This window comes from Toxoplasma gondii, chromosome Ib (assembly GCF_000006565.2).
Source record: "Toxoplasma gondii ME49 chromosome Ib, whole genome shotgun sequence".
In the NCBI taxonomy this organism is placed as follows: Eukaryota; Apicomplexa; class Conoidasida; order Eucoccidiorida; family Sarcocystidae; genus Toxoplasma; species Toxoplasma gondii.
This window is the reverse complement of record NC_031468.1, coordinates 574,148-1,006,473: the sequence shown is the minus strand read 5'-3', so window position 1 is coordinate 1,006,473 and position 432,326 is coordinate 574,148. Positions and strand designations below refer to the sequence as shown.

Below are 432,326 nucleotides of genomic sequence, written 5' to 3'. Positions count from 1 at the left end.
TTGTCTCGGCTGAATGAAATATATAAAGCACGTAAACCCACGACGCACTGGCCTGCGGGCCTCTCGATAGAACATGAGTTTTTCAAAGAAGGTCCAGATTGTCCCATTTCTTATCCACCACTGCTGCAGCCTTCTCAGTGCAGCCTATCCTATTAGATATACTTCTCGATTTGCGTACTGTCTAAAACCTCTGTGAAGTGTCTGCTTCACTCACAAATTTTACCCAAAAATGCCGCGATTCTTTGCCTAGGCACACAAGACCGAACTGCACTTTTTAATGCGCGAGGAAGATGCATTGCGTATCTGCTCTCTCGAGGAGCGGATCAGTATGCTCGAAATGTCGAAGGCGACACAGCCTTGACCTCCGCCATCAAGCGACATGATTACGACCAGGTCCGCATTCTGAAAACCTTTGTCTCTCAACATTCTTTTGAGTGAAAACTGACGAGTTCAAAGGGACCTCCCTGGCCCCCTGATGCATTCACATGGACTGTGTTGTGCGAATTGTTGGACGGGAAAACAACAAAGTTTTCACAGCGATTCGCACGCCGATTGCACTACGTAGATTACGAAAGAAATCGGAAATCCCTCCTTAGCTAAGCTGCTGTCAAGCACAGCCGGCACGCAGCGTGTGGTAGTAACGAACCTGATCCCCTGTAACACTCAGGCTTCTGCAAGAGGCGGCCTCTGTCTGGGTTGCACAGGGCTCGCCGGATTAGTTTGAGAGCATTGGACTTTTGAGTTCTACATTGTGGCGCGTCGAAAAGGAAAAACCGTCTGTTGCCTTCACTTGTGCCAGAGGGCTTTACCCAAAACAGACACTGCAAGTAGTCCTCGAATAAAATGTCGGCTCTCATTCCTCGAAAGGCAGGTGCTGCCTCTCGTCTACGTCATTCAGATGGCCCAGGGAGGGGACCATCGGTCCTCTTCTGCCGGTACATGGCTGTATCACGGACATAGTTCTGCGCTACAAAGCACGGATGTGCACACTACAGAGCTGGTTTACGTGGAGGCAATTGTGTTATTCCTTATTTTCCTTCTTCCGAACTGTTCATAGGCAGTCGACTTCCTTCAGTTCGGCATGGACCCCGGTGCGACAAATGCTGCGGGGGACTCTGCCGTTCTTGTGGCATGTCAACAACCCGAGTCTTTTGACCAGGAGCCTTTTTGGGACGAGTTTTTCGGCCATTACTGTGCCTCAAGACCCCAGGAGATACCATCGCTTCTCAACAAGCCGAATTCCACAGGTGAAACCTGTTTGCATGCTGCAGCTGCAGGACAACGCGCGAGTCTCGTACGAAACTTGCTGTTCTGGGGCGCGGCTCTCACTGCCCGCAACAGCCGCGACGAACTGCCAGTGATCCAGAGTGACTGGATTCAGGATCTGGAAGCCAATCCTTTGCTAGCCACGGAGGAGGGCCACCGAGGCAAGTGAGGCACTGCGTCACCAGGCAGATAACCAGATCATCTTGTGTTTAGGTAGGCGTCGATACGAGTGTGTGTGTGTGTTGGTAGAGAGAGAGACTTGCTGCACATGCGCGTGCGCGCATGCATTCATTTCATTCAGTATGGGTGTGCGAGTGTGCACGACGCATCATGCATTTTATTTAGTTGTGTGGGCGCCAACAGATATCGAGAAATCGCAAGAGAAGGCGACACGGAGATAGGGACAGAAACAGAGATCAGGAGCTAGAAGCGCAGGTAGATCGGCGCAGCTGCAGATCCTACACATGCTGAGGAAGAGTCTGTGAAACGATGTCGTTTATCATCGCTCACATGTCTCTTTTCGACATTTCCACGTTACACACGCACGGGTTCGACCCAGCAGAGAGAAACCCCCCACTTATGCACGTTTTGGGACGCGAAACCCGGGCAAGCGTCGGGTTCTATTTCTCTTGTAATCGTGACTGTGAACTCGGGTCTTCATGACATATTGTTATTGTGTACAAAATTCCACCTTCTCGAGCCGCTTGCGGTTGTTACACAGATGCTGCCAGTGAACGAAGTGAAAAGCCGCTGTCTCACAATGGCGACATCATCGAGATCGTGGGCGGCCCTCCAACGCGAGAAGCTACTTCTCAAGGAGTTCAAGGAAACATCTCCCGAAAAAACAGTCACAGGAGCGAAACAGAACGCGTCGACGGGGCAGAGACCCAACGGAGACAAGCTACAAAACAACAAGAAGAAACAACACACCCTGATGTGATTTGTGCCGAAGGGCGTGACCAGGCGAGTGATTCGCAGGCCGCTGCAGGTACCCACAGCTCTCGAACTGCACAAAATGGAGAAATGCATGCGAACTATCTCCCCTCTACAGAAACTGAAAACTCTGTAGATCCGTTTCCGGATAACCACGGAGAACACAGATCTTCGGAAAACCAGCAGACGCCACCCGACACTGATAAGCCCTCCGCCCGAACAGCCTCGGAGTCTCTCTCCGGCACCGGGACGAGGGAGCGTGAGACAAATGGAAGAGACGAAGACAGTGCCCTTCCTTCAGGCCAATGCGGGTACAAAGGAGTAAGTCTTAACTCTGGCAGTCCTTCCCAGAGAGGCAACGAGGACAAAAACAGACTCACCGGAGCCGGAGCCGCGCATGCCTCCGACGCTTCGTCACCTCTTGACGACGCATATGCTGAACTTGAATCGTTCCGAGTGAGTGTAGGGAGGGAGCAGCTTCTCGTCTGTCACGAATACGACAGAAGAACACGAATGGCATTGCTGCTTCAGCTCTGGTGTCAGTAAGGTCGGAACGAGGAAGTTGCTTGCCACTGATCTGTGTTGCGGAGGCCAGCAGACTATCTCGCGGGGTGCGAGATTCTGCTTTTCTCGCTCGCCCTCCGTGTTTTCCACAGAGCGCAAGGTGTGTCTGGCGTGTGGGTTTCTGCTGCAGCCTAGCACGGGGAACCACAGAGAATCAGCTGAACAGCCAGGGGCGGACTTGGTGGCCCTTGATGTCGAGGCACTGGACAATGAGTACGAGCAAATGTCCATCGAAGCTGAAGTTTTGCGAGACGAATTGAAGCGAGTGAAGGAGGAAAACGCTCGAGTGGAGAAGAAGCTGGCAATGAAATTCTCGACGACCGGAGACTTCCCGGTGTATAGAGCGCAGACTGGCGACCCACGGTTGACAACGCAACAGTACTTCGCTATGCTCCGAACCCTGGAAGCTACAAAGGAAGAAAAAGAACGGATATCGGCGTTGACGGAAGAAAAAATGCAACAAGAAAACCAGAAGCTGGCAACACACCAGGAGAAGGTCGAAGAGTGCAGAACTGCATTCAGGTAGTCGCTCCAGTGAAGTAGGGACATGTGTAAAGTTGTGTCCAGTGGTTTTTGTATTGCGATTAATTTATTCAAAACGCCTTGGACAAGATCAAGCTACCAAGGAAAGGCAGCACATTCCTTTTTCTAAAACCTAAACCGCTAGGCAGGGATAGTCGTCAATGTCCGTGCCTTACGGCTTTCTGCAAACTGCGAGTAGTCGCCTCCGTGCAACCATGTCGTGAAAGCTGTTTACATGGTAGCAACTGCTCTTGAAAAAGGATGCATCATTCGCTGGGCTACCGACCCACCAACACGTAAATCTGTGACACATTCATTGTGTACAACAGTCGCACACGTTTTCAACATTAAAAAAAGAAAAAGTCAACACCGCTATGTGCATCCTCCATTGGTATTGTTGAGGTCAATAAAACTTGTGTTATCTGCCACGGTGTGTGACACTTTCGACCCAACAGAGATTTTCTCCGTAAGGTCGCGAAGAATTCCCAGATGGCACGGAGCGGGAAGCCGATTCCGGAGTCGATTCTCGGACAACTGATGCAGCTGGAAGAAGAAAAGACTAGGGCGCTACAGGAGGCGAGGTCTGCAAGTACGAAATTGAAACATCAGTTAGATGTGCTTCACCAGATGGTTTCAGAAAATGACATGCAGGAGCAGTTCCATGTCATGGACTTTGAACAACTAAAAATTGAAAATCAAGCTCTCAACGAGAAGATTGTCGAGCGGAATGAGGAAATAAAGAAACTCCGATCCATAATCATGTCGGCTGTCCAGGTACGTAACACATTTCAGCCGCGTACGTTTTTCGGGACACCACCGATACACTGAGTGGACGCTCCCGCAGCAGCCTAGGGCTTGTCAACTTCCTAGTCTCTGCGTGGACTGTCCGTGACGCCTAAAAGACCAGCTTCAGCCTGTCAAACTGATATCGCTCTGGGTAACTAAGAATACCGCGACAGATGCCGACAATGTATGCACCCACGTTCGCCAATTTTTCGTTCTTAAGGGCATCAAAATTCCCGTATCTTCCATTTTTGTGAGCATCGTTGGAAGCTACGAGCCCTGAGCCGTGTACATGGCAGAGCTTCTTCAGCTGATAGTCCACGAACTCACCTTTACAATGTAAGCAGCCTCTCGTTGAAATCTGTCAACGATACAGTCGATGTTCATTAGCAACATGCCATTTCTGGTAAATCACCAACCCCTTTTGCTGCCCTTAGGGAGCTTGTTCTATATGACAAGTGCCTGTTTCCGAAGGAGTTTTTGAGAAGCTATAGAGGACCCGTTTCTATGCCAGTCTGGAAACGTCAGTTTTAAATCACGAAGATATTGGTGATGCGTACCAGGGGCTCAAACATGACACGTGTGCTTGAATTGTTACCGATGACCTCCATAAGGGAACTACAGATTATCCAAATTCATCGCGTTGCGTGATCCTCATTGTTCGAATCTTGAGCAGTTCATCACTCACTGGAGGGAAAAGATTCACTTCTTGGGTCACGAGAACGCACGATTGACTGAGGAGCTCGCGCATCTGGACGCGGAATTGGCGAATCAGCGACATCTTATCACGAAATCGAAGCGCGAGCGAGATGAATACCGTACAGAGAATAGCAAGTTACGCCAGCAAACAGACATCATCAATTCTGATATCCTGACGCTCGACTGGGAAAACAGACAACAACGGCAACAAGAACTGAAGCTTGAGGTAGTTAATCACTCATCTTCGCCACTTCGCTTCGTTCCTAAATATGACAGCACCTGCGTACTTATACACTTTTTGTGGAGCTTAGTGCCTCACTCCATCCTGGCTCATAGCACATAAGATAAAGTAGCGATGTCTTTTGAAGGAAACATAGTGCAAAGCTTCTCGTACAGTGGTTTTGTAATGCGCCCACGAGGATGACCATATGCTCTTTAGAGATGCAGCCATAAAACAGGTGTCGCGTCTGCCCAATGGTACTTCCCTGATTACGACAAACGTCAAGAAATCACCGGTGCTGTGGTGCGCTGTTCCGTTGTCAGCTGGAGAGACTGCAGGCAAGGCACGCATACCTGACCTCGCTGAAAACCTCTGGGTCCACGCAGCCAGCAAAAGCAAAATGAAAGACGGTCGCGACCACTGTTCCTGGACACTTGCTATTTGTAGCCTACATGAATGAGCGGCGCTTGAGGCAACTGTTATGTCTAGCTTCTGCTAACGAAACATCCGTTTCCATGCAGCAAAATTCTTCGCTTTCCAAAGACTCCTCATCGCGTTCCGCAATGCGGGAGAGAGGACTCCTTCCGTTCGCGCTAACTGGCTAAGATACGATTTCTCCCTACCGTGTTCGCAAGACACTCTGTTACAGTCTAACGCAGAAACGGGAGCAGAACGCAACTACCTTTTACTACAGGTGCTGAACTACGCCGTTTCGCTAACAAAAGTCAGTTCTACTCTCGGAAAGCAGATACGTGCGAATGAGTGTAGCCATCTGCTTGGCTCCATCCACGTCAATCCACAGGTGGCATTTGGGCTGCACGCACGCGTGCTAGGAATTCTTCGCCGGCATTTTTTCGCTCCATAAACCACTCCCTCCCAAGGGCGTATGCGATGTTGAACACTGAGTCGACATCCAATGGGTACAACACGTATGATGCGCGAGAAAACACGTACTTAGCAGCCGAACCACGGTGCCACATAGAATATGCCAGACTATTACTTTAGGTCATGAAACCGCCCTACGGAAAGATTACATTCACGAGGCGACTGAAAACAAACTTTAACCATAGGCGACCACGTGAGCGCGGCGCCAAAACCACGCGCCGAGGCGCGATGGCTTTCCTTCAAGACTTAACGAGTAAATCTTTTCTCTCTCTAATGCTTTTCCTCCTCTGCCTGCTGACCGACTCAAACACAGTTTCTGTTACCAAACCTAGGGATTCTCGCTACATACAGATCACCGACACTCCGACGATACGGGAGAGGCTCGTTCTGGGAACGGGCTGACACCGGACACAGTTTTTGCGTGACTCCAGATACAAGGACGCGACATCGCGTGACTCTTTGCGGCATGCAACGACGCTTCCCATGTGGTGCCGCCCCAGGTCCGTCGTCCTCCAGTATCATCGAATTCCTTGGAGTTTTTGGGCAACTCGGCGCTCGATAAAACACCACAAACTGCTTAGAAGCACTTGCGGTGGACGATGCTCGGGCCAGACTCGTCGTACTCCTCCTTGGTGATCCACATCTGCTGGAAGGTGGAGAGAGAGGACAGAATGGACCCTCCGATCCAGACGGAGTACTTACGCTCAGGAGGAGCAACGACCTTGATCTTCATGGTGGAAGGAGCCAAGGAGGTAAGTTCCTTGGTCAGCCTCTCGCCAATGCCCTCGTACATAGTGGTACCTCCAGAAAGGACGACGTTGCCGTACAGATCCTTACGGATATCCACGTCGCACTTCATAATCGAGTCGAAGGTGGTGCGGTGGACACCTGCAGCTTCCTTGCCCAAGAAGGAGGGCTGGAAGAGGGCCTCCGGGCAGCGGAATCGCTCGTTGCCAACGGTGATGATGTTGCCATCGGGCAATTCATAGGACTTCTCGATGTCGCTAGAGTCCTCAGCCGCCTGAAAATTGAGAGGGAACGAAAGTCACACACACAAATCTATGAGGAACAGACCAGCTCGCGGGATGCGCACGTAACAGCTCCACACCGCCGCTCTCTACACACCAAACAGCAGTGCTTGACAAAAGATTCCATGACCACAGGAGATGTCCTACTGCAAAACACTTTGATTTGCCACTATCCAATGGAAAAAATTTGTACACACATTTCCAATGATCTAGCTGAGGCGGGACACCGCCGTACCACGGCGGCTGCGGCATGGGCACGGTACGCGATGCGCTTGGGTTTCGATATGCATTTAAAAAGAACAAAAGTCGCCGCCAACATCGTCGCGACATTGTGACAGGAAAAAGTTGGCTAGTTAGTGCCCATCCCGGAACGAAAAATGCTATTTTCAGTCAGCGACCAACTAGCGCAAGCGTCAGCTCCCGACCTTCATTTCCTCGTCGAAGTCGAGGGCGATGTAGCAAAGCTTCTCCTTGATGTCGCGCACGATTTCCTTCTCGGCGGAGGTGGTGAAGCCGTATCCTCTCTCGTGGAGAATCTTCATCATGTACTCGGTAAGGTCGCGTCCAGCAAGATCCAAACGCATGATGGCGTGAGGCAGGGCGTACCCCTCGTAGATGGGCACAGTGTGAGAGACGCCATCACCACTGTCGAGCACAATACCGGTGGTACGACCGGAGGAGTACAGAGAAAGAACGGCCTGGATAGCGACATACATGGCAGGGACGTTAAAGGTTTCGAACATAATCTGGGTCATTCTCTCACGGTTCGCCTTGGGGTTGAGTGGGGCTTCCGTGAGCAGCACAGGGTGCTCCTCAGGCGCCACACGCAGTTCGTTGTAGAAGGTGTGATGCCAGATTTTCTCCATGTCGTCCCAGTTGGTGACGATACCGTGCTCAATAGGGTATTTCAGAGTCAAAATACCTCTCTTGCTTTGGGCTTCGTCACCGACGTAGCAGTCCTTCTCCTCCATTCCGACCATGATACCCGGGTTCTTGGGCTTTCCGACGATAGACGGGAAGACGGCACGTGGCGCATCATCGCCGGCCACGCCAGCCTTCACGTTTCCGGACCCGTTGTCCACCACCAAGGCTTGCACTTCTTCATCCGCCATCTTACCTATGAAAAAGTGGAAATTATTCGAAAGGAAAACAAAAAGCGTGAAAAAGAAAAATGCTGCACAGTCAGGTGTGTTTCCGGGACGCGCACAAAAAGCAGAGAGAGAAGAAGTTACGCTCGCGCAACCAGAGAGAACAAAGCAACCACAACGAGCCGCGCGGCGAAACCGCAGCGCCGTTCCCAGTTCCCACCCCAGAGAGGATTCCGACACAGGCGGCGGGTGCAATCCACCGCTCGCACGCGACCGCAAGCAGGAAACCAAGCGCTCTGCTGTCCACGCCCTTTAATATAGCCATCCCAAGCCTGTGTGTCACCCTCTCCTCATCTATCCCGCCGGCAATCCCAGCAATCCACTGCCCCTCGACAAACACGGCTGCGTGCGGTGCGGCGCCGGCGCGACAGCTTGCGAAGATCCGCGTTCAAATACAGTGCGACCCACTCCTCTCGCCCCGCCGTTCCCTGCCTCTGCATCCCGTTTTTTCCATGACAAAAAGCCGCCCCAGAAAGCGCCGCCTTTCCGAAGCACACAACCTCAAAAACCCGGCGCCACTCCGACACAAAACCTGCGTGCAGCCAACGATCGGCGCACGCCAGCCAACAACAGCTGTCTGGCATTATCAACGATACAGCCAAGGAGCGAGAGGCCGTCTTCCTCTCGGCCCGATAGGTCCAGCCGTGTGTGTTGTGCGGCTGTTTGTGTTTCACAAAGATATGTTCCGTTTTTTAACCACACCTCAGTTCGATTGCTTATGGCACCAAGAACTTTCAAAGTCTTGCTTAAGAAGGCGAAGCACAGCGAGTCTTCATGCCACGGGGAGAATGATGTGTATGCGAGGTCGAACACCTGCCCGTCGTTGGCGCCACTCAGGCAAAAACTGGCAGTAGAGAGCAGGGTATTGGATGGCAAAACCAGTTTTAGCAGAGCTGATGACGTAGGGTGATCCCATGCAATTGCACTCTGTGAAGTCAGCCGACAGTCGCTGGATCGTTGGCGGAACGTGGACACCGATGCGGCCGCGCAGTGCACATTCTTATCGTTCACGAACTGCAGAAACGCAGCGCAGGTAGAGGTGCTCGAAATTTGCCAGATTTCCTCGAAAGCTTTCACTATCTTGGGGAAACCAGATTGCCCGGATGTGGCAGCCTGGGAAGGAAGTATTCCGTCGACCACGTAGCGGCCCCGCCCTTTGCTGCCTCCGTTGCGGTAAATTCTCAGAAGAAATATACTGATCGTCACCTCGAGGGCAATGTGGGAGCGACAATGCACATTAAGCGGGATGCGAAGTATACAAGAGTAAAAGCTTTATATCAGAACGCCAGTGGCCTGTCGTGCGTGCGAGGAGATGGTTTTTCCGTTCAAAGATGAGCTTTAGGCAGCACCCTCACGGCTTCTCTTTCCCTTTCACAACTATTTAAGTATGGACGAGGCATTGTATTGCCGATTCGTAGGTACCATTTTTTCGTGTTTTGTCAGTTGCTTTTGATCCCGCTTCCAGGCCGCATGCTGCAGTACAACAATGATGCCTCAGCCAGGGTCTTTCGCACACACGGATAGTCCTCGACTTCTTCACCGCATTCTGATTATCCAGAGCGGACGACTGTGTTGGCGTTCCCTTCGATGGAAGGCGTCTCTGGTTTCTCCGCCGACTGGAAACAGCATTTGAGAAGGTTCATCATTGTAGTGATCCTTTTTTCTTCAGGGCCGTCTTGTGCCGGTAGCGAAATCACTCAGCCATTCACACATCAGAAACGGCACGGGACAGTCCAACCAGCACTGCAGTGAGGAATGAAAAAAAGGTAGGTGACTTCACGGCTGTAAATACCCTGATATATGGTTACTGCACGCACAGCTGCTCATACGGCTGGACACGGCAATCTGAATCCTACGCCTCTAGACATGACTGTAATGAAAGATCCTTAATGACACAGGATGTTGAAATCGCCATGGAACAGTTGCCACAGGCCTGAGCCGATCAACTGTCAGCGTCACGGAAAAATTCGAGCACAACTGCTGCTTCACGCGGCAGACTACGTGTCCCTCAGTAACTAGTCTGGAGGATCGCGAAGGTCTCGAAGTTCCATGAAAGAGAATGTTCGACATTCCATTTCTGGTATGATTTCACTGTCTATGCTTTAGCTACTGGCCTATGAGAGTGTATACAGCGGCGGTTCAGAAAATAACACTCCCACCAAGAGTCACCTTTTCCCTTTGGCTGAGCGGGTGTGACGGCCGTTGAGAAGAATATTTCGTGTCCTACCTTACGTACACAATACCTTTCTTTCTGATGTTCTACTTCTGTGCATCTCATTTTTCTTACGCCTCCCATGAACGCAGCGTGTTGTGGGATGTGTGACGCCGCTTATGATGAAGACTGCCTCGGAGCATCCTCGAAGGAAAGCATTACTGCAAGTTGATAACTCGTACAGAGTATAGTGAACGGAAGTGTACACCTTGCTCAAACTACTGCGATGTTTTATTTCACGTGGATTGTCAAATCCAACGTGCCGGTATCGCTCAGTGGGCGGCGAGACAGCCCCTGACGTGATAACCGCCTTTTAGATGCGAAAAAACCTGCTTTCCGGTTGATGCCAGTGCGTAGATTTTCTTCGAAAGAAAGCCATAGCTGAAACGGTAGAAGTTGACTTCGTAGTGATATTAGTGACAAAAATTCGGCTCTCGACTGGTTTGCAGTTGTTGCGTTATCATACGCCGGGTAGGCACTGAAAATACTACTGATATGAGCTAGTATAACTGTTTCTTACCATGAAATTCAGCTTAAGCCATGTATCGGAGTTCTTTCTGGAGTTTTCCTACGGCTGCGGAATTGTCGCTATACTCTTATGAAGCCGCTTCTTGAGGAATGCGATGTGCCGTCTGCAATCCCCCCGCACTGCAGTGGACCCCGTGCGTTTCCCCCCTTACGACATCCTAGAACGGTGGCGGAACACTTTTCTTTTCAGCTCCGGACTTCCAAAGCGTTTTTATTTGGGGAACTCACTAAGGATTTATTAGGGGGCGTTTGTCCTCATCAGAGGCAAGCAAGTCGAGGAACTGCGACACAAAATCAGCGGTGCTTCAGCACAGCTATACGCATTCGCAGTCTTGGCTAGTGCGGTTTTGTCCCTTCCGTAAAGAAACGGTCCGATTGCAGTTTCTTTATCGAAACCCACGCAAATAATGAATCCATGGAAGGGACGCAACCAACTTGTTATTGTACCGTGCTTCGAGGAGGCATCGGCCTCTTGCGGCAGTATAGCACAGAGAAAGCCATGACGGCAGGTAGGGAGCAGCTCCTGCACACGGAAGATGCCGCTGATCGGGTTCTTCACCCCACTAGTGACAGCCTGTTAACTCTACAACTTGTATTAACCAAGGGAACCACTACTTTTAGGCAAGCGTACATTTTGGGGGTAAGATTGACCCTCTTACGGGTTCCACATACCATTTTTACTTCCAGCTGTCACTGCATATCGCATTACCACAGCTACATATGCCGGATTAGGCTACTAGAAGTCCGGTATCTTTGCCCGACAGCGAAAAGTTGCGTACAGTTGAAGCAGTTGCTCAAGACAATCGACAGACGGCGGAATTTCGCGAAACCCCACGTAAATGACCGCCTTAGAGGAAATCCCCAAGCATGTTCACTTCTCGGTCCACAGTGCAAACTAAGCGCCGCGCTTTGATTTTAAACGAGAGTGCTGTCGGGAGTGCCCTTCTTCAACAGACACACGATGGGAGCAACAGAAACCGCGAACGAAGCACATCTTTCGCGGCGACATTCCTGCATCTAGGCAAGCTGTTAATGAGACAAAACAACGTTGAATCTCAAACTCTGCACCGCCTTCTCCCAGTTGATCTTCTCGTCTGTACTCACCTTTTTCTCGCCGCTTCTCCGTCTCCTTTTCCTGCACACCTGCTCTGCTGGTCTGTTCACCATTAACTTTTGACACCCCCAACTCGCCATCCGGGGCTTTCTTTACCTCCATGTTGACCTTCTGAATTTTCTCATGATTCTCCCACTTCCTTTTCGGTAGAGGAGCAAGCACAGCGAAACCAGCATGGCAAGAAGCCTCGGGATCCGTCTCGGCAGCTGCTCAACAACCATAAACTTCCCTTGCCTTCTCAAAACGCGCCACTAGCATGTTTGTCACTTCCGGCCTTCTGTCCCGCGCTTTCTCTTCCCTTCTGTGCTACAAGAAGAATGCCGTGAGTTGTGGTCTTTGCTGCCCGAGGGAGGGTTGCTTTTCTCTGTTCTTCGCGATCCGTACCCCCCAGTGTAGCTCTTGTTTCCCTCTCTTGGTAGACAACTGCAGGCCTTTATTTGAGGTCTCGGTTTCAAGCGTCTTTTCCTCTCATTCGGTGTTTCGTGGAAGAATAACGCCCTTGTTTACCGACGTCTGTAAGAGTATCTGGAAGAAAACATACTCCTTTATTCCGTTCTGGGGGGTCGGTGACGATATCCCTTTTTCCCGTTCGTATCGGTTCATCCCTTTTTCAAAGGAAAACCGAGATTTCTTCCCCCGCTCTCGCTTTCTCCACTTCCAATCCTGAAAGAGTGGTGAACTCTCTTGGTAGCCGCGGTAAAGCCGGCAGATTGGCAGGCACCATGTTGAAGACAGCAGAGATTGCGTGGCAGCCGCGGGTTTCTCCCCTTCGGTCGCACGCATCTTTTAACTCCGTTTCGGCCGCCTCTCGATCGCAAGCCTCCTTGCCGAGACAACTGACAATGGGATCGACAGGCCGTGGCAGCACGCGATCTCTGCGGTTTCTCTCTGTCTCGCTTTGTAAACAAGCTTCCCCTTTCTGCCTGTCAGAGCTAGCAGTCGGAGCTCCTTTCTTGACGGCCGCTCCAACCCACAGAGAGGCGCCTCTCGACATAACTCAGCGGAGCCTCTCTCGCCTTTCGCGAGGCACTGCTGAAGGAAGAAGGCGAGGGTGTGTCGGGGCTCGTTTCCCTCAGACAACACCCGGCGAGAGTTCAGCTGAAACTTCTCCACCGTTGCTTCGCGGGACGTTCCCCAGTCTCGAGGAACCGCGGGGAATCTCCTCCAGACGACTTCTGTGTGGCCGCCTTCCGTCACGCCCATCTCCGGCCTCTGCGTCGGTCTCTGACGAAGGCGGGAGGTCAGCGCGCTTCCAACGCGGAGACAGCCGGCTCTTCGGAGCGTTCAAGGCGCCAGTGTCTCCTGGCGTCTCTCGAGGCAAAGGACCCAACTCGTCTTGCTTCGTCGTGCTGGACAGCGGCGCGAGCTGGGTCAGAGGGAGTGACGTTTTTACAGGGCCTCTCGGGTCTACTCGAAGCAAACACTTTGCTCGGTCTTCCTCAAAAACGAATCCGCTCGCGCTCTCGACACCGAGGAAAGAGCGAAGCGAGAAGACCAGCCCAAAACGTGAGCAGGCGGGCCGCGAGAAACGGCCCGGCCTCTTCGACGAACTCCTGTCCACTTTCGAGAGCTTCCGTTCTCGAGAAACACAAAAAATGAATTCCTCCGCTTCTGTACTCGGCGTCCAAAGCATACATACAAGAAGCGACGCCAACGCTGTCCTCTCCAGGTTCCAAGCAGCCATTCAACCTGGTAAGAAAGGACCCGGTTGGGAGCGAAAGGGGGGGAAACTAGCCGTCTGCTTGGTTCTGGTGGACGACACCTTGGTCGACTTTTTCCCTTGGAAACGTAATGTGTCTTAGTGCTGTGCGTTTCCGGCATGACTCATGAAACTGCCACGATACAAGGCTTTCTATCGGTGGAAACTGCAGGTTTCTCCAACTCAATACATCACCGAGAACCACCGCCCCGATATCCGGTTGGCCGCTCATCGTCTGTCTTTCTGAGCACGACGCACATGTCCATTCATTCACCCATTTGTGTAGTGTTTGCACTCATGAATTCGTGGTCCTTCCTCACGCCCAGTGTCTGTGCTGCAGCCAGTCTGTTTATGTGCCAGTGTGTCTACATGTAGATACTCACATGTATCTCTTTGCTTACCTGTCGTCTCATTCTGTACGCGCCGGTGCCTTCGGCGCCATCCACGTCTAGACAGGCAGTGCTCCGCGTCTCCTTCGTGGAGACGACTGAGACTGGAACCCCAGTTCCTTTACAGGAACTTAAGTGCCTCTGGCATGTCTGCTCTCGTTTCTTTCTGCTTCCTAAAAGACTGCGCTGCCCTTCTTGGATCTGAGCTACCATAACATCTTTCTTGATAACGCGACGACCCGCGCAAATCTCTTTCTGCATGCGCCTGCGTACATCTGGACAGGAGGGTGGGACACGGGGATCCCCTTGGTCCCGTTTCTCCTCCTGGCGCCACTCGCCTCGTTGCTCGTCTACGCGTTTCTCTGGAAGAGTCTCTGGCGACCTCTGAAGAGAGAAGAAGAGCGCACTGGGCGTCTTGCCCTCACCCGAGGGGAAGACGGGAAGAAGGCCCTCCATTCCCCGTCTCCAAAGCCATTTTCTTTGAGTCTCGTCCCTGTAAGGAGAATCGGCAAACACACAGAGAAGCCAGCACCGAATTGAAGCCTCCGGCCCACCGTTCAGAGCGAGGAAGCGGGGATTCGCAGCGCCACTCAAAGTCGTCAAGACGAGAAGCTCACTGGGGAGCAAGGGAGATATCCGGGCATGAGAGAGAAGTTCACTCTGCTCAAGACCTCCACGAAACGAGGGTGTACACGATTCGTCATCTTAAATGCGCTCTGCTAACAAACTAGACCTTGGATGCTTCTTCCTACATTCAAACGGTTCTGCCCACCATGCAGGTGTAGAGACGTAGATGGCCAGGCATGACAGAAGCTACATCCCCACTGAAAGACAGAAAATAGTTGTTTGGGTGTTTCGTTCGTGACAAGTCTTTTTTCATGTCTTCTCGCTTCTACAGCAGGGACAAGTATACGGAGTCTCCGTTTTTTCTTTTTTTGTGTCAGCTGTACGCTTCGGATCTGCTGTCGCACTTGGGGCCGTTCCTGGCGAAGCACGTCGAGAGCCGCGGAGTTTGCAAGAGAGCGTTGAGCGAACTACAAGACCCGCTTCTGGCTCGTGAAGCGAAAGGCTCCGCTCTTGCAGGTGAGCGAGAAGCGAAGGATCGAGACAACCTCGCGAGTCTCTGTTTCCCTTTCTGGGCGTTTTTGCCTCTGAGTCCAGTGCTGTTTTGGTGTCCTGCCTCGTTCTTCCATCCTGGCGAGGGCACAGTCCCTTGCCTTGTCTCTGCAAACGGCCGTTGGCGACCAGCAAGAACTCTTTCTTCTGACGTGGCTCCTCAGTTCTCTCAGAGAACACCATGAGAAACGAGACCTGCACACACACCAGAGCAGTCTTCACTCTGTCTCAGGCGAGTTTCTTGTCCGATCTGCCTCTCAGCACTTCAAACGATGCTTCAGTATCCCTCGATTGCGAGGCACCTCTGCTCGACGAAAATCGGTTCTCGTTTCTCTTCTCCCTCTTCCTGCCCTCCCGCCAGTCCTCATTCGCCCCCAGGGGAGACAGACGACGAGACAGAAGGGCACCGAGGGAAGAAGACACAGGACACAGGAACCGAGTTGAAGCAACAAAGAGACAAGACACCTCTGGAAATCGTTCTGTCGGTTTTCGTGGGCGAAAATCTACCGGAGGGCATCGTCAAACAGTCGACGGAGTGGCTCCTGGAACTAAGCTGTCTCTGTACCATTCTGCGTCACACGCCTCCAGAGGTGCGTTCCGTTTCTTCTGTCTCTTCCGCTTCTCGATAAAAGAGACTTAGAGACTATTTAATTCCGTGCGGATGCGCCCAAGGGCCAACGCGCCAAGCATGCAAACTTTTACACCTTCAGGATGCGTTTTTGTCTCTACCGCGTCGGCCGAAACAGACGTTCGACTCCCTTTCTGCGTGTAATTCTGTCCTCTAGTTTCCTTTCCTTGTCCTCTCTCGCGGTGTGCGTCGAGTTGGAGGAAACTCTCTCTTCGTCCAGAGCCACCAGCTTTTCCGCCTCTTCTTTGGCAGCTCCAGAGTGCCCGTTTCCCCATCCTCTACTGGTGTCTCCTTCAGGACAGAGAAGTCCCGTACGACCTTCTCCTTCGCCTCGTGAATGCAAATGCATCTCTGTGGGCTCATGAACCGAGTTTCGAGGAGCTGCGTGGGCGAATTCTTCTCAAGCTTCTGGAAGTGAGAAAGAAAAAAGCGAGCAAGATATCCACCTCCTGCATGCGCGCCGACTCGCACGCACCCGAAGCAGTACATGGGAGACGCTCTACCCCCTATTTTTTGCGATACCTTTCCAGCTAAACACAGCTTTTTTTCTTTGTTAAAAACAATCCTCTTCTCGCGTTTTGACGCAGGCAACGATTTGTGATGGGCACTCGGGGATCCATGGGGGTTGAAGAAGCCTGCAGAAGATCGAGAAGAAGACAGAAATGGGACAAGACGAGACACCTGTAAAGGGAAGAGACTTTGTGTATGACGCAAAGGCGACCTGCCCGTCTCAGCATGTGCTTCCTTCACGCCCACCTCTCAGTCGCCTCTCCTCTGGAACCGTGGTTGCTGTGCCGAACTCTTCTTTCTCTCCATGGCGATCTGACTTTTTTTTGTCGCTCGAGAGAACGAATTGCACATGAAGAGCTTCTGTCTGCGAGACCTGGTCACGCGTGTGTCCGTCGGAACGATTCAGTGGACTGTCTACAGAGATTGCTTGAAGGTTTCTGCCTTTTTGTGGCTCTCCACTTCTTCAGAATACATCCAACGCTTTGACTGTGTACGACCGAGAAGCGCCACAGCTGCAAGCTCGGTCAGTCGAGAGCGACAGCGGCCACCAAACAGAGAAGGACGAACTGTCAGTTCCGGAGAAAGTGCTTTCTTCCGACCACGGTTCTTCAGCAGACTTGGCTGAACGGGCCTCAGCGAAGAACGAATCGTCGCCAGAGCATGCATCGAGCTCGTCTGCTCCGTCAGATGCATCTGACGTGGAGACTCAGGAAGAGAAAAAGGGTACTCAAGACACCCCCCGCCTCGTCCTGGACTTGCTTCTCCATCCCGGCCCCTACACCACGCCTGACTCCATTTTTCTTCAGCTCTGGGTGAGCTGAGGCCACTGCAGCAGTCTCGCCTCTTGGGGGTGGGGGTTCTCGAGGCTCGCGTCTCGTATCTTCGTGTCTCGTCTTAGCTCAACCACCCGCGTTGATGAATACGGGGAAGATTCGCGATACCTCTGCAACACAGCAACAAGTCGCGTACAGATGGAGCGAGATAGCGAGACCAGACGTCAACGCGCGTCACTCGCCTCTGGAAAGGGCGTTTCAAACGTGTACCATCTCGCCGTCCCCCGCGTGATTTTGGGTCCGCAGGAAGTCCCGCTTGCAAACCTGAGAAGGTCATACTGCGGGAGGTTTTTCACACCTGTTATCCGCCTTCTTGCTCCTCTGCTTTGTCTCTTGATCAGCCTGTAGGCCAGCGAATTCGAGCGGGCGAGCCTGAGCATGCACTGCGCAGAGCTGTGAAGCTCCTCCGCTCCTTTGTCGAGGCTCGCGACGAGGCGAGAATTTCGGAGCGCCACGCTTCCGATGAATTGAGGGAGAACAGCGTCTCGTTGTCTTCTTCAGCGTCGTCTTTCTGGAGCAAACTGAGAGGGAGAGAATCCAGGAAGCAGGCTGGAGAGAAGGACGCTTCAGGCGACTACGGCGCCCAAGATGTTTCCCCGCTTTCAGCTGCTCTTCTTCTCTGCGACACTTCGTTGCCATCTCCTCGTCGCTCTCCTCCCTGGCGCATGAAACTTCTCCTGAGAGAACTGGAAACTGACCTCTTGTGCGTCCTTTCCGTTGTGTTTCTGGGCGTCTTCAGCCGCAAAAGCGGCGGCGAAAGCCTCTTTGGCGAGGTTGGGAAGGTGAGGAAAAAAGATAAGGAAAGGCGAAGCATCCGGAGGCGAAAGGGTGCTGCTGGGAGGCGAATGAGGCCGTTAAAACTCCGGTGAAGTGGAAACAAAGAACTCAGGGGAGAAGGAAAACGCTGGTGTGTAAGGATGTGAAGCCCTAGCGGCTTCAAGCTTTTTTTCGACACCTTCTGGTGAGCAACTCCGAGACGGAGGCCTGGGCGGAACATCAGTGAATTTCTATGTCTCAGTTTGTTTTCTTCAGCTCGCGGGAAGGTGGTAGACTGTATGTGGCGTGGTACGCGCTGCTGTGCTCTGTTTTTGCACTTTCTGCGTCTTTCTCTCATCCAGATTGCCCTCACCGGCATTAGAGCACTTCGAGGTCTTGCGATACTCGAGGCGGCCTACCATCTGGAAACGAACTTCATCCACTCTCCAGCGTACTATGAAGCAACCGATTCCGATATGGTACGCCGCAACGTGCTCGTCTTCACAAACATATATACATTGAGTGCTGAGGATCGATTCCTGTTTGCCTCTGCAGGCACACATCCATGCAGGTACACCTAAACACAAACCATACACAAATTTATGTACTCTACGCCTATAAATATTTATACGTATATATATTTATATACATATTTATATACGTAGGTTTCTACACGGAGTCCAACTTAGGTCAGGCGCTGTAATTGGACGGGTGTTGTCTTTCTAGAGTGGATTCTTCTGCGTATCTATTTGGTGGCACGGTGTGCTGCGTTCTTTTTTACCTCCTTCCATTCGTTTCTTCTTTGAGTCACAGAACGACCTCATCCTTGCTGAGTCTCTTCTGCTGTCTCCACTCTCGTTTCGCTTTCGAAAGGTGCGTTCCTTGTTCCGGCTCGTTTTTCTGTTGCGTGTCTTCTTATTTATGCCTGGTTTCGTTTTTTTGCCGCCGGCAGATAAAGCAGAGCCTTGGCTTGGTGACATTTAACGGGCTTCTTGCAGCAGCGGTCTTCCGCACGCATAAATATGGTAAGCTTTGATAGTGTTTGGAGAGACATTCTAAAAACGACGCGAAACTCATGATTTGTTGAAAACTGTACCAGCATGTCTGCGTTTGCGTTCTTCGGTGGAAAGATTACGGACACAAAAGCAACTTGGTGCCTTTCTTGTAAAAATTGAACGAAGTTCTTGCGAGAAGGGAAGCGAGTTTCAAAGAAGGGAGAACTGCGCGCCCGTGGAAAATGTGCCTCCGAAAATTGTATTGTGTGTAAAAACTGCGATCCCCCTGGCTGTATGCTGTGGTACCCTTGTTCTAGAACCATGAAAAGTATTGTTTCCTGTGCGTGCTTGCAAAAACACCAAATTAAGTTGCCCATATGCGTTTGCGTAAAAATTAGGTAGGAATGGGGTGCGTGGCGGGAGGCACATGCGGGTGTCTGTGGAGATTGATGCCATTTCCTGCCGTGCAGCTCTCCTGCCCTTCTTCCTTCTGCGAATTCGCGACATGTTCGCAATGGATTTCCGGATCTGACGACGCAGATCCGCAGAAATCTCTTCATGCTCGACCGGGGGTCAAAACGGAACTCCACCACTCTGATTGGAGAATGTGTCTCGTCTTCTCTGGGATGAACGGACGCAGAGAAGGTCGCGCGAGAGTTTGTGAAGAAACGCATCGAGGCAAATCTGGGACACGAGGAATCCTGAGGTTGTGGCAGTGCCACAAACGCCCCAAGCAAATGTGCATGCAGAGGGATACGAGGAAAAAGTACGCAGGGGTACAGAGAGTGGACACAGAATAGGAGGCGAGACATCAGGCTCGCAAGTAGCTGCTGAAACTGTACGAACGCCTTCTACGTCTGTAACTGAAGTCTACACATTTCCTGGGAGGGGTTCTTTTTCTACTTCGAAGTTTTCTTTTGCTATCGCTTTACTTTTCCAGCCTCTTGGTTTTCTGTTCTGGGCGCTTTGCGTGGAACCAGTAACAACCCCGGGCCTGTGCCCCCACCTCTCTTGTTCTCTGCCTCCCCTGTGTCAGTTTCTGCCTCTCTGATTCATGAAAACAAAGAGCTCACCTCTGCCGGGCTGCCTTCCTCCTGCAGTTCTCGGTGAAGGGTCCGTGCGCAAGGTCTAAAAGACGCGCCGAGCCGAAAAGTCTCGTTTTTCTCAACAAGCAGTTCTCCATTGGATGTTTGCACGAAAAATCGGCGAAGCGAGTAGCCAAAAACCTCTGAGGGCCGTCTGCCTACAAAACAGCTTCCGCCGTCACTGGCTCCTACAGATCCCTTCTACTAACTCGTGTGAGCTATAGAGATTCGCTTCAATGAATTGGTGTCTGTTGCACATACTTGCACAATCTTGAGCGGTAGGTGGGGAGCAAACCCTCTCCCCGCGTTCTTAATCCAGCTGCTCGATTCTGCTCGAAACGAAGTGCCGGACATCGACACCGCAGTACGCAGAGAGCCACTCATACACATACACATGTACATATATATATATATATATATATATATACATACATATATATACATGCATATATATTCATGTACATTGATTTGTATGCGCACAGAAACATTTTCGTATCGAACCCTGCCTACAGTCAGACGTCTAGAAGAGTGTGAGAGGCGCCTGCGTAAGCTTCGAGCAAGGCGAAGTGTGAGGGAGGCAACCAGCGGCTTTCGGGCATTTTCTAAGCGTGCCTGAGTGAGAAACAGCGAGGGGTCCCGGAACGGTTCCCGGTCTGTCTACAGATTTTTTGCGTTCTGAAAGTCTCCGACTCTCATCAATGTGACGGCTGTTCTACCTGAGCTCTCGAGTACGAGAAGGGCGTGAAACGGCAAACTGAGAAGAGGAGCCGGAGGTCCCCTGCCGTGTCTCGCCTTGTTCCCCTTGATTCTCGACTCAGTGAAGACACAAATAAGGCAAACCGCTCTTATGCTATGAGACATGAAATCTCCTGTCTGCATTCTTCGAGAAACCGGGAACCTAGACACCTGATTTGTTGAGCGGAAAGGTGACGACGCGTCTAAATAAAATGACTGCAGTTAGCTGCCAATACCCAGCAGCCGCAAGTCTCTGACATCAATGTCGCCACACTGCAGCGCCTGTGCCACCCGTCTGAGCGCTTCCTTAACCGTCACTACTTCACGTTCACACTTGTTCTCCTTTTGGGCTCCACCGGCGCTGTCTCCTTCAGAACTCACGTTGTCCCTTGGGCCGTCGGCGAGCACTGTAGCCATCTGGGAAGCCAGAAGGAAATCTTGCTCGACGAATGTTTGCTCGCGGAGCTGCGCCTTCAAACGACTTTCGACGACCTTGTCGACCTTGTCAGGACTGGAGGGGAACTGCTGAGCGACGGAGGCCCGCAAGATCTGTCTCTCTGTCTCCATTTCGGTTGGCGTGATGTCGGACAGCTTCAAGAACCGTGGGCGGGTTGCCACGGCCTGCATGGCGAGAAGCTTGGCAAGGATCTCGAGTCTTCGGCCTGTGTCGGGACCTGGTTCCTCCCGACCGGCTGGCGAGCTGTCTCCGAGGTCTCCCTTCTCCCTCCACTCCAGAACGACTGTGGCCGCCGCGCGCCCCACACCTTCGGCGACTTGCCCGTGTACGTACCACCCCACAGCCTGGTGAACGGAGGCAGGCGAGGGAGAGAGGGGAAGTGAAACATGTTCAATGCTGGAAATCTGGAGTTTCTCTCCAAACTGCTGAGACAGCAAAGCCATCATGTCGCCCAGAGTGCTCGACCCGCCGGCCTCGCTCTCGCCTCCGGGCGGAGGTACCGCAGGAATAGATCTTCTCGTCTCTGGTTGGAACAAGCCGTCGAGGCCTGCCTCTCGGAACTCCTGCGGATCCACCAGAGACGCCTGCGCGGCTTCGATCAAGGCTGCACGCGAGATACGCTCCCCCTGCTCGCTCGACAGGGCCTCGCCTGTCTCCTGTCTCCTTGCCTCTTCGGCGGCCTGCACCGCCGCAGTGGCGGCGGCTCGGGCAAGGGCAACAAAGCGCGCGTTCTTCGCGACGAAGTCTGTCTCCGAGTTCAGTTCGAGGAGACAGACCGTCTTCCCTCCTCCGCTGTTGGACGCCTGTCCCTCCGTCTCTCCAGAGGCCGCGCCTGACTGCCGAGCCGCCGGGAGACACACAGCCGCGATCACGCCCTCAGCTGCCACCCGGTCGGCTCTCCTGGAGGCACGAGCAATGCCTCGCTTTCGGAGATTCACCGCTGCTTCTTCTAGATCCTGAAGACAACCAGACACAAACGAGGGGAAACACGCGAAAGGAAACTCCTAATCGCTCTCGTGTGAATCAAAAAACTCCCTTTCTGTGCAAATACACACTTGCCCACCCACCTGCGCACACATATACTTACATGCATACATCCGTACATACCCACAGGCACACACAACATATGTATACATATATACATATATATATATATATATAAATGTATACATTATTTGGGCGCCCTGATATGGACAAGACATGCGTTTCATATGAATAGATTTCCGGAAGACACATATCAACTTTTTATGTGGGAATGTGGACGACGCGGTGTGTGGACCTAAGTGTCGCTTGGGATGTCTAACAAGAGTGAGCTGGAAAAAATGTTTCCCTCACCATATTGGATTCTTCGAGAGCTTTGCGGCACTCTCCAATGCTGACCCCGCCGGTACGCGCTCGCAGTTTTTTGACGAGAGCGAGAATGTCGCCTTCCTTCGCTTTGGGCTCCTCGCTTCTCGTCGAGCTCTCTGCGACCCTCGAGGCCGCCGCTGCATGCGCAAATCCTCTGAAGCAAGTGAAGCCCGCAGCGGGGGCCAGCGAGGGAGACCGGGAAGAAGAGAGAGAAGTAGAATAAGATGGAGAGACATGCTCACGAGGAGGGTGAGAACGGAGAAAACAAGAAGAAAGGACTCCCAGTCGATGTGTAGGTTGCAGGACAGACCGGGTCATGCCCGCGAGGGAGGAGCAGCTCCACCGAGCCATTTGGTGAGAGTGGAAAGAGAGAAACAAGCGAAAATAGGAGGAGGCTTTCGAGACATGCCAGGAAACGCCACGCGTGCGGCTGCGCTGGGTCTTTGAGACCAGAGAGTGTCCAGCTGAAAAGGAGGACGGCCGAGGGGAACGAGGAGACTTCAGTGTGCTTCAGACCAAGAGTTCATTTCCCACGGCTCAATACACTTGCCTTGCTCAAGAATGACCTTGAAAAATCAGGGACAAAACACAGGCGTCGTCGAACGGAGAACGCCGCGAATCCGACGGTCAGGAAAGGTGGACCTAAGACTGAGGGTGGAAACCGAAGTTCGAGCTGGTCTACTGAGGAGAATCAGAGGAAAAATTCGCGAGTTGCACGATTACAAGTGACGGGGGAGGGGGGGGGGGGGAAGTGGAGACGAAAGAAAACGAAGTGACAGCCGAGAAACAATTCGCCTCGAAGAGACACATGCAAGTGTGTGTGCCGTCAGAGAAAAGTCACCGCGCAGAGAAAAGGTTCCCTTCTCTCAATCTCTGGGTAGACGAGGCGAGGAGAGACATCAGGATCGGGATCGACTCCATGGAAAAGTGTGAGGAGAAGAACGATATTCTTTTTTTCGTGAAGATATCGGCCCTTCTTTTTAGGAAAAGCAAGCGAGAGATGCATACGCGATAGATGTACTTGGCTCAGGCGCCGGGGGGTTCTCGTTCGCGAATGATGTAGCATTAGCTTTTGTGTTAGGCAAACATTTGGGCTGAAAGGACGAAAAACAAACAGGTCTGGTGGCGCCATTGCCTTGCATATACAAGAAAGGGAACAAATGCAACACCCTGAAGGAAAGTGAGCTCCGCTGAAAGACGCCAGAGAACATGGGGCCTACAGGAAGACAAACGAATATGTTTTGCCCGTCTGATTCCATCGTTGTTCTCTCCCTTCCGTATTCACAATCCATTCCTCTCTCCATCCTCCTGTCTCTTTACTCTCCCTGCATCTCTGTGCTTCGTTCTCTGTCGCTTTGCAGTCGCTGTTCTAGCCTTCTGCCTCGGTACCATCTGCGTCTCTCTCGACCTCCGTCCGTCTTTGTGTTTCCGTGCGCTACTCTTTGACTGCTCGGGAGTTGAGATCTTTTTACAGATCTTGACGGTCTTTTTTTCCAGAATGAAAGTGGATTGTCCTCTCACTCATTTCCCCCACCAGACCAGTGCAGATTTTTCCGAGTTTGCCGAACCTCCACAGGTGAGTCCTCACCCTGATTACCTCTGCTAAAGTAGTGCAAGGAGTTCAACTGGCTGTGTCTCTACAACGTCGTCTACTTCCGCCTTTGAGTAGACACGAGCGGTGTGTTTCAATTTACATGCACTTTTTCTGTCGGGGGCTCGACTCTTCCTTTGGTCTCGGATGGGGAGAGAATGAGAAAAGGAGAAAGGCAACCGAGACAACAGATGCACAGTAGCAGTCACATGAGAGACGCGAAGAACGCAGCTTCTTCTCTCCTCGCCACAGAAAACAAAATACCATCCAGAAAAGGTTTGAAAACACAAAGTAAAGAGAGAAGATACATATTCTAAAGCTGAGACATCACACGAAGTGAGAGCGTGCGTGTCTCACTGTTATCCCCGGCCATGGTTGGAGACTAAAAGGATGCAGCGGGAATAGAAGCAACTGAGAGAACTCCCTTGTCTTTTTTCAGCACTGTCTCCCCCAGGGTTCTCGCCGTCACCACTGCTGGAGTGCTGTTACCATTTTGATGTTTTTTCTTGACCTCACTGAGCCTCTCCCATGTTCTAAGGAGACGTTCTGTGTTCCATGACATCTCTTGATACAGAGAGCACACAAGTTATTTCTTGATTTTCGCATCAGACACCTCTGCCTTGGCGGGGAACTGAATGACAGACGCTCGTCTTTCCCCCTTTTCCCTTGTAGCTCAACTAGCACGGCATACCACAGTCTCTACCTGCGGGCAGCGTTGCGGCGTCGCGTTTTTTCTCAGAACGGCAGGATGAAATGCTGCAACACCGTTTGCAATAACTCTCGTGTTGTCACTTCGCTTGAACAAGGCTTTAAGAAGCTTTTGAGCACAGTGACACGCCAAGTTGAACATCTTCGACGGTGTCAACTACGGAGACATACATGAGGAACGACATAGCACTCTCAGGAGGCTTGCCTTTCCGTAGTGGATGCTGTAACGTATTTCTGTCCTTTCTCCGTGTATTTTCGGTTTTCATGACCAGAAGCAAAGCCAACATCCAACGCGTCATGTGTTACTCTTCTCCAGGTTCGTCCTCGCCGAAACAAGGTTTCCTCGTTTCGGTTCCAGGATGAGAAGAGGGCACGCCGCCCCACTCTCTTGAATTCGAGCGGAAAGAGAAATATATACGCATTCACTACTAATAGGCGCCTTTTTAGAGGCCTTCTGTGACTCCTGTGCATCGCGAAGGCGATATGCGCGATGTGCACAAGCGCTGTTGTGGTTTGCAGGAAGATACATATTTCTTCGGCACTTTATGGATCACTAACCGCAGATGTTCCTCGTTTAAGTCTGAGTGAAAATTTTCCTCCTAAACATCTCGTGATTCAGGGCACTTTCTGTATACTACTGCACTGTCGCTATTCCATGAACGGCTCTTCCGGTCCGCCTTGCTGCGAGTCGTGCAGCCCGTGTAGAAACTAAGGGAGATATTTAACCGACAAATATAAACACTTATAGCCACGTCCAACACATTGTAAACCCGTTGGCATTTGAAGGAGGCTATGGCTTTCTTCAGTTGCCAAAGGAGGTTCGTGCATGTGCAGGTTTCCCTCTCTGGAGAGCTGGCTGCTGGCGCTATATATACAGATCTGCCTTTCCCAGTAGACCCGTAGTAAGTGACCTGTCCCTCTAAGCTCTTGTCACCCTCACGGTGGAATTCGATTTTCTTAAAAGGAGAAATAGACGCGACTAGAAAAAGGAGTCTCGTTTTTTCTAGGAAGCGTACTGCTCCACTTCTTGCTTCAGTTTTTCCCCCCTGCCAAGACCGCCTGGGGCTGCCCCAGCCTCCCCGCGCACTGTCTTCCTCTCGTGTCTTACACGCTCTTCGTCCGCGTTCGCGGTGTTTCCAACTCAAGCGTTTGCGCTTCTTCTGCGAAAACGTTTGAGATCCCGAACTTGTGGAAGGAGTTTCAGCGACGAACATTTCAACTGGCGCCTCGCGATTCTATGGCGACCGACTCTCTGCGGTTGCATCCATTCTCCGTGTCTCTTCATCGCTTGCTAGCAGCCAAGTCAAGGCGAGACTTTCGTTTCACTTTCCCGTGTTCCGAGGAAGCTGGAAGGGAGAAAGCCTGTCCTCACGGTCTCCGTCATCAAAGGCTTCCACGCTGGCGGCATTTCCCGCGTCGTCTTTGTTAAAAACCACAGACAACCAAAACGCGTGACCCCTCAAGCCTAAACGCTAAACGTCCAGCTGGAGAGAGCAATTCGCGCCGCGCGCTGGGAAAAAAGGGCTTCGAAAGAAGGCGGTTGAAGCGCGCGAAAAGGAACTTCCGGAAGTTCTTGTGTAGGCGTCTGGCTTTTCTTCTTGATTCCAGCAAAAAACGCGAGCTTTCTACGTAAAAAGAGCTAGTCTGAATCCGCTGCCTTTTTCTGTTCCTCTTCGCAAAGGGAAGAGAGTCGGGTGGCGCGCGCGCTTTGTCTGGACGGTTCGCGTGCGACAAAAATCCAAGCTGATCGTTGGATGCCCGCGTTTCTCTCAAGCTGGTTGCGGAGAGGGAAAAAAAGGGATGGAGCATGAGTCGCCAAGCCTCAAAAAAGAAGGGTTTCTCGTTCTTTCGCTTCGATTTTCTCCCGCTTCTGACACCCGTGTTCGCTTGTTCCGCGTGGCTGCCTGGCGGGTCTGTCCGCGGCCGCCGAGACTCGTAGAGGTTTTTCTTTTTTTTGCCAAACTTTTTCCCCGTTGATGCTCTGTCTTGTCACTCATCGAGTGCTTCCTAACGGACTCAAGCAGCTCACCTACCTCCCTCTGCCCCAGTCCTTCGCGACAAGCTGACTGGGTTCTCTCCCAGGAAGTCGGCGTTACTTCCCCTCTGTATCGAGACCCGACGCACCGTAAGCGATTGCTGCTCTTCTAGCGCGCCTCTTCTGCGAACTTTTTCAATTTGTTCTGCTTCGTTTCGCCGGCTGTCTGCCTTGGGTTCAGGGTTTTCTGTCAAATCCGTTTTTTCTGTTCTGGACGCATCGCCACAACTTCCCAATTCCGTCCTTCCGGATGAACTCACTCAACATCCGCTCCTGCGTGATTTGTGTTCTCGGCAACCTCGGCGGCTTCCCACAGCGGCTTGTGTGCCTTCCCAGGCAGTCAGAAATGCGTTTACTCCGCTCTTGTCTCCTCGTCAACATGCCAAAGTAGCGTTCTCTCCAGAGCTTCCCACTTGGGGCAGGCTTTGCTACAGCCCGAGTTGTGCGTTCGCCAGTGCTTCTTGTCCGTTACGATTTTTTGCCCCTTTGCAGGAGGCGAAGGATTCCTGGCATCTGTCTTAACAAACCGGGACTCGCGATTGTCTCCCCTCGGCGCACCTGTGCCTGATCTTGTCAACCTCATTGACTTTTGTCGTGGTCTCTCCTTCCCGCAGTTTTGCTGAACTCAACTTCTGTGAACTTCTCAAGGGAACCTCTTCATCATGAGGCCTCGACTCCCGTCTTCCTCGCCTTTCTCTGCTTCGTCCTCTCTCTCTCATTCATCCCCTCTCTCACCTTCTTCTCTGCGCTCTCCTTCTTCCCCTCTCTCTCCTTCTTCTCCAGTCTCTCCTTCGTCTCCTCCTGTCTCTGCACCTTCGTGTACGTCTTCGGACTCGCGCGCTCCACCTGTTGACTTTCAAGATCCACTTCACGCAAATGTCATATTCCCACCTGACGTTTCGAAGACTTCTCCAAACTCCAAGCTTCCTTCTCTGTCATCGTGCCAGTCTCCGCCGACCGCCACCCTTGATATGGCTCCTTCTGACTCATACGAAGCTGCAGGTCCCGCCACTGGGTGGCCTTCTAGGCCGTTTCTCCCAGCTCTTCAGTCCGCCCTTGCTGACTCCGACGAAGCTGTGTCTTCGGAGAGACAGTGGCGCTCTGTCGCCTCTCCTTCCGGAATCTCTCGCCCCCACCTGGACCTCCTGCCTGCCTCAGATAGGTTATCGGTCCCCGATGCCGGCGCGAGCCCGCTGGTCTCGTTGGGTCTCTGTGGAGCGAGTCCGAACTCGCAGTCTGTCTCCTGTCGCCCACACCGATTTGGCGAAGACGAGGTGGGTTTGCCGGAATCGGAGGCGAAAGGCGACTCCTCATGGGAGGGACATGCCCCAGATTCTCCCAGGAACTGTCTGTCTTTCGCAGCCGCGGAGGCCGCCATTGCGGCTGGAGAAGCCTTCACGCCCTACACAGTCTTGGGGCGCGTGCGTCTTCTTTCATCGTCTCTGGACGAGCGAACGGAGTTTCTCCTTCTTCAAGGCGTTTCGCGAATTCTCCGAACTTTCACAACTGCTCGGGAAGAACTGGCAGCACGCGAAGACAGGAGAAGACGGCGCACAGTTACCAGAAGAAGGGCAAGGAGCCCGAGAGACGCGCGCCAACTTGAAGAAGTTCGAGGCGGAGGCTGTCGAGCAACGAACATTCGCGGGTCTTCTGCATGCGCTTTGCAGATGCGATGTCTCTCTCAAGTTTCGGATGCATCTCCGTTCCAGATTCAAGGGGACTCGGCGTCTCGAACTCCCGTGGCAGATGCCGTGAGTGCAGTTCAGCTCCCTGAAGAGGTACGAAAGATGCGAAGGGTGGGGCCTAGTCTCTACTCTCAGCTTCGGATTCGACACGTACTGCCTAATGCGTCGCCGAGACTCATGCCGTCTCCGTTCGTTTTTCTGGATGCCAATCTCACGTTCATGCTCACGCGCCTCCTGTCTGCGGTCTGTCGGGCGTCTTGCAAACGTATCTCCTTCTCTTTTCCTTCTCTCGCGCCTCGAGACCTCCTGTTTCTCCTCAACGGACGCGGCGGACATCGGGGCGGCGGCCGTGGGTATGGGCGCCGCGCCGGGGTCTCTGCAGCTGGAGACAGGAGCGAACACAATAGCAAGTGGGAAGGGGGCGAACTCGCGCGAGGAAGAGACTCGCACCACTCGAGTTTTTATCTGGATGCAGAAGAAGAGGGATTCAGTTTCTCTGGAGACCCATCTCTCATTCTTCCTGGTCTCCATTTCGCAGAGAGGCCGTCAACAGGCCTCCACCGGCGGCTCCTCAGCCTCCACGTCGCCTCCGGGGGCCTCTCGGCCCCCAGCAGCGGGTCTGTGGATGACAGAGAGAGGGACCAAAGGACCTTCCCTGTTCCCTCAGTGGTCGATGTCTCTGTCCTCCTGCAACCCGCTCTAGCTGTTGCTGGGCCTTTCAGCGTCGCGCCATTCAGGAGAAGAACAAGCGCGGCTTCGCCGTCGCGACGCCGAGGCAGGAAGAACGAGGACACAGACTGCTTCCTTGACCTGCTGGAAGATATCGACGCCATGGCTGCACCACTGGGCCGGGGCACTCCAGGGCGACTCAGCGGCAAATCGCGGGAGTTGTCTGGACAAGAGGCGAGGCAGAAGAGCAAACGCAGGAGAAGCTCCTCGCGACGATACGGGGAAGAGGCGGACGAAGACTCGGGAGACGAAGAGGACGAGGACGACGACGTCTTCCGTCTCGAAACAGACGACGGCAGGATGGTTCTCCCGAGACAACTCTACCCCCTGTGTGCTTTCCTCTCCGTCTGTCTCCGAGAGGCTGCTGGCCTCAAACGCGACGCTCGGGACGCTGTCCACGAAGCGAGTCGCCTTGGGGGCCAGTGGCCCCGTGCGAGCCCCACAGCCGCTGGACTCACAAATCAGAGACCGTCGCCAAGTGGATCTCAAGGCGGTCGCCACGCGAACTCCGGATCTCTGCGGGGTCGTCGAACGGTCGGGGGCGAGGAGGCTGAAACTTCCATGCTGGGAGGGGAAGACGAGCGCGACGGGTCTCTTCGTCTCTCGAGGTTCGGCGGAGAAGATGAAGGGACAGCCTGGGGCTTCAGAGATGGTGGAAGAGGCAACACCTTCGTTTCTCTCCCGCCGCCCGAGTACCCCAGGTGCTGGGCTGGCGGAATTCGAGGGGACGTCGACGACAAGCTCTTCACAGCCGGATGCTTCAGTGGTGTCTCTGAATGGGCTCAAGCTGGCGCCGGTGCGGAATCTCTTTCCGTAGCGGGGACAGGCCCCGCGGGGTCACCGGGATGCACCCTTTTAGAGACTGTTGAGGCCAGACTTCTTTACCCCCTTGTGGGTCTCCTTACTGAATCACTCCTCGAGGGCGTTTCCCCCAGCGAAAACGATCTTGGCTTCCGGCGAGTCCCCTTTAGAGGTGAGACAGTTGAGTTGCTTGACGCAGATCTGCGAATACTCGGACGCATGAGGCGCAGTTAATTCTCTTCGGAGCCATACTGATCTGAAAAAACGCCGTCTTTCTTCGTTTCTGCTGCCCTGCTCTCTGAGGTTGTTTGCTCGCTTTTTTCGACACATGCATCTCTGCACAGTGCATAAATTGTAGGCACCTAACTCTCGGCAGTACACCCCGACGCTCTTCGGCGTCCACATGCGTTGAAGTAGGTTTTTCCGTAGCCTGCACGATTGCGTGCGTGTATAGTGAGCTGCTTGGGAGTTTGATGATGAGCCGGTGATTTTTGCGGCTTCACAGCGGATAGCGTTTTCTGTACTTCGCGCGTTGCCCTAAGTGTCTTTGGGGTCGAAAACGCCTGCGGCATTTGCTCGCTTGCTCTGTCTTCAGATGCTTTATTTTCCGAAGCAAGTCCGGGACCCTCGCCCAGGCACGGAGACCTTACCGGGTGGGCTTCGCCCTCGGGGTTGCCGACTTTCTCTGCTCTGTCTCTGACGGCCTCGAACGCGTTTCGGTGCGGGTCCCCCGGCCACTCCCAAGGCTATGTTCAAGGGTACCTTTCAGGCCTGGGGCTTCAGGAGGCCTCCCACGGCTCTCTGGGGCTCACCTTCAGGCGCGCGCTGGAGTCACCTCACGCCGTAGCGCTCGAGGCTCTTGCACGGTACGTGGACGCTGTGCGTCACACCCTGGCAGGCTCGCGGCCTTCGTTTTTCTCTCCCTCTGCCGATGCGAGAGGGCATTTCCGATGCGGAGGTCTGGAGCCGAGACGCGAGGGCGCAGAAGCCCCCTCGGGAAGGCGAGAGTCGCTCTGCGCTTCTCCGTCCCGCCACAACGAAGATGCCGGTCGCGGCTTCCACTCGCCATTTGTATCGGAAAGAAGATTCAGCGCTTCTCCCTGCTTGCCTTCGTACGATACGAACCTGTCTCTTGCTGTTGGAGGCGCAGGTGAGACGACTCGAGGAAGCACTGCGAGCCTTTTGTTCGCCGTGGTCAGACGCCTTTTTGTGTCCAGAATTCAGTCTTGTTTCCTGGCAACTCAACACGAGGCTGGAGGCAGACTTGCGCCGGATTTTCTGCAGAACCAGGGGCCTTCAGAGCAAGGGAGCGCGCGGCCGCTGTTTGCACCGTTCCCCCGCGCTCGGAGACTCGGGGGGAGGCCCGACGTTTCACTGGCTTCGTCCCTTCACGAGGAGACGAGGAGAGCCCTGAGCGAGGACGAGGAGGTTGGCGTCTTAGCACGGTGTCTCGATGCTCTGCTCCTTCTCTCGCTTCACGGCTCATCTGTCGTTTCGCTCCTGGACTTTGTCAAGTTTCTGCAGCAGCTCCTCGCCGCCGTTGACCGGGCCGAAGCCGAGCTGGCCGCCTTGACAGCGAACACGATGAGGGCCGCGAGTCCGGGGGACGGCAAAACCGCGGAAATCACCACCGCTGGGGGGCACAGGGTGGAGAAGTCTAGAACGGCGGGAGCAGGACGAGGGAAACACAGCGACATCGATTCCTGCTGTTCGCCGGTGTCTGTCCGTGCGTCTACCGGGAAAGGCGAACCCGGAGCATCTGCTCAGAGACGCACCTCCTTGCCTTTCTCGACGGTGATGACCCAGCAGGGAGAACGTGAGTCAGAGGGACGGAACGAGACACACAAGAGAGAAGAGGACCCTTCGTCTCCTGTTCAGAAAAGTGACTGCTCCCATATGGGGCGCCGCGACTCAGGATCGATAAATTTGTCTGATTTGCCTGTTTCCGAAAAGCCCCAAAGCGGGTGTTTTGGCGTCGATGCGCCATCACAGCCTTATCCTGAACCCGTGGATCGCACCTCTGCTTGCTTTCTTCCCCAATCTGCGAATGTTTCGCGGCCTCCTCTTCCCTCTGCTTCCCTGTCTGCGTCGCATGTATCTTCCCAATCTCGCCGAGCTTCACTCACTGGCCAGCATGCGGCTTTCTGGGCGTCGAATGACAGCCTGCCAGCCGCCCGCGGTCCGCTCCTCGGAGAGTGTGTTTTGCCTCCCTCGCCGTATCCTTCGCTTCAACTTCTTGAGCTTCTGGCGCTTCAGTTCCCCCTCACGTTCTCAGATTTTCCCAGCTCGTCGGGAGGCGCTTCTTTCCATGAAGGCGGTGCCGAGAAGGAAGAAGGACGAGAGGAGGCGGGCAAACTCACCGGTTCTTCAGAGGCTCCGGCGTTTCCGTCTCGCACCCTTCTTCTCTCTTCGCCGATCCCCGCCTTCGGGGCCTACTGCTTCCAGCTCATTCTCGAACTGCACGAAAGTCTGCAGTGGGGCTTCTCGGTGCCTTCGCCGAGCAACCGGAGACCTGAAGAACACTCGTTCGTAGGCTCGCCTCTTCATGGCGACTGTGGGCCGCTCGTCACGCCAGGAGGAAGTCTGTACTACGGCTCCGCCGAGGACTTCGACGGACCTCGCGGCGGGGGACTCACGGGCCGCAGCCAGCCCCGTCGTCTCGGAACTGGATGCAGCGACCTTTCTTGCTGTATGGAGATCATTTACGGGAACGAAAGAAGATTGCGACTGAGTCAGAGAACCGCGAACGAGGGCGGAGACAGAACCGGGTTGGGGGGCGTGGACGAGGGCGACGTCCACCTCCGCTTGGAGCTGAACAATGACGCTCTCGTCGTCTGGGTTCAGCAGGAAGAAGAAACAGATGGTGGAGAACAGAGGGGGGTCTTCGGCGCTAATGCGAGGAACAAATGCACGGCGGTGCAGCCTGGCGACTCCGCAGACTCTCTTCTAACCAGCGACAGCGGGTCGCCTCTGTATCCAGGTCGCGGCGCAGCGTTCAGTTCGCGGGAGGCCTCCGACTCGGACGCGGACCTCGTGGAAAAGACCCAAGAAAGGGGGAAGAAATCAGTCCGAGCCGCACTCTTCGACATTCGCGGCATCCACTCCATCGTTCTAGACATTCTCGTCGACCACACAGGAGAAGGCGAAGAACAGGGCATCGCGCAGGACTGGCTGCTTCCCGACCCTGGCGTCTGCGACTCTGGTCGACTCGAGAGAGCGGCGAGAAAGAGGAACGGTACTGAGAAGGACACCTTGGGACTGCCCAGGAAAGAACGCATGCGAGAGGCAGGGCAAGAAAAGGCAGGACTGCGATCGAGGCGACGGAGACATGGCCATCGAACATCCAGTCAGGACGGAGGAGCGGCGATGTTTGGACCTCAGCGTTCCCAGTTTTCTCTGTTTGGGGGCGAGACGGAGAAGAGCAAGTGCACAGCGTCGAAGAGAAAAGACAGACACCACATTGTCGTCTTTGCCAACGGCCAGAAGCTGTGTTCCGTCCCGCTACCGGGCCCCTCTGTTCTCTTGTCCTCGACGTTGTCGGTGAACCCCGCAAACGAGGTGTTGGTCCGCGCGGAGACCACGCCGCGAGCGTCGCTCCGCGTAACCTCACAGCCATCGTGGTCTCTCGGCTTCATTGAAGAGCTACGCCGGAGGCGTCTCCTCTGCGGGGAGCCAGCGGCGGCAGCAGAAGAGTCCGGCGAAGGCCCCGACGCTGTCGACGGGTGGAGCGCGAACGGGTGGAGTCCGCAAGGTGAGAGACTGGCGAGGCGCGCCGCGAGATTCGGAGGCGCGGCTTTCGACGAGGGGGCGGTAATGGGAGAGGAGGTGGAGGCCTTCGCAGAAGACGACGACTCGTCCACTGCCTCTTTCTCCTCGGGAGACGACGAGGGAGAAAATGAGGTCGTGGGAGAGTGCTCTAGGTTCCCCTCCTGGGAGAGAGCCGGCAGTCAGGGGAACGACGAGAAAGCCAGACCAGCGGAGACAAGTAGACTCAGAGACGGGTTCTTCGACCCAGAGACTCTCACATGGACTTCGCCTGCACAGGCCGCCACGTCGTCCGACTGTCGAGGCTCCAAAGGTGCTGGGCTGTCTCCGACGTTCCAGCCGTTGCTCGGCGGCAAAGTGAAGAAGGCGGGACTCTTCAGTCTCGAGGATCTGCTTCAGCGTTGCGTCTTTTGTCTACACAACCTCGTTTTGCGAACGAGACCACCGACAGGTGTCTCCGAGGCGAGGCTGGAGGCATGGGCCACGGCCAGTGAGGACGAGACAGCAGGGGATACGCGGGGTGTCGGCGCGACTGGTGCAGACAGAGAGACAAGCCCCGGAGTCGTTGGCTACGCTTTTGGTATTCTCTCTGCTCCGGGAAAGGCTGCTGTCTTGTTTGAGAGTTTTCTCAGTTCCCTCGACTTGCAGTGTCTGGCCTTGAAGAGGGCAAGAGCCGAGGCTGTCAGGGCCGCGCTTCACGAAGAAGAGTCTGCGCATGCATCCGGACTGTTTCCAGAGCCTCAAGCCTGTGGAGAGGAGGAAGCAGGGAACCCTCATCATGGTCAGCGTCAAGAGGGAGAATCAGAAAAAGCGAGCGCTTTCAGTGCGGCTTCTTCTCCTTCTCACCGTTCCTCTGGTGCTTCAACGAATCTCTCCCCCGCCATCGCTTCCCCCTCATTCTGGTCGGTCTCAAACTCTGGCGCCTCTTCTTCCCTCCAGGCTTCAGCTCCTAGGTGTTCCCCCTCTTCCTCGTCCGCCTCTTCTGTGCCCGCGCCAGCTAGCGAGGTCGACGCTTCCCTGGCTTCGTCGATGCTTTCCGTTTCCGGCTTGCGACTCCTTCCCGTGAACGAAGAGCCCGCGAGACTCGAGAGAGAGATTGCCCGACCGGATGGCGTGACAGGGAAGGCCGGAACTGGCGCTTCGGAACTGCCTTTGCTGTCTCCCTGCAGTGGCCAGAGACACGTCCTCCTTCGGTCGAAGTGGAGAACTCGAGCCGAAGTCTGTTGCTCCTTGTTAGGTTCGTTCCGCGCCTTTCTGGAGGACTCGCATGTCGTTGCTGAACTTCGGCATCAGCTGATCCGACAGCCTCAGACACTCGACCGATTGAGTGGTCTCTTCTTCGACTGCCTCCTTTTCCTGCTCGAGCACGATGCCCCTCCGCCTGTCGTGTCTTGTTCGGCTCGCCGTTGGCCTGCAGATCCGAGGGACAAGCGTTCTGAAGTTTCCTCGCAGGGCGACAGAAGCCTTCCACAGGGTTCTGGGGCTTCTCCCTCCACACTTGCGGCTGTCACTGGCAATAACGGCTCCGAGATCCACACATCTTTCTCGGCGTCTCCAACTTCTTCCCCGCTGCATCTCTCCGGAAATCCTGCCTTGCCGTCTGCACACGAGCCGCTCCGGTTCAGCCTCGCTGGAGGCTCTGCATGTTCGTCGCCTGTTTCCCGCACTCACCGTCAAGATTTTGCGCCTGCCACTCCCACGGCGGTGGGGCCGGCGTCTTCGGACGCGTTTCCGGCCTGGATTCGACGAAGCAGTCAAGGATCTGTCACTTCCCTCTCTTCTTCGCAGGGCACTGTGGATGTTTGCTCTTCTAGGAGCGCCCGCCTCGTTGCGGAGGCGCCCGCGGGACCTTCCGCTCTCTGCGGTCCTCGCTGCTGCGCTGTCTGCTTCTGTCTCGGTGCTCAGGAGGAGATGGACGCCGAGGGGGCGGTCTGGCTTCTCCACCGCGCCGCTCTGAAGCTGTTCTCGTCTATCCAGGCGCCGCTGCTCACCACGCTTCTCTGGAGAGTTCTGCCGGAGAAAATCCAGAGTTTCTTGAAGCTTCTGGCGTCCAACATGCGCCCCTTCGAGGACGCTCTGGTCCGTCAGGCGCTGAGTGTCCTCGACGCCGCGGGAGGCTGCGAGGTGATCGTCCACCGTCTTTTGCGCGAGGTTCAGGCTGACCAAGACGGGAGAAAGGAAGAACCTCAAACGTTGTGCGTGAAGCCTACGGGCAAAAAGCCGCGACGCAGCCCTGCAAGCTTGAGAAGAGACGCGCCCTTCTGCCCCTTCACCCCTCCCAGTCGTTCCTGCAGTCCCACACATCGAAGCGACGCCACGCATTTCGCCTCTGCGAGCGCACACCTTGTGCATGGAGGCAGAGAGAGCTTTCCGGAAAGCTTCGTGAAGGGCAACTGCCTGCCGAGAGCCTGGGAGGGTTTCTCATCGACTTCTGGCCTGAGTGCTGAAGCGGCCTCTCTCCGCTCGAACTGGAGCGGGCAGGCTCTCCCCCCTGAGAGTGACCTTTGCTTTTCTTGGCCGCTTCGCCGCGTGCATCTGTCTCGTTCGATGCAGGCGTCCGCCACTTCGGGTCACTTCCGGAAACGCCAGAGACGCGACAGTCTCTTCCCACACCTGCGCAGCTCCCTGCGGTCGGCGTCGTACCAAGACACAGCGGCCGCGCGGATCGACGCTCTGCGCTTTTCGCTGTCCTGTCTCGAAAACAGTGGATTCTGGCCGTTCTTCCGGTCTCTGATGTCCCAGACTGAGCGCCAGATCGAGGATGCCCTGCGCCTCCCGTCTCTCTCGCGCGTCTCGGCCGCTGGCTCTGGGGCGAGGTCCGCAGGGAGGAGCGCAAATCTCCCGACGCCGAGGAGGCTGCCAAGCGACCGCGTCCCTCCGAGCGTCGCGAAAGCTCGTTCTCCCTTCTACAGCGTGACTTACCCCCAGGATGCTTCCGCAGAGTTCTTCGCGTACACTGCCTTTGCGACGAACTCGACAGCCTGTCCTGAATGGTCCTCTCGCTTTGTCCTCTGTCCCCACCTCTTGAGCAGCCCCAGCTGCGGCGTCGCGATAAGCGCGGCGACGGCAGCCTCCAGGGGAGACAAATCTGCATGCCCTGGTCTTTTTCCGTTCTCGCGCTCCGCCGCTTCTCCTCTCGCCGCGCTCTGCGGGACGGCTTTCTACTACCGTCTCCAGCTGTTGCATCGCTGCCTCTTCGACTCGGTCGCCTCGCGCGCCGGGCCAAAATCGGTGTTCTGGAGCCCACCTGTTGACTCTGCGCTCTTCACAAGCCGATGTGCCTCCTCCTCTGCGTCCCGGTGGGCTCTACGGAACGACCGAGAATGCGGGACTCCAGCCCAGAGGCAAGAAGACTGCAGAGACGCCGCATGCTCCACGCCGGGTCTTGCAGGCGAAGTCGCGGGGTTATTAGCTCGACATGCGGCTCAAAAGTGGATCAAGCAACTCCTCATCTACCTAGCGATGCCCGACACATTGCTGCCTCACCGTCATTTGGGTCACCCCTACGACCCCGGCTTCTTCTCCCAGGACGCTTCCTACACAGGGCAAGGTCCGCCTCTCGGCCCAGGGGAACAGCATACACCCTCGAAGCGACTGCCGACAGGTCTTGGAGACAGAGCGGGGTATCCCGGCGCGGACGACTCCGGAAAACTCTTGGACTCTTCCGCGCCTCGCCGACCCCCGCCCATGTCCCCTGCGTGGCTGTCGGGGCGCCTGAGACACGGAAGCTGGTCGGAAGAGGATCACCATCTGCAGAGACTCGAAGATGTTTGCAGCTGCTTGGAGGAATTGCTGCGGCGTCTTCTCGCCTCAGGGCAGAGTGTATTGGCGGCGATGATGCAAGCCATCGTTCTCTCTGACGGCCTAGGGAGATTCGTTCCTATCAACGGCTCGGGCATTCGAGAGAGCGCGAGAACAGGAAGGAGCCGCGAGATCATGCCACTCAGACGGGCTGATCAGGTGAGGGAGTCAAACGGGCCTCCTGGAGACCCACACAGGGACAACCAGGAAGTCGACCGAAGCGTCGCGAAAGGGAGAGAGGAGCGTGAACTCGAGCACGACGAGGCCAATCCTAGGACATCTGAGGATCATCGGGTTGCAGCTGGGCTGACGGACGGCCGACAGCCGACAGGATACCCAAGTGACAGTCAGACGATTTCAGACGCCCCGAAAAAAGTTCGAAGGAACGCTCTTTTGGAGCCCATTGAGTTCAGTGCCGGCGTGCTGACCCCCGTTGAAGTTCCGATGCGCGAAACAGAGTTCGGACCTGCTTCCGCGGGATTGCCGCCTCCGTTTCTCCACGGCTGTGCGTTCCTCAAGACGGCAGTGCTTCGAGTCCTCACTCAGTTCGCGTCTTTGCTTTCGAGTTTTGATGGATCTGAGAAGGGTGGAGACGGCGCAGATGCGGGGGACAACATCGCCACAGACGACATCTTCAAGAACCTGACTCCTGGACGCAAGGACGGGGCCGCGGGTGCGACTGAGAAGAATTCCATGGTCGTGCTCGCCCTCGTGCAAATGACGCTGCGTCTCTGGCCGCTGATCCTGCGACTGGCGCTTCGCGCTCTCTTGCTTCTTCGCCAGATGAGCTCCTGCGCGTCCGAGGGCGGAGACGAAGGCCGGGACTGCGCAGAGACCGAAGACCCGCATGGCTTGCTGCATCCGCTTCTCCGGGATGCATGTCCGGAGAAGAAGCTACATCCCATCGTGGAAGTCTGTCTGGGGTTCGTGGCGGTTGCGAGTGACATCCTCGTGGCGCTCGGTTCGATTCCCTCGGCCCTCGCCACCTTCGAAACGCTCGCAGGACAGAGCCGATCTCCGTTCCCCGCATCGCCCGCGGCGAGCTCTCCGGGAGCAGACTCCGCGTTTCTTGGGTCGCCTTCTTCCCGCGCGGGCCTCTCCTCGCCTCTTGTGTCGCCGAGCGGCGCCAAGAACTCGCTAGCTGGCTCCAGAGACAAATATGCTGAAGCCTACTTGGAGATGACGGCCTCGGCAGCGGGCCTGCCACCCCTGCTTCTGACAGGCGCGACCTACCGCGTCGCTCCCCCAGGCCACGGCTTCCAGGCCGTTGAGGGAGCCCTGAGGGGAACCGTTTTGATGGTTCTCGAGTGCAGTGCCAAGACCTGCGGCTCGCTTCGGACAAACCACTTCAGCCTGCCTCGGGCCGTTCAGGAGTTCCTCTCCGCGACACAGCCGTTGAAGCCAGTTGGGGAGGATGAGGCCGTGACCAAGAGGACGCGACAAGCGGAGAACGACCGCCTCGCGGCGCCGGCTCTGCTGGAAAGAAAAGCGAGAGAGAGAGGCTCAGACACGAGGGAACCAGACGCGGCCTTCAGAAGGGGTCGAGATGGAGATGTGGAGGATTGGAGCGACGGCCGGGACCGGCATTCACGGAGAGAAAGAGAGACAGACACACCTTCTCTGGCCTCGGGGTCCGTTTCTCCTGACGAGAACAGACGAGAATTGTGCGACAACGAGGCAGTTGCCGGCCTAAGGCCCTTTGCGGCGGTGGGGCCCCTCCCAGGATCGTCGCCGCCTCGGGCAGGGGGACTTGAGTCTTCGGCTTTTGCGGATCGTCATCAGGCAACGTCCACATTTTCAGGAAGCTCTTCCTCTTTCCGACCGCCTTCGCCGCACCCCTTCGCGCCGCCGCCCGCGGGGACCTCGCCATCCCCCGTTCTTTTGGGCCTTTTCAAGGGCGAGCCAGACATTGTCGCAGCCTTCGGACCGAGTCTGCGAGCTTTCCATCCGTCCTTGGCGTCTGTTCAGCACAGCATTGCTGCCGCTCTTCTCCACTTGCTGGGTTATCGTGGAGATCCACGGACCTCCCAGGGTGACCTTAGTTCAAGCTCGCAGTGCAGTGGATCCGCTGTGGCCAGAGAGGAGACAGAGACAGAAGGAAGACCTTCAAAAGGAAGGCGCGGTGAGAAAGAAGACAACGGGAGTCCTGACTCAGGAAGCGAGGGAGGAAAGAGAAACCCGGCAACGTCTTCCACACTCGTTCATCGAGGAGGACGCGAGAAGCCCACCAGTGTCTCTGCACTTGACGTTCGCCATGCGTCTTATCGGGAAAAAGAACAGGAAGAAACGCTGAGGATTCTCCAAATCGTCGCCTCGGAGTCGCGCAAAGCTGCCGTCCAGCTGCTGGAACGCTGGCAACGCCGGAAGGCCCAGCGAACGGCGGCAACTCCACCCATGAACGAGGATACGTGGGCCAAGGGACCTGCTGGGGGCGAAGAGGCTGGGCGGCCCGGGGCGGGAGAAGAACTCTGGCGAACCCCTGCCACAGGGGCGTTAAGTCTGACCTCGCCGGCGAGCCCGGGGGCTGAGCAGGGAAGAGAGCGCGAAAGCGTACATGCGTTCCCGGAGTCGGAGGAGACGCTCCGCGCCAAGGAGCGCCGCCAGATACGTTTGAGGTGCGAGTGGATTCTCCAGGTTTGTCCCTCGGGCCTGTTGGCCCCGCCGGGCGGATCGCTTTACGCGATGTCCCCGGTACGCCTTTGTCGAGGCGGGTGGACAGAGAGCACGGTGTCGACGCATGCGGGGTGTAGAGGGAGTTTGATTTCCGGTCTTTTGGAGGACGAAGCAGCTTTCGTTGCACCCTACTCGGCAGCTTCGGCTCTCCCGACAGTGACGCGCTTCCCTCCTCGCCACCAGACGCGGTCTCTCTCGTGCGTCGACTCCGTCTCCACGGGTCCCCTGTACCGCATGGTGGTCGGGCCGGACGGCCACAGCACTGTCATGGCAGTGAGTGCCGAGCTGTCCGGAGCAGCAGGGGCGACGATGGTGGATGCATCGTCTTCCGGTGGAGCCGCAGCAGACGACTGTCTCCTTTTTCCAGATGCCTCTCCGTTGCCTGGCGGTCTCCATGACGATCTCCATCTTTCCCGGCACCAAGGAAGCAGCTTCGCGTCGGGAAGTCTGAGTCTGTCATCATCCCCTTCTGGTCCGCTTTTCCCGGCCCAATCTTTGTCGAGACATGCCTGCCTGACACACGCGCCGCTTGAACACTTGCGGGGGCTCTTCACCCACCAGCGGTCGATGCCGGGGCTGCTGTCTGTGCCGACTCGAGGGGCAAGTGTATCGTCGCGCCCGTTCGGCTCCACGTACGGCTCCACCAGCTTCGGGCCCCTAGCCTCGATCGTCGGGGGCGGCGGCATCCGACCCGGCAGCTTCAGTAGGTTGACGAGCGCCGAGAGCGCGCTGAGACAATCTGTGACTCCGAATCTCGAAGTATTGAGGCGACTGATGAGCAGTCGGACTCTCGCAGCGATCGACCGCCGTTCGTCCTTCTCGTGGGGTGAACGGGGCCCTGGTGGGAGACTCTTGCCTGCGCGACTTTTCACTCAAGCAGGCACCGACACGACCGAAGGGACGGCAAGCGACGGCTTCCGGCTCCTGTCCAATGGCACCACTGCGCTCGACTTTTTTGGCAGCCAGCCGACAACGCCCAGTTCGCCTCGGTTCTACAGCATTCCTCCACACATGCACGCAACCAATTTCTGCTACGGCCCTCGGAAAAGCAGCGGAGAAGGCGGCCTGGGGTTCTTGGGCTCGCCCTTCGGGCCCCACCAGTTCGCTCCCGGCTCGAGTGGCCTTCGGATGGCAGCGTCTTCCTCCTTTTCTCTCGGCACCGACGGAGCAGGGCGAGAAGACGGATTTCGTCTGAGACGGCGCGCCGCAAGTGACGCGATGTCCGAATCCTTGAGACACTTCGTCAGAAGAAATGGAGGGGCCGCCCCGGGCGGCGACCGCGGTGAAGAAGAAAGGAGGAACAGCGCGGGAGAGATACCCCGCGAGGGCGTGTCTCCCCAACTGCGAGACGCCGACCTGAGCTCTACAGGAGGGAAGACGAGCGCTTCACCGCAGGACAAGAGCGACTCGCTTCTCGACAAATGGCCTGTTTGCTTCCGCCCGGTGTCGCGTCCCTTCCCTCCCTACACATTCCCCGGGTCGCACGCGCCGTTCCACCTGCCTTCTCCGTCTCTCTCCCCACCGTGTGTCTCGCACCTGTCGCCGGTGGCCCTCAAGGAGGAGGAGCAAGAGAAGGAGGAGGCCCTTGCCGCGTTCCTCGGCTTCCTCATTGACGGCCCAGACGTCTTCGTGGCGGAGCGCGTCTTGCGAATCGAGCAACTCTCGTCTCTCTGCCGCTACGTGATGGTGAGGAGTCTGAAGGCTCTGCTTCTCGCCGGCATCTGCGGCAACGTCCCGAACATTCGAAGCCGTGTCGCCGCAGGGCTGTCTCGCTCGTCGGGCCGAAAAGCCAAAAGGATGAACGCAGTCGAGGGCCCCATTCGCCAGTCCGTCATTCCCCGAGAGACCCCGTTCTCGACTGGTGGAGTCGAATTTGGAGCTGAAGCTCAGAGGGCCAGGGACACCTTGGGAGTCGCAGACCGAGCCCGAGTGGAGGAAGTGGCAATGCTGGGGTGCGAGTTCGAAGGGGATGAAGGGAAAGAGACAAGCGCCAGGAGAACTCCTGTAGGCTCGGCCTCGGTTTCTCTTGGAGAAGAAACGCTCATCAGCCGCACAGCAGGGCGACTGGGAGATCGCCAGAGCGGCGGTGCCTCGTTCTCTCTCTCTGACGAGGACGCGGCCACCCGGAAGGTGTACCCGGTCCTGCCTCGCGAAAGCGGAACCGAAAACCGTGGCGCAGGTAGCGAGACGCTGTGTCCCAGGACGAGGGAATGCGCTCCACATTTAACTTCTCCTGTCTCTTTCTCCTCCGTCGCCCAGTTCCATCCTGCGTTCCCTCTCCCCCTCCGCAATCGACGCTCGACGCGCTGGCCGCTGCTCCTCGACCTCCTAGTTCCCGTGGCATCAAGGAGCACTTCGGAACGCCAGACGCCGGCGACTGCTCCCAGTGGACCCGCTGTCCGATATGCAGGGTGGATGCTCTTGAAGCTTCTCCACCGAGTCAGTTGCACGCTGTTGGCGACCGATCCTGCGGCGCGGGCGACTGGCGCGAGGTCCTTGAGCCTCCTGGAGGTGGACGGGGCTGAGGGCGCTCAGAACGAGGGACCGTGTGCGTCGCCTAGCGAGCGCGGGAGGCCGAGAGCCGGCGACGGTTGCCCCCACGACGTAGCCCCGAAGAGCGCGGGACCAACTGCGGCGACAGTCACTATCACAGCTGACAAAAAAGGGCGTTGCTTCTGGAAGGTTCAGCCGCTGGCGGAGGCCCTGGGCGCGTCCCTCGCCGACGTCATCAAAATCGTCGCCGACTGGCACATGCTTCACACACCGCCTCTGCTGGCGAATCTCGTCGCGCCCCGCCTGCCGGGGGTGTTTGTATGTCAGCCTTCCGACACTCTCTGGCTCGACTCGTGTCTGCGGCTGCTGACTCTGCACATCTGTCTGAGGACTCCCCCGATGGACTCGAGCGCCTACGTGGTCCCGTTCTTGCGCCACTTGCTTTGTCTGGCTTATCCGCCTCTTCTGCGTCGCCGCCGCGGCCATGCCCATTCCGCTCCCTCCGCCTCGCGAGCAGGAGACACCCCGAAAAGAAGGAGACCGGAGAGACTCCGAGACAGCGAGAGCGACTCAGGCTTGACAGAGTGGCGCAGAAGGCAAGCTGGAGAGACAGCGAGTCCGGAAGACACATGCACATCGGGAAGCACGGAAAACAGATTTGGAGTTGCAGCAACCGCGGCCGCGCATCTGAGGCCACGGGCTCCAGTCCCCTTGTCACTCGCGGTGACTGGGGTGCTCGTTCACTGGACGTCAGCACTCGTCCGCCAGCAAAGGATCTCCCATGCAGCGGCAACGCTCAAGAGAGAAGGCTTCCACCTCCACAGGAAGCAAAGTGTCAGAGGCGGCCACACCCTTTCTGTGTTTGTGCAACGGAGAAGGTCCGCCCCATCGTTCACGCTGCCTGTGCTCGACCTGCGAACCGTGAAGCGGCTCGTTCACACACCAGACAGCTGCAACGTTTCACTCTCTTCTCTTACCGTCACCACTTCTCCGGAGGTGTGTCTCTCATCGCTTTTCGCGTCGGAAGAGGGGGGGGCGGCGGACGGCTTCAAGCCCGGGCAGGAAACAGTCCAGGTCTCCAGACAGCTCGGCCAGTCTCAAGAAGGCGCCGGCCTTTGGCTCCTCTCAGGACGCCCAGCTAGCGAGCCCGACGGATTGGAAGAAGCCATCAGCGACGTGCAGCTCGTGGTTGAACACGAGGAGGGTGCCGCAGCGAAGGATTCCGCAGTCCTGTGTCTGGCGCCCGCGAAGAACGACAAGATGCCATCTGCGCACTGTCCGCTCTCACGCATTTCCAAGTCGCTGTCATCAGAGCTTCTGAGAAGTCAAGGCTTCACACCAGAGATGGGGTTTCAAGTTGCTCCTGGACTCGTTTGCCGTGTGTGGGTTCTCCGTGGGCCGTTCGTGTACCACGCTCCGCCTTCCCTGTTTCTGTCTCCGTTTTCAAAGAGTCAGGAGACAGGCGCCGCATCGACCCGAACGGCCGGAGGGTCTCCCCTTCTATCTCCTCAGTTGTCCTTTTCCCAAGGCAGCGCATTAGAGTCTGGACAGTGCAGGAATCTTCTCGCGCTTCTCCACACTGGGAAGCCTGATCTCGCCGAGGACCGCGATTCGAAGAACAGCAGGCGAGTTGCGCTCTCCGGCGGGGGCGAGGTGCCTACCGGAGACCTGCCGCGCTCTCCCTTGGCTGCTGTGGAGAACCGGAGATCCGTTGGGCTACAAGGGTCCGGAAATCTCCTGAGGCAGAGGGAGGAGACAGACGAAGCGAAAGAGGACAGTCGAAGAAGCAGTCTGTTTGGCGGCCGATGCAGCTGCAGCAGCAGCGACCACGGCGCTGGACGTTCAGATTCTTCGGATCTTTTTGTTCCGCGGACTTCGTCAGACCTCCTCGCTTCTCAAGGAGACAACAGCGCGGAAGATGAAGACACGATTCCCCTCGGCCTCACTGCGGCGCCTGTCTCATCCGTGAAGCTGTGCCGGAGATCCGGAGGGGAGGCGAAGAGACGCACCGAAGCGGAGCATCCGAAGAAACTGGTGGAGTCTAGAAGAAAGAAGCCCTGCTGCTCAGCTATGCGAGAGTACCGCGGTGCAGCGGAGCTTCTCCAGCGGCGCGGCTGGGAGCTGTTCAAGTCTGCAGTTTGGGCGCTTCTCAGTGGACTGGGGACAGTTGCGAATGAGGGAGAGGAAGAGCCTCTCGAAGAAATCTGGGAGAACCTCCATCCCTGCCGAGACCAGGAGCGACGTCTCGGACAGCTCGAGAAGCGCGGAGTCCCAGTGTGGGGTGCACCTCATCTGGGAGATCGAGGGGCTTCAAAAGCGAAAGAAGTACCTCTGGAAGTGATGCTGTCCGACGCTGACACTCGGGCTGCACAGCATCGACGTCTAGACGAAGGTCTCCTCTCTTCTTCAGATCTGGCGACTCCCTTCCCAGGCGCGCGAGGACATCCTTTCTTCACAGACGCAGCAGAAGTTTGCTCGCGCCCCACGGGAAGGGGGGGCGAGAAAGTTCTTTCGAAGCGTGAGCAGGGGCAGCGCCAGCAGCGCCTGCTCGCCGCCGAGGCTCTGAAGATGATGGTGGCGGCCATGTTGCGCTTGACGGCGACGCTGGAGAGAGGCAAGCAGCTGCGCGAAGAAGCCGCAAGGAAATTGCATGCGACTAAGACGGCCTCTGCCGCACTCTGTTTCCTCCAGCGCCAGCAGGTTCATTTCCATCTGGGCTTCTCGCTCACCTCGGGCCGCCGTCCTTCTTCTCCTGGAAGCAGCCGCCTGTCCAGTTGGAGTCCTTCGCGAGGCATGACCACCGCCTCGTCCTTTGGCGCCTTCCCTGCCGCTAACATGGTTGCTGGCCGTCCCCAGGCGCTGGTGCATGCGCTGAGAGACCGGGGCGAAGCCCTTCCGAGGGGACTGTCTCCGATACGCTCCCACAGCGCCTGCGTCGTTGACTCAGCGCCTCCCGCCCGCCTCTCGAGCGTTTCGCGGGTGTCGCCCCCTCGCGAAGGGCGGTCCTTGAGTGGCTGTCTCTTAGAGGCGAGTGAGGAGGTCTCGCCTGAGCACCTTCCTGGGCTTCGCCGACCTCGAGAAGAGAGGAGAGAGAGGCAGGCGCGCAGAGGCACAGACTTCCGGGACGAGGAGCCGACAACGGGCGGGGACGAGGACAGCTCTTATGCCCGTGTCCTCGCGGCGAAGATCGCCCTGGCCCTCGAAGAAGCTGAAACAGCCGCACGAGAAGCCGACCTTGCCGCTTCGCGTGCTCGGGCGGAGGAAAAGGAGGTGGATGCTGCGGAATCCTTCCTAGAACAGATGCTCGACCTGCTTCTGGCATGCGCCCAGGAGGCTCCAGCAGCCGCTGTCCTCACGGTGGGGGTCTTGACCTCCCTTCAAGAGCCTCTCCTGGCGAAGCTCGAGCCTCTTTTGCAGCGAGATAAGGTCCGATCGACGCTGTACCGCCTCCTTGTTGTGTGCGTCCGGGCCGTCCCCCCCCACGCCTCCGTGGTCTGCGGCGCGGAAGACGTTGGGGGTTGGCCGCGCGCGCCGCTGCCACCGGTCTCTCCGTCGCCTCTCGAGTCGCACGTCGGTGAAGAACACAGACACAAAAAAGAGACAGAGACCGCCCACTCTACCGCGGCTTGTGATCCGGCAGAGAGCAGCGAACAAAGCGAGCGACAAAAGCGAGGACTCAGCGGTACGGAAGACAGCGCCAGCAAAGTCGGAAGACAGGAGGCGACAGACTGCACAGCAGCAGAAGGGAAGGGGGGTCGACAGGCTCTCGAAAATAAGCCCCTCTCGCGATGGCTGCCGGCTCTCCAGCCTCTCCATCCGGCGGGAGTGTCGGCGAGCTGCGGCGCCCTTGTTGTTTTGGAAAGCCCCGCGGAAGAAGACGAGTCTGAAAAGACATCCGTCCGAGGGTCAGACACTTACCTGCAGCCATCCGTGTTTTTCGCACACTCGGCCGTTCCCACATCGTCTTCAGCCGTCATCACCCAAGAACTGCCAAGCGAAAATTCGTCTCGGTCTCTCCTTCCCGCGGTTCCGACCAGCGATTCGTCTTCCCCGGGACATGGCGAGTCGTCGCATTCTGCCGGCGAATCGGTCTCGACTCATCCCCCTCCACAAGCTTCAGAGACCCAGACATCTTCACAAGAACCAGCAGAGCTCTCTGAAGCGGACCCGCTTTCGCCCGCCCTGTCCTCTTCCTCTGCAGAGAGCGCCGCTGCTCGCGGCGCCTTCTCACTGTCTCCAGAGGGTGTCTCCACGGAGACACTTAGCGCCACAGGCGCGGGTGACGCCCCCAGCGACCGGGGACAGAGAGAAGGCCTCGAGGGCGCGTGTGGAGGAGGCTCTGGAAGCGAGAGGGTGGACGAAGGCAGAGGGGGAGCTGATGTTGGACTCAACCCCGTTGTGGAGCCTTTCCCTCCTCGAGCTGACCCGCTGTTGTTGCTTCTTCGAGACCCGCCCCGGCCTTCCAACCACCCAGGGACCCCTCTGGCAGGCGCAGGGACTGGCGGGGCCTCAGGCCCTTCTGTTTCTCCTGGCTTCGCCTCCGTCCCACTTCTTGCGAGTTCCAGTGCGAGTCTTCCGCAAAACCCCGAGCTGTCGGCGTCCCCGAACCAGCTTGAGGGCTCCGTTCCTAGTCCGTCTCAGCGTCTCCAATTCCGGAGAGGGGGCCTCGGCAGCGATGGCTGGGACGGTTCTTTCGACGCTTCGTCTACGCCGTTTCTCCGCGCTCAACCGGTTCCGACGGCCATGCCGATGCCGGCGCTCTCTGGACCCGCTTCGCGACCGCCTGTCTCTTCGCTGCCAGCGGCGATGTCTCTTCCACGAGGCCCCGCACCTCCTTCCGGAAGCTCCAGGGACTCGGCCTTGCCTCCAATCGGACCTGCACCTGTCCAGATCGTCAGCCCCCCTCTTACCCCTGCCTTGCCGCTCGCAGGACCCGTCAGTGGACTCGCGACGCTCCCGGCGCCACTGCATCCGCAGCCCTCAGGACTCGCGCAGGCTTCGGGCTCGTTGTCGCCGGCTTCCGCGTTCGACGGCCTCCCCCAGTCTGAGATTTTTGTCTGTTCCCGAACAGGGCCGGAATTCGAGGCAGAGGTGATCGAGGGTCGCACCCTCCACGTGCTGCGGGCCAGAGAGCTCGGCGGCGTCGTTCTCTGCCGGGCACCTTTGACCTTCCCGGCGCTCCAGGTGGACGATGACGACAGCACACCGCCCGACGTCTTAAACTTCCGAGTCCTCACTTCTGGCAGGTTCGGCGTCACCGTTGCTCCGGCCGACTGCGTCTTGTCTAACGCGCAAGAAGTATTTGAAAGGAACGATGTGGTTGGCTTCAGGACCGAGAGATGTCCGCCGTACGCGCACAACGTCTTCGCGACGCACGTACCTTACCAGGAAGGCGACTACCTCTCGGTCAAGTTCAACGTCGACCTGCAGCCGAATGGGCAGCGGTGTCTCCACACTGAGCTGCATGTCTCTGGTGAGAGCATTGGGTCTGTTCTTGAGGTCTTCTTCGATCTCGAGAGCCAGGCGGAACAACACCGCCGCATGAACCTCGTTTTCGTGCTCCAGGACCCAATGACCATCGTTTACGAGGGCCCGCCCTTCACTCTCGACTTCGTCGACCCCACTGCTGGCTTCGCCGCGGTAGGCACGGCCTTGCCGTCCCTACCTGCGGGGCCAGGGACTGGCGGGGGTGCGGGCTCAACTGGGGCGGATGCGGCGGCGCCTGGAGCAGGACCCGACGAAGAAGAGGTGGATGAAGAGCCGGGAATGAAGGAGTGGAGGTGCCATGGGAAGCCACTCTTCATGGATTCGCTCAGACTCTACCAGGCGATTCTCCTATCAGAGAGCGATGTGATGCGACGCCTCCGAGGTGAAGTCCTCGCTACGTTCCTCGACTCCTTCAGCGCTGCCACTCGTGCAGTGGAGACCCTGCAGAACGCGTTGGAAGCGGAGAGAAAGAGTCTCCGCAAATCCGCTGCTGGGCGTTTGCGGACCCGCCGAGGAGGCTTCCAAGACGCTTCGACCGTCAGCCCGGTTCTCGTACCGCAGATGCGGAAGGGGACGGACGACGAGGTGGACACGGACACAGGCGCGGAACCTCGCCGGAGAGACTGGGCCTGTCGCCCAGAAGAGACAATGGCCGAGCGTTTGGCTATGCCTCCTCCAGGGCGCCCGCTTCAAGAGGGCGACCAGGAAGACCACGGCTTTTCGATGACTGGCGAACTCCTTTCCTTCCGCCACATTGCTGCGGACTTGGGCCTAGCTGGGGCGAGGGACCCCAATCTCCAGCCCTCGACCTCGCGCGTACGGGCCACGAGCGGCTCGAGGACTCAGGGCGGCAGTGTGCCGCCTCTGGTTTCCGACTTTGGGCCTTCCTTCACGCCTCCAGATACAGTTTCGCGACTGAGGCGGTTTTCGACATGCTCGGCGCTCTCAATAGGGCGAGGAAACGTCGGTTGCCCTGCCTTCCCCGCGTCACTCGACACCCGAGACGCTGGCTCAGTAGATACGTCGTTGCCGCCTGAAGCTGTCGCAGACTGCTGCAGTGCCCTCTCAGCGTTGGCCGTTCTCGGCTGCGCTGTGGAGGAGACAGATCAAGGCGACCTTGCGGCCCTTCTCGTGGAGTATGCAGAGGACGCCGACTCAGCTGGCGGGGTGAGCCGTGCTGGACAAACTGCTCCTTCCAGGTCTGGCCGAAACGGCGAGGGCGGACAGAAACGCGACAGCAAACTGTCTCCGGCTGCGGAGAAGAGACAGAGGGAAGCGTGGCTGCCTTGGCTTGTGGGGCTCTCGAGCCTCCGAAGCGCTGTGGTGTTTGGTCTTCGTCCCTCGGAGTGTCTCCTCTTGCTGGCGCAGCTCGTTGCGCTGCTCCGCGCTGCGCCTATCGAGGCTGCGCTCCGGGAGCTCGCGCTTAACGGACAGCTGACGGCGCGATCGAGAGAGGAGCACACTGCTCTTTCTTTGACCTTGGCCCTAGGCAGCAAAGCTGTCCTCGTCGGGTGTCTCCTCGTCCGGGCGCTCCTCGCCATGTTTCCTGGTGGACAGCGCCTTGGAATTGGCCACAGCCAACTGCAGGAGTTGATTCAGAGCAGAGATAACTTTGGCTTGATGGGGAGGTGGAGCAAAGAAGCCGACGGGCTCCTCACGAGCCTGCAGAGTTTGGAGGAGGTCTTCGAGGGGCTGCTCGACGTCGTCGAGCACTTCTGTCTGGTCTCCTCAGGCCTGTACTCCCCCGTGCTGGAGCGTCCAACTGAAGGCGAGGTCGTGGCGCTCATGCGAAGCAGCCGAAGGTCGGAGGGACAGGCGTCATGGGGTGAGCGAGAGAGCGTAAAGAGCCGCCCAGAGGGATGCGAGAGAGAGCCGTTCACTTCTTCCTCGGGTCCGCTCTTCCCTCTCTCTCCGCTTTCTTCGTTCCTCTCTACTTCGTCAGGGTTCGCGGAATTCTTCGCAGGGAACTCTCACTTCTTCTCCTTATCGTCCGAGGACCTTGCAAGTTCCTCTAGCGCCGATCTCTGTGTGCCGTCACCCACGGCTCTTCCCTCGCTGGGAGGCCCCACACCGTCTCCTTGTCTACCAATCTCCGCGGAGACAGACGGAGGCAGTGGCCCGCTGCACCAACTTCGTGCTGCGCCCGAGGCGGCCGCCGCGGCACCAGCCGAGGCGGGCGCTGCCGCACCCAAGTTGCTCCGTCTTGGAGAGATTGCGAAACTCGCGGGCGTCCCTGAGGAAGTCCTTCGCATGGACAGCCTCGGGAGCCCGATGACGATTGCCCAACCTGTCATCGCAATCGAGGAAGTCTCCGTTGTCTGGCGGTGGCTCTTCCGCGTGAACGAGGCATGGCACACGTTGGCGGAGAGCGCCCTTGAAGTCGAAAAGCGAGGAGAGGAAGCCGAAGAGAGGCGCAGCCGGCACAGACACGATCAGGTCGCTCTGGGAGAGGGCGACTCGAAACCACAGTCCCCGGAGACAACCAAAATCAACGGAGGACAGGCAAACAAGTCCTCTCCCAGGTTGGTGGAAGGGTTCCCGCGGGCCGAGGGCGCTTCACCGTGGACCGATAAAGCTGACGTGAAGAAGACACTGCACAGAGACAGCGAACGTTCAAGGACGGAGACGACGCTCCCGGTTTCAGATAGAGAATCTGCAGTCTCACGGCGACGGAGAAAGACGCCAAAGGAACTGCTCGCTTCTTCATCCCCGTTCCCTGCAAATCCGCTTTTTTTCCTCATGCCTGAGCAGCAGGAAGGTCAAATGTTCACGGAGGAGGCCCCTGACGTGCGAGTCTTCAATTTGGAGGGGTCCGCGCCGTTTTGGTCTCGGCGCACAGCAGCCCGTCTCGACGAGTCTCCGGCGCGGTGGGCCATTCGCAAAGACTTTCTATATCTCCTCTGCAGCTTGGCCGGCTTCCTTCCGGACCTGATGAGCAACCGGCTTCTGCGAGGCATCAAACCCCGCGCCGACGCGACTCAAGTGCCGTCCTACTGTCCCCGAACTGTGGACGACGTGGGGACTGCTGCGGCGCTTCCCGAGGCTCTGAACGTCCTTCGTCTCTTCCGCATCTGCATCTACTTCCTCTCTCGCGAGAAAGAGGACAACGCGCCCGACTACTGGCACAAGTACCGCTACCAGTTGAACGTTCCGCAGGCGTCAGAGACAAAGGCGCCGAAACAGAAGGCACTGTTCAAGGAGATCGATGAATACAGCGTGTTGGCTGACCCTCTCTTTGGCTGGCAGCGAGTCTTCTACCGGGCGATCTCCTCCTGGAAGGACCGACGCGCCGTCTTGCGACTCCACCGGCTCCTGCAGACCGAGCAGCTCTTCCACCTCATCGGATCAGTTGGCCAGGTTCTGGGAAACAAAGGAAGAACAAAGAAGTCGCCCAAGTACTGCGCGTTGGCTCCTTCGGTCTTCGTTGCCCACTGGTTGCTCGACACCTTTGTCCGCCACCCCCTCTGCCCGGGGCCTCTGCGAAGGGCCCTCGTGTCTCCTTTGGCGTGGAGCGGGCTCTTCGCTCTCCTTTGCAACGGGTCCAGTCTGCCTATGAAGCTCGGCCTGGATGCAGCGCGTCTGACCTTCTGGATGGTCGCGCGACACACGGGGAAAGACGGGGATCTTCTGCTCGCAGGCGAGGGAAGAAACGACAGCAGGCGCTGGGCGACAAAGAACGAAGGCCGGCGCTCGGAAAGGAAGCTGGACGATGTAAGGCGAGAGTCTCCGAGGTGCAAAATCGACCGGCCAGGAAGGGGAATTCTTTGTGAATGGAATCAAGAGGCAGAAATGGACGTCGACTGGGAGATAGAGCGGCGATTTCTCGACGAAACCCACCGCCCCCCGCGAAGAGGCGCGCGACACAGCAAAGGACGACGCCCGTGGAACTGGGAGGAAGTCGCTTATCGTCAACGGCTGCTCCAGGAGCTCCTTCAGCGATACCAAGATTGTCTGACGTACTGTGGGGCGTCTCTTGTCGAATACCTAGAGAAGCCGAACAGCTGGAAGGCCGCGAGTGTGGACTGCTTCACCGGCTCCGACATGGGGCGTCAGCATGTGCGCTATCGAACGAACGCGGGGTTCCTGTCCCACTACTTAGCTTGCGCATGCGTGGTGATACGCGGGGTCTCTACACTCGGTGCGAATCTCTCCTGGCTGCCGCTGAGACACGCAGGCCCTTTCATCGACCTCGTGGACTACTTAGCCGTCAGCAAGCGAGTAGCCGCGGCCGCCTGCTTGCCGACCCAAGGGGCCCTGGAAGGCCGGGACGCCATAAGCAGGTCCGATGGTGTGGAGCATGACGCAGGATCCCAGTGCATCAGAGTGGAAGACGATGTGGATTTCGAAAAGCGAGAAGAACGAGAAGAGAGTGTGAAGGAAGAGGAGAAAATGACGCCATCCGGAGAAGACGAAGGGCAGGGTACAAGGACAGGCGGAGGGCTGCTGCAGGTGGAGACTTGCAGGCGGAGAGAAGAAGCGGATGACCATGCGGGGGCTAGACACTCGGCTGAAGAAGTTGACAGGGAGTCAAGCTGGTCGAACGCCGACGCAGACAAGACCCAGGACTCCCGAAGGGAACGCCAGAAAGGAAGAAATATCGATGTCTCCATCTTCCCAGGATCTGTATTGCAAACCACTGAGCCTCTACCTCAAGCCTGTGCACTGCGCGAACACATTCTCGTCCTCCCTGGTGTGGGGCGAATAGCGGGAGCTCGCAGGACCACGCTCGCTCTGTCAATGGAGGTGGAGGAAGATGAAAGCGATCCATGCAGCGAGAGGGAGTGCGACGACTCCGAGGTCGTCTCTCGACCTCGTCGCGCCGCTGGCATGGCATCTGTGGCGTGGGATGAAGACCTCTTCCCCGAGGCGTCGCGCCCCCGGAAGACACCGAAGCTCCTTGTGGCAGCTGACCCCCTTTTCCGTTACCTAATAGCGGAACTGGAAGCAGGAGAAGGATCTCGCTCTTCGGTCTCTGCCCCTTTCAGACGGGTCTGGGACTTCACTGTGGGCAGCGACCTGACGGGCGACAAAGCAAGCTCCGATCATGTTAGGAGTGGCGCCTCTGTCGGGCCGGACGTGGCAGAGACAGGGTCGCGGCTCCAGGATTTGAGCGAGGCCCAGCAGGGCGGAAAAGAGTTGTTGGAAGCGGCCTGCAAGACAGACATCGGAAGCGGCAGGTCACTCAGGGACAGGGAGCCGGAAAGGAGAGGGACGGAGACTGCTTTTAGCTTCTCGTTCCTGCCTTTGCACTCTCGCTCGACATCGAGATCTGGAACCCTTGGGTCCGCACGGTCCCAGTTGGTTCTTCGAAATCTCCACGCACCTGCGCCAGGCATTTCATATGCCGTTTCGGCCTTCCCACTGATTTGCGGGACCTCGCGCGGCCACTGCGAACTTGTCTTTTCTCTTGAGTGTCCCCGGTCCGTTACATCACGTGATGGCCGAGAGCTGTATGGCAACGGGGCGGTTCTTCTCGGGGCGCCTCGAGTCTCCTCGCCGCTCTTGGATTGGCCGACACTGGAAGAACCGGGCGTCGCCTCGGCCACGGCATGGCCGCTGGGCCGGGTGTTCGTGGGCGTCGTGGCAGTGCGATCGAGGGCGGAGCTGGAGAACCTGAGACTTGGCAAGTGGGACGGTTCCTCTAACGCCGCCCTCCTGCAGCTTGCCTCCAAAACGGTTTGCTCAGGATTTTCCACTTCTTCTCCCGCCTCGCTCTCGAGGGCGACGGGAGAAGCGCGCGTGAGGGAGCGAGACGGGCTCCAGACCCCGCGAAGGACCCACCGAGACGGTGGCAACCGGAAGCAACTCCCGAATCGCCAGTGGAGTCTCCAGGGCAACATGGCGCCTACAGCAGGGAGCCTTTTCCGCGAGCTGATCCCGAGCCAGCAAGGTGAAGCTAGAAGGGGAAGACACGAGCCGCCAGACGCAAGTGCCTCTTTTTCGAAGCGAGAGCCTAGAACGAAACAAGAAAACGGACGCTTGCGAACGGGAAGATGCGGCGCAGTTCGCGTCTCTCTGATGACAGCGGGGCGACATGTCACGTGGGCGGTGGATGGGGCCGTCGTGGCTTGTCAGACGTTACCCCCGTGGTGCTCGAGACTGCTGCCGGTCTTAGTCGTTGCTTCCTCTTGCAAAGGAAAGGCGGCGGAGGGACGTCCGTCTGCAGCTGGTGCCTTCTGGTCGCAGGTCGGACTGGCAGTCTCCTTCGAGGCCCGCGAGACAGGTCCCATCGCCCCGGTTCGCTCCGCCACCAAGGGCCTGGCCAGCGTGAGCAGCTCGCTTTCTCCCCACACCTCTCGCCGCTTCGCTTCCAACGCAGTCCTTTCGCTTCCGCTCAATGAGGTGTTCTACCGGTTTGAACCGCCCCCTGACATTCGCGTGGTGCGCTGGGCCGGCAGCGTTGCATCGGAGAAAAGCTCCTCCCACAAGGGCTACCAGGGACTCTGGAACTCGTCTCGAGTCAAGAACAGATCGAGGCTTGGGGAAGGCCTTTCTGGAGAAGCCCATGGGCTTATGCTCTTTGACGGCACTCAGCCTTCTGCGAACTCTCCTCTCGGAGCAGCGCTTCAAGACGTGCTAGTGCATGCATGTGGCGACGTTGTCTACCTCTCCACAAGGTCTTCGTCTCTTTCTTCTCTTCGGCCTCGACTCCTTCAGATTCCGGGCGGGAGCAGCGTTTCCGGCGCGTCTTCCCGGACTTCTCTCACGCAGAGCAACAAACTTTCCAAGCCGATTCAGAGCGACGCCAACCATACGGATCTGTCGGGCGCGACAGTCTCTGCTGAGGCTGCCGCAGCTTCGCCTTCGTCTGAGCTGCCGCGCTTCTCTGAGCCAATTTCCGAAACGGTCTCCGTGGTTTTCCCCTCCACTTCAAGCGCTGCAGGGGGCCCCTCGTCGACCAGGTCCATTCCTGAAAGGAAAGAGAGCAAAACGAAGCCGGCGTCTCGCACAACGATGGGGCTGAACAAGGAGTTGTCTTCTGGGTCGAACCCACCCTTGTGGGTCCTGGTGTCCCCGGACCTTCGTGTCCGCAGCGGAGTCTCTGTGTCGCCGCCGAAGGGCGGTCCTGTCTCCTTCGGGCTTTCCGAAGTCTGGAAGTGGATCGAGACTCGAAAGGCGAAGCTTCTTCTTCCCGAGCCATCGTCTAGCGCCTCGAGTTCGCCGTGGCCCCAGTTGGAGACAGCATGCGCCGCGGACGAGCGTGAAGGTGTCTTGGCGTCCCGACCGCTCTGCCTTTTCGCAGAAGGGACTGAAGGCTCGGAGACAGAGACCGAGAGTCCGCAGTCTGGGACCCTCGGCGGCCCACAACTGACGGGCACCGTTCTCGGCCCGCAGGCTTCACTGCGAGGGAGCTTTGCGGGCGACGAACTCGTCTCGCCGACAGATGGCTTCGCGTCGCCGTCGGCAGTCCTCCAGTTCTCCGCTCCTCGTCATGACGCGGCAGGCGCGCCGCGAGTCAGTTCCGGATCCCCAGTTTCGACTCGTGGATCCGTGTCTCTAGGCTTGCTTCACAGCTTGTCACGAGAAGAAGAGAAGGGCCGAGGCGATCCGTCGCCAGCCTCAGTGAGTTGCAAAGGCGCCGTAACCTCGCTTCCGTCGTTGTCTTACCCACCACACGCCCCGAGTTCTGTCCAGACCAGCTCCCACAGATCGCATGTACTGGGAAGGCGCGAAACCAGCGTTTCTCTTTCTCCGTGCTCAAAGGGCACTGTCCCCGGGGTTGTTGTCCCCTCGGGCCGCCCACTCGTTGGGGCGCCGTGGGCAGGCGATGCTGTTCATCCAGCTCTGCCTTTCTCGTTCGGGTGCCGCGTTTCTCTTAGTGCCGAGAAGCTGGCAGGGGACTTCAAAGCTCAGGGCAACTCAGTGCGGCTTGAGGGCGAGCAAACGCCCAGCGAAGAAACGGCGCCTTCAGGACCTCTAGCTGTTGGCGTCGTGTGGGGTTGCTGCCGCTGGCTCTGGGTCAGCGATGGTCGACTCATCTGTCCCTGGGACGTCCCGACAGTTCCCGAGCTCCGTCTGTTCTACAAGCGGCGAGAGAAGGCCTTGGGAGGGCGCATCGGAGGCGAGCACGACTCCGTCGAATCTTCTACGCCGTCTTTGGCGACGTCAGGCCTGCAGAAGAGCGGCAGAGACAGGACAGCGTCGCTGCCTGCGTGGCGTGAGGCGCAAGTCCCGTGTCCAGGGTTCGAGGACGGCGATTTGGTCACCATAGAGTTTGTTCCAGCGATTCCGGCGCTGCTCTTCTTCCGGAATGGCAACTACCAGTTCGGGTTCAATTTCGATAGTTTCTACCGCCTCTCGGAGCGCCGCAAAGTGAAGAAGTCACTGGACTTCTTCTTCGCCGCTTCGGGGCATAAATGCGCCCAAGCAGACACGCAGCGAAAAGCCGGCAACGCCATCGCCTCGCCCCGAGCCGGAAGCCGGACCAGCCCTTCGTCTGGCACACGCGGCGATGGTCCTGCGGGACTGGGAACAATGCGCGAGACTGGCAGATCAGTGTCTGGAGGTGCGGGCCCCCACCACGGCTCCGCTCTTGTCGCCTCCGTTGGGCTCCAGGAGACCGGCCTCGAGGCGCCTGTGTCCCCCCCTGTCTCCGGGGCACCCAAGTGGGGCAAGTCGTCCTACGTCCTCTACAAGACCCCCTTGGATCAGTACGAAAAAGAGGGGACCGGCGTGACGCTCCTTTACCGGGGTTTGAAAGAAGGCCTCCCTCAGTTGGTCGCACACTTCATTGCGCTTCACCCGGGTCTCCTCGAGGAGGCGGATCTCCTAGCGAGTCCTTGCTCGGCGAGCATGAGTGCTGTCGAGGCTTCCTTCCTCGGAACCTTGCCTCCGGGAAGCCGCCTCCCACCGCTTCTTTCTTCCTCTTTCTCTGGGTCCTGCAAGCGCCACCGGGAGCCCTTGTCCTCTGTTGCGCCCGCCTTCCCTGGGCCCGAGGAAGCACTCGATGAGAGTCCCCTTTGGCTGGCGGTCGTCTCGAGGAACGAGGAATGTGTGCGGCTGCTGATCGAAGAGGGCGGCTGCTCGCCCGAGGGAACGACGCCTGTCTCCGCTCTGAGGTCTCTCATGCTCGGGCCTTCTGGCGCAGGCACGGGGTCCCTCCCCGCGGACGGCGAGACACCTCTCATGGCCGCCGCAGAGACGGGTCAGGCTGCCCTTGTTTCGCGCTTTGTGTGTGTGTATGGCGCCAACGTGAACAAGCGAGATGCTCGAGGCAACACCGCGCTGCACCGCGTTTGTCTCCAAGCGCTAGCCCTAGACAAGGAGCTGTCTCCAGCCTCTCAGCGAGACCCTGGACGTTCCGCAAGCGGAGCCCAACATCCCACACAGGCCCAAACCAGTTCGGGTCTCCCCGGAACCGTCGGGGCTCCCGCAGCAGATGCTGGGGCGCCCTTTGGAGGGATACAAGCTACGGCGACGCAACCAAGCCCGCTCTCTGTAGATGCAGACCGCGATGAAACGAGACCCGGTCCAGGACCCTCAGGCGGTCGCACCGGGTCTGGTGTGGCGCCCCACGCTGCAGGCGTGTCTCCGGACTACAGGCAGAGCGAAGGTGGGATGTCAGCGGGGAGCCCGAGAGCCGAGAGGAGAGAAAAGAAGACAAAGAACGGCACCTTGTCTGCTTCTACGGAGGACTGGTACAACTGTGTGGACATGGCGCGCCTGCTGCTTCAGTTGGGGGCCGATGCCGAGGGCAAGAACGACGATGGACTGAGACCTCTTGACCTTCTCCAGACTGGTCGAGGTCAGAGAGAAGGTGAGAGAGCCGCGAGGCGGGAGTCTCGCTCCAGAGGCGGCGATGATGCGTCACGTTATGCCTTCGATTCCGACGAAGAAACCGGAAACGCGAGTGACCGCCTCCGGGCCTTCCTTTCCACCTGGATGGCCCTCTATAGCTCCAGCGGAGGAGGCGGACGAACATCTGAGAAGACGCCGATCGCTGCCCCTAGGAACGTTGCAGCGCCCGCGAGCGTCATCGCAGAGGGTCTCCGCCAAGGGGTGTCTCGAGTCTCCTTCAGCTCCGAATATCCACAAGACCTTGTGCCTGAAAGTGAGCAAGCGTTCACGTCGCTGTGCCCCCCTTCTTCGGGGCGCTGGTTTGGTCTTCTTGCCAACTGCCTGCCCGTCGTTGCTCTTCCCCTTCCATCGCCTCCGAATGTTGAATCTCGCGAGGTCGGAGACGAAGAAGCTAATCCGTTGTCTTCCTGGAGGTCTTTTGTCAGCTTGTCTCCTTCGTCTCACAGCCTGCCTTCGTCGTACTCGGGCACAGACTCTGGGAGATCACGGGAAGAAGCCGGTGCGTCCTCGTCGGAAGAAGAAAGTCGCCCTTTTGCATGGCGACCGTCAGACCCAGTCTTGTTAGGTCCGGCGGCGCTGCTGGAGAAGTTCGAGATCGACGGGGAGGCCTGGACCGGTGGACGCGCAAAGGACGAGACAGGGAGACTGGTTCTGCAGGCCCTGGCGCTCAATTCAAAGGAACAAAAATCACGAGTAGGAGTTGCGCATTCGGGTGACCCGTGGCTTGAAGGCCAAGAACATCTGGGACTCCCGCGTTCGCTGTCGGATGAGCGAGGAGTGCCTTGTCAACCTCCGCCGTCAACGACACTAACTCCTTTACAGGGAGTGGATAGTAGAAGGCCTGAGGCCTCACCAGATGCAGTAGACAATCTGCGCGCAACCGGAGTAGAGGAGCTTGACGCCGCAAATGAAGCGTCCCCAGGAGACAGCTACGATCAGCTGCATGACGACGGCGCGAGACTCCACGGGGCGGAGGCCTGCCCTGCCCCTGCTCAGGAGACCCGAGGGAGAGAAGACGAGGAAGGAAGGGATGTGCGTCCAGCGGGAGTGAAAGAACGCGGCGATGAAGAAGACTTGGGGATGCATTTGAGTCACTGCTCTTCTGCTGATCCAAGTGTGTCTTTCCAGTCCACCGGGACAGACCCGTGTACCGCGATTCGGCGTCTCAGCTACTCACCAGGGGAGGGACTTGTGAGCTGTGGAGTAGTGCGTGGCCTGCTGCGCGAAGTCGCAGGCTTTCTTGTCCAAGAATTTCAGGAGTGGAAGCGAAGCGAGACAAACCCAACAATCGGAGGGCCCCTGTACGGCCAATCGACTCCTGGCTTTGCCCACCCTAGCCGAAGCCGCTCTCACGGCGCCAGCGGTGCAGGGATTTCTCGAGGCGGAGAAGGAGACATTCCGCAGACTCTCCCGTCGCTCAACTACTCGGCGCTGCCTCGGTCCGCGACTCAGGGCTCTTCTGGTCGCATGCGTGGAGGCGAGCAGGCTCCAAGTAGGGACGGAACACAGCAGGGAGTGGAGCAACGGCTGGACCAGGCGATTCAGGCGACAGATACTCTCATCGAGACTATCGGGTCGGCCTCAGACTGTGAAACCCTGCGGATCTGTGCCCAGAAAGTTGTGAATCTCATGCGTGTTTTATTCGACGACCCTCACTTTTGGCGGGACTCGTCATTCCGATTGCCTGCGCAAGGCGATGCCAGCGCTCCATTCGCTCGCCAAGGCGGAAGAGGGGGCCTCGCTTCCACTGCTTTGCCCCGGAGGCACCTTCAGGAGCCTTTGAAAAGCAATTTGCGGAGTCTGGAGGACTCATTGGACGCTTCCTGCACACTCCACGACCTGGCCTGGGTCGTTTTGGGGCTGGAGAACATCGTCAACGTCCTCGGAGAGGCGGGCGCCGCCTCAGCAGCTTCCAACGACGCCTTGCCGCCTATCCCGGTCTCCCACCCTCTCCCAGGATCTTTCCGACACCAGCCAGATGTCCGCGTTCCGCGCGCGCTTTACAGTCATTCGCGGCGCGTGAGCTGGAGAAGGCGACTCGCCTCACAGCTGTCTGTGACTCAGTCGATCGGGGGCCCAGGGGGCCTCACGTGGACGCCGTGTGTGGGCGACGCTGAGGCGTCTGCCCTTCTCGGCGTCAACTGCCTCGAGGGCGTTTTCGACAAAGGGGCAAGCCCATCGATCGAGACTGGAGCCGCACACAATGCTCTCTGGGTCGCGATGAGCACAGGAGCCGCGTCGACTGCTTCTCGGCGACACAGCGAACCCGGACAAAGCCACCAGGTTCCCGACCCCCTCGGGTCTCTCGAGTTCGGAGGCTCAGGTGTCTGGCAGCATTGCCGCTGCCAGACACTAGTGTTGAAGATGCGACCGGAGTCGTATGGAGGGCCTTGCCGCGCCCCGTCCTCGTCTTCAGTGGCCAAGTCGCTCCTGAGACAAAGCGTGAGGTCTCAGCGAGGAGCGGAGAGAGGGGAGAGAGGGGTGGGAGAGGCGCCGCAAGCGGTGATTCTCGACGTCCACGTTCGAGTCAGCCTGGAAGACTCGCTGGTTCGACAACTGATGTTCGCCTGGCCCCTCAGTCTCGATGTGTCGCTCCGGGAGACTGTCGACCTCCTCGCCCCGGACCTAGCTGCTGGGCGTCGCGTTCTGGGGGAGGAGCAGGGCGGCGAAGAAGCAGAGACAGTTGCGGCCATGCCCAAGACAGAACCTGAGAGGCTCGAGTTTTTCAAGCGGGTCGCAGACGGTTTTTGGACGCTCGAGGAAAGCCGAGCCGAGATGCTGCAGCGCCTCGACAAGACGGTTCCGAAGAAGAAGACCCTTTGGAAGATCCAGGCTGTGAGCCCTGAGGAGGCGGTCGAGCACGCCATCGCTCTCCGACGCGCCGTGTCGAAAATGATGGAGACAGCGGTGCGTCGATCCTCAGTTCTCCCACAACCGTCCTCTTTTTTCTACCGGCTCTTCACGCGTCTGCTGGTCCTGCGCATGCGCCTTCTGGTGCGTCTCAACACCGCGGCGTTGCGTGCGGTCCCGCTTGTGGCCTCCGTGTTCAACTCCCCGAATCTCGGACCAGATTTCCACGGCCTTTTAACCGGAGACCCTGTTGTGTTCCTTCGCGGCCCCTCCAGGAACTGTCTGCCGTGGTTGCATTTGGACAGTGGGTCTCCGCACACAGGACGCGAGAGCGACGACATTCTCCACCATAACTTTGGTCTCGGAAGCCGAGAGAAAATCAAGGAAAAGAGCTGGGTGTGCCAATCCTCGAGACGCATGCATTTGCGCAGAAGCGAGAAAGGAGGCAGATCGGGATCCCCGGCTTCCCGACTTGCCTCGCCCTCACATGCCACGCGCTGCGACAAGAGAGACACCGCTGCTTCGTTCTACGCTCACACGAAAATGGTAGTGCAAGCAGGGCCCGCGGATCTGCCGGCGCAGCTTTCCGTCTACCTTTTCATGAGGCCTCTTCTGACGTCGGAGACAATCACCTCGCTCTGGGGACGAGCCCTGGAGCGTGTCGGCGTTCCCTCACACGACATTCCGGCGCTTCGCCTCGACCGTGGACTCGCCGCGACTGCAAAAAATATTCTGCATAGCATGTTGTACCAGGCGACCGTTCAGTTGCTCGCTTCCCACATGAACCCAAATAAACTGCGAGGGCGGCCCGGAGACAGACCGTTCATGGTCGTGTTCAAGGGGGAAGGCGCCACTGACTTTGGAGGCCCTTTCCAGGAGTTTCTCTCCTGCGTCGCTCGAGAAATTATGGGCAGTTTGGCCGACGCCCCCGACGGGGGCCTTCCAAACTTCTCGCCCTGCCTCCCCTGCCCCAACGCAACACATGCAATTGGGCCCCATCAAGACACGGTCCTGCTCCGGCCGGACGACCCGCCCTACAACCCAGAGCCGCAGTTGTACTTCCGCGGAGAGATTGAGGCGTTGCAGGAGAACGAAAGCGTGGGTACGGACGAAGACGAGAGGTACGAAGGGAGCGAGGACGAGGGGTCTGACGACGAGGGACGAAGCGGAAGCAAGACACGGCAGGAAGTCGAGGGCGAGGACCAGATTCGAGAAGAGAGAGAAACAGGTGCGTTGCCCCACGGGGCTTCAACCATTAGCGACACGGAGAAGGACGGGTTCAGCTCCGACTGGCACTTTGTGTCGAGTGGTGAAAGTCGGTCCGACGGGTCCAGCGACGAAGGGGACGACGACATCGGTGTTCTTGCTACAAACACAGTCAAGCAATATGCTCTGGATCAAGGTGAATCTCGCAAAGCGTCCGGTGCCATGGGTGCCTCTGGTACGCTTGCGACTCTTGAGTTTCCGCGCCGCGACTCCTGCGGGTCCTCAGCGCGCTCCGCTTCTCTCGAAACCACTCCTTTCGTGGAGGTTCTCTCCCCACTCTTCGCGGCTATGGCATCTCGGAACCAAGAGGGACGAGCTTCAGGAGTGTTCCGGTCGTTGTCGAGCGGCGTTCTGACGCGTGGAAGGGCCGACCTTGCGTCCTTGCTTTTCTTCCGCAGTTTTTTTCCCTCGGACAATATTTCCCTCCAGACTTCTCAGAGACGCCGAAGAGGCGCCTGTCTCCCCCTGTCCTTCTTCGATCCTCTCGAGATCTCGCCGGTCGGGGCGCCGCGCCGCGATGGACGCATGCGCCGCGACTTTGGTTCGACCGGGAATCTCCCGGGGGGTTCTTCTGTCACGGATTCGCAGGGGACGCAGGGACGCTCAGCAGCCTTCCCCGCCTCGCCTTCTCACAGTGTCGGCGGGCCGATGACGTTTCCGAATGCGACCCCTCTCACACAGATGGGTACCGCGCCGCTCGCTTCGAATCCGCCGCGTCTGCCTGCTTCACACCGGCCGCAGGGTCACAGTGGAGGCCGGGGCGGGGAAGGGTCTCTCCCCCCGCCGGAACCGCGGCCCTCAGGCGTCCCCAGCTCCCCGGGGGCTCTCGACTTCCACGGAGACTCCGGAGGCATGGGACAGTTTCGGCTGCGGCGGGAAGACCGGCAGGTGTTCCAGATGCCGTCTCCGCTTCCTACTCTGGGGCATGCACTGCCTCGCACGGCTCCACAGATGGGCGACAGCATGGCGGGGAGCTCGAGTGCAGCGACCTCGCCGTTGTCCGGTCGCCATTTCCCTGGATCTCCCCAGACTCCTGGGCCCCAGACGGGGCCCCTAGGCGAAAGCGGTTTCGCTGTTTCTGGACCTGGAGGCGTCGGCGTCCAGACCCCGGCAGACGCGTTTCCCGACCGGAGAAGGGCCATGGAGCGAGAGACAGCCCCTTTCGCCTTTGTCTCCAGCGACCTCGAGGTCGACGAGGGGAGACACGGGAGGTTCTCTGTGCCGGCTGCGAGCCACCATGCGGTCGGCGCCCGACCCGCGCCCCTGCAAACCCCCACGAGGCCCGGAAGAGACCCCTCGGGGCTTAGCCACGGTCGGAGCTTGACCCCGCCGCCTCTCGTCGCGGGAGGCAGCAACGACAGCTCGGCGCCTTCGCTTGGCTTCCAGAGTCAAGGCGGCCGCGAACGCGGAGGGCGATCTCGGGGCGCATCTCGAGGCCCAGGGCCTAATGGCGGCACGGTGGCGCCCGAAGGGTGGCCCGTGGACGAGGGGAGAGACAGAGGGTTCCAGGACAGGAGTCGGGACGAAAACAGAGGGAACACTACTCCAACGCCTGCTCATAGAGGTGGCGTGAGAGAGGGAGGCATGTTCTTTCTCCCCACGTCGCAGGAAGAGGGGCGAAGCAGTGGAGGCCCCGGAAACGGCCGCAACGGAGGAGACGACCCCGGAAATGGGGGAGGCGGCGACGGGCCTGGCCCCTCCGGAGGGCGGAGAGACGGCGAGGACAGATTGGGGCAAGGGGGCCTAGACAAGGACACGGAACGACGCGCTGAACTAGCCATGTACGAAGCTCTCGGGCGCCTTCTCGCCATGTGCTCCTGCATAGGAGCGGCATTTAACGCTTCCCTGAATCCGCTGATCTGGAAGAAACTCGTGGGACAGCCCCTCCAAATTCAGGTGAGTTGCGCACGCAAAAGCGCCGACTCAGCCAAGTCCAAGATGTGTTTTCGTCACCTCAGAGGAGACGCGATCTGGGTATTCCAGATACAACCTTCTTGAGTAGACGTCGTAAACGTCTACGGCCTCTGAAACGCACCTGCCACTTTGCCATTGATTTGATCGCAGTGTACAAAAGGCGAGTGATCTACAAAGTATAGCGCGAGGGCAACGCAGGAGAGAACAGAAAAAGATTACTGGAGGCTCCCGGAGAAGTCGATGTTTGCTCAGGGTAGTGTATGGGGAGACGTGAAGCGATGCCCTATTTCCTAGTACCCTTAGTGAACTCTGTAGTGTCCGATCCTTCGTACACACTGGGCTAACTCGATGAACCGAACGTGACAGGCACAACTGGATGCGTGTAGAGGACATGAAGACAGCACGAGATCATATCCATTGCTACACTGTCCTGACACAGGCGTTCCAGCCGAGCAGCGCCTTTTTTCGTCAGTTTTTCAGCCTTGCACATATTCTCTGTTCTCTCCGTGTTCTTGATGCGTTTCTTCTTTTTCCAGGATCTAGCTGATTCGGACTGCGTTGCAGTAGAGATGCTGCGCTCGCTTCGACGCCTGGCAGCTGTACCACCGTCTCTGTGGGACGAAGCTATGGAGGCATCGATTTCGGATTTGACTTTCATGACTGAAGGGTCTTCGGGACAGCCGTTCGAGCTCGTCCAGGGCGGCAGCGAAATTGTTGTCACTCCCAAGAATCTAGAACTCTTCATTCGCCTCTCGGAAAGGTGTCGGCTCCTCGAGGGACAGGGAAGTCTCGAGGCCCTCCTCAAAGGCATCGGGGCCGTTCTTCCCCTTGGGCGCATGCGCATGCTCTTCGATTGGAGGTAAGCGCATCGGACGAGGGCGGAGGATACGGCAACTTCATATACCATTCTATATGGGGGGCTCAGAAGACAAGTTTTCAAGAACTACCGCGGTCTCCTATTTCCTAGTATCAGTATTGAGCTGCTTTGGTATGATCCTAAGCACGCAGTGAGCTAAGGAGGCAAAGGGAATTTGACAGCCATTACTGGATCCAATTAAACCCCCCGACAAGCAAGGTCGAAGTGGAATTAGAGTGTCTGTCCGCCGCCACTTTTCTCGGAATTCTCGATTCCTTACTGTGGAGTCTCTTCACGCTTCGAAGTTTCTTTTCTCGTGCTTTTTCTTTCCGTCTATCCCCGTCCAGCCTTTTCATCGCTCGCGTTGGCATTCAAATCGAGGTTTATCTTATTGTGGTCCTCTCTTCCCTGCGGTCTCTTTCACCCTGTCCCGGTGTTACTTCTCTTCTGATGTCAACGGTTGCCTACGTTGTTTGTCGCAGCCCGCTCAGCAGAAGTCTCTTTTTTTCTGACTTGTCTTTTTAGGCGACTAGAGTACAGAGTGTGCGGAGACCGCGTGGTCGACCTGGACTTGTTGCGAAGTCACACTGCGTGTGGCTCTGAGGAATTGAAAGCCACCCTCTTTGAGGTGTTGGAGACGTTCACGAACGATCAGTTGCAGCGTTTCCTCCGCTTCGTTTCCGGGCGCTCTCGCCTCCCGTCCAGTGGAAGCGACTGGCGAATGGCTGTCGACTACGAAATTCCCGAAGGGGTGAGTTGCCAGTGTTGTGCTGAAAATTTGCCTCGCCTTTCAAGTGTCAATACAATCCGGTCGAGGTCGGTGAGGGAATCTCTAGGTTCACGTGTTGACAGTGCAACTCAGTTGAGGCAGATTCATTGGCATAGTCCACATCACGTTTTAACGTGGAGTTCCTGTCGAACAGAGTGATCGGAGACAAAGCCAAGCAGGGAAAAGGGTATTTCGAGTGGCTTCCGGCCCGTTCTACGATCTTCGTGAGAGTCTGGGGCGTATGGACTTCGTATTCCTTCCGACTGTACGTTCTCTCTCTCAGCACATTTTATTACCTGCTTTCTCGCTCCACTGCATTTGTTTACGCGCTTTTCCCAAGCGAATAACCGAGTAAAAAGACTGGCCTTGTTTTTTCCCGTTTCCTCAGCAACGCGTGCCACCGATCGACGACAACCGCCTCCCGACAGCTGCGACGTGCGGCTTCAGGCTGCTGTTGCCCCGATACACTTCGAATTCGATTTTCCGCCAGCGGCTTCTCTACGCGATTAACAACTGCACCGCGATTGACTTGGATGCCTATGTGGTACACGAACAAATGACTCTGATGTATGAGGACTAGAAGGCCAAGAACAACCGAAGAAGAAAACGAAGGCATTTGGATGGTGCAGGAACGCTCCCTTGGAAGAAAAGACTGCGCACTCTAGTTATAAAATCCTCAAGTCGTATGTACCAAAGAAGACAAGAATACAAAAAAGACTGTTGTTGCCTGCGGACATTTCGACTTTCTGGCCACGGCTCGGACGTTCCCCAAACGGTGATGCGGGGAAGAGGAAAAAAATTCTTCAGACAGGAACCGCTTGCCTGTGATCTCTTCGAGGAATGGGGGATTTGAGATTGAGTTGGGTTCTTGTCACTTCGTGATCTCTACCTTGTTCGTGTGTTTTTGCTCTTCTGGTCTTGATGTCCATGTGAACCGGTTCCTAGTTGCTCCAGCTTCCCTGTATCGACGTGGTTTCGTGTTTTTTCTTGTTTGGCTACACGCCGACCCTCAACTAACAGAAGAGCATCTGTGTTTGCTCCCTCGGCGAGGCCAATATTGGGCGTTTAACGAGAGAATTTTTCGGGTAGAGCAATGCATTAAAACGACTTGGAAGAAGCACGTCAGCGATGAACGCAACGGTCAGATAGTCTTTATCCCAGGCACGTTCTCTTTTCTGCCACGAGGGGAGAAAAAACCATCCTTTGCCATTCGCACGGAGACTTTGAAACAGTTTTTCGCTGCAACCTCTTCCGGGACTGCCTCGGGAAAATGAGATCCGCTATCTAAACGCTTCCACCATTCCACGTTTTTTCAACGGTCCCGCACCGACACAGACACATGTTTCTGCAAGAACTAAAGCGATCTCCTATTTCCGCGCATGTTTGCAAAAGAATCTGCTGTAGCAGCTGGAAGTTCATGAGGAAGCGTAGAAGGCTGCACTTCGACAGCGACAACGTCGCGTATTCAAAGGTGAACTCTGACTGAAATCCAGTAACCCAAACGTGAAGTGTTGCGAACTGTAGGTACAGCTGAGACAGAAGGGGGTATGCTTTTCTTCTGTCGCCTGCACGGTTACCCAGCTCCCTGTCACGCCTGAACCTCGGTGTTGTTTTCCCCTGTCGCACCATGCTGTGTCGCAGTACTCCGGCGCATCTGACACTTTCGAAGTTGTTTATCGCGCTTACCAGATACTACGCTGCTCAAGCCCTCGCGAAATGAACTAGAACATTTGATTATCGCTGAAGCGCACAACCGTTGAGGAAGAAGTAGAGAGGCGACCTTTTGTGTGACAAAGAACTGAAGCAAATGAGAAGACTCCGATCTTATGCATGTCATGCATGTGCTACTGCCACAGCGGGAAACCTGGGGACCAAGATACTCAGGAGTACGTGTGACTCTGTGAAAGCCATGTGGGTACCCGGTAGGTGGCTCCCCTGTGAAAAGAGTACAAAAAATGAGATTCATTCGAATCTCGGGCGCAAGGGTGTGTGTGTGTGTGTGTGTTGCATGGTCCTTTTCTTGTGAAAGGCGTCACTACCTTTCATTGCCAGAAAAACAAATTGAAAAGAAACTTTTCTTTTTCTTCCATCGGGTCATCGTACTCTGAAACAGTGCGCTCCCGTCGATATCCTTTACGAGGAAGGAAAGGCCTTCCACCGTCATGACAGAACATTCCCCCCACCCTAACCTATCCTCCCAGAGAAAAGACCATTCACACCACCCTCCCACTCTTCGAGAGTTCTCTCCTCATCTTTATTCATGCTTTCTGCTGCGCTAGACTCTCTCTGCTGTCCCACTTCCCCATCCCGTAGAAACCTTCAGACAGGTCCGCCCCAGATTTCCGATCAGAAGTCAGAGGGATCCAGTACCATCACAGAAAACGGCATTACCGCAGGCCCAGACAAAGCACCCATTCGAAGAGTTTTGAGCGCTCTTCGCAGAACACAGAAATAGAATGTATAATCCCAGCACGGTGCAGTAACATGTTGACGGCGGCTGTGTTGTGACGGTCCATTGATGGGAGAATCCTTTTTCGGCGATTATCGTCGAGCACATTACAAAAGGCGAATTCGAAAACAAGGTCAAACCAACAGGAAAGGCGGGAGATTTCTTGCATTCAAATGTCACCCCGCCTACATGCTAAAGAGCAGGAAGAAAGGTAGGAGTGGAGTCAGAGCAAGGTGAAGACAGGCAAAAACTCGAGGGCTCTGATGCGGAGAGAAGTTGACATCAACAGGAAGAAAAAGACGAAAAAGAAGAGAGACGCGCCAGGCACCACAAACGTGTTGAAACGTGAACTGAACCTCCGTTTCGATTTTGAATCTTCGCGTCCCCCCTCTGTAATGCAGACGCGTTCTAGCCTTCCCTTCTTCGCCTGAGCAGTTCGTCCATCTTCCGTTTTTTGTCTCTTGCAGCCTCCTCTCTGAGTTTCTGTTCCCTTTCCTCCCAGAGGCGCTCGACTTCTTCCTCGCTCCCAAGACCGGCGCGGTTGTATGTCCGCTTCCGCTTGGGCGCCGCTCCCTTCGTTGTCTCTTCCTTCTTCTCTGCGTCGTACCCCATGCCGCGGAGCATGGCGAGGCCGAACTCGCTGACAGGAATCCGGCTGTACTCGGCGCTGGTGGCCGAGAGCGCGTCTGGAAGGAGGTTGAGTTCCTCTTGCAGCAATTCCTTCTCGCTCGTTTCGGTGGCGCCGAACGCCTGGTCTCTGTCTGGGTCTTCTCGCTCTTCCTTCACGCCGTTCGCGTCCTTCTCCCACGGAAGCCTTGGTGCAGATGCTCCAGACGAAGGGTCGAAAGCCACGAACCCTCTGCCCCGGACGCCAGAAGGCGAAGAGCGGGAGGATGCACGCTGTTTTGCCTGTCTCACACGCTCCTTATGTCTCCTTCGGAGCTCAGCCAGCTTTTCATTTCGAGACAAAATGGGGAGAATTGGCGCCGCGGTGCCCACGGGACCCGAGCCGTATTCGCCCCTAGCCTCAGCAATCAACGCCTGCGCTGCCAGGTCGTCTAGGGAAGCCGAGGGAGAGGAAGAAGAGGAGGCAGAGGAGTCGTCTGGCTCAGACTTCACCACGGGAGGCCGCTTCGGCGCAGTCAGGCCGTACTCGGGCTTTGGAGACGCAGACAGGGGCGCCTCGGAAGGAGCTGCAGGGGTCGGACCGAGTTCCGTGTTCGTCTCAGATTCGTTTTTAACGTCAGACTCGTGTTTCGAGACCAGCAGATAATTCGGTTCTTTCTTCTCGTCTCTGGCTCTGCCTGCGCCGCCGCTTTTATTCGTGAGACCTTGTTTCTCGGGCTCGTTCGTATCGGAGGAAACAGACGAGGCCGAGGGCGGCCTATCGAGGCGGTTCAGGCAAGGAATTACCAGTGGGGGTGGCTCTTCTTCGCCTCCCTCCGTCTCCCACTCTCCATCCTTGCTAATCGACAGTACCTGCTGAATCGCGACTTGCTTCTCTTCTTGCTCCTTGAAGAAGTCACTTCTTCCCTGGAAGGCGTTGCCCCCCGCAGCGGGTCCTGCGCCCCCGCGCTGAGAAGAAAGAGAAAAGGAGAGCGACGGCCGGCTCGAGGAAGAAGACGACGAAGAAGAAGCCGGAGTCTTTTTTCCGAAAGAAAAAGAAATCTTCTGCGGAGCCGCAGCCATAGTCAACACCTTGCTGTGGAAGATTCCACCGCTTTCGTGATTTTCTTCCAAGAACCGCCTAATTTCCTCTGCGTAGCATGCGCCAGGTCGACTTCGTGTGAAAGGAAGTCTCGTCTCCCAAACTGAGGCAGAAGACAGGAAAGAGAAACGAAGCAGGTTCAGCGACTAGGCGGCGACACAGCGCTCCGGTGAAAACACGGACGAAGTAGAGAACCTATTCAAACGGAGGCGAGAAGGCAGCTGGGGAAGTATCGAGCGAGGAACAGAGACTGTTCAGACAAGAGGAAATGCTTTGGCTTATAAACAGGACAGGGTTGAGGCCGAGAGTAGGGAAGACGGAGGACTTTCATTGAGAAATGAACACGCGGACAGGGAGGCAGAGAGGGTAGGGCGGGACTGGAAACGTTTTGTCGATAAAAACGACCTTCAGACACCCATTCAAAAATATGGAAACCACAACGAAGCCACTAAGAGACACCCGTTCGACGAGCCACGACAGGAGCGCAGACAGATACCGCTGGCGTGAATCCGGCTCCAATGGATCTGTCGGGCAACGGAGGGACACAGAGGTAGAAGGGGTTGTGGAAACCTGGAGAAAACGGTTCAAAGACGAGAGAAAACGGAAGAGGATACGTTCCGGCTCATCGCGTTGTACTTGACCATTTTTTGCAGACAAGCGGGATCACCGGCGGCTGACGAGGCATGCATGCTCTGCCAGAGTCTTCTTTCCGCGCAGATATCGCCTTGCAGTACGTCAAGCTTTTTGCCGTTGAAGAGAAAGGCAGGCCCACAGCAGTCGAAGAATTGGGCGACAAAGAAGGAAGATAGACACGCAATGGAGACAAACTGAGAGGCACGGACCGTCGAGCAGGAGAGAAGCTCGGTATTCGTCGTCTTACTCTTGCATGCGACGCCAGTGAGAGACTTTTCCTCGAGTAGGCATGTTGAAGTTGTTTCTCTGGGCGTCAACCACGGCACAGAAGAAAGTCTCCGAACGAAAATGGGTGGAGGACGGTCTTTCTCTGCTTCCGGTCGAAAACCGATTGAGTTGTTGCCTCGAGACTGCGATGCTGGCCTTAGGAACTCAACTTCCCTTACGGGAAATTATAGCAGTACAGTCCATTCGCGCAGCCCCTCAGCTCCAATGGGGAGAACAGCGTGTTCCATTTGATAAGCTGTTCTGCGACTTCCCCGTAAGAGTATTTGAAGTGTCACCAAGCTGGCCGAGTACTGCCCTGAACCCCGAGTGCCTGCATTAAAAACCACACATGTGCACGTGTGGCAGGCAGGAAAAGCGCCCGCTGACGTAGGTGCCATCTATTTTTCTAGGTAAACACATTTGCTCTCCTTGCATTCAATCGAAAATGGAGGTTTCTTACGTCTTCTCGAGCACTTGCGTAGCACGTTTCGTCTGTTACTACGCAGAATGCCGTCAGTCGCCGAGCAAAAAGAGCACTCTGCTCCGCCGAAAGTAGTCCGAGTAAAAATGGAAGAGCAGCCCGCCACAAGGGCACACGACACTGCAGAGTAGAATCAACCGCATGTACCTTCGCCATCGGAAGTAGTTTAAAACATAAGGGGTAACCGGTTGCAACCCTTTTCAAAGTAGTCAAGACGAGCCTGCTGATGCATTTGCCTATGCGGTGTTTCACCCATAATTGTGTTCTCATACAAACTATCGCTACGTGGCAGCCGAACCGCTGCAGCTCCACTACCGGCCTTTCTCCATCAAGCGCTGCGGGGCGTCTGTACACACGACAGCGCAAAAGCAACGGTAGTTCACAAAACTGCGTATTGCAGGGCACAGAAAATATGGCGTCTTTTTGAAAAGTGGCAAGAGCTGCCACCGATCACACGCACATAATGCTGTCTCCCGGCCTAGACGGAACAAACGAGGCTTTTCTGTGGTTTGCCCTCGCAACGTGTCCTCCACCAACTCTCAACAAGAGTGTGCCAGGTGGAGTCAGGTTGAATGGTATGTCCTTTCTTGTAATAAGCGGTTCTTGAGTTTAGACACAAGAAGCAACCTCCGGGAAGTCCTCGAGAAAGCGTGGAAAAACCAAGTATTGAGTCGAATCGCGAGGAAACCTTCATTTCTTGTACTAGTTGTTACACTCACCTGCCGCACCACCCACAACTTTAACAAATGGACATAACTTATGGAGAAATAGCATCTTCCACAATTTCGGTAGACACACACCGGTAACTTGGACGCACCTGTCTGCGCGTGTCCACTAGCATACATCAAATCTGACTTACGAGAAGAACACACACGGTGTCCTCAATAAAATGCACCGGCAAATCAAAACCATTCAAAGTCCAAAGCTGACGGGATCAGCAGCGTGTAACCTCATTCAAACGGAGTCTCTAGCAAAGGGTGGAACGCGCAATTCCAGGAGCGACTCGGCAACTTTCTCTTTGACATGTCGCAGAACATCTGCCCCTAAGAAGAACGCCAGTACCACCAGAATCGGTACGATCAGCGGATTAGGAAAACACTGGCAACATCACAACTTTTCCGGTTTGACCTCGCACCGATTTGAGGCGGCTGCGATTTCAGCCCTGTGCCCACCGGGGGAGAAGTTCTAGTTCCTGCTCTTTCCCGCGGCCATCAGCGCTGTCGCTAGGCGATTCAGTGCGAATGAGCGTTGCTCAAGGAATTACCTCTCAGCTGCACAGCGAATTCGCGAGAGCGTCTGTCGGATCTCTGTGAACAGCCTGCGGCACTTCCGCCGCAGTTTCTCTACGATCACGTTTAGCAAGAAAAGCTGCTTCAGTGGCTGGTGCCCCTGTTCCACCACTAACAATCCTTTGAGCGGCACAGTCGGCCGCCTTTCTCCGAACGGGTATCGCCCGAATCGCACACATTGAAGCCCCCGCATGCCGGCATTGCAAGAAAAGCACAGGTTACAGCCTAAACGTGGGTTCACACGCCCCGTCCGGATCTGTCGCATTTTTGCGCAGTGTTTTCTAGCTGCTCAGCATCACGAAGCACACCTCAAGGCTCTACCGTCTTGCCGTAGACAGAATCTGTGCAAGGCAAGCGCCACTGCGATGCAACTTTCCTCTCACATCTTACAAGTGAAAAAGGAGACCTCCGACAAGCGTGCATCGCCCCCAAAAAATCGTTTGCAATCTACGCACTCATTACACCGCGCGAGATCAGGAACGGTCCCACTGCTCTACGGCGTTCATCAGAGCGTCGGCTACCATAATAGCCGCGGCCACGGAGACAAACATCACCACCCGAGCAGCACGTCTGTCTTGAAGCGCCGTGGTAACAAACGAGTTGCTCATCCGCTTAGCGGCCATGTCTTCAATGGCCGCTTTTTGTCTCCGCAGTGCCTCCGGAGCTGGGCGGTAAGATACTAAAATGATCAAACTGACTAGTGAGACCAGCGCAGCTGTCTCGATTGATATCAAGTGAGGCGTTCGCTGCGTTGCCTGGTGTTGCGAACGGCGTCTGCGCACTGCAGTCCACTGTGAAGACTGGTTTTTCTTTCCTGTCGAAGGCTTGCTCTGAATCGCGTTTCTAAGCGCCGTGGGCACATCACTTTGTGATTGCGAAAACTGGTCTTCCTTGTTTGTCGCAGGCTTGCTGTGATTCGAGTTGAGAAGTGCCAGGGACAGATCGTTTTGTGCTTGGATTTCTGACTCGTGGAGTGGCTCAGGGAGGGCCTCCGTCACTCCCTGCCATGCTCCGCTATTTTCTTCCTCGGCGCGATCGGGCTCCGTCGCGACCTTGGCGTCACCGCCTCTAGACGACTCTGAGTTGACTTTTGGAACGTCAGACAGACCGTCAGCTACAGTCCACGCGGGCAACGGTATGCTGAAAGCAGCGCCATCATAACTAAAGGTCAACGACTGCTGAGCTGACCCTGGAGGAGCACTATTTCCTGTCCAGGATGGGGGAAAGACGAAGACAGCCCCAAATAGGAAGCCGAGCGGGATGGCACCAATGCCGCGCATTGTCGAAAAGGGCAGTGACACTCAGGGTTGGAGATGCAAGTAAGCAGACCAAGTCGACACGAACAGGGATCTGAGGGCAAGTGCTCTACGGTGCTATGGAGCACTGCGAGTTTTGCGTCATTTCACGGGGCCGACGCTGATCTCGAAAAAAGGACACAGAGCATATACGACACGCGAGGAAAATGCAGATCCTGGAAAGCGACGTCTTCTGGTTTCGGGGACTCCGGAAAGTCACAGCGAGTTCAATTCACGTGGCACCGCAACCGTCCTCGATTCACGAGCCCCCACAATAGCGACAAACATGTCGCTGATACTCTAAGAAGCTTGAACAACGAAGGCGTTTCGTTTTCTTTTGACAACTCTTGAGGAGAATGAGGCCGCTATATGGGCGTGGTGAAACAGAACCTAGAAGCTTCTGTTTCACTTGACATGTCCAACGACTGGAGTCGTGTGTTCAACTCTGAACACTCCCTTGCCATCAACAAAGGAGATCTTCAAACATAAAACGGCAGCACAGATCCCTTTCTCATCGAAGACTCTGTCCGCCAGCCGGGAAGGGAGACTCTCTTTGAAATATCGTCGTAATCGTGACTACCTCAGGCACTGTGTCATAGGGGCGCCCCCCGAATGGTACTTACTAACGTAAACCACTCACAATTTCACTGCTGCCGACCCGTCCAAGACAATTTAGGCGAGAAAATTGTAGCCAGCATGCACACCATGCAAAGCGCACAGCCTGCTCGAGAGCGTTCCGTTGCGCACAGTGGACGGGTGGAGGGCCAAGGAAGACTAGCTACGAAACTCACCCGGCAGGTGACGAAAAAGAGATTTTGGACTGGACGGCTTGACCTGATTGCTCGGAAGTCGTGACGTCCTGGAACGTTTTCCCTTTTCTTGACCTTTTCAGTCTTTTTCTGCTTGCAGTTTATCAGCTTGGAGAGACGTCACCCGGTGCATGCACGTGAAAAGCCTACACGTCCCCGATCTAGGTGTGCATCTTCGTAGCCTTTGCCGTAGGGCACCTTGCAAGAACAAAAGGACAGAAAGTAGCTGCAGCGTTCCCAAGAAGGCAAAACATAAGTCGTTATCCAGGAACGGAGAACTTTTGCATGTTTCGGAACCGTACCAATTGAGGGATAGCCATTTTTTGAGTATTCGTTTGATGATTATAAATTTTCAGCCTACCGATTGGTTAGCTGGACGTCTTACATGCCCTACTGTTTCTGGCTATGCTAGTATCCGCAGAAACGGTAACTTTCTTTGTACATATATCTCTATGGGAGCCTTTTGGCCAACAAGAATTCGATCTATGCATTCCGTGTAGACCAACATCGGGCAGGACTCTACCAAAGCTGCAGGCCACCATAACATTAGATGAAGGCTTGCGCTTCATAAAGTGGTCGACGTTGGTGCTTTGTGCAGGTGGCCGCATCTGTTGACGTTCAACCAGCTGGATGCGGCATGCTTGTCAGAGTTTTCAACAAGCGAATAGTGCAACCCAGTCACTGAGATCTGTCGCTATCTCAGACAAAGCAGCAAGAAGTTGTGCACACGATTTCGCTGGTCACGCGGTATTGGTGGCTGGACAAAGAGCTCGTCTGTGCAAACCATTCGAGACGCAGAACAAACAAACTGCTGTCTAATGACTGCAGCACACTATGCTGGGAGTAGGCTGCAAGGGCCGTACAAGTCAGAAGCTCAAGGCATGGAGCAATACCGAGAACAATCAATGTTCACCCGACGAGGTCACTACCGCAGGCGCCTACTGTGACAATGCATTTGCTTACCATTGCCTGACCGCCGATGACTTACTCGTGTAAACAGGGTTGGCAGTGCCGTGAGGGCACTCAGCAAATCCACTGCTGCACGAAGACAAATCTAGCGTGACAGTCCGTATCTCCACTACGACTGAGTGATTGGTGACTGTGGGCCTGCAGGACTTCTATGGAACTCTCAAGTGTCCTGCCCCTGATGGCACGTGAGTTTGACAAAACTGAACTGTCGAGACGCATGTTCCTTTCTGCGCATTTTCGGGAGCTTGTTGGTTGTCGACTGAAGGAACCTCTTACTCGCAATTCCTGATGTACTTGAGTTACTCAAACTAGTCGTTTCAGATATGTAGAGCTTAGATTCCATTTCATCATGCTTGCCTGTTTATTATGCACTGCCTCGCAATAGCCGACGTCGTCAGCAATGCGGTTCATGCGGAAAGTGACGCGCCCGCATTTCTAGACTTTAGTGTTTGCAGGTTTCTTTGCTGGAGAGATTTAATCGAAATATGCGGGGGCACCCTTGATGGGGAAACACGCCATCACAGGCACACACTGTTAAGTGACCTGATGTGCACATCCCGTATCCGTCTGACGACCATCCGAAAAGGTCTTCAATGACGCTGGCAGCCGGTTTTATGGTGGATGGTCGAGTGAAGTTTCACTCGCGGGTGTTAATCACTATTCTTTAGCGACAGCAGCAACAGTGAATGCTGTCGTAGAAAACGGGAAGCCAGCATGTGAGGATGCAGTGTATCCGTTGAGTTAGCACGCTTCCGTCCCGCAAGTCGCCAGCTCTGTCAGCTGAGGGCAAAGAGTGCTCTTGACCAAAGTAGAGCAACTGCATTCGCGCTTCAGGATGCCTGATGCTTATGTCGCTGGATCTGAAATGACAAAAACGTTTCAGAACCAAAAGAACTGTCCAGCGGCTCGTACCTCCTGTCCCTGCTTGTGTACCTTCACCGCTGCTGCTCCAAGCACACTCAGCAAATCTTTGGCCTCCGAAGAAGTCAGAAATCGACGATCATATGCATGCCCACCGCCCGACACCCCCACTTCCCTTTTGGAAAAACCGTTTTTTCCCAACTGCGCCGTCTCTCGGTGAATCTGGTAAAGTCGCAGGCTGCTTGTTTCGTCTCGAGCCGAAGTACCTTCGTCTCAATGTGGGTGTTCCTGGCGGGAGGCTGTCGGTTAAAAGATTGTCGCAGCAAAAGAAGTTAATATGCTGTCTAGAATTAAGCAACTCCTTCAATACTTGAACAGGCCAGGCAAACGGCTATCTGCACCACTGCGGTTGTCGCAAAAACCAGCGAGACAAAATCGTAGACATCTAGTGCGTATTGACGAATCCCCTTCGACGGACAAGTTGCTCCGCCACTGCACATTGCCGGCAGTGCATCATTTCTATTTCTCGCTAAATATTTTGAGAAGTCTTGAAACGGAGTGCAATGCCACGTAGCCTTGAAAATTACTCGGAAGGCTACATAGTTAGCGTTTGCGACTGTTCGTGCACTCCAAGAGAAACAGATAGCGACAACTACGCTTGATCGGGGGGGAGGGGGGGGTCGGAGGTTCGTGGAAAGAGAGGTGACGAGAAAGTGGAGGTCGACTTTGTCTCATACAAGAAAAGGGGGGAGAAATGACATAGGGGCCAGCTGTGCATTTTCTCGCACTCAGTACCAAGCTCCACGACTCGACGAGGCAGCAAAGTCCTGAGGAAAGGGCAGAACCGAAACCTGGTTACTGTTCCTTTTCTTCTGCCTAGTTTCAGCTCGTCTCTTCCGCTCTGCCACCTACCAGTCCTCCACTCCTCAAAGAAGGACCCCGGCGGTCTCCGCGCTGGCTGAGTTTTCCGGTGGATGGTCTCTTTTGATTAAACCCTTTCACTGTGTATCTCCAGGACTGTCTTTTCCCGTCAGCCGCAGTCCGTTGTCGTTTCGTGACCCTGCCTCGCCTTCTCTCTGTCCCCCCGTCATTTCCTGCTCGGTTCGATATTCTTGTCGCCGCGTGTCTTTCCCTGTTTAGTCGCTGTTTCGCACCGCTCTCTTCGTTCCATTTGGCTCCTCCTCCTTGTCTCTGTCCTCTGTTTCCCGCTGTTTCTCCCGACCTTCCCTACAACTCGTCTTCGTCTGCCGAGCGCCCCGACCTTTTCCGAAGCCTCTCCCGGTCTCTAGTCTCCGGACGTCGTCACTCCGCTTCGGCTCTTCTTTCCTCTGTCGGCGCTGGTGTCTGGCAAACGACAAGTTTCTCGCTAGGTTTTTCAGCAAAGGCACCCGCGGGTATTCGGGTTCCCTTTTCTTCTGGCCTCTCACAGCTGTGACAGTGACCGTCTCGCTTTTTCCAGTTTCCAGGAGCTGTTTTCTCTCGTTTGAAGGGATTGTGCATTAGACGTAGATAAAAATGCGAAGGGAGAGAGAGTACTCGCCGCCGCGGTATGGCTCCCGTCGAGACGACCGATCGTCCTCGCTAGACGGGCCAATGCGGTCCTACGATCGCGAGGACCGGGGCAAGTTTCTAGGTCGGAGAGAACGAGGCAGAGAGATGTCTTCAGACAGGTCGCCTTCTCCGAGGAGGCGTCGCGACGACGGCCGCCGAGATGATTCTCTCGACGACCGCCCTCCTGGGCGCTACTCCCCCGGAGACGGCTACTACCACCGCCGGCGCTATCCGATGGACCACGATTCGCCTTATACTCGGAGAGACCGGGATGGGCGAGACGAGAACTTCCGCGGTGCGAGGAACTCGTCCCCTGGAGAGCCCGGAGACGACTTCAGAGGCCGATTCCGGGGAGACAAGTACGGATCGGGTTCCGGAGAGCAGAACAAACACCGCAGGTACTCGGTGGTCGCGAGGGGCGTCGACCGTAGCGCTACTCAAGATGACTTGAGAAAGTTCTTCGGCAGATGCAGCGACGTGAAAGACGTCTACATTCCTCTCCACTACAAAACCAAACAGCCCAGGCAAGTCAACCGCGGAATCGGACTCACCTCTGGGGCTCTGAGGCGACGCCCATACAGCAGAGACACCGGACAGCTGGTCGTCGCGCCCCCGCTTCGCATCTGAAGCTCGCCCTGCACTCTCGCGTGTCTGATCCTTCACTTCACTGTCGCCGGCGCGCGAGACTTTCCTTGCGTCCTTTCTTTTCTTTGCTTCTCTCCTTCGCATCCGAGATCAACCATGGAGAGATAGCGGCAAGAGAAGTCCTGCACCGGGTTTCCAGGGCTCTGTGAAATCTTAGAGATGTGCCTGCCGGTTGTCGTTTTCTCTGTAAGCTCTCCTGGCTCTCATTTGCCCATGCGTTCTCTCCTTTAAAGTGCATGCAAGGACTTGGGAGCTACCACCGCGCCCGTCATTCCTGCTGGCCTACACTAGTTCCCGTTTCGCATCTCGAACTCTCTGGGTTTTTTTCTGCTTCTCACGGTCGTCGCTTCGTTGCCCTTTTCCCCACTGTTTTCAGAGGCTTTGCCTTTATTGAGTTCGAAACCGAGTGGGCCATGGTGAAGGTCTTGAAGCAGCTGCAAGGCGTAGAGTTCCTCGGCCGCCGCCTGATGCTCGAAGAGGCCGAGGGCGAGCCCAGTACAGCTGAAGAAATGGTATGTCCCGCTAGCATCTTAGTAGCTTTGTCTCACTGTGAATACGCGTTCTAACCGCAATCAAGGTATTGCGCTCTCTCGCGTACATGCCACTCTCCGGTGTCGGCAGCACGTTCCCAGAAGAGACCTTTATCGCTTTTGACTCACCGTCGGTCTCCGTTTCTTTGACACATTTCGCTCTCGATGTCCGTGATGGACTCCTCCTCTACTACGTTGTTTTTTGTTCGGTTGTTGTGCTTTTGCCTCAGCGTCGTCGGTTCCAGCAGCGTCGTCAGTGGCGCCAGGAGAACGGTGACTTCGGCGATCATCACAGGTAATCCTTTTCATTTTCCTGTTAACAACTCGGAATGCCCTAGGTCGCGCGATCTCTTTGTAGGCCGAGTTGCTTTGGAGGCTGTGACGGCCTTCCCCTCTCTGCCGGTGCCGTTTCTCTCGCGCGATGCGGACTGTCCTGTTCTCCCACTTTCATCTCCAGTCGCCGTAGTGTCATATTGTGAAACTTCGAGCGTCTTCCCAACTTCTGAGGAAATTGACTTCTTCCCTTTGAAGCGTCCGTCTGTGTGAACTTCCTCGCGCTGTGCGGTTTTTAAGTCCTCCGCTTTCGTATGTTTCTTCCTGCTGCGTCGGAAATATTCTCCCCTTCCCTCAGGATGTCATTCACTGCGTCTTCTCTCTTTTCTGTCGTCTCAGAGGATATCGCAGAGGAGGGGGCCCCCCTCTATATCGACAAAGTCGCAATGAGCGGCGGTTTTCAAGATCCCCCGACAGACGCGGAGGTGAGGAGGCTCTCCTTTCTTACGTAGGCCTCTTGTTCTGTCTCCTTGGCGTTTTTCTCACGACCCTTTACCTCTCAGAGGTGGATTCTCTGTTGCTCGCCACCACCGTCATCGAGGTTTTCCTTCTGTGTCTTCAGTCTGCTCAGCTCCCTGTGCCTGTCTTTCAGCCAAGATGGAATCAGTTCCTTTTCCTTAGTGTTCCTTTTTTGGATCAGACACGGTCGTTCCGTGAAACTCTTCTACATGGTCTTGGCACTGTCGCGAACACTGCAACGTGCAGCAACAGCTTGAGTGTTCTGGAAATAAGTTCTTCGTCTGCTTCTCTCCCCACCCCCCCCCCAGATGCCGTTTTGTACACTCGAGTATTCTCCGTTGTCGCCTTGTTTTGCGCGTGCGTTCATCTCCAGCTCTGGCACCAGGTCGCGCTTCTGTTGTGTTTCCAGAATAAGAATCCTCTCGCAGAGGGCCGCGGCCTCGGTCTCCTGGAGGCTTCAGAACGGATGCGTTCGTCCCGCAGCGAAACCAGGGGCGCCTTTCGCCACCACAGCAGAAGTGTGAAGTGAAGGACTTTCTTTGTGCTTTCGTCTCTTGTCAATAAGAGAGCAGAGCAAGAGCGAAGCTGGAAAGGCCGACCGAGCAGCATAGAGACGCCAGAGTCGGCAAATGGAGGCGAGAATGGGGGGACAAGAAGGTCAGGCGAGAAGAAGGTGACAGTTCTTGCTTGGACCGGCCAGAGAGGTGCCGAAGAATGTTTATGGGGACCCAAGAGGCCCCGCAGTCGAAGCTGAGTGGATCTCTGCTCCGGCAGGCTTCATTCCGCGCCTTCTCTTCGTTATCCTCCTCCTGTCTCGGACTTCCGCGTTCGGTTTATTTGGCTTCAACGGGAGTTGAATTGCTGGGAGGAATTTCCTCTTCAGACCTAGGCTGGGGAGGGTTCAACTGGAGTTGAATTGCTCAGAGGAACTTGTGTTTAGACTTGCCTTGCTCTCCGTCCCCCCTCCCCCCTGTTCACTGCTGGACGCCTTGTCTCAATGAGGGTGCGCAGGAGGCGGCTTTGCCGTAGGTCTGTCAAGAGCCCCGAGTCGCCAGCTCCTGAGCCCAGAGGCTCTGGCCTTTGCAAGAGCAAGAAGTCATTTTCTGAACGGAAAGAGAACCTGGTGGGTGGTTCGCGCATGCGGAGTGTCTTTTGTCAGAATTCGAGACCAACTCTCTTTTCACAGTGACGACCAGGACGTCTGCCACCGTACACTCTCAAGCGGAGCGAGGGAGAAGTGCCTGGTTGCGACCAAGTAAATGGGCCTGCACTGGATGTGTGCAACTCGTCCTTTTTTTCCTCTGGCGGAAGACGTGAATAAGGGGAGGGACGAGCGACAGGGGAGCACCCAGAGTGAACGTTTCGCCGTGGTCTTTCCCTTTCTTAGCGGAAAGCAAGTTGGACTGGAAGCGCACTTGCTGTTGTTGTTCCCCGCGCCGTCTCGAGCCGCCTTTCAAGTTTTTGTCTTCGGCGCATCGCCAGCGCACACCGCCCCTTTCGTGATTTTTGTTGCGTTTTCAACAGTCGTGTTTCTTCTGTTCTTCGTCGTGTCTGCACCGCGTCTGTCTCCGCATGAGTCTCAAGTGTCTTTGCACGTGCAACAGTTTTCATGCCTCTTCATGTCCGCTGCGTCGTTTCCAGCTTTCGGCCCTTTTCCCCTTGTTTTTTAATCGGCTTGTATGGCTTTTGCTCATCGGAATGTCGCGGTCATTTGAGCGCAGCATTGCTCGAGGAAGAAAAATGACGACAGCGATGGGAACAGTGTAGCTACCTGTAAGGACCAGAGGCGGAGGTGTTTGCAGCTTTGTTCCTTGCGCATTCAATGAAGAAAGGAGAAACTGAACTATCAAGCACTAGCAGAGACCGCGTTTTCTTGTTTTTATGGCCTGAATCAGACCGTGTTCCAATGGAAGCCTGCAAGAAAAAGCAGAGAAGAGGGAACAGGTATCTGGCAAAACCACTGATGGACCCTTGCGTGTATTCGAGTTTTTTCCCTTCTGTGCCCGCTCGGCCTCTGCTGTCATTTCTCTTTGCTGCACGCAAGACCGTGACCTTCCGTTTTTGCGAAACATGTTAAATGTGGAAAATTGCCGGATCCTGCCCACGCGCCGACGAGAGACTGTGCAAGACACAGCGCCTCCATACATCCAGTGCCGCACTGGGTTGACCAAAGTCTTCTCTGCAGGCATGCTTTGTTCATCGCTTCCAGGACACAGCGGAACACTGCGGCTTGCCACTTTCAGACGATCGCTTTGTATCCTCGCGCGTCGATGTGTCGCGTCACAGTTGAATGGTGGAAGAGACGTCTCTTGAACAGCCGAAAGGTCTGGCTACCCTGGAATCGATCGAGTAGACGCGTCATAGAGTTTTGGGGATATTCTTCGAAGTCAAAAGGGAAACAATCCAGACTGTAAACGAAGCTCAGAATCGAACAGAAACTCTTCAAGCAGCAATTTTTTCTCTCTGGAGCCTTGCCGCTCGCACATCTTGTTTCTCTGCAGTCGAAGCATTCCCATTTGACCGATTCAGTTCTTCTTTACCAGCACACAACCTAATAATGCACGCCGGTACATATTCTGGAGGCTGTACATGAATCCAGGTACAGAATGTGATCTTCACGTTCTTAACGCCGGTTTTGTACCGAGCATAGGGTAACAAGATTAGTTACTATGTTATATTGTATATCAGCTGAGCAGCGTTGCACAACTGTTTACACCAGCCATGACAGTCTTCGTTCTCTGTACCTCACACCTGGCGTCCTAGTCTGCATTATCGATCCTGTAATCTGTATTCGTCTGGTTCGCGCAAAGGATATCGGAAACCAACTTTCCGCGATCGTTTACAGAGTACGACACTTTTTCTGACTCAATTTGGGAGCTAAGATGTTGTAGGCGGTCACCGCAGAAGGCCACAGTGACAGGATCGATGCATGTGAGAACCCGCCTGTGGAGGAGGAAAGAAGCGCACAGGCGAATCGAAACACTGCAGAAGTATCAGAAGAAAACAGGTAAACGGGAGGTAAGTTTCTCGCCGAAACTCTAGACATCCGATCTACACCTCACGCGTCACTTCCGAGTCTTGCCGCCTTCTAGACATCTGCAATTCCGACTGCCTTAATTCCAGTACACTGCATACATTGCGCTACTCAACCAGAAGGCACAAAACTACGAACAAAGTCTGGGGGATTCCAGATAGCTTGCTCTCGAAAACGGTGACGCAGAGAGAAGTCTCGTTTCGGAGAAGCTCCCGAAACAGAGCCTTGGATATAGCTAGAGGCTGAAATGGTATGGAGCATTCGGCTTCACACTGCTGCCCATGCGCGGACGCAAGGAGAGCGAATAAAGAAGCAATCGACACGATTGAAACCGAGTTGTTCCTGCCGAGAGAAAGTAAAAAGATAAGGAAAAAGGAACGTGCGTGCACTGCCACAGAAAACATCCACCTCCAATGCCAGCGTTCTTTCATTTTGCCCGTCTCCTCGCCTGTAGCCTAGTATTCGTAACTCATCAGTTCTTCTTCGCTCACTCAGACATGCCTGATCCCTAACTTTCTTCCTTACTCCTGTTTATTCAAAGATTCTTTCGTCCGTTCCTCCCTTTCAACTTTTGTTACTGTGTCTCTCGTGTTGGGGATCTCCTTGGCGCCATACACTCGACGCCAATAGACAACATCGTTCATCGCCACGAGTGTTCCCACTCTCGCCTCAAATTCCTTCTTGTTTACGCAATCCCATTAGTTCTTCCATTTCAGTAATTTTTTCCATGATGCTCTCAACTCTGTCGAAGGAGAAAGGCTCTAACGAGGCTGAATCGAAAGGGAAACCTAGCCGTCGAGTCAGAGTGAACGCGGCCCGTCCGGCCTCCCTTTCGCCCTCGAAACTTTCGTTTTCTTTGGCATGCAAAGCTGAAGAAGACTGGTTTCCACTTCCGCTGCCTTCTCGTGAATACACGCTGCCTTTTTTCGCCCTCTCTGCTCCCATCACAATCCTTGCCTCTTCATCTTCCCTGTAGCTCTCTGTTCCTCGCTCCGTCCTTCCCTCTGCTACTCTGGCTGTCGGGCTCAGATATCTGCCTTTCTTCTGTCTATGCAACTGATCTGCATACACCCACTGGAGGAAGTGGTCTGCCTTCTCTTCTAGACTCTCTCCCGGGGCGAGAGGCGGACCCAATAGAGAAGTTGCAGGAAGAGAAGGCAGACAACAACACTTTGGCTCTCCATTGTGCGCCTTTCCATGTTCCTTTTTTGCCGCCAGACAAGATAAAGACACTCCAGGAGAACAAGCGGCTGAGGTGGAAGAAGGCAACGGGGAGAGTATAGGTCGCCGCTCTTGAGGCAACCCCTCTGAAGAGGCCGACAGGGAGTTTCGGTTCTGCTGGTCACTGCAGTTTCTCCCCAGAAAACAGTCGCGTTTGTCGACTCTCTTTTCACTTTTCCGGTCTTTTGCTTCTATGCACTGCGTTTCCTTACGAGAAGAAAAAAACGATTCTTGCTCGGCCTCTAGTTGCGTCTCTGTCGTCGGGACTGCTCTATAACTTCTTGCACTTGGTCCCGTTCTCTCTTTTGCATACGTGCGAAAAGCATCCACGGAAGCGACGGAAGACAAAACCTGCCTTGGTCTCTCCGCATGCAGGTTTGGTACCTCAACCTCGTTTGGAGAACGGGCTTCCGCCAAGGCGTTGGCAGTTCCCTCTCTTCGCTCACTGCCATAAGGCATATATGTGTTTTTGGGATAGATTTTCGCGCCATTATCTGCCGTCGTCTCTTTTCTTCGCCTTCTTTCTGCTGATGGCCCACAGTGCAGTGACGCTGCTCGGACGAGGGAGGCGCGAGACTTGCTTGCTGAAAAAGAACTGGAAAGAGAAGAAAAGCGAGAACGAGACGAAGCTCCATCTTTCTCGTTGCGGGGACTCTCTCGCGCACGCACCAGAGATGCCGGACTGGCTTTGAGGCGAGAAGAAGAACGCGTTTTCCTCGCATTTTCTACTCGACAAAAGACCTTTCCGCCCCCCAACGGCGTCGGAGATCTGGAGGCGAGACCCGCCGGCCGCCATACTGGAATTTCTCTCTCAGAGAAAGCGTATGAGGGACATGCATACCGGAGAGAAGGACTGGAGCGTCTCCTTAGGTGGGTAGGGGTGGAGATGGCATTGCACTCCTCGAGGATTCGTGAACCCAGTTTTGCTCCTGTCAGTCCCTCCCTTTCTTGTGCATGTAGAGACCATTGAGTCTCCGTCTCTGGAGATAAGAAGGAAAACCTGAGGGGGGAAAACGGAGACTGAGGGCGGCGAGGCATCGCGGAGCCTCTTCTTGAAGCCTCTCTCGTGGCCTGTTGGTTGCACACTGAGGCCACCGGACGGCCCGAGAGGCTCGAACAGGACAAGGAAGAACATGAAGAAGAGCGGATCTTTGGCAGACGTTCCTGCGGCGGTGGTTTGACGGCGGCAACACCCGCCGGCTTCCAGGCTGGCAGCGAAGACTGAGAGGAAGAGGCCGCTGAAGACTTGCAGGGTTTGGCTGCCTTCTCTTCGTGATTCGTTACCCTCAGAGACCCTTGAGGTTTTCGAGGCCGAGAACACGAATGATTGGCTTCTCTTTTTTCGCTTCCTGAATTTTCTTTCTTTCCACTGTCAACGTTTTTTCTTTGTATCCCCTCGACGGTGTTTTCGTTTCTCTGAGGGTTAGTGTGCGACCTGATTCTGCTGTGATGGCTACAACCAAGTACCTGCACACTGGAAGCAACGACAGGGCTCGCAGAGATAGACAGCTTCTGTTTAAGGATCTGAGACCTGCCTGCCGCGTTCGCTGCGAGCCCGCCTATCCCTCTAAGCTGACAAGTGCACGAGGAACTCTCTGTCTTCGACTGTCCCAACCTTTCTTTCTCCACTTCTCGCTCTTCTACTGTGGCGCCCCCTTCCTTGGTTACGCTTCTTCTCCCGTCTTTGTTTCGGCATATCCTCCCTTGCTTGTCTCCTCGCAGTCTACCCTCTTGGGTTCCCGTGCCTTCTCTTTCTTCCCCTCTCTTCTGCCTGGCCTCCATTTCTCTCCGGGTCGCCTTCTGCGTGATCGCTCCTCTTGTCGACCACGAAGTCGAGTTTTTCCCTTTAGCACTGAATGTGGCGGAAAGGAGATCGAGTTCGTCCCACGAAGTTCCCTCAACTCGCATGCATTCGCCGGAGTCCCCAAGCGCGTCTCCAGAAGAACGGAGCCCTCGCAAGACATCGACCGCTGCGGCGAACGCTTGCTCTTCCAGCAGGCGCAGGAGTCGAATGGTCTTCGGCTCGTCTGCTCGAGAAGAACAGCCATGCATGGAAGCCGTGACGTCAGAGGGATCAGACTGCACAGGCGCCAAAGGCTTTGCGGCATGCTCGGCAATTTGAGACCCCAGAAGGGCGGCGCGCGCATCTACAGTGTCCAAGAATCTCTCCACTTTGTCCCACTGCGGCTGAAGGCTGACTTGTAGAACTCCTGCTGCGTGTTCCACTGACGGCTTCTCTGCCTCCTCGTCGGCTGGAACGCTCCTATCTTGCGTCTGTGCCACGGGACAGGCCGGAAGCGAAGGAGACACCGACGGCGCCCGGTGCCCTTCTCCGTTTCCGCGGACTTCACGGTTTCTCAAAAAGGAATCGCGGTTTCCACCGGGAACGCTCCGCCTCTCTCGATCTTCCGCTTCGCTCTCAGGCGAGGTTTCAGGGGCATGTTTCGTGTCCAGCAAGCGAGACGCACTCTGCACAGGCAATGGTGGGCCATCGAGATGGTGGTCTTCCCTTTCTTCCTGAGGCTCAACAGATTCTCCTTCTCGTCTGGCCGCGATTGAAGCGGACGCTCCTTCAGGAATGCGACCCTGCCCAGACGAGTCGTTGCTCGAGAAGCGGGCGACGGTTTTACCCTCCTGCTTTTTCGGCCTGAGCAGCACAAAACACGCGAAAACGCACACAAATTCTTTCTCTCTGTGCAGGCATAAGTGGAGTAGCGACTCCAGGAGTTTCCCTGGAGCCGCGTGAGCTCGTGAAGCAACCTCTGTAGGTTAACCTGAAAAGCGTGCTGCTGTCTGAGCAAAGGAGAAGAAGAACGAGAGACATCCCCATTCAGGTCAGACACAATGAAGAGCAAAAGTTTGCTGGAGGAATCTGTAGCAGCTTGGCATGTTTCTGGAGTAGTGGCACCATAGAAACTCGACATCCTTTCGAAATGAGTTGATTCGCTCCGTTGAAGCCGTGAACAGATCAGTTATGGAAATACCCTCGAAGAAGACGGCTTTCAAAGAATGGAGTTTGGAAGATAAACACCGATGTAGCCTCGCCCTGTTTTCCAAATTTTCCTTGACCACGGGAACGCACCTGGGAGGAGCCAGTCGCCGTTTCAACACAGCCTTTTCCTGCTCAAGTCTCAAGGCCTCATCGCGCGCGATCTAAAAGAAAAGGAATAAAGCAGAGAGTCTCGTTTACCACAGAGAAATGAGAAACGTTTCGGTTCTGCCTATAGCTATTCTGACAAAGGGACAGAGACACAAACACGCAGTTCCAGGTCTTGAATGATTTCCATCCTGTGTGCAGAGACAGCATACATCGAAGACGTTGGCGAAGAACGTGTGGCACCATCTTCTCTCGTTGTGCTCTGTCCATCGAGTCTCTGATATTCTTTCCCCTCTCTTCTTGTGTCTCCTCGCGTCTACCTCTCGCATGTTTGTTTTAACATACGTTGTCGCTGTTCGGCCTTAGACCATCCATAGCCGTCTCCTGAGTTGCTCGCTTCCCTCTTCGACTCTTCGCTTTCTCCTCCCTCGTACACCGTTGTCGTCAGAGCCCGGCTTTCGCTCTTCGCTCCTCCACGACTATTTCGTTTTTATTCTTCTTTTGTTTCCCCTGTCATTTCGTGCGTGGCTCCTCGTGCTTCTGTTTCTCCTGTTATTGTGTCTCTCCACCTCGCCAAAGTTTCCCTTGTAGACTCACCGCTTCGGCTCTCTCGCGATTCCGTCGCTGTTTCTCAAACGCTTCTCGATGTAGTTCTTCCAGTCGCTGCATATTCACTTTGCGTCGTGGGCGCAGTTCTCTGCCTTCCTCCACTTTCCCCGAACTTTGTGTCTCACTTTGATGGTCGACCTCTTTGCTTTCCTCCGCCCTCTCTCCTCTCCGCTTCGTCACTGGCCGTGTTGTGGACTTGCGTCCAGCGTTGTCTCCTTTATCCTTGTTCCATTCTTTCTCTCTTTCTGCCGTTTTCCCTTGTCCCTTTCCCCCGTCATTCAGCATAGTCTCTTCCTCCTTGTTTCCACCGGTGTTTTGCTTCTTCTCCTTATGCTCCTGTGTCTTCACGCGTTGGCGTTTCTCTGCCTTCGCTTGCTCCGCCTTCTGCGTTCCTTCACTTCCGTCATTCTTTTTCTCCCCGTCTTTCAGCTTTTGTTCACTTTCTCCTCGGTTTTCCTTTCCTTCTCCGCCAGCCTCTTCGCACTCCTCTGCAGCTTCTCTTTCTTCTTCTGCATCGTCCTTGTGCTGTCTTCGGTCTCCAGTCTGTCCCTTCTCTGTGTTGGCTAATTTGCGTTTCTCGCGCTCCTCAATTTCCTGCAGGAGCACCTTTTTGACTTTGCAAACGACCTGGGGACTTTCAATCGCCTTCTCGAGTAGTCCGTGGACAAAGGCAACTAACTCTGCATGCGAAAATTGAGACACGGCAAGACTTGTTTCTCTCGTTGGATTCTCGCCAGCCAGCTTCTCGGTATCACGTGGTGAGTGACAGGCTCCGTCTGGCTTTCCCCCATTCGCCTCTATTTCTGAAGAGATGCAGTTGCAAGGAGGACACGAGACAGGGCAGCAGACGTCTTTTTCGAGGGTGCTTGAAAAACAAGACATGATGTTGGTCAAGCCCCCACATTCAGGGGGTTTCTGGGAAAGGGACGAAGCAGAAACAGGCGAGGTCTGCCGTTTGCCTGGTGCCTCTTGATCTAAAGCGGAGGAGGGAGACAAAGAAGGTAGGGTTTGCTCTTCTTCGCTTCGGTGAAGAGGAAAAAGAGAAGGGAGGAGCCGTTGCGGATGGTCTTCGCCGGTAGAGGAATAGCAAAGAGGGAAGGAAGCACTTGTTGGATCTGTCTCTTGCGGTGTCGCTTCGAATGCGCATGCGGCCAGGTTTTCACCGTCTGCGCCAGCGTCGTCTTTCGGAAACAAGGAGACTGTGAGTTCTTCATCTGTCGGCACCCGAGTTGTCTCGAGAACCTCCGCGTTTCCTCTTGAATCTAAGCCCTTGTCTGAATCGCTGGCTTCGCCCTCTTGTGACGCATCTCTGTCGAGACCTTGCTCCTCCTGTCGCTCGTCTCCTGGATTTGTCCCCACTTGCTGCTCTTCCGCTTTCAATTCTGCCTTTATCATCTGTTCTCCTCCGTTTGCCTTTCCGAACCTCTTCCCTTGTCCCTCCTCTTTGTCGGATTCCCCTTCCGCCGAACCTTGCTCCGGCCATTCTGCTCCACCTGTCTCGCATCCTGATTGGCTTCGATTCCACATAGCCGCCACAGGGTCTCCTTCCGCTTCTTTGTTCTCCTTCACTGAGTCCCCCTTCGTCTTTAATTCCCGTTTCTCATGGTCCTCGTCTCCCGTGTTACCCGCAGCAGATTCCATCATTCGTTGTTTCTCCTTCTCACTTGCATGACTCTCTGTCTCGCTCCCCTTTCGCTCTTTCTCTCTCTGCTGCGTTTGGGTTTTCGCTACCTCGATGCCCTCTTGCGCATTCCTCTCTGACACCAGTTCTCGCGCTTCGTCCACCCGCTGTCTCCCCTCCCCCACTGTCTCACTCGCAGTGCCGCTCTTGACGCTTTCGGGAGTCTCCGTCTCACTCTCTCTCCTCACTTCTTCCTGCTCGATCGCTGCCACTTCCACTTCCACTCCCAACTCGCCTTTGTCTCTTTTCTCTGGCCTCCGCTTGCGCGGCCTTAAGAGCAAACTGCGAACTTGTACCTGAGGCTTTTTCCGACCAATCAGTTTGCCGCTTGCCTTCCCACTTCGTTTCTTGAAACACAAGATGTGCATTTGTGCTGCTGAAGGCTCTTCAATCGGAGAAGAACTGGAGTCTAACCCCTCTCTGGTGTCCTTCTCTGTCACAGTCAACTCGCTGCCAGGGAGAAGACTCACTGAGGAACCTGATGATGGCTCAAGGGAACCTTGCGTGCGATTTCCCTTCGACGAAAACTGTTCTTCGTCGTTTTGTCTACTTCTCTCCCTTGCTTCCTCTTCGGCATTCACCCCCTCTCTATTTATCTCCTCTTGCTGTCCCTTCTCTATCGCCCCGTCTCCCACCTGGGCGTTTGGCTTCGATGCCTTCTCCTGTTCATCTTCTTTCTCCTCAGGTTCTTGCAAAAGCATCCCTTCCTTCCATCCTGACACTTCTGTCAGGATGTCCGTTTCGCGCCAAACTCCTCTCGCTCTCTCCATTGCCTCTTTGTTTCCCTCGGCTGCCGCTTCTCCTTCGGGTTCGGCCTCCTTCTCTCCTTCCTTCTCCCTAGGTTCCTCGTTCATTCTTCTTCTGTCGCTATCGTCTTTATCCGCTCGTTTCCGTGGTGATTCCCCAGCTGCTGGAGATGCAGGCGCAGGGAGTGGAAGAGAAGATTGAAGAGACACAGACGGCAAAGAAGGATAACGTCGCCGCACGGAAGAGCCACAAATCGACAAAGGCGATGAAGGCGAAGGCGAAAGAGACGAAGACGAAGGAGAGTGAGCCTGTGAATCAGACACAGGCGAGGGAGGTGCGAGAGCACTGGAAGGCGAGGACAAAGAAGAGCGAAAAGGAAGACTCGGAGTGGCTCCAGAAGGCGACGCAGAACGAAGAGGGGCACAAGAATGGGCGAGACAGTCCTTATGCATCGGATCTTCTTTATTCGGACAGTCGGTTTTGTCTCCATCCTCCCATTCTCCATCCTTTCCTCCTAGTTTCTGCGCTTCTCTGTCGTCTTTCGGGAGCACCGCTTCTTCTTGGACTGCATCTCCTTTCGCTTGCGTTTCCTCTCTCTCACTCTGAGGCCATCGACTTCCGCTATTTCGCGGGTTCCCGTCATATAGATCTCCGCTGTCAAGACGCTGTCCCTCGACTCGGCTGTCTCTGTCTCCGCCTTCTCGGTCTCTGGTGCGAATGTCAGAAGAAAGCGAAGAACAACTCTGGGCTGCCTCTTTTTGGCCGTTAAAATTCCTGCAGGAGGCGGGAGAACTTGGAGACAAAGGAGACGAAGGAGGTGCTTGATGGGCTGTTCTGCCCCGAGATTCCGTAATTCGTTCTGGAGTGACGTCGTAGGCAGACGCAGGGAACACGAATAAAAAGGACAGAGCTTCTGCAGCCTTGACGCTACATTGGTCGAGGAGAGGAAAAGCCACACATGGAAAAGAAGGGCGACCTCGGCGCATCTTCTTTTCCTGTAGCTCATTTCGGCTGTCAAATTCGTGGTCGACTTTTCGAGTCCAATCGACTCTCTCGGAGGTGTCGCTGTCTCGTTCAGGCCCGTGTGTACCTTCTTGAGAAGACACAGAAGACGGAGAAGACGAGCAGGGAGACAGGTCAGAGGAACCCGAGGCTGCAGAAGCGAGATAAGGAAGAGAGGGAAAAAACGATGTCAAATCCACACCTGATACGGACGACGAAGAAGACACGAGCCGGGAGCAAGAGGACGACTCGAGTTCGGAGACCGAAACTGAGGAAGACTCGATCCCCGCGGCAGACGATGAGGGAGAAAGAGAAGATGGCCAAGAGGAAAAGGAAGGTAACGAAGAAGAGGAGGCGGAAGATGAAGGTGTACAAGAAGGAGCGCCTCTGTCGGGCAGAGAAGATATGACCCTCGACTCCTTTCCTTCCTCATGCAGAACGGCAGTCTCTCTTTCCTCCACTACAGGAAACCGAGGAGACAAGCAAATATCACACGGTGTGTTTATCCCCTCTTGTTTTGAGCAAGAGGTAGACCGCGACTGGGAAGGAGTTTGTGGAGATGAGGCCGTTTCAGCTTCCGTTTGGCGACAGACACTCTCGTTTGCCTTTCCAGGATGGAAGATTTCTGCGTTTCCTCTACGAGGCGTTGCCATTGTCTGTTGAGGACTGAGGATTCCTTGCTCCAGCATTACTCCTCCCTCTTTATCACTCCCATTTGTCTTTTGCGTTTCGCCGATGAACGGCTTTGCCTGGATTGTTGAGACCGGAGAGTACTGTGAGGCGGCCGCCTGTGGTTTCGTCTCGCTGTTCGCAGATGATTTACGGTCTAGGGGAGAAGGGCAAGAGAAACCAGAAGAAGGATCGGGACAGCGAGAGACACACACCGAAGCAGAGTCGAGAGACATGTTTTTCCATTCGCACTGTCCCTCGTCTTCTCCTGCATGCACAGCAAAACACGGGGAAGAACTGAAGGCAGAGGAGCGGGAGGCAGGAGATCCGACGGGTGGATCAGAGCGCTGAGAAGCCTCAGTCGGAGGAGAGACAATCGAAGGGGGGAGGTTGTCTGCACACATTCTCTCTCCTTTGTGTGCTTCATGTCTTGATTTCGAAGAAAGTTCGCGTGATGAACAGAGAGCGTGAGAAGAGAGACTCGAGTCTCGACCTTCAACTGAGACAAATTGTGTGGGGCCGGCAGAGGCTGTCTCCCCTTTCGACGCTGGCTCTGTTTCTTTCTGAGGCTTCCCCGAGGGAGAACAAGAAGCCGTATAGGAAAACGAGTAGTCCAAAGCAACCGGAATAGCAGGAGAGTATACCGAGGAAGAGTGGGGCACCAGCGGGGAAGCGGCAGCCGACAAGGCTTTTGTTGAAAGAACCGTTATATCTGCATCTGATTGATTTTCCTCGCCTCCTTTTGCCTCTGAGGACTGAGAGCAGCGCAAACTTGCAGCTTCTCTGTGACCGACGGAGGTAAGCACGCCCGCTGTCATGTGACTGCCCGAAAAACTGCAAGAAGCTTCCTCAGGCCCGCGAAAGGCCGGTGAAAGAGGAAAGGCACTCGGGGAAGAAGTAGCGAAGGACGAATGGAAAGACCTAGTTGAGCAAGGAGAAACCGGATGATGAAGCGACGGAGGGTAGCACTCTGTGGAGGAGGAGTGGACGGACTTAATCGACAGGGGAGAGAAAGGGTCTGTTTGAACACGGTCGTGAGCAGCGCACGCAGCGCTCTCCAGAGAGAGCTGTGTGCCACTGCGCAAAGAAAAGCTCTCCTCGGGAACCATGACTGTTGGACCGTCTCTGTCGAATTCCTCTTCTGCCATTCGTTGCCTTGGAGTTTCCGTCTCTTCAGAGCCACGATATGTAACCTGCTTCCCTCTCTCTTTTTTCTCCACGCGCAAATCAAACCCTCGGGAAACAGTTGTTTCTCTGTCCTCTTTCTTCTCTCCACATTTGCTTCCCTCTCCAGAATGCCCAACTTCTCCGGTGTCTCCTTTCCTGTTTCCTTCGCAGGTCTCCTCAGGGGTCTTCCCCTGGATGCTTCTCTCTCCGTTTTGTGTCACCTGTTCGCTCGTTCGAAAATGTGGATCTGCTTTGATTCCTGTCTCTCTAGTGTTCTGCTCCCCATACAGTTTTCCTTCCTTTTGTCGTCTATCAAGCCGTGGTTCGTTGTTTGGCTGGAACCGTAACACGAATGCAGTGGTCTCCTTTCTGTAATCGCATGCATATCCTCCGTCTTCCGCCTCTCGTTGGGTTTGCTTTTGTGCGTTAGCTCCGTGAAGACCCGCGACTGTTTCTTGCTGTCTTCTTTTCCAAACGTTGGAACGATCTTTCCCTTTGTTTCTGAACATGAACCGTAACGCTGTTCCCACAGTTTCTCCAGCTTCTCCAGCCTGCACAACCTGGACTCCCTCTCTTTTTCTTCTCTCTTTCCCTATTTCTCGCAGCGCTCGGATTCGTGATATGGTCTCAGAAATCGCCTGTCCTCGCCTCCCCCAAGGTTCAGGCGCCTCTCTCTCTGCCTCTGCCGCGCCTTCTCTTCTCCCCATGTGCTCTTGTTCGCTTGGTGCCGCACCAATGCCTGCTCCCTCTTGCTTGTTGCAGCCGGTTTCTTCGGTTTTCTTCACACGTGTCTCTTCGCTCGACCTCTCCACAGAGGTCGTCTCTTGGCTGGCAGCAGTGCCGCGAGCAGACGGAACGGAAGGGAAAGAAGATAATTGACAGGATATGGGAGAAGACGAAAGACACTCAGAGGAAGGTGAGGGGCCCACCGAAGGTGACGGAGAATTCTTTCTTCGTTGAGAGGTGGTAAAAGAGGGCGTCGAAGCCAAATGCAAAGGCAGCCTTATTTTCTGCTCGCTGAATAGTTGGTCTCGACAGTCGTGAAGTCGCAAATTCTTATCCTTCCTCTTGCCTCGGGGGTTCGGAGGAGAAGTAGCAGAGGTAGACGGAGATCCCGGCAGCAAGGCATTAACAGAAAAAGACGAACAACGATACGGAGAAGTGGAAGGGGAAGACGAGGAGTGCGGAAAGCCCCTTGGCCGAAGCGTTGGCACTCCATCAATAACATTTGAAGTAAAAGAGGCATTCACTCTATGTGACGCCTGTAAGGAATCGGAGAGAGACACAGAAGAGAGGGATCTCTGCAGCTGCAGAAGCTGCACAGGGGCAGCGAGGTTTCCGGCCCGAGCCGAAGTGGAAGCGGTGTTACGAGTGACAAAAGAATGAGACAGAAGCGACGTTTTTGTGGCGGAGGACGAAGAAGAAATATACGCAAGTCGGTCCACCTGTCTAGAAAAATGAGACTCCCTTGAAGAAGGCGTCTGGGCAGTCAGTGGACTGGACCTTCTCGCACTCTCGAACATATCGCTTTGCGATCTCCGTTCCCACACTTCCTCCTTCCCCTTGTAACCGTCGCTGTTCTCAGCATTCGTTAAAGGACAGGTCGAAACGGATGTGACAACTGAGGAAAACCCCGGTGAGCATTTCGTCGTCGGTGTTTTTTGACGACCCCCCCTTGCTCTATCCGAAGAACACAGTGGCAGCGGATCTGGTGTAGGTTTGTCCTTGTCGATGCCAAAAAGAGGCCGGCAGGAGGGAGGAGTCGCTCGAAATCGTAGGATGGTCTCCTCCATTTTTAATGACACCACCGCGGCAGAAGCACACTGATGTCCCTGAATTACATGCACCGACCAAAATAGCAGATCCGGAATATGCTGGAGAAACTAGTCCACGTGCACGTATGCTTTTAAGAGTAGTTCTTAGACCATCCGCACGTAAGCATACCTCAACTGGACATGCTGTATCAGCCCGCTATTTTAAATTCGTTCTTTTGAAGGCCGGACAGATGACGCGACCGGAAGCCACTTGTTCGAAACTCTAATGTTACAAGAACTTGCAGCACTAAGCATGACAGGACTCTGAAACAACTGATAGTGTTCGCATGTACACAAATAGCGTCCGTATTGAGTCTCCACTACATCCCCTTGCCTCTCAAATGTGAGCTTCGCGTCAGAGCGCTGGCGCGCCCATATTGGCGACTTTATCCGTTTCTCCGTCAAAAAATGTGAGGCAGCAAGAAGGAAAGGAACGGGTACGGCTTGTGGAAAAGTTATCTTGTCTCATGAGAGAGGCTGGTGTTTTTTGTTACAGGAGGCAAGCCACTCGGAGCATGAGAAGACACCGAAGACCGTGAGTCACCAGGTTGCAGTTGCTGACGGTTGCTGGGAAAGTATGAGCAATTTTCTGTAGGAAATCCAGTCAAAAACACTGGAATGTTGTTCAGACGGAGTCTGTGGAGCGAAAAGCTGGAGAGAAGAAAAACAAAATCGTCACCGAGACAAGAAGGGGGGCATGGCGGCGGGATGACGAGAAAGGGGGGGGTCGGCTCGGAAGCAAGGAAAAAGTCACTTTAAACAACACCTATCCTGAGTTCGATGCAATCCGCCACCCTTAATAACGGAAATAAAACGCTGAAGCGTTTCAAAAAGATAAAAGAAGCAACCGGCAACGCGCTCGGCTGGGTACCAAGCAAGAAAGCTTACTGTTGTGTCTTGTCGCTGTCAAAGGACCCAAGCGTAGCTGAGCAGAGCCTAGCAAGCGGTTTCCAGTGACCATAGCGAGAGAGATGAGGGAGTAAGAAAGCTGATGCAGAAACGATGGCAAAGGTGGAAAAGCTGTGGTTAAGCAATATAAGGAAACGTACGGCACTATGTCGCAGATCTAAGTACTTTCCTCAAGAAAGGGAGAGTCTGGAAAGCATCAAGTGGCACGGCGGCAGTGTCTTGCGAGTGCTGCTAGATGCTGAGGAGGCGACGACGGATCAGAAACGAGCCAACTATGAAACGAGGTTGCGATTGGCGTCTTCAATTTTTTGGAGCTCAGGTGAAAAAAGGTGACTCCTATCTTTTCTGCAGTCTGTGTTCACTCCTTCAAGCGGAAGTGAAGTGTCCCCTTCGAGATTAAAAATCCACCCCATGTCGCTACGGGACGCCCGATCGTACTACATAACCGTCGCGCCTGACCCTAGTGATAAGAGATGGAAAAATTTACGTTTTCCGTGTTCATGCTAAGAATCGTATACAATGGCCAGTGAAGTCTTCTTTGCTTTCTGTCTTAGCTTTCTGCGTTAAGCGCCCCCAATCAAGATGTATGGTTCGCCTAAACATGGACAGAAACATCGTGAGGTTCAATGCCCAGCAACCTCAAGAAATTTGTGTGCATCTTCTACAGGTGTCTACATTCCGAGACAGTCACACGCAAGAGCTGCTGCAAGCCACTCTGTTCATACTCTGGTTGCTCCCACTGCAGCTGTGTGCATGCTTCTTGACTGGTTGTTACTTTGAGGGATGTATATCATTCTGCCATATCAGTTCTTGTGAGCAAATTACGAAGAAAGTGTCATATCATCAGTACAACGCTGGCATTACGACTATAAAGCTTACATATTGAACGGCTACAATACCATACTTCAATGACTCGTGACTTCGTTCCTCTCGCTGAGGGACACTAAGGCACTTGATCGGCTGGCGTGGGACTCTGAAAAGTGATTGGTTACGCCAGTCCTTCACATGAGCAACTTCTACCGTGACTCGGCCGTGACGGAGGACCGGTCGCTGAAATTCTGTGAACTACAGTCAGACTCTTGACAAAAATCTAACAGGAGTCGGGAAGCATTCTCAGAGTAGGAGATAAACTACAACAGGAGGAACTGCAACTTCCGTACCCAGGCAGTGTTACAGCACATCTTGTGCATCAGCGTAGTGGCGCAGAAAAGACAAAATCTATATATTTGAATCATGCTGTTTTGTCGCTGCTGCTTTTCCTTGAGATGTTTGTCTTGGCCACCGGTGAGCACAAACTACCGAACTACACGTAGTTCGCTCTACGTTCAACAGAGTGAAAGGGTGTTTCTTGTTAGTACTGAGCAATCAAATCGAGTACTGTCAAGTTCAGTTAAATGAATCGCGGGCACATGAGACAAATTACTGACTCATTCATATGTATGCTTCTGTCGCATCGTGACACAACAGCTCAGCACCAAGAAGCAGAACAAATGTGCAAGAAAATGTGTCCTAGTGCATCGCAAAAGTTCCCAGGAGAGCGACGCCTGCCAACACCGCAGGGGTCACCCCACTCTCGAGTGCGCTAGATGATGAGGCTTCGGGTACCGTGACAATAATGTTGCACGGTTTTTTGCTCTTCTCTGCAGCCGTAGTCGCCGCTGCTGCAGCAGGGGTCGCACTGCAAGTGTAGCAGAAAACTTGCTTTTCTTTCGGTGCCGGACCAAGCGCGAGAGTGTAGACGCTTTGTGTCTGGGCCTCACTTTTAGTGCTCCTCATCGCCTTTGATCCTTCCTCAGACTTCGATCGTTTTGATCCAGGGACAAGGGCGTCAAGTGTCTGGGTTGTGGTGCTGCACTGCCCATTGGTGTACGCATAGACATCAGCGTCCGAAGTCGGCCCCATTGTATATGTGGCAGCGCACTTGAACTTCAGAGATACCTGAGCACCTCCGGTCAATGCCAGGGACTCGTTGGTGCACTCCTTGACTTCGGCTGTCGTGTCTGAAGAGCTGCAGAGGATGAACTGTGGCGCGAATGCAGCCACACCCAACAGAGCAGCGAACTTGAGGGAGGCGGTCTTCATCTTGAAAAATGGGGGTCGTGGTAACAATAAGTCGATTCAATTGTCGAGCGAGGTTTGCACCTTCGTTTCCTGCAGAGAATAAAATGTTAGTTGTGTAGTGCTACAGATGGATGCACCTGTGTTGTACGTCCACGGTGAACTAGACGAGAACCCGAAGGAACCTGGTGCAGCTGCCGGCCCGTATTCCGGGCCCCACAGCTGCGTGGTTCAATTCACTCAGCACGAAAAATCGCTTGCTTCGGAGATCGCTTGGTCGCCTACCTGCGAGCGCGAAACGGGACCATGCCTTAAACAAAGACGAGACGTGTCGGTTCAAGAATACCCGTCCCAATATTCAAACAACGCTACCCTCCAACGAAGCGGGTGCACCCGAACAGGAGAACCGCACGCTGCACACACATTTCGCGTAGCTCCTCTCGATCGGAGACGAACAGCACTCTTCGTTTCCCATGAGTTTCTACCTTCGGTAGTGCGCCCGAAATCCCCCTATAAAACTGTTACTTGAGTGGAGTATATCTGAGATGTACTTGCCGTCGCAACAGAAATGTGGAGAACCGTCAAGGTTTCAACTATCCACTCTGAGGTCGGACTCGTCACCAGCATATATCTATCCCTGTAAACCGTGGAATGTGAAGCCGTGTAGACTCACACTCCTAGCAGAAGCGAAATAGTGAAATTCATACTACCTGAGTGATCATTGTTGTTACTGTTGCGTTCGATATATCGTCCCTGGAGGACCTACTACTGCAAACAACGAAAGTGTTCTGTGCCAGCGCAAAAGAGTCGACTGTAGTAACCGAGCACACACATAATCAATGCCAAAATGACATTGAGCGCTTGTCTTATGGCATGATGTGTAACACAGAGACTTCCAGGCCACACTTCACACTCGTTTTTCGTCAGATTGTTCCTTCGTCGCAATTGTTCGAGATGCAGAGTTCCATACTAATCATCCAGAGAGTATCCGTCACGCTAACCGCCACGCCTCCATTTATCTGAGTCAAGCTCACCAAGAGACAAAAGAAACGAGCACTGCTCAACAGACTTCGGGAATGGGAGGATCACTGTTCGAAGATGCCGTTAGTGAAAACGAGCGAGCATCCTGGATGATAGTCACTGAAAGGCCGAACACGCCAATAGTGACTCTGGCTGAACCACACGCCGTGGGGACATGGTTCGATGTTTTGATGTTTTTCTTCGACATAGTTAAAGATACCATGGAGAAGTTAGTTTTCTTACCATCTCGTCCTCGAAAGTGTTCAGGCTTCTCGCACCTGCAACTCGAACTATTTTTTCCCGTAGCGGCTTGCACATTTTAGGGAGTAGAGGTTGCCCCTGAAGAGACCATATTCGACGTCACGCTGTCAACACGAACACGTTTAGTCTGTTTACAACCAAAAATGTTAACATCGTCGTTTTGAGCTAGAAAACCCCGAAGAGAACCGTCACGTCATTCCGACTGCTGCCACGCTAGCATTACTGCGCTGCTGAAGGGCTAGTTAGTGAAGTCTAGTTCTCGTTGATCTAAATGTAGTGTTGACGATAACAGTATCGCCCCGCATGGCAGAAACAATAGGACTTCTCATACCCACTTCCCATGGTGACCAGGTCAGGCAGTACAGGCACAATTCGCAGTCGGGACCGGCCTTGCGGACAGAGTGGCCTGTGCAGCAACAGGGCGACTTCAGCATGCACGAGGTAGTAACATCGCTTGCTAACTAACTGGTTCACAATGAAAGAGCCAGAAGCACAACGTACCACCAAACGTGTGGAGTTATCTCTTGGCAAGGTTGTATACGGTTAAAGCGAAGCCACCGAGGATGCCCTCTGGGGTTCCCCCTCCTCACGGACGTGGTTCATGTGTTCATATACCAACTGACGCGATATGTCTGACACCTGTGTAAGACAGTTAGCCCTTCGTCTCGGTATTTTCGGCCTCAGCGACTCTGGGCATGACAGATCAAGCAGGATGGCTAAGCATTGAAAGTGGAAAAGTCTACTTTGGCGGCGCCATATTTTAATCTCCATCAAGATTGTCAGTTGAAGAAGTGTGCCTACAGTGTCCAGAATGAAAGAACCCGCAAGCATGCTCTGAGATTCTTTGAGTCAGCCTCTGTTTGCAGCTTCATGCTCGCCCGGGCCGCTACCAGGCCCTGCGAGCCTCCCACCGCGTCGCACGATTTCACAGGTGGACTATGCGCAGGGCCGACTGCGTTTCTTTGTTTCCCGATGTCTAGATCAGGAAAGGGAGAAGTAACTGAAGCTTGTGGTGTAAGTGAACGAACATTTCTGACAAACAATCCACCTAGTAGCTGGACCTATGTCCAGCGGGCTGTGTCTCCAGCTCTCGTCCCCCCATTCACTGGTGTCCTGTCATCCTTGCGGTGACAGGTGCGTCTACTTCCAAAGACATAGATATTCCTGTTTCGTATCCTTCACTATAGTGAGGTTCCCGTGCACATCTCTTTTGAAGTCGGTTCACCTGCACATTTCTTCAGCGCCGACAGGTGCCCACCGAGAGTGGGGTTTTCTAGCAAACACCGTTTGTGTGTCTCTGGTGTCTCCTGGTCTCCACCAAGCGAGATCCATTGGCAATAAGACGACGCATCTTTTTTATGATAAGATTTATGCTTTCTTGATTCATATTGCTTCTAAAAGGCCAGGTTCTTCCACTATTCGTCTGTTTCACCTCCGCCGTTTAGGCATCGGTGACCACTGCTGCCACATGCGATGCACAAGCCGCACACGCGTATATGGCTACCAAATATGTTGTTGCCCTGATGGCTGACAGTTTTTCCCTCTGGGCTATCTCTATTTGGCGTTTAATGGGTCGTTCTTTCGCTCGGTGCTTGCCGACCGTCGGAGCTGTCTTCTTCATTGTTTTTCCTCTCCTTGTCGACTCTCATTTTCTCTCTGTCTTCTGGCCCTGCAGCAACCCTGCCGCTTCTCGACCGTGTCCGCGGACCTTGACCAGGTCCTTCACAGCAATCGAGCGAAATGTTCCGCTCCACCGTCTACGTGATTCCTCTTCTGAACAAAAACAAGCTTTTGGATCAAAGCCGTTTTTCCCTTTTCCACGGCGGCCTCCGACTCCGGACACACCGCTGTCCCAGGTCGACGCTGGGTGTGAGCCTGGAGGGTCTGCGTCAGCTGTAGGACAGTTAGAGACTGCTCTCAGCTTTTCCATCTTTTCTATCATATCATGGACATCTTTTCTACAGTCCTCCAATCTGCGACACATACATAGCTCCCCTTGTCTTCCTCCCTCTTCTTCACTGTGTTCAGTCGCTTCACCTGTAGCTGTTGCGTGTCAGAAGAGATATTCACGCATGCCTGCCCACTGTTCTACGGGGATACACAATTCAGTTGAGCTTTTCATCCATAGCACACTTCTATCTCTCACTTCCTCAAACTTCTTGCCGAAAAGACCTAAGCGTTTCCCGGTTGTTCAGCTCACTCGTTCTCTCTCTTCCTTCCACTCCCTGTCCCTGCGTCGTTCGGCGTTACCAGGAATTGCTGACTCTCTATTACTACTGAACACTCCTAAGGCAGTTTTTTGTCACGGCAAAGGATGCTCTTTACCCTGGCCACAGGTGTCAGATTCGTCTGGTCTTAGCCCTGCGGGTGTTGCCCCGAATCTAGGTCTTGCCTCTGCTTGCCGTTCAGCTTCTCCTTTATGTGTCACTCCTGTCTCTCCAGCTTTTTCGTCCTCTCTCCTCCCATGGTCATATAATCCCTCTCCACTTTCATGCCTTTCTGCGTTGGAAAGAGCGTTAGGCGGACGACAGTCCGCTGTACCCCCGGAGGCACTGTCCAGCGCGGAAGACTGCGAGGGCGAGAGCCAGAAGCGAGAAACGCGAACAGGTCCTGTCGCGGTTTCACATCATTCAAAGTGGAAGGGAGTCCGCAATGTGGCCTCACAAAAGCGACGCAGAAAATGGAAAGAGCATGATGAGAGCCCGGCAGAATTTCTAGCCGCCCTCTCGGGCTTCCCGGTCTCTTCCCCTATGCCCTCTTCACGACTACAAACCCGCCTGTCGTCACTAGCTTCTACATCTCTATCTAGCCTTAGGGGAATCTCGAAAATTCGTTTAAAGACCCTGGAGGACTTGGCGAACTTGCGTTCCTGTTTCGACCTTCTTCTCTTCCTCCCGCTCCAGTACGTCGAGCTTCAAACGCGGACCGCCGTTCCTCATGACTCGGAGAAGTTCTCTGAACAGAAGGGTGAGTTTGGAACAACCGTAGCAGATTCTGGAAAGGTTCTAGCCGAGGGGCGAAATGACAGAGCTAGTGAAGAGGACAAACCGTTGGCAAACGCAACACGAAAGGAGCAACAGGTGGGGCTCCCACCCAATGTGGTGCGTGCTGCATATTATCGCTCCGATTCCAGCAACACCGGTGAAGTAGAAGATGACAAGTCAGAAGCCAATTTGTCAGGCTGGACACTACAGTCAGGGGAGCGGTTGCATGAAACACCAGACGTCGATGCACTCTCGCGTCTCGGTCTCTCCTTCGACGGAGACGTCCCCAGAACGGCTTCTTCGCAGGACGCCGGTGGAGACGCTTATCTGAATCAGGTAATTAGTCGAGAGGCAGCTCAACCTCTGCTTCCTCCGCGCTGTTTTAATCGCGGCCAGGGCGCTGTGGCACCGCGTGAGGCTCCAGCTGTGAGTAAACCGTCTCCTTCGTTTCCTGGATGGGATAGCACGCGGGAAGACAGGAAAGAAACCGGAGGTCAGAAGGCGGGCAGGGGAACATCCGCAGGAAAGGAGCCCGACGTTAATGTGACGGAGAGCGAAAAGGAGAAAACGGCAACATCAACAAGGTCGCTGGAGGAACAGCAGAGAGAACTTCGACAGAAGCTAGAGAAGTCGCTATCGAGGTATCTCGCACTCCAAGAAGAGGATGCAGAAACTTGCTCCGGCCCAGGGAGAAGGGGAAGACGAAGGAAGAGAAACGAGGGAGCAGACGGCGAAGAGACACGCGAAGAAGAGGCACTTTCTGTGAGGGACGTAGCGCTCATTGGATGCGTCGAGAAAGTAGGTGGAAGAGACACGATGAGATGAAACAGAAGAAGGGCAAAAAACCAGAGATCGGAGGAGCCGGAGAGAGAAACAAAGTCGAAGTAAATTGCGCAATGCAGGGTGGAAACAGAGAGCTGCTGAGCAAAGGGAGGAAGGGAACTTTTGAGCACCCGAAGAAGTTACCGTGCGAGAGGAAAGAAGGGGAATTGGGGAAAGAGAGGCTAAAGTTACGGACGGACGGATAAAGAGGGAGGAGTGTGGCGAGCAAGAAGGAAAAATGTGACGGCAGATGACTGCAGACTAGTGGTGAAGATAAGCGAAATGGCGGAATGGTTGGGCTGTACACTCACTGGATTTCAGCCAGATCGCTGGACTGGAATATTGGAGTCGGCGATGAACAGAGAGAACAGTTCTAGAAGGGCATGACACAGTTTCAAGTCGCGTTTGTTGTAGCGTTCGAAAAGTTGGAGAATTCATCCAGGGAAGACAAGGCAAGGGGGAGACGGGTCTAAGTGCCCTCAGGATTTTTGAGAGTGCCTTTTCCGATTTTCCCGTTGTCAACGGTGGTGCTCTGAGGGTGTTCGAAACCTAACGTGAGCGGGGCTGTAAACAGCTGTAGGGTTTCAGAGCCGAGACAGTTTAGCTGCTTGAATCTCATGCTGAAGGATGTGCTGGGAGCTGAGGTCTGAGGTATTTTATATATCGGCGCAAATGCGCGCAAAGACGACTGTAAATCGTAGAAGACTGAAATGCGTACTTAAAGCATTCAGTGCGTCGACTCCCATGTGAGGCAGAGAGCGCCAATGTGTTACCAGTGTCGCTGTGTCCTTCATCTTCCCTTCCTTTGTTTTTGTAGATTAGCCACTGCAAACTGCGAACTGTTAAGCGAGGAAAGCCATTGATGATTTCCACCGCAGTCGCTCGGGACGTTTTTTTCTCGCCCTCCTTGCGAGCTCAGAAAGAAGACGAGGGGGAAGGTGTTCCTGCAGGACGACGAAACAAGGGGGAAAAAACCACACAAGAAGCCCGAAACTCGGCCGGCCAGTCGGTCTCAGGAGGGACGGGAGACACTGGAACAGCCAAGTCAGACAGGCGAACAGCAAATGACAGACTGCAGGAGAGAAGCACTGGCGGGAAGCGGAGAAGACAAGACGAGGAAGGCCGAATATATGTCACTTGGTTCGACAAGTTCTTCCAGCTTGTTAAGCTGAAAAAGCGGCACGTTGTCTGCCTTGTGGGAAAGGTACCGACTGAGAAAGAGACGCGCGTTCGGAGATATGTGGAGCCCTTTTTCCGTTGATTTTGATTTTCGATGTTTCTTACACAATCAGGTCCCACCCTGGTTCTTTTCGTGGCTGACTCGGATTCGATGTAGGCCTCGTTCTGCTTGTCTTCCTCATAGGGTCGTGGGTTGTCTTAACAGACGAAAATCTCAAGAGGAGTCGCTTCCGGATGCGCTAAAATGGCATTCGCTTTGCGTCCGACTGTCGTCGATGTTCTAGTGTTTTCTTGCTCCTCGGTGCCAACTGTCCGTGTACAATATATATATATATATATATGCTTATATGTGCATATCAATACACATACTGCATGCATTCATACGTAATTGCATACATGTGCACATGCAAACATACCTACGTACATACATTTGTGAATGTTGATTCTTCCCTTGTAAGCATGTGCATGTGTATCGAGAAAACAGCGGGGAGGGGACTCGTGGACGTTTTTGCAGCCTGTTTGTTACTTTTCTTTACCGCGGCAAGTGGTTGTTTCAGTATGCTTTTATCCAGCTGCGCCGAAGATGGCACCTCCGTGTTTTCACAGTTCTATTTCCCTTTTAAGCATCGACCGGCTGCTTGTTCTGTGAGTCGTCCTCCTTTTACCTCTCCATGGTGCCTCTTATTTGGTTCTGCACAGGCCGTTCGGACGAAGACGGGACGACTCCAAATGAAAAATCCGACAGTTCATTTTCTTGCTCCATCAGAGGAGACATTCTTCTTCCACGCAGTCAAAGAGTTTTTGCCTGACGTTTCCAGCGCTCCGTGCGTCTTAGGAGACGAGGAAAACGGAAGTCAGCGTGGCAAGGAAGGTGTACACCAAAGGAGTGGAACCGTTCCGAATAAACACGAGGCCGCATCTGCGTTTCAGTCTTGTACACGAATTGCATGGCCTGACCAACAGTCTGTGCCCTCCGCTGTTGCTTCTTTCTCTTCTGCTGCCTCGCCGTCGTCCTCCCCTCCTTCTTCCCCTGAAAACTACCTACCCTCTCTTCCATCCTGTTTTTCGGACACCAAGGACGAACAACCTTCCCTCTCTCTCCACGCATTCCGCTCGCCTTGTGGAACACCCGGTGCACCAGAGATGGTTCGGTTCCCACCGCCAGAGGAAGCGTCAGTAGAGATACGAGAAGGACCGCGAAACGATGCATGCGCGACGCGTGCAGGAGCGGGCTTCACCTCCCAGGACAAGACTGCACTTCCTGCGGGTCCCGATATAAGGACACAGACCAATTCTGAGCATGTCCACGTCCACAAGCTCATGCCCATCTATCCGTCGATTTCTGGCGTCCCCGCCAAGATTCTTCGGGCAGGCATCGAGACGCTTCTCCGCGAAAACAGCTTCGCGGAAGTCGTGCCGGAATTCCTGAGGAAAAAGCGAGGCATTGAGAGTAAGATTCCAGAGGGGTTTGGGTTTTGGATACTGCGCAAGAAGGCGCGGGAAGGGGCAGGGGTAGAGCAACCGGAGGAGAGGAGGCAAGCTGATCGGCTGGTGAGCCTCCGTCGATAAGTTCAAGGAGAAAGGACCGTCAGTGCTCACAAGAGACCCACAAGCTCTTTCCAGAACCAGGAGGCCGCCAACAAAATACGTGGCGACCCAAGTTACAGGTTGCTTCGTGGATTTGTCATGGCGCATAGACCGAAACAGTTACCCGTTTTGTCTCGCTCGATATCTAGCAGTATGAACAGCAGAGGTACCACATACAAGGGACGCTTTTTTCTTACGTCTGCTAGTGAGATCGCGCCTCGCACGTTCCGAAGTCTGTTTGGCTTCTGTATGGTTGCAGCCTCCTTGTTTGCTTGTCATTTTGTACTCTGGAGAGCACTGCAGCTTTTGTCTTGCATCTGTTACTCATGTTCTTTCCTCTGCTAGTCACCTAGGTTCTGCAACTTTGTGATTGTGCCTTTCTCTCTTCCTGACCCTTGCGGCGCCTCGGGCCAGTGCAACCATTCTCTTGCTGTTTTTTCATGCCCGCTAACTCGCTGTTTAGCCATGTGGCAGCAACCGTGCGCTCTATATGTCATTTCTCTTCATCTCTCGTTGACTGAGTCGGTAGATTCAACGTCGTCTGCAAACTTCACTGCATTAATGGTCGCAGGATTGGACACGACGCTGCGAGCGCTTCACCATCCGCAGACGTTGGAAGATGTGCGAAAGGCGAGACGAGACCTTTTCTACTCCACGATGCTGTGGCTCCAGTTGGCGAAGAAGCTGCGCACGCGCGAGGTAATCTTTGAAAGGCAGTCCAGTGGTTGTTGTTACTGATCGTGTTTTTTGCCTCTTCTCTATCATGCTAACACTAGACCTGGGTGGAATGTGCCCCTCGTTCATGAATCATCTATCACGCTTGAAAGATCTGCAACGCGTTAAAGTTGTTGTTTTCTCCCTGTGTTTTTTGAGGCATCTAACTGCAGGTCGAATCACAGTTCCGCGGCTACGCCAGTCGAACGGGAGAAGAGATCCTACAAGCCTTCTACGCCTCTCTCAATTTTTCGCTCACGCCCTCGCAACTGCAGGTACGGCGGCCGTCTAGACGGCAAGAAAGAAAACCAGATTCAGAGACAGTTGTTCGGCTGGTTCTAAATGCCCATGAGAGCACATTCGAGGGTCGAAGATACCTCTACGTCCTCATTATCGACTTTGTTCGTAATAGACAAATGAGTTTGGACTGTTTTGGAGTCTATGGCTTCCCACGCTTTGTCCCGAGGCCAATTCTGACGTCGCCGTCGAAAAACCAGCACAATTACCAGCGTGAAAGGATGCTCAGGAGTCACAGGCTGCAGAGATTGTGTTTCACGGATTTCAAATGCCGAGAAAGAACTTCAGATCGTCTCCTGTTTCAGTGGGACAGGCCACAAGAACAAGGAGCAGGGGAGATTTAACGAGCGCCGAGAATTGCACAAACGGCGCATGTGAAACATGGGCTTTGACCACCTTTTGTCGTGTGCAAGACCTGGTAGTGCGAGGGCAGCAGCACAGCAGATAGAACAATTCAGCAGGGGGCGAGGGGCGAGTCTCGGCGCGACGTCGACGCTTCGCGTGCTACATGACGCAATTCGTTTGGGAGGTCACAAAGAACCGATCAGGAGAGCATGAAAAACTCGTCAGCGGACAGCGAATTTAGGCACGTTGTGACATTTTTGAAGCCTCTCGTGTGGGCATCGAAATAGCTAGGGAAGCGAGAGTTTTAGTGTTCCACATTTCAGGTGCCTCGGTTCTTTTCACTGTCGGTGATCTCGCTTATTAAGTTCCGTGTGTAGCCGTACCGCAGACGTAGAGGAGAGGCATACAGCGGAGGAACAGTTGAGCGCAGGCAGGTTTTCGGAGCAGTTTCGGTTTTTTCTTCCTCCCTAGAATAGAAGTGTTCTGCAAGGGAAATGTGCGACGACTCACGTGGCATTTTGCCCCTGTCGTCTTGCTTGTTTTCTTCCCAGGCGATCGAGGAGATCCGGGCTGACATGGAAAGCCCCCGACCCATGCGGCGTCTTCTCCAGGGTGAGAGGCAGATGGAAAGGGAAAGCAAGGGAAACCCAAAACAGGTCTTTGGAAGCAGACAGACTATAGCGGGGCTTACGGGTGTCTTGCGGGGCTTGCGGAGCAATGAGCACTCGAACACGCTGCATGGAGAAGCCGTGAAAGACAACGATGCCTCGGAGACCACGTCTCGGGGACGTAGGCACAGTCTCCGTTTCTCGTACTCTCCTTTTCTCTCCAGTTTGTCGCCCTCAAATGAATAGAAGGCCCGTCAGGAATATAGATGGTAGCAGACGTTTCGCCTCGACTATCCGTCTTCGTGTACGTCGTGTCAGGAGATGTGGGGAGCGGGAAAACGGCTGTGGCTGCAGTGGCGCTTCTCCTCTCGGCGAGCGCGGGGCACCAAGCGGCCCTCCTTGCCCCGACTGCTGCCCTAGCTCGCCAACACCAGATCAAGTAAGGCCTGGGGAGCGCTGACTTTCCGAAAATAAAGGGCTTCAACGCCGTGGCGGGTGTCGTTAAAACACTGTCTCACGTTCCTCTGACGGAAACTGGGGTCTCCGCGTCGACACAAAAAGCGTAAGGGACAGTTGGCCCAGATTTCGCTTTCCTAGATCTTTCCGTTGACCCCGCATGTTCACCAATTTCGCATCGTCTCTCTCACATGCTGCCTCTCTTCTCTCTCCTTTCCATTTCTTTCGTGTTGCTGTCTCTTCCACTCTTTTCTCGCGGTACCGCGCTTCTTCTGTAGCGTTTCTGTATCCACGATCTGGGATTCTTCTTCTCTCTCGCCTTGTCCATGTAATCTCTTCACCTCCATCGTGACGGTGTACAGGCTCCAAGTGCTATTGTCGGTGCAACGAAAGTTCGTCAGACGTAATGCGTGACTCTAAGAATGCGTGGCGACAGTGTTGTTCCATATCTACCATCTAATAGTTCTCTTGTTCGCTTGCGCTCGCGATGTATCCAGTCTCCAGAAATTTCTCGGGCCTCTCGGCTTTCACGTGCACCTGCTGGTGAGTGACATCCCCGACAAGGACGCTACGATTCGCCTCATCAACGTAAGTGCTGGTCTCAGACCAAAACAGGGAACTTCGGTAAAAGTTTCAGGCATCCACACTCGAAGGGGACCCTACTGTTTAATTGGTAGTCCACCTTGGAACGAAGCGGTTCGTAAAGGCGAAACTAAGGCCTGGCAATAGATGACCAGCGTTCGCCCTGCTTTTTGAAGAAGATACATCAGATTTTCTGGAGCATCAGACGCAGGAGATATGCGTAGCACCATGGCGAGTGAAAACGTTGTCGGTGGTCACGCGAGACGGCTTGTTGCTTCGCCTGTTGTTTTTCTCTCACCAGACGGGAAACGCGGAGATCACGGTCGGCACACACGCCCTTCTTCAGGACTATGTTCTGTTCCCTCGGTAGGTGCTGTCTTTGAGAGTGCTCTCCGCGGCATGTTTTCGTTTCACCTGCAGCCATTCTCGCCGTATGTTTGCCTCTCAATAGGTGCCTTTGTCGGCTTGTTTCTTTCCTTTACCGGCTCTCGTCTGTCGCGTCTGGCTCCGTGCATATGGGTGTCAGATCCCGCACGGTCCTTCGTCAGTCGTGGCTTCCCTGCCCTCTCTGGACGTCTTTGGGTATTTATCTTCGCCCCATTGGGGCTTTTGTGTGCTCTCGCGTCTTCTCCCTTCCATCGCGTTCTCCCGTTGTCTGTAGACGCGCGTCTGTTCCTTCACATTCACCCCCCCCCCCGTCGCCTGCATGCTACACAGGAATCTTACCTTCTTTCCAAGTTTTTCTTTCCTACTCTCTGCAGTAAATCTGATATGGTTCGCCGTTATTTTCGGCGACATGATTTCACGTGCTGTTTTGGTGCACTGAGCTCTCCTTGCTTCATTCCTTAGCCTCGGCCTCGTTGTTATCGACGAGCAGCACAAGTTCGGCGTCAATCAGCGATGGAAGCTCCTTCTCAAGAGGCACAGACACGAGGAGATCATCGGCGGGTCGTCCTCGAAGTTTTGCGAGCCCGAGCAAGCAGAGGCTGCTGTTGCCACGGATGCAGGGAGAGAAAAGGGGAAGCGATACCGTCATAAAGAAACAGATGGTGAATCAATAAGTAACGGACACCCCGAAGAAGAAACAACGCAGGGACGAGAGAACGACTCTACGGTACAAGAGCACATGAGGAAAGGAACATCAAAACGATATCAGCGAACGCCAGACGCGGTGTGGACCGCTGTTCACGGACGCGGAACAGGCAGCCATGAGAAGACGGTCGAGCTCGACAAGGGTGGAGAACGACAGCACCAGGGTATCGACTTCCCAGGAGGCGAAGAAGGGGGACGGATGGCCGACGTTCTCCTCATGACTGCCACTCCGATCCCGCGAACACAAGTCCTTTTGAAATACGGGGACCTCAAACTGTCCAAAATTCTCGCTTCGGAAATCCGACATTCGCGAGGCATGGGCAGGTGGGCAGGAGAACAGGAAGGCACCGATGAAAGGGCCACTGCCGCTTTCAGAGGTGAGCGGACCACACGTCGACGGCGGAGTCGATGCAGGCCGCAGGGCGAACGAAGGCGATCCAGGGAACCTTCATTGAAACGAAAGGCGAGAAAAGCAGAAACGGAGACTCTGATTCGAATCGAGAAAAGCACCCTCCCTGATTCGTGCTGAGAGCTCAAAAAAAAAGAGTTGAGAGGCTAAGTGAGGGGAAAGTCTGTTCCGGAGGGTCTACAAGATGTTTCTCTCCGGAGAGTGTAAGGGGCATCAAGGACTAACTCTGCAGTGTACTACGAAGTGGCGTAGCCGCATCGGCCTGACGTTTTGACTGAAACCTCCAGTTACCGTCGATAAGTACGCACCATGCTCACCTGTGTGGCTTGTTGATTCGCACGAAAGCTGCCTAGGCCAGCAGAGGAACCTGCTTCAATATTTACTCTCCTCTCTGGCTTTCTGTACAATGTAGATGCGGTTTGCCGCCGCGACACAGATCCCTGTGTTTCGAAGTCGTACTTACTTGGCTTTTTCTGTGCGCGGCTTACAGGCAAACCCTGGCGAGGAGTGGGCGAGCAAGGCAGACCGAAGGGCAGCGGCGTGGAGCCGAGACAGCGAGGGGTGGCGACATACCTGATCGACAAGGGGAGCCAAGGGGAAATGGCAGAGATGATGAAGATCATTAAGAAAGAAATTTCGAAGAAGCGGCAAGTTTTTTGGGTCTGTCCGCTTGTTGACGGCGTCAGGGACGCGAGTAGGCGAAGAGGAAAGTCCAGCCGACGGAAGAAAGGGATATCGGGACGTCTCGGCTCGGTGGAGACAGGAGACAGGCAGCCAGCGGGAAATGAGGTGCAGATGGACACAAGAAACGAGGAAGGAGCGAAAAGTGAGAAAGGAGGACCAGAGGAAGAAGATACGAAAGACAAAGGCGGAGAGATCTGGAACAAGCTCGAGGCGACACAGGGACAAAATGATAGTAAGGAAAGTGCAGCCGTCCAGCGGTTTGAGGAGCTCCGGAAGCTGCTTCCAGAAATACGGTGAGTTCCTGCTTTTTGGCGAGCACAACAGTTTTACTTGGTGTTTCAGGTGATGCACCCCTTCATGTGCTAAAGTATCGTGTTCTGTCGTCGACGGCGCGACGCCTTTGCACATTTGGATTTCTGATCGATAAATCGAGTGTCAGAGCCCGTTGTGGCCTCCAGCCACGGCGTAGAGACGTCTCGTGCCTGCGTGTGTGACTTTGGGGTGTACACTGTAGTGCTTGTGTTTACACTTCAGCGGACACGCATGCGTCTACAGGGGTTGCACCAACTCCGATGGAGAGCTATTTTTCGAGTACAAGAACCGCGTGTACAAAACGCGCATATACAGAATCACGTAGTGTTTAGACCCCGTTCAGGGTCTTGACGTTCAGGCGGATGTAAGAAAGACGCGTCATGTCTGCATTTCTAGGACTGTCCACCACATCTGCATGCGCCGGAGTGTGGGCTGTCCCCTCGTTTCAGGATCCGTCTTCTTCACGGGAGGATGAAAGCCGAAGAGAAAAATGAAGTTCTTTCCGAGTTGCGAGGAGGAACTGTAGATCTTCTTGTCGCAACCACTGTTGTCGAGGTCGGAATTGATGTTCCCAACGCTTCCGTTATCGTCATAGACAGCGCTGAGAGGTGAGATGGAGAGAGTTGAGACAAAGACGCTGACAGCGAAGGGGAGAAACAGCGGCAAGGAAGAGGGCGAGCAGGCACACGGAAGAGAGGGTGGAGGAAGTTGCAGTCACCTTCAGCTCTTTTCCTCGTGGATACGAAGCGGGCTGCTTCCGAGCAGTTTACTGAAACTCGGCTGCTACGCGCAGCGTTTCAGCATTTGGGTGGCGTGCCTGTGGGCCTTTCTCTGAGGCCCACGGAGCGACATTCGTTTCTCTATTCAGCAGCGTAGTCTTTTCAACGTCTCCGTGATGGGGAGGATGATGGTGATTTCTGTGCTGCGGGCTGATGCTTTTCCAATCAATTCCCAGGTTTGGATTGACTCAGCTCCATCAACTCCGTGGGCGAGTTGGACGGGATGCCCGACATCCGTCTTTCTGTTTCATCATCTTAGACCCTTTAAAAAAGGTACGACGTACGAACAAACCTTGTGTGCGGTCGCATTCTACCGGTTCGTTTTTTCCTGAGCGTGGGAGTGTTGACAGGCACCTGAAGAGAGGCCATTCTAGCCTGGTTCTGTTTTTCCGCCAATGGAGAAACAACGTAACTGTTCGAAACGGTAGAACAAAAGGAGCTATCTCGGGTCTCTTCTGCCGCGTTTTCAGAATCTCGACGAGAAGGCAATGCACCGATTCGCAGCCATCGCGGCGACGACGGATGGCTTTCAGCTTGCCGAAACAGATGCTCGGTTGAGAGGCGGAGGGACGCTGTTCGGTCGGCAGCAGCACGGACAAAGCGACCTGTGGTAATCTCGCAGTGAATAGCAGTTTTTATCGTGCACCTTAGAGGACTTCACCTGGTCTTCTTCGGTTACCTGTGAGCACACAGGCGACGTGGTATTAGTAGTTCAGGCACGCAGAGATGCATTCACTCAACGATGTACGCATCCATCAACAAACACGTTTCAGTTACGATGTACTTACTCGTCCCGGTGGCTTCTCACCGCAGATAAGTATAAGAGCAAGCAAATCATGCACCGGGCGTCCGATCGCAACCCTTTTGGTTTCCACTGGCCGCATGGGAAATCGTGCCTCCCAGGCATACATTGCGACTCCGTGGTGTATTGTTTCTCCTCGTTTTGGAAAACAGCCTGACGGTTCGCGGCTTGGTTTCGTCTGTGCATCCGCTGGGTGTGTATAATCCCGCGCCCCTTCCCACTGTCTTACTCGATGGACAGGTAGGTTGCCGAGTGCGCCTGTCTTCGTGTCCCCTGTGATAGGATGATCCACGGCTTGAAGCGGAGCGAGCAAACAAGACTCCTAGAAGCAGCCACTGAAGATTCAGATCATATTGTTGAGCTCCTAGACGGTGACGAGGCCAATTCAAGATATGAGGTGGGGCTGGTTGCTGAGAGCGAGCACCTCTTTTCTGCAGGCGAAAGGGGCGGCCAGCGGAACCATATCCGGACAATGTATGACACACCGAAATCTCTCGAGGCTCAAAGGGTGGACGAGAACAGCAGCAGCGTCAGCCGTTTCCGCGATGAACATGGAAGACATGAAGATACGGCTGCTGCGCAGGTGGGCGTTGAACCCCGTGAATCGGACGATATGGACGCTTTCAGTAATCCTAACTGCATATCTGATCCGTGCGTGAAGGATGCGAACAAAAACGACCACCTACCTGCATGCACACCGGCGAACTGCGAGAACGATAAGGGGAATGCATCAGACAGTTCCTTCTCCGAGCACAGTACGGCATCCCACAAAAACTGGGAAGGAGGCGTTTCATTGAGAAACGGTTATCCTGATGCCAGTGAAGATCAAGAATGGGGACACACGTTTAATCAAAACGGCGCAGGCAAGGACGCTGGAGGTAACTTCCCTGAAGTTCGTGTCCGGAAAGAATCGACGATTGGACAGGAGAAGTCTTTTTCGGCGGAGGAAATTATAAGAGAGGCTCGACAGCTGGTGGAGGAAGTGCGACTGCTCATTCCACCCAAGAAGATAGACTGGTTGTTTAGAGTTTAGCATTTTGAAACGTGAGCGAGTAGACAGGGAGTCTGCGCATAGAACTGGGCATTCGTCCTGACCACTGTTGCATGTGGGACGAATCATCAGAGTATCGGAAATGTTGATTTGATAATTTGCATCTCCTCAACATAGCTGCAAAATAGAATGCACGTTCTATAATAACGTGCTGCTCTATCTACATATCAGGCTGTAGAGAGTCAACAACTTCCTTAGCTACCTATCTATCGGTATGCTTATCAACCTACCTACCCAGCACATGATGTTTGTGCCTGAGAGTCCTCTACTTGTGTCCACATTTGCGGTTCCCCCCGTAATTATTGTTTCTCTCGTATGCAGAGACTAGACTTATATGCATCATTCACCTTCGACAACGGCTGGGTATACATGTCTGGTTGTCGCAGCACACGCTGCCACAGAGGAGGTTAGAAGGAAGTCGACACCGGTCCTATTATGTACTCGCCACCGAGCCAATGCGGTGCCGTACGTCGGAGCAATAAACAACGTAACCATAATGAATACGTATGTATAGGGAGGTCACTATATACATATGGGACCTCTCCGAACGTCGTACAAGGAGCACAGCCATGCACACCAACGCGCAAGTAGCTATACTTTGATGCTAGTTGCTGCATTCGCATTGTGTCGTTTATGCTTTCATGCGCAAAAATGGAAGCAAGAATCATGCCGAATGCCTGGTTCTAAGTGGACTGAATGCAAATTTTGGCAAGTTTTACATCATTCCAGAGCCCTTCGTTATGGACGGGGCTCCTGTTCGGGCTGCTGGGTTACGTGACTCTGTCAGCTTTGGGTTAATGTAACTAGATGAATAACGATCGTACACATTTGGTGGGTGGGTAGGCTGCTGATGGTTATTTTCAGCGATTAAAACACCACTAGCGAACTCTTCTGGGTACGCACCTACCAGGCACCTGCCGACCACTCTTCACATGCCATTTATCTAAAACTTTTTAAAATAGAATTATCTTTGAATATGAGGATCGACATCGACAAGCTCTTGTCAGCTTTTGATGAGGGGAAATTGTGACTGGCGATTATCCCGGATAACGCAATTCGATAAATCTACGGTCTAAACATGTGCACCGCCTGTCCGTGTAACCAGCAAACCTCAATGTGCTTTTTGTTACGCGGCGAACTGGATACTTTCATCCCCACTCGCAGACGTCGAGGGGGGATAGCATCCGCATGTTAACTTAGTATCAGTAAGTCAGGCGGTTCACATCGGAAGTGTACGTTGCTTGCCGTTCATTGCATTCAGAATACGGAACTCATCTGAACTATTTATGCTTGTACAGGTGATTTAATGGAACCAACCTTGTGGCTTGGCCTTTCGGTGTCAAGTGGTGGGAACCTGGGCGTCTCTAAAAGGATCACGACTGCGGTACCGACGATGGCACTTTACAACCCGTATCGATAAACAGATGTTTAGAGTACACATATGTTCCTGTTCCAGACAGACAAATCAACAGCGACGCATGAATCAACGGTCAACCCTTGCACGGGCTATCTGGCAATCGTTCTGCTACTTTTCAGGTCTGACACTGCTGGTATGCCGGCGCGGCGTTAATGCCGCGTTCTGACAACAAACGTGTAAAATGCTTTTCAGTGCCGCAGCTCACGCTTTACAAATGACTTGACTCCATCCTCGTGGACCAAGCCAACTTCTTGCGCGCTTCGTCGACTGATAGTTAGCCGTTCGCCGATTGTGCTTCGGAACTAACTACATAAGCTCCCGCTAAGAACCCCACACGGTGTGGTGTTGTTTTTTGCGACGGCCGCAGAACAGGTGCTTCTTCACAGGCCCCACAGGGCCCTTTCAAGGTGGTCACAGTTTTAAGGTTTCATTCTTATTCCCATTTCTTCTGTTACAAGACGGACGGTGACAGAGGAGCGTATTCATCTGTTTGCCGGGTTCGCACTCTGAACCAGTTGGCTGTTTTATTCGTCACTAATAAGGCCGGGGCTCGGATCGCCGTTCAGCGGGCTTGTTGGTCTGTGTCGACTTTGTTTGGCACGCCTATTTCTCGTGGCGCCGTAAAGCAATTCAAAGGAACGCGTGGGGCATCCGAACGAACTCACTTTTCCTGGGAGTTTGTTCGGCTTCCGGCAGATCCATTGTCATTGCTTGTCTGAGCGAGGACATCCAATCCGTGTTTCTGTGTTGTCTTAGCGGCTGGCTTTTGTGTCAGAAGGAATCGGAGCTCGCAGCGCGTCGGTCAAAGCTTTCTGAGACGTGTTCCTTACACTTTGGTGCCTCCATCTTTATACCTGTGTGCGACTGCTCGGCCTACTGTGAATAGTCTCCGAGCTGCCGTGTCGGCCGAGGCTTAAACCGATGATCGGATGCCTACTGAGGCACAGCAGCACTGTGCAGATACTTTGAGTGAATTCGCAAGTGTGAATTCACCAGCAGGAATCGTGGTAGACTTTGTGCGGATACCGTCATGTATCGAAACCACTCAGGGATACGGCTTGCCTGCAGGCTCTTCGAAGTTGGAGCTCTCGTTTTAGCTTTAGAAAATGTCTCTGGTATTCACCGGTTCGTCGCCGGGATTGAGTGGAACGAAGGGAAAGAGGATTTTCAGTACACGACGTCTCCTTGGGTGATTCCACCTGACGGATTAGTCAGTCGGCGACTTGCTGAGGAACCTCCTAGAAAGCGCTTGCGAAAAACAAACAAATCAGATCGTGACTCAGATTCTGCTCAAGGTTCCAGGACGACTTCTCCTGGCAGTCTGGGCGGTTTTGGTGCAACAGGTGGGCGTGTTGCCGCTCCGCGAATACGGAGTGGTGTTGTGGCGTCGGAGGCGATCCGAGGTACAATTTGGAGGAGGCCAGGTGAAGTCGAAGGCACCTTGAAGCTTCGTAGAACCAGGCCTCAATATTCACAAACAGATGGAGATGGCTTGCAGGGGAACAGGCTTTCATCGACAGGGGAACGATCAGGAATATCGCATGGGGCGCAGTCTCTGGCAATGCGCCCAAGGACAATGGGACAAACAATGAAATCTTTGGAGAGCTCATGGGATTCGGATCCACTCGAAGGAACATCACGGGATTGGCTCTATGTAACAACGAGTGAGACAACTGCTTCGCCCGGCCTTACCGGCTTTGGAGGGATTGGTAAAAAGCTTGCCCCTCTTTACGTACGAGATAGGAAATTTGACTTACTTCAATTTGTGAATCTGACGAGGAGCAAGAAACAAAAACTCTTAATGTCATCAAAGAGCCCCTCGCTCAGAAAGCTCCTCATGAACGACATGGCCCAGGAATGGGCTCTAGGAATTTTGCAGATCGTGTTGCAGGGACGACAAAGAGCTCTGCAGGCTTCCCACACCACGCGAACTACAGAACCCGCAAGTGGTACTGACGGCACTAGTAAATCGTCGGAAGACGAAGCAACACGAGCCAGTGAGGGCAACGCTTCCGTCAACCAGACATCCCCCGCCGCGTCATATCCGCGACGGCCCTCTTCCGACGAAGGGCAGGACAGCGGACGTAGAAAGTGTTCAAAGCGAAGTCCGTCTCGTCTCGTACAGAACGCTCCTCTTTTTCTGAAGGATGATAGTCATTCACTGAAGGACACGCTGGATTTAGTAAAAAACAAGAACCGGGAGCTGACGGAGAAGGGGAGGGTACATGCCACCCCCCTGAGGGTCGTTTTGTTAAATAGTATCATGATGAAGAAACTTGAGAAGGTCTTGCCAGTCGTCGAAAGCATGGACAGAGCACTGATGGCTCGTCAGACGTCTTCCGAAGCAGCGACTGTGGACGACTCTAGCACTTCAATTTCACATGGTATGCAGGGTAGTACCAGCTCAGGTGCAGCTGCTGTACAGGGTCCCAGCACTTCAGTTCCAGGTGCTTCGGGAGGTCTTGGTCCTTCGGGGGGGAAGCGGAAACCCGACGACGAAGATGATTTTGACTGTTCACGCGCGAAGCGGAAAAATGATCAGATGTGACTAACCAGAAGGAGGTGACACGCCTCTCTCGGACGGTACCCACGTGCTGGCAGACTGAAGGCGAGTCATACTGAGCCGACAGTGCGGACATGTCGTCTCGGCGTGTTCGTGCAGATTAAGCGAGGCCACTGCAAATGTGAGGCAGTGCCGCCAACAACTACTCCGCGTTAATGGGTAGTGAGTAGCACGCCACATGACAGTAGATGTGGTGCATGTTGTTTCTTCTTGCAACTTTGGTTGACCGAGAATGCAAGATAGTTGACTTATTTGTTTCGGGAGGGGGCAGGCGTAGGCCCTTCGTCTGAATGCCGCAGGCTTTAATTCATGCGTTGCCGCGGGCCAGTGTCATTAAACAACGTTCACCAGGGAAGCTAGCAACTGCATTCCCTTTAATTCAAAATGTGTCCTGTATCGCGCTACTACGCGGGCTGTAATGACCAGACGCTTCAGGTTATGTAACCGGCAGCATGCAGATTATACCAGTATTTTTCTGCCATGGTTGTCAGCACGGATCCTTGGGTGGGGGCTTCTGTGAGTTTCAGAGAACACGACGCGCAACACGATTAATTGCTGAGAAGCACATAGTCCATTAGGCCTTCTGGAGAAGCGTGGTGAATAGAGCTTCTGTAGTGTCAGAAACGGAGGTACAAACCTAACTTCCTATTCCTTCTGTACCGTGGGGAGACAGGTGACAGACAAGCACGAGACACAAGTTAGCGCTTCAGTCTTCCGCTGATCGCCTGTGCTTTGCTTTGTCCGCTTTCGAAGAATGCTCTAGAATCGTCGACATTGGAACTGTCTCATGAGCAGAACGGTAGATCAATTGAATGAAAGCAAGAGAAACGGCTACAGATATCGAGCTCACGTGGATGCCTTCTACTTGAGCGTAAAACCGTATTGCGCCCTTTCAGTTTTATCGTGCGTTGTATTTGGGAAACAGAAGTGTCCGACCGGAAAAACTGAAGGCAGCCTCTCAGCAAAAGACACCGAATCCTTCAGTTGGCAAAGAGCAACATGCACTACTGTGGTAGGGAACAACGAGAGCGGCACTGACCTCGTCAGAACGGAGCTGTACAAAGCGTATATAGGCAGCTCGCAGGAAAAGAAAAGAGTGTGTGACGATGTAGAATTCTAGTTGGACATGCTGACCTCCAAGCGCCCGCTTTTACACCTAGCCAGACAAGAAAGGGTTGTTGTCGTTGTGTCGCCCCGAAACGGAAAGTGACAAGTGATCTCCGTGGGTCTTGTTCTTTGTTCGCGGCTGGGGGAGGCGGGTAAAAGGCGACGAAAGACGCAGGACTGCGAGAGCTCGAATATGCACTTTCCCAGCCTTTTTACATTAGCATCGCTTCAACCTGTGTACTAGAAGGTTTCTCTCCAAACACACGTCGTGAACTCGGCGAGAGCGTCTTCGTGGGCCCAGGTCCCCCGCCGCCGGGGCTAATGCCTTGTCGAGCAGGTACCTTTCCTCTCATTTGGTTGGTATCTTTCGGTGGCCCGCATCTGTCCTCGCTGCTCGCCTACCCTTTTCTGTCTTGCTTTCGGTGAGTCAAATACCAGGTTTCTCTGTGCACCTCATTTCCGTGACCTCGTCTTCAATCTGCTTCCTGCCCGTCTCTGCCCCTTAAAAGAGCAAAGAGCTGCTGAACCTCTGGATGCGATCCCCACGCCCCGAGTGACCAGCCGCGCTGGTGCGGCGACCTGAAACTGGCATGCTGAGGTTTATCCTGCCTCATTCATTACCTCAGCGCGGCACTTTCTCCACTTTTTCAGAGGCATAAATGATTCCGAAAGGCGAATAAGGCACGAGGGACCGGCACAGAGAAATGCTGGTGCACACCCACCTCTGGCCCCTCATGTCTTCTCCCGGCAGTGGCCCGACGCGTTTGACGTACCCCCTTCGCTCCGTCCGGGAGTGAAGCAGCAGCGAGGCGAAAATAACTTCCGTTTCTGTATTTCGCATTGCAAGAGAGGGAACTCCTTTCTCCACGCTTGCATTTTTTCATTGTGCCCGTCCGCGACATACGCGGCTCGTTTGTCTTCCGCTCGCAGGCCCCAACGACAATCGAGGCATGCTCGACTGATCGTCTGCATCTGAAATTCCGCTTCTCGCTTTCGCCGTGTGTTTGAAAAGAAAGGATACCGTCGATCAGAGTCTACCAAAACTGCAAAAGCGAGGGCCGACGAGAGGAAGCTTCGACAGGCCTCGTCTAGCGCTGTCTGCAGTTGCGGGGCCCGATGCCGGTGACATAAGAGTGTCTTCTTGCCGTTCGTGCTTTTCAGTTCGTCGGTCTGTGACAATCAGAGATTTTTCCTGTGCTCTCTCTTCGTCTGGTTCATCTCCAAATGACAGCCAATTTAAGAAAAGGTCGGCGGAGTGGCGTTTCTCTGTGGTTCGGGACACTCCCACCCGTCCGGGGTGGGGAGGGCGGGGAAGGATGAACATTCCCTCAGAGAATACACGAGGAAATCCAAAGGGTAGGAGAGGGAGAAACAGGGCGGCTTCGTTCTCATTTTTTCTCTTCTTTCTCTCTTCTGCTTCAGAGTCGGACAGACACAAGAAAGCCAGACACAAACACCCAACAGAGATGAAGTGGGGACTCGTAGAGATACTACAGACGCCTCAGCGCCTTCCAGTTGGTTGTCATCCCACCTGGTTGTCTTCGCTCTCTCTTCTTTTCTTTCCAACTTCTGCCTTCCCGCTTCTCTCGGTGTGTCGGTACACTTGAGTGCAGCCTGCTGAGCGGCGAAACCGTTTCCGCTCGTTCACTAGGTCTCCATCCCCGACAACCCACTCAAGCAACCGCAGCATGTATTTTTGTGGCTTTTCTTTTTCTTCAGTTTGCCCAACCATTTGATTTGTCTCTTTTTCTGAGGTTTATGGAGTTACATTCGCGGAATTCCGTTCCTTTCCGTCCTTCGTTTGCCAGCACGCCTCTGGTGCCTCGTCAGCGTCCTGAGCTTTTCCTCTGCCGATCCCTCAGCAGGGGAGCAGCTGACTTCTCTAGCTTCTGCTTCTTCGTCTCCTCTTCTCGACGACAAAGATGTTCGTCTGCTGTGATGGCAGAGGAGAAACGCAGGTGGAGAGAAGGCGAGTAAGAAGTAAGCGCCTGCGGAGGAAAACGGGGAGAACGAACGCGTTGGACACCACGCGCTCCAAGATGTTTGAGTCGTTCTTCCCCAAGAAACGACAAAGGGGGAAACGGAAAAGGAGAAACTTTCCGCCAGGGGCGCGCGCGATGAGTATCACCAGAGCCCGCTTCACTCGTTTTTTCCCCACACCTCTCCGCCTGGCTTGCCTCGCCAGAAAAGAAGAGACTCGCGGAGGGAACCGCCGAACAAGGACTGGAAGGAACAGCGGGAATCAGAGAGACAGAAGCGGAAAGGGGGACAGACGTCTTTATGAAGCACTCGACAGAGGAGAGACAGTGTGCGACCGGGCCGTGAGATGGAAGGGGCATGGAAGGAAGAGGAATAAAATTTATGGGAGCGAGAACATGCATGACAACATGGTCGCAGGAGGGGGCATCGAAAGTACTCCAGAGTTTCGTTTCGCTTGGGAGAAACAATGTATGAGACCAGCTCGACGGCCTTCCTCCGAGACCACTAGAAAGGTATCGTTGCCTTCTTTCGTCGACTCGACTTCTTCGATCCTCTCTCCTCTGCCTCTGTCGCATGCAGTTCGTTCCCTCTCGTTCTCGCCTGCCTCGCCCTGCAAGTCCCTCACCTCTTGTACCCACAGGCCCTCGCTTAAGGTGTGGGAATGGCCGCCAGCATCGACTCCTTGCTCAACGCCCCCTTGTACCCCCTCTGTTTCTTCTCTCCCGCAGTCCACTTCGTCTCCTCTATTCCGCTCCTGCTCAACGCCGTCGCCAGTCTCTCAGCTCTGCTCTATCTTGTCTTCCGTCTTCTTTTGCCATTCATCTGCGTCGTCTCACCCGCTCGTTTCTTCCCGTCAACTGTGCAGTTCGCGCCGTCGGGTCTCCTCGAGGACCTACTTTCCGGTGGCCCTCCTCTGTCTTTCGCTCCTTCTTCTGTCGCTCCCCTGCCTCGCGTCCACTCCATCGACGGTGTCTCCGTCCGGTTTTCTCTTCCCTTCTGCTCAGCAGTCGAGGAACGTCTCGGCCGCACCGGGCAGTCCGAAGGCGCCTAGCATGTTCGATCTTTTGTCCCAGCCAGTCGATGCGGCATCTCGCCTAAGAGGCCGCATGCAGTTGCGGCACAGCTTCGGTGATTCTCCGGCTTCCTTGGCCGCGGCTCCGGGGTTGCAACGGACGATTAGGGAAGACGTCGGCGCAGGGCAGGGCCGTCGTTCACTGCATGGAGACAAGAACGAACGGTCATGCGGCACAACCCACTTCCGGTATCGGACAGGGTCACACATTCCTGAACTTTCGTCACGTCGCTCCGCTGCGTCCTTCTTGCTTTCATGCCTTTCCTCCTCTCAGACTAATCCCGGCAGCCGGCAGTGGAGTCCCCTCCGAGATGCTGGTTTGCGGGGCAGAGTGTCGTTTGTTCTTTCTTCCTGTGTCTCACAGGTTTGCTTCCGCCCCCCCTTTGCCTTCGCCTTTCTTTTTTCTTCCGCACATAATCGTCTTGACTCGCGTATCTCGCCCTGCACATCTTCGTTTGCCTCCCCTTGCTACATGTCTTCATCTGCGTCCGCCTGTTTCTCTCCTGTTTCGCCGCCCCCCGGCTCTGTTCCGCTGTTGCCCTGTCGCGTCCCTGTCGCTCTGCGCCTTCCCCCTCGCTTTCTTGCTCTCTGCGACGCGTCGGTCTCGTCTTCAGCTTGTTTTGTAGCACCTTTTCTCTCGCCTAGTCGTTCTCCCCCGCTTCCTGCCCCTCTTCCCCCGCCTACTTTCCACTTGCCCGATCGAGATCAGGACCCTCGCAAACGGGAGGAAGAGAAACAGAGCGACACCTACGATATTGCCCCGCTGGCGGCTGCCTCTGCGCCCGATAAGAGAGAAGCAGATAGCATGTCTTCAGAAGAGGCGCGCAGCAGTCTAGGCGAATCTCCTGCTGGGTCCTCAGCCAATTTTCCTTCTTCGAAGCCGGTGGCTTCTGCCTGGCGCTACTCTCCGTCCCTCCCTTCGGTGGCCAGGTCGTCTTCCCTCTTCGAGCGGCTGTCTGTTCCTCCTCTCTTGCCTAGACGGGAGTCATCTCGTGTACGGAGTGGCGGCGAAGGAACAGGAGCCGACAAAGACTGCGAGTCGCGTGACGGGTTCGCAGGCCAAGACCTCCTTTCCTCTATTAATCTACCTGTCGATTTGAAGAGGCTCCCCAGTCATCTGCTGCCTCAACTTTGCGAGTACGTTGTCGCAACGCCGCTCGGTCGGCAGCCAGCCTGTGCCACCGCAGCACCATACCAAGTCTGTCTGTGATTGACTCTCTCTGTCGTAAAGCAGCAGCTGTTCAGAGTCGTGTGTGTAATGCAGTTATGGATTCGTTTGTGACGAGAAGACGTTGCCTTCCGTTATCGCGCAAAGCCGCCCAAGACAGAGATTTACTTGCGTTCGCACCTCGTGACAGCTTCTTGTTTTTTCGATAACGATAGAAAGCAGGCCAAGCAACGGAGACAAAGGGTCAACAGTGCAAAAGAAAAACAATCACTTGCGTTGAGCAAGGAGCCTCCTTGAGAAAAACTCTGCTGACAGACGCGAAGCGAATCGTGCAGTTTATAGGCGGCAGTCAGCCACGCACATTTGGGCAGCGGTGAGGAAACGAAACTGAATGGGGAAACAATGTCTGTTGTCGCGTGCAGAAAATGAAATGAGGGATGTTATTGCAATATTAGGTGCATCCACTCATGCCCGGACACCTGGCATATTATTTTCTCACATGTTGCGTTTTTTCCAGAGAAATCCGGCAGGAAATTCTGCGGGTCGTTTCTCAATTGGGTGGCCACCTCGCATCTTCTCTCGGAATGGTAGAGGTGATTGTAGCTCTTCTGCGCGTCCTCGACGTTCCTTCCGACCGGCTCGTCTACGATGTGTCACACCAGGCCTACCCTCACAAGGTACAGAGAGTTCACGGCGAGAAGAAAGATGACAGAGGACGAGAGTGGAATCACAGTAGACATGATGAATGTGTAGCCAGCAAGCATGCCGTGTCTGTTGAAGCTGCAAGGCAACGTGCATCTCAAGTGTGGGCTTTCCAGGTGGCAGTGCAAACGAGATCATGACTTGGCAACAGAAGGAATGGCAAGCGCCCAGACGAGGAAGGGCGGCTCCGTGGTTTTTAGAGATTCAGTGGTAACGATGCTTTTTGCTTTTCCCCGTTTTGCCTCTCGTTTGTGCGCCTCGCACAGATTCTCACGGGGCGGCGGCATATGATGGGGACGCTGAGGCAGTTCGGAGGCCTCTCGGGCTTCTGCAAGAGAGCAGAGTCAATCTATGATCCTTTTGGCGCGGGTAAGAGATATCCCGTTCTTGACTGAACCAGTAAAAAGAGCATTGACTCTGTGTTTCCTTCCCGTGTCTTAGCTACATGCTGCGACAGTTGTCATGCCTCAGAATTGGCACTCTTTTCCGCCTTAACATTCCTTATCATACCTGTCCGACCTCTTGCGGCCTTTCGCAGGAACGGGTCTGTTGACAACTGTATGCCGTTTATCATCTGTTGTCCATTGTAGTTCTTCTGGTCCGTCCATTCTTCGTTCTGCAGACTCATCGACATATCATACACCCCCATTGCAGTAGACCATGCAAAAGAAATGGATTCATGCTTATTGTTTCCCTCCGCGGGTCTGTACGTTTTTCAGGCCACTCATCAACGTCAATCAGTAGCGTCCAGGGCATGGCAGTCGCTCGTGAACTTCTTGGACAATACAAGGAGAGAGGAGACATGCCGCTTCACGTCGCCGTCATCGGTGAGTCGGCTTCCCTTTGCTTCTCGGCGCCTCTGGAAAACGTCCCGCGGCGTGGTCTCCGTGTTACGCTTTCATGCGTCCTCGCCACGCTTTCGGAGGCACTCATGCAAAGAGAGAAAACGGATGGCGTGTCTGGATTTGGATTTCTCTTGATTGATTGCCTTCACTGTCAGGAAGTTCGCACGTTCTGGTGCGGGATGCCTGCTGTTTGATACATCCATCTACTCGAGTGCAGAACTAGAAACCACGCGCCGCTTTGTCTAGCAGAACCACACTTAATGTAGTGCCAGTTACGAGATGCAGACAACCAAGTTCTTTATGGTTACGATACAGCAGCCGCTAGCTAGGGAGACCTGAAAGACTGACTTATCGATCTCATGCTTTGTCAGTGTTTTGCCATGACAAAGCAGCGGCTTTTTGCCGTTCACCGGGGCTTTAGAATGGTGGTTCAGGCACAGAGCCCCACGGGACAGCAAGCAGAAGAGCCTACGAGACGGGGCAACGGGCACTGCGACGCGGATGCGCTTCTTCGCCAATGTGACTCAAAAGGCGCAGTTCTGAATCTGTTTTTATCACACCTCAGGAGACGGAGGCTTGACTGGAGGCATGGCGTACGAGGCATTGAATGCATGCGGCTATTTGAAATCGAAGGTTTTGGTTATCCTCAACGACAACCAGCAAGTTTCTCTCCCGACCGGGACGGCTTCAGCAGGTGCGTGGGGTAAATCCCATTTTGGCTCTAGACCAATCTGGGTATGGACCTGAGAATACCTGGTTCAAACGCAGCGAAAACCTTATGCTTCTTTGTGTTGTGGCTGCTTCCCCGCAAAAGCTCAAATTTCGCGGGAGGCCGACGTTTGGGGAACATGCATAAGTTTTGTGGCTCTAAGTTGCTCAACACAAACGCCTAGCGCGGCCGCGCGAACCCGCTGTTTTCGAGCGCCTGGCGTTGGTTTGTTCTCCTCCTTCGTTCGCCCGTCTCTTGTAATTTTTGCAAGCAGCTGTAGCTTCGGTATCCGTTAGATGCTCTCTTGCGCACTTCCCCCCCGCCGTGCATGCGTTTGTGTTTGGCTGTTTTTGTGCGCTCCGTTGTCTTTCTGGGCAGGTGGGACTGCGCCTGCGGGCGCTGTTTCGCGCCACACACAACAGCTGCTGCAACTGAGAGACTTCTTGTCTCTGAAGAGTTTATTCCGGAAGAGGATGCACAACACTTTGCTTTCCTCTAACGTACGGCGGCTCTCGTCCCTGCTGCAGCTCTTCGATGGCAGACAGGTGAACGGCAGCTTCCGGGAGGACCAAGGAAGCGCGACTGAGATGCAGCTGACACGCGAAGCAGACGACGTTGGTGTACCGCGGAGCCGAGAAGCAGAAGACGCTGACGAACGCAAGAGTGAGAGAGGTCGAGGGAAAACCGAGCAGTCGGAAGGCGATGTGGCGCGGGAAATGGACGCAGACGAAGAGGAAAGCGACCAACCCAAGTCGCACATCGAAGCATCATTCTTCGAGGCCCTGGGACTCGATTATCTTGGACCTGTAGATGGCCACGACGTTGAGAACCTTGTCGCGGTCCTCTCCGCAATCAAAGTAAGGAACCGATGACACGAAAAAGTTGGAACATGTCTTTGGGCAGGGGTGGGGAGGTATTGCTCAGCAAGGCCATACGATGTTTCAAGGTAACTGGCTCCGAGATAGCTTTTTACAGATGTGCATTGCAAGCTGTGTCTGTGGTGTTTCTTTGGAACGCCTGTTGGCGACCGAGTTGCGGCTCGTCAGGTGCGTCATCAGAACAGGGTGTCCTTGAGGATGCAGTGGACGGCAGGGTTTGATCAGCAGCGGCGCGTCCTTCGTCTTTCTGAGGAACCCGACTGCTGGCCTTTCGATGTTGAAGATTCGTATCCTGACTTCGTGGGCATAAACTTTTTCGGCTCCCCCCCTCCGGCTACTTGGAGGATACCAGGTATCTAATGTAGCAGTAGAACGATGTTTTGCGTACTCTTTTATCTTGCCTTCCGGTTCCCCGTTACAGGACCTTTCTCCATGCCGTCCCAGTGTTCGCGTGTTAGCTCGTTTCCTCTCACTCAAGTTCTGGCTTTTGCTGTCTCCTGTGTCTCGTGTCTAGCACGCCGGCCTCAAGGGTCCGACGCTTCTGCATGTGAAGACCGAGAAAGGCCACGGCTATCCTCCAGCCTTGGCGGCGGCGGATCGGCTCCATGGCGTTTCTGCTGGGTTCTCGGATCACCTCGACAGACACAGAGTTAAGCGTGAGGTTAGCGAAACGCAGGCATCTTCTGTATCTTCATCAACGTCTGGTCTATCTCTCTCTGCGTCGACCTCGTCTTCGGCGCCGGCAGTGTCGAAGAAACACACTAGCAGCACTTCTGAAGAAGCCCCATCTGGCCAACAAAGACTGGATCCACCAAAAAAGAGTCCGTTCTTGACTTCCATCGCAGCCCGCGCGCTTCTTCGGATTGCCGAAGACGACCGAAACGTCGTGGGCATCACTGCGGCCATGCCTGGAGGAACGGGTCTGCACTTGCTCGGCTCTCGGTTCCCAGAAAGGATGTTCGACGTTGGAATTGCGGAGCAGCACGCAGTCACTTTCGCCGCCGGAATGGCTGCCGAGGGCCTGAAACCTTTCTGCGCAATATATAGCACCTTCCTCCAGCGAGCCTACGACCAGATCATCCACGATGCGGCGCTACAAAACCTGCCAGTTAGGTAAGGAGCCTTGGACAGCGAGATGAAGGGGGCAGAGCAACCGAGTGGAGATGGTCGCGAAGGTTGGTGTGAAGTGAAGAACGAGAAGACCGAAAAACACAACGGAGAAAGCAGAGAAGCACGAAGCGGGCCACGACAGCGGCAAACATTTTCAATACTGAGATTGCTGTAGTCGGATGCGGGCAGTGCGTCTCCGTTTAGTCTCCCCCGCAAGCTCAGACCTTGCATGCACAGTTATTTCTCTGTTCACCTCGAGCTGTAACAACAGCTGCTACCGGAGGAGCACACGGGACCTCTCTAAAGCGAAAACAATACAAGCAATGGCAAAACAAGCTACTCATTCGAAGTAATGCTATCGAGGCTTCACATGGTGGTCTGCCGTAAACCCTCTGTGTGGGGATGCACCCTGCACGGGAACGGTATTGTTTCCACGCTATTTTTCTTTGTTCGAACAGTTTTGTGCATTTTGCATCTGCCTCCGCGGAGGTGCGGCCACTGATGTTCAGCGGCACCTTTTGGTCGAATTTCCGGGTGGTCTGCGATGACCTTTCCGTCCGCCCCCTGTCTCTGCTTACGCCACCTGTAGATTCATGATTGATCGCGCCGGCTACGTCGGTCCTGATGGTAGCACGCATCAAGGAAGTTTCGATCTCGCCTACCTAGGTTGTATTCCTAACCTTGTCGTCATGGCCCCCAGCGACGAGCTTGAGCTGCTCCATATGGTCGAGGTGAGCGAAAGGAACACCGGCGAATGTGTCCACATACAGACGCCACTACCTCTGAGGCGGAACGGAGCGATCAAGCCCCTACTTGGCACGAAAATCGAGCAAAAGGATACCTGCACATTGTCGTAGGCATGCGTGCGTGTTTTGGCTGCCCCAGTGGAACCTCGTGGTGGGCTGCCGGGGAACGACCTTGGAGCTTTATACGTGACTGCTGAATTCAAGAAGGCGTGCCATCGCGACTGGCCTGTTTCCGTATCTGTTATGCACGCTCACCGACACACGATCAAAAAATAGATGTTTCTGCCAACTGGTGAAGACACGCGGTTTCACGTCTCACTGCAGCAATGCTGTTCAGAGAGGTACAAGTCTGGCGGGGCACACACCTTTGCGCACCTTCTCCATACCGCGGGCAAATCGTTTAGAGGTCGTAGCCTGGCAGAAGCTGCTTTGTGTGTGTAGATGCGTAACTGCCTCCACGTGATAGTGACGCTTGGTAGCAGGGAAGGAAAAGATGCAGCAGACAGTGGGCCTGGTGTATGGGTGATACGAGAAGAACTGCCAGCATTGTGGAGTTAAAACAAGGAGTAGCCTGCAGCATTTCACAGCGTCCAGAGAGTCTGCTCGATGTGTTTGATTTGTCAGACTGCATATCGTTATGACGCCGGACCTTCCGCAGTGCGATACGGCAGAGCACCTGCCTACGGTGTAGATACCCTTAACAACTTCCTTGGGTGAGTGGTAAAAGTGTTTTGGCGCCTGGAAATGAAGAAAAAATGATACGTCTGGAGTGCTTGGCACTGCATCGGACGCATCTTAGTGCGCACATAGCACGGCAGTGCAGAACTGCGAGTTCCTTCAAGAAGGCAAGAAACGCTCGTCACGGGGATTGCCTTTTCGCAAAATGCGCATGTGTGCAAAAGCTTTTTGAAGACAAACGATCGTCACTGCAAGTATGTATTTTGTTGTAGGCGATCGGGATTACGCGGGACAGTGGGAAACCGTGCAGATGTACAGTTTCAGTTGTTTCGCATCTGGTCTTGTCACTCTTTCCTGCGTTTGACCTCGACAAACACTCCATGAATAAGCGATCGTGGAAATCAAAGACATGCGACTATATCTCGCGGAGTATCCGGAAAACAGGTGGACCTGATTCGCTACTGTTGCTTAGACGCTTCTTGCGTCCACCTTTTCACACTAGCCGAGTGCGCATTTTTGTTTCTTCCAGAACGTCTCTCCTCTTTCGTTTTCACATGGCAGTGGTCGTAGACGCCCTTTTTGTCTCGTTCTGTCTCTGGTTATGTCTAGCATGCATTTCATGTCTTGTTGATTCAGGCATTCCGTTGCTGGGGAGTTGCCGGAGCGAGGCGAAGCATTGGAAATCGGCAAAGGGCGCATTGTGAGAGAGGCAGACCCTGCAGCTAGACACAAAGTAAGTGGTTCACTAGAAGTGCGCAACAGGATGCAACTACCGGTGTCTTCCAAAATTCCGCCCTTTCCCATGTTCGTTCTCAGGTCTTTTCCCTCTCTCTGCCGGGTGAATGGTGAACCGATTGAAACCCGCTTGTCCGCGGAAGGAGAAGGCGGACAGCCAACTGGCGTGTTCGTCGAAGTGTCATGAACAGCTTCGAAGAAAGGAAACGAAGTTTCGTGTTCCAGCACGTAGATTCAAGCATACCAGCGTGTTAAACAATGAAGAGAACGTAGTGCTTCACTCTGTTGAACATTCGTGAAACAACACTATGAATGCTTTTGACGCCTGTCGTGAAATTTCTTTGTTTTGCTGACTATTTTTTCCTAGGTGGCCATACTATCTCTTGGAACACGCCTTCTTGACGCTGTTCGCGCTGCTCATATTCTTGAGAAAGGTGTTTCATCTCTCTCCGATTCGCCTCTTCCTTGTAACGGGGAGCGACAGGACACGGTATCATCTGACCGGCCTGCGCTGTCGGCAAAGGAAGACCAACGCGACAGGGCAGAATACAAAAGCAACCGTGCAGGCAGCAGGGGATATTCTGGAGAGGATGGATCCATCGCACAAAAAGAAGTTGGAGTCACCGTCGCAGACGCAAGGTTCCTCGCTCCCCTTGATCGCAACCTACTTCGCTCCCTCGCTAAAAATCACGAGGTTCTTCTTGTTGTCGAGGAAGGATCCATCGGAGGTTTTGGCTCGCACGTTCTACAGGCCTTGTCTGATGAAGGACTCCTCGACTCCGGAAAACTCAAGGTAAATGCGAACTCCTTTCTAGGAACCAATGGTGAAATATCGTTTTATCGTGCATGCACATCTGTGGCCTCAGTTGTGGGCGCTGCCTGTAGCACCCTTCTCTATGACCAGGTTCTGCTGCCTTCTTCCTGAATGCGCCGCAGGTTCGATCGCTAACAATGCCCCACCGATTCATGGAAGCTGGGACGCCTCAGCAGCAGTACGAGGACGCCGGGCTAACTGCAAACCATTTTGTGGCAGCCGTTCGTTCCGTTTGTTTTCCTTTGTCGTCTTTATCTCCCTCTTCTGGCTTTTCGGCTTCCTCCCCGTGATGAAAGATATTTGGTCAGTGGGTGGGTTGCGAGTTTTTCCAGGACGATTTGCTGTTGTATTATAACGAAGGGATGTCGGTATGCCTTGGCACGAGTCGTCGAGATGTTTGTGATTCATTTGTTCAAATTCACGTGCATTTCAATACGCGTTACTCGAATTAATTTTTGACAAGCGAATCTGTTTTAGTTGGTTACACGAGAGCGCGCGACATTCGTGCACGTTGCCAGGAGTCTAGCTTCAGCTGTCCTCATACAATCCTCATTCGCAAAACGCAGGAACAGATAAGCTGTGAAGAGTATTAAACGGTCAACACAGCCTATCAGTGTTAAATGGCGTTGGTTTGAACCGGTGCAGTGGCCGTAACTCGGCTCCAGTAGTAGGACCTTAAGCATCCTAATTACCAGACTGTGAGACCAGCACCAACTGCACGAACATCACATGTGTTCCTCTCTTTCTCAAAAAATGTCTCCATATCATGGCACGCTCAAACAAGCGCTTTGTCACACTTCCTCTCAGTAACAGCAAAAGTTCAGGCTTTCATTAGGGACTTGGCGAAAGGGACATGGCGGAGTCTTACGCCTAGTTGGTTGCCTCTATTTCACCTTTCTCGGACGAACAGAAGATGCCTTTGAAACCCCCAAGCAGCCGTTCGTCTTGTACTTTTCCTCGTCTCTTCAAGCACTTGAGCCACTGCAGTATCTCCGAGCTCTGAGGTTGGACAGTAAGAGCCTGACGAGCAATCTTCTCGGCTTCCAAATAGTCTTCCTGTCCTGCTAATGCGACAGAGAGCCGCCACAGACCTTTGACATTTACGGGATCCTCCTTGAGGACCTAAGACACAATGCACAAGCGTGTACGGAACCGCCAACCAGTGGGGTACAGCAGAAAACGGGGGTGAGTCACATAAAGGACTGTGGCATGCGACATTTTCACTGGGAATGTCGTCAGCACGTGACTTTCCATTAGATGTTTCGTTCTTATTACTGCCTACCTTTTCGCAAAATGTTCTGGCCTGATCGAAATTGCTGAGCTCAATGTAACACTGCGCGGCATTCAAGCGCACCGCGTGAAGATCAGGGCGCGCCCTCAGCGTGTCGCGGTGTGAAGCTGCTCCCCCAAGATATTCAAGGTACTTCTCGCTCTGAATAACAAGCAAGTCAAACCTCAAAGATATATAGTTCTGGGCGGTCATGCATATTATCAGTTGCACAACTAAGAAGTGTCCTTACTTTGGTGCGTTTCATGTTTGTCGAGCTATGTAAGTGTTTCTGTTCTGGTCTATACCGATAGTCACCACGAAGATACACACTCGGATGAATCGGCGCTCATTCCCAGACATTTATGTAATTGCCTGCTCGTCCTACGCCTGTGCCAGCTCGGAAACTAGTGAATATTTCTGGTGACTCACTTTCTTCGTTCACAAATGGGGATCCAACTCACTGCCAACATATCCACCGGAAGTTTCAGTGTTTACAAGTATGTGTCTGTATTTTTGAATGTGCCTGCGTACAAATATAGCAGCGACGACAATATAGTAATATCCCTTGAGCGTACCATGAGGTATCTTCGGAGAGCGCGCGGAAAATCGCGTTTTCTAAACCAGCCATTTCCGTTTTCACGAATGAATTTCGCCATCGAAATTTTCTTTTCTGGCGTGGCCAGGTGGTGAGGCTCGGGGAGTGGATAGACGCCTCGCACCACAAAGCCTCGGAGAAGTCGACAGCATTGAGGAGAGCCATCTGTTGATTTTTGCGCTTCAGCATCGTCCGTTGTTTTTCCAGTTTCTTCTTCATCTTCACCCTGTCGTTCACTGGCGTTACACCCATGTGACTCAGCGTCGTCTTCCTGTTTGTGTGCTCGTTTTTCTCCCGGGGCGATCTGCACCGGACAGCCGGCTGTTGATGGTCCACCGCTCGCAGCGGACAAATGAGGGAGTTTTTCCTGGTCTGTGTCATATGCAGCTTTGCCTACGCGCTTCTTCGTTGTAGACTGTTCTGCACAGGAAGATCCAGCTTTGTCGCCACTCTTTTCGGCGTACCCTGCTTCCTGGTTTCGGTGGTCCACAGCAGCTTCTCCGTGCTGCCCAGCAGCTGTCGTTTCTCGTTCTTGACCATCTTTCTCACTCACTTCCCGTGCTCTGTCTCTGTCTCCTTGTTGATCTTCTGCCCTCCTCACTCCCTCGTCTCCAGCAATTTCGCTCCTTTCTCCCTCGCAGTTGCTCGCTCTCCCTTCCTTCTGTCCGTTCCCCGCCATTTCCCCGGGTTCAGCAAACTGACCAGAGAGCCAAGCGTCTCCGGCTTGACCAACGCGCAGGCTCCTGACGAGGATTTCAATCCCGCGGTAAGGGGCTTCCTCTTCGTCGAGGAGAAACTCAAACACTTCTGGGGTGGTTTCGTCTTCTTCCAAGGTTGTTGCAGACGCATGAAACAAGGCAGGAGACCGGGTTGAAGAGGGTGGAGACGAAACAGGAGATGTGCGTCCAGGGCTGGTGGCGTCAGGGTGGCGAGGAGCAGTAGCGGGAGCCGGCGAGGGAGGAGGTGAAGGCGAACAAGATGAAGACCGGCTATGAGGACGCGGAAGAGCATACGCAACCTGAACACGCGCGAGGTCGAGGGAGTCTGTTGCAGAAGGCCCAGTGAAGGTGTGATAAGAGAACGAAATGTTCGATGCCGCATCTCGCCAGATGTTCGTCTTGCAATTGTCCCGTTTCAATCGGTCGTAGGCAAAAAAAAGGACCAAGTTCTTCGGATATATGTCCACCCCAGCTTCTTTCCCTCCTTCCTCGTTGTCTCCGCTTTTTACTCGGTGCTGCTCTGTCCCTGCTTCCCCCGGATTCTCGCCGGCTTCCCTGACGGGGGCTGTTGAAGAAGGGGAAGAACGGCAGAGTTGAGACGATCCCGGAGAGGATGCAAATCGCGCAAGCGGAGGTGGCGACGCCCAAGGAAGCGCCTGGTTGAGAGGACACGAAGCAAGCAAAGGGGATGGGGTGAGGTTCTCGAAGAGAGTCCAATAGTGGAGACAGATGTCGGCAAGAAAAAAGTCGTCTTCGGTTACTGCTTGCCGAAGCGTTCTCGGATACACATCCTTGAACCCCTTGTCGGGATGAATGAACACCCGAACAAGATCGCCTGAAAAACAGACAGACGAACCATTCCACACGCCTTTCGAACGCCCGTCACAGCCATTTCAGTATAAGACTGAGATGCCTGCCCGCCTGCTTCGCCTACTCATCCCCCTGTGTCAAACAGTCTCTCTCGATGCATGTGCACATTCACGTGCTCATGTCCATATATGGCTCCGCACACACCTCAGTGCAGTCACGCGCCCAATATATATGAACATATATATACACATATATGTATCTCCGTATATGCATGCAAGCCCATGTAGGGTCGAGCTTTGTGGCAAAGAAGCATTTAGAAAGCAAGCTACGTAGAACAGCGTCATGTCCCCTTTAGGAACCGTTGCGTACCTGGCGTCATGCGCAGCAGAGCGTCACTCACGCCTGGGGGAATTTCGCTTCCGCCGATGCGCACAAGACGCTTGGTGATGAGAAATTCCGGAGCTGCAAAAGGAAAACGGACCAAAAAGAGTCGTTCTACCGCGCCTGACACGCCACACGCAACAACCGCGCGGCAGAAGCAGGGAAGAATGCGACAGCCCTAGCCGAGATAAGGCTCTCACGAAGTTATGGATGCACGTCAACGGAAAGGCGGGTGGCAGAAAGAGAAAGAAGATCACAAGAACCAAGTGAAAACCGCAAGACCAGAAGACGAAGTAAACGCAAACGCAGCACTTTGGGCTGACGACTCACTGTCAGATCAGACGGCTCGGAAACAGATAGAAAACAACCGTATAGGGACGGGTGCTGTGGACGGAAAACAGGGAAAAAAGCCAAACAGAGGAACGGTGGCGCGCGTCAAGCCGTTATTTCGTCCCCAGTATGCCGTTTCTAAATCTCACTTTCCGGAGGCTTGTGCAACCTAAGGGCTTCTGGTGTCAACTCTGGTGGTTCGTCGCCAATCGCCCAAACAACAGCGGAGACGCAGCCGAGGTTCCCAAAGAAGGGTGTTTGAGCGAGGAAAGGATTAGGAAAATGACCATGATGTGCAGGACTCGACGGCAATCCGCTCGTCTTCTCTGCACGAGAGAGGTGCAGCAAAAGGACGGAGCGATCACCACACACATCTTCAAGGTCCTCAGCGTCGTTAGGCGCCCCGGACGAAGACGTCGAGGACGATGACGGCGTTGTAGAAGATGAGAGAGGACGGAGACAAGATGGCAAGCAGGGCGGGACACAATGAGGGAGCGATACCGACAGCGCAGGATGAGAACGCAGACCAGAGACCCTCTCGTGATCCATTGTGTCAGTTACGGGGCAGAGGGAGAAAGACCAGAGTCAAAGGAAGCGATAACTCCTTTATTATTCAAGAGCGAAACTTGCCAAGTCCACTTTGCATCGCCAGCGAGGCAATAATCACATGCCAGAAACAAACGGAGCAGACGATAAAGACGAACTTGTGAGGAAGATCGTTCTGCGCGAGAGAGCGCGGTCAACATACGGGGTTTGTGCAACGTGCAACGGGGAGGCTGGCGTGTCTTGCCCGCTGGGCAGTTGCCCAAGTTTTTTGCTCTCTGTGTATCGATCGTTCCATTTCGGTTTCGGGCATCCCAAGTGATGCGCCTTCCTCTAGTTACCGTCCTTGTCTCCTTTTCACTTCTTTGATATTTCTGAGATCTCTTAGAATGCCGGGACACATAGAATAGGCAGCGTACACGTGTATGTATGTATTGCTGTGTGGTGTGCGTGTGTGTCTGCAGCAGCACAGAAGAACGGGGTGTGTGGTCGGCTGCTGTCTCCTGTATTCCCCTACTTCTGGGCTTCCTGTGTTGTTGTTCTGTTTCTCTGTAGTGTTGCTGTTGTGCCCTTCCTCTCTTGGTTCGCCCAAATTACCTGCTCCCTCCCTCTCACTCCACCTCCATGCCCCTGTTGCGCTCCTTTCTACCAAGTTTCTCGGTTGGCCGCAGCTCGAGACGTCTTTTCCGTGGTCGAAAAATCGCGATACGTGCGAGCATCAGTCCCAGTATCTCTCACGGCTCCTATCGGAACATGAGCACTCAGAAAGTGATGTGATGGTTGAAAAGACGGTAAAGCACTGTCGTTTTCGATGGGAAGTATCGATGCTACTTGGGCACCTTCGTGGATCGTTTCTGCATCCGAATCGTTTACAATTCTGATAACTATCAACGGAATACCTTGTGACATAAACGCATGCGTGGATATCACGTGGTTCACCTGTGACAGCTGGCTACCACAAACAAAGTTGCAGCATCAGAAGCCGACTCTCTGCCACCGGTAACACAAGATACCTGGAGACACTTCAGCTAACTCCGCCAAACCTCGGTGACCTCAACAGACTCTCCATGATTCTGTGCGTCTAGTTAAGGCAGCTATACACATATATATGGTTAGGGGTTCTAAGGCAGCTATACACATACATATGGTTAGGGGTTCTTGTCTTCATCTGTGTAGGCGTGTACGGCCAACTGGGCTGCTCTTGTTCCGCCATCTCTATCTGGCAATACACATTTACAGCAGTGTCCACCTGATACTGCCTCATGATATTCACGTCCGCCAGGCTCCTGGATGAAGAGGTCACTCGTAAACAGCACCCGCGCCTGATCGCGACCAGGCCCTGGCTGCGCCGCAGGAGCGTGGAAGGTAGGCTACTACCGTCTATCGAGAGGCAAAAAAGAATATCTCTCCGCTGCCGAGAGAACAGCAAGTCTCTTAGCTGAGCTGACGACTCGTGTCCTACCTCGCAGAAGTTTAGAGACGAAACACACAGACAGAGCAAAGTACTGACACGCAGGGAAGGTGAGAAAGTCCCAGAGGAGGAACTTCGGTCGGATTGCTGAGAGGTCCCTGCTTGAAAAGATAAACATGACGAGAACACATGAGAAAGCACGTCCCTGTGCCATCTGTCCGACCGTGCGCAACACGAGCCATTCAACCGTGTCGCAACTCGCAGATAGTCAAATGACACCCAGACCCAGGGCATGTTCAAAGTCTCGGAGTTGTTCACTGTTGCGGCAGAAAAATCACAGCCGACGGGGATGAGAAGAATGGAGAAGTTCGCGTTCAGCTTCAGCGAGGGCGTTATCCTCGACCCTCCTTAAATTCAGGAGCCTGTAAAACACACATTCACGAGAGATCGGAGTGACAAACACATGTTTTAGATTATCTTTCCTTCTCTTTCATCCCGTTATCTCAAACAGGCGGCCGTCCTTTCTATCTGCCGTTTCTGCAATCCAGTGTCCTGATCATCATCCAATCGGCATTCGTCCTTGTTTTCTCGTTCCTGTGCTGCCTTCGCCACGTCATGCCGCCCATCTTCACAGACCGCGCCTCCGTTTAGCTGTCTGCTTGTGGCTCGTGTTTCGCCTCTTTCAGCCCTTCTTCGTTACTCTGAGCAAGAGGCTAAAGACATACGGGCCGAAATTTGCAGCGTAGTTGAACAGATTAAAGTCGGTCGTCGCTGCGACTGGCCCGTCTCCCTCACAGCGTGCTTTGGCTTCAATCAGCCAGCCGCCGACAGGCTCTGCGCGACCTCGTTTGCGAAGCGACAAAGGCGAGCTGTACTCGGGATCCTGACAGACAGTCCGTTCAGTGTCCATAAAATAACGAACAGCGTCAGCGCTAGCTCGATTTTTATTCAGGGCAAACTGAGAGGTTTCCTGTGATCGAAATCCCAGATGCAGCACCAACGCTCGTTAAAAAGAGAAATGAATGATACACAGAACACCAACACGGAAACAGCAACGTTCGAGTAAGCGCAGGACCCGTCTCAAGCGTCGCGTGATGTCTCAAAGGAAGTGCCTGGAATGCGCACGGCGCCGGGAAAGAATGGTGCGGCAGCAGGCCAAAATGCGAAAAGCCAGTCTCAAGAACAGGACACTGATTGGTTTTCGTGAGACAGTGTGAGAAGAAGTCCCGTCACACGACTCTCAAACTACCAGGTAAAGACTAAGACCGAACAGGAAACTAAAAAGCACCGATCTCGGTGTTCGAGATCGGAGATTGGAGTCCTCGAAAGAGCGCCTAGTCAGTTCCACGACCCAGCGGCAGGGTGCCGGGCTTGCAAGTTCCGACCTGTGTCTCGGAAATGCATCATCCATTTTTAACGCTCACCGAATAATGACGCTGAACGAGAAGTATGGCGCTGTTCGGCGTCCCCACTTTACTAAGATACACTCGAGCCTTCACAAACACTTGAGTGATCTGCCTGAAACGCAGAAAGGGGAAACTCATCCGCGGATAAACAGACTGCGCGCATGTGATTAGGTGCGTTAGTCTCCCTTGTAGACATGTGAGTTTGTGTGTAGAAAAGCCACGCATGTTGCATGCGTATGCCGGTGCATTTCTGGGAAGACGCGGAGTTTGTGTGTGCATGCACTACACCGCTGTCTCTGTGTGTATGTCTTTGAGTGCGCGAAGTGCGACAGTGTTCCAAACAGAGGCTGTGCAGACGCATGCGCGCCGGAAGCAGTCTGTGAATAAATCTCAGTTCGCGGATGTCGCCTGCTAGCCTGTGACACGGACGAGAATGTACGTGATTGTGCGCACCTGAAGCCGAGACACCGCAGAACGTCGAGAATGCCTGAGGACGACACGATCTCGGTGACGCGGACCATGTTGCACTTTCGCCGGCTTGCCGCCTTCTTCACAAGAGTGCCTTCTTCCTTCGAACGAACTGCGCTGGAGTGTTTTTCCACAAAGAACGCACACACGATTTATTTGGTTAACAAAAAAGGTCTCAACGGAAGTGTTCCGAAACGAAGAGAAATCAAATGCACCGCAACAACGACGCACCTCGTGGCGAAGCGCGAGACGCAAGAGAGGACTTCACTGCAACCCAGCTACTCCGACAGCCGACGCTCGGATCGACGCTCTGCTTCCACGAAAGGGAAGAGGAAACATCGTCGCTCTTGGCCAGTTGACTCTACTCAGAAACAAACAGAAAACTGAGGCGGCGGCTACTCACCATAGACCTTTCATCGTGTCAGGTGCAGTGTACATCCTGACGGACAGTTGCTTGCTGGAGCTCGAGCTTGTTTTCATGTCCAAAGCATCTGGGCGCAAACAAAGGAAGCAGACGCACAAAGTAAAACGCGACTGGGAAAACGAACGCGCATGGGCGAAGCCAGAGAGAGGATGCAATCTTGGCGGAGACGAGACACCCACAGGCCACAGAGAGAGAGAGGACAACAAGAGAGCGATGAGGAGAGACGAAACCCAACCGCGACGGACAGGAACATCGAAAAAAGCTTAGAGTTAGAACACATACACAAAGACCTGCAAAATGCGCCAGCATGACTGAGAGAGATAATAGAGGAAGAGATGCGCAGGCGAGAGACTGACTTGAGGCAGATCGATTATCCTGGAAGAAAATCATGTCCGTCCACTCGTAGTCGTCCCAGCAGTCGCTGAAGCAGATTGCGTTCCGGTGGAGAAGATCGAGCTTTTGCTGTAGCTCGCCTTCTTCTCCCTGCAGAAGGCACTGAAAAGAAGGCAAATTAGCACAGCCACAACAAAACGTTCAGTCGCGATGCTAAGAAGCAGTGTTGTTTCTCCCTATGTACAGTGATGACCGTTTCAGCAATGAAAACGGTAACAGCGCTTCCATACATACAAAATGTGTTGTGTATACGAATGCACCTGAAAATACGTATCAAGTCGCACTGTTGCGTTTCCGACAGGACATAGGAAAGGGATCGACTCCTCAGCGCACGGACGAAGAGATAACTGGCGACATGTTGCCACCATCATCCCCAAAGGTGGTTTTTCAAGACTCGCACACCCTGAGCTGTTCGTGTGGGAGTGTAGATGCAAACTTATGGAATCAATGTAGCGTCACAGAACCCGATGGTTGACGGGAAGATACTCGGAAGCTGTACCTGCAAAGAAAACTCATTGTAGGTTCCTTCTCCTCGTTTCAATCCTCCTTCCCCCGTTTCGTTCTTCTTCTCCCTCTGCTGGAACAAGACGCAGGCCTCGGCCATAGCGTCGTATGCCGCTCCCTCATTCCATGAGTCAAACAGCGAAGAAGCTGAAGGGGTCGAGGCCGGTGTCTCCCGATATGAATAACAGCTTTCGTCCAGAGCCATGGGGCTACCACAAGAGCACTAAGAGTCTGAAGAAGCATAAAAGGGCAAGCCAGCAACGACGCCAGCAAGCAGACGTAGAGTGGAGGCCGACAGTGAACAATCCAGGGAAAAAAACGAGGCAAGCCGAAGCCAAGACAGGCACAACCACTTCGGTTGCGCGAATTGATGGAGAGGCGCGGCAGTCGAGCGGCAAAAAACGGAGACAGAAGGACAGGAGGCAAACGCGAATGGGACTGAAAAAGTGAAACTAGGGGCCCCGGCCCTCAGCGCAGGAATTTACCTTCACAGGGCCGTTTCCTCATTGCAGCTCGGGTTCGCGGTTCTCGCTGTTTCCCCTCTCGAAATTGTTGCAGAAAACAAGAGCGATTAACCGTTCCTTTCACCCATTTTCACTCTGAGACAATCCCTTGGGTTCGCTATATTTCCTCCTTGTCTTTTACTCGCTCCAATTCCCACATATCTGGGTGGGCGCCGAAGCGCTTCGGAGTTGTTGCCGTGGCCGTGGTCGCCTCTCACGTCTTCTGGCCCCTTCGGAGGTTGACACAGTGGCGCTTGCATAAAAGTAGCCTTAAACGGCCATCATCTAAGGGAGACAAATATACAGAATGGACGCGCCTCTGGGCGGCACGTCTCCTTCTGTATTTCTGCATGCGGAATGCTCGAGAAATCAGCAGACGCTCAACCTTGCGACTCTCTGCACACCATTGTGTGTGGTAACTTGCGAGGAACCAGCACGTTTCTACAGCCCGCTTCGACCTTGTCGACGTGTATCTCCTCTCTGTTCTCTTCATCGCGAGAATTCTTAAGTTTCTCTCGTATTATTTGCTGGAGAGGATCTCTGTACACTTACGACATCATGCCGAGTCGGGCCTCTGCGCGCAGCGTCCCCAGCAAGTGACGCGAGCTCCTTTCACGAGCCGGATGTTCATTGTATTTCGCCGCCTCGCAAACGCATCGTGCCCAGAAGGCATAAGTCACCAAGGCCAAGCATTCTTTTTTACGAAAGGAAACTCTTGTGGCAACTGGACTCTGCTGAACACCCTCGGTGCCACTTGCAAGTGCTGAGCGAGGAAGAACAACTCCATGGGCGTTGCTGTCGAGCGAGACCTGCGTCAACGCACAACGCAAGTTGAGACCGGTTCTGGGTCCTCTTTATGCAACAAGATCGCTCATTGTGATAATGTCTGGATGACAGTGACAGAACTCAGCTGTAAAGGCAAGTGTTTCCTTTGCGGAGGAGAGTGTCTTTAGTTGCCGGCATTCCTGTCTAAAAAGCCGCCGTAACGTGGCTCTGCGTTCGGCGGGAAGGGGCAGCAGCGCGTTGCTGCACGGGAACTGAACAAGTGAGGTCGGGCAGGCGTTTGGGCGGCCATACCAGCAGCGCGTAAGAAGTGCCATATTTTTATCTGTAGGAATGAGGCTCTTTCTGGATTGCCTTTATTTGTCGTGTGCATCTTCATTTGCGTAGGGAACTCCTTACAGTTGAAAACGTCTGACGGTGCAGAAGAACAGGAAGTCATAGCTGTAATTCAAAGCTGTGTGCTCCGCTCCATATTCTGCGCTTTTAGCTAGAAAATACACCGTGATATTGGAGCGAATATCTCAAACCCTGGAGTAGAAAGATGTACAAGGGACACGGCACAAGAGAAAGAGATAGCTTTGCCAGGAAATACCCCGCCAAAGTGCCGTCTATAATGTGTCTCGATGTTTCAGGAGTCGTCCGAGGGTGGCAGCTCGGAAAGGCGCACACTCACTTTTTGCTGGCTGTATGCGTACCTGCAGCCGTTCCGTTTTGCATATTCTCATAGTCAACGAATCATCCTCTGTGCACACCAGCAAAAGTGAGCTTTCTCATTGTCGCCGTCTGCCTGTTTTGGAAACGAGCGCGTTTCTCCCCTTGTGTTACTGTGGAGGAGGAAGGCCCGTGTTCGTATCTCGTCGTGCTTGCTAGTCAGCACCCTTCGCTCTGCGCAAAGCGAGACAGTTGGCCTCCAACGGCAGACAGACAACAGATGGCAAGACAGCCTTTACAGCAATTCTGCAATTTGCGTTCACTCTTTCACCAAAAATCCTTCTGCCACTCTTCCCACTAGTGAACGGCGTTCTCGATTCTGCCGGCGCGTGTGCCCTCCCTCTCTTTTGAGCATTTGCACGCAACGAGTGAAAATAGATGTGGAGGGCGAAACCGTCTGCCCCAGTTCAGACAGTAAGGCAATTCTTTGCACCAGCAAATATTCTTGTTCGTTCGCTCCGTCATCTTCCGTTCACTTTCTTTTGTCGTCTGTGTCTCATTAGGAGGAGTGTGTGTTTCCGCAGTTACCCCTCATTTCGTTGTTGGCGGCTCTTGCGCGCACTCCCCGACCTGCCGACCTTCCTCTCTACTATCGTTCGGTCTGCCTCCCAGGCAAATCTTACATTCTTTCAGGTGAAACCTTTCCCTCCGTTTTCCTCTCCTACTCCCTCTTCTTCGCCTCCCTCTCCAACGAACCGTGCAACATGGCGTCGTCTGCTGCAACGTCGTTGGCTCCGTCCTCGTCTGCTGCTGTTCCCGCGACAGCCAACAAGAAGAATCCGGAACCAAAAACACCTCTCGAAATCATCATGTATTCCAAAGACCAGGCTTTCCGTGGAGGCATTGCTGGCGCCTCGGCGCAGGTTGTCAATGTCCTCGCCTTCATGTGGCTCCGAACGACAATGAACTACCAGTACCGTTACGGAGGAACAACTTTCGGATCGATCAAAAAGCTGTATCGTGAAGGTACGCAGGATGACAAACCATCTACTAAGACAAAGTGTATGATACGCATTCACCCTTTGCTCTGCACTTTTGCAGGGAAAGCTGCATACTTGTGTTTGATGTTACCAAGCACAATACCGGTCCTAATAAATACGCAAATATGTATGTATATATATACACATAAATATGAATGCACATGTATACATTTACCTTCTACGGTGAAGCACATCTGGAGATGTAGGCGCAGATGGGTCAATGTATTGAAGAAGGTGGCGTGCAAGGATGCATTTCCTGATACAGGTGGGAAAGAACTTGAATAGGGACAGGTGCCGTTTCTCTATGACGCGGTTGCACTCCGCTGGTAGTGCTGCTTTGACAACGTTTGATGCCTCTTGTGAAAGCGGAGAATGGATCATTGTTTTTATCAGGGGATCCTCGTCCGTGCTTGCAGGGGGCGTGAGGCGTTTCTACTGTGGGCTCCTTCCCGCGCTGATGCAGTCCCCTCTCAGCCGCTTTGGAGACACTGCGGCAAATGTCGGTGTTCTCGCTGCGCTCGACGCGAATCCACGCACTCAAGACTTGCCGATTGGCATCAAAACAGCGCTCGCTTCTTGTGGAGCAGCAGGGTGGCGGTTTTTCCTCATGCCCATTGACGGTGAGTCTGAACCGACAGATAAACGGTCCGCATTTCCGTCCTCTCGTTGCTTCGCGGCATTGCAGTGGTATGACATAGTCCGAGGGGAGGATGTTGACTGAAGCGTCAACTGCAAGGTGAAGGCATTGGTTTGGAGGAGTTTCTTTCTGAGCGTATCTCCACAATCGGAGGAAGGTCGACCTCGTTATGAATCCCTGTGTCGCCTTCTGTCGTTCTATATGCCTCTTCTGTTGCCTCCGCCTTTCTTCTGCTACTTTACTTGTTCTCATCCTCGCTTCTCCTTTCCTCCGATCTCTGCGTTCTGTCACAGCTTGTCTTTCGCTCCCCCTCTGCTTCTCTCTTTTTCACGCATCCGTTCTCCTTCTTTTCCTCTCTTGCGTCCTTGTGCTCGCATGCAGCGTGGAAAACAACGAAACAAGTTGAGGGCGGAGGTGGCCTCAAGGTTCTCATCAACAAAGGTAAGAGTGACAGGGAAGCGGAGTCCACCTGTCTGCGGACACAGAGGTGTATAATTATAGGCACTCCCATACCAGCACGTCTTGTATATAGACAATGAATAGGCCGATTGATAGGTAGGCCGTAATCAACGCAATGCATATGTACATTTATGGCGCTGTATGTATATATCTATTTGTATCCACACGCTCACGTAGAAGATGTCTCTCATGTAACAGCCAGGTGTGAAATCGTGGGAATCGATTTATTTACGAGGACAAGCCAATGCTTGCTCTCACCCGGCGACTGTCGGACTTCGGTCACGGCCACTTGTGTTTGGAAGAAGCACAAAGGGCCTGTGCTGTAGCAACAGCCCCTTCTTTGAAGCAACGGCTGATGCTCTCGCAGGCTATCATTTGTTTTTCCTGTCCATCCTGGAACCTATTCTAGAAACTCTGAAATCGAGATGCGTCTTTCGCATGTTTTATTCCTCAAGTGGATACAACTGTGGTTGGATTGGTGCTAGAAAAGTAGCCAAAGCGTACGGCGTTCCTCTCGACTTCCTCGTCCCGCTTTTTGTGTCTCTACTGCTGGTGTCCATTTCCACCAGTTAGCTGATCGTGGAGAAACTCCTGAGGAAGCTTTTTCTCCAGCACTGTCGTTTTCATGAAGCTGCCACTGGATTCTTCCCTTGTGCAGTGCGTACACACGGCGTCTCGAAGTTGTACCACGGGTCCCTGGCGGCCATGGGTGCGACATGGGTGGGGCATTACCCCTGGTTCTTCACCCACAACTACCTGTCGGAGACGGTCCCCCAATTCGAGTTCGCGTATGGCAAGCATGTTCGCTACGCACTCATCGGCTTTGCGAGCAGCGTCGTCAGTGATACATGTTCAAACAGTATCAGAGTGGTAAAGACGACGAAGCAAACCTCTGTGGTAAGGCCCTTTACAAATGTGCTGGACCGACAGACTGGCAAGGAAGAGGGCGGTGTCTCCGAAACACAGGTATACCGTGTCGGTCGACATTTCCTCTGTGAAAAGCAAACGTATGCGTCATTGTGAAACTTCAGGTATGTATATATTTGATGTACGTCTTCAGATGCATGTGCGCGTCTACGTAGACGTACATGTCGATGCACGCGCTAGTCTCTCTCCCAGTTTTTATCTGTATCTGTAAGTTCATGCTTGGGAGTGTGTGGCGTTGTAGGTGGACGAGATGCATATGTTCCCCTTCACATACAGCATGTTGAATGTGCTGCCTGCACAGTTACCTGAGACCGACACACGAGATTCCTGAAAGAAATGAATGCGCATACATTAGCAACGCGCATGGATGCGTATGTGCACGTGGACTCCTTGACTGACGTTTTGTATTTCGGTTGCAGGTTCCCCTGACCTACCTGCAAACTCTGCGTGAAGTTCTAAGCAAGGATGGATTCACCGGTCTCTTCTTCCGCGGTCTAGGGACGCGAATTCTCACCAACGGATTGCAGGTAAAATCTGGCGTTTTCAGCACAGAGAACGCAAGGTAGCTGTTCTTATGTACACAAATGTGCACACATGCGTCTGTATGTTTATAAAGTTCCTATTTTGCATGTGTATACCTGATGCTGGATACACGTATGGATGAAGAGAAATGCCTACAGCCATATACCGCTCGTTTATCTTACAGCTTGGTCATCTTATACGGGTTAAAGCTTTGTGACGTGCTGTTGTGCATAGGGGTATGCTTGTAGCCACATGTCTTTGTCCATGTAGGATGTATTTGTGCGAGGCTCTACATCTATCTGTACGTTGCTTTTTTTCTCTTCTAAAACATCCGGCGTTTGCCTGTGTCCTCAGGGAATGGTGTTTTCGGTTGGTTGGAAGGCCATCCAGGATCAGCTCAACAAGAAGAACTAGAAGTTGCTGAGAAACGACGCCAAAAGCCACGGACTGTTCGTCCACTTCAAGGCAGGCATGCCCGATCCAGCGAGACGCTTGCAGCCACCATATTTGTTTACACTGTATACCGTGTCTTGTTCATATATATATATATATATATATGCAGATGGGTGGTTGCCCGTGTAGACACATTTTATGAGTCTAAGCTCGGTGGCATATGTTGCCCCAAAGCAGCCATGACGTTTTTGGGAGGATCTTTCCCGCCCCGCTTCTGACTGTGGCGCAGTTCGCCGAAGAACTGAAATCTCGATGGAACACGAGGTGGAGCTGGGGTATCTTGGTTGCATGTTTTTCTGTTTCTATCGTCTCTCTCATTCGTTTTCTTGCTTTTTTCTGGGATCACCTGACGGTTGCTCTAAACCTCAACTTTGTCCCGTTCGGCATTCTTCCCGTTCTCTGCTCACTCCCTCTCCTTCCAGTTCGCTTGCCACCTGACTAATATATGTGTCATATATATATATATATATATATATATATATATATATATATATATGCGCATGCGTATAGAGATGGAAGCACAAGCATGTAGACAAAGGGAAAGGGAGATGAAGTGGCTTAGTGTGTCTTAGCAACCAGTAAAAGCCAGATGCAACAGTCTCTGTTCTGTTATTTCTCTTTCGCATCGAAAGATGGGGTCGAGTTCCGCGTGCGATGAGTTATTACGAGGAAAACTGGGTTGCTGTGTGCACAGAACTGGATGCATGCGTGGCTGTACTAGGGGGCAGGCATCAGCGAGAGGGGAGAGACCACAGAAAGAGCAGAGAGTCCCGAAACAGAGCAACGGTAGAAAAAATAGCGCCGGCTCTTGCGGAGCTTACAGTGTCCACAACATCTCAGGGCGTTTCGCACATGCTCTGATGCGTATATTTCGCACAGAAGATACTCTTTATCCTGACAGCAACTGAGCAATGCGGAATCCGTTTAGCTGTTCTACCACAGACACTCGTTCCGTGGTTTCCTTGTGCCTGAAACCCGCACTTCGCTAAACGAAGCACCGCCGTCGCGCAGCGGGGCACTCCAGCGGTCCCGTCGATCCAGTGTCTTGTCTTGATGATACTACGAGACAGCTGTTTGTGAGTCGGAAGAACAATCATGAAATGCCATGCAGAAACCAGCAATCGAAGAGACAAGCATCAAGAGAGACATACACAACGCGAAAGTCGTTGACACCGCCATACGTGGGGAGAACGTGAATGGGCAGACGGGAACGTACATCAGCAAGCGGCTGCCTTGATGCGCAGGTAGGTATACATCAATGGTAAAAACAAGGTACATTAATATATGTATTCGAGTGAAGTGAAGCTTTACTACAAGAAAATAAACGTATCACATAATGATGTGCGCTTGTGCGAACGGCTCTTTCTGGACACGAATCAAGCCACGGCAGACTGGCCGGGGACACAAATCCACCTCCGCAGTCGACACAAACCAAGTTTTGTGAAGTTTTCACGGTTGACAGCAAATAGCAACCCTATGATTTCCCACTTTGCTTCAAAGCGCGGCCCCACTCGCTTTTTATCGTTATCTTCTCTTCCTCGGTCTCTCTCTCAAAATATGCTATTCACCTTTCTCCGAGACACCGGCAAAGCATTTCCTTGCCCGAGCTGGCTAGTCGTAGGCTTCGGCTGATACTGCATCCTCCCTGTCTGTTGTCCCTCTACCTTTCAGAGGCAAAAATCTCTTTTTCTCTGCTCTACCACTCTCCTACTGTCGTTCTGCTCCCTCAATGTGGAGTATCGAACAGACCCCACTGTTTGACATCTGAGTGCATGGGTCCCGACTGATGAGCGGGTTCCCGTATTCCCACCCCATTCGGGCTTTCTTTTCCGTCAGTCTCTGGGGCGCATGCTGAGGGCCTGTTGTTTGACCCGCCGGATGTACTCCTCGCGATTTTGACAGAACAGCATGTACGGCTCTGCCTGGGCCGGGGAATTCGGATTTGGGTTGTCTAGGAGATCCTAAGCAAACAGGGCGGCAGGAGGGACACAGAAGCATCGCCACGGAATGGTGCGAACAAAAGCCCAAGAAACAAGAAGAAACCAACATGTGCACATCAACCTAAAGACACTGGATATCACAGCAACCCCTCTGCTCTCCTAAAATAACGCTTATACAGAAACTTGAACGGGTCAGATTAAGTCGCCACCTGATTCACTTGCTTCTACGGTCACTGGACCAGGAGCGTGGTGGCTGGTTATCTCCAGTCTCGACGCTTGCTTACTTGAATTCCAAGCAGAATCTGTTTGATTGTGATAGAAGGCTTCCAGTCTTCGTCTTCACTCAAAATAGAAAGACAGACAGTGCCCGAGGGGTAAACGTTCGGGTGGAAGAGCACGGGGTTGAACTTGCACTTCGGCGGTTTGCTGGGGTACTCCTCACTGAAATCCATGGTCAACTTGTACTCTCCCCCTTCCCAGATGCTCCCCTGGAGGTGTCCGAGCACAGAGACACGTTGTTTTATGGGAAGCGAAGAAAGTTGAGACGCAGCGAAGGCAGGACGCAACGCAAGCACGCAGCAGGACGAGAACGACAGATTGAAATCGGCACATGGACCGGCATACTTTTTAATTTCACACTGCAATGGAGATGCACAACACGGTTGCTGTTTCCTCTCACACAGAAAGAAAAACGGAGGGGCCCCCGCCTGCGGCTTCTCCTGTAACGAAACACGGGAAACGGAGCCCCTCGTCTCCGTGGCAACAGCCCGTTTCCCTTCCTGGCAGACCTGGTGCGCTACAAGTGTGTCACATTCCTTGGGTTGTGCAGTCATCCACAGCCTAGTTTGTCTCGTGTACGGTGTATCCACAAGGTGTTCTACAGTTTGCTCGATTGCAAGTGTACCTTCGTTCATGGGTAGTGAGAGAATTGAACGAACATGTAGTGGTACCGCTGTACAGCTACAGATGCTGTGGTTCTTTTACGGAGAGATAACAGGGGCAGGAAGAGAATCCTCTGCATATTTCTTCTGCTCTTCGTCTCACCTTCTTCCCTGGGATTTTGCACTGCCACTTCATGATATCTTGGCCGCCTTGACCATCTGCCATCGGCGCGTACTTGGCTGAAAACCCGGGAGGGTGGTCCCGTCGCCAGGCGGCGCGTTCTTGAGCCAAACGTTTCCTCGCGATCGTCGACGTGGCTGAAAGACTCGGAGGCGGAGTCGCGCTTGATGTGGAGCAAGAAGTGGGAGGAGAATTGCCGGAAGTTGGGGATGAAGAGGCTGGTTTGTCTGACTGAGAGCCGGACTGGCTGCTCGAGGCGCCTGTTGCCGGGGTAGGCGAGGACGCTGACGTGCTGGGTGTCGTCATGGTTAGACTGAGAGGCGAATCCGGCAGAAAAAACGGGAAACCAGGAGAGAGAGGAAAAACGGTAAAACTCGCTGGCCTAGCCCCAGATCCTGCCGCGTGCGACGACGCCCTTTGCGCACAGACGCTGCAGTAAACAGTCAACGCACACAGAAGCGCACGGACAGAGACGAGAAAAGGAATCGCGCAAACTTCCAGCCAGAGAAAGATGCAGTCTGAATGGAAAAAGCAAAAAGAAAAGAAACGAGAGTGGACGGCGGCGCGGATAACGTGCCTGAATGCGGGTAGCAGCGAGACAGCTTTCCTGTGTGCCGGTGAAACGCACGTGGGGCAAGAAGAAGGGGAGAAACAGGAGGGAGACGGGTTTTAACTGCGTGTTGGTCTTGGACGATCCTGCAGAAAATTTTTTTATACGGGGAAAAACGTGTAGACGTGAAGAAACTTGAGAGACAGTCGTCAGCGACAGCATCGCAGCGCATGCACAACGCAACCTAGAAAAGCGTTCACCCGAGGCGCCACAACGAGTGCTACCGCTTGGTAGTCGCCGTACGTTGTCTCACATTTTGTTAAAGTCTACGTCGAATTGAGGAATACAGTCAGAAACGGTGCAGAATTCGTTATTTCAGCTGTAGCCGGGTATTTGCGAGGGAGAATGCCAGTGTAGAAAGCTGAAGCGTGCTTGAGAGACAACAGAACCAAACTTCCAGAGGAGGGAATCGGTCGTAGTGAAAGAGGACAACTCGCACAACTCCAGGCAGAATGTACGGCAACTGCAAGAGAGACAACCCCGCCAACAATTTGGCTTTTAAAGAGAGTGGTAACTGTAAAGAGACGAGACGATCATGGGTACCACAAGAAACAGCAAACCTGAGTATCGAAAACGACCAGGGAAAGGCTTCCACAACAACGCTTGTGACGGAAAAGTGTTGTATACTTTTCTCTTGAGACGGCCCCGGACAATACCTGCACGTGTGACACCAGCATTCGATTTTCGCTCTTCTTTTGTGTACACAGGTGTTTGCATGCTTTAAAACACGGATCGTACTCCACTTTTATAAATGTGTGTCAGAGATGGATGGTCAAAGCTGACGGGTGTGCAGAAAGATCTGCCGAGCTTTACACGGAGGTGTCTTTAAATGTGTGCAATAGGGATGTGCAAATACAGATCAGATGATGAAGCGGCAGCTAGATCCAGTATAGGCATGCTCTGTTAAGCTAAGGTTAAATAGCGGGAAGTGGCTGGGTGGAAGTCACACGATTCCATGTCTCTTCGAAGGTTGAAAATGGAAGTCAGAGAGCACCAGCCTCAGTCAGCTGCTCGAAGAATGTGTCAGATGCTGCACTGTAAACTTAGCAAAAAAAGTCTCTCCATGGGCGTGAGGGAACCATAATGTGTATCTCCGAATATTTCGGGCATTCTGTGATGGGTTACTTCCAATCGATTCGTACTGTCGCGCTGCCCTGCAGAAGTCCAGCAATGGGTGCAGGTACGGTTCTCACGATTGCTATGTAAGAACTAATAACTTGCTCTGCCTAGTCCGGTGCGGTGACTGCTAGCTTCCAAAACTATCAAGAGGTCTAGCAGTCAGCTTTCACCACTTGTCTTCGTATAAGAGAATCAGATCAGGGGATAATCGTTGTCATTGTTGTCGCCGAAAATAACTTGTGACTGAAATGACGGACAGAAAACGGAGACAATCCACTCTGTAATTCATTGATCTCCGCGAACAGGAAAAACACTTCACAGAGTCAGTGCCGTACTGATTCCTGCCCGAAATCATGCAGACTGTCCTTGCTGTGTCACAGGATATGATGAAAAGACTTCAAGTATTGTTTTCAGGCGCTCATCATCGGGTCCAAGGCCGTCCACACCCATTAAATCTGCAAAAGCGCGCATCTGCTTCTTCAATACGTTAATTGACGTTGACCGGCTCACTACGGGATCGAATGCCACTTCCATAAACAACCCTGGAAGACCTCCGTCTTCAGCTTTAAACTCTCGATTGAACGTTTCAACGAACATGCAAAGAAACTCGTCCCTCGACACTGTCTGGATCTGGCTGGGCGTCTCTGCGTTTGTGTTATTTCCTTTAGAAAATGGGGATGCGATCAGAGAAATAGACGGAGGCCTAAGCTTAGGCAGAACGCCGCTTCCATGAGGCCTGCTCTCGACCGGGTCCGTGGATACGCCTGACCATAGCAGACCTGAACAAATAAAGCAGAAATGAAGTTTGAATTGGAAGTGTAAAGGCACGACTGACAATTCTCAAGCCACCAACTAGAGCAGCGAGTTTGAAAAAGACAAACGTTCGGAGGAGACAAGAGAAGAGAACAGTAACATGATCGAGGATGTATCTACGCATCAGGGATTTACGACAGAACAGGTTATGTTTCATCGACATTATATATCGAAGATTTTGAACCCTTCATCGCCACAATATGTCCCTGCAAGCGTTTGTTTGATGGAGTAATCAGCCCGAATGACACAATAATGAGCTTAAATCGTGGAGGAGCAGATTCTGTACAACGAAACAGTAGACTTACTGCAAAGAGTGGCGACTGTCAGAGACCGCCGACTGAATACAGGAGACAACTGCATTTCGGTTTGTCGCGAGACGGTGCCTGGTGGTGCCTTATCAAGGTTAACTATCTAGAAATTTGCGATGAAGAATGGACTGCGGAAAAAGTGGCATAGCTGGTTATCTTCATCGTTCTCATTAACGGCGGAAGATACCGCGCGAGCAAGGGTGCCCGAGGCTCGAGCTGGCGTTTGCACTCGAGATCTCCGTTTGGCTAACTGATTTGTACGGCCTGGTGCCCTCCCTGTTGGAAAACAGTCGATGACAGCGAGTCTCGTCTCCTGTGGTTCCCCTTTTATATTAAGTCTTCCTTAATTCGCTGATTGAAAAACGTGTGTCAGCTTTCCCTAACGCACAGTTTCATTCCTTCGTATATTTGGCAGTATTTCCAGAAATATCGATTGTTTAGAGAAAATGACCATACAGTGCATTGGTGGCCTCATTGTCTCTTCATCGGAAGGCTCCAGAATAACTACAGCTTCTGCTTAAACGGCTCTGTGGAGGCGAGGGTATGGGACCCACCACTAGGGTAAAAGCTGCGCTGTCTCGTGTCGCGTATCGTAGGAGTGTTCGCAGTATCACTCATTTTCATAACCTGTAACCATGGAATATCTCTACCGTGCAATGGTTCCCGCCTCTTTGTCGAAGAAACAAGCAACAGCCGGTCGGTATAGTGCTTTTTCTAAGCAAATCAAACTCAGGGTCAACCCGATGAGGTCCTTGCCACTCGCTTTGGGCGTTTTTTTGTGGTTCAGTATCCCTCTCTCAACACTACACCAGCATGCATGTCTCCCTCGGCTGCTGTATGGCACCACCAATACTCCGGCCAGAGTCCTACGGCCCACGAATGGACTTGTTGGGAAAAAGATGCCCGCACCCGAGTTCCGCAGCAGCGTGCATAATGAGAAACCGACTGAAGATTCCGATTCCGCAGTAGAGTCTACCTCTCCTCCGTTTTCGTCTCCCCGGTTTACGACGACGCGATCGCTCAGAGAACACAGTGGGAAAATAAACAGGTCTGCCGGAGTGCATGAGGCCTCCATCATGCAGCAGGCAGCACGAAATGACACATCATGGAGAAAACGAATTCTCGGCACTACGAAGATAATGGTTCCTTCCCAGAAAGGCCCGGGACTGGTAGCGACTATTCATCTCACCACAACTAGAGAAGGCGTCGAAACAGCGAAAACTGAAAGTAATGGAGACTCTCCAGACGCATACGAAGTGCATGTTGGAGCAAGAATCCAACACAAGAGTGGAGAAGTTCTGGATATATTAGAAGGCATTAAAATGAAGGGAATAGACAAGACGCAGTCTGTGGCACCAGACGCCTTCGCACGTACAGGAAAACAAGGGGGCACGGCGGTCTCGGACAGTTCAGCAGCACCAGGTGACACCCGTTTCCAGACAAACAGCTACAGAAGCTGGGTACCCAACCCTGAAGACATGATAGATAATGAAGCTTTCGGAATCGCCCGGAACGCCTTCTACGAATCCAAACTCGAAATGCCACATCCGCTTATACCCGTGAACGGCACTGGCTTCCAGCCAGAGCCTGTCTTACCCGAGTACATGTATCCCCACGGTAAGAACGAAATACTGTTTTCTCTAAACGGTGAGGTGCGAACAAAGATATGTGGTGATGTTCTTCTGTGGAACCTCACATACGTATATACTAGATCCGATAGCAACACTTAGACATTTTCACCGGCACACCTAGCTCTGTCCCCAGGAAATGTTGGAAACACTTACCATTCTCGTGTTCTCAAATATGCTGTATACGCCGGATTATCACTGATGCAATAACTCATCATCAGTCTGTGACTCGGCGCGTGTTTGCGGAACAACTGATTCTTCTGTGCTGCTTGCAGAAGTGCGATGTCCGGCAGGATGGCTGGCGTACGGTCCGCATTGCATAACCATCGTAGCCGTGCCGGTCTGGACGACCTGCCCAGGCGATCGGTCTTTTAAGAGGCACGGTCTACGCTCTCGCATGGCCGTCGCTTCTCCAGGAATCTGCGCAGTGACTGTAAGTCGAATCATCCTTCTGGTAGGAGCCCTGAATCATACAAGGCTACAAAACCTGAAGCCTTCAATACGTGGCCTCGCTTCAGTGAGTGGCGCATATGTTTCGATACATATAGACGTCTTGAACGGCAAACGATCTACATTGCTCAAGGGGAAACCTCTGCGGAACGCATATATCTGGGATTGGACTATCACCCGCGCTTCGGAGAGCTCTTTCTGTTGCAAGGGATCCGTCACAGCGTCGTACTACGCCATTCTCGGAGCATCAACAACCTTACCTACGGAAGATTTCAAACATGAGCAAGCGCTCATCAGGATCTCGCTAGACTGCATGATTTCAGAAACAATCTTCTTGGGAAATTAGAGGACAGAGCTGTCACCTGTGACGAAACATGAGGGGCATTTTGCAACTAGGAACTATGGAGCCTTGAACAGAGGCTAGAAAAAGTCCCGACCCCTAAACCAGCACTGTGTTTCTTGTCGTCTCCGCTAAAAGGAGAAGTGGTTTCTGATGCTTGAGCTCACTGGCGGGAGTTTCGCTTGTGACATGATTAACGAATCCGACGTAAACTGTCTTGTGCGACTTCTTACAAACAATTTCAGAGGGAAACCGGCGTCTCGTTGGTGTGTCCTGGAGGATACGAGCCTCATTTCTCGGAGGTCCTCGCTTTCACACCAAATGATGTTGAAAACGGCAAGACTGGCAAAAGTAACGAGCCTATTGGCCGCGCGTTCACATGCACTCAATTGGATTCCATCCCAATAGCCGTAAGTATCATGAGCACACCGCCCGAAGGCATTCCGAGGTGACGTACGGGACGAAGCGCCCATAAGAATAGAGTCCTGATTAATAGGTGTTTGAGTGCGTCGTGGTACGTATGGTTTCACAACTGTGTTCCTGTTCAGATAGCATACGTACGACAGCTGTGGATCCAAAGGAATAACGGTGACCCTCTGAAGTCTCAGTTTTTCGCCTTCATTGAGGCTGACTTCACGCTACCGCGTAGAACAGCAATACATGTATCAACGTCACCAGTTTGTTTGCATAGTTCGTACAGCAGTGGTGTTTTTAGGATTTTGTTTGTTATATGAAAAGAGTCGTTCCGGTCGTTGACGCTTACGGACAAGCATACTGAGCGGGGCCCTATCATGGGCAGCGTTTCCCATCCCAGCCTTTCAGAGGAAGTTGGATGGCTCAAAGCAAGGAGGAAAGCATATCGTTTTCACGTTTCCCGGAAGCCCACTGTACAACAAGATGAATGGGCGGACAAAGTTGCTGCATTTCTTGCTTCAGGTTGCTGCTGGCGACCATTGTCCACCAGGCTACTCTATATCTGACGTCGGCACGTGCGAGGCAAGAAAGCAAGTCGGACCCTCTGTGTCTTGCCCAGAGGGGTTTGTGCTTGGTGGGGAACAAACCAGCCCATATGCAATTTTAAGTCAAGAATTCGCGAAGTGTGGAGCTGTTGAGTATTACCTTGGCAAGGTGAGATGCAGTGATGTGTCTGCTTACGTATCGATACGGTCCTTTCATATTTATCGTGGAAGGTTTCTAGGAAAAGACTTTGAAGTACGTTCAAGCAACTGTGTATAAAGCTACGCTCCTGCCTTTCCACCTATGGATCCTTTTTTCGATCCATCAATAGAATCACCTGCCTGCCGATACGCCCAGTTCCCCTGTAACTGCCGCCGGACCTACCTCTCTGCATGTCCTCTTTGTATGGCTCAACTGAGTCTGTTGCTTCATGATCGAGCAGAGCGTTCTAGATCAATATGTGTGTCGTCAGTACTCTGGGATCCTGAAATATGAGACACATGTTAACAACTAACGTGTGAGCATATCGAATCAAACGCAGGGATGTAGGCGGATAATTTGTGTGCGTGCCCTTGCTTTTGCGTTTTACACACATAGGTATGGTGTCCAGACGGATTCTTACCTCTCGGAATCGATCTCCCGAATCTACCTTTTGGTAGCAGCTTGGACGCCTTCGGTACGGTTGACAGGATTGCACAAGCAGCGGAAGCTAATCGGTTGTCACCATCACCACGATCACTCAAAAGAATGGAGGATACGAATTCTCTACAACGTAGGAAAGCGAAAATTCACAAAGTAGCCAGTGAACTTCGGTCAGTATTCCCTGACTCATTCGTAGACGTTCTTTTGCAAAACACTCTCAGTGAAATGCATGTCGAAGCAGAAACGAATCCACTCGATGAGGAAGAAATGCAACAAGAAGGATCATGGAAAGAAGACGCAAAAAGCGAAGGGCATCGCACCGATCAAGGAATGGATGAACTAGAAATAGGTGATACTCTTTCTGACGATATGGAGGAAGATCTAAATGAGGACGTCTGGATTGTAGACGACACAGAAGCTGAGATGGAGGTAGATTATGAACTGGCTGACAACTTTGACTTCCAGCTGAAAGCCGATAGTCAAAGGTCTCCAACAAACGAAGCAAGTCTTCAAACCCAGGGAAGACAGTCAGCCACCGAGGGGTCACCTATATCCAAACTAAACAGTGAAGCAATTCCAAGCAGTTTGGCGTCCTTCGAAGAAACCACTATCAAGCAAGCGCAGGCTCGAGGGACTACTCCAGCAGTACACCCTCATAGAAATGTGTCTTCGGAGAGCCAGCAAGGTACAAGTGAAACTCTGAACAGGGATGGCGAGACAGGCGGTCATTCGGGCAGAAAAAGACGCTCGGAAGTGCGACGTAAGAGAAGAATGCAAGAGCAACGGAAAACATCTGAAGGTGTCCAGGCTACTCCCAACCTGATAATGCAATTGGAGGCGAAGATACCGCCTGGAGGCGCATGCGTGCATATCGTCGGAGTGTTCGAAGGCCACTGCGACAAAATCGAATGCCATGGTGGCATAATGAAGAAAATCCATCAGCTTGTCTACGACTGGGTTGACTATCGCCTGAGGGTGGACATAAGGCAGGTTGACATGTTCATTCCTAATGGAAGGGATTTCAGGAGAACAACGCCTGGATAGAAGCCCACATTTCATCACGTACTGAAAGTGGCAAGTCTAGTGTAGCATGTCTTCCTTCAGAATAATGACCAGTTCTACGGGGAGCCTGAAACATGTTAATTTTGATTTAGGTTTCACAGGCACCTAGTTTCACACGATTCTGTCCGTTACCTGAGTGCACCCACGCCGACCCGGATTTTATTTCCTTGTTCGTTGATGCTGTAATGGACTAGATTACAGAAGATTGCTTGCTGTGCATGCTGCTACATTTCTTTCCTGCGTTTTTGTCACTACCTCTGTCGTCTCATAGCACGCGCGTAGGCGGGTGTTGCATTTGAGTGTAAATTCTGTTTTGAACTTTTGCCGGTGAGGGAACCTGCTGCTTTGAATCGTTTCCGTGTTTTTGCTGCCCAAAGTGCGTGTTTATCTCCCAACTGGGGCGGACCAGTGGAATCTCATGCAAGCATTTGTCGCTACGATCAAAAAGGAAGGCACTAAACACACGCTTGACTGTTTGCTAAAGTAACCCTGAGAGGTGGGAAAAGGAACACCTCCCTTCTGAAGGGCTGATGCGAACCACTCATACTTGTCATAGTTCTGCAGTGTGTGGAAGAAACAGGAAAAAAGCCACTTCTCCAACAGATGTGGTAACAGATGACCAAGTGCGGTGGATTTTGAATAGGCGGAGTAGTAAAGATAAAACAGGACATCTCGTTTGCAGCTCTTGGACCCAGAAACAATGTATGCACTACAACGTGCACGTTATTTTCGTAGGGAGTCGACCACTAGACGCCTCACTCAAGAGTCTTTGCGAAATCTGTTAAGCTGTGAAGTGACGTGGCGCCGAAAAATCGTGTATTCCTCTTGTTATATTAGCGAACCGAGGAAAGGTGTATGACAACCAGCAGAAACACCGGCACGAAGACGCAACCCACAAGTTGCCTTCGCCCTTCGCGCAAATGCTTCCTCAGTTTTCCAGGCAAAGAGAGTCAGCAAGAAGATAGCCTCTGTCGAATTCTGTCGGCAATATGTCAATTCTTCTAGAAACCCATTCCCCAGATCAACGAGTGCAAGACAACGGAGGAAATTTAAACAAGGTTGTGGAACAAAAAAAGGAGGAAGTTGGAAGAACCGTGTTGAGGAATGATAAAACGCTCAGCAGGTTGGATCCGTGGCCATCCGTTGACGTACATACACACGTACACAGCTACGCATGTAGGTTCACGCCCAGTGGCACATGCATATGCATAGAAGAGGAATTACCTTTGCGTAAGAGGTGATCCTCAATCGGACAGAAGTTCCTCGTCGTCTTCGCCTTCGAAGAGACTCTCATCCTTCCAAAACATTCTCTTCTCTGTTCATTCCAACACAGGAGAGCAGTCACAAGCAGGCAGATTGTTGGACACGAGAAGCGCACACGGCGAGTCTTGTCTTTCACATGGAATGTAGACGTACCCTTCGTCCCTCTTTCAAATCCTTCTGCAAACGGAAAGCAAATTTCTCTCCCTTCTTGCGTTGCTCCCTCTTCATCTTGTTTGCAGAACCACCAGCCTGATAACCTGGTTGACACCCCCACTGAAAACGGCCCCACGTTTCTCACTTCTCGATCGGTGGGGTTAGATGTCTTTTCCACAATGTCCCTGTCCAGGTGCCGCGTGATACAATAGAACTTAAGAAACACATATGCCTCCGCATCTGATAGTGTAATGCTATTGTGCGGGCTATCCGTCGCTGTGTAGTGTCCCCGAGTGCTTCCTCATGAGGTTCTTGCGCGATTGCACAGCCAGCAGGCGCTGCTCCCAGAAGTGCACCACTGCAGAACATGACCAAATCCTTATGTACATGCATGGGTGTACTTCGTAACATACCGGTGTCTCCTGTGCCGTGACTGTTTTTCTGGTTCTCGTCGACACCGTCTGCCTCTGCTTCAGCTTCGGCGCAACTTGTGTCTGCTGTGGCCAGAGAGGCATCTCTTTCGAATAATTGCTTTCCTGTCAAGGCGCCCTTGCGGCTTCCAGAAATCGCGGATCCTTTCCATATGCCTGCGTCAATCATTTCCTGTCGAAACCGTTCTGCCCATCGGTCAAATTCTTCCTTCGTACATCTCTCCTGAAATTAGGCGTGGCGACACGGACATATGTGCAACTGTGTATAAATATGCATACAAGCGGATGCTTTTGTACGTAAAAAAATGCTAAAGGCCTAAACATCTATATTGGAAAACTCGTGGACCCCACATATGCAGCTCTTTCACACAAGCGGATCTGCTTGCAAGAAGAAGCATACTGCTGCACAAGCCAAGACACATACAAACATATCCATGTAGATAAACCTATGTGCGTGTGTACGGTGATAAGCGTTTGACAGCGAACACAAATTTAGTGTGCACATCCATGCGGATCGACTGACCACTCCATTGACTAGATTTGAAATTCACAGCGACGCAGCGAAGAGGCTTACCGTTGCTGCACAGAGCTGTTTGTCTCCCAGACCCGTGTACTGCGGCTCATCACCGTCGCCTTCTTCTTCCTCCTCATCGCTTTCATCTTCCACTACCGCCGCATTCTCCCGACTCATCATTTGATCGTACATAGACTGTTGTGGTTTGTTTCGCTCTCGCAGCCAATCCTGGAGGGAAACAAAAGGCACCCACAGGCATGGAAACTAAAACAGTTTCCGGAGAAGACCGAGGCGAGTTGGGCTGCTCCCCGTGAATTTCTTCGAAGAAGAGGCAGTCGCGCGAATCCACTCCAGGCCCTGTCGTGCACTCAAACCCTACTCACCGCCCCCTCCGCACTCTCAAACAAGGTCGTTAACAGGCCTCGTGCTCAGCGATATGATAGGCGTATCAATGTTTTTTCAGCTGAACCAAGCGTCGCACGTCTCTCCCCCTCGATCATCACCAAATGCCTCGGGAGGTCGGGTAACTCGCGCACACAGAGTTCAACCGCGCCGGCTCTAACGTCTGACTTGAACAAGGAAAAGTGAGTATTTGTGTACGTCAGGTGAAAGCGAGCTTGGCAAACGGGGTTGGCAGGGCGTAGAAGAGACGTGACAGAGATTGGAATATGTGTGCATGCGGAGAAAAGTACAGTGATAAGAGACACTGACAAGATGAGACACCCGTTCGGTGGACAGTCGTTGCTCACAGCAGACGTCAACTTCCAGGAAGCCGAGGTAAGGCAACAAGAAAGGAGAGGAAACTTTAATAGTAGCGCATGCAACGTCAGCCAAAACAACGCTCTGCTCTGCTGGTGTAATAGGTAAAAAACAAACCAGAAAGAAAGTGGAGACCGTGAGAAGCGAAATGACTTACTTGGACAAATTCGGCAATCGTATACATCATGGGCGCGCCAACCTCTCTCTTCATCGCTTCAGAGACCTCCTTCTTCAGCTCTTCCAAGGCCTCCGTGTCTAAGCCTTTGCCTGTCAAGTGCAGACACACGAGAAAATGCAAATGTCGCGTTTGCTCTCTATGTATCCTAAAACACAGTACACGCTATGGCCACGTGAACATTCATCAGATACAACAAACAATAGCGTTGCGCTCCTCCTACCAAGCGGAGAAAAGAAAAGAGCGTTGGATGCGATCGTCCAAGCTTCGGACAAGGACCAAAATCTCAACTCAGCTGCGTTAAGGGTCGTGAATGCTTTGCCTGAGCTGTGCCATTTCCATCTGTGACGACAAAGCTTCACGTTTTGTCTCAGGTTCCGGATGGTTCAACCAGGTGCTTGCGGCCAAATGTCAGTCAGCACGTCTACGAACTTAGGCACGCCTGCGGCAGTTTGTCGCACTGTCGAGAGACGGTGAGACGCGCGTGAACGTCAACGGCCAAACAACGAAACAGAACCTTACTTGACTGGATTTCCCAGTGAGGAGGATCATCGGGGTACGTTGGCACGTATTCAACAAGAAGCGTAACAGCAACATGGTCAGTGCCTTCGCCCTCTTGACAAGGCAGGAGAGAGAGGCGGAAAGAAGTGGGAGAGAGCTTTTCGAATTCCTCCTCTCGAGTGAAGAGCGCCTCCAGCGCCTCCAGTTCAAGTGCCTGCTCCTCCGTATGATTTGTCATCGTGTCGCGAAAAAAAGACAGCCGAGAGAGAAGAGAAAGATCATCCAGTGACGCCGGTGGCGAGTTACCGACTTCGATTTAGCAGAAAATGCGGGAGAGGGAGAGAAGGCAAACGAGGAAGAAAACTGCGAGACAGGATACAGACTAGAAGAGCGGAGGAAACGAGGGCAAAGAATAACAAGAGGAAGGGATCAAGGAAAAGGGCAGGGGACGGCAATCCAGACGCCGAATTGTGGCAAGTCTGATTCGCGTCTCCCGCCTTGACTTTTGTTCCACGCGCCTTCCGAGGTGGCCGATAAGCACATCCAATGCACGCTCACAACCTCAAATGCGCGTGCTTAGACGAGTCACGTTACTTCACACAGGCCGGCCTGTCGGAGTCGAAAAATTTTAGGGACTGACGGCGCATGCTTGCTCGGGGGCACCCATGATATTTTTTTTGCCCCAAGTTTGAATCAGGAAACGTGTACAAGAAAGAGGCATGCCCATGGAGAAAAGAAGAATGGAAATCGCAGGTCATGGAATAACGCCCAGTGAAGCATCCTCCTGAGAAAATGAGGGGATCAACTGCGTTCACCAGTGTGAAGAATTGAAGCGGGGACTAAGAACCATTTCTCATCGTGAAAGAACAAATGATTCGACCTTGGGACACGACAGGAAAGCTCCCCGTTCAAGTGAAAATGGCCTCACCAGCCGAACAGAAGAGAGCTTTCCACAACCAAAGTGTCTAGACTTTAGCCACAGCGCATGCTGTCTCGAACGATCAGCCCTCGGGTTCGCGTTTCACGAGGTAAACATTCAGAGATAGTCGCTACGTTTCACAGATTCCTTTGCATCTGAAAATCTGAAATTGGGAAAGTGGAAATCCACTTGACGAACAGACGGTGAGACAGGAGGTCAAAACTAATGTCACACTTCAGCGTTTTCGTCGGCACGGCAAGTTCGCTTCTCTCCGGTGGAGCAAGAAACGGAAACTACGGGCACGCATCACTTTTCAAAGCTTGTGCACATCTCTTGGATGGCCTGGAAGGGGGAAAATGGCGACTCAAAGCTGTGTTGAGACGCCAGTTTATGAGTTTGATATGAGCTCAAACTGCGGGTTCTCAAACGCGTTACAGCAGATTGGCATGCGGTGCGGTGCATGCGACCAAGAATTCCGTTACGGATTCTGCGTGGAAGGCTAAGAACGCCATCCCTCTCTGCAACCAACGCGATAACGAGGTCAAGCATTTCCCTGATTGCGTCAATGGCAAACAGGCCAACCTTCCTGAGCCCGCTCGTAGTCAAACGATTTATGTGTCACATCATGTCGTCATATTTCCATCGCAGTCATTTGTGTGTGCAATCAACTACAAAACACTTCCTCTGGCAATTTCACAGGCACTAGCTTTTTGGGTGCTTGCGACATGCGAAGCAACATACGAAACTGCAGAAGTAAGCGGATTTCGTCCGATACTTCAGCCAGCACAGATCTGCAAGAGAATGGCTTAAAGTCATGAGAAACCACAATGGTGTGGAGAACGGGATTCGCCGTGGACAAAAGTTGAGAGTGGATGCATGCACACATCAGAAGTATGTTACCGAAACCCAAGGTTTCTCTGTGTAAATTTCTGGAATTAGGCTCAACAGAAATCACAGGCAGAGGATAGTGGTGGTGTGCTTGCGGCGAATGGTCACCATACAGTGTTGAGCACTTCGTAATGGTGCTTTAGTCTAAGAAGCGTCAACGTACTATTATATCGGCGACTGTGAAAACCCATGCGAAGCTTGGTGATGCAAAATTTAGCAAGAAGGTGGTGTATTTTCACCTCGCAGCCGCCATCGTGCTCACGCCGGTGCCTGTCAGTATTGGTTATGTCCACGGACCTGATACACTTTGACGTACACGGAACTCGGAACTGGGGATAACATTGGTCCAACAAGCCATTTTGTATCGCATACTTCACACGAACTCAATTTGAAACGAGATGGGTCAAGTGACGCTTCTCCTTGTAGCGGCCACCTGTTGGGTAAACGTCGAGGACGGTGAGTGCTGTTTTCACAAGCAATCGAAGGTGACGAATGCTCCAACTGCAACATAATCTTCCGTGAACAAGAAAAAGAACACACAAGGAATCACATAGAGTACTATATACAGCGCATCTAGTGGAATCCTTTCCCCTCTACGTCGTCATTATTTGCAAAAGAAGGGAAGTGGTGCGCCACGTTTTGGGTATCGCAAGGAATCCCTATGGGCACTAATCGCTCTCCAAACCTACACGAAAAGTTGAAGTGACCATTTTGGACCATGTAGTCATTCCGTCAGATAGTTTCAGGTCTCAAGAACACAGTAGATCCGCGACATGTTCTAGAGAACACGGAAAAGTTCGTGGCTCCGCAAAAGCAAATCACTAACTTCTCCAGCGCCTTCGACATTGTTCAACGTTGTTACCGCTTGACAGTCAGAGTTGCTACGTCGCTGTTTTGTACATACGGGACCAGGACCGGGTTTGGACCACTGAAGCTGCTAGGAGAATACGGAGTCTCCCCCGTGTACCACCGTGGATGACGAATCATGCTACCTCGGCCTTTTGTGCGGACATCCAGCGTCTCGTCAAGCCATTCTGCTACAGTTCACAAAAAGACACAGATTATTGAGAAGGGAGTCGGTTTTGGAAAAAACGGGGTCAGTTTTGACCGCGGCTTCAGATCTGGTTCATCGATTGTGAGCTGCTGCCTCTCATTTTGTACTGGAAATTTGACCCACACGCGGCAACATTACGGTCGGAGCACCTAGCTTCCAAGTCTTCTTTGTGGTTGGCTTCAGCAGTTCCATGCGACGGTGGTCCGAGACCGTTCTCTATGCAGAGGACACGGCTGGAACGCGCCTCAATTGCGTTGTTGCGTTAATTGCAGATATCCAAGTGCTTTTTGTATGAACATCTCACGGAGGCAAATTTTGGCGATGTTTGATGACTTCAGGCCAGTTTTGTACTCACGACCTCGAGAGTTTTGCCCACTGTTGTTAAAGGGAGTCCATTTCTCTGTTATGTTATCTAGTCTTCAATGTATTTTCGGTGTGGGACCTGTTGACCTATTCCGATGTAGATACTGTCAACTTGTTCTCCTGGGAGATCGTTTAGCTAGAAGAGGCATGTGACCTCGTCGTTACCACAGGAGTTCGGCTGAGCTCGTCCTGTTTCAGTTTTTTCAGACATGCCGTGTTTAATCTTGTCTGTAAAGGCGACTCTTGTAAACAAACCGCTCAGGGAGTCCCGCAGATGGTGTTGTCCGCCTAGCAGCGGCCTGCGACATTGGGCCCGATAAGCATACGTGCCGGTTCACAGTTTGCTCGTTTCTCTTTCTCGCCTTTTGCGAATTTGGTGCATGTTTGTTTTAACCGCTGCGGAAGAGTTGCTTTTCTGGATGAACCATATTTGTTTTGTTTCGTGGGTCTTCACTTTTTGCGGTGTTGCTTGGCAAAGAAACCACTAAACATGATCCAGCGTGCAAGTAGTTCCTCCTTCGCAGTTATGTGGGAACGTGATAAATATTCATTGTCAAGAACTGTCAGACAGAAGTTAGTTTTTTGTCTTGGCCCGCCTACTGTTTCTCGACAATGTAGCATCAACAGAACGCGTGCGGAGCCCCCTGTTGGGGCCACAACCCTCTCGAACCGTTGCTGAAATGGAAACGAGAGACACCTGCATTTGCGACACGCATCCATGAAAGAAGGGTACCCATTTCATCGCCCCTCCATGTATCCTATAGCACCATCTTTCGCGATGGTAAGCGGTATTACACGTAGCGTTGTACGTCACACAGTGCAACAATACTGCTGCGTGCCTTGTGTCTGGCATCTACTGGCTGGCAATTGTTGCCTCTGTTACTGGCCACCGATGATGGCATGGGGACGATGCCGCGGGCAGCCTGTGCCTGTAGTTAACTGCACCGTGGCGTGTGACTGGGCTTCATTTCGATAGCAGGGCGCCCCACACACAATCCGCTTACAGTGCATTTGTTTCTTTCCTCCGAGCATCAGAAGTGAGAATTGATCGACGTGCTGAGTCTGGATTCGTATGCTTCGTGTGTTGCTGGCTGCAGGTGGGTTCGGTGGGTTCCATTCGGCGCACAAGCCGATGCCCCAGTAAGACGGCCAGCTGTTTCAGATTGTATGTCTTCCCCCTGGTGCCTCCTACCAATATGGCGAAAGCCAAAACAGTAGGAGTGCGCCTGATTGGCGTGACCACATGTGTCGCTTTTGCGGCGTCCCTGCAAGTTGCTGTTACTGGTGCACTCGGGGCTGGTCCGGCGTACCGGGTGGCACAACGCCCGGGTTCCTTACACTTCGCTCGGATGCATGATCGTTTTGTCAACAAGGACCGAGAAGCCGAAGAGCACAAGGTTGCAGCTCTGGAGCGTAACACAACTCCTGAAAATATATCTTCTCAAATGGATAGTAACAAGACAACGGCACCGTCTCCAGAGCCAGGAACATCGAAGCGGGCACAACTCAAAACGACTAGCGCGGCATCGGCGACCAGACGTAAGTGTTCGAATATGACACGCACCAGCGCCAGCCATGCAGTCAACCATACGTGACTGTAAGAGTGAACAGAGTCTGCCATGACTCATGTACATGCAGAAATCCGTTGCCTTTGTGTTCAGCCCTCGTCTCCCAACTCCAAAAGGATGTGGATTACTACTGCGCTAAAAGATTTGAGCAGCAGTGCGCCAAGGGAGTGTTGGGGAAGACGTACTGTACAGATGGTCTAGTGGTTGGGCGGTATGTTTCACAAGGAAGCAAATTAGAAGCGGGCTGGCACTGCTTTAAAGGGGCGGAAATTGCCCACAGTCAAAGACAGGTGAAGTGTGTGGACAACTGCGGGAACCTGATGAAATGCTTTGGGGACGTGAATTCATCACAGACCGCGAAGGTTGCCATGCCCGGGATGGATGAATGGATTGACAAACGGAAGTGGACGTACTGTTCACCATATCAACAAGCAGCAGATGCCCTCTGCAACCTGAAGCATCATGGAGACGTCGCCAGATACGACCATGTCCGGCAGAGGTGGATGTGCCTTGACCTGGTACGCGAAGTCGCACGACCGAGCAGAGTTATCGTTAGGTTTGCAGCTGTGTATAGGAGTTAACGTATATGCATGCGAACGAGATCTGCTTTCAGAGGAGAGCTGTGGTTTGTCTGCAGAACGATGTCGCTTTGGATGGGATTAGCTACTGTGCCGACAACTGTGGCGGACCAACGTCGTGTGTAGGAGGCTTGTTGCCAGGTGAGGACACAATTGTAGTGACCGACGTTTTGCATCCCTAGGCCTCCCGCTGAAGGAGTGGTGCGCCTACTATTCAAACGCGTTATTTAGATGCCAGATGGAGACACCGTTCTCAGTTACCGTGGTTGTATGCTCACAGGGGAACTTCCACAGCGGAGTGTGCGCATTGTCCGGCATCGGGACATGGAGTCAGCATTTGAAGCTATACAGCCGTGTCCAAATGCTGGTGACATCTGCGTGGCCAGCACGGTGAATCCTCCCGCGTGCCTACCACAGGTGCAGACATTAGTACTTCAGAGACTTCCAGCGCAGCAACGGGCTCTGGACACAATGTGCCAAGATGCTATGGACGAGGAATGCAGAAAAGGCAAGCAAACGGAAGACTGCTTTGGATTGTGGTTGGCTCGTTACGAACTCGAGAGCAGCCCGGGAGGAGCAGGAGCGTGGAGGTGTTACCCGGAGTCCCGACTAGACTTCACCCAATTGTCCAGTTGCATCGATGGGTGCGGCAATCCAATATCTTGTCGTGGACAGCCAGCAGAAGTGTCGCCAGCATTCATCGACCTCCCTGCGCTCGACAAGGTGGCTGGCGACATGAGTTATTGTTCCGCGTACCAGAGGGCAGGGAATGCCTACTGTGCGCAGAAACACGGTCCCCGCTGGGTAGCAAGGCAAAATTGCAACACGTACAAGTGGGCCTGCTTCAATTTGGTACGGCTTCCAAGCATCTCTAGCTTATGCGCCGCAAATGCTTTGCACGAAGTGATTCCTGAGCGGAAGTTCATGGCACCTGCCATGACGTGCATGATTTTGTTGTGTCTGTGGCCTGCGTCGTACTGCAGGACAACTTACCTCCGAATGGCTGGGTAGGGTGCGCGGGTCACTGCGGAGAATTCATTTGGTGCCCCAGCGCTGGAACAGGGGGTGAGTATATGAGCCGCGAACAGCACATCGTTAAGAAACACGGGAGCATCTTCCATCACACGAGAAGCGACACAAACGGGAGGTTGTCGACCTTAACTGAGGACAGGCCCTTCTGTGGCAGCATTTGCTCTGTGACTGTATGTGGCTTGCAGATGCAGTGAGCGACTCTGTACAAGATGAAGATCTGGAAAGCGTGATCCTCGCCGTGCCAGATCCGTGTTTAGCTGGGGAGAAGTGTGAGCCGACCGCACAAGAGCCAGCTTACTGTTCAGTATCAAGACCAAATCCTCATGCGAAGGTGAAGAAGTTATCGGTATTCGAGGATCGAAGGCTACGGGGATACTGAGAGAAGGGGGGCCAGACAATGTGAACCCCCTCACACTATTGTATAAAGAATGTAAATGTTTTCTTGGCTGCATAATGGGGCATTTACAGGAACCACGAACGGCTGACAAGAAAAAGCTGAGTCCGCATGAGGTGGTGGCGTTGCAGGTGGTGTCAGCGTCCAGTTGTCAACAGGAATCGCCATGCTGGGAAAGACCCGACCCGTCCGGCCCACGATGTGAGCGGGAGTTCGACGGGGAAAATGAACTGTCTTGCCTCCAGTGTTGCCACTGATACTAAATTGCAAAACGAACGCGGCAAACGAATTGTTTCTCCTTGGCGGACTTGCCGTGTTGTTGGCAACCCCACACGATTCCCCGAGATGAACAGCTCGTTATGCATAGGTGGTCAAGAAAACGAGGTGTTTTTTTCACTTCAATTCGATCCTCAAGGGGTAGCCACTGTAGTGGAAGCAGTTTTGTCAACGACACTAGGCTGCTGGAGCCGATAACGAGAAGCTGAAATGTAGAAGAGTAGCTTGGTTCGTTCACCTTTCGTGTGGTTGATAGAGGTGGAATGCCCGCTTGTTCACAAGTGCAGAGACTGGCTACTCAGAAATTTCACGGGTTTGCGACGACACGTCGTACTTTTCTATGAAACGGAACGTATGGCATACTTCGAACAGTGCAGTGCTGCTACGAATGCAGGCATTCAAGGAAAAATCTTGAAATAACGTAGAATGGTAGCATAATTCCTCCACATACATGGTGACTCTCACCTGGTCACTTATATTGTAGGTCACATGCGGATTGAACACGCTCCCCTAGTGGTTCGAGCACTACCGTCGCTGACTGGTAATGTACCCAGGCGATAACCGGAAATCGAGTAGCGACGCCATCATCACGGCAGAGTACACGGTGGTTGAAGAGACGCCGGGTTGAGACAGTATGGGGCGGTGGTCGTGGTATTCAAGTCGCTGGACGATTGTCTAAATACTCGTACTATGCAGGGATCTTCGAAGGGTCGGAAAAATACCCTCGCTGGATAACGAAAGGGGTTCAGACCGGCCAAAACAGCAGAAGAACCATAAGCCGTATACCGCTCAACCTCACGGGAGAGAGTTATATCAGTAGTAGGGACGTCCCATCAGAAGGTTGGGCATGTGGTCATGGGCAGATCGTAATATGAAGTTTATCGACGCCAGGAACTTCCGTAATTCCTGTCACCATCCGAAAACCAATGTACGGGCACCGCAGAGTCCCGGTGTGAATCATCTCGAGTCCACAGGCAAGCACGCCCCAACAGTGGCACAACACGGAGGCGGACCCGAGGTAGCAGGCCGTGTACCACGTGCCAACAAGGTGCGTTTGCGCTAATCATTGTTGCAGCATGGCATACGCCTTGAGGAACCAAAGCATGCCTCATGACGAGTAGAATCTCAACGATGTACTCGATACGTATCCACGCAAGTATATACCCGATGAGATGTTGGCGTAAATATTGGTCGAGTTTGTCGGGGTTATACCCAGCTCGCGCCTGAAAAGGCCAGTAGAGGGATGCTACCTTTTTGATGCCTCACTGTCTACCCTCCTCGGTCGTGCATTCCTGCGACACGAGTGAAGAGCCAAGAGCGGCCACTAAGACGTGTGCAATCGATGCCCGGTCACACCATTCATGCGTGCAACGCCACAGCATCCTCCTCACATGCAACGGTCTTTCAGAGCATGTGCTGGAAGACATTTTGAGCCAAAAAATTGTTGCGGATTATTCGGGACAGGCGGATGTTCGGTCTCATAGACACACAGTCTATACTGGCTAGGAGTTACGAGACACGATCGACCAGTAATACAACTCGACACCCCTGGCGTCGAGAGGCAACCCCCCCTCCTCGAGCACTCCTCAACCCTCACAGAGATTGAAGAACCGCTCTTCGATTGCTGGCAAAATGCCGGTAGTCATATGATGTTTTTCAACCGTGTGGGGAAGTGTTGTGATGAGCTAGGGCCTTGTTTAAGAGCGTCAGGAAGGACAGGATCTGTGTGTACCGCTTCCTGACGTTTTGCCATGTCAGGCATACAGCAGGGCCCGTAGCGTACAGGCTTTCCGCACTCGAGTGCTGAACTTGTACCACGATGGTGCCCTTGTCGAGAATGGCAATGGTGTCGGTTGCGTATTTTATATTAGGAGCCCTGGTATATGGGTCTGCGAATGTGTTTGGGGAGATGCAACCGCGTCAACTGGCCAAATCATCCACGGATGACCCTACAATCCACGATGAAGGCCACGGTGCCGCAGCCCCTAGTACACCGAGAGCTGGTACGGAATTGATGACACCACACCCTCTGGCTTCCCGTGCGAAGGCCGTGACGTCAGCAATTATACAAGAATCTAAAAGTACACTTTTCAACACGGGTCATGTGACCACAACTGAACATGCGCCAAAGAATCCAGGTCTACTAGGAAAGCCTGTGAAGCAAACAGAGGCGCTTCAGCTTGCGTCACCAGAGAAGGGAGTGACGACAATGGAACCTAAGGCGGCCTCTCAGCATGCTGATCGTAGTGGAAACCCAGCGGTGAAGAAGAGCACATCAGGTGCACAGCAAGCTGCAGCACAAAGTGGAAAGGTCCTCACGAAGCTGACACCAATCGAGAAGAACCCCGCACCTCTACATAGACAGCCGATGACAAGGGCAACACCCGTCGGTCCAAAGCCTGCGGATCCAGCTGGCAAGGCAGTAAAGAAGGCAGCCACAGGGATACCAAAGCCTGCAGCTCCAGGTGGCAAGGCAGTCAAGGTGACTCCTGTCGCGCGAAAACCTGTTGCACCAAAGGCAGCAGCTCCAGACGGCAAGGCAGTCAAGAAGGCAACCGTAGTCGTGCCAAAGCCTGCAGCTCCCAGTGGCAAGGCAGTGAAGAAGCCGGTTGTCAGCGTGCCAAAGCCTGCAACACTCGGTGGCAAGGCAGTGAAGAAGCCAGCTGCCGGCGTGCCAAAGCCCGCAGCTCCCGATGGCAAGGCGGTGAGAAAGCCAGTTGTCGGCGTGCCAAAGCCCGCAGCTCCCGATGGTAAGGCGGCGAAAAAGCCAGCGTCCGGCGTGCCAAAGCCTGCGGATCCAGCTGGCAAGGCAGTAAAGAAGGCAGCCACAGGGATACCAAAGCCTGCAGCTCCAGGTGGCAAGGCAGTCAAGGTGACTCCTGTCGCGCGAAAACCTGTTGCACCAAAGGCAGCAGCTCCAGACGGCAAGGCAGTCAAGAAGGCAACCGTAGTCGTGCCAAAGCCTGCAGCTCCCAGTGGCAAGGCAGTGAAGAAGCCAGTTGTCAGCGTGCCAAAGCCTGCAACGCTCGATGGCAAGGCGGTGAGAAAGCCAGTTGTCGGCGTGCCAAAGCCCGCAGCTCCCGATGGTAAGGCGGTGAAAAAGCCAGTTGTCGGCGTGCCAAAGCCTGCAGCTCCAGATGACACGGGAATCAACAAGGCGACCCTTGTCACGCGGAAACCTGAGGCTCCAGACGTGAAGGTAGTCAAGAAGGCAACCGTAGTCGTGCCAAAACCTGAAGCGCCAGATATAAAGGTAATGACGGATCAGACCCCAACGACGCCTCCCTCTCCGCCTGTACGAGCAAGGGCAGCGTCGGCGACGACAATAGTAACAGCTCCTGCTCCAGTGCCAACCCGGCCTGTGCTGACAACAACATCCACGGCAGCAACAGTTACCACAATTAAAACAGAGACTCCACGAGCAGGTAAGTGTTCACACATAGACTGTCCTGCAGAGGATGAAAGTTCTGACCGTCGCTCTCGTAGCGGCCTGTGGTAATACTCAATGAAGGACTTCGACACATCAACAGAACTTACACACGCGTGCTGTGTGTGGTGTCGTGTGTCAGCCTCGAGGCTCCAGCAAGATCTGAACGCTTTCTGCACCACGCAGTTCCAAAAGCTGTGCTCGGAGACTATCGATGGGGGCCGGTATTGCGGAGTCAGCGGCGCTGTAGCAAGGTTCGGTCCAGGAGGGCATGATTCCGACTCCCAATGGAGGTGTTACGAAGAGTCTATCATGAACACGACTACCAAGGGCGTCCAGTGCATGGACGATTGTGGGAACCAGATGCAGTGCGTTGGCGCTGTTTCCGTGAAGACAGTTGCCACACCGCCCCTTAGAGCTCTCTCCGCCTTCATCAGTCAGCGGCGATGGATATACTGCAGTTCTTTCCAGCGATCTGCAGATGCACTGTGCAACTTCAAGCGTACAGGAAACGTTGCGCGGTATGACCCTGGCAGGACTCGGTGGATGTGTTTTAATCCGGTAAGGTCAGCTACTCTGACGGCGAGGAAGAGGTATTAAACACTAAACATTTGAATCCAGCAAATGAGCACACAGTTTGTACGCGACGCGAATGACTGCTAGTGCTTGAGGACTGCGTCTAACTCATAGAGGTGGTAGGTGCGGACAGTGTTCTGAGATTCCTCCGAAGCGTATTGTCCGTGCTTACGCAGGTCGACATATCTCTTGAAGGCCAGTCCTACTGTGCAAACAATTGCGGAGGCTTCACGCCGTGTGCTGGGGGCCTATCGCCTGGTAAGCAATAAAGGAAGTATGATACAAAGATGAGGAATGTGTCAACCAATGTATGCGGTTGTGAAGTGCCTAACGCAGAATGTGAGGTTGTGTTTTTTTTATATCAGGAGAAATCCCAACTCGCACCGTATACATCATTCAGCAGTCGGACACAGCTGAGGCGTTCGCGGCTCTTCATCCGTGCAGACATGATGAAATTTGCATTCCGTCGACGGTGTACCCCCCCGCTTGCGTGAAGGCACACAAAATAATTGCCATTCAACAACTGAGCAAGCAGCAAGAAGCCATGGATAATTACTGCCAGACTGAAATGGATCAGATGTGCCGAGTAGGGAAATGGACGACATACTGCTACCAGCTTTGGTTGTCGCGGATGGTCTCCACTGAAGAGGATGAAGAACCAAAGTGGCGGTGTTATCCGTTCGCGCTTCTCAATTTCTCGGACCTCTCTACCTGTATCGATGGATGCAGCAACAGGGTCCCGTGTCACGGAGCTCCGTCACCAACATCTACGTTGACTACAGAGTTCTCGAAGTTGAAGACAATTGCCGAGAACATTGCGTTTTGTTCGCCGTTTCAGAAGGCTGCCAATGACCACTGCAATAAGAGATACGGCGAAGGATGGGTGGCCAGACAAGACGTGACAACGGATGATTGGGCGTGCTTTCAGACGGTGAGGATGCGTAAACGATGTGCCGTGGAATCCAAGTGGCCTGCTGGATTCGCTAGTCCTCATGCATAGGATGAACGAAGCGCAAATGGGGATCCCGAGATAAATTGTTGGGCTGTTGTCTCTCCATGGTGTGTACCGGGGTATCTGGGACCACACAATCGTAGTGAGCAGTGCAGTTTCTCAAGGTGAGCTTGTCGTCTGTCAAATGTCTCAATTTTGCTATTCAGACAAAGCTTCCCACGTATCGGTGGACAGGATGCGTCGACAACTGTGGCAACACCTCTTTGTGTGCTGCCGGCGTGCCAGGTGAGTGGAGTGGCATGCAACCCTGTACGGCAAACCGGAGTAACGAGCACATGCTAATTTTGATGGTAGATTTCCAGAGGTCCACAGAAGATTGGTGCAGTGTGACATACAAACACGAGAACGTATTGAAGCAGGAAACGAGGGGATTGGACATAAGTATAAGAAAAGTCACAGAATGCGGTTACGGCGGCCGTGCTCGCGTATGATCACGCCTGTCGTCACTTGCGTTTGTTTTCAGAGCAACTTCATTCAGCTGCTGCAGAAGCTTTTGTCCACCCAGATCCTGCATTGGAGCGGGTGGTTGAGTCAGTGCCATCCCCGTGTCTGACAGGGGAGTCGTGTACACCGACAGCGATGAATCCTCCTTACTGCTCTGAAACCAGGCCGAACCCGCAACCGGCTCCTCTACGAGACCACACAATTCGCAACGCGCTAGACTGCAGTAAAGGAGCACCTCTGGCCCGGCGAAATCCTACCAGTAAATAGTTGGGGACAAATCGACTGAGTCTTACTATGATCTTCGACTGACTGTCACGTCATCAGTGAACGGTACTCCGACGCAGTTCGTCCTACCAGACATCGCTTTCTGCTGCAAGAAGGCGCCTTCACAAGCATCGAGGGAATGTTGGCGGCAATATTAACTCGAACATTCGAGTAAGGCTTGCTGTTTGCTGCCGCACAAGGAAAAGCTGCTTCGTGGAACAGATGTCGCGAGCGAGCAATAGCCGCGCGTTTGCGTTTTTAGATTGCACAGTTGTTCCCCGGCAGAAAATGTACAGTTTCTCTGTCACCCTGTGTGATGTTTCGGCTTCGGCACCGCGCGTGTGGCATCTTCTGCATATCGTTGTCATTTCTCTCCCACACTAGCATCAGATGTGGACTATACATCGATTGCGTTTTGACGACACAAATGCGACGCACCCAATTCTGTGTTCGCGTGTCAGAGGAAGAAAGAGGACTTGGTGTGATACCTGGGAGAGGTTGTGTTACGCAAAACAGTTCACATTGTAATTGATTCGACTGCGACTACTACCGGGGTGCAGGCAAACGTCGAAATGACCGCACGAGTTTTTTACCGAAGGACGCTGGCGTCAAAGCTAGATGTACTAGTGGATGCAGCTCGGCTTCAAACACAAAGGCATCTACAGAAGCCGCTTAGGTAATATCATCATTAAGAATGCGTGTGTTGTTATCCAGAAAATGTCTCAACTATTGGAGAACTCATTTACTGTTTACAGTCCCATAAGGGGAGGCGCATAACCAAGAGTGGTTGAATTTGCGGATGGTGATCAGTCTCTCGCGTGAGAGGAACGGGGCTTACGCATAAAACCGCCATGTGGTTTCAGTAGTTGACATCTGGAGTCACTCTCTTGTTTGACACTAATGTGGCGTGCTTCTTCGGCAGTGACAGAGAGACCCCTCGTCCCGCACAAACGGGCCGGGAACTGCGGTGTGTGTTCAGAACCAGTTTTCTCTTTTCTCTTAACCAGATTCTTCCTTTTTTTCCTCTTTCCCGTCGCATTCTTATAAAGGCACGGGGGCGAAGCTTTCCACTCTTCAGCAGAAGGGAGCTTCAGCCTATGCGCTCTTCTGTTGGTCCCCGCCTGGCTTCGCGGTGCTTGGCCAAAGTTGATCTGGCGCCAGTCCTGTAGTCCCTGTCCGTCATTTACAATATAACGTACTGAAAACGCTGCAATATGAGGCGTGGATCGAGGGATGCTAGTCGTGCTAGAAACAGCTCCGACTTTAGACGTTCGAAAGAGACGTACCAAGAAGTGATCTTATGATGGGGCCTCGGTGAACAGCCTGCGCAGCGTAGACGCTTCCACATCTGGACGTACACATCTGATACCGGTTCAGTATCGACGCGCACCGCCATGTGCAGTTGCATTGCTCCCGTACGAGTTTGTTTGAACAATCGAAATATATTGGACTAGCTTTTCTGGCAGGGAGTCAACTCCATGCCTGCAAGAGCTTAAGTTTTCTCGGCAGAGCCGTTTCACGGGGAAAGGTAGTTCGGGCACCGTTGCACAAATCCTCTCATTGAATGCAGATATGTTACCTTAGAGGTACATTATTTCTGTCATACTGATGAAGAACGAAGTTTTGAATGCAGTTGAAGTACAATTTTTCACTTTTCTCTTCGAAAAATTGCAGTTTCCCGGACGGGAGAGCAACCGAGTATCTGGGTTTACCCCTTGTCTTTTCTACGATATTCGATTGCTCGATATACTCTACGATACACTTTGTTAAGTTTCAACCTACGCGCTCCGACTTCGCTGTCCGCAGCATTGTAAGCAAGATTTGTATGCTGTGTTGGTTGAACATATTTTCAATGCAACCGACCGTAAAGCCCCCCTCACAAAGAATACCCTAATCTCCGAAGCGTAGGTTGCGTGCCATTCTAACACAACCTTCCGTTTCCAACATCAGGCGCCAAAGGCACTGTTTGTAACAAGGGCAAGAATTGACCTGAAACACCAGTTCCCCCAGAAGAACGAAGCTCCCCGTCAAGCCGCTTGAGCGTCGGAGCGTTCGCCGAAGGCGCCTGCTATCAACATGCCTTTCAAGTCCTCTGCAGACTACGAATAAAGTAGAAGACGAGTGGAAGATACGCAGTTATTGCGTCATACGCTTTTACCACAGTATCTGAATTCTTTGCGGGTACGTGGTATCCTGGTGGGTGTCTGGTCTGAGCATGCGTCTATCTGAATCGGGCCATTCGCTGCAATATTTTTCGGGTAATTTTGGTGTGAGAAAGTTCCCTTTCTCCAGCTCGCACCTAACACTGTGTATGCTCAACGAACGCCAGCATAATGTTTCTGATAGGTTCGTTTTTCTCTGCGCCACCCTACTGTCACCACTGCTGCAGAAGGCACCGTCGGCACTGCCACCGCCGCAGGCGTCACCATTGTCACCATCATTGGTACGGTTGCCACTGCAGGTGTGAATCCTCGTGTTGCTCGTGGTGCGACTGCTGTTGCTAGAAAAAGAAAATGTGAGCCTCGAATCGTCGTCCGACGAACAACTGGGGGATTCGTTCATACCAGGAACGGTCATAAGCTAGGGGGTAGAAATTAACGAAAATGCCCACAGGTTGGCTAGGCTGTACGTACACTGCTCAAGCTGGTCGCGTGCGCAAACTTTCCCGAGCGTGTTTCGTGCTAGGCTCTTCATTGATGGCTTATGCGTCTTTTCGCGCTCATGCGCAGCGTCTCCCCCACCACCTGCGAAAAAACACCCACCGAGCGGCGGGCGGAAGGAAATGTGATGCGCGCATAGGACGAGAAATTGCTGACGTGCCCACGAACCCTGGATTCCGTGTTCTGTTGCATAATCCACCCGCTCACCCGCTGGCGTGGTGCCCGCGTCTGAGAAAGCATGCTGCAGTACGTGTTTTGGCATGCTCTGTGAGGAACAGCGAAGACCGATTTTCTTAACGCATTTCTTTTCGAAAATTCTTTCCCGGAAAGCAGTTTTCTGTCGTGGGAAGCTAACAACTTTCCTACCATTGAAAAGCCTCTTAAAAATACCCGCCTCACACCTGTCCCGAGCGAGATACACTACACTCTTCTGTGGCCGTCGTTTTTTCTTTTACACTAATTCGTGCGGCCCGTTTTCGTTCGCGTATTGCCCGAGCAAAACGAAGAGCAAACTAAGAGGAAGAGACGCGCCTGTTACTTGCCCAAATTGTGGAAGTTATTTCCATTGCTCCACTTGCCTTTTTAAAAAGCGGATTCTTCTGCGTTCCGTCCTTTTGTGGCCGACCGAAACGCCTTTCGAACAACGATTGCGCGCGGCCCGGCTGCAGTGTTGGGAAGCGGTTTATCCCAGAAGACTACGATGTCACCGTTAACATATGTTAGCGCGTTGAGAGCGTAACGCTGACATTCGTCGGAGCTGGAGATGCTCATCCAGTCTTCTTTTTCTTGCGTTCGAGACGGTTGTCGTTTTCCGTTTCGGCCGTGGCGACGCTTTTCGACTCTCTTGCCCCCGTACCCACCCGTGTTTCGGGACTTGCTCTCTTGGTATCTTTTTACTTTTATGCTTTCGGCTCTTGTATAGGGCCAGGACTAATCAGCTTGATTTTCTTAATCAAAACTGTTTATCGCCATCCAGGTGCGCTGCTTCCCCGCATGAACAATAGTTCCGTTGTTTGCCGTACACGTCACGGTGTTCTCTTGAGTGTTCGTTCCCGCCACTTGTGACGGCGAACTTCTAACCTTTGCGAAATTGTAGTTTCTGCATATTTTTGATGGTGACGCAAAAAGTTGCTCTTCGTGGGCTGGTTTTGCAGCTTCGAATGCGCTGGGGGAATTACTAGGTTTTCCAGCTACAGACAAGTGCTGTAGCGACGGTCGTCTTGGATTGCTCCCATGTTCCAGTGTCAGATGGACTAGGTTCTTACTGAGGTTTGTATTCCCGTTGCGACTACCTGTGGTTCTGCCAAAAAGTGGCTCATCTCCACGTGTGATGTGTGTCCATATCTCATCGTTTCCTCTCCTCAGCTGTTCACTCTTTTTCTCTACCTTTTGATTTAGCCTGTGTTCCGTGCCTCCTCACGCTGCGGACCAGGCGAGCAGGACACGAGTTCTTTTCATCCATCTTGTGCCTGCGTGTCACGGCTCCGACACATTCCCAGAGTTCAGAGTGGGTGCAGTGTGTACGGACAACTGACTGTGTCGGTGAGTGTTGCATCCCGGGTCTACCACAAAGAGAAGGCTGTGGTTTCTGCGGTCTCCCCACACATTTTCTTTTTTTTCTGCCTTCATGCGTCCGCCTTCACGACGGCCCCCTACTTCTGGCACCAGCTCGACTGCTACTGGTGGAAGGAGGGCGGTTTTTCTGTCGGGTTCATGCGCGGTTGGTGAACAGAGAAACACCCAGAAGCGTTTTATGAATTCCGCGTTTTCGCTCCAAAAATCGTTCCAGATTCCTGGCCGAAGCCTCCGTGTGACTGACTCTCCCGATTTTACTATGTTGAGCGCTGAACCTCAGCTTCGCGTCGTCCTCCCGCAGCACCACTGCCAGAGCAAGCGCGCTCTCCGGGACAGCGGCGGAGGAGTCCACCGAGATCCATGAGAGCATTTACATGTTTCTTCGATTGATGTGCACGTACTGTAGAATCCGAGCAGTTTAACGCAGGCGGCGTCTCTTGTCATCTCGTGAAAATACTGCCGCAGAATCTGCCGATGTTTTCGCAGTTGGTGACTCCCATCGTGGTGCTGGGGCCGCAGGCTGACAGGAGAGCTCAACACACTTTCTAAGAAGGGCGAGACACTGTCTTATGTGGAGAAAGATCGTGAACTATTAAGTCTCCACTGAAGGCTTTCTAAGGCACGCTCACTCCGAAGGAGTTTCAAGTTTCTGACTCACTCACTGGAGAGCCGAGTCTCCTTGCTGAGCTTCGCTGCGGCCACAAGAAAAGCGCGTAGACGTTCTCGTGTGAGTCTCTCTGTTTTTTTGTTCCGCGTTCTTCTTGGCCTTTTCTCATGCATTACATGTTTTCTGGAGTGACTTCGCAAAGCAAATGACCTCTATTCTGCCCTTTTTTTGACACCAAGGCAGTTCCACTCATTTGGGGCGGCCGTCTTGCAGAAAGGGGTTCCTCTCTCGTCTGACATGGGTTAGCGTTCTCCGGTCTCTCGAGGACGTGCGTTGACGGGGCACGGATCTCGCAAGAGTGAGGCAGAGCCTCCAGTGCATGCGTCCGTCTGCTCTCCCCGACGACACTCACGGAGTTCGCGTGTGGAGACAAGAACTTGTGTTCGAAAAGGTGAAGCCCGCGCCTGAGCAGGACCTTCTGGTCTCTTGTGGCTCCGCCGTTCCGTCTCTTTCACGCTTGGCCTCGGGGTGCATGCAGTCCCTCCACTTCCGGTTTCTCAGAAACACAGGTTTCGTCTCGTTTGCCACGCTCGAACACAGCGAAGAAAAGAGGGCGGCCGCGTTTCGCCCAAATTTCTAGAACTTCCAGCAGCTGGGGTGCAAAGAAACGAGACTTGCAGGTTCACTGTGGCGGGCCAAACAGAAACGTGCCAACACCCCAGCGGAGCGGCTGTGTTTGTATAAGCGTCAAATATCAGCAGGGGACACCCGATATTGAGGTCCTTCCCAGCATGAGAAACGCTGTCTGCTGTGTGGGTGGCTCAGCTCTCTTCCCGGTGCATGCATCCGGTGCTTGCCTTGGAATGCAGCCCTGACACGCTGGCTTACCGAGACGGAGTCGTCTCTCTGGCGTGGCAGACTTAAGTGTTCAGTGACTCTTGTCAGATCCGCGTTTCTCCCTTTTGGAGACAAAGAACGCGGACGCGCGCGCACCCTTGACCGGCTTCCTTCTCCCTGTCGCGGCTGCAGACAATTGCCTTTCCAGACGTTCGTCGTCCGGACAGAAGAACCGCATCTGTGCAACTGGATCGCCGGCGCCTCAGTCTCCCTAGGGGGCCAGGTTGACGTCCTGGCTGTTCGCAGACGCCGTTCCACGAACGAATCAAGCACATTTTTTTTCGAGTTTGTCGCGCTGCGAGGCTCGCAAATCATTCGCGTAGACCGAGTGCAGAAGAGCTGGATTCCGCTTTTCTTGTGTAGACAGACTCTACGAGACTCATGCATGCAGTGGGACTTTTTGCTGGCCGACAGGCGGCGGTGACGAGTCGGGTCGGTGCATCCTGGGTTCGGCGAACGGGGAGGGCCTCCCGAAAGCACGAAACAAGATTGGTGATTTGAACGAGTGAACTCGCCTTGTGTCCGGCTCCCAGACGCACGTGTGGCGGGACCTCTCTATGCAGTTGCGCCGTGTGAGCAAGTCTGTCGCGTCGGGTGACCCGAGAAATCGGTGCCGTTGCGTTCTAGAGCTCGCAGAGTTGGGTGCAGACACGGATGCATGTGGAAAGGACAGAAACGTTGACCTTGAATGGCCGGACAGACGCAACGCGCGATCTTTGCTCCCTGCTGCTGCTTCACCGATTTTTAGTGACGCCAGAAACGTAAGTCGCAACACGACCGCATGCAAGGAGACAGACGCACGATCAAAACACGCATTGTGGAGACAACGCCTATCATGTATTCCTGTATATACATACCCCGATAAATATGTGCATGCGTATGTGTATTTGCGATATATATACATATGTATATGCGTATACTTTTGTATATATTTTTCAATATATGCATGTATATATATATATATATATCTGTAGGCAGTTCGCTGTGAATGACTGGGCCTCTTTCGTTGGTTGTAGCGTTTCTGCCGTCTTTTGTCAGGTCATGCTTTGCGTGCTGTCGATGTCACTTCGTGTACTTTAGGTCGCCATCAGGATCTCTCGCTCTCTCACCTGGAGCTTGTGGGAGTGTCTCTGCCTTCTCTCTCCGCGTTAGCTGAGAGCTGTTCGTGAAGACGGGACGAAGAGGTTGCCACGCGTTTTTTGACGCGTCTCTGTAGGTACATAAGAAATTACGCGTCGACATATATGCATGCGCGTGCGTCTTGGGTCGCACATAACGTCAAGGAAAGGAGGGAGATGGTCAGGATTGCGAGGACGCGAGGTTCTTCCGAGTTAAAAGACACACGCGTTCGAGGGATTTTTGCGTGTTTCCTTGGCGCGGCACCGCGTTTTTCTCTCCACCACTCCAGCGTCCTGTCGTCGCCGCCAGCGTGTGTGTCTGCGCATGCAAGTGCACTCGGTCGGAGTTTTCGGTGGACGCGAGGGCGCAGTTTGAGTCAGCAGCTGAGATAAGATCTGCGGCGTCTCGGGGCTGGGCGTTCAGGAGGGATCCGGTTCTCACTTTTTCGCTAGAAAGATGAACGAAGCGTCGTCCTGCCTGTCTCCCGAGGAACCTCGTAGCTGCGATAACCGAGAAGAAGGAACGACTCGCGAGCTTCGTTCCGGTTCGCATATGGGGAAAGGGAAGTTGGGCCACAGCCCGACGACCAGCCACTCGGAACTGACCAGAGAAGGGAGCAGTGTAGACTGCGGCCGCCGCGGAGGAAACGAAGAGAAGACAGAGGAGAAGAGGAGCGAGAAGGCTGGGGCCGAGCGCGAGTGCGAGAGGAAGACGCAGCGACCTCGATTTGACGGCGACGGTTCTTCTCTCAGCCCGCGAAGCAACGCGTCCCGCGGCAGCGCGTGCAGCACACGGAGCTGCGAAAGCCACGAGAAGGTTGGCCGCACGTTGAGTGGAGACTCGACGGGCAGAGACGGCGTCTGTTCTGTCTCTTCTGCTCGCCAGCCTTCTCTCAGGAGAAAAAGCGCCGCTGAGGAAGTGGGACGCGAGGTGAAGGTCGACGGCAAGGCTTTAGACAGCCAGATTGAACTTGTGCGGACGAAGAACAGGGGCAAGAGCGAGGTGACCCGACTGGGTCGCGGGGCGGGGAGTGCATGCGCGGTGTCAGTGTCGCCTCTCGGGACTGCGCGTCACGTTCCTTCCGGGCGCCAACCGAGTGAAAGGCGCCAGAGCGCGAAGCCTCTGACGAAGCTCAGTTCGTCGTCCTCCAGCCACAACAAGACAACGATGGTGCCGACTGTGATGAACACGCCGACCCGCATCGAGGCGGGGCGTCAGAAGTTTCTGATTTTCGACGCGCCTAGCCAGGAGAATCTTCCCGCGTACATCGAGGAAATGCGCGCCTACGAGGTCACAGACTTGGTGCGAACCTGCGAGCGGACCTACGACGACAAGACCGTGCTGGCTTCCGGCATCCGCCCCCACGAACTGATCTTCCCCGATGGAGAGGCGCCTCCAGACGATGTCATCGACGAGTGGCTCACGCTCTGCAACGCCGTCTCGCAGCAGAGGGGCGCAATCGCGATTCACTGCGTCGCTGGTTTAGGTCGCGCCCCGGTCCTCGTCGCCATCGCCCTCATCGAAAAGGGCATGGACCCCATGGATGCCATCATGTTCATTCGAGAAAGAAGAAAGGGTAAGCACCCACACAACAGGGCCGTCTAGACAGGCATAGAGACATGCGCTGTATGTATGTATATCTACCTATATATATATATATATATGCATGCATATTTGCCTGTTTGCTACGTTTGTGTGGATGCATGCGTTAGTGACTGAGTGAATCGCCAACGAAGTGGACTTGTGAACTGTACGACGAATATTACGAACAACTTGCGACGGACTTGAAGTTTCACGACACTGGCTAGGGAGTACAGTGAACTCGGCTTTTTTGGCACGGGACGATGTTGGGCAGAATTGCCAGCTTAGCAGATGCGAACCAGTATACACATAGAAAAGTGAGAGACCGCTGGCGCGGCTGTACTTTCTGATCGGGGCGTAAGGACGAAGTGTTTCTGCAGTCGACACAAATGCGTGAAACAGTCAACGAGCTGACGAACTTCGAGAAAATACTGCGTCGTGGGGGGTGCCTTTCATCCCAAAACAGAGGCAGTACATTCGGTAAAGCGCTGCTTGTGGCGTTGTCTTTGTATTCGCAGGCGCCATCAACCGACGCCAGCTGCAGTTCCTCAAGGGCTACAAACGTCGCAGCAACTACAAGAAATGTTGCGGAGGTAGATGCGCAATCATGTGAAGTACGATGAGGCGGTGACTCTGCGACAGACAGCGAAAGCAACTTGGAAGCAGGCGCGGGGTGGGCAAATCTGGGAAATGCTTGAAGCGTGGAGCTGCTGCTGGCGGGATGCGAAAGGGAGTTTGAGTCCCGCGTGGGCGCACGGGAAAGCACTTTCTGTTGAGGCGACTAGCCACTCGCCAAGCGCGGTGTACATACACGCCACCTCTCTGTGGATGTGACTGTACGTGTGTGGTGCGTAGACGAGGCTTGTGATTCCACAGATCTGTGGCACTAGCTGGGCCGTGGGTGCCTAATCGATAGGCAGACGTCAGAAGATCATATTGACGTGCGTGTTTGTGTGTGTCATCGAGCTGTGTATATACACCTAAATCGTTGATTTGCGTCTTCGGTTTGCGGGTGTCTTATACTGTGCTAGGTAAAGAGAGGGGGAGGTGGAGTGCGGCTTCGTGCTTTCCCCGAAGCGAATCAGTAGGCACAGAAAACGAACCGTGTGGGTGCAAAAGTGCAGAGACCCTCTGGCGGCAACTTGTATGCGACGACGTTCACGCTTTCTGTTTCGGGGGAACTCGGCGTTTTCGCACGCTTCGACTTTCCGGGCCTTCGCGGGACGGACGCGAAACTGACGCGTGCGTGTTGGCTCGTTCTCTGAGAGGAACTAGGAGATTAAAGGAAACTGGTATGATCGCAGTTTTTTCCCGAGGGCGAATGGTTCCCAAGGGATGCGTCCGAAACAGGCAACCGCGGAGCTTTTTTGTTTTTGCTTTTCTTCACTCTCCCACAGCGCGAGTTCTGACTTCGTCAGCCGTCCTCTTACGTCGCTGTCGTCTCGCCTCTTACACATGCGATCCGTAGACAGTTATAACTGCACGAACTGCAACTGGCACTGTATGTGTGTCCGCTGGATTTTCTCTCGGTCTCTGCCGACCTTCCCAGTTCTGTCTGCGGAAAAGGTTCAAGGAGCCACTTTGGAAACTACTCTGCTCGGGAACGTGCAAACTTGGGGTTCCACGTAGAGTTCACAGTTCGTTGCAGGACACGATTTCCACTCATCGCATGCGTCATAGGAGGACCCCACGACGAAACGTACCGAACTGGATTGCGTGGACAGCTCTGTATCACGGTAAATCGCAAAGAAAAGACAGAGGTGCCTGTTGAAGAAAGAAGAAAAAGCGTACAGACAAATGAAGGGAAGTTACTACCCAGCGCTATTGGTTTAGATCTTCAGCGATTTCGTTTTCCTGCGAGGAAAAACATCCAGAAGCGAGCAGCAAGAAAGGTAGACACCGTTCACTGGAGAGAACTTGACTACGGGTAGGCGGGTGAGCACCGGGATGCGCACATGTGCCGAAAGACACAACCCCGCAAGTCAGGGGAGACGTTGACGTTGAAAAATAACTTTGACTCATTTTCTTGGCTACGATAAAGCGTACTCCTTGAAAACGTCCTTGATAAAAACGAAACAGACTCGTGAACTTCGTGCAGCCACAGTTGTAGACAGTAGATGCACCAAGCAGACAGCTGCACATGCGCTATGTAGGCAACTGCACTTGCGCTCTAGTGGACTTAGACTCTTCCCACGTCAAATCTGGAGAACGAAGAATGGCCCGTTGAGAGATCGAGAGACGCGACGCACACAGGATTTGAGATACCTGTCGCCTCGGGCACCCACTTATGTGTGTCACGCTGAGTTTCGTGCCTCAATGCAAATCTCTGGAATCCGTTCAGACGCATAATTCAAGTGCCATCGAAGGAAAAAGCGCACTGGGCGTTCCCCGCGACGCTTGTGGTGGGGGCAGAGAGCGAAACAACGCAAAAGAAGACAAATCACTTCCCCCAACCGGCAGCCTCTGCGGGCCAAGTGGATTCTAACTTCCACCTTTGTTGTCAGTCTTTTTCGCCTGCTGTATGAAACCATAGAAACGACCATTGGACTGGAGGCAGAGCCTATAAGGGTGTCGAACAGAGCCAAGTAAAGGGAAAGGATGAAAGAGGCGAAGAAAAGGAGGAAGGGCAGGATGGAAAAGACGAATCCAGGCAAGTAGCGGCAGAATACACACGAAGGACGGAAGCCTAGAAGGAAGGAGAGACAGAATTCACGGAAGGAAAGGAAGAAGCAACCAGCGAAGGGAAGAAGAGAATAAGAAACTGGCAGGAAGGAAAGAGAAATGGGAAGATATTTAGGAAGAAAGGGAAGAGAGATGTAGCCAGGACCTCGAAAAGGATAGGAAGACGCAACAACTCCCGAATCTTCGCGTGAACGAAAACAGACGACTATGGGCCAATTGTGAGTTCCAACTAGCGAGGAGGCGGAAAAGGGAAGACGGAAGAAGGCTAGAAGAAAGCAGAGAGGCAGAACAACGACAAGACAGGCTAGAGAGAGAAATCGAGAGGCAGTAGACAAGCCACTTTTCGCTGTTCTCCACCTTCAGAGAATCCGTGAAACTACCGACTGTGGAGCGGAAGGCACACACGCCCTGTCAATGTTTTCTAAAGTCTCCTTCGAATGTCCGTGATGCGGACTTCTTTCGTGCAACGGGTCGGCGTCTCCGCTGTTCTGTTGTTTTTCAACATGGAAATGAGAAAGCTGTTCCACACTGGCTATCAAAATGCACTGCGAAAAACGGTTTTCCGTGAAGTCGCGCACCACCGAAAGGTGATACACGTAAGGCTGCCTTACGTTTCGCGGTCTCGCACCGCTGGTGTTCTGATGAATTTTTCTTTCCAGTTCTGAGTGGTAGGTGGGGACCTATCTGTCTTTCGAGACGTCCCAGTTGGACGCCCGGTTGACATCTTGGGGGGGTCTGCGTTCGAGGGAATCGTGCTCGACTGACGCAGCACAGCTGAATTAATTATTGCAGAAGTAGAGCACACTGAAAAAAGCCAGAGGGTCGAGGATTGGAAAAAACTCGCTCTTGGCTTTTCTAACAGTGCGTGTGCGGGCGACGAGAACTCGGCTAGTTTTGCTCCGTGCTCGGTTGAGAGGAAGGACCTTGATTCGCCCCTGTTCTTTTTGCTTTGACAGAAAACCTGCACGAACTAAAAGAGATTTCCTTCATTCTTCATGGCTTGTCCTCTTCTAAATGTGTCTCCATATACCGTGGTCGAATCGAAGTGAAACAATTTCCTGGACTCGACTTTTCGCGCGCGCGTCGATTGTCCAAGCCAGCTCGGGATGTCGGCAGACAGCGACGAGACTGCCGCCGCTCTTCCGTTGCAGCTTCTCTCTCCTCTTTGTCTTGTTCTCTCTTCTCTGGTGTCTGCTCCTCTTTTGCGCTCGCGTTTGTCTCCATCTCTTCCTCTTCTTCTGTCGTTTTCCACTTGCTTTCTAGACCGCTCTGTTCCCCGGCTCTGTCGCTGTTTTTTCTCTGCGTCTACCCTGTTCTCTCTCTCGTCCGACTTTGTGTGGGATATGTGCGCAGAGCGACCGTGCGACTCCACGACGCAGGCAGACGGGTGAAGCAGGATTCGCTCTTCGTTTCCGGCTTCCCTTCCTTCAGCCGTCTGTCGTCTGCCGTTGGACTTGAGCTCTGAACTGCATCAGGTGTGTGCGTTCCACTTCTCAGCCAGGAGCGTTTCGCCCTGTCGAAGGTCTGCGCTGCTCCGTCCAGCGACGGTGTGTCTAGCGCAACACAAAAAGACGAGAGCCTCCACGAATTGACAAAAGACGAAGGCAGCGCGAGGCACTCGATGCAGACCCCCCATGCAACAGCGAAAAAAAGAGAAAAATGACTACTCCTTTCGTTTCTCCTCCTTCTGCTTCGCAGTCCTGGACCGCGAGACATGTTCCAGTTTTGCGCTTCAGACCTGTGTGTGCGTTCGTCGTCTCCTCGCCCCTGTACGCCACTGTCCAGCCTTCGCGGAAGCTCTCTTCGTCGTCCTCGCTCGCGTTTCGTTCTCCCGTTTTCAAAGCGTTTCCTCCCGCTGCGCACCCTTCGCCTGCCAAGACGTCGCCGGGGCGAAGGTCGCTGGCGATATTCTCCCTCGGGGTGCTCTGCGGAGCTGCGGTGTCTTGGTTGGCCACAAGACAGCTCCCAGATGGCTGGGCGCCGACACAGAGCTTTCTTTTGGGCTCGCACGCCAAGACGCTTCCTGGCGACCAGGAGGGAGGCGACGAAGAAGGCGTGACGTCCGAAAGGCCTTTGTCTGCTGCTCAGTTGGCACATGCAGCTGCGCCGAACAGAGAAGAGAAGGCGACGGCTGGAGATGCAGTCGTTCACTATCCGTCCGCCCTGTTGCCCTCAGCGGAGCGCCTCCTCTTGTCCACAGGCTTCGCGTCTCTGGTCTCCACCGCTCACAGACAGCCGCTCTACGTTGCGGAGCGTCTCGGCGCCGCGCTCGCCTCCGACGACGGACAGGCGCTTCAGAAAGGAGACAGAGGGCCGGCGACAGACGCGGGAGACGAGACCGGCGAGGAAGAGAGACACTCAGAGGCAGATGGAGAGACAGACGCGGACGCAGATGGAGAGCCAGAGACGCGAACTGAGGAGGCTCCGTACGGCACCGGACGACGGGGCTGCTCCAGTGACGACTCAGGAAGCCACGAATGCAGCTCGCTAGGTCGCCGACGCTCGAAAGCGATCCTGCGGCGAAAGGGAGAGAGAGCGACAGGCGGAGTCGACCGAAAGGCTCTGTTGTTTCGACAAGACCCCCGAGTCGACAAACTGTGGAGCCCCGACAGGACCGACTATATCCATTCGGGTACGAAGTCAACGCAGGAAGTCGGGCGCTGAAGACAAACAACAAAGAGTCGAGTTCATGACGTTGTGGCGACTTCGCCACCAACGACTGCTTGCGGCATCCTAACCCGGGAACCTCTCCACCTCAACCGATGCATGTGCAGCTCTCTTTGCTTCTTCCTCTTTTGCCGCTTCGTGCTTCTCAGTTGTTTCCCATAGACATGTGTGTCGCAGTCTCTCCGTCGACTCGCGTCTGCAAAAGCCGCGAATCCTCTCGCGAAACAACTTGGCCTGTTTCGGCTCTCAACTCGGATGCGCTTTTCTGCCGACGTCCTCATGCTCAAGAACGCGCGTCTGTCCGTTTTTCTGTGCTGGTCTCCGTCCACAGTTTCTCAAATACAAACACACAGACACCTGCCTACACATAGGCAGGGAGTTGCCGGGAACTCCTGCATACTGATATATCTGATCTATCTGTACGTACACGCTGATGCCAACGAGGCGGTTAGACGATGTCAAAGTCTCTTCGTTGTGTGCGGCTTTTCTGAGTGTCACAGAGATGACGATGCAACGCCTTTTGTCAGTGCATGCGCCTCTCACAGGCTCGCTCCTCTTGTTGCGTAAACTTTAGCTGACTCCTGGAGTGACAACTCGCCGTTCGCCGTCTCGTTCTGTTTGGTGTGTGTGTGTGGACGGGGGGCGGGGCGAAGGACTGGCCATCCCAAACCGCTACTTGCAACGGCATGCAGAGGAAAATTTAACATGTATTTGAACACCGCAGTTCCCGGAGAGGTGGATGCAAGCTACGTCTCGAGTGGGTCCCCTATTTTACATTGAATCGCATGCAAATGCTCCTTCTGCCGTTCGTTGACTGTGCTTCTATCACGGGCAACTAGGCAGAATTTCAGGTGGTTTGCCTCGTGGTTCATGCCCGAACTGGAACGGGAGGTAGGATTTCATCTGTGAAATGCGAGATGTATTTGCTATCAGGATACAGCAAGGGGCATCTGGCGGCTGTCGCTCTACACAAGGACAGCCTCGAGGAGCTTGAAAGCACCTTTTCTATCGGTGCAAACATCATTCCTCAAGAACAGTCTGTCAATGCTGGACAATGGTAGGAAAGAATTACCATGAAACCTCAACTCTGTAGATTCGTGATACATATTGTCGTGCTTGCATGCAAATCTACGGACTCATCATGTACTCTCTGCCAGTCTACGTACACTTTCACCTATCCATCTGTCTATATCTATCCATCTGTCTATATCTATCTCTCTGTCTATATCTATCTATCTGTCTGTATCTATCTGTCTGTATCTGTCTATACCTATCTCTCTGTGTATAACTATTTATCTATATCTATATATCTGTCTATATCTGTGCATCTGTTTGTATCTATGTGTCTATATCTACCTATTTGTATCTATATATCTGTCTGTCTCTTTCTACGGCTACTTGTATAAAATGCTGTTTGTACATCGGCGGGAGGGGTACAAGTGGGAGAAACTGTTCTGTAGTCCTTAGAGACTCGTTGCTACCTGTCGACAGCCTTGGGGTGGACAGGAGATGTTGCGGTAAAAGAGAAGGCGACAGGGACTCCACATGCAAGGGTGTTGCTCGTTTTCTAGTTCGACATATGCATGGGGGTCTACTGATACCCATACGTACACTCAAGTATATCTACACGTGCATGTGTGTATGCAGTGATGTGCATTGGAGTATACTGATATACCCAGTACGTGAAATTGTATATACATATATATATATATATATGTATGTACATGTATACGCATATATGCATAGAGATTCTGTTACATAACATTCCTACCCGCTTGCTTACTTGTAGTTTGACATGCGTATGTGCAGCGACAATGAGACACGTATATCTGAATCATGGAAGAGGCCGCGATTTCCCTGTTCTGGTTGCACCGAGGAAGGTGGACGCATGTCTTTCTTCATTTCCTGTACATACCTTTCCTGTCGCCTTATTGTGCAGAATTCTTTGTCTTGGCGTTGTGTGCTTGCTTTCCCTTGTTCGCCCTTGCATGCACAGGTTCAAGCTGGAGCAGCTCACAAGATTCCTGGCACAGGTCTACGAAGATGTCTACATCGTCTCGGGTCCTCTCTGGATCCCCCACGACCTCTCGACTCGCACACCCCTCGTCACACTCGTTCGCAGTCCAACTTCTGCGTCTGCCTCTGGACCAAGTCGCTCGGCCTCTGCGCCGGCGTCCACTAAGAGTGGAGAGGGCGGGGAGTCAAATGCCGCAGCGGTCCAGACTGGGCGAGATCTCTGGCCGAGAAGAGTCTTTTTTCGCGACTTTCAGGCAAGGGATTCTCCGGCGTTTGAGCGGAAGGCCCAGGGCAGTGCCCCGGCCGCAGCGCGAGACGGAGATCCGCGCACAGAAAGCGGCTGGACGTCGGGGGACATCGGGGAGGGAGGAGACGAAAGAGGCGAAAAAGGCAGACTTCGGCACGCGGAGAGCGATGCGCACTCGAGTACGGACAGCAGGAAACCGAGGGAAGACTTGAAGTGGCGATCGACGGCGTTTTTGGGTCTGTCGACGAGGCAGCGAAACACAGAAAGGCCGGGAGAAGTCTCCAGGAGGACTCATGCGTCGAGGACGTTTGCGTGCATGAGGTGAGACTGCGACCAGACTCTTTTGGCAAGCATGCATGATACAAGGAAGTCTCCGCAGCAGGTCCGACCGACGAAGGTGGTACGTGACCTACAAGGCAAGCAGCAACTGGATGCTAACATATCATGAAAGGGGAAAGGAAAGAAACGCAGATCCACGGTGAGGGTCTTTTATGCTGAGACGGAGACAACCAGGGAGAAGGTTGTTGCGCGACGGCTGCTGAAAAGTACACGTCTACGTATTTACGTTTGTGTGTGCCCCCTCGTCTCTCGAGGATTTGGTTTTAGATATGTATGCATTTGTTTGTGGGTCAAACGCGTCCAGGGTGACGCACACGCATCCACTGTCTTTGATCGCGTGAAGCACTGCAACGTCATTGTGCATCTGTATATGTCTCAACAGACTGCAAACCGTTTCACTTCCTGTCTTGCTGTCTTGCTGATGTGTGGATCCGAGTGGCTAACGGCGAACTCCTACAAGTTCGAAGAGGGGCGTCGATTCTCGTGGATACAATGCCAATTGTGCGAAAAAGACAAGACGTCTCGTCATGATTTCTGACCTTAGAGAACCCCAGCTGGGAAAGCCAGACATCCCCTTTCTTTGCGGCTTCTGTACAGCCTCATCCCAGTGAGTTGCTGGTCTTGAGAAGTGAGGTCTGATGACAAGTGCGACCCATGCCTGATCTGTGGGCTCGTGTGGTTTGTCTTCGGTTAGACCCTACGACGGCGCTCCAGAGTTCTTCCCCGTCCCGATTGAGGCTCTCACAGGATCTGCTTTCCCTTCTTCTTCTCCTTCGCATTCCGAGTTCTCCTTTTCTTCTCCTTCACCTGCGTTTCCCTCCCTCCCGGCTTCTTTGCCGTCCCCCGACGGCGTCGATACGTTTGCCTGGAGCTTCCCTGCATGTCGCCAGGCTCTTGCGGAGCACCACCGCGACCCCCCAAACCCTCAGACGCCTTCTTCGTCGTCTTCTTCTTCATCTTCTTCTTCGTCTTCTTCGTCTTCATCTTCTTCTTCGTCTGCTGCTGCCCGCCGTGGAGAAAAGGCGACTCCGCTGCACATGAGCTACGAAGTGATCGGTCCACGCTTGGTTCCGGTCCCCACACACCTCTTCAAAGTCGTTTTGGCTGTAGGACCGCGGAGGACGAAGCACGGAATGCGGCAGGGATCTGGAGACGCGGTCGGCGTCCCTGCGCCGGCTTCGGCTGAGGAGGAGAGAGTCAGGCTCGACCTTCCCGCAGTCGCCATGGGCGCCTTCGTCATGCCAAACGAGAAAGTCGACACAGCGCTCGACTTGCGTGCGTTCCGTGTGCCGCTCGAGTTCGTCGAGTGGATCAGCGGCCTCGAGTTCAAGGTAGACCGTGAACAAAAAGGACAGACGCCAGGACGAACCGCAGCTGCAGCTCGCGTCGTCGTAGTGAGGGCGCCGAACAGCGGAGAACGAAGGGAAGACGGGGGGAGGGGGGGGGAGGGAAAGGAAACAGACGTCGACGAGAGAAATAGCGTACCCCACAAACATCACAGAAATGGGTTCGGCTGCCGAGAACCAGCCAATTGCCCGTCGCGGTCAAAAGCAGGAGAAACATACAACAAGAGAGACTCTCTGTCTCTCTCTCCACATATATATATATATATATACATATGTATATGCATACGTAATTATGGAGGCAGACCCCATGGGGGTTTGCACTACGTGAATAAGCGAGGACGCAGAATAAACAGTGGCAAACGGAATGTCACAAAACGAGGATGGAATTCCTTGTGTGTCAGGTGGAGGCCATTGTCGAGTATGCAAGGTTGCCCCTCTTTGTTGACGAGACCGCTGCGTCGTTGATTGCACCTCTCCGTTTTCGCATTACGGTTTTCCTGGGAGTCTACACGAGGAGTTCGACTCTGATGGAGATCTTTGTTTCCTGGATCCATGCGCGGTTGTGCTTTTCCTTGCCGTACACCGCGAGTTCGCCCCCCCCCCCCCCGCGCTGGAGTGCTCAAGACAATTACAGTTTTCTTGGGTCGTGGTATCCGATGACTGTCAGGTTCTTCCACATCGCTTCTGTTCTGGGCGACTGACAGTTGCGGCTCGACCCCATCGGTCTGCGTCACTTCAGTGTGGTCCTCTTTTTTGCTCCTGTCTGCAGGGCCTCGTGGACTTCGCTCGCGAAAGGACTCGGGCGGCGCGCCTGCCCAAAGAAGGCGCCTCCTTTGGGCAGGCGCGCCGGCCGGCGTCTCCACTCAGCTCGAACGAGCATGGCGCTGCCAGCGTGCGAGCCGGCAGAGAAAGCGGGGATCCCAGCATGCCGGACAAGGTGCCTGAGCCCGGAGAGTCGGGTGAGAGTTTCGGGGAGACAAACAGTGCGTCCGCTTTTCCGGCGACCGAGGGGCGTCGGCGACGACGCGAGAAAAAAGAAACTTCGCGCTTTCTGCGCTCGATTGATCTCTGTAGAACCATGGAATTTGCGTCGACGCAGAGGTCACGAGACAGTGACGAAGAAAGGACACAAACGGTTTCTGCAAATGCTGTTCAGTCCCCTCTGCATCAGGAAGAAGACGAGCACTCTGCGAGGGCGTTGGGGGACAACAGAAAGGCATACAAGAAGCAACAAGGACAAGCTTCCGTGCAAAGAAGGCAAAGTCTGCCGACGGGCGTCAGCCTCTGCGAACCACAGGGATTAAAGCTTCTTCGCGCAGCTTCGGGGTTGTCTTCGCGTCGCCGTTCGGCCAGTGCCCAGCGAACGCGCAGTGGAGCCGCGGAAGATGGCGAACACGGAAAGAGAGAAGAATCAAAAGAGTGAAGGCGGGAAGGGGGAAAGCGAGAATAAGTGGGAAGGCCGGAACAGTGAGAGAGGGACAACGAAGAAGAAAAAAGAGAGAATACACAAAAAGGTAGAGGGAACAGAGAATGACCGGAAGGAAAGAGAGATGGAAACAAGGAGTCAACCGAACAAACTGGAGTCTCCATATGGATGTGAAGAGAAGAATTTGTGCCATCTCAAGAGAATGCGTGCAAGTGAGAGACGACGCCGCGCAGGAGGAAACAAGACGAACACAGGGGACGAGAGCAGCAAGCAACGGTGGAGTGAAGAGTGCGACAGGCAGAAGATGAGTCAATTTTCAAACTTTTGCAGCTCGCAGAGAAACCGTCAGGTGTAAGAACGAGGACAGAGAAAGGTTGTCCGTGTCACGTTGTATAGGTCGAAGCGAATCTGTGAAACTACCGACTGTGGAGCGGAAGGCACACACGCCCTGTCAATGTTTTCTAAAGTCTCCTTCGAATGTCCGTGATGCGGACTTCTTTCGTGCAACGGGTCGGCGTCTCCGCTGTTCTGTTGTTTTTCAACATGGAAATGAGAAAGCTGTTCCACACTGGCTATCAAAATGCACTGCGAAAAACGGTTTTCCGTGAAGTCGCGCACCACCGAAAGGTGATACACGTAAGGCTGCCTTACGTTTCGCGGTCTCGCACCGCTGGTGTTCTGATGAATTTTTCTTTCCAGTTCTGAGTGGTAGGTGGGGACCTATCTGTCTTTCGAGACGTCCCAGTTGGACGCCCGGTTGACATCTTGGGGGGGTCTGCGTTCGAGGGAATCGTGCTCGACTGACGCAGCACAGCTGAATTAATTATTGCAGAAGTAGAGCACACTGAAAAAAGCCAGAGGGTCGAGGATTGGAAAAAACTCGCTCTTGGCTTTTCTAACAGTGCGTGTGCGGGCGACGAGAACTCGGCTAGTTTTGCTCCGTGCTCGGTTGAGAGGAAGGACCTTGATTCGCCCCTGTTCTTTTTGCTTTGACAGAAAACCTGCACGAACTAAAAGGGATTTCCTTCATTCTTCATGGCTTGTCCTCTTCTAAATGTGTCTCCATATACCGTGGTCGAATCGAAGTGAAACAATTTCCTGAACTCGACTTTTCTCTCGCGCGCGCGTCGATTGTCCAAGCCAGCTCGGGATGTCGGCAGACAGCGACGAGACTGCCGCCGCTCTTCCGTTGCAGCTTCTCTCTCCTCTTTGTCTTGTTCTCTCTTCTCTGGTGTCTGCTCCTCTTTTGCGCTCGCGTTTGTCTCCATCTCTTCCTCTTCTTCTGTCGTTTTCCACTTGCTTTCTAGACTGCTCTGTTCCCCGGCTCTGTCGCTGTTTTTTCTCTGCGTCTACCCTGTTCTCTCTCTCGTCCGACTTTGTGTGGGATATGTGCGCAGAGCGACCGTGCGACTCCACGACGCAGGCAGACGGGTGAAGCAGGATTCGCTCTTCGTTTCCGGCTTCCCTTCCTTCAGCCGTCTGTCGTCTGCCGTTGGACTTGAGCTCTGAACTGCATCAGGTGTGTGCGTTCCACTTCTCAGCCAGGAGCGTTTCGCCCTGTCGAAGGTCTGCGCTGCTCCGTCCAGCGACGGTGTGTCTAGCGCAACACAAAAAGACGAGAGCCTCCACGAATTGACAAAAGACGAAGGCAGCGCGAGGCACTCGATGCAGACCCCCCATGCAACAGCGAAAAAAGAGAAAAATGACTATTCCTTTCGTTTCTCCTCCACATGTGCTCGCGTGACGAACTCCTGTTCAGTCTCGATGCCTTCGTTTCCTTGGATAGATGGCCTCTTCTCCTTCGCAGCTCTCTCTACTTTCCGAGCTCGGCGACGTCCTGCCAGTTGTTCAACATCAATTTCTGAATGCACAGCAGTGCCTCGCCGGCTACTTCGCGGTCCTTGTCGCTTATCATTAGCATCACGCGGTCTTTCACCTTCAGCTGCTGACACACCCTGCAGAGAAGCACCGTTCCGCACCGACTACGAAAAGCAAAAATGCGAAAACGGAGCACGGAAACGCGGAAAACTCCACATACACATCTGTACGTCAGCGTGTCAACGAAATCCAGTACATCCACATGCGTACGTATGCATATACGAAAGTGTATACACACATGGAGACACGGAAATCTGGATGTCTGCAGGTGACAATTAGAGATGCATTGAGGCGTCTTCATTGCAGCTGAAAAAGCTGCATTCGCAGTTTCTCTTCGAATTTCCGAGGACGCCGCCATTCGGACTGGGAAGGCGACACCCACGAGCTGATCAACTACCTCAAGATTCTCACCCTCCACCTTTTCGTCGGCCCATCGACCTAGCGACGAAAACGTATACAGACACACAAATGTGCACATAATTTACATACATATATATATATATATTTATATATGTAAATGTACACAGTTTTTTATGGATGCATAGATGCAGATGCACAACACTTGATTTTCTGGATTTCTTTTACTTTTTTCCTGCCGGGTGAAGACGGGCGAACTCGCCAAGATCGTAGCACGCGACGGCGAGAGTCGTTTTGTCAGTTGACGTATCCAGCAGCTTCACGAGCTTCTTGATGGCTCGAAACTCATCGTTCTCAAATGCCATGACATTCTCTCTCCAGAATTTTTCTGCGAATCGGAGTCAACGCAACAAAGGCGAGGTTCTGTCGTCTCGAGAAGCATCGCGATCCGTAGAGGCACTGATCGCGCGCCAGCGCAGCCAAAATTCATCTTTTTCGACATAGGCTTTTACCGAGACTCTGCTGAGCCTTTGACACCACAAAACCATCCAACACTACTTCACTTTACACACACATAAATACATAATATATATAAATATATATATATATATATATTATATAATATATATATATATGTATATATATAAATTACGCAACTCTGTGTCGATGTATTTACAGGTGCATATTTTTACAGTTCTTGCAAGAAGAACAGTCTGCATTTTGGGAACTGGGAAGTTCTCCATAAAAAATGCATGTGCACACCTGCGCAAACTTTCTCGGCAACTCTATTCCATCACGTCCGCCTGTGTGGTGACGGGTCGCATGCGCGTTTGGGAACGCGCAAAGAACGGCGGTGTCGCGTACCAGAGTGGAGGACAGAGAACGTAAGCTGTCCCTTGTCGAGTTCGTGGCAGTAGCGATCGAAGTTGTTGAACTGACGAATTTTCTGTTCCAGGTGCGAGGTCGCGAGGCGGATGTCGTCGTACATGTCCCCGTCGCGCCATTTCTCGAATTCCAGCAGTGCCAAAACCTGAGCTCCGAATCGCACCGAAAATCCGCAAACAAGACTCGAATCTCGAGCTTCACTTGTTCCCCAGTCGACCTTGCATGCGATCAGCTGCTCACCAACTGCCACACACGGCGACACACAGGGGGCAGTCCTACGCAGATCTACGCGTACACATACACGTAGACACAGATACGTATGCGTAAGCGTATAAAAAACCAGCATACACCCACCAAGATGATGCAAATACATCTATCTCTCGATATCAGTACAGCGAGGAACGCATAATACATCTCTCTCTCTCTCTCTCTCTCTATATATATATATATATGGATCAAAGCGGAACTGCCGACATCCATACATGAACATGAAGACGTACGTATGAATATATGAACGCAGCTGTGTTTGTCTAACTATCATGAGGGACAAGACGAATGAAAAATTGTTAGAAAACCACGAGATCAAGATCTTCCGTTTAGTTGCCCTGGACGGGGCTTCAGCAGCATACTCCCCAGGCTCTGTTAACCTGGCAACGGAAGCCTAGCTGCGAGCTGGAAAGGTTAACATCCTCTGTGTTTCTTCAATCCTGGCCACTTAGTCTTATCTGTCTATCTATCTATCGATCGATCTATATCTTTCGCTCTGTCTATCTATCTGCATATTTCTTCTTTCTATCCATCCTTAGACGGAGGCATAACAGACAGCGGACAGAACTATATACACATACAAATGTCGTTCTACACGTATAGAAATACATCCACGCAGGCACACCTACGAAGTGCATCTGAGCCTGAGAGGATAAACTTGTCACTGGGTGATTCGACGATGCATCACACACACACAGAGTCCCTGAACGAGATTGCGACTGTACGCAGAACGGAGAACGAAGGATGTTGGAGCGCCACATGCGTGTGCATCTCTCACAGAAAGAAAACGAGAAAAAAGACTCCGAAGTCCTCTTTTCTCCGTTAGCTTCCTCTAGTCCGAACAGTTTGCCACCGCCCTCACCTGCGCGACGTTCTGTTCAATGACTGTTTCCACCGACGCGTCGCACTTCAGCAAGTTGTGCAGCACACCGAGTCCGACGCGAATCACCTGGAGAAAAGGAAGACGTTGAAAAACACAGAAACCGCGGGAGAAGTTGAAGCAAAAAGAAACCACGGGAGACAAGAGAGACGGGCTTCAAAGGAAGAAGAAACGCACTTGAGAAAGAACTAGGAAAACTCGAAAGAGTATTTCCGAGCCAGGTAGCGCACCAATTTCGGCATGCGTTGACGCTGAGCTATACTATCCAGCTCGAGAGAAAACTGTGCATTTACTCCCCATGACAAAGACCACAGATATCCTCTTTCACGATTGGCTTCCCCCCTGCATGACGTCGACACACGCGACATGCCACACTGGCGGATCACGCCCACTACGGCGCCTGAACGAAACTCTAAAACTGCGACGTTTCCAGCTTCACCTCTCTCGCTTCCTTGTTTCTTCTCTTCCTGCCTCGCTCCTTCTCTTCCGCTCTCTGTCTGTACTTTTCTTCCTCTCTGTCTCCTCCTCTTCTCCCTCGCGTTCGTCCTGAAGCAGGCACTGGCTCTCTCCCCTGTGCCCTCTCTTCCGTGCACTCTCTTCTCTCCCGCATCGCTCCCATCCCGCGAGTGTGCTCGTTTTCAGCGCTGTTGCTTCCTGTGTTCGTTGCTCGACCTCTGCGAAGCTCGCTTCTCCTCTCTCACCTTCTCGACGCGGGACTCTTTCAACACTACGCACACGGCGACAACAATGCCCTTCTCGTTCAGCTGAGGCAGAAACGCGTCGTGGAAGGTGAGGAGCCACACGCAGAACATCGCTTTGTAGAGGACGCTCGCGGGAAGCGTCAGCGACAAGTTCCGCAGGACGCTGAAAATCAGAGACACAAACAAGCAAACGAATCTGAGGACCGCAACTGCGTCTGTCGAGTTCGACAGGCGACAACCTACGAACCGAAGTTGACGGTCGACAATCTACATCGCGCCGGTGCCGGAGTCGCAGGTCCCCCCTCATCGCTCAGACGCCCTACTCGATAGAAGACGCGCAACGCACAGAGGCGTCAACTCCGGCAAACAGAGGAGACTGAGGAGACGCGACACCCAGTGCGGACGAACAGAACGCGAGGCGCTCTGAAAAACAAGAACGACTCCTTACAGCTCAGGAAATCCGCGACAATCCCAAATCATCGGTCGGTAGCCATCTGCGACACACACAAGGAGGCGCGGGAGCACAGGAACAGGAACGGAGAGACGCGTTCTTGTCGCTTAGTCGCACGCGCCCGCGGTGTATGGCCCTTGGCTTTTGATCTGCTGTCCTTGCGTCTTCTTTTTTTCTGCTGTCGACACTGCCGCCGTCAGCTTCTTTCTCTCCTCTCTTGCAGATCCGACTACGAGAGCGAGACAGCTCGACAGTGCTGCAGTGTGTTTGCTTTTTCTCGCTGTGCGCTCCACTCTGCTCTCGACGCATCCGCCGTTCTCTCTGGCAGCTTCGCACGCGTTTCTTCCCTCTGGCCTCGCAACCGTAAACCCAGACAAGATATCGATTCATCAGTGTGTGTATTTTCGCAATATAAACCAACATGCATGCAAGAAAGGTCTGTGAGAGCATCTTGAAAACAGGCGAACTTCACTTGAAAAATCAAAGAAGACGTTCCAATGGATAGGGAGGTTCTGCGCCAGCGTCTCGCGGCCTCTGTGCTGCCGTCTATACGCATCCTTCCGCACTGCTCTTGCATGCAGATTCCCCTCGAATTTTCTTCTGAGCCTCACCGATTTTCAGCAGATTGACAAACGCGTCCAGGCGACCACCTTCGCTGAGGAGAAACTTGTTGGCCGCGCGACCGTGGAGAAGACCTTGAACCAAGTACTCCACCTGACTGTCGGAAAAAGTCCCCGAGCGAGCTCGACTGAAAGGAGACAGGCAAAGCGCTGCACTCGTCGAAATCATAAACACCCATGAAAAAGTTGACTCACTTTTTAAAAGGACATGCACGTATTTCCCTCCAAACGCTCCCTTACAAAACAGTTCTCGTTCCGGAAGTTTCGTACATATACATTTCTATGTTTGTATATGTATATGTATATGCATGTAAATTTATAGTCTCCGAGTGGAGTACAGCTTGCAGGTCTTTGTTTGCCGGATCGAAGTTCTCTCGCGCTGTTTTACCAGTCGATCTCCCGGTTGGGGAACGGACTTGTCTCCGTGCATGCCGGGGATAAGAGGTCCCCTAACATGGAGAGTCCTCTTCACGGCCTACACCAGCGAGACCAGTGTGGAGCTCGCGAAGCGCGAAAGAAGACAAGGAACGGCAACGGACGCGAGGGAAGACAGGAGAAAGCAGACAAATCCCAATGCATGGATATTGGGGAGCACAGGGACCTCCACACGTTGGAGAGTCTCCGTTCTGTCCACTTTACCACCAGAGAACTGCCAGGTTCTCCTCGTTCCATATCGATACGAGCGCCGTTCGGCGCCGTGAAGAACATTTCAAGCATTGCGACGAAAGATTACTTCGAAGCAGTGACGGGTGACTAGCCGGACAGTCGTAAAGGAAAGCAGGCTAGGAGCTTGACGATACATCACGCTTTCGAGAAGGCCGTGGCTTCTGGTCTCCCTTCTCTACTTTCTTCCTTTCTTGACTGTTCAGTGTCTACTCATTCGTCTCTTCATTGAATGCTGCGAAGCAGTTCAAACGCCTCTGGAGATTCCACTCGAGACGCTCCGTCCACCTCTTCGCACAGGCGCGAAAAACGCTTTCAAAAACGCACGGAGGTGAAAAACGCCTGCGAAGGAAACTGCATGTTTTCGTCTTCATCAAACCGCTGGGTTGGATGTACGCCCTCACCACATGAGTCCAGAGAGGAGAAAGGCTGCTCGGTCGGCTGTATAAGAGTCCAGGTTTGCGACTTCCAGCAGCTGACGAAACGCCTCGAAAACTTCGCTGTCTGCCACAGCTGAGCACAACGCCTCGTACTTGCTGCTGTCGTCTGCGGGGCTCGACAGTCGAAAAGACAGAAAAATGACGACGAGAAGAGACTGGAAAAAAGCTGGACAGGGACAGAGAAGACGCTCGGAGACACAGCCAACGAGAGACCACTGGAAACATTCGGAGAAAGTAGGAGAGAGATGGAGACAAACATCCGGCAGACGCAGAGCGTAGCACGGAGGAGGCGCTGGCGGCGAGGAGGTCGAACTGGAGTGCGAGAAGACGAGAAGCGCCATCTTCAAGAAAGAAGAAGCGGACGAGAAAGAAGAAGCGGACGAGCAAGAAGAAAGCGAGAAAGAAGAGAAAGGACACCAGCATAAGCCACGCAGAGGAAAACGGGAGCTGGAGAGACCATTTACGATCGTCCAGTTCTGTCTCCGCCGAATGGCTCTTTGAGTTGCAACGACGCGACCCGAGAACAGTGAACTCGTAACGGTAAAAAGACTTAAGATACGTCAAAAAATACTGAATAACTGCTTTAGACAGTACCATACATATCTACGTACTGATTTACAACTACTTCTACAGAGCCACAGACACATATCACATATAGACAGATACAGATAGATATGAATATATTGACACAGGCAGATGTAGTTCGAGACATCTATAGATATATATCGATATGACAACGATTGTCGTTGAACACCGATGAGCATATATGGATATACAGCTGTACATGCAGATGTAGATCAGCATCTGGCGATTTACCGATACGCATATATACACATATATATCTATATACATGTACGTGATTTGCAGATAGATATACATGCGTTTGTATATGGACGCAACAGTTACGTAAAGTCTCGGTGTGTGTTTGGCAAAACGGAAGTTTTTCCTGGGGGAATTCCCTCGTCGGGTCTCACCTCTGACTACCTCGCAGAGGACTGTCAAGACGTACTGCACCGTGTGGAGGTTTCCTTCCAGCCGCACGAGAGCGACGAGGGCGCGAACGAGGTCCGGATCCTGAGGAAAGAACAAGAAACGCGAACGAAAAAGCGCCTTGCAAAGTGAAGAGGGGAGGAGGAGAACGCGTCCTTCTGACTGTTGACAAAAGCGAGAGAGGGGACAGTGGCGACGTTCCGCTGGCTACGGAAACGAAACTTCGAAGGCAGGAAAGACGCTGCAAAACAAGACGGAACATGCCGCTCCTTCACATCGAACGCTCCTCAATGAACACTCACCGGAGTCCCAACGAAGCATGCAGAGAAAAAAGAACCAGCAACGACTCCAGCAAGCTCTTCCTCGTTAAACGTTTATGAGTCGCTCCCGTATCTCCATCTCACTGTTGGCTACGCAGCGCACTGTACCTACACGTCGCTCTCTTGTCTACATCCACGAATCGACATCGTCACATTCACACTGTTTCTCTCCAAAGACAGATGCAGTGGGCCTGTAGGCGGACATCTTCGGTGGAAACTTCCGGCAACTGTCTCCGAAGCTCAGCTACAACGCATGAGTTGAAGACAAAACGCGTCTGCGAGGAAAGGACCAGACACACACAGCGCCAGAGTGGCGCCGCGGAGGCCACAGCGACCGGGCCGAGACGCGCGAAAGAATCAAGCGAAAAAGTCTTACAGCCGCGAGCATTTCTGCGAATTCGTCGAGACAGAGAGGATTGATTTTCGACAAAACAGCCGAGAGGCCTGCAGGCAGGACGCCCGCTTTCTCCAGGGTCTTCCAGTCTGGCGGATTGGCCAACACTGCATCTTGTTTGACCTAGAAAGAGACAGACGGAACGCGCCAGTAGACAGGTAGGAGAGGAACGAAGGACGCTTGCTAAGAAAGCTCTACCTGTTTTGCTTAATTTATACTGAAACATAAATCCTTCACACCAAACAGATCCTCCGAAAACTCTCTCAAAGCGGAACGAGCATCCGACCGCCTCGTCGTCATTCGCCTGCCCTCTCACTCGAGAAAAAGAAGACAACACAACACAGCGCAATGTGACGGACGACAAAGAAGATGCAAAAAGCAACAGTCGAGGAGGACACCGAAGAAGCACCCATCCGCTCGACCATTCTTAACTCTCTTTCTCCCCTCTTTCTCTCTATCTCCCCGTCCTTTCCTAAATCTCCTCCCTCGACCATCATTGCTTCTCCCCCAGTCTCTTTCTCTCATTTCCTTTATTTTTTCTTCTCTCTCGCTTCCCCCTCCTCGTCTGTTTTCTCTCTTTTGTCCCTCAGCCGTTTTCTCCTCGATCTGTCTTCTTCTCTCTTCTCCCTTCCTCTCGGTGCTCTGCTCCTCGCCAGGCTTCTCCTCCCTCCGCCTCACTGCCTTCCTCCTCTCCGTCAATCCTCCTCTCCCCCCTGTTGCTGCTGCTCACCTGCGAGCTTCCCTCCGCGTTGGCGAGTCGGTTGAGGAGGCGAACTTGCTCGTTCTGGTCGACATGGTCGGAGTAGTATCCACTGCTGGTTGCGCTGAGCGCCTTCGCAGTCTCCTTAGGCTCTAGCATCTGACCTCTCTCCATCCTCACTGCGCGAAGAAGGCAGGCGGGAGGAGCCGCGGGTGGCGGACGCGCGCGAAAGAAAAGCGCAGAAGAAGAAAGGGCACCGGAGGGAACGGCGAAGTGAAGCGGCACAGAGAAGCTGGAGCTCCCGCTTTCCTTCGTCGATCGACACTGGCGTCCTTCCGTCTGAAAACGATGAAGTCGCACCGGCGAGCAAAGCGCGCGGACCGCCCACTTGCGACGAAGGAAGGAGCGCGACAAACAGACTGTAGGTTCAGGGAGAAAGGCGCAGAAGGGATACACCCTCTGGGGCAGCGAGAGGAGAGAGCTCAGACACACCTTTAGAGAAGCAAAGAGGAAAGAGGGACGCAGCCTCACAGAACAGAGAGACAGAGGCAGAAACCTCTCTTCACTCCTCTCCCTGACCAGGCGACGTACACAAAAAGATATTCACCTAAACCTACATATAATATATATATGTATTTTCAGATGGGGGAAGGTCATTTAGCATCGATGGGGGGAAGAAAAGAAGGAAAACGCTTGAAAAGGCTGCACGCTGTTGCGAGAGGGCGAGAGGCTCGTACGAGAGCGAGAGAGACAGGTGAAACAAACGAAAAGAGAGACGGAGAAAATCCCCGTCGTCCCCGCAAGATGAAAAGAAGACGTCAAGAGAACCGAAGACGACCCGAGTTTCCGGAGAGCCTTTTCCCCCGTTTCGAGTTTTCAGTTGACGAGAGGCACAACGCTCGCGTCTTCGCCGTCACAAATTCTTCTATTGACCGCAGCCACACAACTCAGAAATAGGTTCGCCAGACGCCCGTTCTCCATCTCGCCTCTCTCTCTGCGTCCTCCTTCTCCGACGAACAAGGGAAAGGGAAGGCAGAACTATCTTCTGAAAAGAGCTGAAACGTGATGCTGGCGTCGCTGCCTCCTCGCGATGTCGAGAGCGGCCGAGCCGCAACCGCCGCGGAAAAAGCTTGCCTCTCCGTTGAAAGAATCTGCCGCAGAGAGAAGCGACCTCACTCCGCTTCGCTTTGTCCTGTTCTCAGCTTTCGCGGCACTCGGGAGCAGCAGATTGACGCTCTGAACAAAAAACAGGCACATGCCTCTCAGATGCAAAGACGACGACGGCGAATTTACCTGAGAAAGAAGAGAAGGCAGCAGGTCTGCAGCGCTGCCAGCGCTCTGTCGGCATATATACAAGAACAGGAGGGAGGGTGGAAAAACTTTTGGCCGCGACAGCCGTCGCGTCTCGCGTTTTCACTGTCTTCTGCCTCCTTTTTCTCCAAGTTTCTCTTCGTTTCTTCCTCTCGTCTTCTTCCGGCACTGCCGCTGTGTGCCGGCTTGCTTGTGAGGCTTTTTTTCATCTCCCTCTCGCTTCGCCTTCTAGCATCCGCGCCTGCGCGCGCTAGCACTCTCCTTCGGCGGGTGGTGTGTGTGGAGTTTTGCAGAGGAACGCCGCGAACACAGGGGGGCGCTGATGAAGACAAGCGCTGCTCGCTCTGAGGAGGAAACAACAGCAGCCGCTGCGCCTTCTCTCTTGCGTACTTTGTCGGCTGAAGTTCCTGCAGGTTCGCGCGAAAGCGAGACAACTCCGAAGCGAGAGCTGCAGGCGATCAAGAGGAAAACGGAGAGGCTGACCTCCTCGCGGGCAGCTCTGCGACCGCACACACCACACACTGTGTCCAGCATGTTCTCTCAGCGGGGGGGGAGAGAGAAGCAAAGCAAGCGACCCAGTAGAGGAAAGAGAAGAAACGCGAGTCGAGGGAAATCCTCTACACACAATCAAAGAGCGAAGGTCGCCGGTGTCGCTGCTCGTCAAACGGCGTGCATGTCTTGCAGAGCATCTTCGACGCAAGCCATCGCGAGAGCTGATGACCGGAAACAGCTCTTCTTCCTCTCTTCTTCTCCCTGACGGTCTCTGCCTTCTCTTCTTTCTTTTTCTCGCCTGTCCACTGTCTTTGGTGCCCTCTCTGCTCGCGTTCTTCCTTGCTGCTTGGATTGGCGTCGTCTTAACCTCGACAGCTCCCTTTCTTCGAGCTGCCTCACTTCCTCCCTCTCGTCTCTCCAGTCTCCACGACAGTCTCCGGGTCGCCTACGGCTTGCCCGGCCTCTTTCGGACTTTCTTGCAGCCTTCCGAGAAACAACTGCGTCGCCGAAGAAGAACGACGGCGTCAATCCGCCGCCGGCTCTATTTCTTCCTCTTCTCGTCCGTCGTTGTCCTGTTGACTTCTCCCCCTCTCCCGGCTGCTGCACTCCCCGTTCCTGCTTTCGAAGTCCCAGCGAATCCTCTCGTCGGCCGCGTTTCTTCTCGCGCTGTTCCCTTCGCGTCGACGCCTGCCTCCTTGCCGTCCAGCGCTCTTCTGGCTCCTCGACGTCCGTCCTTCCTCCTCTCGCCCTTCCCCGCTCCCCTCCACACCTCCTCCCAATCTGCACCCGCTGTGCGGCTCTGCGAATCCCCTTCTTCTTCTTCCTCTTCTTCTTCGCGTCGCTTGTCTCCTCTCCGCCCCGCCATCACCATGAAGAAGGCTGCGGCCGTCCCCGCAAAGAAGCAAACCTCCATTCTGTAAGTGTCGCCGTTCCTCTCGGCTGCTCGTCTGGTTCCTGCGACCCCGCAGTTCAGAGGCCAGGCTCTCTTCGAGGTAACTGCTTCTCGTTTGCCGTCTGCGTCGCGAGCCCGTCTTCAGTGTGGATCGAAGCGCGTCTTCAGTGTGGATCGAAGCGCGTCTTCAGTGTGGATCGAAGCGCGTCTTCAGTGTGGATCGAAGCCGCCCTTGCGAGTGGCGCGGCCTGCCCGTCTCGAGAGACAGCACTGCCGACCCAAAGAGGACCGCCCCAGTCCCTGCATGGCGTTCTGTAGGCTTCGAATTCGAGGTTCAGTGAAAAACTGCGAGGTGAAGTCACTCCTTCAGTCAACTGTTTTTTTCGAAGAAGTCTCCTCTCGCTGGCGTTCAGCCCCCGCCTTCTCCCCGCGCTGCTGTCTTCTGTCCTCGTTTGTACGCGTTCCGGCCGTCCGCGGTCTCTGAGGCACTTTGTTTTTCTGTCTCCTTCGTGCCTCAGTCTCTCTGCGATTTTCCCCGGTGACTTGCGCGTTCAGTTCCGCCGCCACTCTCTGCCTGTCTCCTTCTCCCTCTGTGTGTCTCGGCCCGCATGCAACGCAGCTCCTCCCCGTTGCTGTCGACATGGCGTTTGCGTCTTCGCGCCTCGATTTCCCTCTCTGCAGGAGTTTTCTCAGCCGCAAGGACGACACCCGCGCGCCGTCGTCCACGAAGACTGGAGACTCGAGAGCAGACGCGACGGCGAATCTGCTTGCAGGCCTTGCTCCAGAGGAGAGTGCGGTGCCCCTGCGAAAGCGGCAGTTGCCGGCGAGCGCCGCTGCTTTCTCTCCGTCGGCCAAGAAAAGAAGAGAAGGCGGCTGCGAGCGCGAGGAGACAGAACGCGCTGAAGTCCCTCAGGAAGACGCCAGAAGAGAGGCGGTCGCGAGCCTGAAGGACCAAGAGGCTTGCCTGGTGGAAGACGCGCCGGAGGTGATCGGCAGCGACGGGAGGCGCAGAGGACGGCTGAGGAAAGAACTCGAGAGAGACGCGGAAAACGACGTCAACGAAGGCAATGGCCAGTCGAACGCAGCGACAGAAAACGTCGAAACGGGCGTCCACGCTGAGGCGCAGGCAGACCGCCACACACACACAAACGAAGGTAATGCGCCTTTTCGCTCTGGACAGCTCTCGCTCTCGGTTTCATGCCGCTCGCGTTCAAGTCACGGAAGTAAAGAGAGGCTGATGGTGGAGAGGGCTTCACTCCGACTTTCTCCGTCGTTGCGTGCCAGGCGCTCCGTGGTGGCGCGCAAGTTGACTAGCGAAGAACGAACGCTCTGTGGCGAACTTCTTCTTCGCGTTATTTCGCGCGTCTTTGTTCTCGTCAACTTACTGCCTTTCCTGTGAATCTGCGCAGACGCCGAGGATGACCCTGTCAGCGAGGCAGTCAGCGACCGAGAGTCGATCGACTCTGACTCTTCAGTGGCGTCGTCTCGCGATGCGTCGCACCCCCGAGGGGATGTAAAGAAAGGTTCGCGCGCTGCAGAGAAGGCCAAACATTAATTGCTTTCAGGCTTCACAGAAGAAGGCTCTTCCTGGGCGGGGGGAGAGCAGCCGGACAGATACACAGATTCGAACAGCAGCTGGAGGCGCAGGTGACTGCGAGTCCGTCCTGCGAACTCGCTGCTGTCTGCTGTCGATTTGCCTTCCTATCAAGAAAAAACCGTTTGAGTCAAACTCTGAGCACTTCTTCTCTTGATCGCTTGTAGTCTTTTCACTTGCGAAGCAGTACGAAAAAAGAACTGTCGTGAAGAGGCAAAGTCCTTCCAGATTCCAACGAGAATCCAGAAACCTGCAATGCTGCCTCTACGTCATTTTGTTTCTTTCTCCGTCGCAGTTTTATTCCGCGGCTCTGTCTTGTCGTCTGATGCCCCCGTTCCCTTGCTCTCCCTTTTTCTGCTCCTCTTTCTTCTTGTTCAACTTCGCTCTTGTCTTCTTTCTTGTTTTCGCGCGTCTTCTCTCTCTCTCCCGGACCTTGTCTCACTGCGTCTGAGGTGTCAAGCTGCTCTTGTCGTCTCCTTTGCGCCCTTGGTCGCGTTCGCCGGTCATGTTTCCAGATGGCTCACTTCTTCGTCGTTTCCTCGCCTTCCTTCCCTCGCCGAGGGTCTGGTTTTCTCGTTCAGCCGACAAGTCGAAAACTTTCCTCCATTCAGTTGAGACTGGACGCCTCGTCGTCCGACAGCCGCGCTCTGTCTTCTGCGCCTTCTCTCCTGCGTCGCGGCTCTTCCCCTTTCCTCACCTCCCCTGCACCTCGCGCGCCTGCCTGTTTTTTGTTTTTGCTTTTAGTGTCGGCGTCGTCTGCGGCTGGGCGTCGTGCGTTGGAGATGCTACAGAAGAAGAAGCGATCGCCTGGCTCTGAGAAGAGGAAAGCAGCGCTCTTCTCCGACAGCGAGGACGCGGCCGCCGGCTCGATGTCCGAGGACGAGGGGCGCCACGAAGCCAGCAAGGCCAAGAAGTCCGTTCTGGAAGCGCTTGCAGAGCGCAAAGGAGAGTCGCGAGAGGAGACCGCGAACGAGGAAACGAGGAAGGAGAAGAAGCGCGAGGCTCCCCAAGAGAAGAAGAGCACGACGAGGAAGAAGAAATCCGAGGACGACGAACAGCTGAAAACTGGCACACTCTTTGCCGTGCGTGTCTTGGGGAAGGACTCTTCCGCCGACCTCTCCTCGCCTCTCTTCGACCCTGCGGCTGTTCCCCTCGCGAGCGTCTCTGCCAAGAAGTCGGAGCGTTCCTCGAAGAAGGAACCTGTCGACGACTCACCCCCCATTCTGTAAGGCGACTTGCAGGTTTTCCGTGGAAGACGGGAGCTTGCCAGTCTGTTCAGATGACGCGCATTCGGGATTCCTGCTGCCTCGCTGATCGAGTGAAATCTTCGCGGTTTCGCCAGAGTCTGTGGCCACAGGCCAAGAGTCCTCGAGACTTAGCCGACGCAAACAGAGCTGTCGGAAAATCCGCTAGTGTTCTCCGCAATGTCCACACCCGTTGGAGATTGCGAAAGGGTCTCCATGTTCGCACAAAGAAAATCGAGTCCTGTTCAAAAACGTATTTATATATATATATATATTTATATTTATATATATATATATATTTATATGTATATGTAGATACATACTTACATGTATTTATATGTTTAGGGAACAGGAGGTGTGGTTGTACACGCGATTGGTGTAGGTGTGTGTACATGCATGGAGAGACTTCGCCTCGATGTGACCGTCTTCCCGTTCCTCTGCCTGGGCAGACGCATCCAACAGTTGTGTGCTGCATCGCTTTCGTCTGCGCTGGCGGAAGCTTCTCTCGACCCTGTGTCAACCTGCGCGCGTTTTCCTGCACTGGACCTGCACTCGCCATCTCTCCATGGAGCGGCGTAAAACCGTGGAGAGTGCAGAGCGTTTTGTGAGCGCGTTTTGTGGGGTGTCTTTCTGGTTGCCCTTTTCAGCTTCGAGGCACTCGTGAACGCATTCGATAAGATCGAACAGATGAAGGCGAGCGGGACAGGCAGCAACAAGAAGCAGACAGTTGTGCTAACGAATCTGTTTCGCCTTTTGCTTTTCTACGCGCCCAAGACGCTCCACAAAGCGATCTACATTTGCCTCAACAAAGTGGCGCCCGACTACCTGGGGCAGGAAGTCGGCGTCGGAGAGTCGCTGATCCTCAGGGCGATGGCAGAGACCTACGGACGCACAGAAGCGCATCTGAAAAAAGGTAAGACTGTGGACGAACGACGCGAGGAACTGGAAAGAAAAAAAAGACGAAAGGCCGCACAGGGAGCCGTCGGCGGCATCCCTATAAAAACAAGCACCGTCGCCAGCAAGGGATCTCTCTCGTCATCTTGGGAGAACACGGCCGACGGCGAACGGTGGGGGAAGCAGAACAGAAAGGCAAAATTAAGAGAGAAACTGTAGACAGCACACAAAGTTGAGTGGAGACAGACAATGGCGGCAGAGAAACGCGACGCACAGACGGGCGGAACAGAGGCGACTCAGCGGTCAAACCAGCTTCGCTGTTGCGCATATGTCGACTCTTTTTAGAGTTGCAACACATTGAGGACTTGGGGAAGATTGCGGAGCAGAGTTCATGCAAGACGCGGACTCTCTTCCCTCCTCCTCGCCTCACGATTGACGGCGTCTTCGACCAGGTGAAGGCGATCAGCCAGTGTGCTGGGAAGGACAGCCAGGTGCATAAACGCGAGTTGCTGAAGCGTCTGCTCGTCGGAGGAAAGGGATCGGAGCCAAAGTACATCATTCGCTTTCTTCAACAAAGAATGCGCACTGGCGCCTCCACTGCGACAGTTTATCAGGTATGAAGTCCCGGTTCCAGGATGCACCTGCGCCGAAACAATTCGTCTTTGGTTCGCGCGGCAGCTTTCGCAGCGTGTGCGTCTACTGTGTGCATAAATGGTGTATGTGTGCAGATGCGTAGATCCGATAACGCAGGCGAAATGGCGCTTCCATTGCTCCAGCTTCCCTGTGAAAAAGCTTCCATTTCCTTTGGCATCCAGAGGCGTTTCTGTCGGCATGCTTAGACAAACACACGCAGACAGACTGGTGTGCGATACGGAACCTGAACAGCGCGACAGCTGGGGTTCGAGGACAGAAAAGACGGGCGGTGTCGGGGGGAAATAGTGGTTCAAATGCGAAGAACACAAGTCGCAAGAACTGTTCCTCAATTCCGCTGAGCTCTCTTTTTCAGGCACTTGCCTTTGCATGCTTCCTCACGCATAACGCCCGCAACGGACGCCCTGCCATCGGTGACACACGCCGCTACGTTCCTTCCCCAGAAGAAACCAGCAAAGATCCTTCCTCGTCTCCTTCCTCTCCTTCCTCGTCTCCTTCCTCGTCTTCTTCCTCGTCTTCTTCCTCGTCTTCCTCGTCTTCTTCGTCTTCTGCTCCGTTGCCTTCTTCGATGAGCGCGGTCGAGCTGGAGTCTCACCTGTCGCGGATGGAGCAGAGCGTCCGTCGAGCTCTGTGCGAAGTTCCAAATGTGGAGGTTGTGGTGGGGCATCTGCTCCAGGGGGCAGACGCCGAGGCACTTTCGTCGCTCTGCGTAGCGACACCCGGAATTCCCTTGCAGCCCATGTTGGCTCGGCCGACGCGCGGATTCGAGGAAGTTATGGAGCGACTGAAGCAGACCGAATTTACGTGCGAATTCAAGTACGACGGCGAACGCATTCAGCTTCACCTAGTCAGCGAACAAGCGGCGAAACGAACCCCGGGGCTGTGTCCTTCCTCAACAGGCGCTTCTGCTTCTTCCTCGGCAGGCGCTTCTGCTTCTTCCTCGGCAGGCGCTTCTGCCTCTTCCTCTCCACCGGCGTCTGCGTCTTCTGCCTGTGGGCCGCTGCGGAAGATCTCTCCGACTCGCGTGCGGTTGTTCAGTCGCAACTTGGAGGAGATCACGCAAAAGTATCCCGACGTCATCGACATGTTTCTCGCCTCTCTCCAACCGACCACGGAGGAGTGCATTCTCGATGGGGAGGTGGTGGCTTACGACGAGGAGAACCGGACGATTCTCCCCTTCCAGACTCTCACAAGGAGGAAGCGAAAGGGCGTCGAAAAAGACGGCATCGAAGTGCGTGTGGCGCTCTTCCTCTTTGACTGCATGCGCCTGAACGGCGAGTGTCTTCTGGGCAAGACCCTCGAGGCGCGCCGCGAAAAAATGCGGCAAGCCATCGACTTTGAACGCAGTCCTCTCGTCCAACAGGCGGCCTACAAGGACATCCGTGGAGCCCAGGACTTCGAGGACTTCCTCACGGAAGCAATTGAAGGTACGTTTGAGAGGAGGAGCAGGAGAAGGCGAGGGAGAAACAGAACGCGAAAAAGAGAGAGAGAGAGAGACGTCGGGAGAGGGGAGAACGCTGCACGTTAACTGTAGAGTCTGTCTCCCGCATTCCGGACGCTGTTCGCGGACAGACATCTGCCGTTTTAGAGTCTGGTTGTCGCGTTGCGCGAACGAGCTGCGAATGGGTAGTTTTAGAACAGTACGCTGCCGATTGTAACGGTAGAAACTGTGAACAGAGGACTCCGTCAGCTTGAACTGAGGACGCAGAGGAGGCCGGCACAAGCCATATAAGGATTCGTTACTTCCACCTGTGCATCGAAATTGATTTCCTCGACGTTACGCCGCCAACGTTATGCCAGGAGTCGGTGATGGTCGAGGCGCTCTAGCCCACCTCGAGTCTGCCTTCTGTATCACCACGCGTTGTTTCCGCCAGGCAACTGCGAGGGGTTGATGGTCAAAACTCTCAGAGAAAATGCCACCTACGAACCGTCCAAGCGCTCTCTTAACTGGCTCAAGGTGAAGAAAGACTATGTCGACGGACTCACGGACTCGGTGGATCTCGTCCCCATCGGTGCGTGCTACGGAAAGGTACGTTTCTCTCTTGCAGGGAGGGTGCCCTGCGCAAGGTGCCCTCCCCTCGACGACAGCTCGATCGCGTTCAAAGATGCGGAGCTGCAGAAACGCGCAGCATTGTGCGTATGCAGAGACGCGCATTTGACGGTGTTTCCTGAAGAGTATTCAGATGCGAATGCTCAGGTGTTCATTCATCTCTGTAGAGCTGTTTCGGGAACCGTGGAGATCTGCGCTTTCGTTTCCTGGCTGTGAGACCCATTCTGTGGAACTTCCGTTGGTGGCTTTTCTTTCACGCGTGTGCATGCAGAGTCGCATGCAGGTGTGTGCAGAATAATCAGTCCTGAAGCGCAGGCGCAAACCTCACTTCTGAGACAGCGCGGGTTGTGCCCTTTTCAGATGTCCCCCCAAGCGTCGCCTGAGGACGCTGCATGTTGCGCTGGTGTTCATGCACAAGCATTGGAGAGGAGACGCCAAGAAAAACGCCTGTCGCACGGCCCTTCTGAGGTCGTCACGCGCGCTCAGTTTCTGAATGCTTGCTTGGTTTGAGAGGAATCGTGTGATCAACAGAGCTGGGATGTTGAAGTCAGCATCCCCTAGGGGCTTCTCCCGTGGTGGTTGGGGGCGAGTTCATGACCTTTTTCACTCTGTGCTGTCTGCTGTCCGATGTGTCTCTTCGTCGCAGGGGAAGCGAAGTGGAACTTTCGGCACCTACTTGCTCGCCGTGTACAATCCCGCAGATGAAACGTTTCAGACCGTTTGCAAAGCAGCAACGGGTTTCAGCGAGGAGGCGCTTCAACAGCACCACAAGGCTCTGAGTGACCGCATCATTTCACACAAAAAACCTTACTACGATGTGTCTCCGAAGCTTGTAAGAACGCCTTCGTCACTGGTGCAAATCAGTCACCATTTGCGCCGCGCGAAGCGGACAACCCACACATAAAGAGCCTAGCTAGACACCGTACTGCACTCACTACATCGTCAGGAGTAGATTCTGTCTCTGTACAAAGGCTCCGCGATCCAGAACTGTGAAAAATCTTCAATTTGAAAGCCGTAGAAATGCACTCTCCTGCGTCCACATGCAAGTCGCCAGGTGAATGTGCAAGACGGTGATACGTCAAATCCGCAACAACGACTGTTCTGTGTGTGTGTGTTTCGAAGAAGATGTACTTTCCTTACTCCGTTGCGCCAATAGTTTGCAGACATCTGTGTGGAAAATGGTAAAGACATCAGACTCATTATATATATACATATATATATATATATATATATGAATATGTAATGTATGTGTATATGCAGAAAGAGCAGCATGCATGTTTTTAGGGGCTTCGCGGTCAGGGCTTCAGTGTCGCTGATGAGGGACGACGTTGAAACCTAATATATGCATAGGCAAGTTCCTAACAGAATCTTGTTCAATAACAAGGTAGTTGACTGTGTTCTTTGTTTTTTTCAGGAAGCAGATGTGTGGTTTGAGGCCTGCCAGGTTTGGGAGTGCCGAGCAGCCGACTTGTCAATTTCCCCTGTCCATACAGCTGGAATCGGAGAAAAGTCTCCTGATAAGGTGCGTGGCGTTCGACCACCACATTTCTGTCGAGTGTCTTTCTTTGCACGCAGTTTTGAATCTTTTTCCTCACTTGGCACTGCATTATGGAGTCGAGCAACAGCAGCTCTTTCGTCACCTTCCTCCATTCATCCCCTAAATCGGAAACGAAGCAAAAATGCCTTTCTCCCGCCTCATCGCCAACGTTCGGTTCTCTCGAATGTGATCTGATGATAGTGATTGCGGTTCTTCTACGAGTGTAGTTTCCACTCGGTGCATACACACATAAAAACACGCAGGTATACGTGTATCAGGACACGGCTGCCTACTAACATATGTGTACCCTCCGATACTTGTATCCCATATATACATATATATATATAACGGGGAAGAAGAACACAAGAATGAACTGCTCTACACCCAAGTAGTAACCTGTCCTGTACGCGTCTGCGTTGCGTCGAGTTGACAGAAAGTACGTAGAATACTGAGTGTGGCTTTAGTGAGCATGTACATGAGAGCAGTGAGAGCCTGCTTACTCGATGAGCTGTTTTCCAAGTGAGGTGTGCCTTCTCACCCTTCCTACCTTTTCTCCAGGGTATTGGTCTGCGCTTCCCGCGATTCTTGAGAGTCAGAGAAGACAAGAACCCCGAACAGGCGACGACATCGACGCAGATTGTCGAGATGTATACAAATCAGTTTCGGCAGAACAAAGTTCACGGTGGCAGAACCAACGCAGAGAGAGAGGAGGAAGAAGTGGAAGACGAGAGTGAGTCCGAGGAGCAAAGGAAGGAGGATTAGGCGAAACGGAGACACGCACGATGGAGAGTGAGACAGTCCCTCTTTTACTACGTACTCTGCAGAAACAGCTTACCAACGATTTTGTCTCAGAGGTCCGTTCTGAACGGCATATACGCCGATCGAGACGATGGGAAAAGTGCGTGAGGTGGAAGAACACGGGGAGAAAACGCGAGAAAACCCCCGAAGTGTGAGCGCGTAAAACGCAAAAGTGGAAATCGCAAAAACGAACGTGGGGAACAGAAACAGGGCTATGTTCCTGCTTTCAGAGAGATCGACTCAAAGCAATGCAGCAGCTCTATTTCGAAGAACGTTTTTCGACTTTGTCAATTCTTGAAGAGCCCAAATGTTTTTTAGGTGTCTAAGGAACATCGCCTGTTCATGGTTTTGCGCTCGGTTTAAGTTTACTTCACGTTCTGTGGTTTTCCACGTGAAACATTTCGCCCAGAATGACGTTATTGGACTTTTTCCCACCCGTCGTTCGCATCCCGTGTTCCAAATTTGAACTGCAGAAGACTTGTTTCACAAGCGGGCAAGAACCTTCGCTCCCGTTGTTTCTGCTTTCCGCTTGCTTCTCTGTCTGCCAAAGAGAACGCCTTACCCCTGCCGAGACCCCCTTTTCGCTACGCCCTCTCTCCTGTGCCATCTCGGATACTCCCAAGAGTTACAGTTAGATGCACATGTCGACAGCTGTCGAGCGACCGTCACGACTCGGGTCTTGGAACTCACACACTTCTGCCCTGGCCACTGGATTTCTTTGACCGGAGACAAATCGTGTGCGGTCGCGAGTTAGCGCTATTTCACGGTTGTCAAAAACTGCTGTCAGTTGCTAGTGGTCTCCCGTCAGGCGCGGTGCGTTGCTGCTGAGAATCCAAGTGTGGGGCAGGTACATGCCGGAACAAGGAAGTTCAGTAAGACCCTGTTGGGCTTGGATTAAAAAGAGTTTCATTGTTGAGTTGCACGCACTGTCTGTGTGGCCGGTCTTCTCAAACACGTTCTGATAAATGGGACAAAATAGTTCACTGTTGAGGTTGCACGCACTATCGTGGGGATGTCTTCGTTTTTCTCGGAGATGTCCTGATTTGTGGCAGTCACTAACTCAGAAACAGTGTCTTTGAGGACATGGCCACGTGAAAAAACAGCATAATGCGAAGAACACCACCTCTCAAACCTTTTCACGCGAGCGAGAAACATGACGTAAAAACAAGACACGGTGGTGTCGTTTCCACGTATCACCTGCTTCACACAAAAACATAGATCTGGTCACAAACACGTACACGCACACCCATCTGCCGGAGCCGGCAGAATCATGATCATACATGAGTGTGTGTAGCTTTACAGAGCGCGCGACGTAAACAAGTGGCACGTTTTTAAGGGGAGGCCTTTACTCGGCACATATGCGGGAATACGGAGACAGTTTCATCCCGTCGATACCACAGGGATCCAGAAAAAGGCACTAAAGCAAGAGACAGCAAGCGAGACGGCCTCCACGCGTTTCACACCCAAATAACTATTGCTTAACGCGAGCAAGACCACTTCTCACTTAAGAACAATGTTAGTATTTCGCTCGATATCTCCACATGCGAGAAGAGCTTGTCTTTTTCTCACTTCCTCGGATACAAATTTTCCTCCCTTTCGCTCCTTCCCTTCCCACTGTAGATGCCAAATCGCGTCTTAATTTCCTGTATCCTCTTGTGAAAGTGTGAGGTTCTGCTTCAAGAAAACCTGTTTCTTGTGTCCCGACGTCTCTGCCTTCCTCCCTGCCATCACGGTACAACCACCGAGGCGGAATATACCTCCTCCGTTCTCACACTGGCTTTTCTCTGATCGTTAGAACTGATAACGCACCGAGTCGATCCAACGCAAAACATGTAATCTGTACCTGTCGGTTGAAACGATACACATCTGATACGGTGGAATTTACACAGATTTGTTGAAGGAAGTACCTTGTTATTGCATCTGTAGCCTTACTTGTGACCTATTTATGATTTCGCATCTTTCTTGGAACCGGCATGTTTTTCTGGGAACTGAATTTGTCAAAGTACACATACACCAATTGTATACAGATTAACGGAATTCTTTTTCTGACGTCAGACACTGCAGCTCCTTCTGCCTCCTTGCCAAGACTTGAACGCTTGGCATGGGGTTCTTCCCCCAACTCTTTTATCTCCCCCCACTCTTTTATCTACTGAAGGCGCTTCTGGGAGCCCCGGACTCACCGCCAAATTGGGTGACAAAGCTAAAACACACCGCAGGCTGGTCCTTCTCTCGTCACAGCTCTGCGCTTTCTATTGAAAAACAAAGTATGGCATGCAATGTCTTCCGCATGTGTCTGTATCCTTGCCCACTTGTCCGGTTAGGCTCCTGCGATAAACGGACCGTGCTGTTCCTGCGCATAACGAGTTTCCGCGAACGGTTTGAATACGGACGGAAAGCAGAGTTCGCTGTTTACTCCTATTATTCTTCGTTCTCCTTAACCGCCTCCAGATCAACACCACTGGACATGGCCGCACCAAGAAGGCGAGCTCGCTTCCTACTTTCGATTCCTGTGTTGTTTCGGTCTGCGTCCTCAGCATCCCTTTTGCCTCCCTTTATGTTTTGTCTTTCGCTCTGGACTCTCGTTTGCTGCTTTCCGTTTAAGATCTCTCCTCTCTGTTCTTTTCTGGCGGTGCCGTCTTCTCTCTCATTCTCGAGTTCGTCTCTGCTTCCATCGGGTCTCATTGCCAGCTTCCCCGCCTTGCCCTGCCCTTGGATCTCGGCCCTCGGACCGAGTCGGCCTCCTCCGCTTGGAGAAAAGCCCTCCGCCACACAATGGAGTCTTTCTCCTCGGCTAAAAAATGACGAAGTTACGGTTCGCCTTGACTCGTGTTCTCGCGTTTGCAAAAGATAGGAAAGATAGCGGCACAGCTGGATTCCCTTCCTCTGCTCTTCTTCTGCCCAACATAGGAACCGGATCAGTTTCAACAGCCACAGTCCGCACTTACTGTCACCTTCATTCGAATTTCGTATATTTTCGTTGTCTTTAGAGACTGCACGGTTCGAATCAGAACTCGAGACTTGGTTGGGTGTCGGGACGGATAATTTCATTGCCTTGTCTTCTTGTTTACTTCCTAACACGTCAAATATCCGTTTCCCTTGCCCCAGCAGAGCATCTTCACTGCCTGGGTCCTCCACACTGAAACCGTCCCCATACTTTGTATTTTCATTCCTGTCCTGGTACGTGCCGTGAGAGTTTGACGACCCATCTTCTCGTGACCCTTCACTTCCTGGACGCTTTTCGAGTCCATTACACGTGACCTGTCTGCTGTCATCTGCATGCGTCAGCGACGTCTCGTCTCGTAAACCTCCATTGGTGTCCCGGTCAACAGCGCGTGCTCCTCGTTGGAAAGGAGCGGACGAAAAGTTGCAACCAGAAGAAGAAAGCTCGGGCAGACAAAAGCTGGTTCTTTGGCCATCCCTTAAGTCCGTGTTTGTCCCAGAAACAACTGCCCCACTTCGCTGAACCGACGCCGGATGTCCTGTACCATTCCCAAAAGCGTCTAGGCTTCTGGCACTCCAAAGTGTGGCAGCAGCAAGGGACGCTGCATGGCCACGGAAGACTTCCATTAGCTTCGTTCCTCCCAGATTTTGCCTTCTCTGATCGGACAAGTCGTTATCAAAAGTCGAGCTCTTCGTTCGCCCGGCCCCCTGTAAAAGTGCAGTATTTTGGTTGACATTTGTGTCTGACAGAAGCCCACGTTCATACGACTCTGCGGAGTCCTCATTTCTTCTCCAAAACTGGACACCATGGGAGACGCTATCAGTATTTCCTCGCTTATTCCTCTCCACCCGGCTCAGCAACATATGTATACTTGCATCAAAAAAGCCGTTGTCCCTGTCACCCCCAGCTCGTGCGCTGCCTACACAACGGCTTGGCAGCGGCAACTCTTTGGCTGGCGGAGTGGCGCAATTAGTTCGCTCCAAATGCACGCTTCCTCGTGTAACCGTCTGGACGGTCTCAGGTCCCCGACCGACCAGGAGCCCACGGGCGTCTTCCCCCGCTGGTACAGACTCTGTTAAGTTTCCTATCGAGGCAGATCTAGAAGCAAACGGCGAAGCAGGGGACGGGGACGAGCCAGCAGAGGTGGAAGGAGAAGGACTCAGTCCAGAGTCGGTCGCCTCTCCACCAACGCCAGTATGGCCGCACAGGGAATATCCTGTCTTCGGATCCTGACAGCGAAGAGAGACACCAAGTGTTGGGAGAAAGGGACGCATAATGGAACTGACAAACAAAGATTTTGCGGACACCGGTTAACAATATGCCACGTATTGCTAAAGTCACTTTTCACACAAATCTTCCTGCGACTGATTGCATACAGGTATATCTACTAGTTGACTGATACTACATATAAATGGATGAAAGCACATTTGGATGCTGTTCCTCAGATGCATACAAACTTCCTGTTAACCCCACAGCGTATGCAGTTGAACAGCTGCGGAAAACGGCACACCAATCGTTGGTTTCACGGTGAAGTCGACCTGATAACTTACGAATTTGCTTTCGTCTAGGAGCTCTGGGAACAAGCGACGAAAAACTGGATCTCGCTTGTTGGCGAGGAAAGATGACAGCGCAAACCTCCTTCTTTCGCTTGTTAAACAACCCACGGTTCCTTGCGCCACCGGTTCGTCTTCGTCTGAAAAACAAGTCATGCAGCACGCACTCAATACAATACACATTTACATAAATACAAGATAAAAGAGACAGCAATTCATGTCCACGTACACGGATGCAGAATGAACTTCGGTATAGAGTCCTACATATGCACATTCGTGTATACACGACTGTAGTTTTACTGCAAAATACTTCGTCGTACCTGCCATGTTGTTGACATCAGACCATTCAAAAATATACGTTAGCATATATATATGTATACATATGACCTCTCACGCAGGAGAACGAAGGAATTGTTTCGTCAGTTCTTGCTTCTCATCTAAATATCCTCTGCTTCAGCGGCCAGATCTATTTCAGATCGCAAGATTCGCCGCAGCACCATCTTTACCCGTCGCCGAAGCTCTTGAAAGAAACCGAAATGTGCTTGACAAGAAAAGTCGTCGTTGATATCTATGCACCAGTCTGTGTGCAAAATATGTGCATATGTCTGCATCCGGGCATGCATTCACGCGAAATAATGTTCAAAGGTATTGCCTGATTCCCGACAAGAAATGCGCTTTGGCAGCAGGCAGCTTTCCTGTCCTGTGCGTTATACCATATAGAAATAGCGGACTGCCATTTAAGTGCGTGTCTTGGCTCAGGCAAAATCACAGCCATGTCGTCTACTATAGAAGAAACAACGTCAACTAACAGAAGAAACAAGCGAACTCAGAAAAGAGACACGGATCTGTTCTCACCAATCATGAAACTTAGAAGGCCAGTCAGTATCGTCTCAACCCTCCACGAAGGATTCCATGTCTCCTGAAACCATAAACCCGGGAAACGCATATAATGCGCAAAACGGTATCTGCAAGAGGAAACGGAGGAACCGCGCGCTCTAGCATGCAGGACAACTTAACAGAGTCATCTCTACGACACATTCGTAACGCAGAAAGATTCCCTGTCTTCGCTAACCGTGACTTCCAATATTCCTGATTGAGCAGACACCCATCGTTAAGGTTGACTTTGGCCCAGCAAGAGGGGTACACGAAAAAGACGGACCATAAACCTAATAATTCACAAAACTACAAGATATACGCATTGCACAAAATGGAATTTGAGAGGTGGTCGGCAAGTGACAGAGTGACGGTTATTAGACACAAGACTGATCCTCAGCTTGGCATGTCGGGCAGGAGACTCCAAATAGATGAAAGACGACACACGAGAAAAGAAACACGAAAAATACTAACCGCAGAACGGAATTTTTCTTACCGGATGAAAGTCGCTTATGGACAAACACAGCCTCCGGTTGGGCGCGAAACGCCCGCTTGGTGTCATCATGTAGATCGCAGGGGGCGCAAAAGGGTACGACGAAGGGAAAACCTTCAGCAAAACAGACACATCACACAAAACTCCACTAATGCGTGTTGACTGAACAAGCACTACATGTTAAAGAAACGAAATACATTGTAATCACGAATTAACACCCGAACGGTTTCTTTGCTGCTCAGATATCAGCCTTACCAGTTTCCCGTGGTATAAACCACCTCGGTATGGTGTATCATCCGGAAGGTCGTGACTGGAAAGAACACGGAACGCAATCGGTCGTTTTGATGGTGGTTGTCAATACCCAACAAAATGACATATGGAGAAAACATATACAAACAAACTCCGTCTTGGGACTCAGACGAGCAGGCAATCCCCTATACAAAATACGCGCACACGATAACGCCCTTTGAGATGCACTGGCATTGGAGGACACACAACGTAGGTTTCCTTGTAGGGATAACTGAGCTCATCTGGATGTGCGGTCGAGACGGTTACCACAAACTTCGGCAAGGCCTACGATCCAGTACATTGGATATACAGATGGAATGGACACTCACATACAGTCTATCATGACAGTGTACCACCTCGCAACACCATTATCAGTGGGGCCATCTATTCACACTTCCAGTTGTTCACCGTAAACCTCCACATTAAAGACATGGTCTATCTCCTTCGTCATTCGCTGTACATCGTCATTCGCTGTACACTACAACATCCTAATGCAACACGGGTAAATTCAACTTTATGCGCTGGTATACTTCTTTATGTCCGCAAAACGTACAGGACATAGTGCCATGTCAGGATATCATTGTCGTCGGGTCTGACAAGAATATATGGGATCTGATCCTGCTGAATAGCCTGGTACTCTCTCATCAGCCTTCCGACAGCACCACCAGCAACGGGCGACGCTGAGGCGACCGCTACGCGTGCGCTCATTGTGTCTGTTGCTCCTGTAGTTTTCCGGGTGATGCTACATGACATAGAAATCCGTAAGCGTTCGACGTTTTCTGTCCATTCCTTTTTCCTCGAACAATCCAGATCTGCCCCTGTCTTAGTCTGTCAAGTACGTCATGTACTCGAAACAAGATAAATATGACGAACTCTGGTTACACTGGTGGCGGCTGACATGTGACCGCGATCGAGAGAAGCCGTTTCTGCTGCAGGATACCCTGCACGAACAGCCCACAATGAAGGGCTTTTGCCCAGTTCCTGCAGCTTTGCCGAGCTGGAGATGAAACACACGGAAGAAGGGAAAATCGGCAACATGAATTATAGACTCTTGTGATTTCAGCCGGTGAAGGGGCACGCAATATGCGATGAATGCAGGAGATAAAGAAACCATGTTACCACTGGAGGACCAATGGCTGCCTCTCGTTCCTTTTTCCCTTGTCTATCATCTGACCATCTTTGTTTTAAGGCATGGTAGCGACAGCGAAGAAGCGGACAATGCCAGAACACCTGGAATATACCACAGAGATAAACGAATAAACAAACTTGAAACGGGAGACCTGACAGCAAACAGGTGGGCGACTGGGATTGACGTGAAGAAAACCCCGATGCTAACAAGGAAGGAAAGACACGGCCTCCAGAGCGACGGAGACGCGCAGTAATAAATCCGAGCGTGTAAGCTCGTGAGGCGAGGGCGGAAAGCCGTGTCTGTCCGGAGAATGAGGGCAGGATCTCCTCTGACTGAAACACTCTGCCACACAATTATTTCCAAGACAAAACAATAACTGTCACATACCATCCAGCGTCGGATTGTGCGTCGCACAACCGTGGAAACTGGTGTGCGTCTTTTTCAACCCACGGTGTAGATTGCTACTACTTGGGGGAATTTTAAAGGAAAAGATAGAGCGGTGCAACGCTTCGAGGCGATTTAACTCTTAGTTTTAAAAGATCATTCTGCATAAAGCATGTATCTTTCAGGATCTAGACGATGGCTAGCGGCAAGTAGACATCGTAGTAATAACTCTTGTCTGCGTGGGACATCAAAAAGTAGACAAACCCAGCAGGCAAGAGGCGCACAGCGCAGGGATGGACATGACTCGACTTCCTGTGTACCCGTTGTCATAGACTAGGCACAATTTTTTAGCGGCAAATTTTCTGTAGGTTTATGCGGAAGAGGTTTCGTCACCTTTGCAAACACATTTCGACTGGGTCAGCCATCTCGATGCTGGAAGCCTTGAGGCGAGATTTAAAATGAGCACGGGTGACGTATCTCGTGCATCGTGCGCGCAACTGTTTAGCTCTTCGAGGGTCAGTGGAAAACCCACTTATTTACGGAATCCATTTATGTACAATGCGTAGTGGGCGTCGGCACACGCCGCTGTACACGGTCCTCACCCAAATCTGCAGTTATCTTGTTCTGGAGCCACAGGTCCATCCCCACAAAAGGCATGACGTCTATCCTTAGCCAGCGCCTGCAGACAGACACCTGACGTTGTGCCGCTTCTGCAAACTCCGAGGCGAAATGGAATTCGTCTTTGGCTGTATTCTGTGCAATACCTACACTCACGCGGTGGCTTGTTGGAACCCAACTATGCTAAAAACGTGCAGGCACCATTCAGTACATCATCTAGTCGTCATGCAACCTGCAGATCCAGTTCACCGCGACTTCCCTGTGATGGGATAGGTTAGCACAACACACAGTTTGGATTCCGATAAAGAATTCTAGTGGCTTTTTCCGACCGCGGCTTCATCGTTTTCGCCAGTACCGTGTTACATGCAGAGGGAAGACGGACAATCCGTCTGTTCGCCTCGCTGTTTACTTTCTGCCTTTCTTTTTGCCGATAATACCCGTCCAGTTACGTTCTTCAAAGCCGTGGAGTTGCGATGCTTGGGTCCCTCGCCTCAACGCAGGGAAGACACTTGTTGCTGACCAGTCTCGTCTCCAGGCGTGGCACGAGTGCGCCGGCAAAACAGCGGGAGGCTCTTTCCCTTGGTTTCCTGAAGATGGCCGGTGAATTGTTCCACTTCAGCGTGAATATATTAGAGAATCCACAGTGAGTGCTTCTCATGGGTTCCTTGCGGGCAAGTTGGTAGAAAGGGACACCAGTCACGGCTCTGTGTCTGCATTGTGAGGTTGGACCGCGAGAACACCGTCCACCGCGCATGCGCGACAGACGACCCTTCGAGAGAGACAGGATTTTCTCCGCGTCCCTAGAGACAGTTTTTGTGTGTCAAACATCTCAACCTTTCCTTGGACGTTTTCCGTTGAGTGAGAAGTTCCAGGTGTGTGGGGCACCTGCAGCAAAAGGAGCTGTTACGGGTGTCTTCATGTATCCCGAAGCGCAGACGGTGTGCTCGTTAACGTTGCCCGTGTGTCTCTACACTTTCAAAGCTGCGACCGAGGTTGTCGGACTGTGTACCGGAAACGTTTGTGAGGAAACTCCACACAGTTGAGTTGAATGCACCCTTGCTGAAAAATTGAACTCGGAAGAGGACGCTGCACTGCTGTGGACCTCAATTGAAGTGCGGACGGCCAATCTCCGGACCTCTAGGTCTTCGAGACAGCGCCGCCGGGACCCTTTTTCTGCGGATTGCTGCTCACTCACTTACACAATGAAATGTGATGAACTACAAGTCGCTAGAGGCAGATCTGTGGGTCACCATCCGCCTCTCTGTGTCTCCTGTGCGTCTAGAACGCACTCCGGTGACCTAGTCCTGCCCCGAACCCCTAGGGCCCGTGCGCCTGCGACTGCCTGCCGCAAGTCGCTTTCACCCGTCGCTCCAATGTCTCAAAACTTATCCCTCTTCAAGTTTTCTGCTTGCCTCTCCGACCGACGCCGGCCCTTGTTCTGGATCGTCTTTCTCCTCTTTGTCTTTTCCACGGTGTACTCCTTCGTCTGCATCTCCACACACGATGTTGCCACCGGGAGGTTTGCTCCGCCACTCCTGCCTGCACTCGCGTTGCAGACGGGAGCCCAACCTCTAGTTCGCACAGTGCCTCTGCCCGCGAAGCCAAACGCCCTCGCCTCGGCAATCCCGCTCTCAAGTTCGCATCTGTCGTCATCACTTCGACGGAAAACGCGCGGGACTTCGGGGGAGGCCGACCACGACGGCGGCCAAACACCAGACACGCGAGGTATCACGTCACCCCTGGCCTCGGCGACCCGAGGATGGTGGCCTCAGCGATTGCTGCTGTCCCTGAAACTGGGCCTCAGGGAGGACGTCGAATGTTCTCCAGATGAAGACGGAACTCTCGCTTCGAATTCAGTGAGTCGTCCTCTCTCATTCTGATTCCTTCAACGAGCGCACAGAAGCTTGCCAATCGAATCGGAAGATCCGCCGTAGACAGAAGATGAGCTGGAAGAACTAGGGAGCTTGCTTCAGGCCCTCGTTTGCAGCATGCGGTGGGAGCGTGCAGGCGAAAGGGGCGCGTGGAGCCATCAGAAGGTGGCGGGAAGCAGCTAGAAATCACAACAATTGACGTTGGTGTTTGCGGATGTTGCCTCACGCAACTCCGGAGTAGCGGGCTGCATCCGGCGTAGAAATGATCTGAAGAAGCAGCGCGTGTTGACTGTAGTGTGATGTTCATTTTCTGGTAGAATGCCACTGACAAAGTCTCCTCTGTGTCTGTCCGCACAACATGGGTCTGAACGTCGTCTTGTGCCTTGCACTTGCAGTTCGACTCCAGCGACGGAGAGCCTGCGACAGAAACCGCTCGCGAGCATGACGTCCAAGCGGTGCAAGCTACAGAGAACTCCGTTGTGAAGCGTATTCAAGAAGCAGGTGGGCGACAGCGACCGTTCCCCGTTCGCTTCTCTGTTCGATACAGACACCAGCACGTTAGGACTTTCGTCTGCACGAACAGTCGATAGTAGCGCGGCAGGTGTGAAGGCGTGGCCAGTTACTCGAAAGAACTCGTTTTGGAAGGGCCATTTTCTTGCGAGGACTTTTCTAGATGAACGCTTGGAATGAAACGCGGGCGCCAGCGGAGTTTGTTCACCGGAAGGCATCATGAACGCCTCAGTCCTAAGGCGCAAGTGCCGACACTAGCTGCTGGCGGACTGCTACGCCGTTTTTCCCTGGGCAGAGAGACGCGCGAATGGGAAGCATGTTGCGAGTGGTCAAATTGCTCCTGCGGCTGTTGAGTGGGTGTGTCCTTCTTTTTCAGGAAATTCCCTGTGTTGTCTGAGACGCCGTGCGTGGACGGCCGCTTGCCGAGCTGCCGACGCTCTCGTGCCCCGAAGCCGCTTTGCGAAACGTCTGACGTCGACCGTCGTGACTCGTCTTGCTATCCAGTCTCTCCTCTACCCTATCGGTACGTTTTTCTCGTTCTCCACAGAGGCGGCCCTCCGACAACATACACTGACCGTCCGTGCGTGGAGAAACGCGTCTCACCGACCCATGCGCTCGTGACGCTGAACTTCCAAGGAGCGGGAGTGGACGGGTGGGCAAGTTATGCGAACACTGGATGCGGCTGTAGGCCACCGGGTCTGTGTTTCCGAACAGGCGCAAGCCCGTCGAAGTGGAACACGGATGCACTCCGCATTTTGTAGGAACCGACAGTAGACCCGGGGTCCGAGGTTTAGCCAACGTCCTGTAAGAGACAACGTCCGGAGGAGCGATGACAACGTCCGGAGGAGGGATTTCAACGTCCTCCGCTCTCTTGAACACACCGTGTGGTACCACAGTGTCCCTGTCTTTCAGTGACTTAGACTCTTGGGTGTAAGGTCGAAATCGGTCGATGGACGTTTCTTGCCCCTGCTGAGACCAGTAAGCGGAACATGAGTAATCTGTTTCTCTTGTGCTGGCCCGCAGATGTGGTTCGCTGCCGCCGAGCCCAAGGCGTGCCGTTCAAGGTGAGCGAGGCAGAACACTGATGGATCTGTGGCGTCTTTGAACTTGTTTTCTCTCGCTGGATCCACGCGGAATGTCATTTAACTTCAGCGTGCCACGCATTTCTGAGACATCGTGGGGAGACACACTGTCAGAGGAGTCGAAATAAGAATACGCGTTTCCCTCCCGCTACCGGTCTTCTGCTACTCGGGCACACGCAGCTGTGGCCGCTTCAAAATGCATGCGTTTGCCGGTGCCTGTTTGTGCCGTCTGCCAGTAATTCATAAGCAGGGACAGCCCTTTGTCAACCGACCAACCCATCGCTGCATGCATAGGTCTGAGCGTGTGATGAAACACACAGGCGGAAGATCATTTGAGGTTCCTTTGGAACAGAGACTCGACCGAGGGGACGCTCTAGTGTCGTGGTTCAAGTTGTGCTTCAGATTCTACGGCAAAGATCCCCGAGAACGGCAATACGTGTAGTTGCTTCTGGCGGCGCCACACCATTTTTGGCTTTGACGTTTTGCTTCTTTTACCACTCCAGGACATCCCAGTTGGTGCCCTCTACAACGGCTGCCTGTCCATTCTCGCTGTATCCGAGCTGCCGTATTGCATGCTTTGCGTTACCCTTCAAACGCATGCGCAGAAACTGCTGTCACATCACGCGGGAAGTAAGTGGGAAATCGAAGCTTCCTGTGCTAACGAGAGACCCGCAGCGGTTGACTGGGGAGAGAGGAAGCAGGGACAGCCACGAGGGGCACGCAGGTGAGGGCGGTGGTCTTTTCCTTGACGTCGGTGCGCCTGGCGCGCGGTGTCGGAGGCAGGGACCGTGCGCGCTGCGGTGGTTGCTCCCTGTAAAGCGCCGCATCGAGAGAAAAGTCTTCGCCTGCGAGTTACAGGATTCCCCCGCGCATCCGCTGCACAGCGCATGTGCATGTTTGTCTTGGAAAGCATCTGCCTGTCAAAAAATGTTTAAATGTCTTATTGTTCCTTTGCTAGCTGCCGGCATTTCTTACCTGCAAAGCGTGTGTGGTACGCACATCATGCATACAACTAGAAAGGGCGGTGGCTCTCCCCTGCCTGTCGGTAGGTCCTCTTCTCCATGTAGCGCTCTGCGTTCTATCATGTTGTCTTCTAGAGCTGCCGACAGTGGCAAAGTTGTTCCTCAGTGCCGTCGCAGCGGACAGTGTGGGAAGCATGTACAAAACACCGTTCGACTGCGCCAAGGGACTTCTCCAGCGAGGAAAAGCGGCATCTCCCCAAGAGGTACGCCAACGACAGAAGCCGAAGACACTGGCGCCCAAACTCTTGTCTTATCTTTACAACTGCGTTGCCGAGTGTTGACCAACATTTCCACGAGCGAGGAGGATTCGCGGTTGTGACTCTACCAGGACAGGCGGTGATGTCTTCCCGGCCACTGGTTCATAGGGTGGTACATTAGGTGTGTGCGGCAGAATTCACCCGCCTCTCCATTTGCTGCACGCATGCCGTTCAGTCTCTGCACGTTGCTTGATATGGAGATGGTCCCCCTCTTTACTCCAGCGGAGATCTGCCTGCCACCTAAAACAATGATAATGCAGCGATACCATGTCCGTCCCCAAATCACAGCTGAGACCGTGTCTGCGTCATCTTGTGTCGCGCAGGCTCTAACAACAGTCCTACGAGATGACCCGTCGATCCTCAAGGCACAATACCGAGGATTCTATGCACAAGTCCTCCGAGACGCAACCTACAGAGTGCTGAATGGCCAGACAATGCAGATGCTTCGACGGGTGATTGCTGCTAGACAGCAGGCCGAGCAGTCTAGCGAGGGGAGAACGTTGCAGTCCGGAATTGTCGCGAGAGCACGAGAAAAACTGCGTCTGTCAGCTGGGAAAGACAGTCCCCAGTCAAGTTTGAAACCGAGTGAAGGGAAACTGAACTGGGCACGAGATTTGCTCGCTCATGGCATGCAGGGGCCGGTAGACGCGATGCGGGGCCTCGCAACGAGGCTCACAAATTTGAGACACGCAGGCATGCGACGTCAGGGAGACGCCCAGCTGAAAGAACAGGCTGACATAACAGCCGAACAAACGGGAACATACCGTTCTGCTCCTGCTACTTCGGCCGACACAGTGAGGTGAGATGGAGGTTTAGTCTCAAACGATGTGCGCATACATGGATTTACATACGTATACGTAGCTTTAGACATGCCCGTATATGCTCAGGTGTCACACGCGTCTCTCACTGCAGATGTATTCTTAGGGAGGTAGACGTGGATCTGGGGATGGTAACAGCGACGGCCATGATAGTGGTAGGATAGGTGGAGGCCTAAGTGTCACAACAGGGGACCACCCTGTTTTTTTTGAGTCGTGTGAAGCGAGTCATTCAAACCGACTTGTGCACGCCACATGCAATAGGGGCAGTTTTCTGTTCTTTCTGCGCCAACGATTAGTGACCGCTTCAGGCTCACACACAATCGGTGATTTCACGAATTCTATTTTCTCTGACGATTTGGAGCACTGAAAGAGACTAGTCAGTCTGTGTGTGTATTGCACGTACGAGGGAAACCGTTTGAAGAGGAAGGGATTAAATCCTTTTAAAACCGCAGCGATTTTCTGCTTGTACGTGCGCGTTCTCCTCTTCGCGTCCAGTCCGCCGTCAGCAGCGCCCGTTACTCTTGGAGTTGGTCTACTCTCGGGGGCGTTGACTACTTTCGCAACTTCCCCCCTCGAGGCAGCCAGGCGGTATATCGTGGAGAAAAGCCAAGTGGACTCAGAACCGGGATCCGCTACCAGACTTCAAGGTACGCCTGATGACGTTAGGGACGCCCATGTATGGCGCACCGGGTCACCCTTTGTTTACCTGTGATTGCTGGCTAGGACATTCTCGATTTCAAGGCGATTGGATCCCCTTGATGGCAAACTCTGATTATAGAACCCATATCGTTATTCAGAAAGCATGCCCAGAACGGGAGTTGTCCCGATATGCGTCACAAGACCATACTCGAAAGCCTCCTTGAAGAGGCTGTCGTGCGCATATCAATGCGTGCAGGCAACTTCAGTATTTTCACACGTTGATCGGTTTAGATGGGGGGCGCTTCTCTCTGGCTATTTACGGATATTTCGTCTCACCTGCGACGTTTGCCTTCAGGCCTTCTTGGTGTCTGCCGGGCTCTTTATGAAATAGCGGAACAGCGAGGAGTTCTGTCTGGGTGGTTCAGGAACGCACCAACACGAATGCTCGTTGCAGGCCCTTGTAACGCTCTCAGTGCGCTCCTGTTTGAGAGAACATCTCGTTCTCTAACTCGCTTATTTCCAGAGACAGATAATTAGAAACGGTCGACATGTTGGCCCCAGCATGAGCGCATAAATGGGTGAGGATGATTTTCCCAGAATGTTTCCTCAGAATGTGTGACATGGTGCGGCAAGCCGAGAAGAGGAACGTCCGGAATCGTGTTTGGAGGTTCCTCGCTCAGCTGTAGGAAGTCTCATTTTTGCGCGAAGACACCAAATAGCGGTATACGAGTCAGTTGTGAGCTGCTAAATGCCGTGACGAGTGCGGCATGCGCGTGACTACAGCCAGTATAGCCAGCGTAGCGTGACTTGCAATGCGAGTATATGGGCCGGAAAGAACCGACGGTGTGTGCAGGACGACGGCGGAACGAGAAGGAACACACGCAGCAATGGCAGATCTGGGAACGGGCGTCCCGAATTCTTGCTGCATTTTTGTTGTATACGAACAAGGCTTGCCTTTCGACATCTTGCAATCTTGTCGCCGAATCATGTTGTGGATGCCGGCGTAACAGTGTTGAAGATACCAGACGATGCGGGCACTGTGCCCAAACCATTTCCAGAGAGTCGACCCCAAAACGATCTCTCTGTAAATGGTGACGCCCTGGTTCATGCGACTGACTGTCATTTCAGCTGACTGCGCTCGTCCAGTTGGTCGTGTTGTCAGGGGGGGGGAAACTGACCAGTACGTTGGGTGAGCAGAGGCCGGCTTTAAGTTGGCAGGTGATTTCTGCTGAAAGGCACCTATTTCTGTGTAACGGTTGTCTCTTTTGCTGCCAGGGGTACCCCTATACTTAAGATCGGCGTCTTTGCCTCGAGTCAACTACGAAACGCTCTCCTGTTGTGAGCGCAGTGTAGGCGGAACACCCCAGAGGTGGCCCTGCTGCACAGTCTATCGTAGCACAGTCATGCGCTAATTGGAACTGTCGGATGCATATGTTTTTGGAGGACTTCAAAATGGAATTCCCTTGTTACACTTCGTCCGTACGGTATAGAACACGACATACACTCTGGTCACTTCATGCGACGCGACTTCTGTGCGGGAGTCCGTTGCAGCGTGCGCTGGTACAAGGTGTCTGTCCTATATCCGTGCCATCAGCTGCACACAAGTACTTTTTAAAGAACGTCGGGGCTGCGCTGTTCAGTTGTAGTGATTGAGTCGTATCATGGGCGCTGCAACTGTATACGGCAGCCCTGTCGGGTTGTAACTCCGTGGACCCCGGAGATGATCGGACGAATCGGAGCTGCTGTGTCGCTGCCCTTTCGGAAAAAACACGTGCCTACTGAATATTCGGTTACGCGGAACCGTGTTGTATTCTATTTGCCGGATCATGCACACGCTGTCTTGCGCCATCTTGGCATCACAAATGAAAACCTCTACATTACGTGTCCTTGACGTAAGCCGGGTGAAACCACATGCTTCTGGGCAGATCATACAAAAACCACAGTATGGGCCCCAAGACATCTCATTCTTGATCACGTTTATGGTGTAAAAAGTGACAACATATCTTGCCACATGTTCCATAACGTTAGATCTTAGGGCCGCCGTTCACGGTAGTGATCCGACTTCCCCACAGGTACACCGCTACTTTCGTGATGTAACATAGAAGATAGCTGTTTCTCTCTGAGCCAGCTCTCTCCTTTCCGTACAGCACACCCCGCAGCATTTTTTCACTGCCAATACTAACGGAGTCTGCTCACCTGTATCCAATCCAGTAGAAGTTAATCTCCGACACGCTTACCGACTCGGTATTGCAGTCACGTGTCGCTGCTGTAGACTGAAGTGCACGGCATACATGATCCCCACGAGCACTTTCCAACAGTAATACGAGGGCTAACACTCCCATCCATAAATAGCATGGATAGACGTCGACCTTGCAAGCACTGGAGACACCCATAGATAATTCCACTGGGAAACGACGACCACACCCAGCTCGCCTGTAAAGACAAGGTTGGACTGCATGCTGGTGCATTCTTCGAAGGCAATAAACAGTGCCAACAGCTGAGCCTTTATGATCTAGAGACATACCTGAGATGCACCCCGAATGCTCAAATGAGAAAGTGAGGCTCTGACTCAACCGAAATACGAAACAGAGCGTTGACGAGCCAAGCTGCGCGTATGCTGCTCGTTAAAGAAAAACTATGCAGCCACGGCTGTACCAGGAATCGTTCCAATCCTTGACTTTCTCCTGCACCTGACAAGTGCACTTTCGCGTGAGCGTCACCGCTTGCTTGAAACCCTGTAAAATGCCGTGAACATGAAAACTCTGCCCGTTGTCTCTACTGTCCTGCGTCCTTATTTTCACCATGAACAGCAGGCAAGGGTTGTTCCCCTGTTCCAGATTCTGCATTATCCTGCCCATTTGAGCCGGCAGCAGAGGCTTCAGCGGTATCGGCTCTCGATTGTTCCCGCATTTGTTTGTACCTTTCATATCTCTCTTTCTGCTTTTGAAACTCTCGGCGTTCTTCCTCCCGTCTGCTTTCGCCGGCACGGAGAGCAGACTCCACACGTCTCTCTGCTTGCTGGTTTGCACGTTCCGACACGTGGAGCGAATCCTGAGACACCTGCGCCTTCTTCAGGCGAGCTAAGCGCTCTACTTCTTCCTGTCTGCCAGGATGAAACGTGGATGCCCTAATCATATCGCGAAACAACTCGCGCCAGTGGTGTCCAGCATTTTCCCACTTTATTGTGGCTGCCAGAGCATTTCTTAGCTTCGAGGTTGTCATCGCGGTAGACGCTATCGCCATGTCCACAGTTTGTCCAGGTCTCTTCATCAGATCCTTGGCAAGGCGGAAGGGCGCGAGCAAGCCATTCCAAAACCCCATGCCCACCTCCTTTCCCGCGTCAAGGACAACATTTTTCGGTGGTGGTTTCGTCGTTGTCGTTGTGTCCATCTCTCGATGGTGCTTTATGCGTTCTAGATCGGCCTTCAGCTCTTCTTCGACGCTCAGTTCATCCTCCTCATCGAGAAGCATCTTCCTATGCCTACGCATGTCTTCGCCCTGCAGTTCTTCCGAGGGTAGGCTCGGCGTGGCCTTCTGAGCAGCGCAGCCCTCCGGAGACAACACGGTCAGAAACAACAATGCAATACTGACGTGAAAGAACAAGAAAACTAGGAAAAAACGGCGATGTAGTGATCTGCTGCTTCTCCCGTACGTGAAGGTGCTCGAAACATGTGCGTTTGGACGCTCGCTCAGAGCGTTGCTGCTTCGCCGTGAATCCATGGCGTGTACAGGAGGGTCGAAAGGAATCCGAAATTACTACTTCCACATGCAAACCCCTATGCACACCTCGGTATCCGTAGACACTCGGCCTCCACAGTGAATCAACAGATACGGTTTCAAATTTCGGGCAAGACAGAGAGCGGGAAAAGGCGACGCATGGCACCGGCGATGCTGCAGAGAGGCACAGCGAGAGGTACAGAGTTGTTGAAGTCGACAGAAGGCAGACAGAAACACAGTCATACCGTCGAGGATGTTTCCGCGTTTTTTGCAGCCTGCCCAGAGCGCGTTGCCGCTGCACAGTAGAACCGTTTAGAAGGCTTACCGGAAACGAATTAACACGCACCCAGTCAGAGTGTTCAAGGACCAGACGCACATGAACGTTGATGAGAGTATGTTGATTGAACAGGAAAATGTGTAACAGGGAACCGTCAATGGGGACATCTGTAAGCTTTGGGTTCTCCTAGTCTACAGACAGAAAGTCCATGGGTCGAGCTCTTTTGATGCGTGAGTTTGCACCACAACAAAGGAACAGGGAAAAGGGCAAAGCTGCCAATATTCGCGTTCCACCTAACCAGAATCAAATGAAAAACACGAGGTGACACGGCGTTTAGAAGCGTTGAGATCTTTGTAGTCTCGGCAAAGAGCGCAGTGGTAGAGGCAGCCAAAACGCACCGCTCCTTGCCAACGACTTGCTCCAGAAGGAAATTGCGGGAACACGTGAAGCGGCCAAACGACCGGTGTGCCCTGGAGTCGCAGGGAAGTCAAAAAATCCCCGGCAAACTGCTGCATTTCCCCATGTGAGGTAACAAACGGCAGATCGATACCACCGCGCTTCTTCGGACACCAGTCGCAAACTAGCAACTTCGTTGGGCAGTCTGCGTCTCCAAGCCTTTTCCTACCATCGACGAACGCACCCAGAGCAAGACAGAAAATGCAAACAGCGTTACCGAACAACGATACTTTGTAAGTCTCTGACGAATCAATATACATCCATTTAACTTTATGGAGGAATCGCGTAGAGGTGAGTTGCACGCAAACCCACTTTGTTAAGTCAACGCGTGAGCTGGATTTCGACGCGAGCCAAGGAGACGGGGTACGCTGGGGCACGGAATAGCCCGTGCCACAGGGAGAAGCGACGTCTGGGCTGACGAGCACAGGACTAAAGTGAATACTGTAAATTCCCCTTCCCCGTTTCATCATTTAGTGTGCGTTACACGGTACAAGACTCCAACACGGGTCCGAGAGGAAGTGGAAACCAACAGAGACAAGGGTAGCAACGCCGCATAGCCGTGCGGAGAAATCGGGCGGGGTCCACCCATGCCCACTACTGCAGCATCGTTACTGATAAAAGGAAAAATGCAAATTTGAACCAAGAGAAGGGTGGTTTCAGGAAGTGTCTGGAGAGAACCCGTTTGTGAGCCTCAAAACGACGCCCCGGATGTCATGTTGCGGTCCAGTGGTGAAATCCTAGGAACGAAATCATCGAAAGTGGCACAAAGCAGTCGCCGTTAACCTTCACAGAACATCTACAGCAAGATAGTCTTGATCAGCAGATCTGGGCAGGGTAAAGGCACGCTTCAACTATTAGCGTTTGCCTTGCATTTTCGCTCAGTAGTGGCAATCGCCTCCGCTGTTAATCCCTTCGACAGAAGAACAGAGTGCTCGCATCTCAGTATTGGAACCGAGACACAGAAAACAGATGCAGATTCAACACTAGAGAGAAGAACAACGGACCACCGAAACGGGAAGGAAAACTCCGGCTTTCCCATCTAAAACTTAGTGGACAGTCTTTCCCTTTGCTGAGGTACAGCAACCACAAAACTGAATCGAATCCTGTAAAATCAGGATATAATAATCGGCTGGCGTTAGGTCTCTACTCTTGAAGAGTTTCCCTCGTCTGCTGCAAGTCTTGAAGTCTATAGTACTCTTGAATATAGCCAGAGTGTTCAGTACCATACTGCTTCTCGCGGACGTCTGCAGCACCAGGTCACAGGCTGTGCGCGACACCACAACATGCAGCATACCACACCATCAGATCAGCCACGCGCTTCGCTGAGTAACAACCACAGTCAAACGGGTTCTGTTTCTCGTTTTCGTCTCCAGCAGCTCTCCTGAGGAGACAAGTGTCAGTATTCCTGTTACTTGCAGACCCTCAACCACGGTCGGCTTTTCACTTATCCCACGTGCGCCTGAATCGCTCCATGCACAGAGGCTAAACTGTGCACTGAACACTTACATACCCGTTTCTCCCTCCATCCTTTACATTAATGGGACAAACAACTGAACAGAGAATATGTGAATTAGGTATTCTTGCTCCAGTGTAACCGAATACTGGAAATATTAACATGTTAGCATCGGTTGACCGCTCCGCTAGTTTGATCTTCGACAGGGAACAGTGAGAAGCAGACACGAAAAATTCGGGAAAGCGATCCTTCTGCTCAAGAACAGTTTTGCGTGCGTGTCGTAGCAATATCAGGAAAATCGGCAACAACGGCAACTCTGGAAAGATCTACCCAGGAAAACAGCTTTAAATCGCAACTCATAGGGGGTGTTACCTAAGATCAGCATAACTTCAGAAGTCTACGTGCGAGCCTCACTGCAACAGTGTGTTATCATTTCGGCAGAAGAAGGGAAGCAGGTGGAAAAACCTGCGGTGCGTGCCAAAGACAGGCACACGAAGCAGCTGATGTTGCTGTGCATGCAACTGTTCTTTTTGAAAGGAAAATGTAAGCGTAGTCGACAAGCAATTTCAGGACCACAAATCTGTTGACAAATGGGCGTAAGTAGACGCAAGAATTGATCCCTGAAATGGTTGACGCCTGTTCATCTGAGAGTCACACAATATGGATGCGTATATAAACGTATATATATATATATATATATATATATATATATATGTATGTATGTACCACCTTGGGCGTTTGACGGCCTGGATCCACCGATGTGTACGCATCTTTCTCTACGCTCAGGTGAACCGTCTTTAGGGCAAATATATTTTCAGCGTCGCCCTGGGCGACTGCGTTTCTGAGACTTGGACTTCTTTACAATCATAAACGATCGGTTTTTCGCACCCTTCTGCGCTGCTTTGGCTTGTTGTCTCTTCATCCACTTTTCTTTTCCTTTCCGTGCTTCTTCCATCGCCTTCTTTTTGTCGTGCCGTAGACGAAGCTGCTGATCTCTTCGGCGTTTCTTCGCAATCTGAATCGAACCCACATGCACAAATGGAAGCAAACGAAAAATATCTGCTCTGATATTGCTGGCAGATGATGACAGACATGCACATCAACACATGCAAATATACATACATATAAACATATAAATATATATATATATATATATATATACGTATATGAGCGTGCTGATATGTTGATACGCAAATGAACGGGCCAAGTTGTATCAAAGCCTTTACATTTACGTCCACACTACCAGTATCTACGAACCCACACAAAAAACAGACAAGCTTATAAATACACGAACGTCGCAGTATTGTTGCGCTTGCTTTCTGCATGCGTCGTGCGTTGGGCATTCATGCCACCGATGTTCTGCGTTTCGGATGCGGGACTATTAGATCATTTGCTTGAGGAGAAACTTGATGCTTGCAAGAACCCTTTCTTCAATGTGTTACCTGCTCGACAGTCGGCAAGGTGGCAGCGGCTGCGCGCTTTCCACCTCGTTGCGGCCCCGATGACATGACATTTGCTTGGAGTTTCTTCACGATTCTCTTTTGCTTATGTGTCAGTTTCACACCCTTCTGCAGAGCTTCTTGGATGCCTGCACACGAGCCAAAGAGGGAATTCAGGCCACGCAAAACCTACATATGCATATTTCTCAATTCATTTACAAGTGACGTATGCCAAACCGCTCTATATACACATATAAATTCCGACGTAGGCATATATACATATATATATATATATTCATGCGCAGGACATCTACACGTATATTCATACATTTGGTGCATAGGCAAATGCATTTCCTCTATATTGTACAGTCGTAGAGATATACATACATATAAACCCTATACACGTACATATATATACATATATATACATATACATATATATATGTTAGGATTTTGCCAGCTGGAGGGGACTTGCATGCAAAACGCCTTACATTTGTCATGTGGTTGTATTCTCAACTCATGCCCAGGCAGGCAGTCTTGTGGCCGCTCAACGGCGGGCACAGTTTAGCGAAGACCGCCAGTCACACAGATAACTTTTCGTCTCGCTTTTCAGTGCATTAGCCCCCTCTATTGAGAACAGATAAACATGAAGCTAGAACCACGCATGAATCGTTGACGAGACAGAACGCAAGACAGAGAGCCAGTGCGAAGGACCACGAGCGAGAAAAACGCAGAGGCCGCGAGAGAGACAGGGAATGAGTTGAGGAGAAATACAGGCAAAGATACAGGGACACCAACAAGGAAAGCAACAACAAAAGAGATACAGACACTCGGAGCAGCACGCATACATGTCTATCGTTCGAGCAGGCGGACTCTTTCTCTCACCTTTGTGTTTGTCGGTAAACGCAAGGAATCGTCCCGCAGAAGGACCTGGTCCGTCGCCATCAGAATCTGGGGGACAACGACACACACACAGAAAGCCTTACATCCAGTGAGACTCAGCCACGACTACAGCGAGAGGATGGGAAGGGACGTTCCAGCTAGGAAAGCAATTAAACAGTCGCATGATAGATTCAGGCACGACACAATGCCTAAAGTACAATCTCTGGGTATGGCGACTCAGAAACCACTGCAGCGAGAATGCTTAGAAAAAAAACATATAGCTACTCTGTAAGGAACAGGAGCGATGCTACGTAGAGGGAAGAGGAGCACGTTAGGCGAGAAGGGAGAAGAATCGACCACGGTAATGCACAAAGCGAGAGGGCGAGTGACGCACCGAGAGACGCCACACACCCGAGGCATGAAGAGAGCCACAAGCGGCGCTTGGAAGCAAGGCAACCCACCTGAAGAAGAAACGAAATGTTTATCTGCACCGCGTCCTTTGCCTCTCTTGTCCTTCGGCGTTGCAGCAAGTTCCGGACTCTCTTCTTCTCCAACTCTCTGAATTCTTCGTTTTGTTTCACGGCACCACTGCGCATAGCGATGAGCGCTGCTTCTGTGCAAGAAATACGCACCCGGTCGAAAGAGACAAGACTGTCCCTTTGAGGTCTCGCCACAACGCATAGGTTCACCTCTGTAATTCTCAGATGCTCAAGCGCACAGGCACCCGCGCCCACGTACACAGTCTCACGCCGCATCTGCAAGCTGAACGCGTGGACGAGAAAAATCCAGTTTTGAAGATACTGCCCGGTATTTGACCGGAAGAAGCTGCGTCCGATCCACAGACAACAGACGTTTCCGTTTACATACACGAAAAACAAACAGAAGCATGGGGCGTCGTAAGCGGCTCGAGTGTACGGGTTGTCACAGGCACAAAGGCCATCAAGAACGCTCGCGTATATGCGTGAACAAAGTAGACTGATATGCCGGATGGGGAGTGTATTTTATCCAAAACAGAGACAGAAGGAATACAGAATTAGACGCAGGAGAAGAAACACCGCTTTTACGGGTGACCACATCCGGAAACCACGCTATCGACATATCGACATTTCTATAGACCTAGCTAGGTCTAGTTGCATCTACCGATATGTATACATATCTATAAATAGTATATGTGATATAAAGATATACGTGAATTGGAAACCAAATGCAAGAGGAAAGAAGAGAAGCTCTCTAAACAGAGAAACACCGTGCCTCTGCGTCCACTCGTTCTGACAACCATGTGCATTGCGTCGCGGTGAAACTGAGGCCCATGCATTCGAACACAAGTATTCGTTACTTAATTAGTTCCCAGGGGTGTTGAAAGACGCTCACGTTTTCTCCTCTTGCTTGTCTGTGCCGCGCTTCCGCTTCACGGCTCTTCCAGTAGCGCTGTCCACCTTCATCATGATGTACTTCCTCTTCTTCGGATCCCAACTGGCAAAAACGATGACACGGAGAGAGAAATTCGAAACGGTGCTCGACATCTTCGTCTTCCCTCTTACGCCTTCCTCTATTTACATGTGGAGCCACACTTCCATATGGCTAATATATATATATATATATATACGGACAAATAGAACAACACCGATTTATGTCGGCACTCTGCTACAGCCGTGTATGCATACACACAAGGAACAGAGACCGGGGTGTCTAGTGGATGTGCAATGTCTCTCTCCACGCATGAACAACATACCTCTATGTCCAGCTGATGACCCAAACTGCAAACGCCAGTCCTCATGTTGAAACACTGAAGCGTCCTCGCTCGCACAGAGTCTTATGTTTACGCATGCATTCGTAGGTTGCGCTCGGTCTAACTGGGTATATAGGACAGACCCGCCTCCCCCTTCCTCTCAGACAGGTCTGCTCGAGGACAGAAATCTCCACAAAAAGAGAGCCCTCGGATGTCTTGAAAACGCCGCGCGGCGTCGCTCCGCCTCACCGTTGCTGTTCGGTTGCTCGCTGCCGCTTCATATCGTCGTTTTCGTCGGCAATGAGATCCATGGCTGCCTCATCGAGTCTGAGGAGCGTTTCTTGAGTTTTGTCTCTGCACGCGCCGCGCTGGAGATCGAGGTAGAAACCACCTTTGCGCTTCATCCCCTCGGCCTCGCCCTCGTCCCCGCCACCGTTGAGCCGGTCGCCGTCTCGTTTTTCGCGGTCTTCTTGGAGCAGCGAGAGGGACTGGGCCTTTGCGGCAGCTGAGGAAGCCGAGACGCCCATTTCCTTCGCCGTGCGTCTCAGTCTCCGCTTACTCACTCGCTGCTTTGCCGAAGTTCCCTCGCTGGTCATGTCCCTCGGAAGGAGTCCAGAGAGCACTGAAGAAGCCGAAGCGCGCTGCGACCTTTCGCCGAGAGAAGAAGCCTGCCCGTTGAGCAGCGAAGACGACTGGGCATCTTCCTCCGACTCGCTCTCCTGAGTCCGCCGCCTCTGAGGCTTCGCTTCCCGAATGCTCGTTTCGCTGTCCTGGCCAGGCGTTTGATTGAGAGAAGTGACCGAGACGCGACCGCTGCGCTTCAGGCCGTCTTCCCGATCGCTTTCGTCTGCATCGTAGCCGCTGACGGGAGGCGAGTCTTCCTCTTCCTCGCGCTTCTCCGTGAGGGCGTTTTCCAGTGGGGACTCTCGCAGTTCTTGCAGCAGGTTTCGGTAGCGAAGCATCTCCGACTTTTTTGAGTGCATGCCGCGCATGACTGTGGCGGAGAGCACGCTCCCGCGCTCGCCAATCGTAGGACGATAGTTCTGCAAACGAAAGAGAACTTCGCCTTTCATGCGGGCTGCGTCGTCAGCGCTCGGAGACGCGGCCTTCGGTCCCGGTTCGCCGGTATCTGAAGCTCGCTCCACGCGAGACAGGACAGCTGCTTCGGACGGTCCGGAAGCAGAAGAGAAGCATGGGTGAGCGAAGGCAGACAGAACCATCGCGCCTCCGCATCGGGCAAGGAGACCTTTCGCTCTCTCCACACTCTGCCTAGAGGCCGAGGGACGCGTCTTGTAGTACATCGCATTTGCAGACGACGCCGTTTTGTGCGCCGCGGCGACCTCGTCGTCTGTGTGGAGGAGAGATTCGCAGAACTCGACAAACGGATCCACCAAAGCAGGCGGCCCCGCAAGCACATAGTTTCCAGACGAGGGAGAAGGAGATACGGTGTCCTTCGAGGCGTCTTCAGGTTTGGGGAGGTCAACGTCTTCAGCTTCTTCCTGTCGAGTGTCATCGGCTTCGGACGAGAAAGAAAAGGGAGGGACGAGACGCCCACCCAAGAAACTCATCAGCTCGACCGCGTACGGCAAGTCGTCACCAGTGACGAGCGAGAACGCAGTTCCCGATCTGTCGAACATGAAGAAGGACAGCGGAGGCACAGCAGTCATCCGTGCCCGCGAAACGAAAGCGCGGCGCTTCCCGGTCTCCACAAGCCGAGAGAAAAGTGAGACACAGACGATGGTCAAGCCAAGCAACCACACACCAGCAACTATGGAAAACTCAACAACACCCAACCACCAGTTACGCAGACACAGCAAGCGACCGCATGTATGTCTGTCTGTATGAATGTATACCAACATCATGTATACATAAGGAGATATACGGGTGGCGTTCACACAACATCTGAAGCTGTCCCCACTACGTTTTTCGATCTACAGGAAGATTTTGAAGTTTTGGTCGAGCGAATGCAGACTGCAGTAGACAACCACGTACCCCGCAAAGACGCATCCAATATTTACCGATACACCCTAGTCATTGACATATACACATATATACATATATATATATATATATTTACAATTGCGCATGCCAGAGAGATCGATCGATTCCTCGGCTGGTTCCTACCTGCCCGCACGCGCTGTGCGGCCGACGCGGTGCACGAAGAGTTTCGCAGAAGAAGGGAAGTCGAAGTTGATCACGGAGGGAAGGTGAGGAATGTCGAGACCTCGAGCAGCGACGTCGGTCACTAGAAGCACAGAGATTTTTCCTGGAAGAGGAGAAACGCGGAGCCACAAATTCAACGCGACGAAGGTGCCTTCGGGCATCCGAGACTCTGAAACCTGGTCCCCGCGGCTAGCAGGAACAGAAGCAGCGAGCGAAACGCCGAGGGAAGCACAAGAGAAGACGAGGCTCTGCCAAACCGCGGAGAAAAGGAAGCGCGGAAAACGGCAGAAAATCAAGAGCTCTGCACACACCTCTTCCCTCGTCAAGCACAATGGCTGCACACAGGTGCGAAGCCACCATGGAGAACGGCGGCGAGAAAAAACGGAAAACAAGACCAGCCTTAACCGTCAGCCAGTCGAGGTAGACGAACGCCACGGTCTAAGGCACGCACATCGACATTCGCGTACACAACGAATCTGTCTACTTTTATACACTACCACAAATCCTCTATCTTCATCGACAAATGTGCACACAAAAACTTAGGCACATGCTCACAGCCATGAAAACATATACATATACACACATATACATACAGATATACATATAGATATACATATATATACATATATATATATATATATATATATGGATTTAGAGAAAGACAGATAGATAGATGTAAGTGTATGAAAACGCGTATACACATAGAAAGGAGCCCGTACACGAGGGTCTGCATGTAGCTATGTCTGCTTTCATGTATCTACAGACGTTCGCCTGGAAGCGGGCAGCTTCGACCCTGTGGTTTACGAAACGCAGATGATGGAGTTCGTAGAACCTACCTTTCTTGAATGCAGCGAGAGTCTGTACACGCTCTGTCTGGTCCATTGCACCGTAGATGACAGCCGAGGGGAAGGCGAGACGCTCGCAGAAACACTGAAGAAAAGTCGCTTGATGGCGAGTGGACGCGAAAACTAAAACTTGTTCTTTCTTCTGCACAAACAAAAGCAAGGTGCATGCAAAGACAAACACACATCCACTTGTCCTCTACTACCATTCCAAACAGCCTAAACAACTGCACGCATATATATATATATATATATATTATATATATATATATTATATATATATATATGCATGTACATATATGTGCTTGATATGTATGTGTACATGTATGCATGTGTGTATGCATGCATGTGCATGATTCGCAATTTCGAATGAGTGGAGATGTTCACATCAAGCTGTTGTTTCAACATGCAGAGTGGACTTCATCTCGCCGTCGCCAGGGAGGAGCGTCTGAGTCTTCATGGACCTCTCTCGTTGCTGTTTTTCTCCTTCCTTTGTTCCCCTCTCTCCGATCTGCGTGATGGGTGCATGCGATGCCCGCTTTGCATCTCGAGGCGTCTGTCTCCCGTGGCATCCTCTGTTCTCCTGCGCACCTGAATGCTTTGTTTGAGCAGGAAGAGAAGAGTGGGGACTTTTTGCGCTGCTCGGACGAAGAGGAACTGCATGTGCAAGTCGTCGCTGAGAGTGCATTCTTTCTCGAGGCGGACGAACTCGGGGTCCCTCAGGCCCAGTCTGGCGAAGTTGACGAGGTCCCCCGGGAGGGTGGCGGAGACGAGGACGACTTGCTTGCTCGCAGGGAGGGCGGCGAAGAGCATTGAGAGCTGTTCTTTCCATCCCAGCTCGAAGATTCTATCGGCTTCGTCGAGCACGAGAAACCTCGCGGCAGACAGACTCAGGACCTTGTCGTGGATCAGCTGGGAGCCTCTGCCGACGGTCGTGAGGAGGACGTCTGGGTTCCGCGACAGCGCGAGAAACTGCTTGGAGTAGTTCTCGCCTCCCAAGAGACAGCAGACGCGCAGCGAGCTGCTGTGGAGAAGTTTGGAGCAGACGCGGTGAATCTGAGCCACAAGCTCGCGAGTCGGCGCGATCAGGACTGCCCTCACTCCGACGACGGAGCTGTGTTCTCCCAGCAAGTCCAGAAGCGGAAGCAGGAAACAAGCTGTCTTCCCCGACCCTGTACGAGACATCAGAATGCAGTCTTTGCCCTTGAGCAGAAGGGGAATCGCGCGCCGCTGGATCGGCGTCGGCTGGGAGAAGCCTAGGCCTTTGATCGCCGCCAAAGACGTCGGCGTCGACAGACCCAAGGTTTCGAAAGCATTCCGCTTCTTGCTCTTCTTCGGCGCAGAAGAAGCCCCAGGCGGAGCCGAGGCTTCATGAAACACCGCCATCGAAAAGAGAGAAAAACGCAGAGAGCAGAGAGAAGCGAGAGCGGGAAGAAAAAGGCGGAGAAATGCGTGAGAACAGAAAGAAGCGAGAGGGACAGGGTCTGTTGAAGCGGAAAATGAGGGGCAGAGGAACGCGCGACAGAGAAGAAACAGACGCTGGGTGCCCCCAAGAGAAGGAAAACAAGCTGAAAAGAGAGAAAAGCTGAAAGGTCACGGAGCGGGAAGAGAAAACGACAAACCCCCTACAGCAGAGCGTCCTCCTTGCTCGAGGCAGATGAGGCTCCAGGGTGCCTCCCCTTCAAGAGGAGAAGACGGACGGCACGAGAAACCAACACAGAAAAAAACTGGAAGTGTACTGAGCAGAAAACAAATCGAAGGACCCTAAATTCCGACACCAAAGTCTGTCGCCCGCAGAGAGGCGCGGGGAGAGTGTGGGCCGCCGCGAAACCTCGCAGGGCGTCAAGAAGGCTCTGAGAGAGACAGAGGATCGGCAGGAGAGAAAATCTTGGTGGAACGAGCGAGCCAGCCTCCTTCTGAGTGTCAACGCTTTCCTTTTTCCTCAAAAAACGTCAAATCCTCTCAGCCAGACAGATGCATGCATGGAGAGGGCATGCGTTTTAGTCAACGAACCGCTTGTTCGCCGGCGACTTTGAGTCTGACTTGCTCGCGTTTTCGCCTTCCGTGGCTTGTCGAACACCCCACATCGTTTCCTTTCAGCCACGACTTGGGCAGAAACATGTTTTTTCAGGTTTGACTATTTCCTGTCAAATGGCAGCCTTTTCCGCTTTTTCTCCTCCCGCCTTTTTGGACGCGAGGCGGTTAGCGGCGCCGCGGGTGCCCATAGTGGGGGGCGTCAGGCTGGAGAGACGAGCAAGCGAAAGAGCAAGACTGCCGCAGAAGGACGGCGACCGGAAAAAAAGCTGAGACGGAAACGCCTAAACAGCCCAGGCAGGTGAAGACAACAGGAGAAAAGGGACCTAGGTGGCCTGGAAGTGAAAGAAGAACTGAAGCTCGCATATGTATGCATATGTATGTATGTATATGTATGTATATGTATGTATAAATATATATATATATATATATATATCCCCACAATGCATCTATGTATGTGTGCATGCATTTGAGGCAAGACGAGGCAAAATAAAAGGGAGGGAAGGAGGAGAAAGACTGGCAGAGGGATTTAATGTCCGTGGACTGGTTCTTTAGGAACGTTCCCGCAGATGAAGAAGAGCGCAGAGAAAGGCGTTTCTTTTGCGGATGACGGTGAGGGAGGAAGTAAGACGGGGACGGTGGAGAGAAAAGAGAGGTGAAGAAAGACTGAACCAAGCGCCTGTCTTCTCTTGGCGGAAAAAAGATGTAGACAAAGAAAGCACCTTTTCATTTTTCGTGGTGCTCACGGCACACAGAGCGACGAAGCGAGGCTCTCGAAAGTTCCAGAGTCCGTAGCAAATACGAGGATGTGCGGGTATCTTTTTCATCGCGGGATTCCTTCTGAAAGGTAGGAGGGAGAGACCCGTTTCCAAGTTCCTGTTTTGTTCACTCTCTGTACAACTACCTGCGATATAGACCTTAGTAACACCAGTCAAGTGGGAGAACGACTTCCGAACACCCGATGTAAACTGGCGCAGTAAGGACATCATATCGTTGCATCTGGATGACGAATTGACTAGGAGGAGTTCCGTTTTGAACCTCACCACCCAAATTTAAGCTGTACCACAAAAGTAGAAGACAAGAACTGAGGCTTGAGAAAGCGAGATGGGACTTTCTTTCACTGCCGCTGTAGGTTTCAGGAACTACATGAGAGGACATGCCACAAGTCTCTGAAAACCCAACTAGCGTTTCTTGCTTTTAGTGAAAAGAGGGAGGCGTCTCTTTTTCCTAACAGGCCGGATCCTCTCATGTGTCTTCAGTATCTCCTCGTCTCCCCTAAAGTTCTCAGGAAGAATCGATCATCATCAGCAAAGAACGCAAGCCGAAGGCCGGTTGTGCCACGGCTCCTTTGATTCGCCATGGTGAGCGTTGAGCATCCATCCTTACGGGCGAACTCCCCCCCAAGTGGTCTCCGAGAGAGTCTTTTCAAAAAAGAAATCGATGGTAGCTGAAAGTGTGAAAAATGTGCACAGATACAGAGGATTGTCGACAGCCAAACAGTCGAGCAGAAATCCTGTGATTACCCGATGGTGAGAGGACTTGGACAGGATGAGCACATGCGACTGGGGCAGTGGAGATTGCCTTCGATGTCGAGGCGACATCGACTGTCCACGGACCTTTCCAGCGGAGAAGAGGGAAGTAACTTAAGTCTCATTCTGTGCTTAGGTTCCCACGTGACAATTACCGAAATCTTCGCAGATCACCGCGATTACCTCTGTTCTGGCTGAAGCCAGTTTGTGGGGTGTCATCAACACATACTACCATCCTCGAAGTAATTTCTTTCGATGCGTGAGATGTAAAGGACGGCGGTTCTCCCCCCGTTGACTGATGCGTACAAAACGTTTACCGTTACGGGGCTCCAACATCGAGAAATGTGTATCCATAACCGACGTGTGACACGGCGTTGCCATGCCCTTTTTGGAGAAAGCTTTGTTTAAGCTGGTCGTCGGGTCCTTGCGGGGGTGCTTGTCTGACTTCTTTGACCTCCCCAGGATACATCTGGCAGAACGGAGGAGACCCTGTTTTTGTTCACACGCCGCCGGAGCTACGAAGTTCAACTCTGTGTCTTCACCGCTTCAGCAACTAGACCGGGTGGGTGCAGAGAAACTACCATGCGCGAAAGCTAGAGAGGCTCTCCTACCAGTTCGACAGCTGAGGGCGCAGTCGAGACCGAGAGAGTCGACAGCAAAGAGCGAAGGCGATACACCGGGAGGCATCGCAAGCCTTTGGATTCTGTTTAGCGGCGAACTGAGTCTTCTGCACCCCAACAACAGGCGCGTTTACAGTTGTGAAGGTGGAACGGCTTCTCAGCAGCTGTGTTGTCCCGACTCACGGATTTCGCGTTTTTTCCATGGTGCGTACTTTGGAGCCATGAGGCAGCGAAGAACATGGCAAATCGTCGAGATAAAGACAAGAAAGATAGAGACACAAACAAACACAAACGCGCGAGACAATGCCAAGCCAAGGGTGCCCGAGATGAGAGAAGCCACTGCGAGGTCTACGCTGACGGAGAAAAAGATCAAATAAGAGTTTGGGAAGAGAGCGAAAAGGACTCTGAAGAATCGGATTTATCCGCTTTCTCCAATCTTCTCATACTTGAGACTAAGAACTCAAGTCAGCCTCTGCAGTAAACAATCGCCTTCGACCTCTCATCCGTGCTAAGGACCGCTCCTCGTTACTCCCTAAAGCCCCCCCCCCCCCACTTCCCTCGTGATTCTAACTTTGGTTCTATAAGTACATAAAAACGGCTCGACTTTGTCGACCAGCCAATTCTCCCGGTCTCCTGCTACGCGTTCCGCGCGCCGTTTCGACGGCGTTTTCCAGCTCATTCACAATTCGACTAGACGGCGACCAGACTGCTGTTCGACGCTGCTCCCTACTTCTCCCGTTCCTTCTTCGAGCACGCAGGGAGAGAGACTCCATGAAAAAAGCCACTGGATGGCCCTCTTGCTAAGCCCAACGACCCTCCCTCCATCAAGAGTTGGTCAGCGGGGACGCATGCATCGTCGCCAGCAAAAACAGTGTCTGTTTCGCAGCTTCATCCGTCAATCTGCCTTCGGGGGCCAACCTCCGAAGCGCCACTCGGCATTGAAGAACACCGGGTGTTTAACTCGAAAAGAACATCGACTTTTCGCGCGTCTCCTCGCGCGGTTGCCTACGCGTAAGTCCGAACAGGTGCGGTGTCTTGCCACATGCGATGGAAACAAGTAAAGTACTCCTCGCTCGCAGACACCTACACCGGCACATTCACACGGAAAACAAACAACCATGTCGAAATCCCTACACTCTATATGTTTCCATCTATACACCTCCTTATCTCCACATATCCAACTATCTGCAGGCACTCACGTGTACATATATATATATATATACAAATATAAATATATAAATATTTATGTACGTATGTACGCCTGCACATAGATATTTGTATGTATATATATATATATATATATATATATATATGCGTTTGTGTGTGGAACGGCACGGATTTGGCGGTCAACGACATGCACGCTCGTAGCAACATCTACGCGTCTCTCAAATACAGATACCTACGCAATTATGTGAAAAATAGAAACGTCTACACAGTCGAAGACGTCTACGCGACATGCGCCTCGAACGCCTACATAATACGCATGCGCGTGTACGCATACACACCTTGCCAGAGACGCGGTGTTGAAAGCTTTAGCTATCGGCACATCGAGGCATCGAGCTAAGCATACAACCATCAAAGACGCAAATGGAGCCAGCGAAACGTCGTCACCAAACGCACTGGAAATAACGACCTACTTCGCAGCAAATAACATACGCATATATACATATATATATATATATATACATATATATATATATATATTTATAGTTACACCGTGTGGAAGGCCGGTGAAATGGCCCCGCATGTCCCACCTTGAAAGGTGTGGGGTTGACGAGCCTTGTCAGATCTTTCCGCAGCGAGCGAAGGCCAGTGATGCACTGCATGCGCGCTTCCTGATGCACAAGAAACAGACTCATTGCCCTACCTAGACGGATGCATCTGTGACCCATAACCCGATTCGTCTGCTCGCACACTTTAAAAAGCCAGTTTACATATATATATATATATACATATGTGTATATGTATATATATGGTCACATGCGTTCCGCCGCATGCATTCAGTGGCGTCTGGGTGTCTCCGCACATCTCTGCCTATATAGCGTTTGACTCCCTTTTGCCATGTGCATGTCTCCGTCTCTTTGTGAATGAAGCATGTGTGTGTGTGCAGGCGTAGGACTTCGCGAGCCTACTTCGAGAGACAGAGGCTCCACGACGAGTTTGCCATGGGAGATGTAAGGCTGGAGAAGTCGCTGGACCTTGGAGGGGACGAGGAAGCACCGCTTGCGGTCATCGTACAGATGTCGACAGAAGATTCGCTTGCCTTCAACGGGAGGGGGATCCTTCGCTTCCTGAGAAAACAGAGGACGTTGTACGGGGGATATGGCAACTTCTTTATACCGCTCTGTATGGGGGGCTCGGAATTCGGGTTCCCAAGACCTAACGCGGTCTCCTCTTTCCGAGTACCAGTAGGGAGCTGCTTTGGCCGGATTCTGACTCCGGAGTGAGCTGAAGAGATACAACGAACATGACACTCTCGGACTACGCGTCAAAGTCCTGTCTCCAGTCTCGGAACTCTCTCTGACCTTTCGTCTGTTTTCTGCCTTCTTTTCTGCCACCCACGCAGTTCCCTGGTGGTGCGGGGCAACAAGAGCCTTGCAGCTCTGACTCCCCTTCCTGACTTCTCCCTTTTGTCTCTTTTGCCTTTTTTTTTGCTCCGCGCGCTTCTTGTTCACCTGGAGCAGGTCGACCGCAGGCGCACCGTCCTTCGTGAAGAGACGATACGCTTCCTTCTTGCACGGAAGCGAAGCCTTCTCGAAGACTTGCGAGACTTTCATGCATGCAGCTCCATCGAGCTCGACGAGTTTGTACACCTGAGCACACACGCGAGAAGAGCGAAGAGAACGCGACCTCGCCTCGTAGCCGGGGCTACACTCGGAAATAGTTGGGAGTCGACAGGACACAGGACGCGAAACGCACACCACAAGGAAGGTTTTGCGACAACCGCAAGCGACCCTGCGCATGCAAACGCATTGGTGTACGTAGCAGGCGCACTTGCACACAAGCCGTAGACCTGGCACAATGCCCCGCGGTCTCTGGATCTCTCCCCTGGATCAAGAAGCGCTAGCCACCGTCGGAAAGCGATCGAAAAGACAGTCGCGACGGTAGGCAAACAGCCAGGAAGATGATGGGGAAGAAACACGGTGGAGCAAACACCGCCCCCTTCCGCGACGCTGAGCGATCTCGCATCTTCAATCTTCTCGTGAATGCATGCGTTTCCGCGCGCGCTCCCTACCATCCCGAGCGCCGGCTGAGCCTGACAGGTCACCAAGTTCGTCCCGATGGCGAAGATGTCGATTTCATGACCCTGAGAGCAGAACCAGAGTGACAAGATGCGTGGAGGCAAAATCAACGAATGAAGGCGGTACCAACAGATTCATGAGTGGCGCCGAACTCTCTACGCTCCGCTGGAGACGAGAAGGGAAGCCGCGCCAGAGCGAGAGAGAGAGAGAGACGCACACGGGAGACGGAGAAACGGGAGCAATAAAAACGTATAAAAGTGAAGCGTCGCCTCGCAGACGCTTTAAGGCTCGCGCAGCAACCTCCCTCTCTTTGTCTTCCACCCTCTCCGTCATTATTAGGCAGGCAGACGCTTGCGCCCACTTGCGTTGCCAGCACCAGTGTTACATGTGAAGACTTGTCTCTGCAGAACATATTACTATAAACCTGCATGCAGAGTATACAGAACCACACTATATCTCTACGTATACACACATGCATGTAGGTACACACATGCATACATATATTTATATATATATATATATTCACAAATATGTGTGTGTTGATGCATGCATGGATGTGTGAAGAAACATCATTGGGTATGCATATGTATACGGTCATGGCCGACGTGTAAACATACCTCGTCACGAACCGAAGAGATGACGACTTCGTTGAGGTCGTTGGAAGCTGCAATCTTCAGCCGACCGAGGTCGGGCATTTCAAAAGCGGCTGCTGCCTCGTGGAACAATTTGCGGACTTCTCTGCATCGCACAAGAAAAGTCGTACACGAGAGGAGACCGGAAAGCACATGCACACAGACAGCATCCCTCGACAACATTCCTGCGAGCTTGCGAGACAGCCTGTGTGCATGCGACCGGTTTCCGACGCGAATGCACAGCACAACACAGCAGTCCAGGGGGGCATCAACAGACATGCTGAGGTAGAACAATCGTGTGGTTTTTGTCTCTCTCCTTCTTCCCGCTCAAACGCACGCCTCTGAGTATCTATGTTTATCTGCACATATAGACATATATTTGTATGCTTATGTCCATTGATTTAGCGTATCGCATGTAGAAGCATGTAGGCAACTACACCCCATGGCCTATCTACGCGCATGCATGCATCGCCCTCTGGCGCGGCTACGCTCTTCTTCACGGCTGTCACTTTATCGCTCTCTCCTCGTTGAGTTACGTAAGTCGATCTTCCTGCACTGGCACGAGACATGACATTCTGCTTGTTTACGAAACGGCAAAAACAGTCGTTTGCTGTGGAACGCGAGCCTACAGGCGACCTACCTGGAGAGATAGGCGAGGTCACCGGAGTCCAGACGAATGCCTCTCGGATGGTAGCCGCACTCCAGGAGAGCGGCGCTTACCACAAGAGCGTTCGGAACACCTGGAAAAGAGAGACGGGGAAAGAGAAAGCGATAGAAATGCAGATGTGGTGTGATGTGAAGATGCATGCATACCCGTGCATTTGTGCATATAAAATACTTCTACGTATACATATATATATATATATATATATATATGTAGATATGTAGATATTGATCGATTGGTAAATATCGATGGATCCATAGGCCGATCGACAGATACACGCATGTATCGGAGCCGCAGGGACTAGGAAACGCAGACGAGCATGTCCGAATGACGCAGGGTCGAGAGAGAAGAACTCCGTGACGGAGACAGCAGCAAGGAAGAGAGACGGCCGGAAGGAAAGAGGAATCCGAGACAGCCTGAGCAAAGTGAACGGGAGAAGGAACGTGTGGTGCAGGCCGTGACGCCCCACAGAGATGAAGAAACCGCGGAAATGATGCCCGAGGAAGAGGGAAATCGAAGCGCGCGAGAGAAGCCACCGAGCGAGAAACCAGGGAAGGCGTTTCCTCGGTTGCTTTGTTGTCTCCGTACCAGAGCAGAGCGTATCGTAAGTGTCAACGAGAGCGAGGAAGGCATTGGGGAACGTCTAACAAAGAAAAGGACAAAAACAGAACGCGTCTTGGTGTGGAAGCGAAACTGAAGGAGGAACACAAGCGACAAGCATGTGTGTGTCTGTTCGCCTCCCAAACTCTTTCTCAGTCCAGTCCCATCAGAGAGGTCGCTTCAAACCTTCAGCTACAGTGTCCTCGAGAATCGGAAATTAAACGCCTCTACTGTTTGCTCCCCAGAGTTCCGGCCACTGCTGTTCCAGGCCTCGACCCTCTCCGTCAACACCCCCGCCCCTCCTCCGTCTGGTGGTGATCCCCACGGCATAAGAACGCTCGGGAGAGGCGTTCGGCCTATATTCGGGCACGCTGTCTCTTGCATCTCTCCGCAAAGGCGGCATTCCGCCACATGCGCTGCTGGTGTTCTGAGCCTTTTCTCGCTTTTTGCGTCACATCCGCATTCCTGCCCGGCGAAAACGGAGACAAACATGGAGGAAAAGAAGACGCAGACAGAAGCGGAGAGGAAAGGAGACTCACTTGCGCGAACGCGGTGAATGCAGCCAGTTCACCCATGTTCATCATCGAATCGAGGTTTTCGCTCGGCCACAAATCAATCACTTTCTGTCGATACTTGAGCACCTGACACAAAGCGGAGAGACGCAGACTCTGCAGAGGCTTCTTGTGTCTTCATTGACTTCAGCGCACAGGGCCGCTTGCAAACACACCTCGAACCTTACACACGCTTCTGCAGATCAACAAACGCAGATCCCGCTGACAACTCAAGACACCGACAAAGTCCAGAAATACACGCGCATCTGCATGCGGTTGCAGGGAGCTCGACCTCGAAGCTGGTGCAGGAGTTGTCTGGCTAAAAATCGAAGCGACACAGCAAATCAGCGTTTTCACAAGCAAAAAACAAAGCCAGAGAGAGAGACAACCCTGTATGACGCCTTTCCCAACCACAGGCCGAGTCATTTCTCCCCCGATTCTTCCTTCTGTCTTCCGTGCGAGGGCTTGGGACCTCCCGAGGGAGGCAACACCCTGGCAATCTCTCTCTCGTCGTCTCATAATCATACACACATATACATGTATATGAATATATATATATATATAAACACATACACGCACATGTTCATACACATGGATCCATATATATATATATATATATATATATATATATTTATATTTATATTTGCATGCACAGGCATGCATGCATACATACGCATATACGTACATCGATACATAGATACATAGATACACACTTCAGCGTCGAGAACAGCTGGTGGGCAGCGAAGACGCCAGTTTCGTTTCCGTCCCTCGAGCACGCACCCTTTCGATGATGTCCTTTCCTCGCAGGACGGGAGTCGAGCGGGGTCCATTGACTACTCCCTTCTCAGGTTGCAAAGCAGCATCAGTTGGCGCTGCAGGCGGCACAACGAGTTCAGGTTTCAGCTGGTCAAAAGAAGAGAACGAAGTCACGAAGGAGTGAGCCATCGTCCCCCGCAGTGGAATGTCGAAGAGGTAGGCAGCCTGAGGAGAGAACGCAGAGGCAACGCGTTTCTTGAGTCTTCTCCCGTGCAGAGCAACAGGTGAACACAGGCAAACTCACAGAACCTAAAACCACAGGAACGAAGGCCTCTAGGACACAGAACGCGACTCCCTCGGTTCCCCACACACAGCCCACGGCACTGAGTGAGACAGCTGAAACGCATGCAAGTCGCTAAACGGACTTTTACCCTCTACACACGCATGCACCCCGCATCTCCCCCCCCCACCCCCCACAAGGCATGTCGCGAGTCTCCGGATCGCCGAAGTTGCGCGAAGGAGTTCGAAGGCAGCCCCGGTGGTGGCGCGTTCTTCCCTCCCTTCTCTCTTCGTCGAAGAGGGGATACCGCAGGCCTCATTGCACCGCTTTCTTTCGCGCGAGCCGAGCTGTCGGCGGGTTTCGGCTTGTGCGTCTACCGCACCAGCCACCTGTGCCCCGAATCAAAAAGATCGAACGAATTCTCATCCCCTGACTGCATTCCGAGAAACAACTTGTTGACGAAGTAACGCTCTGGTATCCGACGCTCGAACGTCAGGCGCGAATCTCAGATCTCCATCCACTCCCCTGTCGGCGACTCTTGCAAAGCCTCGCCCCCCGTTCCTTCTGTCTCGGTGATCGCTTTTCGTCGCCGAATAGTAGGGCAAAAGCAACTGCTTGCGCGGTACCTATCCCAGCTGGGTTCGTCGAAGCCTTGAACTGAAAGTTGAAAATATGCGAAGCGATCGCGACTCAGCGGTCTCTACTCGACATCGTGGAGAGTAGAAGACACTGGCCTTCTGCGGGAAGCCGTACCCGGTGTTGGCTACCTTGATTTGGACTCTCAATATTTATCAATACACCTTCCAGGAGGTGCATGCCTGTCATGAACGCGTGGACGCTTTCGATGGAGACGAGACGCGAATATCCATTTGATATAACACAGCCTCAAACCAGACGCAAACCAAGTGCGTCCTTTCTTTGACCGCATGCAAGGGCACACTCGAGGCGCGTTGTTCTTTCTCCGCCTTGCACAAACTTCCCTACCAGTGTGTTGCTGGTGCCGTCGAAGCCTCCCAAGTAAGAGTACCGGCTTGCACTGAGAGCCCCGTCAGGACCTGAAGAAGCCGCCAGAGGGAGAGCCAAAACAGAGAAGGAGAGCGAGATGTAGAGACCGGCCGAGAGGCGAAGGAGAGAAAGCTATAGAGCACGAGGGAACGAGGAAGTCAAAGAACGAGACAGAGGAAGAGGTAGACAGGGAGAGAAAGATGGAAAGGCACAGCGAGGAGAAAAGTCGTTTGAATATTTACTTTATGAAAACCGTATCGAAACACATACGTATAGAGAGTGTCTTTTACCTAAGAAAAAGGTAAAGGACGCTGTCAGATACGTTTTCGGTTTCAGGCACCCCTTGACACTGGAGACTCTTTACCGGTATAAGAAATCTTTTTGGTCCCGTGTATATACACAGCAGTCATAAGACAGAAAGGAAAACGCAATTTCGTCAAGAATTGATGCACACCACAAACTGGTGGGTACGCCGCAGGGTGTAGGTGCGCCTTCACCCCGATAGAGAGAACAACTGGGGAAGATCTGAATGTTTTTAGAAGCGGAGAAGCAAACCGAAACCTGTTGCCCGCTGTTTCCAGCGAACTCCCCGGCGCGACCATCTGGCACCGTTTTTCACCTTCAGCGTCCTGGGTTTACCTTGAGCGCGTCTCGCGCCGAATTCGAGGAGTTCTTTGTCCCAGCCTGCCGCCAAGCGATGCCTACAGCGACAAGACGAGAGAACAGAAGACAGAGGTGAGGCGGGAGGCAACCGATTGCGAGGGAGAGGAAGAAACGGAGGAGGGCATGTAGACCAGAGGGCACACGATCAGAAAGAGACGAGGAAGCGTCTGAGGCTGTGACGACGAACGCGAGCATCTGCCGAGGCGCGAGGAGACATGCGCACCCCACAGAAACGGGCAGGAAGACAGAAGGAAGCAAAGTGAGCAAGGAACATGCAGAAGAACACCGGAAGGTAGCAGGCCAACGATGAGCCGAGCCGAGAAAACCTAAAAAAAAGCTGGTGAAAGTCCCCACTCAACGCGACTGCTGCAACGCCGAGCTTCCACGGCGAGAGGAGCAGGGATGTCATTTCCGAAAGACAGAACAAGCGAAACGACGGAGACGAGAGCAAGGCTCACCGAGCTGCGTTAGTCGCAACGAGAATCGCAAAGTTGAGGATGTTCAAAACGGGCGTTTCAACCAGCTGGCAAATGGCAAGCGGTCCTTCGATGCGGATGAGTGGAACCTTCGGAAAAACGATTGTTCCCTCGGGAATCGCTGCAAAACATGCGGGCAAGGAATCACTCCGAACTCAAGCGCATGTAAGTCACCGCATGTCTTGACGTCATCTTCCCATCGCGAACATGAGGCTGCATGCACCCACCCATGGCAAGCGACGACTGTTTCTGCACCAGCACAAGAGACAGAAGAAGCTGGCCGTCACGACAGACAACGACGAGGGGAGTGCAGCTTCCCTTGAGGACGGGGAACTACGAAGATGAGACCGCATCCCTGCACGCGGCTGTAGTTACACACAGTGGACAAGAAGCGGCTGTTCTTCAGACGCGTTTCTTGCGTCTCGTCTCAGACGCTCGGCTGTCCTGGAGAAAGACACGACGGATTCACCCAGCGCAGGAGGAAGAAATGACCCTCGAAAACCATTTCTCGAAGCACTGGGATAAGAGTCTGCTCTCCCGTGATCACGCTCTACACTCTGTAGCAGGAAATGGAGGTTCCGTTTTAGCTGGTTGACTGTGCATGTACGGCGACTTGCTCCCAGACAACCCGGTCATGTTGAGCGTCACCTCGTCAATTCCCCTCCTGCTGCAGCTTCTCTTCCATTTGAGGTGCCCCAATGTGAGCGCGTACGATGACCGAGTATTCCAGGCTGCGTCTGCATGCCGCGGTGTGCTCTAGAAGGAAAGGCCTCGATTTACTCGGCTCGAGTTACTCCAGTGAGACTACAAGGAGTCATCGAAGGTAACGCTGCACCTCAGAATTGAACGGTACAGGCTGTAGACAAACCGCTTGTTGAATGGGAAGGAGCGGGCAGTCCACTCTCAGGGAACGCTCAGCAGAGAAACGCTCAAGCGAGGCACCGAACAGAATGGGTGGGGAAGCCAGCAAGAGCGCGTCTCTCCAGATCACATTCGCAACGGAGGAAGAACGATGAACTTCGATCGGTTGACACAGGACTGATCTTAATTCTCATTCACTGGGACAACTAACACACGGTTGAACGACCTAAATAGACGACTTTCGCGTTCATAACGGAACTGTTGAAAATCAAAAAGCATACTTCGTAAAACAGTCAAAACAACGGGTCCAGCGCTTGTTCGCTTCTCCCGCTTTCCGGATTTGCGGCGCCTGACTCGCGCGCCTGATTTTGCGCCTTCTGGTCTCTCTGAAAGGTCATGGCTCACACTCACCGTGAATGCAAAGGTCGGAGCAGTCCACCGAGCGGAGGTAGTTGAAAAACTCCTCGCTTGCATGCGGGAACTGAGTTCTGTTGCGGCAACGACAGACGACAGACCAGCACAGCAGAAAAAGACAGAGTGTGGCGAGTCGGCTGTCTGTCGAGAGCACGCAGCAGCCGTCCTGCATGCTCACGCATCAAGAGTCAAGAACGTCTTCTCTGTTTTCGCTTTGACACACTCGACCTGCGAGAGGCTTCGCTCCTTGCTGAGGCTCGCCGGCTTGTCGCCAGTTACCCCGTTTTTCTGTCCAGCATCTGGAACTCGCAGTCTCACGGGCGATGTTAACAGCATGCATGTTGACTCAACAACTTGCACTTGACACAAAAGGTCAGTGCGAAGGTGACAATTTACGTTTAGAGCACGGGGGCAAGCACTGCGACAGCAAAGGGTGAAAAAGCCTCTCACTTTGTGTTCTCTCTCGGTTTCGACTTCCTTACACGACCTCTATGGACGCCAGAGAAAGCGCTTTCCTTCCACCTCTTCCCGAGAGTCTCCCAACCTCCCCTTCTCTTCGGACTTCCAGTCTCCACTGCTGTGTTGCTTATCCGTCACTCTCCTCCGACTCTTCCCTCTCCTCTCCTCCCCTCCATTTCTCCCCTTCTCACCTCCTCCTTCTCGCTCTCCCTTCTTGTCTACTGTAAGCTTTGCTGCTGCTGCGTGCTCTCGAAAGGCTAGCGGCGCGACAGCAGTGTGTCTGCGTCCTACGCGGTCTTTGTCCCCATCTGGCCCTTCGTTTTGGAGACCGCGGCGCCCGCTCACCTGAAGAACTCGACGTTCTCCTCAGAGAATCGCATGTTGGAAATGAATTCTACGACTTGCTTGACGCCAGCCATGACGGCGAATTCCCCTTGGAATGGCGCCTTCCTGAAAAATCCCTCAAAAACTGCATGCTGGTTGTGTTTGCCGACCCGCCAGTTCGCGTAGAGCATCGACAGCTGGTACCAGTCGGTGAGCATGAGAGAAGGCGACGATGCGTTCCCCAGTGCATGCGGACAATGCTCAGGCGAGGCATCCTCTGCCGCGGCCAGCGAGCTTCCTCGACGCCGTTTCTCTCGTGACTGGTTTTTCTCCATTGAGGCAAAAAAACTCTCAAAACGCGACAGCCGCAGTGGAGAGAGACCTCGCAGGCCGGTGGAAGCCAGCGAAGAAGAGAGGCACAGAAAAGGTAGAGGGCGAAAGGATGCGGAGTAGAAATTACCCCGTTGACGCCGTGAATAAACTGCGAGCGGGTGTCGCGAGAGGCCCAGAGTGCAGCAGGTTTCTTTTGCGACTCGACCCGAACCTGCGGTCCCCGGTTCGTGTAGGACTTCTCGAGAACGAGATGAGCGCTCGCACGAATCTAAAGTTGCATCATTGCATTACCAATTGAGATGTGGAGCTTTTCCTTGTGGGCAGAGGTGCACGGACGGCAAGAGCGAGACAAAACGACGGCAGAGTGAGACATCTAGAGCGAGGCGTTAGCTTGGGCGCAGGTAGACAGGGCAGCGGACCGGAGTGACAGTCGTCTCCTGGAGCTTGTTGACACAAAGAAACAACAGGGAGTTAGGAAAGGGGAAATATATGAGGAAGAGAAGAGAGCCTGAGAGGAGACGAGAGAGGGGGAGGAGGAGAAAAGAAACGGCGTTCGGAGCAGGAGAAAGGAGCAGTCGGGACGAGAATCGAGACTGGGGAGAAAAAGAACGACGCCAGATAAACCACAGCAGGATTCGACTGGATCCGAGAGCGAGAGTCACACAAACTCACAGAAATCGACAGGGTCAGAAAACGGCGAAGGACGTGCGGAAGAAGTTGCGGATATTTTGAGACCGCGGAGTTCGCAGGTTGCAGGCATGCCGCGCGCCCGAAAACACAGGCACAAATGAAAAAAATCTGAAGAAACGAAAGGACGCGATGACATCCAAGGCACGGCAGCCCCGCGCGTTCAACACAGCCAGCGACTTCCCGTGAAAACCGTTCACTGTTTTTCGCTCCTTTTCGAGATGCTCACTGCATTGGCACAAGGAACGCGTGAGTTGAAGCAGCGGGTTCGAGAAGTTGCACACTCAAAAGGTTTCCTTCGCGCTGCAAATCCGGTCCAGAAGGGAAGACAGCAAATGAGATGGAACTGGCGTCCGAAAAGCGTCGCGCTGCCGTCACGTCAACCGCAGTTTCGTCAGTTTTATAAAATGTGCAAGGTTTCGATGTGTGCTCCGTGATCGTCGCTTCTGCGCGCAGCTTGCGATCCTTGTCTCGGATGGGAAAGTCACCAACTAGGCCGCAGCAACGGCGAGAGAATGCACATCTCTCGTAAAAAATGGAGCGTTTAACTCAGACCTGAAGAAAGGTGTGTGCCAGTGTTCCGGCATGCGAAGAAACTTGGGAAGCACGGAAAGACAAGACAGAAACAAGTCACGGTTCAGCCAGCGGGCGCGCTGTGACTCCAACCGACGCCGCTCGCGGATATGTTAGATATGGCGAGAACAAGGCAAATCCGCCGAAATAAACCGGCGAATGTTCTCCCTTATGATCTTGCCAAAGGCGGTATGTTTACTCAAACTTCCCTGAGATCTGAACTCAAGCCTGTAAGGCTTCAATGCAAAGGTTCACAAAACGCGAACAGGGACTCAACAAATGCGTCCACAATTCAAACCGAGTAAACAGCCTCTAAAAAAATGGCAGTTGGCTGCTTGGCAACACCAGGACACAAAAAAGAGAGTGGAACACGGAAAAAAAAGAAATCGACGCGTACAAGCGCGGGACGATTGGCTTCCGACCCTGTTGTCGGTTCGACAAAGCAACAGACAAAAGAGGGAAAGCCGGCAAGGCGTAAGCAAACGAAAACTGGAAACGTGGAACTCTGTGTCCTTTCTCGTGACCAGGTGGTGGCTTTTAGAGTTGATGTGGAAGTTGTGTCTTATGATTCGAATTCCGTGGGTAAAAGATGGAATCGTTCACTCAAGTTGCCCACCTCAGTGGTAGGGGCTGCCGTACTCGCGAATTTAAATCGATTGGAAGAGACAGAATACCACTGGATGCAGTCCTGCTTCCTTTCCTAATCATCAAACTTCCGTCCCCCACCGTATACACCTGTCACAGGGCACAGTCCTACTTCGCGAGCAGTTGGGGACGTTCTTATCTAACCGTCAGATGGAATTCTAACATTTGTTAGCGCCATTCACCTGTTCACTTATGATTTCAACCATAGAATTCTGGGTCGCGGTTTACCCGGTATCTTCTAGCCCAGTTAATCGGGATATTCTGTACCAACCGATTAAAAGTCGTGGTCCTGAATGCAACGGTGCACGGTGTACTCAAAAAGCTCCGTAACTGAAACTGGGACTCCGAGTCCCACAGTAGCTGCATAGGTTGACACAACTAATACCTGGACGCTGCCTCCTCGCTGAAGGGTCCCGGTTCCGCTTCCGCCCAACCATTTGAGAAAAGGCAGTGGAGTAAGGTTTCGCACTCACCACTTAGTGCTTGTCTGAGCGTGAGTGAGCACCTCTCCTCCGTGTCATCCTCTTCTCTGAGTCCTTTTCACCTTTTGGCCTTTATTCTCCCGCCATCGCACGCCTATAGTGTCGCGCTCTGTTGTCGCTCTGGCGGAGTCTTATTTACGTCAAATAGGCATTCCCTCTGTTTCCGAGCGCTGCGCTCTCGCTCAGCGGATGTCATAGCATAAGGTAACTAGGAAAGACCACGGCGTGTGCGATCCTGACCGAATCATTCACGCGAGATGGATCTACGAGTCCCGACTGAGGATAAATCGGTATCTTTTCGCCTGTCGTCCAGAATAGGCCACCACTTTCCTTTCTGATCGACTGGAACTTTTCGTGCAGGTGACACAAAACACGCGAAGATCTTCCGACCGGTGTGAAGTGTGAAATGAAACTAGCGAACGGCGTCGATCCATAGTGCTTCCTTCCTTTTTCGGGTGACCATCGGTGGCACGCAAGAAGTCCGGGAAGGCCGTTTCGTGTCTTCGGAGTCTTTGTGCTAAACGCGAGTGGTTCGCGCTCGTTTGTCGAGGTCTTCTATGCACATGCAGAGAAAAGTCGTGCGGAAGGAACAGGCGCACAGTCGCAGCTGATTTTTAGCTAGTTTGCGGATGCCAAAGGGAATTTCTGTTTCCAAGAAGGTACATCTCTGCGTGAAAAACCGTTGTGTTGCTGCGTTGCCGTCGCCGCCAATAAATCATCTCTAAATCGCGTGTCAGTCTCATTGAGTTGCAGTCCCCAGTTAGTAAGGAGGCAAGAAAAGCCAGCTGTGTTCGTTATGATCCTAGGATACATGTGAAGTCAGGTCGGATCTCTGTTGTCGTGCTGTGATAGAAATCGGTGGCTTAAGCAACGCGGTGAGGATCTATGTGTGCGCCCTGGGGCTGTTTGAAACTCGACGAAGTCCTGACAACGATGGTACCGAGGAAGGGAGAACACGCCATGATACGATGAACAAACATGCAAACGCGATGAGGAAGGCGGAATATTTTTGACAAACTACTTCCCCGTCAACAGAGTGAAGGCCGAAACGGACGTTATAACAACGATGTGCCTTTGTAAGCAGGCGTCTTCACTGCGGTGACAAGGGAGGAAGGAAACTGAAAGTCTCCGAACTCCCGAAATTGACAAAAAATGACCCGGAGGCAAGACAGAACTTCTAGAGTAGGCCAGAAAAACACACGGGTTTAAATGACATACCCCCAGCGCCCAGCGGCGTTGTACTCCAGGCAGTTTGACTACGGATATACACAGGTGAACAAACGTAGGCACTCACATGAGCAACCCATTCCGGTCGTTCCATGCATGTGTCGCCACGACCCTACAGCCTCTCACTTACTCCAAAATCGCTTCTTCCCTTGTGATGGGACCCCCAACCGATCAGCATTCGCAAAGTCAAAGTCTCCTCCCGTATAGGTACGCGAATCGTTACAAGGATTCGCAGCGCTCTCTTTCACACATACGCATAGACATGCACAAACAGCCGCATGCGCATTCACACACGTATCTCTATATATACACATTTGTACATGTATTTTCTGTCGGGTTGCGAGGACTGTGAGGAGTTTACCCTCCTTGGTCTCGCGAAAAAATCCAGGCGACAGACGTTCGTCTGCCCGTTTCATCGATGTCAACAGCACGGTCCGACGTGAGCAAACCTTTTTAACAGACGAAAAGCAACCGCCGCACACAGTGCGCGTGGAGGCATGTGAACTCTTCATCTCGGTACGAGGGTGTATGTCGTTCCCCGCCTTGGCGACATCGCCAACGAGTCACAAAATTCCGTATTTACATGCAAGAACTGAAGAGGAGGCCTCATCCGCTTCTCGGCGAACCCGGTAAACGCCCCGGTCAGTTCTTGCAAGCACACGAGAGACAAACACCTCGGTGAGATCGATTCCCTCATGCCAACGCAGTCGGCACTTTCGACACCGGCTCACGGGGGCTGCCGACAAGAAACGCGGCAACCAGAATGCTCGTCCTTCCCTTTTACCGCTAAGACAAGACACCCAAACCTTCGACCGAACCACTCTGCACAGACAAACGTTAGGAAAGAGACTGCTGCAGCGGAGATCACAGCTGTGCGTAGGTAACCGTTTTGATATACACACAGAAATACAAAATCTGCATCACACAGGACTTCCTGGGCGCTTGTCCTTGTGCCCCTCGGCAGCCAGGGCCGCTCTTCTGGTGAGTCAGAAAATGCGGGGCATTCGAAGAGAGACTTCAGGTCCCTATTGAGCCTCGGCTGCGCCAACTCTGCTTGCAAACACCCTCCATGGCCACAGCACTGCCCTTTCACTTCGCCTTTCTTCCCCAGTAAAAACTCGCAACGAACACACTGAGCAGACCTCCTGCCTTTGAGTGGCACCGACATCAGCGTCCTGGCACCCCACCGATACATCTGCAGGTTCCGCCAGGGCGTCCAGGAGCTTTCCAGGGCCTTGTCCGCACGAACTCAGAGATGCGCGTCTGAACAAACGGACTTTCCAGAGAGGGACGCTCACCCACATGACCTGTTAAGCAAGAATAGATCTGTCGCTTTTGTCTTTTGGCGTGTGGAGTTGCCGTCATTCGCGTTCACGCTTCGACCCTCTTGGCGTCCCTCAAGTCTCCTTCCTCCCTGCTTTCCGGAGCTGCTGCCGACGAGGCGCCTTCTTCCTCTCGCGTCTCTGCTGGGCGTTCTCTTTCAGCGGCCTCAACGGAGTGTTTTCTTTCAAACGTTTCTTCGTCCCTGGGTGTTTCCGATGGTCGCGAAGTGAGTCGACCGCCTCGTATGTCTGGCGAGAGAAGCGGCGCCACAAACTGGAGCCCCCTCCTTGCAGAAGAGTGGATGATCTCTGTGCCGACCTCCTCCCGGAGCTCGGCGTCTTCCCACTTCACACTCTTGTCTGTCTGTCTCCCTAGGCGGTGACCCTCTCTCGAAACTCCATGTCGTTTCGCCTCCAGTGAGCGTCCCTCCGTCGGCCTCTGAACGCCGGCATCGTCCTCGGGCGCCTCCGCCGCTGGTTTTCCTGATGTTTTGCCTGCCTCGCCCACGTGCTCAGCGGTCCCGCCACTTGGAGCCCAACTAGCGGTCGCAGCACAATCGGCGGCCCGGAACGGTTCGGCCTCCTGCTGCGCTTCCAACGCAATCGCCTGCGCGGCTGCGGTCATGTGTGCGGCTGCGGCGATCACGTGAGCAGACGCAGCGCGGTTGTTCCAGACCAGCCTCGAGGGGGAAGAGGCAAACGAGGAGAGCGACGCAGGAAGGTTTTCGGAGGCGACAATTGCCCCGCCTACAGCCGTCGCCACCAGACGCTCGAACTCGAGAAAGAGGTACGGCAGCTGGGTGGCTGCAGAGGCGGCAACACTGGCGGCCGCCGCGTTCGGGCCACAAAGGTGAGGAGGCAGCGAAAAGGGGACGGAGCCGCAACGCGCGAAGGGTGACGAACTCAAAAAGGCCTGGCCGTCGAACAGGCCGCCCGGATGCGAAAGAAACAAAGGCTGTACCGGAGACTGGGGGGGACATGGGAGGCGCGCGGTCTCCCTCGAGGTCGCGGCCGACTCCGCGGAGTGGGTGAAGTATCGCGAAGGCGCAGACGAGACGGCAGGAGAGAACAGAGAAAACGAGAAGGACAAGGAAGAAGCGTCCGAAGGTCCAGTGTCCCTCACGGCAGGTGAGCCTTCTTGAGTCACGTCTCTGGCGAGTGAAACAACAAGGGGGGTCAGGGGATCCGCCTCGACCTCGCCGCTATCTCGCCGGCGCACGGAGACACAGTCACCCGACAGTTTCCGGACTCTCTCAGGCTTCACGGCCGACGGCTCGGAGCTGGCGCAGAACCGCAGCGGCGACACATTCCGGCTCGGACAGGGAAGACGCAATTTCTGAGCTCGACTCAGACAGACGGACCCCTCGTCCCTATCGCCTCGTTCGTCTCTTTCGCGGAGGCTCTGAACGGTCTCTGTCTCCTCGCCGGCCGCCGCAGAGGCCACTGAGGGCCAGGCCGAGGCCAGAAGGCCTGGGCCGGCAGAGGTGCCAGAAGGAAGCGCGAGGACCTCCGGAGAAGCGACGCCTCCATTGGAAAGCACAGAGGAAGGCGAGGAAGCCGAGGAAGCCGACGACGGCGCAGACCGGGGAGCCGAGCAGGATCCGAGCGCGGACGGCGAGGGAAGTACGGCCCCAGGACAAGACAGAACAGAGAGAGACGTGTAAGAGAGGCTGTCGTGGAGCCCTGTCTCTTCAGCCGCATGAACTAAGTTCTCGATGACTGGACAGGGGACGCAGTCAGAAGAGGACCGCGCAGCGGGAGAACACCCAGCTGCCGACAGACCGGCAGACGCAGCCACAACCGGCGAGGGAGGCGGCGAAGCAGAAGGAAGGACAGACGACGAAGAAGGAGACGAGGAAGGAGAAGTCGCGGATGGGAAGACTGACGGCGGTGTAAGAAAGGCAGACGACGAGGAAGGAAAGGCAGACGCTGAAGAAGGAAGAAAAGAGAGATCTTGTTGCACGGGGCTCATGCGAGGTGCACGAGAGCCGAACAAAGGAAGAGCCTCCGGTGGGTGCTTCCCGACGGATCTGCTTTCAGGGAAACCCCCCAGGTGGGGACATCGGGAGGAAGGACGAAGGCCCAGGAACGGAGGAGGAGGAGGCGGTAAAGGCGCCTTTGAAGAAGACAAATCCACGTAAGAAGGCCGCGAAAGAGAAGAAACAGAGAGAGACGGCCGGATTTGTGTCGCGTACATCTGGCGCAGTTCAACTGGGTCTGACACCTCAACGACGACATCGCCTGAGAGAAGGACATCCACGGAAGTTCATTTTCTTTTCTGCGGACGAATTGGGTCTTTGGAATACAGGGATTGTTATGGAGTCTCTGTACATCTGCGAGAGATGCCTCTCTTAACCTGACGGTCCATACACACGCTCATCTGCTGGCATACTTGTATGATAAATGTATGCATGTATCCACGAATCGATATGGAGATGTACAGATGTATATGGCGTTGTCCGTAGGATGTAACTGCGAAAAGGATGTAAATAAGAAGCGATACGAGAACGAAAAAGACGCGCTGCCATGATTCGAATGGAAAGGCGAAAACAGCGACAAGCAGGGAGAGAGGAAACAGGCGAAGCGAGAACGGCAAGGAAGGACGAATGGGAAGAAGCCCCCAGAATGCGCGCGCAACAGCCATCGAAGAGGAAAGGTCTGAGAGAAGGAAGGGAAGGTGTCGTCGTCAAAGAAACGCCAGAAAAGCAAAAGGAGACGAGGAAAAAAGGATGGAAGTTGCGCCGGTCTCTTGCCTCTTCGTGACAACTGCCTATCCCGGTGCCTCAGGAGAGACTCGAGGCAGACAGAATGGGTGTTCCGCTTCGCTTTGTTCAGTGACTACACAGGTGGAAAGGCCAGCGCAAGAAACGAATCGTTATCGGTCGTGGCGTAGTTGCCTGTGAGGGATGGAAACGGACCAGCAGCGATGACGACGCAGAAGTAGCCCTGAGAGCAACCGGCAGTCTCAGCCATGTCCTGAAAGGCGACCACCCGGGGTGGTGTCTCCGTCCCCTCCGCCGTGCGCATCTGAATGCACCGAGAGACAGGGGAGAAGAGCGCCGACAGTCGACCGCGAGAGAGAAGAGAACGCGGAGAAAAAAGAGAAGAAGACAAGGAAGGGCAGCAGAGACACCGTGGCAAGGAATGAGAGGAAGGAAGGCACGACGAGGAGGGAAGAGACAGGAGAAGAGACAGGAGAAGAGACATGTCAGCGAACAAGAACGCGGACAGACGCGTGAGAAGACGACGGGGCTGGAGCCGAGAGAGACGGACCGACGAAGAGTCAAGAGGCTCATTACCGGGAATGCATATGCGTTTTGCAATGGCGAGAAACCCAATGGAAAGGCAGAAGCCAGTAATACAAACGAAGGTCGAAGAACGCTGGAAAAAACTCGGCGACAGTTCGCTGCACTCGTGGTTACCTGGAAGACAGCAACTTTGCAGTCGAGGTCGACGAGAAGATACACACTTGTTCCTGCCTCCAGAGGTTTCAGGCCAGGCGGCGGTAGCCTCACCAGGTTTTGGCCCATGCCTGTGACACCACCAAAAGCACAAGCAGAGACATCCTCTACAAGACACGAATCAGCTTTTTTCTTTTCTGTGACGTCTAAAGTCTCAGGCTAAAGAGAAACACCCTAAAACTCTAATTTTCTGTTTTTGCCAATTCGTGATTACCAGAATATACAAACGGTGAGTTACGACGAGGGCGAAGGCGCACATGTTAATATAAAGTGAAGTTCGACAACCGTCCTCGCACCGGTCTGGAACGAACGCATTTCTCAGCCGTACACATCGGTGTGCATCGATCTTCCCCACCTCGCTGCCCCTTTGACTGTTTTCCTCACCGATTCAACCTAGACAGATACTTATATATATATATATATATATACATATATATATATATATATATATATATGCATGTATATATACGTCTGTGCTTGACTAAATGCATCTATGCATATATATATATATATATATGTTTATCTATGTTTGTAGTTATGCAAAATTACACGGATATGTGTATGACTGTCTACATATTATCCGGTGAAATGCCTGCAGACTACGTTTTCTGAACCTGTAGATGTCGACAGATCTACGGATGGAAGTGCCTGGGCGCAGAAGTTCACGGTTAGGAAATCCAGAAAAACAGGGTGCAAGACGGACGCAGGACACCACGACATGTTTGAAGCATCTTCTGGATCCAGCTTTCATCGTCACTTACGTTTGCAGAGGGTGCCCTGGCGATTGACAAAGACGCTCCAGAGAGTCTGGATGTTCTTCCCGCAGGGGACCCGATCTGCGAATACGCATGCAGAGAAAAACACAGCTCCTGGGGGAATCCACAGACTCACTGCAGCACCTAGGCGGTCCCGACTAGGACTGGAACTAGGAGATACAGAAGGTCACCTTCTCTCTGCTGGCTGAGCAGGTTCAACTCCCCCTCTCACAGACTGTCTGCTGCGACGCACAGATGAATGCCGTCGATCTTCCTCCGGTGCGAGCCTGCTTGGCTTCTCAGGCGCCATTTGAAAAAGCTTCTCGTCTACAACATTCACAGTCACATTCGCGAGCGCCGTTCGGAGGGTCTCGGAGCTCCCGACGTATCCGCTTCGCCTCTCAGCCAAGAGAAAAGATGACAGACATATCCCCCCAAAACGCGTCTCTACTCACTTGCAAAGACGAAGCCTGCGCCGTCCGCCGCGCTCACGTTGCCTGTGGAGAGAGGCAAAATAATGGACGAAAACGCACTTGGGTTGTGCGGAATACGCGCTACGGCAGGAAATAGCGAAAGTCAGTGGCAGATGCCGTTTCACAGACAACCAAATACATACCAAAAACCACAGGAAACACACATGTACAAACGCCTAAATATATATATATATATATATACACATATTCATATATATATATATATATATATTCATATATGTATATATGTATATATGTATGAGAGTACTGGCGACGTGGAGATACACAGGCACCTTGAACGGTCGACGTCGATGCTTCAGAGACGCGCTGGGTTGCTGTAGAGCGAGATCGATAACTAAGGGAGATGCGGTGAATGAAGAAAGGAGTCACGAAGGCGTGCATGTCTTCTTTAGCCTTTCAACACAGAAGGCACAGGGCTGCTGCGGACAGGAAGTCAATGAAGGAAGCTGAAGCAGCCTTCTTCTGTTGTGGGTCTCAGCTCCATTTCCAACACAGAAAGAGAGGCAAGGCGGCTTCGGCGTTCTTTCGCTCTCACCTTGAAGAATGTCGTATCGGTAGGCGTGGACGTGTGAAGACCTCAACGCATTTTCGTAGACCAGGGAGATCATGCCCGCCTTTCGCTTCTTCCAAAATCGTCTGCCGTTGTTGCTCAAGAGACCCACCTTGGCAGCGTCGGCGTGCCACTGAGGCGCGGCGGCTGCTGTCTCCTCGCTTGTGTTGCCGCTGTCTCCTGTCTCCTTTAGGCTGGCACTTGCGTCTGCGGCGGCTGAGACGCCGTTCGTCGCTGCGCGCCCTGCGGCGCCGCCGGTGGGGACTGCCTCGTTTGGCGCCAGCGAAGAAGAGAACGCCAAGAAGGGAAGGCGAGACGGTCCAGGCGACGGAGGCGAAGGCGGCGCTGAGGAATCCGCGAACGGGTCTCCTGCCAGCTGCTCCTGCATTGAAGAGGAAAGCCATGATTCCCCGTATTCATCTACATGGCGAAGGGCAGAGGACGTCGGGAAGGGAGAGAAGAAAGGCGACATGCGAGTGCCTTCGCCTCGCGCATCGCGGGGACCGGCTGCGCGGTCTTCTCTTCCCTCTGGGCGTCCTGTCATCTTTTCATCGCACACACCGGGTGTCTCCGTTCGAGTTGCGGCGGCCACTGTCACCGCCTTCCTTCTTTTTTCTTCCTCGCGCTGCTCCTGCGCCATTTGCCTCACACCAACCACTCACTCCCGCCCTGTTCTTTGTCTCCTGCCGGGTCTCCTTTCTTCCCTCACTTCTGGTTCTCCTCTGCTTCATGCTTTTCTTCTCCCTCCTCTGATCGTCTCCTGCTTCCTCGTCCTTGCCTCAACACTGGCTCATCGACCGCGCGGTTTGCATTCGCTCCGCCACAGGCGAGAGAGACACTGCGACCGGAGCGACTCGCGTCGCGCCCCAGTGAGCGGCGCGGCCTGCGTCTCTTCGAGGAACTTCGAGTTCCGACGCGAGCGAGATGCACCAGACTGAGGAGAGCGCACTGGCGCAGGGAGATTCAGGCGAAGAGAGAGCTTTCCGTTCTCTTCGGCCCTCCCGCATCTCCACATGAAAGTCGAGGCCGGTCACGAAGAAGTCCTCGACAGAGACATACAACGCGACAGTCTCTCGAGGGCGCCGGAGGCGAGAGAGAGACAGTCCGGCTCTCCCGCATGTACTGGAGCTGCGCTCTTCCTCAGTGGTGAGACAGAAGAGAGGCAACAGGCAGTCCCTCACGACACAGAAAAGCGGTTTCGGAGAGTCCCTGAAAAACTGTGCAGAGTTTCGTCGCATGCAAGCGTAGATGTCCGTTCCGAGATTCTGTCTCGCGCTGCATGCGTGTGTCGCGCGCGCGCAACGGCAACGCGAAACGAGTGAGGCAACGCGAAAGAAGAGCTGACTGTGGCGGAAACGACGGTCCCTTTCTGGGTGGCGTCTGCCTTTCTTCTTCTTCTTCTCTGTCAACGAAGTGGAAAAAGACGCACTTTGACGCGCCAGGCTCCTTCTTCTCCGACGCGCGTCTCTCTCCCAGCCGAAAAGAGATCCCGTCTCCGCGTCTCCGGCTGTTTTCTCTCCTTTCTTCTCTTCTTCTCGCTCCGTGTCTCGCCTTCTTACGCTTTTCCTTCTACTTCTCCTCGGCACACTCTCAGAAACCTGCTGCTAGCCGTTCCGCGCTGCCCTCTCCCAGTGAACGCGGGAGGTCGTCCACTTCTGCCGAGAAGAGAGAGGATCTCCCCTGCGTTCTTGGCGAACGCAGTTCTGGAAGTTTCGGCGAAACCTTCTCTGTGTGTGGAGGCTCCGTGGAGAGCAGAACAGAAGGACGAGACAGGCACAGAAGGAGAAAGGAGAACAGAGAGATCGAAGAGAGGCCCAGGGGAAAAGACGGAGCACGACAGACTTTTCAAAGTAGAACGCAAGATCAGGGAGAAACCGCGAGAGCAAAGAACCATGCCTTGGATTTCCTCTCGATTCTGTTCGTCGTTCGGGCTGGTCCTCGTTCACTTTCGTATCTTCACTTCCGGTCTCTTATTCTCTTCTTCCTCTCTCTCCCAACTCTTCCCTTTGTTTTAATGCTTTGCTCTTCCTGTCGGCTGATCTGAGCTCAAGTCGCTCGGCGCTGTCTGCCCCTGTCTCCCTCTGTCGTGACTGTCTCCTTTCTTCTTCCTCCTCTTCCTCGCTGTCTCCTGACTCTCTGCTTTTCTCTTCCCTCTCGTCCTCCCCGCGCCTTAGCTGTCTCTTTTTCCTCTTTCTTCCTCTGCCTCGCTCATCTCCTTCGATGGCAGCGCAAGAAGCTCCGCCGCTCTGGGCCCCAGCAGACTCGAACTGGGTCGCTGCAGACCGAGTCGCCGACGCTGGCGGGGAAGCAGAGACGCCGTTCGATGTGGACACCGAGGAAGAGCAGGCGGCAGAGAGCGACGACGCGAAGGTTGAAGGTCGAGCGGCGCAGCAGGGGGACAGTGAAAAAGAGCAGCGGCGGGGAGACCACGAGGCGCAGTCCGAGGATGTGTGGTACATGCATCGAACGCTCCCTCACTGGCTTTACAACCCAAGAGAAGGCGTCTACTTCAATCGAACGACAGGAGACATCGTTCTGCCCTCGACGGGTGAAGCAACAGAGGCAAATGCTCCTGTTGGAGGCGTCGCTCAGACACACGAAAGCAGAGAAGAAAGCGCAGAAGGAGAAGAAGGAGAAGAAGAAGTAGAAGAAGGAGTAGAAGGAGTAGAAGGAGAAGAAGGAGAGGCGGAAGACGACTTGCAGGAAGAAGAGGAAGACGAAGACATCGATCTCGACCTTGAAACAGATGTTGTCGCAGGGACTGCAGAACGAAAGGTACCTAAACCAGAGAGCCACAAGAGAAGGGGAGAGGAACAGGAAGAGAGACGAAACGAGCAGAGAAGGAACAGAAAGACGAGGAAGGATAAAGAAGAGGGCCGATACAGGTGGGGAGGCAGTCTGCGTTTGCATCTCGCTTCTTCGCTGTTTACCTCAGGAGTTTTCTGCAGGTCTGAGTATCTCGGAGCCTTTCTCGAGAACGGTCGGATTTTCTTCGAGACGCCTCGAACGTTTCAGCGGCATTCTTAGTGAGGCTCGCGCCATGCGTTTTGTGAGAGGTCTTCTCTCTTTTCGCAGGGCAGTGCTGAGGGGAAGGTGGAGATCGAGGACAGGCATGTCACAAAAGTTTCCCTGCCTGTCCAAGTGGTTACTGGCGATGAGAATACGCTCTGCTACTACACAGCGATCTTTGACGGACATGATGGGTCAAGGTAGGTCTTTCTCCTTTGTGTCGTTCTGCCTTGTTCATCCTTGTTCATCCTCTGTCGCGTTGTGTTTCCTTCCGGGCCATCCGAGGTCCGTCAATGTCACCTCCAGCTCTCCCGAGGCGGTAGTCGTCGACGACTGAGCTGGACTGAAGAAGCTCTTCGCTGAACCAGGCGCGTTTCGTCCTCGCTCGGTCTGCGTTTTCTCCGCGTGTACGAAGAAACGTACTTTATATACACATTTGCATGTACACTCACATACCTATTCATGGCATTTGAGCATGTCGTTTCGCTTCTTCAGCTGTGCGCAATACGCGACAGTTAACCTGCACAAGAACCTCATCAGCCTGTACAGACAGATTTACAGCACTGTGCAAGTAAGTCACCAGACACGCGCGTTTCTTTCGCGCGTTTTCGGCATTTCTCTTCCCTCTCTATCCTTTCTGTTCTTTCTTTCTTCTCCCTGTTTCTGCTTCCCTAGCTCTCGCCTTCTGTGTGTCTCTCTCTGTCTCCTCTTCTTTCTCGGTTTCGATCTTTCTCTCCTCCTCTGTGCCCGGTGCTCTTTCTCTGCGTATTTCGCCACTGTTCCTTGCTCTGTGTCTCTCTGTCTCTGTGTCTGCATCTCGCTTTTGCCGGAGTTTTTTTGTCTGTCACACTCGAGCTCGAGGCGGCGCGCGCGTCGCCGCCGCATTTTTGTGTACATGCATGCACATGGCCATTCCACGCATGCGACGCGGGGTGCTGCGCTTCGTATAGAGGGAGCTCCTTTTTTGCCGGTGCCATAGATCTCTGCTTTTGTGTCGTTTGCTCCGTGGACATGACCGTTCGGACCGGAGACGAGCGCGGCGATTTGCTAGCCGAAACGTTGGCGTCTGCTCCGTGAACAGAGTATTTCGACGGGGGCACACGCAGATGGTCGTAATCCAACCTTTTTGTGCGGTTTCGCTTCCATCTGTCGTCCCCGTTTCTTCCCTGGTGGGAAGGGAGGTTGCGCGCGAGGCTTGAAAGCTCCGTTCCAGTCACGAAACAGGTTCGAGGTGACACGAGGCCTTTGTCCAGTGCTACAGCGGCTCTGCTGCGTTCCTTGTCCCTCAGAGGAGAAGACAACAGCTTGAGGACCGAGAGATGGAACGCGACAGAGGGGATAAGAAGCGAAAGAAGAAACCGAGTAACTTCTCGCTTCTGGTCCAGCAGCTGAACGACGGGCTACCTTCCAAACGCCGAGAGGAAAAGTTCCTGTCTGTCGGTCTGGAGGCTCTCGTGAAGGCGACAGCCAAGAGTTTCTTCATGACGGATCACAATTTCCTCGACAGTGCGCGAAAATCAGGCGTCGAACAAGATGGTGAGGAGCTGCGCTTTCTGCGACCTTTCCCCGCTCTTCGAAGAGCAAAGAACCATAGCGCTCCGTCTCCACGAAACGGCTTCCGTTCACACAGAGACGCTGCTATCGAGACGTCCTGTCCGTGGCTCTCGGCGGCCATTCCATACATATATATATATATATAAATAAATAAACGCTTCTGTTTACAGTAGGTGCTTTCCTTTTCCTCTTTGTCTGTCCATGCATGTGTCTATATCTGTTTATGGAGAGAGAGCTGTGAGTGCGACGCAAAGCCGGGCATCTGTGTAGCTGTGTAGTTGCGCTGCGATTCCTTGGGTTCCCAGCAAGCGAACCGGCTTTTTTGTTTTGTCGCAGCGGGGAGCACAGCTTGCGTCGTGCTCCTGTTCGGACCGGATGACGACGGACAGTTGAAGCTTCTCACTGCGCATGCAGGCGATACGCGAGCGGTCCTTTGTCGGTACGTATCTCGGCGGCCTTTGCAGTGGGGGTCGGATGAAGCTGTGTTTCCCCTTTTCCTCCCCTGCTCTGTCTCTCGAGTTTTTCGCTTCGCAGAGACGACTGTTTTCGTGCAACATGTCGCGTCGATTGGACCGTAGAGACGCCTTCCGGTCACCCATTTCCACTGCATATAAACGCAAGTGTCTTAGCTCTTCTTTGTCCTGTGGAGTCGCGCAACGCTTCGGCAGTTTTTCGACCGTTGCTGCTGCGATACCCGGGGGGCTCGCTCGGAGATCGCCTTCTCCCGTGAGTTTTCGCTTTTGCGTTTCTCTCCACTCTTGGTAAAACGCAGTTGACGTATCTTCTGCGCAGTTGCGTCTTTGGGAGTCTTTACCTGCTGTCGAGGCTCCTTCTCGGTTCGGCATATGTCGCGGACTTTCTCTCTCGCGCGCGGTCGCTGGGAAGCTGCAGAAGTTCGTCTCCGGAGTTCTCTTCGTGGCCCCGGTTTGTCGCAGCTCTGCGGCGTCTCTGCGGTTCCGCGTTTCACTTGTTTCCTCGACGAGTCTGTTTTCGCTTGAGGCGTTTCTCGCATTTTTTCAGAGACGACCGAGCTCTCCGCCTGACTGAAGACCACCGCCCGAACCACAAACTCGAGCAGCGACGCGTGCAGCAGAACGGAGGCGAGGTAATACGACGAAACAAAGATCTGCGGTTTTTTGCACAGACACAGATGGACTGTGTGCACGCGTACACTCCGTGAGAACGAGCCTTTACGTCATAGGCCTTTTCTCTCCTCAGGCAAAGGCGCTTTTTTTTGCTACCGGCCTGCGTCAACAGACCCAAGCGGGCACTTGCTGGATCTGTGGCCAGGTGGTTCTCTTACACAGGTCTGCAAAAAGACTTGTGAAGTCGTTTGATACGTCACTCTGTCGAGGTTCTGTGCGCGCCTGCGTCTCAACTGGCGCGCCGGTTCGAACAGTGGGTCTCTCAAATGTCCATCGATGCGGAAAGACCTTCTGCAAGAGCGGGTCGGACGATCCACGCGTTTGGGCCTGGCGGCGGCGTTTCCAGGCCGTCACAATCCCTTGCGTTGCCGGGGGCGGGGAGAGAGTCTCATCTGCGGCTCAACCTGGAGTCGTCAAGTCCGTTACTCACCACTGGGTGTGGAGAGTGCTCTGTTCGGCCTGGTTTGGACGCGCGCGGTGGCTGCTCTTCTCTGTCGCGACGCCTTCACACGCGGGGCATGCGCATGGACGAAGTCCTCCATTTCTCTGCCGCTGCTGCTCTCATGCCTTCCAGGTGATGAACATCGAAGGCGTTTGGCGTGTCATCTTTGTGGACCGGAAAACAAATCGCCTTTTCGGCCTCGCCACCTCGCGAGCGCTCGGGGACCGTCGCATGAAGGTTCCGAAGAAACTTGTCACTTGTCAACCGACTCTCCACGTCTACGCAATCAACTTTGAAACTGACCTCTTCCTCGTAGGCTGACAATCATCGAGATCCTCTCTTCTCTTCAACAGTCATGTCATGCGAAAATACACTGCACTGATCTCGCGCTAGAACACGAGCTTCAACCCACTGCATTTACAACAGTGGTCCTCTCATCTATGCTGGGGCAACACAGAAGAACTGCGATCCCGTAATCAAAGATCTGCACAAACATTCACACACACCCTAGGTTCAATTGCAAATATAGCTATTGATGCATATATCTCTCTCTCTGCATTTACATACATATATATATATATATATGTTGTTGACTGTGCTTTCTTCCAAATTCATCAGTGGTAAGAGCTTTATTTGAGTTCTTCAATATTAGGAATGGCTTTCGAAGAAAATCGTATAGATTCTGTGTACGTCTGGCGAGTTGAGCTGCTGGTGTTTCAGATCGCGAAGGTTTTTGTGTACGGAAACCACGGTCTATTGTGGTGGAAGCTGGATGTGCCAAACGCGTGAGTCGTTCTTGCTGCGAATCTGAAGCGAAGCTTGTGACTGAAGCACAGCGTGTGACCCGTTCCGGTTCGTCTATGACGAACCTCTCCGATACTATGCATGCGCGCTGGATTGCTTTTAGGTCCTCGCCTCGGACGGAATTTGGGATGTCCTTTCCGACGAGGAAGTCGTAGCAATCGTTTCCGAGCATCTGGACAAACCACCGCAAGAAGTAAGTTCGGATTTGTTTGTGTCTTGGTTCGCAAGACTCGAGCGTAGAACAGGAGTTCCAGGTCGTCAACCATCGCTTGGAACGGTTCCGCGTTGCCGCGGCGCTCTAGCTCTCTGCATTGGCGGACTACGCACGAGTGTCTTAGAAGGACCTCCTGCTGCCATGTTGATGTTGAAGTTTGCTAGGCGTTTCAGATTCACCCTTTCTCCAGGTGTGTGGGGCAAACATGTTCAGGGAAGTCTTAAAAGTCGACCAACTGGCAAGCAGTGTCTGTACACTGTTTTTTCGAAGTTTCTCGAATTCAGTGAAGTCGGCATTTACTAAGGAATAAAAATAGCGCTGTGACTCGTAGCGTCTCCCGACCTTGTCTCGCCTCGAGTCGCTGAGCTCACTCAGTCCGTCCTTCTTTCAGCGAGCGCGGTGTGTCTCCGCAACTTCGCCGGAGACATTCAGGAGTTTCCGGAGGCACCCGGAACTCTCAGGTTGAGCCGAGCTGTCGTTTTTTGGGCCAGCCGTCGGGAGGCAGTCAGAACACAAGGATGTTGAGCTGCACTCTGCTCTCCGGTTTGCGAGCAAGGCCTCTGTTTGACGGGGCTGAATCGTCCCCACAGTTCACGAGTGTGTGGGGAAAGTTAGGCAATTCATGTCTTTTCGCGTTTTGCATTGCCTGCCGAGCGTCAAACGGTTTTTCGCGCTCCGGACGTGCGAAAGCTCGGCCATCGTCCAGAGTCTCTCGAGGTCTGCATTTTCCTTCTTGCATGCCAGAGTGACCGTCGATCACCTCTGCGCAAGAACCGCCCCGCGTATGCAGTTTTCCCCGTGATTCTGAGGAGACCTTTGGCGAGTGAGAGAAGCGAAACGGACGTCGACTGGAGCCTTTCGCGAGGCTGTTGACACACATGCCAGATCAGGAGTATTTTTTTCGAGAGACGCCTGTCCGGCTCAGGGCGCCGCAGACTTCGCTCGCCGGAACATCGGTCTACACCGGTACGGGGCGCTGTGGAGTGGCGAGGTCTCTCTCCTGTCTCTCCTTCCGTTTCTCTGCAGGCCGCTCGCTTTGTCATCGACGAGGCGGTGAAGCGAGGAAGCGAAGACGACAAAACCTGCACTGTGCTTTTTTTCAAGTGGCGCAGAGATCGTTTCCCCAGTGCGGCAGACGCGGCCGCAGCGACTGGAGGTACAGCCAGCGAAGCAGGAGAAAAGGTGCAAGAAGACGAGGAACCGGGAGACATGCGTAGAGACCGTGGAGGAGAAGCCGCGACGAGCGGCAACGCTTCGGAAGAGAAGGCCGAGACCGACGCAGGGACACAGACGAGACTCAGGCAGCGCGGCGACGAAGCGCGCGAAGACGAAGCACCGAGTGGAGCGGGGGGGGAGAAGCGGCGAAAGAGACTCCGAACTCAGGGCGGCATTTCGGAAGCGGGAGACCCAGCCAGCGATGAAGAAGAGCAAGGAGGCTCCCGGCAGCCAGAGGACGCGTCGCATGCACAGCGAGAAGGCGGCGATCAAACGGAGAAGGCAGGTGACTCTTTCAAGGCTGGTCGAGGATTAGAAGACATCGGTCTTCTCTCCAGCAGCGATGTGTACGCGAGGATTCGAAGAGCGAGAGAGGAACGCGAAAAGCAAGAGGAAGTCGAAAACGTAAGTTTGAGTTCTTGATCGTTTGCTGGCGCTGCGACGAATGTACATTCCCACTGTCACTTCATGTCGACTTCCACTTTTTCGCTCAAACCGAAACGTCGTCGGCTTCTTCAACAGACGGTTTCTACAGAGCCGCTCACATGAGGGGGGAGAAGCGGAGCACAGCGCAAGGCTCGTGGTTCGGATCGCAGTGTCGATGTCCGGCGCTCTGCATGTCTCTTCTCTGTTGAAAACAACGATCGGAAACAGAAGCCGGGAGTCTGGACAGCAGCCTAGGCAGATCTATCGAGTTTTTCGTAGACTAAGAGATCCCCGTGTGCCGCGTCGACGCCTACGAGGCACCTAGTTTGTGTCTGCGTATTCGGACTCCCGACGTTTTGATTTGAATTGCCAACGCCCCCAAAGGGGAAGGATTCCACGCATCAGGAGTTGGCTTCCCCGCATTACACGTGGAGGTCTGCGATCTCACCTCTCAAGGGTGAAAGACGAGGCGTCTGCGGATTCGTCTTCAGTGTCCTACCGTTTTTCTATTCGGATTCTCTGGATCGCCTTCACTTTCCGTGGGTTTTCAGGCCACCGGCGAAGAGGTCGAAGACGACCTTGACATTTTTTCGGCGTAAAGAAAAAAGAGCGGCAGGGCGTTGCAGGAGCCGTGTCTGACGGTCCAGAGCATGCACTTCGTCGCCCTGGGAGAGAGAGGAAAAGGTCGGGGTCGACTTTGTTCTGTTCTCTCGTTCTGCCTCACGGGTGAAACTAGCGCCTGTGGCGTCTTCGCTTGAAGATGCTCGCTTCTTTTCAGTTCCTGCACACTCACCGTCTCGTCTACGGAACAGCTGCGTCGCCCCCATCTGTGAATCTGCCAGATTTTCTCTCTTCAGACTCTCTGCGCCCGTGGCGTCCCCTTGCCTGGTTTCTTCTTGCTTGTGTCTCTCTGTGCGCCTGCCTGCCTGCCGCGCGTCAGAGCTGCCTTCCTAGAAAACTGGCAGTCGAAAACGAACCTCTGACGCGACCGAGCATGTCGGTGCCCAGTGCCGAACATGCACACATGTACACACACACATACATATGCATACATATTTATACATGCACATATGCATCCATATATATATATATACATATATATATATATATATGCATATATATGTATATGTATATGTATATGCGTGTGCATGTGAGCATGGTTGTTTTGGAGGGCGGGGAAGTGGAAGGAGCAACGAAGGAACGGGGGAATCCGAAACGAAGAGCGACGTCCGGCTGATGAGGAGTGGGGAGAGTCGTTCGCGACGAGAATCGCGATACCGGCGAAACGAACAGGGGGGAAGGACGAAAACGCACCCAACGGAGACAGCGGAGACAGGGAAACCGTACACAGAGGTGAAATTCTTGGCAAGAAGAGAGCGAAGGTGTAAACCGTAAACAGCATGGAAAGTGGAGAGTAGTGACGGCATGTTGTTGAACCGGTGAGCTTCATCCAATCCTATTCTTTTTAACTTTTCCTGTCTGATGGTTCCCATCCCCTGTTTTGGTCGCATGCGTTTCTGCTGTTTTGCGACCTGGCTCTCGCAACGGTTCTGCTATGCGCTGTTTCTTCTCCACGCTTCTGGCGACCTTGTTCGCTTCTCTTTCACCTCTCTATTTTGCTTTTCACCACCCGCTGTTCCGTCACATCCTCAGCGATCTGGAGTGCCTCGCTTTGCTCTGCGAGTTCCCTGCCGTCGTATTTCGTCCAGTCTGACGCGTCCCTCTCTTCTTTTCTTCTCTCTCTTTTCCGCTTCTGCCTTCCGCTTGGTCGACCGTCTTCAGTCTTCTCTGTCGTTTTCTGATTCTCGAGAAGACCTTCAGTGTCAGCCTGAGGCTCATGGCGGGGACGCCTCAGGCTTGGAGAGTTTACGGGTCTCCAAAAAACAGTGGAGAAGCAAACGTAAAGAACGCTGAAGTTTTGGAAGTTTCATTACCGCGTTTTAATACATCCGCACACCGCATGCATAGCGGGGGACGCATATTCCCTTCGCGCAACGCCTCTACGCAAGAGGACAGAAGGCGCATGCGGCATTCCATCGTCCTTCACTGGGGAACTCAGAAACTTGGAATTCGGAAATTCTTCACGAGCACCTGTTGGGTATCTATTTCCCTGACATGTGACTCACAACAGCAAAACGCAAGGAACTTTCTGCTTGAAAAGCGCGTTTTTCTCTGCGTTGCACAAATCTGGCTGTTCTTGAAACTGTGTTGACACAAAAGACCTTCGAATGCACGGTCAAAGAAGTCCCGTTTCGGCACATTTTTTATGCAAATGCGCTAGTGTTTCTCGATCTTTTTGTAAAAAGGTCTTTCAGATAAATTTGAACTTCAAGCGCGTTCTCTTTATATTTTTTTTCGTAGACTTGATAGGTAAGCATTTGATCTCGATTCAATAGAGTTTGAAGGCCGGAAGTTCAGCTCGAAAACAGGCCTTCGATTGGTTCATTTCCACCTTTTCGCACATGGAGCGTGGGGTTCCCCATGCTGCGCCTCCTAAGCCTAAGGCGAAGAACGGTTTACGAGGATCGAAGCCGCTGCAAATTGAATTCAGCGACGGAAAACATGTTCGCGGCTCGCAGCGAAGATGTCTGTACATGAGAAGGAGTCGCCCGGCATCGGCCGAGAGAGCTAAAGAAAAGCTGCAGGTTCAAAAGAATGAGAAACATGGTGACACGATGAGAAGTCTGCTCAGAGGAGTTTAAGACGATCGTGGCAGAGTGAGACATGCTTAATAGAAAGCGTTGTACTCGCGACAACTAGCTTGACTTCAACGTCTAGTAAAAGGCGTCACAACACCGGAACTGGTCATTCAAAGAGACAGATGTTGACAGATCGATTTGAGAAAAGATAGAGAGAGGTAGGCAGGTGGATCGATAGATGTCGTCAGATGGATTTAGATTTACAGATGGAGAGGTAGATCAAAATAGGCATAGATAGATGGATACAGATTGATGTAGATAGAAATAGATATAGATTTACAGGTAGAAAAAGATGAACAGAGCTGAAAAGAGTTAATCAGTCAGTGTACGTGCGTCATACTAGGTGGACGAATGTAACAGAGTATGTTTGTGTTTTCTTTATATTGTTTTGTTGCCTGGTTGCTAACCGTTCCTCTCAAGTTCTCTCGAGATAAATGCCAAAGTGTCGAGTGTTCTGCATGTAAGCCAGCTGGATGGGACTCTGTCTCTCTCGCTTTTTAGGAGACCACGAAATAGCGGATGATTCGCAGAGAAAAGTATCTTCCTGTAGCTGTCGCGGAGCTGGAGTTTTGAATGTTGCATCCTGAAGCAGCCTTTTCTGAATATGCGTTCTGGGCGTTGATGCCCACGACCCGACGACTGAAGAAAAGAGGAAGTTCAGTCATTTACCTACCGCTGGCGCTCTTTTTGTCTACCTCTCTGTACGCTGTGCTGTCTCTCTGCCTGTGTGGCTGCTTTTCGTTCTCTCTCCCAGCCGAACAACAAGAACTGTGACGACCTGTTCCGTCTCTTCTCTCTGTCAAGGCATGCAGAGAAATAAGAAGAGGTGAAACATTGAAGCTGTGGAGTGACGAGCAAGGAAAAGCGCGTCGTGCTGCTCGCATGCGTTTTTTTTTCGCGTTGCGGACTTTTTGCATGCGCGCCGCGATCGGTTTTTTTCCAGCAATTCTGCCGAGCATTGGACCCGTGGTTCTGGGAGTTTTCTTTTTTCCAAAGTCGCATTTGCGGCCAGTCCTTCCTCTCTTGTCAAGGTTGGAAAGAGAGTGGATCTGAACGGAGTTTCTGCGTTCTCTTGGCCTGCTCCGGAGCTGGGCCGAAGAAAAAAGGAGACGTCTCATTGAAAAAGAGAAAGAAGACACCGCGGAAAATTCATCCAGCTGCTTTTTTTTGACAATTGCTTTCTCTCCCTCTCATCGGCAATCGTCTCCTTTCTTCTCTCTTCTTCCCTCTTCTTCTCTCTTTTTTTCGCTTCCAACAGTCCACTCAAGCGTTCCCCTCAACGGTCTCCCGTTTCTTTCTCTTGTTTTCCTCTCCTTCGTCCTCTCCTTCCTTCACTTCCTTTTTGCCTCTATCTTCTTCTTCTGCCCTCTTTCTCATTCATTCTCTCCTCTTCTTTTTTCCTCCTCGTTCTCTCTGTTCCCCTCGTTCTCTCTGTTCCGCTCATTGTCTCTGTTCCCCTCATTCTCTCTCTTCCCCGGTGTTCTCTCTGCCCATTCTGACTCGAGATGCCGAGAACGAAGAAGACGCAGGCTCGCCGCCAGCGAGCTGCGGGGGCGAGTACCTTCGGTCGGTCTTTGCTTCACCAGCGGTTGATGGCGCATCAGCTGCAGCAAGAGTCTTATTTCGCGGCTGTGAAGTCCGAGAAGCGAGAGGACCCTCACCTTCTCCCCGCGCTCGCTTCCTTCTCGTCTGCATCTCCGTCTTCTCCGGCTGTCGCTGCCTCGTTTTCTTCACACGAAGGTCGAGGCATCGCGGTCTCTGCAGGTTCCACTAGACATCACCTTCTAGACTTTCTCTCGGGCCGAAGCATGGACGCTGCATTTCTCGAGAAGCAGAAACGCAGCCACAACCTGCAGTCGCTCACTCAGCAGTCCGAACTGGATTTCTACCTCTCCACCGTTCTCGCGTCGCAAGACCAGTTCCTCATCAACAAGGGGGAGGCGCAGGTCTGGCTGAAGAGTGAAGAAGAGAGCGCGTGCTTCACGGCGCAACCCGTATATAAGGCGGCGGGTGGCGAGAGAAGCGAGAAGGACGACGAGGAAGTCGCGATCCCCCGGCGACCTTTCCGCTTCCCCGTCGTCTGGTTCGCTGGCGCAGAAGACGCCGAACGGCGAACGAACGAGAAAGGCGAAAGGGAGGAGGACAGGAGAGAGCGGCGCTCGGAGCTGCGGATGAGATGCAAAAGGAAGAAGAAAAACAGGCAACGCGTCGCTGTCCTCCTCAAAGGCAAGATGGAGGAAGCGACGATCCATAACGTCGAGTTCGTGAGCGCCCACCGCCGCGAGCAACAGATCAAGTGGTCCAAGAAGAAGCAGCGCGAAGACGACAAGAAGAAAAAGGGGAAATCCAAGCCCCGGCTGACCGCGCCCGGCGCCAAAGGTCCTCTCGCAGACGGCGAACTCGCGGACGAAGAGGAAGACTTGCGAGAGGAGGACATGGAAGAGGAAGACGCAGAACAGGAAGCAGAAGAGCTAGGAGATGAGGAGAAACAAGAGGAAGATGAAGAAGAAGGTGAAGAAGAAGAAGGTGAAGAAGAAGAAGGTGAAGAAGAAGAAGGTGAAGAAGAGGAAGGTGAAGGAGAAGAAGAAGAAGAAGGGGAAGAAGAAGAAGAAGGGGAAGAAGAGGAAGAACAAGACGAGGAGAAGGAACAAGACGGAAAGGGGGCAGAGGAAGAAGAGGAAAGTTCTTTTGTGTCCGGTTGTTCGGTCGCGTCAAAGGAACCTGTCGAGGCTGCTGCTTCGAACGCTATCCCCTCTGGAGGTGCTCTCCCGCGCACAGCAGCTGAACTGGAGGCGCTCGAGCGCGATGCGTTTCTCCGGTGGCGGCGCGAACTTGCTTTTCTGGAAGAAAAACAAGGCGTTTCTCTCAGCCCATTCGAGCGAAATCTAGACGTCTGGCGCCAGCTCTGGAGGGTGGTTGAGAAAAGTCACCTTCTGCTGCAGATCGTGGACGGCCGAGACATCCGCTTCTTCCGCAGCCGCGACCTCGAACAGTTCGTCAAGGAAGTCGACTCCAGAAAAGAAGTGAGAGAGTGGAGAAGCAAAGAGACTCCAAGAAAGGAAGGTTGCGCGTGCTCCTGGCATCTGTCGAAAGAGCGGAGAGCTGTGTCGCCTCAGAGCCAAGCACAAAATCAGGGGAGAGGCCTGCGACTCGCTTCAGAGACCGTTGCATCCGCAGAGAAAGAGAGAGAAAAACATAGACAGAGACGTCGTAACAGATATCAGTCGCACTCTACATACGGTCACCTTTATGGTTTCCTCTGTTCCATACTCTTCTCCGTTTCATTCGTTTTCTCCAGTCTATCCATCTTCTTCCCTCGTCTAGCCTTCATCTTCTCCCTCGGATCTTTCTACTTCTTCTTGTCCTGAACCTCTTCCCGAGGGATTTTTCTCCCCTTCCTCCAGTGGAGGTTCTTGTGCTTCTCGCCTCGATTCATCTTCTTTCGCCGTCTCTTTTCTTCCCTGTTCCATCTGTCTCTCTCTCTCCGGTTGGCGACGGTGGTCTGCGTCTCGTTCCTCTCAGGCCGTCCTCGTTGTCAACAAGGCAGATTTGATTCCACCGAGTGTGCGGCAAAAGTGGGCGGAGGCGCTGAAGAAGGAGAACGTCAGTCATGTTTTCTTCTCGGCGCTGAAGGAGCTGACAGACCAGGCTCGAGAGCAGGAAGGAGAACGGCGTGAGCAGGCGAAGACGACCCCAAAGGAAGAGGACGACGAGCAGCCGGAGGAAGAGGAGAACGCGGAAGAGATGGAGGAAGGCGCAGGAGACAAGGGCAAGGACAGCTCGGGAGGCGGAGCGTATCTCGGGTGCTGGCTCGATGACGAAGTGGAAAATTCCCCCGCAACTTCTGCCTCGTCGCCTCCTGTGCTCAAGACCCAGGATCTGCTCGCTCTTCTCTCTCTGCGTCGCGACCAATTTTTGGCTTCCTTTGCAGCGCACAAGCGGCGGGAGCAGGCGGAGAAAGGCAGCGCGGAAGACAGCGCCTTGCTCGCCTCCCCGCCGCCGTTCATCGTCGGCCTCGTCGGCTTCCCCAACGTGGGCAAAAGCTCCGTAATCAATGCGCTCTTGGGATCAAAAAAAGTCTCCGTTTCGCGAACGCCAGGAAAGACTCGCCACCTCCAGACCCTCGTCGTCGGCGACACCGGACTGACTCTCTGCGATTGTCCAGGCAAGCCCCCCCCCCGTTCGAGACAGACGAGGGACAGTAGAGGCAGTTGCTACGCAGTGGAGACAGATGGCAGCGAGTGGCGACATGTGAGAAGCAGCTGAAGAGGCGGCGCGAACAGGGGGATGCGCAGGTGGCAGGAGGGGGAGAGGCGCACCGAGACATCTGTGTGGCGAGGCGCAGAAAAGCAACGTCTTCGATTGACGAGCAGAGGGAAGAAAAGGAAAGAGAAAGAGATGCAGGGAGAGAGAAGGAGGAGGTCTTGTTAGGTGTATTGGGGTTGCGTGTCTCGCAAGGGCAAGGAAACGAGAAAAGAGTAAACATGTATCTAGAATGCCGTGGAAGTAAACTGTCTGTCGTACGGCGGACATGTGTGTCTAGAAGGCAGAGAAGACACGACAGTCGTTCTGTCATAGGTCTCCGGTAGTGGCGACGAGAGCGGGAAGGAGCGGGAATCGTAGCGGTAGTACTTTCTCTTGGGGAATGGAAAAGAACACAGCTGAAGGCTATTCTCCGGTTCGCGTCCGCCGTTTTCGGCAGGCCAGCTGTGTGTTGAACTCGAGGAAAAATGCATTATTTGTTTCTCCAGGTCTTGTCTTTCCAAGACGTGTTGCGACGAAGCACCACCTGGTGGTGAACGGCGTCCTGCCGCTGGATCACATGCGGTAGGTCTCCTGGTTTTCAGGCTTCGTCTCTCCTGGACGCCTTTTCTCTTTCTCACCTGGCTTTTTTGCCTCTGCGTTCCTTGTTCTCCTCCCTCGATGTTAAAGGGAGGCGGAAGAGAAGGGCAGACCGGGCTTGTGGGGGTAAAAAGGGCATTGTGAGAAGCGAGCGCGAGTGGCTGTCTTTCGCTAACTCAATGTCCGGTTACGCTGTAGAAGTCGCGTGACTTCCGGGACCTTGAGACTCTACGAGTGGCGACGAGAAGAGCAGTGCGTTGTGCTTGACAGAGTCACTTTCAACACAGTGTGAGAGGCTAGGGTCAGTACTTCAGAAGCTATTGGACGTTCCAGTTCTCTGACTGTGCCAGTGCCTCCATCTCGGCTGATCCCTCGATTGGTAGCGAACAAGACTCAGGGCCAATCAGGGACGCTGTGAAGGAGTGTGACGAATCGGTTGACGGGCAATGCATGACAGGGTATGTGTGTGTGGATGGCGTCTTGTGAAATGGAGCGCCGCGTTTTTTAGACACAGCACCAAGCGTTCACGGGGCTTCCCATGCCTTCTGAACGTGTCTTTGTTTTTCGCGTATTCTGTTCCAGAGGAGACTTCATTCCCTCCATTCAGCTGCTTTGCGACCGCATCCCGCGGCAGCTGCTTCGGCTCTACGGTCTTCCGGCCGCGCCCCCGCCTCCGCCGTTGCCTCCTCGACTTTCCAAGAAGCTGGCAGGTCGTCAGATCGAGCCGCGGGTCTCTGGAGGTCAAGTTGCGGGCGTCCTTTCTCCTCCAGAGCTGCAGCTGCACGCGCCTGCGTTTTTGGAGAGTTTGGCGCAAAAACGAAGGTTCACCGCAGGAGGGAAGGGCGGCCAGTGGGACTTGTATCGGGTGGCAAAGATGGTCTTGAAAGACCATGCGTCTGGGCGCGTCACAGCGTGCAGAGGGCCTGATGGGCGCTACTATGACGGCGAACAAGAGCGCAGAGAAACGGAGCAGACGAACGCCGCGAGCTTCGCAAACGGCGGACCACCAGACGGGGACAAAGCTACCGAAGGCGCAGCCAAGGCGGCGCAGGGCGCGCAAATCGGAGATCGTGACCAGGGAAGCGAACAAAGGGAGCACACCTGTGAGCCCGCGGCCGAGGCAATGGCGAGGCCAGAGCGAGGAATGACCTGCGACAGTGAAGTCCAAAGCCGCCTCTCTTCGTCAGCGCCTCGGGAACGCACCCTTGACGACAGTGGGGAAGAGATAAAGCGCATGTCACACAGATTGTCTGCAGAAGCAGAGGCAGGAAAGGCATTCGCAGCGGTGGCTTCCTCTCGAGCTCCGCCGCCGACGCAAGAAAAGGACCTTAGCGAGGACATCGATCCTCGCTTGCTTCAAGATCTGCTTGACCTCACGATCGACGAAGACTTTGCTCAGATCGTCGGCGCAGATAAGGACGTTCTGGCGCTCGGTGAAAAACCTGGTCACATCTGCAGGGAGGTGAGTTTGGGAGATGTAGGAGAGAGGCCGGGAGAGCCGGACCGTGCGGCAGATTGATGTGGACGAGACGAACCACATAGAGTTAGAGCAGTCGGGGCTCAAGATACGAAATCTATGGTAGTTGATGGGAAACAGTTTAGCGTTCTTGAACCGTGTCTATGTATTCTACAAAAGGTGACCTGAACATAGGTTTCGGGCAAGAGAATAAACGGTTTTTCTAAAGTTTTTCCTGAACAGTTGTGCGTCAGACTGTTTCCAAGGCGCGAGTTTCAACGACTGTATGTGCGTAAATGTGAGTAGCTCGGTATGCGTGAGACGCGAAAGCGGTTTGCAGGCGAAGGTGGTGTGTGTCTCCTTTTCTGGATGTTGTATTTTGCGTGGAGATTTACGTGAACAGAAAGAACTGGACGTCTTCGATAACTGAGATACACAGTTGTCGATTTCGAGCTTCATGGATCTTCTTAGAAAAGGAAGAACCGTTTTGGGTGGCCTAGGGGGCTTCGCAGGGGAGCTGTGTCTTCTTCATCGGAGATTTGTTTCCTTGGTTGAGGAAGAGTGGCATGCGTCTTGATGACGTTTCTGGAGGAGAGAGGGGCGCCTGGGCGGCTGTCGTTGAGCTCGGATTTCTCTTGATTTTTGTGACGAACTGTTTACATCGAAACAGTCTCCGTCGTGTGACAGCGAGGGTGCGCGAGGCGGAGACGGGAACCTGGCGGCGGTTTGAAGAGGTTTGTCGTTTAGGCGGGGGCGGGTTGCTGTGCTGAAGCGATATTCTTTCATGTGATTGTAATTATCACATTATAAGCAGACCCCCGGACTCAGAAAACTTCAGAAACCTAGCGGCTAGCGTGATGGATGTAACTGATTCCTCTTCACCGCTACTTCACTTTTTCTGCTCCGTTTTTCTGATGTGTGTATTCGTTCAGGGGAACAACGGCATGACGAAACGGAAGATGCGGCACTTACAAAAGCAGATACTCAAGGGTCGACGGCCGGTGTCTTAACGCACCTGTGCGTTTGGTGCATATTCTGGTTGTTTTATCTCGTTTTGTCTTTCTGAAGGCTGAAACGTGGTTGACGACGTCCTTTTCTCATAGAAGCGGGGTCGGATACGAGAGACGCATCCCTGTTGCGGTGACCGAAGGCAAGCTGCTTGCTGTGCTGGTGTGAAAATACCGGAACTCAGAAACAGTTTCACGGTTCGTCGAGAAAAACGCTCCGGTGTTCTCTGCTGGCGGTGGGCCTTCGGCTGTCACATGGCAGAGTCGCTCACAAATTCTCCTCTGCAGATAATACGTTGTGTTGTCGTCGGTCGCGAGATCTTTTAACTCCCTGTCAGGAAAACAGAGATAATTACGCAGGAAAAGCTCGAGCCGTTCCCCGACACGGTTATTTGTTCCACAGATCGCATGAATGACTATGCACGTGGTCGCCTTCGATGAAACGAAATACATCATCAAGTCAGACCGTCACACAAGGGGGAAACTTTCGTTGCGTGTCATTGGCAAAGATTCCTTTCAGGTGCTGCTCGATTTAGCCGGGGATTCTAACGTTAGCCACGAACTCCTGAGAAATGTGCGTAAATCTCCTGAGTCTTCTTGAAAAACTACGGGTTTTGAACTTTCCTTATCTAGGGACCGTACCGTGCGTGTTACGCAACTCATCAGCCGTACTGCGACACAAGTTTCACAGAAAGAGACAGTGGTACACGAGAAAATCCCCGCAGGCGGGAGGAGAGTCTGGTGAAAACTTTATCCACAGGTGAGGAGCAATTAACTCGTTTGTTTTACCTCAAAAGCTGACGCCTCAAATGAGAGGCGCAGAGAAAGGCGCGACCGCTGTGCCGGCGTATGCAGTTGGGTTCTTAGCGTTTCCTGTGAAGGGTGGAAGTCACTTGCTCACTGATATTTCCATTTCTCTTAGCAATTTTACAACAGAAATTTCTCTGACACCTCAGAGCTCCGACCGGTGTTACTGTCAAAATCCCAGGACCTGCCGTTTTGTTTGAAGAGACGCCAAGAGTGACGTCAGGCCGTTAGGGAAGAAACAAATTTGCTTTTTTCCGCGAACATTGCGAAGTAGCGGGTTTTCACCTTGGAGTGTAGCATCGAATTCTATCGGATTTCTGGGTTCAAATTTCTCGCCTGAAATGCACTACACCGTTTGGCGAAGTTTCGTCGAAGACCAGGGACGCAGAACAGGCGGTCGTTTCCCTCGCAACGAAAAGCTCAACCCCCCCTCCCTCCCTCACAAAGTTAGAACGCACAGGTCTGAGAAGTCACAGCATCACTTTTAATTGATTGCAGAAGGTTGTAGAGCAGGTGAGCATCAGCAATTTATTACTGCACTGTTGCGCCACGATCGGGCGGATGTTGCCAGTCTCGTTCAGATTGCATGCCCTTGCAGAATCAGGGGTGCTTTGACTGAAAACGCGCAAAACGGAGAAAAAACTCTAAAGACGCTTAGTGTATACAAACAGTAGCGCTTTCTCAATTTGTCAAGTGCCGCTTTTGCCGACAACGGCAGGATTCGAACCTGCGCGGGCAGAACCCAATGGCTTAGCAGGCCACCGCCTTAACCGCTCGGCCACGTTGTCTCCCGTCCTCCTCCTCCTTTAGAACAGAATCAGATCCCAGCCGCCGTGATGTGCAAGACAACTGCACGCAGAAAGCAAAATCTCGGCCATAAAAGCTCCATTATTGGTCGATTCAGATGTAGCTATAGTACCTCACTCACCTGATTATTTACTCTGTCTCCAGCGGCGCTACTCGAGCTGATTGAGGCCGAGAAGTTTAACACTCCCTTTTACTATGTCCCAGACTCCATATCAAAGAAGGAAGTAAACATTAGTACAAGTATATACCAGAAACAGCAACAACGAATGTGAATCACTTCGAGCAGCAAGCGTGGACGGACCGGGGATCGATCCCGGGACCTCCTGAATGCAAATCAGGCGTGATACCACTACACCATCCGCCCGGCAGTGACTCGGGATTTTCTGTGCAATAGCGTGTGTGAGGAACGAAAGCTGCCTGTCGTCATACTCGGTTTTGATATGTGGCATGTACACATCCGTTGATTCTTTCATCTTTTGAGGGAGATGTTGAGGCATGAGGAGATGTCAGGGCAGACGATGTTCTTCAAAATGCTGGCTGCTCCAGCGCCCAGCTTGTCGGTGGCGTGTGTCGTCAAATCGTGACCGCTCCTTTTCGGTCACAGCCATGAAAACTATGGCTAGTCGTCAAGTCTCTCGAAATGAATTTAGTAAAGTGTCGAGCCACATCCTAAAATTGTCTGCAACACAAAGGTCGGCGGCAATTCCCAAGTCTGTGTCATACGTGCGAGCAAGGATCAACAGTCAGGCAAGCGCATGTATAGTCAAGGCCATATGTAACTAAGTCCCTATTTCGGTTATGTACAGAGTCTCGGTCCCCTGTTGCTCTGTTCCATGCAGCATCGCTCTAGAGATCGGGAACAGCGTCAGGAGAATAGGTGTCAAGCAACAGGGAGCTTCGTTCTTCCATACACCCATGCTACTGCTTGCCGGAGAATACTGTAGAAACAGAGGCATCGTGAACTTCACGTTTTGCGTGGACGCTCGTGAGGGATATTCATTCAACAACTGTTTTCTCTTATCGTTTGGGAAATCGGTAGTAGCACCTCTCTGTGGTCGCACTGTTGCTAAAAAAGGCTTGTTGAGCCACTCATCCTTACTTGAGACAAATCTGCTACCACACACAGCAAATCAGGACATCGCTGTAATGTGTCTCACAGGTGAGTCAATGAACGACCACAGCGACATCAATTTCTGCATAAAATGGCACGGTCACAGAGTTTTGCGATCCCTGGACGAAAGTTGAGAGCGAGGGAGGTCAAGATGTTTGGGGGATTCTGTCTCGTGCCGATGAGCCACAAACGATATATTTGCACGAATAAGTGCGGGTGCCACATTCGTTTTGTAGCTGTTCCGCATGTCTGTGGTTCTCCAAGGGAGAACTGTATTACCGCACTCAATCCGATATGACAGTGACCGGGACGTAGAACACCTCCTACCCGTGCACTGAAGAAAATTGAAGTGAAGCGTCTTTTTCATTGCGAAAGTGGTGATCAAACTGGGGACGTCTGGGCTGTATTAGTTGTGCGATGGCGGAAAGCAGATGTCTCCGGTGACTGGGACATAGAAATCGATTACAACGCTAACTGGCACTTTAAACAATGGGCGGATGGTGTAGTGGTATCACGCCTGATTTGCATTCAGGAGGTCCCGGGATCGATCCCCGGTCCGTCCAAGGAACTTTTTGGGTGCACTCTCACTCGTGTCAAAACAGTGTCCCCCGAAGGATTGTTCAAGTATTGTTTATGCATGTCGCACTATCGCTGAGTCACCAGCTACCACGAGCAACGCTCGGGCAAGGCTTGGGTTTGAAACATCGTGGCTAGATTGCTGCTTCGGAAAAAAAAAGCCAACGAAGACGAACAGTTTCGCACAACTGTTAAGCTCGCACCAGACACAAGAAGACGCTTTCAATGCACAAAGTTACTGGGTGAATGAAGTGTCGACCAAAGTGATGTGCTGTACAGCGTACGCGGTCAGGAACTACTTGTTGCTTTGATGGTTTCAACGGCATCGATGATAAGAGAGCTTTTGTTCTGTCTGATGCCTGCGTAAGCGACATTCGTTGTCACAGGTGGTGTGGAGTTAGTTTCGTCCTAAGCAATGACGAATGTCGTGCGCGAATATCGCACAGAACACGAAGAAAAAAAGAGGGAGGTTCTGAGGCGCACGGTCCCTTCTTGGTCATGGCTGACCTCTCTGTGACATCGAATGTTTTCTTCTGGATCACGAAGTCGGTCATAGTCGACCCTCGCGGTTTTGCTGCACTACGCTGTGATGTTTGATGAGCTTTTTGGATCTGGGAATCCCCGCCTCGTGTTCGTCATCGCCTTGTCAAACTGGGCAGAATATCCTACTAGGTTCACACACTTGTGCCAGGCTGCGATCTTGCCCGTGTTAGCACCTGAAGAATTGGTTCTTCAGCTGCTAACAAAAGGGAACCTTTGATAGTCACAGCATAAGAGCGGCCATAGCGCTGTAGTTGTTCAGGAGGGGGCCACACAGGCAGCTGCTAAGGACGAATAGCTGTGGTAGGTGGAAGACACGGCTATAGGTTTCATTATGACCAACAAACTTACGTGGGCAGCAATGGTCTACAACCGTCAATAACAGGTGAAACGCTTCTATATGGCTTCTTCTGTCACATAAGAACAGGTTCTCAACCGTAGCATCTCCGCCCCAGATCCCCCCGCTCTCTGATAATTTATTCGAGACATTTTTGTATCTTGTCTCATCCTTTAGAACTATATACTACAGCTGCTCACAACCATTCGGCAGAAGTTGTTTCAGCGAGCGCGTTGCTTGTCTAGCGGTGGCCCTTAAAATAGAGCTTGCTGCAGTGATATTGCCAACGACTAACTCGCAGCCACCAAAAGCGGCAATTGTGAGGCGTGTGGAGGCACCTGCTCTGTCTAATAGACTGGAGGGTCCACGTCCCGTAAGAGCCTTTGGTAGTAAACTCTCATGAAGGTGGTATCGGCATATTTCCAGAATTCGTGGGGCTCACCAGGAAAAGAAAATCCTCTCTACAGCACTTGGGACCCTCTCACTGTCCCTTGGCATGCTGCTTGCTGTGCTCCCTGAAGTTCTACACAGAGTGTGGTAAACACATGTGTGCTTGAAACAACTCGGACAGACTGGGTTGCTTGGACGGCACTGCAACACGACATAACTTGCCAGTGTATCTGATTCTGGGCTGAGATGGCATTATCAGACAAGAGGTAGGATCAGGACACTCAGTAGGCAGACACGCTGCGACGGTCGAAAACCGAACCGCCGTCTTCCGAGGTCTGCCAGTGGAGCCCCAGCTCCGGACCGGCATGACATGAATTTTTTTCGACGGATTGGTTTCAGTGTATAAGGCCTCATAAAAATCTTCAAAGGCTCTGACCGCTTCAGGGGCTCTACGCGTTCAACCAAGCTTTTCTAGAGAGTATGTACTACTAGATGGACTACTAGTTTAACTCTTGAAGGTCTTTGTTTATCGGAGTCACGTTCTACTGTGTTTTCCAAGACCAAAAGGTGACAAAGCTGAAGAGGTTGGTAAACGATCCATTCGTTTAAACTCGAGAGCGTCGTATGCCCTTTGCCTCTCTACAGGGATCATCTTTCCTTCTGAGAACGAGTGTTCTAGAAGTACACTTACATGTCAGGCCACAGACACGTAGTGGAATCTGGTACTCTCTTGCTTAGGGGCATCCGCATTCCTGTTTTCGATGTCAGTTCTCCTGCGACGCTATCAGCCAGACATCCTTAGCGCAGTGAAAGCGGCTTAACAGCAAGGAGTTCGGATCTTAGAAGTTCGGATCCTGAACGCCTTTCGGACTAAGACAAGAGGCAAAAAGCGATATAGCTATTTAACCCGACGCCGAATCGATGGGACGACTCACCACCGATGCAGGGAAGCAGCGCCCGGGTAAGCTGGCTGGCCCCCCCATACATGTCAACAGAGACGCGCGAAGAAGTTTGATGGGTTAGTTTATGCACCGAAGTTACGTTGTTAAACAAGCTGTCATTTCCCCTATTTCTCTTTCGCCTGTACATCACATTCTGTATTCAGTTGCTGTTGCGAATTTTGTCCCAGTTACTGCGTCTCTTGTAGTCGTACGAATTTACGGCTTCGGTTAGTGCTAACCCGTCGTAAAAATGGGAAAGAATCCTCTTTTGTTTCTTGCCGGAGTTCTGGTTTGTTCGTTCAGCGTAGCTGTGTTTGCTTCGCCCGAAACGAAAGGTACACCACGAATCAGACGTTTATCAGTAGTGACTGCTCGATGAGACTAGTTTTTGTACTTGGTTGCTGTATCTGAATGTCGCTAGCTGCCTGTGTTTTTTCCATCAAAAGAGGAATTTTTGGGATGTCTGCGATGTGCCATCTTATGACCTGTTATTAGCATCAACGGGGGGACGTAAGTAGTAGACCGCGACTCAAAACGTCAAATGTGGGGGCACAGTTTATCACATAGACGTTTGAATCATTCAAACCAAGAAGACTAGTCGATTTTATTAGCTCTTGCCTTGTGGAGGCGTGCTTTGCTTCAGTTTGTTCTTGTCCGCGCAATCTCGAATTAAACTGCGGTGGGGATCACGTGACCTACGCAAACCACTGCATCCGGGAGTGCCACGGCGTCGGCCTGTTACACGACGGGCCTTGCGCTGACCAAGGTATGTTTAAGGAATAATACCCATGCAAGGCAGTCGGATCTTTTCAGATGCGAGTTCATGTTTCCGGTGACTCCACTTGGCTGCTGACCAAGGCGTTCTCTTTTTTGCATCAGCACGGCTGCTGCTGTACATTGTAGGATCTGCGTGCTCGTAGGTTTGTAGGTAGTTTCCACACGGGACGCACGAATGATGTGCATCCTGTAATGTTCGATGGTCAGGGGAGGTGTACTCGTTGTGCAGTATGATGCATTTGAAAGGGGACGGGAGTGGAAACTCCCAACCAGAGAGACATCCTTTCTTCTTATGTGACCTGCCTGTTATTCTCATTTTCAGAAGACCAAGGTTCGTCTGTCAACGAACCATCCGAAGTAGCCGATACAACGGAACAGCCCAGCATAACGCCATCGGGAGAGGAGGATCGTCCGCCAAAGGACGCCCCAAAGGAACGGAAGAGGCTGCGAGGTATTCTCCCGCGAATAGCATTCTTGTTAATTCGATGAATGTCTAGTGACGTAATAGTGACACGTGGTATAGTTGTCCGTCAGGCGCATGTACATCTGTTAAAACAGTGGACGAAGAGGGTATGCTACGCCAGCTCTCGTACTGTAAGCATATCGTTATCAAAGAAAAGATATGGCGAGGTCATCTGTGTGCGTGATTATTTGTCCTTAACGTCTTACGGAGTCCTCTGGTGCGTTATGTCTCTGCCCCTAGGATGCGCTTGCACTCGCGAATTGCGACTCAACTGCGGTGTGGACGGCGTCACGTATTCAAACCATTGTGTCCGCAAATGCGAAAGAGTCAAGCTGCTACACGAAGGTCCTTGCAGGGGAGGTAAGGTTCTTACTGCTTGCATCGTGTGGAAACGAGAAGAGCTGTCTCAATCATGTCGGGCTGAAGGCTTTGAATGTGCTTGGGCATGCTTACGGTGGCGCAGCAAAGTGTCGATTTTCGCAAGATGGGTCATTTTCAAGCGTGATTGTCATTTTCCTCTGGCAGTGAAGGCTGGGCATACCGCTGAAGGGTTTGCCACGTTCTGACGACGGTGTGGCGGATGGCAACTCGGGTTTGCTAAGAAAGTGAACAATGATTGTCTCAGCGCACAACTTGCACTTTTTTAATCGCTTGTTTCCCGCAGGTCCCGGACGCACACTGTTTTCGCAGCAGGATGACGAATCTGAGAACGATGCTCTGGAAGAGGAGGAACAAAGATTACAGAGTAGGGCACCACAGTTTATTAGAATACGTGACGTGCTTCGAGTAGTGATTGCCTCATTGAACAAATGACGGTTATTTTGTTTGCTTGTTTTCCCGTGGTCCCGAAGGAACACAGTCTTCACACCAGCATGATGATGCTGAGAATGGTGCTCGGGCAGAGCATGAACAACGTTTGAAGGGTAGGACGGCGCAGTTTATTAGATTAGGGGACGTGTTTCAGTTATTGACCGTCGGCGAGCGCAGGCGGTAGTGTTCTACAACTTGAAAGTTCGGACGTTCGTTTGGAAATTCCGATATCGCAACGAAGTTGTTTGTACGTCTCTGTTCAATGCCTTTTGCAGGCTGCCCATGCCCTCTTAACCTGATGCTTAACTGCGGCGTCGACGGCGTCACGTATGACAACCACTGCCTTCGACGGTGCAGGAGAGTTGAACTGAAGCACGAGGGTCCATGTGAAGCCGACGGTAAGCTGATTGGTTTGATGAATCTCACGGGTGGAACAAGCCATGCGACTGACACGCCACATACTACTTCTAGTAGACGACAAGAATCAGAGTTCTCACCCGTATCGGATTGGCAACAGTTCTGCAAGAGACCCGAGAAGGGTGACTGGCATGTCTCGTCTTAAATGCTTGTCGAGCAACTTCGCTTGCGGCCAGGTTCAGCTGCCTATCAATGAACATGTTTTCCATAAAATTATTTCAATGAGGAAGGAATATTGAGTTTGACTCAGAGCTTGAGGTAAAGAATAGTGTTTGTTGGTAAGAAAGTAGTTTTCAGACCCAGTGTGTTGCGTGCGTCGCGTGAAATTATAGCGACAGGGGCATCGAAATGGAGAGGCACTGGCGGCGTTTTTACGTGTTTTCAGAACAGAAACAGCTTCCCGTGCAGCACGGTGACAATGAGATCGACGTGCCAGAACGGAGAATTGAAGATCTTAAAGGTAACTGTTTCGACATTCTCGGACAACTAATCCTATTTCGTTTTGGGAAGGCGTTACCATATTGCGATGTGCTGGACCAGGCATGTGCAGGCATTCGCTGCACTGTTTCGCACTTTGCATGTGTCTTCATTGCAATGGATTCTGCAGACTGCGCTTGCCCCTTGATCCTAACGCCAAACTGCGGGACGGACCGGAAGACTTACCCCAACAACTGTGTGCGTGAGTGTGCTGGAGTCAAACTGCTTCACGAGGGCCCCTGCGAAGGGGACACCGAAGAGATCTGGGATGACCAATAAATAGAGGATCTTGTTTTCAAAGGCATCTTTGCTTGCGATACTGATTTGAATGCCAGGGACTTAGACAGCGACAGTGTACGTGAAAACAGTTGCTGTGCTGTCCCGTTGATCTTCTGCATAATGTCGAAACTGGCGTGATGGTTTCCATAACCGATTCTTCAGCCATCGTCACTTGTGATTTTGAGGTGTCTTCGCTGGGGCGGGGTCACATTTCGTCACACACCCTTGCCAATGTGTGGCACGTGGCGATGAACGGTGTCATATGTGTGTCGCTAAATGGAATGTTTCCCCCAGTAGACAAAATAGTGACTTTTGTTTAAGCGTCGTGAGCCATAGTTGATACACCGGCCGACATTGTCATCGGCATGATAATGTATCCAACATAAGCAAAACATGCCCTCCTGTACCCTTTCGACTTCGTCTGAAAACCCGGTCATAACTAGCTATTTGCGAGGCCCAACGAACAGGTTCACAAAAGTAATTTTTTCAGTTTCTACTTAGGCACCGGAGTCTAACCCTATGCTAGCAGACACTTACACAAGCAACGTGGTTAAAATATTTGTAAGCGGGCGGAACACTGTAGCTTAACTACGAAAGGAAATTGAGGCCTTTTTAGCAAGCTGACGCGGAAACTTCTCCTGTTCTGATTGTACGCCCTTATAGTGGATAGTAATTTGAAACTAGTTGAACAACGTGTGATTTTGCAACAAAACTTTGTTAGAAGGTATAACCCATAGAACAGGTTGCAGGACAGAGAGGATGTCATCATGCCGTCGGCTCGTTGCTTCTGCTTGTCTTATAGACAGCACCGCCTACCACATGGGACGTAATGCGCGAAAGGCTAAAAGCGATACATGAGATACTGTGCAAGTGTTACTGTATTTGACGCAAGCAATTTAGGTAGCGTGCGCAAACATCCTCAGCAGGAGAGGTTGCTTCACTCCTTTCATCAGTAATTGTCGGTGGACACAGTGTACTCCTGCGCAGTCGATACGCACTGCGGTACGTCGTGACCACGTGCTACGTTCAACACTTCGTGTTTGGTGTCTCTAATCGCTCCTGCTTACACATGCCACCATTATCAGCACCAGGATTAGCTGTGAAACGAAACGCCTCGAAGATTTGTAGGGGACTCGCTGGCAACGAAAATGGTGCTACCCGATGACTTGAAATCTGTCTCCGAAAGTTTGCTTTCCACTGCTACTCATACTCAAGCGAAGCAACGGCCACAGATTGAACACGTCCAGCTGGAGAGATAGAGTTGTCACACACTTGCCGGGAGGCGAGATTCACACAGGAACGGACCCGTTCACAGTTCACCACGGGACTCGAGAGGACGATGAATCTGACGCTTCCAACACTCGCCAAGTTTTTTCAGCCTTGTCTTCAGTTGATGCGTAGGCACGCACATGCGGGCACACGGAATGATGCATTGATACCGACATACGAATGCTTGGATACGCACAGCACTGGACCTGACGGCTGGCGCCGCAAAGGTTTGACTGCCTCAACTCATTTCTTGGCGGAGGTAGATCCTGTCTTGGTTGGGGCTGCGTCTTGAAGAAGGGGGTTCTTTGGGAGGGCGTAGGCATATCGGGGGTGGCCGACCATTTTAAAGTTGGTTGCAAAGAGGTGCTTCATCCGCCAGACAGCCCCATGGATTTTTCCTTCGTGCCCAAGCATGGCGAGATATGCAAGACCCAAGGCAAACATGAAGATGCTCTGACCGTACTCGTTCTCGAAGAAGCGTTCCGTACAGTAGCCGAGCGCGTTGCCTGCCATAAAAATCAACTCGCTCTTCGGAGACGCGGTGTTGTCGTAGTCTGTAAACAACATTGGAGATGCTGCCAGCATGCATCCTGTCCCGGCGCCCACCGCAGCACGGAAACCCCGTCGCCCTCCGCTTTCTGTACTTTGTTCCTTCTTCCCCGATTGGCGGCCATGTGCTTTAACAGACCTCAGCGTCTGCGATTTAGCGAGATTGTGTGCTCTCTCTGCCGGACGCTGTGACGGAAAGGGGCGCAAGGCAACCCGATGCTGAGGAAACCCACTCGCGCTACTTCGAGCAAAAAACGACACGGCCACTCGTCTGGCTGCTGCAGCAGCCGGTGTCAAGAAGAAGGTATTCATTTTCGTTGACACGTGGACGATGAATATACAGATTTGCCACTTTAACACACACGGCGGAGACTTTTCGGCCCGATGGGCCGCGAATATCTGAAGCTGAGAAAGAGCACACGTCACCAACGGAACACTCCTTGAGACGAAAGTTGCGAGTCGTAGTTTTCGAGAAACTTCAACAAAACGTTTTTCCACCAGGCGCCGCTTCCGTTGTCGTCGAAAAGGAATCACACAGGCCCTCAGGTGCTCCCCAGCGGCCAGAATCCCCTAGACAAAAGTCCGAGCTAGTCCCCCCTCAGCACACGAATCTTTCCTCAACTTTGTAGAGATGTTTCTTGCTGCCTCGTTGACTCGTTCCCAACAAAGCCCATCCACAGGTACACTGCCGCCCTCTGGGCATGTGCTTGTCTCTTTGGGCAGAGCGTGATGGTCCTGTTTTGCGTAGTCACTTCAGCAGTCTTGGCCCGCCTGACTCCGGTCCCTTCTTTTCGCAGGGCGCCAACGCAATTTGCGCCAAGTTGCACAGCGCACCGTCAGCTGAATCTATTACCCCGCTCCGTTGCTTGATCCGGCGCGGGTCAAAGGCCTACAACAAGGGACGACAAGCGCTGCTATGCAAACATGACCTCCTCGATTTATCCAGCAGGAAGCGATGAAGATCAGCTCTTGTGGAGCCTGTAGCGTGAAACTCGTGTCCTTACACATTCTACAGGAGTTATTTTTCCTCCTCAAAGACGTCGTGGGGTTCTTAGAAGCAAAGCCTCTCGTCGAGAGCGTCACAAGTCCGCACTCAGCCGAGGTAGCGCCCGCCCGGGTAAATCCCTTTTCTACAGTCTTCGGTGCAACTTGGCTCTATCCTGGAAGAAGACCCTTGTAAATTTAAAGCGACATTGCCAACATGAAGAGCAAATGTACTGCCGTTCTTATGGTTGCCTGCCTGCTGCCTCTCAGGTGCAATGGCATGGCAGCGGAACGACAAACTCGTGAGTGTGCATCGCGATACTCCCGTGCGCGACCCTTGCCCGTCACTGTGAGAAAGATATTACAGCGGAACAGAATACACTTTCAACATCGACGAACTAGCGACGTTCTAAGTCTGAATTAAGGTTTTGAGGAGGGAGATGGCAGTTTATTCACCGCACGAACAACTGGAACGTAGAACTGACTAGCCCTATTGAGTCTGGCTAACTCAACCTCAAGGGTTTCTCATCGACACATGTCTACCCTGTCATTCTTCCTATCTCTTCTTCGGTAAAAATTTCTTTTTCGGTAAAAAACTTATGCTCGCGCAGTCTCGTTTTCCGTAAAGGACTGAGGATTCCCGTCTCCTACTTCGTTTCACGGCAGAAAAATCCGTCCCCCCCCTCTGCCGCCCCAAGTAGACGGCCATTTAGGGTGAACGCGTTAGAGTGTCGGATGTGTTTTCATAATCGAATCCCGCTCTTTGGTTTGATGCTTTGTCCTTTTCGCAGTCTGCATGTGTCCAAAAATCTTTGATCCCCAATGTGGGGTCAACGGCAAGACTTACGCAAATGAATGCGAACGTGTCTGCGCGAATGTAGACCTCGCTCACACAGGCCCGTGCGACAAAACAGGTAAAGAGGAGTGTGGAAAGAAGACCCTTTGCTCTTAAAATTCGGTCAATGCGCAGGTCCCTGAGCTTTCCGTTGCCTTTGGAATGAGCTATCTCCGCAGACTGCATCTAGCTGTGAAAGGTTCAAATGGGGGGCGATTTCTCTAGCCAGAACAGTTTATGTCAACTTAGGCAGCGAAACGGGGGCCTCTTCTCGAACAGAAGTTTTGTTTTGTCTTCGAACAAGACGCCGCTGGTGAAATGCGTTTTCAGACCATAGGGGAACATTGTAGGGTTACCCGTCTGTGGAGGTAGAACAGGGTGTGAAAAAAGGTAGATTACCAGAGGGCTAATTAAACGGACATTTTGTCGTGTGTTTGTGTCGTTTACATTTGTGACAATATTGACGGAACAGTTTTTCCCTCCGGAGTATGCTGCGTAGTCCAGCGACGAGAATACTGCAGCGCAAAAAACACCGTTTCGAAGGAAAGAAGCGGCAACTGCCCTCAGTATTTTCTTCGTTCCTGTGCTGCCGCCTGTCTGGGAAACTGGAACCGACTTTGTCACAAAATACCGCGAATCTGCTGATCAGGACGGTGTTACTCAGATGCACTTCCTCAGCAAACCGGTTGTACTACTCACACGATTTCGTTTGCTCCTGCAGAAGAAGAAGCTGGAAAGGCTGAGCCTGTTCCTATTCATGAATCACTCGGTAAGCTCAAGTGAAGCCTGCTTTCTCAGGTGTTTCTTCTCCTTTCATAACGCCTGGCTGCGTCAAATGGAATTATACTAGGCGTATAACCCCTCCGATGCCGTTATGTTTTCGAAGAGTTCACAGGATAATCTGAACTCCTTTTGTCTTAGTTTTGGGGTCTAAGCGACACCTACAGAAGATAGGGAGGAAACATGCGGCAAAGCTGTGCTTTTATGGTCATTGCTACGTCAGTCATCTATTCTCTCTGTTTTAGGGGACCGCAGAGACTCACACATGCGCCGGCGAATGAATGTAAAGGGTACAGACAGTGTAGTCGAACTTTTGTACCCTGTCTGCATAGATGACGGACCCCACAAATGAGCAACAACAAACGCGGCAAGCAACGCTCTCTCCTGCTGGATAGACCACACGTGAATAAATAAACTTGATAGGAAGCACCTGAAAGTCGTTGGACTTCCCTTCTCGCTGGACAGGCATCCTCAAATGCATTAACGCATGGCCCTCCGAGAAGAGTTCAGCCTACTCTTCGTGTTACCCTGTTGCTTTAGAAGCCTAGGTACAAGGTAAGATGGAGAAACTACGAATAAGGGAGTTCGTTATGGTGTGAGTTTTGTGGATTGTTCAGAGGAATGTATCAACAAGTGCGACTGGACCTTTATGCCTGTCTGCGACGTTACCGCACAGACGTGGGGGAACATGTGTGAGCTCGAGTGTGGAGGCCGAAAGCCCGCGCATCCGGGACCTTGCACTCCAGCGGGTGAGAAAGAAGACGGCCCGCACGAAGGGGCAAGAAAAGCGTTCGTTGCTTCGCGGAAGACAAACGGCTTCGTTTGGGATGTTTCATCTAGACGACAACAGGCCGGGAGAAACCAAGCAGTTGAGAGAAACACTCTGTTTTCGCCAGTGCCACCCATCTTCATCCGAAGATCACTGATCACGTGGTCTGTACCCTAAAAGACGAAAAGAGCCAGAGTGAATAGTGTGGAAGGGCGTTCACGAGGTTGCAGAACAAAAGTGACAAATCCCTGATTTTCGTGTCCTGCTGTCGCACACACAAAGTACCGCAGTTCCGCGTAACAGGCGACGCGCGACAAGAATACCGGCGAGGCAGCAAGTTACCTGAGGACTCATGTTTCGGAAGGAAAACACCGTTTTTTTCATTTTGGATTTGTGGTTTGCAGAGGTGGAGGTGGCCGCAGCTCCAGTCGGATGGAGAGGACCCAGCCTGGACCAACTCACAAAAACGAAGACAGTTACTGTGACACTTGCCAGCGGACAAAAAAAGAGTAGGTTGTTGTCGCACAAGAGCTGAAGGAAAGTGTAGATAAACAAGAGATTCTATGTTGTGTCCGTCTTTTTCGGGTAACGTTTAGGGTTTACCTTAATCCCAATGCAGACACACTGACGCTGGTTCGCGTGGGAAGCGCATAAGATATTCAAAGTCGTAGACACTCCGACGCTCGTCGATAGCCACACAGACGCCTACAATATACCCACGGTATGACGTTCACACCTTTCCAGTAGGAAATGCAGATTCCCTCGACATTTTTGAAGTAGGTCTTTCCTTCCCGTTCCGGATGGACACAACAACTGGATGGATTGTTTTTTGTGATAAACGTTTGACTTCATCCATGCATGAGCTAGATGTGCATTCGCACGCTCGTACTCATACATAGAAGGTCATGCCCCCACAAAACGCACTCGTCACTAACGTCGCTCATGTGTATGGAAGATCTGCGTAGAGTGTGTCGCACCACGGCGCCGTCGTACTGATATCTGTCTTTACCAGCCCCCCCCCTCTCTCTCTCTGGTTGTATTTGTAGCTGTATATATAAATGCATATGTATACGAACTGTGTTGTGTTTGACCTTTGATCACCTGCCAAAGATGACCTCGACACACCAATGCCTCCACGTAGGGAAACCGTTTCTGCAGAATTGAAATTGCAGCTTCTACCGCCGTCCGTCACAGGTTTTCTCACGTGTTTTGCCATTGTGTCCCCCTGTTTTCTCATCCATACTCTGCAGCCTGCGAGTGCCCTGTTGTTGCTGCATTCGTCTGCGGCATGGACGGAAAAACGTACGCAAACGAATGCACTCGCGACTGCCACGGTGCAGGCCAGCATCATCCGGGACCTTGCAAGGGATACGGTAGGTTTGTTTCTTCCGTCCTGTTTTTCAAAGCATCTACCTGGGAGTCTACTGTTATGTCTCAGGTTGTACAAACGAGTCGGGGAGAGTATGTCGACGGTTTTGCTTCTACTCCTCTGATGACAAGCTGTGAAAGACAGCAATATGGATGGAGAATTACACACCCATCGCACTATGTGTGTATGTACATTTCTGTTTTATCTACATCCTATATATATATATATATATATTATACGCGTTCGTTATGAACAATGATACAGTTATACTACATTCTTGTGTGACTGGATGCGTCCGTCTTTTAACGCGAGGATGCGTACTTGGCGGGCACTCCTGTTTTCCGCGACGATTAAAATGTCGGTAGACAGGTTGAATGGAAAAAAAGAGCGTGCCAAAATCCGATGCTGACTCTAAAGAGAACGGAACGGCAGGACAAGAGTAAAGTGAGAGCTACACTGTATTGTCGCTTCGCTTTTGTGGCGTCTCTGCTATGCCTTCAGATCACCCGACTGCGCAGGAAAGTAAGATGCTTCAGCTGTGCTGTACAAGCGCGGGTTGTACGTAAAGACGTGCATATACACACATCTGTTTATCTTACTCATTGCTTCCCCCACCTCTACCCCATTAGCATCCATGTTTGTATCGATAAGGAGGTAATACCAGCAGTGCCTTTTCTTCGCCTTGTCCACGCAAATATTGCGGTGCATCTCCATATTCAAATATATCTATCTATCTATATATATTATTCAATAGCAAGTTTTGTTGTGCTTGAGGTCCGTTCCTGTGAGCTCTCTGCTATCCTAATATGTAAGTGACGGACGCTAAATGCCAATAATACCAAATTGGACTGACTTTCTTACAAGCGGCTTTCGGTTTGAAGGAACTGTCACACTCATATAACTCATCACCAGCCAACCTATGAGATGACTGAAGTAGACGGTCGAATGCAATCCGCACAATTTGGTTTTTTTTCTTTCCTTCTGTTCGTGCGCCTTTTTTGGGCATTTACTTTCTTTTCAGAATGCCCTTGCGACAAATCCTTCACTCCGATGTGCGGCGTCGACGGCAAGACATACCAGAATCTGTGTTACTTGCAATGCTTTGGAGTCAGGAAGCTGCACGATGGCACATGCTGGAACTAATTGGAGAAATGAAAAAATTTCGAAACTATCTGTTCTAAGGACTGAAAGCTAGCGGAGAGAAAGTCTCACAGTTTCGTTGTAACCTTTCAGGCGACAGCCGGGAGCTGTGGGCGTGGGAACACATGAGTTTTGTCTCCATGGCAAGGGTGTCATGGAAGTGTATTTTTGTGAAATGTCATATGTTGATCACACCGCGCTTATATATTCCTCTGGAATGACCAGCGCAGCGAAACCATTACAAATAAATTGTCCACAAGAGATGCCGAATGGTATTTGTAAGGAACGCCCCTGCTGCCTTCCGTGATGGTCTGAAAACTCGACAGACATACCCCACGTACATGCGTGCACTGCATCTATACAATGAAAACAGCCTCCTTCTGGCTGCGTACACTAGAACCGTTTCCGTCTGGTTTCGTTCCCCATGGCCAACTCTGTCGGCTTGGCGGCCTTTCGGCGCCGAGCTTCCGTTGCCGAGTCTGCAAAGCGTGATTCACGGAGGGGATGAACCCGGGGAATGCGAAGAACGAAAGCCTTTGCAGGAATTCAAAACAACGCTGCATGCTACCGCTGTGCCAAAAGTAAGGTTACAGGTTGGAGCAAACGGGAGACCGGAGACTGAAACAGAGACGAGAAGCGTTTCACGCTGCGGCGACTGTGGAACCGCAGCAGCGCGATATCCGGTTGCCTTTTCACTGTCTCCAGTCGCTGTGCGTTACGCAAACACGGACATTCTCGCGTCCATTCGCAAAGGCAAAAACGGCAAAAAGCTCTGGCAGACTCGCAGGCGGCTTCGCTGCAGCTGATCCCGCAAGGAACTGTTGTGACTCACGCGCGGTCTGTCGCATTTTAATGCCAGACAGCTCATTCCATTCACATCCTCCCTCCTGTGTCCCACTGTATATCCGAACACGCCGAGACAAATACGTTTTACGCAACTTGTTCTCGTGCGTACGCCAAAAGGTGGATGCATGGATGCATGCATGCCGGGTGTCGGTGACAGCCACACCCGAGCGGCTGTTTATGTATCCCTCTGAATCTAGAGCACTCTCTGCCGCCCTAAGCAGCTAAACACCTTGACACAGAAAAAACTACGCGTGCGTCTCTGAAACATCTTACAAATACGTATCGGCTGTACGTTGTAAAACCGGACGGCGGCCGATGATTTGTAAGGTTTGCAGACTACCTGCATCGAAGCCGACACAGCTTGTGGGACCTCTCGGACGGGGCCTCCACAAATAGACAGCGAGGAGAAGCTGTCTGGAGAAAAGAGAGGCAGACGCGAGTCGCCTTTCCAAACCACAATCGAAGCTCTCTAAACGCCTCTCTTTAACCTCATGCACCAACGCGGCACCCCCTTCACCAAATAACCACATACAACACGAGAAAGGGGGACCGAAAAAACGCACGTCAGCACAAAGGCAAATTCTCAATCCGAAAGAGAACGGAAAAAGCCAGTTGCGCTTGTTTTTGTTTCGAGATGCGTCTGGAGAGAGTCATGTGGCGAATCCAGCCGACCTCGTGAGTTAAGACTTGGAGGCTGCGACAGAGAAAACATAACAAGAAGGGAACACCAGTGTATCGAAAGAAACCGGCCTTGAGAACGTAAAGATCTGTCTCCTGTCTCCGTAATCCGTGATCTACAACTGTGTCACTCGAAGACGGTGGAGTGATGGATTTTAAAGAACCCAAGACGCGCTCAAACACAAATACAAAGGCCAAAACCACGACTCACCTCCGCAGGCATTACAGTCCACCACTCGTTCCGACTGGAGCAGTAAGTATCACCGTAAGAGTTGGAAAAATTAAAAACTCCCAGCTTGTGGAGCTTTTGAAAATTACGACTACACATAAAAACTTGGTTTTAAAATGTTGTAAACTATCAAACTCTATAAAGACTCCTGTCAGAGACTTCTACCTTTGGCAGTTTACTGCCGCTCTACACGAACCGCCTCGCTTCTCTGAAACAAGACAGCGCTCAAAACCGACAGCTCGTCCCTCCCGACACTTGCGCCTGCATTTCTGCCGAGACATTCACGCGCCTTCCTTCAAACATCTTGCCTCTTGTTGTTCCTCAAGGATCTACATATGCGTATATTATATATATACATACATATACATATATATATATACATACATATATATATATATATATATATATGCATCATATGCATGCTGATGGCCTGCCGTCTGCGTACCCCCTCGCCAACTCTGACGTAAGGCGTGAGTCGCAGGTGGCATTTTGGAAAAAGATCCAGCGAGCTTGAATCCCTTGAGCGGCAGAACTTACGTTTCGCAGAAACCGGCCGGCGAGCGATGTCGCTTCCGTCGTTGCTGCCGTAGCTCCGACCGCGCACGCGCATGTCGGGTAAAGACCCGCCAGGGCCGCGATAGGCTTCGGAGCCGTCTCCGTGGTGAGCGAGAGCGGTTTCGCGCAAGAGCTGCGTCTGTCTCTGGTGCTGCATGCGACAGTCCGCCACGAGACCCGTGAGATGTGGAGACATTTCCGTCGAGGAGGTGAGAAACTCTTGGAAGAGCCGGGAAATCGAGCGCGTCAGCGGAGTGGCTGGCGGCGGCTTGTACGGGTGATGGGGAAACATCTTGATGGGCATGTAGTCCTCAGCTGGAGGACACAACCACCAATGGACCTGCATGCGGAGCGAAGAAAACAGGCGCGAGAAATCGATACGCGACGTCTCTTCACGGTACGCGTTAATCACGTTCGCCACTTTCAATCCGGCACAGACGCAGACCTTCAAGAGCTTAAGAACCAGTGACGCACGGTCTTGGAAAGGCCGAGGGACAGAGGGACAGACCGAAGGAAACAGAGAAGAGAGCAGTGCAAGGCATGTCGGGGAATGAAACATTCGCATAGAGGAGGGCTCTGAAGAGAGGGGAGGACGGAGAAAACCAGGCAAGGCAGTCGAAAAGTCCATACACATTCCCGTGGATTACATACAAGTCAAACGCTGCACGAACCCATGAGTACGCACACCTCTGCGAGTAGGCATCTTGGAATCCCCAGAACTGGCTCTGTGTTTGACCACGAGGCTTGTAAAAAAGATCAACTGACGAACGCGTGCTCGATCTTCTTCTGACCTACCCTGTGACCTCTCTGGTGTGTTTACACAGCTGACCTGGGGAATGAAGATAATGAGAGCCGCAGCAGCATATGCGACGACGACGAGGGCGAGGCCCGAGTTCCGGAGGTTCGCAGAAGGCGCCATGCTGCTCCAGCGCATGTCGAACTCTGTCAGACCTGAAAAAGACAACGAAAGAGCCTCTTTTCCAGTTCTTGTTTCCTTTAAAGAAGAAACCGAGAGAACCTGACGTAGAACGAAGTCCAGCACTAGTCTCTGTACTTGTTTCTGTCGAGGCAAAAAAAAGCTTTTTTCTCGCGACTCCGCCCACGCGGCAAAGTTGTGGTGGAGCGACCCATCTTCTGCACATACGAAGACGTAGAGGCCGTGCAGCTCGACGCATTTGACGCTTGGGTTTGAAGTGGAAGCTGAAACAAAACGCACCTTGAAGGACGGGCAGGAACGCAGCGCCTGGAACCACGTATCTGATGCAGAACGACCAGTACATGGAGGGTCGACAGAGAAAGAAGGGACCCGTGCTACAGCAGCAGCAGAAGAGTCGCTTCAAAAAACTCAAAAAAACGTCCGCCGGCCGGATTGAACGCGGAGGGAAGAGGGTCACACGACAAACGTCCCGTCGGAACGTCTCGATGTTCCCCAGCCAAAGCGCCCAAAAGCGAGTCTGGACACAGCAGCCACAAGAACCGAGCGAAACCGTTTCCAAGCTACGCAGACGGACCTGTCCAACCAGGGAAAACAGGCACAGCCCCGAACGGACTCTGCCTTCGGCCGCCTCTCCCGAGAGCGACCGATCGAGAAGAAAGAAGTGCATACACACGAGAGAAATCTACACCCCACCGGCGCATTTCTGCAGACACAGAGATACAGCCTACGACCCGGCGCGCAAGCACATGCAGAATGACACCTGTTCACGTACACTTTCATGCATAGACGTAAATGGATGTAGCTGCGCGAAAGATATCGACATGCGTTGACGGAAACGCCTCTCTGTGTGGAGAGACGCTCGACCGGCGAGGGATGCCGTTGCGTGGGTGCGCCTTCTCAGTCGAAAGCGATGGGAAATGAGAAAGCCGGGAGACAAGTCCTCGAAAAGGAAAACAAGAAGACCCGTCGTCAACCACCTGACTCACAGCAAAGTCGGGCGCCGCTTGCGGTTCCTTGAAGATGAAGGCGAACAACGCCGCCAAAGCCGAGTTGACGACCGGAATGACGAGAATGGATGACGACCACGACCCAGCTAAAATCACCATCAAGGCGATGTACACCACTGTGAAAATCCAAGACGCTGACAGGTGCCAAAGATACGCTGCAGGTCAGAAAAAAAACACAAAGCCACATGTAACGTCAGACAGCTCTCCTGCCGCATGCCCAGGGAAAATACAACCCCACACCCAGCGTCTCTCTCTTTATATGCCTCTACACGTGAGTGCATACACATACATACACACATACCTATATACATATATATATATATATATATACATGCATACCTACATATATATATATATATATATATATATATATATATATAAGTATAATCTATACATACATATATCCACACACATATGTATGGTTATTCTGAAGTTGTCTGGTTGCCACTCGCGGCAGTGTGGGTTTTTATGCACGTGCATGCATGAACTGAAGGCGGTTGCATGCAGACCTTTCGTTTTGTGGTCTGTCCTCGCAGGAAATGAAGAAGGAGAAGCCTGGTTCCATTCGTACCTTTTTTTCCGGCAATGCGAATCTGTAGGCGATAATTGTGAAACCATCCAAGAGCAATGGCCTCCAACAAAATCACCACGGGATTCAGAAACGTCACCATCAAGTACCTGAAGTAGTCGACGCGCTGAGAGATAGAAAACGCACAGAGTTCCACGCATGCACGACGCAGCCGTTCCAGAGATGTCCACAGTTTTGCACGGATGCACGCGCTTCTGTGTCATCAAGACGGCCGACGAGGGGGAACTCTCTACCCAGAGGTCTACAGCCATCGCGCGGCAGCAACTCCATACACAGGCGTTTTCCAGGTTTCCGCTGGATGCCGCGACATATCGTGCAGTAGACAGTACTGGTAGTCGAAAGCAGAAACTAAAAACGGAGAAACGATGCATAAACTCCGTCCAGGAGGAGAAACCGACGCGCAAACAAACATGCAACGAGAGAGACAGCGACAGAGAAAAGACCGCGCGACAAGACAGAACTCCGTTCACGGCACTCGCCTCGGACGAGGCTTCATTGCACTCCTGAGTCGCTGGAGATCCCGGGGCGTCTGCCGTCAGGAGAAAATCCCGCACACGAATCGGGATATGTGGAACGAGCAGCTAGAGCGAGAACAACCACGAGAGAAATCACGGCGAGAACTCTGAGAAAACAGGCGAACGCACACATGCGAGACGTGGTGAAGTCCAACTGAGTCTTCTGTCGAGACAGTCGAAAGGAATGCAAAATGTGTATCAAGCCTCGCTGTATGAGCTTTTCGAACGGCTGTCGATGTAATGCAACTATCACATGCAGATCGCTAGAAAGGAGCACACAGCGCGAGTCTTTGCTCTTTTCGCCTGGCTTGGGCCGCAGGGAACACCGAAGATGCACGCCAAGATGAGCAGGAGGAGGCAGACGAAGACAGAAATACAGACGAGAGATCAGGGAAGGAAGAAGGCATTTGCCTGTGCCGTTCTCGGGTGTTCACGAAAACTACTTGCTTGCTCGTACCACTTGTTGGTTTGAGCCGCAGAAGGGGATTGAGAAAAGAAAACAGATGATGACGAGAACTATGGAGACCAGCTTCCTGTGCCTCTTGGGGCAGACGCGCGCTTCCTGGAAAAAAAGAAAATGGCATTCGCACCCGAACCTGCAATGAATACACCTTCGCATTTTTGTAAATTTACGACAGCGCGTCAATTGTGCGAATTCTCGGCTCACCAGAAGACGCAGAAACTGGAACACGCTTTGTTGACCGCACAGAGAGCAGGAAATCTGAACTGCATGCGTTTGACGAGCCAAGTCTCTCTCTGGCACTCACCGCCACCATGTTAATCATGCTGTTGATTGAGACAGCGGCGACTTGGGTGTTGAGGACGAAAATGCCGCCGAAGAGAAACATGGCAAAAACCTGGAAAAGCAGGAGAGACAGAAGATGCGCATGCAGATCCAGATCTGCAGAAACTTGCGACGATTCTCGGGGTGCCTGTACGACGGGCGTCTCCGAGTCCATGCGCAGTCACAAACAACGCATGCAGAAGAAGCGCTCTATGTTGGAAACAAAAGCGACGAAACCCTCCGCTACAGCTGCGCTTGCTGCCGGAGTTATTCCACCTCTAATCGTCTGCTCGTCCTCGCTATTTGCGGCTTTCCTCGAGTTTTTTGAATTCGAGTTTCCAGAGAACTCAAGTCTTTTCCGTGGTCGTCTCGAGCGTACGTTCGGTACAGAGACACGTGTGAAGGCCGCCGGGAAAATGACGAAATACGCCGTTGCTCCTCGAGTCTTAGAAACCAAGTGATTGACAGAAACGCCCGTTTCAGCCTGAACAGACATGCCGACACTTCGCAAGAAAATGAACAAGACGCATAAGAAAACGGAAGCCACATGGACAAACAGACATCAAATTCACACGCTCCCGCAAGTATATATATATATATATAAATCTTTCTATATATTTATACCTGCCCACCGATCAGTCCGCATCCATCTCTACACCGATCAGTCCGCATCCATCTCTATCTATCTATAGTTTAACCGCTACTGCTGGGACTGTCAACTCGTATGTACCTGTCTATTGTGTCATGGCTAGATACGTCGACACCGAAAGAAATGTAACAACGCCCTGTTTTCGAGACGTACGTCGAAGCATGTACTGAAACGCGCATGTTTGATGGTTGTGGGCAAAAGCGAAGCAAAACGCGGTATAAGGGTACACGCGAGAGGCACTCAAACAGGAAGCGCAACGCACCTTGATGCTGCCGATAGCCGCGAGAAGAGCAGCGAAGGCAACCAGAGACATGGTGCAGTTGACGAAGGTCGCGTAGGCGACGCTCGGCACAGCGTTGTAGCCAATTCTGATAAAAGGAGGACAGACGCACAGCACAGCGACTGGAAACAAATGGTCCAAAAACCAGAGAGACAAAGATGCTGTCAAACTCAAGAGCGTCAAAAGTGCTACCTAAATGTTACCACACTCCACACACATCTACATGAAAGTGTGTAGGGCAGTTTCTACTTCTTCTTATACACATATACATAAATATATGTGAAACTGGAGTCTACATGTGTACAGGGGCCTAACCGTGTTTCCATATATATATATATATATGTACATGAATATATGTAGGTATGCTTTTCTGTATGTGCGTTATGGGAGTCGTGCCGATATTGGTGTGTGAAACTGTTTCTGTGCAAGCGTACTGGGTTTACAGAAGCCTTGTCAAGTCCACTGAGCGGAAGCCGCAAGAGAATGGAGACGACAGTCGTGGAACGCACTGTTCCGTCGCGTCTTACTTGGTGAAACTCCCGACGGTGCCGAAGATTCCGTAGCCGAGAGAGAGGTCATCGAAGATGCACTGGATGACCGCACTCGTGAGATGGGACATCTTGAACGAGGAAAAAAGTTGCCCGATGTCAAAGGTCGACCAGAACACCGCCCCGATGTCTCTCCCCGAGTCCGAGTCGCCCAAGAAGCAAACCATCATGAGCGTCACGCAGAGGACGCCCGCCACGAACATCAAGATCGCTGACACTGCATACAAACATGTCATTCGCAGATCCGCGAAACTCACGCTCTTTCTTCCCCCATTCCACACAACCGTGTCTCCACGCCTGCGTCAACACACCTATCCATCAATATTATATATATATATATATGTATATATCCCAGATACCCTCGTATCTCTACATGTGGATCTATACATCTCGGCATGTATACATGATACATATATGTATATATATATATATATATATATATATACTTGCATGCACTGACGCATGCATTCGTGGACACATTGGCATGCATTTGCGTCCACGAGGACAGGTCCTCGTCATCGGAATGCAGCACTGGTTTGCCAGAGCGCCGCCGCAAAAGCAACCTGTTTCTGTTTTCTCGAACTCTAAAAGCAGCCAACGCGGCGAGGCATCCGCGATCAAGCACTGTACAATTCGAATCAAATAAAGAGCGACATTACAGTGCCTACGGTAATCTCAATACGACTAGAGTTTTATGAGGTACAGACACCACCCACGGTCTGTAGGACTGTTGAAAATACCAGCGGCGGCTGCAGCTGCGTTCGAATGTACGTCTTTTTTCTCACAGAAGCCAAGTTTGAAGAGGCCTCGCCAGATATAGGCAAGGATGTACAGCCAGACGACGGCCACCGTGGCGATATATTTTCCTTGAAGTTTATCTGGATTGATACTTGGATCGACTGCCGATGGTTGCAGCTCCTTGAGGTAGTAGTAAGTTGCCTATAAATCCGGAAGACAGAGCTCGAGACGCATCCAAAGAAACCTGCATCTAAACATACCGAGGTCGTGTGAACACCTTCTGCCCGCTGCCTTGTGGCCGTGGACAACGTCCACTGAAAACAGTTGAGATTTACACGTACACATACACCTCTGCATGTGAAAGAAGAAATCGAGACCTGCGTCCCAGGACTCGACTTTTGAGTACCTGTTCTGAATCGAAACTGTGCTGCAACCGCTTCGTCGTCTGCTGTGGGGAGCAATCACAATTCGCGTGCGAAACCCACAAAACCTTCGTTTCCTCCTTACCTTTCCAGTAGGAGACGCCATACACACATCTTCGTCGTCGATGTAGTGACAAAGGGCGCCGTGCATGGTTGCCTCACACTGAAACTTGTGACCACTCAAGATCAGACAGTCATGCAGATCTTGCGCAGTCAGTTCCCACGGATGAGGCGTCTTTACACTCGCAACAAAGTACACCAGCAACTGGGCACTGCGATCTGAGATGACACAAAATAAGAACCGGCACGTCCAACTTGAGAGAAAAACGCAAAGAGTACGCTGATGGACACCTTGGTGCAAGTATATACACATACATTCGCCTCACACAACTCGAACTGCATTCTGAGGAGAAAAACACCAAAAGTGGAGAACAGACCCCGACGCACGACACTAACTCCAAAAAGTAAACGAAGTCAAATACGTCTGTTTTTTCATGTCCATCTACTAGCACCATAACCCGTGAAGACACAAAACGAAACGACTAGAGAACACCCAAATACACGCAAAACAGTAACCAAACAGAGGCCTACATTCAAATACATACACTCGCCTATATACGGATACACTCTGGAACAATGCTACCACAGACGTAACACAAAAACATTCTTCCGCCACTCTTGACCCAGCCTATGCTTGGAGACATACAGATGAATGTAGGTGCCAAACTCCACATGTACTGACGAGTTTTCAAGGCTCAAACACGCACAAACGCGCATGGGCATGCACAAAGCAAAGAGTTCTAAACGTAAAGTCACATAAATATGTGGCGTGTGTAATACATATATACATATATATATATATATTGTTGCCCCCCCCAAACCACAAATATATATATATATATACATACAATATAGGTGTTTTCTTCGTTAACCTGACACAGAGTGATGAAGTTGAGGGAGCGTACTTCTCGAATTGTGAGCGGAGATTATTACGTATCAAAAAAAGAGTAAGGACATTACCATAGTTCAGAAAAATCCACTAGTATTAAGCGGTGAAAGAGTATTTAGTAGTCAGTGAACTACGAGAAAAGGTTTAGCTAGAGTTCTTCTTGGCAAAGAAATGCATCGATGCAAAGCTAAAAGGAGCCCACGCGAGCTCGAGGAGGGATTAAGAAACTCCAGCGACTTACTGGCGATGAGAACAACACGAAGGAGGCAACTGAAGAAACAAAGAATACCGGCGCCCACAAACTTGTGGCTGATCTGAGAAAACTGTTTGATGGACGCGCCTCGGAACAGATTTCCCATCAGAATCTGCAAGCACCGCAGAGACCCGAAAAGAGTTGTTTTTTCACCATCGCAAGATGAACACACCCAGAGACGACTCCCCACGTTGAAACATGTCCTCCAGGTCATCGATCTCCAGTATCGACCAGAAAAGAGTGACCTATAGTTGTCTTTTTCACACCTACTGTGTAGAGCCATGAATGGATACACACGTTCCCATCCCCCGACAACAGCGTCACCTGCGGCCCCCATCGCCCTTTGCTTCCCCTGCACGCGTCTCCATTTGTTCTTTGTGCGGTTTTCTTTCTTCTTCTTTTCCTTCTTTTTCTTTTTTTTCTCGTCTGTGTCCTTCTCGTTTGCTCAGTGCGGCGCACCTCCATCTGGATGGTGGGTAGACCGACGAGGAAAATGAAGACGGCGAAAGGGAGGAAGAACATGCTGCTTTTCCAGATTTGCAGTTGGCCCCAGAAGAGCGTGAAGTTCTGTCCGCCAACGATCCCGCCCAGAACAGTCATGTAGAACAGAGCCTCGTTCGTGAACCAGCCGCGCTGTCTCTGGCGCTGAACCCACGCACGCCAGTCCAGCGCATGCGGCTCGCCGCCCACGTAGCAGATCTGCGCTGTCTCCGCTCCCGGCAGCCCACCGACCCCCGCCTTTTCATTGGCTCGATCTGCGACAGCGCCTGCTGTCCCGAGCGACGCCACTCGGGACGCCGGCGCGCTCCCCGGAAACGCCCCCGGCTGGAGGGACCCTGCGACGGTCCCCCCACTCCCCAGAGAGCCTCCCATTCCGCTGGCATGCGCCGGGAAGGCCTGCCCGCCGCCGTCAGACCACGTCCGCTGGAGCCCAGACCCCAGCGGACCCGGCGAGACTGTGGAGCCCAACAGCTGGGAGACGGGGCCGTGCGCGCTCCCCGCCGCCGCGACGAACCCAGGACTCTCTCCCGACTCCAGAAAGAGAAACTCGTCTGGCATCAACACGGGTCCGTTACGCTCTGAACGCTCCAGAGCCTCCAGGTGCATTCGCAACAAGTGGTGCTCGTCGAAACGCTGTTCCAGGTGGACCTGGAAAGAGGTAAAGCAGGGAAAGTGAACGAGTGTGAGGAACAGCGACTGGGACGGGGAGGGGGCGGGGGATCGGCGAGCGCGATGAGACAGGACGTGGTCGCAAGCGGGATGGGGGGAAGGTGTGGAAAGCCGGTTTGCCAGTCCATATGCAAACATGTCTATGCGGAGGTGTATGGACGAGGACGGGACCGCTCGCTTGTGCTACGTTTCACCCTTTCGCTGTGTAGACAAGATGCAGGCTTGGAGAAACATTTCGACGCCTCTTCTGACGTCTCTGCCTTGTCTCTCGGTCGCCCTGCCAAGTTTTATCCCGGTGTCTATGGATGTCGAGAAAAAGTGAAGAGACAAAGGACAACTGAAATACAGAGTTCTGTGGACGAGTCTGCCCAGACAGATGCACCCTTTTTTTTAGAGATGGTTCCTTGCACTCTCTGTTTAGTTCCTACTTTGGTTGCATAGAAGGCCGTGTTTCTGAACAGAAGAGACTCGTTGTACACCTGCCGTCTTGCGTCTTGGTAGTAGTCAAAGTTGAAGATGGGAGAAGAGCCCTCCCCGAGCAACCGGTCGTCCGCCTCTGCACACACAGGAGGGAGGCGCAGAACTGAACGAAGTTCAAAACCGCTTTTCAAATCCCGAGACACACTGCTCTCTAACAACACGCAAGAAAAGTAGTCCTGAACAGTGCAACGCGTGGAGAAAAGCAGAGGGAAAACGGCTCCGCTGCTTCGGGGAGCTCTCCTAGCGCACGAGATGGATACGAAGGAGATATTACCATTCTACGTCTACGTATACATGACCTGAACGTTTTACTTTTTTGGGAAATCACCTCCTTATGTTCTTACACAAACTTCTAAAACAATACTAGAGACAGACGTGTCAACTAAGAAACGACACATGGAAAAAATTAGGAAGTGAAAATATAGATAGGAAAGAGTTTAAAGACCTCCTTGAGAACACACACAGGAGGAAAGGGAACGAACTGGTGGAGCATCATGGTCAAGTGAGAACAACAGGGGAACAGATGGCTGACGGTGAAGAACAGGCACACCGAGAGGCACGCCGGAGAGCGAACACACTTGGAACGACAGACCCAGGCGAGGCAGAGACAACAGACGAACACTCACTCACAGACATCTAAAGTAGACAGAGAGGAAGGAAATAGATTGCAGGTGCAGACTGAAGCTGGTCAAGAAGGAAGCGACGGAGGCAGAAACAGGGAGGAAGGAAGGAACCCATACACTGGGCCGGAAGAGGCGAGATAGGAGAGGTGAGACTAGCTAGCACGAAGACCGAGTCAGAATGCATGACGGTACACAGGACAAACAACTCTGGACGCCCTTTTCTCACCTGCTCCATCTCGGCTTTGCTCGTGTTTTACAAGTAGGGATTCGACTCGCTCGAGCTGCCCCACTCCGTCGCCTTCCCCTCTGTCGGATTTCTGCCGAAACCTGGTCGTGTACAATCGCTTCATCATTTTGCTTGCGGGGGGGGGGGGGGAGGCGCCGTTCTAGAAAAGAGTCAAAGTGGCGCTAGAAGTGTGAGAGCAGATGGATGGACAAAGACGAGCGATGCAGTCAGAGTAGAGACGCGGAAATGAACAGGCAAAAAAAAACAAGCCGTTTCTCTTTGTGTCAAGTTCACATGAGATTGTATCACGACAGAAGGAAGCCTGTTTTACGCAAAAATGATCGGGGGAGATCCACCCAACAACGGCAGTCGACAGAAGGCGTATGGCCCGCATCACAGATCAGTTTCGCGAAAGGGACACCGAAACTTCTCTCCGCGGGTCCAGCACTGAGGGACGAGGCTCGTGACTCCGTTTCCTCTCGTGGAGGAGACACAGCGAAAACGAACACATCCCCCGGACCGCTGCAAGATCGGCGAAAGGCACCGAACCGCAAGACGGATTTCATCCGCCAGAGGCACAAGCGGAAGGAACAACGGGGCCAAAACCAGATGCCAAAGAACGGGAAAAGGTGGTCGTCTTGTGACGACTGCCGCCTCGATCTAGTGCCGAAAGTCGGCCTTCCCTTTAACCGCAAAGACTGGGCAGAATGGACGGGTGCAGAAAGCGTGTGGAAAAAACCTGGAGACCCGGTGAATGTAACGCAGAATTCGCTTGTCTGCACACACGTGTAAGACGCCTGCGTTGATAATGGACATGGTAGCGGAGGAAAGTCCACTCCGGCGCGTCAAAAAGCCGCTGCTGGACACCGAGCCTCTCCTACGCCAAATGGGAGCAACCGAAGAATTAGACGGGTGAGTTTTTACACACACATCCGCGGGACAACGAAAGCACACTTGGCAATAAACTGCGACGAAGCTGCTTGGAAGGGCGGAAGGGGCAAAGCAGCTTCTTACACCTAGCAAACGCAGACAAAACGCCTACAACACAGCTGCCGAGATGTGCGTGCACCTGGGGTAACGAAGGACGTGTACATACACCGCAGTGGAACGAAAGATTTGCCACGCAGTCCATCTATATCGGCCGGTCCCGGACAGAACCTTCACCGGCGGAAGAGGGAAGAATCTGATCAACCAGCGGTGCGCGTCGCAAAGCGTGAAGTGTTACGGCACACAGCGATACTTCCAAGAGACGAAAGTAAAAATACAAACAGGAGACAAAAATCCGGCGAACCCAGGCTGGCAAGGTGACGGCGACGAGCCTTGCGTTTTGCCGCCGAGTTACTGGCCGAGAGAGGCAGAGTAGGGTTGACGGATACGTCAACTATCGGAACCGGACGAGGAAATTGGCTGATAAGAGTGACAAGTCGGACAACAGCTGTGAACAAAAGGATGGGTGAAAAAAGACAAACTGGCGACCGGCACCGCTCCACGTGAATCTACCGCGAGCGCGCACGGACAAGCTGCAGAGTGGACGGGTATGCCAAACGATAGGGTGCTTGAGAAGAAAGGGGGAACAGGTGGGATAGCGACTGGAGAACGCGTGCCAAAAAGGGGGTGGAAAAGACCGAAGATGAACGGGAGACGAGAAGCAGCAACAGTGAACGACATCCCGCCTCATGCTTGGCGACGAGGAAGCGCTTGGGACTTTTCTGGACCGCTGGGAAGTAGTGTACCAAGCAGCCCGCGAGGGGAACAGCATGCACGGGAAACCTAGAACGCGTTAACCATCGAAACGCAGCCGGATCCGCGGCATGCGGTGGTAACGGCAGGGGACCGTCCACAGAAGTATCGAGAGCAAAAGTGGCTTTCCTCGCCCTTCTCCCAGTTAATTCATGCTTCACTTCTGTGTCGCTGTCTGCTTCTTGAGGCTAACCCCCTCCATTCCCATCGTACACGCTCGGCGAGTGAACGGTTGCAGTCGCTGCCAGTTCTCCGTACCAAGGCGTACAGTTGTTGTCCATGTGTCCATGGGTTTCCGTTCCATTTTTGTTTGTCCTTTGCTACGGAGCAATTCCAAATTCCGCCCTTACTTGTTGCTTTTCTCCGTAGACTCAGAATGCAGAGCAGCCGACCATCGCTGACGAGTCACCTCCTCCGGGCCCGGGATGCAAAATTGCGGTCCGGCCCGATACACGCTACACGGCTGTTTCCATTCGTTCCCTTTGTTTCCCTCGACGGACTGATGGCGGCTACCACGAAATATCGAGTGCCGCAAGCAGTCCTCTGGAAAGAAAAAAGGTTTATTGAGAAAAGAGATGGAAAATAATCAAGACCGGATGCGGCGAGAGCTAGGGTTGTGAGAACCTGGTAGAGTGTAGAAAGCGGAGCGAAGCATGCAGGTCCTCTTGGTTGTGCTCCCCGTGCATAAATATTTACATACACAAGGCCATTCTGTATGCCTTTCACAAAAAGTTGAGAAGCAGGCTACGTGGCACCTGATTGGACACTCGAGAACGCAAGACCGCGACACTTCCTATCACGTGCTACCCCCTGGTTTGGCTTTGTTTTAGGAGAATCTCTACAGAGCGAGAGCAGTGCGTCTCTTCTGTCCCCCAGTGTTCATCTCTTCGTGAAAGCGAAGTACGCGTGCCAGAAGAAAGGCATCTCCCGTGGGAGTACATATCTGAGAAGCCAGTGGTAAAAGGTAATACAGATACAGATCGAAACTAGGCATCCGAGCGGTAGTTAAATAACAACAATACCAGTTATACACCCCTCGAGTCAGATGGGCGGAAGTACACAAAAATACGAAGAAAGCTGTTTTAGCACCGTCGCCTTTCTTTCCGCAGCGCCCCCGTTGGTTCCGTCTGCTTTCGCCCCTCTCTTCATTTCCTTTTCCTGGGTGAAAGCCCCTCCTTCCCACTTGGTCGTCAGAAAGCGTCCATTCACATGCTGCCGATCATCCTGAGCTCACGATCTCGGGAGTGAAACCGGAAATCCTGGACAAGTACACAGAGACAAGGTGCCTGTGGGCTTCCGACACCATTGTATAATCTCAGTATGCTAGTAAGGTGCTTTGTGCATCTTCCATGTAAGGTTTTGTAAATGTGATTCCTTGTCTCTTCGTGTACGAGTGAAAGAGCTAATTGCGTCGAAAGGGAAGCGTCTACGGCAGAGACAGTGTTTGCTGAAGAGTCTAGGCAATCGGTTGTCCTCCTGGTTTAGATTTCGAAGATCTTCGCTAAACGGCCCCAAGCTCTATAGTGTCCTAGCGCGTGTTTTAGAGCACTCTGTATATCCATGAGTCTATTCGGACACACCTTGTTTTTGAGTTGTGTGCTCGAAGAGCATCATCGACCGTTTCAGTGCTAGTCTCGCATTCGCTGCTTCTACCCTCAGGTGACTTTTCTCTTCGAGAGCATAGACACACAGATGTCTCTGGGAAGTCAGCTGGCGGAAAGATCCCCAACAATGATGGTCGAAAATTCCCGGTACTACACGGGGAAACGCTCACAAGCTCACCCGTCAGAATCCTGATCTAGGTCTGATCCTATGACGCCCTATCATCTAGAGTGGATGTCTGTAGGATGGACGCTCATAAAACTCTGCCTATCCGCAAAAAAATGTAACATGGATACTGCACTACGCAACACATTCCGTCTTGGTGCAATCTTTGTAACTATATATGAACTTGTCTTCTCTAGAAAAAATATATTCGGAGATACTCCAAACCTATTCCATGTGAAAACAACTGTAATGCGGATACCACTACACTTTGTGCACTTAACATGATCATCATGGAAGGCGCAATAGAACGTTGATCCGGAAAACACAGAGCTTCAAGACCTGAACAACGAGTCCACCCCGTAGTATATACTCTCCAAAAAATGCAAATGCTCCAATTTCACCCGGTTTCGGTGTAGTGTCTCAAACTCCAGCGGTCTTCAGTGGTCATTCTATGGTTCTAGCTCCTGTGACATACCTCAGCTATTCAAAATTAGAATGCCGCTCCACGATATCTCGCGGGTCAACGGAGACTCTTGTTTTACTGGAAAGCCAACAAAACGGTTCAAATCGACCGTGTTTGGTGTATGTCGTGCTGCAACTTCGATTAACCTTGTCTTGCGTGGGGGGGACCCGAGGATAGCATGGTCTGGACAGTGTCAACTCTTTCCCTCACAGCAACGGCTGTGTTGGTGTATATGCATACAGACAACTCCGAAGGGAACGTTGTGGACAGTCGCTTAGTTACTCTTACTTCCTCTTGCACTCCTTTGTCCCGGCAGGCGGCACAGGAGGGCGCGCTGACGAATGGGATGAGGTACCCCGTAGAACCAGTCGGATTCTTCCACGGAGATACTTGTCCCGCCTCCGTCTTGTTTTTTGCTGTTTACCATTACCACCGTGCGAAGAAGGTTACCCCAATGACTAAAGCGAAGAGGTTGTCCCTTTTCTGGGGAAGGACCGCAAAAAGCACACGAAGAATTCGATAGCTTTACTGACGACGGGTAACAAGCCATGGTATCGGCTGCGGAGGCGAGAGGGGACCCCTCACTTTCCGGCAGTGGTGAAGAGCGGCGAGGTCCTCTTGCGTTCCGTGTTTCCCTTCTTCCAAAGGAGTTTTGTTTTAGACGTATACGGAAGAAATCAAAGAAATGTGCATCCATTTTTAACTCCCCTGGTGGCTCTTCTGCTAGCCCTGTCGCAGGGCCCCGGGTGCCCGCGCTGCTGTTGTGGGCTCCTCTGTTCCCCTTGAGGGTAGCTGACGGGCCTGAAGCTCAGCCCCGCCAGGTGTTACTTCCTTTCTGTTTTTTCTGTGTGTTTTCCGTTTCCCTTCTCCCCGAGAAGCGGGCTGACTCCCCAGATTCGCTGGGAAAACCGGTTCGCCCTCTAGCGTACTTGACATGGCATCTGTGTCTACTCTGTCATTGAACGTCGCCTCTCTTTCCTCAGCCCTCTGTGTACCGCTTCTCTTTTTCTAACAGCAGACTACGCGCTATGCCAGAGAATTCCTGTTCACAGGCGAGAGAATCTCTAGGACTCTCGGCTCCCCGCGAATTCGTGTTTGGGTTCACTCCACTTCAAGACCCGTCTTTCTGCAGCAGACGCTCGTCTTTCGCATGTGGCCTAGCCATTTTGTCTCTACAGAGGAGTCCACGCAACAGCTCCTTTCCACATTTTCCAGATTTCGCAGTTGTTCTCTAGAAGCTCAGGTGCAGCGGGCTCTGTGTGTGAGGCGGCACGCTGGGACGTCTGTACCCCGGCTGGCTGCCATGTAAACGACGCGTAGAACGGACATCTGTGTCCAGGCGACTTTCGAGCTTTCTGTCTTGGCTATTCCTTTCTGCTGGAAATGTGTTCTTCCCGCCTTGCTCGCCGTCCACATTCGGCGTCCGTGGCGCTCTGGCTCACGAAAGAAGCCACCACAACCGCCACTCTCCAAGTACCGTCCCTCCTTGCGATTTATGTTTGGTCTCTACCGCCACCTTTCTAATTTTCGCTTCTTCCTCGTTCGCTTTCGTTGCATCTACCTCCATTTCTTCTCGATCGGTGTACAAAACTCGACAAAGGACGCCCAGAATTTTGATGGCAACTCAGCAGATCCCGAGAGGACAGATTTACGGTTGCTGGCGTCGACCTTCGTCTGCTGGCGTTTTCCTCTCGACACGTTTGTTCGGCTCGTTTTTCTTTGTTTTCGCTGTTTAATTTCATATTAATGCAAGTGTTGACAGAGCATATGAACGGTGGCCTCCCCACTTTTTTTTTCTAAAGAGAACGCCTTCATTCGCAGATCTTGAACAAGAGATCTGCACCTGCTTTTTTTTTCTGACTCAGTCCAGGTAGAGGTCCTCTGAACGAGATAGAACTTGAATCGGTAAATACAAATCTTCAAGATTTCAATCGGTCACAAAGGCGGGAGGGAGGGTTCAGGACACCTGGTGGACGCTCGAATCCGTGTTCATCTACAGCTACGGCAACTGCTGTGTTCAGCTGGTGGTCCTGAAATTCGCATGCTTGATTAGCTTTTATCCGTTAATGTATCCGAATCGAAGATCTTCTGAAGTCTATAGCAGGTTCGATCTCACGTCTTTCTTGTGAGAAAAAAAGCTGCCGAAGACCAGGCGTTCTGCACGTGGTTGTCGCCTTTCCTTTGCACAGAAGGCGAGGGACAGCCCGAAACACCCTGCGCTTGGCGTGGAAAGTAGAAATTGACTTTCTGCTGGTTTTATGCTATTTAGAAAGGCGGAACTTCGTCCAGTCTATAGGACGAAGGACAACCTTTTTGCACCAGTCTCTTTGTGGGTTCGGGTGTCGTCTTTCCAATCACTACAGAGTTCGGTGTCGCCGATCATTTGTACAGAGACAATCTCTCCTCGAGTTGTGCGGTTATTACAGTACACGATCGAGATCTGCCCTCGATGCTCGCAGTGCCGGTTTTGTACGGAGGCGACTTAGACTGAGAGATGCTTGTGACAAACGCGCGCATCTTGTGAGCGTTTGAGCGTGTGCGTATCTGTGGAGCGTCTTCAGAGACGTCGGTTTCTAGGATTTTATGTTTCGATCTTTTCTTGGATGTGCATGCGTAAAGAGGAGTGAAGGGCCTGTGCAGAGTGCGCGTTTTGAGTGAGTTTGTGAGTGGAGTATTTGAAGGTCCAGTCGACTGTGAGATGACCGTCCGAGCGTTCACTGCCCCGAGACACGTCCTCTGTCCTTCACTTCAAAGAAAGATTCGTTTCTCCTCGTCCGCTCTACTTTGCTCCTTTGAAGAAAGTCTTGCTTCTGGTCGCCGTTTGTGTCCTCTTCCTCTCTTCCCCCCGCCGCTTCCCCGTTCTCTCCGTCCGTTCGGCTCCGCTGTCTCCGTCTGTTTTTCCGTCCGCCCATCTGCCTCTTTATGTGCCTCCCCTCTCGCTTCTTGCGAGAACGTGCTCAGAAGGGAGGTGAAGGCAGCATTTCTGCAGCGGCGTGGGGAGCCGCGAGGAAACGGAGACGGGCGAGAACAACAGAGAAGGAGAGAGAGAGGACTGGCGGGCACACGCTAAAAAAAGAAAGAATCCCGTTCAACTAGAAGAGCAGACTGAGGGATTATGAAACATGTCGGTGGAAGAGGCAGAAACAGAGGCGTCGCTGCCCAACGGGGCGTCGGCCAAGCGGCTGACGTCGGCCTTTCAAGGCGTCACTGACTTGGAGGAGGTGGAGTCCCTCGAGGTGAAGCGTGGATGCCATCAAAAAGAACAAGGTGAGGTTCCTGAAGTGCGGTGTGGCAACTAGACAATCCCCAGGTCGCTCTCCGTTCAGTCTTGTTGCGCGTTCTCTAAAAGAGTCTGCCATCGCTTTTGTTTCTTTCGTCTGCGTACACCTCGAACACCTTGGACCTCAGCATGAGTTAAGGTGTCCTTCGGTGACAGCTTGTACCGTTCTGTATTCAAAGCCCATCGGCACAGTCAATCTTTCTACGTGCTCACGTACGTGTAACTAGGCTCGAGTAAACAGAGACCTATTAGAGCACCCGAGTATGACTCCAGCTACGAGATACCTACGAGATACAGGCAACCAAGTTTCTTTTGCGTCGACACCCCTCTTCTCTTCGCGGCAGCCTCTGTCTCTTTTGTCTCCTTTCGTTGTCTCCCCTCTGGTCTGTGTATCCCTCTGTGGCGGGTCTGTCTGTCGTCTTGCTTGCGGCATGGCGTGCTCCAAATCCTGTGATGGTCACTCTCTGCAGCTCTTGCTGCCTCTGTCGCACCTCTCCTCCTGTAGTCGTTTGCGCTCGCTCTTCTTTTTCCGGTACAAACGGTCGTTCACCTATATGGAAACACAAGAAACGTATGCGAAATGGATTCCTCCTTGACATGCAGTTGAAGCTACTGCTTCATCAATCTTCTGTTTATTCTATTACTATGGAGATTAGGATATCTTCATTTGCGGTCTTCGTCTCTCCCATATCTCGCCTCAGAGGCCGATGATGCCATGCTCGGCGAGGGCTCCTCGGCCGTGATGCATCTGGACTACTTCCACGACGTCCGTCGACAAGTTTACGCGGAGTCTCTCATCTATCGCAATACGCCCTTCTACGCCAGCAAGGTCAGTTTCGCTTGTCATGTCCCTACCAGGAAACAGAGACGCTTCCCTTTCTTTCCACTACGTAACCATAATGTACTACTTAAATGCATTCAAGAACCTGTATTCATACGGAATAGCCTAGAGTATCTCCGGGGATATCTTCACTATAGGAGGTAAATCAAGACACGACACCAGCAATGCATGCGTTGAGAGAGAAAACGAGGAATGACGAGGCACTCCAATCTCCACTGTCAGACGGATAGCGAGCGTGGAGGGGGGGGGGCACTAGGAACAGTAAGATCAGAGGTAGGCCATGAAAGTACCACATTATCAGTGGAGACTGTCTCTGGACAACTTGTCCGCGACCCAGAACTGTATAAAGCGAATCGACTAGAGAAACATTACAGGACCTTGGATACTGAATGTGACTCTAGCTATGATATGGAGACAACCAAGTCAAAGAGAGTGAGAAGGCCGACTCGGCTCCTCTCCAAGAAAAAGCCAAGGCCACACATGCCCCTTTGGTAGGTCTTGTCAGTGCCATCGTTTCGCTTTTCTCGACTTCTGCCCGTCTTTTCGCCGCCGTCTCGTCCTTTCCTTTGTGTACTTGCCTGAAGATGCCTTCGTTCGTGTTTTCGGAAGTCGGTTATTTTCTCTACAAGTTGTTTTTGTCTCCTTCCTTCTCTGCGTGTCTCCAGATCGCCCTTGAGCAGCGCGTCGAAGAACACCGTCTCCTGCATGCGCATCTGCAGGCGTTGGAGCGGTCGGAAGAGAACGGACCGCTGCTGATGCCGAACGAGTTTTTCATAACTGATCTTTTACAGTCTCCTTCGCAGGAACCTCATCCAGGGTATTACTACTCTTCTCCCCGTGGGGTGGACTCGGTTGTGCCGTTTGCGACTTCGTACTTCCCCGGCTCGACGTCCTCCACCGGCCCTTTCCTAACTGGACAGACAATTGTCTCGGGGGCCTCTCATATGTGAGTTATACTCGAATATGCAGTCATTCAAGATGCATTTTTCTATCTCCGTCCCTTCATGGAGATCCAATCAGTATTTTACTCGGCATATCATTGTGTAGTTAGATGTTTCTTCACTACGAAAACTGATACGAGACAAGGTGCGCCCGAATATATTCGTAGATGCACTGAGTGTTGTCGAACCCTTACACAAGCAGAATATAACTTGGAACCGGTAAACAGAGATCTTTTCAGGATGTAATCCAGTGGTTGAAGTCGTAGTTGATTCTCCGGAGACCGAAACACACACTGTCGCAGAACTTTCCGGCGACGGCCTCTCGCCTTTCCACTTCTGTGTCAACAGGAGCTGCGGGCCTCAGCGAGACCCGCCCATGTACCCTTTCCTCTGTCTTCACATCTTTACGTCTCCTTCCATGCGTTTTTCAAACCTCGCAGGGACCGCCTCAGATCCGGTCCCCCTACCCCCCTTCCCCCGGTGCGTGTCCGGTTCCGTCTTTTGTCCTTTTCTTTGCACTTTTCCCCCTGGTTTGGAAGTGATTCCAATTGTGCATGGGTCCGGCATACGCGACCCGTCAAGATGTGGATCCCTCGTCGTTGAGCGGTGTCTCCCTGACTGTTTTTGTACAGTGCCGGTGAGCGAGCGGAAGACCGAGGCCGGCAAGGCCCGAGGGCCGACGAGGCTGCGTCTTTCTGGGGAGGGAAACACACGTCGCGAATGGATGCACGAGCGCAGTCAGGGGATCAGTTGCGCTACCGGGGCGGCGGTCGCGGAATCGCCGGGTCGCCCGTTGCTTCTTTCTACTCATCCCCGGCTCTGCAGACGGCACGTCGGGGGCCTGAGGCCCACCGGCCTGCGGGACAGAAGCGCCGAGGCTCCCTGCGGGTCCCGCGGTTCTCTTTCTGGCCCGCGCAGGGGTCGGGTCCTGTGGCCCGCGAGGGTGAAAGCAGCTTGGCCCTGGCGATGGCTCGTGTGGGGTCGGGACCTCGGATGGGGGAGGGCGAAAAGCGCGCGTCGTGCCAGCACTCGGGCCCCTCGAGCCCGCGGGACCTTGGCTTGGGAGAGAAGGAGGTGCCTTCGCCCACGGTCTCCATCACGGAGACTTGCGGCGGGGCCTTCGCGTCGACGCCGCTCTCCGCGCGGCCCTCGCAGTCGTCTGATGTACCCATAAACGGGAAGCAGGCGACTTGCTTGTTCGCCCGAGACAAAAAGTCGGGGGCGCTCGGACTCGCCTTCGACCTCAAGACAGGCTTCCCGCAGGGGAGCACCGGCGTGCTCCTCTGCCACACCAAAAACGGGGACAAATTCTGGGACCGCATGGACGGCCAGCCCGTCAAACTTGTCTCCAACGCAGGCGGCGAACCCCATGTGCTGCACTGGAACTCGTGGCTCCAGAGACAGCGCCAACGTGGATGGTTCACGAGCGAGGCTCTCTGCTTCATGACGACGCTCGGCGCGATCATGGGCGCTGGGACCTTCACTTCCTTCTGGAGTCAACTGCAAATCTGGAGAACCCTCTGGTTCATCGTCCCCTACACTGTCGACTTCATCACCGTCGGAATCCCCGCTCTTCAAACCGAGGTGCGCGAGAAAATGTGGGAAAGCGATGTCTTGTCGTGCCGTTCGTTCACCGGAATTTATGTGTGGGCAAAGGGAAACAACAGGGGTGCTTCACAGCACAGTATATGCGATGCCAAAAGCAAGTCCACTGCGATGCTCGCTGGTCCATCTGTGACTTCACGGGCCGGATCGACATCCCAGGTACCCCCTAGTTTGAGCACACCATTCGGCGACTTTCCCTCAACAGGGAGGTTCACGAGCACACACTTCAGTCGAGCAGTTGTGTTGCGATCTTCATGGTGCACTCCAAATCCGATTAAAGGAGTCCACGCATGGTCCTGCCGAACGCCAGGCGGTAGAGACACCCCAGTCCGTGCAGATCTGAGGAACACTCGATTTCGTGACATACTTTGACTTTTCGCTGGACATCTCGCGAAAAAGGAGGGAAGCGGAGGCTGCAGGAAAGACGACGTGAAAAGGAACAAGTGGCCTTCCAGTGTTTGTGTTACTGAAACTGAAATTCTCAACTGCTTGTTATTCAGAGTAGTCAGCGCCTTTGCTTCAGGGTAGTGCCGAATGCTCCCTAATCTCTTTTGAGTGATAGATATCAGTATTTCGGTAAAAATATTTCATTGACGCGGTTCGAGAGACGCGTTCGTAGTCGACGGGGGGTATATTCGTCCAAACAGTGGAAGAATTTCTTTTCTGCGACCTTCGCACGCAAACGCGGAGACACCACGCCAAGAGGAAAAGGGGAAGGGAGATGAGGACGGGGAACAGAAGAAGAAAGCAAGGGCAATACACAGCGGGGTATGGCTTTTCTCGACGCATGAACACACGTTTTGTCCTGTATTTTTCTTCGCTCGGGTTTGCAGCTTCTCTTGGGAAATCTGTTCAGGGGGACGACCGTCAAGTGCTTCACTCAGATCAGTCCATACATGATTGGCGCGGCCATCTTCGCGCTCCTCAGCACCCTGTTGCAGGTGATCGTCAAAGCTTGTAAGTGCGAGAAGAAATCAAGAGAGTGGCTGGGACAGGGGGGGCACCCACAGCGAAACACCTAGAATCATGATTACTTCTGGTCTTACACATTGTGTATACGTGTAGTGATGCTTGTTCGGTTCCCCGCATCAATGTAGCTCACTGAGTGCTTCGGATCGTATCGCCAGAGGTCACGCCTTTTCGATACTAGGAAAGAGAAGGCTGCGAAACGGAAACCCTCCGAAAATCGCAGCCGTAAGCTCAGCCGCTGCTAGCTAAGAAGAAACGCATTTCGTACTCGGACTTCGGGACCAGTGTTCACGGTGTTTGCTTACCGGACCCAAGTTCGACTGCGTGAGCAACTTGGTAAAGGTCGTTTCTTTCGCGGATGACGTCTCCGAATCTGGATGGCCCTGCGCGTGCGGCTGCTCTCCTGCTTCCTTGTGCAGCACAAGGCTGTCAACTCCTCGTGTACTTCCTCGCGAGCTGGGACACCCCGCATCCCTGGCAGTTAACTGAAGACGATCGACAACTCTGCAGATCTATCTCTGACGGTGAAACTTGTGAAGGCGCCGGCAAAGGGACGCTTTGCCACTGGCGCGGGTCGCCTCTCCTCGAGTGTCTCGCATCCCCCACAGGCAAGGTAGGGAGCGCGAGAAGGATTTGAACTGAGGCGGGGAAGAAAGGGAACAGGAAAGTCAACACTTCTCGCTGTCTTGAGCAGTTCAAAGGATGGTGGTTTGCACCCAAAACAAGGAATTTCGGTGTCTGTCTCCCCGAGCTGGAGCCTTATTTAGAAGATCCCAGGCACGACGATACCAGCTGTCAGAAAAAACATGGTTGCCATCTGTGTCGCACAACGGGAGTCTCATTCACAAGACCTTGGGGAGTCCAACGTCAGCAGTCGTAGAGAACGTGGTTGTCTCTACTTCACAACTCGAGTCGTGCTTTCGGGAACTGGACATCAGACGGATGCTGAGGAAAGGACTCCCTAGCGTTTTTGGCTAGCTTCGTCCGATTTCCAAAAAACTTTCACGGGCGCAGGGCGGAAGCGTGCAAGAAGATTTAGAGGCCGACGCAAGAGAAAACAGGAATGCAAGGGGGTGAAGGGTGGGGAGGGAGGACCTGTCGAAAGTGACAAGAAGAAAGGGAGGTTTCGGCGAAGCACGACAGACAGCGTTTCCGGCTTGTGGCAGTGGACGTCTCGATGAGCGTTCGCCACCGTCACCTTTGTGTGCATGCAAGTCCCCGCAAATAGATCAGTCCTGACGCATCGAAAGGTGTAGACTGGGAAAGAACAAGTGCTGGTACTTGTCGTGTCGCTCTCATTGGCACACTCAAAAGGATTCCGTTATGTTCGATGACTCTTGATTTCTTCCTTACTGGTAAAATTATAGTCGAGTAGCCAGAGACTCGTCCTTTCAAAGTGCCATCACATTCATGAGACTACCGTTATCGTCGATCACCTGGTGTTTGCTTTTTCTACACTGAAACTCGGCGAATCGAATGGACAGCGACGGGACTGCCTGTTTCTGCCTGCACCGCCAGGCTACCTACTTTTACCTTTCGCGCCTCGTCCCGGAAGTCCTCGACCCCACCGTCTCGCCGAATGTTCTTCAAGCCAACCATGTGGCTTCGATGGGCGTCGTCTGGTCCTTCGTTCTGGCCTACGTTTGGAGGGGACTCTTTAAAATCGGATTCAGTAAGAAACTGCCCCCTTCGAAAACAGCTCTTTTATGTCTGGAAAACTCGGTTTTGTGCAAGAGAAAAATCCTCGATCCCTCACAGCCTCTTTCTCTTGGAATCGGGCGAAGCCACAGCGAGAGGTCTTTGCGAGGATCTTCGTGAAGCCGTCTGTCTTCGATTCTGCCTCGTTCCCCATCCCGAGTCCTCGCTTCTTTTAGCCTTCTGTATATCTTCAGATATTAATCCCTTTTCTTCAGTTACTGCACTTCGCGGCTCTTGCATTGTGCTTGGCTGTCGAGACATCCCGCGAGGCGGTTCGTGCGTCCACCCCTCCACGAAGCTGGTTCTCGTGCGTCTTTGTTTGCTCCAGCGTCGGCGCTGCTGGTGTTCCTGGCGATCGTGCTCTGCATCGCGCTCACCGTCATGTCGTTCACGACGAACGACGGACATGGACTGGGAGACACGGAACCAGACGGCGTTATCCGAGAGACGCTCGAAAATCTCAGCCACACGCTTGCGGATGTCTGGAGCCTCAGAGCGCAGACACTCGGCTACGTTCTCCGCGATCTCGCTCTCGGCTGCGGCGTTTACGAGACCGTCAGCAGCTTCTCCAAGTAGGCAGATGCGGAAGACGAGGACGAGTCGTGCGAGACACAGTCGAATACCAACAATCGGTATCGCTGACCAGATGCACAAATGGACAGGCTCCTTTGACAGTTCGCACTTCCTTGACAGCACGAACCTGATGTGGAGTAACAGGACCGAAACGCGGAGACGCGCGAGGGGGTGGAGAGCGAGAACGCTCAAACACTCCGACACCCATGCGGCACTCACACAATTCCCAACAGCCTGTCGAGCGACTCTGTGACCTACACGCAACTACAGACTTCCCTCTGTGAAGCAACAAAATAGATAATGCTTCTCTGCGTGACACCTGTGTGTCTGTGCGTTGCTTCAAGTCATACATATCAATATCAATATATATATACATGTAGGAGTACGTGAGTCTATGAGCATTTTGACTGAGAATAATGAACAGCCGTTGGCATGCTTGTCTCTTGTAGGCAGAGTTTCCTTTGAATTGAGAGAACCAAGAGTGTGCCTGTGTAACTAACTTAGCTCTCTTCGTTTCTCAGGCTCAGCGCGTCCATCCATCTGTACGAATTGGGTTCTACCAATCCTTTCTTTGTGTCTTTAGGATTGGATCGAACATGATATCTAGCGGCAACCATGTCGGGATGGTAGACTTCGTGAGCTGCCTAGTCGCGTTCATTTCCCTCCTGTCGGTCGTGAGCAGCATGCAGGTAAGCTGTCGACAAGGACTGCCGCCGCAGACGTTCCCCTCAAAGAATCCCTGATCCTCAGCATGCAATGTACTTCTCTCGTTGCAGTTTTTTCATGTTTTTCTTGTACTGGAGTTGTGCATGGACGCATTCGTCTGTGTATGGGAGTTGGAACCTGCGTGCTTGCCTGGTGACGTGCATGCGTCGCGTGAGCATGCGCGGCGCTGATACTGACTAGTTAGGCATCTCTGCAGTTTCGGTTGAGAGAGAAGGCCAACTGCGTCGATGTTTGATGTTTGTTTTTCCTGTGAATCGCAGGACACAACTGGGGTCCCGACGTACGACTTGGTGAACAAAACGCGCAGTGCTCCTGCGTATTTCGTTATCCTCCCTGCCGTTTTTGACAAAGTTGCCGCCTCGAATGTAAGTGGCGTGGAGAGAAGACGGCGACCGTCCTGCACCAGTCAATCTAAAAAGAGCGTGATGTCTTGTTTATTTAAATCTCCCGGTGTTTTTGAAGTTCCTTGTATCTATTCAGCTCATGACGGACTTGACGGAGATGAGGAACGGCGAGAAAGAGAAGGAAGGGCACAAACAGGGAGACAGGAGGGGACGAAGCTGTTGGGTGGAGGAAGACAGAGCAGAGACCACGCAAGAGGACAGGGGAGACAGAAGCGGGCAGCGATCACGGAAAAGACATCCCAGAGAGTTACCTGGTAGCCAGAAACCAGTGTAGGGGGTTGACAGGAGACAGCAGATTGCATACGTTTGTGTGTCCACGAGTTTTACGTCTGACTGTGAATCGCGTTCTTTATTCAATCCTTCACTAACAAAGGAGAAACAGACGAGGCTTCTGGACGTTCCCGCCAGTGTCGGCATCTCGTTAGGTTTTGCTGCAGCCTTGTTTGTTTCGGCTGTCAGGTTTTTTCCCTGTTCTTTTACGGCGGAATTTTCATTCTGAACATCCAGGTGACAGCGATCGCTCTGCATTCGTTAATCAACGCCTTTGCGGTAAGCCGCTGTTCTTTAGAAAAAGAGTTTCACCTTCCTGTCTCCTTTCCTTCCCTCCGTTCCTCGCTTCCCTTCCTCTTCTTTGCATTCTTGCCGTTCGTCGATGAGCCTTCTTTGCTTTTCTCGCCAGCGTCGCACTTCTTACCTGTTCTTCTCCGCCTCTGTCTCGCTGTGGTGCGTTGATCTCTCCTCTCTTGCTGTGCTTCTTTTTTCCCCCTGAGTCTTTTGATCTTTTTTTCCAGTTCTTGTCTCCGATTTCTTCTCATCCTGCTTCTTCGAAGCATCGTCTTTGTCCTCTCTTTGTGAACGTTCGTGCACCGCGCTTGCTTCAGCTCCTTTCCTGTCACTCTGTCGCATGTTTTTCTTGGAAGGCACCGACGCGAGTTTGTGAAGGAGAATCTTTAGAGCGCTCTCGTTAGGTTTCAGCTGGATGCTTTTGTATGCGAGCTGCAGGAATTCCTGTTATCCGTCGTTTCAGCAGGAAGCGGAGACGACTCCTCACATGCTGGTATGATCCTCAGCCTCGGCCTGAGAGTACTCCTCTCTCTCTGAGACACAAGCATTTGTTCCACACTCAAACGCCTGCGCGTTTCGTTGCTTGTCTCTCTCTTGTCGGTTCTCAGGAATCGCGTTTCGCTCGGTATCGATGGCGACAGCGGTGTTGCGTATCCCTCATCTTTTTCTGCTTCTTCCTCTCCCTAATTTTCTGCAGCGCAAATCAACAAAAGGTAAGAAACATGCAAGTGCGAAAGACCGCAGGCGTCAGTGAAACGCTCGTGTAGACACACCGATGAGTGTTTGGAGAGAGGGAGAGACGCAGGCTGACTTGCACCCAACGATGAACATGCGCCCGACCAGCAAAACTCCCAACGACCTTGCCTCGGGTTGGTCGATACGCCTTCCCTAGCACAAACCTGTCACTCTCGCTGAGACGATATATATATATATATACATATGTATATGTATATCTAAATGCATATATATGTGTACCTATGGTAGTAATGTGAAGTCACGTGGTAGAGGAAGTAGATATAAAACGACACCAGCACACGGCTGGGCGAGGGTCGTTCTGTAGGCCACCGTGACTTCGAGTTTACCTGCTTAAGACATGTAAAGGTGTCAGATTTCGATAGTTTAAGACCTGAAGGTCCTTCCGTGTCGGTCATGTTCTAGGCGTAATATATAGATCACTCTTTACACTCGTGCAGACAGGTAGAGAGCGCCTCAGGAATGTCTCCAGGGGTCGGGGTGCGGCATTGAAAGAAATGCAGTACATCACCTGATCCGTAAACACGGTCGAGTCTGTTTCCCTTGATATGCAGTTCTGGCTTATATCATGCATTTCATGCAAGTGATCGAGGAGGCTTCTTGAGCATTCAGGCGAGCCTTTGGAGAGAGCCCTTTCCCCACATGGCGGCCGTCTCAACACAGCAGTGAAAACGCGACGGAAGTATTCATGTGTCGACGTCTTGGTTGCGTCAGTCGTGGAGGATCAATTTACACTCACATGTGTATTCTACGGTCAGCCTACCTAGCGGGTATTTAAAGTACAGACTCGAGGTATCCCAGTCTATCTGTAGTCATGCGTGACATGCGGATCGAGGTAAATTTTAGCTTAAACTTCGACTTTTTTTAAAAGCATTTCCTTGCGGAGCTCTCTGGCAGTGCTTCATGTGTTCAGTTCCTTGGGTCTCTTGTCTTCAGCGTTTCGAGTTCTTCAACTTTATGTCTTCTTTCATTATGGCTCCGGGCGTAGTCATGTTGGAGGCAATCGGTGTCGGCTGGGTGAACAATGCTTCGTACCAAGAAAGGATCGCCGGCAAGTTGGGTAAGGCTGAGAAACAGGACTTCTCGAGAAGACACGCGCAGGCACTGCCTGTCTTTGAAGGTTGCGAAGCAGGCTCTGCGACGAGGAACGCGCATGTTTTCCTCTTGAGGCTGGTGGGGCTTCCCGATGTGTGATATGCCACACCCCACAGGAAACCACGCATGAGCCCAGAGATACACGTTTTTTTTTCTGATATCAGCGCGTGCCATACGCGTTTGATCCTTGGAGAACTAAAATAGGAGAGGCTTCTCGATCCTTCGCGGGCATTGAGGACACTATGATCGCAGCTCGACCCCGCACTGCAGTGATCGCACTCTACTTGGATCATGTCTCTGCACAGAAGATTCTCGATCCAGAACTGTAGAACTCGAGTTGAGTTTTTTTTTTGCAAGGAACTCGCTCCTTGTCTCTTCTCCTTCCTTTCTTCTCGGTGTCTGTTGTCTTCTGGGTCTGTCTAGGTTTCTGTGTTTCTCGTTCACCCGGATTTCCCCTCTTTTGCTCGTTTGCCTCAGTTAGGCTCTCTGCGTCTGTTCCTTCTTCAGCTGTTCGAGTGTACGCTGGATGCTGCCTCGGCGTCACGATTTTCGGATGCATCACTTCGGTCTTCGCGGGAATGAGCATCTACTTTCCTCGTCTGTGTCTCATCTTCATGAACGCCGGCTTGGCTGCTCTTGTCGCCTTCTTCGTGCGCGAGCCCGGGACTTCTGACGTTTTCAAGGTGAGAACAGGACGTAGCTTCGACCAGCACCCTGACAGAAGAGCCTCAGTGCCGTAGACCGAGTCTGGTTTTCCAGGTTCACAGGCAGAGGGTGACGCGGGAGGTTTTCCAGTTCTTGAGGGACAGCAGAGACTCCGTGCGGACCCGGGAGCTGACAAGAATGCTGAGACAGCGCTATAGAAGACAGGGGCACAAAAGAAAAGGAACGGATGAGGAAGAAACGAATCGAGAGTCATCAGGCGTCGATAGGAGGGCGACGATACGCAACTGTTTAGACGACCACATGTCTCTCCATGTTTTTAGAGAAAGAGACGTAGACCAAAACATACATATACATATATACATATATACATATATATGTATATATACCTTGAGGTTTTTTGTGTTTGTGTCGATGGTGAGACGTTTGGGAAGACGGACGCGGAAGGGCAGACCAGAGTTTTCGTTTGTCTTGGATTTCTTCAGGATCGCTTTTACGCTCTGTTTCTCGCCAATATCGAAGTCTTCAAAGATCAAATTTTGCGCGTGACGCTCTTCAACCCGCCGCCGGTTCCAGCACTCGCCTGGCTCTCGTCTCTCTTCCGGATGGTCTTCGGTTGCTTCTTCAGCCGTGTGAAGCCGCTCTGGATCTCTCGGATTTCCAAGTTTTGGTGCATCATGGTGAAGCACATGGTCCCGTCCTCGATGATGTTCCTCATGTTCAGGGGTGAGCTCTTTCGACAGTTCGGCGTGTCTTCAAGGGCACAACTTCAAGCTCAGACAGTTGGGTCTTTCTGGAAGAAGAGAGTTGGTTCTTCGAAAGGAAAACACTGCAATATTTTTTCAAAAGGGTCCGAAGGAGACTCGACTCCAGTATTCCACGAAAAACAAATGCGAACATGTCCTAGAGTGGTGAGGACACACAAGAAAGAAAGCCGATAAAGAGAAGACTCTGGGTCTAAACTTTTGGTGCAAGTTCCTCGCACGTCCACGCCTCCCTCGGCAAAAAAACGCGAAAATCTCGATGTTTTCTACCCAGAATTCGAAAAAAGGACTCCACTCTGTCTGTGTTAAGAAAAGGGAAAACCTCTGAAACTCACAAATGTCAAATAAATTCTCTTGTCGCTCTTCAACATGCACCCTTTTCCTCGCTCCTTGCAGAGCGCCCCCCCCTGTCTCCTGTGTCCGCAGTGTCTCCTCTCTCGATTCACGGGCCTCCCTCTGTTTTTCTTTTTTCAGGCTTCTCAGAATTCCCAGCGTACTGGGCTTCACTAGAGGCGTCCCCCTTCATCCGCGGCATCGGCTTGGCCTACGTAATCTTCGCGTTTATGATGTTGTTTGCCTCTCCCTTTCTTCCAAAGGTCAGCGTTGCCGCACGCATGTATCTCGTAACGCGTCATATTCGTCAATCCTGTCACCCCCGGCGTACCGTACAGCCGTCATGTGGGATAGACCGAGGTTGCAACGGAGACCATTATCCAGAGTGTTGCGACACCAGGCAGATAAAACTGTGCAAGTGGTTCCGAGATCTTACGTCATGTATCTTTGGGTTGTACTCAAAGTTGTTCAGTTTTCTGGTAACTGTGCAGCTGCAGAGCCAGCAGTTGCCATATCCGCTCCTCACAGAGACGCAACTAAGAACATAGAAATCATAGTTAGACCATTCCGATCAGTTATCAGCTCTAGAGTGTCTGCTTGGTTTGGTGCAACGACTCGGATATCACGTCTCCTTTGTTTCCTCTCCATGACGTCCTCTTCCACGTTCAGGAAATTTTAGGCCTGCTTTCTTTTCGAAGTGGGTGGGGTTTCCAGTTTCTGCGTCTGTTGCTTTTCCGTTATGCCCGAAATGTTCGTGCACAAAGTCGACATCGCTCTTCTCCGCTCTCAACCGAGTCGCTCAGTGTCTCCCTTTTCCCTCTATATTTATATCTCAGTCTCTCACTGTGTCGCTCTCTCAGTTGACCGTTCTTCTTCTGCGTTGCTTGTTTTTCGTTCCTCTCTGTCCTGCGGAGTTCCTCTTCTCTTCAGTTCACCTCACTTCTTCTCCATCTGTTTTGTGAGCTTGCGCCTCCCGGAACGTTTGCGTTCCTTTGCAGTCTCCCTCGCATGTGCCCTCTCCACTGAATGTTCGTACACGTCGTCGCCTCTCTTGTCCGCGTCGTTTTTGGAAAGGCATTTTTGCTCTCAGTACGCAAGCGTCTGTGTGCTCCCCCGAGCCGCCTGCCCTTCTCTCGTGCTGTTTTTCTGTATCCTCTGTGACAGTGAATCAACATCCACAGTGCCTCCTCAACCTTTCGTGATCCTTGTCGGTTGTTCGCCGACACGAATCCGAAGGAGCAACGTGCACCTGTCGCTGCCTCCTTCGCGCTTCGTCTTCATTTCCGCTCATTTCTTTACCTTCTCCCTTCACTGTTTTCAAGGCCAGCCCACGGTCTCATCGAGTTTCCGCCTGTGTGAAGGTTCCCGAATCTGGGTCTTCACTGCGTGCGAATCAGCGGAGCTCGTAGATCCTGAATCTCACTTCTTTTCTGTGTGTTTCATGCGGAATACTGTAGATCCTCAGCCGTCGACAACACTCTTCTCTGTCGTTTTCCATGCAGAAAGCATAGATGCTAAACCCTCAGTGCCATTTGTTTTCTGTCTGTGGTCTCTGCAGGTTCGGACGTGGTTGTCACCCCCTAGCGAGGACTACATGCCTCCGTACATGTTTCCATTGCATCCGTACCGGCCGCCTCCGGCGCCGAATATGTTTCGAACATGCGCGAAGATGTTTGCAGAGTTTTCTGCTTCTTCTCGCCACTCGTCTCGCTTCCTGTACAGCCTTCTCGTGGATTACAAGCGACAGCACCTCCTCTCGAGACGGGGGAGCACGGCCCGAGTCGTTGACCACGAAAACGAAGCCCCTGTCTCGAGCTTGCGTCGCCAACTTCTCTTCAAAAGAACGGACAAGTCTGCCATAACAGGCGACATGTCCGCGCGACAAAGTCTGTCCGGAAGTGGAGGCCCCGAATCAGAAGGGTAGGTTGGTTTGCCGAGGAAAACATCTCTGGAACTGCGGACGGAGCTCCCCGGAGGAAGAACAGGATCGTGAAGGTCTAAAAAGATCAGCAAAACCCAGAGGAGGTCCTGACGAAGACTTCAGGAAGCTCTCAAGTCTCCGGAGGACCTTAGAAAAGTCCTGAAACACCTAGGACTGTTCCAAGGGTCATAGGAAGACCTAGGGAGCCCTGACGGGTCTTGAAGACCTAGGAAGGATTAACACGATCTATGGAGTGTCACGAAAAGATGAGAAGAGTCTCCCGTTGTCGAGCTCAAGATCGGAAGCTTTTTAGTCCTTCTCGTACATCTCTCAAAGAAGAACGAGAAATGACTCTGAAGATTCAGGAAGGGTCATGAAAAGACGTAGGAAAGGAAAAAGAGGTTTACAGGGGAGAATCGGTTTCCAGGCCGGACAGATGTAGCGCGAACGGGAAGCGACAGGCAGAGTACCACGCGAGAAGGGTGGTGTTCGACGTAGAGAGACAGAGAGGTTGCACAGAGAGGAGGCGGCCCCAGAGGGAAGAAAGTGGAGGACGATCAGAAAGTTGCGTGCACCACGAAGTCGCAGGCAGAAGCAGGATGGTCACGAACGTACATAGTGGTCGATGAGAATGTCCAAGAGAGTGAAGGTGAAGAAGGACGTGGAAGTGGACGGAGAGGCCTGGATAGAGAGAACAGGGAGGTCGAACAATGTGGATGGATGCATCGGAGAGAGAGTGTTAGAAAATGCGAAAGCGGGACAGCTGTCCAGTTCGTGGGGGAGAACGTAGCGCAGCTCCCGTTTCACCTCTGTCCGTCTTGTGTGGACAGGTGCACGCGAATGCCAGGGTGCACAGAATTTTTGTTTGCGCATTTCTAGCAGTATATATAGGTGTCTTCTTGTCAAGCATTTGTCACGTTTTCCGCTCCGCTCTCGGTTCGGCAATGTTTTTTCGCAAATCAGACACACCAAAGAACGCGGCGCTTCGCAGTGTGTTGGCGGAAACCGATGCGCGACCGAAATTCCAGCAGTGTTTCTCGTTCTAAACTGATTCAATGAATCTGTGATCTCTCGCGGTCGACCCTCCAATTTACTCATATCCACATGCACACATATAAATATATAAAAACCCATAGTAATATACATCCATGCACATGGTATACACATTCGAACCAACATTTGATCTGTCCGAAGTTATCGATTTCCCCCACAGCGTACCATACTTGGGTAAAATACTATATGCATTTATATGAATGTATAACTGCTGCCGTTGGGAATGTATGTTGTGGATTGCGATAGTTCTAGCAAACGTCTTCTTAAAATATATGTGTATACAATGTAAAGGGATTCGTGACCTAGGCGTGAAATGGTCGAAGTAGGTGCGACATGTTGACTTTTGTGCAACTCTCGGTATAGTTCATGCATGCAGACACCGAAGTTCTTCTACCGAGAAACATGACGTTTTACAGTCAAGACGTTTCTTTTCGCAAAGAGGACATAAGACCGCACTGGCCGCTCTTTCCCATTCCACGGGATCGCGCAAGTTCGTCGTCTTTCAGTCTTCCCAGCGCAAGCAACCGACATGATACACATGTAAATACGTAGCCACTATATATTATATATTCATGTAAATCGTTTTATTTGCTTCGTAAGTGAATGTCTAATGGGTAAGGACAAAAACCTTTAAGTTTTTTATGTAGGTTCGGATGCCTTCTCTCACACTTTTTCGTATGAAGTGCAGACCCGAACCGACTGAGAAGAGAAAGTGGAGGCACTGTCTCCCTGGGGAGTCATCTGCTTGATCCTCCACGCCTGGTGGTTTGTCCTTTTATTTGTAATGGGAGACAGTTCCCCCTGGGTATCCTGTCAACGCCACTGTGAGGAACCGCCAACAGCGAGTGCGGCAAGTGCAGCGAAAAAAGACGAAGACGAGGTGAAGTGTGAAAGACAGCACTGCATGGAAGGCACAAGAGTGCAACTGAAAAAGGGAGTCTGTACACGTGGATGGTTGTTGAAGGACGCGCAGGGGAAGGAGTGAAGCTGACAAAGAACGAGGGGAGTCTGGTGGCGGCCCCGAAAAGAAGGTAAAAGGGAAGCAAGAAATGCGGAACCATCCAGCATCCCTCCACTGGAGCCCCGAATACAGGACAGATTTCTTCGCTCGACAAGAAGGGGAGAAGTGCACCGTCACTCTTCTCTGCCGAATGTCCTTGGAGTTCGCTTCTCTGCAGCATCTTTATTCGTGAAATTTCATCTTAAAGACTCAGTCGTTTCAACATTTCTTACTAGAATAGAAAGCTCTGGATCTTTGCTTCACAAGCAAAAGTGTCGATTTTTCGCTGGTTTTCTCGAATCCCTGTTGCTTGAAGAAACGTGAGTTCTAGGTACCAAGAAGACAGAACTCCCAGTCGATTGTCCTGTTGGAATTCCTTGTAGACAATGTATTGTTCGGTTTAATTTCGCAAACGGTTACACATACATATATGTGTACACATGTATTCATATACACTATATATATATATATACACGCATACACATTTTTTGAGGGTTTATCTGTATGTGGGTTGCCTGTATATTGAGTTCGCATGTTTTCAGAGTTACCGAGAGTTCTTTTTGAGTGGGCATCGCAGAAAGTCAAAAAACGTGGAATCTTTGAGGAAGCGTCTGCTAATTTGTGTCGGTGAAAGCTGGTACGTCCTTGCTTTGTTTCGTTTTCGCAGTGCACTTTGCCGACTTTCTATTTCCCTACGCATGCGAAGGGCGTGGTGGGTAGATTCAAAAGTCCTCTTAGTAGAGAGGAACCTAAAATGTTTTCCCGTTTATGAGAGGCGGCGCAACAAGCAGATCTAAAAGAGTTGCCAATCGCGCTCGGAAGGGAAGGCGGGTTGCGCGCGACCGTTTGCCGAGCGCGAGGTGCTGCATCTGCTTCTTTTCTGGAGTTCGTCGCCTTCTTGCCCCCCCTTTTTTCATACCTCTCTTTTTCATTGTCAGTTCTGAAATGGTTTTTCCTGCTCTGAAACCTGCTCGGCAAAACAAGCCCCCAAGTCACCGAAGGTCACCGCGAGTGATGCACGCGCTTGTCTTTGCATGAGGCTGCGCTGACCGTTTTAGAGTCAAATTCCTGTGGAGAAAAGCACGGACCTACCCCACCGGGTTCCTCTGGATCTTCCACTTTTCTTTCTCTTTTTTCTTGAGAGTTTGGCTGCGCTTCGCCGCGTTCCTCGTCTCTTTCCGTTCCAATCTTTTCCGTCTCCTGGTTGCAGAAGCCACTGAGAGGGTCGCCGCGCTTGCTGAGCTGCGCCGCTTTTCTCTTTCTCTCTTTCTCCCTGTCCGTCTGTGATCTTCTTTTTCTTTCTCTTCTTCTGCACAAAGGCGCTGTCTCGTTCAATGTGTATGCGGTGCAATGGTTGTCGGATTGGGGACCCAAAGTGAGGGAACAAGGAAAAGTGACGGCACGTCTCGTATGTAGAGGCGCGCTTCTGACAGAGGTTGGGCGACGAGAAAGCAGGGGGCGTCTGATAAATCCGCGTCCATCATGTCTCTCGCCCTCTTCGCGGTTCCTCCTCCTGCCGCTGTCTTTTCTCTTCTCATGCCTCCTTTCTCGGCGTCGTTTTCTTTGTAGGGTTCCACGCCTCACCCCTCGCCGCCTCGCACAATAGCCTCTCAGCGAAAAAGCCAAGGCAAAATCAGTTGAAAAGAAACAGTCCAGAACGAAGAGGGGACGCGTTCAGCAGCGCGATTTGTTTCCTCGGTACTTGTGGAGAGCCCTGCTGTCTCTTTTTTGTGGTGAAAGAAGGGTGTCTGTTCTCGCGAATTTACTACCGTACACACCTCAACTCAAAACGTCTCCTGGCTGCGATTGACGTTTTCGTACATCTTCTCATGTTTCCTTCGCTTCTCTTTATTTTTCTGGTGTTTTTTTCCTGCCTCCTTTCTCGACTCTCCGTCGTCCTCTATACTCTCTCACCTTTCTTCCTTTTGCTTGTCGCGTCTTCGCGAGCAGGTAACGGCGAGGCCAAAGAAGCGCACCACGACGAGTGGAACAAAGAGTATTGTTGCTCATCTTTGAAAGCCAATCGTGTTTTCGTTCCGCCGTTCCTTCCTTTCCGCGTTTCGTCTTTCCTATGGTCTACTCGGAGAGGAGCACACCCGTTTTCGACAGCACAGCCACAACGCCGGGCATGCAACGCCGTCTGTTTCTACCCTATCCAGTGAGAGTGAATTCGGAACTTCCAGCATCCCGTTTGTTTTCCTCCGTCTTTCTCTCTTCTTTCTCTCTTCTACTGTCTTTCCTCCCTCCTGGTCGCTGCTTGGAAGAATCTCCGCGTCGACCTGTACGATCAAAGCGCTCCTCTGTGTCACATTTTACTTGACTTTGTTTGCTTCTCCCGTCCGCTGCCTTCTTTTTTGCGCCGTCCTCTACCGGCTTTTCAGCGCCAGCTCCTCCTTCCTTTTTTCTGCCTCGTCCTCTCGCCTATCCTCGCCCTGTTTCCCCCTGAAAGTTATTCCACTGTTCTCTTCAGCACCATGGTACCTGCTTCGAGGGCAGCGGTCCCCAACGTCTATTTGAAGAGCCGGTTTTTCCTTTTGCCTTCCCTCAGGCCGTGCAGCCCCTCCAGACGAGAAAGCGAGGATGGAGGCAGTCTGCGCCATCCACGAACTTTTCAGCAGCTGCAGGGGAGACAGCTGGCCTTTCGTCTCTGTGCAGGCAATCAAACAGCTTGTGAAGCATCATCTGCGCCAGACGGCTGCTCTCGACGACGAAGAGCTCGAAAGTGTACTCAGAAAAGCCTTCCCGGAGTCGGATAAGTGCCATGGTGAAGTCGACTTCCTCAGCTTCTGGAAAGGTAAGAAAGGTCACCATGAACTGCAGCAGAAGCCGGTGCAAGACGAGGGCGGAGAAAAAAGATCATGTTTCAGTGGGGCATAACAAAAACAGAACCGCGCGCAGGATGCGAGAGAAGAAAGGTCCTTGCGCAGTCGTGCTCACCGCGTATGCATCAGTCCAGTCGAGACGGAAAGTGAGGAACACCGCGTCGGACGGACATAGAGTTCTCTTCAGATTCTCTTGGATGAGGTCGATACGTTCGTCTGTTCTTTTGAGGAAAGTGAGACCAACAAACACCAGAGACAGAGAAGACGAGCTTCTCTCCCTTCCATGACTTAAATCTCCTGTTTCCTTCCCTCTGTCATTTTGATTACCACATCCGAACCGCAGTCTCTGCGCTCTCCTATCGCCTTCTCTGGAGGGTCCCTTGCCTGCCTCGTTCCTTCCCCTACTCTGTCTCTCCTTTCACATCGAGAAAATCCGGTTTACCCCCCTCCCCCCCCCCCGACCTTCTCGCCCCCATGCCCGTCTGCTTGTTCCTTTTTTAAACGCTTCACTGATTGTTTCAAGCGTGTGTGTTTATCTCTGTACAGGCATGGAGGCGCTCCTCGCGGCTCTGGGGTTGCAGCAAGCGACCGTGGCCGGAGACATACGCCTGGAGTGCATGCAGTTTTTTCGGGATCGCGTCCTGAGCCTCGCTGAGGAGAAGCGCGGGAGGAGACAGGCCGCAGAGCGAGAGAAGAAGAAAAGCCGATCAGGAGACAGCAAGAGGGCCGAGTTGTGTTTGCCTCTAGGCGCTGTTGTCCTGACCAAGCAGGAGATTCTGGAGGTGGTAAGAGAGACAGGAAGACGACGGTTGGGGGGCATAAGCGCAAGACGAAGGACAGGGTCTTTCGAGACAAAGTGGGGTAGTGGAGACCCGGAGACAGAGCTCTTTTGGGAGCAAGTCTACTCAGATGCGTCTCGAATAGACGACGGAGCCGGCGTCTCCGTCGTCGACCTCTCGGCCATGGTTTTCGACTTCCTCCATGCGTACGTGGAGCAGAGCCGCCACGAGGCGCGAGAAGAAGACCCGAGTGAACCAGAAGGAGAGAGAAGCGGGAGATTCGACAGATATGCACGGACAGTTTCTGAAGACGAGATGGAGAGGACAGAGAGTCGCATCACGACCCTGTCGGCGCCCACATCAGGCGAAGCGGAAGAGAGAGGACGAGACCGTGAAGAAGAGCGAGCAGGCGGAGGAGGGGGAGGAGGGGGAGAGGAGGGAGAAGACGAAGAGCCTGGTGAAGAAGACATGACAAGCCGACGACGGGTGAGGCGCAAGCACTTGGGACGTGCAAACCGCGGTGGGCATGTACTGGCAGAGATGAGAGGGGGAAAGTTTGACGAGCAGATCGAAGTGTCTAGAGGGGAGTCTGAAGATGACCGAGACTATGCCGAAAGTGGAGACGAAGGCGGAGAGAGTTTCCACGAGTCTTCTCAGGCGTTCGACGAATATCGGAGCTCCTCTGCATCAGCATCTTTCTCAGGACGAAAATGGCGAGGAGAAGTGAAAAGGGAGGATGTCGATTTCTCTCGGGCGAGAACCTGGGGACAAGGCACTTCATTCGCCTCGAGTGTGCGTCACTCCCGGACACAGTCTGCGCCTTCGTATTCACTCGAGGCGAATCACCGACCGTTTCTTCGTCCTGTTCCCGAATCTCCTTCGCGTTCTCGTTCCTCTTCTGTCTGTGCTCCAGCCTCTTCGTCACCATCTTTTCTGGGATCTCGAGCGTCCGAAGCTTCTAACGCTGCTTCTCCCGCCTCTTACTCTCCCACCGCTTCTCCTCCCGCATCTCCTGCTTCTCCTTGCTCTTCCTTCGCTTTTTCCCCTTCTTCCTCTTCTTTTTCTGCCTCTTCTTCCGCTTCGTTTTCTGCCTCGTCTTCCGCTTCGTTTTCTGCCTCTTCTTCCACTTCATTTTCTGCCGTGGCGGGGAGAGGAGAATCTCGACGGCGAGGACAGAAGAATTTGGAGGGAGACACCGCGCTCGGACAGGTTTCGTCCGTGCTTTCGAGGTCGCAACAAGACAGCACAGACTCAGAGGCAGAACCGGGAGAAAAAACAGGGACTAACGAGTTTCACTCGCCTACTTTCGGCAGCGAGAAATATCTGAGCGGTGTGGAGGCGCGAGCAAGGCCAGAATATTCAGGAGAAAGGGGAGAGAAAACCGGTAGCGGTGTGGAGGAACAGAACAATCACTCGGAGGAAACAGATGCAAGAAGGCGAGAACACAAAAGCGTCAAACCCCAGACACCCTCACGCCTCAATGCATGCGATCGAAACTTCTTCGACGCACCTCCCTGGGCGGAGGGAGAACATGCTGAACAGGGAGAAGAAGCAAGAGACCGAGGAGACAGAGAAGCTGAAGAAGGACGAGAGGAGATGGAGGCAGAAGCAGGGAAAGAGGAAGGAGAAGAAGAGAGAGAGGAAGGAGAAAAAGAGAGAGAGGAAGGAGAAGAAAGGAGAGAGGTAGGAGAAGAAGAGAGAGAGGAAGGAGAGAGAGCAGAAGAAATGCGAGAGGCAGGAGAGGCCGAGGAGGCTGGCGGAATAGAAATGAACGAAGGTAGAAGTGACATCGCTCATGATTTTCCACTTTCCCTTGGGCATCCCCGGGATGGCGAGGAAGAGAGTGGAGAGGAAATGCACGGCAGCCCTCGGCGAGTACTTGGTAAGCTGTTGACTCTGCATGTTGCAGAAGTTTCCTGCCACAGTTCTGCTTTTCTCCGTTTTCGCCTTCCACTCTCCTTCACTTTTTCGCCGCGTTCAGCTTGGTCTGTAGCGAGGCGACACTCTCTGATGCCCCCTTCTACTTCGTGACTTGTCTTCCTGTTTCATATCTAGCAATTAGAAACAATTTATCTCTTATTTTTGGATTTGACGTAGTAAAATTGAAATAAGTAGATTTATGGTAATATACGAGAATATTAATAGTTTTTTCATAAAATAACACATATTTCGTTCCTTTTCCAAAATTTAATTTTTTGTTAATTGGTTTTCCTTCACACAAACCCCGATAGCTTTCTGCTTTGTAATTCCTCGCCATCGAGTTGTTTTTGTTGCGTCCATCTGCATTGCGTGACGCCGGAACTTTTCACTGCGGAGCGGCCATCCCCATTTCTCTTTTATTTTCTCGCTTGAGTCTTCTCTTCTGTCCGCTCCTGCAGCGTCGCAGTTGGGCGAGGCTCTTCTTCGGCTTCAAGAGACTTGTGCCGTGTCTCTCGGGAGAAGCAGGGAGACCGAGCCCGCAACTCAGTTGAAAAACTCACGGAAATTCGTCGAGGCGGCGCTCGAGGCCTTCGACCGACTGCAGACACAGGCTGTACAGACGGAGGAGGTACGAAAGCGAAAGAGCAATCACGGAAGCAAGAACGACACTGAGATAAGAGGTGCAGAGAGAGAAATACTCGTCGAGAGGTCGCGAAAGAGAAACGAAGGAATGCAGAGGGAAGGTAGATACATAGAGAGAAGTCACGAGAGGGAAGGGAGAGAAAGAGAGAGGTAGAGAGAGAAAGCAAGAGGTCGAGAGAGAAAGCAAGAGGTAGAGAGAAAGAAAAAGATACAGAGACACCGAGAGAGAGAACATTTTTTTGTGGTGGCGTGCAGGAACTCAACACTGTGAAGAGAAGCGCAAGCCGCCTGCGTCGAGAGAAGTGCCAGCTCCTGGAGCGTCTTCGGCGCATCGAGACGAAAGTTGACGACGCTGCAGAGGTGATAATTCAATTTGTGCTCTCGACGTCGCATTTCACCACAGAAAAGACAAATAAGCATCGAGCTTTCATGCATAAACATGCCTTCATCTTTTGTATATGTATACACACATTCGCGTGAGTATGTATGTGACTTCGTGTAAATCTGAAGAGACAACAGACACCTTCCGAAAGAGAGCACGTTGCTGTGCCGATGAACACCACAACAGAGTTTGTCTCCGCGTTTTGTTTTTGTTTGTTTTATGAAAACACCGAAACGTGGAACGGAACCTGTAGCTGAGATATGAGGATTTGTTTTTCATTCTGCTGATCCCGTCCCTACACTCGAACGCGAAACAGAGAAGAGTGCAGCTCCCGCCAGAGCGGCTGTAGAAAGCCGGCGCACAAGGTCTGTCCGCGCGACTTACGAGTGTCTCGAATGTTTCTCATGTTTTCTTGGAACGTTCCCTCGCAGGATGCACCGGAAATCGAGACACTGCGAGAGCGGCTGCTCTACTTCCAAGACCAAGTCGAAACGCAGAAGCGACAGCTGAGTGGTGAGGACTCGGCACAGACACCCAGATGCATTCCGTCATTCGCCGTTCGCCTTCTCCGCATTCGAGGGGCGACTTTGTCGCCATTTGAATCGCATGCACAGCCTTAGTTCAAGAGACTGTGGGATTGATAAACTCCAAATGACATCACAGAATGCCAAGGCAGACGCAACCTGAGGCACATGCGCGTTCTTCGCGTCTCCTGTGGTTCTGCAGAGAAAGAAGATCTTCTTCGAAAAGCGACGGAAGAAAGAGACAGTCTCCAAGAGAGAACCGCCTCGCTGGTAGGGCGAACGACCTGCATGAAACGAGTGAAACGCGTTTTCGGCTTCCTCGCAGGAGCTAGAAATGTACCTCGTGGGCTCTGGATACGTTTTGTTCGCGCAAACATGCACACACCGAGACCTACACAAAAGACATGTAGATAGAGATAAAGATGGAGCAGCATTGATATTTGTCTTCAGAGAGAGACAGTTAGGCAGGCGGCTTTCGGGTGAATCTGCGTACCCGTTGTCGTGGTTGCCACCTGCCTAACCAACACGACAGAGAAGGGTAAGTTCGGAATTTGTCTGCATGCATGTGCATCCATGTCTAAATATGTATATATATATATATATATATATGTATATATATATATATGTATATGTATACATTATGAAATGTCATCCCCGTTTCTTTGTGGCCGGTGCATGAACAACAGTCTTTTGTCTTTACCACCATTTGTCCCAGCAAAGACAGTGTACAAAGAAAGTCGAGGAGACGACTCGCGACACACAACAGCGCCTCCAGCAACAAGAGGACGAGCTTCGAGCGCTCAAAGGTAATGCGTTACTTTGTGTCTTTTCAGTGTTTCCCTTCGTATCTTTTGTTTTTGATTTCTCGACCTGCCCTTTTTCTCTTTCTGTCTGTCACAGGTTTCCGCTCTCTCGTCCATTATATCGTTCTCTTTCTCCGCAGGCAGTCCTCTCCTCCGTGACTTCCTTGTTCTTCCTCTCTCCGTTTTTCTTCCTCGTTGCGCCGATGCCGTTAACGGTATCCTTGCTTTTCTCTCTTTCCCCTCTCGTTGTCTGTCGCGCTCCTCCCTGTATCTCTCTGTGCTTCCGCCATCTCTCTCTTCCTCTCTTTCCCTTGTCTCGTTTCCTTTTCCTGCGTTTTTCGTTTCTTTCTCACCGGAGCAGGCCTCACTTACGAATGAGTCTCTCCAGTTTGCGGAAGGCTTCTTTCAAGGAAGAGCTTATTCATCGTTTTCTTGTCTGCTTTTCTGTTCCTTTCAGAAGAGAAAGCCGCCCTCGAAGAGGAGCTCTGGTGTACGGCGGAGCGTCTCCGCCTGTCGCAGGCAGCGAGTGTGGCGGCGGCAACGCCTCGACAAGAAGGTCGGAGAGTTTCGGACGCCTCTCAAGATGGAGACAGCGCATGCACCTTGCGGATTCAGCTCCAGGAATTGCAGGACTTACGACAAAGTATGGAACTGGAGGTAGAGGCGAAAGACGCTCTCATCCACAGGCTCCAGAGGCAAACTGAGGAGTTGCAGCAGAAGGTGAGAGACGCACCGCCCGGGACGAGGTCGAGAAGAAGAGAGAAGTGGGGAGCAGGGAAAGAGCGAGAGAGAAGATGAGGAGAGGAAGCGAGCGGAAGACCACACAGGAAGGAATAGCAGGAGATAAGAAGGGATACACAGGCAGCGTAGAACGAAGACGGGAGAAGAGGAGGGGAGAGAGAAGAACAGAGAAGAGCGTTCACAGGGGTGTGCCGGTCATCGCGTTCTCACATGGTGGGGTCGAGAAAATTGGTGTTGGAGAAGCGAGTTGCTCTGAGCTTGGGCGACGACAAAGCCACAAAAACGCCGGTTCTGAAGATGAAGACAGAATTTCAGAAGCTCCACCGAAGTTGACAAATCGACAACTAAACCAGGGAAGAGCGGAAGATTAGAGCTAGACTGTCGTACACGCAGAACCCCCATTTGACTGAGCAGACAGAGCGAGACCTAGACGAAAGTGACTGTGTGTTTGCTCGCGATCTGTGTGTATCCATCTTCCTCGATTCAGCCTCTCCTTCTCCCGTCGCTTTCCCTGGTCCTTGCTTCTCCTCCGTTCTCATCCCCTTCCCTTCCTTCTTCGTTCTCCCTTTTTTGTCTTCTTGCATGCACTTTTCTCTGCAGATTCTGGACCTCGACGTGAAGCTCCGACAGGCTTCTGGGTTGGTGCTTCAGCTTCGTCGGGCGAGAGACGACTTGCTGAATACACACGAGAAGTGGAGAAAAGACGCGACGCGACAGAGAGAAAAGCTGCTGAATGCTTTTCAAGCCGCGGCCGCCTCTTCAGACACTCTGTTCTCGAACGCTCGCAGTTCAGCGACGTTAACGGAGGCCGTCGTGGCGTCTGCCGACGAGCGCATGACTCTGTTGCAGAAAGACCAAGAAATCTGCAGACTCCAAGACACACTGGCTGCGACCCAGGGACATATCCGACAACTCGAGCAATTCATCGATGGAATGTAAGATGCCAGTTGTTCCAACATACAGCTCCTGCTCTTCCGCTGATATATATATATATATATATACTTATATATATATATATATGTCTGTAGGTATGTGAATATATGCATGCTGGAGAAGGTAAGGTTTTTCTTTCGTTTTCTATATTTGCTCGTTTTTGCTCGACGGACGTTTGTCCAACTTCAATCATACAAATTACATACATGCATACAGACATGCACATACATGCATCCATCGATATGAGCATGTGTATGCTGGAAGAGAGAGGCATACGCTTTTGTTTTGTGTTTTTTGTTCTTTCGGGTTTTCGGTCCAGGCGGCGTGAGCGGCAGCCGTCTCGTCCCGCTTCGAAACTCGCTCTTTCTCCAGATTTTTCTTTTCGGCCAAGAGCAGCTTCTCCCGCCTCTCTCGCCTCCTCTCTAAGATCGGACTTGTCGCTCTCCAGTCTGAATACTCTCTCTGGGGCTCCGCAGCGGCCTGCGGTGGTGGCTCGACGCGGGCCGGGACCGAGGGAGGGGGATCGAGGGAAAGCGCGCGGAAACGGAGACGAGGAAGAACGAGAAAATGGAGAAGAACAGAAAGAAGAAAACGAAGACGAGGAAGAACGAGAAAATGGAGAAGAACAGAAAGCAGAAAACAAAGACGAGGAAGAACGAGAGTCTTCGCACGGGCGCGCTGCGAGCTTAAGTAATGAACCATCTCGGAGTTCCTCTACTCTCGAGCAGAGGAAGGATGGCGAGGAGTGGGGAGACAAAGATCAAAGAGGAGAAGAACGTAGGAGAGAAGAGACGAAAGAGACAGGGGACGGCGAGCACGGCCAGGGATCGCTAGGAACTCTGGAGGTGACAAACGAGACAATGCGATCCGTGGCAGATAGTGCGAACGAAATTGAGGAGACAGAACAGAAGGAAGCAACGGACGTTGGCAGTCTTTGCAAGAGTGCAGTTGCTTCGGCGTCCTTGCGTCCTGCAACAGAGGGCAAACGCGAAACTTTCCAGGTGAGGAAAAGGTTCTACAGCTCCTTGGATAACGACCTTCAAGTCGCCGTTGTGTCCTCTACGACCACGACCTCCCCCAGAACTATCTATGCACCTTTGCGTTTGCTCTCTCTTCGTATACAATGTAGATGTCCGTATATAAATGGTATTTGAACGTCTGGAGATCTTTCCTTCGCGTGTCTTAGGCGTATAAAGCTATCTACCTTTATCTATTAGACACACCAAGATGTGTATATCTTCTCGATCAAACCGTGCTTTTTAGAAATCCGGTAGGATTGTCTCGCTGCGGTAAGAGCCCAAACCTTGGAAGTCTGGGAATCAGCGCGTAGGCGCTGTTCTCGCGCCTTTGCACCTGGAGTCGTTGCATCTCTTCGCCTTGGGTGTCTCCTTTTGTCTCCGCTTCTCAGACGGGCTTCGAAGCTGACGAGCTTGGAGACACTTTGCAGCCGAGTGTTTCTTCCAACAGCACCGCCACTTCGCGCTCCTTCCCGCTTTCTGTGGAGAAGATAGGGATAGTTGGCGAGGCTTCTCTGGTGTCTCCTTTCGCTGGCGAGGCGCCGGCGAGTGCGGGGTCTGCCGGAGCTCTCGGCAAGGAGACACAACCGCCAGCGGCGATGCGACAGAGCCCAACTAGCGCGTCGGACGGCTTCACCAGAGATATCTCAACCAAAGACCTGCCCGGACAATTGGACGAAGCAAGAGACACGGAAGAGACGAGACACGCACCAGAGAACAGTGGCGAAGGCGAAGGGGCTGGAGGAGAGAAGGAAGAGACAACAGGAGATGCGGAAGGAGGAATGGAGACACGCGTTTCAGAAGAAGGGCCGGTGGCCGTAATTGCGTCGCCCGGTCGTCTTACGGGTGAAACGCTCCGAGCACTCGACAAAGAAGAAGGCGAAGAAAGATTCGAGTTCAGGAAAAAACGAAAATTGAAACTCAAAAGAGATGAATGGGACCTCTCTCAGTCAGGCTCCAACTCCAGCTACAGTAAGTCTTCTGTTTCCCTGTTGCATCGCAAATGTGTCTACACTCATCTGAATATAGGCATGTATGGGTGCGACTCAATAGCTGTGTCTTTGTGCTCATATATTCAGTTTTGAAGAGAGGAAAACACGGCAGTGAAAAAGCAAGCGTAACTCTCCCTACATATATATATATATCAAGGTAGATGTAAACGCATCCATGCATACGTAATTGAGTATAGACGTTTGAGAGCTCATTAAGAAGACGTATCCAATCTCGCGTGTAACAAATGTTTGAGCTTCGTTTTTCCGGTTTGACAGATTCTTAAACTCATGTGCTTCTTGCATGTCCGGAGACAATTGATTGTTTTTGTGTCCTGCGTCTGCTGTCTCTTCAGCGTCTTTCCTAGTGGACGTCAGTGTCGCTGGCTCGGAAGATGAAGGTGTCGCTTCATTGCGACGGCACGCTGTGTAAGTCATTTAAGCTGTATTTGTGTTTCTCGAGGACCAGATGAAGAAAGGAAGAAACGGCCACTGCAGGTCTTCTTCTGACTTTCTTTGTTGACTTCGTGTTTTTCGTCTTCTGCTCAGGCCTTTGTCTCCGGCTCTCTCGCGCCTGTCCATAGAGACCCACGGAAGCGGCCCGCTGACGCATCTGAATCGCAGAGAGAGGGCGAAGCGAAGGGAGAAGAAGACCCCTCGCGCAAGCGACTTTGTCTCCGCTTCGACAGCCACGCTGCCGACGCATCCACGTGATGACAGCGGAAAGCCGAGCTCGCGATCTGATGTCACCAGCTCAGACAACGACGAACCAAAAGCAAGGAAATCCAAGAATGCCCTTTTCTCAGCCTTGGGCCTCTCTCGACACCCAGTCACGGGCTCGAGGGGACAGGAGAAGAGAGAAAAAGAGGGGAGAGAGAGGCTAGAGCCGGGGGGGGAAGACGGAGAAGGAGGCGGTTTGGGGCGCCGGAGCAAGTCACAAAGGAGGCTCGAGGGCTTGACTTCCCAGGCCAGTCTTAGGCGAGGGCACTTGACGCGGGACAGCCTCCGGTCGAGCGAGAACGAGGAAGAGAAAGAGAGACGACACGCTCAAGTCGGGCAACGAGAGGCGGAGGGAGCCAATGCTCGACGAATGCGGTGTGCAGCACCAGATGCCGCGAGGAAAGTCAAAGACGTCCGGAAGAAACAGAAGGATGGAGACGCTGAAGATGACAGAGTCTCCATTCGGTCAGTGCCTGCCGAATGGCGAACACAGCGTCTCGACAGTCGTCGGTCCAGCGTGAAGAGCGCCGAGTTTGTGAGTTTCCGTGCGCATCTCTCTTCTCCGAGTCTCCCGCGCCTCGCATCTGGGATGCCTCCTCTGTCTGCTGGTGGATCTCTTCCACCTCACCTTTCTTCTGCGGCTTCTAGCCACGGCGTTTCTGGTGGCCCTGGCGAAAGAAGGACCCTCGGGCTGCCTCGAGCCTACGCTCCGCTGTCTTCTTTCCGTAGTGAAGGCGCAGAGAAGAGAGAAGCGGAGGAGTCTCAAGCGTCTGCGCCTTCTCAGAAACGCCTGTCGCGTCTCTCAAGCAAAATGTCAGACTTTTTTCAGGACACTCAAAGAGCCAATTCCGCAGAGCTTTCACACGTTCCCACATTCGCCTCGAGATCTTTGTCTAGGGACTTTCTAGGCGGGCCTTCTGCCGCCGAGGCCGCTCCTTCAGGTTTGCGACTTTCCAGCGGGACATCTGTCGGCGTCCACGTGCTTTCTTCCCCGAAGACTCCCGAGTCTTCTGGCTCCGCGGCTCCTCGTTCTGTGTCACGGTCTCTCGCGTCATCCTCTTTGTCGGTCTCTTCACCTTCATCAAAGGGCAGTGCGTTCTTTTTCGCCGAAGAAGGAACAACAGGGAACTCAATGCATCCTGCCCTGCCCGGAGGCACCCACGACACTTGTGACGCTTCCCCTTCTCTTTCGCTCTCCCCGTCGCTCAAGGCGCTGTCTGAAAAGCCGGTAGTTCGTCTTGAAAGGCGTTCGTAGACAACCAAGGCGATCCTGCTTCTTTTGCTTCAACCACTGAAACGACCAGCACTGCCGTAGACGAAGGCCAAGAAGAAGACGAGGACGCAAGAAGGATCAGCCTCACGATCTATCCTCCTTCTTCCTCGACCTCTGAGGCGAATCTGCCACAGTGGTCTCCATCGTTTTCATGGCCCGCAAATGTCGATCAGGACCTGTCCTGACACCGCTAGAGCCTGGGACTGAAGCTCGGAGATAGACCTTTAGAAGAGCCGTTGAGGTCGAGGAAGAGCACGTTGGCGTCCCTCCGCCTTCCTCTGCGTCTGACGGTGGAGTGCACCTCTGGCCGAATCGCGGATCCCGCGGCAGAAAGGCCGAGCAAGCAGATTTTGTCTCTCCAGAGATCCCCAGGATTCTTGCGCCCCGTGGGCCTGTGGTCCTCTTAGGGCGACTGGCGGCGTCTTCGAGTGTCACTGAGTCGAAATGGGATGTGAAGAGAGAAGCTCGGATTGATGAGCGACAGGAAATCGAAATCTTCAGACTTCGTCGCCCAGCATCGTGCCTTTGGGTCCTCCTCCTCTCGCTTTCTCTTTGCGTCTCTCCGGGCGTTGTCTTCTTCAGTGGGGATGCGGCTAGACGCTGGAGCCCTTCTGGGCCTGGTGAGGCGAAGCGCGGAGACCAGCGGGTACGGGAAAGCGCGAAAGTTTGGAAAGCAAGTCCAGGGAGACAGTTAACTTGTAGGGACAGAACAGAGAATCTCTGCTGGCGAGTTGAAAAAGGAACTCCCTTCGCTTGGCTTCAAACGATGCGAGAGTGTGTGTGTGTGGGGGGGGGGGGCGTCTCGGGAGCGAGACGAAGATGAGGCGGCTTCCTCGGGTGTTTTCGAGGCGGGTGGAAGGGGAACAGCCGCCGGACGTTTCGGACCTTGGAGAAGAAAGAGAAAAGCGAGGATAGGGCGTCGCAGGAGCAAGAGGACATCCGACAGTTTTTGCCGCGTCGGCCTTCACTCTTTTTCCTCCGAGTGGGAAGACAAGGAAAGATAAGAAGGCGAAGCGGCGTCAGAACACAGGACACGAAGAAGGGAAGTGTGAGAGAAAAAAAGGCTGTAAGAAGCAGGGAAGCGATGAGCAGACTCGAAGTGGCGTTGCTAGTGCTCATGAAACTGTGAAAGGTGTCTTGCAGGACGGAAAGGACGGCGACAAAAAGATACAGCTTCGACTTCGGCAAGCTGTCTCCTCCCTGTCGTCTGCTCGACAGAGAAGATCGAGAGGACGCCAGGAGAGAAAGCGCGGAGTAATAAGGAGTTAAGAGAAGACCAGTGTGCGTGTGTCGTTCTCGAAGACCGCGAGGTGAACGAATGTAGATATTTTTCTGAGACAGCCTGAAGCAAGCAGCTCCTCAGACAAACGCGGGCCCGCAGGCTCGTTCGCGCAGACTCTGACACTGGCCGGTTCATCGAACTTCCAAGCGACAAAGTAGCGTCTAGACAGAAGGCTCGGAGCGTGCAGGAGGGAGAGCGAGAAGACCCAGCTCGAAAACGTCTACGCTTGTCTTCAGCTTTGCGACTCTTCTCCCTCCTCGGCTCCTGTCGCCGCCCTTCTCTCTACTTCCTCGTCCTCGTTGGGGATTTTCGGTGGGGAAGGTGCCGAGGCAAATGGAGACAAGGACATGGGACGCGGGTGGGCGCGCGGCATGCGTTCCATTTGAAGCTACGAAGAGTGTCTCTCGTCGCAAACAACATAGAATGCAAAGCAAAGGGGAGCTCCACCACGGCAGAGAGAAGCCACGGGCATGCGTCCGTTCCAGCTTCTTCTTCTCTCCCTCTCACACGATTTCTCGCCCTCAACACAGGAGGAAACTTGTCCTCGTCGGCGACCGCCACCTCATCCTCTCGGTTTGCTCAGGTGGTCCCCGAAGGCCTGGCGTCGGCGGACAGACAACGCATGCAAATCAAACGCGCAGACCAAGAGACAAAAATGCCGGGAAACAAAGCCGGAAGAAAACCGGGAACTCTGTAGCTTCACTCCAAAGTGAAGGAAATGATATCCGAGTCTTGCGAATTCCCTTTCGTCAGAAGACAAAAAAACGCAAGACTCGCTCACAAAGGGCTTTTGTATACTTGCATCGAAGGATATATATATATATATATATATATATATATATGGTTCCCATTTGCACACATGTAATGTGCATTTGTGGACGGGGATAAGAAAGAACAGAGGGAGCTTCTTGAATCAGAGGGAGCAGGTGTTCCAGCAGGTTGGGGATCCCTAGAGAAAGGCAGTTGGTGTCTTTGCAGAAGCGGCTCTTGAAAAAAACGGGAAACAGAGACTCAGGCCGTAGCTGGTGTCTCTTCATATATTAGACCTACACGTATGTATCTGCATTTAAATATATATATATATATACATATGTAAAATACAGGTAAATATTGATGCATGGGAATGCATGCTTGTAGAAATAGATGAACACATATGTACATTTGCTTCCGGTAAAGATCGAGGGAACCGCCAAAGATTCCATCATATGATGAAGTACCGAAGATCTGCGCCTCGCGTTTCTTTCTACATGCGAGTGTGCTAAGACGCATTTCTGTTTGGTCGGGCTCTCCCCAGGTTCCGTGTTTTCTCTCTACCGATTTATCGATGTTCTTTGAGGATGCGGAAAAGACGTCCATTCCTCCACTTTTTATACAGAGAATTTTGTGGCTCAAAAATCGAAATGCTTGGCACAGGTTCACAAGAAAAGTGACATTGTGTTGCCGTTGCTCCTCGGAGAAAGGCCAGAACCGTGAAGCAGAGAGGGAATTTTTCTCATTTTCTGTTCTCGTGTCACGTGCGGAGCTTCCCACCTTCCGGTAGCACCTCACAAAGGCGGTTCCTTTTCGCGTGCCAAGTGTTGCTTCCCTAAATTCCAAGAGCAAGGAACGTCCGGGAAACCTGCTGTCTTTGTTGACAAAGAACAAAGACGGGAGAAAGAGGTTTTGTTTCAGTCACAAATACATTCCGTCCCACACGCATATAGGTAAAGAAAGAAATAGATCGGAAACAGCGAGATAGAGATGTAGGATATAAAAGTTCGAGATGTATGCGCCTGGCCAGCTCTACGGAAAGCGAGGGAACACGCAATAGAGATCAATGATCTACACCTATGTCTTTGTCAAGTGGTCCTTGAAAGAGTAAGCTTGTGAGCGATGTGTGCGTACGGTGGAAGTGTGACATTTGCATTTGTCTCTGGAGAAGCACCCACGAAGGACGCAAGAGCCGGCGCGGTAGGTCAGAATAAAAACGTCAGAACTCAAGTGCCCCCTACGGACCTCTTGAGCGAATATCTATGAGAATGCAAAAGGATCAGCGACACACGAAATCGGCCGCGATGTGGGGATGAAGAGAAGTGGTTTTTTTATTCAGGAACTTTTCCCCACCGAAACCTTCGACAGGAGGGAGCCTCCGAGAACATTTTCCGCAGTTCCCTATCAAGGCTGGACCAACAACCTCTAGATTTAAAGGATTTCTTGACACCTGCCGTTTAAGGAAATAACCTTTTGCATCTAGATATACCCGCATCAACGCTGTGTATCTGCGTACTACCGATACATGCACATCTACATTTAGAGACAAAGAGCGATCCAAGTCGAACAGTCTAAGCGCATGAGTGCTAGGCACGTCAGCACGTCCACACAGACGTCGCTTGCCGTCTTAAAAAGTCTGAAGAGTTTAAATGGGAAGAGGCAGGAAGGAGGCAAGACAGAAAGAATCAGCAACTCAGAGCTTGATGCCCTTTCGCCTAAATTTCGCTGGGGCGTTATACGGAAACGACGCTGTGCTTGTGGTCGTCAGCTGCAGCGCCTGCAGAGCGTTTTCCACACTGCTGGAAGAGCCGAGAAAAAGCTGGACAGTGCAAGGACAGCCGGCGCCAGGCAGAAAGTGAATCAGCTGGTGATGGACGATGGTGCAGCGATGTTGTTTCTGAAACCTCCAAATGGAAGTCCACACTACAGTTGAAGAGACTGCTGTTGCCAGTCGAAACTCCTCCCTGTGAGGGAGAGAACACGACGAAGCGATCGCAGGGTATCCGGTACTGCAGAGAGAAGAAAGACAAACGACAGGGTGTGTGATGAAGCGCCGCGGGACATAACAGGGTGACCAGTCACTACAGAAGGAAACCAAGACCGTTTGTGTCTTTTATATCAAGCGCCTTACCATAAACATGAAAGTAGTGCTTTTCATCGCTCAAGACATCCGTTTCTTTGGTTTTGATGAACTCGATGACGTGCCGGGCAAGGGCCGTGGGATCCTCGACATCTCGACAGTTTTCCACGTAGAGGCCCTCTTGCCAATCAGCAACGCGTTTTCCGTGCTTCTCAGACACTCCTTTCGCTCGAGCTTCCGGTGGCAGGTGCTCGGCAGTCTGAGGTGTGTCGTTACCGTTCTTCTGTTCTCTCTCTTCCGAGTTGTCTGTACCTACTGTCTCCCCCTTTCCGGCTGCTGCCTCGCGCGAAACGAAGCGGCGCCTGTAGTCCACTTGGGCGTTCCAGTCCTCACAGGTGTGGGAACGCAGACGCACTTCGCCCTGAAGAGAAAGGAAAAGCGGAAAAACGTTTCCAAAGGCACTGAGGAAGACAGGAGCGAAAGCTGTACAGGATCCCCCGGCCTCCACCTTTTCGCCTCACCTCGATCACCAAGCGCTGAGTCGCCACGGAGAAATAAACTTCCCAGTACGACGTCCGCGCCGCCGCCCTACATCAAAAAGACAAGCATAGTCACAAACGTATCCGCAAGTATGTGCAAAGGCAAGCGTCTTCTTGACCATATGGATACACATATACATACACGTGTGTGCATACCCATGCATACACGCATACTTACCGAAATATCTATACAAACATATAAATATATATATATATATATGTAAATATGCATATACATATATATATATATATATATATATTTGTCTCGTATGAAAATAAAACAGAACTACGTGTATTTTCAAGTGCACGCGCAGGACTGCAGACCAGCACTGAGAAGACCAGCTCTGAGAAAAAGAGTTTGCATGTCTCTTCCCCCTGTTTCTGCAAACATGAGGAAGCACATTGCCTGGGACCGGTCTACGACAAAGGGAGATCTAGGTGGCAAATGGTACTGAGAAAACCCCCATGGATATCCTTTTTTCTGTACCAGCAGCTTTCGGCATTGCTGTGTCTCAGCGACATGGCGGCTGTCAGTTTGTAGACTTTTCCTCCTCCTTCTTTCACGAACGCAACAGCTGAAGACGACTGAGGCGGGACGTAAGTGTCGGACTCGCCGCTTGAAGAAGCGTCCGAGGCTTCCGTTGTCTCCTTTTCATTTTCTGACAAAACGCGCGAATAGACAGCCGAGGCGTGGCGCGTCCGAACCGCGGAGCGACGGGGCTCCACGGAATCATCGGAATAGCGCAGACCGACATAGCAGCTGAAGGTGTCTTCAAGCGCTTGCCTAAGAAGTGGGGACAGGCGCAAAAGGCGAGGAAAAGAAAAAACACGAGGGCGCAGACAAATCCACCACGGTGTCTCTTTTCGATGTGAGATCTACTGTAAGTTGTGAATGGAACAAGTTCTCGAATGCAGGCGTTGGGTGCTACATGTGATTTGAACAACGTTTTAAGCTATAAGTTTGATGACTGTTTTGCACGTACACTACTGCTTGGTAACATCAGTGACAAGGATCCACGATGATGTTATTCAGGATGAAAGCGTTGTTGTTTCAAAAAGCTCAAGACTACCATCGAAAAGAATGGTATGCTAGAGACGTCAGCCCCATGGACTCCACAGAAGTGGATATCGTGAAGAGAAAACAAGAAACGCATCCAGCGAGGAAGAGGCAACAAACGAGACAGAGAAACAAAATGAAGAAGAGAAAACTAACACGGTGAAGACCGGTATGCGGAGACTGAGGAAGAGGAAGCGGACGCACGTTCAAGACGTTCGCTGCAATTCGTGAGAGTCAGCGTGGGGCTGAGATGGAAATTCTAGGCTTTCTACACGGATCGACGCAGAAAACGTTGACGGAGACAGAGAACCTTGAAGTTCATCCGAGGAAAGGAGAGAAGGGGGGAAAACCTACAAATATCCTTTCCTTTACAAATATCCTTTTTTGTCACAGGAAAAACACAAAGCGAAGGCGGAATCGATGCGTATCTCCACAACATAAATGAAAATATGAAGACGCTGGAACCATCCCAATTGAACATTCTGGAACCCGAAACTGAGAATGGCCTACCGATAAGGTTCAAGCTCCTCCGGGAAGCATGACGGCGACGCGGGACGAGGAGGGAGAAGAAGAGCCTGAGCACAGGAATGCATTGAAAAACTGCAAATTGGCTGCTCGCCTGGAAGATAACGGAACATGTGGGAGACTACATACAAATAGATATAGGCATGAACATATATATATATATATATATATATATATATAGGCAAGAAATCACCTCAGTCTCGTTATGGATGGTTGCCAAAATGCATATCAAAATCTATTTGATGATTTATCTGCAGAAGTAAGCAGGTAGTAACCAAATCCTTGTGTGCATATGTTTTTTTATTTTCAAAAATATTAAAAGGTTTCCCTATTCGGAGATCTTATTTTAAAGTATATGCTTGGCACACATAAGTATGCAAGAGCATCTGTGCGGAAAACAGCGTCGTTCCCGATCAGGTGTCTGCTTTGCGTTTCTTTTCAGTGAATGAAATTCCATGGGAGGAGTGCTTTGAAAGTGGAGAATCCGTGGAATAGCCTTACGCAGGTGGAATGGGAGATCGTGACGGTCAGCTTCGCCGGCGGATAGAGGTACACGTTGTCTCCGAGTTTGCCCTCGCGGCACATGATCCCCTGTCAGATGGAAAAGAAAAGCCAGAGTCACCCCTGTCTCTGTATGTGTAGGCGACCAGCCTACATGAACAGGTCTCCACAGAAACCGGCAGCTGCATCTATCCCCCGTCAAAACACCTTGTATTTGTTCACTGTGCTCTAAATCTAAATTCATCTCATGAGTTGATTTCTTAGTTGCAGCGATCTTCGTCCTCCAAATCGTCCCTGTTCTCCAGGAAACCGACCTTCCCTCTCGGAGCCGCGAGTGGCCTTTACATGCAGACCCTGTCCAGGGTCAAAGTCATGGTACGGCATGCGTCGTGGATTTCCTGACTTTCGCCGACGTCGCCCAAATGCATCTGAAATTGCCCGGTGAACGTTACGGGAACGAACGGAGAGGCTACCCGTCCCTGCCTGCGCTGTGCCTCTCTACTTATATTTGTCTCTCTCTCAAGTGAAGTTTCGAAAGAAGGGAACACACACGCAGAAACAGCAAAACGAAGGCATCTATGCGCTGAATGCATACAAAAGTAGTAGGTGGGGGACTGCTAAATTGGTACGGAGGCAACTCAAGGAAGAAAAGCTGCCGCAAGTCAGGAAGACTGTGACCGGCAGCAGCACGGTAGAAGGGCAGATGTCCATGAAAGGACGCAGACATACATGCAGATTCAAATTGACTTCTAGAGTGTGAAAAACGCTTTGGCCGGGAAAGGAACGGAACGAGAAGAGAAGGGCGTAAGCTCGAGAAAACAAACGGCGACCTCGTAGCGCGCGCGCCCTACCTGGACGACGGGTTGACCTTCACCTGGGGCAAAGGCAAAGAGGGCAAGTGTCTCGTCATGCGCAGTTTCCAAAACGCCTTCCAAGAAATCGTAATCCATCAGATTTCCATCTGCCGCCAGCATTTCGCAGTCTAGAGAGAAGCAGCAACGCATCTTCACAGAGAGAGAGATGTAGAGCCATAACAGACAACGTGCTATCCGTCCTGTGCAGGGAAGAACAAACGCAGTACTCATGGCAGTATAATTCCGTGGAAATCGATTCGACACCATCATCTGCATACAAATTCTGCTTGTTGACACATATACAAACTTATATATTTACAAATATATATATATATATATATATATACGGAGGCATGGTGGTCTGCATGAGAAGGTGTGCGAAGACTAGAGAGCGAAGGCGCACAGCCTGTGGCTTTCGGGAACGCCTGCTGGTAGATTTGCACAAAATCTAATTATTTAACTGGACATATTGTTTATAAATGTTTTTGAAAAGTGAAATACACGATAGAGACATATCCCACACATGCGTGCACGAATTTAAACAGCGTGTCTGAGTTGATTGATTTATCAATGGAGAGTGTGCGGTTCATGAACATGTTTTTTTCAACAGAAGACTTGTATGTCATGAACAGGGAGAAAAAAACGTCCACGGGAAACACAAGCAGGCACAATAGCATGCAATTAGGGGAGAAATTGCACATCTCGACAAACCTAGGGAACTGCGAGTGGCCCTGAAAAGGCGTGGATAATTCGTCGGCGGTTGTTCGTACCTTCCACGACGCTCTTGAGTTGGTCAGGAGGGCTGTTGTTCGCAAAAAAGCGAACAATGCATCGGGTTTTCGCCAGCGTTTCAGCATCTCCAGAGTCTTCCTCTACATTTGAGCGAGGGGCGTCAACTCCAGCAGAGAGCTGAGAGTCTCCATTTGCCGCATCTTCCATTTTTGTCTATTGGTAAAGTGATGTGTGGATGTGAGTAAAGGTGAGGAGCGGAGCATGTGTGTAAAAGTTCTTGGCTTTTCGAAAGGGTTTCTCGATCAGGGCAGTTCCTTCGCGGAGTAGAAGCATGATAATCCAAGGTTTCTCGGCGGTTTCTGTACAGAGTTCGGGAAGCATGAGAGCACCATGTATGGACAGTGGCAGCACACAACAGGAGAGTGGAGGAGAGAACCGCTTAAAAAACGACGTCCGAAGAATAAAAGCAGCAGGTGGCAAACGACCACGGGCATGGTTCCGCATTCCGAAAAGTATCGATCAATTCGTTTGGGCGGGCAACCTAAAATATGCATCATTCTTTCTCCGAGCAACCGAAGACGTGCTTTTCTGCACACTGTGTAGCACCAAAGCAAATACGTAGAAGAATCTTTCCACGTTGTTATTGATATTGTTTCAATGTGTATTCAATCTAAAAAAGAAGGAAACCGAAAGATCCGAACGGGAGATGAAAAGATGCTAGGTTCAATGAGTGCTTTTAAAGCTGACTGTCATGCGCCCCTCACCATTGCCGGTCTTAGTTCAGCAACGAATTTGCACCAGCTGAAATCCACAGTTGAAAACGGCCGACAACGACCCATCCGGTAAAAAACATGGAAAACACGGGTTTCTTCGCCGCAGAAAAGCAGGCGGTTTATGGGAACCAGAGCCGAGCTTTTCAATGAATAGCTTGGCATTCTGAACAGGAAACAGCGAAATGAGGCTAGAACCATTTGGAACGTGCGAAACACCTGAAGCAAGAAAATGTGTTTGTTTGCAGAGCATTAAGCAAGAGCTAAACACTAGGAAAAGACAAGCCGCCCATCCGAAGGACAGATCTATTCCGAATGAAAGGAACATGTCAGGAGAAGTACATGACGCGGAAACAATGAAACATTGCACGAATAGGAGACTAACCTGTAGCGTTTAGTCGTTTAGTCGTCGCGGGCTGTCATCATCCGGTGTCCAGTGAACGTCACGGCTCGCTCAACCGCTTGATAGTCAGTCTATGAAGCGTGGTGAATCACAATGAAAGTGTGCACTTCTAAAAAAAGACACGGCAGGATTCCAGTCTTGTGTTGTGACTCGAGCGGAGATGAACCGAAAGAGCTGATCAGGAGAGACAATGCATGTGTTCGTAGGCTCGCACCGTTCCCGGAGGAAGCCGAGACTCAGTTGGCGAAAGAGATTAGACCAGTCGTGACGGGAGGCACCTCAAAAAGATGACGGGGAGCTAAAGATAACGTCTAGGAGGAACGGATATCTCTTTGCTGACAAGCGGAGGAAAAACGGAGAATTTACCACAGGTAAGCACACAGGCAACTGAACACAGCGGGAGCCTCGCTGTCTCTTGGGCATGTGCGACAAGCCTCAGCATAGAGTTCGTGTGAAAAAAAACTGTTGTCACTCGTCCTTTTTCATGACTCGTCACTCGGGAGAATATGTTGTCGTAGATCTGAGATAAAATCCTTTCATTCAGGGATAATTAGAGGTGTTGTTTCACTTCGATTCGGGAAACGTCACCGCGGTCTCCGACAGGAACAGAGCCGCCGCTGCAAGACGCCTCCCTGATTTTGCGCGGGCCTTCCAGGCGGCAGACTGTGCATTCTGATGGCCTCGTGTTCCAGCTTCAACTCGACCACAAAACGAGAGGGTTGATTACACGAAGTGACGAAGAGGAAACGAAGCGAATGTAGAGTGCCTCGAACTGTGGGGTGTCTAAATTCTCCACATTTTACCTGCAGACTTATAAAACGGGGTTATGCCTTCCCACCGCTGGGGACAACCGGAAACGCAATGTTTGTTGCTGAACAGACAAATACGAGATAGTGTACACGCATCCGTTTGCTTCAGTGTTGAAACGAGAAACGATTTGGAAGCGGTCGGTCCAGCTACAATTTCCCACGTGCTTCCATATGTTAGTGTTGCCTGAAATGGCATGCTTCACGCACTGCACCGAGGCTCTCTTGTCGGAGAACATCGAAGTCGGCTGAACGCATTCGTCCAATAGATTAGGGGTTCAACGAGGGCAAGAACAGATAGCAGAGCAATGTTGTTCTGTTGATGCTAGTAAAGAGACATGTGTATTCTTCAAAACACTGTTGCCTTCTTGGGCAGTTTACAGCATCGCTTAATTTGGGGGAGGGTTGCTTGTGAGAAGTAGAGTAACCACTGAAATTTCAAGAGCTCATGTGTAAGACAGCGAACAAATGTACCTGATCAAATTTTATTCGATGTTCAGAAAGTGTCTAGGGGCTGCCCGCTTCCCCAAACGAAAACAGACGTGTACGGGTCCATTACGCGAGACGTCGCGGACATGACACAACCGGCCCGTTTGCGAAATGCGTGGAAGTATTCTCTCCTGTATCGTGATTTACCATAAAGACGACATAGTGGCCAAAATTCCCTCCCAGAGAAAAAAAGGCGGCCACCTCAAAAGGGTAGTTCAAATGGTTTCAATTCAAGCAAGACTACATCCATCTGGGGACGACAACTTGCGATCTGGAAAATTTGATGGATTCTAAATGGTTTAGGGACCTTGGTGAACCAGAGTGGCACGGAAAGGATGCAAGTTTCGAGGCATGTCATACAGCGGCCTCAAGTCCACAATGGAAAAGCGATCTACAGAAGCGTTTATGTATACCAAAAAGGAAGTTCAAATTCGTCGATGACGCCTACCGCAGTTCAATTGCGTTGAATCAACTGCATATATTGCCGGAAATAATGGAACCGGAACTCATGTCTAGTGACTTACGACACAAGTTATAAACGGGTGTTTCATCTACACGTGTGCATGCCCCGGGCAAGCGTGAAAGACCAGTTGATTGTCGGATAGACATCGAAGATGCACGGCAATGGGAAATCTTCGAGCACAGAGAGCGGCTGTTCTGCGCAGCTGGGGCGAGCGTCTCGAAAGATATACGGACCACAGCAGGGTTTTACTTCGTTTGTCTTGTCTTGCCGTAGGACTTAATATTGTGTGTGTGAAACTTCAAATTGCAAAGTAGAAGCTTGCTCCGTAGTAAAGAAAGCCTGAACAGAGAGCTGCGCCAAAGCCTGCGCCATCTCTGATGACAGGCTCGCACGACCTCCTCTGCCACATACTTTTTACCGACGCTCTACCTTTTAGCTGCCGCGAAAATGCAGCGCATCTGTGTAACGTTCATATGTCCGTCACTAATGATATGTGTATGCTCATTCGTTGAAGCCAGATTACCAGGCAGCTTCGCTGTCGTCGCGCGCGCACATTCCTCCCCCGATTCAGCAAAGCCATTCATATGCCAAGGTATGTTTTTCACCCTGTGTGTTGTCGCTGAATGCTTCAATCCAGATCGTGCGTTTTCACATACAGGCAGACGAGGGGCTCAAAGTGATGGGGGGAAGAGGAAGCCTGAGTGCGGACAACAGAAAAACTAATCACAGCGGCACATTACCCAAGCGAGCACTTCTTGTGTTCAGCATTCTGCTAATTTCTGTGACGTCGGTAGCCCGTCCAGTCTGTCATGTCGCTCGTCAGAGCTTCACAATGTAGACTAGCGCGTCATGGGAAAAGAAAAGCCATCTGCAACATACGGGGTAGCGGGGAACAGCACACCCTTAGTGTGGCATTCCGCTTCCTGTGCTATATATATATATATATATACGTTTGGCTTCTTTCTTTGGCCAACGGCTCATACCAGTATTTCCAAGCATTGCCCACGCACCCTGCAGGTTACAAAGGTGTCGGGGAGGCCAACATTGCTTCCGCAGGCTCTCGAGGCGAGTTCTCCAAAGAGAACTTTTACGGAGTCTTTGTCGAATATTTAGCCACACATCTCCAAAGCACAATGGACGGGGTCAAATTGGCTCGATCGACTCCCGGTTTGGGCACCGTGGCAGCAGAAATCCTGCGGAGCGTGTTTGATGACACCTTCGACGCAACGACACCCAGTAAGGAACTCTCAGGTAAATATGTTCATGGACACTCAAGTGGAACGTTGTTGAGTGTCTGTCGACCGATACATTCTTCCACGTTGCGCTCCTGTCTGCCAGTTGTTCATTCCCAGGTCAGGAGCAAGGAAACAGATTCATTTTGTAGAGGGTATTCATTTCCCTTCTGGATACCGTCACATCGACGTTAAACCTCGCTCTATTGTCCCTGTGTGCTCTGTCAGAACCGGCTAAAGCGAACGTGTTTCTAGCAAAGGATTCAAACTCTTCGAATGATGCGCTTCCCCAATCACACGCTGGCACAGAGTCATCTCTGTCGACAATAGGTTTATCAGGTCCCGAGTCCATGTCCGCTGAGCCACCGCGTGTCAGCACAGATACTTTGCATTTAGTCGTTTCAGTGTGCCAAAGACTGTTTGCACCTCGGGCAGAAGGCAGACGGTCCTTCAGGGGAATTACTTTCCCCAAAGATGCCGACAGGATCTGCGAACTTCTAGAATACAGCTGCGCATGGCTTGCCGAAGCTACATCGCAACCACCAGTTCAAACAATCGGACCAGATACTACGGAGACGAAGACGATCATTTTTGGAAAATCTGTAGTCGACAAGAAGCGTGCCTCACCATCTGAAAATCTGGAGCCATCTGCGGTGCCCCGAGAACTCCAAGCAACGTATGCAGACGTTCTTCTCCGCCCAGCGCCTTCTGTCGGTCGCTACAGCGGCTGGACAGCGGCTTACGACATGCGAGGACCACAGGCTGGCGCAGTGACGAATTTCGGAGAGTGGTATCCGATTACGTTTCCCTACGGTGGACCATCTTATTTCACACCTTACCCCCTTCAAGCAACTGCGGGCTCATTGTACCTGCCACAACCCGGAGTTGGGTTCAGACGGCTCTCTGAGCTTGACACAAACGTCTCGTTTAATGCTGAGGAACGACGGTGAAACAGCTCATCCACATTCCCCCATGAGGCAGTGCGGTCGACAGAAGCTTACAGGGTGATGTGCAAAAATAAAGGCCGCATTTTGCTTGACGCTAACATAAGGGGTAATGTACTACGCGTATCAAGTCATTCACTCTCGTTCAGTGAGCGACCAGCTGAGCATATAAGAAAATATTAAGTCGGAACAGACGTCATTACAGCTAACATCCTAATCCTCCGCACAACGCAGCAACAGCATGTGTCGATGCCAGTAGTCTCGCTGTATTCTCACTATGCGGCTCGTGCACAAATAGCAGTACTTGCGCATATTACAGTTTTTCCCGTGACCGCAGACATTTCACCAGTGATCCAAACTGGTGTTTGTCGAGAGAGAACCAGCGTGGCGGGCAGGTGCAGCCGGAAGCCGATGCTGCTGCGAAACAAATATTAGTCAACTCGAACGAGCTGTAGCTGGTAACTGTTGTGCCACTGGTACAATCGCTAGTCGATGTGTCAAGCGCACACATCTGAGAGTATCCCCGCCGGGGAACCGGTGAAGCTCGCACCAGCGTATACACACACACACACACCAGAAACGGCGCTGTGTACTGAACGGGTGCACACTCGTTGGAAAAAAAGCCAGAATAACAACCCCTTGACGACGAATTACACGACAATGGTCGCTCCTTCCGTGGTGTTATCACTCTCGTAGACTGGAAAACATCGAGGGTCACCAAACATGTACGAGACTATCACTACGATATGTTCAAATTGATGCGCATTTGGCTGACGAAGAAACTCACTCGAAATAGAATTGACCGAGATCTGGGCAAAAATTTCTTCAAGACAGCACTTTTGAATGTATTGTGTACCGGACCATGCAATAGGCGAATGCCTCTAACAAAAAAACCCCGAATGATATCAAATCCTGCATGCACCCATTTGCACTCACTTGGTACGCTAGCATCTTCAAACGCAAGTGCGCTACAGCACCCACTTTTTTACGTGAAAGACGACGTTGGGTACACACTTTCCTACTCCCTTGGCTGCGTTCGCTGCTTGCGAACAACAGCTGTTGGAAATCCTTCAAAACTGAGTTCGTGTTCTGCACCTCTATATAGGTTGCGTGCAACGGTATAATGTTCGTCGACCATGTACTGCATGTGCGACGTATCTGGTGTCCCTGCCGGGGGTGTCTCCAGCGTCTCACGAGGTACAATACCGGCTATCACAGGATGTTCGACGCCCGAAAAGGCTTTTTCGAGATCTCCGAACTCTGGCGAATAACCTTTTCTGCCCTGTAGATGGTCCACATTCGCCGAGGTGCCTCGACCGGGCGTGTCGGAAGCTTCGCTTGCGACACGTGTTGCATGTTCCTCGCTCAGAGCGTTTGAGGCTCCTGTTTCTCGCTTCTTCTTTCGTCCGTAGTAACATCTGATGAGGGCAATAATGGCGATTACGAAAGGAATGCAAATCCCTAATGCAACGCCGAGAAGTAGTCCATGGCTCCACCAGGTGCCGTTCGTCGCTTCGTGAGTGGATCGTTGGCTTGCTGGCGGTACCTGTTCCGCTCCTTTTGTAGCAACATCCTCGATAGCTTTCTGGCCTCTCATTCCCATGTCTTTTATCTTTTGCTTCTCGTTTGTCAGAGCCTCCTCAATGACGGCCAATTCCTGACGGTACGTTCCAATCTGTTGCCCTGTCAAAATTGCTGAAGAAGACAACCGCCGTCCAGAGCTCTGTCTCTCACCAGTTGTGCGCGTTTGTGGCACAAGGGCCTCAAGCAAACCTTTCGTCAGACCTACGTCGTTTAGCAGAGAGTCAATCTGTTCCTGGTAATCTTTCAGTTTCTTTTGGAGCTCGTCGTTCTTATCAGATGCTGCACGGAAGATTTCGTCAGCGTCCATTGCTGCTTCTGCGACCGCTTCCTCCTCAGTGAAACTTCCATCGACTGCAGCACAACAGAGGAGCGATTCACAATGTAAAGGCGGACGTGTCGTTACATATATGAGTTTCCCATCATCCTTCCTTGATCCGCAAGTAAGACTTCGATATCGAAAACACGGAGAAGTCAAATCTCTACGTCGTGATGCGTGACAGACTGTCAGATAGGTAGTGTGAGCTTTGATTATATGGCCACAACGTGATCGTTCCAACACTTACTGGGAAGCGGGTTCGGAGCATTTCCCTCTCGTTTCGCCTTGAAATTGTTCGCCAGGCGCTCGAGATGAGCAAGTAGCGTCTCCAACTTAGGTCCTTCTTTGAGTGCCTCTTCCGCAGCCTTCTTGAGCAATTCCACAAACTCCGAGATCACTTCGTTGCCAGCGTCCCCTAGGTTCGCCACTTCAATTTCCAAAAGGTTCTCTCGCCCTCTGACCGCATCTTTGGTTTTCTGTAGCTGGGTCTCTAGTTGCTTAACTTCTTTTTCAAGCCGCTCAGCTTCGCCGCGAAGTTGTTCGGTGTGCTTTCCTTGCTGTTCTGGTATGTCGATATCGTCGACAGCAGCGAGGAGGGCCTGATTAGCAAGAATATCCCGTACTGATGTGCTCACCCGCCGCGCTAGGTCAATTTTCTTTTCCATTTCCGTGACATCAGTGTTGGAATTGACCTTCACTGCTTCAGCGCTTGTTGCCAGCTGACGCAGTGCTTCAATCTGTTTCCTGCGAAGTACTCTGAGGTTGTTGCAAACCTTCGGATCGTTCGGAAACGCATCTGGTCCACTGCGAGAGCCTTTCTGTTTATTCTTAGTGGCAAGTTGCTCCACCTCCGTTTCTGCAGCCGCCATAGTGCGACGGAATGCAGCAACGTCATCAGAAGACTTTTTGATGAGATCCATCACATGCGCCTCGAGTCGTTTAGCATCAGCGATGTTGTCAACGGCTGCTAACAGTTGCCGACGAAGTAAAGCAAGAACCGACTGTCTGAAGTCCTCCTTGAGTCCTGACGAACTCACTTGCTCTGCGAAATGTTTGAGACCTTCAGAACTCTGTCTCAATTCTGTCGCCACAACCCCGATCTGTAACCGGATTTGTGGTGTGTCAGACCCGTTCACCAGCTCCTCCAGTTCACGCAACACCAGTTGGTGTTCCTCTTGAAGTTTTGCTGCGGACGCATTAAAATTCTTCTCAAATTCTGCAAGTGCAGCAGCCACACTTTGTGCAGCGGCTGTGGCAGACGAAACACGAGAGAAATCCTCAAAGTTGTTGTCGATCGTCTGTGTTAGTGCCTTCAGCAGCCGCGTGTGCTCTTCAAGCTTCAGCTGCACATCTCTGAGATTGTCTTTTTGGGATTGCCCCAGCCATTCTCTCGTGCGCTGTATGAGTGCTTGAGTTCCGCTGATCTTCGCTTGAATCCGTTCAGTATTTTTCTTTTTGCAATTTTCCAGATGGACCCTCGCTTCGTCTAATGCTTTGTAACATTCCTGACCAAGATCTTCTACCGCGTGAGCTGACCGTTGAATACGGTTGCGCATCTCCTCTAGGGCTAGTCTTGCTGCTTCAGATGTCTTGGACCGGGGACCGCCCTTAAGTCTGTGTTCCATTTCTTCAACAGCCTTCAGCAATTCCGTTTCTACCTTCAGAAGTTTGCTCATCTCGTTCCGAATCTCCGTCTCAGAACGATTACACGCGTATGAGAGTGCTTCGACTCTAACGAGCCCCCGATCAGCGTCTTGTTCGGCAGCAGCTGACTGCGTCTTAATCTCCTGCGCAGTCTTCAAAGCAGCATGCATCACCTTTCGGACAGACCCTATACCAAGCAGTTGTTTACCCACATCATCGACCTGTTGCAAGATTTGCTTGTGCTTTTCTAAGTTCTCCATGCCCTCACGATACTCCTTCTGCAGCCTTTTCATAGTTTCGTTGGACTGTGCAATGAAGGCCTCCGTCGACGCCCGTTCGCGCACTGATGCTGCCATCTCATTCTGTAACTGAGTGCTGTACATTCTCAGCACCTTATTCAACAACGCATTATCGCGCAAATTCTTCGCAATCCCTTCTAAATGTACCAGCAATTCTTTTCCTCGATCAAGGGCCGTTTGCATCTCCCCCTGGACGTTCTGGATAGAAGAGTGGACCTGACAGGCAAGGTCAATCACGCGCAGCCCCGAACAGCTAATAGTAATGCCAATTCTCGGCTTCTGTGACAGACCAACTAAACAGTGCGTCACTGTTGCTTCTGCCTCACGGTCAATTGCCTCGTCCACCGCACCCACCCGAATACAGGTAGAATCAGAGTACGTATTTTACCACGTTTTGGCTCTCAATCAGAAAAAGGGTGTAAGAGACTCACTTCACGCAACGCGTCGAAGTCTTTGCGAAATGCTTCTTCGGTTTGTTCTACGCGTGCAAGATCCCGGGTTACCAGTGCCTGCTTGAGCTCCGTGGCCAGGGTCTCCGCCCGTAATACGAATTCGTCCACGTCGCCACCGACATCCGATCTTCTATTCTTTGCTCGTTCAACTAGCTCTCCCACAACATTTGCATCTTCTATGGCTTGTGCTAGAGGATCTGAGTCAGTGCAGCCAGCGCGGCAGCACAAAACAACAGAGCCGTCAAAATGATGGCACGGGAGACAACACTAGTGCTGCTCCTGGCAGCAACAGGTGGCGCCTTCACCCACTGAATCTGCCAACGTATTGCCTCTCAAAAAGCTCTTCTCATGTACAATATACGTAGAAAACTAGAAATACAAAGAAGTAACGTTTTCATGGGAAGAAAAATTTCTTTTCAGTGTACAGAGATGTAAGTGCGAGCGCAGAAATGAAGTGGAGCCACTCCAAAACTGTCCCAAAGTGGCGAATGACCCACAATCATGTGGTCCCAATGACTAGGCATGTCCTGGGGAAAAAATCACAGTCCCAAATAAACAAAATACGTCGAACTGTAGTCATGTTTTTTGGCAACTCTTTTGATACCCCGTTACTAATGTTTGTCTGAAAGTAACGCAGTTAAGACAACTGCACACGCACTATCCTGCCAGCATGATCTTGATGTATTCTCCCCTTACCGTTCAGCACTTCAACGTTTTCAAGTGAAGCTACGTTCAGAAGGCCACCTTCTGGCACCGGCGTGAAATTGAATGAACCATCGTTGCTTCTGTATGTGTACGCGCACGTTTTGCCTCGTACACGGTAAGTCGCGTTTCGGTTGAGCTTCGACGCTGAGCAAAGGGTGCAATGGGATGCCGAAAGAACAACACGGAACGTGGAATACAGGCAGTTCAAACAAAAGAACGCATTTGTTAGCGAATTTCCTCCCACGACGCAAGCAACTGTGATAGTGACAAATTAGCAGTGACAGTACAAGTGCGGTACCGCAGCTGCACGACAGTATCATTCGCAGCCGCTTGTCATACTCACCGAAATTATGAAACACGTTCCGTTTTACGAACGGTAATGCTTCATTACACGCCCCCTTCAAAAAGCATGCCATCATCAAATGAAGAATAACGAAAAATGTTGTGTTCGAAAACGTCCTCTGCGTCTTTGTTCCACGTAGTGTGCGTCTCAGTGACCGATGCCACCACTGTCAGGCGGATAAACGCGTTATGCTGCAAACCTACACACTCTACTCTCAGTGCTGATCCCAGCTTCCCACGGGCTGGATTTTCACAGCCAAATCCTTTCCATACCTGTTGCAGGGAAGGGATATCTAAGCGGACGGCTTTCTGGTATACCACCTGGACTGGCGGCTTCTGCTGTTAACGGCTGAACACCTGCACTTTCCGTCGTTGTTACATCAATAAACAGCCAGAGCATGGCTGTAACGATCCCGAAAATTAACAATCCCCTCCGTCTGTTCCTCATGGTTGAAAACTTAACGTGAACTAGTGCAAACCCTTGGTAGTCCCTACACGGCTTGTGTGACCACACGGCATGGTTCCGCTTGTCTCGATGATGTAAAATAGTTACGATACTCAAATGAGAAAAGACGAACACACAAACCACCTATGCACGGAAAGAGTAAGTAACTAACGGATACCCCCGGCCAACTCTAGTTCACGTTGACATGGGCGTCAACACCAGCAGCGCGAGCATACGAACGATGATCCACAAAATCCTTCGCAACTATTAGCTATTAAGCAACGCAAAACGTACTGTTTTCCAGTGGACAGGAACGCTTCACGGAACGCCCTCGTCAAGCCGCAGCCACCACCAAGACGTTCGGCACAAGGGCGACAGGACTACTAGCAAACCACGAGACAACCATATACACTCATTTTTAACCTACGTAAAAATTCTGCGAAGCAGAACGACAGGAAAGCTTCAGCCTTTTGCGCTAAAACGGAAGTACCACAGCGCTAAGAAGCCTGCGTCTCTTTTTACGGCTCACCTGCCGGACCCGGTAGCCACGCGGAGACGCGTCCAATACAGAGCTCTCGCCCATGTCAAGCTGTCTGTTGTTGACACGCAGACGGCCCAACAGATTGTAATGATGTGACTCGGTGTGCGGTGTGAACAAGCTCGAGATGCCGAGAGCACACACCGCTGGTGAAGAATGGGCAAGCGAATCCATAATGCGTTTCGACTGTCACCCAGAGGAAGCAATGAGCAGAGGTATCCTTCCAGCGACGTTGTATATCTCATCGACGAGAGAAATCACGCGCGTGCCTATGTGAGGCGTCTCTGTAAAGAATGCTGAAGCTGTCGCAGCTGGACGAACGTCATACTACCAAACCTTCTACCAGCACAAAAACAAATCGCGAGGTATTTCCAGTAATATCTGAATGGGAGGTTTCGATCCGTAACACACCGTGGCGGATCTAGAGAGTAAAGCGTTGTCTTGAGAAGCACACACACACACACACACAACAGGATCCAGTGTCAACTGTCACGGTTACGCACAATAGCATACCTACTTCGAAGCAGGGGAGAAAATTATCTGTCAGGCACGTCCTGGAAAGAAATTTGCGTAGCTGGTAGCTCATGAAGACTATTACGCTGCATGCGCTGTCTCGCGTGCTTCAGATACATTGCTTCCTCACTAGTCACGACCCAAAACGTAGGTGACGGCCGACTAAGATCGTTTCGGCCCTTTGATGAACAACAGAATCTCTCAGGATACAGAGAGTCCTGTGGTGCAGCATTTCTGATTTGACCACACTAATTGATACTTGAACTTTCATGCACTGGTTTTCTTTTTGATAAGAGTTTTATTTTCTGTTTCACCTCCGACGGAAGGGCTGACTCAGAAAAAACTACCGGTACAATTCGATTTTGTCTTGCACAAGGTGGTTGATATTTTGAAGCTGGCAAGAAAACGCTGTGTGACCATATCTGCAAATCATTTTATTGTCTAGTAGGAAAGTTCACCTGTATGCTCGTTATCTCAATCTGAGTCCTTGACGTAGAACGCATTGTGCCGGCGTCCTGGGGGGCTCTAGCTTTTTGGTATGCTACATTCAAAGTCAATTAAAACTTCTAACCCAGAAACGTCAAATCGTAAATAGACCTGATCATCTACCAGTGAAAGCATGTGCGCGTAGAATTACAGCGTAGTACAGTAGTCTCCACTGCATAGGACCACTCCGAAATCTGGGTATCAGGTTTGGTAGGCGATGGTAAAAAACATTTGTTGGAGCTTCTTGCGGGTTCTCTTAGTGCATCGCAAACGGCGAACGAGCTCCTGGCAATATTTCCACTATATTGGAAACTGTTTCAAACAGATCCTACATGGGCACTGTGACACTTTGGATGGCGGTTTTTTTTCGTAGACGCTACCCGAAGTTACTACCTTCTCTTTTCATATTTTGCATGATAGTTGAGAAATAATGTCGAAATCAATTGAACCTCTTCTCTGTTTTTTAAGGGGGGAAAGGCTGCCTTATTATCTCTAGAGCTAAGATGTCGTGAGCGAAGACATATCCGCACAGCGATTAGTCCACCCCGAGGAATTCATCATCTGAATACGGAATTCTGCTCTACCTGTTGCGTCTTATGTGAAGAACGCGTAAAATACAATGCAATTTGAACGCTGCAGTGCTCAAGCGTATTCTAACACCGTAAAACTTAGTAGCCCCCCGTAACTTTCGCTTTCCACATTCTTATACGCATTTCCCCATTGGGCGCTCAAATACGCGGTAGCCACTCGCATACAGTCGTACCATATGCTTCACGCTCTACTGGTTGGCCGCAACTGCAAGTTCTCCTTTGCCGACGGCCCACTCTTCAGTCCATCACGGGTATACACAGGAGAGCGGTAGAATCTGGTAGGATCGGCAGATGTGCACAAAAATCGTCAACTGCCACGAGTTTTCAACGTGGCGCTCACAGCAAAGAAGCGCTGTGTACCAATACTCCAAAACTCAGTCATCTCTCGCTGAAGGCCTTCTTTTTCTGAGTTCGAGGCCTCTCGCTTTCGCTTCTCCAGCAAGAGAGGGAGGGAGAGTCGCATCCAGTTCGTTCTCAACTAAGGAAGAAGACTCTCCTTCCTTGTGGTCCATCTGCCTTTCTTGTTTCAACAACTCAAAATCCACGCGCGCTTCACGTGCAGTCCCTTCCTGATTTACGGCGGGAGCAAATCGATGTTGTTCTTGGTCGCTGCACGGGTGGTTTTTTCCATCGTTAGCAGGTAGGTCTTTAGATGCGTCCATCAAACGAGGCTCTCTGCCGCCATCCTGTACAGAATTTGTAACTTGGCGAGGAACAAGTTCACAGCCGCCTAGGGGGACAGCTTCGTTAGGTCGCGAGATACCATCCGGCGACTGGGTCTGTCCAAGAGGAGCACAAGCTCTGCACGAGCAGGGCAAGCTTCCGTGGCGCGACCGCGGGCTGTTGTCATGGTTCTGATTCCTTTCCGTAGTTGTATTATCACCTCCATGAGGAATGTGTGCGTTGCTGCCGTCGTCAAGGTCGTTGATTCCGAGGGGGAGTACAAAGTAAGTCAAGCCAAGGGCCCCACAACAGGTGCATGATGCACAGCAGAAGAACAAGCAAACAACAAGAAAAAAAAGGACAGCAGACCAGTGAGCAGCGAGGAAAGCGCGGAAGCCATGTAGCTTCGGAACGAAAACTAGGGCAGCCCTAGAAGCGTGAAGTGGAGGATACATCAGCACTTGGGCATACTGCACTCGTCGCGTTAAAGGAAAAGGGAAGGCCTCAAAGAAGAGCATGGAAGAGAAAACATCCGTTGGTCGGGTTTCAGGAGCACGAAAGAAGGTTAGAGGAAAAAGTGAAAACACGGTCGCGAACCAAGACGATGGGGCAAGCCAAGAGGTCCACGAATGCTCAGGAACGACAGCAGCTGACCTTGCCATCCTGTCTGTCGGGGTGCCGGGCAGAAGAGACCTGGTTGCCTTGGCCACCGGAGTGTGGTTGGAGGAAAAGAGCAGCAGCGAAAGCATAACCGGTGGCAACTGGGAATTCCACCTGTTGAGTGGATAAGACGTGGTAAGATACACGTCGAGGTTATTGTCTGCGGGAAGCTGAGAAGCATCTAGTGTTGCAAAGAAAGAGGCCGAGAGATCTTTATCCTCTCCGGTGGACTGCGCCATGCGCGGGACAGGTGCGCGCTTCGTCTTCCTGTGCACGGAGAGTGGGGCTGGAGGCGCATACATTTGCGCATCCGCGGGGAGAAACTCCCACGACCGATTCGAAAACGGGACAGCCGCCACAGCGATGGAGGAGGAGCCTGGCATAAGGTAGGATGACCACGGAAAGTCTCCGCTAGCTTCAAAGGCTCCCGGTGAAGAATTCCATGACACGCCTCTCCAGACTTTTTCATGCTCCGAAGAAGAGTCAACTGACACAGGGATATCGAAGTCGCGCCCCGAGTCAGAAAGACCCACAAATTCCCCACGTTCCTCCCAGGTACGCGGATTCCGGTGTACTCGCGCAGGCCGGCGGACCAGCAGATCTAGAACGGAAGGATGACAAAGGTAGCTCCAAAACGGGCTGAGTTCTCCGGTGGAGCATCGCCTTCGAAATGCAGAACCGCCGTGCGAGTCCTCGTCCACGAGAATCGCAGAAGGAATCGACACGGACCACGTGGAGTTTACTTGGATCCACGAAGACATGGGGACTGATGACTTCGGGGAAGATACAGGCGAAGGGATAGAGGCCGCGACAGAAGACGTTGGCGTAGGCGGAACGAAGTTCTCTGAAACGAACGGAGAAGTACTCAGAGCTTCAGAAAGGGCGGGGAAGTAGTCGAAGTAGACCGGGAACTCAGCAAGAGGAGGAGGTGTAACATACGCGCTGAGAAGGAGGAAAGACATGGACGCGACGGCAAGAAAAAAAACAGTAACACATGAACAGCATATACTCGTACCTCCCACAACTACCACCATCCGCCACACGGAATCCGAAACTCGCGACCAGATGGTCCCAACTTTGGGCAGCAGTGTTCGTACCCCTGCAACGGCCGCTGCAAGTCCACCAGTGAAGTGAGAAGAAAAATGTGATGAGGGTCCTTCTCCAGTCCCCCCGTCTCTCTCCACACCGTCTGTTCGCTGCACACCCAGAACGGCACTTCCTCTGTGGTTGTTCTTATTAGTGTGAGCCTCTGGAGAAGAAGTGAGTTCTATCCTCGCCGAAGAGGAGCGGTTCCACTCAGACACCTCACAAGGCGCTCGCGAGCCGCTTCTGGAGCCATTTTCAGGGGCATGCACCATAGGAATTTGCTCTTGGCTTCTCTTCCGGTCTGGGTAGTCTGGGAGGTGTGGACTCCGGGAATGAGGCATCATTTCAGGGGCGCCACATCCATTGGAAAACATGTTTGGAAACGTCGGTACATTGGAGGATCCCTTAGATGCTCGTCGGGGAGTCCAGCGTGTCGAGGCCCGCTTTGGGGCGCAGGCAACTGGAGAAGCATCCGATTCAGGAGTCGATAAGGTCCCCTGGTTAAAAGAACCTGCGTGTTTCCCTCTGAATGTACTCCATGTGCAAAAGGGCTCTGTGATTGAGCTCCACCGCCTGCCGCCCGGGCTTGTGCTTGAATGAAAGGACGCCCGCCGAACTCGGCTCAGCTCGCCAGAGTTTCTTCGCTGAGTGTGCGATAACTGGCGGCTTGAGGAACTATGTGAAAGACTCTTTTGCGTTGGGGAGGAATAGAACGACTCCCACACGGATCCGTTTTGTCTTCCAGAGTCATTTTTCCCGTTGCTCGACTCTGGGGCAGTACAACTGCGGAACGAGGCCGTAGACGAGGCCCACGAGGAAGGCTCGGGGGACGATTGAGAAAATCGAGAATCGCGGTCACTTTCGGGAGGCAGGCGAGACGGCAGATGCGGCTCATCCGTGCCCTGATGGCCAGGGGAGCTCATGGTTTAAAAGACATAGTGGGCAAATCTTCCGAAATAGCGTCTTTTCGTCAGCGAAAATGAACGCCTTGATCTCCGCCCTAATGAGGAAAACGGTCCAGCCCGAAGTTGCAAGTGCTTGCATGCAACTGGACGGAAAGGACCCAAAGAAACTTCAAAAGTGAGGTAAAACATGCGTTACGACTCCGCATTTGTATAACCTTCGCAATGACAAACTCTTGCGTTCAATCGACATCAGCAAAAAGACTCAAACAGGCTCTTGACCGGCGAAAGTTTTGGCGACTTCAGCCGTGCAGGGCGCCAGTAAAAACTGCCGACATCTACCCGTTCATGGGCAAAAATGCTTACACCGGTGTGTACTGGGATTGCTCCACCTACGTTTTCATCTCAGATCAAGCCTTGGGATGCTAAGAAAACCCACACAAAGACGAAGGGAACAACAAGTGTTGGCGGCGTTTAACATGGCACGTTAGCATGCACGTAAGTAGATGCAGCAACTGCTGAGGGCGTGCGCTGCTTGTAGGCCACGACTGCTAGAGGGAGCGCTGCGTCTCTGGTACTAGTTTCTTAAACGAATACACAAAGCAGAGAATGTTTTAAAATAACCACTAAGCTGTCGTTTTTCATAGAACACTGAAGGAAGAAGGTGAATACTGGTGTGCTCCACGCATGCAGTTAGAAAGCCTGGATGAAGCAGAGAAGGAACTCGATTGCAAATGGCAACATGCCGTTTTTCTCGAAGCCATGCGAAAAAGCTTTTAACAAGTTGCCCATACAAACCTCTGCGCTGTGCTTATGTGGTGTACAAGGCTCCCCAAGAAAACTCACTTTCTTGTCTAAGAACTGATGCTGCTGGTCGTGGTTGGCCTGGCTCGGAAGTTGATCCGCTACCAGTGTATTATTTCAGAAAGCAGTAGGTGCGACAGCCTTACAGCTAAGCCCTTTTCCTGCAGAAGACGGGTACTTTTCCACCGTAATAGATAATCAAATCTTCAGCCCTGTGCGACGCCGCGAGTACCCTGCGTCACCGCGTCCGGAGCTCCAGCGGAGGGTTAGTAAGTTTCCTTTCCATCCTTAGTGTTGCTCCTTATTTTCTCTTTATCATGAGATATCCAACATCCTTCCCTCTCGCGCACATTGTTTAGACAGCGTCCCGTTTACCGGGGCAGGGGGCGCCTCTGCCACAGTATTAGCTTGATCTTCATCATTCACATGAGTGCCCACTATAGTAAGGCTTTGCCGGGCAAAACTCCGTAACGTGGGTGCTACTATGGCTACATCAGCACCGTGCCACGTGTAAACGTTTGCTGTAAAGTCCTGCTGGCCACATGTCAATTTAGAGGTATTTCAACCCCGAGGCCATGTGTAAGGATGACATCGTATACGTGTACTGTGCTGTTAGCGGTATCTCGTGTTGCTGTACAGAGATGTTTCCCCTCTTTCATTGCAGCGGCCCCCACAGGTGGTGTGGGAACGATCCTACTGCCCGTTCTAAAAGAATATCGCTGTCCAGCTGCGCTTGTCCCAAGCAGGGGCTTTTCTGCGGGACTGCACGGGCGACGGGCGTTGCCTGGGCACATACTTAGCCTTGTGCATCTGGAAACTGTCGCCCCTGTCGATTACGATGCAAAAAGTTCTGCTACATATGCATGTTTCTTATTTCAGCATGTACAACAAGCAGTCTGTCCGATGGAGACATTTCCTGGGCATCCTGGTAACGCATCGCGCCTCATGCGAAAGCTATAGGTTCTCCCATCCTAAACGTGAAATGTCCCTCTGCATGGTCCAAGTGTCGATGCGGGCTTCAGAGGCGATACAGCTTTTGGTTATCATATTGAACTGTGAACGTCTATTAAGCAGCAGTCACAGGCTTTTGTCACTAACACAGCCGCGGACTCCAGCGGGCAACGTTAAAGACATCACTTTACGTAGCGTGTGTCCTGTTGTTTCACCAGTGGTGAACCCCTGCTTTTGATTAAGTTCAATTAAGTTCACCGTTGCGTAGCTGCAGCTCTGTGCACACTGCAACTGTTACACTCCATTTCCAGAATCACGTTCTTTCGGAACGGATTCGTATCTGTTTGTTAGTCTTCTTGATTTTCGTTCACATGTCGATGTGTCTGGGGTCATTCCCATTTCGGCTCCTGCAGCGAATTGCTCAAAACTGAAATTAGCTTCACCTCTATCATGTTCATGCCCTCAAAAAACAACTTGTTTATTGGGTGGTCACCCTGCACCATCTGCGTAGCTTTGTATCTGTGATTCGCAGCTTTGTCTGTGCTCCATGTGGTCTCCGACATCGACAACAGAGTGTTCAGTGCGTCCAAGTGCTGAACCCACCTTGAGGTGGGTTGCCTCGAGGATTAGTGACAGAGCAGTCGTCACTAGTCTGCCGTGCACAACTAACACACAAGAAATGGCAGCCTCTTGTTAGCCGAGCTCATTCATCTTGTTGGAATCTTTAACCGTTACATGACTTTGGGGGGAGGCAAGTCTCTGTCCATGCGAATTTTTTCAGACGCCAATTGAGACAGGAGCCGGAGAGACACGAACGAGACACAGAAGCAACAGCTGCGAATGAACACCTCTTTATCGTTTATTCATCTGTTTCTACATAGATCAATAGAGCTGCTTATGGGATGATAGAAAACAATCAATCTGGCCATACGAGCTGACGTGGCGCGTTTGCAAATGCAGTTGTCAAACCACCGTGCTTTTTGGTTTCCTGACTCTTGATTAAACAACTTCGAAGAGTTCATGAGGCAAATGTGCACTTGAATTTGATTGGCCGCCATCCGTTCCAGACGAAGCGTCCTCTGTTTGTACCTGATCAGCTATATTTCGGCTGCTGGGCGACATTTCACGTAGATCGGTTTCCTTCGACGTAACGCTTTCCACCCCCAGTAGAAGATACAGGTAGCGTTGCTGCTCGTCAGATGAGGGCATCCGTGCCGCCTTCAGATCCCATTCGGGAGAAGCCAGAGAGTGAAGAACTGCCTGTCCGTTCTGAGCTAGTAAAATTGGGAGGACGACCACGAGTCTCTTGGCTCTTATCGGTGCTTCTGCATGCTACTTCTGCAAGGCGCATGCGCTACCGCGAGGGTGCATGTCTCATATGTTACCTCTCTTCACTGTTTACCGCCGCGAATGCACTGCGTTATGAAGCGGCATAAAACCCATGTATCAGGTACATATAAACATCTTGAGTCTACTTTCCTGGTGTTTCTGTTTATAGTGGTTCTCACTTTTAAAGTTAGCCCACCAGTCCGCAAACGAGGTGCGTGTTCGCCGGCGAACGGCGTTCACGGTACGCGGGATCCCTTCCGAAACGGCTAACCGGTAGGATCCAAAAGGCTGCCTCGTTTCCAGGAGAAAAAGTTGAAGCTTTCAGCGGCGAACTGTCGTCGTCTCAGTAGCGATGAGTTTTCCAGTTCCCTCTTTTGTGGTGAGGTTGTACCAACAAGAAGCTTTTCCCGAGTGTCCGGCCCGTGCTACGCAAGGCCGTCTGCCTGATTGATTGTCCCGACATCACTGGAATTAAGGGATCGAGTCCCCACCAGTTTTTTTTCACTGTCGCAAGTTATTGTATAGCTGAACAAGTGTTTTTGCCACGAAAAACGGGGTATTTATCGCTGGTGAAATATACGCTGCTTGCTCCCTCGTGTCAATTCTGCTCCGTGTAGAAACGTCGCATCTCGACCGTTTCGCGCCGAATCGTCTTGCGATTTGCGGTCTGCCCCTCATATAGCAACTGTATGTCGACTTTCTGGTACTCATGATGTGGGATTGCTAGGATTCCACGAACTGCATATAGCTGATTCTGAGGCTTTACGTCGCTGCCGTGTCCCTTATGACTTCAGTTGTTCCGGTTGACTTTATACCGACAGGAGCCGTTGTCGTTTCAATATTTACTGACGCAGATTTTGCTCAATATCCTATCTTGATTCCTCACCTTTGGTTATTCCTGACAAGGAAGCTACTCTCTCTGTTGTTCAAGACAATGGCGACGCTCACGAACCGCGGCATCTTTGGGAGTGCAGTGGCGGCGGCACTGGGACAGGACGATGTCGGTGAAAGCACACAGTCTTGCAATTCTTTACGGAATGAGAAGAGTGGCCGTTCCAAAGTTTCGCGCGGAGATTTGCCGCCTCGCGTGTCAGTGTTTGATCGAATGGAAGGAGGCAGAGAAGCGAGGCAGTCTGCGCAGCTCGCGTCAACATCTGGGTCGGTTCGACGGGTCATTGATTCTTCACGGAGAAGGCTTGTCGTGGACACTTGCACAGACGAAACCGACGACGCTTGGGAAACCGACGGTTTCGGTCCGGTGCGCCGCCGACAGACTGCCCTAAATACAAGAAGTTTGCGCTCAAACCCCTTACGGACAGCCGCGGGAGCTTCTCGGTGAGCACTAGACATCCGGCCTCACCGAAGAAACGGGGAAGTGCAAGACACACGTGTGTCACACTAAAGGATTATCTTTAAGGAGATTCCTATTGCTTGCCGATAATGTGCATGTATGAGCAGACACTGGGATGGCTCGTGTGTTTGTAGATTTGTACTGGCGTGTGTAGCTCTCTGTATTTCCTGTCGATATGAGTGTATTGAAAAGGATTGGGTTCATATGATGCCTGGTGTGTCACCGCGGACAAGCATGGGGATTCATCGGGGGTTCGATTTCGATTGTAGAAAGGAAGGGAGCCCGTGCGGGAATTCTCCGCATTTTGAGCGAATTGGAGGCTCCGTTGCCTTCCGTTTTAAACATGAATCCCGACAAAAGTCCTCCACTTTGCTTTGTGACTTATCAGTCTGCCTTGTGTGCACCCGAAACAACTGGCAGCTGCTTGCTGTCTTTGCCTCCCCTCGGCCGCGGTCCTTTCCCGCCCGCCAGGTTTCCAATGGCGCAGTCGTGCCGCTTCCTGTGTTGCCGTTTTCTGCAAAGACCTAGTCGATTTGGCCCCCAGGATGTGGACTGGCCACGCCGCCAGCGGGAGACAGAGAAGGCCGGCTCGGCAGCACTGTCTGCTCGGGGAAAGGACGAGTGGACGCACGATTTCTTCGACGGAGATGTCACCAGCTGTCCAGGATCTTCAGTATTCATTCGGGGACTTCCTGCTGGAGTTCGGGAAAGCGCCTTGCGGGACAAACTGGCTGTGTGTGGAACAGTTCTCGCTCTCAAGGTAAAGCGTCCTCATTTTTGGCATCTGCGGACTTGGGATGTTGCACGCATATTGCTGCTGCCCCGCTGAGCCTGTTGCCTACCACGTTTGCGATACTACATCCTGGCTATTTTTGGAATGGTCTTTCGAAGCACTCCGTGTGAGGCCAGGACTGTTGTACCTGCTTGCGTTTCACCCTACACCTGCTAACCACGTCGTGTGCACGCAGCAACGCGTTCTACTCAATGACGTACGAAGTGCAGGATGCGTGAGAATGCCTCGTGCTTGTCTGCGCATCACACGCATCGCCATGTCTTTGTACGAGACTTAGTCTTGCCTTTATACGCTGCATGACACTCGGTTTACGTCGAATTTTAATCACATGTCTAGATCTCTTCACCATCGTGTCTAACGTGAATTCTGGCTTAGTGAATGCGCTTTTCCCCAGATCGATGGCGGGCGCTTGCCGACGGCCCTTGTCGCTTTTCTGGAGCGGAGCGCAGCCAGGAAAGCTGTACAAACGTTCCATGGGACTCGCATGCGCGGATCAGGCGCCTACGGTGTCAGCGACGTGCTCAAAGTGGCAGAAGTGGATAAATCGAGACAGCCAGAGTCGGCACCTGTGGTAGAAGAGGTCGACGACACTTCCTACCTTGATGGCTTCACATCGACATCTGTTCGGACGAAGGGTGTTCTGGGTGAGTGATCGGACATCCAAGAGAAAAACAGAAGTTTCACGATGGGCGGCGGGCTACACCATCGTTCTGGTCTCTTTCAGTGGTGCGGGTGCTCTAGTTACGTTGTCCCGCAACAGCTACACATCACATCAGTCCCTGCGAAGCTCGTGGAATGTGCCGGGGTACCCTGAAATTGGTGTGCGGCCACAAAATGGGATATGCGAACGAGTCTGGCAGCTTCAGGGACCCGGGTTCGAAATTCTTTCATTCCAGCGACGGTGACTGGCCGTTGCTGCGTTTCGACATTTCGTTTCCTGCATTTTACTTATCGGCAAGAGTTGGCGATCTACTCTGATTTCCGTCCGCCTTGCGTGCTTTCAAACACTGCCTGTCTTACCCTTTGTAATTCACTAGAAAGTGTTCTATGGTGTGTGCACACTGCAGGTCAGATGCGGTCCGAGCCCTTTCTCCCGGGGACCGCTCCGCGGACGTCCATTTTCGAGAGATTAACGTAGATTTTTACTTACGTTGCACTGCACTCCAAACACGGATGTGTTCATTTTTCTTATTCATGCAGTCTGTTTTTCAGTCTATTTGTTGGAAAGGCATTCTCCGTACGGGGCAGAGGCTACAGAACAACGTTAGGGAGACACGACGGCGCAGTGCATTTGCTGGTTTCTCCACCTCACAGTAGCAGGGGACGATCGGACTCTCGTGTCCAGGAATTATGCAAATGTACTTTTTCTGCGCAGTTCATATGCGTTTATCATCTGAAAGAGTTGGATGCTGGAGCTCACGATTTTTTGCAACCTGTATATAGCTATATCTCTTCGAAACCCGGTGAGTCCTCTGTGTGGCTCGTCTGTACAGTATGTCAGAGACACAGTGTCGATGTTATAGGGTATCCAAAACCAACATTCCGGCAAACCTCGACCGAAGCTGACGTGCTGTGTTGCTAGGTTCGAAGCTGAAACGCTTTGGCATGCTCACATGCCAGTTTGCTTTCGGAGCCGCAGTGACAGGTATTGTGTCGGGGAAACAGATCCAGTAAACCCAGTGCTCGCAGTGGCCGACACTCGGGTTAGCTGGGAAGAACCCATCACTTGCACGTCTGGGCATGTTGATGAGGTAGAAACAGTGTACACAGTGTATCCGTGCTGATACAGATACCTGGTCGCATGTGCTCCATTCTTGATGAAGCGTGGTCGCTTCAGCGTGTACACTTGTACAAGTAAAGGATACGTCGAAGCTACTGACACGTCTAGGTAGACACCCAGCTGAAAGGAAAACTGTTACGATACATAGAGGCATATGAGCGCGAAGCGACAAAGACGGGACGCAACTATGAAGCAAAACGCCAAACTGCAGTACCACAAAAAAACTATCTCCTCTGAGACACTCTAAGATCACACCACCTGCAAAAACGGCCGAATATGTGCACGGTGCATATACGGACCTATATATATATATATATATATTGAAGTATGATGCATACAACAGCTGTTATCGCGAATGGGCTACGATATGTATAAATATCTATATATATCATATGGACATATATATGGATGGAGAGACCGAATATGGTACGGATATCACTCCCGAGCGCAAGTCATCACTCGTGAAGTCGTAATCCCGATTCGCCTTGAGAATGCTTCGAAGAATTCACAAACCCATGCGAAAAAGAAGACCTGTCGATCACACTGTCTTCTTTGTGTGTATTGCATGCACGATGAGTTTCTCATCGAAGTGAAATGTTGAGAGATGTTTTTTCACCGGGCAGAATGGTGCGAGTCCGTTCTCACGATGGAAGAGAGCAACGCGTGATTGCGTACACCCGTTTGCCTCAAACCAAAGATCTGCTTTGTCGTTTATTACTTCTGGTCCAAGACATCGACTCCAGGTGTCATCGTCGCTCACTCTTGCTGGATTTTGTCGAATCTTTTCGAGCCCCCTTTTCCGGCATCGAGGATCGACAGAGAATAAGACAGCCTTTGAAAGAGAGATTTTTCTTTTCTGTATTCCACACCGTGCACCCCGTGAGCATGACACGAACAGGTACGTCGCTGCAAGTGGGCGGTCTCCATCTGTATTATATCCCTTCCCGTTCTTCAGATCACATCCACTGCACATTTTCCTCGCGTTTCGCATGCCCAACAGCGTTTGTTGTTGCACGCGGTACACTGAGCACAGGCGCGATAAGAGTCATGGACTCTCGGAAGAGAAACGCATTTGAGCCATCCTTCCCCTCGTCTTCAGTTACATTCCCTCCGTCCAGTATTTTTCTTTTCTCGATGCCTAGCTGTTCGCGAAAGTGTGACAGGGGGAACACTTCAAGCTGGGAGATGGACTAGCAGCCTACGAGCACTTGCACTTAAAGACTCCGTTTTAATTCCATGTCACATGAGTCTCTTTGCTTCAGAAACGAACGAAAATCTGCCTTCTACCCCAGTCATTTCCAAATGTGCTGCACACACATCACTTTCCTTTCTTCTCTGCGACGGCACGCCGTGCTCGCCGGGGCTGGTCAGAAACTGGCTGTCCGGAGGCCCTAGCAATCGCGTCGAGCCACATCTTTCTTGGGGTAATGCCTGACAGAAAGCAAGGGAAAGGCGAGATCAACTGGCATTAACATTCGACAAGACCCGGTGGTGGGCCAGAAGCTGCGCAGATAAGCTGCAGACAACACAGTGCCACACTTTCCACAAATACTCTCGGTGCAATCTTCTCGAGTGTCCTGCAGGGTTCGCCGGAAGCTGGCCGAAAAAAAGTGTCCATCTTTGTGTCTGTGGCTTCACTGCGGACCGACCCTCTTCGACTTTCCATCGCTCTGAACCGTCTTAGAAATATTCACAGCCTCAGGCTCACATGTGTCTCGAGTTTCCATGTGTTTTTCGAACTGCCCATGAGAGTCTAATCACATCTAGCGTCGCTCGTTCTGAGGACAAGTGACGTTTCTTTGACTTGCTGTTTTGCTTAGATAGTTCGAACGCGTCGTGCTTCAGAAAGACAGCTTTTTTTCGCAAGTACATACAGTTCGAGTTGGACGACTCGTGTGGCTGCCTGTACGCTAAAAAACGCTTTGTGTTTCTGTCCGTTCAGGGGAACCGTTTCGTTCGAAATGTACGACACAGCATGTCAATGAGTATGCGGTGCAAAGGAATGGATGACCTAGAAGCCAAGGAAATGTGGCGGAAGGGAATCACCGACACTTACGTTTTTCCTGGCAGTACCGCTGCAGCTTCATCTTGACTCGACGGACACACACTTCCCTGTGCGTCTTTATGTTGGGCGCGTCTGACCACTGGGAAACAAGCCTACCAAGGCAAACAACCCACCTGCGAACCAACACAGAAAACAGAAAAGCAAATCTGTTGGTATTTGTGAGCTAGCCTAACAAGGAAAGACGAATGAAATCTTTCGCAGAATGCCAGAGATGTTGACCTGGACACGTAGCAAAATTCTTCCGAATCTTCGTATCTCGCAAAAACAAAAGATGCGCTCTCCATTTCACGGTTCATTTTTTCCTAAGTAGACGAGACATTGCCACACGAAACATTCTGTACAATGTGCGCAGACACACATCCGTCAAAATGCACAAGCGTCACCACCAGAACATATATATATATATATATATATATACGTATATGTGCATGCCGATGTGCATAAAAGCGCATGTCTCCGCGTACAGGACACAGAAACATACGTCGATGTTTGACTCTTTGATTGCCCCACCACCTCCTCAGTCCACCTGCGTCTAACTGACTGTATTCGTGTTCCAGAATGATTAATTTCCTCCAACACAATTTATTTCTCTATTGCATGGCCTCTTGGCGCGATTTCCGTCAACGACCAGGATATGCAGGAATTCCGATTCATGCCGACGAAGAAGAAACATCGTAAGCGTGAAACTGTCTCGCCCCTGGACCCTCTCAAGGAAACACGCACTGCTGAAGTCCCGGAGGCAGGAAAAAGACTCGTGCCTCTTCTGCACTGGGTCCTCAGCCCATTCTGCGCAGTTATCTCTTTTTAGGATTTTAAAAAATTGTTTGTTATGCAGTACAGACAACCGAGTTCTTTATGACTGCTGTGTACCACAACCCCACTGGACGGCTTAAACACTTTGAGAGTGGTGGATTTCAGTCTCCTACCGGTTTTCATGTCTGGTTGGAAGCTTCGCTATTTTCGAAAGGTATTGAGAGCGGAAACCTTTGGACAACATTTACTTTTAGGCAATCTAAATACAGTTCCTCGCTTGCCACGTCAAAGTATGAGCTAGCGAGCACAGACACGGCAGAGGACACAGCACAGGTGCGGACCGTGTGTGTCCGGTGAGCTTACGTTGCGGCGATGTCATCGGATTGAGCTGTGAAAAGGTAAGAAGTCGAGAGAGTCCGAATTTCAAAGCATCTCCATGGCAAAATTTCCTCCTTCCTCTTCGATGCTGCCGCCATGCGTGAACGACATGCGGCGGACGCGGTGCCATAGTCAATGCCGACAATGTGCTGCAACACACACAAAACTCACACGTGCACAGTGACGGGGAATGGGGATACGGTCAAGGGGAGGTAGCCAAGACCAGAGAAAGAAGAAACTGGCCACTCGACAGCCAGAGAACGTGGCCAGTTGCAGAACCGCACAGAGGCGTCGAGCGGAGGGGTCCGGAGAACGTCGTGTGCTGTCTTCATCGACTGCAAAAGGACGGAACTCCTTCAAGAAAAAGGTTTCCCCAACTCGCGTTTCTCTTGTGGGCCCTTTCCCCCGTTGCTGGGTTTCGGTGTTGACGAAAGAAAAAACTGTTCCCCTTGACATGCAGAAAGTCCTTCTAAAGGAGTAAAGTTGGATCTCGACTATTCATTTGAGCTGGGCTGCAGCGGGGCGTTTAGGTGCACACACGTTACCTGGAGGCGGATGGCCTTCTGTTTGTAGAAGCCCGCCAGTTTGTCCTTGGTTTCCATTGTCCAAACAATTTGCATGTCTTTGGTGAGCTGTGAAACGGAAAATAACAACGAACATAACAACACACTGAGAGGAAGAATTGCCCTGTCCGCTCCTCCAAATCTTAGGGTCCAGGCTCTTTGTCGGATCGGCACGAAGACACCGAAAAGGCGGGGAGCAAACAAGTGTGACAGCTGCCAGGTTGTCGACAGCCGGAGAGCCATCAAGTGAAGAGACTGAGCGTTTTTCTCGCGCAGACACATTCGCATGCAAAAGCAAATCGAAGGTGTCTGTCGACGTCGATGTCAGGGGAAACCCTCAGAGAAATGCGAATGTGCAGTGGAATGTAGAGCGACGCATGCATGCTGGAAAAGAACCCGCCATTTCTGGTTACCAGCGCGACACATCGGTAATATAGGCGGACAAAGTCATGAACCCACAACTTCAAGGCCACACAGGCACGCAGGCCGAGACAGGGAGAAGTGCATGTTGTGTAGAGCCGTGGTCGAAAAACTCACGAGACGATCTCACTGAGACACGCATGCGGATGCCTCTGTTCCGTTCGCAAGAAATGGGAGATTTGCGGTACAAAGAACAGCTTACCTTGATGAAGTTTTTGCCGACTTTCTTTTTGCCCACATTGGCCCTCTCCATAGTTGCGCCCTGCTGAAGACGTTTGACGAGACGAACCATGGAGCCCCGGCCACTTCTTCCCTGGGCAGAGAAACTGGAGACGACTCTCCGTTCGAGAGCTTCATTTTTTTCCTTCATCTTCTCTCCCCATTTCTCCAGTTCGTCCCGACGCCGTTTCGCCTCCTGGAGATCGGCCGTCAAAGCCTCGAGGCGAGCCTTCTGTTCCTCGATCTCGCCGCGCATTGCTTCACAGGTCTTTTGGTAAGACGCGTGGTCCTCCATGTACTTGTCTTGGGCGCGATTCATCGTCTCGACCTGAGAAAAACGGAGAAGCGCGACTGAGTGAAGTCGAAACAGCAGAAAAACGCTGAGGGCGGAAAGCGGGAAGGCAGTCGGTGGTGCAAATGTACCCTGAGGAGAACTGTAGAAAAAGCTATAATATGGAAAGGAGAGACTTGTGCTCGGAGAAGAAGAAGAGCGACAGAGAAGGGCGGAGAAACACACCCTGAGGAAGCGGAACGGAAACACAGACACGGCAGAAGCGCGGGGAACAACCTACGCAGGAAGCAAACAGCCGTTTCTCTTGTGACCGGGTTAAGAAGGCGAACAGGTGAAACGCGCGCAGACGAAAAAGGATGGACATGGAAGGACATTAATAGATCTTCTTCCCCGAAGGTTCGCACTTCTATTCTCCCGTGGCTGTTTGTCTTCCCTCCCGCCTGTTCCTGTTTTTCCTAGGTCGGCAGGGAAACCTGGACCCAGAAATACCAAGTCACGTGAAAGTTCTCCTCTCCAGATGTCCCTTGTCTCAAGACCCTCACCTGCGTGGCGCGTTCTGCTTCGAGTTCCTCGACAGCGCCACTGAGGCGAGCCTTGGCAGCAGCGAGGTCGGCCTTCAGTCTCTCTTCTTCTACCGATTGCCGGTGGATGCCGGATTGGATCTCTTCGACCGCTCGCTGCAGCAGCTGCGTCGCCTTGTGCTTCTTCTTCGCCATGGCCTCCACGGTTTCTTCTAGCACGTCGCTTTGCTTCTGCGAAGACTCGAGAAGAAGCAAGAAGTTCTCATGAAGGTGCTTCAAGGCAGCCTCCTGCTGGTCCGCGAAGGCCTTCTCGCTCATCAAAGTGTCGATCGTCTGCTGGGCTTCCAGCAGGTTGCTCTGGAGAGTCTTCGCCTGAATCAGCGTCTGCTCATGACGCCTGCGCTCTTCTTCTGCCCTCTCGTGCTCCGCCACCAACTCGTCTTTCGCCTGCAGCAACAGCTGCGCATTTTCGTTCAAGGAATCCCGCAACTCTTGAATTGTTTGCTCACGCGAAAGCACTCGGTCTTGCTCCAGACGCAGTTCAATCTTCATGCGCTGCGAACGCAGAAAAAACACACAAGAAAAAAGGCAAAAAGAACCGAGACAACTAAGCACAAGACGCGGGAATGGAGGCGTCCAGAAAAGACGGAGAGGCACCCCCCAAAAAACCTACCACATTCACTGAAACGCAATGGTACAGAGTAACAGGAGCAGGCAAATAGCTACATATATATATGTATATATGCAGATATATATACATTATTATGTGCATGGGTACACAAACCTACGTCTGAATATGAAGGCAAAGGAAAAAGTTGCCACGAAAACGTTTCAGTCGGTAAAGATGTCTGATAAACGAGAAAGACATGTAGATCTGAACATCCGAATCGAGATGACAACACAAGACTCAGATGAATCAGCAAATTCGGTAAGGATGGTGCAAGTGAAAAGGCAGGAATTCGAGCCACATGAATGTTCTCCATACACATACATGCATACAAAAATACATACACATAAATACGCATGTAAAACCATATACATATATATATATATATACATACATACTCCACATGGGAACAGACTCACACGTGTATTTCCATATATTTCATGCCAGTCGCATATGCACGATGCTGCTGCCACAGCCTAGCTTTGTCTTCAGCTAAGTTTGTCAGCGTCTCCATTTCTTTTGACTCACTTCCATGGCATTTTCGCGTTCGCGAAGACGCTCGCCAAGATTGAGGCTTTTATTTTTTTCGATCTGAAGAAGCGCAGTCTCGTGCTCGAGACTCGACCGCGCCTCGCGAAGGCCTTCCTCGAAGGAAGAAGCCTTTTCTTGCGACTCTTTCAAGTAACTCGCTAGCGCCTCGTACCGTCGCTGCAGCCTCACAAGTTCGTACTCGTACTGTTCACTGGTGCCCGTGACGCGGCGCAAAACTTCTATCCTTTCTCCGAGTCGTGCCTTCAAATCGTCGATGTTCTCTTGTTTCTCTTCCTGCTTCGCCTGCTCCATGCGACTGAGCACAGTCGAACATTTTGTCACCCAGAGATCCGTTTGATCGCTTCTCGTCTTCTGCGACTCTCCGAATGCATCTCTCACGCTGCACGCTTTTCCCACACCTCCAAGGCCCGCCAAAACTGTCAGCAAAGACCATCTACTATCACTGGCTTCAACAATTACAGAGAAAAATGCCTCCAGCAAAACATAACCCGTATGTCAGTACATATTCGAGAATGTGTGCGAAGTTTATCACATACGCAAACTACATATATATACACAACATATATATATATATATATATATGTGGACACGGACTATATTCCGAGGGCATTCTTGCATCTGCCACGATGAGCTCCAGTTCGTCAAATTCAAACACACTCACACATCTCGCTACACACTTTGCCCCTCTTGACACGTACGTGACAGTTTGTGCAGCTTTGAGTCTGCGTTGAAGGACATTGTATTTTTCAGCAACGCGTTCTTTTTGGCGTTGTTCGAGGAACCAAGCTCTCTGGTAAGATTCACGGTGCGCTGTCTCTGCCTTCACGCGGTCCATGAGGCTCTCGCATTGTTCCTGCAGGATGAGGCGCTCTGCCTCTCTAGGCGAGGGGGCACTGCTCTCAGATGAAGAAGAGGTTTCATCGTCTCCTCGCAGTTTACGCTCCGCGGCCCTTGTCTCGCGTTGAGACTTCCGAAGAGCTCTCTGCAAAATGCTGATGTGTTTCCTCTGTTGAGCGAGGTGCTTGAGACGTTGCCGATTCGTCTGCTCCAGTTGCCAAACCTTCGCGCTCGGCATCTGGGCGTCTTTCATCAGAATTTCTTCCATGCGATCGCCGCGCGCTTCCACGGCCTCAGTCAGAGGTGGCTCGAAGGCCGCAGGAGGATAGTTCGCAGCTAGCTTGATGTCTAGGCCTGGCAGATCCTGGTGGGGTTTCAAATACTTCTCCACGCGCATGTGCTTTTGCTGGAAGAAAATCAGAGGGGAGGGAACAGTGCCTGTTGTTGGGACGTTTACGTACACGCTGCAGTGTCATTGGATCACTAGCTGAGTGCTTGTACCATAATTATATCAACGATTACCTAAGGTGTTCAGCATTCCCTACGCCCCTGGACATCACATCTCTCTATCTGCAAGGCGCTTGAAAGGTAGTAGTTTCTAGATCGTGAGTGCCTCTCAATAACTAGCCGACTGTTTGTACCACAAGTATATCAATAAGTACTAGGGTGTGTAGCACTTTTTCATGCTTCACTCCACAGCTATCTAAGTGAAACGCACCTGCATAGCCGTCCCCGTTCCTCTCAGTCGACGAACCCAACGTGCGAGAGCCACGCGTTCCTGCCGCAGACGCTCGACGGCAGGGGAGAGCCCTGTGGCTGTCGACGGAATATCAAAGTCGTCCAGCATCTGAGAAGTGAAGAAACGGAAAACACAGAGAAAGGTGGACTTCGTCTTCACATGCATGCAACGCAAGTATTGACCAAGTCCGGAGACCTGCAATCTGTAAAACTTTTGATACTGAAAACACATGTGCCTACGTGTAACTCTCCTTGGGGAAGACAAAATAAGAACGAGACGTTCTGTTTGCTCCTGTGTGTCAGATCAATGAGGCCTTACCGCTTCTCTGTCGAAATCTTCTTCTGCTGCCCGTTCCTCAACGAATGGCTCGACGGAACCATCAGCCGGGAGCGGCTCCAGTTTTTTTTTCTTTGGTTGTTTCTTCGGAGCTCCAGAACGCGGACGAGGGGCAGGAGAATCGGGCCTCTCTTCACCTCTCGACCCTAGGCGTGCGGATGTGGAGTATTCCTGTGATTCCTCTAAAACCGACGGCAATCGCAGATTCCCACTGTACCCTGCAACGTTTGCAAAGGGAACCTCTCCGCTCTCTCCGGCCGGTTCTGGCGCGACTTCTTCCTTCACTTCCATTGCTTCGGGCTCTCCTGACTCTATCTCCTCGGCAGTTTGCACGTCTTGCCGCTTCAGTCTCGAATTAGTAGACGAGGCCGAGGTTCTAGACGGCCCTGCTGTGGAAGAGAACGGAGAGACCGAGAGGGAAGGACTCAGCTCTCCACCGGCAGGCAAAGACTGGTACATGTACGCGGATCCCGCGTCCGAATCTCTGACTGTTCTCAGTCGCTCCGACAACGCGACGCTGGCGTCCGAAGTTGAGACCGAGCCCGAGAAGAAGGGGAAAATGTTCGACCCCGTGAGATTCAGATCTTCCGCATTATCGATGACGTCACTCGATGAACTGCGGAGAAACGACGGAGTGCGAGAAGCAGAGAGATCCTTGGTCAGCAATCTCCAGGTATCGAGACGGCGCAAAGAAAGCACATCGGGATCTGGGGCTTCCCTCTCTGCGTCCACCCGCCGAGGGCCTTCTTTCGATTGATTCGGGAACGCCACCCGCTTTAGCATAGCTTTGTTCGCCTTTGGTGGATTCGCTTTTCGCTTCGCCACCTTCAGCACCAAGGGCTGTTGCGGTGTCGTCTTCGCTGCTGCCATCTGAGCCTTTAGCGCGCGCCCCTTTGCCAACCAACCCCCCTTTTCCGGATTCCCCGCCGGCGCTGCTGGCATTTCGCCCTCCTGTGCGAAGCCACCTGACGTGCGGACAGAGTTTCTGGACGGTGTGTCGTGTTTTCCGGAATCAACTATTTGCGATTTCCGTGCACTCACAGTCTCTAATTTCTCAGAGTCAACCTGCGCGTCAGCATTTCCCCGTTGCCGAGCAGAACTCCCCCCTGCGACCGTCTCACCAGAAAATGGCTGAGCGGGAAACTCTGCAGAGTTCTTGACCGCCCCTGTGACAGAACCAGGGACACAGGCACTTCCCCTCCATCTGCTGGCCACAGTCGCGCGAGACTTCAGAATGGCTGTCCGCAGCAGTTCGACCTCGTTCTTTCGGTTGCCCGACGCCATCGAAACCGCCTGCGACACCGAAGGTGCGTTCGGTGCTTGGCGCGCAGACGTCGACACCTGGGAGTCTTCCATGGCAACCTCTTCACCTTTCGTGATCATAGGCGGACAAGCGTCATTTTCGATAGAGCGGGTACCTGTTCCAGCGTGTAAAAACACGCTTTGCTTCCGGGCTCCCGGTTGAGTAGCCTGTCCAACCATAGGCTACCTTGAGGGGGGCGTGAGGGACGAAAGACGTTCCGATCAAATATAACACGATTAGTGGGGACTCTTTTCTTCTGACCAGATATGGTGGTCTTCAGTGTCACGGATCTCCTTGGTTTGAATTTCGATTGCGGCACGGAACTGGCGGGAGAAGCGGTGTTCGCTAGGTGAAAGACGGCACAGCCACGGGAAAACTGGGTATTATCTACCTCTCCAGAAAAAAGGGTCAAAAGGAATACTAACTTCCTTGATGGGGAGAAAACGGCCGTCACTCAGAAACATAAATTTTAAGACAGCGGATGAGGGAGCCAGTAAGAAAGGGACCAAGACAGGGTGGGTTTGAGGTCTCGTTCGCAGGGGTTGTCTCGAGGATCTTCAAACAACTCCCGGAGTCAAGCAGATATTAAGCAGCTTCGTAAGACGCATCTCATATCGTGAATCTGCATGGGTTGAATCACCACAGAGTAGGTTTCATCTTGTGCCGCGAATTAAAGAGCTGCGTTGCAGAGTCTCTCAAAGAAGAGGTTCACGGCAGCGCAAGCGCATGCTCGGGGGTCGTCGACTGCCGCTCTGCCAGCCAACACCCCCCCGGTCCGCAACAGCACACCGAGAGCGATTCGAATTCAAAGTGAAGCTAAGCAAACAGACCAAGGATGCATGTGTTTCACTGAGTAACTGCGCCCTTACTATTCGCACTAACAGTGTGTTTGTTGCTGCGGGACGAGACAGTGATCTAGATGAGCCATGTCCTTCTTTCGCACTGGACAGGAGCGCCCGGCTGGGAACGACAGTGTCGTATTCCTTCAGTGTCCGAGACACGCACAGAGTGTAGAGCAATATGTGGCAAAGGAGAGTCAAATCCAGTTCCAAAGCAACACGAAACAGAGGAAAAGATCAAATCCAAGACAAGCAGAAGAATACGGTTAAGCAAGTAAATAAAAGGACGCCTTCTTCCAATGCTCATCCCTGCAGTCTCTACTCGTCACGAATCAGGGGTTGGAACCTGGACAAATTTTCCTGTTTCCTAGCGAGCCGTAAACGCGGATGGAATCTAGTCTTACTGCTCGGGCTGCCCTGTAAGCTCATCCAAACTCATGCATTTGTTCATCAGAAATGTCAGAATGATCCAGCCGCTGGGGAAAGATGGAATATTAAGGAAGCTCAGGCTGACAGTGGCGATTCCCTTACAAGTACAGGTGGAACAGGAGTAGAGTACCAAAGACGCCAGCGAAAGCAAGCTTAACAGCTGTCACCAGAGTAACACAGTGACGGCTCTCAAAGTATTCAGGGAGCAATCTTACGTCGTTTTTGCATCTTCGTTATCGTTATTACCATGTTCTGCGCCTTCGTAGGGAGTTCCTTCGCCCTAGCACAGCTTGTGACAACGCGGCTGGTATCATACGAAACTGCTGTCAACTTACTCCGGTGGTAGCTCGCCAATGCTGATTTCCTCTGATTCGCCTTCCGTCTCACCAATGTGAGGAACTGAAGAGAACTATGGCAGTGCTGCACTGAATGTGGGTCGAATGACTTGGCTCATACCGAATGGAAGTGTTTCCAGTGTCTTCTGGATATCCTGCTTCGAGGCCCAGCCCCCCTGCGTGAGCCGCGACGTGTTTGCGGCGAATGAGCCATGACTGTAATGCCATCTACGAGCAGGAAGAGATGAGGGTCGGTTTTGCGTTTCTCGGTCAATTTGTAGGAAGGCCTCCGTCTGCATGGAACTGTTAGGAGGGGACAGCCTCGAATTTCTCAAGAGAACATACGGCTCCCTCAGGCGCTTTCGGCATCATGTGGACGACATCGGTGAAATCGAGGATAGCAATGATCAGGAATGCAATTGATGCGAGGAACGTGGCAAAGTAGAATCCTTCCACTGTAGTGTTGCGTCGATAAGCTCCAATGACCCTGGTTACGGTATGTTGGTATTGCCTGTTCAGAAACCCACAGCTATTTCGCCTACCCTATAACAGCACTGACGCTGAAAATAGTAAGCTGAGAGCAAGCAACGGAATGCAGACTCGGACGCAGGTACTTGTAGCACATGTACACTGCAATGCCGGTCAGGAGTTGGATGAATGCAATGACAAACAAACCCTGAATTTGGGTAGCCCTTTGCTTTATGTACTACAATGTCAGTAGAACCTTCTTACGCGTCGAATCGGTATGAAACCAAAGAAACTCCTGGCTTTAAGCCTGTCCATGACCTCCATAGCTGTGATTGAGGAAGACGCCTGTGGAAAGAGTGGAGGGTGCGCCAAAAGACAGAAGCGTTACTTCAGCAGACTGGACAACCAGCTGGCTCCCATCCTTGGTGCGAGTGTTCAGGTGCGGCCGGTGTACATACTTCCGGGAGCACTCTGGCAGATGACAGAACCCAGTGCTTTATAATCGGGCAGAATTCCCTAGTGGCTACCGGACGCAAACGTCATTGGCGAATTTAGGACTTCTGCTTCTGAATTTTTTTCTCGATTAAAACACCTGTCCCCCGAGAACCCCCCACGCCACCCTAATCCTGCTGGTGTCACTGTGAATTCCGTGTAGCGGCGAGTTGCCTCCGAACAGTCGATGCAATCTTCTGGTATACTAATATATACGGTGAAATAGCCAATTTTTGCGCTGGTAAATAACTCTGCTTGTGGTTTTCATCGATGATTCGTGTCGGTGGCATAGGCTCAGCTGTGTTGAAGAACAACTCCTTGTTATTTCCGCGCTCCGTGCGCGCCCAAGCACTGCCATCGGCTTTAAACTCTGTGTTTACAGCTGTTGGTATTGGGCAGGCTCTCACGCCGAAGCGACGTTAACCCAGGATTCAGAGCCATCTTCAGAGCTGGCAATGTGTTTGTACAGACGGCACAACCGTATTAAGTCTGCGGCTCAGCGACCGCTGTTGACGGTAAGCCAAGTGTTGGTCGTAGGCTTCGACATACGAGACGGCTCAATAAGGGTAGCTGTACGCTTAGGATGTGTTTCACTTCAGGCAAGAAAAGGCTCATCTATACTTGGCCAATTAGATACAACAACCATGTTCACCAGTTTGTTGACCTGCGTCAGTCTTCCCACTGTTTCATGACTGCATGTCAAGCAGAAAGAATGAGCACACACACAATGGGAATATGTTCAAGGTGAGGCTCAGTCGAGGAAAGAACCAAACAGTACCATTTCATCATCATCAGAGAACTCTTCACACATGAAATGCCGTTCTGCGTCGTCAAGGATAACAACATCGTCCACCCCTTCTGCATCGGCGGACGGCAGTTCCACCTGTCTGTAAAAATTTTTCAGAACAAACGACGGAACAGCCTCCTCCCGGAATCGCGTGCTAGGCTGTTTGGTGGGTCGTCGCTGTCCCTCGAAATCAGTTGAGAGCGCGTTTCGTGATCGTTTTGCCCTCTCGCGTCCAACCAACGCTCTGTACGTATTCATATGTTTGCACATTTCTTCGGGCCATTTAAGAACGACGCACCGTATCCGATGAGTCCCTAGTGCCTTTCCTAGTTTGATATACGGCTCGCGTGTTTTGCATGTCGCGTTTTGCATGTCGATCACGACATTGCGCTTCTCGCTAAGAGCCTTTTCACACGCTTTGACGCACTTTGCTTGAGTTTTCAGGTCATCCTGCCGAATGCACGTGTAATCCTTGAACACTGTCTCTGTCAGAGTGCTCTTCCCACTTCCCGGAGCGCCAATAAGGATTACCAGTTGCGGCTGTGTAGCGTGACGGTTCTTGTCACCACCGGTCTCGTTGCCAGCGTTATCCGTAGTGAATCCCCTTGAGTCGTTTTCAGCACCACCTGTAACACGGTCACCGTTTTCGGACTTTACGCCGGGACCAGTGAGGCCTGTGCTTCCAACGGACGAGCTGCGTACCTTATCACCTCGCAGCCACCCAAAATGCTCTTCCCTCATTCGCCGGTTCGGAGTAGCGTTCTTCACCAGCTCAGCAGGCACGAACAGTTTCACTTTGGAGGTTGCCTCTGTTATCACTGCTGTAGAATTTAGTATGCGTTGGTCGGAGTGAACTTCGGATCCGACTCCAGCCCAGTGCGTTCCGTGCCGCGTCCAGCCACTCTGTACCGAACCTATGGGGAGAGTGCCCTTCCCAAAATACGCAATAAGCGGTGGTGGCACTTCGTCCTGTTCAAGAAAAAACTGCTCCGGAGTAAAGAAGGGCACTCCTACGTTCAGAGCGAATTTCAGATCTGCCGCACTGTGATCCTTGGGTGTCTTTGCCTTCTCGTTCTTTGCCCTCTGGCCCTTGGGTTTCTCGCCTACACTTGTGCTACTGGGAACTCCCAACCTTCCTGCCGCATCGCCGACGAAAAAAACCGGTGGGAGCGACAGCTGTCGCTCTCGGTCGAATGCCCATCCACCATCCGAACACCGTACTGTACAGCACTGAGAGGAGCTTACACAGCACTGCACCTGGTGGAGATGTGGCAGAAGGTGAGCAAAGATGAAAGAGGCTGCAGCTGTTCGTGGTTTGCGGAAAAAGTCGTCAGCAACCGCGAGGCAAACCGTCAACGGCACGTTCAACGTCTGCTGCAGCGCGTCACTCTTCTCCGTCAGAGACATCAGCGTCGTATGCCCTTTCTGAACCCCGAGTTGATTCGACACCACGACCAAGTGGTAGCCCTGTCAAGCGAACGGACACCGCAAACAAACATGCGCTTAACTGTTACACTGACACGTTGTCCACGCGTCTGTCGTACATCGAGACCTCAACAACGATGTCTTCTTGAGTTGCTCGGCATATCCTTTTGGAAACAGAGACATCGTAGTGTCACTTGAACTGGAAAACGCACAGCACCGCAACCGTCCACGAGACTTTTGGCGCGAACAGTACTGAGGATACCATCCGCCGCTTTACCAAGCCTGCAGCACCAGGAGGAAGAGCTGGATCGTGACGCTACATGTCGGAGAGTCTCTCAACAAACAATGACTCTCCATCACTTTACGGAATGCGAGTATCACCGTCCGCGTAGCACGGACGCCTGCAGCACATGATTCACATCGCTCCCTGTTGATCTGCAATCACTAAGGGATTATCAAAGCATACTCAACTTACCTCAGCCACCAGCTTTCTCAATTTCTGCAGTATTTGAGGAGGGTGCAGCAGCTTCCAGTCACATGCACCCTGGGGAAACTTTTTGCCACTTTTTGTTGTTATGAGGGTCCCGTCGAGGTCAAAGAGAGCCAGGCCGGCACATCGGTTTTTCCTGCAGAACACGTCTTTCTCTGTGCCTCGGTCTTCCCGCGAGGAATCTTGTGACGCGCTCTCCATAGTAGGATTCACTCGTGCGCAAAGCCTAGGGACACTCCACTGTGTAAATAGACACCCCTCTCCACTTCCAGAGGCACAACAGCCTGGCTTTTCTGCTGAGTTCTCCCGCGCTCGCTTGTATCCGGTAAGAAGCGCTGAGATGCCTGTGGCATTTTCTGATGGTTCCTTTCGCTGCAATTCATCACGACTGGCTGTTTGAGGGCCAGGAGAGGTGCTAGCTGGTTGGGACTGTACACCATAGAACCGTGCATGCGCTTGCGGACAGTAGTGACGCCACCAGAGGCCTCCGTCTACACAGTGCCAAAAGGGTGAAGAAGGCAACGCGACTTGATTAAGTAAACCCGTGGCATCTGACCGGACCGGAGTCTTCGCCATCTTCGCCGACGGCTGCATGGTCAAGAACCGCCTCTGCTCTGCCTCGGAAATGACCGCAGCTAATAGAGACAGAATCAAAATTCATGCCGTGAGAGACGCCAAGATATATATAGAGACGAGGTTACCACACACAAGCACGCACTAGCATTGAGCCACGTTGGAGTGTGCAGATTGATGAGCAACAGCACAGCAAGACACCTTCACACGCGCATTCCGGGGCAACACTGGGAGGATAGCTTCAACCACAACACTCTTTGACTGACTTGACACTTCCAGATTCGTGAGGCACTGAGACGCACAGAGCACGCGTACACACCAGGCAACCACAATGCAGAAACAATTTGTCTCGCTGCAGCGTGCGGAATGACTCGGACAGCGCCCTACAGCCGCTGTGCAGACCCTACCAGCCATAGAGCAGTGATATTTAAGTGATTCGCTGTCCACACCAAACTTCGGAAGTCATACCGGCGTTGGTAGTACTAAAGCGTTCAAGCTTAAGCGGCAAGCCCCAAGCTTCCCATGCTGGCTACCGGCTATGGATGAAGCTCACAGAGGACGCTTATGCCGAGTTCTGCGTGCGCTTCCGCGTCGTCGGCAATTTGCGGATGACGGAAGTAGCGAGAAAATAGACAAGCCGAAACACACCTTTTTCTTCGTCATCCTCTGGCTGCCAGAAAATGGTAATGCCTAGAAATGAAGTGCGTAGTTGATCCGACATACTCGATCTTCACCGCGCATGCGTGTGAAGGCCACCCGACCGCATGCACGGTTCAAAGAACCAGTCGAAGGGTTTCGAGGCATTCCAAGTTCTTCCCTCTTTGTTGTTTCTTTTGCAGACAGGAACTAATGCCGACTCAGCTTTTTTTAGTTGTGTCTTTCCTCTTCGTCCTCATGAACAACGCTCGTGCACTGCCCTTTTCTTGCGAGCTTTCTCTACGGGTTGCCCGCTGCAGGCGCTGGACCGAATCCAGAGGGCCTTCGCTTCCTCATCACCGTCCTTGATGTGCCACGCACAGGTCTGTTTCGGGCGTAACTCCATGCTTTTTATGTTTCATGGTCTGTAGCTGCTTTTTTGAAGTAAAGGTGGCACAAAAACGAGACGTTTTTAGTCCATCATTCCGTCGAGTGCGAAGACTCACTTGCGTCTTACCGCCTGCGGTTGCGAATACAGCTCCTTTCTGCGGTGATGCCCCGGCGAAGCAGCCACACGAAACTCTCAGTCTTTGAGGCTGTGCTCACCCGTTTACCTCCACGTTTTTAAAGGCAGTGTGTCTACCTGAGGAACTGCTGACGCACTTACAATTCTGAGGCGATCTAAACAGACGATGGAGGCGTCCAGTGCCAACGCCTCCCCGGGTGGTGCTTCGACGCAACAGCATTCTGGATGCCTTGCTGAAAGCGAGAAAGAAGCGACCTCCGGTACGTTTGCAGTGCCGGAGGCTCTGGAACACATCCGCAAGAACGCCTTCGGCCAACATTCAGCCGAGACTGGCGCCGCGAAAGCCAAGGGAAGTTCAGCGGAGCTTCAGGGCTCTCCCCAGCCGCAAGGGAACGCGAGTCTGCTTCCGCCCGGCACTGTCGACAAGAAAGCAGGCTACGTCTACGAGCCTCCACCCTGGGGACTCGGCGGTGTCCATACAGCGACGGAGGAAGCCATCCAACAGGCATGCGGTCATCCCGCGTTTCCCGACTTGGTGCTCGAAGTCATTCGGGAAGGCGTCATCGTCGACCTGATTCCACTAAAGGGCAGAGGCTGGTGGCTGCTCGGCAGCCTGAAGGAAACGGCTCATGTTCTTTACGAGCATCCGTTTGTGTCGCGAAGACACTTAGGTAGGTAGACACACTTCCAGGTCGTTTTTAGACAGCGTCTCGTTTCGAGTTGCAAGATTTCGATATGTTTGTTCAGTCTGCATTCCATTGTGCAAGTAGTGCGACTGCCTTGTTGATCGCCTGAAGTCGTTTCTGTGATTTGGAGCTTTCATCCGGGAGTGGCGTCGAAGCGCGGGAGGACTCTGCATTCCCCTGTTGTTCTACATACCGATCGTGAACTTTCGAGATTTCTCTTTGTCAAGAACCGTTTTGGGGACTTGCGTGGATGCGCGGAGTTTCGCACGCCTTCACTTGGGCGTGCCGCACTCTGGCTTCATCTGTTTCGTCTGCCCGTCACGGAGGCTTGCTTGCTTTCCAGTTTACACCCGAATTCCGGCTTCCACGCACTGGGCTACTTCCTTCCTCTGTCTGTTTCCTCTCTGCGGTTCTTCTTCGTGTACAGCTCTGCAGTTTGCAGCGAAGCCTCCGTTCAACTTGTACTGCATCGATCTTCAGAGTTCGTACGGGACCGTATGCAACGGCATACGCCTCAAGCCCCAGGAGCCTTTCTTGGTGTACAGAGCGCGGCGGGCATCCGCCGAAGTTTCTTCTTCGAACTTCGCGGAGATTCCTTCTCCGCCCTCGTATGGGACCTGCGAGACCTCTGCGAATGCATGCGCAACCGAGGAGGAGCCCCGGGAAGATGCCCTGAGCGAGCAGGAGTCGGTGTTTGTTGTTGGAGGCCGTGAACACACGCGTCGCATCTTCGTGGTTAAACGGAGAGTGGAGGGACCTGCGTTTCCGTTCGACTCAGAAGAAGAGTCTGCACAGACAGCAGCTCCTCGAGGGGCGAAGCAAACAGAGAAGAAGTCCAAGGACTCGAGGAAAGAACGGATACGCGAGAAATCGGCGCCTCGCTCCGTGGACAGTGGAAAGACGCATGAGAGTTGTTCGAATGGAAGAGGCACTCCGGACGAGTCGGATCCGGAAACAGTGGGCCAGGAGAGACGCCGGCGAGCATCGCAAGCTTCCTTCGGACAGCAGCAGCCAAGGTCAGGAGACACAGAAATCCGGGAGAACAACGCGTTTGCTGAGAGCGGCGAGATAGTCGAAGGGGAGAAGGGAGAGGCGTTTCTCGAGGAACTGAAGAAAGCGAGAGAAAAGCGGAAGGGGCAGAGCGAAGCCATCGAGTTGAAGAGCCGCAAATTCGTCGGGAAACAAGACGACCAGGAAGTTTCTCTGGATGAGGACGAGGAAGAAGAGGAGACTCCGGAAGCGCGAGAAAGGCGAGAGCGACTGGAGGCGAACTGTGAAGCCATGATGTTCGACGAAGACGACGACTTCTTTGACCGCTCTGCAGGTGGGGAGAAGCGCGGATCCGACGCTCAAAAGAAACGAAAGAAGACGGAAGAAGAACCGCTGACGGAGGAGAAACTAGAGCGGCGAGTGGCTGCGTTAAGACGACAACTCGCAGAGTCCGCTGCAGAGTTAGCTAGGATTTCAGAGAAAGAAAGTGAGCAGAAAGGCGACGGTAAGTCCGAGTCCAGTACCCCGTCGGAGAAAGGAGCTGACGACGACGGGGATGCGGATGACTCGCTCGATGCCTTCATGAAAGGCGTCGAACAGTCACTCGTCAGTCAGGAGAAACAGAAAGTGAAAGAGAAAATAAAGACTCTGAAGGCGGAACTAAAAGACGCGAAACGTCTCCTTGCGTTCGCGAAGGCGTAGAACTGTCGAAACAAGCCAAGTCAGGGATCCAAGGATCAGTGAGAGAGTGCAGGGTTGGTGTCAGGCGGCTATTGCGGATAAAAGCTACAGACATTCGTGTGTCGGCACACACAAGCTGCCGTATCCATACTCCAGCGACAGTTCCTGAGAGTGCCGTTTCGTCGATTGTCAAGTGTCTTGTGTACAGAAATCGAAGAACCGAATCGGCACACGTTTGGCATTGCTGGGGGACTTCCTTGTCACACGGGAAGGGTGTCTTTCTCTGGTGCCGCTGCCTTCGCGATAAAAACGCAGCGACCACGAGCTTCTCAACTCCTCCCGGTCACATGAAAGCGCCTGCGAATTCACTTCTACGTTCACGATTCGGTCAGAGTTCTTCCTACCACAGAGAAAAATGCACGTCGATACAGTTGACACACACGCATAAAGTCCTCAACAGACATATATATATATATATATATAAACGCAAACAGCATACGGATAGCATACGCACGTACGCTTGTGCATATATGCACATCTACCAGAGCCCGACTGCATAGGGGTTAGCGTCTAGCACTAAAAACAGTTCGTTGGTAAGAAAATTGCTATCTGGTCAGGGTGGTGACTGTCTCAGAATGGAACCTTCGGAGCTTGTGGCCGTCTGTAGTTTCCGATGGTTCCAAGCAACCCTGTGAGACGACAGAAAGATGCGAAGATCTGAACAACTTCAAAACAAGGTAAAGATGCAAAGGACGAAAGAACTCTCTTTAAAATGTAGTACAGATACAAAGACAGGAAGAGCTTTAAGAAAAGTAAAGAAACGAAAGGTGGAACAACTATAGTGACTTGTTTCTCAAGCACACACCACATTCCCGCCAACGACCCCAACATCGAGTGCGCTGCCACTCATACGCCTTCGACTGAAGCCTTTGAAGTCTGCCGGGGTCAAGCCCCAGGAACCTTTTTCTCGTGACAGCAGCGTCGAAACTCTTGCAACTCCTCGCGGCACTTGCGCCAGTCTCTGAAGAAAGAAACATTTGCATCGGAAAGCATGAACTGCACGGAACTCGCCCTAAGAAGTATGCACTGCTTGTCACAACTACACGGCGATATACCTGACACCCTCAACAAACGTGTTCGGCTTCGAAATGCATCAGTGCACAACTCCAATACGATACAAATACAAACATGTATGGATATATATGCGCTTTGTTTCTCTTGGTCGAGGGATCATTAGTGGAAGGTCGACCGTGAACACACGGCTACAGAAGCGATGCAGCCGTGTAGGTTGTTATCGCACGCCTTCATCGTTTCACAGCAGTGAGTTTCTGCTTTACAGTCTGCTGCTTCAAACCCAGGCGGGCCTGTGTCACGAGAGCCGCAGTGACACTGAACTTTGCTAATGTAGAAGCTAAGAGCAGTACGAGGGCAGAGGCCGCCTCCGAACTTTCTGTAACCAAACCACTTACTTGTCCTGCACATCGAGACAATCTACGAGCCGGCCATACGGCTCACTGCAGCCAGTTCGCTCCACTTTGTCATCGACATCGTCTCCCCAGTACTTGCTCATCTGAGCGCGACTCGTGGGCGCACTTTTGTCTAATTCGCTCTTTGTTGTGTTCTGCTTTACAGCCACATGTGCGGTGACTGCCACCTCTTTTCCCCTGGGGTCAAACGCAGGTTTCGATCTCGTATCGTTTTCTGAAGCCATAGTTTTCTACGCAATTTACAGTGCCATGCCTTCCGTTCAGTGACTATAGTCTGCCTTTCAGCGCAGGATTTTCTGTCTCAACTCTTGCAGCAACGTCACCACCTAGCACGATCACCAACGAGGAAAGACAGCGAGCGTAGCAGACACCAAAGAAAAAAACATGACATTCAAAGACGGGAGAGGTCGTTTCTTGCCACTGCTGCTTTTGACACGAGGAGCCCACACATAGACTTGAAGTTTCCGGGGTCTATGAGTTTCAGACAAACAATGACAGCCGACGCTCCTGCACACGGGCGCGCGCACTGTGAGCGAAACAATCGAACACAAAGAATCGACCTATATAACAAGCGGCGAACAGACTTTCTGTCACTAAGTCGTCAACATGAAGATCGGAAGGATACATAGGGCAACAACGGTAAACGGGAGAACTCTCTACAGCCACATCCTGAGAGGCTTGTATGCGAGTGTTGGTGTCTCAGATGCACACTGTTTTTTCGGGCGCCCCAGTCTGGATATTCTGTGGAGCATATGCTGAACTTGTCTGCGGAAAAACGGAAGTTCTCTGCAAACACAAATATTGTGTGCATAGTTCTTCGGAGACGCGCGTGTGGGCACCAAACAGCAGCAAACAAAGCGTACCCACAACAAAGTTCGCTAAGTGTGAACTCTGCTGAGAGCAAAGAATACGACTGAGAGATCTACACAGGTCCCGCCGAATATGACCTCGAAGACGAGTGTACACGGTAAGCGTTTCGCGAGGAAAACGTACACAGTGCTCTGACATGGATGAAAAACAAGACCTCGATCCTCGCCTCAACGAGGCTCCAAGCAGACACACACGAACTCGCGCGAGTCCTCAGAGACAAGCGTTGCACAGCATCCAGTTTCCCTGGCGTTTCCTCAGTGCTATTATGAGTGGAAACAGAAGAACTCGTGGACTTTTCCAGAGCGTCAGCGCCTCCTGTTCCATAAGAACACCAAGAACGCTTTCGTAGACACCCTCGTGCCGCAGCCGCGAGGAGCGAGAGGCGGCTTTCTCCTTGGGGGAGCTTGCATGCGTTTCTGTTTTCTGGCGACCGATTCTCTTTTTCTCTTTTCCTCCCGCACTTCTCGGCTTTTCTGGAGACCTTTTCGCTGCCTTCCACGTAGTAAGCGTGTGGAAAAGGTCGGAGGACTTTGCATCTCAAAAACTCGGGAAACATGGACCTTGTGCCCGCCCCAGGAGTGTGACAGCGTCTCTCCGCAGTGGGTTTGCTCCATCGGCGCGACAGCCACCGACATTTCGTTTCGGAACTGCAACCTCCTCACGAACCGTCTGCCATTCCGCTTGTCGAGCGTACCCCGATGCGCCTTTCTGTTCACCGTGCATTCCTCTCACGGTTTCCGACTTCCAGTTTCCTGCCCTGCGGGGAGGAGACTGTCGAGACAGACGATTCTGCTACCACCAAGCCTGGTGCGTTCGCTCGCTGTTCTCTGAGGCGGCCTCCACCCGTTTGAAGCCTTCAGAGTTAAACTCCCGCGTTTCCTGTGTTGTATGCTCTGCTCCTTCCTCGAGCTTCTTCGTCTCCTGAGACTTCGACGAGTCCGTTTCGATCTTCAGTCCCGACGACATCACACCGCCGTCGTCTAGAAGGCTGGAAAGAGAGCTGGCAAGAAGGGAGTCAGGTGCAGCTTGTTCCGTTTTTCCTGGTTTCTGCGCGAGAGGAAGGAAACGAATTCTCGAGGACCCAGGGAACAAACATGTGATTCTCTACTTGGGAACTCCTGAGTTGAGAACGACTTGCAGAGGAGGCTTCGCTTTCGCTCAAGTTCCTTGCTGGACGGACTTGTATGCCCTGGAAAAATGGGGGATCCCGTGGAGCAGTGGCTGGAGGACTGCCTCACTCTGCCAGGGAAACTCCAACGCGCTCTGCGGCTCATGGCCCATCTCGAACAAGAAGTTTCGCGAATTGAGACACAGGTGAGGACCTCACTTTCCAATCCAAACAGAGATCATGGGTAAATTTATGTGTAGGCGGTTGCTCACTTCCTCTGAAGCTTTCTGTTTCTGTCACAGGCACTCTGCTTTCGTTTATCTCCCACAATCTGTTTCTTTACTGCTCTTGCGGACCTATGTCTCCCTTTCTTTCGACTTTTTTTTCTCCGTGTCTTCCTTACCATTTCCGTGTGTCTGTCTCGCTATCGCGTCACACTGCTGTTTCGTCTTCTGGATTCTTCTCCACCACCCTTTATACATTCCTCTGATGCTCTCGATCGAATTAGGTCTTTCTCTGTGTTTCAGTGTCTCTTTCCTCCTTCTCTCTCCCTACTTTCCTGTCGACCTCCCTTTATGTACCTCTCTATCTCTTTTGCTCTATCTCTTTCGCTATCGCATTCGCCCTGCGTCTCTGCGTCTCTCTTCTATCTCCTTCCCTCTTTCTCTCTGAGGCGACCAACAGACTGGGGCGTCGGATGCTTCGCTTACGGCAACTGGTTGCCCCATCGTTACTTCCTTGTCTCCTGCTGCCAGGTTCTTCCTTCCCTGCTCGCACTGTTCTTCCCGACCTTCTTTCTCTTCTAATTCTTCTTCTTTCTCTTCTAATTCTTCTTCTCACTCGTCTACTGTGGTTCTTCGTCGGGAGGATTGTTTTCTGCCGGACTCGTGAGGCGCGGCTTCTGCCATATGGAGTGTCTGCTCCAGCAGCTCGTTGCTCCCAATATTTTTGGAGACGCAGGGGATATCCTTTGCGACCAGCGACGCGTTCCGTTTCAGAGACGCTGCATGTTGTGTCGAGGGCCTCCTTTGCCATTTACGAGTGAACTGGACTCGCGAATGTCTCTCGTTTTTGCTGCAGTTTCGCGTCCGTGAAAAAGAATATCTGGGGCAGTTGCGACAGTCGCATCAACAAGGAACGCCGTGGCCGGCGCCGAAACAGGATGAAGAAATCGGGGCGATCAAGGTAAGGCATCCGGACGTTGGTTTTCGAAGCTGTGAAGAGCGTTGCCTCTCTTGGCAACCTCGTCAAGGTTCTCCATCCCTCGCAGGCATCTTGTTTCCTTCGTCCCTCGTCTTCTTCCTCGCTTCTTCTTCCCTCTCTCCTCATCTCTGTCTCTTCTCTGTCTTCTTCTCTCTCGTCTTCCTCTCTCTTGTTTTCCCCGCTGCATGCGCGCGCACGACTCGTCTTTTCTGCTGCGGCGTCCCCTCTGCTGTCTTTCTCAGCAACTCCACTACAAGTGCCGGGCTCTGCTTCGCGAGAAGGTGGTGGTGAACAAGCAGATCGCCTCCTTCATCCACTTCGAGCAACAGCGCCTGGTGAAGGAACGCGACAAGCTGCTGCACTCGATGCATGGCCTCGGCGCCGCCACGAATCTCAAGTCGCACTCTGTGTCTGTGTCTCCGGAGCCTGGCGCGGCCGCGCCCGCGGTCGCCGGTCCAGCCGGCGGGCCTCCCGCTGCGGGCGCGTTCGGCGCGACGCACACCGGCAGCGCAGGCGGCAGCACCGTCGGCCGAAGCGCCTTGAGGCGACGCGGGACCGACAGAAGCCACCTGGGGAGCAACAGCGACGCGGGCCTCGGGCCGTCGGTGCCCGAACGAACAGGTTTCGACGGAGACGCTTTCTACCCCAGAGGCGCGGATCGCGCAGGCTTCAACGGAGAGTTTCAGGTACGCCAACCAGCGAAAGGACAGGGGACGAACCGGCGGGGGGGGGGAGGGGAGGGGAGGGGCAGAGAGAGAAGGTGAAGAGAGAGAAGGTGAAGAGAGAGAAGGTGAAGAGAGAGAAGGTGAAGGGAGGGAAGGTGAAAAGAGAGAAGGTGAGAAGAGAGAAGGTGAAGAGAGAGGACGTGGAGAGAGGAAGTGGAAAAGGAGAAGGGCAAGGGGGAAGGTGAACAAGCAAAGAAGAAAACGGGATGGTGCAGAGATGGAGTGAAGACAGAGCGGTTGGAAAACTTGGGTCTCCCCGTCGATGTATCCCTCCAAATCCCCTCAGGCACTCTACAGCCCCCCCCCAAGTCTCTCTTGTGGCTTCACACCCGCCAGTGCGTTGAATTGGAACTCTGTCGCGTACCTGCTGCTCACCACGCGTCGTTCGCGCTGCCCTCACCGAGGCTGGCATCCTCGCACATGCGTTTGAAACCGTAGAGTGGGGAGCAACACTGTACAAAGTTCTCTTCCCCTTTTGCTGTGCTCAGACGGGAGCCCCGAGCGTGGTCTCCGGCGCCGGGTCGACTGCGGGTCGCGCGCGACAACAAGGCGGAGGTCCCCAGGGCGTCGCTGTGGGGTCTGGGGTAGGCCCGCTGGCGGGGCCTCCCTCGGCTGGCAGCGACGTCTCCGTCGGCTCTGCCACTGCTCACCCGCCTCCGAAGAAGGCCCGGAAAGTAAGCTGGTCTCCCCGTTGTGTGAAAGTTCATGCGCTTCAGTGAACAGTTGCTTGATATACTACTCTCGGTTCAAAACGTCATCTGTGTAAGTCATTTATTTGAAGTGTCTCTGGTTCAAAATTCCACTTGTTCTGAATACCATTTGTTCACAACCTGACTTGTTATAAGGACGACTGGTAGACAAGGCGCCTCACGTGCTCTGGAGAATGTCTCTTTCATGTCATCTATGGTTAAAAAGTAATGCGTTCCAAATAACATATGCTTCACATGTGAGTTGTTTAAAATGTAATTTGACTGAAATGTGATGCGCTGATAATTTACTTGTTTACGGCACTGTCCGATAATGTATGCCTGTGGTAATGCCTGCTTAGCACATTCGTTGCTGAAGATATTATTTGTCTGTAGTCCTATTTCGCGAGAAGACTCCTTGTTTCGCGTACTGTTCCCTAGAAGTATTGTTTGTTGAAAACATTTTCCCGAAGGCATGTCCCGTGACACAAACAGCATTTCCACGGTTCTAGGAAGGCCGAGACTTTTGTGTGCTCGCTTTCGAGACAGCGTAGAGATCTCTGTTCTCACCTAAAACGAATCTTTTCCGTGCACCCGTGGAGAACACACAGAGTGCCGGCGATGCCGTTTTCGACATTGTGTGTGAGACTTCCCTCGGTACGCTCAGTGCATGGCGGGAGCTTGGCTGTTGGTTTGGTCTTCGTTTTGTGCGCTGTCCGTGCGTTCTGACTTCTTCTCTTTCTGGTCGAAAAAGAAAAACGCGACGGCTCAAAACACTACCAACAGCTGTCAAGACACCTCACTGCTAACCTCGTGGTTCTCTTCTAAAGCGTTTCAGATGCATGACGTGTGAAGACTCCTTCATCTGCGTGGAACTCGACTGCTCGCCTTCACCGTCCAAGGCAGAGTGCCGCTCTGTTCCTCCTGTCGCTCTGTTCCTCCTCTCGCTGTGTCCGGTGTATGCACTCTTCTGCCGCGCCATCTATCCTATACGTCTCTCCGTTCCCTCCTCGTCGTCAGGCGCACGAGAGCCACGGCGCTTCTGCATCTCGGCTTCCGTCTTCGCAGTCGAGCGCGGTGACGTCTGAAGCTGTGGGGTCTGGGGGCGCCTTGCCGAGTTCTGGGCCTTCTCACCCGACCGCGCCTGGCGTCGGCGAGGCCCGAGGCCCCGCGGGCCTTTCGCTGTCTCCGGGCGTGCAAGGCCCGGCGGTTTCAGGCTCTAAAGGCGGAGGCCGGTCGCGGCAGCAGCCTTCTCACAGCGGTCGGAGCCGTCACGACGGAGGTTCGCGGGTGAGGAATGGGCGAAATGCGTGAGGGGGGAGTTTTGCGGCGGTCGCATGCACTGATTGAAAGTCCCAACGCGGGGTTGCTGATCATACCGGCAAGTGGAAAATATGAAGGAGTCTCACAAGACGACATAGGGCATGCGATGCCAATCAGATCGGATCTGGGCCTCCAGTCAGCCAGTTTGTAACATCTCTTCGTAGCGTGGGCGTGACGATGTCCTCTTTTGTCATTTCCTTCCGAGCCACCCAAACGTGTAGCTTTGTCTTCTCAACAAGGAGTTAGGCTAATGCATTACCCCAGATCAGCATGTAAACCACGCTGCGTGTATACCAAGGATCTATTCTTTGTGTGAATGGGAACACCGTTTCAGGAAGCGAGGGAAATGCGTTCTGCCGCATACCATATCGTCGACCTTCTCTATCGGGGTGACTCTGCCAGTGTGCCTGTCTAGCTCCTTTTCCTTCGCCTCCGTTCTGCGCCGTTTCTCCTTCTTTCACGAGTCTTCAGCTTCTTCCATTCTCTACTTGGCGCTCTTTCTCTCTCCCTTTTTGCCCTCGACCACAACTGTCGTTCCTTGCCAGCCCCTTTGCTCTCCAGTCGATTCTGCGCCCTCCTCACGCATGCTCGTCTCCTGTTTCGCATTTCTGTCCTTTCTTCTTCGCAGACAGGAACCGCTTGCTCCGTTCCGTCGGTCTCCGCAACGCCGACGCCTGCGTACGCTGCGCAGCGTCTGGGGCCGTCCCCGTTCTTCCCGACTGGAAGTCCGGAGCCTTCAGGCGCGCATGCAGTTGGGCCTTCTGGAGCCTCGGGCGCGAGCGTGGCGTCGAGTGGTGCCGCCGCCAGCGACGGCGCAGACACCTGGGAGGGGATTTGCCCAGTTTGCCACAAAGGCGAGAGTTCGGAGTGCAACAACATGGTTGCGTGCGATGCCTGTAATCAGTGGTTCCACTTCGAGTGCGTGGTAAGGTCACCCGAAAAAAGAGCCTTCGTCTCTGTGCCTGCGACATGCACTGGTGAAGATCTCCCTGCTGTGAAAGCTGAACGCGGGGGTCGCGGCACTGTTGCGAATGGCGGAGAGTGAGCGAACGGGAAAACAAAAAACAGTGAAACCAAACAGAGGTTTCAGTTGCGTGTGGAATCGTTTGATCGATGACTGCTGGCATGCACGGTGCTGTATGTCCCGCTCGCCGTACATTCGGGAAGAAACGTTTTCTTGAAACTGCGAAGCACCTTGTGCGTGGCTTTCTTCCTTCAGGGCTACTCGGCTGAAACTCACGAGGACGACGCCTGGTTCTGCCCGCAGTGCTACCAGAACGGACTGGTGCCGTGATATCTCTGTCTCCCTTTTTCCTCTGGTGGCTGTTGCTGAAGCACGCAGAGAGCTGCGTCGTATGTTCGGAGACGAACGTTTTTTGTGGGCAATTTGGGGGGTGGCAGGAAGATGAGAAACACACATGTCCCTGGACCTCTGCGACTCCTGGAAACAGACTGTCGGCTCCCGAGTGCATGCGAAGTGCACAACCACTGCAGGCCCGTTAGCGACGTCCACCCCTTTTCTGGAAAGATGAGAAACGTTAATATTCTGCGCCATCTCCACATCGCTTCACACTGAGCTCTTTGCCTCCGCAGACGTGTGTTCACATGCATGCGGTTGGCGTCCATCGGGTACCGGCGCCCGAAGGTGCAGAGAGAGAGGCCTCGGCGATGATCAGGCCCAGATAGGACCTACCGGAGGGAAGGCGAGAGAAACGACAGACCGACCTCTCCCTGTTTCGAACGTTAGAGACCTAGACACCGAGGGGGGGGGGGGAGCCACTGACAGAGACCCGTGGAAATGGTGAAAAAGCCGAGGACTGGGGCAGGAGATTCAACCGTAGAAGGTGCACAGGAAACCACGGAAGATCGGACAGCTCAGTGAAAACGGAAAAGCGGACGCCACAGTCCTGAGGTCCGCGAGGCACGCGTGTGAATTAGCTGGAAAAGATTTGCAGTTTTGCACAGAAGCCACCGAGACGCAGGCGAGGGTCACAAGGCCCTCGCCTGCGTCTCCTTTCGAGCGACAAAACGAACAGTCTCCTCACCACGTGGTGGCAGTGCGCTTAAGCACTCCGCAAGTGAAAGTTAGCCACAGGTGTGCAAATATATAGCAAATATATATACATATATATATATATCGTAAATATCTATTTAGTGCATATGCATATACTTATAAATATGAATCTATATGCATTAAGGAGCAACTTGTGTTTCCTGTTTTTTCGTGCTCTTCTGTCCAACATTCGGGCAGCTGCGTTCTGCGTCTTTCTGTCGCGCCTGTCTTGGTGAATCTGGAGAACCCGAGTATCCCCGTTTTTCAAGTGCCGATGCATCCGTTAAGCCTTGGTTTCCATTTGGAGAAGAGACACGCGAGAAGGCCCCAGGGGCCCGGCAGCGGGTGAGAAAACAGGCCTCCCTCCACAGCTTCACCGCCCAAACTTCAGGAGAGCCTTCGGCTCTTCTTGTTCCACGAGGCAATGGAAAATAGACGAGACACACACACCCAAAGGCACAAAGCAAGTATATACTAGTTTTCCGTGCAGCCAACCGCTCACTTGCATGCACAGACACATAATAGACATATACATATATATATATATATATATATATATTTACATATTATGATGTATATATACATAATATGTAAAAAGATATATGCATATCTGTATTATTTATGTATGTAAATAGATGTTGAGAGGGCTATGCGGAGGCATTGAGTTTGGGGACGGCGGAGACCACACGAAGTCCGCTGCAGATGCATTCCTTGACATTGGCATTCCGCAACTGCATACACATGCATGTTTCCACGGCAGAGTGCCTCGACAGGGCAGACAGACGGCAAAAGAACTTCCGAGCCCCAGCTGGTCCATGCGCTGGATCGTTCGTATGCGAAAGCAGCACTTCGAAGAAGACCCCCAGAACGGAGAAAGCGTTTGCTCCTTGCTGATGGACAAACGACGAATGATAATGCTATCCGAGGGACACAAATCTGTACTCCTTTCCACATTTCTCCATATATATATATATATATATATATACGCATACACATGCATTTTTTGAATAAAGGTGTTCATTTTGATGCCTCCTGTTCTGCCTATTCAAATACACAGATACATATCTCTGCATTTATTTGCATGTCTGTTTGAACTGGCTTCTGCCGCTGGCTCGGCTCTACTGGAATTTGTCTGCAAGTTCGGGGGAAAACAGTTTCAGGTCATTTTCGAGGAGGACGCAGTCCAGCGGCTGGTCGAATCCTTCCGTCGGAATTTCATCGACTTCTTGACAGTCAAACGCGACCCCACAAACCAAGAGAGGCACTGTGGCGTATCGCGGAGGCTGCGCCGCGAGAAGCCGCTCCGAGAGTGGTCCGACTGGGCCCTGCAGGGACGCCGCGCGAGAGAACAAGCGAGCAGAGGCAAAGCACAAGAAGAAACGGAAAACGGTGTCTAGAGCGAGAGGGAGCATGCAAGATGAAAGAAGAGAGAGGAGCAGAGAGAAAAGAAGAGAGAAAGAAAAGAGAAAAAAGCGAAGAGAGAGGAGACGCGAAGAAGGAAAGAGAGAGGAAGAGCGGACTGAGCAAGAAGACGAAGAGAGAGACGAGAGAGAAGAGGAAGAAAACGGCGGGGAGCAGAAGAACAGTCTGGGGTAAACAGAGGAAAGAACGGAAGATGGGGATCGACAGGCCGTAGGCAAGAAGAAAAGTGAGAAAACGACGCAGGGAGACCCCAGAAAGGTGTAGCGTCGGATGTACGGCCTGCCAGTCCATGGTTGAAGAGCGTGTGAGCTGCGTATTGCGCGAGCCAGGGATCTTTCTTAGAACTTACGAAACTGTCTCTCTCGTTCATTCTCCGAGGCGAACCGTGAGTGCCTCTTCTTCTTCGCAGCTCGCAAAGCGTGCGATCGTAATACCCCCCGCCGTAGCCGAGACGTCGGCCCAGGCGATCAAAGCCGAGAAGCGGGACCAGCACCACATCCGGCTCAACGACAGGATGCCGACAATCCGGCTGCGGAGCCGGGATGTTGAACTGTAAAGAGAAGCGCCGCAGCTCCGTAACACACACTCTCAATGATTTGGTTTTGCCTTCTCGACTCCTTAGTTTAAGTTAAGGAGTCCTTTGTTTACAGCTTGTGCCGTGACATTCAGGAGCATACGGTTATATTTGATAGCGGAGTGTTTAAGACGAGTTTATATGCGCTTATTTTAATATGCAGTTTATTTGGAAGCTGGAAAACAGAATCGCTATTAAGAGCCAGGTCGTCCTGGACACTGAATCCGTGAGCGAAACGCCTAGAACATAACCGATGTGAAACAACCTTAATGCAGTAGGTTATTGAAATCCAACACTTGTACCTGTCTTAAGCAGTCCAATGGGGTGTACAGCAATCATAAAGAACTTGGTTGTCTGTATCTCATAACTGAAGCCATATTCAAGGTGTAGATGCCCGTATACATAACTACCTACAAATATCTCTACGTCTACGTATGCATATATGCAAGTAATTCTACACCGCCGGGCCTTGACGGATTCCCTCTTAACGTAGTGTTCTGTGTTGCTTGTGGAGGCCGACCTTTCCGGGGACGAGCGGCATCCCACAGAACCACTGCCGGAAGGTGAGAGGCGCTCGTTTCTCTTCGATGCAAGGGAGAGCGCATGCATGCCCCAGGGACTCTGCGAGACTCAGAAGAAATGTGCTGTCCAACTCGCTTCCGATCGGCGAGTAGCCGCTCACGACCAGCGGACGCTTGCCTAGTGAAGTCACCCAAAATAAACAATCAAACAGCACACAAAGGGAACATAAAAATGTACACGACGCTTTGACATTGAAATAAGTAAAAAGACAAATATATATATATATATATATATATATATATATATATATACGTGTGTGCCTAGCTATCCTGATGTCGAAGTATCCTCATGACGATGGTTACCTACGCCTAATATGCACATGTTCAAATAAAATCATACTTCTATCGACTTCTTCATATCAGTATATGTATATATATATATATATACATAAGCATGAAAGTACACGTATATCTGTATGACAGGAGAGAGGGAGGTACGGGGAGAGAGGGGGCCGGATTGAACGTGGAAGAGAGCAACGGCGACAGACGAAGGCCAGACGACAGCAGTGCACGCGAAGACTCCCTACCTGCGCGAAGCTGTCCATCAAGGTGAACAATTTGAGGATAAACTGCTCCAAGCAAGTCCTGAAAGCGACCTCTCATCTTCCTTCTTCTCTCTTCACCTTCTTCTCCCTGTTCTTCCTTGGCAAACTGCATGTCCGTGTCGCGGTCAGGGCTTACGGCACCCATCCCGCCAGCGCGCATGCAGTTGGGGAATTCAGGCAGTGGAGAAAAACTCGAAGCAGCGGGCACTCCAAACGACGGAGAGACTGAAGGGGATGCAGCGAGAGAGAGAGAAGGGGACGGAGAGAGTGAAGAGGACGGGGACAAATGCCGAGACGAGGCGGGAGAGGAAGAGACCGAGGGGGAAGGAGGAGACGATGAAGGAAGGAAACAGGTAGGTGGAGAGGAAGAGTGAGAGGAACACTGGGTGGTAGAAGCAGGAGAAGAAGACTGAGAAGAAGGAAGCGACTGGAAAGAAGAGGAAGAATACGGAGACGGACCTGCACTGAGGAAAGGCGACACGGGGCCAGCACCCACATGCTTTTCCACAAATTCACTGAGCCCGCGAGAGACGAGAACGCCTTCTTCCTCCCCACTCCTTCCTCTTTGGCTTGTGTCTCGTCCGCGGTCCCCGCCTTCAGCGTTCACACACGGCGAGGCCGCAGAGGCGCCGGCACTCCTCTTCCCCATCGTCTCCGACGCATGCAGGTCCGAGACCGCGTCTGGCGCCTGCATGCAGTTTCTGCCATTTTCCTTCTCGCTCTCGCACACTTGCGCCAAACGCGTGCGGCTCTGCGCGCGTACAAGCCGCGCCCGGTGGAGACTGTTGCGACGGTTCAGGAGAACTTGCCTCAGCGCGCGCTTCGCCTCCCGGACCGACAGAGAGGCCCCCAACACCGCCTTCGCAGAGAAGGCCATTGTGGCCACAAACGGAAAGGAGAGAGGGCAACCAGAGCGGGAAACGTCAGTTGGAGGAGAGAAGGCGACTGCCAATGGGAGAAAACGAGCTCTTTCATAAAGGAGGAAACAAACGCCTTGGGGAGAGTGTAACGTGAAGGCTGTTGAGGTGCGTAGCGCTGCCCACGAGAACATAAAGACTGAGGAGGAATCCAGAGACTTCCACGCGCGTGGAGGAACATCTACGCCGCAAAACGAGGAAAGGAAAAAACTCTCTGAAAAGTCGCACAATGAGGAAGCGCTCGGCGGCAAGACAGATGGTCACACGAGAGTCGTTAGTTGTCTTTAGATTGGACGAAGAGGGTGTTTGTGCAAGCAGATCGCATGCGCCCCGCTGTCTACGCACTGCACTTGGAAGCCACGAAAAGGAGCCGGAGTCCTTTTTAGGCGCCCCCTTCAAGGTGCACTCCAGCGGTCCACCGGGTGCGAGTTTCCCGACTCGGAGTGCTCGAAATTCACTTTCCCCCGAAAGAACGCTCCAAGACAAGGCGCATGCTCTTCTCAAAGAGCACCGGCCGCGCTGCCTGGCGATCTTGAGGAAATCGACCTGCCGCGGCCCTGCAGGAAGGAGTGGAGACACGCCAGTGGGCCTGGTAGAAGTCAGAGGCTCCCGAACGCGGCTTCTGCACGCGATACACCCACCCCACTGAAGCTGGAGGAAGCCTGCCACCAAGACTTTCCTCCAAGCCTGCTTGGTTTTCGGAGCTGGCTCTCGCTCTCTCTTCTTTCGTCCAGCCTCTCCTGTTCCCTTTCCTTCCACGCTGCACCCTCGCTGAGCTCCCAACACCACGAGAAGAAGAGGCAGTGAAGGCCGAAGGCGCGCGTCTCCGCCTCGCGAGTTATTGTCTCGTTCTTCCCCTTCAGAGAATTGCTGGCCTATGTGGTATGTCGATCTTTCTCTTCTCTCGACGCGCGCTGCTGGAGCCTCTCCTCCCCTGGGGCTGTCTTGCGCCTCGGCGAGGACCGAGGCGGCGGCGTGAGCACGGAGGAGAAGGAGGAGGGAAACGCAGAGAGAGAAAAGAAAGAGAAGGAAGAGCAGAAAGTGAGTGGGGAGAAGGACAAGAAGGAGAAGGACAAGAAGGAGAAGAAGAAGGACAAGAAGGAGAAGGACAAGAAGGAGAAGGACAAGAAGGAGAAGGACAAGAAGGAGAGGACGAAGACGAAGTGTCGATGCGCCTGTTGCGGTGGGTGTCGGAGCAATGGCAGCACTGCAGCTGTTTGAGATTGGAATCTTCGAGGCTTGCGAAGAAAAAAGTTCTTTTATCCGGAATCTTTCCTGGTGAACTTCCTTTACGTCTCTACGCCTTCAACTCTCTCGAATTCTTTCTTGCCTTGTGTCTTGTGTCTTCTTTCCCAAGTCAGGAGAAACGAGGTCGGCGAGCTCAACACATGCGTGATTTTTCGCGCATGCCGCCACTCCTGCGAGCACTTTTGCACTGCGGCGAGAGACTCGAGACGAGTCCTTCCGAACAGCGCTCAGTCTGGCGGTTCTGCGCACACCTTCGTTTGATTTTCTCTCCCTGTTTTCGCCCTCGTCTTTCCGGCCTTCTGCGGCGCGGCTTTCCAGTCCGCCTGCCGAGGAGCACGCTCGAGATCGGCGAGGAGGAGGGGAGCGCCGGCTTCCCCAGCTTCTTCAAGCTTCGTCCGTGGCACTTGCCGGTAATCTCTCTGCGAGAAACCCCTGCGTTCCTCGTTCGGCGGCCCAAGTCTCCGAAAGGCGTGCAACGCTCTCGTGTGTGGCCGCTCAGCCCCTCGTGCCTGCGTGTGCATGCGGCCGGCGTGACTTCAAAAAAGCCAGCAAAAACGAAGTCTGTACCGGCACCAGGAACCGATGCTCGCCGCGAAAGTGCTCCCAAATGGCTTTTCCGAACGCCAGCGTTTCTCGGCTGTCTTTCGACTCTGTCTTCTCTTGCAAGGAACCGCGCACCGACGTAGCGCTCTTTGCAGGTTCACGCTGGGCTCCGCAGCGCCTGTGGTTCCCGACAGTTTCTCTGTGCGTTTAGCCGGCCTTTCGCTGCGTTGAAGCCCCCCGGGACGCGTCTTCATCGACGCGATTTCTGTGCGCTTCCTCGACCTCTACGGCGCGGGGTGAAAGGCCGCCTACCGCGGTGTCGTCGCACTCAACACCCCGGCTGAGAGGCGGCAAGGAACCGCGGGTTTCTGCGCGAATTCTCGCTGAAATTCTTGTGCGGATCCGTTCCGTTTTCAGTGGAAAGCGCAGGCACGGCTCAGGTGCCCCTGCGCGGCCGCTGGCACAGCCTGCCACCCGCTAGAAAACGCACACTTGGCCTGACGGAGAGCGCCTTCACGCTTCTTGCCGTCGGAAACTCGGATGTTTGCATGTATGTACACCTGAACTTGCCGCGGCCTCTGCCTGCCCGCGGGAGGTGTTGTCTCAGGTGTACGTACACCCGAAGAGACAGGCCGCTTCAGACTCGTTCCTCTGCAACCGTCGTAGGTGGGCTTCGTCCGACGGCGGTGAAGGAGTTTCTCTGCGTTTCTTTTCCGGCTCTGGCCTTTCGTATCGTCCGCTTTCTCTTCTGGATGGGTGGCCGCCTATAGGTTTTGTGTCGTTTTGCGGCGCGTCTCTGCGGTGTACCAATCGGATTTCTCTGTCTTGGTTTCCCTTCGCTGCCGATCCGCTCCTCCCACTCGGCGGCTGACTGTCTGGGCCCATTCCTTCTCTAGACTCTTCCTGTCTTCTTTCGCTTTTTGCTTTCGAGGCGAGAGTCCCTTGACACATGCGTCGACGATTCTGTCTCCTCGTGGTCGAGTCCCGCCGTCTTGTTTCTTCGCCAGGCGTCCGGTTTCTCGAGCCGCGCGCAGTGCTGGCCAGCAAATCGACGAAGGGCTACAATCTTCTCAGACCGCCTTCTATGCAGGTGCCTTCTTGACCTTCGCCCGGTCCCGCCTTTCCCCAGTGCCTCTCTCCCGAGGGTCTCTGTACATACAGCCGAGCTCGCGGATGTGCGGCGCTCGCCGTCTCGCCGTTCGAAGGCGCGTGCGAGCTCTTTTCTCGGACTGGCTGCTTCGCGAATTCTCTCTCGACAACGAGACGCACAGGCGCATCCGTGTCGAGGACTCCCCGCTTTGTTGCTCCTGTGCTTGCAGAAAGATCGCGGAGGCGGGTGTGTCGCGCGGAAGCAGACGGCGGTTCTGCTGGGGGCTGGGAGGCAGTCTGCACGGTGCGATACTCGATGGCAGGAAGCAGTGGACCCGTGCATGCATCGATACAAGCTGCGAACAGAGACTTGCTAGCGCAAATGGAAGAGTAAGGCAGGTACAAACCGTTCTGCGTCCAGGCTTGTCGCTATCGATTCTCGCTCGAAACCCAACCAGGTGTCTACGCGCGAGGTTCCAGAGCGCTGCATGCTCGCCTCGTTCCTGCCGGCTCTCGGGCGACTGCCGAGCCACGAAGCTGAGAACCTTCTTGGGCAGAGACTGCGGTGTCGTTACACTCCAAACTCGTTGATCAAGGCACTGGGCAATTTTGTCTCTCCACACACCGCCCCCGGGCGTCTGCCTCGCGGCCTCCATGCGGGGCCCGTGAGCGCGCGCTGCCATCATGAGGGTCATCGAGGCGTACAGACACCAGGTGGGCGGCCACTCGCGGTTGATGAAGCCGAAGGACTCCTCCAAGGTGTACAAGCCACTCATAGAAAACGAGTATTGCTTTTACGAGAAGCTCGCAGCTTTGGGTGCGTCCAACGCAGAGTCCGGCCCTCTCCATATCCTCAAAAAATTCGTCCCCCACTACTACGGCGTCACTGAACTTTGTCTTCGAGCAGAGTTCCAGAGGGTTGAGGAACCTGCCTGCGCCGCCCCCGCTGCTGTACCCGACAGCAGTGAACTCATCGCTTCTTCCTCCTCTTCGTCTTCTTCCGCGTCTTCTTCCGCGTCTTCTTCTCTCTTGTCTTCGCCGTCGTCTTCTTCCTCTTCTTCCTTGCCCTCTTCTGCGGCTCGTTGCCCAGGCGAGGCGACTGTCGGGGATGTAAGAGAGCCGCTAGAAGGAAGGGGAGGCGCGGGTGAGGCAAGCCCAGGTGAAACGGAAGAGAGAAGAAGGCGAGAAGAGGATGGAACGCGTCACGCGTCGCCTGTCGAGAAAGCGAGAGAAAAAGATGGATTTTGCGCGGGGCCTTCCGCCGCGCTGTGGGGTGGCAGTGACCCCAATGTCGGAGGTAGCTTCGGCAGCAAAGAGGAGCATAAAGGGAGGCGCTCTTCTGTAGAGGCGTCTCTGTCGACCTCTTCGGACCTCTTCACACTCTCCCGCAAGTTTCCAGAGAGTTCTGCCGAGGACGGCCGAGCTACGGTGCATGCAGGTACGGAAGAGCGGTGCATCGGGACCCCTCGAACCTTCGAGAGCGTCCAACACTGGTCCCTGACTGCCCCAGGTCCGTCGCGACCGTCTGAGTCCCCCGTTCGCCTCAATGAAGGTCATGAATTGCTTCTCGTGTCTCAACCGGTACCCTCTTCTTCGTCGTCGGCATCTTCTTCCTCTTCCTCATCGTCATCTTCTTCTTCCTCACTTTCCTCTTCATCGTCATCGTCATCGTCGTCGTCGACGGGAGGTGGGGGCCGCGGGCCGGCAGTGAGTGAGAAGCTGCGGCACATTGTGCTGGAGGACTTGGTCTACGGCTTCAAGAAGCCTTGCGTGCTGGACATCAAGATGGGGAAGCGCCAGCGGAAGGTCGGCGCGTCGCCCGAGAAGGAGAAGAGACAGCTCGAGAAGAGCCTCAAGACCACCAGCCACGAACTGGGCTTCCGGCTCTGCGGCTGTCAGGTGAACGAACGGCTGATACACGCGCCGGACAGAGAAGGAGAGGTGGAAAACGAGGGAGGAGAGAGAGAAGAGCAAGAGAAGAGAGAGAAAAGAACAAGAGAAGAGAGAGAGAAGGGTTGACAAAGTGGGAGAGAAGAGAAACACACATTATGGAGGACGAACGCGAGAGACAGAGAGAGACGAGAAGAGAGCGCGATGTGTTGAGCCCCCGTGCGAGTCTCTGTGTGTGTGTGGCACCTCGACAACCAGGCCTTCGAACGTAGAAGCAAAGGGCCAGAAACGTCTCAAGAATTGTTCTGTAGGAAGCGCTCAATCGTGTCTGCATGGATGCGTCGAGTGCGGTGCCACCACGACCGCCTTTCTCGTTCTTCCCTTTGGTCTCGCTGTGACGTCGCGTCCCTGCTGTCTGTTCGTTTCTTTCTCCCGCATGCACTCTCTGCGTTTTGCCTGTCCTGCGCTCAGTTCTACAACAAGAAGTCTGACACGCTGTGCTACCGCGATAAGTACTGGGGCAGAAAACTGACAAAAGGTATGCGGCGGCGGCCGAGGGGCCAGACCGAGGACCACTACGCGTCCCCGTCAGTGTGTTTCGAGTTCATGGGTTGCACTTGCTAGGTTGAAAATCAAGTGGGTTCGGTGACTGTACCTGACTGTACGCCCCCGCCCTGGTCGCTGCGTTGTGCGCCTGCAGAGAGAGTGCCGAATGCGATCCGGCAGTGGTTCTGGAATGGGTGCACGCTGTACGTGGAGCTGATCCCCGTTCTGCTGGAAAAACTCGACATGTTCTACACCTGTAAGACTCGTCTTCGCGTTTTGGTTTCGCTGGACCATGTCGGTCTCTCGTCGCCGTCCCAGTCGCGTTCCTGTATGCATGGAAGCGCTTCTTCAAAGCATGTTTGTGTGTGCTTCTTCTCTCGTCGGCTGGCGTGTGTGAATCAGAAAGCCGGACGCTCGCCGGTCCCCGCTTCCTCTCTGTTCGCTTTTTTCGTTCCGACCGCCTCCGTGTCTCCTCGCCGATCGGCACAGACGGTGTTCTCGCTGGAAGGCCTTTCTTCTCGTCTCTCGAAAGCTCTCTGTTATTGCCGCACCCCCTCACCCCGCTGGGCTGCCAACGACGTGTGAAGGGTGTTGAACAGCAACATCCTGCGACACCGGGGCGCTCCCCATGTCGGTCTCGTCCCCGGCGTAGTGTATCCAGTACCGCTGTCACTCGCATTAAAAGGTTTCTTCTGGGATGATGTTCTGTCTCTCTGTCTCAGGCGTCTCCCAGCTGAAGCACTATCGGTTCTGGTCGTCGTCGCTGCTCTGGGTCTACGACGGCGGCCTTAACGACCCGGAAGAGAGAAAGAATTCCCTCGACATTCGCATGATCGATTTCGCAAACACCATCTACCTCAGAGGTGAGCCTCACCGAGCTTCGTTTCACCCGTTTTCGTCCGGGCTCTTACCACGAAAAACAACGTCTACACATACTCACCAATATCCGCCCAAGGATGTATTCGTTTCCCTCCACTTCCGTAGTCGTGCGCCGATCTGTCTGTATCGTTCTACCTGCGCCTATCGGTCTGTACCCAACTCTATTCTCGATTCTATCTATCTCCATATTTCTCTCTGTACATTCTTCTATCTGTCTCTCAACAGATACACATGCATGTACCTCCGTGCAAGTGCCTGTGGCTACGCTTGTGACAGGATTGAGCCTTTTGATGCGCGTTGCTCCCAATTGCAAATCGGCATTAGCATCCACTTCATGTTTCTCGATTCTACGCGGACTCAGCCTTCTCACATCTTTCGCACGTCCGTAGACATTCCGGTGTACACACACCGCTTGCGAGCGTCATGTCGTCGCGCCATGGAACGCATGTCCCGGCTCTCTGTGCTCATTGCGACTGTTGTTGAGTCACACAGGCGAAGAAGGTCTCTCTTTCACAGCTCCAGCCGGGACCCGCCTGTGTGCCGCTTCCTGTACCTTTCCTCCTTTGCTTCCTCCTCAGACTCTCGCGCTCTCTGGAGGTGCGACCGTTCCTCTGTGTCGTTGCGGCTTGCTTGTGTGTCAGATAACCCAGCACCGGACGAAGAGTACTTGTTTGGGCTTCGAAATCTCATGGACGGCTTGCATGCGCTCCTGGCGTCCGCAACAGCGGCTCCTCTCCCAGCCCCGGGTGTGTATACACCTGGGCTGCTGTCCGGGTCAGCGCAGCCGCTTCCGGGCGGGGGCTCGAAGCCTGCGGTTTGTCAGTTGCCTCCAGCCGTCGCAGCGGGCCCTTCCGCGCAGGCTGTCGGACTTAGCGACAGCGCAGGAGCACCGCGGGAGGGGCGAGAAGGAGACGCCGAGCTGCGGTGTCTAGACTCCGCGGAAGGCCCGCGCGCGGCGAAGGCTCTCCGGGGCACCTCGGGGGCGGGTCGCACGCCGCGGCGGATGTCTGAGGAGTTGGAGAGTTCGTCGGGGCACCAGCGCGAAGAGGGTTTGTTTCGTCCTCGAAACATTAGCGATTCCCGCACATGCAGCAGCAGGCGCGTGGAGATTTTAGATTCGCGGATCTCGGAGCCTCGAGAAGAAGAAAAGACAGAGAAAGCCAGCAAACGAAGGCTTCTCCAGACGGGAGAGGCGCAGTTCTTCTCCGCACCGAAACTGCCTCGTAACGGGGACTCTGCGGTGTCTGAACATCCGGACGAAGAAGGACGAACGGTCTCGAAAGAGACGAGGAACCCAGAGGGTTTACGTTTAACGCAACCGGGCCGCGCGACGGTCCAGACGTCTGAGAAGGCCTACAGGAGTCGCGCCCAGTTTTTGGCGGCCGAGGCCGCCGGTACACCTGAAGGCCTGTCAGGTGTATGTACAGCCCGCGAACAGGAGCCGGCCGAAGGGGGTCGCGTCCTCAGAAGCGGAGATGCACATGACTACTCTCCTCGCTCCGCGCCTGCCCACGTCGACATGGACCGCAGGCGGCGGCAAGAGGGCGAGAAATGGCTTGACTCCAGCGACAGCGCGTCTAACTTCGAATCTGCAGTTTCAAGGAAACGGCTTCTGTCGAAGCGCGGACATCCTTGTTTCTCAGATGTCCACCCCTCCCCTCCTCAAGAACAGTTGCGCTCGCATGCATCGCGTGCAGCGCATGCAGAGTCTTCCTCGGGGCCCGACAGCGCGTCGGAGCTCCCCGTCTGTACCGTGGTGGAGAAGGTTCGAGGCCCCCGCTCCACCGCTCCGACCGTTGAACCGGAGGCAGAGACGAGCGTTCTCCCCGCGCCGCCTTGTGTTTCGCCACCGCTGCCTTTGCCCTCGCCCCCGCCCTCGCCTCCTCATCTCCCCAGGACGACTGTGCGATGCATGCACCTTTCGCTCAGAGGCGCGGCGGCATGCCCCTCCAGCGTCTCTGGACACCCGACCCCACGAGAAGAGAAGCGGCTGGCGCCCCCCCGTGGGCGAAAAATGGCCTTCCGAGAGGACTCGGCGGGAGACGCCGCACTTATCTCTTCCAGGGACAGGCGCCGGCTGGGCCTTGGAGGGACGCGGAAGCTTCGACGCTCCGCCTCGATCGAGGAGACACGAGGCCCGGCCTCTCGTGCAAGGCAGCCGCGGCCGGGAGACAAGGTTGAAGGAGACGAAGGTATCGGGCGCGACCGGTCGAAGGCCGCGAAAACGCGACGCCGAATCTGCCGGCGCGCGGCAGTGGAGAGCCTGCGCGAGGAGACACACAGGCCCGCAAGCAGGAGAGAGAAAGGCGACTCTCTTGGCCTCTTTGCGGGGAAGCTGGAAGCACCGACAGACTTCATGTCCAGCGCGACGTCCACGCAAGGTGTCAACAGGACCACGATGGAGGTCGAGACGCTCCCAGGCGAGGCGGAGACCGGACGGACGCACGAGGAGACACTGCAAGAAGACACCGAAACCGGCGTGGACAGCGCCGAGAGGGAGGGGCAAAATCCTGATCGTTCAGTCGGGGAAATGCACGCCGATCCGTGGGGGGGAAAGGCGTCAGAACTTCCGGTGCCCGCGGCTCCAGCGGAAGATGACGAGGGACCGAAGTCGCCAGGGGTCAGTCCACTGCATGCGCGCCTTGCAGGGCCTCCAGCCAAGATGTCACTTTCGCTAAGACGCGGCTCCTCCGCCTCAGAGACGTCGGGGAGGGATGCGGTGTCTGGACACCTGGTCGGATCTGATCACTTGGCCGCGGTTCGCCTTTCCTCGAGTGATGCGTTTGGCGTCGGCGACGCTGACAGTTTCGTGTGTCTTCCAGAAGCATCTTCTTCGATGTCTGTCGCCGCCTCCTGTCCGTCTCCTTCCAAGGCTGAATGTGCTACTTCTTCTTCCTCTCCTTCCTCTTCGTCGTCTTCCTCGGCTGCTTCTTGCTCTGCCTCTGTTTCCTCTACTTTTGCTCCCGGTCATCCCTCATTTGCAGCAGTTTCTGTCTCTTCTTCTGTCGCGCCCCCGCTGGCTTTTTCACCTGGCGCCGTGCATGCGCCTGTGGAACGCAGAGACGCGGCGGCGCCTGTGTCTGCCCTTGTGGGGGAGGGCGAGGCTCCTGCTTCGTCCGTCTCGCACCTGTCTCCGGTGTCTCCATCGTTCTCCGGGAGGGTGTCGCCGTTCGCCCTGTGCGGACGCAGGCTCTTCTCCCTTTTGGAGCGACATGCCGAGGACGGGAGGCCTCTGTCCCCTCGAGGAGACACCGGTGCGTCGAAGGGTGGGCGGGAGGCTTCTTCAACAGACGCAGAAGGAGAGAGACAGCCAGAAGCGAGAGACGAGCTTGTACATGGAGACGCGGGGCGAGAAGAGACACACATACTTCTCAAGAAGGAAGAAAGAATGCGAGAGAAGATCACAGAAGAACGAGACCGGTCGCCGGAGGCCCGCGAGCGGTGGGGGACGCCAGGCAGGCAGGGAGAAGGGGCGACTGCGGCTTCGGCGGAGGACAGCCGGAGGGACAAGGATGCGTGGAAATCCAGGAATTCAGGCGACTATGTGGGAGAGGCAAAGGAGAAAAAAACTCGTGACGGAGACCGAAAAGAAGATCAGAATGCGAGCGACGATGCGGGTGAGAAGAGACACGTAAAAGGGACACCGAACACTGCAGGGGAGAACAGAAGAGAGGGAGACGAAAGAGAAGAGAGACGCACAGTCGGAGACGGGGCTCGGAGACAACAAATGGAGACACGAGCAGGGCTACCGAGCAGGGAAGAAGGACTGGTGGCGCGCGTGACGGAGAGAGAGGAAACAGGGATTGATGACCAAGCGCTGGAGCGGAACTCCAAGGAGAGGAAACAAGCGTGCGAGGGAAAAAGTGGAGAGGGACTTACAAAGGTTGCCAGAGGGGCGAATGGAGCGACGCTTTTCGGGGACAAAGAGACACTTCAGGAAGGAAGAGAAAAGGAGACAAGAACTGCATCCACTCAGACTGAGGCTTTCGGAAGTGCGGTGCACGATAACGGTGACGCGGGAAGCCTCCGTCTCGGAGAGAAGGTCGAGAACGGGAGCGAGTCTGTCGACATTAAGGGTGACGAGGGCGAAGCCAGAGAGGTTGAATCAGAGAGAAGTCCACAGTTCCAATTGAGGGCAGAAACCGAGGCGAAAGGAGTCGACAGCCAAGTCTCCTATCACGAAAGGGCCCAGGCGAGCAGCGCCGGGGACACTCTGCAGAACGCAGCTGCATGCACTCCCGTAAAAGACCAAGGAGAGCAAAGAGACAGACCCTCCGCCTCACGCCTGGTTACTCCCGAGACCGAAATACGGAGACAAGTAGAACGAGGAGAAAGCGCGGGAAGAGAAGACAAAGGAAGAGAAGAAAACGAAGATAAAAAAGACAGAGAAGACTTGCGAAGAGGAAGAAGAGGGAAGGAAGTCGTCTTCGGAGACGGGAAAGAGACGAAGGAACACGAGGCCGTAAGGCGACGAGACGACAGGCGCCTTCATGAAGAGAAGAAGGAACTGGAGAGTCAGCGTCGCGAATCTCCGCGTTTATCCCCCTCAGTGCCCGTTCGTGGAGGGCCGTCTCACGAGTCGAACTCACCGCGTCAGGTCGCGTTTCCTCTTGTGCCTGCTACACTTTCTCCCGCGCTCTCGCCTTCTCTCTCTCCGTCGCTTCCGCCTTTCTTCCTCTCGGCCCCGCTCGCCACTTGTCCCGCCTCTTCGCCCCTCACCGCGGCGCCCGTGGGCGTCGCTCTCTCCCGGCGTCTCCCTTCCTCAGAACTGCATCCGGAGCTCCCAGTGGGGCTGCATGCGCTTGGCGAGGGCGACGCTTCGTCTCGCGAAACGAGGAACGACGAATGTCCCTTCGTCCCCACTGCCTTCTTTAGGTGAGTCTTCGCGGCGCTGCCTTCATGCGTGTAGACAAGACTGGTCTTTGAGAACTCCAGGTCTTCCGTGGAACCCATTTGGTCAGCGAGGACCTACTTTGCCGCCTCGCTCTCGCAGGGAGATGTCAGCGAGTGGGCTGGTCTTGAAATCGAGACTGTGAGGTTCCCGATTGTGCTGTAAAAAAAGGTTTTGCCGCCCACTTGTCGAGGCATGCTTCCTGCTCCTCCACGTCACTCAACCGTTCTCTCCCGGTGCCCGTGTCTTCGTTCCGCTTGACTGCGCCTCGGCTGTCTCCATCGGGAACCAGCCGTCCTTGTGGTGCTTCTCTCCAATCGTAGACAGACAGTGTTCGACGCGTGACTCGGGAGAAGACGGGTCTTGTTCACACTCGGCATCGGTCGAAGGGTCGAGAAAAAAACATGAAAAAGTCCAGGAATCTGTGTCTCCCTTCGGGCCTTACACACCTTTCCCTGGAAGACGAACTGCTGTTCCTAGGAACTTAGTTGGCAGTCCTCCTCTCTGTCACCCACCTTTCGCCGGGGTGTATGTACACCTGAACCCTGGCAACTATTTCTGCGCCATCAGGTCGAAGTTTATCGAGTTGCGCATTCGCGGGTGTTCCCTTTTCTTTCCGAGTCAAAGCGTTTTCACACGTACCTCCGTATCTGCGTTATATCGCGGTTCCTCCCTGTTCCGCTGTTCCTTGCTTCACCTTCCCTGCAGGCGGTCGCTGTCAGCTCCAAATCTGCGGCGACTGAACGACGGGCACCCGGCTTCGGTGTCCTTCTGCGACTGGATGGGTTTCCCCGCAGTTCTCTACGCGGTGAAGGCGCACCACCGACACTGGCTGCAGTCTTTTCTCGGCTATCTCACTGACTCAGAATTGTCGGAGTCTTCGGACTTCGACAGCGACTCTGAGAGCGACGAAGACGGATTCCTCGACGCCAGGGAGGCGCGGGAGGAAGATCTCGCGGGCGCCGCCGAGGTGGCTGTGGAGACGACGGCCGGGGAGGCAGGCGCCTTCTCCTCGCCGGGGTCTGAGGGGGACCGGCGAAGAGACCAGCAGAGAGGCGCGACAGATGCCGAGTTCTCGTCTTCCTTCTCCTCGGGAGACGAAGACGAGGCCCTCTTCCCGCGAGCCGCTGCCTCCCATGACGACACCGGCTACGACGCTGGCGACGACGTTGCGAAGGCCCACGGCAAGGCTGCGCCCGTCGCGCAGAAGACCAGGTGCACGTACGCCGCGTCGGGTGTATGTACAGCGCAAAAGACGCGCCATCGCCAGGGGCGCAGTCTGCGCGCTTTTGTGTCGAGTAGCGACAGCGAGGACGAGCGACGCCTGCCTTCCGGTAGCGACCTGAGTGGGGGGTTTGGAGGCTTCAGACGACTTCAGAGGCCCGGGCCGTCGAGGAGACCCGCGGCGGCCGACGCAGGCCAGAGACGCGGCCGCCGACAGAGGGGCGAGGCGCGGTGCAGGCGCGGGGACAGTTCTGAACTCTCGCGACAGAGTTCTCTCGGCAGCAGTGAAGAGACGCCGCTCGCACGCGTATCGGACGAACAGGATGAGGATCGAGAAGCAGAGGGACAGGGACGCGCCGCACCCGCGGGGCGATCGAGAGGGCCGGAGTCGCGGGGGGAGGACCCGCAGCGCGCCGAGGGCGATGGGCGACACGACGGTTTGAAAGAGAGGCAGCTGGGCCAGCGAACGCCTCTCGCTGAGGAGAAAGACAGAGGGGAAGAAGGGAGTTTGCAGGAGTCGAGGGATTCGGGGGGCAAAGAACCGCGTCGCGCTTGTCGAGGGGAAAGGCGAGAGAAACGAGGGGGCCCTGGTGCTTCATCGGACTCGCGCGGGGATCGCGGTCGCCTTGGGCGCGAACAGGCCAGGTTGCGGAGACGGGCGGACGCAAGCCGAGAGGAGCCGGGGAGGAGGGGAGAGTCTGAAGGAGGAACGCGAACCGAAGGAGAGAACAAGGTGCCAGGAGAGCGGAGCCACGGACAGAACTCCTGGGAGGAGACGCGCTGTGACGGCCGAGAAACAGCGTCGCGCGGGAGGAACGAGCCATCCTTTGAGACCCGTCGCTTCGCCGTAGATCCCCGACTCGTATCCTCGCCCTCGCGCTGGTGGATGTACACCTCAACGCCTTGGCTGCGACCCTCGAGTCCAAGTCACGGGGTGCATGCGCCTGGTTTTTTCTGTTCGAGAGTCGCGCCATTTCTCTCCTCGGCTCGCCGCCACTTGACACTCTTGCCTCTTCGTCGTTTGTTCTCTCCGACTGCGTTCGCGGGTCTTGGAACTCAACGTCCCATCGCGTTCTCGGTCTCTCCGCCGTCCGTGCCTCAGGCGCATGCAGGGCCGCACGAGTATCCTCTGTTCCTCCCCGTTCCTTCGTTCGCGTTCCCCGAAGGCTCCGCCCGTTCACGGCACTCAGGCGAAGAGACAGCTGTCGACATGAGTCGAGCAGGTGACTCAGCGGCTCGCGAGCAGCTCTCTCCTGCCCTCTCTTCTTCGCCTTTTCCGCTTTTCGAGTTCGCTGAGAACACCGCTACAGGCGCCACCTCGGGCGACAAAAAGCCTCCGAATTTCACCTTCCGGTTCCTGCCCCAGGGAGCTCACGGAGCTCAGGACTCCACGGATCCGCGGCCTGGAGGCCCCGGCGACGCCGGCGACTGCGGGGTCAGGTTGAGCAGACGCGTGAGGAGGCGACGGCGGGACGGCGCCCGGAGACAGCACGGGAGACTGCGAGGCCGCGAGGCTGCGCGTGTGAAGGCTTATCGCCAGCCTCTGGTGGGGTCGCTGCCCCCTGTTCCACGGAGACACTCTGTCTCCTCTTTCCCCCATGAGGTCCTTTTGTCCTCGGCAGCCGTCCCTGCGGACCCATTCGCCGTCGCCTTCGACCCTCGCTTTCCTGCGGAGCCCGGACTCTCCTATTGGCTTTCGCCTCTTGCAGCTGCAACTCCGACGTCTCCGGAAACGCATGGGGGCGCCTCGCGACTGTTCGCAGAGACCGTTCGCGCGAGCGAGACAGGAAAGGCAAGCGGAGACAAGCAAGTCGAGCCGAGGGAGCGTGGAACGCCCGTGGCTTCGCAGGCCGCGGCCGAAGCTCCCAGACCAGCGTCTTGTTGCGCCAACCTTTCAAGGACCAGTTGGAGAGATGGAGAGAAGGAGCCAGACGAGGCACTGAGATCGGAGAAGTCCACAGAGATCAGGAAAACGGACCAAGGCGGAGGGGTTGGGGGAAGCTGCGCGTCGAGAGTTCCTCGTTTGGAAACGAGCACTCAGCCCTCTGAGAGAGACGCAGCTGTCGCCTCTGTGGGGTGGCCGGCTCTGGCCCTGGGAGTCGACTCGCTTAGAGTTGGCTTGGGATTCGGACTCGGCGTGCGACAGGAGACGGCAGTGAATGCAGCGCGCGAGCAGGTCTGGGCGGATCCAGGAGACAGCCAAGGGCTTTCGTGTGGGGTGGGCCTTCCTTCCTCGACAGAGGCGGACGACAAACGGGAGGCAGGCGTCTACGATGTGTAGCACACAGTAAACGGGCAGACAGAGATGGCGAAGGCGGAACTTGAAACAGATTTCGCGAGGAGGAATATCCGTTCCAAGAGTCTTCCTTTCATTTCTCTTCCATGTAACGTGCTCTCTCTGTGAAGCATGGCGCGCTTGGCGACGGCCGTCTCAAGAGTCTCGTAACGGTTTCTGTACCCTGTCGCATGCTCTCACGCTAGAGAAAGGAGTCGACGTCGACGACGTTTGAAGGGCAATGCGGGACAAGAGCTCAGGGTGAACTCAGCGAGGAAGAGGCGCATGCAGCGATGAGGTCACAGGCAGATTGTCTGGGTTTCGGCGCGAGGCTCCTTCTGCTCTGGGGATCGGACGCCACGATGCATGCAGTTCAGGCAAAGCGAGAGAGGAAACAAGAAATGGACTTTTGCAGGGAAGACATGCACCAAGAGAAGATCTCTCACGTAGAGCATCTCGGATCCCCGTGTGCAGAGAATTCGCTTTTAGGCGACAGGCCTCATAAAGCTGCCGCCAGACCAGACGCGGGGCGAGGGATAGAGTGAGAAGAGGGCAGAGGATGAAGGAAGAGGTTTTTTCTGGAACGGAGAGGAAGGAGACAGGGAGGGAATTCCAGACATGCATTCTGTAAATGCAAACAGCCACGGGGGGGGGGGGGGGGGGGAGAAACGCTGTCGAGGGGAAGTCGGAAAAAGTTGACGTGCGAAATCGCCGATGAAGACGAGAGACTTTATCGAGAGGAGCCTTCGCCACACAGAGGGGAAGGCCGTTTTGACTTTCTGTAGGGTGTCTGTGAGATGCGCCTACTCTTCCGGTGGAGGTTCACTGAACGTCCTGTAGAGAGAAGACTCTGCACTCCGCTGCCGTTCTTTTGAGTTTCGATAAAACGCGGACAGCCAGTGGCTTGTACAGTTTAACTTGCTTCTGACGTACACTCTGGCAGGATCGAAATCCATCTGAGAACTCGATTGTCTCGGCTTCCACGCTAGTGTGAGAGGCCCTGCATGCATTCAGCTGCTTCGCTCTGGCGACGCGGTTTCGCGACCAAGAGTGCGACGCATGCGCTCTCTCTGTATGTATTTTACAAACGTCCTCTCAATGTCCTTGGGGGAGGCTCCGCGTTGTGCCCGCGAAAACGGGGAGTCGCCTTCCGTGGTGCAGTCGAGGCTATACGGATATTTTATAAAAACATGCAGTGAAGACAATCTGTGTTTTTATGTAAACAATCATCGTTTCGGTCGAAGTGTCTCACACTGTGGCCGACGTACCATCCAGGTTTCTACTTTCGTCTCTCTCCTGCCTTGGGTTCCTCTTTCTTGTCCGTCTCTCCATCTTTCTCCCGTCTCTCGTTCTCTTTCTCTTTTTCTCTGTGCTTCGTTTGTGTCTTCTGGCCGTCTTTCTGAGTCGAAGGGGAGAAAGAGATTCTGTTGTTTCTCCGTCACTTCTCCCTCTTCTCCCGAAAGAGTCTCACATCGTCAGAGAACCATTTAGTATCCAGCATTACAGAATACCATGTACTTTCCAGCCTCACAGAAAACCATGTACTTTCCAGCCTTACAGAAAACCATGTACTTCTTGGGTTTCATTATCACAGCGCCGCCGTCTATTTCGTGGCTGTTTTGCCTGCACTCACTGCATGCATCTATACACGATCACTTAGACTTGAGTGTCTCCGTCAATCCATATTGATCGATAAATACGCATATGCATATATGTACACATGTAATCCCGCTTGTGCATCTATCTCATATATATATATATATATCTATATATATATATATATATATATATAAATTTCAGCTTCAACAACTGCAGGCAAATATATGGTATTTAATGCAGATGTCCAATTTGTTTTTATGCACGTACAGATATTCATATATATATATATATATATATATATATATTTATATATATATGTATATGTGCATGCACTTATATTTTACGATGAATTCTTGTGACAGATTAACTGTCTATACACAGACACTCTCAGCCACGAACTGTGAAAAGGAGCGGTGTGGCAGACGTCGGTGCCCGTCCCGGTTGAGGCGACAGTCGTGTGAAAGTAGCGGAACTGGTATCTTGAGCGGTGAGGCTTCCTTGTTTCATTCCCCATTTGCAAGAACGAGGAGACCGGTGGAATACAAGGATTAAGATATCTCTCTCTACACTGGCCACGTTCAGGACGAATGAGTTCCTGTACTATTTGTGTTTCTCTGTGTCCTGCCCGAGTCGCCAGGCAAAGAGAAAAACGAGATACTTCGGTATTACTGCTTCTCTGGTCCAATTCCCTTCGCAGAGAGAAAACGAAATCCTCCAGCGATCCCTTTCCTCCGAGGCTCTTTTTTCGCAGGGACAACGCAACAGAAAAGAACCGTTAGTGAGAATATTTCCCTGATACTCTGTCTGTCGTCTTTCACTTTTTTACCGGAACATTGTGGCGACCCAGGCGAGTGCTGGTGTGTCAGGCCAAAGGCCTGTAGAGGGTGAGACTGAAAAGGCAGAGATTCGTGAAATGCAATCTCAACTGCCGAAGGCATATGACTCTCGTCCTCGGACACAACTTCGGTTCGCGACAAATATTGCCAAAACGTTCCTTTCTACCCGAAGCAGAACGCTGGAGGTTTTCTGAGCCACGCAGCACCGACGTACGAGGGGAGCAATTCCGCTTCTTCGAGATTCGCACGAAAGGAAAAGCAGAGAAA

General features: G+C 52.8%; 56 protein-coding genes and 3 non-coding genes across 59 annotated transcripts; 30 read left to right on the top strand and 29 right to left on the bottom strand.

The window, feature by feature from the left end:
* Window positions 1–1,081: 1,081 nt before the first annotated feature.
* TGME49_209040 (hypothetical protein) lies at window positions 1,082–5,391 on the top strand (the record flags this gene model as incomplete). Its single annotated transcript, XM_018779443.1, has 5 exons — window positions 1,082–1,247; window positions 1,988–2,520; window positions 2,894–3,285; window positions 3,741–4,059; window positions 5,311–5,391. The coding sequence occupies 5 exons, from the start codon at window positions 1,082–1,084 to the stop codon at window positions 5,389–5,391; spliced, it is 1,491 nt and encodes a 496-aa protein (XP_018638462.1).
* ACT1 (actin ACT1) lies at window positions 1,986–9,057 on the bottom strand. Its single transcript, XM_002369622.2, has 2 exons — window positions 7,326–9,057; window positions 1,986–6,893 (listed from the first exon to the last, which is right to left on the bottom strand). The coding sequence occupies exons 1-2, from the start codon at window positions 8,010–8,012 to the stop codon at window positions 6,450–6,452; spliced, it is 1,131 nt and encodes a 376-aa protein (XP_002369663.1). The 5' UTR covers window positions 8,013–9,057; the 3' UTR covers window positions 1,986–6,449.
* Window positions 9,058–12,611: 3,554 nt separating this feature from the next.
* TGME49_209020 (hypothetical protein) lies at window positions 12,612–20,246 on the top strand. Its single transcript, XM_018779442.1, has 10 exons — window positions 12,612–13,594; window positions 14,274–14,485; window positions 14,935–15,073; window positions 15,368–15,696; window positions 16,032–16,148; window positions 16,712–17,056; window positions 17,419–17,859; window positions 18,196–18,312; window positions 18,786–18,858; window positions 19,299–20,246. The coding sequence occupies exons 1-10, from the start codon at window positions 12,625–12,627 to the stop codon at window positions 19,358–19,360; spliced, it is 2,805 nt and encodes a 934-aa protein (XP_018638463.1). The 5' UTR covers window positions 12,612–12,624; the 3' UTR covers window positions 19,361–20,246.
* Window positions 20,247–20,388: 142 nt separating this feature from the next.
* TGME49_209010 (elongation factor TS protein) lies at window positions 20,389–23,265 on the bottom strand (the record flags this gene model as incomplete). The annotated part of the gene is made up of 3 exons (XM_002369620.2): window positions 20,389–22,061; window positions 22,441–22,609; window positions 23,138–23,265. The coding sequence occupies 3 exons, from the start codon at window positions 23,263–23,265 to the stop codon at window positions 20,871–20,873; spliced, it is 1,488 nt and encodes a 495-aa protein (XP_002369661.1). The 3' UTR covers window positions 20,389–20,870.
* A 688-nt stretch (window positions 23,266–23,953) lies between these two features.
* Window positions 23,954–25,214, top strand: TGME49_209005 (hypothetical protein; the record flags this gene model as incomplete). The annotated part of the gene is made up of 2 exons (XM_018779441.1): window positions 23,954–24,031; window positions 25,071–25,214. The coding sequence occupies 2 exons, from the start codon at window positions 23,954–23,956 to the stop codon at window positions 25,212–25,214; spliced, it is 222 nt and encodes a 73-aa protein (XP_018638464.1).
* Window positions 25,215–27,451: 2,237 nt separating this feature from the next.
* Window positions 27,452–66,770, top strand: TGME49_209000 (HECT-domain (ubiquitin-transferase) domain-containing protein; the record flags this gene model as incomplete). The annotated part of the gene is made up of 5 exons (XM_018779440.1): window positions 27,452–30,176; window positions 30,600–64,033; window positions 64,588–64,910; window positions 65,433–65,658; window positions 66,065–66,770. The coding sequence occupies 5 exons, from the start codon at window positions 27,452–27,454 to the stop codon at window positions 66,254–66,256; spliced, it is 36,900 nt and encodes a 12,299-aa protein (XP_018638465.1). The 3' UTR covers window positions 66,257–66,770.
* Window positions 66,771–67,633: 863 nt separating this feature from the next.
* TGME49_208990 (hypothetical protein) lies at window positions 67,634–70,954 on the bottom strand. Its single transcript, XM_002369618.2, has one exon. The coding sequence runs from the start codon at window positions 69,812–69,814 to the stop codon at window positions 68,534–68,536; it is 1,281 nt and encodes a 426-aa protein (XP_002369659.1). The 5' UTR covers window positions 69,815–70,954; the 3' UTR covers window positions 67,634–68,533.
* Window positions 70,955–71,891: 937 nt separating this feature from the next.
* TGME49_208980 (hypothetical protein) lies at window positions 71,892–75,009 on the bottom strand. Its single transcript, XM_018779439.1, has 2 exons — window positions 74,969–75,009; window positions 71,892–74,805 (listed from the first exon to the last, which is right to left on the bottom strand). Exon 2 carries the CDS (start codon window positions 73,781–73,783, stop codon window positions 72,977–72,979), a length of 807 nt encoding a protein of 268 aa, XP_018638466.1. The 5' UTR covers window positions 73,784–74,805; window positions 74,969–75,009; the 3' UTR covers window positions 71,892–72,976.
* A 2,013-nt stretch (window positions 75,010–77,022) lies between these two features.
* On the top strand, window positions 77,023–82,162 carry TGME49_208970 (RNA recognition motif-containing protein). The gene is made up of 5 exons (XM_018779438.1): window positions 77,023–78,512; window positions 79,010–79,145; window positions 79,394–79,458; window positions 79,836–79,921; window positions 80,365–82,162. The coding sequence occupies exons 1-5, from the start codon at window positions 77,953–77,955 to the stop codon at window positions 80,367–80,369; spliced, it is 852 nt and encodes a 283-aa protein (XP_018638467.1). The 5' UTR covers window positions 77,023–77,952; the 3' UTR covers window positions 80,370–82,162.
* A 1,168-nt stretch (window positions 82,163–83,330) lies between these two features.
* Window positions 83,331–95,811, bottom strand: TGME49_208910 (hypothetical protein). Its single transcript, XM_018779437.1, has 3 exons — window positions 87,905–95,811; window positions 87,293–87,363; window positions 83,331–86,857 (listed from the first exon to the last, which is right to left on the bottom strand). Exons 1-3 carry the CDS (start codon window positions 94,973–94,975, stop codon window positions 83,659–83,661), a joined length of 10,341 nt encoding a protein of 3,446 aa, XP_018638468.1. The 5' UTR covers window positions 94,976–95,811; the 3' UTR covers window positions 83,331–83,658.
* Window positions 95,812–97,245: 1,434 nt separating this feature from the next.
* SRS11 (SAG-related sequence SRS11) lies at window positions 97,246–99,760 on the bottom strand. Its single transcript, XM_018779436.1, has 2 exons — window positions 99,227–99,760; window positions 97,246–98,056 (listed from the first exon to the last, which is right to left on the bottom strand). The coding sequence occupies exon 2, from the start codon at window positions 97,985–97,987 to the stop codon at window positions 97,415–97,417; it is 573 nt and encodes a 190-aa protein (XP_018638469.1). The 5' UTR covers window positions 97,988–98,056; window positions 99,227–99,760; the 3' UTR covers window positions 97,246–97,414.
* A 509-nt stretch (window positions 99,761–100,269) lies between these two features.
* Window positions 100,270–115,064, top strand: TGME49_208842 (DEAD/DEAH box helicase domain-containing protein). Its single transcript, XM_018779435.1, has 16 exons — window positions 100,270–101,113; window positions 101,581–103,026; window positions 103,868–104,254; window positions 104,929–105,679; window positions 106,388–106,515; window positions 106,704–106,805; window positions 107,724–107,784; window positions 108,099–108,219; window positions 108,734–108,824; window positions 109,120–109,184; window positions 109,668–110,287; window positions 110,810–111,296; window positions 111,765–111,923; window positions 112,271–112,367; window positions 112,565–112,704; window positions 113,179–115,064. Exons 1-16 carry the CDS (start codon window positions 100,985–100,987, stop codon window positions 113,927–113,929), a joined length of 5,535 nt encoding a protein of 1,844 aa, XP_018638470.1. The 5' UTR covers window positions 100,270–100,984; the 3' UTR covers window positions 113,930–115,064.
* Window positions 115,065–115,190: 126 nt separating this feature from the next.
* On the top strand, window positions 115,191–118,466 carry TGME49_208830 (hypothetical protein). Its single transcript, XM_002369612.2, has one exon. It carries the CDS (start codon window positions 116,395–116,397, stop codon window positions 117,910–117,912), a length of 1,518 nt encoding a protein of 505 aa, XP_002369653.1. The 5' UTR covers window positions 115,191–116,394; the 3' UTR covers window positions 117,913–118,466.
* Window positions 118,467–119,281: 815 nt separating this feature from the next.
* TGME49_208820 (1-deoxy-D-xylulose-5-phosphate synthase) lies at window positions 119,282–131,121 on the top strand. Its single transcript, XM_018779434.1, has 13 exons — window positions 119,282–121,526; window positions 122,019–123,223; window positions 123,772–123,931; window positions 124,223–124,325; window positions 124,676–124,783; window positions 125,367–125,495; window positions 125,889–126,367; window positions 126,903–127,501; window positions 128,088–128,229; window positions 128,869–128,957; window positions 129,559–129,655; window positions 130,025–130,450; window positions 130,594–131,121. The coding sequence occupies exons 1-13, from the start codon at window positions 120,957–120,959 to the stop codon at window positions 130,759–130,761; spliced, it is 4,275 nt and encodes a 1,424-aa protein (XP_018638471.1). The 5' UTR covers window positions 119,282–120,956; the 3' UTR covers window positions 130,762–131,121.
* Window positions 130,832–135,258, bottom strand: TGME49_208810 (hypothetical protein). The gene is made up of 4 exons (XM_018779433.1): window positions 134,726–135,258; window positions 134,235–134,327; window positions 132,171–133,890; window positions 130,832–131,593 (listed from the first exon to the last, which is right to left on the bottom strand). The coding sequence occupies exons 1-3, from the start codon at window positions 135,123–135,125 to the stop codon at window positions 132,233–132,235; spliced, it is 2,151 nt and encodes a 716-aa protein (XP_018638472.1). The 5' UTR covers window positions 135,126–135,258; the 3' UTR covers window positions 130,832–131,593; window positions 132,171–132,232.
* A 1,234-nt stretch (window positions 135,259–136,492) lies between these two features.
* On the bottom strand, window positions 136,493–141,188 carry MED18 (mediator complex subunit MED18). Its single transcript, XM_018779432.1, has 8 exons — window positions 140,211–141,188; window positions 139,721–139,956; window positions 139,185–139,323; window positions 138,808–138,895; window positions 138,390–138,521; window positions 137,955–138,048; window positions 137,256–137,413; window positions 136,493–136,952 (listed from the first exon to the last, which is right to left on the bottom strand). Exons 2-8 carry the CDS (start codon window positions 139,928–139,930, stop codon window positions 136,865–136,867), a joined length of 909 nt encoding a protein of 302 aa, XP_018638473.1. The 5' UTR covers window positions 139,931–139,956; window positions 140,211–141,188; the 3' UTR covers window positions 136,493–136,864.
* A 163-nt stretch (window positions 141,189–141,351) lies between these two features.
* TGME49_208790 (MC family transporter, putative) lies at window positions 141,352–146,122 on the top strand. The gene is made up of 7 exons (XM_002369608.2): window positions 141,352–142,136; window positions 142,356–142,688; window positions 143,119–143,322; window positions 143,721–143,780; window positions 144,457–144,695; window positions 145,145–145,252; window positions 145,602–146,122. Exons 2-7 carry the CDS (start codon window positions 142,427–142,429, stop codon window positions 145,659–145,661), a joined length of 933 nt encoding a protein of 310 aa, XP_002369649.1. The 5' UTR covers window positions 141,352–142,136; window positions 142,356–142,426; the 3' UTR covers window positions 145,662–146,122.
* A 145-nt stretch (window positions 146,123–146,267) lies between these two features.
* On the bottom strand, window positions 146,268–149,632 carry TGME49_208780 (ubiquitin-conjugating enzyme subfamily protein). The gene is made up of 4 exons (XM_002369607.2): window positions 149,331–149,632; window positions 148,685–149,132; window positions 147,925–148,128; window positions 146,268–147,661 (listed from the first exon to the last, which is right to left on the bottom strand). Exons 2-4 carry the CDS (start codon window positions 149,006–149,008, stop codon window positions 147,533–147,535), a joined length of 657 nt encoding a protein of 218 aa, XP_002369648.1. The 5' UTR covers window positions 149,009–149,132; window positions 149,331–149,632; the 3' UTR covers window positions 146,268–147,532.
* Window positions 149,633–150,612: 980 nt separating this feature from the next.
* TGME49_208770 (hypothetical protein) lies at window positions 150,613–151,694 on the bottom strand. The gene is made up of 2 exons (XM_002369606.1): window positions 151,550–151,694; window positions 150,613–151,210 (listed from the first exon to the last, which is right to left on the bottom strand). Exons 1-2 carry the CDS (start codon window positions 151,602–151,604, stop codon window positions 150,783–150,785), a joined length of 483 nt encoding a protein of 160 aa, XP_002369647.1. The 5' UTR covers window positions 151,605–151,694; the 3' UTR covers window positions 150,613–150,782.
* Window positions 151,695–152,874: 1,180 nt separating this feature from the next.
* TGME49_208760 (hypothetical protein) lies at window positions 152,875–156,613 on the top strand (the record flags this gene model as incomplete). The annotated part of the gene is made up of 5 exons (XM_002369605.2): window positions 152,875–153,169; window positions 153,456–153,634; window positions 154,216–154,380; window positions 154,907–155,098; window positions 155,525–156,613. The coding sequence occupies 5 exons, from the start codon at window positions 152,875–152,877 to the stop codon at window positions 156,611–156,613; spliced, it is 1,920 nt and encodes a 639-aa protein (XP_002369646.2).
* A 566-nt stretch (window positions 156,614–157,179) lies between these two features.
* On the bottom strand, window positions 157,180–161,731 carry TGME49_208750 (RWD domain-containing protein). The gene is made up of 5 exons (XM_018779431.1): window positions 160,449–161,731; window positions 159,909–160,018; window positions 159,053–159,220; window positions 158,461–158,541; window positions 157,180–157,946 (listed from the first exon to the last, which is right to left on the bottom strand). Exons 1-5 carry the CDS (start codon window positions 160,663–160,665, stop codon window positions 157,800–157,802), a joined length of 723 nt encoding a protein of 240 aa, XP_018638474.1. The 5' UTR covers window positions 160,666–161,731; the 3' UTR covers window positions 157,180–157,799.
* Window positions 161,732–164,385: 2,654 nt separating this feature from the next.
* TGME49_208740 (microneme protein, putative) lies at window positions 164,386–167,919 on the top strand. The gene is made up of 7 exons (XM_018779430.1): window positions 164,386–164,432; window positions 164,749–165,190; window positions 165,313–165,737; window positions 165,857–165,938; window positions 166,078–166,649; window positions 166,781–166,862; window positions 167,015–167,919. Exons 1-7 carry the CDS (start codon window positions 164,403–164,405, stop codon window positions 167,206–167,208), a joined length of 1,827 nt encoding a protein of 608 aa, XP_018638475.1. The 5' UTR covers window positions 164,386–164,402; the 3' UTR covers window positions 167,209–167,919.
* Window positions 167,920–168,089: 170 nt separating this feature from the next.
* Window positions 168,090–174,771, top strand: TGME49_208730 (microneme protein, putative). The gene is made up of 6 exons (XM_018779429.1): window positions 168,090–170,924; window positions 171,069–171,487; window positions 171,679–171,760; window positions 171,868–172,433; window positions 172,661–172,739; window positions 172,978–174,771. Exons 1-6 carry the CDS (start codon window positions 169,319–169,321, stop codon window positions 173,223–173,225), a joined length of 3,000 nt encoding a protein of 999 aa, XP_018638476.1. The 5' UTR covers window positions 168,090–169,318; the 3' UTR covers window positions 173,226–174,771.
* A 4,540-nt stretch (window positions 174,772–179,311) lies between these two features.
* TGME49_208722 (hypothetical protein) lies at window positions 179,312–180,296 on the top strand. The gene is made up of 2 exons (XM_018779428.1): window positions 179,312–179,722; window positions 180,042–180,296. The coding sequence occupies exons 1-2, from the start codon at window positions 179,519–179,521 to the stop codon at window positions 180,111–180,113; spliced, it is 276 nt and encodes a 91-aa protein (XP_018638477.1). The 5' UTR covers window positions 179,312–179,518; the 3' UTR covers window positions 180,114–180,296.
* Window positions 180,297–180,536: 240 nt separating this feature from the next.
* On the top strand, window positions 180,537–182,814 carry TGME49_208718 (protein tyrosine phosphatase type IVA A, putative; the record flags this gene model as incomplete). The annotated part of the gene is made up of 2 exons (XM_002369601.2): window positions 180,537–181,656; window positions 182,180–182,814. The coding sequence occupies 2 exons, from the start codon at window positions 180,537–180,539 to the stop codon at window positions 182,272–182,274; spliced, it is 1,215 nt and encodes a 404-aa protein (XP_002369642.2). The 3' UTR covers window positions 182,275–182,814.
* A 2,769-nt stretch (window positions 182,815–185,583) lies between these two features.
* Window positions 185,584–192,974, top strand: TGME49_208710 (DNA/RNA non-specific endonuclease). The gene is made up of 5 exons (XM_018779427.1): window positions 185,584–186,975; window positions 187,944–188,067; window positions 189,007–189,594; window positions 190,307–190,943; window positions 191,728–192,974. Exons 1-5 carry the CDS (start codon window positions 186,003–186,005, stop codon window positions 192,379–192,381), a joined length of 2,976 nt encoding a protein of 991 aa, XP_018638478.1. The 5' UTR covers window positions 185,584–186,002; the 3' UTR covers window positions 192,382–192,974.
* Window positions 192,975–193,847: 873 nt separating this feature from the next.
* On the bottom strand, window positions 193,848–203,206 carry TGME49_208590 (vacuolar ATP synthase subunit 54kD, putative). The gene is made up of 11 exons (XM_018779426.1): window positions 201,961–203,206; window positions 201,213–201,353; window positions 200,501–200,600; window positions 199,491–199,632; window positions 198,415–198,551; window positions 197,801–197,846; window positions 197,353–197,515; window positions 196,634–196,720; window positions 195,484–195,649; window positions 194,848–195,007; window positions 193,848–194,339 (listed from the first exon to the last, which is right to left on the bottom strand). The coding sequence occupies exons 1-11, from the start codon at window positions 202,102–202,104 to the stop codon at window positions 194,198–194,200; spliced, it is 1,428 nt and encodes a 475-aa protein (XP_018638479.1). The 5' UTR covers window positions 202,105–203,206; the 3' UTR covers window positions 193,848–194,197.
* Window positions 203,207–203,795: 589 nt separating this feature from the next.
* Window positions 203,796–213,679, top strand: TGME49_208580 (DNA ligase 1, putative). The gene is made up of 12 exons (XM_018779425.1): window positions 203,796–204,649; window positions 205,307–205,779; window positions 206,035–206,148; window positions 206,964–207,444; window positions 208,111–208,376; window positions 208,703–208,971; window positions 209,364–209,931; window positions 209,956–210,435; window positions 210,883–211,037; window positions 211,705–211,890; window positions 212,473–212,580; window positions 213,154–213,679. Exons 1-12 carry the CDS (start codon window positions 203,958–203,960, stop codon window positions 213,355–213,357), a joined length of 3,996 nt encoding a protein of 1,331 aa, XP_018638480.1. The 5' UTR covers window positions 203,796–203,957; the 3' UTR covers window positions 213,358–213,679.
* A 404-nt stretch (window positions 213,680–214,083) lies between these two features.
* Window positions 214,084–220,775, bottom strand: TGME49_208570 (ubiquitin conjugating enzyme E2, putative). The gene is made up of 6 exons (XM_018779424.1): window positions 220,095–220,775; window positions 219,509–219,563; window positions 219,257–219,367; window positions 218,743–218,806; window positions 217,885–218,027; window positions 214,084–217,563 (listed from the first exon to the last, which is right to left on the bottom strand). The coding sequence occupies exons 1-6, from the start codon at window positions 220,292–220,294 to the stop codon at window positions 215,812–215,814; spliced, it is 2,325 nt and encodes a 774-aa protein (XP_018638481.1). The 5' UTR covers window positions 220,295–220,775; the 3' UTR covers window positions 214,084–215,811.
* A 1,718-nt stretch (window positions 220,776–222,493) lies between these two features.
* On the top strand, window positions 222,494–229,298 carry TGME49_208560 (carrier superfamily protein). The gene is made up of 9 exons (XM_002369595.2): window positions 222,494–223,528; window positions 223,939–224,044; window positions 224,430–224,576; window positions 225,077–225,117; window positions 225,639–225,765; window positions 226,233–226,360; window positions 226,738–227,213; window positions 227,728–227,879; window positions 228,227–229,298. Exons 1-9 carry the CDS (start codon window positions 222,875–222,877, stop codon window positions 228,406–228,408), a joined length of 2,013 nt encoding a protein of 670 aa, XP_002369636.2. The 5' UTR covers window positions 222,494–222,874; the 3' UTR covers window positions 228,409–229,298.
* TGME49_208550 (hypothetical protein) lies at window positions 228,993–232,594 on the bottom strand. Its single transcript, XM_018779423.1, has 3 exons — window positions 230,792–232,594; window positions 230,068–230,144; window positions 228,993–229,788 (listed from the first exon to the last, which is right to left on the bottom strand). The coding sequence occupies exons 1-2, from the start codon at window positions 231,589–231,591 to the stop codon at window positions 230,105–230,107; spliced, it is 840 nt and encodes a 279-aa protein (XP_018638482.1). The 5' UTR covers window positions 231,592–232,594; the 3' UTR covers window positions 228,993–229,788; window positions 230,068–230,104.
* A 1,750-nt stretch (window positions 232,595–234,344) lies between these two features.
* TGME49_208540 (DEAD/DEAH box helicase domain-containing protein) lies at window positions 234,345–242,709 on the bottom strand. Its single transcript, XM_018779422.1, has 9 exons — window positions 241,421–242,709; window positions 240,824–240,974; window positions 239,949–240,090; window positions 238,074–239,450; window positions 237,467–237,568; window positions 236,557–236,708; window positions 236,099–236,164; window positions 235,217–235,362; window positions 234,345–234,789 (listed from the first exon to the last, which is right to left on the bottom strand). The coding sequence occupies exons 1-9, from the start codon at window positions 242,213–242,215 to the stop codon at window positions 234,589–234,591; spliced, it is 3,132 nt and encodes a 1,043-aa protein (XP_018638483.1). The 5' UTR covers window positions 242,216–242,709; the 3' UTR covers window positions 234,345–234,588.
* Window positions 242,710–245,076: 2,367 nt separating this feature from the next.
* TGME49_208530 (nicotinate phosphoribosyltransferase) lies at window positions 245,077–257,348 on the bottom strand. The gene is made up of 15 exons (XM_002369592.2): window positions 255,961–257,348; window positions 255,154–255,230; window positions 253,864–254,002; window positions 253,382–253,443; window positions 252,722–252,792; window positions 251,482–251,682; window positions 250,690–250,791; window positions 250,139–250,193; window positions 249,527–249,626; window positions 248,872–248,992; window positions 248,248–248,319; window positions 247,688–247,825; window positions 247,145–247,303; window positions 246,767–246,847; window positions 245,077–246,095 (listed from the first exon to the last, which is right to left on the bottom strand). The coding sequence occupies exons 1-15, from the start codon at window positions 256,272–256,274 to the stop codon at window positions 246,018–246,020; spliced, it is 1,770 nt and encodes a 589-aa protein (XP_002369633.1). The 5' UTR covers window positions 256,275–257,348; the 3' UTR covers window positions 245,077–246,017.
* Window positions 257,349–259,515: 2,167 nt separating this feature from the next.
* Window positions 259,516–267,662, bottom strand: TGME49_208510 (hypothetical protein). Its single transcript, XM_018779421.1, has 6 exons — window positions 266,454–267,662; window positions 265,880–265,921; window positions 265,431–265,505; window positions 264,631–264,740; window positions 264,127–264,235; window positions 259,516–263,449 (listed from the first exon to the last, which is right to left on the bottom strand). Exons 1-6 carry the CDS (start codon window positions 267,106–267,108, stop codon window positions 261,258–261,260), a joined length of 3,183 nt encoding a protein of 1,060 aa, XP_018638484.1. The 5' UTR covers window positions 267,109–267,662; the 3' UTR covers window positions 259,516–261,257.
* A 155-nt stretch (window positions 267,663–267,817) lies between these two features.
* TGME49_208500 (protein phosphatase 2C domain-containing protein) lies at window positions 267,818–277,214 on the top strand. The gene is made up of 10 exons (XM_002369589.2): window positions 267,818–269,243; window positions 269,544–269,677; window positions 269,973–270,048; window positions 270,767–271,013; window positions 271,368–271,470; window positions 272,052–272,136; window positions 272,751–272,930; window positions 273,526–273,615; window positions 274,663–275,256; window positions 275,829–277,214. The coding sequence occupies exons 1-10, from the start codon at window positions 268,689–268,691 to the stop codon at window positions 275,874–275,876; spliced, it is 2,112 nt and encodes a 703-aa protein (XP_002369630.1). The 5' UTR covers window positions 267,818–268,688; the 3' UTR covers window positions 275,877–277,214.
* A 1,775-nt stretch (window positions 277,215–278,989) lies between these two features.
* Window positions 278,990–285,660, top strand: TGME49_208490 (hypothetical protein). Its single transcript, XM_002369588.2, has 5 exons — window positions 278,990–280,999; window positions 281,499–282,141; window positions 282,728–282,803; window positions 283,401–284,280; window positions 285,207–285,660. The coding sequence occupies exons 1-5, from the start codon at window positions 279,482–279,484 to the stop codon at window positions 285,282–285,284; spliced, it is 3,195 nt and encodes a 1,064-aa protein (XP_002369629.1). The 5' UTR covers window positions 278,990–279,481; the 3' UTR covers window positions 285,285–285,660.
* Window positions 285,661–286,794: 1,134 nt separating this feature from the next.
* Window positions 286,795–286,876, bottom strand: TGME49_208480. Its single transcript has one exon. It is a non-coding gene; the product is annotated as a tRNA-Ser (tRNA).
* A 311-nt stretch (window positions 286,877–287,187) lies between these two features.
* TGME49_208470 lies at window positions 287,188–287,259 on the bottom strand. Its single transcript has one exon. It is a non-coding gene; the product is annotated as a tRNA-Ala (tRNA).
* A 1,238-nt stretch (window positions 287,260–288,497) lies between these two features.
* Window positions 288,498–288,569, top strand: TGME49_208460. The gene has a single exon. It is a non-coding gene; the product is annotated as a tRNA-Ala (tRNA).
* A 2,299-nt stretch (window positions 288,570–290,868) lies between these two features.
* Window positions 290,869–294,472, top strand: PI2 (protease inhibitor PI2). Its single transcript, XM_018779420.1, has 9 exons — window positions 290,869–291,125; window positions 291,434–291,556; window positions 291,890–292,018; window positions 292,271–292,390; window positions 292,695–292,775; window positions 292,882–292,953; window positions 293,116–293,238; window positions 293,643–293,717; window positions 293,865–294,472. The coding sequence occupies exons 1-9, from the start codon at window positions 291,041–291,043 to the stop codon at window positions 294,011–294,013; spliced, it is 957 nt and encodes a 318-aa protein (XP_018638485.1). The 5' UTR covers window positions 290,869–291,040; the 3' UTR covers window positions 294,014–294,472.
* A 690-nt stretch (window positions 294,473–295,162) lies between these two features.
* Window positions 295,163–296,670, bottom strand: TGME49_208440 (hypothetical protein). Its single transcript, XM_002369586.2, has one exon. It carries the CDS (start codon window positions 296,141–296,143, stop codon window positions 295,526–295,528), a length of 618 nt encoding a protein of 205 aa, XP_002369627.1. The 5' UTR covers window positions 296,144–296,670; the 3' UTR covers window positions 295,163–295,525.
* Window positions 296,671–296,737: 67 nt separating this feature from the next.
* TGME49_208430 (serine proteinase inhibitor PI-2, putative) lies at window positions 296,738–303,244 on the top strand. Its single transcript, XM_018779419.1, has 8 exons — window positions 296,738–297,117; window positions 297,607–297,729; window positions 298,372–298,419; window positions 299,048–299,179; window positions 299,604–299,708; window positions 300,450–300,572; window positions 301,070–301,090; window positions 301,590–303,244. The coding sequence occupies exons 1-8, from the start codon at window positions 297,033–297,035 to the stop codon at window positions 301,709–301,711; spliced, it is 759 nt and encodes a 252-aa protein (XP_018638486.1). The 5' UTR covers window positions 296,738–297,032; the 3' UTR covers window positions 301,712–303,244.
* On the bottom strand, window positions 301,786–315,858 carry TGME49_208420 (Sodium:neurotransmitter symporter family protein). The gene is made up of 17 exons (XM_002369584.2): window positions 314,187–315,858; window positions 313,286–313,413; window positions 312,147–312,836; window positions 311,676–311,799; window positions 310,571–310,764; window positions 310,111–310,264; window positions 309,305–309,542; window positions 308,760–308,865; window positions 308,228–308,332; window positions 307,832–307,921; window positions 307,522–307,626; window positions 306,532–306,655; window positions 305,940–306,115; window positions 305,233–305,470; window positions 304,846–304,967; window positions 303,999–304,356; window positions 301,786–303,248 (listed from the first exon to the last, which is right to left on the bottom strand). The coding sequence occupies exons 1-17, from the start codon at window positions 314,311–314,313 to the stop codon at window positions 303,235–303,237; spliced, it is 3,093 nt and encodes a 1,030-aa protein (XP_002369625.1). The 5' UTR covers window positions 314,314–315,858; the 3' UTR covers window positions 301,786–303,234.
* A 7,156-nt stretch (window positions 315,859–323,014) lies between these two features.
* Window positions 323,015–336,314, top strand: TGME49_208410 (hypothetical protein). Its single transcript, XM_018779418.1, has 14 exons — window positions 323,015–324,802; window positions 325,657–325,780; window positions 326,212–326,405; window positions 327,311–327,464; window positions 327,819–328,062; window positions 328,647–328,752; window positions 329,050–329,154; window positions 329,653–329,742; window positions 330,366–330,470; window positions 331,447–331,570; window positions 332,113–332,288; window positions 332,754–332,994; window positions 333,507–333,628; window positions 334,924–336,314. The coding sequence occupies exons 1-14, from the start codon at window positions 323,939–323,941 to the stop codon at window positions 335,287–335,289; spliced, it is 3,015 nt and encodes a 1,004-aa protein (XP_018638487.1). The 5' UTR covers window positions 323,015–323,938; the 3' UTR covers window positions 335,290–336,314.
* A 1,993-nt stretch (window positions 336,315–338,307) lies between these two features.
* On the top strand, window positions 338,308–353,224 carry TGME49_208400 (hypothetical protein). Its single transcript, XM_018779417.1, has 14 exons — window positions 338,308–339,497; window positions 339,888–340,133; window positions 340,708–342,822; window positions 343,319–343,488; window positions 343,758–343,862; window positions 344,316–344,397; window positions 344,611–344,678; window positions 345,124–345,214; window positions 345,669–345,931; window positions 346,553–346,887; window positions 347,205–347,886; window positions 348,294–348,873; window positions 349,247–349,319; window positions 349,440–353,224. Exons 2-14 carry the CDS (start codon window positions 339,920–339,922, stop codon window positions 350,863–350,865), a joined length of 6,204 nt encoding a protein of 2,067 aa, XP_018638488.1. The 5' UTR covers window positions 338,308–339,497; window positions 339,888–339,919; the 3' UTR covers window positions 350,866–353,224.
* Window positions 353,225–353,280: 56 nt separating this feature from the next.
* On the bottom strand, window positions 353,281–360,888 carry TGME49_208390 (hypothetical protein). The gene is made up of 8 exons (XM_002369581.2): window positions 359,242–360,888; window positions 358,469–358,599; window positions 357,618–357,707; window positions 357,102–357,166; window positions 356,022–356,318; window positions 355,517–355,583; window positions 355,047–355,416; window positions 353,281–354,924 (listed from the first exon to the last, which is right to left on the bottom strand). Exons 1-8 carry the CDS (start codon window positions 359,408–359,410, stop codon window positions 354,839–354,841), a joined length of 1,275 nt encoding a protein of 424 aa, XP_002369622.1. The 5' UTR covers window positions 359,411–360,888; the 3' UTR covers window positions 353,281–354,838.
* An 879-nt stretch (window positions 360,889–361,767) lies between these two features.
* TGME49_208370 (myosin heavy chain, putative) lies at window positions 361,768–370,574 on the bottom strand. Its single transcript, XM_002369579.2, has 5 exons — window positions 369,926–370,574; window positions 369,302–369,454; window positions 368,585–368,802; window positions 366,458–368,369; window positions 361,768–366,245 (listed from the first exon to the last, which is right to left on the bottom strand). Exons 1-5 carry the CDS (start codon window positions 370,098–370,100, stop codon window positions 365,329–365,331), a joined length of 3,375 nt encoding a protein of 1,124 aa, XP_002369620.1. The 5' UTR covers window positions 370,101–370,574; the 3' UTR covers window positions 361,768–365,328.
* Window positions 362,369–364,334, top strand: TGME49_208380 (hypothetical protein). The gene is made up of 3 exons (XM_002369580.2): window positions 362,369–362,726; window positions 363,152–363,385; window positions 363,595–364,334. Exons 1-3 carry the CDS (start codon window positions 362,582–362,584, stop codon window positions 364,314–364,316), a joined length of 1,101 nt encoding a protein of 366 aa, XP_002369621.1. The 5' UTR covers window positions 362,369–362,581; the 3' UTR covers window positions 364,317–364,334.
* A 1,439-nt stretch (window positions 370,575–372,013) lies between the features above and the next one.
* Window positions 372,014–375,974, bottom strand: TGME49_208360 (hypothetical protein). Its single transcript, XM_002369578.2, has one exon. It carries the CDS (start codon window positions 375,554–375,556, stop codon window positions 372,599–372,601), a length of 2,958 nt encoding a protein of 985 aa, XP_002369619.1. The 5' UTR covers window positions 375,557–375,974; the 3' UTR covers window positions 372,014–372,598.
* A 1,579-nt stretch (window positions 375,975–377,553) lies between these two features.
* On the top strand, window positions 377,554–382,352 carry TGME49_208350 (hypothetical protein). Its single transcript, XM_018779416.1, has 5 exons — window positions 377,554–378,469; window positions 378,789–379,954; window positions 380,493–380,730; window positions 381,158–381,407; window positions 381,831–382,352. The coding sequence occupies exons 2-5, from the start codon at window positions 379,404–379,406 to the stop codon at window positions 381,899–381,901; spliced, it is 1,110 nt and encodes a 369-aa protein (XP_018638489.1). The 5' UTR covers window positions 377,554–378,469; window positions 378,789–379,403; the 3' UTR covers window positions 381,902–382,352.
* Window positions 382,353–382,946: 594 nt separating this feature from the next.
* Window positions 382,947–392,841, bottom strand: TGME49_208340 (hypothetical protein). The gene is made up of 10 exons (XM_002369576.2): window positions 390,868–392,841; window positions 390,529–390,657; window positions 389,672–390,216; window positions 388,950–389,268; window positions 387,776–388,309; window positions 386,925–387,269; window positions 386,285–386,371; window positions 385,725–385,888; window positions 384,600–384,721; window positions 382,947–383,974 (listed from the first exon to the last, which is right to left on the bottom strand). The coding sequence occupies exons 1-10, from the start codon at window positions 392,365–392,367 to the stop codon at window positions 383,862–383,864; spliced, it is 3,858 nt and encodes a 1,285-aa protein (XP_002369617.2). The 5' UTR covers window positions 392,368–392,841; the 3' UTR covers window positions 382,947–383,861.
* Window positions 392,842–393,156: 315 nt separating this feature from the next.
* TGME49_208330 (hypothetical protein) lies at window positions 393,157–394,748 on the bottom strand. The gene is made up of 9 exons (XM_018779415.1): window positions 394,524–394,748; window positions 394,334–394,467; window positions 394,137–394,278; window positions 393,913–394,084; window positions 393,792–393,855; window positions 393,672–393,736; window positions 393,559–393,616; window positions 393,432–393,503; window positions 393,157–393,373 (listed from the first exon to the last, which is right to left on the bottom strand). The coding sequence occupies exons 1-9, from the start codon at window positions 394,581–394,583 to the stop codon at window positions 393,346–393,348; spliced, it is 795 nt and encodes a 264-aa protein (XP_018638490.1). The 5' UTR covers window positions 394,584–394,748; the 3' UTR covers window positions 393,157–393,345.
* A 475-nt stretch (window positions 394,749–395,223) lies between these two features.
* Window positions 395,224–398,721, bottom strand: TGME49_208320 (polynucleotide kinase 3 phosphatase). Its single transcript, XM_002369574.2, has 2 exons — window positions 397,439–398,721; window positions 395,224–397,005 (listed from the first exon to the last, which is right to left on the bottom strand). Exons 1-2 carry the CDS (start codon window positions 398,045–398,047, stop codon window positions 395,503–395,505), a joined length of 2,112 nt encoding a protein of 703 aa, XP_002369615.2. The 5' UTR covers window positions 398,048–398,721; the 3' UTR covers window positions 395,224–395,502.
* Window positions 398,722–398,828: 107 nt separating this feature from the next.
* Window positions 398,829–401,814, top strand: TGME49_208310 (hypothetical protein). The gene is made up of 2 exons (XM_002369573.2): window positions 398,829–399,859; window positions 400,302–401,814. Exons 1-2 carry the CDS (start codon window positions 399,355–399,357, stop codon window positions 401,564–401,566), a joined length of 1,770 nt encoding a protein of 589 aa, XP_002369614.1. The 5' UTR covers window positions 398,829–399,354; the 3' UTR covers window positions 401,567–401,814.
* An 89-nt stretch (window positions 401,815–401,903) lies between these two features.
* TGME49_208300 (hypothetical protein) lies at window positions 401,904–404,191 on the bottom strand. Its single transcript, XM_018779414.1, has 2 exons — window positions 403,015–404,191; window positions 401,904–402,566 (listed from the first exon to the last, which is right to left on the bottom strand). The coding sequence occupies exons 1-2, from the start codon at window positions 403,254–403,256 to the stop codon at window positions 402,491–402,493; spliced, it is 318 nt and encodes a 105-aa protein (XP_018638491.1). The 5' UTR covers window positions 403,257–404,191; the 3' UTR covers window positions 401,904–402,490.
* A 155-nt stretch (window positions 404,192–404,346) lies between these two features.
* TGME49_208200 (PHD-finger domain-containing protein) lies at window positions 404,347–411,346 on the top strand. Its single transcript, XM_018779413.1, has 7 exons — window positions 404,347–405,216; window positions 406,091–406,195; window positions 406,456–406,899; window positions 407,427–407,612; window positions 408,645–408,914; window positions 409,576–409,872; window positions 410,167–411,346. Exons 1-7 carry the CDS (start codon window positions 405,100–405,102, stop codon window positions 410,239–410,241), a joined length of 1,494 nt encoding a protein of 497 aa, XP_018638492.1. The 5' UTR covers window positions 404,347–405,099; the 3' UTR covers window positions 410,242–411,346.
* Window positions 411,347–411,354: 8 nt separating this feature from the next.
* TGME49_208090 (5-formyltetrahydrofolate cyclo-ligase) lies at window positions 411,355–415,173 on the bottom strand (the record flags this gene model as incomplete). Its single annotated transcript, XM_018779412.1, has 5 exons — window positions 411,355–412,325; window positions 412,772–412,972; window positions 413,517–413,695; window positions 414,105–414,347; window positions 414,582–415,173. 5 exons carry the CDS (start codon window positions 415,171–415,173, stop codon window positions 412,119–412,121), a joined length of 1,422 nt encoding a protein of 473 aa, XP_018638493.1. The 3' UTR covers window positions 411,355–412,118.
* A 122-nt stretch (window positions 415,174–415,295) lies between these two features.
* On the top strand, window positions 415,296–416,315 carry TGME49_208080 (hypothetical protein; the record flags this gene model as incomplete). The annotated part of the gene is made up of 2 exons (XM_002369570.2): window positions 415,296–415,312; window positions 415,903–416,315. The coding sequence occupies 2 exons, from the start codon at window positions 415,296–415,298 to the stop codon at window positions 416,258–416,260; spliced, it is 375 nt and encodes a 124-aa protein (XP_002369611.1). The 3' UTR covers window positions 416,261–416,315.
* A 214-nt stretch (window positions 416,316–416,529) lies between these two features.
* On the top strand, window positions 416,530–431,299 carry TGME49_208070 (inositol polyphosphate kinase). Its single transcript, XM_002369569.2, has 6 exons — window positions 416,530–419,818; window positions 420,281–420,347; window positions 420,510–420,611; window positions 421,078–421,218; window positions 421,876–426,109; window positions 426,834–431,299. The coding sequence occupies exons 1-6, from the start codon at window positions 418,604–418,606 to the stop codon at window positions 429,628–429,630; spliced, it is 8,556 nt and encodes a 2,851-aa protein (XP_002369610.1). The 5' UTR covers window positions 416,530–418,603; the 3' UTR covers window positions 429,631–431,299.
* Window positions 431,300–432,326: the final 1,027 nt, after the last annotated feature.

Excerpts from the sequence above, each read along its gene's own strand:
- ACT1 (XM_002369622.2), bottom strand. The coding sequence starts at position 8,012 with ATGGCGGATGAAGAAGTGCAAGCCTTGGTGGTGGACAACGGGTCCGGA. Across the intron at positions 6,894-7,325 it reads ACTTCGACGAGGAAATGAAG|GCGGCTGAGGACTCTAGCGA; the intron begins GTCGGGAGCTGA and ends CTCAATTTTCAG.
- TGME49_209020 (XM_018779442.1), top strand. The coding sequence starts at position 12,625 with ATGTTGAAGACAGCAGAGATTGCGTGGCAGCCGCGGGTTTCTCCCCTT. Across the intron at positions 17,057-17,418 it reads CCATTTTTCTTCAGCTCTGG|CCTGTAGGCCAGCGAATTCG; the intron begins GTGAGCTGAGGC and ends TCTCTTGATCAG. Across the intron at positions 18,313-18,785 it reads AAGCAACCGATTCCGATATG|ATAAAGCAGAGCCTTGGCTT; the intron begins GTACGCCGCAAC and ends TGCCGCCGGCAG.
- TGME49_208990 (XM_002369618.2), bottom strand. The coding sequence starts at position 69,814 with ATGGCTGCGGCTCCGCAGAAGATTTCTTTTTCTTTCGGAAAAAAGACT.
- TGME49_208980 (XM_018779439.1), bottom strand. The coding sequence starts at position 73,783 with ATGCGCGGCATTGGTGCCATCCCGCTCGGCTTCCTATTTGGGGCTGTC.
- TGME49_208970 (XM_018779438.1), top strand. The coding sequence starts at position 77,953 with ATGCGAAGGGAGAGAGAGTACTCGCCGCCGCGGTATGGCTCCCGTCGA. Across the intron at positions 78,513-79,009 it reads TACAAAACCAAACAGCCCAG|AGGCTTTGCCTTTATTGAGT; the intron begins GCAAGTCAACCG and ends CACTGTTTTCAG. Across the intron at positions 79,459-79,835 it reads GACTTCGGCGATCATCACAG|AGGATATCGCAGAGGAGGGG; the intron begins GTAATCCTTTTC and ends CTGTCGTCTCAG.
- TGME49_208910 (XM_018779437.1), bottom strand. The coding sequence starts at position 94,975 with ATGGAGGAGACCATCCTACGATTTCGAGCGACTCCTCCCTCCTGCCGG. Across the intron at positions 87,364-87,904 it reads ATCGCGAGAGAGCCGAAGCG|ATCGCGCGCGATGAGGCCTT; the intron begins GTGAGTCTACAA and ends CTTTTCTTTTAG. Across the intron at positions 86,858-87,292 it reads CGGCGACTGGCTCCTCCCAG|GCCGAAAAAGCAGGAGGGTA; the intron begins GTGCGTTCCCGT and ends TGTGCTGCTCAG.
- SRS11 (XM_018779436.1), bottom strand. The coding sequence starts at position 97,987 with ATGAAGACCGCCTCCCTCAAGTTCGCTGCTCTGTTGGGTGTGGCTGCA.
- TGME49_208842 (XM_018779435.1), top strand. The coding sequence starts at position 100,985 with ATGTTCCGCTCCACCGTCTACGTGATTCCTCTTCTGAACAAAAACAAG. Across the intron at positions 108,825-109,119 it reads CTACGATTCGCCTCATCAAC|ACGGGAAACGCGGAGATCAC; the intron begins GTAAGTGCTGGT and ends TTCTCTCACCAG. Across the intron at positions 112,705-113,178 it reads CACGGACAAAGCGACCTGTG|GATGATCCACGGCTTGAAGC; the intron begins GTAATCTCGCAG and ends CCCCTGTGATAG.
- TGME49_208830 (XM_002369612.2), top strand. The coding sequence starts at position 116,395 with ATGTATCGAAACCACTCAGGGATACGGCTTGCCTGCAGGCTCTTCGAA.
- TGME49_208820 (XM_018779434.1), top strand. The coding sequence starts at position 120,957 with ATGTTCGTCTGCTGTGATGGCAGAGGAGAAACGCAGGTGGAGAGAAGG. Across the intron at positions 124,784-125,366 it reads GCTTCACGTCGCCGTCATCG|GAGACGGAGGCTTGACTGGA; the intron begins GTGAGTCGGCTT and ends ATCACACCTCAG. Across the intron at positions 129,656-130,024 it reads ACCCTGCAGCTAGACACAAA|GTGGCCATACTATCTCTTGG; the intron begins GTAAGTGGTTCA and ends ATTTTTTCCTAG.
- TGME49_208810 (XM_018779433.1), bottom strand. The coding sequence starts at position 135,125 with ATGGATCACGAGAGGGTCTCTGGTCTGCGTTCTCATCCTGCGCTGTCG. Across the intron at positions 134,328-134,725 it reads GTTGCACAAGCCTCCGGAAA|CTCCGGAATTTCTCATCACC; the intron begins GTGAGATTTAGA and ends TTCCTTTTGCAG. Across the intron at positions 133,891-134,234 it reads TCTGCTGCGCATGACGCCAG|GCGATCTTGTTCGGGTGTTC; the intron begins GTACGCAACGGT and ends TCTGTTTTTCAG.
- MED18 (XM_018779432.1), bottom strand. The coding sequence starts at position 139,930 with ATGGCTCTGGACGAAAGCTGTTATTCATATCGGGAGACACCGGCCTCG. Across the intron at positions 138,522-138,807 it reads GACACGATGAAAGGTCTATG|CGCAGTTCGTTCGAAGGAAG; the intron begins GTGAGTAGCCGC and ends AAAACACTCCAG. Across the intron at positions 138,049-138,389 it reads CTGCGGTGTCTCGGCTTCAG|GCAGATCACTCAAGTGTTTG; the intron begins GTGCGCACAATC and ends TCTGCGTTTCAG.
- TGME49_208790 (XM_002369608.2), top strand. The coding sequence starts at position 142,427 with ATGGCGTCGTCTGCTGCAACGTCGTTGGCTCCGTCCTCGTCTGCTGCT. Across the intron at positions 143,323-143,720 it reads TTTCCTCATGCCCATTGACG|CGTGGAAAACAACGAAACAA; the intron begins GTGAGTCTGAAC and ends GCTCGCATGCAG. Across the intron at positions 145,253-145,601 it reads TTCTCACCAACGGATTGCAG|GGAATGGTGTTTTCGGTTGG; the intron begins GTAAAATCTGGC and ends CTGTGTCCTCAG.
- TGME49_208780 (XM_002369607.2), bottom strand. The coding sequence starts at position 149,008 with ATGACGACACCCAGCACGTCAGCGTCCTCGCCTACCCCGGCAACAGGC. Across the intron at positions 148,129-148,684 it reads GCAAAATCCCAGGGAAGAAG|GGGAGCATCTGGGAAGGGGG; the intron begins GTGAGACGAAGA and ends GGACACCTCCAG. Across the intron at positions 147,662-147,924 it reads AGATTCTGCTTGGAATTCAA|GATCTCCTAGACAACCCAAA; the intron begins GTAAGCAAGCGT and ends CTGTTTGCTTAG.
- TGME49_208770 (XM_002369606.1), bottom strand. The coding sequence starts at position 151,604 with ATGCAGTTGTCTCCTGTATTCAGTCGGCGGTCTCTGACAGTCGCCACT. Across the intron at positions 151,211-151,549 it reads GACAGTCGCCACTCTTTGCA|GTCTGCTATGGTCAGGCGTA; the intron begins GTAAGTCTACTG and ends TTATTTGTTCAG.
- TGME49_208750 (XM_018779431.1), bottom strand. The coding sequence starts at position 160,665 with ATGACAAATCATACGGAGGAGCAGGCACTTGAACTGGAGGCGCTGGAG. Across the intron at positions 158,542-159,052 it reads AACAGCTCTGTGCAGCAACG|ACACAAGTTGCGCCGAAGCT; the intron begins GTAAGCCTCTTC and ends TGGCCACAGCAG. Across the intron at positions 157,947-158,460 it reads TCACGGCACAGGAGACACCG|AGAAGAGAATGTTTTGGAAG; the intron begins GTATGTTACGAA and ends TGGAATGAACAG.
- TGME49_208740 (XM_018779430.1), top strand. The coding sequence starts at position 164,403 with ATGTATCCTATAGCACCATCTTTCGCGATG. Across the intron at positions 165,939-166,077 it reads TGTAGGAGGCTTGTTGCCAG|GGGAACTTCCACAGCGGAGT; the intron begins GTGAGGACACAA and ends GTATGCTCACAG. Across the intron at positions 166,650-166,780 it reads AGTGGGCCTGCTTCAATTTG|GACAACTTACCTCCGAATGG; the intron begins GTACGGCTTCCA and ends GTCGTACTGCAG.
- TGME49_208730 (XM_018779429.1), top strand. The coding sequence starts at position 169,319 with ATGGTGCCCTTGTCGAGAATGGCAATGGTGTCGGTTGCGTATTTTATA. Across the intron at positions 172,434-172,660 it reads ATTGGGCGTGCTTTCAGACG|ACAAAGCTTCCCACGTATCG; the intron begins GTGAGGATGCGT and ends TTTGCTATTCAG. Across the intron at positions 172,740-172,977 it reads GTGTGCTGCCGGCGTGCCAG|AGCAACTTCATTCAGCTGCT; the intron begins GTGAGTGGAGTG and ends GTTTGTTTTCAG.
- TGME49_208722 (XM_018779428.1), top strand. The coding sequence starts at position 179,519 with ATGCAGTTGCGCCGTGTGAGCAAGTCTGTCGCGTCGGGTGACCCGAGA. Across the intron at positions 179,723-180,041 it reads TTTTTAGTGACGCCAGAAAC|GTCGCCATCAGGATCTCTCG; the intron begins GTAAGTCGCAAC and ends CGTGTACTTTAG.
- TGME49_208710 (XM_018779427.1), top strand. The coding sequence starts at position 186,003 with ATGACTACTCCTTTCGTTTCTCCTCCTTCTGCTTCGCAGTCCTGGACC. Across the intron at positions 186,976-187,943 it reads GACCGACTATATCCATTCGG|GATACAGCAAGGGGCATCTG; the intron begins GTACGAAGTCAA and ends ATTTGCTATCAG. Across the intron at positions 188,068-189,006 it reads TCTGTCAATGCTGGACAATG|GTTCAAGCTGGAGCAGCTCA; the intron begins GTAGGAAAGAAT and ends TTGCATGCACAG.
- TGME49_208590 (XM_018779426.1), bottom strand. The coding sequence starts at position 202,104 with ATGGAGAGAGGTCAGATGCTAGAGCCTAAGGAGACTGCGAAGGCGCTC. Across the intron at positions 197,847-198,414 it reads TGTCAATCTGCTGAAAATCG|ATGGCTACCGACCGATGATT; the intron begins GTGAGGCTCAGA and ends TGTGTGTCGCAG. Across the intron at positions 195,650-196,633 it reads TTGAACAGAACGTCGCGCAG|GTTTTGGCACTGCTGGAATT; the intron begins GTGAGGGCGGTG and ends TTCGGAGCTCAG.
- TGME49_208580 (XM_018779425.1), top strand. The coding sequence starts at position 203,958 with ATGACCGGAAACAGCTCTTCTTCCTCTCTTCTTCTCCCTGACGGTCTC. Across the intron at positions 207,445-208,110 it reads GACGACTCACCCCCCATTCT|CTTCGAGGCACTCGTGAACG; the intron begins GTAAGGCGACTT and ends TGCCCTTTTCAG. Across the intron at positions 208,972-209,363 it reads CCACTGCGACAGTTTATCAG|GCACTTGCCTTTGCATGCTT; the intron begins GTATGAAGTCCC and ends TCTCTTTTTCAG.
- TGME49_208570 (XM_018779424.1), bottom strand. The coding sequence starts at position 220,294 with ATGTCATGTAGCATCACCCGGAAAACTACAGGAGCAACAGACACAATG. Across the intron at positions 219,564-220,094 it reads CTGACATGGCACTATGTCCT|TCACGACCTTCCGGATGATA; the intron begins GTACGTTTTGCG and ends TGTTCTTTCCAG. Across the intron at positions 218,028-218,742 it reads CCTTCTAAGTTTCATGATTG|ACGAAGACGAACCGGTGGCG; the intron begins GTGAGAACAGAT and ends CTTGTTTTTCAG.
- TGME49_208560 (XM_002369595.2), top strand. The coding sequence starts at position 222,875 with ATGAAATGTGATGAACTACAAGTCGCTAGAGGCAGATCTGTGGGTCAC. Across the intron at positions 225,766-226,232 it reads GCTGTCACATCACGCGGGAA|AGCTGCCGACAGTGGCAAAG; the intron begins GTAAGTGGGAAA and ends GTTGTCTTCTAG. Across the intron at positions 227,880-228,226 it reads ATCCGCTACCAGACTTCAAG|GCCTTCTTGGTGTCTGCCGG; the intron begins GTACGCCTGATG and ends GTTTGCCTTCAG.
- TGME49_208550 (XM_018779423.1), bottom strand. The coding sequence starts at position 231,591 with ATGGATTCACGGCGAAGCAGCAACGCTCTGAGCGAGCGTCCAAACGCA. Across the intron at positions 230,145-230,791 it reads CAGAAAGAGAGATATGAAAG|TCTACAGCAGCGACACGTGA; the intron begins GTACAAACAAAT and ends CGTGCACTTCAG.
- TGME49_208540 (XM_018779422.1), bottom strand. The coding sequence starts at position 242,215 with ATGGCGGTGTTTCATGAAGCCTCGGCTCCGCCTGGGGCTTCTTCTGCG. Across the intron at positions 236,709-237,466 it reads GACAAGCAAGAGGAGAAAAC|AAGCAGCGCTCATCGCTATG; the intron begins GTGAGCGTCTTT and ends TTTCTTGCACAG. Across the intron at positions 236,165-236,556 it reads ACATTTCGTTTCTTCTTCAG|ATTCTGATGGCGACGGACCA; the intron begins GTGGGTTGCCTT and ends GTTGTCCCCCAG.
- TGME49_208530 (XM_002369592.2), bottom strand. The coding sequence starts at position 256,274 with ATGGAGAAAAACCAGTCACGAGAGAAACGGCGTCGAGGAAGCTCGCTG. Across the intron at positions 254,003-255,153 it reads CTCCGACCTTTGCATTCACG|CGATTCCCGAGGGAACAATC; the intron begins GTGAGTGTGAGC and ends CATGTTTTGCAG. Across the intron at positions 252,793-253,381 it reads CGGCGCGAGACGCGCTCAAG|GTCCTGACGGGGCTCTCAGT; the intron begins GTAAACCCAGGA and ends CGGCTTCTTCAG.
- TGME49_208510 (XM_018779421.1), bottom strand. The coding sequence starts at position 267,108 with ATGGCGCAGGAGCAGCGCGAGGAAGAAAAAAGAAGGAAGGCGGTGACA. Across the intron at positions 264,741-265,430 it reads CCAGGGCACCCTCTGCAAAC|GCATGGGCCAAAACCTGGTG; the intron begins GTAAGTGACGAT and ends GTGGTGTCACAG. Across the intron at positions 264,236-264,630 it reads GCAAAGTTGCTGTCTTCCAG|ATGCGCACGGCGGAGGGGAC; the intron begins GTAACCACGAGT and ends CGGTGCATTCAG.
- TGME49_208500 (XM_002369589.2), top strand. The coding sequence starts at position 268,689 with ATGGCAGCGCAAGAAGCTCCGCCGCTCTGGGCCCCAGCAGACTCGAAC. Across the intron at positions 272,137-272,750 it reads TGCAGCAGAACGGAGGCGAG|GTGATGAACATCGAAGGCGT; the intron begins GTAATACGACGA and ends CATGCCTTCCAG. Across the intron at positions 275,257-275,828 it reads AGCAAGAGGAAGTCGAAAAC|GCCACCGGCGAAGAGGTCGA; the intron begins GTAAGTTTGAGT and ends GTGGGTTTTCAG.
- TGME49_208490 (XM_002369588.2), top strand. The coding sequence starts at position 279,482 with ATGCCGAGAACGAAGAAGACGCAGGCTCGCCGCCAGCGAGCTGCGGGG. Across the intron at positions 282,142-282,727 it reads GACTCTCTGCGATTGTCCAG|GTCTTGTCTTTCCAAGACGT; the intron begins GCAAGCCCCCCC and ends TTGTTTCTCCAG. Across the intron at positions 284,281-285,206 it reads CTGGTCACATCTGCAGGGAG|GGGAACAACGGCATGACGAA; the intron begins GTGAGTTTGGGA and ends GTATTCGTTCAG.
- PI2 (XM_018779420.1), top strand. The coding sequence starts at position 291,041 with ATGGGAAAGAATCCTCTTTTGTTTCTTGCCGGAGTTCTGGTTTGTTCG. Across the intron at positions 291,126-291,433 it reads TGCTTCGCCCGAAACGAAAG|TTTGTTCTTGTCCGCGCAAT; the intron begins GTACACCACGAA and ends GCTTTGCTTCAG. Across the intron at positions 293,718-293,864 it reads GAGAATTGAAGATCTTAAAG|ACTGCGCTTGCCCCTTGATC; the intron begins GTAACTGTTTCG and ends TGGATTCTGCAG.
- TGME49_208440 (XM_002369586.2), bottom strand. The coding sequence starts at position 296,143 with ATGAATACCTTCTTCTTGACACCGGCTGCTGCAGCAGCCAGACGAGTG.
- TGME49_208430 (XM_018779419.1), top strand. The coding sequence starts at position 297,033 with ATGAAGAGCAAATGTACTGCCGTTCTTATGGTTGCCTGCCTGCTGCCT. Across the intron at positions 297,118-297,606 it reads GGCAGCGGAACGACAAACTC|TCTGCATGTGTCCAAAAATC; the intron begins GTGAGTGTGCAT and ends TCCTTTTCGCAG. Across the intron at positions 300,573-301,069 it reads GGGACCTTGCAAGGGATACG|ATCACCCGACTGCGCAGGAA; the intron begins GTAGGTTTGTTT and ends CTATGCCTTCAG.
- TGME49_208420 (XM_002369584.2), bottom strand. The coding sequence starts at position 314,313 with ATGATGAAGCGATTGTACACGACCAGGTTTCGGCAGAAATCCGACAGA. Across the intron at positions 310,265-310,570 it reads TGGCGTCTCCTACTGGAAAG|GCAACTTACTACTACCTCAA; the intron begins GTAAGGAGGAAA and ends CCGGATTTATAG. Across the intron at positions 308,866-309,304 it reads ACCGTCGGGAGTTTCACCAA|AATTGGCTACAACGCTGTGC; the intron begins GTAAGACGCGAC and ends TCCTTTTATCAG.
- TGME49_208410 (XM_018779418.1), top strand. The coding sequence starts at position 323,939 with ATGGATGCACGAGCGCAGTCAGGGGATCAGTTGCGCTACCGGGGCGGC. Across the intron at positions 327,465-327,818 it reads ACTCTTTAAAATCGGATTCA|CGTCGGCGCTGCTGGTGTTC; the intron begins GTAAGAAACTGC and ends TGTTTGCTCCAG. Across the intron at positions 333,629-334,923 it reads CCTCTCCCTTTCTTCCAAAG|GTTCGGACGTGGTTGTCACC; the intron begins GTCAGCGTTGCC and ends TGGTCTCTGCAG.
- TGME49_208400 (XM_018779417.1), top strand. The coding sequence starts at position 339,920 with ATGGAGGCAGTCTGCGCCATCCACGAACTTTTCAGCAGCTGCAGGGGA. Across the intron at positions 344,679-345,123 it reads AAGAGAGAACCGCCTCGCTG|CAAAGACAGTGTACAAAGAA; the intron begins GTAGGGCGAACG and ends CATTTGTCCCAG. Across the intron at positions 345,932-346,552 it reads CTGAGGAGTTGCAGCAGAAG|ATTCTGGACCTCGACGTGAA; the intron begins GTGAGAGACGCA and ends TTTTCTCTGCAG.
- TGME49_208390 (XM_002369581.2), bottom strand. The coding sequence starts at position 359,410 with ATGGAAGATGCGGCAAATGGAGACTCTCAGCTCTCTGCTGGAGTTGAC. Across the intron at positions 357,708-358,468 it reads AAGGTCAACCCGTCGTCCAG|GGGATCATGTGCCGCGAGGG; the intron begins GTAGGGCGCGCG and ends TCCATCTGACAG. Across the intron at positions 356,319-357,101 it reads GAGGAGCTTGAACCTTATCG|GCAAGCGCTTGAAGACACCT; the intron begins GTAGGCCATTCT and ends CCCACTTCTTAG.
- TGME49_208380 (XM_002369580.2), top strand. The coding sequence starts at position 362,582 with ATGCAGCGCATCTGTGTAACGTTCATATGTCCGTCACTAATGATATGT. Across the intron at positions 362,727-363,151 it reads AAAGCCATTCATATGCCAAG|GTTACAAAGGTGTCGGGGAG; the intron begins GTATGTTTTTCA and ends CGCACCCTGCAG. Across the intron at positions 363,386-363,594 it reads ACCCAGTAAGGAACTCTCAG|AACCGGCTAAAGCGAACGTG; the intron begins GTAAATATGTTC and ends GTGCTCTGTCAG.
- TGME49_208370 (XM_002369579.2), bottom strand. The coding sequence starts at position 370,100 with ATGAGGAACAGACGGAGGGGATTGTTAATTTTCGGGATCGTTACAGCC. Across the intron at positions 369,455-369,925 it reads ATATCCCTTCCCTGCAACAG|CGTCGAAGCTCAACCGAAAC; the intron begins GTATGGAAAGGA and ends CCCTTTGCTCAG. Across the intron at positions 368,370-368,584 it reads ACTTCGACGCGTTGCGTGAA|GTCCACTCTTCTATCCAGAA; the intron begins GTGAGTCTCTTA and ends CTTGCCTGTCAG.
- TGME49_208360 (XM_002369578.2), bottom strand. The coding sequence starts at position 375,556 with ATGAGCTCCCCTGGCCATCAGGGCACGGATGAGCCGCATCTGCCGTCT.
- TGME49_208350 (XM_018779416.1), top strand. The coding sequence starts at position 379,404 with ATGACTTCAGTTGTTCCGGTTGACTTTATACCGACAGGAGCCGTTGTC. Across the intron at positions 379,955-380,492 it reads ACAGCCGCGGGAGCTTCTCG|ACCTAGTCGATTTGGCCCCC; the intron begins GTGAGCACTAGA and ends TTTTCTGCAAAG. Across the intron at positions 381,408-381,830 it reads TCGGACGAAGGGTGTTCTGG|GTCAGATGCGGTCCGAGCCC; the intron begins GTGAGTGATCGG and ends TGCACACTGCAG.
- TGME49_208340 (XM_002369576.2), bottom strand. The coding sequence starts at position 392,367 with ATGGTTGGACAGGCTACTCAACCGGGAGCCCGGAAGCAAAGCGTGTTT. Across the intron at positions 388,310-388,949 it reads AACGCGAAAATGCCATGGAA|CGCATGAAGATTGAACTGCG; the intron begins GTGAGTCAAAAG and ends CTGCGTTCGCAG. Across the intron at positions 384,722-385,724 it reads TCCGATGACATCGCCGCAAC|GTGGGTTGTTTGCCTTGGTA; the intron begins GTAAGCTCACCG and ends GTTGGTTCGCAG.
- TGME49_208330 (XM_018779415.1), bottom strand. The coding sequence starts at position 394,583 with ATGGAGGTCATGGACAGGCTTAAAGCCAGGAGTTTCTTTGGTTTCATA. Across the intron at positions 394,468-394,523 it reads GTTTCATACCGATTCGACGC|GGTTTGTTTGTCATTGCATT; the intron begins GTAAGAAGGTTC and ends ACCCAAATTCAG. Across the intron at positions 393,737-393,791 it reads ATTGGCGAGCTACCACCGGA|GGCGAAGGAACTCCCTACGA; the intron begins GTAAGTTGACAG and ends AAGCTGTGCTAG.
- TGME49_208320 (XM_002369574.2), bottom strand. The coding sequence starts at position 398,047 with ATGCAGCCGTCGGCGAAGATGGCGAAGACTCCGGTCCGGTCAGATGCC. Across the intron at positions 397,006-397,438 it reads TGAGAAAGCTGGTGGCTGAG|GGCTACCACTTGGTCGTGGT; the intron begins GTAAGTTGAGTA and ends TTCGCTTGACAG.
- TGME49_208310 (XM_002369573.2), top strand. The coding sequence starts at position 399,355 with ATGGAGGCGTCCAGTGCCAACGCCTCCCCGGGTGGTGCTTCGACGCAA. Across the intron at positions 399,860-400,301 it reads TGTGTCGCGAAGACACTTAG|CTCTGCAGTTTGCAGCGAAG; the intron begins GTAGGTAGACAC and ends CTTCGTGTACAG.
- TGME49_208300 (XM_018779414.1), bottom strand. The coding sequence starts at position 403,256 with ATGGCTTCAGAAAACGATACGAGATCGAAACCTGCGTTTGACCCCAGG. Across the intron at positions 402,567-403,014 it reads TGTCTCGATGTGCAGGACAA|AGACTGGCGCAAGTGCCGCG; the intron begins GTAAGTGGTTTG and ends TTCTTTCTTCAG.
- TGME49_208200 (XM_018779413.1), top strand. The coding sequence starts at position 405,100 with ATGGGGGATCCCGTGGAGCAGTGGCTGGAGGACTGCCTCACTCTGCCA. Across the intron at positions 405,217-406,090 it reads TTTCGCGAATTGAGACACAG|TTTCGCGTCCGTGAAAAAGA; the intron begins GTGAGGACCTCA and ends TTTTTGCTGCAG. Across the intron at positions 406,900-407,426 it reads GCTTCAACGGAGAGTTTCAG|ACGGGAGCCCCGAGCGTGGT; the intron begins GTACGCCAACCA and ends TGCTGTGCTCAG.
- TGME49_208070 (XM_002369569.2), top strand. The coding sequence starts at position 418,604 with ATGAGGGTCATCGAGGCGTACAGACACCAGGTGGGCGGCCACTCGCGG. Across the intron at positions 420,348-420,509 it reads GGGCAGAAAACTGACAAAAG|AGAGAGTGCCGAATGCGATC; the intron begins GTATGCGGCGGC and ends GTGCGCCTGCAG. Across the intron at positions 421,219-421,875 it reads AAACACCATCTACCTCAGAG|ATAACCCAGCACCGGACGAA; the intron begins GTGAGCCTCACC and ends CTTGTGTGTCAG.